The sequence below is a fragment of the Heloderma suspectum genome, chromosome 4, assembly GCF_057233095.1.
Source record: "Heloderma suspectum isolate Gila_16-S chromosome 4, 16-S_ref, whole genome shotgun sequence".
Lineage (NCBI taxonomy): Eukaryota > Metazoa > Chordata > Lepidosauria > Squamata > Helodermatidae > Heloderma > Heloderma suspectum.
Window position 1 is genome coordinate 87,156,263 of NC_139461.1, and position 576,716 is coordinate 87,732,978.

The following is a 576,716-nucleotide window of genomic DNA, read 5'->3' on the forward strand; positions in this document are numbered from 1 at the left end:
TGACATTGTCTAAAGCACCAGTAAACTACTGTGAGTGAGGAATGGTGAACGCACAACAAAAGCTTCAGCTAGAAATTCTCCCCTTGAGTGCAGTTTCACCAGATACATATATTACATTTTAATTGCATGAGAGCAATTAAAATGCATTACTTTTTTCTGGCTTCCTATAGCTATTTAAACCTTGGAAGAATTTTTTGTGAAAAAGACTGCTTTGTTTTTACTCTTTAGCTTACATTTAAATCAGTTGTTTCTTTTTTATTTGAAGGCAACAATAGAATCTAATTGTACAAGTCTTCATATTTCCTGATTCCCTGAATTAAAGGTCCCCCATATAGCTCCTTTTACCTTGTATAAATATAACTCTGGTGTATCAAAAACTGTAAATGATATTGTAGTGTCTTCCCAGGTTAAATAGGTAATTCTGTTTCTCTGGCATTCAAAAAATTAGCTAGTGGCTTAAAATACATTTACTAACAGCAACATGCATTAATGACATCCAGTTTCTGTATTTATAAAGGAGGGGTGGAGAACGTGTGTTTTTTTTTCCCTGTTGATGGCCACATTCCCTTAGGGGTAACCTCTCAGGGGCGAAAGCCAGCTGTAGGCATGGCCAGAGCCTAAAGGGTGGGCTATCCTTTTTCTCTCTGCCACACCCTTTTCTCTCTCTCTTTGCCACCCCCTTCTCTCTTTCTCCCTGACACCCCCTCTCTTTCTTTTTCTGACACTCCCTTCTCTCTCAATATCTGTCTTCATCCCTACCTAGTGGGCCACCAGGGGAGGGACAGATTGCCCTTGTGAGAGGCTAGAACTGATTTCTTGCTTTTGTGTGTAACTGTGATGATCTCTGTTGTACCAATGAAATTTTTCCACTTCCTCTTTTCTCACTGTAGAAAAAGTGTTTGGATAAAAATCAGGGACATCACTGATTGCTGCTCCAGTTGGCCAGTTGTGCATACTTCCATCTGGTTAGTTGGTAGGGCCCCCCAGAGCTCCTAGTTATCTGCCTAGGGGGAGGTAGCAGCTAGCTGAGAACTTCCATCGCCTGCTTTCCCCTTAGGCAAACACAGATAAGGGAGTCCAAGTGGTTAGCCAAGTAGGTAGAGAAACCTCTCTTGGATTTGTCAGAAAGTCACACACACACCTCAGGTCCAAATGGAAATAAATTCTGATTAAAGGAATATAACAAGAGACAAAAGGGGAAAGCAGAGTGGCTACTTGAAAATAAACCAATGGTACAAATCTTGCTAATTTACACTAAACTCTGAGAGGTAAATACTCACAACTCATGGGTCACCTGGAGAGCTGTACACACAGCATCTTCACATGGTCAAAGGAGGATGTGACCAAAGGGGCTAAGGAATAAAGAACCATGTTCCATTGTTGTTATGTTTGGACAGTGTGGACAGTAGTGAGCAGGGGATGGCACCTTTTGGGGCTGGGACTAGAAAAGTGTTAATTAAAAAGGAGATGGCTTCAGCTATCTGTGGCAGACTTCCTGTTTTGTGGATGTGGAAGCCCTGGAACATAGGAAGCTGTCTTATAATTGGTCCATCTACCAGCATTGTAGACACTAACTGGCAGCAGCTCTCCAGAGGTTTTTCCTGCCCTACCTGGAGATGCCAGAGATTAAACCTTCTGCATGCAAAGCAGATGCTCCACCACTGAGCTACTGGGTAAGACATGTGGTATTCTACATGGGCTATGGATGACTGTAACTTTAATGAAATAGATGCTGAAGAGCAGCTCCACATAACAATCACCTCTATCCACTTCCTCCTAGTTAAACAAGAGGAGCTGGCAGGATTGCCTCCACCCCACTTCAGCTCCGTGAGAAATATTAAAAAGTAAAACAAATTAAAGCAGGTGCAACTGGGATCTTGCCAGTTTAAAAAGCAACAAGATTCTTTTATTTTCCTAGATGTGGAAACAATGATAAATGTTTAAAAAGCAATGACAAATTAGCAGTAATATAGTTCTTGATGATTAAAAAATGTAGAGAAGGAGGCCTTCTAGAACTGAAACTGAGAACTGTGGTCAAATATTGGTTTCTGTCTTAGATTTGAAGACAACAGCAGATCTCTCCTTATACATATCTCAATCATCCGCATTTCCTAAGCATCCGAATTCTCTCAGAAACTCCAAGCAGTGCCACACCAGTGCCACCCTGTATAAACAGCACTTCGGACAGCAGCATAGACCCCAGAATAACCCAAGTGCTTTGGGATGCAGGGTGTGACTTCAGTTCTTGGAAGTCTCTGTCTGAATAAAATGCAATGAATGACACCAGATGGAAGCCAGTTCTCCCAGCAATGCAAACAAAGCCTCAGCTGGAGATGAGAGTGGAAGACAGTACTGCAGGATACTTGCCCGCCCCCCTCCCGCCATGGTTATGTATATCAATAACTCATATGCTATATTTAAAGTGATGGGGATGATTTACGGGGTAACATTTTTGTTGCATATATTTTAGAGTGAGCTGTTCTTCACTTATATTTGGGAGACTTCAGAGACATAATGACAAAATTTGGGAGCCCAGTGCTTGAGAAAGGCAGCCTATTTGCTATTTTGCATTTAGAAATAGTGTGCTTCTTTCCTGTCTCTTGATGCTGATTAATATATATGGAAAGTGTTCTGAGTCTGCCAAGGCTATTACCCCAGCATACTGAAGGGGCTCCCTCATGCTAACATATTTCTTTAGTGCAGGGATGGGGAATGTATAACCCTCCAGATGTTGTTAGACTGCAACTTCCATAATCCCTCACCATTGTGTATGCTGGCTAGGAATGATGGGAGTTGCACTCCAGCAACATCTGGAGGTCCACATGTTCCTTACCCTTGCTCTTGTGTCTCAAACAATCACCTTGATGACTACCTTTTTCTGCTGTGAGGTTATAAATCTGGTGGAAAACGTATGGTTGGGATAAGCAATGATCAGCTGTACACATGATCATTTGTAGATTCTGCCTGTGTGTATGTGTGCAGGCAGGGTGAAGCATGCATCGCTAAACCCCTTGCACAGAAGTGGGAGGATCAACGGGGGCAAGATGAATTTGGGGGGTCCTGCCTTGTAAGAACCCTCTGCTAAATAGAATGGAGCGTGATTTCAAATGATCAGAAGAAGGTATCCTAAATACATTCTATGTTTCAGTTATTTCTGTAAAGCAGTATTTGTCAACACTTGCAAAGCTCTTCCCCTAGAGCTTGAATTAACATTCTTAACATTTATTTTTTCTCCTGTTTTTTTCTGTTCTGTTTGTTAATAAGAAGCTTGCCATGGATATTTGGTTGATGGAACAGTGCCAGACATAAGAAAACTAATCCACATAGCCATTATATTTATACTGAAGAGTGGCATATCATTAAAAAAAAATGCAAAAAGGCTGCTTTTCTCCTAATTTTCTTTCATGACTTACTGGCAATGGATCTCTTGGGTTTCAGACAGGAGACTTTCCCAGCCTTACCTGCAGATAATAGTGGCTGAACCTGGACTTCTTGCATGCAAAGCATGTTTTCTGTCATTGAGCTACAGCCCTTTCATGGACATCTTTTGATGATTCCATCTGTGTGTCAGATTCAGATTAAAGGACTCTATAGAAAACAAAGAAGCTTGGGGCACCTTAAAAAGGATAATAAATATATTGAGGCATAAGCTTACACTGACCAGAGCCCCCATAGTCAGATACATGATGAGATCACTTCTGTGGTGTATATCACTTAGTAGAACAAAATAGGTTTTTTTACAATATAAGCCCAAAAGGTCAAGTAGGTGGGTCACAGTACCACTTCTGCTTAATTTGATTTGTATCCTGCTATTTTGACCAGGGCCCCCAAAGCAGCTCATAACAGTACCACATGCGGAGAACAAATAAGTTCAGAATCTAATAAAATAAATACAAGATCCAATCAGTTTGAATGTGACCTGATCCGCACAGCTAGATCAATAGTGTAAATAAACACCTAAACAGGGAGAATTGTTTTGTGTAGGGAGCTACCCACTCCAAGTACGTATTGAGTCCAAGAAGCACCAGTGTCAAAACATACTAATGAATTCCAACTCAGTTGCTTCACAGTGGAGTTTGCCTTTGATACACACACACACACACACACACACACACACAGAGAGAGAGAGAGAGAGAGAGAGAGAGAGAGAGAGAGTATAATAACTTCAAGGTCTGAGATAGAATATCCTGACAGATTTAAATGCTCCCCATTTGATTGCTGAGTGTGGAGCCATAGCTCATGGTATAGCTCCTGCTTTGCATGCAGAAGGCCCCAGGCCCTATTTGTGGTACAAAGGTAGCAGCTGATGTGAAAGCCTTCTGCTTGAGACTCTCGAAGGCCACTGCCAGTCTGAGTAGACAATACAAGTCTTGGTGGGCAACTAGTCTGACTTATGTTACTATTTTAAGGGAGCAATCCTATGGCTGCTAGACAGTGGCTAGACGGCCATAGGATATGCTGTTTTCTGGGAAGTGACCCAATGCTCCGAGGTTGGTTCCTGGAAAACTGACCTCCGTCAATGTCCACATTGCCTTGGAGGCAGCGTGGAGAAGCCCCGTCCTCTGTGCTCGGAAGAGGAATGTAGAGCTGCTGAAAAGGGGCGTGGCTGGGGGCATTCCTGAGCAAGGAGAGCGGATCTGCATGCATGACACATCCTATGTGTCGTACAGCAGCTTCCTCTCCCTCTCGGCCCCCCTGAGGCTAGACAGCAAAAAACGCCCGTCTAGTTAGGATTGCACCCTAAATGTCTAATTTGTGTCTGTTTAGTCTCTTGTGTAGGGACAGCCCTGTTTGGCATATGTAAATAGTACAAGGACATTGTTGCCAGATTATGATGGATATCGTGTTAGACGATGTGCTGGTGAATAAGCCTTTGATGGCATGGCTGATGTTTTGTGGTCCTGTGATAAGTGTGCCTTGAGCAGATTTGGGACTGATAGTGCAATCCTACATGGGTCTCCTCAAGAGTAAATCTAGTTGCATTCTGCAGGGCTTATGCTCAGGTAAGTGGGAATAGCATTGCAGCCTGGGTTAACCCAGGGTCTGTTGAAGAGCTGGTTCCTGGGTTCATATCTTTATTTGGCAACCCATATCGGTGTTGGTGGGGAGTAGCTGCTTCAGTTGGAACATCATGGATAGACTTTCTAGCCAATGCCATGATGGGCAGTAGTGTGGTGGCAAATTCAGAAGTGCAGGGTCCCTTTGTGACAGTCACAGCCCTTCTAAGATTGTACAGCCTTGTAAGATATACAGCCTTCAACTGGGATCCAAAAACAGTGCAGCTGAGAATTTCACTCACTCACTCACAAACATTTTAGGTTTTCAAAATATGATACTCTATGGAAGCTTAACCCTCTCAACTCAGCCCCCATGGACAGATCCCTTCTCATTTAAACAGCCCCCTTGCACACTCCCTTAGTGCCCCAACATTACCCATTAGCCTTTCCTACGTTTCTTCATTATATCTCTCCCATCCCACAACAGAAACATCCACACACCCAACTGGATTGAAACACACACACACACCCCTTCTTTCTCCTCTCCCCCAACTGATTTTTTTTCTGTTTCCCTCCCCTCCACCAGGGTTTGTTTGCCCAGCCACATGCCAACCTTATACCAAAAAGTGTAGCTGACAGAACAGGTTGCATTTGGAAATTCTGCTTGCTGTAGAAATTAATGTTCAAGAATTAACAGTGCAATCCAATGGGTGCTTATTTCGAATTAAATTTACAGAGATCTTGGGAAGGCAGCTAAGGCTGCAGTCCTGTGCATACTTACCTGGAAGAAAGCCCAATTGGCAATAGAACATAGTGGGACTGGCCTCTGAGTAAACATGCATAGGGTTGTGTGATAAATTCTAAAAACTGGCACAAACCAGCCACCTGCCCTGCCCCATAAGTAAATAATGGTGGCAGTGCCACCCCCCACTTTCCTGCTGCTGCCGTGGCCAGCAGCAGCAGCCCTGAATGGGTGGCCAGTGTGGAGACAAGGAGACAAGGGCAGCGCCAGGCGCACAGGTATGGAGCAGGGACAGGAGGAGAAGCCAAGAGTTGAGGAGAAGGGGGGGCAAGAGGAGGCCGCAGAGCTCCCTCAGGCTCCTTCTCTTGCTCACTCCCTTTGGCGGGCTCTGCACAGTAGAGAGGCAGGCAAGAGGCAGCCACCTGCACTCCCTCTGCTCCCTCCACCTTCCCTAGCAGATCGTGTGACCCAGCTGGGAGATAGCTTCCAAAAAAGTGCCGGAGCAAAGCCCCGGCGCAACCTGCCACCACTACACCACTGATGATGGGCTTTACATCCTTGATGATGTGCTGGAGAGGTTTTAGTTTGCATTATGTAGGTGATGCAAAGTACTGTTCTGTTATTTTATATTTCCTGTAGTAGTTGACTCCTGCCATGGGAACCTAACTGGCTTTTTAAATTTGTTTCTTCCTTTCTCCAGATAAGTACTGTAGCTTTAAGAATGCCTGTTGTAAGTCCTGCATGTGTTCATTTCTGTCTGGAGGACTGGAGGAAATGCAATATCATAGGTATTGGCTTTATACAATGGCTCATGTGCTAGCTGGAAGGATGTGTATATATGTAGTGCTCAGTTGCTTTCTAGGATAAGGTTGGTGATGTTTATCGCATCATTTGTTTCTGGTGTCCAGAAGTGAACCCGCTGCCTAGAGTGGTCCAGGCTTAAGTTAAGAGTAGGGTGGGAGTCACTGAGTCAGGCCATTGGTCCATCTAGCCCAGTATTGTCGACACTGACTGGCAGCAGCTCTCCAGGGCTTTAGGCAGGATTCTTTCCTTGCCCTACCTGGAGATGCCAGGGATCGAACTTGGAACCTTCTGCATGCAAATCCTCTGAAAGTGGATTGAACAAAAATGTGGCAATTTTATTTTATTCATTCATTTACAACATTTATATACTGCTCCACATCTAAACAGGTACTAGTTGTCACTAGATGGCAGACAAGTGAAAAATGGAGATGGCAGACAAGTGAAAAATGAAGTCAAGAACTGGACATAAGCTAACTCCTGTAATGAGAGCAGGGCCGGCCCTACCAGTAGGCAAAGTGAGGTGGTTGCATTAGGCAACAGATGCTGGGAGGTGGCAGTAAAGTGTTAGAGGAAACAGTTGTATACCATGTGGCCTGCCTTTGGCCCCCTAAGCTAGCCTGTCACTTTGAGGTGCAGTGGAGGATACTGTCCTATCATCAGTGTTGAGAAAGATTCAACCTACACAGCTCAGGGCCAAAATATCTGACAGAGCAGTTCTCCTGGTATGAACCTCCCCATGCGCTATGATCATCGCTTGAGGCCCTCCTCCAGGTGCCTCCTCCGAAGGAGGTTTGAAAGACGGCAACAAGGGAGAGGGCCTTCTTGGTAGTCCCCCCCATTGTGGAACACTCTCCCCACTGACTATTGTCATCCTTTCAGCGTCAGGTTAAGACTTTACTCCCAGGCATTTGACAGCATGTGGTAAGGTTTTAGCCAGTCCTGGGATTTGTTATTGTTGAGTGTTTTAAATTGTTGAGTAAATGTTTTTTATATTACGTTTTACATTGTATTTTTAAGGTTTTAATCTTTTGTAAGCCACCCAGAGAGCGTTGGCTATTGGGCGGTACAGAAATGTAAATAACAACAACAATTGCCAGTCCAGTTGGGACTTTTGTACTTGGAATGGGGGACCTCCCCCCCCCCCCGGTTCCCTTAGTCTTTGCCTCAGGCACCAACATCTCTTCGGCCTGCCCTGGATGAGAGGCTTTTCTCCCCTTGGTGCTGGGCGAGTTTGGGAGCTGACATGATCCTCGCCCGCCTAGCCTGTTCTTTACACATCCGGCCCTGCAGATGTCAGTGTAGCCTGTGAATAGCGGCGCCAGGGGCTGGGCAGGAAGCTTCCCCCCAACCCCCGTCCCGGCTCCCTTCCTCCCGTCCCTCGCCTGCTGTCACTACGAGCCAGACTAGCTGCAGACAGGCAGGAGGAGGGGAGAGGAGGAGGAGGAGGAGGGACTGGGAATGAGTTGGAAACAGACACAGCCTCACCGCGCAGATCTCGCCTGCTGGAAGGAGACAGACAGACAGACAGACCCGGGGGAGGGAAGGAGGCGGATGAAGAGACTTCGTCTGCTCTGCATAAGGAAAGGTCCCCCTCCTGGTGCTTCGGGGGCGACGTGTAGGGCTCGGAGGGAGGAAAGGTGAGTGGACAACCTGCCCGGGGCGGGCGCGGGGGTCTTGCGTCTCCTGCCCTTGGCAAATGGGCGCATGGACATGTCGCTCCCCGGGAAGCGGGGAGCCCCCGGGAAGGAAGGAAGGAGTTGCTCCAGTAGCGGCGGCGGCGGCGGCACCTAGACAGCCAGAGAAACTAAGTGTCTGGCAAAGTGAGGAGAGGCCCAAGTTGAAGGTCTGCTGCGGCTCTTAAAGGGACAAGGCGCTCCTGGGGTTGCCCCGGGTTTCTCTTTCTCCTTTGTGTCTTTGGCCGCCTCTTTCTTTGGCACGCAGGCAAAGTGCGTGCGGCAGTAGGGAGCGCGCGCGCGTGTGTAGCACACGCCTGCGAGGCAAGATGTGAACAGAAACCACACGTTAGGTAGGGAAACACACCAGACGGTGAGAGATCCCCAGAGCGTACATGCTTATCCGGACTGCATAGTCCAGTGGGTCTTTGCCCGGATTTGGCATAATGTCAGGAAGGAGGCATCTGTCTTTTGGGAGCCGAAATCAGAGGAGGAATTAAACATTATCAGGGCTTCTCCATCCGCTGGTATTCCTGTTACCTTGTCAGCCATGGGTTCTGGTTACAAGCAGCGGCGTGGAGTTAACTACCATGGCATCACTTTTATTTTATTTTTAAAAATTAAATGACTCTTTTTGTCATCCTTTCGGATGGTTTGTCTGAGCATGTGAGCTGCATCTCATTATATTGTTTTGTTGGGGAATCTTTATAGCTGAAGATAGAGCTAGAAAGTGTATAATTTATGTTTCTGATTTGTGCCTGTGGTTTGAAGGAGCTGTTTTGGAGACCTAGATAGAGTTTTTTTTAGTTGGTGTTGCGAGAGAATGGGAGCAGTATCCCATGTCGCTGCAAGCAAAGCTTTATACACCAGGATCATTAAATATGAATGAAATCTAATGGAGAAAAGACAGGAATTTGAGGAATTATTTTCAAGCTAATATCTTTTAAACACACACACACACAAACAAACCACAGTGTATATAAACACATGTCATTGTTTGGGAATGTTAATTTTTACACCCCAGACAGTAAAAATATTGATGCATCAAACTGCTGTGTACTCGAAAACTGTCTCAAGAGGCTGTCATGGAGGGTGACTGCATGGTGTAAACTATACAACAGAATCAGGCATGCAACTTTTATAGAAGAGGTGATAAGCATCCAGGGGTGTCTGAGGTTATGGAGAGTCAATATGTGTGGAAATGGTTTGTCCCTTTTCACACATTAATAGAACCGTTCTTTATGCATGTTCCTTTCTTGCTCTAGCTTTAGGTGCAGTTATGACAAGCTTCTGGTGTGAGTTGGGAAGTGAATTCTGCTATTAGGAGTATATTTTATATATGCATGTGCAGATGAATTCATTTTTTCCTGGGGTTACTTTAATAGAGAATTATATTTTTGTAGCCCTTCTGTTGAAATAAGAAACCATTAGGTTGACAGCAAACCAAGCACAAACTTATCTGTGCTACTTTAAAGATTTGACCTATTAATGCTTAAAAGTTTTTAAAGTGCATTTTCTAGTGTGTAAGTGGTGCCAATTATGCAGTTATTCATTTAGTAATTCAATGTGGTACCAAAGGAACATTAGGTGTTGAAAAACGTTACTATTTTAGAATGCCTGCTAGCACTTTTGCCTGCTTTTGGAGTGTGTGTGTACACACATATACATACATATGAATGAATAATTTAATTGAAGGAGCTTCTTGGAAAAAGAAAGACACAGGAACTATCTTAAGTAGCTTAAGTAATGACAACAAAGAAGTATCTTGTTTTTAAGAGTTTGACAGTGCAATCCTATGCATGATTTCTCAGAAGTAAGTTCCACTGTGTTCTTACTTGCATAGGATTGCGGTGTAAGAATACAACTACCTGTAGCTGAAGATCTGTGTAGCAAACAGATTGGGTTTTCAGAAAAGGGTTCTTAGAAGTCATGATTAGAACATTCTCTGGTTATTCTGGGATAGCACTTCAATGGTCTTGCATTTCCAAGTGACTCTCATAGTACAATCCTATACATGTCTACTCAGAATTAAGTCCTATTGAGTTCATTGGGACTTACTCCCAGGTAAGTAAGTAGAGTGTTACAGCCTCAGTCTATTTAACTGAAGTCTTATACTCAGTTTTCTCCAGTGCTAATTATATTTGTTGGTGATGGTACAGTTGTTTTGCAGTTTCTAAGAAACATGTAAATATTGCAAGTTTCCTATTGCTAGCAATAAAGGGGATAATTTATTGGGCAAGACATTAGAGGAGATGGCATATATTAAAACTGGTGAATGTCCCTACTTCATTGCCAGCTGAAATAGTGACAAAATGTTCTGCATGTCTATATCTGTACTGGTGTTTTCAGTGCAAAGTATTGAGTTACTAACTGTGCGTATACCACAAGATTCTGTAGTGGCACAATTTTAACTGTAGAATATTCTATATGCTTGTCTGTATGAAGAGACATCTCTGTATATTTCGTGTTTTGGCCTGTATTTAGTTCTGCCTCCTTGATCAGTGGCATTGTAGGCATTACTTTATTATCTCTGTGACAGATGATAGGTGACAGGTGCTTCTGTTACTATAGAGTTCAGTTCAGCCCAATAGTTTGAGGGGGGGGGGCACCCAAAATTCCAGCACCAATAAACTGGTCTTGATTATGTCTATCCTTTTTTCTAGGTGTTGGTTTCTTACTTCCTCGTTGTGCATTTTTAGTCTGCAGGTCTGTTTCCTCCCTGAGGGAGGTGTCTTTGTTCAGTGCACCTGTCCTCCCTCCGCAGCAGTTGTGCGTCTATGAAGGCTGTCTTGCCATAACTGTGAAGAGAATGCGATGAAGTGATGTGAAGGCTAGTGTCCATGCTGACCTAAGTTGCCCTGCTGAGGGAACATGCCCACAGCAACCCGGCACCAGCCCAGCATTTGCATTGCCTCTTTCTGCAGAAGATCTGCTGATCAATTCAAGTCAAGACCTGACATACAGCCACTGCCTCCTAGTTGTCCCTTAAAGGTCAAAATTGTGAGAGGGTCTCTGTGTCATTCATTATTGCAAAGAAGATGGAGAATCCTACTGTGTGAGTTTTCCCATCATGATCCTATTTCTCAGTCCTCAGGCCTACTGGCTTTCCTACTTTCAGGTACTTTGGGCAATCTGCCCCTTAGTCTCTGTATCTGATGAGGTCTCTACCCATTTAACTTTCCAGTCCTTAGTCTCATGTGTGTCCACACCAGCTTCTCCCATCTGTAGGGCAAGTGTGGACTTTTATTCCCATCCAAACGAAGCTTTTGACTTTCTTTAAAAAAGCTGGGATTATTTTTTGTGAATATCTGTTTTGGATAGACTGGTTTCCTGAGAGGTTAGCAAATTTATGATTGTGACATCATAGCAGCTCAGCCAATCGTCATGAGAGTTTTCACTATCTCTGAATTCTGTGACACATTACAATAATAATTTTCCAATAGTTTATCTCTCTCTAAACTTACTTGTAGCTTCCTTAGCCAAGTCAGCTTTTAGAGTAGGATGTTTAGGGTTTTTTTTGGAGGTGCTTGAGATTTGTCTGTGTTCTGTCACATTTTAATGTTTATGTCCTGGTTATTTAAAGTCTGGTTCTGACATATGTGTAAATATCTCTGGAACTGCATGCCTTATGTACTAATATATAAACCCATCTAGACAAAATATGGATTTATTAACATTATTCTTATTTAGTGTAAACTCAAGAAGAAAAATATTTCAAAGGGGATATTTATTTGGATTTAACATGATGAATAGTTTCTTAGTATTCACCACTACGTGGCTTCTTCTTATACCTGAAGGGCCTAGTATTATTTCTGTGTGCCATTATCAGCAATGGAAACAACACATTTTTGAAAGGTTTTCAGGCAATTACTCCAAGCTTGGTCTATATAACTTCTGGATTTGCCAGTGGCACTCAGCCAACATCAGCTGTTTATTAAGAGACCTGGTGCCAGTAGACTGGTGCATCAGTTGTTAAGAATCCACCCTCTGTGTATAAACATTCTCACATTTCCCCCCCTTTTCCCAACTAATGACTGTCTAAGAATAGCCTCCTTGCCTGGCAAATCGACTAGGTTCACATATTTCTAAGACAAATCTATCTTTTTCCTGTTTTATTTAAACTGTATTAGTATTTTATATTTTGAATTCACCAAATGACAGAGCATCCACCACCTGCCCCTACAAAAGACGAGAAGGATTTTACAGTCAAAGATCACTAGAAAGGAGAAATGACATGTATAGGTAGGTCATCTTACTTTGGTACTATACCTGTTCCCTAGTTGTTAATTCCAATATCTCCCCAAAGAGATTAGCTGCAATTTTCCAGGTTTTTAACATGCCAGTTGTTACGGCTGCGTTATAAATCTAGCAACAAGAAAACCTTGCTAAGGGATGCTTCAGTTGCATGAGTACATTAAACATAATCCAAACAGAAATTGTGGTTGTGTTTATTTGCAATAGAAAAAACATTTCATAAAGGATAACCACAGTATATGATTTAAAGTATATGATTTATATGAGTCCCTTTCAACCCCACTGTTCTATGATTCTAAAGCACATACTGCCTTCTGGTTTATGATATTCTTACAAATGGGTTATAGCACTGTTTCACATATATGTAACTTTTTATATCAAATCTGCTCTAAAAATAATTTTTTGGGGCCTGATATTGTCTGAAACAGAGATTTTGGGTCTGTTTCAGCCTTCAGTTGCCACAGGTGTATATGTTCATATCTGTTTCCTAAATTATCCATATCTAAATCCTAAGCTATGCATATCTGGTTTACAGTGTTCCTGTAAGGCTTTGTATATAATAGTGGTTTTGTTACTCAAGGAACTAATAAGGTTTAGAGTCCAAGAGTAGGCAATTCGTGACCTTCCAGATGTTTTGGCCTGCAGTTCCCATCAGCCCTAGCCAGCATAGCTAATGGTGAGGCATCATGGGAGTTGTAGGCTAAAAATCTAGAAGGCCATAAGTTGGCTGCTGCTGGTTTAGATTTTCAAAGTGCTGTAGGATGACTGGCTGCCAATGTATGTGATCCAGATTCTACAATCTCAAAGACTGTAAATCTTTTCTGCCAAACGTGTTGTTCAGACAGGTTTGGAAATGATGAAGTGAAGTGTGATTTGTCTTTTGATTGGCAACCGAGAGCTTTCTCCAATGAAGTATGGCTGCACTGTGCCAAATGGTTGACTTTTCTAGAAGAAAAAAACTCCAAAGGTTATGTGAAAAGTACTCTGGTTAATATACTGGCATTCCCAGAACCTACTAAAACTTGGGCAGGTTGCCAGATACCACTTAATGAGGATGCAGAATGTCTGGCACAAATCTGCATAAACACAAAAGAATTTCAGAAAAGAGAGTTTGTGAGTGTAAGTTGCATATCTGTATCCCCGATTAATTTTTAATTACTATACTTTGCACTCAAGATGGATGGAAATCTTTCGAATTGGGTTATTGAGCATGCATCCACAAAATGCACAAAATGCATCCACAACATTTTGTGTATTCTTGTGTCTCTGCCTTGTTTAGATTGTTGTTTGTGGGGGAAGCAGAGTCAGAGCTGAGCATATTCTGTAAATCCACAATTGCACTGCACAGACAGATAACTCAGATGCTCATGATACCAAGCTTTCATTTAAAGTAACTATTGCTACGGCTGCAGTTCTGTATACATTCACCTGGCAGTAAGTCCCGTTGAATTCAATGGGGCTTACTTCTGAATAGACATGCATAGGATTGCTCTGTACATTTCTAGTTCTTAATGCTGGAAAGTCAGGATTTAAAAAAAATTTGGGCAGAGTCTGCTAAAATCTTAGATGTGGGTGTGATAGGCTGGCTGAGCAGGCTTTCCAGTGGTCAGAAGTGTATGGCTTCTAGTATCCTGCCCAGCTCTTTGCCCTTTGAAATAAGAAGAAATTATGTTTAATATGCTTAATCTGCATAATATGATTAATCTGCATAAGGTCTACAGTTGAGGAAAGCTCAATTGGAAAGAATACTAGGAAAGAATACTGACCTGAGACACAAGTAGGGCTGTGCTGGATCTTTTCCTGTCTTGCTTTTCTCCTTGAAAGTAGCAGTGGGCTGGGGAGGAGTCTCTCCCCACTGATCTCGCTTTTTTCAAGTTGAAAAGCAAGTTAGGACAACAATGAGCTCAGCCCTCTGACAGGTCAATATTCTTTCTTGGTGGGGAAGTTTGAGTGTCTCTCCCTCACCATCCCGTAATACATTTTTAAAAGCAATTTTCGCTGATGGGGAATTAACTCAAAATGGCATTTTTAACCACGCAAAGAGTAACCTTTTTGTAAAAATATAAAGCAAAACTATGATTAATATGTTTTAACTTTAAATATGATTTAAATAATTTTGGTACCTGCATTTAGCTAAAAATGTCCAGATTTCCAAAATAATAATTGTAAACATAATATGCCACAGTTAACAGGATTTTGGCACTTTCTGCATTCTGTGCCTTCAGTATTTTCAGCCATGGATGCTTATCAGTGCCTTTTTCCTACTGCACCTCCATTTCCTGCTGAGTCTTCATAGATTTATGAAGTTCAGGTTTAAAGTGATTCACTGTGGTTTTTTAAACAATCTTTTCCAACAGCCCTTACACCACTAGCAACTGGAACCATTCTTTGAGCACTTTTTTGCTTCTTCTATATATTCTGAGTTTACAGGTAGTATGCACATGTGTTTTCCCCATTTTTACCAGCTTCACATCATTCCAGTTATGTGTTGTTTTTTTAAAGCCACACATCAAGCCTTGATAGTAAATGACTCCCTTTTCTTTGGTTGCCTCTTTTGTATAGTACTGCTGGCCAGTTTTTGGTATATCTTTCTTGAGGGTGGTAGTTCAGCTTTATTTTCATTAAGTATTCTCAGCTTTATTTGAGGTGTATCATCCCCTTCTCTTAATTCCAAAAGTTCTTTCTCTGAAATAATGGTTGTAGCAACAGCAGTATCTGACGAGTGCTTGGCAAAAAGACTTGTTAAGACATATTACAGCAGTATGTTGCATTACTATATGCTCCCTTTTTGCGTTTGTTTTAGCGTTGACATTGTGCACACAGCTCAGCTGAGTCTCCTACGCTGCTTGGGTACAGATTTCTTCTCTCAGCTCAGATTCAAACCTGGCCTCTGATACAAACCTAGGCCTTCCTTCCTCTCACATACAGGGAGAATGGGGAGAGAGATACTTGCTTGCACTCTGGCTCTCACATTCTGTTGAAGTCTTCCCTATGGACCTTTAGGTCTGCTGCCTGTTTTATTAATAGAGCCAGGGCAAGAGTAGCAGGGAGACACACAAGTGTCGACGAACTTCATAATTTGTAGACAAGGGGTGGGCAACTTCAGGAGGTCCGGAGACCATTTTCGCACCCTGGGCCCCACTTGTGGGCCACACTCTGTGGGGTGCTGGGAAAAGACCTGGTAGTTTGCTGCCAAAATTCAGCGACAAACTGTTCCATAACACTAAAAGGTTAAATTTTGCTAAATTTGACCTTTTAGTGCTCTGTAGTGCTAACAGCACCATTGGGGGGGGTGTAACCCCCTTTTTGCCGCTGCTGAATTTGGTGGCATGACAGGAGCAAGTAAGGGCCACACCAGGGAGTGGGGCAGCTGCACATTGCCCACTCCTGCTGTAGATGATGGAAAAATGGAGGGTTGTCAAAGGAATCAAGGTGTGCAATATATTATATATCTCCACAAAGTAGATGAAAACAAGCTAAATCTCTTTCCTTCTCTTCCCCTTGACCTCCAAGGTACTCTCTTATTTTCGGTATATGGCAGAATTAGGCTTTTCCCTACCCCACCCCCATTTCCCTGTAGCAGCACGTGGGAGGGAATTTGGGAGCAGTTTAACTGCTGCTTACGTGGCTGTTTTCTGTCCACTTCCTATTCTAAGGTAGAAAATTATTCAAATGGGCAGTATTTATTTATTACATTTCTATACCGCCCATTAGCCAAAGCTAATATCTCGTCAAGTTTTCATTGCATTTAATATTCAGGAATCAAACTGGGTGGAAGAGCAAAGGGACCCTGCTCAGTGCTAGGAAAGAGACAGGCATAGCAGCTTTATTTTTAGCCTGCTTCCCAGTTATCACAGCCCTGTGTGTGCGTGATGCTCTGAACAATACATTTTGGAGTGGGTAGTGTGAAAAGGGTACTTGCATTTACTGAGAAGGGGCACAGGATGGGCAAGATAGGCAGAGGGGAGCAAAGGGACTTATGTCCTCAGGTTGAAGAAAGAGACTGAGGGTGCTTCCAGATGAGGCATTTCTTACACCATTGCCCTGCCTCATCATAGAATGTTATGGGGGTTCCAGATGTGGTTGTCTTCCACTCCTAGCCTTCCGGTGTTTTTCCACCGCTTCTTCCGTCCTTTTTTCTTACTGCAGAAAGTCTGCCAAGGAGGAAAAAAAATGGAATAGCTGCATAATGCCTTCTAATTTGTTGTGCTAGGAGCCCTGACTGAATTGAAAAGGGCACATTACTGGTGGGGAAGTTTGAGTTCATTGGTAGGGAATTCATGAGGCCTTGTGGAGAATTTACCCACGACTTTATATGTTAAAAATGTCCTGACCTCTTTCCTCTGTGCTACGTATGCCTGGTCTTACGTCCTAAGTTACAATGAGTTCGTTGACATTTTTCTGTTCGCTAAAACAGAAACACATTTAAGAAATTGTAGGTTTGTCAGACTGTTTATATGACAGTGCAAGTCTGTGCTTGCCAAGATCTAGACAGTCTGTTAACATTACATGTCGGGGATAGATAAATTATTGTGTCTGAGACAGAAATGCACTTGTGTTCGGTACAAATCTGTGATACATTCCTACAGATATCTGATGATATCTTGTATTGTATGCGGGTCAGGTAACATGTTCAGGACCTATTTATTTAAACATTCATAAGATATTACCCTGTCCCAAAAAGCTTTGGTTTATATAAATATAAGTAATAATTATTACAATATCGCCTCCTCCCATATGTGCCTGCCCGGACCTTAAGATCATCAGCAGCAGCCCTTCTCCGTGAGCCCCTGCCAAAGGAAGTGAGGCGGGTGGCTACTAGGAGGAGGGCTTTTTCTGTTGTGGCACCCCGGCTCTGGAATGAGCTCCCTAGTGAGGTTCGCCTGGCGCCTACATTGTACTCCTTTCGGCGCCAGGTGAAGACCTTTTTATTTTCCCAGGCATTTTAGCTTTCTAAATTTTTATCTTTGCTGTTTTAAATCTGTATTTTAAACTCCTGTACTGCTGCTAGGTTTTATTGTGGTTGTATTGTTATATTGTGGTTTTAATGTTCTATATATTTTAAATTGTTTTATTGTGTGTTGTTTGGTTTTAGTTTTTGTGAACCGCCCAGAGAGCTTCGGCTATTGGGCGGTATAGAAATAAATAAATAAATAAATAAATAAATAAATACAATAGAGAAACATTTTTAATACAGCAAGTTTTGTAGAATTGCTAAAAAATTGCTTACTGTTCACATCCAAGCATTAAATAGCTGTAAGAACTGTTGTTGTTCAGTCGTTCAGTCGTGTCCGACTCTTCGTGACCCCATGGACCATAGCACGCCAGGCCTTCCTGTCCTGCGCTCTCTCCTGGAGCGTGCTCAAGTTCATATTCATTGCATCGGTGATGCTATCTAGCCATCTCATCCTCTGCCGTCCCCTTCTCCTTTTGCCTTCAGTCTTTCCCAGCATCAGGGTCTTTTCCAGAGAGTTTTCTCTTCGCATTAGGTGGCCAAAATATTTCAGCTTCAGCTTCAGTATCTGTCCTTCCAATGAGCACTCAGGGTTGATTTCCTTTAGGATGGACTGATTGGACCTCCTTGCAGTCCAGGGGACTCGTAAGAGTCTTCTCCAGCACCACAGTTCGAAAGCATCAATTCTTTGGCGCTCAGCCTTCCTTATAGTCCAGCTCTCACAGCCATACATTACTACTGGGAAAACCATAGCTTTGATTAGACGGACCTTTGTTGGCAAGGTGATGTCTCTGCTTCTTACTATGCTGCCTAGGTTTGCCATAGCTTTCCTCCTAAGGAGCAAGCATCTTTTAATTTCATGGCTACAGTCACCGTCTGTGGTGATCCTGGAGCCCAGAAAGTAAAATCTGTCACTGCTTCCATTTCTTCCCCTTCTATATGCCAGGAAGTGATGGCGCCAGATGCCATGATCTTTGTTTTTTTAATGTTGAGTTTCAAACCAGCTTTTGCACTCTCCTCTTTCACCCTTAACAAGAGGCTCTTTAGATCCTCTTCGCTTTCTGCCATTAGGGTGGTATCGTCTGCATATCGGAGGTTGTTGATAATTCTCCCGGCAATATTAATTCCGACCTGTGATTCATCCAGCCTGGCATTTCTCATGATGTACTCTGCATATAAGTTAAATAAGCAGGGCGACAATATGCAGCCTTGTCGTACTCCTTTCCCAATTTTGAACCAATTGGTTGTTCCATGTCTGGTTCTTACTGTTGCTTCTTGACCCTCGTACAGGTTTCTCAGGAGACAGGTAAGGTGGTCTGGTACTCCCATCACTTTAAGAATTTGCCACAGTTTGTTGTGATCTGTAAGAAATCTTATATCAATATGGTAGGACACCCTGGTTTAGAATTTGGCAAGCTGATGGAGGAACAGAGTTCCAGAGCTCAGTGGAGGGTGGTGGCTCCTCTGTCAGTGGGGTGGTGATCTGGTCCAGGTTTCAGTCAGAACTCTAAAGGAGGAATCCGAGGTGCAGAGCTTTAGAGTTTTTGGCTGGTTCTGACTGAAACCCGGAGCGGATTCACCACCTCACTGACATTGGAGCCACCAGCCTCCATGCTAGAGCTGGAGTATCACTCTGTGTTTTGCTTGTAACCACAAGGGAATCTGAGCTGTCTGAGCTGGGGTGTACAGTAGGACATTGCAGGTCTGGTAGTCTGTGTGCAATCCAGTGCTAATGTGAATTTCCCCTCATACATGAATGGGTAAATGTACATTTGTTGGAAGAAAATCAGGTTGTTTTTTTCTCAAGATGCCCTTCTGTTTCAGGATATCACATTTTCCCGATATATTGTTGCTGGGATAGTATTGCTTCTTTCATCAGTTCGTTGGGGCTGTTGCAGTTTGAAGCAATAATAAGTGGTTGCCTGAGTGCAGACTAGATGTAATGATACTTATGTGAATGCAATTAAGGTGTCAGTTTTTTAACTTTGAAAATAACAGCCACAGCAGTCCTCAGTCAAGATTGGGACTACAGCATAGGCTAGTGGTGAAACCCTTTTGGCAATGCTGCAGTACTGGTGAACCCCGCCAGCCAAAGCTGTTATTTACCCTGAGATGTAAACTGCCTTTAAGCACTGATGACAACTTTCCTCCCAGAGAAAATAGCAGCTTCAGAGGGTGACATTTTTCCCCAGGACCACAGCATGGGGGAAGGGTGTAATCCCATCCCCATGCTGCATGCCATAGTCCAAATCCTGATTGTGGGCCTCCATGGCTATTACTTTGAAAGTAATAAAATATGCATAGGGAAGGATCCAGCAGTGTCACGGTGCTAGCTTGGTTCATGCTACTGCAACATCAGTAGCACCAGCACCATGACACCGCTGGATCCTTCGCAATAAATGCATACACAGATTTAACCTAAAGTTTGCTTTCGCTCTGAGTGACATTGGCACTTCATGGATAGTGTTGCAGACATCACTAGTGATTAAAACAATCTATTTTTCTTCTTTAAAAATTGTTTCCTTCTTCAATAGAGTTTGAACATTCATGTAATCTTTAAAAAGAAAGGAACCGCCACAAAGCCACCCACTTAGCATGCAGCAATGTCCCATTATTTTACAAATCTTTTCTTCAGTTTTTAGAAAAATACTTCTGAAGGATATGGCCTCTTACCTCTCACCAAGGCTAAAGCACTTGTTCTTATTTTCTATTTCTGTAAAAGAAAAACGTTGCTAATATTGACAATGCAGCACAGTTGTCATGTCGTTGTGGACTCCAGGTGTTCACTTGGTGGGATGCTGCAGTACTGAGGGCCACACTGGAAATGTGCTTGGAGTTGGAGGTCTTCATCAAAAGTGCCTATTATTTGCTCTTAATGTTCATAATGTGTTTATTACTGGTTAACAAGCACGTTGTCTCACTAGCTATGTTTTCTAGCCATTTGTGATAAGTAAAATATCTCTTTCAGCCTGGGTGTGTGGGAAGTAGAGTTCCTGTCCTGTGTGTGTGTGTTTACTCTCTTTACCTGTTTTGTAGAAGAACAGGAATCCTTGCTTTCCCTTATATGACAGATGTAGAATCTAGTGCCTGGGAACTGTGTAAGGACCTATCACTGTGGGTGCCTGTTCTGCACATCATTTTGGTTGTTATCTGTGTGAACTGGGTGGTGGGTTGTGTGGGGCCTTCTCTCAAAACAAACAGCCGTGATTGCGTATTTGCAAGATGGCTGTATCTCTGCCTGCATTGTGGAAGAACTCATGCATGTTATGGAACATAAGTGGGGTTTCTTTCTATAGCAAATAGCAGCTTCAAGGGAGTTATTTTTATCAGGACCACAGCAGGGAAGAAATAATTAAACTTCCCCTCCCCACCTGCTGCGATCCCAATAATTATCAGCCTCCCAGTGGCTGCTGTTTGCATTCGTTAAAACAAGTACATGTTCAATGTGAAGAAACATTTAACAGTTTGCTCCTAAGTTAGTTGCACTTAGTTCCCATTTAGGTTAATAGGACTTAAATTAGTCATGATTAACTTTTCACCTTGATTTCAATGGGACAGAAGAGTGACTAAGGGTACAATCTTATGCCTGATTAGACAGAAAAAAGTGCCACAACTCCCAACATGCCCCAGCCAGCCATGCTAGCTGAGGAATGCTGGGAGTTGCAGGACTTTTTTTTCTGTCAAAACATTCATAGGAGTGTACCTTGGTAGTCTGGATCCAACTCAATAGTCATAGTGCTGAAAGCAACTACATTACTTTCATTATCAAATGGTGGAGTCTGTTCTGTGAGAAATCAAATGTACTTCATTGTAAAGCTTTTAAAATACAAGTCTTAACATAAAGAAAAAATCATGATTATCTTTGTGTGTTGAATATCTAGGAATTCAAAAACACAGTTCTCCTAAGACTTCCATGGGTGAATGAAGAAAGTAATGGTTTCCTGGTTGCCCAAATATCCGTTTTATCTGTAGCTTATCTTTATTTTATTTATTTATTTATTTATTACATTTATATCCCACCTTTTTTCTTCTTTGAGGAACCCAAGGTGGCGTACATAACCCTCCTACTCTCCATTGTAGCCTCACAACAACCCTGTGAGGTAGGTTGGGCTGAAAGTCTGTGACTGGCCCAAAGTCACCCAGTGAGCTTCCATGGCTGAGTGGGGACTAGAACCCAGATCTCCTGGCTCCCAGTCCAACACTCTAGCCACTACTCCACACTGGCTCTCTAAGCCATCTTTACTCTTCATTCAGTTTTCATCGTTACCATTTGTTTTAACTACACCTTTATTTTTGTAATAGAAATCCCACCTTACCGACCTCAAAAAGATGTTAGAATGAGCACTCTATTTTTACGATAAAACTGTGCTGACACAATACACTTTTGGTTTCTCACTAGGGATCTATTTGTGTTCTCCTGTTACCCATGGGGAAGCTCTGTGACTGAGAGACAGGAAAGCTATTACTGAACAACATCTTTGACACCTTTCCTTTACCAGTGAGCTTGGTGTAAGAGGTGTTGCAGTAAGTGCATGAATTGAATAAAAATTTCATTCTGACTTCTTAATGTGAGATCTTAAAAGGCTGCATACGGTTTCCTGATACTCAAGGAGTTGGGTGAAGCCTTAGTAGATGAGCTTGCCTAACTGTCAAATGTTATATTAGAACAACTCATTGACTTACTTAGTTATATTTTTTAATTTAAAATTTCCAGCTAGAATCTCTATTTGGGGGCGGGGGGGAGGAAAGAAGTTTGAACGTACTTGTGGCTATGATCCCAAAATATATGTAATGATAATCACTGAGACTAAACTACAAAGGACTTTGATCAAGGCGGTCCAGACTTAATGGATTTTTTAACAATTTTATCCCTGACACCAGGAAGGGTCAACTCAAATCTTTCGTGCAGATATTTCTATTAGAACGTGTTTTGTAATGCTACTGATTAAAGGGTTTTGTCACAAGGCTTTGGTGCTGCCTCTGATCTTTGGATGTTAATAGGGGCCATAGCTCAATCGTGTAACACAAGCCTTGGATGCAGAAGATCCCAGGTTCAATCCCTAACATGCAACTCCAGTTTTATAAAGGATCAGGTAGCAGGTGATGGAAGGCCTTCCTCTGCCTGCAATCGTGAGCCTGTAGACCTGCTGCCGGTCAGAATCTGCAATACTGGAATAGATGGACAAATGGTCTGACCTAGTTTAAGGCAGCCTCCTATGTTCTTTCGGAAGAGGGCATATATTACAGCTGTCAAATGGAACTTTAAAAAGGCTCATAGAGCTTGTCATAACATAGCAAGCTGTTGGTGTGCAATTACTGACCATGATATTGGACAAATATCTCCACACAACCTCAGTTGTCGTTCTTTTTGCCATTTTGCTTTGATGTCTACCTGTCACGTCTATGGATCTTAGGCTGTGTCTTATTCAGGAAAAACCTTTGTTTCATTTCTGTTGGACACAGCAATGTCTCTTTAATAAGGGGCTGTCTAATTCGGCCAATTGCTGGCGATGCAATACAGCTAATGCTTCTTTTAAACATATGTTTTGGCAATGTCCAGTAGTTGCTTCTTTTTGGGAGGAGGTTATTATACAGATAAATTTTGTACTGGAACAGTCTTTAATATTCACTGATGGACACACTCTTTTTTAATAATTTACCTGCTTCATGGAAATTAACAAATGGTCACTGTAAATAGAACATCCACACCCTTTTGGTAGCTAAAAGGCTGATATTACAACATTGGAAGGCTAAACAGTCAACTTCTGTAATGCAATGGATTGAGGCCCTTTCAGTATATGAATGGGTGGCATATAGACTGCACATTCAAATGGATACTTACTTGGATATTTGGTCCCCTTTTGTTGAAGCCTACGTATAACTGCTAGAAAGTTGTATGAATTTCAGACAAATCCATGTACATATATTTTAAAAATGGGAAAAGTTGGTGCCTGTGGGTGCCACATTGGGTACCCCTGGATCAGACAGATAAAAGTGTGAGTGAAGGTCTTGAAAGTAGCGTGATTCTTTAACATGATCAGCTTATCTGTTTATCACATGTGTATCTTACCCTTACTCTGAGGAATTCAGTGCAACATATGCGAGGGTTATTCCATTTCATCTTCAGAAAATCCTCTGAGGTAGTCTGAAAATGACTTAAGTAACATTTTGTCGATGAGCTAGGATTTGAACCCAAGGCTTCCATCTGACACACTAGTGCATCGTATTATCTTTACAACCTTTGCTGATACATCATGTTTTTTCTTACAACTAACCCCAGAAATCAGGAGGACAATTTTTTTTTATTAAGCACATTTTATTATATCAATGGTGATGATATATCATGGTGGTGATAGCAAGTTTCTTCCTTAGTTTTTAGTAGCTTTGAGCAACCAGGTCGACAGTGGGTTGGTCACTGTGTGAACAGAATGCTGGACCAGATGGACTCTTGGCCTGATCCAGCAGGGCTCTTCTTATGTTCTTAACATGAAAAGACAGGAATATAAATTGAAGTAGATTCTACTCACATGAGGAGTATTTTCAGGAAGCAGTCTGACTGAAGACAGAGTTAGGACACTATTCATTGGTGGACAGATACCATATAAGGGTCATAAAGACCTTCAGTGCTGTATGGTAAGAAATATAATTTGATTTAGATTTAAAAAAACCCAAAATATTAGTCACTTTTCTTCCAGTGATAAGATATTTCATTTCGGAGGGAGCAATCGATGAGAATCGATGGTGGCCTCCGAGCCTGGGGGCGATCGCCTATCCAGTACAGGACAGGAGGAATGGTGAGGAGCGGATCTCCTCCCTACTCTCGCCGCCCTGCTTTCGTGGCTAGACAGCCAATTTCAACTGTCTAGCCGCAGGACCTTGGAGTATGCAAAGGGGGAGCCGGATGACACATAGGATCAACGACACACTGGCACTTCTGACCTCCCCACCCCTGGGAACGCCCCGTTTCCCCCGTTCCATGCTGCTCTTCCCAGCGTGGAGCGCGGGACCGATCCATGCTACCTACAAGGTGGCATGGGAGGGGGTGGAGGTAGGTTCTCCGGGAAACAACCTATCCTATGGCCATCTAGCCACTGACTAGTGGCCATAGGATTGCACCCTTAATAGCTAAAACATAATCAGCCAAAATTTTTCCCCCTTTGTCTGTTTGGCAGAAAATAGCAATTGGGTGGTAGAGCATGAGAGAGTGGGTTCTTTATGCAGAAATCCAGCAAGAAAACTACTTGTGCCTACCATTCAATCATAATTTTGATCAGTGTACATAGTAGGAAATACATCCAGCTCAGTATGACTTTAATTTGTTTATTTTGACTAGTGCAGATGTCAAAATCCTTCTGACTATACTATAATCCTTCAGAAAATCAGTGTGTGCGTCACCTAAAAAGAGGACAGAAGATGACACAGATTACCGTACTTTACGTAGAAATACAATACATCTCACCATAAGGGGGAAGATGATGACCTGCATGCTTGCTTACTCAGCTGTTCAGGTGCTAACCACGGATGGGCAACTTCAAGGCCCCTGGTTCTTTAAATTGGACTGGCTAGTCCTTCAAACAGAGGAAAGATGTCTGAAAAGCAGGACACATGGCCCCTTAGCGTGTGGGATATATTTTTATTCATGTCTTTGGAGGATGGCTTTCTCCAGGGCCTGAGAGATAAGATGGCAATTATCTGAGTCAACAAGCTTTTATTTAGTAGTTTAATTAGTTAATATTTAATGTTATTCAGTAGGAATTTCTAGTTGTTTTTTTGTTTCTAGTTTATTATAATACTATTACTTTATATTCTGTATTCCAGACTTTTACTTACAGTAAAAAAGAAAAAGAAGGAGCCTTTGGAGTCTAGCAGTGTACTCCCAAACTGGATAGAATATGTACTTTGAAAGGCTGCTTTGTATGGCAGTCATTGCCTTCCACTCAGAGCAAAAGTGGGTCAATCCCATAAATTCTGTAAATGTCTCTTATACAAATGATTCCATTGCTAAAAAACTGAATGGAAAATATTGGTTACCAATGAATTACTGCTGAAGAGTTCTGAACCTCTAAATGCAGGGGACCGCAATTGAAAATGCATGTTTAAATGCAATTATTGGCAGCATGAATCCTCCGGAACAATTAATTCACCTTCTAAAATGTCTCTTTAACAGTCTGCTTGCTGATGCAGCACAATTTTGGTTCCAAGTTTTTTTAAAATAATAAAGTAAATGATATGCTACAGGGTGCACTTGTTTCCTGAACATCACTTTTAGAGTTGAAGCCTTTGGCTGCTGGATAAACAAGTCATGTTTTAATTAACTATGTCTGTTTTCAGCAAAACTATGTCAGAATATAAAATCAACAGATTAATTAGGGTTTGATTAAAACAGCACAAGTGTATGCAGTTGTAAAATTGCCTGTGGAATAACTTTTGTTCTTAGGTGCCACAAATGTATTCTTCTCATACTGTTAGACTTCTTAATAGCATGTATTTAAAATGCATTTAATTGGATAGTTAATGGCACTCATGATACTTACAAGAAATACACCCTCTCTGTATGGAGGAAAATGATTCTACAAGCAGAGTTCTTTTCTTTGAAAAAATTATTTAAAAAAATTATATATATATATATATATATAGTGGGTAAAATGAAAAAGTTTCACATAACTTAGTGATGAAGTATGTTTGGAAGTTGTATAGAGATAGAAAGATGTTAATATTTCAACAATTAACATTTTTTATTATACATTTGATGCTAAGTAACAGCTAACATTTGTTAGGTTCTGAGCAGGTTAACAACACAATTGGTGCATGTCTACTCAGAAGTAAGTTTTACTGCATTCAGTGGGGCTTACTCCCAGGTTAGCGGATATAGCAGCCTTCCCCAACCAGGTGCCCTCTAGATGTGTTGGCTGGGGATAATGGGAATTGTAGTCTAACACACCCGGAGGGTGCCAGTTTGGGGAAGGCTGAGGTATAGGATTGCAGCCTAAACCTGTCAGTGCTTTTAGGAATCAGGAATCTTGTAGACATGATCAGAGAGTTGCTATAATCCAGTAGATATTGTTCAAAAATCTCAAATCAGCCATGTATGTACTGGATTGCTACAGACAAATTGTCCTTTCAATGTCGGCTGTCTGTCTGCAGAATGGAAATAATAATCCATTGTCTTAGATGGGGACAAGCAATGTGTGGCACATGGGCCACATGTCCCCCTGTGGTCCTTTTATGCAGCCCCCTCCACTCCTAAATTGCCACTAGTGTGTTGCTGGATTGCCAGTGAATTTCAGTGCTGTGTGGCAGGGGCAGGGGAAACAGCAGCATTTTCCCTTTAAAACAAAGCACGCAAGGACCGTGCACCTTGTTTTAATGCAAAATTGTGCTCCCTGGGGTTTCTGTGATCGTGATTTTGATTCTAAACAAGGGGCGTGATCCCTGCACAACTTGTTTAACAAGAAAACATTTTCTCACCACCAAAATTGGGCAACAATTCAGTGTGGTGGTGGTGGCCCCAGTGGGTTCCACAGGTGGAAATTTACCCCTGGACCCTCTGAAGTTGCTCACCACTGGCTTAGATGCTTTGATGGAATGGAGGACTTTCCCAGCCTGGAGAGGAGCTGAGGGTTTATGAGAACTACTGAAAGACTTTAAAAGACTAACGAATCCATGGTAAGCGATTTATGAATTCCTTCTTATGATCACTTAACAGAAAACATTTTTCCTCAATCTGAGCAGCTGTGACTGGCTCCCAGATGGGCATTCATGTTAGTGGTGCAATTAGGTAATTTTACACTCTGGACTTAATAGACTTATGCCTCCAACCACCCCCTTTAGATGGTAATGTGTATTATATCACATATTTCAAAATGTGATATGTCAACCTTGCTGTGTTTGGGGGCTCTCCTGCTCATTCTGCTGAGTGGGGCCCTGGACGACTACCCCAAAGTCCTACACTGCATGCACCACTGATTCATACGGGCAAACATAATGGGTAAACCAGACAATCCCAGATATGGCTAGCAGCTGTGGAGGCTGGTGGCTCTGATGTCAGTGGGATGGTGAATCCGCTCCAGGTTTCAGTCAGAACCAGTTAGAACTCTAAAGGATTCTGAACCTTGGATAGCTCCTTTAGAGTTCTGACTAGTTCTGGCTGAAACCCAGAGCAGATTCACACACACAGCCCTGGCATCGGAGCCACCAATCTCCACTGGTTTACAGCAATTCTCGAGATTACAATGGCTTGAAGAGTTACTGACGTAATCCTGGAAATTGTTGCCAACCTGACCACATCTGCCCGACTCACACATAACATTTGACCACATAAGTACATGTTTGAGGAATGTATTGGGACTGGCTCTGTCAAGAAAAACATTTAGAGTGGAAATTGGTTCTTATATGCTTCCACAGTAGAGTATTTCTCTTACTGGTTACGTTAGGGGTATCTTTGAAGAAGTATTCCAAAACACATATTAGTGTAATACCTTTATTAGGCCACCAAAAAGGTCACAAAAATGTGCAAGCTTTTGAGATCTCCAGATTTCTTCATCTTATTCATCAAGATATTACAAAAATCAGGTGTGGGACAGGGGAGAAAAAAATAAGACAAAACTGACTTGATTTTGAAGACATGGTGTTTGTATGATCACAATCTTGAGGTGGAATGGGGAATGAGGAAATAGGCACTTTCCACTGCGTATATGCCTGGGATAAATCTGGCAGTTCTAGAGATATCTTGCCCTCAAAGCTTGGGAAATGTACTAATCCAGTGACATTGATATTCTCTGCTTTAGGGTGTTAAACTGAACAAAAGATATTGATGGTGGGGGAAGGCTCTTGAAGTTTAAGCAGACTTGGCTCTCCCTTTTCACCTCCAAGTTGTATGAGAGATTCAGTAGAACTTAAATGAAATTGTCTGAATGGGAACAGTACCCTTTTAAATTCTAATTAGGGAATGAATTAACTAGTATGAATTTTTATGAGTCACAATGAATTACAGGTATTAATTACTTGACAGTCTTATGTACACTAAAAGCAGTGGTTATCCAAATGGGTCTTCAACTGCCAAATCAAGCTGAATGACATTAAATAGTATGATCAGGACTTCATTTTACTTTCTAAAAGTGTCCCCCCCACCCCCAGTTCTTTTAATGATGGGAAGTTGAAATAGGGCATAGCTAAGGCAAGAAGTGGATTCATTCTAGTATTCTGGGTGGGCTGCAGAATAGGGAAAATTGCTGTTGGCAGGCTTTCAAATTCTGGTGCCTTGTGGCTAGATTCTGAAGTTCTGAATTATACATATATCTCGTGCGTGCCTCATGTAGCATGAATTTTATTACTAGAATGCAAGTGTCAAGCACTCAAAGGAGAAGGACATCTATTGTATGTTAGACTCTCTCTCTCACAGTATAGAGACCTAATTTCTGTAAAGCATCTTCATTTTTCACCCTGTTCCTGCAGCATAAGATGCTCCTGTTGTTGTATGCACACAGCTCAGAAGCCACTTAAAAATTGTTACTTTATTGTCATCTCCACCGAGTTGTAAACTAGCCGTAACTCAGATATTGAATTCAGTTGCCAGCTTTTGTTTAGACAGCACACAGAAATGTGCTTGTCAATTTTATTTGCCCACTATGTAATTCTGCTCTGTGACACAAGGCATAGGCCTGAGAACATGGCTGGTAAGGACTCGAAGCTTTCCTGAAATAATTGCTGGGTGACCTAGGACAGGAAGGAAGGTGGTGGTGGTGGGGATATCATTAAGGATTGCTTCCCTTGGTCCTGTTTGAATAGAATGTCCCATCTCCAAATAAGATCTCGACTCCGAGATTTTGTTACTTGAGTACTGCAGTTTACTGAATGTCTCTGTAGGGGAATATGCTGTAATGAGAGCCCTATTTAGACATTATCCACCAAGGCGCGGAGGAGGAGAGCAGGGCTGCACCCACTGGGTCACCCTCACCATCCATACATTGGGAGGGGGGAATGTATGGAGCTTGGTCTAAGGATGCATGTAGGTTACCCTAGCGATTCAGAACCCTGACTGCACAGGGCTCTGCATGACAGGAGGAGCCTATGTACCTATTTATTTATTTTATTGAATTCATTAAATGTCTCAAAATAAATTTATCTAGGAGTTTTACAATAATAATAATGCTACTAAAAATCACAATAAAATCAACAATATAAAACTAATAAATGTGCCAACACAGCATAAAATACAATATCAGGTATAGGAGGTAAAACCACATTGCAGGAAATAGGGTAATAAAACACAAATGCACTAAAATATTTTAAAAGACTTTAAAAGATTTAAAAGGCTGGGAGAATATAGAGCAGGGTTCCCTCTTCAGACCTTCCGCTCCAGTCTGTGGATGGGGAGAGTGGCTCCTGTGGGGTGCAGTGCTGCTCCCTTCCTCCAATGCATTTAAGATTCCGTGGTAGATAAGGCACAATTAGGGCTTACAGTGACCTTGAATCAGTTCTCTCCTCTTCACAGAGCCCAGCTGCACAGACACAAAGTGTTTCTTAACCATTGCTGAGCCTTTGTACAATAATCCCACTGGTTATTCTGCACTCTGGTGGTTTTTGCTAGAGAAGGCCTTTTTATTAATTAATTAGTAAGATAAAGTTAAATCCAACATCACATTAGCGGGCAGCCAATAGTGGAATGGAATGTTCTCCCTCTTTCCTCTCCCCTGCAGTCCTCTGTGCCACCAGAAAAATCTACTCTGGAGAGTTTCCCAGCCCTCTGGAGCAGATTTTGAGGATGTGCTGGAGACTGCGGGTGGGTTGGGGCATTATCACTGATGCCCCAACCCACTGATGGAAGCAGTTCCATCAGCAGAATTACACCATTGGATCCAGCCCCAAATATATAATATAACTGAATGTTTTACAAAGCTTTTCCACTCCAAAAAGGGGTTGCTCAAAGTGTCTTAAATAATATAAAAACACACATAAAAGTAATAACAATCCATAATAAAACACAATTACCAAATCAAAAGCAACATCAAAGCAAATCCCCCAAAGAATGAAAGCTATTAAAAAAAAATTAGACCACCTGCTTAAAGAGAAATGCCCTCGGTTGCCAAAGAAATGCAGATGGAGAGGAAGATTATCCAACCCAGCCTTCCCATTCTGGTGCCCTCCAGATGTGTTGGACTGCAACTTTTGTAATTCGCAGCCAGCATTGGCCATGGAGGGCATCAGTTTGGGAAAGGCTGACCTAACCTCTTGGGGCAGGGAGTTCTCCATAAGAGATGCTGCCCTCTTGTGTATTGGCACCAATTATGCCTCCGAAGGCAATGGCACACAGAAAAGGAGGCAACAGGTGATCTTAAGGGATGGTCCTAGTCTGTTTAGAGCTATAAAGCTAAGAACTGTTCTTTCCTGTGCTTCAGCACCAGCACTGTGGATAACCTGAGATGGTATTTGAATAATGAGCTAAGCAGGGGTCAGATGACACAAGATGCAAGTCAGGTTTCACCTGGCCCTGGAAAGCTTCTTGCTTGTCTCCTTAGAAGGAGCAACATCTTGTTGTGGCACGGGCTAAGCTGCTCTCAGACTGCCTGTCCTCGCTTGCTTACTGACCAAGGGACTGCCTTCATGAGCGATTTAGTGCGAAGTTAGAGCAGTTTGAATTCCTTCATGACAGATGACCTTGTCACCAATTTGCTGCCAACCAGCCACTTCTCTCTTGAAAAGCCGCATTTTCTGAAACTCCTTTTACTCCGACTTTTTCACTGAAAGCGGCTCCCTGGCGTTTGACCACTGTGTGTCACGTGTCCCCCCCTCCCGCATTAAATCCTGGGCGTGCCTCTGTGACCTGGCAGTGATGTGGTCAAGGGGGTGGAATGCCCCATTCCCTCTTGTTTCCCCAATGGAAGTAGTTTTTCCCATTCCCATTGAGAAAATCCCCAGGAGCGCATCAGCAACCCCTCACATTACCGCAGTAGTGGGGACACTCACTCACCTTAGCCAGCCTGCTTTTAATCTTCAACATATCCCCCCTTCTGTGCATGTTTACTCAGAAGTAAGAAATAAATCTCACTGCCCTGCAGTGAAAGGGGTAAAGGCTAACTTTAGTAAGTCGCCCTAAAAGTACTCTGCTTCTTTGATGTCCTACAGTTTCTCTGCTGTAAAATCCTTTCACTGTTGTTGTGTAAAGTTCCTTCTCCGCTTTATCACTTTATCACAGTAAGGATCTTTTGGGTTTACAGGAGCTTCTCATTGTGAGCAGGGAGAGGGAGAAAGGCGGGGGTGGTTGGAAGCAACAGACATAAGTGCACACATAGGGAAAAATGGGGTGGGGTCAATAACTCTGCAGCAGATTGCTGGGATCCAGAAAATTGGGGTGGGGTGGGGAGCTCTCAGGAGCCTTCAGATGCTGCACTGGAGAACTGGGAATTTTGGTTTCTTCCAGGAAATCTGCACACATGGGGAAAATTAGTTGTTCTAATGTCATAGCAGCAGGGAGCCTGGACAGGGGCAAGCCTCTCTCATTGGTTGAGCAGCCCCTGCCAGTTTGATGATGTTTAGTTCTACTCCACCCACCTCACCTGGAAATATGTTCCTTTCAAGCACTGAAAACCAGATTTTAAAGGTAGGGTACACTTGGCTTATCTTGCTTCGTGTGTCCCTGACGGACCAAAGCCGATTCCATGAAAATCCAGGTAATACTCCAATGTGCTTCTCATTCCATTGTCTGAAGATCCCCCACCCCTGCTTGCTGGCCCTCCTTGATTGCCTTTGCACATCCAGCCTGCCAGCCCTGACATCCCCCTGTGAGTTCTACTGTAGTGTCCGAACATAAGTGAAAAGGGAGGTGGCTATCTGCTTGTGTTAATTCATAATTCACACCATCATAGGTGTGCACTCCAGCCCAGGAGTGCGGGACCAGGTGAGACTGTATTGAAAATTGTGGGATTTTTAAAATGACAACAATAATGTACAGACCAACCTGGAACTATGTTGTATCGCTGCTAAGGTTACCAGTGGCTAAAACACTTCAACTTATTCATAGACTGGATAAAACATAGTAGGTATCATCTATTGAACAAAACTTTAACTCTTTCTGCTACAGTTACAACTGCCAAAGGACTAAAGATTAAAATAAACTCAGTCACAAAACAACAGGTCGCTGGGAGCAGTGCCTCTTTTTTGCCTTAGAAGTGTTGCTGAATGAACAGTCGAGTTGTACAGCTGAGAAGCAGTGCCTCCAAAGAAATGTTAAAAATGATAATTATAAATAATAATACTAAAAATAACAAACCAAATAACATAAGCATTCTCAAAAAGCTGTGGACAACTTGTAATGTTCTTCACTTACTATTCACCACTGCAAATATCTAGTATGTGTTTTATGAACTTCACATGACCACATTCACATTCATTTGACAGCAATAACTGTGCTGTCTGTACAGAAATGGAACTTTTCCTTTCCTTTTCTTCAAGAGCTAAGGATAGTAAGCTGTGTTCTGAGAGGGAGATGTGGTATCCCTGTAACAAAAATGCAACCTTGAGCTGAAAATGTGGAAACTATTCAGCAAGTGCGGAAATGTCCATTGCTCTTGCAACCCGCCCCCCCCCCCGCACCTTGATTGTGTGGAAAAACACACAGAACTTACCTTTTAATCACGCGTGAGTTACCAGCACCACAAAAGTGAGTTTAGGAAATAATTTTTCAAAGTGCCTGATTCTCCCCTTGATCCTGCTGTCTTCCTGCTTCTCAACCTGCTCTCCACTGCTGCATCGGCTTGGATTGTCTTCTTTTGCAGTCAGAGGAGCAAATAGCTTCTTTGTGATTAAACAGGGATATGTGTAGTGAGTCTGTGCTCTTTTTCTAACTTGTACTAGAACATACCTACCTGTATGGGGGCAATTTTTACTTAGAAAATGTGGCAAGTGGAAAATGGCAAGCCTGACTGAAACACATTTCTTGGCAGTAAGTACCTTTTAATTTCAGTTTGTTAAAAGGAACTGACTGAATCACATTAGCAATCGGCTTTTAAGACTGTCATGTAAATTTCCACCTGATTTTCTCATGTTGTGAAAATTGGTGCATGGAATACTGTAATATGTTCATAGGTTGTATGAGCAACGTATGTAAATACTTTGAATACATTTGGATGGTACCTCAAGCTCAGTTGATAGTATACCCATTTGAGCAAAACAGGTCTTGTTGATGGCTTCAGGTAAACACTGTATTCCGTACACATTTTGTGAATGCTGATATGGAATTTTTGTTTTGCATTCTTCCCTCTCCCCCAAATATAGAGAAAGCTAGTTCTCACAGTCATTCCTTTTAATGTGGATTTCAGTCTTCAGTGCTTGTGCTTATGTAGCCAAAACTGCATCACCCACCATGAACAAGAGAGATGTATCAGCAGACCCAGAGTAACCCCAAGGTTTGCAGATGTTCAAAAAATATTTAGAAAAAAACCCATAAGAGAGGAACCCAAAATCATCCCCATAAGAACTCAGTGGCACAGAAAGTTGAGAGACTAACACCCCCCCCCCGCCCCCCAGACAACTAGGTGGGAAGAGGAATGGAATGAGGTGGTTGGAAAGGGAGGAGAAGAGACATAGATCTTTTTAAAAAGGAGTAGAAAGAACTCTCTCAGTGTGTGGATAGGTAATTTCCTCATTCACACTCGAAACTATTATAAAACGTCCCCAGGGACAGAAGTGATAGCTGCCTATAAATATCAATGGAGAAATCAAATATGCATCTGGAATTGAGCACAGGTTTGTCTATTCTATCCCTTGGGGGGAAAAAAACCCAAATGGAAGGGAGGGGGAGCTAAAAATGGAGGAAAAACCCTAAATCCATGCCAGTGAGGACTGAGCATGTTCAATGGGCACGAAATGCTAACTGACTGTTGGGAGGGGGAATGGAATGGAGTGGCTAGGACCCTGAACAGACAGACACATTCCAAACTGCGACATTTTGTTGCAAGGACCCACTTGTTGTTCAAAGATCATTTTGACACTATGTCAGTGAAACACAAACTATTGCTTGGCTGCAGAAAAGGCCATTCTAATGAACTTTTAATATTGACTTCATGACATTTTTCTTATGGATAAAGCAGCATTTTGTAGAAGTGGAAAGCGTTGTCTTGACAACCAAACTCCAGCTAAGAATAGAAACTGAAATTGAAAGCCCAAATTTGCCATAATTTCTTGTGAGTTTGTTCAGTCTTGCTTTTGAATTTGAGACCTGAAGTCTTGCTTTTGAATTTGAGACCTTTAAAGAGTGGGATCTGATTTCAAAAGTAGCAGCTAACATCACTTGGCTTTTCTCAGCTGGTCTGGGTGAGGCATTTGACAATCTGCCCATGGATCAAGGTGCTATAGGAAGGTGTAAACTGACCTGGTGAAAGAGAGACCAGCAGCCCAGGGAGAGAGCCATTATCCAGCTTTTGCCCAGCTCTGAGTGTGTGTTTCTGAAGCTGGGTGCTTGGGACAAGACAAGGATTCTCTTGGTGTACCATCTGCCCTGCTGCCCAAAGTTCTCCCTACCTGTGCTGGCCAAGGAGATCTCAGGGGCGATGTTGGAGCCTCCAGGGATGTTTGTTTTGGTGGATTTCAGTGTCCACGCTGAGGCCTCCCTGTCAGGAGCAACGCAGGAGTTCATGGTTGCCATAGGTCTGTCCCAGGAAATTTCTGAGACAGGCCTCACTCATTTAACTGGACACACCTTGGACTAGTCCGTTCCTGCTTGACAGGGCAAAGGCTATCTGGTAACGAGCAACTTAATTTTTCCATTGTCATGGACCGTTCACTATCTGGTTGGGTTTAGGGTTACCAGCACCCCATACTGTTGTGGTGGTGGTGGTGGTGGTGGTGCTGTTAGGATGGTCTGTCCAGAAGGTTGATGGATCCAAATGGCTTTCTGAAGTTTCTCAAGGATTTTCCTGCCTTACAAACTGGCAATCTTGTTGAAGCCTGGTCAATCCCTGGAATGGGGAAATGGCCTGAGTAGTTGACAGGATTGCTCCTGAGTGTCCTCTCCCTGGTCACAGAGCTAAGTTAGCCGTTTGGTGGTCTGAGGAGCTGGCAGCAATGAAAGGCCAGGAAAGATTACTAGAGCAGAAAGAGGTGGACTGGCTTTAAGTGTGGGGGTGGAGCGGTAAATGCCTCATTGTGGGAAGGTGTGGTTCCTGCATGTTTGAAAGAGGCTATGGTGAAACTGTTATCGTTAAAAAGTCTTCTTTAGTCCCACTAGTAATGGACAATGTCTGGTCTGTCTCTAATACTCCATTCTTGGGCAAAGTACTTGAGCATGTGGTAAAATCTCAGCTCTAGGTTTTACTGAATAAAATTGATTATCTAGATCACTTTCAATCTAGCTTTAGGACTGGTTTTGGTAGTTGACCTATGCTGGGAACTTTTTGATACCATCAACCATAGTATCCTTCTGGGTTGGCTCACAGAGATGGGACTTAGGGGCACAGTGTTATGGTGGCTTCAGCCCTTCCTGGAGGGCCAGCTTCAGAAGATGATGCTGGGAGAGTGCTGTTCAAGGCCTCGCCTGTTTGGTAAACAACATGCAGCCCATAGGCCATAAGTGGATCTCTGCAGCCCTTCTGTGTCACCCATCATCCGCCGCCACTGTGCCACTGAAATTCACAGCGGCAAACTCATCACTAGTTTGCTGCTGAAAATTGTCAGCAAAACCAACCTAAAGTGGCCAAACCTTGCTTGTTTGAAGTGAGATTTGGCCACTTTAGGCTTCCAGAGTGGTTCAGTTTTCAGTAGCAGACTGGTGGAAGATGCATTTTTGGCTCACTCCACAGTATGGGACACCTGGTGGAGTGTGGCCTGTGTGGAGGTACAGGGGGCAAAAATGGTCCCCAGACCACCCGCAGTTGCCTACCCTTTGACTATCAGGGTTCTATTTTGTCCCTTACATGGAACGTCTGGGGGAGGCCATTCAATGTTTTGGAGTTCATGTCACCCGTGCAGATTATCCCCAACTCTCATCTCTCATTTCCATGTCATTCACTCTAGGGAGACTATCAAGGTTCTGAACCATTGCCTGGAAGTGGCAATGGACTGGATGTAAGCTAACAAGCTGAAACTGAGACCAGACAAGAGTGTCAGGGTGGACATTGAGCCCATTGAACCTCAGAGCAGTTCTGATTCTGAGGAGGAACAGCCATCCATGGGAGAGGAGTGTGCTCATCCCTCCCAGGTCCTGCAGCTGGCAGAGATTCCTCCTGCCGGCATTCCAGACATAGATAGCGGTCCTGGGAGTGAAAGAGCGTGGGAGGAGGGCTGGCTGGATGCTCGACGCAGACGCAAAGAGCGACGAGCTATGGAGGGCGCGGAAAGGAGGCATAGCGCCCGTTTGGCGCGCAAGCAACGGTTGTGTCCAGAGACCCAAGGGAAAAGGGGAGGGACTCTCCCTAGCCCATAAGTTCAGGGTCTGCAAGTGATTCTCGTTCAAATGGGGACCAACTGTTTCCAACCCGGGGCATAGGTTACTCTGCTGTTCATAGCTTAGTGGCTGCTGATAGAGTTATTAAGTTGTAAAAGGAATAAAGCCTTGAAAAGAATCCTTTGTCTGTGTCTGGAGTTTTCTACTGGAGTAGACTGAAAGAGGCCGGCTAGGGCCCCCTGACAAAGAGGTAGTTTTAGTTAGTAGTAGTAAAACTGGGGTTCGGCTGGAGTTGGATGAGGTAGCACTCTCCTTGAAAATGCAGGTTTGTAGCTTTTGGATTCTTCTGGTCCACATCTTGGCTGTGGCTCAGAGTGACTTTGCCCAGCTGAGGCTGGTGCACCAACTGGACCCGCTCCTGCAGGAAGCAGATCTGATCAGGGTGGCATATGCTTTAGTTACATCATGTCTGGATTATTGTGATATGTTCTACATAAGGTTGCCTTTGAAGAGTCTGCAGAAACTACACTTCAAATCCAATTACTCAGTTGTTAACAGGGGCCGTGTACCGGGAGCATATTACTCCCTTGTTGAAACAGTTGCACTGGCTTCCAATTTGTTTCTGGGTACAATTCAAAGTACTGGTGATGACCTTGAAAGTCCTGAATGGTTTAGGACCAAGATATCTGAAAGGACTGCTCTCTGCCATAACAGCCTGTCTGCCTATTAAGATCATCTTTAGTGTCCCAATAATCCAAGATATATGCTTAGTTGGTACTGGGGAGAGAGGGTGTTTTCAGTGGCTGTGCTGGGTCTTTGGAACTCCTTTCCAAGGGCAGCCTGTCTCACTTCTTCATTAATGATCTTCTGGAAGCTGGTGAAAACTTTTCGTTTTAGGAAGGCATTTACCATGTAATTTGTAACTGTTTTGTTTCTGTCTTCTGAATAGTTAAAATATTTTGACCACTCTTATAGTTTTATTATCAGCTCCTATTTTGTGTTTTAATTTTCAGTGCGTTTTGTTTTAAATTGTAAGAATGTTTTAAATTGTTCGATGTATTACTTTTTTCTTGTTTAGCTGCCTTGAGCTCCCAGTAGGAAAGGCAGGGTATAAATGTTTTTAAATAAAATAACTATGTGTTTGTATGTTTGATTCCATACAATGCATATTTTATCTCAATCGCAATAACATTGTTTGAAATTTTGTGCTTATGTTGTAACTTGTACTGTGATTTATTGTGGAACAGAAACCCTTAATTCCACCAGAATTTTCTTCCATAAATCTGCTGATGTTCTTTGGCTTATGAACTGCAGAACAAGTTCACATAAAAAAATAAATCTAAATCTCCATTACAGTAAGTACTAAATCTCTTCTGTTTGCGATCTCATTGATTAATGGAATCTCCAGACTTAGGCTGGGTCTATACATCAGAATGTGGTGGTAGAATGCTGTGGTAGGAAATGGAATGTACTACGTCAGACTACAGGAGGAGGATACCACTTTTCAGAACTCACCCATGTGTAAAAATACCCTGCAAAAAGAAAACTAGTACATTGGAGAGGGTCATTCTAGGTAGGATGTCTCTGGTTGTGCCAGTTTTCTACTTACATAGGATTTTTAAGATAGTTTTAACACTATAATACCAATTTTTAAAAATCTTTTAAAAAACGCCATTGCTGTTAACACCATTAACCACCTTGCTAAAATGGTGGTGACTGGTTTTATTCTTTAAAAAATAGCATTATAGTATTATACCGCTATACCACTTTTTCATTTAAGAGGTATTTCATGAATGCTTTTAATATATGAAAAAATATAGCTAGAAAAGTGTTTTGGAACTAATTAAAAAATGGATTAAAAAAATAAACAGTGGGCCAATCTACACTGTGCCCGCCATCGCAATGAATTCGGTGTCCTGTCGGGTTAAATGCTCTCGCATTAAAACGTGATTACCCACACTCACCCATTTTTCTCACTGCGGTGCTTTATCAAATGTGCGAGCTCGGTTCACACTTGAGCGCTGTGCTGTTTTCCTGCTCTTAAAGATGGAGACCCTCATTGGAGGATCAGAAACTCTTCCTGTTTCTGCTGATTCCACTGCGCTCACAGCTCTCAACAGCCCCATGTCGTCTTCTGGCTACTGATCGCATAGCTTCCTCAGCACTCAATGTTTCCTCAGCAACAAGCAAAGGGCTGGATGTGCGCGTGCTTGTCTGATCTCGGAAGCTAAGCAGGGTCGGCCCTGGTCAGTAGTTGGATGGGTGACCGCCGGGGAATCAGGCTTCCTGCACTGAGCAGGGGGTTGTTCTGTCCCTTCAAATAAGACTAAGTTTTACCCCCTTCTTTCCCCCGCTTTGGATTTTTTTTAAAAAATTAAGGCGTTATCTTCGAAGAATCATGGCTTTGCCGTGATTTTTTTTTCTAATTCAGGCATGATCTTTGAAGATTCGAAAATTCGAAGAATTGACTGTCGAGAGCTGTGATTGGACAGGAGGGAAATACAAACACCACCGTATATGGACAGGCAGGGGAGGGGACTACGACCAGATACGGTAGCAAAGGCAGAAAATCAGAGCACATTAAGGGGAAATACTGGGATATCAGGGTATTGAAAGCAGGAGCACGGAAGCGGGAAATTCCAGTTCCGATTCAAGGCGGGTACTGTGTAGTGTGAAAGACGGGTGGTGAAACCTCATTGGAAGTGAAAAAACCCGTAAGTGTAGATCGGCCCAGCTATATAATAGTACTTACCACAAAAGTTATCATGAATGCCTGCTGAGTTTCAAATGGATCATGTGAATTAGACTTTCCTCACCCACAGCAATGTCATACCCACTGAACGGGATACATACACGTGCATGCACACATACACACACACACACTCATTGCAATACTCCCAATAGCGTGGGAAGTCAATTGCAATTCTGCTTGTAGTTTACAATGTGGGAACAGTGATTTGGTAGTGCTGGATTTCACCTGTCTGGAAGCAGCCATTGATAAAAATTTATTTGGTAGCACAGGGAGCTGGAGAGCATGATCATTGCTGAAGAAGATAATAACCAAGCCTATCAAGTTCCTGTCCCTTTTAAATGTTGATAAATCCTTAGAACTAGTTGTAGCACACTCATTGGGAAGGATTCAACATTGTCTGACCTCTAGCCCGATGTATGTTGCACTAGCAGAAACCAACGCTTGCACAGTGTCGGTAGTGCTTGCTAGCACTGTTGACGTTGTGCAAGCATTGGTTTCCACTAGTGCAATGTAAATAGTGCTAGTGGCCAGACACCACTGGATCTTTCCCATACTTTTTATCCTAGTAGAATTACCTATTAACAGTGCATTTCAGAAGGGCCTTAAAGATGTAGTTGTGTTGGCTTTTTCCTACTTCCTGATAAGAAATCAGTTCAGTTTATTGGGGGAGATAATCACCCACCAACTCTCAGCCCACACTAGATGTCACTGTTCAGTTACACCACTGTGTAGTGAAGTTTTGAATGTATCTCTTAATTTGAAGGGAAAACCTGAAGAAATTTTTTTGTCGTGTGTTCACAGCCGATTATAATACTAGTATTTGAATAACTGAACAGTTGTTTGTCTTTATTCCCGACTGTAGATGTACTATAATGCAAAAATCAGCTTGGATAAGTTTCGTTGCTAAGCTACATAGCGTGGCAGTTCTGATTGAACTGAGGTAAAGCAATATAAAATAATTGTCAAAACAAATGATACCTGATAAATTATCAAAGCCTGCTAGACCTTTGGAAGAATTAATTTTGGAAGAAATCCTGGGACCCTGTTGTGGTTGGTTTTTATAGCAAGATGATTAGTTTCCCTATGCTACATTAAAATTTTTTTAATGTAGAAGCTTTTCTGTCTGTGACTGAGGAACACTGTTGCATACAGTATATCAGTGGTGTGGTATCCATGGCCCTCCAGTTGTTGTTGGACTGCAACTCCCATCAGTAATAGCCAGCCTAGCCAATGATGAGGGATGATGGGAGTTGCAGTCCAATCACTTCTGTTGGATGACACATGTTTCCCATCCCTGGAGTATATCATGGAGTTGATGCTTGGCCGGGTGTACGGAAGGAAGCTTATCTACTAGACAGCATAGTAGTCAGTGTTCGAAGTGGGGAAGAGAAATGGAAATAGGATGGTTTCATTTCAAGTTGGGGTGGGCTCAATTACATCTATCACAACTAAGTAGAAAATCCACCTGAAAATAAGTGGGATGGCATCCACTCCACTTTGAATTCTGGTAGTAGGTCAAATGTTTTATTCAGAATAATTAATTAAAGCCTATGAAATAATGCCTGTGGGGTTTTTTTTAACAACACAATAATAGTTTATTTAATAACCTGTAATAAGGCCTTGGTAAACACTCCTCAGATACGCAGACGATACCACCCTAATGGCAGAAAGCGAAAAGGATCTAAATAACCTCTTGTTGAGGGTGAAAGTGGAGAGTGCAAAAGCTCCAAGATCACCGCAGACGGTGACTGTAGCCCTGAAATTAAAAGACGCTTGCTCCTTGGGAGAAAGCTATGGCAAACCTAGACAGCATAGTAAGAAGCAGAGACATCACCTTGCCAACAAAGGTTCGTATAATCAAAGCTATGGTTTTCCCAGTAGTAACGTATGGCTGCGAGAGCTGGACTATAAGGAAGGCTGAGCACCGAAGAATTGATGCTTTCGAACCATGGTGCTGGACAAGACTCTTACGAGTCCCCTGGACTGCAAGGAGGTCCAATCAGTCCATCCTAAAGGAAATCAACTCTGAGTGCTCATTGGAAGGACAGATACTGAAGCTGAAGCTCAACTATTTTGGCCACCTAATGCGAAGAGAAAACTCTCTGGCAAAGTCCCTGATGCTGGGAAAGACTGAAGGCAAAAGGAGAAGGGGACGGCAGAGGATGAGATGGCTAGATAGCATCACCAACGCAATGAATATGAACTTGAGCACACTCCGGGAGAGAGCGGAGGACAGGAAGGCCTGGTGTGCTATGGTTCATGGGGTCACGAAGAGTCGGACACGACTTAACGACTGAACAACAAACACTCCTAAACAAATGTGCAGGATATCTTCCCTGTGTGGACTCTCTCTTTGCCCAGAATAATTTTTCTGTCTTGCATTAATATGCAAAATAATTCTGTTATGAGCCAGCCCTAACCATTAATGAAAAATTAGTGACCCACTTATAAAGCAGTCATGTAATTTTCTTTTACATTTTGCCAGAGCGAGGCCGGGGGGGCAGTGGTAAATAAGATTTCTGGGTGGTAAATAAGATTAACGTCAGATAAAGTCAACATATATGCTCAGAGAGAAGGAAATTATCTTTCAAAATGAGTTTAGGTGGGTCCTTGGCTTAAAACAAAGCACACTTATTTACACTAACAAATTTTACCTTGTTGCATTGTACCACTGGAAATGGTGGAACTTTTTTTAAAAAAAGCAGTGTAGTTTGTCTTCTCAGTCAGGAGCATGGTAAGAGCCTTATCTTGTCCAGTCACTGCTACTGGTGGTTCCACTGACATTTCCACTGTTCGTATGCTGGGAAAATGTATTAAATTAATTAATGTATTTGATTTATATCCCACCCTCCTTTACAAAGAGCCCAGGGTGGTTAACAAATATATAAGATGCATAACACATAAACAATATTAAAATCATGACTCTAAATTCACAAATATATAATACAATGCAATAAAACCATCAACACAATCAAAAAACAAATAGACCACTTGCCTTTACCCCCAAAGTCTGCACAAATAAATAGATCTTTAACTGGCGCCTACATGACAACAGCATGGGGGACAGCTGAATATCTACTGGAAGGTAGTTCCATAGCGGGGGTTCTGTCACTGAAAAGGCTCTGCCATCTGTAGTAGCCCCATGGGCCAGATTTCTCAAGAACACCATGAGCAAGGCCTCTCCAGCGGATTTTTAATTCCGAGCTGGTCGGTATTGGGGAAGGTGGTCCTTCAAGTACCTGGGGCCTGAGCTGTTTAGGGCATTGTACACTAGTACTACTATGGCCGCGGTGGCTTAGTGGTTAACACGCTGAACTGCAGACCGGAAGGTCGGCAGGACAGCAGTTCGAGACCCGAGTGCCGCGTGACGGAGTGAGCTCCCGTCTTCAGTCCCAGCTCCTGCCAACCTAGCAGTTCGAAAGCAAGAAATTGCAAGTAGATAAATGGGTACCGCCTCGGCGGGAAAGGTAACAGCGCTCCGTGCACCTCGGTGTTCAGTCATGCTGGCCACATGGCCACGGAAGCGTCTTCGGACAGCGCTGGCTCTTCGGCTTAGAAACGGGGATGAGCACCGCACCCTAGAGTCGGACACGACTGGTTGGGGACACCTTTACCTTTTTTTACATTAGTACTAACACCTTGAATTGGGCCAAGTAGCTCAGTGGCACCAAGCGCAGGTATTTCAAAACTGGTGTGACATGCTCACATCTCATTGCCCCTGTCCACACAATATGACAGTTAGCCATAATCTTGTTTCCCATATGACAGCAAAGGTCCCTTTCACTTGAGCTTTAGGGACCTCTCTCAGACCCTTTCCCTTCCAAATTTTGAAAAATTCTGCTCATGTTTTGTGCCAATCATGTCTGTCATGATTACACCAGTACTGCACACATCAGTGTTCATCATAGCAAAGGCATAAAGTATGATCTGCCCTTCACGCTTTATGCATTTGCTATGAAAAATTCCTGATCTAACAACGATGTATCCGTAGTAAACCCGATTGGTCCATCAACTGTGAAGTGCTTTGGGGACATCTGCCTTTCACTCATACTGATTTTGCTGTCATATGGTCATCATTTTTCTGATCACCATATTTGAGGACAGGAAGCAGTTCCTACCTGCTCTGGTTCATCATGTCAGAGACTCTAGGGCAGCCTTCTGCAACCTGTTGCCCTCCAGATTTTTTGGATCACAACTCTCAGCATCCCTGCTCATTGGCCATGCTGGCTGGGGCAGACGGGAGTTGGAGTCCAAAATATCTGGAGGGCTACAGAGTGGGGAAGGCTGTTCTAGGGTCAATCCACTCTACAGAGTTAAATTTGTTCAGAGTTATGCCCTCTACTTGTAGCTTTATGAGAGTAGATGGATGGGGACTAGAGATCTCTAAATGTGTCTTTATCAAACTCTAAATCTCAGGTTATCTTGGGATATTTATGTGAGTAAAACATCTCTTTAAATATGCTCCAGTAATGTAATGCCTTACCAGTTATTATCATAGAATAACTGGTTCCTTAGCAGTTATTATCATAGAATCATAGGGTTGGAAGGGGCCTGCAAGACCATCAAGTCCAACCCCTGTGCAATGCAGGAAGCCTGATTCCCAGGCGGTCTCCAATCCAGGTACTAACCAGGGCTGATCCTGTTTAGCGTGCAGCTTGGCTCACTTGCTTGAGCCTTCACCTGGAGCCACGTCTTCTGCAGGCACCTTCTGATGGCACACCTGCTCGCTGCTTGAAGCACATATTGTGCATGGCTTGATGTGTCGGGGGAAGGTGGCTTCAACTGGGGGGTGGACAGACTAGATGGCCTCTGAGTCCCCTCCAGCATTGTGATCCTAATCGCCCTCCATTGACAGTTCCATGATGTCGGCTTGACTTTGGATTCTCCTGTTTTTTTCTTTCTACAGCATTGCACGCTGTTCATCTGTGAAATGGTGGTAATAATAAAGTAAATCTGATATGCACCTTAAAAAAGCGAACAATAAAATGGAGTTTAATGTTGTGGAAGTTATATGTAGATGTAGCTGTAGGAATTTTGCCAGTGGGTAAGTGAATCACAGAATCAAATGAGGTCAGGATTGTTCATAACTGCAATCACCTGGATACCTTCAACTCATGATACTAAATGAATGTACACACCCTTTGGTGGCATGATGGCTATGGCAGCTCTTTTGTTTCCTGTGTATGTTGCCTTATCCTTCCAGATGGCCTAGTCATAGAAACAGTAGAAGTCAATATTGTACTTTAAGAATTTTAAGTTAACAAAAGAGAGAAACAGAGCAGCTAAAACTATTTTAATATATAGAAACTGCACATTTTTCTGAACATGGTTAGAATAACTCCTACACAGCATCTGAAATTATGATCACCATTATTGTCAATTAATCATTAGTCCCCTGTAGTTACCCCACTATGTCCCAGCATCATGGCTGAATTTCATCCCATTACAGCAAAGGCTAACGTGTGTGTTAACTACTGATCCATGATTAGACCTCTTCCCTTCTCCCTAACACGTATCTCAGTGAAGGGTCTTCAACATTCAGGATTTTGGCAATTTTAACATTCTAGTCTCTTAGCTTTGCTGTTTTAAATTTGTTCCAGTATTTTAAATCTCTGCATTGCTGCTAGGCTTTATGCTGGTTGTACTTTAATACTGTAGTTTTAATGCTTTAATATTGCTTTTATGCTGTACTTGTGGTTTTAATTTTTGTGAACTATCCAGAGAGCTTCAGGTATTGGGCAGTATAGAAATTTAATAAACAAACAAATAAACAAACATCTAACCAAGTTTTGTATCTTTAGCAAATATCAGCCTAATATTTGTTGATTCTCAGCTGGATACCAGCTTGTCTCTAATCAACCTGTTTCTACAGTTTATAGCAGTAAGTGTGATTGAACTGTGGAATGTAAGTTCACAGCTGGACTTGCGGTTAGCATGCCGTCACAATATTGCTCTTTTGTTGTCTTATTTAAAGATTTTGGAAAAGCTTTACAGTACTCCTCTCCCATATAATGTTATGAAATTATGTTTTCCTACAGTTTTTAAATAAGACTTTCTAGTCTACTACTACAACAATAATATTTTACAGCCAGTATTCTGAAAACATGAAACACACTTTCTTAGGAATGTGGGCCAAAGCAGACATTACTTTAAATCTGTATCTATTAGCTACGGGCTTTTTTGTTCATTTTTACTGTAGAGTAGGATCAGGCCCCCAACCCAGATTGGGAACCTAGCAAGGGGGTTGGGGGGCTTTTAAGACCTGAATTGGGCCCCCCACACCTACTCTAAAGTAAAAAAATACTTAGGCTGTGATTCTATACACACTCCCATTGTACGCAATGGGATTTACTTCTCAGTTAAATAAATTTTTGTTTGGGCCCTATTGTGTTAACCTGTTGAGCCTGGGGAACATGGCCACCTAGTAGGAGCAGCTGAAAATATAACACTGCTTCCTTACCAACCTTGTATTGCAATACCTTATGAGCTCTTCGTCTGGATAGAGTATCAGAGAACATTTTGAATAGTTATTGCAACTCAAGAGCCTCAGGACTAACCTGTTTAAGAAAAATGTTGCATCCTGTCAAAATGGATGTATTATTGGGTGCTTCTGGATGGGAGAGCTCTTAATAATACCAGTCAAAAAATACACCGTGCAGCTATTATGTCTTTTCCTCCTTAATGGATTTACTGTAGAAAGTTAGAAGATGGAAGAAGTGATGAGAAAATACAGGAGGGTTGCAAATGGAAGATGATGATGTGTGAAGCCCCCATAAAATTCTGTGAACGAAGCAGGGCAATTGCACAATAAAAACTTTGTCTAGAAGGACCCCTAATTAGTAACCTGGCATTAAAACACATTTCCCTGTTTTGGGCATAACAGGGAACTGTAGCTTAAACAGACCAGGTTCGAAGCATCAAAGCCAATGCATACAATGAGGAAGCAAGGGAAGAGCTCATTTCTGGATTAAATTGGGGTTTATTAGTAGAGGAATTTTATATCTGAAGTGGACCAGAATTCTTGTGTAACACAGGCAGGGGACTTTAGGATGTATTAGTTTCAACACCCATTGCTATGTGTCTAGGCACTGGATGTTGATAGGGATTTCTGAACTCCATCCACTTTTGCCTAGCACCTGTAATGGCCAAGCTGGTGCAAACATGGTCACTTTTCTGGACATGGAACAAAATAACCATCCAGAAAGCTTCTACTGTTGAGCAGTATAGAAATGTAATACATACATACATACATACATACATACCAGTGGTGGCTGGTGGCTCTGATGTCAATGGGGCAGTGAATCCACTTCGGGTTTCAGTCAGAACCAATCAGAACTCTAAAGGAGCTATCCAAGGTGTGGAATGCTTTAGAGTTCTGATTGAAACCTGGAGCGGATTCACTGCCCCACTGAGATTGGAGCCACTAGCCTCCACTGATACATACATAAAGTTAGAAGTATCCTCCAGAAGTAAAGAAGGGCCTTTAAAGCTCTGCTTTTGCACATGCCCTGAGTTACTATAATAAACCAGGTTTCCGCTATCTGGTGCCTTTCATATATTTTGGACACCAACTCCTATAATCCCTCAGCTATCATATGCATGTTGGGAGCTGTAGCCCACACATCCGACAGGTGCCATGTTGGGGAAGGCTGCTACAAACACTGTTCGTTTACTACTACACCTACTAGGGGTTTGATATGCTAAGGCAAGTTGTGGCCTTCCAGATGGTTTTGACTACAACTCCCATCAGCCCTAATCAACCTAGTCAGTAGTGAATAATATGGGAATTGTAGGCCAAAACATCTGGAGAGTCACAAGTTGCTCACCCCTGGACTAAGGCAAATAGTCCTATTTCCATGTGACCGCACAAGCATCTATCCTGAATGGCTACATGAGGCCTTCTAGGAGATAGGAAGAAAGATTCTTGCTAATATAGACACATCATCATCATCCATCATCATTCTTATTAGATTTATATCCCGCCGTTTTTTTTTCTTTCAAGGAACCCAAGGTGGCTTACACAGTCCTTACTCCTCCTCTCCATTTTATCATCACAACAACCCTGTGAGGTAGGTTAGACTGAGAGTCAGCGACTGATCAGCTTCATGGCCAAGTGGGGACTAGAAACCTGGTCTCCCGAGTCCTAGTGCAAAACTCTAAACTCGACAGTACACTGGCTGCCATAGACCATGTTGGGCTGTTGCATCCCTGTCTCAGCTCCGTGTCTCCCCCACTTAACCCAACCTTGCTTACGTGTGTACTCTCTTGAACTGTCTATGCAGCAAACTACGAAGGATGCCTGGCTCTCCTAGGGTATCTACTGAGCTCTGCCCAGTTCTGTTTGCCCTGGGTCTAAACTTGATCCTGTTCTGTACCTTTAAAGTATTCTAAAGCTGAATTAAGCATAAACTAGTGTTGGTTTTAGCCTTTTTTTCACCTGGGATCAGGCTTTAACTGAACTCTCCTGGTCAGTACTTACACTCGGATTGTTAGCATCATTTTCATTACTTTCAGTAGACACTGGTTAACCCCTCAGAAAAGAAATCAGAGTCTAAAGCAAGTTAAGGATTTGTAGTCCAGGACAGCAAACCAGTAAACAAGCTCTCTAATTCTCATTGAGTCTCCTTGAACTTGTTCATTGCTTTGCATGATGATGCATTCAGCAGCACAGAAAGGTGTGAATAACCTCTTCTTTCAAACTGTATGTATGGTCTACCAATTCTTTTTGTTCACATTTTTCCACTCCTGTGAATAAATCAGTTTTATTTTTAGTATTGTTTTGAAGTACTTTACAAATATATTTGCTCAAGGCTTCCTTCATTCTTGATGCAATTTTCCCCCATTGGCTACATTCTCTGCACTACCTTCACTTTATGTGCATTGTTTCTAACCTAATGTGCTCAGTAGTCGAACTTTCTTTTTAACAGCAGGCACCAGGGCTTCCATTCATGCACAATGTTCTATGACAAACTGGAAGACGTGAGCATTTTGAGTTGTATAGTCTGTGCACTCAGATAGAGTGCAAGGTAGGTACTTGTCATTCTGTTTTTCTCAGTGTGTTTCCATTCCTCCCTGCTGTTTCTGAGCTCCCCATTGTTCTGTTCTGCACTCTGTACTAGCAGTACAATAAAACTGAGTGGAATCCACATCTCCCAATTGTTTTATGTTGGTGCTTCAAAGATTGGGGATTACTCATGTTCATTTGTGTTGTGTACCAACTTAGCTAGAGTAGCACAGAAAGGCAACATGGCATTGGAGAAGCATTCATATTAGGGGTGAGAGGAAAAGTGGATATATAGCATACGTTAAAAAAACCAAACCCACACACAATACTGGTCTGAAGTAATACATTCAGAAAGAGAAATAAAAGAGGACTCTGAACAATGGGCGCAAAACTCTAGTATAAAACATGTCAGCAATATTCAGCCAACAGTGAAATCCTATGCATAGTTACTTCAGAAGAAAGTCCCACTGGTCTGAAATAGTTTTATTGTATCTTTTGGCTGTTTAAGTTGCATGGTGATTTTGTAGTTGTTTTAAGCCACCCTGAACAATGTTTTTACATTTGAAGGGTGCAGGATAGGTTTTCTTAAATAATAACAACATGAACTGCCTGGCCTGGGCTTTATCCCTTCACCTTTAGGTAATGATGGCTGATTTAATGAGCTTCCGTCGTGCATTAAAAACGAGGGTGTTCAGGCAGGCATTTGGGGTGGGTTAGGGTATTTTAGAAAATGTTTTTATTGTAGAATTTTATTGTTTTATTGTATGTTGTACATTGCCCAGAGTGGCTGGGTGACCAGCCAGATGGGCGATTAATAAATTAAATAATAATAAATAAAATAAAAAAATTATGTTTATAGTCATGTTAGAAGAATCACACTGCAGAAGGAAAAGGTAAGTACTCTGTATCCCAGCTGATTTCTGCCTACAGGGAAGTTTTAATTGGCATAACCTGCCTTATGGAAGAAAGGTGGGATTTCTGTGCCTTTTAAAACAAATATTGCCCTTTAAATAACCCATCTCTTCGCTTTACTGTTTTAGTTACAACTGTGGAGAGAGTAAGTACATTCCTCTCTTAATAGGCTGATCCTGGAAGTGCAGGGTGACCACTTTGAAAGAGCTGGTTCTGCTGTGTGGACTCAAAGATGCACTTTGTTCCAGGGTATAAAAGGATAGGTCTCTGCCCTGAGAAACTTACAATTTAAAATTTGAAAAGGGAAATAACTGAAGAAACAAAGGGGAGGGGAGGAGGAAAAATGGAGGTGGGGAGAAAAATTAGGGGGGGGGGGAAGAGTTTTTTCCAGGGACTTTTTCATCCTTGGAAAAAAAACAGGAAAGAAGGTTTTCTACAAAATTTTCCATTTTTTCCCCCAGGCCTTCACATCTTTAGATATGAGTAATACGGAAGCAATATGCTGTTGTTTCAGTTGCACATGTTTAGATTGAGTTATGTTATGCCATAAGAACTGGGGGCTTGCGCCAAATGCTTCACAGAAAAAGTGCCTTTTGAAGAAGAAGTTGAAAGGCATAAGAGAGGTGGATGGGAAGCAACAATGTTTTGGTGTTCTTGGCTTCTCTGTAACTTTTTTGTGCTATCACTTCATCAGCTTATTCCCAGGAACAATTGCTACATACAACTAGAGACAATTGGGGGGAGGGGGGGGGGGAGATGACTGATAGAAAAACATGAACTGACCTGAAAAGTAAAGCATATAACAAGTTGAACTTGACACAGCTTGTGAAGAGGCTGTCTCTTTGCCATCAGGGGGGAAATTCAAGGGCACCCTCTGAAGAGTCATCTCTTGTTTTGCTCATTTGTATGGTGATATCTAGGTTATTCCTCTTTGCCTTATAATGCAGTGCCCTCTTTGGCATCTGCAATAGTTCTGCAAGCTTTCATTTCGAGTCCTTTATTCAGAAAAAGGATTTTTATGTGGTTTAGACAGGTACAACCTGATTTTTCTGCTTTCAGAGGTGTAATATTTATTTACATTATTTATATATTGCCCAATAATGATAGTTCTCTGAGTGGTTTACAGTAACAATTAAAACAAAAATAAATAAGACTAAATATAAAACCTAAAAGAGAATAAGCCAGCAACAGCACAAAAACAGAATAAAAAGAGCAACAGCTAATAACATTAGTTCAAAAGATCTGAAAAGCACTAAATTATTTTAAGACTGAAAGGCCCGGGATGATTAAAAGGTCCTTTACCTGATGCCCAAAAGACCACAATGCAGGTGAGCCTTTCTGGGGAGAGCATTCGACAACCAGGATGCCACCACTAAAAAGGCCCTCTCTAGTAGCCCTCCACAGCACTTAATTTGGTGGGGCACCTGGACAAGGGACTCAGAAAGTAATCTTAGTGTCTGGGTACATATGGAAGAAAACAATTCTTCAGGCAACCTTGCCACAAACTATTCAGGACTTTAAAGGTTAATATTAGCACTTTGAATTGGGCCCTGAAATGGACTGAAAGTCAAAATGGCAAAATCCTAGTGTAAAATGATCATACTGTCCAGTTCCAATTAACAATCTTGCTGTCCTGCTTTGGAGCAACTGAAGTTTCTGGACTGTTTTCAAAGGCAGCCTTAGGTATAATGCACTATGATAATCTAAATGTGACAAGATTTCGGATAGTTCTATTTATTTATTTATTTATTTATTTATTTCATTTATATCCCGCCTTTTTGCCTCTTGCAAGGAACCCAAGGCGGCTTACATTATCCTCCTCCTCTCCATTTTATCCTCACAACAACCCTGTGAGGTAGGTTGGGCTGAGAGTCTGTGACTGGCCCAAAGTCACCCAGTGAGCTTCCATGGCTGAGTGGGGACTAGAACCTGGATCTCCCGGCTCCCAGTCCAACACTCTAGCCACTACTCCACACTGGCTCTCTATTATGCGTTGTTGGGTGAAAAAGTGTTAGGTGAAATTGTATGTTAATTGACACATACAATTTAGTACAATGCTATATGTTGTACTTTTATTACATTTTTATCCTGTCCTTCTTCCAGAACTCAGGGCATCAGCACCTGTATTCAGGAAAAATCTCCCATCATTTTATCCTGCCAACAACCTTGTGAGGTATGACAAGCGAGGAGATAGTGTCTGACCAAAGGTCAGCCAGTAAGTGTAATGGCTAAGTGGGAGTTTGACCTCCAGGTGTGTTGGACTGCAACTCCCATCATTCCCAGCCCATGCTGGGTAGGAATGATAGGAGTTACAGTCCAACACATCCAGAGGACACCAGGTGGGGGAAGATCACACTCTGATCACACTGCCAGACTGGTTCTGTAATACGATTGCAGTGTGTATATCTTTCTCTCTCTCTCACACACACACACATAATGCAATTGAGTTTATTATCTTGAGTTAGTAAGTTAGGACCTGAAGTAAACATTGAATCTGACAAGCTTAATCAGTCCTTCATGTGGCAATGTCTTTTACTTACCTCCTAAGTATACTTTCAGTTCCCACTGATTTCAGTGGGAGAGACTGTAAGCACGTGCTTAACTCTCCCATGGAACTCAGTGGGTATCTACAGTGTAATCCTATTCATGTCTACTCAGAATTAACCTCCATTGTGTTCAATGGGACTTGCACACTTGTGTTCAATGGGACTTGCACATTCCACGGAACCTGCCCTGGAACGGAAGTTAGGGGTTTCATACATCCCTAGAATTAACGCCCATTATGCTGAATGAGGCTTGCCTTTGAATGCCCACATGAGAACTTACAGATTCCCCCTCAATTGAAATGGCACACGCTAAAGCCTAATTCCGTAAGTGCATTAAGTGCGATCTCGAGGCTCCGATTCATTGCCTTAGGACGTATGTTCTTCACAGCTTGGTTATAGATATCCTGCAGGTTACACTGGGGGTTGGTTTCTGTCTTTATGTTTACTGCTCTCTTTCCCACAACAAACACATTAGTGTCTCCTCAGAAGTAACTCCCATTGTGGTCAATGAGGTCCTGTGGGCTAAAATGGGGGCTGGTTTACGTCTTTGTGTTCTCCCCCCTCCCCTTTCCCAGCACAAACATATGTGTGTCTACTTGGAAGTAACTCCCATTGTGCTCAATGAGACTTGCTCCTGAAATGCAGGTACCTCTGGACTTTCAGGGGAGGAGAGGGGGGAAACCTCTGTTATTGGTTGAGCAGGCCCTGCCAGTCTGATTATGTACACTCCAACCCCCACCCCCACCAGGAAGTATGTTCTGTGAAGCGATTTTTGCTGCTGCAGAGAATCTGCTTGTGGAGCCCTGCGCACAGCAAAGCTGATTCCTATTAAAAAAAAATCTGGTACTCCTCCATTCGCTTCTCCTTCCATTGTCATGGAAACACAGCCTTAGTAGTTTTTTTGCTTCTATTCCGGATTATTTCTCAAATGTGTCATAAAACAGGACGTGCATATACATCAGAGAATTTTGCCATAACACAATTCATTTCATATTTACATTTTCTTTAAATCATTTTTTATGTAAATAACTATTGTTGTCTTGACATACGTTTCTCTCTTGCAATCCAGAGGGCTACTTTAGGTTGACCCTTTGGATTTTGTGCATACCGAATTAGGATTTTTGAAGTCTGTGTGTGTGTTTGTGTTTATATTTGTTGAAACTGCAAAGTCCATAACCTATCACAAATCGCTTGTGAAACTCAGGAGACATTTCAGAAGCATTTTGCCATGTGGCATCCACTAGTTGTGCAGTTGTTTAAGTCCTGGCCTTCAAGTTTATAATGTGCTAAATCCTACATGATTCTTAAACCTTTATACTGTCTTCACTTTATTTTTGTGCACAAGTGATCCATTTCATCAACAGCTTGACACTGTAAATCACTTTTAGCTGCTATAGTGCCAAACGTGTTTTCTGCTATAGCAACAGTGACACAGCCATCTATCTGTGTTCAGGTTTTTTAAAGAAACAAAACAAAACATGCACCGGTTGCTGCACAAAATACAAGTGCAAAGTAGCTAATGATTAGGTTCTGGGATTGTCCAGTAGTCCTTAGGTTGTCATATTAACAGTTGCTGTGCTTGGGTAAGTTTTGAGAGTCTCCAATCCTGGCATGGTAGCCTCAGTCATACGCTGAATCTGGGACCCTTAAGCCAGACCATGTGAGCTACTATGGCAATGCCGCAGTTCAGAATCAGGACCTCGGCATGAAAGTTTAAAACTTAGGGCAGTATCCTATACTGACCCCGCACTAGCAGAACAGACTGCGCGCACAAAAGGAACAAGCAGTTCCTGAAACAATTGGAAATTAGCAGCAATGCTAATTTTCAGAATGGGGCAGGTCAGCAGTGCTCCCAGAAGGAAATAATTGTTTCTGCTCATTTCCATGCTTATTTCAGGAGCCTCTAGTTCCTATTGCACCAGTGGTTCGTTCCGCTAGTGCAACAGAACTAGTGCAAGTGCAGTGGCAGCATAGGATACTGCTCAGTGCGTGTAGATTTATTATCACTACAAATGTGTGTTTTTTATTGATATTTCTGAAGTTACCCATGAGATAAAAAAGACAATACTATTTGTGTTCCAAACACAGCTGAGAACTAGCAAGTGTTGCATTATTTGATAAAGCTCCTACCCATTGGAAGAGCAATGCAGATAATTTGTTTTGAGACTCCCTACTGAGTAAGGCAAAAGAGCAGCTGTTGCATGTAGATCTGTGTTTAAAGGGGGATGTTCAACATGAAGAATAAATTGGGCGGAAAGGATCAATATGAAAAAGCATAATTCCAGAAATGCACTTTGTGGTAAATGCATAATCATGCATAGTATCTGTTAGATGAAAATATTAACATTATTACACTGAAATAGTAATCTCACTGGAGGTGAAATTATTTGGAAAACATTTATATGCTTAAAAGCTGTAACTTACATCTGAGCTGAGCAAAAGATTTCTCTGTCAGGATGATGGGAAAATTGTAGATGTAGGAACTATCTCAGTGATTTTTTTAAAATACATTTTCTGACAATCGTTTATTTTGAGTGCTGTGCTAACATATTGTCATGCAAGTCTACTTCTTTTTGGAGATGCAACTGTAATTAGGGGTGCCTGGAAAGTGTTTGAAGAACAGCTATTCTAGGGAAATTTAGACAGATTCACATGTGCAACCATGTATAACAGTGTTATACAGTGTTTTTAAGTCTGAGGGCTGAATTGGCTCTGGGCAAGCACATCTGGCCTCACATGCCAGCAGTAGGTGGGGCTACCCCACTGCCAGCATGCAGTCCACAGCATGTTTGTCCAGAGACACATACATGTACGTACATGTCCATTCTCTCTCTCTCTCTCTCTCTCTCTCTCTCTCACATGCACACACACACGCACACACACATATACATGATTCATAAGTGGCCACCCTAAACATGTGTCAGGTCCCTTGGTTCTCTCTGTGGGCGATCACACACTCCAAAGCACCAGGCTTCGGGCTCACTACTTTATTAGTTAGCTACCAGGTTCCTTACAAATGCAAATCCTTGGAGTCTGTCAGACTACAAAGGAAAGCAGTAGGGATGTTGGAGAATTTCTCCACGAATCTCCGGGAGGCCGAATGCTAATGCATTCGGCCCCCCGAAATTGGTGGAGAAATGGTCTGCCCCCCTGCCCCCGGGATGGGACTTACCTTTGTCGAATGTCTCTGGTGGTGGCGGCTCCCGGCAGCGGTTCGGTGACGGTTCGGCGGCAGTGGCCGGTCTTCCGACCGGCTGCCGCCGCTGCCATTTCCAAGTAAAACAACAACAACAACAACAAACGTGATAGGCTACGTAAAGAATTATGTAGCCTGTCAACGGCTAGATTTTCAAAAAACACCGTGACAGGCTACGTAAATGTTTACGTAGCCTATCACGGCTGACTTTGGGGGGAAAAAAAAGCGCATACGCAAATGGCAGCGCCCTTATTTTCGCCATAGTCTACGTAAATGTTTACGTAGACTACACGTGCCCAAATAAGGAATGCAAATGGCGGCGCTCATGAGTGCCGCCATTTGCGTACGCGCTTCCCCCCCCCCCCAAGTCAGCCGTGATAGGCTACGTAAACATTTACGTAGCCTATCACAGCTGACTGCAGGGACGCAAACGGCGGCGGCTATGGCCGCCGCTATTTGCGTCCCGGCAGGAGACGAGATTCGCGGCCGGAGGGACGGGGCGCCTCCCCCCCGCCCAGAATTTCAGGGGAAGGGACGGAGCACCTCCCCCCCACCGCGAAGCAAGCTGCGGGACCAGGTAAGGGACTTTTGTCCATCCCTAGAAAACAGCCACTCCACATAATTACGAATATCAGTAGAGGAGCCAAGTGGGGGAATCAGAGACGTTGCCAGCAGTTTGAACAAGAACTTGCCAGCCAGAATAACTTAGGGGGGATCCCCTCCCTTACAGTTGTGCCCCCCACGTAAGCTATCACACATAGCCAACGAGGTGGAACGTCTGAGCTCCGCCTCTAACTTTTCCCATTTCGCTCTGAGCCAGACTCTAGCATACCTCAGGTTACACCCCGCACTCTCCTCCTCCTTCGTGATCAGGGTTCTCACGGGGGAGGAATGGGGAGAGCCTTCAGGTTGAGCCATCTGCAATCCAAGTTCCTGAGAAGAACACCTATCCATAGCTGAGCTCACTCGGGAGGAAACCTCCACCAGTTCTGGCTGTTCCCAATCCGAATCTGAGCTGCTATCTCCACACGCTCAGAATCATTCCTGACAACATGTGGGAAGCCTCAAACCTCCAAGTTGTTTGTCCGTGCCTTCAGGATATACAAGTTGAAAAATATCATTAACAACATGACTAGAATGTACTGTATCCATATTGGACTTCGTTAAAGTATCTAAGTTGGAAAAGATGCGAGTGTCAGGGTGGAAACTGAGCCCAGAGAGCCTCAGAGCAGTTCGGATTCTGAGGAGGAACAGCAATCCGTGGGAGAGGAGCCAGCTCATCCCTCACAGGCTCAGCACCTGGCAGAGATTCCTCCTGCCATCATTCCTGAGATAGTGACCCCGGTAGTGAGGGAGTGCAGGAGGGAGGCTTCTTAGATGCTCGATGCAGACACAAAGAGCGACGAGCGATGGAGGGCATGGAAAGGAGGCGTAGCGCCCGTCTGGCGCGCAAGCAACGGCCGCCTCCCATGGACCCAAGGGAAAAGGGAAGGATCTCTCCCTAGCCCATAAGTTCTGGGTCTTCAAGTGACTCTCTTTCAAATAGGGATCAACTGCCTACTTGAAGCTTAGGCCACTCTGCTGTTCCTTGCTTTAGTCTCTGGTGATTAGCATCTGAAAGAGTCATTAAGTTGTAAAAGGATTAAAGCTTTGAAAAGATATCCTTTTGTCTGTGTCTTGAGTTGGCTATTGGAATCTATTGAGAGAGGCTGCCAAGGCGCTCCTGACAGCAAGTAACTTTATCTGCAAAATGTACAGCAAATTGGTCACAGCAAGGCTTTGAGTGTTCCGACTCTTACATACCAGAGCCTACACCAAGAAGACTCTTCACCATCCGAAAGAGTTCTGCTAGACAGTGACCGGGTTTGCATGATCACTGCAGCTTGTTGTGGCTTATTTAAGCCGTGGTGAGCCACAGTGCCTACAGGTGCCATCGTCAATATTCAAGCCACGTTTTGTTTTGCCATCTGAACCAAGGGACCATGAGTAATGTGAGGGTGAAACAACCCTCTCAGAACCCATAGCCTGTTTTAGGGTTATGTGAAGGTTAAAAGTAAACAGCCAGTCCCCAGTTTCGGATGACACAACAAACCATGATCACAGCTTGAATATTCAAAATGACTACTGGGACGCATCACTTAAATAAGTCACGGTGGGCTGTTTGATCATGTGAACCAATCCAATGTTGAATAGGTGCAATGGTGGCAGAAAAGTATGATTTCTTCACCACCATCATTGCCGCATACTAAGACTGAATGTGTTTGGTTATGTTTCTTACAAGTCTTCCACCGTTTGCATTCTAATCTAGCAGTTTATGTGTCATGGGAAGACTTCAGCTTTAGCTCTCAAAAACATATAAAACTGCATATTCTAGGTGCACAACAAGGACACCTATCTAAAATATACATGCACACGCTCTCACACACACAAAGCAAGCCTAGGAAAAGCGAAGGAATGGCAAAGACAATTATTATAGGAGCAAAGATTTAATTTTTATTATGTAGGAGCTTAATAAACTTTGACTTCTGAAGGATTTTGATGCATACATGTGTAGCTTGTAATGAGCACCTTGTGACTGTCAGGATGATTGATATGTTCTGACAAAAATATATATATATATATCTCTTGCACACTATATGTCTGCCTGCATTGTAGGAACAGAAGCTGCACAGTATAGGCCTTACAGGAGTCTGCATCTTCAGATTGTATGTTGGGGATCACTTGTTTGAAACCATCCCCACATTAGGAATATGGAAATCTTTAAAACTTTGTCCTTGATTAATTCTGCATTTCCACTATTACCTATCGAATTCTAATGCTTAACATCCTTGGTTTTCTAAGAGTGCAATCCTAAGCATATTAGACAGAAAAAAGTCCTACAACTCCCAGCATTCCCCAGCCAGCAAGAACTACTCTAGCATAAACTAGAGTAATTCTTGATAAACATAATGTTTCCAAACTAAGCCATCTTTAATGACAAGTGCTCTTTTAAGATGACCTATGATTACAACCCACGGTTTTGCTGTCATTTAAGCTAGAGGGGACATGTGTTACTGTCTTGCTCAATTGATGGGATTGGATGGATGACTGAGTGATGAGACCACGGGCTGGGTCTTTAGCTTGTCATCTTGTCTGTAATTCAGAATGACAGCATGCATGCATGGCCAGTATATTTCTTCCATCGTCCTTATGCTTTAAGACAGAGCTCCCTGTGTGCCTTGATACTCTACATATATTAATAGGGATTAGCAGAAACTACATGTACAAAACATTTCCTCATTAACATTAAAGCATTGGCAAGTTTTTAGTACGCCTCATTTCTTGGTGGATGCTCTCCTGTTCTGCCATGACTTAAAAACTAATGTTGATTGTGAACAAGGAAATTGAGTAGATTGCCCCTGTGGGATGTACCTGCTGAATGTCAGTACATTATGTATGCCCTTTCCTATTTCTCTTGCCTAGTCTCTGCCCCTCCTTTTTTAAAAGTTTTCCATGATTAAAGCTCCCACAATTTCTGGGACTTGTGGTGATATGAGTGGTAATTGATGAAACCTGGGAATGTTTCCACCAGCGACTTACTCTAAGCTGGCTGCGTGTTGCGGTCATTAGGGATACATGACGACGTGGCCATCCAGCAGCCACCCCGGAGCTTCTCAGAGAAAAATTGGATTTCCTGAGACTGCTTAAAGTCCAATTCTTTTCCTCAAGTCCCGTTCTCCCCAGTATAGTTGCTGTGTGGCCAACCCCCACGTTGACATTGGGTATGCTAGCCCTGCCCAGGGGTGTGCCTTTCACCATGACCCCGGTCAAGGGGTGTTTCGTCCCATTGTGCTGAATGAGGTTTGCCCTCTGAATGTCCACAGAAGTTACAGAGATCCCCCTCAGTTGACATGGCACAGTGTTATCTTGAGGCTCCAATTCTCTTTTGTTTGGTTTATTGCCTTAGGAAGAAACTACTTCAACCCTTCATGAAGGGTTCCCTTCATTATAGAGATCTTGTGGGTTAAAATGGGGGCTGGTTTCTGTCTTTGTGCTTCTTGCTCTCTTTCCCACAACAAACCCATTAATGTCTCCTCAGAGTAACTCCCATTGCAGTCAACGAGGCTTGCCCTCTGAATGCCCACAGAATTTACAGAGATCCCCCTCAATTGACATGGCACAGTTTGAAGCCCAATTCCCTAGTTGCAGTAAAGCTCAATATCAAGGCTCCAATTCTCCTTTGTTTGGTTTATTGCATTAGGAAGAAACTACTTCCACCCTTTGTTATAGAGATCCTATGAGTTAAAATGGGGGCTGTTTTTCATCTTTGTGTTCGCCCCCTTTCCCAGCATAAGCATATGTGTGTCTACTCGGAAGTAACTCCCATTGTGCTCAATGAGGTTTGCTCCTGAAATGCAGGTGCATTTGCACTTTCGGGAAAGGAGAAAGGAGGGAAGCCTCTCTTATTGGTTGAGCAGCCCCTGCTAGTCAGATGATGTTCACTCCAACCCCCACCCTTACCAAGAAGTATATTCTGTGAAGTGATTTTTACTGCTGCGGAGAACCCACTCATGGAGCCCTGCTCACATCAAAGCTGATTCCTGTTAAAAAATCCGGTACTCCTCTATTAGCTTCTCCTTCCATTGTTGTGGGAACGCAACCATGATCTAGCCAGCTGGGAGTAAGCAATTCAAAGCACCTTCATAGATTGGCTTTGCAAGTTGAGCTCATCTGCTATTTCTCTGCGTGTGGGTTAATTAAGTGAATTGGTACAATTATTTTGTGTCTCTCATTTTGGTGTGTGAAAGGCTTTTGGAAAAATGTGGAAATCACCTGATTCTGATAGAGAACAAAACATCTAAATGAATCTTGGGTGTTAATTAGAATATTAACAATTCAAAAATACTTTTTTCATCTCTCCAAAAGATTACCTTTTCTTTTCAGTAGTATTTTTTTTCTTTTTAGTGCAAGCAAATACTCCTTATTTTTTAATTATTTAATTTTTATAATATTGAGTATCATGTCCCTATAGCCATATCTTATATGTACCAGTCTATTTAAAATTTCATTCTTCCTAATGTGGATGGATCAAGATGCATTAGAACTCATGTAAAGGAAAATTATAGTATTAATTCTGCCAAGTTTATACTGCATATAGAAAAAAACAAAGCATTTGTTTTGAAATTTAAAAAAAAACCTCACTTAAACTCTTTTCTAAACTCACTTAAACCATTTAATAGCAACTTTTCCTTTAACACTGTGGTGAAAAGGAACACTTGAAATATTCCATAGACAAAGCATTCTGTTCCAATATATTTAGATATTTATTAATTTTTATCTTATTTTTCTGATCCATAATGTGTGTCTCCCCCACACACCCCTTCTTTCCTCCTGTTCACAGATTTTCCTTCCCTTCTTGCCATTGGTCTTAGAGATGATCTACTTGTTAAGTTTATTATGTGAATGTGTTGAACTTTCACACCAGCACTACGCATAGAATTCTGTATAGAAGACTGCAAATAAATAAAAGGGGTTCTAGTGGCTTGTTGCTATTTATCACTTTGTGTTTAAAGTTGTGATTCTTAAGGCTAAACTAGATGTGGGGTGGGAGATTCATACATGATTAGAGCAGTTTATATCAATCCCAAAGTGCCATTTTCCCAGCCTTCAAAGCTCAAGCAAATCAGCCAACAAACTGCAAGAATTCCTAATCTTGTTTGCCCGTACCATTGTTCAGCTTACCCTGTAGGAAGCCAAATTTTAACAGACAATGGCTTCTATACATACAGTTGCATTCCCCCTCATGCCTGTGTGGGTGTGTTGTGGGGGTGAGGGTGTATTCTTGCAGTTCAGAGGAAGCGGCATGGAAACTCGAGGCATGCCTTGCTTTTTTGCAGGAGAGCAACTAGATAAGCAGTGAGCTGGCTCTGGCCAGTTGTCCCTGATACTTGGACCAAGGGTCGTTGTCATCCATTTTGAGACCAGGGTGGGAAATGAATCCCTGGTTCTTGCCTTGGTAGATAGGTGCCCACACTGAAGGGGTGGTGGTTGAGTTCGTTGCAGCTAAGACTTTTATTCATACATTGTGGCCCATATTTGATCCCCTGTCCTGTATCCATGACTTCCATCAGGGTGTGGGGACAAATACCTTTGGTGTGCTTTCCTCTTTTAAAAAGCAAACAAGCATTCACACATTCCTTAATTTGCAATGTCCAACAAAGGCATTGCTCTGAAGCTTGAGTAATGTTGGTTCCTTACCACCTTCTAGTTATAAAGCAAAGGTGGGGAATCTTATTTTGTTTGAGTGTTGCAGCCCCTTGGGGTAATCTGTGGGCTGCATGCTGATGGTGGGCAGAGCTGAAGCCAGCAGTGGGTGGGACCAGGGGCAAAAATGTTTTTTTTTATCTCTCTCTCTGCCACTCCCTTTTCTCTCTGTTCCTCAGCAGCCTGCTAGGAGGGGAGAAATGGAGTTTGGAAGTATTTTCATGAGAATGGCTTAAACTGAAATGTATTAAAAGCAAATCAATTACGAATAACTGTGAACTCCAGTTATTACAAGCATTTAACTGATAGCCATACATTCAAACATTCTTTACATCTTAATCAGTTGAACTTTCTTGGGGTGTGGGGAGAAGCTTAAGCAGCCTTCCCCAAGCCGGTGCCCTCCAGATGTGTTGGACTACAACTCCCACAATCCCCAGGCAGCAATGGCTATGCTGATGGTGAATGATGGGAGTTGTCATCCAATCCATCTGGAGTGTGCCAAGCTGGGGGAAACCACCTTTAGTTAATACTTGGATATGATCCCCAATGACTTAATGTATTTTCTGCTAGTGTGTTACTCTGTGTTTCAAATAAGAAATGTATTGTGTAGAATGAATGTTTGAATGGGTCAGGGGATTTGGCTTTCCTTTTTTTTCTGATTCAAATTGGTTCCTAATGGAAATTTGCCAACTTGCATGGAAACTAAGCAAATCTGTTTACAGAACACTCTGCCTCTTAATATAATGAAACCAACCAGAAGGAGGAAAGGCTGCACAGCATCAAATAAAGAGCTATTTTAATGGAGCCATGACATTTTGCTGAATTTTTCTTTTGTATTAGTTTCCTGCCTGTTAGCAATTTCAGCGTAAGAATGTCTTGCTGGACTTCTGGGAGTGTGGACAAAAAGACATGGCTAAACTACCATACTAGGTCATCTCCATAATTTCTGTCTAGAACTGTCTAGATACTACGAAAGTATCCTTTCTTAGGAGAAATAAGTGTAGGATGGATGACAATAACCCCTCACACAAAGTATTGTGAGTGTTGCCTGCCACATACACAAAGGTTTGTTTTTCTAGAGGACAAAATGACCTCCAGAGGGAGCTATCTGACTAAGTGGCCCTGCTAATGAACCTTGTTCCTATAAATGGCCCTACAGTGGCAAAAATTAGCAACTTTGGCTCTATAGCTGACCGGTAGCTGTGATATGTGCAACTTTAGTATGGCCACTTGGGGATGACAGCAAGAGGGTTCTCCAGTGGCAGCACTGAAGGATGCATTGTGTGCAGGTAGTCCCCGCTGGCAGAATATTCAATAATAATTTATTCAATAATAAATTCACACATTTTGTGTATATATTAACTACTAAACATGACAACAAACATTAGTACTTTGATGTGAAATTCTTCTATGCTAGCCCAAAGTGTACCTATCCAAAGATCATAAATAAATTGACAACATGTACAATATTGGGTTAAGAATCAGACTTCAAAATAAATCACTCCAGAAACTTTGCCCAATTGCAGATTATTTTGGACTTTTGTGCAGTCAAGATGTTGGCGGAAATTCCTTCATCAAAAAAATAAGATGACATTCATGTAACTTCAGCATCAGGTCTGAAAGGCTCCTAAACAAGGCAGATTCATGACAAATTATAACTGGCAACACTGACTGTACTTGCAATATTTTATTCATTACATTTGAGGTGTTTTTTGCTTTTATATTGTAAAAAGAAATTCCATGCTATTTATGGAACTATTTTTCCAAAAATGCAGTAGTTCTTACTGTACAGACACATCAGCAAGAGACTGTTTTTTGTGACTGAAAGTTTTAAAATAGCATGAATGATTTCTTCCTGTATTCCTTATCAGAAATTGTATTTTGGTTGTATGTGCACAACTACTACCCCAGGTCTTCATGAGCGTAGAACTTTTATTTTGACTGTTTTCTATGCCCTGTTTTTGTTAGTTTCCATCCTTTAAAGATAAACAGAGGCACCGTCATGGTGAAATAACTTCAAGGGGGAGGATCCATATTTACTATTTCACAAGGCATGAAAGCATGTTCATATTTAGCTGGAGGATGAAAATTGGTGCATACCACATCCCTAATTGACCTTTTAAAAGATCTATTTTATTATTGGCAGATTTTTTCAAAACCATGAGAAAAATGGAATCTCTGTATGTGACGTTTATCTGTGAGGAAGTCCTCAACCCATTGGTTTGCATGGGGCTTTTCTAGGGGTGGATAAATAATTCTTGGAGCATTGGCCCCAAACTCTTACACCTGCTGATAGCAATTGCCTTTTATCTTCTTAAGTACTATAACATTTATATAAACATGTAAAAGAATCAGTCCTAAAATGACATGCCTTGAATTGCTAATAAGCTGAACTTAGTTAGTAGATTAGTGAATAAATGTGATATAGTTCCAACTTCCTACGTGCTGATAAAATAAAAATTAATGTTCAGGGAAGGGAGGTCTGGAGGAAATGCTTGGATCCAGCTCATGGCATTGTCAGTTTACCCCTGGGTAGGAGAGGGGATGTGGCCAATGTGTGTGTACATTCCTGGATTGTTTAAATTGTGGTGCAATAAAGACAGTTCTGCAAGCATCCAGGAGAAAATGGCATTTTCATGTTTTGAAGTTAAAGACGCAATCCTATGCATGTTCAGACAGAAAAAAGTCCTAAAATTCACAGGATTCCACAGCCAGTAGTGCTGGCTGGGGAGTGCTGGGAGTTGGTCTTTTTTTTTGTCTAATCATACATAAGATTGCAAATCTTAAAGCTCTTTGGGATAGAAAGAAGACAGCTTTTCTCCTCGTGACATGAAATGACGAGATGTCATTTCTGCAGTACAGCCTTCCCCAACCTGGTGCCTCCCAGATGTGTTGGATTACAACTCCCAGCATTCCCTAGCCAGCAATTGGGGAAAGCTGCTGTGCTGTAGCAGTCCCAGGGTTCAAGGTGTTTTACAAATACGTTTAATTACTCTACGTGGGAGCTGCCCGTAAAGACTGTTCAGAAACTGCAGCTTATGCAAAATGCAGCAGCCAGATTAGTAACTGGGACCAGAAGGTCTGAGCATATAAGACCAATCCTGGCCCACTTGCATTGGCTGCCTGTATGTTTCCAAGCCCGATTCAAGGTGCTGGTTTTAACCTATAAAGCCTTACATGGTTTGGGACTGCAATACCTAATGAAAAGCCTCTCCCAACCTGAACATACCTGGACACTATGATCAACATCTCAGGCCTTCCTCTGAGTGCCACCTCCAAGGAAGGTGGCTTGGAAGGTGGCAACAAGGGAGAGGGCCTTCTCAGTGGTGCCCTCCCTCTGGAATTAGCTCCCCACTGAAGCTCGCCTAGCACCAACACTGTCATCTTTTTGGCACCAGGTAAAGACCGCCCTCTACTCCCAGGCATTTAATGGCATATGATGAGGCATCTATGTCTGCTGATTTGAACAGATCAATTAGGGAAAATATTTTCTACTTAAATGGTTTTTACCTGCTTATATTGTTTTACTTCTTTGTGTTAAAATTTTTTAGACTCTTTTTATCACATTATTTTTGTAATGCTGGTGTATTTTTTATGAATTGTTGTAAGCTGCCCAGAGAGCTTCAGCTATGGGACAGTATAGAAATGAAGTAAGTTGTTATTGTAGCAACAAATATAAAATTGTTTAGACTTGTGATTTGACCAAGGCTGACCAGTATCCATCAGACAGGCTTCAGTGGGCTTTCAGACTGGGATACTCACAGTGCTAACACTAGGTTTGATGGTTACAGTTATTATTTGCAATGGCTGCTGGTCAAAATGGGAATCAACAGCTGTGTCAAGATTCGTCAGCTAGTTGTATTAGGGTTCTGTGTACATTCCAGAGTATTGTGAGGGCTGCCTGTAAAGGTCTGACCCTCCCACTCCTCCTTAGCCTTCTCAGGTTGTGTGAACACTGTGATCTGGAAGTAAAGTACATGCAGTACATGAAGGCTTCTGTGCCAACATGCAAGTGATGACAATCTCCTTGGAATTAGTAGTGTACTTGTCCTTGACAAGCTCAAAACTCGCACAATCTTACCTGGTTTAGCCAGAGAAACAGTGAGAAGGGGTTCTTGGTGTGAGGAGTCAACTCTAGCCAGGACCAACCTTGTTTGTCCACTTGAAGCACCAAATTAGGTGATGGTCCCTAAACTGAGTTGCACACAGCATAATCCTGGTTGCTAAAACAATGCTTATCTGTCTGTGCCACTCATACCACTTTGGCATAAATTCCCATTTCTCTCCATTCTCTCCCTCAATTCTCCTGCTGTGTGTTTTGAATTCTCTGCATTGTCACTGCTCATTTACAAAGGAGCTTCTTCAGCAGCAACCCTTTAGAAGTCCCATCCCTTCTGGTCTCACAGAGCACTGCTCTTATATCTTAGAGAGTAGTTGTACCCTTTACTGTGTATTCATCCAAAGTGCTTTGAGAGAGGTCATCACCTGCTTGAGATGATAAGGTTATCACCTCCCTCCAGTTGACTTGCTTCATGTTATATCAACAAAGAGTCTTGTGGCATGTTAATTCTAAAAATGTATTATGGCATAAGCTTTTGTGGACTACAGCCCACCATCAGATACATGAAGCATTATCCTGAGCTCCATGTGTGCGTGTTTGTCTGTGTGTATATATTTGTGCGCACATGCGCATGTGCGCGCACACACACACAGATAGTGGGCATGGGATGGGGAATGGCAAACAGTGAGATCAGTGGGAACTGAAATGCAAATACAGTGCAGATAGTGTCAATTACCTTATTTACAATGGCCATACATAAAACAGTTTTTGGATGATAACACAGACTTCTTTCCACTAGAGAGCTGATATACGCCAGCATTGCACTCTGTCCAAGGAGCTCTGTGTAATTGAAGTCTGAAGTGCAAGTCTCAGGAGCAGGATGAGGTCCACAGGAAGACAAGGAAAGAGGTAAAGGACTGAAACTGGGTAAGGAGACTAATCAGAGTGACAAGTACTAGAAGAATGAGGCCAGGTGAAGCCAGTGGTGTAGTGAATGGGAACACATCATTGGGACTTTTTTTAGTGCAGGACTGCTGACATCATTGGCCACAGTGCCAGGGACATTGATGAACCCTGTTTGTTTATTTTACATCTTTCCACCAAAAGATGGCAAGGTGGCCCCTTGCTCTGGCAAATGAATGAAGTGATAATGAGCCTTTCAGGTGTTATTTTTGACAGATTAGTACAGAGGAAGTCAGAGAATGTGGAAAATAATCTAGCAGAGGCTAGAGACTTCTTCCCTTTTCTTTGATGGAGTTCCTACTTCACTGTAGCGGTTTAAACTAATTTAAACATAAGCTGGCTGAAGATCTTTTGTTCAAGCGTAATATGTTTTACAACTTAACCCTTTACAGTCAGAAGTAATCACCGCTGAATTCAGTGGAGCTTAACTATACATATGACTGCAGTCATGCCCTGCAAGCATAATTGTGAGCTTTTATTAGTGGTTTATTTGTCACCTCATTTTGACATTTTGACTAATATAACTTTGCTTGTCACAGTACTGTAGTGATAAGCAAAACTGAAGGTTGAATACAAACTTGGTCATGCTTGGGGTAGACTAGGGGTGTACGAAACACCAGTCCGCCGGGGGGGTCTGCAGGGGGGAGGCGATCTGTCCTTCCCCCCGGAATCCTTCCTGGCTGGCTCCGCTTCACAGCAAGTCCGCAGAGCCGCCGGCTGGGCCCGTCCGCAGCTGGACTTCCGGTCGCTGCCACGCAAATGGCATCCGGCATAGCCTATCTTTACATAGCCTATCATGGCAAAAGGCAGGGACACAAATGGCATAGCGGATGCTATTTGCGTCCCTGCTCTTTGCCGTGATAGGCTATGTAAAGATTTACGTAGCCTATCACGGCAAAAGGCAGGGACGCAAATGGCATAGCAGATGCTATTTGCATCCCTGCTCTTTGCTGTGATAGGCTACGTAAATCTTTACGTAGCCTATCACGGCAAAGAGCAGGGACGCAGATAGCATCTGCTATGCCATTTGTGTCCCTGCCTTTTGCTGTGATAGGCTACGTAAAGATAGGCTATGCCACTACGGCGGATGCCATTTGCGTCTGAAGACAGGCAGCAGTGGCTGGCAGTGGCTGGACAGCGGCAGGTAGGATCCGGACAGCGTGGATTCCCCTGAGTGGCGGAGGTGAGTCTTTCGTTCCGCCGCAGACTCCAGGGGGCTGGATTCTTAGAATCCGGCCTCATTGGAGTCCGTGGTGGAATTATCCGCCATCCCTAGGGTAGACCCAGTGGAATCAATAGGACTTAAGTTAGCCATGACTAACTTGTCCTATTGATTTTAATGAGTCTTTTCTAAGCATGACTAAGTGTGGATCCAACCAACCCAATGCCTGCTCAACCTTTCCATGACATGCAGCTATTAAAATGAATGGAAGATGGTCCCATTGGGAATCCTTCAATTTCTGAGCATGCGTAAAACTTTGTTTGCTGTGCTACAGTACATCTGTGGTGACATGGTAACTCTAGGTGGCTGCCCATGTGTAGGCACATCTGATTCTCTTCTCAGAGAGAGAACTATCCAGGCCATGTACAACCAAAGTGGGAGAAACCTAGGGTGCTTCCAGATGGACAGCTGCTAGTGCTACCAATAACAAGATGTAGTGCAGCTATTTTCTTCTGTAAGAGTTTTCCTGCGATAAGAAAAAAGGTGGAAGAAACGGTGGGAAAACATGGTAGGGCTACAAGTGGAAGATGATGTGATGGGACTCCCCCATGACATTCCATGAGTGCGGCAGAACATTATAAAAGTCTCGTCTGGAAGCACCCTTATCCTAAAGACAGGGGTTGCAGTCCTTGGCTTGGAATCAGATTTATGCTAGATTAATTGCACTGGTGGAAGTGGATTTCTCCACCCTCTCCTTCCCACAGCAGCCCCTCCAGCCCTCTGAAAATGCTACACAGAGAGTCAGAAGACACTGCTGAATGGGGGAAGCTGTGGTGTCTGGGGGAGGGGAGGATCCCCCAAAATCAGATAGAGAACTTTCCACAAGCAGAGACCTTCCTCTCTCAAAAGGTCCCTTCCTCTCATGGAAGACAGAACTTGGATCCAACCGCATCTATCTTGTTGCAAACAAGAAAGATCCCTCAAAAATAAAACATTTAAACAGAGTGTGATGTGTGGATTTGCTAGGCTTGAGTTCATGTGGTTGATTTCCGTCGTCGTCGTCGTCGTCGTCATCATCATTGCGACTAGACAATATTCACCCTGTTTTTATTTTTGACTGCTATTTTCATATGTAAATAAATGATCCATTAGAAAATACTGTTTCATTGTGTTCAATGAGAAGAGGTTGACGGCATTTTACAAAACCTCAGGCTACTGTCCTGTAGAAGCAGTTTCATAATATTGTTGCGGTTGTTCCTCTTTGGAAAGACCAACTGCCCTCAAATTTAAACTGGTCTCCTGTATTGTAACATGTTGTATTAACAGCAGATTCATTTATTTCCTAATTAACAAAAAAGTGTGCTTTTTATTTAAGCCATCTGGCTGGAGAGCATGTTGTTTAACTGCTTGCTTTTACAGATTGGAGCTACACAGGGAAAAAAGATGTCTCGGCTCTTGTTTTGGCTTGTGTCTGGGTTAATGTCGTAGGTGCATTAACGTGCATGCTTGTCACTGCAGCCTTCATTCCTCATTGACTGTAAAAAACAAAAAAAGTGAGCTCAGATATTTCTTTTTATTAACCAAATGGGTTTAGTATTGACAGTCTGCTTCATGCCACTCAATCAATTACAATTCAGACCTGCCATTCTCTCTTCACATCAACAAAATAATCCAGACAGAGCCAAGCTCTTTAAATGACCCTCCCTTGTAGGGGCTTGCCAAGGATTTTAAAATAGACCAGTGATTGTCTCTTGGCACATCTTAGAGACATAGTACTTGTGTGGGTTCTTTGCTATAACATAGGAGGTCTGCTGCTTTTTTTGGATCCTTTTCCTGATTACCTCTCTGTCCTACCCTTCTGTTTTGGACTTCACATGTAGCTTTCTCTGGCTTTACGCAGCTCTGCTCTAGCACCTCTGCATCACACCCACAAATGGAACTCTAGCTGGTACCTGACTTTTCTGTTCTCTGTGCAATGTTCCCTTTTCACCATAGGGAAACTGCAGGCACCCCTACCATATAATTGGACTATAAAATAATTATACTTTTCAACTTACATGCTGTTCTGCTTTCCCTTAATACCCAAAATTAAGACCCCGGATGTGTTTGAACACATTCATCTAAAAGAATGATCTCCTAGCCTCTAATAATGTCGTTTATAGAGTCTTCTACTCCTGACCTAAAGGAATATATGAAAAAGAATATAGAAAAGATGCTACCTCATCTTTCAGGCCAGTCTTCACCCAGGGCATGAACCTTGATAAGGTCATGCAAGTGGATAACTTCCATAACTAAAATAGTAGCAGAGCGAGCTGAATTCTTTCCCATAAGCTAAAATCTGCGAGTGATATATTCCAGAATCTGTCTCAGAAAACAGTGTTGGCCCCTAAATTGTCTGTCTGTCACAGTAGTTAATCTTTACATCTGCAGGCGGATGTGAGAGTAGGATGACTCTAGAATCAAGTGGCAAGCACATCTTTTACATGCACAAGGTCCTCAGTTCAATATCTGGCATCTTCATGCAGGGCTTGGGTAGACTCCTCTCTAACAACCCTGGAGAGCCACTGCCAGTCTGTAAAGTCAGTCCTGAGCTAGATGGATCATTGGCCTGGCTTGGTACAAAGAAGTGTCCGATCATCTGTTAGAATGACTGTAGAGAGTGCTTTCCCTCCCCTCAGATGACTGCATGGAGGTATTGTTTATGGGCAATCTGGATCCGAAACACACTTTTCCTTCCTATGATTGAAGGGCCAGCCTAAACATGACAGGGACAGAAATGTATTTCATTTCGTGTTTTTGCCCTATTCACGTTTCTCCTTAAGGGCTGTTCCAAACTCATAAAGATGATTCATTCATGATAGAACTATACATTCAAAGAGTAAAGCTTGGAAGAGACAAGTTGTATTACTATCTCTTAACCTGAAGCGCTCCCATCTCCCTCCTCTTTTCCGCATTCATTCTGGCCTAGTGTTATATCAGCACAGAGGTCATCACTAACCATTGTCGGCTTTTAATTAAAGTTTGCTGCACCCCTTCAAACCATGGTTTCAAGCACTAATTTTTTAAGAGATCAGGAAATGTTGTGTCTGTACTGGAACTAAGAATTGCAAGTAATGTCATGCATTTATTAAAATGCCATGTCATTCAGTATGTCATGCATATTTAATACTGACTATAGATGTTTATTTAACATTTGAAATATGTATTAAGGACGCAATCCTATGCATGTTTGGACAGAAAAAGTCCTACGACTCCCAGCATGCCCCAGCCAGCATAGCTGGGAGTTGTAGGACTTTTTCTGTCTAAACACACATAGGATTGTGCCTTAAACTGCTGATATTTGATTGCCAGTGCTGGTGGCCTAGAGGCAGGGAGATGGTTCAGCAGAGAGGCAGGGAGGTGGGTGGCTCAGCCTGGAACCAGGCTGGGCGTTTCAACAAGGAATCAAGTAGAGAAACCATCTATGAGCAGCTCAGCCTGAACCTGAGTGATAAGTTATTCGGACTAAAGAGCTAGTGTCCACTGTTTTATAGGGCTAGAGATATCTTATTGGCTCCTTCCATTACCTTCTCTCCGCTGCTACGAACTGCCACTTTGAGGCAGGGAATACATAGCCCTAACCTGTTGCCAGACTTCCTGATTCCAAAACTGCAGCAGCTTCTACCAGAAAGCACTGAAAATGAGGGTTTGAGTGATTCTTGTTATGCTTCCAGTGGGGATGAACTCTCTCTCCATGCAAATTCCTCCAAAGCACAGAGGAAGCATACCCATGTGTTTCCTCTTTTGGTGCCACTCCATAACATGGCATCCACCTAGGGATGTCAGAGAATTCCGCCACAGATCTCAGTGAAGCCGAATGCCAGTGCATTCGGCCCCCCGAAACCCATGGCTGAACGAAGCCTCCCTCCCCACCACCCCATGAAAGGCACATGAAACGGAGCACTTAACTGGTGCCATTCGCTTCCACATTTAGGCTGTGATAGGCTATGTAAATACTTACGTAGCCTATCACGGCTAATGCAGGGGCGCCATTTACATCCTGCGGAGGCCATGATAGGCTATTTACGTAGCCTATTGTGTCAAAAAAAGGGAACGCAAATGGTGGCCGCCATAGCCGCCACCATTTGCGTTCCTGTTTTTTTTTTGCCATGATAGGCTACGTAACTATTTACATAGCCTATCACGGCAAAAAAAAAACAACGGGCGCAAATGGCATAGCGGCCGCCATTAGCGCCCCTGTCTTTCGCCGTGATAGACTACGTAAATATTTACGTAGCCTATCACGGCCAAAAACATGAATGCAAATGGCGGCCGCTGTAGCTGCCGCCATTTGCGTCCGCAGGCGCCAGACACCTGCGAATGCACCCGGCAAGTGGCTCTGCGGAGTTGTCACGGAGCAGAGCCAGCCGGGTTAGGATTTCGGGGGGAGGTGTGGAGCGCCTCCCCCCCACCGTGAATCACCCCTGCAAAAAGATAAGTGACTTTCGTACATCCCTACATCCACCCAGTGAATCACTCAGAAACCTAATTGGTATTGTTTGTTGTTGACTATTGCCTTGCAGTTCCTGTTGAAAATGCAGTGCTTCTACCCTCCTTCACTTTGTTTTATTTCCCAGATGTGTGTGTGTGTGTCTGTGTGTGTGTGTGTCTGTGTGTATATTCCTGTAGGATTGTTCTTGTGGAATAATTTCCATGGGGTAGTCTGTGCTATGTGACGTTTACTGTAAATCTTCCTTGCAGCCTGTGGATTTCTGCACAAATTTGCCTAGGGGTGGTCTTGTCCTATTTTCCTCTTAGATGGGTTTGGCATTTACAAAGCTTGGGAGATGATGCTTCCGAATTTTCCAGTCTGAAGAGCTCAAGCCAAAACAGCAGGGAGGACAGCAAACCTGCTTGTTGTTTGGCTTAAGGCAGCTGGTTCTGGTTTTCCTTTGACCTGGAGGAATGGCATAATTCCTGGGGTTTGATGTGGAAAGCAGTAGGGGCAAAAGAGAAGGAATGCTTTTTAGCAGAGTTAGTATAATCTTGGTTGCTTTGAAAGTCTGGCTTGAAAACCCTAATTTGTTGGTATTCATACTCACCTTCCTCTCTACTACAAACTGAGTAGACTCCCTATCTACCTATTTAGAATCCAGTTTTTATTCCTCATAGATTGGTCTTCCTTATAGTATGTAAGTCAGAGCCCTAGAGCTTTTCTAGATGAGGCTTTTATTGTGTAATCGCCTTTCTTTACTCATGGTTGTTTACAGGTGCTTTAAACAAAGCTCCTGTGTTTTCAAAGCACTTTTGTGGGGGAGTTGGAGATGCGGAAAACCTGGTATTTTTTGGCAGCGTAAAACCAAGTACAACTCTTGTCTGGTGTAATAGTTGCATTATTTCACCATACCACAGCAGCACCTAGAGGTTCAGTTATCTCCTCCGATGTACATGTATAGGAATGGATGGGAGAAACTTGGTCATCCCCCTTATAGCACATTTACTGCACTTTTGGGGGCCTGTGGGCACATTTGGCAATTTGAGAAACTGTCCTGGGCACCACCACAAAATAGCCTGTTGTAGATGAACGCATTGGTCTGCAGCCACCTGCCATATTTGTTTCCTAAGCATGTCTCTGAGCCCCACATGTAGCCCAGAGGGTTTCACGGGGAAAGAAGATGAGAGCAGCTAGAGGGCCACACTTTGATTTGAAGTGATCCCAGGTGTCAGTAAGAAACGTTGTCATTTAAAAGAAATAAGAATAAGAAGTAGGGCGCCTCAGCAGGCACCAAGAAAAGTGCCCAAGCCACTGGGGCCTGCGGATGCAGCGTTGTCCACCCCACCTTACAGTTTAATTACGAGAAAAACTACAACCATTATTTGTGAAAAATAATGGGCAGCAGTCAACCAATGTAACACAAAGAAGAGCAAGAACTCTCTTCAGGTTTTTGATTTCCCTGTGTGGGAGCTGGGGAGAAGCACAGGAGTGATTTTCAAATGTCTAACAAGACTGACTTAAAAAGACAGAAACACCAGTTTAGCATTGTATCAATGATAATAGATTCCATTGGACAATACTACCTTACAGTGAAAATAGATGGAGAATACACAGGTTGCTCCATAGAGCCTAGCTTGCCCTTTAAAAAAAAGAAGAGGTTTGAAGAAAAAAAACTCTTGATGAGTGACTATCAGGAATGTTTTAAGGACATCTGACATCAGGCTTTAAGAAATCTGATTTCAGTATCACTATGATAAACCTTAGGAATTCTACCCAGATTTAGAAAAATGACTGTGATTCATTGATTCACTTAAAAAGACCAATCTGAGGAAAATCGAATCATTCAAAATGTGGATATACCAACACATGCTGAAAATACCGTGGACTCATGAAGTAACACATGAGAACGTACTATAAAGAGTAAACAAACAAACAGAATTGGTAAAGACCATCAAAAGTAGAAAGTTACAATACTTCCGTCATATTATCCAAGGCAAAAAATACGCCATACTCCAAATTGTTATGCAAGGGAAAATGGAAGAAAAAAGATGAATAGAAAGAAGACGAACATCATGGTTAAAGAATCTGAGGGAATGGTTCAGCTGTACTTCTGTACAACTGTTCAGAGCAGCGGTGTCAAAAACAAAAATAGCTGTAGTGATAGCTAACATCCGACAGGGGATGGTACCTTAAGAAGAAGATTCATTGAGGTGCTGTAACTCTAAGCGAATAGTTCAAGCAGAAACTTATGTGCAACATAAATGGGAGAGTTAAAATTGTTAGTTCTAAGAAACAATTTTTCTGGACCAGTTTTCTGGGTATTACGCAATATGAGGAGTCATACTTGTTTTTGTTGACAGCTTCTTCCCAAATCATTCAGTCTGAATGGAAAGTTCTTCCTAGAAATGCCTATCTTAAAAAGTTTGGAGATAAATTTTTGTACCTTTATTTGATCACTGTTGTTGCTGTATTTTTTTCCTAGAAAACAAAACAAAGTTTGTTTCATTGTGTTGGGGTCTTTCTGTTTTGGTTTGTTAATGCTTGTGTTTGACTGGCCATATGTTTTATATTAACTTGATTATTTGGATAGAAGGATACATATAACAGTCTAAAATGTTAGTGCAGGTGCAGGTTTGCAATTGTTGGATTTCATCTTTCAAGATGCATTTTGAGGCTGACTAAAGTTGCACGACCTGTAGGTAAAAAATGGTGTATTGTTACATCACCCAGACAGATTGGGTTTCTGCATTTGGATGACATATCTCTAAAGTTCTCAGCAGATGGGTATTGCAGGAGGTTAGGAAGGATTGAACAGTTTGACAAACAAAGCCTTGGAGAACCTCGTCTGGAATTTTAGAGAGGGTTTTCCAGCTAGACTTAGTCATTTTCTCCCCAAATGTCTTGGCATGGCTGATCACTTGAGGGTGACATATGGTAGGAACACGCTCTGAGGGACAAGCCTCCCGGATGGCAAACAGCACCATGCAAAACAGACAGATGGTGGCTTATTCAACCTTGGAAAGTCATTTAATCCTACATACTGGCAAGGCTTGAGTGTAGAGAGAGACAGATACACAACCCTAATGGAATGTGAAGCAAAGATATGAGGAGTTTGCTCGTGGATTGCCTAGTACTGTGACTGCAGTAGTGTTGAGCTGATATAGTTGAACACAATGATTTGTGAAATATTATGATTCTGATTGTTTTGAAAAATACAATAGAATAAAGAGAATTGAGTAAAATGTTCACCTGTTCCTTCAACTAAAATTAAAAGGTCATATTTGAAAAGCCACTGGCACTAAGTTCTTACCAAGTACAATAATGTGAGTTGTTGATTTAGCTGAAACTTTGCTTAGGTGAGGATGCATTTCTCTTTCAGAGTCTGCCTACATTTTCAAAGTGTGTTATTCAATTATCATTTTTTCTCTCACAATCCATCAGCTTTTATTACATTTTTCTTTGCATAATACATAAGAAAATAAATGGCATAACATAATGCAGACATTAAATTTCAAAATTTAAAATTAAAATTAAAATTAAGGTTGATTAAAGGTGCGATCTTATGCATATTTAGACAGAAAAAAGTGCTCTAACTCCCAGCATTCCCCAACCAGCACTGATGGCTGGCGAATGCTGGAAGTTGTAGGACCTAAACATGCATAGGATTGTGCCCTAAATCAGACAGTTGTTAGAAAATATGGTCTCTTTTGTAAACTCTTATGATTATTGAAGGGATGCTTTAGAGAACAGAATCCTCCTGTGCAGAAAAACTGGCCTTTCTTGTGAATATCCAGTAGGAAACTGACTTCTGAGTCTTCTTCGAAGTGTATCTTGATGACTTCTGCTGAGATTGCTGCAGAGCTTGATCAAAATTTGTTGATGTAACATCCTTGGAAATATTGTGCACAGATTTTTTCTCCTCTGTGTTCTTTTTACAGAATACTTGCTATTGCACGCTCAGCTCCAGGGCACTGATTTCCCAGTTGAACTGGTTTGAAAGGTATACTGTGGCTCTCCTGTGTCCATCTTGGTGAGTAGAATTCAATATGTCCTCTCCACACATTACTTACTACTGAAACAGTAACCTTGCACTTTTGTTTCTGTTTCTCCCTTTCTCCTGTCTTCCAGAGTGTCATTTCTCCCAAAACATTTATAGATCAGAAATATAGATCAGGGTATTACAATGAAGATATGACACACCATTTCTTATATTTAAAACTATAAGTTCAAAGTAAGTTTCTGGTTATATGGAGCTCAGTTAAATCAAGAATGAAAGTTTCTTAAAAGCCTTTACTGTGGATTTTATTTAATATTCTGGGTCGGATCTACATGGGGCTTTTATGCCAGTTCTACTGTGCCCTGAAGTTGATAATGTCAGATGACGCATGCCCTTCTCTGTAGCCAGCATGCTGTTTCAAGCTCTAAAATCTGATGTTTCTGAAACTGCATTCCTGACAGATTGTCCTGTCGCTGGCTGAATCTACACATAGCAGTTATACCGTTATCATACCATTATCATAACTATGGGTACACATGACACCAATGGGCACCAATAGTTATGATAATGGTATGATAACAGTATAACTGCTATGTGTAGATTCAGCCGCTCTGCTTTCATGACACTTTCAGGGTCTGTGTGAGCTGAAATGCAATGCTCATTGGCAGAAGCGAAAGGGTGTGGTGTAGGAGTGGGGAGAGCAGAATCATGTCTACCCAGAAGTAACTTCAAATTGCACTTTGCCAAGTACAGGAGCAGAGGAGTCAGGAGAATTCCTCTGCCTGTTGTTATAATATTCATTGTGTGTGGGAGAGGGAAGGGGGAGTGGTGGAGAGCAAGCCTCAAACCTGCCATTTTAAAACTACGCATCCCTACTTGGAAGTAACTTATCGTCTTTTGCAATTCACTGCCTACAGGGGGGGTGGGGGTGGCAGAAGAGTGTTGTAGACGAAGCCTCAAGCAGCGGGAGAGGGAGGAATGGAAGGAGTTAACCTTCTGCTTCTCCCTATCTTCACACTTTCGAATATGAATGGGGCCGTTTCTCTCCTTTCTCCCTTCTAATTTCTTTGCCTCAAGGAACAACAAGCTGGCATGGATAACCATGTCTACTCAGAAGTAAACTATTTTTTTTGCAAAGAAACTTACTTCTGAGAAACTCAGCAGGTAGCTTTTGGGTTCCGTATGTAAAGCATCGTAGATTTACACTAATTCCTGCAATATCCTCCCCCTCCCCCCTTCCTGATTCTCAGGTATGCAGAGCTTAATTGATTTTAAGAGCTGATGGCCCCTAAATGATTCCTAATCTCATCAGGGCTATTATTATTATTATTATTATTATTATTATTAGCACTGCTGCTGCTCAGTCATTCACAATACCGCTGTTCTGGAAGAGTGGTGTTGTGCACCTTTGCATTACTTCACCTGGGCTTAGGGGCGCTGCTACAACCAGAGGGAGAGAGAGGGGTGAGAGGGAGGATGTTTGCATGTCTACTCAGAAGTAACTCCTCCATTGCAAGCAAGTGAGGGGGCGGGGAAGCCTGTTGATTCAAAGCTGCATGGGGTGGCCGGGGGAAGCAGAGGGCTAAAAAATGGAGATACACAAGTATGCAGAGCTTTATTGATTTTAAGAGCTGATGGGTCAAATGTTTGCATATATGAGCTCAAAAAACAATCATCCCCCAACCTCCTCCGCCTAATCTCATTCATTTCACTTGACTGAACACAGAAAGGAGAGCAGGGGCAGAAGTAACTTGGTGTCTTCTATTGACTTAACAATGCACAGGAGTGCAGCAAGCTGGGGTGGGGGGCAAGTCTGTCTGTCTGCACGTCCACAGCAATTTAATCAAAGTATTTAATTCACCCCGACTTCCCTGGAGAGAGGGGGGCAGGTGAGGGGAGGTGTTTTCTAAAGTGCCTACTCAGAAATAAGTCATGCATGCTCATTGCACTTGACTGAGCAATTTCATTTACAGAGGGGAAGGAGAGGGGGTGGCCAGCGGGAACATGGACAGGGCAGGGGACAAGCCTCTCTCATTCGCTGAGCAGCATTTCTGCAGTTGATGACGTTCACTTCAATTGGCCAGACTCCACCCAACTCCAAAGTAAGGCAGTTTAAAGTGCATTTGTGTGACTTGTGAAAGTAGTTTTTTAGGTGGTGAATACTCTGCTTTTCTTGCTCTGTGTGCTGCTGAACCAAAGCCAATTTCATGAAAATCTGGATAAAACCAGAAAGCAATTCTCATTCTGTTTCTGTGTAGATTGGGCCCTGGTTTACATCAAGCATTCTAAAGTTAGATACCATACTAGAAATGAGCAACTACATACTCCGAGGAAATTCTTTAAAAATAATCTGCAGATGGCATCTAACAACTTTATTACTGAGTAAAATTTATACTACTGTAAGGCCCAAGTGTTGGCATAATTGTACAGATGTTGGATTTTTATAATCTTTGGTGGAAAAGTGACATAATCCAGAAATTTTGGCAAACTGTCTTTGAAGAACGTAAAAAGTTTATAAAATTCCAATTGCAGCTTGACCTCAAATTGGCCCTGCTTTCCCTGTTTATGGGGGGGAAATAACGATACCCCATTTAAGAAGCAGTACCTTAGATCTTTGGTATGGATGCCTGTGGACAGTCATCCTAGCAGAAAGACTCACTAGCCAAATTCAAGTACTTGGGAAACAACACTTTTACTAGCTCTTAGTTCTGCTTCCTAAACTATGTAAGAAGTGAAGCAAAACATTTATTCACCCACCAAATACACATGGTACTCTCTGAAAATACTCTTTTAGATGAATGAACTTGATCTACATTCAATCATCAGTGAAACGTATATTGTCTCTTTGCTGTAAATTGCCCCTGTTATTTGTCAGTTTATTTGTGTATGTATTATTCTTAAAACCTAATTAAAATAAATTGTAAAAATTAGCAGCTAGAAATAAAATACAGAAATTGTATAACAACAAAGCTTATTAAAGTTATCAGCTTGGCCAGGGGTTTTCATAGTTAAGAGAATTACAGGTGTTTAATGTTACCCTGGGGAGGTCACTCTTGTCTGGGTTCAAAAGTGACTGATAGCCATTTCCTTGTCCAGACTTCAAAGTCAAACTTGGTAAATGAGGTTTTTTAAATCTGTTTGGAAAAAACACAGAATGGTTTTTGAGGTTTGGTACTACCTTGCAGTTTCTTCTATAACCATCAACCATGTATTCCCAAATAAGGAAGTAACAGTCTTGTTACCAATGTGATTATGGTCTGTCTTGTCATTAATGCCTATGGCTTGATCTATCTTGTAGCTTTGTGTCTGGTATTCCATCCACAAAAACATAATCTCACTGTTGACTATAGCTCAAGCAATAGTTTGATGAAAGAGCTATGATCTCTAAGGTAGGGTACCATCTGAAACAAACTGTTGCATGGTGACACATTTTGGGCCTCCATTTTAGGAAACTGCTGTTTCTCTATAGCAAAGCCAGAGTATAATTACCAAGCACAACTATGCTTAAGCATCTCAAAGTAGCTGAAATGTTTGTCCAGGCACCGCTATTCCACTATTCCACTAGTGTCATATATGACAATCAGGACTCCCTTTTATTTCGGGCACAATCTTATGGACTCTGCCCTTGCTCCTGGGAAGCCCCTGAACTCGGGGCTTCTGAGATTTCTGTGCCCTGCCAGGCTGAAGCTGGCAGGGCAGCAGGAGGGGCAGAAGTGACTTTTGCCTCCCCACAATCTGATCTCCTATATTTTCGCTAGATGGGCTTTTCAGCCTGCCAAGTGAGGGTGCTTCGGAGGGAGAGGGAGGGAGGCTGGAGGAGGTTCAGGATAACTTGTATTGTGGTCTCTCTGGTCTCCTCCCCCCCCTGCCCACCAGAATGCCCCCTTTTCTCCTCCAAGGATGCTTTAGTGACTTCAGAGAAGCAGCCAGTACAGTTCTTTCCATGCTGGCTCCAAAGGGGGAGGGGTTTGGGGTCGGAGCTCTGACTCCCCCTTCCGAGGTTGGAGTGCTGTCTCCCACTTTGGAGGGGTTTCCTGAGCCACCCGGTCCCTAGGGCACTCGTCCAGGAACCTTAGGATTGCTCTCTTAGTTGTTGGCAATACATTCCTTTTACGAAAATCCAATATCTCCAGCAAATTCTATTTGATATTGATATACATGTCTGTGCTAAACTAATTTCCTGGGAAGCAAATTCTCAGTCCAGTTAAGTTTACTGACAAATAAGTATGTTTATGATTGAAGTCTTAAGAGAAATAAATTAATTATTAAGAAGCCTAAACTGTTAAGAGAGCACAGTAAACATACACCTTTCAGTGAGATCCTGTGTGTATTGCTTAAATTCAAAAAGTTGAGTTTCCATTTAAGGCACTTGAAGAAAGTGGTCAGAGTTTTGAAAAGCTCTGGGTACTGAGCAATTTTTTTAAAAAATCCAGTTATTTTAATTAAGGTGAGAAACAAGGCTAAAAATGAGGTAGCAAGAAAGTAAGGAAACTGAAAACCCGGTCTCTTGTTTCTGTAGTTAGCTTATGTAGTATAGGGTGGGCACAGTATATAGCCAAATAATACCCTTTCACAAAATGATGGGCAGATTTCTATGTTCCTGGAGGCAAATTCAAAGAACCTTAACATTAACAGTATTTGGGCCAGCTTTCCTTAGTAAAAAATGGAAAACAATCACAGGACACGAAAGCAAAATATCTTCAGCCGTGTGTGTGTATATATAAAGTACTGTGCAAAAGTCTTAGGCCACCATTAAATTTGTTGTTTTTGCAATGGTATAATGACCATATATAATTATTTCTCAGTCTCTTCATTAGAATACAACCAGAAAATACAGGAAATTTGTATGCAGTATTCAGCAATAGAAAAAAAATCAGAAAAAACAGCCTCCATAGGGTAAAGTGGCAAGTATTTAGTGTGACCTCCCCTTACACTAGAGTAACAGCAGGCGCCTGGCCAGGAATGGTCTTCATGGAAGGGTAGCAGCCAAGAAACCACTTTTGCGGAAGGGGAACAGGGTGAAAAGGCTAAGATATGCTAAAGCTCACAAAGATTGGAATGAAGATCAGTGGAAAAGAGTATTATGGAGTGATGAATCCAAGTTTGACATTTTGGGGTCCAATCGTCGACAATATGTGAGAAGAAGAGCTGGAGAGAGATGGACGAATGAGTGCTTGCGGCCTTCAGTGAAACATGGTGGAGGGTCTGTCCTGGTTTGGGGCTGCATTTTTGCCAGTGGTGTTGGCGATCTTGTCCGTATTGATGAGATCATGAATGCTGAAAAGTACAGACCGGTTTTAATTCATCATGCCATTCCTTCTGGAAAGCGCCTGATTGGGAATGGTTTCATTTTTCAGCATGATCACGATCCCAAGCACACTGCTAATGCAGTGAAATCATATGTAGCGAGGAAAACAGCTGATAAAACACTGACAGTCATGGACTGGCCTCCAGAGTCCAGACCTGAATATTATAGAGGCAGTATAGGATCACCTGGACAGGGAAATAAATAAAAGACAACCTACATGTAAAGAAGAAATCTGGGAAGTGCTGAAAGAAGCCTGGTATAATATACCAGAAGATTACTTCAGAAAACTTCAGGATAGTCTCTCCCAAAGAGTTCAAGATGTGCTTAGAGCCAAGGGAGGTCACACTAAATACTGACTTTTGCCTGTACATATTTCCTGTATTTTCTGTTTGTATCTTAACACAGAGACCGAAAAATAATTATGGAAGGTCATTAAAACTTTGCTAAAACAACAAAGCTGGTGGTGGCCTAAGACTTTTGCACAGTACTGTATGTCAGAGTGTGATTGGCTGCTTTTCAAAGAGATCTACATAGGCTTTTTTGGACTACTAAATCAAGAGCAAGAGCAACACATTTCAGGAAGAAAGCTTTTAAATTACTATTCTTCTGCAGTAAGGTATGAGTGTCCATGAGAGAGCGCATCATCCATTTCTATTATGTATGTATGTATGTTTTCTTCCTTCCTTCCTTCCTTCCTTCCTTCCTTCCTTCCTTCCTTCCTTCCTTCCATTAATTACATTTATATCCCGTCTTTTTCCCACCTTAAGGAACCCAAGGCGGCTATTCATTTACAATATTTATATGTTGTTCGGTCGTTCAGTCGTGTCCGACTCTTCGTGACCCCATGGACCATAGCATGCCAGGCCTTCCTGTCCTCCGCTCTGTCCCGGAACGTGCTCAAGTCCATATTCATTGTATCGGTGATGTTATCTAGCCATCTCATCCCCTGCCGTCCCCTTCTCCTTTTGCCTTCAGTCTTTCCGAGCATCTCTCTTTTCCAGAGAGTTTTCTCTTCGCATTAGGTGGCCAAAATATTTGAGCTTCAGTTTCAGTATCTGTCCTTCCAATGAGCACTCAGGGTTGATTTCCTTTAGGATGGACTGATTGGACCTCCTTGCAGTCCAGGGGACTCATAAGAGTCTTCTCCAGCACCACAGTTTGAAAGCATAAATTCTTCGGCGCTCAGCCTTCCTTATAGTCCAGCTCTCACAGCCAGACATTACTACTGGGAAAACCATAGCTTTGATTAGATGGACCTTTGTCGGCAAGGTGATGTCTCTGCTTCTTACTATGCTGTCTAGGTTTGCCATAGCTTTCCTCCCAAGGAGCAAGCATCTTTTAATTTCATGGCTACAGTCACTGTCTGCGGTGATCTTGGAGCCCAAGAAAATAAAATCTGCCACTGCTTCCATTTCTTCCCCTTCTATATGCCAGGAAGTGATGGGGTCTGATGCCATGATCTTCGTTTTTTTAATGTTGAATTTCAAACCAGCTTTTGCACTCTCCACTTTCACCCTCAACAAGAGGCTCTTTAGATCCTCTTCGCTTTCTGCCATTAGGGTGGTATCGTCTGCGTATCTGAGGTTGTTGATAATTCTCCTGGCAATCTTAATTCCGACCTGTAATTCATCCAACCCGGTGTTTCTCATGATGTACTCTGCATATAAGTTAAATAAGCAGGGTGACAATATACAGCCTTGTCGTACTCCTTTCCCAATTTTGAACCAATCGGTTGTTCCATGACTGGTTCTCACTGTTGCTTCTTGACCCTCGTACAGGTTTCTCAGTCTCTTTAACAATTTGCCAGTTTGTTGTGTTCCACACAATCAAAGGCTTTAGCGTAGTCAATGAAGCAGAGATGTGCCCTCCCCACACGCCCGACTTGCCTGGCTGCGTGGGGGGGGGCTGTTGCAGGTGGCGGGGGGAGGACAGGACAAGGGTGAAGGCCACTGGCCTTTGCCCCTGGCGTCACCAAGGGGCGGGTCAAGCCGGCCACTATTTGGCTGCGCTGCCCCGCAGCCTCCTCATTCCGGCTATTCCAGCTCCCTCCCTCCCTCCCGCCCTTACTGCAGTGCAGGTTGTTTACTGGTCGCCCTATTTTGGGGGCTGAGTAGGAATTTTGGTTCCTAGCCGCATTGGTCAGGCTTTGGGGGGTTTTGCCTACTTTGCACTGCAGTTCCGATATTGAGCTGCATACGTTAAGCTAGCACCCAACGATACAAACTTCTGGTCACATAGCTGCACCGGCGGCTCCGGGCGGGCTCTCCACTGGGGGAGTGGACAGGTGAGTGTTCGTAGGCACCATTTCAGGTGACTGGTAAGGCCCGAGGCTTTCGGCTCAGGGTTTTGTGGCCCCAGTTGGGAGATACGGCTTACCTTTGAGGCCAACCCTCCTCACCCACTCAGGTTCTGTGGCTCGAGGGGGGGTGACAGGGGAAGGTCTCCCAGCCCAGAACTGGGTATGTCCGATTGGTGGGTGAGGGCGGACGCCTCGCCACAGACAACGAATGCCTCACTCTACACCTGTTATGTTGGTCTTGTTGGAGGTGTGCCTGCCAGTGCTTTCTTCGCAGATTGTAATCTATCAATAAATGTGGCCCTGTTTATCCCAAATTGATTGGTGTTGTCTCGTCATTTCTCCCCTTGTCCACTCGCAAATACATTTTTCTGGAATTCTCTTGCTTTCTCCATGATCCAGCGAATGTTGGCGATTTGATCTCTAGTTCCTCTGCCTCTTTGAAACCCAGCTTGTACTTCCGGTACTTCTCGGTTCACATACTGCTGAAGCCTATCTTGTAGGATTTTGAGCATGACCTTGCTGGCATGTGAAATGATACGGTATTATACGGTCGTTTGAACACTGTTTGGCGTTGCCCTTCTTTGGAACTGGAATGTAAACTGAGCTTTTCCAGTCTTGTGGCCACTGTTGAGTGTTCCAAATTTGTTGGCATATTGAGTGCAGCACTTTAACAGCATCATCTTTTAGGATTTTAAATAGCTCAGCTGAAATACTGTCATCTCCGCTAGCTTTGTTGGTAGTAATGCTCCCTAAGGCCCACTTGACTTCACTCTCGAGGATGTCCGGCTCCAGTTCAGTGACCGCACTATCATGGCTATCAGGGACATCAAGATCTTTCCTGTAGAGTTCTTCTGTGTATTCTTTCCACCTCTTCTTAATCTCATCTGCTTCTGTTAGGTCCCTGCCTTCTTTGTCCTTTATCATGCCCGTCTTTGCACAAAACGTTCCCTTGATATCTCCGATTTTCTTGAAGAGATCTCTAGTCTTTCCCATTCTGTTGTTTTCCTCGATTTCTTTGCATTGTTCATTTAAGAAGGCCTTCTTGTCTCTCCTTGCTATTCTCTAGAACTCTGCATTCAGTTGGATATATCTTCCCCTTTCTCCCTTGCTTTTTGCTTCCCTTCTTTCTTCAGCTACTTGTAAAGCCTCATTAGACAGCCACTTGGCTTTCTTGCATTTCTTTTTCTTAAGGATGGATTTCGTTGCTGCCTCCTGAACAATGTTACGGACTTCCGTCCATAGTTCCTCAGGCACTCTGTCTATCAGGTCTAATCCCTGAAATCTATTCCTCACCTCCTTTGTATATTCATAAGGGATATGATTGAGGTCATACCTGAATGGTTTAGTGGTTTTCCCTACGTTCTTCAATTGAAGCCGAAATTTTGCAAGAAGCAGCTCATGATCTGAGCCACAGTCAGCTCCAGGTCTTGTTTTTACTGACTGTATGGAGCTTCTCCATCTTTGGCTGCAAAGGACATAATCAATCTGATTTCAATATTGACCATCTGGTGATGTCCATGTGTAGAGTCGCCTCTTGTGCTGTTGGAAAATCGTGTTTGCTGTGATCAGCGTATTCTCTTGGCAAAACTCTATTAGCCTTTGTCCTGCTTCATTTTGTACACCAAGGCCATGCTTGCCTGTTATCCCAGTGATTTCTTGACTTCCTTCTTTAGCATTCCAATCCCCTATGATGAAGAGGACATCTTTTTTTGGTGTCAGTTCTAGAAGGTGTTGCAGGTCTTCATAGAACCGATCAACTTCAGCTTCTTCGGCCTCAGTGGTTGGGGCATAGACTTGAATTACTGTGATGTTGAATGGTTTGCCTTGGATTCGTACTGAGATCGTTCTGTCATTTTTGAGATCGTACCCCAGTACTGCTTTTCCCACCCTTTTGTTGACTATGAGTGCTACTTCATTTCTTCTAAGGGATTCTTGCCCACAGTAGTAGATATGATGGTCATCTGAATTAAATTCGCCCATGCTTGTCCATTTTAGTTCATAGATTCCCAAGATGTCGATGTTCAATCTTGCCATCTCATGTTTGACCACCTCCAGCTTACCTTGATTCATTGATCTGACATTCCAGGTTCCTAAACAATATTGTTCTTTACAGCATCGGATTTTCTTTTCACCACCAGACACATCCACAGCTGAGTGTCCTTTCGGCTTTGGCCCAGCCGCTTCACTCTTTCTGGCGCTACTTGGAAATTCCCTCTGCTCTTCCCCAGTAGCATATTGGACACCTTCCGACCTGAGGGGCTCATCTTCCGGCGTCATCTCTTTTAGCCTTGTGATACATTCCATGGGGTTTTCTTGGCAAGAATACTGGAGTGGGTTGCCATTTCCTTCTCCAGTGGACCACATTTTGTCAGAACTCTCTGCCATGACCTGTCCGTCTTGGGTAGCCCTGCATGGCATAGCTTATGGCTTCACTGAGTTGCGCAAGCCCCTTCGCCACAACAAGGCAGTGATCCATGAAGGGGTACAATATTTGTATACTGCTCCATATCTAAAACAGATTTCGGAGCAGTGAACATAAGAAATAAAATAGTAAAAGAATAAGAAGATTAAAACACCATATTAAAAATATGCTTTTAAGAAACAGAATGCCACTAGAAACTGTGGCTGGTCAGTTAAGGAATGCCTCCTGGAACAGTGTTGTTTTCAGGAGGTGCCAGAAACTGATCTCTTTGAAGCTTCGAAGTTCATGCCTCAATTAGAAAAAAAAACATTGCGAAGAAGTCCCGATTCTGCGAGGATAACGCCTTAATTTAAAAAAAAACATCCGGAGTGGGGGATAGGAGGAGGTAAAACTTAATCTCATTTGAAGGGATACAACAACCCCCTGCTCAGTGCAAGAAGCCTGATTCCCAGGCAGTTGCCCATCCAACTACTGACCGGGGCCGACCCCGCTTAGCATCCGAGATCAGACAAGCGCGCACAGGAAAATAGCACAGCGCTTGAGTGTGAACCGAGCTTGCGCATTCGATGAAGCACTGCAACGGGGAAAATGGGTGAGTGTGAATAATCACGTTTTAATGCAAGAGCGTTTAACCCGACGGGACACCGAATTCATTGCAATGGCGGGTGCAATGTAGATTGGCCCCTAGAGCAGATAGAAATTGTTGCTTCCAAAGCACTGTTTCCTTATACAAAATATAGATGGTTATTTTCTTCCAAGTTACCATGATGTATTTCTGATGTTTGATTGAATTGCAAAGCCTTTGATTATCTAGATACTGAAAAGACTAAATTTAAATTATTTTCCATCTACATGGAAGAGACCACCACCAGAGATTGCAAGCTATAAGGTATTGGTGTCCGCTGGAGATTTTCTGAATTGTGTGCTTCTGTGCAGAAACACTCACACACATCTTCTCTCTAAATGACACTTGGTTTTTGAAGAGATTAAAAATTTATTATATAGCAGACTTCCCCATCAGATGGCTTGGACTACAATTCCCAGCATTCCTAAGCACTGGCCATGCTGGTTGAGGCTGATGGGGGTTGAAGTCCAAAACATCTGGAAGACACCAGGTTGGGGGAGGCTGTTATATATTTTCAGCAAGCTGAAAAGCAAGTAAAGTATAAGGTGTGAAAGCTATATCATCAAAATGCAATCCTACATGGACCTAATATGTCAAAACCAAACACTTTTTGTGACTTGCTGTCTAATCCTTTGTATTAGCATTGCCAGGTCATTCCTCCATTTAAAAGGATGCCTACCTTTAATTTTAAATGACTTTTTAAAGACACCAATAGAGGATGCCATTGCTGCAGCTTCCTAGTTGCTTTGCTCAATCCCTCCTCTCTTGCCTGTTGTGGGGGGAAATTAGAGTCCTGATTGCTGCAGCTAAGAGGAGAGGAGTGATGGGAAAAAACCCAGCACAGTAGCAGAGTGGAAGGTAGAGAAGCTGTGTCCTCTGGGAGCATTTAAATGAACAGATACCATTGCCAAGTGAAGACCTGGTAACTCTATTATATTTCAAATTATTTTTCAAAGACACAAACCCGGCAGAAACAGTTTCTGACTCTAGTGTCCAATCGATATGCAGGTGCTGCATCTTTCATTTTGTAGGCATCAGAGGTTTTCAACTTAAAGACTTGCTGCGCAATTCAGTTACCACAACCTCCCCTTGAAATCTTGATTCAAAAGACACGCATTTCCTTGTCTGTGTTCCATGGGATGAAATATCCAAGAGGTGCAGTACTTAGGACAGAAGCCAGCTGTGTGTGAAAATATCTTGTCTGCCTAGAAAACAGGCAAAGGTTTAATAGCTTCTAGAAAAACAAACACAAGTGTGTTTTCTCAGACATTTCTACTGAAATAACAAAGTCTGTATCAAACATATGCTTCAACATGGTTTTCTCCTCATCCCCAGCATCAGCTGAAGACAATATGCACACTAGTCAGAATACACTAGTTAGGTGGTTTGCTTGAAAGATTTGTCTTTTCGTGTAAGTTAGTATTCCTGCCTTTCTCCATAAAGCATGAATAAGATGTTGCTGACTCAAGCAACATTTTTAGTTTCCATTTGTCATACATTATTATCTTTAATGTATTATATGGTAGGGATAGGCAACCTGGTGCTATCCAGATGTTTTGGACTATACCACCCACAGTCCCTGACATTGGCCATGATAGTTGGGAATGATGGGTTTTGTAGTCCAAAATATCTGGAAGGAACAAGGTTGCCTAGCCCTGCTGTATGGTGTTATGGTTGCTGGCTGACCATCTCCTCTAGGTTAATTGCTGGGTAGCAGTCCAAGATGATTGGTTAATGTTTCATTAATGGAAGCCAATGACGGGAGATGTTCTGCTGACATCTGGGAATCTTTTTCATTTCCTTTTCTGTTTGGAATGTGATATGACCAGAGCTTGAAGAAGGCAACATCTTAGTGGGAGGGAACAGAGAAACTGTTAAAGGCAGTTTTACAGTTTGAATTTTAAGAGAATGTAAGAACTGAGAGTTTTCTACCTAGAATAAGCTGGAAACTGGAACATAGAAATCTATACCGAGTCAGGCCATTGGTCCATCTAGCCCAGTATTGTCGACACTGACTGGCAGCAGCTCTCCAGGGCTTTAGGCAGGATTCTTTCCTTGCCCTACCTGGAGATGCAGGGGATCGAACCTGGGACCTTCTGCATGCCAAGCAGGGGCTCTGCCACTGAACCTTGAAGTTGCCCCTGCAAATGAGAAATTATTGCTTGGGGAGCGAGGAGCATGTAACTATGTGACAGCCGGTGTGGTATAGCGAGCACAGGAAAAGCAGCAAATTTGGTATTGGGCACAATATTAACAATCCTGAGCATCAAAGAATTATTGGAGAAGTTGCTAGGGAAAGCTAAATTGAGCCCCTATGTCATATTCTTGAACTAGCAGCCCTGATCGGCTGAGTAGCACTGGCCCTTGAGGACCAGACAGAATTTCCTGTACGCTTATTCCAATTCCAGCTCTGATTTGGGGGTGGGGTGGGGTGGGGGGTGTGTGGGAGGAAGCCATGAAGCCCACAGTCCTTTTCTGACATGCTTGGGGACTGTTTGCCTCTGTCACCGACTGGCCCTCTGTTATCCCTTTGGGTTTTCTTCAGCTTGCAACATGAACAAACCTTGTGGTAGTGAGTTCCATGATCTAGTTGCCCCGAGAAACATCCCTAGGAAGAGGGGGAGAAAACTCTGAAGGAGTTCCAGTATTTCTCTTTTTTTAAAGAATTAGAAGTTTTATGCTTGCAAAACCTTCACTAAGCCCTTTTGGAACTATTTTTTTAGGCACTAACATGAACAGCAACTTACATTCTGCCTTGCTATGTTTCTTTGAACATGAAAAACAGCATAGACATGCTAGTTTAACACCCTCCCCATGCCAAGGTCCATGTAGATATAACACAGAGAGACACTGTTACTTCTGCTGGGATTAAATCTAGACAACTAGACTATGAATACCCAAAGGGGGGCAATTGTCCCTTGATAAGTCATCACCTCCAGATTCCCAGCTTTCACTAAAAATAAAGGCAACTCTAGCCTTTGTAGACTTCGAGATAGAGGCAAAATGTGTGGCAAAATGTGTAGCCACTAGTCTCCCCATTCCTTTTTGAGAAACTAGCCTGAGCCTGCCTTTCAGTGAGAGCCAGTGTGGTGTAGTGGCTAGAGTGTTGGACTGGGAGCCAGGAGATCCGGGTTCTAGTCTCCACTCAGCCATGGAAGCTCACTGGGTGACTTTGGGCCAGCCACACACTCTCAGCCCAACCTACCTCACAAGGTTGTTGTGAGGATAAAATGAAGAGGAGGAGGATAATGTAAGCCACCTTGGGTTCCTTGCAAGAGGAAAAAAGGTGGGATATAAATGCAATAAATAAATAAATAAATAAATAAATTTCAGTAGTTTAGCCGATGAATGAAGTCATAGCAATGATTGACACACCCACTATCTAAAGATGGAACTTCCTGGTTCATTTTCAACCCCCCCTCTGCCCTCCCCACAGTGGGAAGCGATTCCTTCCCCAGGAGAAACAATTCACAAATCCAGGATTTTAGTGTAGCTGTGATTGGGCAGTAGTATGTCTACCCCAAAACAAAAGGTAGCATCAAAGACAGGAGTTCACGATCTTTCTAACTCAGAACTTATTTAAAAAAATGGTTTTCTTTTCTGAGTGTATAAATTACTTTGCCAAATCCAGTGCGTTCAGACAGTCCATCACTGTTATACCCATATTGCAGGAGACTGTGGCTGAGAAACTGTGGGTTACGCTAGCCCTGCAAAGTAGTTCAGTGTTGTTATACCCACTTTCCTGGGGGAGGGGGCAGTTAGTGTATGACAATCCTGCAGGGTAGTATTGTGTGTTTATCTAGTCTCCTGGTGTGCTGAGGTTTTTTTTAGAGAAATGCAGTGGGAAGGAGACTGTAAAGTTGATTGTAGCAGCATTGCAGTTTATTAAGAGCTAGAGGGGGTATGAGTTTTAGTTTGGGTTTCTCTTTCCTCCTGGAGACCTGGATGATGGCTCTCCCTTTCTCTCTTAGTGCACACCTTGGAGCTGGGACAGCATGCCATGCGGCTCCTCAGAAGGTAGTGTTTTCTCATGAATTGGTAGCAATAAATAACTCTATTGTGAAGGTACCTGAGTCTGTTGGGTGTTGCCGGGACAGCATAGCCTAGGGGTGGACTAGAAGTGGAGCTAAGGTCCATTATCGGGATGAAGAGCCAGGGGAAGAATTGATAGTTTCAGCCACAGGTGAAAATAAATTATGCAGATGCCAGGTCTATCCACTGAGAAACAACAGAGAGGTAGACCTGGAATCAAGTTTTTCAGAGGTCAGGAGCTTCTTCACATGGAGCTTTTATCCTGCTATTGAGATTGGCTACTCGTGGAAGTTTCCGGGACCTTTAGATGACGTTGTTAACCTGCAGGGCGTCTCCTGCACTAAATGACCATTCTGTTTTTTAAAAGATCAGAGATAATGAGCTATCAAATTACAGCCTTTGAGTTCCGCTTGAGTTCCCTCATGAAAGAGGAAAAGCCGCAATAAGAGGAGCTAGACCACAGCGCCATCTAGCAGCTGTATAATGAAATGTATGGAAGATTCAGAGAAGAGGGGAAAGGAGGGGGAAAAGAGCGTGTGTAAAGGGAGTCCATTGTGATCCTGCATTTAAAACAGAAGAAGAAAGCCCCGTTTAAATGTGGAATTTTAGGCTGGTGTAGAGATGCTCCAGGTCTACATATCTTGGTAGACCTGGTGCCCAAGCCTTATTACTGTTCAGTCACCAGATCTACCAGAAATTGTACTCCTGTTCTCTGATACTAGCAGGGCTTTTAAAAAAAGAAATGTACAACCAGACACAAATGTTTAGTTCCAGGGAAAAAATGTGTAGTTCCAAAAGAACATTTGTGCAATTCAAAATTTAAGCAGGGCTAAAATTGTATTACTTTAGGTGATGTGAATGGTGGCTGATAATGTGAAAAGTAAAGTGAGTAGTCTAGGCTCAACCCTGATCAAGCGTACACCTTTCTTCTCCCCCTGCCAAAGACTCTTCCCGTAGACTTCACTGCAATTATCTACATACTGTTCACCAGTTTCTGTGATTAAGGAAATCACTAACCTGGGGATCCCTGCCCTGACAAGTCATGTGAACTTGTCAATGTTATGATAAGGGCAGTGATGCTGGAAAATATATAATATGGCATTCTTAAGATTGTTGTACTGTGTTTTTGCATCTTTTATTTCTTGTTCTACGTTTTTTTTTTAATGTCCCTTATGATGCCTCTTGTGTGAAGTTTGAATGTAACACTCCTCTACATTAGTGCTGTCAAATTCCCAGGGTTTTCTGCCAGTCTGTCTAGGCTTTCAAATGTAATGGAATGTAATTCTATGCAACAAAGTGCACACAAAAGGAAAATGCACAGATATGGTGCAGCAGTGCCTGCTATACAAACGAATTACAATCACATACATACCCACTGTGCCACTTTACCCCTCCCCCAGAAAAATTCCTGGAGATGCCCAAGAGCTAGAGTGACCAAGGGTGGTAGAAAGAAATTATGCAATTGCCTTTTTGATATACTTATTTTCTTTACTGGGTTTGGAAAGAGTGCGTAATAAAAACAAAATTTACCCTTGTGTTTCACATCATAAAACAGAGAAAATACTGCATATTGTCGCCCTGCTTATTTAACTTATATGCAGAGTACATCATGAGAAACACTGGGTTGGATGAATCACAGGTTATAATTAAGATTGCCAGGAGAATTATCAACAACCTCAGATACGCAAACGATACCACCCTAATGGCAGAAAGCGAAGAGGATCTAAAGAGCCTCTTGTTGAGGGTGAAAGTGGAGAGTGCAAAAGCTGGTTTGAAACTCAACATTAAAAAAACTTAAGATCATGGCATCAGACCCCATCACTTCCTGTAATATAGAAGGGGAAGAAATGGAAGCAATGACAGATTTTATTTTCTTGGACTCCAAGATCACCGCAGATGGTGACTGTAGCCATGAAATTAAAAGACGCTTGCTCCTTGGGAGGAAAGCTATGGCAAACCTAGACAGCACAGTAAGAAGCAGAGACATCATCTTGCCGACAAAGGTCCATCTAATCAAAGCTATAGTTTTCCCAGTAGTAACGTATGGCTCTGAGAGCTGGACTATAAGGAAGGCTGAGCGCCGAAGAATTGATGCTTTCAAACTGTGGCGCTGGAGAAGACTCTTACGAGTCCTCTGGACTGCAAGGAGGTCAAATCAGTCCATCCTAAAGGAAATCAACCCTGAGTGCTCATTGGAAGGACAGATACTGAAGCTGAAGCTCAAATATTTTGGCCACCTAATGCGAAGAGAAAACTCACTGGAAATGACCCTGATGCTGGGAAAGATTGAAGGCAAAAGGAGAAGGGGACAGCAGAGGATGAGATGGCTAGATAGCATCACCAACTCAGTGAATATGAACTTGAGCACACTCCGGGAGAGAGCGCAGGACAGGAAGGCCTGGCGTGCTGTGGTCCATGGGGTCACGAAGAGTCAGACACGACTTAATGACTGAACAACAACAACAACAAGAGAAGAGTTGGGTTGTATGGGATTTGGAAGGAAAAACATCCCATAAATTGCCTTGTGTGTTTCCATTTATTTATTCCTCTGTGTTATAATATGTATGGTAGCAATATTACTTGGTCCTGTGATTAATAGCATGAGACTATGACCTTTTCTTTGGATTCCCAGTCTATTCAAGATAGGCAATATAGGAGCAGTCAAGTTAATTGTGGCCAATTAACTGAGCCAAGATCCAAACCAGTTTGTATGGCGAGGTTCATGGGATGCATCATACTTCCTAGAAATCAAACCCAGAGATATTAATGCAATGTTGATTGCATGTACTCTTGGAAATGCAACAAGCATATCTTTATGAGAGACTGAAAGAACTGTTTAGCCTTGAGAAGAGAAGACTGAGGGGAGATACGATAGCGCTCTTCAGGTACTTGAAAGGTTGTCACAGAGAGGAAGGCCAGGATCTCTTCTTGGTTATCCCAGAGTGCAGGACACAGAATAATGGGCTCAAGGTACAGGAAGAACATCAGGAAAAACTTCCTGACCGGTAGAGCAATACGACAATGGAACCAATTACCTAGGGAGATAGTGGGCTCTCCCATACTGGAGGCGTTCAAGATGAGGCTGGACAGCCATCTGTCAGGGATGCTCTGACTTGGATTCCTGCATTGAGCAGGGGGGTGGACTTGATGGTCTTACAGGACCCTTCCAACCTTACTATTCTATGATTCTATGTGAATTGACACATTGGCTCAGTTCACACATAAAAGAAAACCATGGCTTCCACTGTTGATTTTAAACTAACTGCAGTTCCTTGGATGAGCTATGAGGGAACTCAACAAGCTGTGGTTTGTTTAGACTAGGGTTGAGCAAATCTGGAGAATTTGGGGGCCAATTTCTGCCCCTTGGAATCCACTGAGGGCTACACACACACAGCTAAAATTGCTGCTGCTGAATTGCCACAGAATTTCAGCAGCATGCAGCTGTGGCAAGAAAAAAAACCAATTTTCCCTTTAAAATAAGGCATGCTCCCTGCATGCCTTTTTTTAAAGGGAAAATGTTTTTTTTTTTCTTGCTGCAACTGCATCCTGCTGAAATTCTGTGGCAATTCAGCGGCATGGTGATTTGGGGGCAGCAGGAGCCACAAAAAAGGACAGGGTGCGCATGCAGCCACATGTTGCCCATCCCTGCTTTAGACTATGGTTTGAGAACTAGCCAGGATTTGAAACCAGGGCTTGATCCTGATTTATTCTCACTAGCCAGGTTTTAAACCAAGCTTTTCCAACCTGTTTGCCTTCAGATTTTCGGACTACAAACTGTGGTGTAGCTTGGTACAGGGAGGGGAGGAGTAGATGTTTATGTGTATTGCCTCAGTTGTGAAGCATACAATTAACATGTCTCTTCTCTTTCCTTTATTGCTGTTCCATGCTTTACAATTGCTTCTACATTCCTGCTATGTTAGAGCAAAACAACAACAATTTTTTTTGCTAATCCTGATTAAAATGTAATATTCCGAGCATGTGCACTTTTGCGTTTTAAACTTACTTATATTATAGCACAAGCATGACTACAGGTGTAAAATGGTGTTTTCCAGTTGAGGTGCTGACCCACTTGCTACTGCTCCCAACACCTGCTGTTCTCTGGGTGGCCATTTGGGCCATCCTCCAGGGCTTTGGGACCCTGGACTTCAGCCCTGAGGTCCAGCCCTAGCTGCACTACTGACCACAGTGCCAAGAATTCCTGATCACTGGCCGAGCTGCCTGAGGCTGAAGTGAGTTGAAGCCCAGAATGTTTGGAGGGCAGCAGGTTGGGAAAAGCTATTTTAAACAAACCATAGTTTCTTGAGTTTGAATATCACAGGGAACGGTGGCTTGTTTAAAATGGAAGGTTGAAGCTTTTCTCTCTTTTTCTGGTTTGCTAAAGTGTGTGTGTTGGGGGGGGGGAAATCTCTTTGCAACTTGTTCTTGTAGTGGGAAGCCATGGTTTTCCATTAGATGTGAACCCAACCACTGTAATAGTAAGCACTGCTTATAAAATGCTAATAATGAATCACTAAATTAAGCTATGCTATAAATGTATAGCTTAAGACTTCTTGATTGTGAATGACATTTAATTTTGGAAAGATTCTCCTTTTTTTCATCTGAATTTGAGTACAGTCCTGCTATACCAGACCAAGGATTCATTTAGTCCAGCATTCTTTTTTCAGCCAGGGCCTCCAAATTCCCTCTGGAAACTTACAAGCAGACTATGAAGGCAGTTGCTCCTGTCCTATTGCATGGCCCTCAGTATCAGTATTCAGATATCAGTGCTCACTCTGAACATGGCTTACAACTGAAAACCAGGCACTGAGAAATCAGTCTTGATTATTTGTGTCTAATCGGAAATGTGCTCATTTTAATAATAGTGGCAGCCTCCCAAGAAGGATACAGATTTCAACTGAAAAGAATAAATCCACATCGAAGGTTGTGAGGCAAGCTCTATTTTCAAGTTAGAAAATACTATACCCAATTCAAAACAGGGGTTCAAGAAAATAAGCATACAGGATGTTTCGCACATATTTCTTGGAAATAGATTGTCTCTTCTGTCTCTGAAATCTAAAAAACCCCCAAACACTTTAAGCATTTGGGCAGTTCTCTCTAAGAACCAATCTCTTACTATTATTTTTCTTAGCATAGCCTTTCATTATTAAGGGCTTGTTCTGCAGCTGTCTTGCATAGAGATTCTCCCTTTGAAGTCCCAATAGCTTCCAGCACTGAGTGGACTGCAGACTTTGCCTCTGTGTGTTTTGGTTATGTAACAGATTAGATCACCATGAGTCTAGTCAGATGATCTCAACAGAGTGGAAATGAGGGATTTGAGCAGGAGAGGGTGAGAGAGAGGGCGTTTGTTTTAGTTTTACTTAAAAGAAATTGCTACCCAAGATAGCAGTGTGCTGTTGAATGTCAACATAGCCACACCACGGCAAATTCTGTCTCCTTCCATTTTTGCTATAGAAGAATGATTCCTACATGGCAAGTAAAGGAGCCTTGAGGGTAGTCAAAGCAACACAAGTGACTGATAAAGGAAAAGTAGGGGCAATGCAGTTTTTCTGAACAACGAAATCTGTAGGTCACTTCAGTAAAATGTTTGGGAATACCTGTCTATAAAATTATTTGATTAGCCACATAAAGAAAAAATACCTTATCTATATTTTCCTTATACTATTGAAAAATGTTCATGCCTCTTCCAATTTGGATACAAGTATGTAGTCCAAGCCCCTTCATGGATCACTGCCTTGTTGTGGCGAAGGGGCTTGCGTAACTCAGTGAAGCCATAAGCTATGCCGTGCAGGGCCACCCAAGACGGACAGGTCATGGCAGAGAGTTCTGACAAAATGTGGTCCACTGGAGAAGGAAATGGCAACCCACTCCAGTATTCTTGCCAAGAAAACCCCATGGATTGTATCACAAGGCTAAAAGAGATGACGCCGGAAGATGAGCCCCTCAGGTCGGAAGGTGTCCAATATGCTACTGGGGAAGAGCAGAGGGTATTTCCAAGTAGCGCCAGAAAGAGTGAAGTGGCTGGGCCAAAGCCAAAAGGACACTCAGCTGTGGATGTGTCTGGTGGTGAAAAGAAAATCCGATGCTGTAAAGAACAATATTGTTTAGGAACCTGGAATGTCAGATCAATGAATCAAGGTAAGCTGGAGGTGGTCAAACATGAGATGGCAAGATTGAACATCGGCATCTTGGGAATCAGCGAACTCAAATGGACAGGCATGGGCGAATTTAATTCAGGTGACCATCATATCTACTATTGTGGGCAAGAATCCCTTAGAAGAAATGGAGTAGCACTCATAGTCAACAAAAGGGTGGGAAAAGCAGTACTGGGGTACAATCTTAAAAATGATAGAATGATCTCAGTACGAATCCAAGGCAAACCATTCAACATCACAGTAATTCAAGTCTATGCCCCAACCACTGAGGCCGAAGAAGCTGAGGTTGATCGGTTCTATGAAGACCTACAACACCTTCTAGAACTAACACCAAAAAAAGATGTCCTCTTCATCATAGGGGATTGGAATGCTAAAGTAGGAAGTCAAGAAATCACCGGGATAACAGGCAGGCATGGCCTTGGTGTACAAAATGAAGCAGGACAAAAGCTAATAGAGTTTTGCCAAGAGAACATGCTGATCATAGCAAACACTCTTTTCCAACAGCACAAGAGGCGACTCTACACATGGACGTCACCAGATGGTCAATATCGAAATCAGATTGATTATGTCCTTTGCAGCCAAAGATGGAGAAGCTCCATACAGTCAGTAAAAACAAGACCTGGAGCTGACTGTGGCTCAGATTATGAGCTGCTTCTTGCAAAATTTCGGCTTAAATTGAAGAACGTCGGGAAAACCACTAAACCGTTCAGGTATGACCTAAATCATATCCCTGATGAATATACAGTGGAGGTGAGGAATAGATTTCAGGGATTAGACCTGATAGAGTGCCTGAGGAACTATGGACGGAGGTCCGTAACATTGTTCAGGAGGCAGCAACGAAATCCATCCCAAAGAAAAAGAAATGCAAGAAAGCCAAGTGGCTGTCTGATGAGGCTTTACAAGTAGCTCACGAAAGAAGGGAAGCGAAAAGCAAGGGAGAAAGGGGAAGATATACCCAACTCAATGCAGAGTTCCAGAGAATAGCAAGGAGAGACAAGAAGGCCTTCTTAAATGAACAATGCAAAGAAATCGAGGAAAACAACAGAATGGGAAAGACTAGAGATCTCTTCAAGAAAATTGGAGATCTCAAGGGAACGTTTTGTGCAAAGACGGGCATGATAAAGGACAAAGAAGGCAGGGACCTAACAGAAGCAGATGAGATTAAGAAGAGGTGGCAAGAATACACAGAAGAACTATACAGGAAAGATCTGAATGTCCCTGATAGCCATGATAGTGCGGTCACTGAACTTGAGCCGGACATCCTCGAGAGTGAAGTCAAGTGGGCCTTAGGAAGCATTAGTAACAACAAAGCTAGCGGAGATGACAGTATTCCAGCCGAGCTATTTAAAATCCTAAAAGATGATGCTGTTAAAGTGCTGCATTCAATATGCCAACAAATCTGGAACACTCAACAGTGGCCACAAGACTGGAAAAGGTCAGTTTACATTCCAATTCCAAAGAAGGGCAACGCCAAAGAGTGTTCAAACTACCGCACAATTGCGCTCATTTCACATGCCAGCAAGGTGATGCTCAAAATCCTACAAGCTAGGCTTCAGCAGTATGTGAACCGAGAACTACCGGAAGTACAAGCTGGGTTTCGAAGAGGCAGAGGAACTAGAGATCAAATCGCCAACATTCGCTGCATCATGGAGAAAGCAAGAGAATTCCAGAAAAACGTCTATTTCTGCTTCATTGACTACGCTAAAACCTTTGATTGTGTGGATCACAACAAACTGTGGCAAATTCTTAAAGTGATGGGAGTACCAGACCACCTTACCTGTCTCCTGAGAAACCTGTACGAGGGTCAAGAAGCAACAGTCAGAACCAGACATGGAACAACCGATTGGTTCAAAATTGGGAAAGGAGTACGACAAGGCTGCATATTGTCACCCTGCTTATTTAACTTATATGCAGAGTACATCATGAGAAATGCTGGGTTGGATGAATCACAGGTCGGAATTAAGATTGCTGGGAGAATTATCAACAACCTCCGATATGCAGACGATACCACCCTAATGGCAGAAAGCGAAGAGGATCTCAAGAGCCTCTTGTTGAGGGTGAAAGAGGAGAGTGCCAAAGCTGGTTTGAAACGCAACATTAAAAAAACAAAGATCATGGCATCTGGCCCCATCACTTCCTGGCATATAGAAGGGGAAGAAATGGAAGTAGTGACAGATTTTACTTTCTTGGGCTCCAAGATCACCGCAGATGGTGACTGTAGCCATGAAATTAAAAGACGCTTGCTCCTTGGGAGGAAAGCTATGGCAAACCTAGACAGCATAGTAAGAAGCAGAGACATCACCTTGCTGACAAAGGTCCGTCTAATCAAAGCTATGGTTTTCCCAGTAGTAATGTATGGCTGTGAGAGCTGGACTATAAGGAAGGCTGAGCGCCGAAGAATGGATGCTTTTGAACTTTGGTGCTGGAGAAGACTCTTACGAGTCCCCTGGACTGCAAGGAGGTCAAATCAGTCCATCCTAAAGGAAATCAACCCTGAGTGCTCATTGGAAGGACAGATACTGAAGCTGAAGCTCCAATATTTTGGCCACCTAATGCGAAGAGAAAACTCCCTGGAAAAGACCCTGATGCTGGGAAAGACTGAAGGCAAAAGGAGAAGGGGACGGCAGAGGATGAGATGGCTAGATAGCATCACGGATGCAATGAATATGAACTTGAGCACGCTCCGGGAGAGAGCGCATGACAGGAAGGCCTGGCGTGCTATGGTCCATGGGGTCACGAAGAGTTGGACACGACTGAACGACTGAACAACAACAACTCTGCATATAAGTTAAATAAGCAGGGTGACAATATGCAGCCTTGTCGTACTCCTTTCCCAATTTTGAACCAATCGGTTGTTCCATGTCTGGTTCTGACTGTTGCTTCTTGACCCTCGTACAGGTTTCTCAGGAGACAGGTAAGGTGGTCTGGTACTCCCATCTCTTTCAGAATTTGCCACAGTTTGTTGTGATCCACACAATCAAAGGCTTTAGCGTAGTCAATGAAGCAGAAATAGACGTTTTTCTGGAATTCTCTTGCTTTCTCCATGATGCAGCGAATGTTGGCGATTTGATCTCTAGTTCCTCTGCCTCTTCTAAACCCAGCTTGTACTTCTGGTAGTTCTCGGTTCGCATACTGCTGAAGCCTAGCTTGTAGGATTTTGAGCATCACCTTGCTGGCATGTGAAATGGGCGCAATTGTGCGGTAGTTTGAACACTCTTTGGCGTTGCCCTTCTTTGGAATTGGAATGTAAACTGACCTTTTCCAGTCTTGTGGCCACTGTTGAGTGTTCCAGATTTGTTGGCATATTGAATGCAGCACTTTAACAGCATCATCTTTTAGGATTTTAAATAGCTCGGCTGGAATACTGTCATCTCCGCTAGCTTTGTTGTTACTAATGCTTCCTAAGGCCCACTTGACTTCACTCTCGAGGATGTCCGGCTCAAGTTCAGTGACCGCACTATCATGGCTATCAGGGACATTCAGATCTTTCCTGTATAGTTCTTCTGTGTATTCTTGCCACCTCTTCTTAATCTCATCTGCTTCTGTTAGGTCCCTGCCTTCTTTGTCCTTTATCATGCCCGTCTTTGCACAAAACGTTCCCTTGAGATCTCCAATTTTCTTGAAGAGATCTCTAGTCTTTCCCATTCTGTTGTTTTCCTCGATTTCTTTGCATTGTTCATTTAAGAAGGCCTTCTTGTCTCTCCTTGCTATTCTCTGGAACTCTGCATTGAGTTGGGTATATCTTCCCCTTTCTCCCTTGCTTTTCGCTTCCCTTCTTTCGTGAGCTACTTGTAAAGCCTCATCAGACAGCCACTTGGCTTTCTTGCATTTCTTTTTCTTTGGGATGGATTTCGTTGCTGCCTCCTGAACAATGTTACGGACCTCCGTCCATAGTTCCTCAGGCACTCTGTCTATCAGGTCTAATCCCTGAAATCTATTCCTCACCTCCACTGTATATTCATCAGGGATATGATTTAGGTCATACCTGAACGGTTTAGTGGTTTTCCCGACGTTCTTCAATTTAAGCCGAAATTTTGCAAGAAGCAGCTCATGATCTGAGCCACAGTCAGCTCCAGGTCTTGTTTTTACTGACTGTATGAAACTTCTCCATCTTTGGCTGCAAAGGACATAATCAATCTGATTTCGATATTGACCATCTGGTGACGTCCATGTGTAGAGTCGCCTCTTGTGCTGTTGGAAAAGAGTGTTTGCTATGATCAGCATGTTCTCTTGGCAAAACTCTATTAGCTTTTGTCCTGCTTCATTTTGTACACCAAGGCCATGCCTGCCTGTTATCCCAGTGATTTCTTGACTTCCTACTTTAGCATTCCAATCCCCTATGATGAAGAGGACATCTTTTTTTGGTGTTAGTTCTAGAAGGTGTTGTAGGTCTTCATAGAACCGATCAACCTCAGCTTCTTCGGCCTCAGTGGTTGGGGCATAGACTTGAATTACTGTGATGTTGAATGGTTTGCCTTGGATTCGTACTGAGATCATTCTATCATTTTTAAGATTGTACCCCAGTACTGCTTTTCCCACCCTTTTGTTGACTATGAGTGCTACTCCATTTCTTCTAAGGGATTCTTGCCCACAATAGTAGATATGATGGTGACCTGAATTAAATTCGCCCATGCCTGTCCATTTGAGTTCGCTGATTCCCAAGATGTCGATGTTCAATCTTGCCATCTCATGTTTGACCACCTCCAGCTTACCTTGATTCATTGATCTGACATTCCAGGTTCCTAAACAATATTGTTCTTTACAGCATCGGATTTTCTTTTCACCACCAGACACATCCACAGCTGAGTGTCCTTTCGGCTTTGGCCCAGCCGCTTCACTCTTTCTGGCGCTACTTGGAAATACCCTCTGCTCTTCCCCAGTAGCATATTGGACACCTTCCGACCTGAGGGGCTCATCTTCCGGTGTCATCTCTTTTAGCCTTGTGATACGTTCCATGGGGTTTTCTTGGCAAGAATACTGGAGTGGGTTGCCATTTCCTTCTCCAGTGGACCACATTTTGTCAGAACTCTCTGCCATGACCTGTCCGTCTTGGGTGGCCCTGCACGGCATAGCTTATGGCTTCACTGAGTTACGCAAGCCCCTTCGCCACAACAAGGCAGTGATCCATGAATATGCAGAGTACATCATGAGAAATGCTGGGTTGGATGAATCAGAGGTCAGAATTAAGGTTGCTGGGAGAATTATCAACAACCTCCGATATGCAGACGATACCACCCTAATGGCAGAAAGCGAAGAGGATCTCAAGAGCCTCTTGTTGAGGGTGAAAGAGGAGAGTGCCAAAGCTGGTTTGAAACTCAACATTAAAAAAATGAAGATCATGGCATCTGGCCCCATCACTTCCTGGCATATAGAAGGGGAAGAAATGGAAGCAGTGACAGATTTTACTTTCTTGGGCTCCAAGATCACTGCAGACGGTGACTGTAGCCATGAAATTAAAAGACGCTTGCTCCTTGGGAGGAAAGCTATGGCCAACCTAGACAGCATAGTAAGGAGCAGAGACATCACCTTGCCGACAAAGGTCCGTCTAATCAAAGCTATGGTTTTCCCAGTAGTAATGTATGGCTGTGAGAGCTGGACTATAAGGAAGGCTGAGCGCCGAAGAATGGATGCTTTCGAACTGTGGTGCTGGAGAAGACTCTTACGAGTCCCCTGGACTGCAAGGAGGTCAAATCAGTCCATCCTAAAGGAAATCAACCCTGAGTGCTCATTGGAAGGACAGATAATGAAGCTGAAGCTCGAATATTTTGGCCACCTAATGCGAAGAGAAAACTCCCTGGAAAAGACCCTGATGCTGGGAAAGACTGAAGGCAAAAGGAGAAGGGGACGGCAGAGGATGAGATGGCTAGATAGCATCACGGATGCAATGAATATGAACTTGAGCACGCTCCGGGAGAGAGCGCAGGACAGGAAGGCCTGGCGTGCTATGGTCCATGGGGTCACGAAGAGTCGGACACGACTGAACGACTAAACAACAACAAATGTAGTCCAAGACAAATCATTCTTGGAATGCCTCATATGTGGAACTTCAGGATATAGGCTTCTGTTTGGTCAATGTACTTCTAATACTCCTATTGGAAACAAAATTAATTGCAGGTTTGTTTTCTGTGTCTGTCTTTTTTCATATTCAGTATGTGTGTTCAGGGTTACACATTCAGCATTTTTATGTAAAAGAAGAGTCAAATATTGTTTTTTAAATAACACACTAATATATTGTTGGTTACATTAATATATGTTGGGTTTGATCATTATGATAAGTATGCTTATACAATTGGGGCCCAGTCCAATTGTTGTCTCTGCTATAGTACGATACTTTGGGGAAGAGCCGTAGCTCAGTGGTAGATCACATGCTTTGCACGCAGGAGGTCTCAGGTGCAACTCCCGGCATCTCTAGGTAGGGCTGGAAAATTTCTGCCTGAAACTCCGGAGAACTGCTGCCAGTCAGTGTTAACTATACTGGGCTAGATAGACCAATATTCTGACTCAGTATAAGGCAGTTTCCTACATTCCTATGATCTTACTACCTCTGCTAAGATCCTTTACAACTCTGTGGAGTTCAGCCCATGGCAATTGTTCCCATATCACATGGCAGGGAAGCAACATATTTTCACTTAGGAGGGAAATGAAAATAGTATCTCCGTCATGCTGATGGTTGTGTTCCATATGCAAGGAAATGTATTTCCCATAGGTAAAGAATAAAAGTGAAATGTGACTCTATGACCTCATTCACTAAACTGTGGTTTAACGTTACATGAGCAAGCTTCAGGCTCACCAGCTCCCCCCCCCCTTCTCTTTCTTTGGTGCAGACACAAGTGGGAGATTGGAAGCTTTTGCTTCCATTTTTAACTAACCACTGTTTATCATTACGTGTGAGTCCAGACAAACTGTGTTCTACTTAACTATGGTTTAGGACAGAGGTGAGGAACCTGTGGCCCTCCAGTTGCTGCTGGATTCCAATTTCTGTCAGCCCCAGCAAGCATGGCAAATGGTCACAGACAATGGGAATTGTGGTCCAAAAACATCTGGACACAGGTTCTCCCCTCTGATTTAAGGAAACAAGCCAACTTCAAATCATGGGTTATAAAATTAGCTTGTTTACCTAAATCATAGTTAACATTGGTTTATGAAGCTGGGTTGTTTCACTAAACCAGTAGGCGGTGTCCAATACTGCCACTGTGCTCCCACTTGATCTGTTGCATGGACCCTCCACTCGTGCCACAGAAAGCTAGCACTTCAAAAAGCAATCCTGGAAACAAGTGGAAACACTTGTTTCTAAATCTGGACAGGGCAGCAGAGTTTCCGTCTGCAAGCTCTGCTGACCTGGCTAACTCCTCATTGTGCTAGCAGTGGATCCTGCTGGCATGCAGGCACACTTGGGCACTGACCATAGTTAAGATTAACCACAGTGTAGTGTTCAGACATACTGATAAACAGTGGTTAACTGAAGATGGAAGCAAAAGCTTCTGATCTCATCCTCATCAAAGAGGCGAGGTAAAGAGAACGAGCCTGATGCTCATGCATGTAACACTTAATCATAGTGTAGCTTTTATGTCCAAATCAGGACAGTGTGTGTGTTGGTATGTTTGGGTCTGCAAGATTGTATTATTTATATAAGGAAATGGGAAAAAATTGTAACATAAGTTAGAAAGACATGAGCTGCCAAAATACAGTTCAGCAATAGGGTCAGCATTATGCTTTTTGCCACTCTAATTGTGTTTGTGTTGAGATCTCAACAATTTGTCCTTTTTACTTGCTTTCGGTTTTGCTAGAGATGCTTCATTTTTGATGATAAGAAGCAGAGATTTGGCCACATGACTTTTGAGGAGTCAGGTAGCTGAAACTCTCAAATGTCATGCACATACAGTTGCATACTTGAAACAAGCAGCTAACTTTCCCACCTCTGATAATGTTCAAGCGAAACCTCAATTTTCATAATATATTAATGAAGAATGAAGTGCTGCCTTAATGTGGATGAGTAAGCCATTCTACAAGTCATCAAAGAAGAAGGGAAAAATAATAATTAGAAGTCATGCTTCAAAGACTATCTGGTGTAGTTTAATGGCAGGTTGGCATTTTCCTCCCGCCCCTCAAATCATGCTAGAGGAAAATTACAGATGAGTCATGATATGCTGTAAGTGCTCCAATGAGGAGCATGGAAGAGTATGATTCATAAATAATTGCTTGTAGGGATAAAAAAGCTGGCCAATATCTTATAAAACAGGGAGACCTGTCACAAAGGCTTACTTTACATATAGACAGGATATAAATTAATGGTCAGTGTATATCACTTTAATTGTGCTCTTGCAATGTGCATTTTATGTATATGCCACACATATTAATACTGGGTACATTTTAAACATTTTACTAGAAATTCAGTATTGAACTCATTATCCAGGATTGTCTAGCACAGTAAGTAATTAAACAACTATTTTTTTCATTTCTAATTAATTATTTCATTTAATATAGAGAATCTGGATAGCATGTCAAGGTGGATACTGAGCCCATAGAGCCCCAGAGTAGTTCTGATTCTGAGGAGGACCAACCACCCGTGGGAGAGAAGCTCACTCACAGGCACAGCAGCAGGGAGAGATTCCTCCTGCCTGCATTCCTGAGAGAGATAGTGACCCTAGCAGTGAGAGAGCAGGGGATGGGATCTTGCTGGACGCTCGGCGGAGACGGAGGGAGCGGCACCTGATGGAGGTTGCCGAGAGGCGGCACTCTGCCCACTTGGCGCTAAAACAACGGTCGCGTCCCGAGGATCCCCGGGTAAGAGGGAGGACCTCTCCATAGTCCATAAGTTCAGAGTTTTCCTGCTCTTCCCCTTCAAATGCGGACCAACTACCTTACCCGGAGCTTAGGCTACTCTGCTAACTACCCTAGTGCGTTTCCTTGCTTAGTCGCTGGTGATTAGCATCTGAAAGAGTCATTAAGTTGTAAAGGAATAAAGCCTTGGAAAGGATCCCTTTCATCTGTGTTGTGAGTTGGCTATTGGAGGGGACTGTAAGAGGCAGCTATGGTGCTCCTGGCATAGCAACATGAACATTTTCCTATGTCTATGCCAACGTTCGGAAGTATGTACCATCAAAACTCACTTTGCAGTGTTGTTTGTTGTTTAGTGGGTTAGTCACTTCTGACTCTTCGTGACTTCATGGACAGCCCATGCTAGAGCTTCCTGTCAGCCATCGCCACCCCCAGCTCCCCCAAGGTCAAGTCCATCACCTCCAGAATATCATCCATCCACCTTGCCCTTGGTCAGCCCCTCTTCGTTTTGCCTTCCACTTCCCTAGCATCAGCATCTTCTCCAGGGTGTCCTGTCTTCTCATTATGTGTCCAAAGTACTTCAGTTTTGTCTTTAATATCATTCCCTCAAGTGAGTAGTCTGGCTTTATTTCCTGGAGTATGGACTGGTTTGATCATCTTGCAGTCCAAGGCACTCTCAGAATTTTCCTCCAGTAAAGGTAAAGGTGTCCCCAACCAGTCGTGTCCGACTCTAGGGTGTGGTGCTCATCTCCATTTCTAAGCCGAAGAGCCAGCGCTGTCCGAAGACGCTTCCGTGGTCATGTGGCCAGCATGACTGAACACCAAGGTGCACGGAACACTGTTACCTTTCCTGCCAAAGCGGTACCTATTTATCTACTTGCAATTTCTTGCTTTCGAACTCTAGGTTGGCAGGAGCTGGAACTGAAGACGGGAGCTCACTCCGTCATGTGGCACTCGGGTCTCGAACTGCTGTCTTGCCAACCTTCCAGTCTGCAGTTCAGCGTCTTAACCACTAAGCCACCGCGGCAAATTTTCCTCCAGTACCACAGTTCAAAAGCATCTATCTTCCTTCACTCAGCCTTCCTTATGGTCCAGCTCTCGCAGCCATAGGTTACTACGGGGAATATCATTGCTTTAACTATGCGGACCTTTGTTGTCAGTGTGATGTGTCTGCTCTTAAGTATTTTATCAAGATTTGTCATTGCTGTCCTCCCAAGAAGTAAACGTCTTCTGATTTCCTGGCTGCAGTCAGCGTCTGCAGTAATCTTTGCGCCTAGAAATACAAATCTGTCACTGCCTCCACATTTTCTCCCTCTGTTTGCCAGTTATCAATCAAGCTGGTTGCCATAATCTTGGATTTTTTGAGGTTTAACTGCAACCCAGCTTTTGCACTTTCTTCTTTCACCGTTGTCATGAGGTTCCTCAGCTCCTCCTCGCTTTCAGCCATCAAAGTGGCATCATCTGCATATCTGAGATTGTTAACGTTTCTTCCAGCAATTTTAACTCCAGCCTTGGCTTCATCAAGCCCAGCACGTTGCACGTGTTCTGTGTACAGGTTGAATAGGTAGGGTGAGAGTATACAACCCTGTCGTACTCCTTTCTCAATCTTAAACCAGTCTGTTGTTCCATGGTCTGTTCTTACCATTGCTACTTGGTCGTTATACAGATTCCTCAGGAGGCAGACAAGATGACTTGGTATCCCCATACCACCAAGAACTTGCCACAATTTGTGATGATCCACACAGTCAAAGGCTTTAGAATAGTCAATAAAGAAATAGATGTTTTTCTGAAACTCCCTGGCTTTCTCCATTATCCAGTGGATATTGGCAATTTGGTCTCTAGTTCCTCTGCCTTTTCTAAACAGCTTGTGCATCTGGCAATTCTCGTTCCATGAATCGCTGGAGTCTACCTTGCACCTTACTGGCATGTGAAATAACTGCCAGTGTTGGATAGTTTGAACATTCTTTGGTGCTTCCCTTTTTTGGTATGGGGATATAAGTTGATTTTCTCCAATCTGTTGGCCATTCTTGTGTTTTCCAAATTTGCTGGCATATGGCATGGATCACCTTGACAGCATCATCTTGCAAGATTTTAAACGGTTCAGCTGGGATACCGTCGTCTCCTGCTGCCTTGTTATTAGCAATGCTTCTTAAGGCCCATTCAACCTCACTCTTCAGGATGTCTGGCTCTAGCTCACTGACCACACCGTCAAATCTATCCCCAATATTATTATCCTTCCTATACAGATCTTCCGTATATTCTTGCCACCTTTTCTTGATCTCTTCTGCTTCTGTTAGGTCCTTGCCATCTTTGTTTTTGATCATGCTCATTTTTGCCTGGAATTTATCTCCGATGTTTCTGATTTTCTGGAAGAGGTCTCTTGTCCTTCCTATTCTATTATCTTCTTCCACTTCCGCGTATTGCTTGTTTAAAAATAATTCCTTATCTCTTCTGGCTAACCTCTGGAATTTTGCATTTAATTGGGCATATCTCCCCCTATCTCTGTTGCCTTTTGCCTATAGGGCAAAACTAAGAGTTGATCTTCACATTTAGAAGAATTTCAGGCTTCTGTTATCTTAGGGTGCAACCCTATTGGATCTGCCCTGGGTGCTCGTAAGCCTCTGAACTTGGAGGCTTACATGTATCCAATGCAGAGCAGGAGGCACATGGTGCCGCCTCCTCTGCATTTTAGCTAAACAGGCGTTTCACCCATATAGCAGAACCTTCGGGGAGAGGGGAGGGATGGTGGCTGGGGATAGCTTGGATCCCTGCATCTCCAGCCTCCTCCCTGCCCCCCCCGACATGCCCCCTTTAGCCCCTCTACGAGCTCACATTTGCGGGTTCATAGAAGCAGCCGGCGTGGTTCTCTCTGTGCCGGCTGCAAGGGGAGGGGGTGGGGAGCTTGGTTTCCAGGCTCTGAGGTCTGAGTGCTGCCTCCAGCCTCGGATCCAGGAATCTGAAGTATCCTATGTTCCCCAGGTACTGTCTAGGGGATATAGGATTTCTTCTTCCAAGGCTTGGTACCTGAGGAGTATGTTGAAATAGTTGTGTATAGGTTAGCAGCAGTTTGTATGATCATTGCTTTTAATTGGAAGAAAACAGCCGTAGCTACTCTATCTCAAGTGATCCTGAGTATGCAGTTTTTCTGAAGAATAAAAATATCTTGCTGGGTCAGGCCATGTCTTTCTGATTTTGCACCACATCTCTAACCCTACTTTCACCATTGGATACCCAACCTTCTATGACCTTGATTCTAGGGCACGCTTTACGCTGCCATGACTCACATTTCTTCAGTCTTCTCCTTCACCTTGCAGGGATTTTTTCCTGGTCATTGTCCATTGAAATATGCCCTTTGCCACTAAGAGAAATGCTGTAAAACTGGTAATCCAATAATTTTCACCTCCATTGGCAGCTGGATTATTACATTTCCTGCTACGGCTGAGTCAGACTCAGCATTAGGGCAAATTATGGGGCAATTGAAAAGGCAGGGCAAGAAAGCAGGCAAATGGTCATGCACAAAGGTTTCAGTCCAGTATGGGATCAGGCTAAGGCAGGAGTCGTCAAGATACAGGCAAAGGTCAAAGCGCAGTTAAGCAGTCAGATACCATACACAGTCCAGAAGCAGAGTGAAACAGGAGTCCAGAGGGTCAGTAGCATGGAGGTTCATTCACAAGGCAAGGTCAGGAAAACAAGATACAAGGCACTGGAGCTGGTAGAATGTTGTCCCAGCACAAAACAAAACAATAATTTTGGTAATCAGTTCATTTTAAGAGCAGAGACCCTTTCAAACTGGCAGTTTATCCCAGTGTCTGATATTCTCTTTCAGTTAAGCCAGCAGGGGTAGAAATTTGCTTCATAGAATAAATTTGCTTCATAGAACACTGAAGCTGAACCTGTCATATTTATTCCCAGATAGTTAATTTATGGTGGAGCTACCTAATGTCTGTCCTTTTGAACACATTCAACCCAATTGCAGTCCAACAACACTTTAAATTCAGAATACTTTTTAATATTAAAACACTTCCTTTGTCCAAGATGTGTATGCAAGGTTGACCCTTTTGGCCATTCTATATCAACTTTTATGCAGGTTAGAAACTCCTACCGTAGGTGGACAGATTTCAGACAGTGATGTAAGGTAGAAAGAATTAAGTATATGTGCTGAAATTCAGCGGCACTGCAGATACTCACAATATTAGGGGCTATAACATACTGGATGTCCTCTGTATAAGCACCAATGTGACTTTGTGTGCTGCTGAGACTCAGTCTGTTGCGACTGGCATCAGTTGCCATAGGCAAGTAATCACAAGAAACTGACCTTGGCAAAAGCACATTTTACACTTCAGTGCTGTTCTGCTGTGTGTGTGTGTGTGTGAGAGAGAGAGAGGGAGAGGGAGAGGGAGAATGAATTATATGAGTAGAAAGAAGGCAAGAGGAGTATCACAATCTCAGAGGGGAAAGAGGGGGCATTGTCTGCACAAGTAAAGCTAAACTTCTTGTCACCCAATTTTAATTTAATGTTTATGTGAACCACCCTGGAAATACTTATGAAAGGGTGGTACACAAAAAAATATATATTTAAAATGGATAGCAAGGGTTGGTGCTTTCAAAGTGTTCCTCTCCATCAGTGTGCAACACAAACTTACTAGTACATGTTGCTTTCAGTATAGAATGTTGCCATATAGTATTCAAATGCAAAATTTAGGTCATTTTTTTTAAGGACTTTTCCTTAAAGGGTTTCAGACTTTAAAAGCACATTGTGGTCTCAAGTTTAAATGTTTTCCTGCAACTATAACTGTTAGCTAGCTATTTTTCCAAATTACAGTTAGAGAATCTCAGTTTCACTGCAGTGGCAATTTTCTAGACAAATAGTACAGATGTTCCAAATGATGACATAGAAACTATATCTGTAAATAATTTAAATGCATACAAACATTATATGCATGCCTGTGCACACTCTACCTGGGAGGGGGTACACACATATGGACTTACCCTTAAAAACAAGTTAACCCACGTTCTCTGCTGCTTTGTCTTATAAGTGCAGCATCCGAAACCACAATGTTATTCTGGCATTACCATTCATTTGCATCAGTAGTGCTAACAGATATACCAATGCAAGAGTTAATATAAATAGTTTGGGGCTGAAATCCAATAAAAGCAACCCATCAAAAGTTGAAACTATAAAGGATTATAGCACCCCGCCTAGACTAAAGGTCTGTTGTAACTTTGGACAAACCAAATAAATGCTGTATAATGGCTGAATGAAGTCATTTACTGTCTATAAATGAGATATCTTTATATGTTCTTGTATTAAGTTGGCAAGATTCAAGGCAAATACACACCAGTGGTACTACTAACATAGATGTGGCCATTTTCATATGATATTTTACATACTTTTTCATGAGGATTGATCTCCACTCATACTGAAAAAGTAATACGAGCATTTCTCCGTAAAAACAAGATTGGTGTTTAGTACTCTGTCCAATTGCAGCTAATTAAGAGCTTTATCACAACCTCCGATTCAAAGGGCGATATTTTCTGTGTGTGCTTTTCATCTTGCTCATACAATGGCTTGAGGCCTTGAACTGCAGTTTGTCAAGCCAGAAGAAACTATGTTTCCCCGAGACACTGATGACCCAGGGCTGACAAGCTGATAGGCGCTTTGCTGGAGGCAGAATCTACAGACTTTAGACTTCAATGCGGTAATTTACAATAATGTATTTTAAAGTTTTCAACACTGACAGCTCCAGCAATTGCAGTTACTTAGTACACAAACAGTTTATGTTCTTCAGATTTCTGTTTTCCTTTGTGAGAAATCTTATTTAAGACAATGAACAAGTTATTTGTTCAAGCACCTAAGACAATGGCTTCCATATTAGTTGGCATTTCACTACTGTACTGCAATGGCTGGTGGCAGGGAAAATTTTCCATTTTCCTGATGGAAAATGGAGGCATAATCTACACATAGCAGTTATACCATTATCATACCATTACCATAAATATTGGTGCCCATTGCAGTCATTTGTACCAATAGTTATTTTATTTATTTATTTATTTCATTTCTATACGGCCCAATAGCCAAAGCTCTCTGGGAGGTTCACAAAAATTAAAACCAAACAACACACAATAAAACAATTTAAAATATATAGAACATTAAAACCACAATTTAACAATACAACCACAATAAAACCTAGCAGCAGTGCAGGAGTTTAAAATACAGATTTTTAAAACAGCAAAGCTAAAAGTTTAGAAAGCTAAAATGCTAAAATGTCTGGGAAAATAAAAAAAGTCTTAACCTGGTGCCGAAAGGAATACAATGTAGGTGCCAGGCGAACCTCACTAGGGAGCTCATTCCAGAGCCGGGGTGCCACAGCAGAAAAAACCCTCCTCCTAGTAGCCACCGGCCTCACTTCCTTTGGCAGGCGCTCACGGAGAAGGGCCGCTGAGGATGATCTTAAGGTCCGGGCAGGCACATATGGGAGGAGGCGATACTTCAGGTAACCTGGCCCCAAGCCGTTAAGGGCTTTAAATGTTAATACCAGCACTTTGAATCGGGCCCGGAAATGGACTGGCAGCCAGTGCAGCTGAAAAAGTACTGGCGTAATATGAGCTTGCAGGCCAGTCCCTGTTAACAATCTTGCTGCCCTATTTTGGACCAGCTGAAGTTTCCGGACCGTTTTCAAAGGCAGCCCCACGTATAACGCATTGCAGTAATCCAGACGAGAAGTCATCAGAGCATGGATAAGTGTAGCTAGGATATCTCTGTCCAGATAAGGGCGTAGTTGGCATACCAGCCTAAGCTGATAAAAAGTGCTCCATGCCACTGAGTTCACCTGTGCCTCAAGTGACAGTTCTGGGTCCAAGATCACCCCCAAACTACGAACCTGATCCTTTAGGGGGAGTGCAACCCCCTCCAGAACAGGATGAATATCACCTAGCTGGGCAGATGAACCACCTACTAACAGTATCTCCGTCTTGTCTGGACTGAGTTTCAGTTTATTGGCCCTCATCCAGTCCATTACCGTACCCAGGCACTGATTCAGAACAGCCACTGCCTCACCTGGTTTTGATAAGAAAGAGAGGTAGAGGTGGGTGTCATCCGCATATTGATGGCACCTCAGCCCACACCACCGGATATCCTCCCCCAGCGGTTTCATGTAGATGTTAAACAGCAGAGGGGATAAAATAGAGCCCTGTGGAACCCCATGGCACAATTGCCATGGCACAGAGCAATAATCCCCCAGCACCACCTTCTGGAATCAGCCATCCAGGTAGGAGCAGAAGCACTGTAGTGCAGTGCCTCCAACTTCCAACCCAGGCAACCTATCCAGAAGGATACCATGGTTGATGGTATCGAAAGCCGCTGAGAGGTCCAGAAGAATCAGCAGGGTCGCACTCCCCCTGTCCCTCTCCCGGCAGAGGTCATCCCACAGGGCGACCAAGGCAGTTTCCATTCCAAAACCAGGCCTGAAGCTCGATTGAAATGGATCTAGATAATCCGTTTCATTCAACAGTGCTTGGAGCTGTCCTACACCACCCGCTCAAGCACCTTGCCCAGGAAGGGGATGTTGGCCACTGGCCTATAATTGTTAACATCCTCTGGGTCCAGGTTAGGCTTTTTCAGGAGTGGTCTAATTACCGCCTCTTTTAAAGCAGCAGGCACCACTCCCTCTCTCAAGGAGGAATTTACAACCTCCTGGACCCAGCCGGACAACCCCTCCTTGTTTGATTTAATAAGCCATGAAGGGCAAGGGTCAAGCACACAAGTGATCGATCGGACTTGGCCAAGCACCTTGTCCGCATCCTCAGGCCTCAGTAACTGAAACTCATCCAATAAAACTGGACCAGACTGTGCTCTGAATGCCTCTACCAATGGAACTGCATTAATCGTGGTGTCCAATTCATGACGAATCTGAGTGACTTTATCTTCAAAGTGCTGTGCAAACTCGTCACAGCATGCCACCGAGGGTTCCACCGTCTTTCTTCCTGGCCCAGAATGTAACAGGCCGCGAACCACTCAGAAAATCTCTGTTGGATGACACTGAGAAGATGCAATGCTGGTGGAAAAGAACTGTCTCTTTTCCACCCTCACCGCCACAGAGTAGGCTTGATAGTGGGCTCTTACCTGTGTTTGGTCAGACTCAGCACGAGTTTTCCTCCACCTGCGTTCTAGCCGTCTCCCCTCTTGCTTCATTGCCCTCAGCTCAGGTGTATACCAAGGAGCTGGCTGGGCTCTGCTCAGAGGGAGAGGGCGCTTGGGCGCGATCGTGTCAACCGCCCAAGTCATCTCTGCATTCCACAGAGCGACCTGGGCTTCGACAGGAGCACCAGCCATACCAGCAGGAAAATCCCCCAGAGCCCTCTGGAATCCATCAGAATCCATTAATCTCCAGAGGCAGACCATTTTAATAGGTCCCCCACCCTTGCAGAGGGGGAAGGCTGCCAGGAGTCTAAACCTCAGCAGGAAGTGATCTGACCATGACAAAGGGACAGATGTTAATTCCTCCATTTTCAGATCACCAACCTCCTGCCCAGTCAAGATAACCAGATCAAGCGTGTGTCCTTTTATATGCGTTGGGCCGATAACATGTTGGGACAGCCCCATGGTTGTCATGGCGGCCATGAAGTCCTGAGCCACCCCGGATACAGCGGCCTCGGCATGGAAGTTGAGATCCCCCAGGACCATCATCCTAGGGGTCCTTAACACCAAGTCCGAGACCACCTCTGTCAGCTCAGGCTGGGAGTCTGATGGGCAGCGGGGTGGGTGGTACACCAACAGAATCCCTAATCTGTCCCGGGTACCCAACACAAGGTGCTAACACTCAAGATCTGCACTCAAATGAGCAGGAAGCATGGAGAGGGAGATTGAATTCCTATAGACCACGGCAACCCCCCCTCCCCGACCCTCAAGTTGGTGTTGGTGCTGCACTGAGTACCCAGGAGGGCACAGCTGGGAGTGACCCCTCCCAGCTCCCCCACCCAGGTGTCAGTAATACATGCCAGGTCAGCCCCCTCATCCACAATCAAATCATGGATGAGGGAGATTTTATTTTGGGCCGACCTGGCATTCAGCAGCAGCACCACCAGACCCGAGAGCAGACTGGTAAGGCCGCCAGGAACCATCAGGTTGGGAGAAGAAGCAGAAGAGGGGAGAGCCGTAAGGTGTCTAGCCCCTCTTCTCCTCAGCTGGCCTGTTAATCCCCCAATGCCATACCTCCCCCTGCCCGTGACCACAGTTACGGTGGCAGCTCCCCGACCCCCTGCGTTGCCCAATAGTCCTCCCAGGCACATATTAAAATGTTAGGATATAAAATGTTCAACAGTGTAAAAGAATATAAAAGATAAAAGAGATAAAAGAGAAGAGCAGCTAAGAAGAAGCAGATAAAATCCACGTTTGCCCCTTTCTCCCTCGTCTTTAAAGCTGCTGCTCTCTGCTGCTGCTATTTGCTGCTGGTATCTGTGGCTGTTGGTGTCTCTGGAGAGGCAGGTGGGTGGGTCTTCAGGTGCTGTTCCATGCAACTCCAAGTGTGATGCTAAGTGCTCCTTCTCTCTGGCAGCCCTGCCTTAAGTACCTGTTTGGCGGGGGCAGAAGCAGGCTCAGGATCCACCTGGTGCAGCTGGGTGGTCCTCCTTCCCACAGGCTCCTTATGTTATGATAACGGTATAACTGCTATGTGTAGATTCAGCCGGAGTTGTTATGAAACAATGTAAGCCAATGGACAAGAATACCTGCTGGTTTCTGAGAGGCTAGATTGACAACATTTTTGATGGAGGGGATAGCATAAAATGTATAGGCTTTTAAAAGAAGCTGAAATGAGCTGATTGGCTGTTTGACCGGGAAGAGGCACAAATTGAATTTATTTCCCCTCCTGAATGGCTAATGGGGAAGATGTAGGCATTTTAAACAGAGCTGAATACACCTAACCTTGGTTCTTGGATTGGATTGGGAAAGCATGCAAGTTTCCCATTCAGCTAGGGATGCACACTTGGAAATCCACTTCCACACTGAAATGGCCCATAGCTGGACTGAAGCTACAATTTTCAGTCAGAGTGTCTGCCAGAACCAAAGCAAAAGCATCAGTCTCAGAAACAGCATGGCATGCAAGCTGGGTGCTCTGAACCACACAACTGCAAATTGTTAATCACTAGTGCTTTCTTCCCCTTCATGGATCACTGCCTTGTTGTGGTGAAGGGGCTTGCGTAACTCAGTGAAGCCATAAGCTATGCCGTGCAGGGCCACCCAAGATGGACAGGTCATGGTGGAGAGTTCTGACAAAATGTGGTCCACTGGAGAAGGAAATGGCAACCCACTCCAGTATTCTTGCCAAGAAAACCCCATGGAACGTATCACAAGGCTAAAGGATATGATGCCAGAAGATGAGCCTCTCAGGTTGGAAGGTGTCCAATATACTACTGGGGAAGAGCAGAGGGAATTTACAAGTAGTGCCAGAAAGAGTGAAGTGGCGAGCTGAAGCCAAAAGGACACTCAGCTGTGGATGTGTCTGGTGGTGAAAAGAAAATCCGATGCTGTAAAGAACAATATTGTTTAGGAACCTGGAATGTCAGATCAATGAATCCAGGTAAGCTGGAGGTGGTCAAACATGAGATGGCAAGATTGAACATCGACATCTTGGGAATCAGCGAACTAAAATGGACAAGCATGGGTGAATTTAATTCAGGTGACCATCATATCTACTACTGTGGGCAAGAATCCCTTAGAAGAAATGGAGTAGCACTCATAGTCAACAAAAGGGTGGGAAAAGCAGTACTGGGGTACAATCTCAAAAACGACAGAATGATCTCAGTACGAATCCAAGGCAAACCATTCAACATCACAGTAATTCAAGTCTGTGCCCCAACCACTGAGGCCGAAGAAGTTGAGGTTGATCGGTTCTATGAAGACCTACAACACCTTCTAGAACTGACACCAAAAAAAGATGTCCTCTTCATCACAGGGGATTGGAATGCTAAAGTAGGAAGTCAAGAAATCACCGGGATAACAGGCAAGCATGGCCTTGGTGTACCAAATGAAGCAGGACAAAGGCTAATAGAGTTTTGCCAAGAGAACACGCTATCATAGCAAGTGTCCTTTTCCAACAGCACAAGAGGCGACTCTACACATGGACATCACCAGATGGTCAATATCGAAATCAGATTGATTATGTCCTTTGCAGCCAAAGATGGAAAAGCTCCATACAGTCAGTAAAAACAAGACCTGGAGCTGACTGTGGCTCAGATCATGAGCTGCTTCTTGCAAAATTTCGGCTTCAATTGAAGAACGTAGGGAAAACCACTAAACCATTCAGGTATGACCTAAATCATATCCCTTATGAATATACAGTGGAGGTGAGAAATAGATTTCAGGGATTAGACCTGATAGAGAGTGCCTGAGGAACTATGGACGGAGGTCCGTAACATTGTTCAGGAGGCAGCAACTCAATCCATCCCAAAGAAAAAGAAATGCAAGAAAGCCAAGTGGCTGTCTGATGAGGCTTTACAAGTAGCTGAGGAAAGAAGGGAAGCGAAAAGCAAGGGAGAAAGGGGAAGATATATCCAACTGAATGCAGAGTTCTAGAGAATAGCAAGGAGAGACAAGAAGGCCTTCTTAAATGAACAGACATTTTGCAAAGACGTTTTGTGCAAAGACGGGCATGATAAAGGACAAAGAAGGCAGGGACCTAACAGAAGAAGATGAGATTAAGAAGAAGTGGAAAGAATACACAGAAGAACTCTACAGGAAAGATTTGAATGTCCCTGATAGCCATGATAGTGTGGTCACTGAACTTGAGTCAGACATCCTAGAGAGTGAAATCAAGTGGGCCTTAGGAAGCATTACTAACAACAAAGCTAGCGGAGATGACAGTATTCCAGCTGAGCTATTTAAAATCCTAAAAGATGATGCTGTTAAAGTGCTGCATTCAATATGCCAACAAATTTGGAACACTCAACAATGGCCGCAAGACTGGAAAAGGTCAGTTTACATTCCAATTCCAAAGAAGGACAATGCCAAAGAGTGTTCAACCTACCGCACAATTGCATTCATTTCACATGCCAGCAAGGTCAAAATCCTACAAGATAGGCTTCAGCAGTATGTGAACCGAGAATTACCGGAAGTACAAGCTGGGTTTCGAAGAGGCAGAGGAACTAGAGATCAAATCACCAACATTTGCTGGATCATGGAGAAAGCAAGAGAATTCCAGAAAAACATCTATTTCTGCTTCATTGACTACGCTAAAGCCTTTGATTGTGTGGATCACAACAAACTGTGGCAAGTTCTTAAAGAGATGGGACTACCAGACCACCTTACCTGTCTCCTGAGAAACCTGTACAAGGGCCAAGAAGCAACAGTAAGAACCGGACATGGAACAACCGATTGGTTCAAAATTTGGAAAGGAGTACGACAAGGCTGTATATTGTCGCCCTGCTTATTTAATTTATATGCAGAGTACATCATGAGAAACGCCGGGTTGGATGAATCACAGGTCAGAATTAAGATTGCCGGGAGAATTATCAACAACCTCAGATACTCAGACGATACCACCCTAATGGCAGAAAGCGAAGAGGATCTAAAGAGCCTCTTGTTGAGCGTGAAAGTGGAGAGTGCAAAAGCTGGTTTGAAACTCAACATTAAAAAAACTAAGATCATGACATCTGGCCGCTTCACTTCCTGGCATATAGAAGGGGAAGAAATGGAAGCAGTGACAGATTTTACTTTCTTGGGCTCCAAGATCACCGCAGACGGTGACTGTAGCTATGAAATTAAAAGACGCTTTCTCCTTGGGAGGAAAGCTATGGCACACCTAGACAGCATAGTAAGAAGCAGAGACATCACTTTGCTGACAAAGGTTCGTATAATCAAAGCTATGGTTTTCCCAGTAGCAACATATGGCTGTGAGAGCTGGACTATAAGGAAGGCTGAGTGCCGAAGAATGGATGCTTTCGAACTGTGGTGCTGGAGAAGACTCTTACGAGTCCCCTGGACTGCAAGGAGGTCAAATCAGTCAATCCTAAAGGAAATCAACCCTGAGTGCTCATTGGAAAGATAGATACTGAAGCTGAAGCTCAAGTATTTTGGCCACCTAATGCGAAGAGAAAACTCCCTGGAAAAGACCCTGATGCTGGGAAAGATTGAAAGCAAAAGGTGAAGGGGACAGCAGAGGATGAGATGGCTAGATAGCATCACCGATGCAATGAATATGAACTTGAGCACGCTCTGGGAAAGAGCGGAGGACAGGAAGGCCTGGTGTGCTATGGTGCATGGGGTCACGAAGGGTCGGACACAACTTAACGACTTAACGACTGAACAACAAGTGCTTTCTTCCTACTGAATGTGCTTAGGATTATTCTGCAAGACAAGTAAATGTTCTGGAATTTGGTACACGTAAAACAAATTAGTAGCTCGGGTTGGCTTCCTACTGGTAAATATTGATCCTTAAATGGATGTCCCAGTATATGCAAACCAAACATTTACATTGTAAAGTTCTGTGTACTTACTTCTTAGCTTCCTCTTCAGTTATTTCCTTTACATCCTTAGCTTTATTCAGTAGTCTCGTTGGAATGAGTTTGGGAAAGCTTCTCACCTCATACTTTTATGCATAGATTATACACTTCGATGAGTGGTCTTAAAAGTGTAGGAGGTTGAATTTTACAGGCAAGCAGTTCATGCAAGGATGTGCTATTGCATGATAAAAAGAGGTTACAATGAAGCAATCAAGGTGCCAACACAATACCCGTCCTCAAAAGTGATAACTTTTGCAATGTTTTAATTCACCAGTTTCGATCCTTCCAGTTGTATGTATAACTCCTTTCAGCAATATGCAGCGTTGCCCAGAGTTCTGTAGTCTTTCCAGTTTGCTTTCACACTGTAGTACGATATCAAGACAGCAACACAGACATTTCTGATTCATGGTAAGCACAGAGATGGAACAGACAGAATTGCCCTGCTATAGAGCTAGCCATTGTTCTGTATGGAGAGAACCATAAATGTTTCCTTCACAGAATACTTCCTCACACCAAAATGATTTTGATGAAGGAATACTTCTGGAAATTGCTAGATCAGAATTGTGGGGGAAGGATTTTCACCTAAAGCCCCCAGGAGCTTCTAGAACCATCTGTACATGTTACAGCTTTTCAGAGAGATGGGATGCACTGTTGGAGACCTGTTATTGCCCTACATGGTCTTGGGTTTTGCAGGTTTCTGCAACTCTTAAAGACTCTAATAGCTTTTTAGAAATCACTGTACATAGGTACAGAGCGGGGGTGGACAACATCTCGGGGGTCAGGGGCCACATTGCCCCCCTGAACCCATTGGAGGCCACACCCCACTCCCGCCACTGTAGCAAATATCTCAGCAGTTTTGCAAGGAAACAAGGCACATGGGATAGAGCACATCTTGTTTGAAGCAGAATCACACCCTGGAGATTTCCAGAGTGTGATACTCCTTGCAAAATTTCTGTGATTTTTGCCATGGTGGCAGCAAATTTGGCAGAGGGGGCAGGGGGGCCACAAAACTAGCCATGGAGGATCACATGCTACCCACCCCTGGTATAGAAGGTGGGGTGAATATTTATCATAGGTATTGATGTCACCTAATAGCTAATGTAGCCTTGCCCAACCTGTTACCCTCCAGATGTTTTGGACTACAAACCCCAGCATTCTTAACCATTGGCCATGCTAGGTGGGGCTGATGGGAGTTGACGTACAAAACATCTGGAAGTCATCAGGCTTATTTAAATAGTAAGACTGAGCCAAACATTCTCTATAGAAAACATTCCGCTTGAAATTTGAATGGGAGTGGTGAAAGGGCCTCTCAGAATTCGTGATGGGGATTCCAGGAGGATGACAAAATTACAGGAAATTTGGGGGAATGTTGCAGAAATGTTTTGCACCATCCTGGGCTTCCTTGGGAGAAGGGATGGTATATAAATAAAATTATTATGAATAATAGTAATAATAATAAAAAACAAGAACCGCATAATGTTAAGCACCCTTGAAACTTGTGGCAACATTTGCTTCCCTTCACACCACCAAAATTGACTCCCTCAATTTACTACTTGTGCTGAAGTGGTGAAGGGGGGGCATTTTTGCCCTTTAAGTTTCATATTTACATTGGGTGAATCTTTTTATATGTCTCTCTGCCTATAGCTATTACCTGATGCCAGTAGCCATATGCATCTGTAAGAATTTAAATCTACTGTGCTAGGCACTGTAAATATTGTGGGCTACATCAGTCTTTGAAAATATAGGGGGCATAGCAGATTAGATTTTTTAGTAGACCAGTTTCGGTTGATGACTTTGTGAAAGTTCTCAAACTTCACAAGAAACATTTGTGTTGCACTGATGTTTCCTGCAGCAGCTGCATGAACACTAGTTTTCCACTGCAATTGCAATGTGTAGAACTGCCTCTAGCTGTTTTTCAGGCATGGAAAAGAAAGAAAGGATGGGGCCCAAGTGTAAATATAGACATATTGGCGTGATTAAAGCGTGAGATCATGGAGACACTTAAAATGAAGTGGGGCATTAAGCGACAAGTCTGAAGGTGACCACTTGAAATTAAGTAGGCCTCTAGCATATAATGTAGATACTGCCAGTGAAGAGGGTCAAACAATAGTGAGACCAAAGAGCTAATTGATATTTGAAATGCAGAGGGAAATGGATGCCTGCCAGAGGTATGGCCATTGGACCACCAAGCTAATGATAGCAGAGATTTTTCTGCAAAGTTCTTCAGTGATTTTTAAAAACATTTATTTTCGCTTTGGAAGGTGTTGGAAACATATCCAGCAGTACACCATTTTTTCACAGCCAGAAATATGAAAATGTCTAAATGAGAATTCCCAAAGACCGTTGTAATATGCAAAATGTTCAATTCACTATGCACAAAGAAAACTATTATATATAATATAATATAACATTACTGAAGGATAAATTAGGGATGTCAGAGAATTCCGCCACGGATCTCGGTGAGGCCGAATGCCAGTGCATTCGGCCCCCCGAACTCCGTGGCGGAACGGCCTGCCCCCCCGCCCCCTGCGGATCCCCCCCCGGGACGAGACTTACCTGGGGCGGATGTTCCGGGCGGCGGCGGCTCCGGTGGTGGCTTCGGCGGTGGAAGCAGCTGCAGCGGCTGGTCTTCCGACCGGCTGCCGCTGCCGCCATTTACAGTCTTGTCGTTGTTGTTTTGTTTTGTTTTTTTACAAGACGTGATAGGCTACGTAAAGATTTACGTAGCCTATCATGGCTGGGTAAAAAAAAAAACCGTGTACGCAAATGGCGGTGGCTACGGCCATTTGCGTTCCCTATTTTTGGCCGTCTTAGTCTACTTAAATATTTATGTAGACTATGACGGCTAAAATAAAGGGGAACACAAATAGCGTAGCGGGCGCTATTTGTGTCCCTTTTTGATTCGCCGTTTTAGCCTACGTAAATATTTACGTAGGCTAAAACGGCGAATCAAAAAGGGACTCAAGTAGCGCCCACTACGCTATTTGCGTTGCCCTTTATTTTTGCTGTCATAGTCTACATAAATATTTAAGTAGACTAAGACGGCCAAAAATAAGGAACGCAAATGGCAGCGGCCGTAGCCGCCGCTATTTGCATATGCGGGTTTTTTTGTTTTTTTTTACCCAGAGCCCTCCATGGCTGGAAATCCGGCTGCGGACGGCTCTGGCCTGGGCCTGGCTGGCTGCTCCGCAGAGCTGCCGCGGAGCACAGCCGGCCGTGGAGGATTCCGGGGGGGAGGAATGGATTGCCTCCCCTCCCGTTGAGGATTCCAGGGGGAGGAACGCCTCCCCCCCCATCAACATAATCGGCGGAAAGGTAAGTGACTTTCGTACATCCCTAGGATAAATGGTATATCTCTGGATTATAAAACTGTTGTTGAATGCAGGAACACAAAATGGCAGAGCTGTGAGATAGTTCAAGAATATGGCTAACTGGATCATTTTGCCCATTTCACAATAACTTATTCAGGAACATTTAATCAAAATAAAGAACCACAGCAGCTTATATAGATGACCCTATATAACAATGAATATTCTTGAAGGTGTAATTATCTTTTTCAGTCTCCCAATAGTAGCAGTGAATGGCTAGTCATCGTCAATCAAAATTGTCTAGGAATATCTATAATTCATAAAACATGGTTTATAAGACCACTAGTGACTGTAAATAAATTTTCTTAAGTTCAGACCTCCTAGAAGAGTAAGCTTTCAACTTCCAAACTGCTTGAAAATGCCGTGGAGCTGTTGGAGATTAGACCATAACTCTGAGCAGACATAGTACACAGAGTTCATCATATGTGCATGTCTATTTTTGTGAACTGCCCAGACAGCTTTGGTTATTGGGTGGTATAGAAATATAATGATAATATGCCATTTCAAAATAATGAACATCGGGGCCACTGTGAGCTACCTCAAAATATTCGATATGATTCAAAGGGCAGTATCCAACAATGTTAGTGGGCTAACTCAAATTACGTTGTGCTAACATAAAGGACCTCTAGTGCAACGCCAATAATGTTAGCTTGTGCAATGGAATTGCTTGGAAAATGTGTTGTGCAAACTAATACTAATGGTGTTGAGTTAAAGGTCCCTTATGCTAGCTCAGTGTTATTTGCATTAGCGCAATGATATTGATGGATACTGCCCAAAGAGCCAAGGATTTGTACATGACCAGCACAGATTTCTTAACTTTAAACACAAAATCCCCATGCCATATCACAAACTGCTCTTACAAATGCTGTTATATTCAGAAGGGGTTTGCCATATGACATGGGGTGAGCTACTCTTTGAGCAACATGCAGAACTAGCTTTGTGATTCTTGGTCCATGGCCAAATTACATCCTCTCATTTAATTCATTGGGTTGGATTATATTCAGTGTGTAGATTCAGGATCCTACGCTATGTAACAGTAACATATGATCCACTTGTGACCTGGGATTCATGCAACGTGATCAAATATAATTGTGGTAGGCATCTATGACCTTGTTCATAGGGTTGTCTTTCAATAAGTTGCATAGATAACACATTAAGACAAAATGTTTTCACTTTTGTGGGTTCTTGTTAATAGTTCCAAAAGCCAGTCTATGGTTACAATATGTTATGTTGGATCTGGATGAGACTCTGAATACTGTACTAGGCAAATTGATAGAAACTGTAACTAAAAGCAGATTGGTTGAGCTTATGGATAAACATAATATCTTAGGTAAAGGGCGATATGAATTTTGTAAATGGAACTCATGCTTCAGAACTCCACTGACATTTCTTACGGAAGTGAATGGAGTAATTCACTAATTATAGTGTACTTGTTCTAGTATGCCTTTAAGATCCTTTGCTAAAGTAGTCATGCCATAAATGGAAATGTTCTGCTTATTAAGACAATGGGAGACTGAATCAACGTTTTTATTGCTTAGTGAACTTTACCAAGTCTCTCAAAAGGCCTTGTCACACAGGTTATTTCATTCAGCTGTCCCTGGGTTCAAGGATCACACGGAGAAATGTATTGTATGAACACCCAATCCAGAAATGCACTTGTGATTTATGTGATCCTGAGGGCACCAAAATGCCACCATGATTTGGAAATCACAGTGGGAATATATCCATGGAAATTCAGCAATATGCTTCTTCCATTCGATCCTTGTAACCAAGGATAGTCAGGAGGGATCATGTAGATTGTTTAATTGATGTTTTAGTGTGAGGTAGGTCTGCCCAAGGAAGGCATGAGCTGTTATAAGGAGAACAGCTAGTTTCTGTTAGACCTCCATTCATCATTTAGCTCAGTTATTGCATTGAGCAAGGAGATGGATGCTAAATACGGGTTGTGTGCTCCTTATTTGTTGTGATGTTGAGAGTGCTGTAGACCACTGGGAAAATTTTGTGTGTGTGTGTGTGTGTATGTATAATCTTTACTTTTCTAGATCTTTTACTTGTGGAATGTCTTTAAGCACACTGAGTTATGAGATACCAACTAAATCTGCTTTTTTGCTAGATTTAGGATTAAAAAGACATGAGGCAAGCTGTGCTTCTTGTCTTTTCTGTTGCTCCTGAATATAATTTTCCCCATCTTATGAAACTTTAATAACAAGTGTACAATTTCTAATCCTAAATTAGATATAAAACATACATAAACAGAAATATGAACAGTTTTGGAATCTCTGACACTGACCTAGCTATGGGACCAATAACACATCATCACCAAATACTATTTCCTATCTTCTGGTTATTAAATTATGGTAAGATGTGCAAAGGGAGACATGCCACCTTTTATTTGTTAAAAAGCATCTATGTAATGGTGGTTTTATTATCAAATACTGCCCTGTTCAGCCCAGTGGCTCCAGTATATTTGCTTTAAGGGGGCATTTAATAGAACACTGTACCAAGCAAAACAAAACAAGGCTGCAGCATTCAGCTATTTCTGGATGAGGCTCGTAATTAGCATGCCATGGGTAATTCCCTGCTGTCTCAAGCACTGTATTTGGTTCCTTATTCCAATACAGAGTGTTGGGAGATGAGGTTTATTTTGTTTGTTAATGTGGCTTTGTCAAGACCTCCAAAATGTCACTGTGAGATTAATCGCTTTCCCAGCAAAAGTTCAACAGACCTGGTATTTCCATTGCAATTGTTGATTTTAAGTAGAGTGCTCTTTGGAGCGAAGCTCCAGTCTATCAAGCTGCAGCTTAATGATACTTCATTTCAAAGAGGGATGTGCTATCACCTACAGCAGGAACAACTGATATGGCATTGGGGGAGAAGGTGATTAAAGAGCCAAGACTCTTGTTTCATTAAAGGATCTTGCACTTTTCTTATCTGTTTCTAGCTTTAGCTTCCTATTTTTGTCTCCCTAGACAGGTGTTCCAGTTAATAAATCTGCCTTCTCAGAGGTGATTTTTATTTATTTTTTAACTCAGGCTTGTGGAATTTCTGTTAATCCCAAGTATTTTCTCTTTGCGTTGTGACTGAAAGTGATGTGATCCAGCTAAGTGTTGTTGTTGTTGTTGTTGTTGTTTTAAAGTCACTTTATAATTTCTAGCAGATATGACTAGGAAAAACAAAAATCTTGGGGAAGGTATACAATATTAAGATAGATATTAACTTTACTTTGGTATTATGCAGCAGTAATACCTCTTCCATTTTTTCATCGAGTGTGCGTGTGGGGAGGAGGTTTTGTTTTGGGGTCAATAGTAACCCCTGCAAAAAATTATCCCCATATTATCAAATGTGCATTTTGATAATGTACATAAGAATGCTGTTTTGGGGTGAGAGTGCACCCCGCTTACTGGCCCCACCTCCACTGATACATCCTCCAGCCTGCCCCCAGACATCCATGCATTGGGACGTCTGTAATGGGAAGCTTGACTCACCCTGTTACTTCAGGTTTGCATTCCATCTCCACCACTGCCAAACTCTCCCTTTCTCTAAGCCCCATCCCAATTTTTTCCTTGTGGAAGGAGGAAGACAATGGAAGACACCATAATCACAGGAGAGGCTTTGCCACTTGTCAAGGCTCATGATTTCTGGCAAGAAATGATGTGCCATGCATCACTCATCATGACGATGGGCCCTGTGGAGGCATCTCCTGTATCTTATGTGAGTCCTCTGCTGGTGGTTGTCCCCTTCCCCCAGGTCAGACTTGTTTGACTTAAGGAAGGGGAGGATGGTGGGAAAGAGGAGTGGTGGCTAGATGACTAGATGAGATTTTTGAGGGATAGTTATGAACAGTCAAAAAAACCCATTTATTTTTGGGGCAACAAGTTAGATGCTTGAACGCCTCTGCTCCTGAGTCTGACAACTGAATCTGACAGTAAAAACCAACCATGATAAAACAGGTTCAGCTGTTCACCAGAAGTTTGAAATACATTTCATCCTGGAAAGGGAGACTTGAGTTTTATCTGTGTTTTTCCAAAGTGGAGTTTCTTTTTTGTTTTGTTTTTTGGGAAGTTCCAGCCCTTCTTTCTTGTGTCCTCTCCACAGGATGTCTGCTAGTCAGGGCTGACATTGGGGTTTGTACACTCAATGTATTTAATTTTTTGGATCAATGATCTGTATCCTCTTTGTTGATATTTTATGGAAGAGGATATATTATTGTTACTGATGTGTCTTACACATTACATACAGTATTTCATCTTTTACCTTCAGAGTAAAAGAAGATGGGATATTTACTGATGATACCTATGCTGAAATTGATGAATATGTCTTAACATGTATGTGTCTTTTTCTATTCCTATCTCTGTCCCGTTTGAACTGCTTTTTACCCATTTAGCAAAGATCTACTGAAGTTGTTTTGTTTCGAACTGTATGTTGTCATTGGTTGTTTATCTCCATATACTTGCCACTAGGTTTGGTGTACATATCCTTCCTTGGTACAGACTGGATCACAACAAATTATTTATTTTGGATTTATAAGTTTACATTCCAAGTTATCCTGATATGGAGTAGTAGTGTCGGTGAGAAACTCTTAAAACTTCCTAGGGTTGTTCTGTTAAAGTTAGCAGACTTTACACTAGGGATATTATCAGCTTTGTGAGTCAGTTCTGTTTGGGAGGTGAATCAATCTGAGTTTCTACAATATTTAAGAGGGCTTTGATAATATTCTGAAGATCTTATTAGAGATGTTACAGGGAGATTCTGGAAATGATCTTAATCAGCCATTTTGAGAATCTCTGTTGTTTGTTTGAGGTACTGAAATGCGGTTCTTTGTCTTCTGTAAATAGTGATGTCAGATTTTTATAGTTGTACTTATGAAGAAAGCCTTGTGGCCTGATCTTTCCTGGTCCAGGTACCATGTGAGTGAAGTAGGATTGTGCATAAACTGTTGTGCCCTGGCTCAACCCAGCTCATCAGACAGGATAACCTAGGAAGCTGCCTTTCTCCAGGTCAGACTGTTTGTCCACCTGGTTCACTATTGGCTACTCTGACTGGTAGTGGATCTCCAGTCTCAAGCACAGGTCTTTCACATTACCTCCTACCAGATTCTTTCAGCGGGAGCTGCCAGGGATTGAATCTAAGGCCTTCTGTAGCGGCCTACCACTGAGCTACGGTTGCCGTGCTTGTTTTGCGCTTCTCCCTGGAAGCTTTGCTGCAGCAGCGGAAGACACATGCTACATTAGTCTAACTGCATAGTGCATGGCCAAAATTGGGCACAACAGACGACCTAGTGGGGAGAACAGCAGGCTAGTTTGCAACTCTATCCACCTTCTCAGGAGTGGGATTACTCTTTAGAATACTGCAGATCATCATTCACAGATACATACAATGCACATACAATTGTTCATATACTCTGCTCTGCATTTGTGAAGGTTCCAGTCTCCAGATTTACTTTTAAAATAAACCTTTCTACGGTAACCTGTAGAGCATAATGCATGACCAGCCCTTTTGTATCTCATTTTTTTGTTTGTAGTTTAGCGCTGCTGTGTAGCATTTTAACAACTCTTACTGACTGAGTGATTTGTCAACTAAAACAAACACACACAGCCAGTGGAAGCTGGTGGCTCCGATTTCGGTGTGGCTAAATTCATTCTGGGTTTCAGTCAGAACTGGGCAGTACTGTAAAGGAGCTATCCAAGGTGCTGAACGCTATGGGTTCGGGCCCTTGGATAGCTCCTTTAGAGTCCTGGCTGAAATCCAGAATGGATTCATAGCCCCACCAAAATCGGAACCACCAGCGTCCACCACGTACAACAAAAGATGTAAAATAAATCTGAATACCCTTAATAAGTCTTTAAAGACGCTGCACCCTTTAATAATGATCTGAATGCGACAGTGGAGTTGTGGGTACAGAAGAAGCACTTCTGGATCTCAGGCAGAACTTGAATGGGACTCTTTTCCCCTTCTACTTTAAGGTCGCTCCAACAATAAAAAGCCCTTTCAGTCTGGAGCTTTCTTTCTCTAGATATATGCTAATGCACTGTGAAAGTGCTCATCATGCCTGGATGGGCCCTGCTGATAAACTACTGCCTGGAGATCTTTCCAAGTGCTAATGTGTCAAAGTGCCTGGGAGCACAGGGTGAACATTATTAGTGCTTTCTAAAGGTCGTGTCTGCTGAAGTTAGCTTGTATGCTCTCTGTAGGGGAGAATGATATTCTCTTTTTAAAAGAGATTGGGGAGAGGGAGGGATATTCTAATCAGGGGGGAAAACCAGGCACTATTAAGAAAAATCAGTAAAGTTGAAAAAACGTCTCTTACCTGGATGTAATTGTGGAAGAGCAAACATTACAGTTTAGAATTGCCTGATAGTGAACATGTTTTTCAAGAGTTTGCACGGTTACTTAATGAGTAGGTTTGATATCCTGGAGCTTTAACATAGCTTTAAAACTGTGAAAAGCTTAATGATCCTTAAAAGCCATTTGTATTCTTTCTCCCCACCCCCAGTGTTTTCATCATTTTTTTGCTATTCTAAGTGTCCCAAATTTGGTGATAATGACTGGATTATTTTAAAATGTTTGGCTGACATTCAGCTCCATTAGAGATTCAAAATGTCTTGAGATAAGCTAGCAAATTTATTCTAGAATAAGGTGCCACAAAACTCTTTGTTGTTTTTGCTGCAATAGATCAACATGGCTACCTTCTGGAAATTGAGATAAACTGTGATTAAGATTTTAAAAAACAAAAACAAAGCCCTACTTAGCCCTTTGTTTGGGATAATTACGGGGCAGGGATGGCAACCATCAATGGCTGTCAAAATTATTGAATCCATATGTGCTATGACTATGAGAAGTTATTAGCTGCTTTTATTGAGTTGAGAATATTTAAATATTGTAAAATATGGTTGGACGTGCCTCCTTTTTATCTGGTGGTATATTTGCACCAGCCTGCAGCTGTCTATATTCTATAGTTCTTTGAAGAATACCATTTGTTGTGCAGAGGCTTCACTGTGTCTCTGAGTGAGAATCTTACTTACCTCAGGGTTGCACGTGCTAATGACCTAAGAGGATTGCTCTTTGGCAGGTATCATCAGATGGATTATGTCTTCCATGCTTAGCATGTCCATCACCTGCCTTTTTTGCTGGCTTGCTGGCTCTGTGGGACTGTTTTACTCTGCAGCTTGCTAGTAAGGATTTGCGGTTGGGGACTGTGTGGTGGCTGGAGTGGGCCAGAGCCTCCTGTGAGTGGAGCAGCTCTAGGAAGAGGCTCATAAGGAACTGTGGCAGGGTCAACCCTGAAGGGGTGACACCAAAGGGGGTGCCCCTTTGGGTTGCCATGTGGGCAAGAGTGTCCTTCTGTTGGTCTGGGAGTAGGAAGGTTGCTAGGCTCCTATGTCAGAGACAGGCCTGTGACCTTCACCTAGGGTGAGAGCCTAGGTGGGGAATGTTCGTGGTGTCTGGAGGCCCCCCCTGAGTGAGAGTCAGGGGTGGAGAAAGATGTGCCATCCAACTAGGGGTGAGATGTAGCCACCTGTGTAGGCTTATAACTTGGTTGAGCCACTCAGGGGAGCCACAGGACAGCAGAGGGCCTGGGTTGTAGTTTTAAAAATTGTTGGTGGGTGGTGGGTTTATGAGCTGGTGCTTGTGATTTTAGTGGTGGGTTGCCTACCTGATCGGCGGAAGTGAGGGAGGCATGTGTCCACCTGGCGGAGGCAGTGGGGGGAGTTCTGGGGGCCAGAAAGGTCGTTCTGGGTAAGGGGAGCAGGGGAAAGATGCGTAATATCTGTCCCCTGTTCCGGGCCTGTCCAGAGCCGAAGGATGGCTGTGGGATGCGTGACTCCATCCTCTGGCCTTCGTCTGCTGCTGTGTAATGCCAAATCCGTTGCCCATAAAACATTTCTTATCCATGGATGAGGGTGCGGACCTGGCATGTATTATGGAGGCCTGGCTGGACAAAGCTGCTGCTCCTACTCTTGTGGCCATTTGCCCGGCTGGATTTTTGTATGCACAGCAGCTGAAGGCTGGAGGTCAGGGAGAAGGAGTGGCTGTTATCTACCGGGAGTCCTTGGTCCTCACCAGACTCCCTCTCCAGGAGACCAGGGTTGCTGATTGCATGTACTGGAGGTTGGGCCCAAAGGGCAGTCTGGGGATTCTGCTCGTGTACTGTCCACCCTGCTGCACGACAGACTCCCTGGCCGAAGTGCTTGAGGTGGTCTCTGATGTGCTTGTGCAGTCCCCTAACTTGTTGGTGTTGGGGGACTTCAATGTACATTTGGAAGCCATCTTCTTGGGGGCACCTCAGGACTTCCTGGAGCTGCACCCTATTCCAACTGGGCCCATCCGTGTAGCCGGTCATGCGTTAGACCTTGTGTTTGTTTCCAGAGAGGCGGGGAGTGATCTGGAAATCAGGGGTATATCCACGACCCCCTTGTCATGGTCAGATCACTACATGGTGGGGTTGGACTTCTTGGTTCCGCAACCCCTTGACAGGGGTGGAGGACCCATTAAGATGGTCCGCCCAGGTGTCTTATGGATCCAGATGGATTCCCGACTGCGCTTGGGGATTCTTTGGAGCATGCAAACGGCCACTTGGTTGAGACCCTGGTGGATGGCTGGAATGCTGCAATCACTGGGGCATGAGACCGGGTGGCTCCAAAACGTTCTCTCCCCCTGAACAGAGCGCAAACTGCACCATGGTTCACCCCATGGTTGCGAGCTCTGAAGTGGGAGGTGAGACGGCTAGAGCGCCAGTGGCAGAAATCTCGCTCTGAAGATGATTGAACAGGGGTTAGAGCTGTAGCTTTAGCCTACCACATGGTGATAAGAGCAGCAAAGAAGGATTTTTATGCTGCCTCTATCATGTCCGCAGAGCGCCGTCCCAGGAGACTGTTCCAAGTGGTCTGGAACCTGGTCGGTCAAGAACCAATGGAGCATTCTAAGGCCTCCTGTGATGAGTTTGCAAAGCAAATACCTGGCATGTATCATGGAGACCTAGAGTCTGTTTCCCACCTCCCAACTGAGCAGAGCAGAGCAGAGGAAACTTCTCCAGTTGGTCTTGGGACTATAGAAGCAAGCAAGCTCTCAGAGAGCGAGCGAACAGAGGGAGCAAACAGGAGTTGGCCAAGGGAATTGCAGTTGCAGAAGAGACAAAGGAGACAAAGGCAAAGAGGTAAGCGAGCTGGAGGAAGTCCAGAGGGCTGTCCTTTTCCTGCTGAGTGGCTGTGAGCTCACCAGGTGCTCCTGAGTGCTCCAACTGAATTGGGTGTGTGTGGTCTGAGTACTCCCAGCAGCTGTGTGGGCAGGAAGCTTCAGTCTGTTTCCTGCCTCCCAGCTGAACAGAGCAGAGCAGAGCACAGCAGAGGAAGCTGGTCTTGGGACTAGGGATGTACGAAAGTCACTTAACTTTTCATGGATTCTGTTCGTGGGGGGGGGAGGAGCTCCGTCCCTCCCCCAGAATCCTTGGGGGGGGGAGGCGATCCGGTCCTCCTCCCCGGAATCCTCGACGGCCGGCTCTGCTCCGCGGCGGCTCTGGAAATTCGGAAATCCAGCTGCAGACTGGCTGGTGTGGACGCAAATGGCAGTTGCCATTTGCGTCCAGCCAGGCAGGCCATCACGGCTCACCCCCCCTAAAAAATGCAGCATACGCAAATGGCAGCGGCTACGGCGGCCGCCATTTGCGTTCCCTATTTTTCACCGATTTATCTTACGTAAATATTTACATAAGATAAAACGGCGAAAAAAAGGGGAACGCAAATAGCGTAGTGGACGCTATTTGCGTTCCTTTATTTTTCGCCGTTCTAGCCTACGTATTACCTACGTAATAGCCTACGTAAATATTTTTTGCCGTTCTAGCCTACGTAAATATTTACCCCCCCCAAAATGCAGCAGACGCAAATGGTGGCGGCTACGGTGGCTGCCATTTGCGTTCCCTATTTTTTGCCAATCTATCTTACGTAAATATTTATGTAAGATAAAATAGCGAAAAAAAGGGGAACACAAATAGCGTAGTGGACGCTATTTGCATTCCTTTCTTTCCCCGCCGTTCTAGCCTATGTAAATATTTACCTACGTAATAGCCTACGTAAATATTTTTCGTTTTCGTATATTTTTTTTCCTGGGGGTGAGCCGTGATAGGCTACATAAATTCTTACATAGCCTATAACGGCTGCAAGGATGGCAATGGCGGCGACAGCAGCCTGGCCGTGGCCGGCCAGGAGACCAGCTGCCAGAGCCACCGCCGGAGCCACCGCAAGTAAGTGCCATCCCGGGGGGAATCTGCAGGGGGGGCGGGGGGCAGGCCGTTCCGCTACAGATTTCGGGGGGCCAGTGAATTCTCCGCCATCCCTACTTGGGACTATAGAAGCAAGCAAGCTCCCAGAGAGCATGCGATCAGAGCGAGTGAACAGGGGGAGCAAACAGGAGTTGGCCAGGGGAGTTCGGCAGGGGAGGTCAAGGGGGAGGCCCCTAACATTTTTATTTTATTTTATTTTAACATTTTTTTCATTTTTTTTTTAATTGTCTTGTTACACACACTACCATACCAGTGGGACTCTGTTTTTAACCTGCAGTGAGTAGAGGACCAGGCACAGGCTTCTCTAGAACAACCAGAAAGCTAGACACAAAAAGGGAAAAAAGGCTGTGGAAAGACAAGACTCTCCAGTGGTGGTGACCTGCAAGGTGTGTGCCATGTTTGTTTTCTTGCCTGAGAACAACATGGTCTACACCTGCAACAAGTGCAAGTTGATCACACTGCTGGAAGAAAAAGTAAGAGGACTGGAGCGGCAACTGTCGACCCTCCAGGGAATAAGAGAACACGAAGAGTTCTTGGACAGAACGGTGGAACTACAGCAGCAAAGTGAAGAACAGAAGCTTGAAGAGCAACAGCAAGCTGAGGCAGAAGAGGGAAATGCTGATGTAAGGAAAAATGCAGTAGGGGATACTCCTTGGAAAAGGGTGACAGTTAGGAGAAGAACTAGAAGACACTCAGCACCAGTGGAAGCAGTAGAACTAGGGAACTGTTTCCAGGTACTTGAGGATGAGAATGGAGGACAGCCTGCAGAGGAAGAATTACAGGGGAATCTGCATGAGAGCAAGCAAGAGGCTGAAGGTCAGCCAAGCAGAGGCGATGAAACCTAAGAGGATTGCTCTTTGGCAGGTATCATCAGATGGATTACGTCTTCCATGCCTACAACAAGAAGATAAGAGTAGTAGTAGTAGTGGGAGTCTCCTTGCTGTGTGGGATTGAAACCCAAGTATGTCGCAAAGACCCGTGGACTCGCCAGGTATGCTGTCTCCCGGGAGGACAGATTAGAGACGTGACTGAAGGGTTGCCTGCACTCATAAAGCCCACTGACAGGTATCCCTTTCTTCTCATCCATGTGGGAACAAATGATACTGCCAAGCGGAGCTACGAAGAAATCATGTCAGACTTTGAAGCTTTGGGAAGGAAACTCAAGAACATCGGGCCCAGATAGTTTTCTCATCCATCCTTCCAGTAGTTAGAAGACGGTAGAAAGGGAAAGAAAAATACTCTGGGTGAATGACTGGCTACGAAGGTGGTGTCGACGAGAGAGATTTGGATTCTGGGACCACGGGCTATACTTCCTGGAAGATGGACTGTTGGCCAGGGATGGGTTGTACCTCACAAGGGCTGGGAAGAATGTGTTTGGCCACAGCATGAAGAACTTCATCAGGAGGGCTTTAAACTGAATCCTACGGGGAAGGGAGACGTAGGGATGTACGGAAGTCACTTACCTTTTTGACGGGGTGATTCGCAGTGGGGGGGAGGCGCTCCACACCTCCCCCCGAAATCCTAATCCGACCGGCTCCGCTCCGCGGAGATTCTGCGGAGCCGCCAGCCGGGGCTGCCCACAGCCGGATATCCGGCCGCTGGGTAGCCTGCAGGGAAAAAAAAACAAACAGCGTATGCAAATGGTGGCGGCTACAGCGGCCGCCATTTGCATTCCCTTTTTTTTGCTGTTTTAGCCTATGTAAATATTTACGTAAGCTATTACGGCAGAAAAAAAGGGGAACGCAAATAGCGTAGTAGGCGCTATTTGCGTTCCTCCCCCCCCGCCATTTTAGCCTACGTAAATCTTTACGTAAGCTATTATGGCAAAAAAAAGGAACGCAAATAGCGCCCACTACGCTATTTGCGTTCCCCTTTTTTCGCTGTAATAGCTTACGTAAATATTTACGTAGGCTAAAACAGCGAAAAAAAGGGAACGCAAATGGCGGCCGCCGTAGCCGCCTCCATTTGCGTATACTTTTTTTTTTTAGCTTGCCGTGATAGGCTACGTAAATACTTACGTAGCCTATCACGGCCTCTGCAGGAACGCAAATGGCGTCCCTGCATTAGCCGTGATAGGCTATGTAATTATTTACATAGCCTATCACAGCTATGATGAGGAAGTGAATGGCGGCCGCAATGCGGCTGCCATTTGCAAGTCAGCACGGATGGCAGCAGGTAAGTGCTCCGTTTCGCGTGCCTTTCGTGGTGTGGGGGGGCAGGGGCTTCGTTCTGCCACGGATTTTGGGGGGCTGAATGCACTGGCATTCGGCCTCACCGAGATCCATGGCGGAATTCTCTGACATCCCTGGGGAGACGTAAAGTTGGGGGTGACAATGGACGAAGGCTCATGCACCACAACAGAGAGAACAGCTCTAATAGCACCCAATAATAGTCTTCAGAAACATGTAGGAAGAAAGCCAGACCATGAAGCACATGGCCTTTGATGTCTATATACTAATGCCCAGAGTATGGGGAAGAAACAGAATGAACTTGAACTCTCAATTCAGGAGGGAAAATATGACTTGACAGGTGTAACTGAGACTTGGTGGGATGACTCTCATGACTGGAATACAGCAATTGAAGGATATAACTTGTTCAAAAAGAACAGGAGGAACAGAAAGGGAGGTGGGGTTGCACTGTATGTGAAAAATACCTATCTCTGCACAGAAATACAGGAGGATGAGCGTCGTAGCCCCATCGAGAGCATCTAGATCAAAATAAATGGAGCAAAGAATAAATGGAACCTGGTGGTCAGAGTCTACTACTGGCCACCCAATCAAGGAGAAGATGAGGATGAAACTTTTGAAAAGCAATAGCCAATGTTTCAAGGAAGCATGATGTAGTAGTAATGGGGGACATCAATTTCCCCAATATTTGTTGGGAGACAAATTCTGCAAAACATGGCCCCTCCAGGAAATTCCTGACTTGTGTTGCTGATAACTTCCTTCTACAGAAAGTAGAGGAAGGAACTAGAGGATTGGCTATCCTTGACTTGATCCTAACCAACAGAGATGACTTAGTGGGTAAAGTAGCAGTTACTGGAACTCTGGGGGAAAGCGACCATGTTGTACTTGAGTTCTTGGTTCTAATCTAAGGGAAGCAAAAGCCGAGTGGAGCCAAACGCGTACCCTGGATTTTAGGAAAGCTGATTTTAATAAACTCAGAACAATGATCAGTAAGGTCCCATGGCAAGTGACTCTAACGAGAAAAGGAGCCCAAGATGGGTGGGAGCTTTTAAAAAAGGAAATTCTCAAGGCACAGTTGCAAACAATTCCAACAAGAAAAAAAGGTAGAAGACAACAGAAGAAGCCAATGTGGCTTCACAAAAAGCTTAGGGATGACCTGAAAGCAAAAAAGTACACATATAGTAAGTGGAAGGAAGGCCAAGCAACAAAGGAAGAGTACAGGCAGGTAGCACAGAATTGCAGGGATGGCGTCAGGAAGGCTAAAGCTGAGAATGAGGTGAGGTTAGCGAGGGATGCTAAAAGCAACAAAAACACTTTCTTCAGATACATGCATAGAAAAGACAGAGGAAAGAAATGGTGGTTCAGCTATTAAATAAGGATGGCAAAATGATAACAGATGACAAAGAAAAGGCAGAAGTGCTCAATTCCTACCTTGGCTCAGTCTTCTTCCAAAAGAGGGTCTATGACCCCCTTGGCAAAGGCGAAGTACAGGCTGAAGGGGCAGGATTGCAGCATGAGATCGATAGGCATATGGTCAAGGAACACCTAATTACTTTGAATGAGTTCAAATCTCCAGGGCCAGATGAACTGCATCCTAGAATAATAAAGGAACTGGCAGAAGAACTCTCAGAACCGCTGTCTATCCTCTTTGAGAAATCATGGAGGACGGGTGAAGTGCCAGATGACTGGAGGGGAGCTAATGTTGTCCCTATCTTCAAAAAAGGTAAAAAGGAGGAACTGGGAACTACAGACCTGTCAGTCTGACATCAATCCTTGGGAAAATTCTGGAGCAGTTGATAAAGCAATCCATCTGTAAGCACCTTGAAAAAGAATGCAGTGATTACTCGAAACCAACATGGATTTGTCAAGAACAAATCCTGCCAGACGAATCTAATCTCATTTTTTGATCAAATAACCTCCCTTGTGGACTGTGGGAATGCTGTGGACATAATATATCTTGACTTCAGCAAAGCTTTCAACAAAGTGCCCCATGATATCCTGAACTAGGTCAAAGAGGACTAGATGAAACAACGATCAGGTGGATCCACAGTTGGCTACAGAATTGGACTCAAAGAGTGCTTATCAGTGGGATCTTCTCAAACTGGGGAGAGGTAACAAGTGGGGTACCGCAGGGCTCAGTCCTGGGCCCAGTGCTCTTCAACATTTTTATTAATGACTTGAATGAGGAGGTGCAGGGAATGCTGATAAGATTTGCAGATGACACAAAATTAGGCAGGATAGCTGATACTTTGGAAGACAGAAACAAAATTTAAAGTGATGTTGATAGACTGGAGCGCTGGGCAGAAAATCACAGAATGAAATTTAATAGGGATATAAATGCCAAGTTCTGCACCTGGGAAAAAGAAACCAAATGCACAGTTACAAGATGGGGGATATGTGGCTCAACAACACTAGCTTGTTGAGCCATGTATCCCCCATCTTGGAAGGATCTTGGAATTCTTGTAGATCACAAGCTGAATATGAGCCAACAATGTGATGTGGCTGCAAAAAAGGCAAATGCTATTTTGGTCTGCATTAATAGGAGCATAGCTTCCAAATTCTGGGAAGTAATAGTTCCTCTCTACTCAGCACTGGTTAGGCCTCATCTGGAGTACTGTGTCCAGTTCTGGGCACTGCACTTTAAGAAGGATGCAGACAAGCCTGGAGAGGGTTCAGAGGAGGGCAACAAAGATGATCAGGGAATCAAAGCCCTATGAAGAAAGACTGAAAGAACTGGGCATGTTTAGCCTTGAGAAGAGAAGGCTGAGGGGAGATATGATAGCGCTCTTCAAGTACTTGAAAGGTTGTCACAGAGAGGAAGGCCAGGATCTCTTGTCGATCATCCCAGAGTGCAGGACACGGAATAATGGGCTCAAGTTTCAGGAAGTCAGATTCCGACTGAACATCAGGAAAAACTTCGTGACTGTTAGAGCATGTCAAGGGCTCCTTGGCGGCCTCTTTCAGTCTAATCCAGTAGCCAAGTCCAGACACAGACAAAGGGATTGTTTTCAAAGCGTTATTCCTCTTTTACAACTTAACAACTCTACTGTTAGCAACTAGATATGAGCAGCAGAGTACCTATGCCCTAAGTTGGAACAGTTGGTCCCCGTTTGAAGGAGGATCACTGGCAGACCCTGAACTTATGGGCTTGGGAGAGTCCCTCCCCTTTTCCCTTGGATCCTCTGGGCGCAACTGGTGTTTGCGCGCCAACCGGGCACTAGGCCTCCTTTCCGCACCATCCATTTGGCGCCGCTCCCTGCGTCAGTGTCATGCATCCAGCAAGTCTTCTACCCACGCTCTCTCACTCCCGGGACTGCTATCTATGCCAGGAATGCCAGTGGGAGGAATCTCTGCCAGCTGTTGGCCCTGAGAAGGATGAGTGCGCTCCTCTCCCAGGAGTGGCTGCTCTTCCTCTGAATCAGAACTACTCTGGGATTCTATGGGCTCAGCATCCACCCTGACAGAGCAATGCAACAATGGAACCAATTACCTGGGGAGGTGGTGGGCTCTCCCACACTGGAGGCATTCAAGGAAGATGAGGCTGGACAGCCATCTGTTGGGGATGCTCTGATTTGGATTCCTGCACTGAGCAGGGGGTTGGACTCAATGGTCTTGTAGGCCCCTTCCAACCCTACTATTATATGATTCTATGATTCACCTTTCTGTTAAAATCAACCGAATCAGGAGTGCTATTCCATGCACTGTGGATACAGTTAGGGAACAAGGGCTGGCCAGTGGCAGACCGGTTGTGTGGGATCGGTTCCAGTTTCTTCCTTTTGAGGAAGTGGACAAGGTGCTTTCATTTTTAAGGCCGACCACCTGCTTACTCGATCCTTGCCCATCTTGGCTCATTATGAACTGCAGGGAGAGACTCGGAGGGGATCAAGGCGGTGGTGAATGCCTCCCTTGAGGAGGGAGTGATGCCATCAGCCCTCAAGGAGGCGGTGATAAGACCACTGTTAAAGAAGCCCCCCTTGGATCCCCAAGACTTGAACAAGTTTCTCCCGGTCTCGAACCTGCCGTTTTGGGGCAAGGTGATTGAGCGGAGGGTGGCTCTGCAGTTGTAGGCACACTTGGAAGAAGCTAATTATCTAGATCCATTTCAATCAGGCCTCAGGCCTGGGCATGGGACAGAAACGGCCTTCGTCGCCTTAGTGGATGATATGAGGAGGGCTTTGGATAGGGGCAAATACTCCTTCCTTGTTCTCCTCGATCTCTCAGCAGCTTTTGATACCGTCGACCGTGGTACCCTCCTGGACTGCCTGGAGGGCTTGGCTATAGGGGACACAGTATTATGGTAGTTCCGTTCCTTCCTCTCTGGCAGGTACCAGAGGGTAGCTCTGGGGGAGGAGACTTCAGACCCTTGGCTACTCACTTGCAGGGTGCCACAGGGTTCTACTCTCTCCCCAATGTTATTTAACATCTGTGTGAAGCCACTGGGGGCTATTTTCAGGAGTCTTGGGGAGCAAGTGTCACTAGGGGTGTACGAAACACTTAACTGGTTCCGCTGGGGCCATCCGCGGTGGGGGGGGAGGCGCTCCATCTCCCCCCCCCCCGGAATCTTCCCTGGCCGGCTCCGCTCCGCAGCGACTCTGTGGAGCCGCTGGCTGGGGCAGCCCGCAGCTGGACCTCCATCCGCTGCTGGGCTGCGGCCGCCATTTGCGTCCCTGCTGTAGCCGTGATAGGCTATGTATATATTTACGTAGCCTATCATGGCAAAAGGCAGGGACGCAAATGGCGGCCACTACGCCATTTGTGTCCCTGCGTTAGCCGTGATAGGCTACGTACATATTTATGTAGCCTATCACGGCAAAGGACAGGGACGCAAATGGCGTCCCTGTGTTATTCGTGATAGGCTACGTAGATACTTACGTAGCATATCACGGCTTGGCAGGGACACAAATGGTGGCCGGCACAGCGGCCGCCATTTGCAGCCGCCGCCCAGCAGCAGCCAAAAGACCACCCAGAGCCAGAGCTGCCGCCAGAGCTGCCGCCGCCGCCGCCAGGGAGGCTCCGTCCTGGGGGGATTCTGTGGGGTGGCGGGGGGATTGCCCTGTTCCGCCATGGACTCCGGGGGGCCGGATTCTAAAGTATCCGGCCTCACTGGAGTCCGTGGCGGAATTCTCCAACATCCCTAAGTATCACCAGTATGCAGATGACATGCAACTCTACCTCTCATTTAAATCCTCACCAAGGGTGGCTGTAGAAACCCCGTCCAAGTGTCTGGAGTTGGTGAGTGGCTGGATGGGAAGTAATAAGCTGGAACTGAACCCTGACAAAACCAAAGTACTTTTGGTGGGAGACAAGGGGAGGTTGGGGAGGTTGACCTGGTGTTGAATGGGGTGTGGCTGCCCCTGGAGGACCAGGTCCGTAGCCTGGGGGGTGATTTTAGACTCCCAGCTGTCCATGGAGGCTCAGGTGTCTGCCATGAGCCGGGCAGTGCTGTACCAACTCCATCTCCTACTCCAACTCCATACGGTGGCTACACCCCTACCTCCCTATCCATCTGCTCCCATCAGTAGTTCATGCCCTGGTCTCCCCTCGCCTAGACTACTGTAATGAGCTCTATATGGGGTTACCCTTGAAGAGAGTTTGGAAGTTGCAGCTGGTGCAGAGTGCAGCGGCCTGCCTGATTAAAGGCAGCTGTCGGCAAGATCACAGCACTCCAGTGCTGAAGGAGTTGCACTGGTTACCATTTGTTTTCCAGCCCCAATTCAAGGTGTTGGCATTGACCTTTAAAACCCTATACGGTTCTGGCCCAGTCTATCTTAAGGAGCACCTCCAGCAACACAAGAGATACTGCTCAGCGAGACTGGCCTCGGAAGGCCTTCTGTCTGTCCCATCAGCCAGGACAGCTAGACTGGTGAGGACTAGGGAGAGGGCCTTTTCTGTGGTGGCCTCCACTTTGTGAAATTCCCTCCCTAGTGACCTCTGCCATGCCCCCTCTTTGATGAACTCCAGCCGGGCTTTGAAAACCTGGCAGTTCTGGTGGGCATTTGGGGTGGGTTAAGGTTTTTTTTTACAGCAATGTTGTTGATTATGTTGTATTTTGTGTTATTTGTATTGTACGCCACCTAGAGTGGCCGGGTAGCCAGCCAGATCGACGGCTAATCAATCAATCAATCAATCAATCGAATGAATGATTAACTAAACAAACAAATAAATAAAATTTAGGTGAGGTATTTCCCCCAGGTGAAGCTGGTTGGTAATCCTGCTGCATTCAGTGACTGCTCACGCTTCTGCATTTTAGTAAATCTAGAACCATTTCTGATGTAACGTCTTGGAACCATTTGATGACTTGAAATGATTTAACACTTATTTTATTTATTAATTTGGACTTCTAGCATAACCCACCTACTCGGATTGGGATACACAGTATTTATATAGCAGTCTTCCCCAACTCTGTGCCCTCTAGTCCATGGCCATGCTGGCAGGGGATGGTGGGAGTTGTAGTCTAATACATCTGAAGGACACCAGTTTGGAGAAGGCTAGTTTATAGCAAAGGTACATACAGTACTAATTTCCAGAGGGGTAGCTGTATTAAGTCTGTTGCAGCAAACAACAACTGAGTCTTATAGCAGTTTAACGACTAACATATTTCGTATGGTATATACTTTCATAAATTAGAATCCAGTTTATCAGATGTATGAACTTCAGCTGACATAATCCATCATGGCTCTTCTTATGTTCTAATATATTTGTTAGACTTTAAGGTTCCACAAGATGCTTTGTTTATTCAATACTAATTAAAAAAATGGAATATGAAGCATATAAGGGGTCTCCCTCTGTGTGATGTGGCTGAATAAAACTTGCCGCAAAGCCGTTGGATCTTTGGTTACACACCTGATTCTGTGAGAACTTAGTCTAGCAAATAAGCCCAAATAAAAACTGCTTATACATGGGTACATAAGTACAACAATGTTATGTGCAAATTATTTACTCATGGAGCTCTCCCATAAAAGAACAATTGGCCAGTGTGGCTGGTTATATACTTGCCTCAGCAAGACTTGTGGACTGTAGCCCTATGCGCACTAATTAATTGACATTAGTGGTCTTACTTCAGAGTAAAAATGCATAGGATTGTGCTGTAAAGGTGCAATCCTATGCATATTTAGACAGAAAAATGCCCTACAGCTCCCAACTGGCTGGGACATGCTGGGAGTTGTAGGACTTTTTTCTGTCTAAACACACATAGGATTCCACCTTAAGTTGCTTTTGGGATGGTAGTATATATGATATATCATTGCCTTCCTGAACTTTCATTTTAACCACTTTTCCTTCTGTACTTTTCCTACATGCTTATTTTGGGATCTTTTGGCTAAATAGTTTTTTAAACTTCCATACCTTTGAAACCTCTCTTACTTGGCTGTCCATTGCTTATCTAAAGCTACAGTTCCATTGCTTATCTAAAGCTACAGTTGGTGCTGCTATTTATTGATCAAAAAAGAGTTGACTCCCAAACCTAAAGGTTATAACCTTGAGGTTTAAGAGAAATTTTCAAGGAGGTGATTCTTGTCCCCTTTGTCTTGCTCCTTTTTTCTTTCTTATTCAGAAATGAAGCTTTGTGACATTACAATTATGTGTGTGTGCTTTTTAAAAGGTGGTTTTTATGAAGCTCGCTCCTCATGGTAATTGCCTAATTATTTCTTTCAATGGACACCTCTGGCCAAAAGGTGTATTCAACCAATATTAATGGACATATTTAATTACTGTTCACCCTCCCTTCAATGGCTGTCATAATCCCTTTATCACTTTGGATTTAGAGACTTGACCCTGTTTTAATGTGCACTATTATTAAGTTGGGCTTTCAGACATATCATTTGACTATTTTTCATATTATATGTTTCCCACTGTCGTGGATTATGGCCTACATCAAACAGAAATGCCAGGTGTTGAATATGTGCTTTTCTGTAGATGCTGTTTGTGCTTGCAACCTTGATTGTTACTATTCTTATTGTTCACTTTTCTGACAAAAGCTCAGGCTGATCGAACATTTTATTTCTTTAAAAAATAAAGTATTACAATAGTAACGTGAAACCATACCATATCATGCAGGAGCACTGCCACCTCCAGGTTTTTCAGGGCCTTTGGGCAAGGCACCCTCTCACAGTGAGTCTGTCTTCTCACCATCATTGTCACCAGCTGCTGTTGCTCCTCATCCTCTTTCTCATCGTTGGTACCACTTGTATGTTTGATAGGAAGAGAACCAGTGAGCAGTAGGCAGGGGCATCTACTGCTCCTCCTCACCGTCACTGTTATCTGGGCCAGACCGAGAGGCAAGGGAACAAACAGGTTACAATGGTGAAGAGGAGGAGCAAGTCCAGGGGGCTTTTGCCAGTGGGGCCCTGCTGGGGTGTGGGTCCTCCGTAGGTGCCCAATCATGCCTACCTTTTATGCCAGCCCTGTGCAGGAGCAAGAGCTCAGAGGAATTTTCTGTAACACCATTTTAAAAAGCCTCTGAATACAAACAAGTTTTTGAAAGCCTGTACATGAGAATCCAGGCAAGACAGAGGTGCTCATCGTGAAGGGTCTTAATTCAGGTATTGAGGTATGTCAACCAGTTCTGGATGGGGTCTCACTCCCCCTGAAGGACCAAGTTCATAGCTTGGGAGTGCTTCTTAACCCAACCCTGCTCCTGGCATCCCAGGTGGAGGCAACGGTGAGAGGCAACCTGTTATCAACTTCGGCTGATATGCCAGCTATGCCCATTCCTGGAACATGTGGAGCTGATAATGTTGGTGCACGTGCTGGTAACCTCTAGGCTTGATTTCTGTAATGCGCTGTAGTTGGGGTTGCCTTTATATTAGTTCAGAAACTTCAACTGGTACAAAATATGGCAGCCAGGTTGGTCTCGGGGACATCCCATGGAGACCATATTACACCAGTTTTAAAATCTTTACACTGGCTGCCCAGTTTGTTTCTGAGCAAAACATAAAGTGCTGGTTCTTATCTTTAAAGCCTTACATGGTCTATGTCCAAGGTACCTGAGGGAGCGCCTTCTCCCCTATGTCCCAGTCCACCACCTAAGGCCCTCTGCGGGCTACCTGCTGTGGCTGCCTAATGTGAGACTGGCAGCCACATGCAAGCGGGCCTTTTCCTTTGCTGCCCCTCAGTTGTGGAACGACCTGCTGGTTGAAATGCTCCTGCTGACCTCACTGAAGGTTTTTAAGCAGGCATTAAAGACCCTATTATTCCGGCAGACCCTCCCTTTTTAGAACTCTTCCTTTTGCTGACTTTTGTATTCTATTTTAAGCTGTGTTTTATTGCTGGATTTTTTAGAAATTGTTTTTAGTTCCAAGTTGCTTTTAGTCATATGTTGTTTGTATATATTGTCCATATGTTTTTACGTAAATGGTTTTTAAACTTTGTATATTGTATTAGTATTTTGACTTTTGTGGACCGTGCAGAGAGCTTCTGCTATGGGGCGGTATAGAAATGTAATTATTATTATTATTATTATTATTAATAATAATAATAATATGTAATTCTGAACCAGAGTAAAGGAAGATGTGGACAATTCACATAAAATAGGAGGAGCTAATTGTCAGCAAACCATATGTCCACATCAGCTCTATGCCATCATGATTTCAAGGTAATCCCTGCTATGAATCCTGCTGTGTTTATTTACACTCTATGAATATGTGTTAATGGGAACAGGGATGTTGATGAAGTGTATGTGTGTGTGTGAGAGAGAGAGAGAGAGAGAGATTTTGGTCTGCCCACCTTTCCTTTGCCCCATCAATTGCTGGCATGCGGCCCCCAGTAGGTTACCACAGAATGTAACCCCTGGGGTGAAAACAGTTCCTCACTCCTGATTTACAGTTAAAGTATAACTGAATCACCTCATTACCTCACTAAAACAAAAATTACCCCAACCAATAACCTGATATGATTGCTCAGTTGTGGATGAACCAGAGACATCTCAAAGACATGGTAGTGTACCCAAGAGAGGTGACAGGAAGAAACTTTTTGAAAGTAAAATGGAATAAAGAGCTTGACACTTTATTTGACCTCAGATATGCTTTGTTTATAGGCCACTCCTAAACAAGATTATTTGAAATTAAATTCCCTGAGTCCAATGACATTTACTTCCTCATAACTAAGCCTAGGACTGTAGACTTCATTTAACAATCCTCATTTAGAGCTTTACAATTCTTCCTCTTTTCACTGAATGTTTTTCTTGTGTTTTGAGCCATTTCCTTAAAAAAAGGATGTCCAGTTTTGAGTTATGGTGGTTTTTCTCCCATGCTTGGCCAGTAATGACGTTTTCTCCAGAAATGTTTTGATTTTGGTAGTCAAGGAAGTATAGTAACTATTATGACAATGTTCTACTGAATATAATAGAAGTCCGGTATTACTTTTGGAAGAAGCAATTCTCTTAAAAAGCAAATTATAAGAAGTGTTCTTTTATTTTAAAAAATCTTATTTATTTATTTGCTGTTATGTTAAGGTTATGAGATGTTTATTTCCAAAAATGTAATTGTGGTGGTCAAATGTTCATTTCAGGAAAGCAGTACTAGTAGATCTTTGATGTGACTGCTACTTGAAAGTTGTGGTAACAACCAAGTTAGAAGGTCACTGCCCTGTGTGGTGGGAGCATCGGAGTTCATAGTGGATTTTAGTTAAGGTTATTGACACTTGGCAACATCTGTTGACTAGTGCTGTGCCCTTTCGCAACCTCTTTGTTTCCCTGTGAAAGAGGCAGTTGTTTTTCTGCCTCTTTCATTGGGATGTTGAGAATTTCTCTGAAATTTTTCGATGTCAGGGATGAGTCTAAGTGCCATGAGATGACTGACAGCTCCGATTATGAATCAGAGTTGGAGCAGCAGCTAGATCAGTAGCCAGGGGACGTACCCTCCCAAGTGAGCCAAAACACTGGAAGAGAGTCCTCCCAAGACCTTGACCAACAGATGGCCCAGTCTGAGTCCCTGCCCCCTCCCTCCACCTCAAGAACGCAAGTTTCCGAGGAGGAGGAAGAGGGGTGTGACTTGAAAGATGCTAGGGTACGACGCAAAGCAAAGTGGGAAAAGCACTTTGCAGGGCTTAGACACTCCACCCAGATAGCCACTCTTAGAAGCCAGTGTAGGAGGGAGCTACCCTAAAGGAGGAGCATCACTGTGAAGCTAGCTTGGCCGGGAGTTTTATACCCCAAGTGGCCAGCAACTTTCTCTCCCTCTGGTTAGTCTCCTCTGCTTAGAGATCGTTGATTAGTTGTTTAGAACCTGGCAACAGCCTGAGAGTTTTCCTTGAATCTGCAATTGTAGAGAGACTGGGCTCTAGCAAAATAAAGTCATATTAGCCTGAAGCTTTGTCTATTGTGGTGTTGATTGCGAAGGGAAAGGACAGTCCATATCTGACACTCAGGGTGCAGGCTTGAGTGCTTACTTTACTGGAAGGAGGTGGCAGAGGGGCTCCTGTGTGCACTTTCTTTTACCATTTCCCCCCTATTCTGTCTTTGCAGCCTCTCCGGCTGCTTGAGCTTCTTGGAAAGCCCCCTGGAGGATTTAACCAGGGCCCCATTTATATGGTACCGCTTTGACCCCCACCTTGTCGCAACTGCGCAGCAATGCAGCTTTGAATCACCATGCCCTGCAATACACTCGCGATGTACTGCACGTTTCCCTAACAGACTCACCGTGCCCTTTTTTTTTGCCATTATACTGAAATGTGCAGCTGTGCACAACTGTGAGTGTGGGTGTGTGACACGTCAGTGGCTGTTTTGTATTTGAGAGGCTCTGCTGTCTTTCTTACCCTTTTTTTAGGTAAAAATTGGGTGTTTTGTGCTCCTTCATTTCTGCACCATCAGTTTGTCAGGTCCGCAGCCTAAGACTCTTGCGATAGTTTGCACTCACAAGCGTGAGCGCTATGTGCCTAGCCATCACTCCGAAATGGGCCCAGAGCAATGTTGTTCCTCCCCCAAGACCCTGCCCCCAGCCCTTGGGTACTGAGTCCAAAAGCAACTGTTGCGAAGATACGAAGCTGCAAATATGTGCAAAAGTCTGATTAAATTTGAAAATGCCCCTCTGTGCCTTTGAAACTACGCAGCTGCGAAGGGATGGGGGGAGTAAATGGGTGGCACAGGCAGTACACACGCCTAAAACACGTCTACTGTAAAATGCGAAGTCAGTTTAGGGAAGGGACAGACGGCTCACAAGCACAAGGAAACCCATAGCAAACGAAAAACATTGCAGCAAAACAACTCCTTGGAGCTCCGCATTTTCCAGGAGAAAACCACGGATGGCGAAGTCATGATTGTGTCATCTATCATGAGGGACCTCGACTTGCACCTGCCCCAGAGTAAAAGCTGGGTGTAGATGGACCCCAGGACTTCCTCCTGTCGGCTTTCCAATGCTGCTGCCTACTGAGTGCCTGAAAGCCGAGAGGGGGATTTATTTATTATTGTTATTAAAAGTCCTTTTAACAACAACAAGAATAGCAACAAATCCTCTCTCAGCTTTCATGCACTCAGCAGCCAGCACCATGGGAAAGCCCCAGGGGAAGAAGTCCTGGTGAAGTCCTCTGGGAGCTTTCTGAGAAACTCCAGCAGCCGAGAGGCTACGAGGACAGAAAGGGTGGGGAAATGGTAAAAGAAAGAGCACACACACCCCTCTGCTGTGTCCTTATAGTAAGATAAGCACCAAAGCCCTATTCCCTAAGAAATTTTAGAGAAATTCTTACCCCTTCCCCCAATTTTCAGGTGCAGTTTATCCCCCCCCCCCATGAAAATAAATAGGTTGAAAAATTAGGTCCAGTGCTATTGTTGACTGTACTTGATCTAAGTAAGAGGGGTTGTTTAGGCTTCTATGTTGTGGGGTGATGTTGGTGTTAGGTTCAATGACGTTATCCAAAAAATGTATTAAGAAAATAGAGCACAGCTCAATGGGAACTTCTAATGCAGAAATTCTCTTGAAATGATTAGGAGTTGCCTACTAGAACAGGGGTGCTCTGGCAGAAGCCTCATTAATTTTAAGAGGGAACAGGAGAAGTTCCAGGTGTTTTGTGCCCATAGTTTAATAAGAAAAAAAAGTGAGTTAGTCGTCCTAGGCTATACTCCTGTTCCCCCCCCCCCTTTTCCTGGTAGTAAGTCCCATTGAACACAATGATACTTACTTCTGAGTTAACATGCACAGATAATACTGATGACCACTTCAGTCACCCACCGCTGCTGTGAAAGATTTACGAATGTTGTATTCCTCTGTTTCTGGAATGCTCTGAATCTAAATTATCTGCAAGCAGCCAGGCAGACTCCCAGATTACTTGCATAGAACTGTGTCCAAGTATGACTTGTTGTAGAAAATCTTGTCCATTGGGCGAAAACTAAAGTACAGTTTCTGCCAGTGTTTTGTAAGTTTTGGCACAATTTGGGAAACTGTAAAGGGTTTTTTTTTTTTTTAAGTTTATTTGCTTGGTAAATATAACAGTTCAGAGAAAATGGAATGTCACTGTCTGGAATTTGAAGTCATTGCCATTTCATGGAGGGTATTGATTAGTTCCTGGAGACCATAAGGGACTTGCTGTTCTGCCTTGTAGAATGTTTTTGGGTATATAAGTTTTGGGCTTTAAAAAAATTCATATAACATTTTTGGAATTTATTTCCATGATATTTCAGTGTATATCCAAAGGATTACGTTATATGTATTTTGTTTAAAATGAAATTAAGAGATTTAAATTTGCACTCCTCCTGATATATATAAAGGTGGTTTTGAAGAAAGTTAAATCATCATTATTATGTTTTAATGCATACACTGTGGCATGCCCCCAAAGGGATACAGAAATACATTGTTCCCAAAAGTTTTACATATTAAATATTCCATACATTTTCCATTTTGTTGCTAGATACATGTGCTCAGTTCTGTAAGTCAATGAGAAATTGTCAGGAGTGCCCTAGCTGCCTCTTACAGTCCCATCCAATAGCCAATTCAAGACACAGACTAAAAGGATTCTTTCCAAGGCTTTATTCCTTTTACAACTTAATGACTCTTTCAGATGCAAATCACCAACGACTAAGCAAGGAACTGCACTGGGGTAGTTCACAGAGTAGCCTAAGCTCCAGGTAAGGCAGTTGGTCCCTGTTTGAAGGAGGAGGACGGGAAGACTCTGAACTTATGGGTTATGGCGAGGTCCTCCCTCTTACCCTTGGGTCCTCAGGACGCGACCGTTGTTTTAGCGCCAAGCAAGCAGAGTGCCTCCTCTTGGTGCCCTCCATCTGGCGCCGCTCCCTGTGTCTGCGCCAAGCATCCAGCAAGGCCCTATCCCCCGCTCTCTCGCTGTCAGGGTCACTATCTCTCTCAGGAATGCAGGCAGGAGGAATCTCTCCCTGCCGCTGTGCTTGTGAGAGATGAGCGAGCTCCTTTCCCATGGGTTGTTGCTCTTCCTCAGAATCAGAACTGCTCTGGGGCTCTATAGGCTCAGTTTCCACCCTGACATCATCCGTGCTCCCATGAGGCCCCCACCAGGGCCCCGAGTTTGTGGGGGTACAGCTGGGAGCCCGGGTTTGTGGGGGTACAGCTGGTGGAAACGCCTCAGCAGCAACGGAGCATGCACATTTTCAGCAGGTTCCCAGGACCGCTCATCTGGCCCGTACCCCCTCCAGTCCAACAGATATTGCAGGCGGCCGCGAGAAAGGCATGAGTCAAGGATCTCCGCAACTTCAAACTCCTCCTCCCCCTCCACCAGCACTGATGGTGGTGGGGAGCCGGCTGAGCAATGAGGGTCGCCAGAAACCAGGGGGGACAGCAAGGACCGATGAAAAACAGGATGGATCTTCATGGAGGGGGGGAGAGCCAGATGAAAAGCAGCAGGGTTAATCTGGGCCGTAATCTGGAAAGGCCCCGTGCGACGAGGCGCAAACTTCTTCGTGGGTGAGTGAGAGGGGAGGTATTTGGTGGACAACCAAACCCAGTCCCCCAGTTGCAGAGATGGACCCGGCTGGTGCCGCCGGTCTGCAGAGGCCTTGTAGGCTGTCTTGGCTTGCTCAAGGGAGTCCCATAAGAGGTGGTGTACCACTTGCAATTCCTCTAAAAACTCATGGGCTGCAGGCACCGAAGAGGAAGCTAGGGTGGATGGGAAAGCCCTCAGGTGATAACCAAAATTGGCAAAAAATGGAGTTTGGCGGATGGAAGCATGGCAGGCATTGTTATAAGCAAATTCTGCTAGAGGCAGCAAGGAAAACCAGTCATCTTGCTGGTAATTGACATAACAGCGCAAATATTGCTCCAGAGTCGCATTGGTGCTCTCGGTCTGACCGTCCGTCTGGGGATGGTGGGCGGAGGAAAGACAGAGCATCACATGGAGAAGCCCAAGTTGCTCTCTCCAGAAATGGGCAGTGAATTGGGCCCCCCTATCCAAAATGAGACCCTCGGGCCATCTGTGGAATGGAAAACATGCGCCAAAAAAAGCTCCGCCGTCTTCCTGGCTGTGGGCAAACCAGAGCAGGGGATGAAATGGGCCATCTTAGAAAACAAATCCACCACCACCAGAATAGTGGTCTTACCGTGTGAGCAAGGCAAGTCAGTGATGAAGTCAAGGGAGAGCAGTTTCCAAGGACCTGAGGGGGTAGACGGGTGAAGCAAGCCTGTGGGCTTGCCTGAGGGGACTTTCGCCTGCTGGCAGGTTGGGCAGGAGGCGACATAGGTCTTGACGTCCCGACACACACGAGACCAGCAAAAATCCTGCATCACTCCATGCAGGGTCTTGGTGAAGCCAAAATGCCCAGCGGTTGGGGAGTTGTGGCACTGATGGAGGACTTTCTCACGGAGGGGTCTAGAAGGCACATAGACCCGGCTGGAATGGTAAAGCAGGCCACCTTGCAGAGAGAAGGGGGTAGACTGAGGGGGGCAGAGGCTAGCCCCAATCCCCCCACCTTTGTGCAGACAAAAGCATCCTGAGCTTGTTCAGAGTGAAGGAGCTCCTCCCAAGAGCGAGGCACCGCAGCTGCGGCCAGACTCTTGGGGGGGGGGAGAATCAGGGGGGGGGATTCCCCTCACCTCCTGGCTGTATATCCAGCTTACGAGAAAGAGCATCTGCTTGTAGGTTGTCGGAGGCTTTCACATGGCAAATCTTAAGGTGGAACCAGGAAAAAAAAAAAGCGACCACCTAATCTGCTGCTGGTTTAAGGCACGGGCTGTCTGAAGATGTTTCAGGTTGCGATGGTCGGTTCTGACTTTGACTGGGTACTGTGCCCCCTCCAGAAGATGACGCCAGGTCTTCAAAGCTGACTTGATGGCCAACAGTTCCTTCTCCCAGATGGTATAATTCCTCTCAGACATGTTCAGCTTCCTGGAGTGGTAGGTGCAAGGTTGCAACCCGCCGCCCGCCCGATCTGGCTGAAAAAGCACAGCCCCCACCGCAAAGTCAGAAGCATCAGTTTGCACTACAAAAGGCTTCCTCGGGTCGGGATGTAACAGGATCGGCTCAGAACTAAAAAGCTTCTTAAGTTCCTTGAAAGCCTGTTGGGCAGATGCCGTCCAATGAAAACGAGATTTCCTGTCCTTAAGGAGGTCCGTGAGAGGAGATGTCAGCCGAGCAAAGCTGGGGAGGAACTTTCTGTAGAAATTTGCAAAGCCCAGAAAACATTGCAAGTCCTTCTTGGTGGATGGAGCCTGCCAGGAGAGGACAGCCTGGACTTTTGCAGGATCCATCCTGATACCCTCAGGTGAGATAATGTAGCTGAGATAGTCTAAAGATGTTAGGTCAAACGCACATTTCTCCAGCTTGGCATAAAGATGGTGCTTGCGGAGGCGCTGGAAGACGGTGGAGACATGGTGCTGATGGTTGTGGGGGTCCTCAGAAAATATAAGTAAATCATCGAGATAAACAATGAAGAAAGTGTCCAAATAGTCCCGGAAGATGGCATTCATAAAATGCGAAAATGTGTGTGGGGGTGCAGGCAAGCTCAAACAGCATCACTAGGTATTCATACACTCCATACCAGGTGCCGAAACAGGTCTTCCACTCATCCCCCTCCCAGATGTGAATCAGATTGTAGGCACCACTAGGGATGTATGAAAGTCACCTTTTCGAAGGGTGACATTTGCGGTGGGGGGGAGGCGCTCCGTCTCTCCCCTTGAAATTCTCTCCAGCCGGCTCCGCTCCGCGGAGATTCCACGGAGCTGCCAGCCGGGGCTGCCCACAGCCAGACATCCGGCTTCTGGGCAGCCTGCAGGGACGCAAATGGTGTCTGGCATAGCCGCCGCCATTTGCGTCCCTGTATTTTACTGTGATGGGCTACGTAAATATTTACGTAGCCTATCACAGAAAAAATAAAACAGCGAATGCAAATGGCAGCGGCTATGGCGGCCGCCATTTGCGTTCCCTTTTTTTTGGCGTTTTAGCCTACGTAAATATTTACGTAGGCTAAAACAGCAAAAAAAAGGGAACGCAAATGGTGGCCACTGTAGCCACCACCGTTTGCGTTCTCTGTTTGTTTGTTTTTTTTGCTGTGATAGGCTATGTAAATACTTACATAGCCTATCACGGCTTCCTCAGGGATGCAAATGGTGTCCCTGCGTTAGCCGTGATAGGCTATGTAAATATTTACGTAGCCTATCACTGCTACATGGAAGAAGCCAGTGGTGGCCGCCATTCGCAAGTCAGCGCGGATGGCAGCAGGTAGGTGCTCCATTCCGGGCCCATTTTGCGGGATGGGTGTCGGGGGGGCTTTGTTCCACCACGGATTTCGGGGGGCTGAATACAGTGGCATTTGGCCTCACCGAGATCTGTGGCGGAATTCTCTGACATCCCTAGGTGCCACGCAGGTCCGACTTGGTGAAAATCTTGGCTCGCCCCAGGCACTCTAGCATCTCCAGTACGAGGGGGAGAGGGTACTTGTCGGGGATCGAGACCGAATTCAGTGCTCTGAAGTAATGCACTGGGCGGACTTCTCCCGTCTTTTTGCAAACAAACATAGTAGGGGCGCAGGCAGGAGAGGAGGAGGGGCGAATGAAGCCACGGCTGAGGTTTGTTTCCAAAAACTCCCGCAGAGCTCAACGTTATGGCTCCGACATCGAATACAGCCGGTCGGCGGGGATGGTAGCCCCGGGAATTAGGTTAATGGCACAGTCAAAAGGGTGCTGAGGGGGAAGCTGGTCGGTCTCCTTCTTGTCGAAAACATCCCGAAAAGCCGCATACTTCTCTGGGAGGATAACGGTAGCTGAAGAACTGCCAGAAGCAGATGACGCGGGGGAGGAAAGGCTATGAATCTGCTCAATGTGGGACTGGGCGCGCAGAGTGAGCGGAGCTGTAATCCGGGTCACCGTGCCCGAAGAAAGAGGATGCCCATTGATGGTCTCCCCTGCCAAGGGGGCAGGAAGAGGCAGGGTAGGAATGTTGTGGAGGTGAGCGAACGTTTCATCCAAGAAACTCGTTGTAGCCCCAGAGTCCATTAAAGCCAGGGCCTCCACCCCACCCCACTGGGAGGAGCAGAGGTGAACATGCAATAGCAGATGGGAGGGTGGGGGGGTTGCGGAAGGCACCCGTCTGGTGGGGAGCCGACCCCCACACTGGAGACCCCCAACAAGCTTTGGGGGCAGCCTAGTCAGGTCTGGGGACAAGGAGAAGGAGGAGGAGGAGGAAGGAGAGGAGGAGGAGGCAGTGTGGCTGCTGGTCTGGCGCGGCAGGTGTTGGTGAAATGTCCCAGCTTTCTGCACCGAAAACATCGGTGCTCTGCGCACCGCCGCTCTAGTTCCTCCGGTGACAGTGGGGCTCGGGTAGCTCCCAGCTGCATCAGGATCTCCTCCACCCCCACTGCAGGGGCAGGGGGTGGGGGAGGGGGCAGGAAACGGGGAATGGGAGGAGGGAAATCCCGCCCCCCCGGCGCCCCGCTGGGTCTGCCGGCACCCCGCTGGGTCTGCCGGCACCCCTCCAGCCGACCATCTATCTGGAGGCAGGTCTGGATGAGGTCCTCCGAAGTAGGCGGGCTAGGCGTGTGTGCCAACTCATCCAAGATTTCGTCGTTCAAATCGTCCAAAAACCGAGCCACCAGCATGGCATCATTCCACGTAAATCCTGCATGAGCAAGCAAAAGGCGGTTGCATAGCTGGAAACTGAATCCTTGCCCTGCCTGAGGTGGCGAATCTCCCGAGAAGCCGTCTGCGTGCGCAGGGGGTGACCGAAAAATCTGGCCATCGCTGTCATGAAACTTTGATAGTCCCCTAGCAGGGGGTCATTAGTGAGAAGAAGCCCTGAAGCCCATTTAGCTGCCATGCCTGAAAGTAGGTTAATGATAAAGCCCACATGAACCTGTTCCATTAGGAAATCCTCAGGTCGAAGGCACATGTACAGCTCTGACTGGGCACAGAAAATCTGAAAAAGTCCTTTCTCACCAGAAAACTTCCCTGGCAGAGCCACCGGGCACTTGTGGCGGGGGGGGAATTGGGAGCAGTGGGGGTTGAGCAGCAGCAGCTTGCAAAGCGTGCACGGTAGTCGTCAGTTGGGCAACTTGATCACGAACAGCCTGGTTCTCTTGCGCGATAGCTTGCACGGCCGGGTCCATGGCACCCTCCAGGGGCAGTAGGAGCATAGGAAAAAAAAGAAAAGAATGGGAACCAAGCTGTCAGGAGCGCCCTAGCTGCCTCCAATAGCCAACTCAAGACACAGATGAAAAGGATTCTTTCCAAGGCTTTATTCCTTTTACAACTTAATGACTCTTTCAGATGCTAATCACCAACGACTAAGCAAGGAACTGCACTGGGGTAGTTAGCAGAGTAGCCTAAGCTCCAGGTAAGGCAGTTGGTCCCTGTTTGAAGAAGGGTGGGAAGATTCTGAACTTATGGGCTATGGAGAGGTCCTCCCTCTTACCCTTGGCTCCTCAGGACCGTTGTTCTAGCGCCAAGCGGGCAGAGCCTCCTCCTCTTGGTGCCCTCCATCTGGCACCGCTCCCTGCGTCTGTGCTGAACATCCAGCAAGGCCCCATCCCCTGCTCTCTCGCTACCAGGGTCACTATCTATCCCAGGAATGCAGGCAGGAGGAATCTCTCCCTGCCGCTGTGCCAGTGAGAGATGAGCGAGCTCCTCTCCCACAGGTGGTTGGTCTTCCTCAGAATCAGAACTGCTCTGGGACTCTATGGGTTCAGTTTCCACCCTGACAGAAATGCATATAGATCTCTCTTTCTCTCTCTAAACATAAACTTAGGAAAGCCCCCGGTCAGGTCTGGCTCTGTATCAGGACAGGCCCTAACTGGGGGAAAAAGTGGTTCTGTCACAGGGAGGGTAATAGTTGCAGGGATAGAGTGTTGGTGGCAAAACAGGTTAAGCGCAGGAAAATGACTGTTGGAGACTTCAGTTCAAAATCCCCTGTGCCGTATACTCACTGATGGACAACATTTGAGAAGCCTTAGCTGAAGGTTCCTATTTTAAGGGGTGCTTGGTATGTCATGCTTTCCCAATTTGAAGTGCGCACACCTGTAATGCTTCGAAGCCATTTGGACGGCACATGGCTTCCCTCATTACACACACAAATAGCTTTGTGACTTCCAATTAGGTCCTTGATGCCAATGGCAGGGTCCCCCCTCCTCTTTAATCCCCTTTCATGTCATTAATTACATTTCTATACTGCCCAATATCCAAAGCTCTCTGGGTGGCTTACAAAGATTAAAAACCATTAGAGTACAGTATTGTGCATAATAATAATTTAAAAAGTGTAGGTACAAACATAAACAGAGCAGACACATATACAGGGGCAGGGAGAATATTCAGAGGCAAGCAGTTGTGGAGGAGGTTTAACACCCCCCCCCCTTTGTATGGTGGTCCTGATGTGAGTCAGGGACCAATGCATTTACATGTGAGTAAGTAAAACATAGAAGGACAGTCACACAACATAGAGTTAACATAACATACAATTTGGTTCCAAGCCCAATAACTTTTTTTGAGTACCAGAACTGAACAGAGTTCACTATCCTTCCACATAAAATTCTACTCCTGGTTACTCCGAGCTTTCTTCATAGTTTCAGGATGAGGGACAGGGGTCCTTTTGGTGCTGCTGTTGTTAAACAGTTGGGAGACAGAAATCCTTACTGATCTATTGCAAATCACCCAGACATCTACCCATAGATCCAGATCTGCCTTCTGCCCACCCCTACTTTAGGGGATAGGAACTGAAGTGCTGCCTTAGCAAAGTGATCCTCCAGGAGAATTAGTTGCTGACCAGGGTTCTGAGACTTCCTGTGCCAGAACCGTGGTCAGCTTCCTGTGGTCAGGAGGGCCATTGTTCCCATAGCTGTGATACAGAAGGATGTGATCAGTACAAGTGATCAGAAATCAGGTCATGAATCCCTAAGACATTCTTAGGAATGTTGTCAGCAGTATAAATTACAACAGTTTAATAGCAGGTTACTTAGTTTGCCTGCTTCTCATGCTTGCTTTTCAACATTATTTGTCTGTTGTTGCCAATGATGAGATGAGGAAAAAAGGGAGTTGTGCTTTGTTTTGATCTGAGGTCAAAGTACCATGCTTCTTATGTGTTGTACTTTGGTTTGCACTACATTTTTGTCACTAATTTTAAAAGAATTCTAAAAGAAAACATACATTTATTTCCATAGGTTGCTTTCTGTGCTAAGTACATAGACTCCTACACACACCAGAGCAAATCACTGAGGTTGCTTCAGATTTTCACATTTGTACTTTTGTTGTTGTTGTTGTTGCGTGGCCTGATAGTGGATTATAGCTGAAGTGCAAAGCCTGTGGGAAAGGCCATTACAGCAGCAAGGGAAATAGAGAATACTGTTTGGATTCACAGAAAGAACACATTGTTTTGCGTTTAAAACTGATGGAGCCTGATTGTATTTATGAACACTTCGAGCTCTTGAGACTCAGTGTTCTAATCATAAGCTGCCAGTGTTGATGGATGTTTCATTGTGATTCCCATTAATAGGATGGTTTGCAAGTTACGGTAAGTGTTTTGTTGTCGCTAACACTCTGTTGTGTTCAGGGCCAGGGTAAGTGATTTTTTATCTCTCCAAGTTGGTGGCACTAGTGGAATTCAGTTGCCCTCCTGGGGGAGAAAAAGAGGGGTAGCCATCTCCAGAGGCGTCTCTGGTCTGCCAGATGATATCAATTGGGGCTTAATTTGCAATGGCTTCCACAGTTACAGCTCTTGGACCTTCCTGCATGATCAGGCAATGTGGATCTCAGCCGCAGTTGAGCCTTTCTGTAATATACCCTGAAGTCCTGGGAGGAGAGCACGCTCTCCCCCTTGGTTGCAATAGATCGTGTGTGGGGGGAGGCAGTGGGGAGCTAACTGTGGTGGTACTTGCCTTTCCTTAAAAAAATATTGATAGATATATATTCTAGCACAGAAGATGTTGTTCCATAACCAACAAAAATAAAGTGGTTATCTCCTATCTCTCCTTCCTAATTCGGAGTGAAGTGAGAGGGTGTGTGTGTGCCCTAACTCCCAGGTGTGTAGGCAGGGACAAAAGGTTGGTCAGACTGAACACCAACCCAGCAAGGTAGGCTGCCACTACCCCTGTTATGCCCACCTCAGCCTGAGCCAGGGGATTCTCAGACCTTACAGGACCCTCTTGAGGCTTAGGAAACAGTGATTCAAATCACCAGACCCTAACTGCAAACCCCAAGCCAGATACATAGAACAGCAGCAATTAGCCCAAGCAGAAGACATTGGAATTAGTACTGAGGTTTACCTGGCAGAAGGCACAAAGAGTTCTAGAGGTAGAGATTTAAGTTTATTTTCATAGGGGAAAGGGGTAAAAAGGTATACCTGATTCAAAGAAAACCTTTGGAACAATGTTGTTGTTGTTCAGTTGTTAAGTCGTGTCCGACTCTTCATGACCCCATGGACCATAGCATGCAGGCCTTCCTGTCCTCTGCTCTCTCCCGGAGTGTGCTCAAGTTCATATTCATTGCATCGGTGATGCTATCTAGCCATCTCATCCTCTGCCATCCCATTCCCTTTTTGCCTTCAATCTTTCCCAGCATCAGGGTCTTTTCCAGTGAGTTTTCTTTTTGATTGGAACAATGCTCCAGGCAAAAATAACAAAGCGATACCTAAACCTATCCTATACATTACCGAAGTATGAGTCATCCAATAGGACAGGGCCCAGTCCAGGATCCAAAAGCTCACAATCCCAGACACAAGTTAAAGCATGAAGATGAAGATAGATGGGCAGCTCCTGAGCCACTTATGCTCAGATCCCTGACAACTCGAAGATTTCAAGGAGCCAATCACAGGTAGACTACCATCGCTTCCCGAACCCTATAATGGAGGTGGGAAAGTTCCCACAGGAATGCAGCTGAGATCATTAAATCCCAGTTACTGAGTCTTACTCTGGCCTTGAGGGCTAGAGCTAGCTGAAGATAACAGATCCACAGGTGGCTACATCACTATGTGCCATTTCAACTTAGCCAAATGGAATTGTCCCACAGTTAGCGCATCAGAAGAAAAGGGAGTTCGTCAGTTAGGGCACAGAGCAAGACTGGGATTCTTGACATACAGGCATGCAAGAAATTGTTTACATTTGATGCACCACTAATGTGATTTTATTATTTGTTAAAAATTCATACATTTATTACTCATTAATAAGATTTGCATTTATTTTGCTACTTCATTTGTTTTCATGTTTGCCCCCCTCCCTGCCCATTTTTATTTGGGTCTTTGCCATCCCTGGTGTTGGAAACAACAGCTGATTTCTGCAACCATTCCTTGCATCTCCAATAAAAGATGGTGGATTCTACTTGTGGCCACAATCCCCCCACTCCAAACCCCAAAATAATTCAACATCCCAGATATTCTCATAAAATAAAATGGCAGCCACAAGGAGCAGCTGCAGAAATCAGGTCCACTGCCATTACTGGCAGAGAAAAATAAGCCTCCCCATCCCAGAATGGTACAAATGAGTATCAAATGGGTATGAATGGGAGAAACAAAAATGTTCCTGTTTCCCTATGCATTAACTTTAGAACAAATGAAAACTGAATGAAATGGGTGCCATTCAGTTGAGTTTTTTATTAGTTTTGAAATGAATGCATGTACCTATACTTTTTAAGGCAAGAGATTTATGTCTGCTGAGCCCTGCTGGGTAATCTGAGCAACAGGTTGTCTGGCCTTCTCAAGCACTGATGCCTTCCTGCTTCAGTCCTGCATCTGATTCACCTCCTTTCTACTCCTTTCTATCCAACACCCAGTTGAGTTCCTTCCCAAACTTTGCTTGCCTCCCACTTGCTACTGTTATTTATTTCTTTGGGGGATGGGTACAGATTACTTAATTAACAATGAATGCACTGTCTAGGGGTTACCCAGCACTTTCTTAGGTACAAAATAATGTGGTTGGAATGCCATGTACCTGTAACAGAAATCCCACCTTTGGGAAAGATAGGGACCCTTGCACAACACATTATAAATCCGCGGGTGGGGAGTTTCAAACCAAGAATGAAACAGAGCGGCCCTTATTGCCATAGATATGTGAAAAAGTGTTAGACTTTTTTCTCTCCTGAGGGAAGGCATCTAGGGTGTGGTCCAAAGAGCGACTTGGGCTCTTGCTAGCCCAGTAAATTTTAAAATGGAAGATATGTCCTGGGCCCTGTGTTCTTCAACATTTTTATTAATGACTTGGAGGAGGAGGTGCAGGGAACGCTTATCAAATTTGCAGATGACACAAAATTGGGAGGGATAGCTAATATCCTGAAAGACAGAAACAAAATTCAACATGATCTTGATAGGCTGGAGCGCTGGGCTGAAAACAACAGAATGAAATTTAATCGGGATAAATGCCAAGTTCTGCACCTAGGAAAAAGAAACCAAATGCACAGTTACAAGATGGGGGCTATGTGGCTCAACAACACTACAAGTGAGAAGGATCTTGGAATTGTTGTAGATCACAAGCTGAATATGAGCCAACAATGTGATGTGGCTGCAAAAAAGGCAAATACTATTTTGGGCTGCATTACTAGAAGCATAGCTTCCAAATCCCATGAAGTACTAGTTACCCTCTCCTGGTTAGGCCTCATCTTGAGGACTGTGTCCAGCTCTGGGCACCACACTTTAAGAAGGATGCAGACAAGGTGGAGAGGGTTCAGAGGAGGGCAATGAAGATGATCAGGGGACTGGAAACAAAGCCCTATGAAGAGAGACTGAAAGAACTGGGCATGTTTAGCCTTTAGAAGAGAAGACTGAGGGGAGATATGATAGCACTCTTCAAGTACTTGAAAGGTTGTCACAGAGAGGAAGGCCAAGATCTCTTCTTGATCATCCTAGAGTACAGGACATGGAATAATGAGCTCAAGTTACAAGAAGCCAGATTCCAGCTGAACATCAGGAAAAACGTCCTGACTGTTAGAGCAATGCGACAATGGAACCAATTACTTGGGGAGGTGGTGGGCTCTTCCACACTGGAGGAATTCAAGATGAAGCTGGCTGGATGGGCACTTGTCAGGGATGCTTTGGCTTAGATTCCTGCATTGAGCAGGGGTCTGGACTCAATGGTCTTATAGGCCCCTTCCAACCCTACTATTCTATGATTCTATGTCTAAACAGCTGAGCCCCATGTTTTGTCACAAACTGCTTTTGAAACTCTACTCAGATTCAAAAAACAGTTTGTCATGTGGCTTGGCAAGAGTGGGGTGGCTGCTGTTAGAGAAAAACAAGTCTAAAGTTCCCTTGGGCTCATGGAACAAGTTTCCTAGTTCTTTGAATCCTGGGCATCTTTCTTTTGTGCAGATGTGCAGTGTTGTGGATTTTCAGATACTGATCTAGTTGCATCAATAAGACAGAATGATGCATATTCATCTTTCTTGCGCTGTACCATGTCAAGACAAATACTTGTTTAAATATTTTCTGCTTGTGTTGTAATATGTTTTTTGTGTTCCTGTCTAAAAGTCTTTCTTGCAATTATGCTTTACAGCTGTTTATTTTGTTCTATTTTACACTAACTGCAAGGGATTGGAGGGGGTGGGCAAAGAACGATGTTGAGATGATATTCTTATCTTGTTTCACCTTAGAAACCTTCTTGTGCATGATACATGTATTTCTCTGTAACACCTATTAAGTGTTCAGGAATAGTAATGGCAACATTTGTCAGTCTTTCTTATAACAGAGAGAAAAAAAGTTCTCTCTGTTATATAGATCTGATTAACCATCTGAGCCAGCACCATGCCTGCTTACTGTAGCCCAAACATGTATGGTGCTGGTTTGCAGACCTTGCCCTACCTTTATATCTGATCATCTAAATTTCCAGCTGCCACTAAATTAAACAAACCTCCATATTTACCCAGCATGGGTTGTCCTGTGCTAAAAGCTTTGTCTTCAGGCATTTTAGAAGGGTTTTCTTCACCTACACCATTGGTGGAAAATAGTCCTTTGCAAAATGGCTATTCATTAATCTCATTGGAGAAATGTACAGTTCTGCAAACTCTTATTTCCCTTGCCCCACTTTGTCTCACCCATGTAGAAAAAATGCAACTACCTCTTGTGCACATGCACCAATTTTCAGAGGGTTTCAACATAGCTGATGGGGGACATCTAAAGGCTAAATTAAAGGTGACCTGGCAGTAACCTGCACTAAACTTGCAGTATAAACAAATCCTAAGGTTTTTGATATACTTGATATCATAGAATGGTAGGGTTGGAAGGGGCCTTTAAGACCGTTGAGTCCCCCCCGCCCCGATATGGAATGCATCATATCTGAAAGACTTTCAGTATAATCTTTTTGTCTAGATAATGAAAGCTTCCACCATTTATTTATTTATTTATTTACTTACTTACTTACTATATTTGTAAAACACCCAAGAACTGAGGTTCTCTGGGCAGTGTACATGACTATCCTATCAGATGGAAATGGGGTAAAACACAGATCTAAGATGCTAAATTATAACTAAAGAACAACAGATGGTGAAAACCTGTGATTGAAACTTATTTTTCCCCTCATTTCTGAATTTAGAAAATCTGATCACATAACTAAAAATTGTGCATGTGCATGCATGTACATTCACATGCCTTGAAGAAAACCAGCAAACATGCTTTCCATTACTGCCCCAAATGATAAGCCACAGTATAGATTTTAAATTCAAAGACCTTATATCTCTGAATAAGACAAGGTGCTGATGGGAAATATTTTTTAAATGACCATATTCTCATCCAAATCCTTCATAAATTGTGTGTCAGTACAGCTGGAAACTATATAACATAAAACTCTGGCTTATCAAGCCTTCCCAAACCAAGCAACAAATGTTCAGAAATGGTGGTTGTTTTGGCCCGAATGCAAAGGGGACTCTTGTGTACCTATTCAGAAGATAATTTCCACAGTGCCCCCCAAAAAACCTTTTATGAACTCCCCTGAATTTATAACAGCAGTTTGATGGTTTGATGTCATGAGAGATTTTCAAAGGGGAAATTGGAGGGGAATCACAGGCACCCTCTGTAAAATTGGCAGAGGAGAAAAAGAAGAAATGTGTGCACACACAATCTGGATTATAGCACTTAAAATGTAAAAACAGCATATACAGAGAAATAAACATGTATTAGCAGAAAAGTTAACTAAGGGTGCAATCCTATGGAGATTGTCAGCAGCCTCTGAAGTTGGAGGCTGCTGAATATCCAGCACAGGGTGGCTGGTGCATGGAGGCAACCCTCACCTCCATGCTCCGGCTACTCTGCATTTTTGCTAGATGGGTGATTTTGCCTGTCTAGCCACAGTGCTTTCAAGTGGGAGGGAAGGAAGCTGGGGTGAGCATAGGAAGCTGTGTAATGCAGCTTCCCTGGGCTCCTCCCCTCCCTGCCCCCAGGACTGCCCACTTTTCCCTGTCTCCACGTTCCATTTCTGAGCATGGAAACATAGCCAGAACCACAGTGGCTACAAGGGTGAGGGGGGAGTACGTTTTCTGGGCTCCGAAGTCAGAGCTATGATTCTGACCTCAGATCCCAGAAACCAAACAATCTTATCTCCCTCTAGACTCTGTCTAGGGGGCATAGGATTGCGTTCTAAACACCTTAAAAGTTGCTCAAGGACACCAGGAAACAGATGATTTTGTAATTACTTGGTACCATGTCATTAACTGTATCAATACCACAAATAATACAAGGAACCCACCAACTATTCATGGCAAACTCTGGAAAGATACTTTTGGTCATAGCTCTACATAGCAAGACTCTTAACTTGCAGGTGGACTCTCTCGAACCTCATCAATTGTATGCTTGTCACAAGGAGTGCTCCTTCCATTGCGGGGCGGGCGGGGGGGATATCGTTTATATGGAATGAGAGCAGAGAGTTGTTCAAGTCAGTAGTTGCAAGATTAGAATCACTTCTTGGGGGGCCTATTAAGTAGCTGCAGAGTAAGGTGAAAAGCCCCTGGTGCAATACTGGTAAGTAACTGCAGGACCATGAGTGCACATGGAGTGAAGTTGTTGTAGGACCAGGCTGAATGCCCACAGGGCAATGCAGGTAAGTATTTGCAGGATCAGGGTGAAGGTCCATGGTGAGAGGTAAGAAGCTGCAGGACTAGGGTAAATGTGCATGGAGCCATGAAAGCAAGTAGCTTCAAGATCAGAGAGAAAGCCCATGTAGTGGTGTCAGTGTCAGTTGTAGATAACTAGGGACCAATCTACACAGCCCATTTAGTGCAGAGTGAAAGCACATCAGGATCATTTGTGACAGATGATGCTGTCACTAATCCACAGCAACCCTGTAGCTTCCCTCTGGAAAAGGTGCATTTTTGGAAAGTCCTTTTAGTGAGTCTTTTTCCCTAAAACATGGCTCCCACGTGGTTCTGCTGCAGTGTGCCCCATCCCCTGCATTAAATCCTGGGCATGCCTCTGTGACCTGGCTGTGACCTGGCAGTGACATGGCCAAGGGTGGGACAGCCCCTTCCCCCCCTTCCCTCTTTTCCCTCATTTTCAGTAGGGCACTTTTGGACACTGGCTTTCTTTCCCACTTAGCACTACTCCGCGCTGTTTCATCCTTTCGCTTTATCGCAGTAGTGCTGTTTTTCCATTTACAACATGTAGCCTAACACAGTAGCTGCTTTACCCATTCAGATGATATGTGTGATCCGTGAAAGCAGGTTTTTAGGTAGCGTATACTCTACTTTTCTTGCTTTGTGTGCCCCTGATGGACCAAAGCGATTTCATGACAATCCAGATATAACCAGAAAGCGCTTCTCATTTTGTTTCCATGTAGATTGGGCCTAGTTGTAGAGTCAGGATGCTCTGATATCGAGTCTGCAAGTGAACAAGTCTTTTCTTGTCCACTTGTTCTTATATTTTCCTGACTGCTGCTGTTAGCCCTGAAAAGTCTGTCCTCCCTTTCTTAGCAACCACTCCTGTGCTTCTGCTCCTTGGCCTTGTAATGAGCCAGCAGCTCTTTTCTCATTTCTACTACCCCTTTTTGTACCTTCTGTTTTTTGTTCCTTTCTTGTTGCTTCTCCTGAGTCTCTCTCTGAGCTTCCAGTATTCAAAGTTTTACCCTGTGCTGCTGCCCTGCCTTGTCCTTCTCCCTCAGAGTCCTCAAGCCATTTAAAAGGCCCTTGTCCTAATTCCCTTTCCTTCTGTTTAACCAGCCTTAGCTGTCACTGGCTGCTGTTGCTGGGCAAGCAGGGAAACCTGAGGGATTGTGCAGGGGAACCTGGGGGGTTGTACAGCGATACCACTGCCATGGCTCCTCACAAGGCCTAATTAATTCCTTTAGTATGATTGTTATGTTCTGAAATTCATGTTAATTGTACTATGAACTTGAAGAAGAGAACTAATTATATATATATATATATAAGGAAACATACAATACGTTCTCAAAAGCAAAATCAGCAGTGATTTGGAGCTTTTCTATATGAGCTACGTGAGCTTTTTACAATCTTGCACCTTTACTGGGGCTTTTGCTTCTGGATTCTTTGTGGGATTAAGATCTGCTCCTTTACATGGGCGGACGTGTGCTTTGATTCGGGACTTCCTTTGTCTGCAAGTTCTATTTGTTTCATTATACAGCCACTAGATGTCGCTGTGGTATAGCAGAACCATGCAATTACACACAGTCAATATAGTGGATTAATGTTGCTTGCTGCATTATCTCCAATCTTTAAAAAGCTGGGATAAGGGTGAGATAGCACGGAAGATGCCCTGGAGGTTGACCACGTCATGTAAAGGACCCCCAAACTTCTGTGAGTAACCAATCTTGATGGCAGGATAAAAGCCCCATGTGGAGAAAGTCTTGATCTAGCTTAGGAGATTCATATGCTTATGACTTCGTGGATCAGGAACGATGGGTGTAAATCTAATGCACATCCAAATGTGAATGCCATTACTTTTAACAGAATGTGTGTTTGAATGTTTGTTCCTATCCCCATTCTGGCAAAACTAGCCATCATTTCAAAGAACAACCAGAACCTGGTGTAATGGTGGCAAATTGTGGGTTAATTAACTTATCCTCATGGAGGCAGGATTTCCTTGCTCTCCTCCCACCTGCAGCCCCCCCCCCAGTACCTTCCAAATCTGCTCTGGAGGGTTTACCCTTTCCACCACCCCTGCAGAATATGGCGGGGGGGGGTACTGAAGAAGGGAGGGGAAACCCATTTCGACAGTGGTCTCCAATCTTCTGGCAGATGCTCAGGGCTGAATTCAACCTAAAATATTATTAAGTAACATCCTTGTTTGTGGAGCAATTTAGTAGCGGCACTGCTGAATGGAATTTAATTTAGAACAAAGTCTAGTATTTATGCTAAACAACAACAACCCAGGAAGTTTTCTTCTGGCTACTAATTATGAAAATTATGTAAAGATTAGTGAGATTATAAAATACACATTTTCAGGATAGTTTGCTTTATTAAGAGACAATAAACCTACAAAAAAAAAAACCCTCTCCTCTGACTTCGTTGTCAGAAGAGCTATGTTCTTTCATTCCTACTAGCCTCTGACCCTGGCGTGCTTCTACACAGCTTAGTGTCAAACTGCCATGCTTCCTTCACTCAGTTCTAATGGGGCATCCACACAACCCCATTGTCCAATCATTGCATCCTATATGTTCCTTGTGATTCTTCTGTCTTTCCTCAGACTGCAAAAAGTCTGACTTTTTTTAAAAAAAAGTAAGAGAACCAGGAGCACAGTCTTTATGGGGGTAGATGGCTTTAGAGTTACTCTTCTACCTTTTTTAAAGGGTGGGCTTTTGATGTGGGCTATGATGTATCAGAAAAGTTAACCTATCACTTTTCAATCCCTTTCCCCCCCAAAACCATTTTTTTGGCCACTAACAAATGGTGATGACAGGTTTTAAAAAATACCTTTCAAAATTAGCTTTATTGTGTTATAGCGCTATAACACCATATTACAAAAAATAATGTTATAGCATTATGATCCTATAGCACTATACTGCCATATAAGGTCTATAGACACATAAAATCTATTTTTGTAGCATGGTGTTATAATGTTATTACACAATCATATAATAATGCTAATTTTAAAAAAGTGTTTTTATATTACTTTGTGTTTTCCCAGGAAAAAAGGAGCTGAGGGAGCTGCAGAGCTCCCTCAGGCTCCCTCTCTTGCTCGCTCCCTTTGGCGGGCTCTGCATAGTAGAGGTAGCCAAGAGGCAGCCGCCTGCACTCCCTCTGCTCCTTCCTCCTTCCCTAGCAGACTGCGACCCGGCTGGGGGCTGGCTTCAAAAAAAGTGCCAGAGGGAAGCCCTGGCGTGACCTGCCACCACTACACCACTGAGCTGGCAAAAGAGAGGGGAAAATAACTCCCGTTACTGCATTTATGTTACGAACTTATAAGGTAAATAGAAATTGCTTAAGGGCTCATTTTGTTTTATGTCAACAAGAATCAGGCTGGCTAAAATATATTTTTGTGGCTCCACAGTTTAACCCAGGCAAAGAGCTGAAGCTTTTGCTGCTATAATAGTATTGCTCTCCCAGAAGTGATAACAGCGATTCTTCCTTCATTTTGAAATTTGCATTTCATTATATAATAACCAACAGCCCACATCCAATAATTCTATTTCAAACAAAATGCATGTTAAAGCTGACAGTTTGACATTAACTTAAGCTTAAGGTTGGTTGTCAAATAAAAAATTCATGAATTAGGGACAATGTAGAGGTGAGATGATTTTTCTATGGAGTTTTGTGAAGCTCTGTTCGATGAAGATATAGGTGTTTCGTTTTTTTTAAATGATATTGTTATCCTTTTTGTACTATGAGTCCACAGGATAAGATTTAAATAAACAAATACATGATTAGCCCATTATTTATTCCACCCCATACGTATGGGTCTTGTGCTAGAGAATTGTCTAAATTGGGCTAAAACCAGGCTTAGTCCTGATCCCCCAGATACCAAATCTCTGCTTTCCCCCTTTGCTCTCAAAGCCAGTAATTCCAGAGGAGGTTTTTAACATGCCGTCACCCTACCTCATTCATGGAATTTTATTGATGGTCCAGATGACATCATCTTTCAGTCAGAACCCTACTGTTTTCCCACCACTCCTTCTGTATTTTTCCTTTCAGGGAAAAAAGACATCATTGTGGCACAATGCCTTCTAACTAGGAGTCCTCTGTCTGGAAGCACCTATAGAGAAGTCTCATGCAGAAAAGGTTTCAAAACATAAGAGTGAAAGATGTTAAGAGAACTCCTCCTTCAGCCACTCTGATTTAGGCAGGGGACTACTGATTATTGATTCAAATTATTACATCTGCCTCTGTATGTTTGGATTTGGGGATAGTGCAAAGGAGGTCTTGGCTCCTTACCTGTTGTTGTTGTTGTATACGGGAAAGAATTTCCACAGGCGAGTTTCGATCATGCAGGGCACTTGCTGAAAGCCTTCCTATAATGGTCTAAAACCACAAATGCTTTCTTTGCCTTAATTTCCACTGGAACCCCAAAATTGTTGGTCGCCTGGAGTGATTATCCTAAATATGCAGTAATAAGGGCCTAGCAAAAGGTTCAAGTGAGTGCTATTTTGATCCCAGTCTAAAACAAGCTGCACTAGCTGAACTAGCATATAATTAACACAACTAACACGTGCTAAAAAAACACCCAAATAAAAGATCCTGAGAAACATGCCTTTGTAGGGTTTTTTTCTAAACAACTATATGGAATAGGTTACTGTTAGTGTTACTTTGGCTTGAAGCTTGATTAAAGGTGCAATCCTATAGGCTATGCTGGGAGCTGTACATAGGATTGCACCATTAATCTCTTTATTTCAGAGTTATAAATGGATATAACGCACGCCTGTAAAAATACGAGTAGTACTCTACTAAAAGAAAATAGGAAAAGTTCCAAAGATTTTTTTTCATGTAAAACTCCCAATATTTGGGAGAAACTCTACCTTGAAAAGCAACGTCTATCTTCCTGTTGGGAAAAGGGAGTTGCCAGTGGTAGAAAGATTGTGGCATGCATTCCACCAGGTGACAACAAGCTCTTTGCCTAAATGGCCTGAAATTTCTTGACACATGGGATTCAGGTGGAAGTTTTGCAAAATTTGGGATGAGAGGTGGGAACAGGATGTATAAAAATGAGAGGCAGAAATCTATTTCGCATATACCTCTCCCTGCAAAAGGGAAATGGGTTACAATCCTTCTGGTGCAGCTCAGGGTTGAGCTTAATTATGCCAGAGGGACTTTACAACTGGCTCGCTCTGCTAATCTTCGTGAGCAGCTCTTGAGGTGAGGCTAGAACCATCAATCATGCTGGATTTAGCAGATGCTTTTATGCTAGGGGTGGGTAGAAGGTGGATCTCCAGACCTTTTGGACGTCAGCTCCCAGATCCACTGGCCAATGGTCAGTTGAAGTTTAAAATATCTGGAGATCTACCTACTGCCCACCTCTGTATGGTATGCCATGTTCTTTCAATTTAAGATGTGACATGTTTAATCCCAATTATTGGCATCTGCCTCCCCCCCATCCCATTTGCAACCCCAGTGGTCTGTGACAGGGGTGGGAAGATTTCAGACCTATAGGATATACTTTGTTTTTTACTAGAATCCCAAGATCCACCAACCACAGCCTGGTGCCAAAAAATTCTGATCCCAAGAATTTGTATTGAGCACCAGAACTGGATGGAGTTCACACAAAATTCAACTCCTTATTACCCCAAGTTTTCTTAGGGCTTCTCTACATTATGGAAAAATCCTGCAGCATTAACAGGGCTTTCTGCTTCCATTTCCCTGGCATGATTAGGATGGGCTCTTTTAGATGATGAACATGACATGGAATTGAAAAAACCCTTTCTTGGCTGCCTTACCAAATCTTTCTATAGTTTAAGTGAAACAGCACCATCTAGTGGCCAAATTATATCCCGCATTTTTTAAAAATTCCAGTTTATTCCCGATCTTTTTTAACGTGGGAAAGCACAGGAGACATCCTGGAGGTTGACAACATTGTGTAAAAGATGCGCAAACTTCTGTGAGTGGCCAATCACAAGCATGCAGTAAATAGCTCATGTAGAGATGCCCTTAATTTCAGCAATATAATTTAGGGTATTGGCAGGAGAGAGTCCTTTTGTTGCTCTTATTGTCAAACAATTAGATGTCAGAAATCCTTCACAATCTACTGAAAAATCACCAAGAGATCTACCCAGTAGACCTAGATCTACCTTCTGCCCACCCTATGAGTTTGTACTTTGGTAGATGTAAAAATAATTATTCTGATAAGATGAAGGGTAGTTGTAAAAATAAAGAAGTCAATATTTTGTGATGGTTTCACATGTTACCATGCCCTCAAAAACTAAACTAAATCGTTGATAGTAAGTATAAGCATCTGTAAATTCCATCTAAAATGAGTGACTTAATGCCTATGGGTGTGTTTGTTTTTAACGTTTGGTTTGTTTGGGTCTGTAATGTTCTGAATTAAAATATACCATCCAGATGGCTGTTAAGTTCCATAATTTCATTGGCATAATATGGAAGATTTTATTGACCTCCCTTTACTGTTGTTATTGGCAGTATATCTAATGGAACATGAAGTCAGTTCTGAGGCTGAAATTGTTTGGCAGCCAGATGGGTGAGCATTGACGCTCCTGGACCCATTGTCTTGATAGATTTAAAGATGAGGGAACTTAAGACTTTTCTAAATGATTCAGAACAATGTTGTTGTTTTTTACTTAAAGTTTTATTAGCCCTAATGCTGATCCAGTGCCAGTGCACCATTCCCACATTAAAGGATGGGGACGGTCTTGCTCCAGCGGACTTGCTATATTCTTGTTTGCCACTGTTTAAAACAATAAATCAATGGAAATATACAACTGCTCCAACAAATTAAAAATAAAGGACACAGTTCAGCCAAACTTTAAATGCTTCTATGACCTATTCATTATACTGGAAGAGTTAAACACATGTTTAACTTTCCAATATGGAAATTATTGGGACTTAAAAGTGCGTAAATCTGGCTGGATACTGATGGAAGTACCTGTTAGTTATTTTCAAGCCAAAAGGTGAGACTAAAGAAATGTCAAAAGAAGCAAAAAAAAAAAAAAAGTCATGCAAGAGGTAAAATGGCTCTTTTAGACATAATTGAAGTGGCTTCATAGTGGAAAATGGAAACTCTCCTAGAGTGTGGTTAAAGCAAACATTGAACACATTATTGATAGTGAAGTTTACTCATTTGGCAAGATTTAAGGAAGGAAGAGAGAAAGAAGGAATACGTTAACTGGATAATGAGAATTGTTCTCCTTTTGGAATAGAAAATACAAGTGGAATCTGCAATAAAACACTGCAGTGTATTCTTACCCTCTAACAGCTCCTGTTAAGGGTTCCAGCCAGACAGCCATGCCCAACTCCAGAAAACTGTCCCCTATAAGGGATTCAAGTAGCCCAATTTACACTCCCCCCACCTCCCCAGGGGTTAAGTTTTTCTTTTCCAATTGACACCCAACATGGATGCCACTGAGTTGTTCAGTCCTCATTGGCCTGCCCCCCTCTTTTTACCCACTCTCCTTTTATAGCCATGTTTTGTACTTCTGCATACAAAATCCATGATCGCTCCCTTGTTTCTAAGTGGCTCCATTTTGGCTCTAGTCTTGTTGATACTCAACCACTGAGGGAATGGTGGACAAAATATGGTCAAAATATTTAAATTATTTGTTGATATATTCAAATATCCTGTTCTTTCATAGAGTGAAGGAAATTATGTTATAGTTTATTGTTCATTTTTGTTCTTACTATTTGTTTCATTCATGACTTATATACCCATAAAATAATTGTTAGGTTTTGTTCCATGTATTGTGCACGCTTGCAATGCTAATCCATGCTTTTGTAACCTCCAGACTTGACCATTCTAATATGCTTTAAGTGGGTTATTCTTGAAAACAACTCACAAGCTTCAACCAGTGCAAAATACTGCAGCATATGCCCTTATGGTTATGAGACGGTACAGGCATATCCAGTGGATCTGGTTTCATTTGCATTGGCTGTCAATATGCTTCTGAGTTCAATTAAAGATGCTGGTGCTTACTTATAAAACCCTTCAAAGTCTGGGTCCCACATATCTTACAGAGCACTTTTTATTGTCTCCCATGCCAGCTTCAATCTTTTTTTCAAGAGCTGCTCCAAATCCCAGATCTGTGCAATTCAGGACTGTCATGGCAAGAAGCAGGGCATTTACACCAATTGCTGAGAGGATGTGGAATGAACTTCCCTCTGGAATCTGCAATTCTCCCTTTTTTGGCTTTCCAGAAGAGGTTGTGAAACATGTGTCTTCTGTTTGGTCTTTGGCTCAGCTAGCTAGTTTTCTTTGTTCTTATTGGTGCGGATTTTCAGGTTTCCTTTGGTTGTTGAACTTGGTCTTTCACTATACACCATCTTGAGCATTAGAAAGGTGCCTAGTAACTAATTTGAATAATAAATTTCATGTTGCGGATATCTGTTTTACTAGTAAGTAAAAAAAAGTATTAAATGGTAGAAGATAATGGAGAAGAGGATTGTTGTGGATAATCATGTTTATTCATAAGCACTATCCAATAGCACTAATTCCACAGTATTCATATGTAACCGCAATCACAATAATAATGAACGTATCAGTAGGGTGGCCAGATGCAGATGAGAGCCCACTTCAGCACCTTTAATAGTTGTGTAGAAGAGGGAATTTCAGCCTGCGTAGCTTGTCATGCAAGCTACACCTGCTGAAATTCCCTGTTCTACACAACTATTAAGTTTACAGGAGCCCTGTCCTCTTTTTCATTTGACCACCCTACAAATAAATAGGGTTTATAAAACAGCATTTTTCTAGTGACAAATTATTTCTGAGTACTGGGGAAATGTAAAGTCCCCACAACAGTAGTATACTTGAGGAAATACATTTATTTGTATCTTATGCTACACATATTTTATTGCATGAAAAAAAAAAACTATAATGGTTCCAAGGGGTTTTCTGTGAGTATAGCCTAAAGAACTTTTAACTTATTCTCAGTCTGAGACTGTTGGGCTTTCTGTAGTAGGAAATAATGGCAAAACATGCCTCTGGAAATTAGTGTTGGTTTTGGATGTGGGATGCCACAAAAACAATTTGGAGCAAATCTCTATTGCTCAGCCTAACCTACTTCACAAGGTTCACTTGATGACACATGAAATAGGAATGTTAAGAGTATATTTTTCAATGATATGTGCATAAATTATTATTAATAAATTGTATTAATTTGAGATAAAATTACATGTACTTTGAGAAGCAAACAAATGTTTTCTGTGGTGTCCTGTGCTTAAAAGTGTGTGAAACACTCATAATTCTCTGTGCTAGTATACTATGGAACAAAGTGGATTTTGGAAATATTTCAGACTAGTTTATAATTTTGAGAGCGATCTAGAAAAATTATAGCTGTTTTATTGCTTCCTCGTTTCAGCTATTCAGCTTTCATATTCAGGCTATATTATTTTTCCTGTGACTGAAACTTTCCTTCAGGTCTAAATATGTTAACTTTTTGGCACTGGGATGTGTTTAGGGCATTTTTGTGGTTTGTGTTATACAACGGAGTCAAAATGGAAGGAGAACATATTTGTCCAAGGCTTCTGGTAGAAACTAAACTTAATTTACTCACACTTGCTCTAGCGTTTTCTTTCTTAAAATATCATTATCACCCTTGGGGGAAAATGACCAGTTGAGGTATTTCCAAGTTAATTGTTTTTGCAAGTTTGTTAATGATTTGTTTAAAGTTTTTGTTTCCTTCATGATTTAATGAAGAAGTGTAAACGAAAGTAGTAGTTGAGATTCTTGATCTTCAGTCAGATTTTGAGGTGTGTGTGTGTGTGTGTGTGCAGATGTGGGCCTAGTTGCTGAAATAAATTCTCAGTAGAACTCCTATTGTACTTCATAGGCTTACTTATGAATCAACATGCACAGAATTGTGCAGTTGGATTATACAGAGAGAGAGAGAGAGAGATTATATACATATGTCATTTAACTTTTATAAGTGATTTCTGCAATACATGACTGGACACGATAATCGTGTTTTTCTGAAAACATTTTCAGTTTCCCTCAATATGAGAGGCTGGCACATATCAATCTTGTTTTGGAGAATGCCAATACTGGGCGCTTGTTTTTAAATTGTCTGTCTGTCTCTGTTCCATGAACACTGGTGCCAGGAACACCCTGTAGCTGATTGTGTCTGCAGTTCTTTAGACTCTGTTTGCTTGTCTGGGTAATGTTCTATTTGCACTTCTTTATTTAGCACCCAGACAGAAGATGTTGACTACTGGGACAGTGTAAATAAATCAAATTAATTCTTGCAGCCTGGTTTGATTTACAGGAGCAAACCAACTCTCACTTTGCCTAGTAATGTGTACAAGAGTTTAGGGGCCTTTCCCCTAGATTCCTTTGGCTCCTGAGCAGCTGCTGGTCACAACAGACACACTTTTGTGCCACTGGCTAATCCAACCTTCCAGGAAGACATGGATTTCTTTGAGAATTTCCGTATTACCTGTGGAGCGTAGCCTGCTCATTAAAATGTCAGACCATTGGTCCAGCTAGCCCAGCATTATGTACACTGACCGTTAGCAACTCTGCAGGCTTCCGGGCAGGGACTGAACCTGGAACCTTCTGCATGCAAAGCAGGTACGCTACCACTGAGCTGTGGTTACTGCCTAATATGATTAACTATTTCATAGATGAGCCTTATTTTGGTACAAGAGCTGTTGTGCTGAGACGGTGGCAGAATCTGGCCTTTCAGCAAATCTACAGTGTCAATGGACACTTGTTTCTGTGAATTTTTAAAAAAACCTAAAATTGTACTTGACCTATTCAGTAGAACAAATTTGGTGCTGTACTGGCATAAATAGTTGATGCCTTCTCTGCTTCAGGTATTCTGGGGCTTGACCCAGGAACCTCATGTTCTGCTTGGGAAGACAACCTGGGTCTCTGTGTTATCATGCTTCAGACCCCTTTAAAGTCCTGTTGCTGGGTTACCTTGATCTGAGTACAGACGTAGAAAAGGATGCCTATTTAAGCAGATGCCTTCATGAAGCAGAGTTTATCCAGCAGGTACTGTAGGTGGCGAGCCATACCTGGAAAGTATGCTTGGAGGGTGTAGCATAGCACTGCTATGTCAAACAGGCAACTGTAGCACCAAGCTGCGCTTATTTAGAGTGGCAATAGCCAGTCCAGGGGGCTTTATATTGCTTGTCAGTCACAGGGGTGATGCTACCTGGTAGACAAGAGTCGTATGCTTCAGGCTCCAGTTTGCTGCTTCCAGCTTCTTCACACAGTCCAGTTCTAAATATATGGTTGCTTGTAACCTCTTCTAAAGAACTCTTTTATTTCTTTTACTTTTTTAAGACATGTGCTGATAGGTGGTACATCTTTTTGCTGTCTGTGTAGCCGAGTCAAGGTATCTGAGCGCCATTGTTTCACTGGTTTTCACTCTGGAAAAGAATCACAGCATTTTTAGAATCCCAGTTGGGAGATTGGGAGAAGGGAGTCATGGAAAGTCTTGGGTGGGAGAACCTTATAACAAAATGAGTGCAACATGGTACAGACACTATTGGACATGAACTACATTTTATTTTAGTTCAAGATGATTTGACCAATTTTTGGATTCCAGACATTTTTGGAAAATGCCTTGTGAAGTGTGTGTGAGAGTGTGTGTGTGTGTGTGTGTGTGTAATGTTGCTTAACCTGTCCATTTTTTTGGAGAGTGTTTCCCCATCTGTGTACTCGCTTGTTGTTTTATCAATACGCATTGTCAGTGTCAGCCTTTCCTAATCTGATGCCCTCCAGATGTGTTGGACTGCAACTCCCATTGTTTTCAGCCAGCATTGTGATAGCTGAGAATGATAGGAGTTGCAGTCCAACACATCTGGAAGGCACCAGGATGTGGAAGGCTGGTCAGTATGCTACAAAGCAGGAAATCAGTATGCTACAAAGCACCCCTGCCCGCAAAATGCGAAGTCGGTTTGGGGAAGGGACAGATGGCTTGCAACCATGGGAAACTCGCAGCAAATGGAAAACATCGCAGCAACATGCCTCCTTGGAAATCTGCATTTTCCGGGAGAAAACGACAGATGACTGCAAAGTGGTGACTGCATCATCTATCCCAAGGGACCTCAATTCGCAGCCGCCCTGGAGTAAAAGGCTCGTGTAGATGGGGCCCATAAGAAAACTGAACAGTTGGTATCAGATGTATTAAACTTTTCTGTGATGTTTCTAGGCCCTAGTTTTATAGGTGCAACCAGTCTTGCTTGAACTGGGAACTCAGGTGGTATGATCCAGGGTTGTAAAATCTGCACCAGAATGGTCGGAGAAGGTAGACGTTGGACTTATCTCTGCTGTACTTCAGGACTACCATTGTGGATAGTCTGAGGGTCATATTGGAATAAACAGATAAGCAGGGTCATGTGACAGAAGGGGCCTCTCCCCCCTTTCCCCCAACTGCTGATTGTTTAGTGTTTTCCTTTTTTTATATATTTATGCCTTCCCCCCTTTTGCATTTGACCCCCCCACCACTGGGATGTGGCCCCCAGGAGCTTCTCCAGAATTAAATTTGGCCCTCAGGCTGAAAGAGGTTCAACACCCCTGCCATAAAGCAATTGATAGCGGAAGCCTACATTTCTTTACTCCCTTCTCAGGCTAAGAGCCTGACCCCAGTTCAAGTGTGAAGCAAAGGATAATCTATTTCCAGAAAGGGAAAAGTAGCTTCTGCCTTCACTTCCTTTATTGGAAGAGAAGCTGCAGAAACCTTCTTTTCCAGCAACCACCAATTGTTCCCGTCTCGGATTGCATGGTGGCACAGAAGCACTATCGAATTTGGGCTGGTTGAGGCAGTTTTGTTGTTGATTCAGAAGGCTTATGGTGGTGACACAGTTTAAGAACCCATGGTCTAGAGGTTTTTATGACCCTGTCAGACTTTTTAAAATAAATGGCATTCCTGGGTGTTTTTGGCAGCATGTTATTTATTTCTCTGTCATTGTTTGTAAAACCAAAGTCTGATTCCAACTTTTGATTTCTAAAATGTTCTAAAGCGTCTTTGGCAGTACTTCCGGAAATCAATACATTCTACACAGCAGATATGATAGCAAGTAAATTTGTTATTTGGAGGAAGCATCTTATTTTCCTAGATAGAAAATATTAATTAATTACAAAATATTAGTGCTGAGAAAATGTGACATCCTCATAATAAAAATACTAGCTCGAGAGAGGCTATGCAGACTGTCTGTGCATATCAAACGGGAAACACGTTTATATTTACTGTACAATGAACTGCTCAGAAAAGCTCACAAACACCGTCCTGCAAAGGGCTCTTCTCCTAACTCTGTTGTTTGGCCAGCCTTGCCTGAAAGGACTATGATTTTTACAAAAAATGGCCACCAGCCAGATGGATAAGAGATTGATTTTGCTGGTGGAAACACCCCAAACCACGCTTACATTTGTTCCAAACAAGAGTAACAATATCCTTTCCCCAACCCTGATAGCTGTTTTGTTTCGAACAAATAGCCTTGTTAATATAGACTCCAAATGAACAAATAAGGGACAGAATTAATGACACTATCATTTAACTTTGATAGGATTGTGAAAACCAGGAACGGGTCCTATAAAAAGCAGATTTGTTGTTCTGGGTTCTTATGTTTTCATCTACATATTGTTTGACATTTGTCATAGTAAACATCAGTGTTGTAGATGTTTTATAGAAAAATTCATACTATGATGACTATGTTTTGGGAAAAGGGGTTCGTATCTGTTCTAACAGTATGCTGTTCAGTAGTGCAGTGGCAAATTCAAAAGTGCAGTGCAGGGTCCCTTCATGATGGTCACAGCCACACCCCCTCACAACCACATCCCCTTCTAAGATTATACAACTTTGTAAGATTATACAATAAAAATGAGGTTTCAGTCATTTTGGAGTTCTGTTGAGTGATGAATGCAGGATGAGGGCATGTCTTTTTGAGATTCAGCAAAAAGAAGGTAGTAATAGCTTCCAGAAGTTCCAATTGATCACCCACAGTGCCAGAAACACATCTTGTTATATTCTCCCTAGAGCAGCAATCTGGATTGTTGATCACTGTTTTGGTTTGTTTCAACATTCTGTGGCCTTTGTGACCACTGACTTCATAGGGTTTTTTTTCATGAGTCCAGAATTCATAGTTCAGTCATCTCTTAGGTGTTTTAGTTGAATCCAGACTTAGTCATGCTTAGAGTAGACTCACTGAAATCAGAGGACCTTAAGTTAGTCTAAGTAGTGACTAACTTTTCCCATTGATTCTAGTGAGTCTACTCTAAGCAAGACAAAGTCTGGATCCAACCCGTTATGTGGCCATCTGAGCAATGTCTCAACCTTGGGGAAATCACAGTACACAAAAGCACTCCTCTGGACCCACAATCTCTTGTTTGAGAAACAATGGCTACAGCTACTGCTAATGATGATATCCTCAAAGCCACACAGCAAGGGCCAGCTCAAGACTATGATGGGCCCCAGAGTAGCTGTCCCTAGTGATCCTCCTACTCTGTCCCTAGTGATCCTCCTACTCTGTCCCCAGTAGTGAATTCACACACAACATACACACATATATACAGAGAAAGAGTCAACAGTGTACAATAATAATGCAAAAACCATTTTTCACTACATACTTTAGTGGAAATCATCTTCCATGCTTTCCTGGAAGCAAAAGACTTCTATCTCTTCCATGGTAGAAAACATAAATACAAACACAAGCTTCTCCTTTTACAAAATACAGTGCAGAGACACAGAAAACACACATTGATGCACTCTCTCATACACACACACACACACACACACACTCAAGAAAGAGACATAAACTGACTCACTGCCTCTTTCAGATGCAACAGTGAAACAGGCTGTTTTGTTATTATAGAGAAATCAAAGAGGCCTGTTAGGAATTCATGAGTGTTTATACCCCATTAACTTCTAGAGCCTGCACCTGCCTTTTTTAATGCAACCTCCTCAAGACCATGTACTGTACAGTGGCACAACACAGACTCCACCTTCCCCAGTTTCCCTCTCACTAAGCACACAGGGAAAAGCAGAAGGAAAAACACAGAAAGGCTGCAGGAGCTTTCTTAGACCCAGCCTTCCTCTCCTCCTCCTCTCTCTTCCCCCCTTCCCTTTCTTCCTCCTCCCGGCTGGAGCTTTTGTTTTTCTTCCCAGCTCTCTATTTCCACATGGGGCAAGGGGAGAGAAAGGCAGGAACAAGAGGAGAGGAAGGAAGGGAACGGAGGAAGGGGAGGGTACAAAGTCGGGTGCGCTCTCCATGCAGATAGCCAAGACGAAGGAGGGAAACATACCACACAAGCCCCCAGCTCCCTTTCTCCTTCCCACAGCGACTACAGCTCTCTCACCTCGTTGTTGTTGTTGTTGTTCAGTCGTTAAGTCGTGTCCGACTCTTCGTGACCCCATGGACCATAGCACACCAGGGCTTCCTGTCCTCCGCTCTATCCCGGAGTGTGCTTAAGTTCATATTCATTGCATCGGTGATGCTATCTAGCCATCTCATCCTCTGCCGTCCCCTTCTCCTTTTGCCTTCAATCTTTCCCAGCATCAGGGTCTTTTCCGGGGAGTTTTCTCTTTGCATTAGGTGGCCAAAATATTTGAGCTTCAGCTTCAGTACCTGTCCTTCCAATGAGCACTCAGGGTTGATTTCCTTTAGGATTGACTGATTTGACCTCCTTGCAGTCCAGGGGACTCGTAAGAGTCTTCTCCAGCACCACAGTTCAAAAGCATCAATTCTTCGGCGCTCAGCCTTCCTTATAGTCCAGCTCTCACAGCCATACGTTACTACTGGGAAAACCATAGCTTTGATTATACGAACCTTTGTCGGCAAGGTGATGTCTCTGCTTCTTACTATGCTGTCTAGGTTTGCCATAGCTTTCCTCCCAAGGAGCAAGCATCTTTTAATTTCATGGCTACAGTCACCGTCTGCGGTGATCTTGGAGCCCAAGAAAATAAAATCTGTCACTGCTTCCATTTCTTCCCCTTCTATATGCCAGGAAGTGATGGCGCCAGATGCCATGATCTTCGTTTTTTAATGTTGAGTTTCAAACCAGCTTTTGCACTCTCCACTTTCACCCTCAACAAGAGGCTCTTTAGATCCTCTTCGCTTTCTGCCATTAGGGTCGTATCGTCTGCGTATCTGAGGTTGTTGATAATTCTCCCAGCAATCTTAATTCCGACCTGTGATTCATCCAGCCCGGCGTTTCTCATGATGTACTCTGCATATAAGTTAAATAAGCAGGGTGACAATATGCAGCCTTGTCGTACTCCTTTCCCAATTTTGAACCAATCGGTTGTTAGGGATGGTGGAGAATTCTGCCACAGATTTCAGTGAGGCCGAATGCACTGGCATTCGGCCCCCCAAAATTTGTGGTGGAACGGCCCACCCCCCCGCAGATCCCCCCCGGGATGAGACTTACCTGGGGTGGATGTTCCAGATGGCGGCGGCTGCGGCAGCGGTGGCTGGTCTTCTGACCAGCTGCCGCCGCCGCCATTTGCAGTCTGGTCTTTTTATTTTTTTACACATAGACATGATAGGCTACGTAAAGACTTACGTAGCCTATCACATCTGGGTAAAAAAACAAAACAAAACCGCGTACGCAAATGGTGGCGGCTACGGCCGCCACCATTTGTGTTCCTTATTTTCCGCCGTCTTAGTCTACGTAAATATTTACGTAGACTATTACGGCAAAAATAAAGGGGAACGCAAATAGCGTAGTGGGCGCTATTTGCGTTCCTTTTTGATTCACTGTTTTAGCCTACGTAAATATTTACGTAGACTAAGACGGCGAAAAATAAGTAACGCAAATGGCGGCCGCCGTCGCTGCCGCCATTTGCATACATGGGTTGTTTTTTGTTTTTTTTAACCCAGACATGATAGCTTACGTAAGTCTTTACGTAGCCTATCACGGTTGAATACAGGGACGCAAACGGCGGAGGCTATGGCTGCCTCCATTTGTGTCCCTGCTACCCGGCTCCTGGCGGAGTTGGCCGGCGGCTCCGCGCAATCCCCGTGGAGCCGGCCAGGCAGGACTCCAGGGGGAGGGATGGAGCGCCTCCCCCCCTTGAGGATTCCGGGGAGAGGGACGGAGCACCTCCCCCCCACCGCGAAGCAGATCCGCGAAACTTTCGTTCATCCCTATCAGTTGTCCTATGTCCTGTTCTTACTGTTGCTTCTTGACCCTTGTACAGGTTTCTCAGGAGACAGGTAGGGTGGTCTGGTACTCCCATCTCTTCAAGAATTTGCCACAGTTTGTTGTGATCCACACAGTCAAAGGCTTTACCATAGTCAATGAAGCAGAAATAGATGTTTTTTCTGGAACACTGTTGAGTGTTCCAAATTTGTTGGCATATTGAGTGCATCACTTTAACAGCATCATCTTTTAGGATTTTAAATAGCTCAGCTGGAATACTGTCATCTCCGCTAGCTTTGTTGTTAGCAGTGCTTCCTAGGCCCGCTTGACTTCACTCTCCAGGATGTCCGGCTCAAGTTCAGTGACCGCACTATCATGGCTATCAGGGAGATTAAGATCTTTCCTGTAGAGTTCTTCTGTGTATTCTTTCTACCTCTTCTTAATCTCATCTGCTTCTGTTAGGTCCCTGCCTTCCTTGTTCTTTATCATGCCCATCTTTGCACAAAACGTTCCCTTGAGATCTCCGATTTTCTTGAAAAGATCTCTAGTTTTTCCCATTCTGTGGTTTTCCTCGATTTCTTTGCATTGTTCATTTAAGAAGGCCTTCTTGTCTCTCCTTGCTATTCTCTGGAACTCTGCATTCAGTTGGATATATCTTCCCCTTTCACCCTTGCTTTTCACTTCCCTTCTTTCCTCACCTACTTGTAAAGCCTCATCAGACAGCCACTTGGCTTTCTTGCATTTCTTTTTCTTTGGGATGGATTGAGTTGCTGCCTCCTGAACAATGTTATGGACCTCCGTCCATAGTTCCTCAGGCACTCTGTGTATCAGGTCTAATCCCTTAAATCTGTTCCTCACCTCCACTGTATATTCATAAGGGATATGATTGAGGTCATACCTGAATGGTTTAGTGGTTTTCCCTACGTTCTTCAATTTAAACCAAAATTTTGTGATAAGAAGCTCATGATCTGAGCCACAGTCAGCTCCAGGTCTTGTTTTTGCTGACTGTATAGAGCTTCTCCATCTTTGTCTGTAAAGTACATAATCAATCTGATTTCGATATTGACCATCTGGTGATGTCCATGTGTAGAGTCGCCTCTTGTGCTGTTGGAAAAGAGTGTTTGCTATGATAGCGTGTTCTCTTGGCAAAACTCTATTAGCCTTTGTCCTGCTTCATTTTGTACACCAAGGCCATGCTTGCCTGTTATCCCGGTGATTTCTTGACTTCCTACTTTAGCATTCCAATCCCCTATGATGAAGAGGACATCTTTGTTTGGTGTTAGTTCTAGAAGGTGTTGTAGGTCTTCATAGGGATGTACAAAAGGCACTTACCTGGTCCCGCAGCTTGCTTCGCGGTGGGGGGGAGGCGCTTCGGTTCTCCCCCCGAAGTTCAGGCCAGGGGGGGAGGCGCCCCACCATGCCCAGCCGAAATTCAGGCCGGGGGGGGAGGCGCCCCGCCTCGCCCGGCCGAAATTCAGGCCGCGCAAAAAAAAAAAAGAGCACACGCAAATGGCGGCGCCCATGGGTGCCGCCATTTGCATACACACTTTTTTTTTCCCCCCAAAGTCACCCGTGATAGGCTACGTAACGATCTACGTAGCCTATCAAGGCTGACTTTGGAAATCTAGCCGTGATAGGCTACGTAAATTGTTACGTAGCCTATCACGTTTTTTTTTTTTTTACTTTATTTTGTAATGGCGGCGGCGGCGGCAGCAGCCGGTCGGAAGACCGGCCGCTGCCCCCGCCCCCGCCGAACCGCTGCCAAACCGCCGCCGGGACCCGCCGCCGAGAGGGACATTCGAGGGAGGTAAGTCCCATTCTGGAGGGGGCGGGGGGTGGAGAATTTCACTGCCAATTTCGGGGGGCCGAATGCCAACGAGATTCGTGGAGAAATTCTCCGCCATCCCTAGGTCATCATAGAACCGATCAACCTCAGCTTCTTCGGCCTTAGTGGTTGGGGCATAGACTTGAATTACTGTGATGTTGAATGGTTTGCCTTGGATTCGTACTGAGATCATTCTATCGTTTTTGAGTTTGTACCCCAGTACTGCTTTTCCCACCCTTTTGTTGACTATGAGTGCTACTCCATTTCTTCTAAGGGATTCTTGCCCACAGTAGTAGATATAATGGTCACCTGAATTAAATTCGCCCATGCTTGTCCATTTTAGTTCACTGATTCCCAAGATGTCGATGTTCAATCTTGCCATCTCATGTTTGACCACCTGCAGCTTACATTCCATGTTCCTAAACAATATTGTTCTTCACAGCATTGGATTTTCTTTTCACCACCAGACACATCCACAGCTGAGTGTCCTTTTGGCTTTGGCCCAGCCGCTTCACTCTTTCTGGCGCTACTTGGAAATACCCTCTGCTCTTCCCCAGTAGTATATTGGACACCTTCCGACCTGAGGGGCTCATCTTCCAGTGTCATATCTGTGTCATATCTTTTAGCCTTGTGATAGGGGTTTTCTTGGCAGCAATACTGGAGTGGGTTGCCATTTCCTTCTCCAGTGGACCACATTTTGTCAGAACTCTCTGCCATGACCTGTCCATTTTGGGTGGCCCTGCACGGCCTAGCTTATGGCTTCACTGAGTTACGCAAGCCCCTTCGCCACAACAAGGCAGTGATCCATGAAGGGGCTCTAACCTCGTAGCCTTCTGCTAACCTGGTGCCCACAGCCGCACGGAGCTGCTCCGGCTGCTGTCGACAGCAGCAGCAGCGCTCACTCACAGCTTCTCAGGCTGTTCTAGCTGCCTTCCCCACAGCAGTAGGCTGGGAGTGGGAGGGACCTGGCTGAAACCTGGCTCCAAAAAAAGTCCTGGGTTTTCGTCCCAGCGAGACTCCCCACCGCTGCAACCCTGAAGCTGCTATACTTATGGTAGATCTGAAATGCCCATATATAGGTACTTGCAAACTACAGAAGGATATGTCTGTGTTTTGATACAGCAACTCATCTGTTGGTCTAAAACAGTGGTGGGGAATCTGAGGCCTAGGGGCCAAATCTGGTGCTCTTGGGGTCCCCCAATGGCCACTCCCCTTTTCCTCCAGCCACCAATTGTTTGTTGATTTCCTGGCTTTTGTGCAGTTTTTTCCCCGTTCTAAAAGGTTGAAAGGCTTCTCCTCAGGCTGAGTTACTGGGCACTAAGAGCTGTAAGCTACGAGATGCTGGTATTTTGTGTATTTTTGATGGCACCCTTTCCCCCTTCAGCCTTTGCCTTTGCCTTGGGCTATGCCTACCACTGGAATCCAGCCCCCAAGAGCTTTTCCAAATTTGAATTTGGCTGTCAGGCTGAGAGAGGTTCACTCCTGCTGGTCTAGGACCTAAGTTATGCTCTTGAGGACACCGCCGAGGCAGCAAATCTGTCCCTTCCCGTGGTGACTGAAGTATTGAAGGTAGCATGGGGGCTAGTTCCCCAATTGTAACCTACTTACTTTCTCCAATACAAGGAATTACTGCCATTGATTTTCACATGGCAAAATAACTGGCTGGTTTTAAAAATAAAATTGGGGGGGAAGGGGAATCAATCACTAGTCTCTGCCACTAGTGTCCCCAGTGTCTGGGGTTAGGGTAATTTTTCTTCCCTCAGCTGTGTCCCAGATTGCACACAGTTTGCTCCACAGAACTCAAAGGAAGCGCTTGACTGGTTTGGGAAATGTAAGTGAGCTGCATTGGGGATCCAGTTGGGGTGGGCCTGAAATCAGCCTCCACTCCTTTTTCTCAGGGCCCCCAACAGGTTTTGCCTATGGCCCCAAAATGTGTGTCATCCTGCTTTTGTATAGGGGAAAAAAGCAAGCTTCTATTTTCTGGGGCACCATTAACTTTGTTAGCAACAATGCCTGGTCCCCAACAATATAAAATATTTTTATATATTAAATGGAATATCTACTAGGACTGACCAGCCCAAATTTCTTGAAATTCAGCAAAGGGGAGAAAGCAAAAAAGAAAGGGGGGGGGCAAAATTAGGGACAATTTCAGGGAGTTGAAAACCTCAAAAGGTTATGGGGGCTTATTGCATCCTGAGTAGTAGTGGCATTTGTGGGGGGCACTGCCTCTTGTGCAGTATTAGAGCAAGCAGTGGAGGTTCTCTCTATCATTTCCCACTCAGATGGCTCCATATGTAGCACTGCTTTGGGGCATTCTGGGAAAACCCTGGCAGCCTTCATTGGCAGCTGCCATTTTTATTGTGGCTCATCCACTTCCAGAATCTCCCAGAACGATACCACATCTTGGGAATTCTGGGGAAAAACTTGCAGTCACCACAATACACCTTGTTGTGGCTGATATATTTTTGTTGATTTTTTTCTTGCTTTCTTTTATCTTGTTTTAGGTTTTTACTATATACTGCTTAGAGATTATTTTTTAATAATAAGTAGTTTAGAAACATTTTAAAATAAATGAAATGAAATATTTTTAAAAATGAATGTCACTGGGGGCATATAATCCCCCCCCCCTAACCTCCTTGTCCCAAACAATGTAGCATCTGAAGATTCTGGTAAAATATGGTCGCTCCTGGCTGGTAGCTTCTGAAAGGAGCTTCACCACTAGGGATGTTGGAGAAATCTGTTTAGAGTGGTGGAGTTTGACGAGTGTTCCTAGGTTTGACTCCCTGGTCTGCATTCCAGTTCCTGCTGTGGCACCTAGCTTGGCCTGCAGCGACTCAGCCCAGTTTGCAGATTTTCCAGGCATTTTGTGTATTTTGTTTCCCGCAGGTTCTGCAATTTGCACAAATTTCTGAGCAATTTCTGCAAATCACAGCCAAATTTACACATATTGCTCAGAAATTTGAGCAAATTGCAGAACCTGTGGGAAAAAATGCACAAAAAAGTTCCTGCAAATCGAGTTGTACACCCTGCAGAACTCTGGCGAGTTAAAAAAGAACGAGATTTCCCAGTGTTGGACATCCGTACTTCACCACAACCCGGGTTAAATTTTCCATCCACCCCTTTAATTCCCCCCACTTCACTGAAATGCCCCCCTTTCATCACCCACAGGGTGACAAAAGGGGGGTGCATTTCAGTACAGCTCTACATGGTGTTTTTTAGGCTTAGGCAAAGGGTTTACTATCATATTTATTATATATTGCTTAACTATATATTGCTCTAACTATTTATTGTTACTGGATCTTAACAATGCAGCTACAATGTTAGAGGTTACTATTTTTCTGTGAAACAAACATCAAATATCGTTATAATTTTAAAATTATATTTAAAAGAACAATAACAATGACAACTAATATTCTTAATGAAAATAAATTTCAGTAACTTTGGTTGTAATAAAACTAACAATTCTCAGGCCTTCTATATAGAACTTCTCAGAGGTTTTACCTCAGAAGGTAAATGTTTTAAGCATTCAGTGTCATATTTCGCTTCCTATTTTATAATACAGTTTTATAAAATGGTAATGATGAGACCTGATAAAATAATAATGATAGATTAGATTTAAGGGCCTTGAGAAGTTTTTTTTTCAACTTTTCTCTTTTAACTGCAGTGTTGTTTTTGTACTGCTACCCCATCTTTACTAAATATGGCTTTTGAAATGTAAATTGTATCATGTTCAGAGATGCAACTGGCATCTTCAGCGCTGTCTCTCTTTGCATTTCAAAGGGTTGTACGGTCACACTTTCCATCTTGGCAAAATTGCGAATGTTTCCTTCTAGATGTCTCCTTTAATGTTCAGAATCAATCCCTACTAAATGGGGCTATGTGTATGCATGTACACGGATTTGCTCTTATTCCCTGAATGTTGTGAACCATGCTGTTAGTTATCAGGAAACATCTTTTCCTTTTTTAATTTCTCAGCTTACTTGAGGGGAAGGGGAAGCCCAAAGAGAACACAGAAGACAAGTGACGACCCCATTTGGCTGAATCTGAAAGAAAGTGAGCAAGCAAAGCAACAACAAAACCAATGATGTTCTCTGAACAGAGGATTAGAACTAAATTTTGAAGAAGAAAAACCAACACATTTTTAAAAAATGTGTGGAATGACTGCTTTCCTTTACTGGGACACCGTGGCCGAAATTCTTTGGCAGGACGGTTGAGTGACCTGCACTTGCCACTTGAATTCGACGTGCATCCTTTTTACCTAGGGCTCAAAGGACCTGGGAACAGGTGGGAATTGGATTATGCCAAATGCTGGATTGGGGGGAAGAAATGGACATTGACAGGCGAAGATGGAAGTAACTTGACAGCTTCAGCCCTAGAAGTTGCCTTTGGAAAGGACAGCTTAAGACTGGAATCACAAGCTTTACGTGGAAAGCAGTATGCAGGAAGCTGGTTTCCAGGCCACAAATGCTTTCACAGGTAAGGACTTTGCTGTGATTTCTAGACAAACTGTGTTTTCCTTGGAAATTAATGTATTTGTGTTTGTATACAACAGCCCCTTCTGTAATTTGTTTTGATCCTGATCATGGTATGACATATGGACTTGTAAACTATCTGCTGGATCCTTCAAAAACAACATCTGTGTGCAGGCACAACCAATGTACAAGCATGTTTGTTCTGAGGCCCCTTTCCTCAGGATCCTTAAATCTCTGAAAGTGTCTCGCTCGTTCAAATGAGAGTTCTGCCACCTGTGTTTACATTTACATGCTAGTGTTGCAGTTTAAGGTATGCTTCTTATGAGACTTTTTGTACTTGATTATAATAATGAGGTGTACACATGTATCACATTGATGGGCCCCTTCATGTTTTTCCATTTCTCTTTAATGGTCCAGCTAGAAAAAGTATTATACTTCTGTGCTATGTGGGCTAAGCGTGGAGAATGGAATGGGGAACTACCCCTGTGCTCAGTCCTCCAGCCATTTTTATTCAGATTTGGCAGGAAAAATAGTAGAATGCAGTAATTTCCATCTACTTTTCTGAAACATCACTTGGAGAATTTGCCTTCCCCACCCCAAACTCTGGAAGACTTGTGCAGTTCACCTGGTTACTTGGATCTGAATGCTGCAATCCATACATTTATACTGTAGTAATCAATATGCTGTTGAATAAGTGGATTGGGAATATAGGTATTACAGACAAATCACCCACCCTGTCAGTCAGAGTTTTCAGCCTTTGTTTTCTTTTGTTGGCCAGAAAGGCCTGGGAAACTATGAGCAACAGCATGTGGTGACCCTCTGGACGTCAGCTGAGGGCACTTGGAAAAACATGTTGGTTTTACAGTGTAACTTGTAAGCTCAGACAAAAATTCTTCATATGTGGGTGAACTTGGCAGATAGGTTTCACTTCTTTAAATGCTCCATGTTTTAAATTTGTGGTTTGCTTCTCTGTTTGTTTGGTTCAGGGTTTTTAGGAACCCTACAATAAAAGGAAATGAATAGCATGCAAGGTTACATTCTTTAGTTCAGAGCGTGCTCTGGTGAAATTCTAGTAGAGACACCACTATAGTCTAGATACATTGCTCTAACAAGCTAAGAACAAATAGAAACTGGTTGTAAAACTCAGCTAGAATTCTGTTGTTAAAAAACAAAATCCTGACAATGAAGATCTTGACATGTTGTGTAGGACCATAGCAACACAAATAAGTACGAAGTATCTGATCTGCTTTGGTAAAAGCGTGCCAGCATTTTAAAGAATGCCCATGAACTATGTCACATTTTTGCAAACCCTTTTAAAAACTGCACTCCTCTGTCTTGGTCACAGTTTGGTGCTCTGCTACAGTCCCTCTCCAGACCATTATGTTGCATATCTAGGATTACCAGCTTTTTGACCAGTCCTTGCTTCACTGAGCCTTTAATAGCAGCTGGGTCTGCAGATATTAGCAGTTGACCATTTTGATCTCTACACTGTGAAACAACTTAATCTGTTTATCTCCTTAGGGGTAGCAGATTCACTCCCGCTCACCTGTACATACTGCAGGCACATGAGCCTCAAGCCTTCAGGAGAATCCTAGAAACTGAAGTTAAGACATATGTACTATCTAAGGCAAGAATGGGGAGCCTCCAGCCCATGGGCCAGATACAGGCCCTACGGTTCCCTATCCAGCCTGCCAGCTTCTTCCCCATGCTCTGCACTCTCTCCTCTCAAGGAAAAGCTATTATTTCCAATCAGCAGCTGAGCCATATTTCCTGATAAATGTATATAGGATTGCAGCCGTAGTGATGGAACAGTACTTTTTATTATTGTAGCCACTTATATTTGAGATGCAGAGGGCAGTAACTGAGGCCCAAATCAAGCCTTGTTTATTCTTTAGCACTGAATTTATTATGGCTCTTCAGTGTATTTATTTATATCTGGTAAAATAATGAACAATTTATTTTTAAATCAAATTTGTTCTCAGTGGTCATTAATCCAGGCAATTTTAAATCTCTTAGAATGACTGTTCTGGAATGTCAGCAGTCATAATATGCTGTGTTCACATTGCTAAAATTTCTCAAAGTCCAATGTATTAGAAACACACCCATATAAGAGAGAAAGACTAACAACGGACTATTCAAAAATATATTAAGGTAAATGTTTCAGCTTCCGCCCTCATCAGTAGCTGTGCTGTTACATGGATATCAGTAGTGGCAGTAAAGACACACAATACCTTCATGCTGAAATGCATAGGACAAGCCTTCTGATATTGTGCGTGGAGTTGTGATTGAGGTTATACCAGGAATTTTTAATGGATTGTCCATATATAGGAATGTATTTAATCAAGTTATATACCGCTTTCCATATCAAAATATGTTTCTAAGCAGTTAAGGAATTCTGTCCATAACAAAATAAAAAACCCTGGTTTATTCCTTTTTGTTATTTTGATTTTTTCCCCATAAGAAATGAAATACATGAGCATGTCCAGCCCCCTTTTATAATGGAGCATGGCATATGGAGGGAAGTCAGATTCTCTGATCCGACAGGCAGTGGGTCACCAAGGCCAGGTTAGAGGTGTTTCCCAGCTCCGATTCTTTTCATCAGATATTTTTTTTAAATCATATTTCTGTGCCACTAAATTTAACACAAACATTCTCAAGGAAGTTGAGAATAAATGTCCCAACAATAAAACAGTTTTAAAATGTAATACATTTAAAACAAGTTAATAAAACAATTTAAAAAACAAAGCAACAACGAAAGCACAATTCCAGCTAAATCCCAAGTACCTGGCCAACTAAGAATACAATCATTTATCTCCAAAATGAGACCAATGGAGAAGATAGAGGGGCCTCTTGAAAGACTCTGTTCCACAGCTCCAGAGCCACCACTGAAAATACTTTGCTCCAGGTGTTAGAAAAAAGGAGACTCCATAACCGTTGGCGTCTCAAGTTACGTAAGAGCCCGAGTGGCAGGAAAATATAGGCGGAGCAAAAAGGGAATCATACTGACGCGCTCATGACTAACAGCTTGGTAAGCTGATAGTGACTGTTTATTGGATATTGACTTAGTGAGCCGATGTACTAACTGTTTCATTGGTTACTGGTAAGAACAATAGGAGCGATATGATATAAAGGGCTTTTGCACACGTGTCTCGGGATCCAGACTGCTCTGCACCCGTTTTGCAAAACATTCAATAAAATAGTGTTGGATCCACTGCTGCCTGCCTGGCATTCTTTTCTTCTAAAACCGAAAGCAAGGACTTTTTATCTAACAATTTGGTGCCGTGACTCGGATCCTGCTTCGGGGCGCGTCCCCTTCGCGCTGAGACGAGGGGCCGCGGAGGAGAAGTGGCCACAGGCGGTTGTTTTACACTGCCTTCTCCTCACGACGGTGGCAGCAGAGGTGCCTGGGGACCAACGCCAGAGGAAGAGGGAGACGTGATCACTCTTTTTAGGCACCGGCAGTGGATCAATAAGCAGCTGGACGCAGCTGCGGGCGGGACAGAAGAGGCTTTTGGGGTAAGTGAAACAGCTTACATTAGGGGATAAACGCGGGACGGTGGTGTGTTTGTGATTGTGTGAGACGCCTACGGGCGAAGCGAGTGGGGAGCCCCGATCTGCATTTCCTTACCCCGGAGACGGGCTAGGTCAGAGGAGGGCGAAGCGCAAGAATTGCTGACTGAAATTCCCACCGTCATGGGCGGGTCCCAATCTAAGTCTGCGAAGAAGTCCCATATGCCCTTGGAGTGTTGTTTGCGCAATTGGTCACATTTTAAGCAGGATTATGGAACTAAGATGACAAAGGATCGTCTTGTCTTTTTTTGCACACGGGAATGGCCAATATTAGAACCCAAATGGCCACCCGAGGGGTCTTTTGACCCAACCTTGGTATCTGATGTGCGAACAATAGTAGCACAGAGGGGAAGTTGGGACCAGTTCCCTTATATTGATTCATGGGCAACTTGTGTGCCCCTTGGCGGCAGGCCTGCTCCGTGGGTTGTTAAATGCATGTCCCTTGCCCTTCCCATGGTGGTCAAAAGGAAACCACCAAAAGAAGGACCACCCAGGGTCGTGGCCACGGCACCGGAGGACCTACTGCTTCCTCCTCCCTATGGGACAGCCGTCGCAGGGCGCTCGTTGCAACCACCACCCTCTCCTGAGGGGCCCGCCCAGCGGTTAGATGCCCCCGAGAAGGACTCCTCTCATGAAATAGTACCGGAGGACCCCACCCCTCTAGTTGAACGCCAGGACACTCTCCAAGATCGTCTATATTCCCTAGAGGAAAGATTGGAGGTCCTACAGAGAGAGGCAAAAGGGGGACCTAACTACAACCTGCGAAAGGACCCCCAACCACCGGTGAAGTTCACCTTCCCCATCAGAGAAGTCCCCGACCCTACCGCCCAACATCCTCAAGGGACGATGTTTGTTTATGTCCCATTCACAACATCTGATTTGTATAATTGGAAACAATTTAACCCCTCCTTTGAAGAGGATCCCGGGCCACTCCTGTCTCTGATGGAGAATGTGAGGCTTACTCACAACCCCACATGGGACGATACACAAATGCTATTGAACACCTGTTTTCTCAGCCAAAAGTCAACCATCCTTGCAGGGGCACGAGCCAAGTATAGGGAGGAAAATCCCCAGGCAACTGAGGAGGAGACGGCGGAGGTTCTGCCCACAGGGCGACCCAATTGGGGGGTGGCCACAGCGGCACATAGACGCTTACATGCTGACTATTTTCGACTCATTTTAGCAGGCATGAAGCAAGCCGCGAGAAGGGTCCCCAATTTGCAAAAAGTCCTGACTCTAAAGCAAGACAAAAACGAACCTCCTGCCGTGTTCCTCCAAAGGCTGAGGGAAGCCTTCGCTAAATATACTGACATTGACTTGAATGATCCAAATAATTTAAGGATCCTCACGACTCAGTTCATGGGACATAGCTGCCAGGACATCAGAAAGAAGTTGCAAAAAGTTGAAGGAGGGTTGGCAGCTGACCTAGGAGTTTTAGTTGAAGTAGCTCAAAAGGTTTATGAGAGGCGAGAAGAAGAAGAAGGAAAAGAAAAAGACAAGAGGCAGGCCAAGCTCCTTGCTGCGGTTCTTAAACCTGACAAAGAGGGAGCTAGAAAGGGGAGGAAAGGGGGAAGGAAAGGATCTCCCCTGGGGAAAAATCAATGTGCCTTTTGTAAGCAAATGGGGCACTGGAAGCGTGACTGTGAGGCTTTGAAGCAGGAAGAGAGAGGGGAAAATACGGGAGGAGCGCAGAGAGTTCTGTATGAACAGGAAAGAGATTAGGACAGACCGGGGCCCAGCCCCCTCTTTGCCGTCTCTGAGGCAAGACGGGACCTCATGGTCAAAATAAAGGTTGGGGGCCGCTCCTACAAAGCCCTTGTGGACACAGGGGCCGCCCTGTCCGTCCTCCCCCTCAGTGAGCCCCCAACGGGAGGTGGGGGGTTCACCACCATAATGGGGGTCGAGGGAAGGGCAACCCAAGTGCCCCTCTCTCGTCCCCTGTTCACCAAGGTTGGGAAAACACACCTAGAACATGCATTTGTCTGTACCCCCTCCTGTCCGGTGGCATTGCTAGGGAGGGACTTATTGACTCAACTCCAAATTGAGATTGCTTTTACTCCTGACGGAAGGATGGAGATACGGCTCCCTAAACAGCAGAGTAGTAACTACCAAATGGCCCTTTTGAAGGTTGCAGAAGAATCCACCCCAGAGGCCACCGAGGACTGGAGCCTAATAGAAAACAGAGTCAACCCTCTAGCTTGGGCCGGGATTGGAGGGGCCTCTCGTGCCAAGTCGGCAGCACCATACAAAATTCCCCTCAAGGAGGGAGCAAGGCCTGTTCATGTGAAACAGTATCCCCTTTCCCGCCAAGGAAAGGAGGGCCTACAACCAGTAATAACAAAGCTCCGAGAAGAAGGCCGGCTCATTGAGATAATGTCCCCCTATAACACGCCCATCATCGCTGTGCCAAAAAGGGGAGGGGGGGCTTTCGCTTAGTGCAAGACCTCCGGCTCATTAATCAGCAGATCGAGGCCCCCCATCCTGTGGTCCCCAACCCACACACCCTCCTTGTAGGAATTCCGGAAGAGCACGCCTGGTTCACTGTCATAGACCTAAAAGACGCCTTTTTCAGCATCCCCCTCCACCCTGATTCAAGGCCTTTGTTCGCCTTTGAATGGGAAAGCCCAGAGGGGGGGTCAAAAGTTCAATTAGCATGGACAGTCATCCCTCAGGGGCTGAATCTCTCACCGGTGGTCTTTGGCCAGCAGCTCCAAAAGGATCTCGAACCCTGGGTCCAGCAGCACTCAGAGGTGCATCTCCTCCAGTACTGTGACGACCTCCTGATTTCAGCCAAGGCCAAGAATGCGTGCCTGAGTGGGACGGTTTCCCTCCTCAACTATCTAGCGGGGGGGGGGTATAAAGTGTCAAAAGAAAAAGTACAGTTGGCCCAACCAACTGTAAAATTCCTAGGCTACCACATAACTAAGGGGACTCGGAGCCTAGGGCAAGAAAGAATTGAAGTCATCCGTGACACTCCTGTCCCTAAGTCCCCCCGCGAATTGAGGGCCTACCTGGGGCTGACCGGATTCTGCCGACTATGGATAGCAAACTATGGGGAGACAGCGCGGCCGCTGTATGAGGCGCTGCAGAAAGATAGACTGGATAAATGGAAATGGACTAAGGAAATGAATAAGTCTTTTCTCAGTCTTAAAGCTGCTCTTGTGTCACCACCTGCTCTAGCCATACCAAATCCCAGCCGGCCATTTAGACTTTATGTGCATGAAAATAAGGGCATAGCTTTGGGAGTGCTTTGCCAGCGAAAAGGGCCCTCTTGGAGACCAGTGGGATATTATTCCAAGGTCCTAGATGTCGTAGCGCGAGGATGGCCAAGTTGCCTGAGGGCAGTAGCGGCAACAGCTCTGATTTGTACCGAAGCCGAGAAAATGACAATGGGAGGACCCATTGAAGTTTGGGTGCCGCATGGAGTGCCACAAATTTTGGGATCAGGAGGAGGAAGCAAATTTCTCAACCCAGCCCGGCATTCCCGATATGAAATAGGTTTACTAACAAACGAAAACCTCACTTTTAAGGCTTGCTCTAGCTTTAATATCGCCACACTACTGCCAACATTACTGGGCACAAACGGATCAGGACTCCCAGATCATGACTGCCTTGAAGTATTAGACCTAGACACCAAAGGCCGACCAGACCTTGAGGATGAACCAATAGAGGGAGCCAGAGATCTGTTTGTAGATGGATCTAGCTATATGCTGGATGGAAGGCGCTACACAGGTGCGGCCGTCGTTACTCTAGAGGAGAGTGTGCGCGAGGAAAGGCTGCCTCCTCATTTCTCCGCCCAATCCGCTGAACTGGTAGCCCTGACAAGAGCCCTGCAAGCCAGCAAGGGAAAGCGAGTAAATATTTATACCGATAGCAAAAATGCCTTCGCCGTTGTGCATGCTCATGGGCAACTGTGGAAAGAGAGGAGATTCCTTACAGCAAACGTATCTCCAGTGGCTAATGGCGGCCTAATAGTGGATCTTCTGGATGCCCTCCAGCTACCCTCACAAGTAGCTGTTGTCCACGTCCGAGCCCATGGGAAAGAAAAAGAGGAAAAATGGAGACAGGGCAACCAGAAGGCAGATGAGGCCGCAAAAAGAGCAGCCAGAGAGGGAATCCAAGGAACATTCCTCATTCTACCCAAAAGAAAAGAGCGCCCCACATACTCCCCTGCTGAGTTACGGATGGCACAAGAACACGGAATAAGTCCCTGCGATGACGGATGGATCCAGATGACAGATGGAAGACTGCTTCTTCCACAGACCCTGCAGAGGGTTGTTCTAGAGCAAGTTCACCATTCTCTTGGACACCCTGGAGCATCAGCCATGATCGACTATTGCAAGAGGCTGTTTGTCTCCCCTGGCTTAACTGTATGCGCCCACCGACTAGCCGCAACCTGTGAAGTCTGCCAGAAAACCAACCCTCCCAGGGCACCCCCTCCTCCAAAAGGAGGGCGACCATGGGCCTACTGTCCTTTCCAGAGGGCGCAGATTGATTTTGCTGAGATGCCACCATGTAGGGGTTACAGGTATTTGCTTGTAATAGTATGTCAAATGACAGGGTGGGTAGAGGCGTTTCCATGTAGGAACTGCCAAGCTAAAACTGTTGTTGCTAAATTGTTACAGGAGGTGGTGCCCCGGTTCTCCCTGCCCGAAGTTATAGAGTCCGATCAGGGCTCACACTTCACCTCAGTTATTACACGGGGGCTGGCACAATCTCTGGGAGTAGAGTGGCATTTACATTGCCCCTGGAGGCCCCAGGCAAGTGGACAGGTTGAAAGAATCAATTGGAGCCTCAAGGAGACTTTAACCAAACTCCAACGAGGGGTGAAGCTCACTTGGGTTGAGGCTCTGCCAATAGCTTTAACGAAGCTTCAAAGGATGCCAAGAAAGGACATAAAATTGCCCCCCTTCGAACTGATGTTTGGGTTCCCGCCTCGGGTACACTGCGGAAGGAGGGAGGAAGTCAAGTGGGAGGTGGGTGATCAGATGCTAAGGGATCAGTTGACTTCTCTATAGTCTGTTCTTTTACAGCTACGAGCTTATTCCGTTCCGTTTCAGAGACTGCCGTTAGATGCACCTATCCATCTCTTCCAGACGGGAGACGAGGTGTTGCTGAAAAAGTGGAATAAAGAAGCTTTAAAGGAAGGGTGGGAGGGGCCTTATTTGGTGGGACCAACCAGCCACTCGTGTGTAAAGCTTGTGGGTTCTAGTAAATGGACACATTGCAGCCGGGCGCGGTGGCGCGAGCCTGGAATCCAGCTACTCGGGAGGCTGAGGCCGGCGGATCGCGTGAGCTCAGGAGTTCTGGGCTGCAGTGGGCTATGCCGATCAGGTGTCCTCACTAAGTTCGGCGTCAATATGGCGGTCCCCGGGGAGCCGGGGGCCACCAGGTTGCCTAAGGAGGGGTTTGTGTCATGCTAGGTGGACGGTGTTGCACCTTCATCCCTAACAACACTGCCCCAGATGGCACAGTAACAAGGGCTTTGCAGGGCCTCACCGCCTTGTCTGAAGAATTAGCCGAGAATTCAGGGATTAACAACCCCGTGACTGCCTGGTTAGAGAGATGGTTTGGAAAATGGAAACACCTAGCAGCCTCAATCCTTATTTCGCTTGTAGTGATGATAGGAGTTTTAGTGTTATTTGGTTGTTGCATTATCCCCTGCGCTAGAGGCTTATCCCAGCGGTTAATTGAAACCGCTCTGTCAAAACAGATGCTCTTGCTTTATTGTGCTGATAAAGAAACTCCGTTTTAAATGCTTTAAGACGTGAATAAAGATTTAAAGGAGGGAATTGTTAGAAAAAAGGAGACTCCATAACCGTTGGCGTCTCAAGTTACGTAAGAGCCCGAGTGGCGGGAAAATATAGGCGGAGCAAAAAGGGAATCATACTGACGCGCTCATGACTAACAGCTTGGTAAGCTGATAGTGACTGTTTATTGGATATTGACTTAGTGAGCCGATGTACTAACTGTTTCATTGGTTACTGGTAAGAACAATAGAAGCGATATGATATAAAGGGCTTTTGCACACGTGTCTCGGGATCCAGACTGCTCTGCACCCGTTTTGCAAAACGTTCAATAAAATAGTGTTGGATCCACTGCTGCCTGCCTGGCATTCTTTTCTTCTAAAACCGAAAGCAAGGACTTTTTATCTAACACAGGTACAAGTTAATCTTAGGGTCAAACTAAATCTCATTTTTAATTGTAAAATGCAGCTACTTCTGTTCTTTTTCCTTACCCAAAAGTGAGTGTAAAACACCCAGTACAGACCAGAACCCTAGCATGGGTGGTGGTGGTAGGGGGGCTTTTACCCTGTTCCTCCCACTGTGGTTCTGGTCCAGATTGGGGCCCCACCTGCAGTTTGCATAGGGAAAAAGCTGCCATTGAAGCTAAGGGGCATTTTTTTTTCTATACAATTTGCAGGTGCAGGTTGCAAAGAGTTAAAGTCCCCCTACTTCCCAATCCAGAGTCCTGATCAGGTCCCTGCACTTACTTTTGTGTAAGAATAAAGAACAGACAGCTACATATTAAAAGCGACATGTAGTTTGGCTCTCAGTTCATGGAACGACAGCACTCGCAGAAGAGGATCATGGATGGATCTTTAAAACCCTTGGGGCTTGTATGGGAAAACATGTTTCCTCTCCTGAGATGCTGAAGACTGAGCCTGGGGGTCTTTGCATGCAGAGTACATGTTTTGTTGCTGAGCTATGGATTGTGACAGTGTAATTTTGCATCTAAGCAAACTTCAGTCAATTCTGCCTTTGGTTTCCAAAACATGTGCCTGACAACAAGGGCTTCTGGAGGCAGCTGCAAGCACAAAAATAAATACAAATAAAGGTAAGTTGTTTTGTAGATATATAATGCAGAGAGTTTGTTTGCTCTGAATTTGCTCCATACACTGATGCCAAGGGCGATGTTCCCCTTCTGACTCCATCTTTTGGAACAGTGCAGCAGCTATGCACCAAAATGACTAGTGGCTTGTTTGCTTGTTTCATGTTTTAAAAGGTCGCACAACAAGTAGCCAAATGCACTGCAAGCATGTTCACAGGGGCTCTCATGAAAGGTGATCAGGACTTAAGACTGAAGCATGCTAATGTTCCGTTCCCCCCCCCCCCATATTTACACTTGGAAGTAAGTAAGTATCAAGAAGTAAGAATCAAGAAGAGTGCCTACGAGCATGTTCAAAGGGCCTTTCAATGATACCGGGCAGTCACAGCACCTTATCTGGGGATGATGGGGCAAGGCCACTTGAGTCAAAAAGCGCAACTTCCAAGGCAAGCTTGTGTACTCAGATCACACTTACTTGAGAGTAAGTCTCGTTGAACTCACTGGGTGCTACTTCTGGATAAACATGCATGGGATCAGGCAGGAAGTGACTGTAAAAATGTCACCTCACTTGACAGGGCGGGGGATGTGTCTGAAGCTACTCTAATATTATTTCAACAGGTATTAGTTTGCTTGAATAAAACAAAGATGGCAAAAATAATTGGCAGAGTGTGGATTTATGTGAACAGATGGTGTACAGGAAAGAACAGAGAAACTCCAGGGAAGTGTGAGCTGTCCACTGAGCCTTTCATTCTGTTCCTGTTCTGATTATTTCCTAATGCTGCGTTGTCTAATTTTGGATTATTATGATTTTGTTATTTTTTAGGAGGGCGGCCAGTTTTCTGAGTGCTTTGACATTTGTGCTCTCATTCAAGTTACTCCCATTTGATTTAAGGGCCAGTCATAAAGGCAGCTTTGTAGAGTAAGTAAGGAATTCAACATTTTAAAAAAGATGATCACAGTCACCAGGAATTTGTCTTTGCAATAAACATCTGTGCATAATCAGTGCTTCTGAGAGCAACATTAGTGAAACAGTTTAGTACACTGTCGGTTGGACGTGGATAGCTTGTATATAGGCTGTGGTAGTGGGGGATGGAATTTTGTAAACAGGGCAAGGTAGTGGCTCAGAAAAGCATGAAATATTTGTTTGGGATATGAGTGATTCAGAAATTGTATGTTTATCCTGGAAGCTTAGACTATACAAACCAGTAATTTACACTGGCGGAAGATGAATATGCAGCCCGGCTGTGTATTCAATCAGTTCCTGGTTGAAATGGAAAAATTGGAAATTGCAGATGACGCACTATTTCCCACCCTCTCCTCCTGAGTCTTATTACACTTGATTTGTTTATCTTGAAAGAAATGCTCTGTGTGCTGTGATACAAATATTGTCTCAGTTGTTCCAAGTAAGACATTAGACAGACATGGGACCTGCCAATAAAATGAGAAAATGGTTCAGTGAAACTTCATTGTGGCTTATTTTAAGGGATCAATTCTACCTGTGAAGGGAATGCATATTTTGCTTGTTGGAGAAATGCAGTTTGCTTGCCAGAAGAATACTGTGGTGAAAGAAACTGTTTTATGTGTTTCTTATGGTATCAGAGAGAAGACACAACAGACTGTAATAAATGTAGCAAATGCAGGTTCTAAAAGCTAGAGTGGATCAACATTTTGTAATCTGGGAGATTTTTTCCTTTCTTTTTAAACCCTATAAGCAGTTCTCAGAGAATTTGGTTCACAAGGCAATTGGGTCAAAAAGGAATCCATTTTATGTATTGTGGTAGCGTGCTGCATCCTTTTGTCCTGATGGCTATACAAAAAGAGATGTGTCACTGCAGCATAGGGATGTCAGAGAATTCCGCCATGGATCTCGGTGAGGCCGAATGCCAGTGCATTCAGCCCCCCGAATTCTGTGGCAGAACGGCCTGCCCCCCCGCCCCCCTGCGGATCCCCCCCGGGATGAGACTTACCTGGGGCAGATGTTCCGGGCGGTGGCGGCTGCGGTGGTGGCTGCAGCGGCGGTGGCTGCGGCGGCTGGTCTTCCGACCAGCTGCCGCCGCCGCCACCATTTGCAGTCTGGGTTTTTTTTTTTTTTTTACAGAGATGTGATAGGCTACGTAAAGATTTACATAGCCTATCATGGCTGGGTTAATAAAAAAACCCGCATACGCAAATGGCAGCGGCTACGGCCGCTGCCATTTGCATTCCTTCTTTTGGGCCGTCTTAGTCTACGTAAATATTTACATAGACTATTACGGCGGAAATAAAGGGGAACGCAAATAGCGTAGTGGGCGCTATTTGCATTCCCCTTTATTTTCGCCATAATAGTCTACGTAAATATTTACGTAGACTAAGATGGCCAAAAAGAAGGAACGCAAATGGTGGCGGCCGTAGCCGCCGCCATTTGTGTACGCGGTTTTTTTGTTTTTTACCCACAGCCCTCTGCGGCTGGAAATCTGGCTGTGGACAGCTCTGGCCTGGGTCTGGCCAGCTGCTCCACGGAGCACAGCCGGCCATTCGAGGATTCCGGGAGGGAGGAACGGATCGCCTCGGAACGCCTCCCCCCCACCATAAACATAATCCGCGGAAAGGTAAGTGACCTTCATACATCCCTACGTGCAGCAACAATTAAGAGGCAGGTGCCAATATTGGTTGGAATACTGTCACAACCTTTATTATATTTACAACCAGGGAATGAACCCGGCTTTGCACAGGTTGGAATAGCCCTTAGTTTGATACAGAGAAGCCTTCAAGAAAACCTATGCAGCTATTAGAGTTTGGCACGTTGTGCCGCATCTGAGTGAAGCCACCCCTTGACACGCGTGGGCACAGCCCTTGCCATGGTGTGCCCCTAGAGCCCCTTGAAGGAGGAGTCTGTTCACTCCATTCCTCTGACAGGGGAATTTTCCATAGCAGAAAGAATGGGAGAGGCGTATAACTCTGTCCCAATGACCTACTAATCTCCTCTGGCTAGGGATCGGCAGGTCCCCCCCCCCCGTTTGGGTTCTCCAGGCACCCACCCAGCCCCTGCCCCCACTTGCGTGCACCTAGACCAGCTCTTGAGCTCCCTGCCGCTCACGGAGCTCCTGCATTCACCTGGGTGGCCTCGTTGAGCTCTGCTGTTGCCATTTTTTGAAAAATAAAATGGCAATCGTGATAATGCACATACAGTCAGGGCCAGAAATATTGGAACAAGTATAACTGTTTTGGCAGTTGTCCTCTGTACACCACCATATTGAAGTTGAAAGGAAACACACCCAGATGGGAGCGAAGTCAGGACTTCCAGCTGTAATTCAAGGGGTGTGACAAAAGTGGGGCGCTAACCATTCAGGAAGGACAGCCTGTGGCATATACCCCCCCCCATTGTTGGTGGCTCATAAGTAATGGATCGAATAGCTGACAAGCAGCGGCATGGCCAGGTGTGGCCTATTTCCTGGGTACCCCATGACCAATCAAGCAGATAAAAGGCCTGGAGGTGGTTCTGAGTGTTACATTTGCATTTGGTAGCTGTTCACTGGAACTCCCAACATGAGGTCCAAAGAGGTGTCCATGTGAGTGAAGAAGGCCATAATTAGGCTGAGGAAACAACATAAACCCATCTGAGAGATAGCAAAAACAATGGGAGTGGCCAACACAACGGTTTGGAACATCCTGAAAAAGAAGGAATTAACTGGCAAGCTCAGCAACAGCAAAAGACCATAGAAGACAACTAAAGTGGATGACCGCAGAATTCTGCTCATGGTGAAGAGGAACCTTTTCACAACATCTAGCCAGGTCAAGAACCAGGTCATGCTCTTGAGGAGGTAAGCATGTCATTCTCAACATCTACAGTCAAGAGGCGGCTTTATGAATGTAAATACAGAGGCTTCACAACAAGGTGCAAACCACTGGTAACACTCAAGAACAGACAGGCCAGATTAGCCTTTGCCAGCAAACACCTTAAAAAGCCTGTCCTGTTCTGGAATAAGATTCTTTGGACTGATGAAACCAAGATTGACTTATATCAGAATGATGGGAAGAGAAAAGTATGGAGAAGGAAAGGAACAGCTCATGATCCAAAGCATACCACATCATCTGTCAAACATGGTGGAGGCAGTGTTATGGCATGGGCATGAATGGCTGCCAATGGAACCGGGTCACTGGTGTTTATTGATGACCTGACTGCTGCTAATAAAAGCAGCAGGATGAATTCTGAAGTGTATAGGGCTATACTTTCTGCTCAGATTCAGCTGAATTCAAACTGATAGGACGCCATTTCATATTGCAGATGGATAATGACCCAAAACATACAGCAAAAGCTACCCAAGAGTTTGTCGAGGGAAAAAAGTGGGATGTTCTTCAATGGCCAAGTCAGTCACCTGATCTCCACCCCACAGAGCATGCTTTTCACTTCCTGAAGACAAGACTGAAGGCAGAAAGACCCACAGACAAGCAGCAGCTGAAGGCAGCTGCAGTAAAGGCCTGGCAAAGCATCTCGAGGGAGGAAACTCAGCATTTGGTCATGTCCATGGGTTCCAGACTTCAGGCAGTCATTGACTGCAAAAGATTTATATCTAGGTATTAAAGGCGATCCTTAAGTCTGAAATGATGTTGGTTTGTTCCATTACTTATGCGCCACCAACGATGGGTGTGTGTGTATGCCACTGGCTGTACTTCCTGAATTAGTGCCCCACTTTTGTCCAACCCCTTGAATTACAGCTGGAAGTCCTGACTTCGCCCCCATCTGAGTGTGTTTCCTTTCAACTTCAATGTGGTGGCGTACAGAGGCCAACTGCCAAAACAGTTATCCTTGTTCCATTATTTCTGGCCCTAACTGTATTTGCATATATGCAAAATTGGGCCATGAATAGCCCATCTAGGCAAGATTACAGGCGTTTGCTTGCCTGTAATCTTGCCCATATGGGCTATTCATGGCCCCATTTTGTGTATATGCAAGTATGATTTTTTTCTGAAAAATGGTGATCATGGAGCTCAACGCTGTTGTCCAGGTGGGTCAGCGAGCGTGGCAGGGGGCAGGCAGGGGCAGGGGCTTGGTGAGCATGGCTCAGGGGCGCGGGGAGAGTGTTGCCAGATTCCCAGGCAGAATCGGGCACCTGCGCCATTCGTACTTCAAACTGTATGGACTGCAAAGCTATGGACTGGTTAGGGAAGTCTGTCACCTAGTTATTGAAGATGGTACTGCAGGCTTTAAGCACATGGACACATTAAAATTAATTATTTCATTTAAAAAACAAAATAACCTGAGGTGGATACCCCTAGAGTCCTCCTAGTATCCATGCTAAGTTTTAACTGTCTAGGTTTCATGGTCTTGATGCTAATAGACAGATACATATCCCCTTTTTTATTATAGACTACATTAAACTAGGATTGCTGCAAATGGGAGTTGAAGCAGGTCCTCATTTCCTACTCTCTGTGCGAGAGGAAGTGGTAGGTTTAGCCATCTAACTTTGACCCATATCCTGTCCTCTATTTGCTTTTGCTGCAGAAAATTCCAGACAGAGTACTGTCAACGCCAGGAACCCCTCAGAGTGTACAGATGGGGATCCCTGTCAAAACACTGTGGGTCAGAAACAAGGGGTGGATTCACAATATGGTGATAGTGATCCTTGCAGTACATAGCTCTGGATGTTAGGGCCAGGATGCCCTGCTGTGGGAAGGCCACTTTCTGTAAAAACTCATCAACAAAAGCTCTAACTGCAAATTAAAATTTGTCTCCCAGTTACTGGGACTGACAAGAAGCAAAAGCTCTGTAATGTGAGATTATGGAACGATCCGTCACTGTGCATGCTAGACAGATGCACCATCTAGTTCAGTTCTATCTTTACGTTTACACCTGGGTTGCAACAGAAATATGTCAACATGAATCAGTGTATGTGGTGTAGCAATCTGCCTTTGTATGTATGGTTTGCCAACTCCACTACTCCATCTGGAATTTTCAGCAACACAGGGGTTGCGTGGGTGGAAGGCATAGTATACGGGGCAAATTTGATGAAAACTCAGCTTAAAGGTGGCCTTTTTCCTCTGGTCTACACCCAAAGTTCTGGAAGTTGTTCAGAATTGTGAGTTATAACACTTAGGAGAAATTGCCCTCTTTCTTCAAAGCCTCAACAAGGCACCTTAATTGAGGTCTTGCAGTGTGTGAATTTTTAAAATGTAATTGGTTAATTGATTAGCCACTTAGAAGCCAGACAGTTAATTGATTAAAATCTTTAATTGGTTGACAGATCTAGAAATTAGAGACGTACAGCTGGGACAGAGAGGGGGGAAAACGTTGAATGCAAAATGTGTTGGAAGATTCAGCAAGCCTTTGTGACGTTTATAAACCTTAAAGGCTGCAAAGGCGATTATAAATGTCACTGTAGGGCAGCTTTACATTTACACCTTGATGGCACATGGATATGTCATCATGAATCCATGTATGTCACAAAGCCCTTCTGGTGCATTTTGCGTGTCTGGTTTGTTACAGCGTTTCCCTACAAATCAAATTAATATTGAAATTGCCCCGGCTTTATTTAACAACCCACTCAATCACTAGTGGCTGCGCTTGACCTGGTGCTACAGAGGGTAAGAACAGGTTCTGGTACTCTATTTTAGATACTAAAAAAGGAACAGAAAGGGGAATAAGGTGAAGTGAGGTTAAAAAAAAAATGGTTCAGAGCATGGAGAAGAAAAGTACTTGAGAAGGATTGAAAAATATTCCTCTTATGTGATTACCTTTTCACAGGTAATCACAGGTAAGTTGGGAAAATAGGAGTCACTACAATCTCATGATCTGCCGTATATATTATATCTTCATTTCACACATTATTTTTCTCCACATGACTGTAAGGCTGTACAAAGCTGAGTAATCTAAGGGTGACTTAGTACATGCGCTTTCATCACTTGATGTTTTGTAACACCAAGCGAATATTTGCATGTGTGACACAGACATAATCAAGCATTACAGGTGAATTTTTGTGTCATCTTCCATCAGCTCAAACACACTATTACTTAATTGTTGGATGTAGGCAGTTATACTTTCCTGCTGCCTTGAGAAACTGGGTGGAGAGACTCAGTGGTGCTAAGGTGCTATAACAGAAAAGCCAGCCTGACTCAGAAGACCTGAAAGGCTAGGTGACGTTCAGTAGTCCGCATGCACTGTTAGAAGCCTGTTCTGGCATTGCTGTTGGCTTTATGGTCATTAGTCCCACATATTGGGTGGGTAGAAAGTACATCTCCATGTTTTGGACTTCAGCTTCCAGCATTCCTGACCATTGGCCATGCTGACAGTAGCTTCTGGAAGTTGAACTCCAAAATATCTGAAGATGTACCTTTTGCCCACCTCTGTCATGTATTACAACTGGGCAGTGCCACAAAGGAAACAGAGAAGTACTCTAAGTTATTATTCATATTCAGTTATGTTGAATAAGCAACAATTAAATCCAATGTGGGTAAAGTGTATATTGACATAAGACAATTTAGGGGAATTCTTCAGAGGAGCAGAGTGTGGGCAAATGAGATAATGATTTTTATCTGAAGAATAAAAGAGAATCAGTACCAAAAGATAACTGTGACATTGCTATGCTATTTGCTTGTTGGTAACAAGCAGCGCTATTATTTTGCTGCGCTCTTAAGCATTGGCTTCCTATGGGACCCAGATGATTCTTCACTGCCACTTTTTGATCAGTGATGCTGAAATTCTGAGAGATTTCCCTTCTGGCTGCTCCACATCTGCTCCTGATCAACAGCTGGAGGTGCTGGAAGTAGTAAAATTCACATGATTAGAGCACAGAAATTGACATTAACAGGTGCATGGATGTGTGGCATACCCTGAAATTGTTTTGGCTCAAAACACATATATGGACACCCAGTCTTTGTAACATGATATTGTTTCAGTCCCAAGAAACTGACACCTAGGGTAAAACTAAGTTTGTGTGCTAGGGTGGATTGAGTGGAGTGATTAATTTGTGACCATTATAGTTAAAATAACGTCAGCACACTAAATCTACGTAGGCATCTGTAGAACATACCTTTCTTAAATGTGTTGCTTTTTGCTGTTTAAAGTATGTTAAGCAGGTACTTAGAAGCTACATTTCCCTTAATTTCTTCTGCTGATGTTGGAGATTAAATGTGTTTGTCTGATGATCTCATGTTGCACTGCACTGCGTACAGCTGTTTGCATAACTTACCTTCTTTGTGAAGGGATACAGCTAGTCTCTTGCCTCTTTGTATGTATGTATGTATGTATGCATGTACAGCAAACTTTGACACCTATAACTTTCTATTCTATACTCTTTGGTATTTCATTTTAGTAGGTTCTGGATTGTGGGGGGGTTATGGGTTTAATCACCTTGTAGATTTTGAGGGAAGGATTATACTTCCTCATTTTGATGCAACTCAGATAATTATCTATTCCAAAGCAATGGTTAAAGCTCGTTTCAGTTCATGAAAGAACTTTACTTAATTGCAGTATTTCTTGTTGGGGTAGGCAGCCTGGTACTTTCCAGGGCATAGTCTGAAGGCACATGAAGCAGCCACCTTGCTGAAGCTAACTAAGCAGGTTTGGGTCTGGTCAGTGTGTGGAGGGGAGACCACCTGGGAACCACATGTAGCCACCTTGAGTTCCACAATGGAAGAAAGGTGGGATATAGATGTAATAAAGGAATAATAAAGATGTTTTGGATTATTACTCCCATAATCCCTGACTCTTAGCCATTATGGCTGGGGTTTATGGGAGCAGTAGTCCAAAACAACAGGTTGCCAACCCTGAAGGACTGACTTTCACAGGTACAGTAGAATTTCCCTTATCCAGATTTCCTGGGTTTTGGAACTGACTTTCTGTCCCTTATGACACTGCTGTTTTGTGAAGATTGTACTGCCATTTATCTGGGTTTCTGATTTTCTAAACATTTTGGAGCTGCCCACATGGTTTACCATTATCAGAGTGACTGTGTTTACTGAGAAGAGCCATTTTACTTGATTAATTTATTTCAACTTTTGTGATAACATTTCTCCTGTTATTGTCTTGTTCAAAACAATCTGTTATCTTCTTGTTCCCGTCTGTACTGCTCTGCTACTTTAACCAGCATGTAGAGACTGGAGGAGTAAAACTTTTCTATATTCATTGCCTCTAAAAGGACACTGCTTTGGATTGCCAATCTAGAGAATCAGTTTATCTTTCCGCCTCCTGCTGCAGAGGGAGATGCAGCCAGTGAAGTGGAGGCACAAGGTATTCTTGGGCTGCTTGTGTTGAGTGGCAGCCAAGGGAGGCACACTGTTACCAGCAAGAGCCCCAGAGCATCACTGGAACCACAACTGGTTTGGCCAGCAACATCCAGCACAGGACCAAGCCAGTGATGCAACTGGCCCAAGCCAAATGGTGCTTGCCAGCAGCCACCTGCCTCCACAGCCATCTCGTGATACTCACCAGTAACAGCATGAGGCCCCTCTTCTCTCCCGGTCACTTCTTAGCAGCAGTCAAGTATTGCTTCCTGTCCCACTTCACCATCTACATTATCCACTGCAGTGAGAACATTAAATCCCACCACTTCCTGGAGGAAAAAAAATGATTTTGCTTTTTCACCTACGTGCTCAGCACCCAGCCCCCTCCCCCCCAAAACCCTTGATGCACAGAAGTGGGAGGTGTAAAGGAATACATGTGGTTTTGTCCTGATATTTGCAAGGCTTTGGTTGTTGAAAATATGATAGTCTGTTTGTTTTTTCCCCTAGAGAATGAAAAACAATTCTTGGGGTTTTCTGTTCAGCCTGAAAATAAAATTGACAGTTAATTTGGGTAGATTGCATACTAGTCCTTCAGTCCTCAAATTAGAGGGGGCAGAGGGGGCCAGCCCTTTTTATGATGGTCCCTTGGCTACTCTTTTGGTTGATTTTGATTTGATTTGCACCCTGCCTATCAGCCAAGAAAAATGGCACTTAAGGCAGCTTTTTAGAAGGCTGCAAGGGGGCCGTGATTTAATTTGACCAAAATTGAGGCAAATCAGGATGTGTGGATTTCGAATAATTCAAAAGTCCAGATTAATTATTAATAGAGGTTGAAATAAATATTATTCATGGTTGTGTGAATCAGGCTTGAAAGAGATGAAATAAGAAGGTGATAAAAGAGAAGCTTTGGCGTAGCAAAGGTTTTTTTTTTCAAAGCACAAAACAAATATCAAGAAAAAACAAGTAAACTTTTCCCCCTCAAAATAATAATATTGTCCTGCAAGGAATTGGCCCTTTACAAGGTTTACTATGGTCATGGATATTGAAACATAATGGCTGGGTTCAAAAACGACCATAAATCAAGGATTAGCGTAATGTGAATGGGTCACAGCAAACTCTCAAGACTCTTGTGCTTTCCCCTCCCCTCATCCCATGTGGCCATAGGGAAATGTTTGCTTTCACTTAACCACAGTGTGTTGTGTCATTTGGACCCAGAACTTCAGTTAACGTTAACTATGGCTGCTTTAAACAGACAGCTTCATAAATCACAGTTTGAGGTCAGCTTGTAACTAACCATAGTTAATGACATCTTGTTTTAAACAAACCATAGTTAATGTTTGCAACACATTGAGCTGTGGTTAAACCAAAATAAGAAGCCCAACCTTCTTAACAAATCCTTTTGTCCCTATGACAGGAGGAGAGGGAGGAGTAGCACGTGAGCCCCCCACAGCTTGTTTATATCACGCTGAACTGTGGTGTAGTGTGATATTTAAACACAGCCAGTATAATCAATGCTGTGTGAAGCATCATGAAGAATGCTAGAAAAGTGAAGGAACAGACACATGAAGACTTTTTCTTTTCTATTTCTCCTGCAATGGCAACTTACCATTATCAAGGATTTTGCTTACTGTGGAAGATAGTCTCTTTCAGGATTCAATTTGCAAGCTCAGTAAATCCCAGGCAGGCTTAATGATCATACTTACTTTCTGGAATAGAGAAATGAAGAGAGGCACCTGGATCTTTCACGCTTTGCAGACATCTCTGAAATTTATTATGGCTCTTGGAGCCAATCCGTTCTATCAGCATCCTGTACTTAGTGTTTAATTGGAATTCTGGGAATACTGGAAGGGGCAGGGCTGGACTGCAGTCACAGTAGCGCTTTAAAATATAGCAGGTTGGTTCCTATTGTGAACTCACCCTAAAGAGAAATATTGTCGATGGAGTGCTAAGGACGGAGGGCAGAAAGCTGAGAGAAAGTTGACTTAAACTCTTGACCTTTTAATGCTACAGAGGGAATTGGCAATACAATAAAATGGTTGTTCATTTATTAATGGCAGTTTAAGTCAAGCTACTGGCCATTGCTTTCTCTCCTAAATTCCCCTAAATTTATCTTTGTCATGGCCTAGAAAAATAAATAAAAGGCTCACTCTGAAGGCAAATTCACTGAGCTATAGCTCTTGTCCACTGTGGTCTTAACATGTACAATGGAAGTGAAATTAATATGCCCATTTACTTGCCACATCCTTCTCAGTCGGGTATGGCATTTTCTTTTCTTTTTTTGCCATCATATTTCCAACCCTCAGGAATGATAAGGCTAGAAACTTACTTTTTTTGCATTAAATGCCTAGCGCTCTTGGTATTCTACCATGAAAACTGCAGGAAGTACAGGACAGGAGGTCTTGGTCCGCATTTCACCTTCTGTACTGGAGCGATGAAGAACACAGCAGCAGCATTCCTTGCACCAACCTTAGTTTGAAAAGGGAGTAGTTTGAATCTTTTTATTGATAGACCTAAAATTAACAGCACTTTGAAATCTAAAAGCTGATTAAAAACAAACCCCATAAAGCAAATTTCAAATATTTTTGCCTTTAAAAAAAGAGGTTAAGAAAAGTTTGCTTTAGCTTTCTCGATCCTTTTTAGATCCATTCTCTCTGAGCCTTGTTTTTAAAGCTCAGTTAAAACAGAGGTGTGTAGAGTTCACCATTTAGCATGAAGGGAGCTTCACCATAAAACTCTAAAATAAAGTATAAGTGAGTAGTTGTCCTGCAAACCTTCCCCGCTCTTCCTCACCATTGTGCACAGGTCAGCTTTCCTGGTTGAAAGGATTCAGCTAGGGTGGCCATGTGCCCTCTTCTACAGAGGACAATCCTCTGTTTGATGGGCTGCCCTCTTCAGTTCTGGTTTAAAGATAAAGAACTATAAGAACTGTTGCCCCTCAACTGTTAGCACCTGGACAGCAGACTGAACAGGCAGGCACACAGGTCACTTGGCCACAGTCTTCTACACCAGTGGTACCCAAACTTTTTTGATCATGCACCCCTATCAGTAAAAAAAAAAAAAAAAAAGAGCACGCACCCCCAATATATGTATATTTATTTATAAATTATATACATGTACTACTGTACTAATATATTATGCACATTATAAAACATACACAAAAATAGAAATTAAAAGGGATGAGATAAAGGTGAAATAATACTTTTAAAATAATTTATTAACAGTACAAAAAGCCATTTTGCTCTCACTAAAAATATTATTATTAACAATATTTTTTAGTGAGAGTAATGTGATTGAATAGGCTTCATTATTTTTGAAAATCTTGTTTTAATTCTTTGTGATACAGCAATTCAAAAGTCTGGTTCGAAGTTCAATTTATTTCAATACTTGGTTTTAATGGCTGTTATAGCTGAAAAAGACACCTCACAAAGATACGTAGATCCAAATGGAAGAAGGGCATCACTGGCTGCGCTTACTAAATCATGATACTCATTTGTCAATCCCATCCACCCACTAAGAAAAGGTTTTTGTTGAAATTCAGCCAGTAAACTTCCATCTTCCATGATGTCAATCAGTTGTTCTTGCAAACTACTGTAATTGGAAGGTGTCACATTTTTATATTTTTAACAAATGGGTTGAAAACCCACTGAAATTCTTCGTTTGGAAGCTTTTTAAACAGGTTAGAAAATTCCATTTCCAAGTTTTTTAAGTGTGCAGATATGAGAGTTTTTATAGTTGACACACTTACAGCGTTTTTGACAACAAAATCACATACTGATGGAAACATTTCCAGACATCCATTTTCAAAATGCTCTCTCCACTGCACAAGTTTCTTTCGAAAAGCAGTTACTTTCTCACTCATTGTTAAAACATCACCTTTACCTTGAAGGGACAGATTAAGTGTGTTTATTTTTTCAAAAATATCTGCTAGGTAGCATACTACGGACAGCCACTTGTCATCACAGAAAAGGTCCGTAAATTTGGGACAAATTTGCACTTGTTCAGCAGGACGGCAGCGGCTCTGGTGCTGTGGCTGAGCAAGCAACTGCACCTTCCTCTGCCGTGCCTGGCAGAGACTGGCACAGTTGCTTTCAGTGGCCACAGCAGAGGCAGGATAGGACTGGAGCTGAGAGAGAAATGCCACGGAGCTTCCCTCTTGCTCCCATCCCATCCTGCTGCCTCTGCCACCCCCATCGCTGCACACAATGGCAGGGGGAGGCTGCTCAATTATCAGGCAGCTCACGCACCCCAATGGGTCGTCTTGTGCACCCCATAGGGTGCACGCACCCCACTTTGGAGACCACTGTTCTACACTATGGTGAGATGATTATTATTTATTGCATTTCTATACAGCCCCATAGCTGAAGCTCTCTGGGCAGTTTACAAACATTAAATACCATTAAAAATACATTATACAAAGTGTAAAACTGTTTCAATAAAACCTATAAACAAACAGCATGCATGCGTACACAGACTACATATATCTAGAAACAATTTTAAACAGTCAGTCATAAGATAGATCCAAAACCTGGTTAAAAACTCACCATATGTATTGTGCTGTATTTCCCTTTAAATGATAATAATTATTTATAAATGTGCATCTATAAATGTAAATTAGCATATGCAAATTTTCTGGAAATCGCTGTCGTCTGCTGTCATCTTTTTTGTGATGCATTTCTTCTGTTTTGGAAATAATTTTGGCCACCCTAATTAAGTTTGAGAGCAAGAGTGGCAACTCTCAGTACAACCCTGAGGGAAGTTCAGTTTATGATGGCTACCAGTGTCTCCTCTTTCCCTCTATCTCTGTCTTTAATAATAATAATTTTAATAATAAGTGATGCTTGGCAGCACTTAAGGTGGTTACGCTCATGGCTTAAGGCCAGAACACTGAGGGCTGCAAGCACAGCCACAATGTTATGTTTTCTCTGTGACAGAAACTGAAACGTGGGTTGGTGCAGTTTGCCGGGGGGGGGGGGGTAAGATCTGCTTGCACAAAGGGATATAGCCAGGACTTCAAGGAGGAATTACTGGAAGGAAACATGCTTGGCTCACATGGGTTCTTCTAATGTTTGGAAAAACAGAAATAAATCAAGGGTTTTGTTTTGTCTTGGCCACATTATGAACAAAGATTGACCATTCATTCATTACTGGCTTCCTCTGTTACAAAAAAGACTGTTGACCTCATTTAATCTTTATGCAGTTATACAGCAAAACCTTTGGTAAGGTTTCATCCTGTGGTTGCAGTCCTTCCTGGATTAGGGGTAATTCCAGTTTAATATATTGCAAGGCAGTTGCTTGTTGTAGTTACATAAGCTATACTCCTAAAAGATATGATGCTAATATGCATCATTTTGGGGGCCCAGTACATACTTTAAACACAGGCCCCCTCCCACACAGATATCACAGTCCCGTCCGATACATACAATCTCATGAATCTTGAAAGAAAAAAACCCTATTTTAATGCTGAAATTACATTTAATTCTGAAATTGTACCACGGCCCACACTGAGGCTTTTCTACTATGCCCCCCAAGCCCCCTTATTTTTGCTATTTTTATTTATCATAACATCCATCCTAAAGAACAGTTCTGCAAAGTTTGCTGTCTATTTTGTAACTTTTCAGTTGGTTCTAATAAAGATACTATCCTGCCAATGTTTTCATTTCTTAATTCTAATGGCTGCATTTCTAACGTGGCTGCAAACATTTACACATAGATGAAATAATTTCTAAGCTTTATTTTTCTAGCCTTTGTTATTTTAAAATCATGAATTATCTCTCCAAAGTAAATTTATTCAAGTAAACACTCAATAAACAAAGTACCTATGTGATTTTTGTTTCCTTTTAACCTTGTTACGGATTTTGGAGGGGGGTAACTTTCCCAACTGGTGGAACCTTTCTTTGCAAGAGTATCTCCCCTGCCCCCATAAAAGAATTTCTGATAGGATGCCACCACAGGCTACTCCACACCTGAATACTCTAAGCCAGGGGTCCCCACTTTTTGGACCTGTGGGCACATTTGGGAATTTGAGAAACTGCGGTGGGCACCACCACAAAATGACTCCCATGGAGGATGTGGCTAGTCACCTAATGGCTGCAGTGGGGGCCTGGCTAGTCAAGGGGTTGGTGTGGGGAGAGAAATAGTGAGGCTAGAGGCTGGGAGGGAGGGGGAAATAGAAAGAGCTGCTTCCTGGTTCACCCAGTCTTTTTCCATCCACACAAACCTTTTCCTTTGCACTCTCTCTGTCTCTCTGTCTGTCTGTCTGTCTGTCTGTCTCTCTCTCCCCATTCCCAGCCTCTAGCTTTGCTGTTTCCCTCCCTCAACCCCTGTCCCTGCTCTTTCTCTTCCTTCCCCGTCCCTAGCTCCCTTCTTTCTCCCCCTAGTCCCTAGTCTCACTATTTATCTCACTTCCACCTCATTACCTCACTATTTTTCCCTCCTGGCCTTTAGCCTTGCTCTTTCTCTCCCCTCTATCCCTTTGCCTTGCTTTCTCGTCCAGACCGCTGAACAGCTGATCCAAAGGAGGTTCAGGAACAGGAAGGAGAATCTGGTGCCCTAACATTTTTCAAATTTTTATTAAAAATTTTTTTTGAAGGGGGTAGGGAGTAAAGATCTGTGAGGGCACCCACGGGTGCCTTGTTGGGGACCCTGCTCTGATCGGTCCAGCTGCCTGTAGTTTCTGAGCCAAGGACTCCTTTCTGCAGTCCAGCTCTATGAATAAACAAAAAGCAATGCACTTTGGATTTTCTTGCCCAAAGCTGTCAGTCCGTCCGTCCGTCCATCCATCCATCCATGCATGCATGCATACAGAACATAACCTTGTGAAAATCTTGTGACCACAAGGAACCATAATAGCAACCATGCAGTTCTGCACATAGGGAAGGTTTTAGTGAGAAATTTCTGTTTAAAATAATGCAGCCAAATGTCCAATGGAGTTTATTTGGGAGAAAAGAACAAGGGAAGAAGAACGGAAAGCAACAACCACATACACAACATTCCAAATAAAATAAATCAATTGAACATACCTAGTTTTGAGACATATGCAGAGTTCCATGCAGAATGGATGGTCTGAGACAGAGTGACAGAATCTTTGGCCTCCTGCTTAGATGTTAGGAAGACCCAGACTGAGAGCAAAGTCACATATTTATAGGAGTCTCAGTGAAATCCAGCCTCTTAGTGGAGATGGGCTACTGTTTTGTCCAATGGTGGGAAACCATAGATTTTTCATTTTTTATATCGGTGGTCTAGCCAACAAATCAGAAAATTACTAACAACCTCATTAACAACCCTGCACTTGAATGATAAATAGCTGTCCAGTTCCAACTGGACAAATTATTGTTCAAAAGAGTTTAGATTTTGGATGTGTATTGGGAAACAAAAGGTAAGATTTGGCCTATTCAGGCTTCCTGGTATGGTGCCAACTTACCTGATGCTGTAGGGAGCACTGTTGAGCTACATCAGAATGTAGGGAGAGTTGTCATAAATCTCCTTATGTTTCTGGCTGCCTGATTTGTATTTATAGCCAGACATGGCAATATGGTGTGTGTGTGTGTGTGTGTGTGTGTGTGTGTGAGAGAGAGAGAGAGAGAGAGAGAGAGAAAGAACATTTACTCACATATTTTGGGCCTGTAAATCTGCAGCACTGGCTCTCACTGTCCATGCAATCAATGACCAGGATTAGTATGGTGCTTTGTCACTTTTGGTACAAAAATACCAGCTGTCCCTCCCTCCTCCCCATGTACACAGAACTCTGGGTTTGGTTGTTCTTGTGAGAACATGTCCCATAGGGAAGCGCATATCTCTCTCAAACTACAGGTCCTAGTTTAACTGCACAAGCACACTCTCTCTGTTTTAGAGAAGGGCCTGGGCCAGCAATTCAGTGTTCAGAATTTTGCTTGTTTTGCTCTGACATTGCTTGTAATTGACTCCAGCAAATCTCACAAGATCTGGACAACAGATACATAGATACATGGAAATTAATTTCCATAGATATCATCAAGCATGACCTATAATGTAACCTTATTTTTTCCATATAGTAATGGAGTTGCAGCAGCATCTGGGACCCCCTGGATCTCTCGGTCCCAGTAAAATGTACCCCCCACCCATGCTTGGGCTCTTCTAGGAAGGCCACTTTGGTTGCCAGATAGGAAATTAGGGAAACTAAACCCTCTGCCTGGGGGACCTGTGTAGAGAACTCTCCACCCCTTATTTATCTTACCTGTAATCTAGCAGAGCAGTACACCCTGGATCCTTACCACCACAGGAAGGATCTGTTCAGGCTGGTTGGAGATGTTGGCAACCGGGGGAAGGGTATCTTAAAGAAAAAATAAGGGATATCTCTCGGAAAAGGAATTGCTGCTGACTCCTGCAACCCTTAAGGAAAGTGAAACCTTTGACTTATCTGAGAGTGCTGATTCGGCTGGGCAATGCAACCTTTCGCCATAAAAATTACTGGGAGGGTGACGAGGAGGCTAATGCAGTGGGACAACTGAGATGGACTGAAATGTGGTGCATTACAAAGAAGATCCAATCCAGGGAAGTAACTGAGGCAGGTGAGAATAAAAGTTCTGCATTAATGTTAAGCTTGTATGCCTGTGATTTCTGGAGACTATAGATGAAGGAGGTTTTGATATCCCCTATCCCAGGAAACATGTGACAGCCTAGACTGGACCCTACTTTTTGGGAAAGATTGGGTCTCTCCCTGCTGCCTTGTTGCTGAATGTATTTTTAAAGAACAGGCAGCATTTACCTGTAGTTTAAAGTGTATTATATTGAATTGGATAACAAAACAATGGTAGTTCTGTTCATGTTAAGAAGCGAAGTGCAAAGGATGTCTGAAAACATTAAGCGTAATCTAATGGGATGGGATTGTATATGGGTGAGTAGACACAGTATGTGTAAAGTAAGCACTGGAAATGATGATAGCATGACATTTAGTTCAGCATTTAATGATTGCAGTTAGGATCAATGCAGACATGTATCAAATTCTTCTGCCACAAGTTTCTTTTGTACTTGTTATCCAAACCATACTTACTTCTTATTTTAAATTTTAACTTTCCCTTTAATTTTTTTAAAAAATATTTCTGTTTGGAAGCAGTACCTTTTGCAGAATGCAGTGGCTTGATTCATCATGAGGCTAGGCCTCATGAATCTACATTGCTTTTGTGAGCATTCTTCAAGGTGCCATTTTTTTTAACTTAAAAAGTTATCTGTGGCTTATTCTGCCATCCTGCACACAGATAAGCTACCCAATCCTACTGGAGCCCGTGGGATTTAAGTAGCCTAACAGTGAAATCCTATAATGTCTACCCAGAAGTAAAGTTCAATGGGACTTACTCCCAGATAAGTTTATCTGGGATTGCAATTTAACTCTATGGTACATTTCCAAGTTTGGTTCTGCATGCTTTAGCTGTTGTCTCCAGGTTCATAGAGAGAGTTAGTTGGTGTTTTCTCATGAAGGTTCACTAGAACTTGAACATTTTTCCAGACTTGATGCAAGATTATTTTATTCAATCTGTCATTTGATAGCCATTAGCTAAGCCATTAGTGGGATATTCTAGCTAGTGCTTACAGTATAAATTTTAAATTAGATAAATACATTTTAAATGTTTCAGTTGGCCCTGTGTAATTGGTATAAAATAAAAAATAAGTAATAATAACATACATACAGTTCCTTAGTGTTTAGTACTCTAAATAGACATTTAAAACGAATTGCCTGATTTTAAATAATGTGAGATGAAAAAGAAAGTATCAAGATGTGATAAATTCTCAAAGCATTAGTTTAAATGAGTGCATATTCCCAACATGTTTTGAGATGTGTGCACAGAATGCATATGTAAGTGCATAACATCCAGAGGTGCAGCCATGTTAGTCTGCTGAGGCAATAACGACAGGGTATTGATGCACTTTAGAGACTAACAAATTTATTATGATGAATGGTTTCATGGACTAGAGTAGGGATACATGAGCACTCCAAAAGGGCTCAGTGCTGTGTGTGCTCCCCAAGCAAGCATGCATAAAGGACTTGCTGTTTTGCCTGCAGTCTAAGCACAAGCAAGGAATACTCTCATAGACTCCCAAAGCACGCCTGTTGCTTTTGCTTCTCTGCTGCCTCTCCCTTCCCATGCCCCCTCAAGGGCCCACCACACTTACCTGGAACAGGGGAAAGGGGAGCTGGTGGTAGCAGTGGGCAGTCCAGCTTTTGGGCAGAGTGGCCTTCCCGACTGAGGAGGGATACTAGGACATCCAGGTCCCTGTGCCCCTGGTGGAAACATGACACTATTTGTGTCAGTTGGAGAGCCTCTGCAGCAAAACAGACACAAATAGTGCCTTGTTCTGGCCAGGAATGTTGGAAATTGAAGATTCAGCATCCCTCCTCAATAGCAAAAGTCATTCTGCTGAGGAGCTGGAGTGCTCACTGCTGCCTCCCCCTTTGTGTGCCCCAGGTAAATGTGGTGGGCTCTTGGCTGGGCACTGGAAGAAGGAGGCAGCAGTGGTGGCCACCAAGCATTCAACTTGCAGATCATTCATCTAGTCTGCTATGAGCAGGGCCCTCCTACTTGTAAGAAACTGAACAGAGGCATTTACATTTATGAGCACCTCTGTTGTTACTTCCGACATCTACTTTATCAATGCAGGAAGTGTTGTCCTCTGTTGAATGAATACTATTCATGGGTATAGAGGACTTTTGGGGGGTAAAAGGTGGGGTTAGATGTCAATGAAATACAAACAGTATAGTCAGTGACAATTCAACTGGAGTTTAAAGGTATGCAAAATTACCACTATGTCAGTTCAGACAGCAATAATCAGTGATAACACATTCACCTTAGCATTGCTGAGGAAACAAACAGCTGTAGTGGAAAGAAACCATTGCCTCTATTCAGACCCAATGAATAAAATTACACTTAGTTATAACTTGTACCTCAGCTATTTCCTGCTGGAGTTTTCCTTGGAAGTTTCTTTGTTCAAGACTAGCCATCTGAAGGTCAGCAACAGAGTATCCTGGGAGCCTGAAATGTTCTCCTACTGGTTTTTGAATGTTTCCCTTTCTGATGTCAGATGTGCCATTTATTCTTTTGCATATAGACTGACCTGTTTGTCCTATGTAGAAAGTAGAAGGGCATTGCTGGCAGGTGGTAGCATGTATTGCATTGGAAGACTAGCAGATGAATGAGCCCCTAATGTTGTGCCTAATGTTATTAGGTCCTGTGGTAATGTTGCCTGGGTCAATATGAGGACAGAGTTGGCATCTGGCTTGTTGCAGGGTCTGGTCCCTCTTATGTGTTTCTGTTATGTGGCCAATTGTTGCTGGTGAGTAGCTGTTTGTAAATGAAATGTGATGTGTTTGTAAGTGAAAAATATATGGAATACTTATACAAAAGTTAATTTGATTAACATAAAATAGCATTAATTTATTGATAGTTTTAAGATGTCACTATATTAGCTTTCTTTCTTTCTTTCTTTCTTTCTTTCTTTCTTTCTTTCTTTCTTGTTCTAGGAAAAAATAACAGTGATTTTTAAAAATCCCACTGATCTTTTAATCTGTAACTACTAATACTTTCTATCTACTGGGGTTAGGGACTGTTCTGTAACTGACCAGGTAGGATCACTAATTGACACTTGAAACTGAAGAAGGAAGGTGAATAGCTTTGAAAAGTTATTTATAAAACGCAGTCATGCTGGCTTGTCTTTAAAAATTGGATCACCCTATCTCCCCCTTCTTCTGTCTAGACAAGCTGTGTAACAGCTCAATTTATTGAGATCTCTCTGGTGTGTCACTACATACAATTGTGCAGTGTGGGTTGGCTCTAGTTTAGGTGCCAGTGCAGTTCACGGTCACTAGCTGGTCACTAACAGCATCTTTAATTTTTGTTAATAACAGAGTGATCCTATCTCTGACATACCCCCTAGGCTGTGATGGAATTGCTCCTAAATCCATCGGCATCAGCAGAGCCCAAATAGGGAGGAAATTTGTTTTAATAAGTTACACAGTTAAACCCAGGAAATCCACGAAAGCATGCTGACACCGCTGTAAGGTGGTACCTACCACATAAAGGAGAGGCCGTGGCTCAGCAGTAGCGCACATGTGTTGCATGTAGAAAGTCACAAGTTCAATCCCTGGCATCTCCAGGTGCAGCAGGGAAAACGCCTGTCTGAAACCCTGGAGAGCCACTGCCAGTCAGTGTCGACGATACTGGGGTCTTATTCAGTGTGAGGCAGTTTCCTACGTTCCTCTAACCAGGGGTCAAGCTTCCCATATTCGGGTGATGAAGTCATGGGTTCTGCGGAGGTGACATGGTGGGGGAGGGAATTCTCAGCACTGTCCCCAGATAACCCCACCTTCCAAAAGCCCCAGCACAGGAAAAGCTCATCTTGCCACCATCTCTCCAGCTTGAGGCAGTCATGCTGCCACCCTTGGAGTCTGAGGACTCCAGCCTGGAAATCATAGCTGTAACACCCCCTCTGGAGGAATTATCTTTAGAGCATGGCCTGGAGCTCCCTTGGGACCACCTGTTTCCAGTGACTGTTCGACAGATCAGGGGGATCCTCAGCACTCAGGAGAGATGGTATCCAAACTGTTCCCTCAACACATGGAGAGCCCCCTTTTTGATTCCGAGGCAGAAGCCGAGCTATCGCCTAGTCTGAGGAAGCACAGGCGCCTAAAGGTGCAGGCCGAGTTGGCTCCCAGGCAAAGACGTGCCTGCCTTTGGAATAAGACTCCTTGTGAATAAAGGGTTACTCATGAGTGAGACTCTCCTTGCAAGTAAGGCTTTCTCTCAGGTGACTCTGATGGCCAGCAGCTGTGCCTGGCCAGGGTTCTCAATGCTCAGACATAAAAGCTTTCAGTTCCAGCCAGAGAACCGCTGAAACAACGTCTGTACTCCAGCTCCCAGACTTGCATTCCCGGGCTACCTTGTGCTCTGCAGGATTCTGTGCACTTAGACCTTTTACCTTGCTTGTGGTTCTACGTGAAGCAGGACAACAGTGAAGAGAGATATTTTCCCCAGTGTTATTAGAGCCAATGGCTTCTAAGATAGGCAAGGCCTTTTAATGACAAGAGGCTTCTCTTAGTGGAGCTGTCCATCCAGACTGAGTTGCAGCTAGGGATGTTGGAGAAATCCACAACGGAATCAAATGAGTATGGATGTCTATGAATCTGACCTGCAGATTCTGCAGCAGACTGACTTTTCCTGAGTCACACAGATTATGTGGACTTGTGGACTAATGTGTGTGTGGGGTTTTTTTTAACTTTCTGGAATTTTACACAAATTTAGTCATAGAACAATATGTAAAATAAAAAACCCACTGGCTGAAAATGTGCATTTTCCCCATAGGCTAAAGCATGAAAATGCGCATTTTTGAGGGGATTTGCAAATTTGCGCAAATGTGAATTTGCACAAATTCAAGAAATTGGGGGGAAATCCGATTCTGTCAATGAGCGGACCATAGAATGAAAGGCCCCTGACAATCCATAAAATGTAACAGAATCGATTTTACAAAAACCATACATCCATAGTTGTAGCCCTGTCTAAATCTCGGACTGCCTGGTTTTTAAGTGGCTGGACCCACCTTCTTAACCACCTCTAACCACAAAAATGAGCCTAAAACATCTGGAGGGCACCAGGTTTCCTACCATGGTTAACTGACAGCATGGACATTTCTTTTTTTCTTTTTCTAAATGAGATTTTTATTGGATTTTCCCCAAAGAAATAATATAGTTAAACCAAACAAAATGAATATATAAATACAAAACCAAAACTGAAGACCGCAATTAATTAAGATAATGGATCTTCAAAAAATTAACAGTCATACAACTTTAATACAGGAATCAGGTACTTCCAAAAATATCTGTGTTGAGTTCAGAAATGCTGTACAGAAGAATGACTGTTTATATACATATATACAAGAAACATAAACTATCTATCAATAAATGAGTTTGATTGTGTTGATCCATCAGACACCCAAACATTTTCAGTTAGTTTATCAAGGCTTAATACCATACCCCTGTGGAAGTGGCTTATTACTTTTTCATTTATAAATAATTTGTAAATGTGCTGCCAACAACATCACAATTACTTCAGGTCCAGTCCTATACTACTTATCAGGGAGTAAACCACATTGAACTCAGTGGAACATACATAGGATTGTGTTGTAAGTCCTTGTGAGATAAATCACCAGGACCCTCATCAAAAATCCCATGTAATGGAAAAATGCTGGTCTCCCAATAAGTACCTGCCCTTGGTTCTGGAAAATTCTGTATACATAGAATTTTGACATGCCAGTGCAGCCATGTATATTTTATGTACTTGTATGCCCTGCTGAAACTAGGGTGCAGAGTACACATAGTAGGGGAGTGAGACATGCCCTGCCTCTACCTTACCCTCACTGCCTTACCCTCTGTAGCTTGCCTCACTTCTACTATTGGAGCTGGGTTGGGGAGGAACTGCTTAAAGCAGCACAGAACAATGAGGGAAGATGCGGAGGGGGGCTTCACTTCCATTATGTTTCTTTTCATCTAAGGAGCAGATCACCATCCATATATGTGAATGGGGGAGACAGAGGCATGACTGCCCTGTGGCATCTAGTTTGCCTCATAGTAATCAAGTAAACCAGGGTTGGGCAACTTGTGGTCCTCCAGATGTTTTAGCCTAGAAGTCCCATTATCCTTTACCATTGGCTATGCTGGCTAGGACTGATGGGTGCTGTAAGCCAGGCCATTTGGAGGGCCACAAATTGCCCAACGCTGAAGTAAACAATATTGTTTGGTGTCCTTTACATCTGTATAGAGATGGCCAAACACCTTAGATTTTTAATTTTTGGCCTATGCAAATATAATTTCTATAGAGCCAAAACCCTGAACAGTTTAGGACCTGGCTCTCTAAGGGACCACCCATCTCAATATTAACTTGTTTGGTTATTAAAATCTGCAGGAGAGGCCTTCTTGAGGGCACCGTTACCCACAGAGGCCCATTTGTTGAGCAAATGTGAAAGGGCTTTCTCTTGTATTGCTCCCAAACTCTGGAATGCACTCCCTCAAGAACCACAATTTAGCCCCACTCTATTGGCTTTTAGAAAGTGTGAAGACACATAGTTTTAATTAAGCCTTTTATGTTATGTATATAATCTTTTACTGTTTGTGATGTTCTTGTTTTTATTATTTTAAGGTTTTGTTGTTTTAAATTGTTCCATCACCTTGATGGCTTTTTAGCAAATAAGGCAGTATATAAATGTTAATAATAAATAGAAAAGAGTTGAAATTCTATATTACGTCTTAGTACACTTAGTGAAGCATTTGGACCCTTGCAAATGAAGAACAAGCTTGTTTACATATCAGTCTGTATTTAAAACAACAACACCACATTCCTTTAATCTGAAAGAAAAATAGGAAACTAAAAATCTAGAACCAATGGGGCTCTGCTTTCATGCCAAGCGAAGGAAGATCTCAAAAAGTATTCAGTAGCTCGGCAGTACTGACATTTGGGAATTCAGCACACTGACTGTTTGATTGTTTTACTCCTCCAGTTTGTTAATCTCCATGTGACAATTGAGAAAGGTGGGTAGACATATATTTTTATGGGACTGAATGGATTGTTGCTGATTACTGTATCAAAGCTGAGACATTTAGCTGCAGCTATAAAGCCTTTTTTAAAGGCAAGCGCAGGAGGTAATGATTCTTATGTCTCGTCCAGAGCTGGCAGTGTTCCAAGCAAACATAGAAGCAGGCAGCTCTTGTCCAGGGTCAATTCAAGTAAAGTATATATTATATGGAATTTCTGACATCAAGCTTCCAACTGCCCTAAATGATGAGTGTGATTTAAAGAGAAAATTTTTAAAATAATTTTGAGATTGATTTTTGTATGCAGAGCCAGTGTAGGCTTGAATGTAAATTCAGAGATAATATCATTAGTTTTCTGCATATTTTTGTAGCATGTAATTAATATTTAAATATAGTTTTAGATGGCTCGCACTATCCATATTTGGAAATTGGCACTTCAAATATGAAAAGCTTTGAAATTAAGAAAAATCCTGAAATGCAGATTTAGTAAACATGAGAATTCAGGACGGTGTTCATGAAGATGGATATAGAGCTCCATGTGAGTAAGAGGCTTCCTTGTTGCTGGGCATGGAAAGGGAAAGCACTGTGTGTGTTTATTCAGTTCCATCTACTGAAGACTTCCCCAGACTGGTACCCTCCAGATCTTTTGGACTACAATTCCCAGCATTCCTGACCCCTTCCCATGCTGCCAATGCTTGGTGGAAGCTGAAGTCCAAAACATCTGGAGGGCCCCAGGTTGTGGAAAGCTGATCTATTGTACTGAAGCATTGGGAATTCTGTGGTGTATAAGATTCTGGATTGGAAGGAAGGAATTTGGACTTCTTTCAAACCCTTTGTTTATAAATATCAAGCTGCTTTTTGCAGTTATATTTAAATATTTAGCTTAGGAATTATGAAAGTTAGAAGCCTTGTTTTTTAGATGGATTTGATCCAGAGATAATTTCACTAGAATTCATTGTGGCTAATTTGTCCGATTGATTAATAGTACTTAAGCACAACTAACTTCTTCTGAATTGGGCTGGTAATGTATGCATACTTGCTCCACAGTAGTGAAGCATAGGTATTTATCGCTCATTTGTGTGTATGATAAACTATAATGATCACTTGTGGATTTGTTAATATGTCATTCTTATTGCATTAGCCTGTTGTTAAGCAAGGCAAAGCAGGTTGGGACTTAATGAGAAAGAACACTCTCCAGTAGCGGAGCTGTTCTAGCGGGCTTCACACAACCTAATAACCATGAGTGACTGTTGTAAATTATAATATGTACAATTGTGTTGTCATGTAAACTGACTCTGAATTATTACCTGGGCTATAATCCTGCCCCCGCAGTGCATGCATTGTGTGGAGTAAATGTTGGTGTAGCATTGAAGAATTGTTTAAAATAGAAAACAAAAACTGAGAAATGGTGATCTGGGGATTTAAGTACCTGTCCAAGTTTTAAGAAAGGAACTTAAGAAATAGTAACTGATTGAAATTTGTTGGAAATCAGGCCATTTCGAAACATTAGTGTCTAACTAGTTCATTGTGTATATTGCCATTTTCAAATTCCTTGTGCAGTTTAAATGACTGGCAAATTAAATGATTATTAAACTGTATTGCAGCATATTATTCAGGGATCAAATAGGAAAAATAAACCTTTACCACCCTAAAACACATCAGCAGCTGAATTGATTTGAAATGATTTGATTAGTTTCTAACACTTGCCATAGGTATCCTTAAGAACATAAGAGCCATGCTGGATCAGACCAAGGGTCCATCTAGTCCAGCGTTCTGTTCACACAGTGGCCAACCAGCTGTTGACGAGGAACGCACAACCAGGGCATCAGCACAACAGCACCCTCCCCAACACCATGTTCCCCAGCAACTGGTGTACTTAGGCTCACTGCCTCTGGTACTGGAGGTAGAACATAGCTATCAAGACTAGTAGCCACTGATAGCCTTTTCCTCCAGGAATTTGTCCAACCCTCTTTTAAAGCCATCCAAATAACTACATCTGGTGGTAGCAAATTCCTCAGTTTAACTATGCGCTGTGTGAAGAAATACTTCCTTTTATCTGTCCTGAATCTCCCACCAATCAGCTTCATAGGATGACCCGGGTATTTTGAGAGAGGGAGAAAAATGTCTCTCTATTCACATTCTCCACACCCTGCATAATTTTGTAGACCTCTATCATGTCTCCCCTTACCCTCCTTCTTTCCAAACTAAACGATCCCAGCTGTTGTAACCTTCTCTCATAGGGAAGAAGCGCCAGTCCCTTGATCATTTTAGTTGTCCTTTTCTTCACTTTTTCCAGCTCTACAATATCTTTTTTTAGGTGTGGTGGCCAGAACTGTACACTGTATTCCAAGTGTGGTCGCACCATAGATTTGTATAGTGACAGTATGATATTGGCAGTTTTATTCTCAGTTCCTTTTCTGATTATGTCTAACATGGAGTTTGCCTTTTTTACAGCGGCCGCACACTGGGTTGACACCGTCATTGAGCTGTCCACCACAACCCCAAGATCCCTTTCCTTGTTGGTCACCGCTAGCTCAGATCCCATCAGGCTGTACTTGAAGTTGGGATATTTTGCCTCAATGTGCATCACTTTACACTTGCTTATACTGAACCGCATTTTCCATTTAGATGGCCAGTCTCCTAGTTTTGAGAGATCCTATTGGAGCTCTTCACAATCGCTTTTTGTTTTAACTACCCTAAATAATTTGGTGTTATCTGCAAATGTGACAACTTCATTGCTCATTCCTAATTCTAGATCATTTATGAAATGATATACAATGAAGCAGAATACCTTGATAGACAGTGAAACGGAAAGTGTACTCACACGTCCTTTTCTTCTATTGTACTTTTTCAGAGTGCAAATTCACCTGCACCAGTGGTAAATGCTTGTATCTTGGCTCACTGGTCTGTAACCAACAAAATGATTGTGGGGATAATAGTGATGAAGAGAACTGCCTGCTTGTAACGGAGCATCCACCTCCAAGCATCTTCAGCTGTAAGTACTAGCCCCTGTGTGCCAGTTCTGAAATTCACATTGAATGTTGTTCTACTTCATAATGTTTTGGGAAAGCCTTCAATGAAAATAGTAAGATGTTATTTTCTGTTACTACCACTACGATGGATCCAGAATAGAAACATAGTCATAATCGTAACTTGTAATTTGCTTTTTCATTATCATTTGTTTTCTTAGTAGTTGGATTTTTCCTATGGCAGCTACTATGTTTTATCAGTTAACTAGAAGTGCAAGACTTTTTCTTTTAAAAAGCAGACAGACATTATTTTCAGTTACCACTAATTGTATCGTAGCTAGCCATACTGAATTCTTTGTTAGTAAATGAGAGCTTTGTGAGTTAGTTTATCAACAGAAAGAGAAAATAGGACTGGTCTACATAGTATATTATCTCTGTGGCAGGAAACGTCCACTATGTAATTCAGGGGTCCCCAACCTGTTTGGACCCATGGACACAGAGAAACTGCTTTGGGCATCACCACAAAATGCCTAATCAGTGTATTGCTGCTTTCATGTCTATCTGTCACATCTATGATTTGTAGGCTGTATCTTATTTGGCAAAAACTATTGTTCTATGTCTGTTGGACACTACAATGTCTCTTTAATAAGGGACTGTCTAATTTGGCTAGTTGCTGGTGATGCAGTAGAGCTAATATTTCTTTTAAACATATGTCTTGTCATTGTCCAGTAGTTGCTGCTTTAGTGGAGAAGGTTATCACACAGATACATTTTGTACTGAAACAGTCTTTAATATTTACTTATGTACATGCTGTTTTAAATTATTTACCTGCTTCATGGAAATTCACAAATTCTCTGTACTCTTCTGATAGCTAAAAGACTGATATTATGACATTGGAAGGATAAACACTCACTTCCTATCATGAAATGGATTAAGGACCTTATTTTTTAATCTATTTTTATTTTATTTTTATAAATGAAATAAACAGTACCAACAACATAATCAGAATCTTCAGTTTCCAACATTACAGTATTCTGAGGGGGCGGGGAAGGGAGAATAGCAAAAGAAGGGAAAAAATAAAGGATTATATCTAAACTTCAATAAAAGCAGACCAAATATCCAAATATAAATCCAATTGCAAATTATACCTATACAGCACTCTTCCAAACATTCAGGTATTATTAAATCTTCAATCCGCTGCAGCACAAATGGTGAACCTTATCTATCAGTGTCATAACCTCAGTCTTATAGCAAAGGAACAGGAGCAAACAATCCATTTCCATTGGCCATATATTACCATTCAATTCACGCATATTAATAAACATTAAAGGTTTAGCCAGCAAGGAATAGTAATAATCATAATCCCATGATGATGATGATGATGATGATAATAATAAAAAGAAAAAGAAATTTAAGAAAAAGATAAAAAACAAAAAACAAGAGCAAACCATTTGTATATTTTATGTAATATTATATCTAAAAATATATTTATATGTATACACACACATATACACACAAACATACATTTTATTACAATATAACATAAAAAAAGGAGAAAGAAAACAGAAATATGCAAACATTTATTCTGGCATACTGCCTAGACATCTAATCAGCTATAACCCAAGCAGCACTTCAAAAGAACAGTAAAGATGGCTAAATTCCAACTCAGGAGGCTGAGAGAGTTGGTTCCCTTGTTTTAATTTTAATACCAGTGAGGAATGATTCTGCAGCATCAGGATTTAAAAACCTTTTCATCTGGCCTTCAAAAAGAATGCAAAATGTAGCCTGATATTTAATATGATATTGCAGGCTAATTTGCTTTGCCAAACTTCTCGCCTTGGTAAATTGCCTTCTTCTGTCAGCAATTTCTTTAGTATAATCAGGAAAGAGCATAATCTTGTCATTTGCTGGTCCCCAGGATTAAGGACGTTATAGCGCTTTCAGTATTTGAATGGGTGACGTATAATGCTACCTTCAAACAGATACTTATTTGGATATTTGGTCTGCTTTTGTTGAAGCCTATATACAGTATAATTGCTAGAAGGTTATATGCATTTCATATGTATTAATTGCTACGGATATGTACAAATCCATGTACATATAGGAAAAAAAAAACCAGGGGGGAAAAAAAAGTTTTGTTGGTGCTTGCAGGCACCACGTTGCAGGACCTCTTCACAGGCACCATTGGAAGTGCCCACAGGTGCTATGGTGCCCGTGAGTGCTGCATTGTAATTCTTTTCCCTGTGGCTCTCAATGTTTAGAGCAGTAGATCCTCAGGATCATGTGCATAGATTCTATGTCAAGAGTGGAGCCTTGCATGATCATCCAGATGACTGCGAAAATCCATAAGTTGTCAGCAGTTTGCCAATGATGGAGATGATTGGGAGGATCCACATGGATCCTCAGGATGATTGAGAGGATCCACATGGCAAGAGGCTGTACTTTAATAACCATAGCAAAGCCTCCTGCCACAGGGATAAAGTAATGTTAGACTGGCCCTTCGTATTGTTTGCTGGGGGTGGTGTGGGAGTTATTCCTCTAAAAACAAAAAGCAATATATTCAGTCTGTTCATATGAACCCTTCATGTGTGTTTGTTCTTGCTGAAAATGCTTTAAAGTTTCTATGAGATGGGATGTCGAAAAATGGAACAGTGGACAGTACCCCAGCTGACTATGTAACTGATTTGTATTTTTGACACCTTCTTAATGCACTCCTATATGAGAGTTACAAATTATTTGGCTATACTTCTGAACCATATTCTTTTCAGATCAAGCTTCTTGAGAAATATAGGATCGAACACATGTTCTTTAACTGTGTGGTCTTGCAGATTGTATCAAACTACATTTTGTCTTTGTGTTATTCAAAGATATTTAGTTACTATAATGTGACAATCAAATATATGCTTACGGAGTAGAATACAAACTATCTCTGTTCCATAACTGAGTTGACGGGAAGTTCTATGTATCCAGTATGCATTCTTGTTTTGTGGATTTTGGAGAGGTTTTTCATAAAAGGTTTTTTTTCTTTTTTTTTTTTAACCCATCTTATATGAATTCCTGTAGCTGTTGGAGCACCTTAGCATGTGTGCCATATATGTGTCACAGGCTTCATATCAACAATTGATATGTGTTGTTGCATTCTATGATTGACAAATGCTGCCTTCTGCTTGAGGTTAGGTTTCCAGGCCTAGTGGTATGCTGTTCTTTGAAGCAGGAGACTATTTGGAGATGGGTCACTATAGACAGTCCATCAAAGATAAGTGACCTATCAAGACTAAATTGGCTAGGTGGCATCTCAGTATGTGGTTTCCTGGGAAAAAAAATATTGAGGCCATAGTCTTAGGCCTGAGGCTTCAGTAATAGTTAAGTTTAAGATGTGATTGCCATTTAAAGGGGAAGACGGTGAGATTGGACATTTGCTAGGGCCCCATTATTGGAAAAGGTTGGGTTGCAATATTGGCAACCCATCAGTTTTCCCATTTGGTATCCAAGTAAGCCGGAGGCAGCATGAGAGAATTCTTAGTTTGCATATCCCACTTCTTCCAGGTAAAGGCAACCAGTTGAGAGTGTCTTGCCTGAGGGGGCCCCAAATAATGGAGCTGCTACTAAGACTTGGAAAAAATAAAACAGGGAACTTGTAGGCTTTGTCTGTTGACATTTCCAAAGTCTTGCTTACTGACCCAAAACTGAAGGAGATAATTTTGAATGAGAAGATGTAATAGAACCCATCTTTATTTCACTAACATTTATTGGCCACAGGAGGAAAATACTGACTGGAAAAGAAAAATGAGAGAGAGAGAGAGAGAGAGAGAGAGAGAGAGAGATGGCTCTGGGGAAGGCCTTACTGAATGCCTATTTTGTCAGAGTACATAACATAAGCTTCCTTACTTTTTGAAAAAAGGGACAGTTAAAATGTTCTAAAGGAAAAGTAGTGGTAAATTTTATTTATTTAGTGCATTTCTATACTACCCAATAGCTGAAGCTCTCTGGGCAGTTCACAAAATAAAGGTTAAAATAATAAAATACAAAAATATAATTAAAAATGTAAAATCCAAAACAAATTAGAACAGCCACAGAATAAAATCAAAGGAAAGCCTATAGCAGAGGAGAGTAGGAGTCGCAGCAGCAGCATGCAAAGCTCTGAAAAGCCCTTTCCAGGAAAAGCATTCCATAACAGGGGTGCCCCCACTGAAAGGGCCCTCTCTTTAGTAGCCACACACCCTATCTAATTTGGAAGGGGCACTGTTGAAGGGCCTTGGAAAGGAGGATGGCCTTGGTGTCTGGGTACGTGCATATGCTCCTTCAGACCCTGGCCACAAGCTGTTTAGGGTGTTAAAAATTAATATCACCGCTTTGAACTGGTCCAGGAAAAGGTCTGAAAGCCAGTGCAGATCACAAAGCACTGGTTAATATGATTGTATCATCCAGTCCAAGTTAACAGACTTGCTGTCCTATGCTGGACTAGCTGAATTTACCGTACCGTTTTTAAAGACAGCCCGACGTACAAGGGATTGCAGCAGTCCTACTACAGCATAGATAACTGTAGCAAGCCTAAGTTTGTTGAGACAGTCGTAGTTGGTACAACAGCCCAAGTTGATAAAAAGCACTCTTAGCCAGGATGCTGCTTGTGTCTGTAGTAACAATGCTGGATCCAAGAGCATCCCAAACTGTGAACCTGACCCTTTAGGGGAGAGTCTACCACCACCTAGCCAGGCAGACAAACCACTCACTAAGATAACTTTCATCTTATCTGGATTCTTATATTAATTATTGGCCCTCATACAGTCCATTTCTGCATCCAAGCACTGATTTAGAACACCCATTGCCTCACCTGGATTTGATGAAAAGGAGAGATAGAACTGGGTGTGATCTCCATATTGCTAGTGCAAAACAAAAGGAGGTCCCCTCAAGTAAAGATCCAATAGAAACAAATCAATAGACCGTAAGAACAATTGTATGAAAACAGAAAGTACATAAATAAATAAATAACCACTGATGATAATCAAATTGATAAGCACTTATACATTAAGTAAAATAATCAGTGTACAAACAACCATATGATCAAGAATATATGTGTGGTATACACAACAATACTGTCATGTACACAGAGTCTCCATTTGACAAAATGGTACATTACTGATCAATTCTATGACAAAAACTCTGGTCTGGGAGGAGCAACCTTGGCTGCCATCTATAGTAGATAAAGGAGATAAGATAATTGGTTCGTCATTCTGAAGAACAGAGATGAAAATACAATCTGGATAATCAACTTGATTATCACCACTAGTTATCCCCAATCCCTTTTCGTTTTGTGTCTTGTCTGTTAGATTGTAAGCCTGAGGGCAGGAACTGTCTTAATATTAACCTTTATAAACCACTCTGGGAGCCTTTTTAGGCTAAAAAGTGGGGTAAAAATGCTCTAAATCAATAAATCAATAAATATTGATTTATTTATGTACTTTTCTGTTTTCATACAATACAATTGTTCTTATGGTCCATTGTTTTATTTATATCATATCTGTATATTGCTGCCACCTCAGTCCTGGTAATGGGCAGTATCCAATGCTGACAGTCCACCAGTGCTCATCAGGTTGTACTTGCGGGAATGACAGCTAGTACAATGGGAAGCTAGCGCTTACCACAGAAACACCGGAAACTACCCCAGTCTAGTGTTTCCAGAACAGGACAGGTCAGTGGAGCTCCCTTCCATGAGTTGCATTGCCTTGCTTCATTCCAGAAACACTAGTTTGGGTTAGTGTCCAGTTGCTGTAGCTAGTGCTAGCTTCCCATTGTGCTAGCAGACATTTCCACTAGTGCAATGGCACCATTGGATACTGCCCAATGATTCTTCCATTTAGTACATGAATTTTACTGTAGAAACTAATTCTATACTTTCAGAATATTGCCTCAACCTAGCCAAGGGGCTTCTACATGCATATCTTTGGTTGGTTGGGGAAATAGGCATGCAAACGAGTATTAGGGCAGTGCTGACAGGGGGGGAAAAGCATGATCTCATTGATCAGCTGTTCAGCAGGGACTAGACTGAAACTCCTCTGTTCCTCCTTTCCCACCAAACAGAACATCGGGGCTTTTCAGCATCTTTTCAAGGCTGCTTCATGCGTACTCTGTTGGATTGGAGCCAAATTGTGTAGGATGCTGGATTTTGTGCAGAAACAGACTCCAGATGTTTTTAAGCAATTTACACTTTGATAGCATTGGGCCAGGTGCAGTGACAACTTGTCAGCAGTTTGAAATTACTAGGACAGCTACGTACTGGACACTCAGTTGTACAATTAATTAATGCATTGTAGTAGTTACTTTAATTACAGCATTCTGTACTTTTGCATTAGATCTGTTATTTGTGGGGTGGGGGTACTTAATAATCAAATCCATTGATGACAGAAGTGGTAAAGATTTATCATTCTATATTTCCTTATTACTGTTGGTGCATTATGCTTTTACAGTTGTAAAGCTTGGTATTTCAAGATAATTGCCAAGATCTATCCATAATACCATAGAAAATTAGGGGCAAAGAGACATAGTCAATATTCTTCACAGCTTGAATGCAAGGAAAACAAATATGTCAATATAGTTTTATAGCTCCTTTTCATAATTGTCCACTGTAGGGAACATAAATTTACTTTCTATTTTAGGTCACGGCATGCAGAGTTTGGGTGAGAATAAAAATAAATTTTGCTTATTATTATTGAGGTTGGAGCAGCTCTGCAAGTAACTTTAGAAGAATAGCTATACCAAAAAAATTCTTCTATCGGAGGATTGTGAACGCCAAAGGACTGTAAGCTCCATCTTATTCAGTTTACATTCAGATTGCATGTTTCCTCTTCTGTGCTGTTACAGCCCAAGGCGATAATCTTGCCAGAAATCTTTGCACCGTTGCTGCATTGGGACTGCTCAGGTGTGCAAAGTTAATTTGTGTGCTTGCAATATTGGGAGCTCATCAGTTCCTCTGCTGATTTACAGTAGGAATACTTTGATGAATAAGATATTTGCTCATATATATCCATAAAATTTGGCCATATAGTGTGTTGTGTGATTTTATACTAAGATAGCTTCTATGGAATATTTTGCATCAATTTAAGGTAGCATAAACTTACATTTTATTATGCTTTGAATTAGATGAATAGGCAAACCACTTATTAAGGCCATAGATGATTGATTGACTGACTGACTGACTGACAGACAGACAGATAGATAGATGTAGCAAGGGTTGCCAACTTTCAGAGAAGAAATTATGGACATTGTTGAATTAAAATGTTAACTAATTTAAATATATGCAGTATTAAAAATAGAATACTAACTAGATGAACAACTGGAAAGCGAGAGAGAGAGAGAGAGAGAGAGAGAGAGAACCTCTGTCCCAGGGTTTTGGCCTTTGTTTTGCTTATTTGCCATACAAAAGAACATAGTGAGGTCCACAGAGGTCATTAGGTCCACAGTGTGGCTTATACACCTATATCTGTGTGCAGGAATACAGCTAGTATGTTTTCTAGTTTTTTGGGCCTGGTGTTGGTTCATGGGAGCTCTGATTTACATATGGATCTCCTCTGGCCACACAAATTTCTCCAAGCATTTCAGTAGAACTTAAAACACCAGCACTTTCTATCTTTTATGTAGGTTGAATGCAACATCTCCAATTAATAAAACTATTATCTATCCAAAGTATTTAAAGATTAAAAGCAATTATAAAATATACATATTGCTATTGTCATTGTACATGATATATTATATACTTGAAAGCTAGTGTAATGTAGCAGCCCAGAACTTTGTGAACGCTTTTCATACTTTGATATATGGAACAAATATGATTTTATTAAAGTGTGTGTGTGCCACAGATTCATGGATTAGGCAGCCGCTGCATGGTCTAGCTGCTCAGTTCATGTTCTCATACCGCATTAGCGTAAACTTGTAACATGTTTGCCATACACGTGAGATTATTTGCATGTATCTGAGGCATCTCACAGAGGGCACTATCATACCTGATATCTGATCTGATAGTGGTATCCAGAACTGATTTTCATTCCTATTTATATCTTTATTCTTTCTTCCAGGTGTGCTGGGGCTATCCCACATCGGGGATGACTCTCCCATTTATTTAAATATTTAGCAGTCTAGAATAGATGTTAATGAAAGTCTGGCACTGTTATTTTGAGAATTGCAACAATGATAGTAATTTTCAGTGTCAGATTACTGCTTCACAGAGGAAAAAGAGATGGGGAGGAGGAGAGAAAAATTATTCCAGTTCTAATAGAGTTTGCCATCAGCCTGGCTGTGCCAGACAGATGGATCATGAATACTGTCTAGACACTCTCTGCCTGAGTGAAGCTGTGGTCTCTAAGGACAAACAGTGAGATGCTGGTTTAAGTAACTGGGGGAAGCCAGGCTGCATTCTCCTGTAATCAGATAACAATCAATGCAGATTATGCTTCACCAGGCCTGAGAAAAGGCCCTCTGTTACTGATAACAGGTCAATCGTGATTTCACTTGAAACTTGTTTATTACTAGGTTTTAGGGAGAGAATGTTGGGCAGTGTTGTATGCAGTTATAACCTTTGGTTTGAACTGATATGTCTCTAAAGGATTCAGAATAATCGTGTATGGAGTACTACAGCAGTGGTGGAAAGAAAAAATGACATAATTTGTCCACAAAACTCATGCAAAAATCTGCTTTATTTACCTTAGTAACCAAGCACAATATGTTAACCAAAAGAAAAAGGTAATTCTATTGAATGACTTCAATCTTAGGGGACTTTTGACATGGCTGGTATCTGCCCAGCCCTGGCACTCATTCCACGCCATGTATATTTGCTAATCTGCTAATAAACAGATTTGATACATTATGGTGAACAAGTGACCATGCTAAAATTTTGGGTGAATTTGCCAGTTGTTTTGATGATTGTGCCCAGTATGAGTGCCAACTAGACAAAAGAAAAAGCGATCCCTGCACAATTCTGCATGTTACAGGATTCTTGAAAAAATAGTGCAGGGAGAAAGAGTTACCCCCGCTCCGCCCCCCCAGTGTCATGATCAAATCCCCTCTCCTCTCTGCCAAAACAGAAAAACAAATGATTGTATCACAGATCTCTCTTTCTCATCAAGTTAGGCCTTAAGTGATACGCTGAAAGGTTCATCATGTTTGTGTGTAGAAGTACAAGACCTCAGACAGTTCAATTCCAGTGTAACCAGATGCAACACAAGTGTGGTTCTTTTAGCTGGACTGAAGGGAGAACTTAACAGAAGGAATTTGTTACACATAGTACCAATGGAGGGTGGGTGGGTTGGGAGCAAGAAGTGGCTGGGGAGCGAAGGATTAAACCTTCCTACCCCCTGCACTGTGATCCCAAATGTGTAGGTTGACCCTTAGAAGCAGGATAAAGAGACAAAAGGGCAAGAAGTGGCTGCTAATTTGCATATGCAGTTCATTTTAATGTAGGCTAATTCCACATTTCCCACTGAGTAGCACCAAGGCAGGCAGATGGCAACCTTGTTTCCAATAAAACAGTTATCATACTTCAGTACAAAACCAAATTGAAGAGGGGGGAAAAATAAGCCTTAGATAGAACTTTGGTAATTAAACAGTAGAAATATAGTGCTTTATCTGTTGATGCTGCAGAAATGGCAAGGTCTGAAATAAACTGTATTTTCCACTTAGTCAGATGTAGGAGAAATTGCTTGTGCAGCTTCTTGGCAATTTCTGCATACTACCCTAGTGACCCATGATGAGACAAGTTGGATCATGACACAGATTAGTAGTGTGAAGTATCCTAGAGCTCCTCTGCCCTTAATGCAGAGAAGCTGAAAAGGTGAACACCTGTCTTGCTCCAGAGGGGCAGTGATGGGGGAAAGCTTCACCTGTTGAATTTCTGTCCATTGCACAGAGGTTAAAGGCTCAGGAGTCCTGCCGGAAAATAGGTTGACTGTTGCTATTAGCACAATAATACTGCAGAATTACATAGCTTTGTATGGTTCATTCTTTATTCTGAAGATATATAATTTTTTGTCTGTTTTTACTCAATTTCTTATTATGAGTTTCAGCAAAACAAACAAGCATAACAGAACAAAAAATTGAAAGTATAACAACATGCTCTAAACTCCTTAGTTTCAAATGTTACAACATTTGGGGGGTGGGGGGAGGAAAAAAGAATAGATTAAATATAAACTTCTGAGTTTAGAAGTTAAACTCTTAAACTTCTTTAAGAATAGATTAAAGATAAACAGACCAGATATCCAAATATAAGTCCATTCGCAAGTGGCGCCTATATACCACTCTTTCAAATGTTGCTAGTGTTGTGAAGATATATTTGTGATCCTGCCCTATCAGAAATGGCCTTGTTTTTTTTTATAAAATAAAAATGCTTGATTCTCCTGATGAAAAATATGTTTCTCAGTGAAACCTTTTGTCAGAGGTGGGACCAACAAGCTTATGGCATGGGAAATCCTATGGGACATGACCTAGATTTGTTAAAGATGTCGTGGAAGAGGCTTGGCAGAATCAGACTGAGGAAAGGTAGCAAAAGAAGATTTGGGTCCAGGGCAGGCACAAGGATGGGTCAGATCCAGGTGAAACAGTTAAACGGAGCAAAGATACAAGATACAAAACATCAGAGTGATAGGCAGATAAGCAGATTTGGGGGTGGGAGGGGACACTCTCTGTAAGCATCTTGTGACTGCTTATCAGTCACAATCCACATGATGGATTCCTTTGTATTATTTTTGAAGAGGCCACTAACACCAGATTAGTTAAATTTGTTCCAGGTAGAGATACATTTTTCAGTGTGTGTGTATCTGAAATTTCTGTTTAATGTACATTTGAGGTTTCCTAATAATGCAAGAGGAGACTCATGAGGAATTTATGAGGAGTGGAGAGGGAGGGCAAAGAGAGATTTTTTTTTGGCCCCCTGCTGCAGATTGCCCACAGGCAAAGCAATGCTGAGAAAGACTTGTGCTGCATCCCAAGGGCTCCTCAATATCCCTTCACCCATCCTTCAAAATGGCTTTGGTGTTGGAGTGGAGTTAAACTTCCTTTTTGGTCCTAAGGCCAACATGAAGCCTTGCTTTTCTCAGGCTCAGGAGATGAACCCTGCAAGCTGCCTGCATCCATCCCCCAAGTCCAAAGTGCTCTAGCCATCATGATGGATGTTAGGCTGAAGTATGGAACAGAGTGAGCAAGCTGTCCCCATCCCTTCATCCTGGAACTTATTGCAGAGCCATGTGCGGGACTAAAGGGAAACCAGTGGAAGGCGGCTTGTTTCCTTCAGTCACCGAGATGCCCAGCCCCAGCCAGCAAAGGGCTAGACCTATCCTTTGCTTGCAGGGGTTTTCTGGACCAGCAGGACATGAGTGTACATATGTAAACCTTGGCCTGTGGCAGTTTGGAGAATTTTGTGTGGCAGTGGAGATATTGTTCCACTTCCTGGTATTTTTCTGTGGGAGGTCTGTGGAGAAATGTTAATAAACCCTGAAGATTCTTCCAGTTTCACTGCTTCCACATCAATATATTCAGAAAGGGGATTAGAAAAAGGTAGATTAGGTTCAATCATGTAAGGATTATATATTTGAGAATTAAATTACTTAAGGAGAAGTCAATGATGAATTATTACCCAACCCCGCCACCCAAACCGCCTAAGAAATTACCAAATGTCCCTTGATTATTTTGTTACATGTACTGCATTTCAGTTGTAGTTATCAGTAGCCCTCTTTAACATATTGCTTAAATGCTGGTATCTGATAACTCACAGATTCATTAAAGGTTTGTAGAAGTCAAGGAAGGCCACCATTTGGTGAAAATTGCAAGCATAAAGTGCTGATGGATCAGTAGGTGTTTCCTCTTCATGTGGGCAGTACATTTGCCTTTGCTACATGGGAAGACCTGAAGTTTGGAAACTCAGAAATATTATAGGATCCAATTTTGAGAAGAAAAAGAGACTAACTTTCCTGTAGAATCTTAATTTTAAAAAAACACCACAGGATGAGATAGGTAAGCAGTCTTTCTATGTGTCCATACAATAATAATATTTCTTAAAGTTTTACAAGATGAAAGAATAATTACAGGGTTAAAAAAAGAATTAAAAACAAAAAGGAGAGAATTACATAGAATTATATATAAAAGTGTTCACTCAGCATTCAAAAGGCATTCTGCACCTTTTCTTCTCATTCAGTGACATCGTGACAAGGGCAGATACTTGATCATATCAAATGTTCACATTAATGAATCCCAAAAGTGTTTTTGGGCTCATGATGAACTCTCTCCCTATTGCTTACATCAAGGAAAGAGCCCTTTCTAGAAATGCAGGGAGGGTCTATAGTTCTTTGGTAAAGCCCATGCTTTGTGGCTGGCTCTACCATTAGGCAGAATGAGGTGGCCACCAACTGGGAGTTTTAGGTTTTCAGTCTAAACATGCATAGGATTGCACCCTTAATTATTGTTGTTGTGGTTGTCGTATTTTTGAATTTTAAATATTGTATTATTTATTGCATTTTTACTACCAGGTAAGGGGAGAGGTGCTTGTGAAATGTTTTGCTTCAGGTGCCAAAATAACTGCTCTTCACTGGCCTTAAGTATCGTGCACCTTGACTTGAGATGGAGGGTGCCATTTGCCGCTCTTCCTCAGGCAGTAACATGTTTTGGGCCAGCCCTTTGCCTAAGAATCCAGGTTCACTGCCCAGCTTCTCCAGTTAAACTTTAATGGCTAAAGGATCTCGAAGTAGCAGGATTTGGAAAGATAAAAACTTGTTATATCAAGGGCACAATCCTATCAGGATAGGCGGCTGCCTCCAAACTCGGAGGTGACCGCCTATCCAATGCAGGACAGGAGAAGCATAGAGGGGATAATCCCCTCGGTGCTTCAGCTGCGCCGCATTTGTGGCTAGACAGCTGATTTCAGCTGTCCAGCTGCAGGAAGGAGGAGTAGGGGGCGGCCGATGCCGGCCGACGCATAGGAAGCATTGGAACGGCACTTTGAGAGGGGCTGTAGTTAAGTGGTAGAGCTTTGCATGTAGAAGGTCCCAGGTTCAATCCCTGGCGTCTCCAAATAGGGCTGGAAACACTCCTGCCTGAAATCAAAGAGAGCCGCTGCCAGTCAGTGTTGACAATACTGGGCTACATGGACCAATGGCCTGAGTTGGTATAAGACAGTTTCGTATTTTCCTATAAAAATTTTCCCATCTTCCCTTCAGTTTGTAGACCTAAAATTCAAGACAGGATGGTTCTTTTTCTCCACAGACCCACTTAAGGAATATTTTTTTAAAAACCACATAGCAGATGCTTGAACATACTGTGTTCTTTTGTTAAGAATCTTTTTTTAAATGACATTTTGAAAGTGGGACGCACAGAAACCAGGAACTAGAAAAGTTTGTGTATTGTGCTCAGCTCAGCAAACAATTCTGCTCCATATCCTTCATTTGGTTCAAGGGGCAAAGCATGATGGGTTCTTTCTTTTACTAAATTAGAATAATTTTCAGTTATGCAAAGTTAAGACAGGTTATTAAAGCATAAACCCAAACCCCAAATATACAATCAGCAAATATAAATTATACCTTCCAAATCTCTGCTGCTCTAATTTTCTCAAATCTCTGATTTATACAATCGATTTGAAGCAATATATTTTTGTAATAATGAGCCAATTTAATTCCTGGTGAGATTAAAATACTCATTTCCCACTATCTGCCATATTTCAAGGCACTTTCTTTGCAGTTGTTTAAGCTGGGGTTATTCCATCATTACGTTGTCTGCTCTGATACTAAATCAGGGGGCATTTGGGGCCACAATGTGATAGCATGGCAGTTAGGTATCATAGAATCATAGAATAGTGGGGTTGGAAGGGGCCTACAAGACCATTGAGTCCAATCCCCTGCTCAGTGCAGGACTCCAGGTCAGAGCATCCCTGGCAGATGGCTGTCCAGCCTCGTCTTGAACACCTCCAGTATGGGAGAGCCCACCACCTCCCTAGGTAATTGGTTCCATTGTCGTATTGCTCTTACAGTCAGGAAGTTTTTCCTGATGTTCAGCCGGAATCTGGCTTCCTGTAACTTGAGCCCATTATTCCGTGTCCTGCACTCTGGGATGATCGAGAAGAGATCCTGGCCTTCTTCTCTGTGACAACCTTTCAAGTACTTGAAGAGTGCTATCATATCTCCCCTCAGTCTTCTCTTCTCAAGGCTAAACTTGCCCAGTTCTTTCAGTCTCTCTTCATAGGGCTTTGTTTCCAGTCCCCTGATCATCTTTGTTGCCCTCCTTTGAACCCTATCCAGTTTGTCTGCATCCTTCTTAAAGTGTGGTGCCCAGAACTGGACACAGTACTCCAGATGAGGCCTAACCAGTGCTGAGTAGAGGGGAACTAGTACTTCCCGGGATTTGGAAGCGATGCTTCTATGAATGCAGCCCAAAATAGCATTTGCTTTTTTTGCAGCCACATCACATTGTTGGCTCATATTCAGCTTGTGATCGACAACAATTCCAAGATCCTTCTCGCTTGTAGTGTGGCTAAGCCACGTATCCCCCATCTTGTAACTGTGCATTTGGTTTCTTTTTCCTAGGTGCAGAACTTGGCATTTATCCCTATTAAATGTCATTCTGTTGTTTTCTGCCCAGCGCTCCAGTCTATCCAGATCACTTTGAATTTTGTTTCGGTCTTCCAAAGCATTAGCTATCCCGGCCAATTTTGTGTCATCTGCAAATTTGATCAGCATTCCCTGCACCTCCTCCTCCAAGTCATTAATAAAAATGTTGAAGAGCACTGGGCCCGGGACTGAGCCCTGCGGTACCCTGCTCATTGAAGGTCCCATTGATAAGCACTCTTTGAGTCCGATTCTGTAGCCAACTGTGGATCCACCGGATCGTTGTTTCATCTAGCCCACTTTGAGCTAGTTTGCTCATCAGGATATCATGGGGCACTTTGTCAAAAACTTTGCTGAAGTCGAGGTATATGATGTCCACAGCATTCCCACAGTCCACAAGGGAGGTTACTTGATCAAAAAATGAGATCAGATTCGTCTGGCAGGATTTGTTCTTGACAAATCCATGTTGGCTTCGAGTAATCACTGCATCGTTTTAAAGGTGCTTACAGATGAAATGCTTTATCATCTGCTTCAGAATTTTCCAAGGGATTGATGTCAGACTGAGTGGTCTGTAGTTCCCAGGTTCCTCCTTTTTACCCTTTTTGAAGATAGGGACAACATTAGCCCCCCTCCAGTCATCTGGCACTTCCCCCGTCCTCCATGATTTCTCAAAGATAATAGACAGTGGTTCTGAGAGTTCTTCTGCCAGTTCCTTTATTACTCTAGGATGCAGTTCATCTGGCCCTGGAGATTTGAACTCATTAAAAGTAATTAGGTGTTCCTTGACCATAGCCTATCGATCTCAAACTGCAATCCTGCCCCTTCAACCTGTACTTTGCCTTTGCTGGGGTGGGGTGGAGATATAGACCCTCTTTGGGGAGAAGACTGAGCCAAAGTAGGAATTGACCACTTCTGCCTTTTCTTTGTTATCTGTTAGCTGTAGGTAGAGGCTGAATTTCCTAAAACCACACTTAACCATCTAATTGTCATTTTATCACTTGGTTTCTCAATTCATATATGCAGAACAGACCCTTGACATCCTATTTTAAGCGTATTGGAGACTACCTACCTAATGTGTAAGCTGGCCCAAGGCGATTTGCTGCCTGAGGCAAAGATGCTTCCTATTCCCTGTACAGAAACTGACAGGACTGGTAGTTGAATCTTACTTCAGCACTGGCAAAGGGACAGCATTCTCCTCTGAACCTGAGGGCAGCAGGGCAGCTTAGGGCACTGCAACTCCCATCGTACCTGGGAATGATAGGAATTGCAGTCTGACACATCTGGAGAGCACCAGATTGGGAAAGTCTGGGTTAGAATGTCAGACAAAGACTAGGGAGACCAGGTTCAAATTCCCACTCATCCATTACACTCACTGGGTGACCTTGGGTCAGCCATTGGCCAGCTTTGTTCTCCAATACCTTGCTGCTACTTCCTGCCCCTGAACATCTGCTGCCTCACTCTCCCTAATGGTACAGCTGCCCCTGTATGTGTGTAAAAAACACAACACAATACCAGACACAATTAGGAGGCCAACATTATATGTGTGTGACTTATACGGGACCTACATCCTTATGTGTGTGGCAGCTACATATCTTGAAAACTTGCATAATCCAGTTATAAGCTAAAAGCTGGTGCAGCTCATTACCTTGTGGCCTAATTAGACAATCACTTTTCTTGGAGAAGCAATTCCTAATCTAACAACCTTAGATTTATTTACACATTTCAATGTTGTCCTAAATAGGTAAATCAGAGATTGAAGTGAGTTGAGTCAACAATCCTGGTGATTTCAGGGGTGCTTAACTTGCCCCCCTCTCTCTTACATGTTATCACAGAAATAATTGTCTGGTGTTATTTCTAGTGGGAGTAAACCATATGTAAACACGATTGCTTGTGAATAATCTAAAGGGGTGCATACAGCAAAGGGGTGTGTTGGGAATACCATGGTATTCCATTATGAAGATTATGAGACCTTCACTAGTAGATAGCGCCTGTTTCTTTGAATGCTCCACAGCTCTGACAGAGTATGGAGTCACTGTGGCAGCCTTTTCACCAATCTTGTCTTCCCGCTTTCTGTGTGCGGAACAGGTCTCCTGCTTGCTACAGAGAGGTAGAAGATGAGGAAGAATGAAAGGACTGATAGAATAGCAGGGAAGGAGAACACTGGTGGTACATTCACTTGTTGTGGAACCTTAAAGAGACAGGTACCATCTGTCAGTGAACACTATCATTAATTCCTCTGAAGAACCTTGCACGTCCTGTCTCTGTGCTCCTTGATCACATCCAAAATAGTTATTTCACATTCCTCTCTATGCTGAGCTGCACCAGCAGCTAATTTTGGACAGTTTGCTCATCTCACCCTGATGTTAACATTTCATTTTGGACATGACAGAGAAATGCAGAAACAGGAAGTGTGAGTCACTTGCATTTCCTGTTCTCCCTCCCATATCTGTGATGTTTGAAGGTGCTGTTAATCCCAGCTGCACATTCACGTCTGCTTCTTGACTTGCCCTTCCCACCCTACCCCCATCAAATATAGAAGAGAGGGACAGAGGATAGTATTAGCAGAGTTTGTGAATACAGAGTCTGGCACCTAGTAACACCTAGATGGAAATAGAAAGCTGTGAACACAGTATTAAAATATGCTAACAAGCTGCAGGAACTAATGGGCTGAATTTTTACACTGCAGATGTTCATTCCGGCACTTGTGCTGAGAATGCAGTAACAAATGTGTGGGGCGGCTGTCGACATGATTGTATTCTTGGCATCACCAGTCTTTGAAGCACACTCTTTCTTTCTTTTTCATGTTTTTGCTACAGTTTGGAGGATATTCTTTTATGGAATAAAATATAGAATAAAATAAACTAAACACAAATCTGTGCTTTATCTTTGACTGTCAGTCAGTATTCATTTCATTTTTATGTAATTTTTATCTGATATTTTGTGTGTGTGTGTGTGTGTCTTTTGATTTCCTTTTCATGTGATGTGACTAGCTTGCTTGAGTAATCTGGAGGCTGTTGCTCTGCAGACACCTTTCTGTGATGAATCTGTGCTCTGCTTTTTCCAATGCTCTGGTTTTATGCAGTGCATTTATGGAACTCTCTGTGTGAGTGAGTGTACACAGTACAAACACACACACATTCAGTGTGAGTATGTGTGTGTGTTATTGTTTTAACAATCCACTATTTTGAACAATCCATCTCCATTCAGAACGAGGTGGGTCTTTCTGAACCATTTTAGAGAATCCGGGAGGGGGTGGGAATCTCAGACTTTTTCTGAGAGTCTCCAAAGCTGAGAAAGTTCCAGCCTGGGTGCTCTTCCACTGCTGCCATTCCTCTTGCCTGCCAGTTTCTCTCACTGCTCTCTTTCCAACACTTTGCTGGTCAATGAGTCAGGATAAAAATATATATATATATACTTTCCAATGTTCGTGTTGGCAGTGCAGACTTGGAGCATCCTCAGTAACCTTCATTTCAAACAGTAACTTCTGGAGAATGTTGAGCTTTTGCAAGCCCTCTCAGCTGCCATTATTCCTCCTGTCCCCCCTGCAACTTGTAACTCTGGGGAAGTGTATAACAGAGGGGAAGAGGAAAACTTTCAGCCATCACAAATGCAGCTGAAATTCAGAAGTGTGGTGGAGGGGTGAGCTTGGGTTGTAAAGCCTCAGGGAATTCTGAACCCCCCATTTCAATTTCTTCTCCATAACATTCTTGGTCCATCTGATAGCTAGGACTATTTATTTATTAACAGCTGCCACTACTAGAGCATTATTACCTAGATACCTAAAAAAATCAAGCACAGGCTGTGGGGATAAATGTTTTATGGCCCCACATCTTGTGTGGGCTTCTCTTAGCTCAAAAAGTGGAGAAGGTTTCTTTACACACACACCCCAGCATAAAATCTATCAATCTAGGCAGTGTTTTTCATGAGGAACAAGTGCAATCATAATACCTATTGACAGACATGCATTTAATAAAGCCTTTCAATAAGATAATTAACATATACATTGTACATATCACAAAAAGAAAACAAAATGATTGATTACATATGGTTTATTATATTGCTGATTAGAGATGTGTAAGGTTAGCAAGATAGTTAGAGTTTGTAGTTAATGTTACTAATCTTTTATTTAACGCCACCTTTCAAAATATTCATGGTGACATCAGCCACATTTTGTAAACCACCCAGAGAGCTTTGGTTATTGGGCTGTATAGAAATGTAATAAATAAATAAAATATATGAAACCCAGCGAAACCCATGAGACTCCTAGATAGACACCACGTCAAGTCAGGACAAATGGTGTCTCATGAGTGCTAGTCTGTCCTCTCATTTAAACATAAAACATCCCATCTGGATAAGGAGATCAGGCCTCCACGTCGCCAGTGCAATAGGCTACAGAGACTTCTGAATCATGAGTAACAATAGGCATTGGAGTACATAACCATACTTCCTCCAAGAAACGGTGATTACTAATTTCTTAATTGAGACCTCAGCATGGGAAGGAAAATATATTTGGGCTGCTGTCTTTCTCTGCAGGAACGTCTGGACCCTAGACAGCAAACCAATTAACTGGCTAGGAAATTGGGTAAGATGAGGAAGGAGAACAATAAGGTGTTACATTCAGATTGATTACAGGGTGGCGAGTCTTGCAGGTTGGCAAGCCTTCTTGTCTCCAAAATCAAATTTTGTGCTTTTAAAAGACATCAGTCAGATCAAGTAATAAGTACAATCAAGGTAGGGTCGAGTCCATTATACATGCATTCTATTTTTCAGAGCTGCTATTGCTGATATATTTTGAGAACTGTTCCATAATATCAGAGGAGTTGTGATAGCACAGCCCTAGCACAGTTCTGGTTGTTCATGGCAGGGCCAGGAGAGAGAATGCCCATGCTTCCAATAACGCAGCATGGATAGTTAGGTGCCTTCTTGCCACACGTTTTGCTTGATAATGTTGGGAAGCCAAGAACCACACTTCCTTTTATGAGGTTTTTGATTCTCTGGAGTCCCTTCCTTGGGAACCTTAATTCAGTCTGTAATACCTCACCTTAGATGCTGTATTTATAATAAGATGCCTGATATCCTGCTTTCTTTTTGGCCCAGTATAAGCGGTTGACAAACCAATACATGTAATCACTCAAATTTGAATAAAGCACAAAGCTCTCTGCTGAGTGAAGAGTTAATGTGCCACATTCAAAACAACCTCTTTCAGTCAGGTTTATTGGTGATGATTCCATGCCCAGGAAGGCAGCTAGTCCTCTCCCAAAATCATATCCAGATTTTCTCTGCACAAATAACAACTCCTCACCCATCTTTGAACAGTTTTAACAATCTTTTGTTTCCAGAGACTCCAGCATTCCTGACCAAATCTGCATTAATGGTAGTAAAATATTTGCCAGATGCTTCTTGGCATCATTTTACCTTTCCAGTCTTTTGTATTTTTCCCACTTTAGCCAAAGGGTGCCTGTGAATTGCCCAGGATGTTGTGTTGCTTTTGTTTGTCATCCCACATACCTTTTTATACTGAACACCTGTTGTTTGCACTGGGATATCTACAGTACTCTTGATCAGCCAACTGCCCTCTGACATTTACAGGAGATGATACTATTCAATATGTTCTCATGGAATACAAGAGTGCCAGACATTCTAATACTACGATTTCTATCCAACGTACTGTTTGCATACAATATTAACTGTCTGTTCGACTCCCACCCTGCCTTCCTTTTCTAAAAATTTGAACTACATGATGAATGGACATAGTTTCTGGGTGAGATCATAGCTTTATGGAACTCAGGTGTGCTTAAACAGCACACTCAATCCTTGCCAACCCCAAATCATATGGTACGTGTATAGCTATTCTGATTTTATTCCCCAGGTGAACACAGAGCAGACGCCGGGAATTATGTACACTCCACAAGGGGGCAGGAGCTCTGTTGGTAGCAAAACTCCTATGCCACGTTGCAACTGTTTGCCTGGGTACTGCTCTCTATAGTTCTGGCTAAATGGTATTCAGGGCATAGTTAGCCCATGGTTAATTCTAACTTGAATCAAAGGAGCCTGGATCGCACACATACTTTTTAGGAATACCTAGATTCCATAGTTACTGACAGTATTTCTCCTGGCTGTGTCTGTTAGATAGTACAAGGCAGCTTCCCATGTTCCTGAGTCAGACCCTTGGTCTATCAAGCCAAGTATTGTTGACACTGGCTGGCAGTGGGTTTCCAGGGTTTCAGGCAGGAGTATTTCTAGCCCGACTAGGAATTGAATCTGGGACTTTCTACCTGCAAAACATGTGCTCTACCCTTGAGCTATGGCCCTTCTGATCTTTCCAAGTAATGCTTTATGGTGAAAAGTGGATCAAAGAACAGCTCAAATTCCATCAAAGAAATTGATCGCCCATTTTTCAATTTAGTCAAGACATCAGAACAAACATCCATGAGAAAAAATGATTTTTTGAAATGGACCTAAATTTTACTTTTCATCAGTTACATCCTATCTCATTACTTGTTGTTGTTGTTCAGTCGTTCAGTCGTGTCCGACACTTCGTGACCCCATGGACCATAGCACGCCAGGCCTTCCTGTCATGCGCTCTCTCCCGGAGTGTGCTCAAGTTCATATTCATTGCATCAGTGATGCTATCTAGCCATCTCAACCTCTGTCGTCCCCTTCTCCTTTGCCTTCAGTCTTTCCCAGCATCAGGGTCTTTTCCAGAGAGTTTTCTCTTTGCATTAGGTGGCCAAAATATTTGAGCTTCAGCTTCAGTATCTGTCCTTCCAATGAGCACTCAGGGTTGATTTCCTTTAGGATGGACTGATTGGACCTCCTTGCAGTCCAGGGGACTTGTAAGAGTCTTCTCCAGCACCACAGTTCGAAAGCATCAATTCTTCAGCGCTCAGCTTTCCTTATAGTCCAGCTCTCACAGCCATACATTACTATGGGGAAAACCATAGCTTTGATTAGACGGACCTTTTTTCGGCAAGGTGACGTCTCTGCTTCTTACTATGCTGTCTAGGTTTGCCATAGCTTTCCTCCCAAGGAGCAAGCGTCTTTTAATTTCATGGCTACAGTCACCGTCTGCGGTGATCTTGGAGCCCAAGAAAATAAAATCTGTCACTGCTTCCATTTCTTCCCCTTCTATACGCCAGGAAGTGATGGGGCCAGATGCCATGATCTTCGTTTTTTGAATGTTGAGTTTCAAACCAGCTTTGGCACTCTCCTCTTTCACCCTCAACAAGAGGCTCTTGAGATCCTCTTCGCTTTTTGCCATTAGGGTGGTATCATCTGCATATCGGAGGTTGTTGATCATTCTCCCAGCAATCTTAATTCCTACCTGTGATTCATCCAACCCGGCATTTCTCATGATGTACTCTGCATATAAGTTAAATAAGCAGGGTGACAATATGCAGCCTTGTCGTACTCCTTTCCCAATTTTGAACCAATCGGTTGTTCCATGTCTGGTTCATACTGTTGCTTCTTGACCCTCGTACAGGTTTCTCAGGAGACAGGTAAGGTGGTCTGGTACTCCCATCACTTTAAGAATTTGCCACAGTTGGTTGTGATCCACACAATCAAAGGCTTTAGCGTAGTCAATGAAGCAGAAATAGACGTTTTTCTGGAATTCTCTTGCTTTCTCCATGATCCAGCGAACGTTGGCGATTTGATCTCTAGTTCCTCTGCCTCTTCGAAACCCAGCTTGTACTTCCGGTAGTTCTTGGTTCACATACTGCTGAAGCCTAGCTTGTAGGATTCTGAGCATCACCTTGCTGGCATGTGAAATGAGTAGCATTTATAGATCATTATAGTTGTCAGCATTTCATTCTTTTTCTCGAGGTCATTTCGCAAACCTGTGACCTGAAGTCCACTGCCTTAAGACTGATTTTGAGTGTGCATTAATCCTTGGAGGCAAATCTTATCAATGAGATTTGATTTTTGAGTAAACATATTTAGGGTTGTGCTGGAAGTTCATGAAATTTGAATTTTAATGCCCCTAAGAGCATGAAACTGGATTTTCACCATACAGAAGATGGAAATTTCCCAAAACATTTGTGGAACTTACAATTGGAACAATATCTGTTAGACAGCTGTGATCCCTGCAGAACTTTAAAACTTTAGAAGGGTACTTTTATTGTATTAGTGCTGTCCATGGATTTAATTGAAGTTTTGAGCCAGGGAATAGGAAGCAGAATTTGGCTACTGCACCACTTCTAGGCAAATTCAGAAATGTAAGAGAAAAGAGGTAGGCAAGCACATGGAGTTCTGAGGAAGAACACTGTCTCCTGTACAGGGTATATGTATTTAGAGGAGGAAGTGAAACACTGATCTTGTCTTTTTGCTAGGATGTTTAGTGGGGCATCTCAAAGTCCAGAGCCTAGTACACATACCTTTTTTTGTTATATATTTTTTAAAAATAGCTATTTGTGCCTGTGAAGAAATGTCCTGTATAACTGTTGTTGTTATGTAATGTTTACTTTGTGTGGCCTTCGTGATGCAATCATGTTTCTGAGTAGGCCTGAGGCTTTGTCAAAGGCCTGTGTAGTAGTTGCTTAGTGATATTCTGAAGTGGGAGAGAGAGACAGTTGCTTTGAATATTGTTAGATGGGGCCTGGATTAAATTCAATTCTGGTTGGCTGGGGATTCTAGCTAGGTGGAAAAGAATGGTTGGGAAATGATAGTTAAGGTACAAGAGTTGAGGATTAGTCAGTCTGTGGGCAGAAGGTCTGCTGGTCGGTGTGCGTGGTGTTATAGAAGGACTAAGAGAAAGCTGAGGAGAAAGTGAATAGCTAAGGCCTGAATATTAAGCTATTCCTTCTCTGTGGGATAAACTTATGTGGCTGGTGAAGATCAGGAGTAGGGATCAAGTGGCGTGTTATGCCTGGAGGCTGCCCTAAGATCTTGCCAGAAGAAGGTTAAACAAGCAGGCAGTAAAACTCCAGATAAATTGTCCAAGCAGCCAGAAATGCAGCAGGATGAGCTTTGGTGTCAGAGGAAGATTGTATCCAAGAGCTGGACCTGGTTGTAAGTGTATTTGGCTAGGGTGGAGGTTAAGGGAATTTGGCCTGAGGTAAAAGAGGTCATTAAGAGGCTTGTAGCAGCAACAGTATCTCTTGGGTCCTTAAGAATTGTCACTAAGCAGTCTTTTGAAAACCCCAAAGTAAATATTAATAATCCTTTATGTACAAAATATCCCTTTAATAAATTACTTGTTTAATAGTTCATCTTGTCTCTAATATTCTCACACCTAAGTCTCTTATATCATGCTACTAGGAGGTTTTAAGGTAGTCTAAGGGAATTGGTGGCAGTGGAAAAGGGTCAGCTTGGGGAACCCTGAGTTATAGTGGCAGAGAGGTTCTTAGGCCCTGAATATAAGCATTTGCTATAAATAAGAAACCCCATAGGTGAATTTTCCCAGTGAAGGAGCAGTTTTCCCATAGGTAGTGGCAGTGGAGGGGAGAGGAAATTGCCCAAAGTGCCATTATCCACATTTTACACAGATGGAACAGACAAATAGAGAATCTGTGTGATGTGCATAAGATCATACTGTGTCATCTAAAAAGTTCCAAACTGTATGAAGATCTAATTGAACATATTTTTCTTCTTGCTGTTGTTTCTGCTATATCCATGTAGATGATTACTTGCTGGTAGTAGAACCGGCAGTATCTAGGAGGGAACAAGGAAGAGCTTGGCTGGCACTAGTAACCAGCAGAAAGGCAAAAGACTGGATATAGGGAGCTGTCCAGCTAGAGACACAGAGCTGTCCACTTCCAGACTGAGGAACCAGTTCTCAGAAATATGTTTACATGGAGCTAGATAACCAGGATATTGTACCAGCAACAGTCAGGTGTAGACTGAGCTCATTTATACTGGATTATTATGATCTTCCTCACCACAATTTTTCTTGGAGCTTCCTGTGGGCCTACTTCTGTGGATATTTAGACCTCACTTTGCTAGAGTCATGCTTTCTGGGAAACTTCTGAGAAGCCAGGAGTGGTTGCCTTGACCTGAGCTTTCTGCCTTCTCAATTCTTAATTTGGAGAGACATGTGTGAAAGTCTGGCTCTCGGTGCTGGTGGAAATGGGTTCTTGATTAGGACTTCTTTTCTGCATTTGCGGGTCCTGGTATCTTGCTACCCTCATTTGAGAATAAACTGGTGACATTGTCCTGTGATGGAATTCATGACACTGACGGACATACCAAATTCCTTAGGCAATTGTTTGTTGAGATTCCACCTGCCAGCAGTTAATACCTTCTACGTCTTTAGTAGTTTCCACAGTATTATATGAGTGTGTTACTTTACTCCTAGGTTAAAGCTCTCCCCTCCCCTTGTGCTTTTGCACTCTTTCCAAGTGAGAGAAGGGCTTATATCTTGAGCCTTCTTAGTCTCTGACTTTCTGGGGCTCTTGGCTTCCCTTCGTTTTGTGTGGCTGCTAACTGCTGTCCAGCTGTCTTCATCTCCTCTTCTCCGGTGTAGCCACCAGAGTGTGTTTAAATGACCTTTTATTCACCCATGCACATTTCCTGTCCCTGCCTCCTTTCTGTTCTAGCTGCAGTTGTGGTTTCTCAGGTGTGGAGGAGATGGGCTCAGGGAGGGGTTACTCTCTGCGGCAGCTTGGAGGCACAGGGGCAGCTAGCATGGGGAGTAGTTCTGGCAGTACCCCATTACGCTGCCTTTCTAACATTCATCATTCTCTAGTCTACTGATGACAAGCAGATTTCTAGGTAGACATACTAATATGTCTGTTTAATGATATTCTGGCACCTGGACCTCCAAGTGTTGTTTAAAAATAATCTGTGTGTTTTGGAAATAAAGTGAGCATGGCTGTGTCCATTCTTGGAAGCTAAATTTCAGATTTGTTCCTGATAGAAAGGCAGTGATTTTCAGCAGTGATTTTCTCTGACTGCAAAGCAAGTACTTCTATTGTTATTTGGAAAAGAGGGAGGAAAGGGATTGGTTAGATCAGGACCTCTCTCTGTTCATTTAAATCAGTTCCAAAATCACAGTGACCTGTGGCAGAATTTTATTCATTGCTTGTCATCTTTGGATGTCTTTCAAATCAATCCACTTCATGCTGCATGAAGAAATTATTCTGTAAAGTCCATTGAAACCTGGAAATTGCATAGCTTTGGGCCCTTTTACTTTCATTCAGGTTCTTGACAAGGGGAATAGCCAGCAAGCAAGGAGGATAGGCTTAGGTTTCAGATAAATGATTTGAGGTTAGTGAAAATGTTCCAGCAATAACAGTGTGGCTTTAGCTTTCCATTGCATAACACATTAGAATATGAACAAAGAAATTATTCAGTGTTGAGAATGCTCAGTCTCTAACCTATAACATGTACTGGGAAACCAAATATGAGGATATGGCTTTTGCAGAAATTTAATGAAAAGATCACCTGGCATTTCCCTACAGCTACTTCTTAGAGTTTCCCAGTCTTGCTATTGAAGAGTGATTGAAGGAGTTGTCTCTGGATAAAGGAGATGTAAAGAGCCCTCAATAAAATGAAAAGCCAGAGAAATGACCAAACTTCCCTGGGTTGAGGGCTTTTACCCTGGCGTAGCCTGGTCATCTGTATCATCCTGCCATGTGATCAAGACAATCTCAGATTATTATGTGTGGTATAATATGTGGTAAAGTGGTCTTGTATCGACCTGGTGTTAATTTGCCTTAACAAGATTTTCCTTGAAAGAGATGAATGTGGTAAAATACTAGAGAAGACAGCTTGATCTCTCAAAATGAAACCAAACCCTGGGGTGTACAATACATACCTTTATGTTCAATGTTTGGCAGGTTTTAAAGAGCCAATTCTATTAAATGTGCTTAGCTTTAACTTATTGAATTTCTCTAGAATATATATTATGCACATGCACACGCGCACACACACGTGCATACACACTATGTATTTTTGGCAATGTAGGATGCAGTAATGTGTAGGGGAATTTATTGCTGTTTGTTTCTGGGCAAAATTACTCTAATCTGAGAGGCAAAGACACTCTGTGTTCTGTCTAAAATGAACTTTCCGGGACAGGATGTTGATGTGCTGTCTTTTCTGAGAAGCTTGGTACATTGCTTGGAACTACAGCAGCATTTTCAGGATCTGTACTTCTGCGCAGATATTGTATATTAATTAAGCTGCTCAATCAAAAGAGGAGAGAGAGGCATTTAAAATGCCCAGAAAACAAAATTCCTTCAGGGCAAAGAGCATCACAAATGCTAGCTTAATAGAGTCATTGCTCAAAACCTCTCAAGTAAACATGTTCCAAACAAGCTTCTACATTTTCAGTCCCAGGAATTGTGACTCTGAAAGCAGTGCTGAATTCCTCCTCCTCTTCCAAACTGTGCGTTTGGGGACATTTTATTGAATACGTGTGGGACTGAATTTGATCAGACATTTCTAGCTGTAGTCTATGGTATGGAGTGTGCCATGCTGTAAAATGGCTGGCAAGAAGGCAAATAGAGAAAGGAAGCCAGCTGCTCAAAGGCAGATTTTAGGTATACAAGTGAGTGAGCGTAGCTGCCAGTGTTGGAATGCAGGCACTGGAGATCAGTAAGACGTGCAAAGGTAGAGGGATGAGAATTTCAGCAGTGAACAAATCTCAGCAGGTATAGGAGTGGAGTTGCCATAGGCTTTTTCTTGTGCCTCTGGAATTGTGTCCCATTTGTGTTTGCCAAAATACCTGCCATAATGAAACACCTCTGGGATATGGGACACCTCAGGGGAAAGAATCTTCAAAGGGCCAGGAAGGGAGCAGTCACAGCTCAATTAAGATGTCAACCCAGTGTGCGGCCACGGTAAAAATGGAAAATTCCATGTTAGGCATAATTAGAAAAGGAATTGAGAATAAAACTGCCAATATCATACTGTCCTTTTACAAATCTATGGTACAACCACACTTTTCGGTATCATACTTGCAAGGCCCAAGAAAAATCCTTACACTTATACAAATCTATGATATGACCACACTTGGAATGCGGTGTACAGTTCTGGCCACCACACCTAAAAAAAGATATTGTAGAGCTGGAAAAGGTGCAGAAAAGGGCAATGTAAATGATCAAGAGGCTGGAGCATCTCCCCTATGAGAGAAGTTTACAACAGCTGGGATTGTTTAGCTTGGAAAAAAGGAGGGTAAGGGGAGATATACTAGAGGTCTACAAAAGTATGCATGGTGTGGAGAATGTGGATAGGGAGACATTTTTCTCCCTCTCTCAAAATACTAGAACCCGGAGTCATCCTATGAAGTTGAATGGTGGGAGATTCAGGACAGATAAAAGGAAGTACTTCTTCACACAGCGCATAGTTAAACTATAGAATTCGCTACCACAGGATGTAGTGATGGCCACCAATTCGGATGGCTTTAAAAGGGGGTTGGACCAATTCCTGGAGGAAAAGGCTATCAGTGGTTACTATGTGCTACCTCCATTACTAGAGGCAGTGAGCCTATGTACACCAGTTGCTGGGGAACATGGGTGGGAGGGTGCTGTTGCACTGATGCCCTGCTTGTGGGTTCCTGGTCAACAGCTGGTTGGCCACTGTGTGAACAGAATGCTGGATCATTCCAAGCGTCCATCTAGTCCAATTTAATAGACTAGATGGACCCTTGGTATGATCCAGCATGGTTCTTCTTATGTTCTTATGGAAGCTGAGGCAACCAACAGGGCTATTTAGAGGAAACCAGAGGTCAAGTACATGAATCTCATGACAATCAAGCTCATGTGGTCCAGTTGAATTTGTTGCTCAAGGCCATCTGTTCATGCGCAGCCACTGCCAACCTCAGGTTTGAAGGTTTTTTAAATTCTCTGTGGCAAATGTGAATTGACTATGACTATGACTACATTTGAAATAGTTTGCAGTGGCATGCAAAAGGCTGAACTTTGGGTGGGTGGCAATGGCTGTACACACAGTTTCTTCCTCTCATTCCTGTTTCCTTAACTTGAACATGAATGGATCAAGATTCTCCCAGTTCCAGTAGGAAAAGGGGGCAGAGCAATTTTGTTTTATTGTAGAGAATGAGAAGCAAACTAGAAGGACCATTAGTTATTTCCCTAACAAACCCTTTCCCCACATTTTTCCTTTCCAGTTCTTTTAAGAGAGTAAAAGTGGGGAATGTAGTCAGAGAGCCAGTGTAGTGTAGTGGTGAGAGTGACGGACTGGGAGCCGGGAGATCCGGGTTCTAGTCCCCACTCGGCCATGGAAGCTCACTGGGTGACTTTGGGCCAGTCACAGACTCTCAGCCCAACCTACCTCACAGGGTTGTTGTTGTGAGGATACAACGGTGAGGAGGAGGATAATGTAAGCCGCCTTGAGTTCCTTGCGAGAGGGAGAAAGGCGGGGTATAAATGCAATAAATAAATAAATAAATAAATCATAGAATCATAGAATCATAGAATAGTAGGGTTGGAAGGGGCCTACAAGGCCATCGAGTCCAACCCCCTGCTCAATGCAGGAATCCAAGTCAGAGCATCCCTGACAAATGGCTGTCCAGCCTCGTCTTAAAGGCCTCCAGTGTGGGAGAGCCCACCACCTCCCCAGGTAATTGGTTCCATTGCCGTATTGCTCTGACACTCAGGAAGTTTTTCCTGATGTTCAGCCGGAATCTGGCTTCCTGTAACTTGAGCCCATTATTCCGTGTCCTGCACTCTGGGATGATCAAGAAGAGATCCTGGCCTTCTTCTCTGTGACAACCTTTCAAGTACTTGAAGAGTGCTATCATATCTCCCCTCAGTCTTCTCTTCTCAAGGCTAAACATGCCCAGTTCTTTCAGTCTCTCTTCATAGGGCTTTGTTTCCAGTCCCCTGATCATCTTTGTTGCCCTCCTTTGAACCCTCTCCAGCTTGTCTGCATCCTTCTTAAAGTGTGGTGCCCAGAACTGGACACAGTACTCCAGATGAGGCCTAACCAGTGCTGAGTAGAGGGGAACTAGTACTTCCCGGGATTTGGAAGCGATGCTTCTATTAATGCAGCCCAAAATAGCATTTGCCTTTTTTGCAGCCACATCACATTGTTGGCTCATATTCAGCTTGTGATCGACGACAATTCCAAGATCCTTCTTGCTCGTAGTGTGGTTGAGCCACGTATCCCCCATCTTGTAACTGTGCATTTGGTTTCTTTTTCCTAGGTGCAGAACTTGGCATTTGTCCCTATTAAATGCCATTCTGTTGTTTTCTGCCCAGCGCTCCAGTCTATCCAGATCACTTTGAATTTTGTTTCTGTCTTCCAAAGTATTAGCTATCCCTCCCAATTTTGTGTCATCTGCAAATTTGATCAGCATTCCCTGCACCTCCTCCTCCAAGTCATTAATAAAAATGTTGAAGAGCACTGGGCCCAGGACTGAGCCCTGCGGTACCCCACTCGTTACCTCTCCCCAGCTTGAGAAGGTCCCATTGATAAGCACACTTTGAGTCCGATTCTGTAGCCAACTGTGGATCCACATGATCGTTGTTTCATCTAGCCCACTTCGAGCAAGTTTGCTCATCAGGATATCATGGGGCACTTTGTCGAAAGCTTTGCTGAAGTCAAGGTATATGATGTCTACAGCATTCCCACGGTCTACAAGGGAGGTGACTTGATCAAAAAATGAGATCAGATTTGTCTGGCAGGACTTGTTTTTGACAAATCCATGTTGGCTTCGAGTAATCACAGCATTGTTGTCAAGGTGCTTCCAGATGGATTGCTTTATGATCTGCTCCAGAATTTTCCCAGGGATTGATGTCAGACTGACTGGTCTGTAGTTCCCAGGTTCCTCCTTTTTACCCTTTTTGAAGATAGGGACAACGTTAGCCCTCCTCCAGTCATCTGGCACTTCCCCGGTCCTCCATGATTTCTCAAAGAGAATAGACAGCGGTTCTGAGAGTTCTTCTGCCAGTTCCTTTATTACTCTAGGATGCAGTTCATCTGGCCCTGGAGATTTGAACTCATTCAAAGTAATGAGGTGTTCCTTGACCATATGCCTGTCGATCTCAAGCTGCAATCCTGCCCCTTCAGCCTGTACTTCGCCTTTGCCAGGGGGGTCATAGACCCTCTTTTGGGAGAAGACTGAGCCAAAGTAGGAATTGAGCACCTCTGCCTTTTCTTTGTCATCTGTTATCATTTTGCCATCCTTATTTAATAGCTGAACAACCATTTCTTTCCTCTGCCTTTTACTATGCACGTAGCTGAAGAAAGCCTTTTTGTTGTTTTTAGCATCCCTCGCTAACCTCACCTCGTTCTCCGCTTTAGCCTTCCTGACGCCATCCCTGCAATTCTGTGCTACCTGCCTGTACTCTTCCTTTGTTACTTGGCCTTCTTTCCACTTCCTATATGTGTCCTTTTTTGTTTTCAGGTCATCCCTAAGCTTTTTGTGAAGCCACATTGGCTTCTTCTGTTGTCTTCCACCTTTTCTTCTTGTTGGAATTGTTTGTGATTGTGCCTTGAGAATTTCCTTTTTTAAAAGTTCCCACCCATCTTGGACTCCTTTTCTCGCTAGCATTGTTTGCCATGGGACCTTACTGATCATTGTTCTGAGTTTATTAAAATCAGCTTTCCTAAAATCCAGGGTACGCGTTTGAGTACACTCGGCTTTTGCTTCCCTTAGAACCAAGAACTCAAGTACAACATGGTCGCTTTCCCCCAGAGTTCCTGTAACTGCTACTTTATCCACTAAGTCATCTCTGTTGGTTAGGATCAAGTCAAGGATAGCCGATCCTCTAGTTCCTTCCTCTACTTTCTGTAGGAGGAAGTTATCCGCCACACAAGTCAGGAATTTCCTGGAGGGGCCATGTTTTGCAGAATTTGTCTCCCAACAAATATCGGGGAAATTGAAGTCCCCCATTACTACTACATCATGCTTCCTTAAAACATTGGCTATTTGCTTTTCAAAAGTTTCATCCTTGGCTTCTCCTTGATTGGGTGGCCGGTAGTAGACTCCGACCACCAGGTTCCTTTTATTCTTTGCTCCATTTATTTCAACCCAGATGCTCTCAATGGGGCTACCAAGCTCCTCCTCCTGTATTTCTGTGCAGAGATATGTATTTTTCACATACAGTGCAACCCCGCCTCCCTTTCTGTTCCTCCTGTTCTTTTTGAACAAGTTATATCCTTCAACTGCTGTATTCCAGTCATGAGAGTCATCCCACCAAGTCTCAGTTATACCTATCAAGTCATAATTTCCCTCCTGTATTAAGAGTTCAAGTTCGTTCTGTTTGTTTCCCATACTCTGGGCATTAGTATATAGACATCGAAGACCATGTGCTTCATAGTCTGGCTTTCTTCCTACATGTGTCTGAAGACTATTATTGGGCGCTATCAGCGCTGTTCTCTCCATTGCAGTGCATGCGCCTACGTCCATTGTTACCCCCAACATTACATCTCCCTTCCCCGTAGGATTCAGTTTAAAGCCCTCCTGATGAAGTTCTTCATGCTGTGGCCAAACACATTCTTCCCAGCCTTTGTGAGGTGCAACCCATCCCTAGCCAACAGCCCATCTTCCAGGAAGTATAGCCCGTGGTCCCAGAATCCAAATCTCTCTCGTCGGCACCACCTTCGTAGCCAGTCATTCACCCGGAGTATTTTTCGTTCCCTTTCTATCCCTCTTCTAACTACTGGAAGGATGGATGAGAAAACTATCTGGGCCCCAAAGTTCTTGAGTTTCCTTCCCAAAGCTTCAAAGTCTGACGTGATCTCTTCGTAGCTCCGCTTGGCGGTATCATTTGTTCCCACATGGATGAGAAGAAAGGGATACCTGTCAGTGGGCTTTATGAGTGCAGGCAACCTTTCAGTCACGTCTCTAATCTGTCCTCCTGGGAGACAACATACCTGGCGAGTCCACGGGTCTTCACGACATACTTGGGTCTCGATCCCACGCAGCAAGGAGTCTCCCACTACTACCACTCTTCTCTTCTTCTTCTTGTAGGCCTGGTTTCATCGCCTCTGTTTGACTGACCTTTAGCCTCTTGCTCACTCTCATGCAGGTTCCCCTGTGATTCTTCCTCTGCAGGCTGTCCTCCAGTCTCATCTGCAAGTACCTGGAATCGGTTCCACAGCTCCACCGCTTCCACTGGTGCAGAGTGGTGTCTAGTTCTTCTTCTCCTAACTGTCACCGTTTTCCAAGGAGTATCCTCTACTCCATTTTTCTTCTCCTCAGCATTTCCCACTTCTGCCTCATCTTGCTGTTGCTCTTCAAGCTTCTGGTCTGCCCTTTGCTGCTGTAGTTCCCCCATTCTGTCCAAGAACTCTTCGTGTTCTCTTATTCCCCGGAGGGTTGACAGTCGCCGCTCCAGTCCACTTACTTTTTCCTCCAGCAGCGTGATCAACTTGCACTTGTTGCAGGTGTAGGCCATGTTGTTCTCAGGCAAGAAAACAAACATGGCACACACCTTGCAGGTCACCACCACTGGGGAGTCTTGTCCTTCCATAGCCCCGTTTCCCTTTTTGTGTCTAGCTTTGTGATTGTTCTAGACTAGCCTGTGCCTGCTCCTCTACTCAGTAGAGATTAAAAGCAGAGTCCCACTGGTGTGGAAGTGTGTGTTACAAGACAAATAAATGGGAAAAAGTTAGTTAAAAAAAAAATGTTAGGGGCCTCCCCCTTGACCTCCCCTGCTGAACTCCCCTGGCCAACTCCTGTTTGCTCCCCCCGTTCGCTCGCTCTGTTCGCTCGCTCTCTGGGAGCTTGCCTGCTTCTGTAGTCCCTGGACCAGCTGGAGCAGCTTGCTCTGCTCTGCTCTGCTCAGCTGGGAGGCGGGAAACAGACTGAAGCTTCCCGCCCAGTCAGCTGCTGGGAGTGCTCAGGCCACACCCCTCCAATTCAGTTGGAGCTCTCAGAAGCTCCTGGTGAGCTCACAGCCAGTCAGAAGGATAAAGGGCAGCGCCCTGGGCTTCCTGCAACCCACTTACCTCTTAGCCTCTGTCTCCTTTGTCTCCTTTGTCTCTTCAACCACTGCAACTCCCCTGGCCAACTCCTGTTTGCTCCCCCTGTTCGCTCGCTCTGTTCGCTCGCTCTCTGGGAGCTTGCCTGCTTCTGTAGTCCCTGAACCAGCTGGAGCAGCTTGCTCTGCTCTGCTCTGCTCAGCTGGGAGGCGGGAAACAGACTGAAGCTTCCCGCCCAGTCCATGGAACTGGAAATGGGAGGGATCTTTTCTTTATTGTCAGTCACAGCACTTTTAATGGCTTATTTTAGGGGCAATTATTAACGTGCATTTTTGAAATGGTAAAGACCTTGTGCAGTAATGTGGGGAGCTGTTTGAAATTGTCCCTGTGTCAGTGTTGTTCAACTTGAGTTGATGGCAAGTCTTTCAGTTGTCATGCAGGGGCAGTTTGAGGCAGGTACTACACCTCACATGAAAGAGAAGTAGTTGCTTGTGAGGACTTCATCATCTAAGAAATGTACATATGAACTGGCCTTCTGATAAGCCAGTATAAGTTATTCATAATTCACAAGTGATAGGGGAGTTCACCCTCTATGCTGGGAGCAGAATATCTTGCAAATGACTCAAATATTTTTGTAAGAATTTTTTATGCACACAGTGCTATTGAAGGGGGGGGGACCTTGAAAGTACGCCAACAGTTAATTCTGCAGTCATGAAGGACTTTTTAAGTAAGCGTGTTGGCTCTGTTTGAATATCCTGCACCTGGTCATGAAACAATAGACAATACTACTGGAACTGTATATTGAAGTGTGTTATAAATAACTCACTTGTGAGCCAGATTCTGAGGATTAATGTGTTCTTCCTATTAAAATTTCCCTCACATTAGAAAGTTTCCTGACCAGAAAGGTTTGAGAGACGAAATGGTATTTTATTATGAGTTGGTTAGGTCTACCATTTCTTTTCAAACCAAACTACAAAAATAGGATAACCATTCATTCAAAACACTTCCATGTACATACATGCCAATTTTAAGACTTCCATTTTCTAGCACTGAAACGGAGGCAAAATATACAGCATAGCTGATGAAAATGGCTGGTGATACATTTAAAAAACCAAACAAGCAGGAGAAGTGTGTGTGTGTGTGTGTGTGTGTGTGAGAGAGAGAGAGAGAGAGAGAGAGAAATGCCAACAGAGTATATATGTATTAGACACAGTGGATTTACATCCATTTTTTCTCTTGATGCCCCCATGTAGTTTGATCTTGCTCCCTGATCTTAATTGATATTGACACATGTTTCTTTTTTCAAAATGTATTTGTGTAATTCACTGTTGGTACTTCCAAGAATGGTTTATCTATTGAAGACTGCAGCTAGAACTTCTGTGAGCCAGTTCTTGTGAGTTTCGTTGTAGATGGGTATAACTGTTGTTGTTGTTCAGTCGTTCAGTTGTGTCCGACTCTTCGTGACCCCATGGACCATAGCACGCCAGGCCTTCCTGTCCTGTGCTCTCTCCCGGAGCGTGCTCAAGTTCATATTCATTGCATCGGTGATGCTATGTAGCCATCTCATCCTCTGCCGTCCCCTTCTCCTTTTGCCTTCAGTCTTTCCCAGCATCAGGGTCTTTTCCAGGGAGTTTTCTCTTCGCATTAGGTGGCCAAAATATTGGAGCTTCAGCTTCATTATCTGTCCTTCCAATGAGCACTCAGGGTTGATTTCCTTTAGGATGGACTGATTTGACCTCCTTGCAGTCCAGGGGACTCGTAAGAGTCTTCTCCAGCACCACAGTTCGAAAGCATCAATTCTTCGGCGCTCAGCCTTCCTTATAGTCCAGCTCTCACAGCCATACATTACTACTGGGAAAACCATAGCTTTGATTAGACGGACCTTTGTCGGCAAGGTGATGTCTCTGCTTCTTACTATGCTGTCTAGGTTGGCCATAGCTTTCCTCCCAAGGAGCAAGCGTCTTTTAATTTCATGGCTACAGTCACTGTCTGCGGTGATCTTGGAGCCCAAGAAAGTAAAATCTGTCACTGCTTCCATTTCTTCCCCTTCTATATGCCAGGAAGTGATGGGGCCAGATGCCATGATCTTCGTTTTTTTAATGTTGAGTTTCAAACCAGCTTTTGCACTCTCCTCTTTCACCCTCAACAAGAGGCTCTTGAGATCCTCTTTGCTTTCTGCCATTAGGGTGGTATCGTCTGCATATCTGAGGTTGTTGATAGTTCTCCCAGCAATCTTAATTCCGACCTCTGATTCATCCAACCCGGCATTTCTCATGATGTACTCTGCATATAAGTTAAATAAGCAGGGTGACAATATGCAGCCTTGTCGTACTCCTTTCCCAATTTTGAACCAATCGGTTGTTCCATGTCTGGTTCTGACTGTTGCTTCTTGACCCTCGTACAGGTTTCTCAGGAGACAGGTAAGGTGGTCTGGTACTCCCATCACTTTAAGAATTTGCCACAGTTTGTTGTGATCCACACAATCAAAGGCTTTAGCGTAGTCAATGAAGCTGAAATAGACGTTTTTCTGGAATTCTCTTGCTTTCTCCATGATCCAGCAAACGTTGGCGATTTGATCTCTAGTTCCTCTGCCTCTTCGAAACCCAGCTTGTACTTCCGGTAGTTCTCGGTTCGCATACTGCTGAAGCCTAGCTTGTAGGATTTTGAGCATCACCTTGCTGGCATATGAAATGAGCGCAATGGTGCAGTAGTTTGAACACTCTTTGGCGTTGCCCTTCTTTGGAATTGGAATGTAAACTGACCTTTTCCAGTCTTGTGGCCACTGTTGAGTGTTCCAGATTTGTTGGCATATTGAATGCAGCACTTTAACAGCATCATCTTTTAGGATTTTAAATAGCTCGGCTGGAATACTGTCATCTCCGCTAGCTTTGTTGTTACTAATGCTTCCTAAGGCCCACTTGACTTCACTCTCGAGGATGTCCGGCTCAAGTTCAGTGAGCGTACTATCATGGCTATTAGGGACATTCAGATCTTTCCTGTATAGTTCTTCTGTGTATTCTTGCCACCTCTTCTTAATCTCATCTGCTTCTGTTATGTCCCTGCCTTCTTTGTCCTTTATCATGCCCGTCTTTGCACAAAACGTTCCCTTGAGATCTCCAATTTTCTTGAAGAGATCTCTAGTCTTTCCCATTCTGTTGTTTTCCTCGATTTCTTTGCATTGTTCATTTAAGAAGGCCTTCTTGTCTCTCCTTGCTATTCTCTGGAACTCTGCATTCAGTTGGGTATATCTTCCCCTTTCTCCCTTGCTTTTCGCTTCCCTTCTTTCCTCAGCTACTTGTAAAGCCTCATCAGACAGCCACTTGGCTTTCTTGCATTTCTTTTTCTTTGGGATGGATTTCGTTGCTGCCTCCTGAACAATGTTACGGACCTCCGTCCATAGTTCCTCAGGCACTCTGTCTATCAGGTCTAATCCCTGAAATCTATTCCTCACCTCCACTGTATATTCATCAGGGATATGATTTAGGTCATACCTGTGGTTTTCCCGACGTTCTTCAATTTAAGCCGAAATTTTGCAAGAAGCAGCTCATGATCTGAGCCACAGTCAGCTCCAGGTCTTGTTTTTACTGACTGTATGGAGCTTCTCCATCTTTGGCTGCAAAGGACATAATCAATCTGATTTCGATATTGACCATCTGGTGACGTCCATGTGTAGAGTCGTCTCTTGTGCTGTTGGAAAAGAGTGTTTGCTATGATCAGCGTGTTCTCTTGGCAAAACTCTATTAGCTTTTGTCCTGCTTCATTTTGTACACCAAGGCCATGCCTGCCTGTTATCCCAGTGATTTCTTGACTTCCTATTTTAGCATTCCAATCCCCTATGATGAAGAGGACATCTTTTTTTGGTGTTAGTTCTAGAAGGTGTTGTAGGTCTTCATAGAACCGATCAACCTCAGCTTCTTCGGCCTCAGTGGTTGGGGCATAGACTTGAATTACTGTGATGTTGAATGGTTTGCCTTGGATTCGTACTGAGATCATTCTATCATTTTTAAGATTGTACCCCAGTACTGCTTTTCCCACCCTTTTGTTGACTATGAGTGCTACTCCATTTCTTCTAAGGGATTCTTGCCCACAATAGTAGATATGATGGTCACCTGAATTAAATTCGCCCATGCCTGTCCATTTGAGTTCGCTGATTCCCAAGATGTCGATGTTCAATCTTGCCATCTCATGTTTGACCACCTCCAGCTTACCTTGATTCATTGATCTGACATTCCAGGTTCCTAAACAATATTGTTCTTTACAGCATCGGATTTTCTTTTCACCACCAGACACATCCACAGCTGAGTGTCCTTTCGGGTTTGGCCCAGCCGCTTCACTCTTTCTGGTGCTACTTGGAAATACCCTCTGCTCTTCCGCAGTAGCATATTGGACACCTTCCGACCTGAGGGGCTCATCTTCCGGCGTCATATCTTTTAGCCTTGTGATACGTTCCATGGGGTTTTCTTGGCAAGAATACTGGAGTGGGTTGCCATTTCCTTCTCCAGTGGACCACATTTTGTCAGAACTCTCTGCCATGACCTGTCCGTCTTGGGTGGCCCTGCACGGCATAGCTTATGGCTTCACTGAGTTACGCAAGCCCCTTCGCCACAACAAGGCAGTGATCCATGAAGGGGTGGGTATAACTAGGCTACTTCAAGAGCCCAGTAAGCTGGTAATGAAGGTTCCTATTTAGAAATAAATAAATATAAAACATATGCTGTGCATTTAAAATGCATGTAAGCAATGATTGCTAGAATTGGGCCTCCACTCCACTGTATTTAATGAGGAATGGAGAACCCTTCACAAACCAGTTCTTGAAATATTTTTTTGTATTCAGATATGCATACTCAAGTACAAAATACAGGTGCTGCATGTCAAATATGAAGAGTGTACATGTGTACCTTTAGCCCCATTCCTTATAAATACACACGGGGTGAAGGCCTGCTTTCCATTGACACGTATTTTAAGTATGAGCAGCACTACAAATTGTCTTCAGTTCTAGCTGGAATGCTTCTGTAGGAAAAACTGTAGATGGCAGGAGAAGGCATGGATCACATAATGTGCCCTTTTTCTTAATAAATTGGGCTATATATATACTCCTATAACCAGAATTAATTGCGATATTTTTTGAGCCTTGGTTGTCAAACAGGAAAAGTTTCAGGAAGCTTTTTTGCTGTACTATGACAAGGCATTCCTCCAACATAATAACCATTTGAACATAAAATGTTCTAAGTATCCTGCTGTAATGGGACTCCTGAGTCTAGAGACTACATACCCTAGCCTGTATGTGTGCGACTTGAAAAAAGGGAGTTGCTCTTTCTGAGGTAAAGCAGAGAGAGGGGGGGAGAGAGAGAGAGAGAGAGAGAGAGAGAGAGGCTAGGAAAAGAAGGGGGAAATATAGGGCTTTCTACATGAGGCTTTTAGCCCGCCACTTTACTGAGGCTCCTGCTTCCAGATTCTTTGTGGGACTAAGATCGGCTCCTACACGTTTTTGTTTTTTTTTCTGCGGGGTTTCTTTCTCTGCCTTTCTATATGTTCCATTACACCTAGTTCCAAAGAAGTAGGAACACCTAGTTCCAAAGAAACCCCTCAGAAAAAAAAACAGGTGTGGGAGTCGATCTTAGTCCCACAAAGAAGCCTATCTTAGTCCCCCAATATGAAACCCTGGTGTATTTGCACATGGAAATATGTGTAATATGTTCCATTACACTAGGTGGTGCTGTTGTATAGTAGAATTGTGCAAATACACCAGGGTTTCATGATGCCATTCACAAAAATACTAGACTTCCCTTGTTAGAAAAACAAAACAAGTGAGGCCCTGGAAGATGAGGACATCATGTAAAGCACTCGCAAACTACCATGAGTGAGGAATCACACTCACACAATAAATGGCTTGTGTAGAAAGAGCGAGAGAAACTACAGAAGACTACAGCTTGAGAGTAGCACTGTGAAGCACCAGTTGAAATTTGGAGAGCTGGAATGGGCCAACTGGAAGATCCTTAGATTGGAAAGAAAGATAGCTTCGGGATTGTTGTTCCAACTGTCTATGTCAGAAAAAGCCCTAAAAGAAAAAGGCCTACTACATTGTTGAACTTGTGCAGGCCTCCTGTTGAACTGGCAACCACAGAAGCCTGGTTAAAGTCTTGACTTGTTACATTTTGAATCCAGGACTTGTGGTTTACAACATGCTTCCCTGTTTTACCTACCCATTAACCACCTATTGTTGTTAGCCATGTGATAGTGTGATTGCTGGAATCCACCAGGGTTAGCAGAGATGGCTGCAAACACTCAAGTTCCTTCACAGCACTTATTTCCAGTCTTGGTTTCATAGACATGCTTCTGATTTATACTGCCATTGCACTATTTTATGTACTTGTTGAACTGGAGATAGGTAGACTATAGTTTCCTGTGTCTGATCCAGTACATAATGGAGATCCACTGGCAAACATTTTACCCAGTGCATGTAAGAAACTCCATGTTTAAAGAGAACAAACAGGAGATGCAGGGAGGGAGTAGACACAGGAGTGGGGAAGCTTGGCAAGAAAGTTTGAGGCAGCAACTAGACTGCTCGAGTTCCTTGTGGAAGAAAGCAAGGGAGAAGGAGCTCATCAACAGCCAGAACTAGAATGTTTGGCTGTAATTTGGCATTTCCTGCCACAAAGTTCAAAGTCCTCCTTGGGAAAAGAGATGTTTTAAGTTTAGTTCATGGCATTGGCTGGAAATCAGTTAAGCATAGGTGTTTCCTTGGGATTGCGCTCAGATGTATTAACTTTTACTCGTGGTGTAAGAGAAGGGATGCAGTGGAGATTTAGCAAAAGAGTTTGGTAAACATAACATACTGTAATGTAATTATACTTTCATGTGTGAGATGTTATCCAGGCTTCGTGTTTGTGCATTGCTTCTGTGAAATAATGCACAAGTAATGCATTACTTGCATTACAATGAAGTAATTGCAGTGAAGTAAGTAGAATAACCTGCTGTTAAATAACAGAAGCTATTAAATGCATGCCTATCTTCAGTTATAGTACAAATAAATTTAACACGTTCCTAGATTAGGGTGTACTTCTGGATTCAGCCCTGAGCCTGGATCCCCGGGTTTCAGCAGTGGCCAGGAGTGCATTTGCACATAGTGGGCCAGCTGCACCCATTCCTTGAGATGTCTGACTTGGCCACAGTAACACATCCCGTTTGGTTTACTGTAACACACTCTACGTGGGGCTGCCTCAGAAGAGTGTTCAGAAACTTCAGCTGGTTCAAAGAGCTGCTGCCAGACTGTTGACTGAGGCTGGTTACAGGGAGCATACAACTCCCCTGTTAAAACAGCTTCACTGGCTCCCAATCTGTTTCTGGGCACAATTCAAACAGCTGGTCATGTCCTATAAAGCCCTATTCGGCTCGAGGCCAGGTTATCTGAAAGACTGTATTCTCCCCTATGAGCCTACCTGTGCCCTGAGATCTTCCGGGGAAGGCGTTCTCGCCGTCCCGCCACCATCACAGGCATGCCTGGTGGGAATGCCGGAGAGGGCCTTCTTGGTGGCTGCTCCAAGGCTCTGGAATGCCCTTCCCAAGGAGGCAAGAGTGGCATCCTCCTTGATATACAGTCAGGACCAGAAATACTGGAACAAGGATAACTGTTTTGGCAGTTGGCCTCTGTACACCACCACACTGAAGTTGAAAGGAAACACACCCAGATGGGAGCGAAGTCAGGACTTTCAGCTGTAATTCAAAATGCTGGACAAAAGTGGAGGTACTACCCATTCAGGAAGTACAGCTAGTGGCATGCACACACACCCATCATTGGTGGCTCATAAGTAATGGAACAAACCAACATAATTTCAAACTTAAGGATCGCCTTTAATACCTGGATGAAAATCCTTTGCTGTCAATGATTGCCTGAAGTCTGGAACCCATGGACATGACCAAATGCTGAGTTTCCTCCCTCGAGATGCTTTGCCAGGCCTTTACTGCAGCTGCCTTCAGCTGTTGCTTGTCTGTGGGTCTTTCTGCCTTCAGTCTTGTCTTCAGGAAGTGAAAAGCATGCTCTATTGGGTGGAGATCAGGTGACTGACTTGGCCATTGAAGAGCATCCCACTTCTTTACCTTGAGAAACTCTTCGGTAGCTTTTGCTGTATGTTTTGGGTCATTATCCGTCTGCAGTATGAAGTGGCGTCCTATCAGTTTGGCAGCATTCGGCTGAATCTGAGCAGAAAGTATAGCCCTATACACTTCAGAATTCATCCTGCTGCTTTTATTAGCAGTCAGGTCATCAATAAACACCAGTGACCCGGTTCCACTGGCAGCCATACATGCCCATGCCATAACACTGCCTCCACCATGTTTGACAGATGATGTGGTATGCTTTGGATCATGAGCTGTTCCTTTTCTTCTCCATACTTTTCTCTTCCCATCATTCTGGTACAAATTAATCTTGGTTTCATCAGTCCAAAGAATCTTATTCCAGAACTGGGCATGCTTTTTTAGGTGTTTGCTGGCAAAGGCTAATCTGGCCTGTCTGTTCTTGAGCGTTACCAGTGGTTTGCACCTTGTTGTGAAGCCTCCGTATTTACATTCATAAAGCCGTCTCTTGACTGTAGATGTTGACAGCGACATGCTTACCTCCTTAAGAGCGTTCTTGACCTAGATAGATGTTGTGAAAGGGTTCCTCTTCACCATGTGCAGAATTCTGTGGTCATCCACTTTAGTTGTCTTCCGTGGTCTTCCAGGCCTTTTGCTGTTGCTGAGTTTGCCAGTTAATTCCTTCTTTTTCAGGTTGTTCCAAACTGTTGTGCTGGCCACTCCCAATGTTTCTGCTATCTCTCTGATGGGTCTGTGTTGTTTCCTCAGCCTAATTATGACCTCCTTCACTCCCATGGACACCTCTTTGGACCTCATGTTGGGAGTTCCAGTGAACAGCTATCGAATGCAAATGTAACACTCAGAACCACCTCCAGGCCTTTTATCTGCTTGATTGGTCATGGGGTACCCAGGAGACAGGCCACACCTGGCCGTGCAGCTGCTTGTCAGCCATTCGCTCCATTACTTATGAGCCACCAATGATGGGTGTGTGTGTATGCCACTGGCTGTCCTTCCTGAATGGTTAGTGCCCCACTTTTGTCAAGCCCCTTGAATTACAGCTGAAAGTCCTGACTTTGCTCCCATCTGGGTGTGTTTCCTTTGAACTTCAGTTCAAAGTGGTGTACAGAGGCCAACTGCCAAAACAGTTATCCTTGTTCCAGTATTTCTGGTCCTGACTGTACTTTCGTAGACATGTAAAAACTTTTTTGTTCCTGCAGGCCTTTGGGGATAACTAGTCTGGACCTGTGAAAATATGATGGATGGATACTATTTTTCTTGTTGTCTTTTAATGTTTTGATATTGTTCCAATTTTAATATTGATGATTTGATTATATTTTTAACTTTTGTACACTTGTATTTATATTTCTGTTTATAGGTTTTACTTGTATAAGTTTTAATATTGTAAAGCTGTGTTGAGTCCCAGTATTGGGAAAAGGTGGGATATAAAAATAATAATAATAATAATAATAATAATAATAATAGATTTAAGTAGAAATATACATAAGCCCCCCATTTGCCTAATGTGACTTAAAGCATGCTCTTCTTCCATTTTATTAATAATGATTTAGGGTTCCATCCAACATTGCGTGAGTGGACCTCTACTTATGCAATGGAACTTCTCTTTCCTATCATCCTCCTATACCCCCATACCCCTCTAAATCCCCTCTAGAGCAGATTTGGGAGACATAATTGGACATAATCTCTAAATAACATGAAAGGCACAACAAGAAGTTCCAACTTGCTTCCTAACTGAAAACCACAAGCTATCTGGCACAGGAGAACAGTGAAACTTGTGAAAATCCTTAATGAATTAGTAATAAATTTTCCTTGATAATTTTGGGTGTAGGATAGGGCTGAAAATGTGATACATTCTGTTTTTGTTAGAAAGAAAAATGTTTCACTTTTAAAATGTCATAGTTGAAATATTTATGCAATAGAGAAAATGTCGGCATGCAGAAAATATGACAAAATATGAGGCAAACAAAATAAATAGTAGTGACATATAACATCTTAAGCTAAATTTGAAAAGTGAAACATTTCTCCATCACTACTATTTATTTTGTTTAATTATTTTTCTTAAAATTTGCTGCATACAGACATATTCTTGATCTTTCCAGCATATGCATATTTCAGACACGTTCCCTGCCCTATTAGTATAAAGCTGCCATTCCACAATATAGCTGCCACCAATTTACAACCCACTGTTCTCCTATCTCCCCCCCATTATCCCAAGTGTCTGACCAAAGATGCAGTGTTTCTTCACCAAAATCAGCTCAGCATGTAGAGCTTCTATCTCTCCCCACCCCACCACCCCACTTTGTTGGCAGTAGCATAAACATCAAGAGAGATTTTAGTGGGTATAGGAGCATAAGGCTACAAGAAAAATATCTGGGGGCAGCATGCTATCTTCTGGTCACCTAGTTACTGTTGATATAAATTAGTGATGGGGAACATATGACCCTCCAGATGTTGTTGGACTGCAACTCCCATCAGCCCTAGCATAGACAGTGGTGAGAGGTGATGGGAGTTTCAGTCTAACAACTTTTGGAGAGCCACACATTTTCCATCCCTGATACAGACAAATCTCAGATTCTTTTCTGCAATTTGGAGGAGCTGGGTTTACAAACAGGAATTTTGAATTTACCCTGAAGTAGAAAAATTGTGTAGCATCAAATGCAACTCCAGCTACAATTTTAAAAAGTCATCTCCTCCTGTTTACCCTACAGTTCACTATAAAGCCACTGAAGTCCCTTCTGACTGGAGCCCTGGTGCCTAGACTTGTCATCGTTGTATCAGTGTGTACACCTGTTTCAGGGTTACAAGGTCACTTGGGCTCAATTTCATATTCTCTTGTGGCTGCATCCAAAGGAGTATTCTTATCATCCAAATGAATTTTTAAAAAACCTCAGACCCCTACTACTCTGGCCCACCCCTGGCCTTTCTTTTTCCTTTTTTTGGCAAGAGCATGGTTTGCAGGCATTTGAAAAAAAATAATTGAAATAATTATAGTATTATAGTATTATCCTTCCTCAAGTGCAGTAACAGTTTATATGGAATGATCCCAGAGTGCAGGACACGGAATAACGGGCTCAAGTGACAGGAAGCCAGATTCCGGCTGAACATCAGGAAAAACGTCCTGACTGGTAGAGCAATACGATAATGGAACCAATGACCTAGGGAGGTGGTGGTCTCTCCCACACTGGAGGCATTCAAGACGAGGCTGGACAGCCATCTGTCAGGGATGATTTGACTTGGATTCCTGCACTGAGCAGGGGGTTGGACTCAGTGGTCTTGTAGGCCCCTTCCAACCCTACTATTCTATGATTCTGTTCATGGCTATACATAATGCCCTCTTTCTCCCTATACTCATGTTGCACCTTTGTTTGTAGAACTGTGTAATAGATCACAATGTTCTGTTGCTCCTTTCTGGCCCTCATTTCTCAAAATATAAACTCTGTCTTCTGGTATGGGTCATATTTGGAGGCCTGGCACCAATATTGGCTTCATAAATGCATGGGAGCCTGCAGGCTCCACATTGTGTAAAGCAGTGCTAGCTCCAGGTTTTGGAGTGCCCTTGGGCAAGACACCCTCAATGGGCCCCCTCCCTCAGTGAGGCTACCTTCTCACTGCCATTGTTGTCAGCTGCTATTGCTCCTCCTGCTCTTTCTCATCATTGCTACCACTTGCTTGCTTGATAGGCAGAGAGCTAGTAAGCGAGTAGGCAGTGTCATTTGTTGCTGCTCTTCTTTACCACCACCATTGTCTGGGCCAGAGCAAGAGGCAGCTTAATAAGCAGGTTGCAAAGGTGAAGAGGAGGAGAAACTCCAGGGGGCTCCTGTCAAGAGGCCCATGCTGGGGTGTGGGCCCTCAGCAGATGCCTGGCCATGCCTACCCTTGACACATGCCCTGGTGTAAAGTCAGTTCTGGGACCCGGTAACAGAGATGGAAATGGGAAAAGTAAGTGCAGCCACCTAACATGTGCCTTTTCTCTACTTGAGAAGCATTACCACTACCACCATCTCTGCCAGTAAATAAACTAGCAAAAAGTAAACTCACTTAGCACAGTGAAGTGGCTTGGGCTTGTTTCTGCACTTCTCTTTCCCCACTTCAATTCAGGAACTGTTTCAACCTAAGAAGACGAGACTGAGGCCACATGAGAGTCTTGCCTAGCTGGAGGCCACAATGCTTGTGTTGTGTTGAATTGCTTTTTGTGTTTTTTGCTCCTTAGCTATGATTGTGAGAACGCTACAGGGAGGGGGGATGATTTGGATGAAACTGGTGTGAGTCAGGATGAGGCTTGTGAATTTCATTAAGGGCTTTTACCATAATCTGAGTATAGGAAATCTGTTTTTGGTAAGAGGGGAATATCACAGTGTTCTGTCTAAGCCAGTCCTCTATAATTTCTCTGGCGCTTTAGTTTAATCAGAACTTCAGATCCTTAAAAGTACAGCTAAAAGTGGCTTCATGTTTGTAGAAGAAAAAATGAAGGGCTATGTACATTTTGTAAAAAATACAAGTTCCCTTTTGCCCACACACAGTGAGTCTTGATGGCCACTCTAACACATAGGGGGAATATATGTATCATAAAAATACATAGGAAATTGATACCTGTAATCCATGATTGACCGGGCAAGTGTTTTCAGATGTAAATCTCTTTGTTCAACGCAGAGACGTGCAGTGGACAAACTGACATCTTTTCCATAACGCATGAATATTTCCTTAAGGCTGACTCAGTGCTGGTGTCAAGGGTAGGCATGGTTGGGCACTTGCCGAAGACCCACACCCCAGCAGGGACCCACTGTCAAGAGGGCTGTGGGCTATTGCAGACTACTACTTGCCGACTACTACCATAGAGAAGCAGTTGTCGCTAAGAGCTGGACTGGGGGAAAGAAGACAACTCAGAATGTAATAATAAGTCTGTACTGTGCTTGATGAGGTACTTTAGTTTGCTTCGCTCTTTTGTTTCTTCCCTTGTCTATGACTGTCTCCCAGCACAAGCGTTGAGTGCTCTTCTTTCTCTTTTCCTTAGATAATTCTTTTCCACATGTTTAGATTTGTGCTCTTTTGATATCTTGCATGCTCTGCTAAAACAAAATGACTTTTGTGCACAAAGATCTTAATACATATCTGTCTAGCTAATTGTGAAAATGAATGGTGTTGTCTTTGATTTAAAACTAACCCGAAAGGTTGCTGATGGTGTTTGGCGAATGCACAGACAGTACACAGATCACAAGAGACAGTGCAGAGGAGTATGCATGAAATGAAACACTCAGTCTGAAGGCTCTGCTTTACTGGTCTGTCTGTCTTCAAAACACTGTGACATTGCAGCTTCCTTTCATTGAAGCTCTTCTTAGCAATCCTCCTCAGGCTTCCTTGTACTGATGCATTTGCGTTTAAAGGACTATTTGATTTTCTTCAGACTGTTTGTAAGCTCTGTAGAAAGGCATTTTATTATTTTTCTTAGTTTCTAGTTGAATAATGTAGGTCATTTAAGGCTACTGCCAGTTTGGGTCTACATCTTTTGACTTCGGTCCAAACTTGTGAATTGTGGTTGCTAGGCAAAAACTTCAAGGGAATGAAACTGAAATTGAATTGAAAAGGGATTCTAAAGATGTTTTTGGTCTCCATGTATACCTGCATACGAGATATATCCGCCCGACCCTAGTTGAGAATGGTGCATGTGGTTTAAATTACTCTCTTTCTAGCCAAAATAGAAGGAAGTGTCAGCCAGGAAAAGATTAGGACCCTGGTTTTGTGTATTGTGCCAGGAAAAGTGTAAATGTAAGTATGATTGCACCACTGATATAAAGTGTATTTTCTTCTTGGGTATTTGTACCTGAGTACAAAATATAAAGCATCCCTAAATATGCTCCATTTCTTCCATATTTCCTTACACAGAACACATTTATACCCCTCAACATTTATCACATGAGCTGGTACAATTAATTTACACTAAAAGAGTGATTAATCACCAGAGCAGAGGGTATTTCCAAGTAGCGCCAGAAAGAGTGAAGCAGCTGGGCCAAAGCCGAAAGGACACTCAGCTGTGGATGTGTCTGGTGGTGAAAAGAAAGTCCGATGCTGTAAAGAACAATATTGTTTAGGAACATGGAATGTCAGATCAATGAATCAAGGTAAGCTGGAGGTGGTCAAACATGAGATGGCAAGACTGAACATCGACATCTTGGGAATCAGTGAACTAAAATGGACAGGCATGGGCGAATTTAATTCAGGTGACCATCATATCTACTACTGTGGGCAAGAATCCCTTAGAAGAAATGGAGTAGCACTCATAGTCAACAAAAGGGTGGGAAAAGCAGTACTGGGGTACAATCTCAAAAACGATAGAATGATCTCAGTACGAATCCAAGGCAAACCATTCAGCATCACAGTAATTCAAGTCTGTGCCCCAACCACTGATGCCGAAGAAGCTGAGCTTGATCGGTTCTATGAAGACCTACAACACCTTCTAGAACTAACACCAAAAAAAGATGTCCTGTTCATCATAGGGGATTGGAATGCTAAAGTAGGAAGTCAAGAAATCACCGGGATAACAGGCAAGCATGGCCTTGGTGTACCAAATGAAGCAGGACAAAAGCTAATAGAGTTTTGCCAAGAGAACATGCTGATCATAGCAAACACTCTTTTCCAACAGCACAAGAGGCGACTCTACACATGGACATCACCAGATGGTCAGTATCGAAATCAGATTGATTATGTCCTTTGCAGCCAAAGATGGAGAAGCTCTATACAGTCAGTAAAAACAAGACCTGGAGCTGACTGTGGATCAGATCATGAGCTGCTTCTTGCAAAATTTCAGCTTAAACTGAAGAACGTAGGGAAAACCACTAAACCATTCAGGTATGACCTAAATCATATCCCTTATGAATATACAGTGGAGGTGATGAATAGATTTCAGGGATTAGACCTGATAGACAGAGTGCCTGAGGAACTATGGACGGAGGTCCGTAACATTGTTCAGGAGGCAGCAACGAAATCCATCCCAAAGAAAAAGAAATGCAAGAAAGCCAAGTGGCTGTCTGAGGAGGCTTTACAAGTAGCTGAGGAAAGAAGGGAAGCGAAAAGCAAGGGAGAAAGGGGAAGATATATCCAACTGAATGCAGAGTTCCAGAGAATAGCAAGGAGAGACAAGAAGGCCTTCTTAAATGAACAATGCAAAGAAATCGAGGAAAACAACAGAATGGGAAAGACTAGAGATCTCTTCAAGAAAATTGGAGATCTCAAGGGAACGTTTTGTGCAAGGACGGGCATGATAAAGGACAAAGAAGGCAGGGACATAACAGAAGCAGATGAGATTAAGAAGAGGTGGCAAGAATACACAGAAGAACTATACAGGAAAGATCTTAATGTCTCTAATGGCCATGATAGTGCGGTCACTGAACTTGAGCCGGACATCCTCGAGAGTGAAGTCAAGTGGGCCTTAGGAAGCATTAGTAACAACAAAGCTAGCGGAGATGACAGTATTCCAGCTGAGCTATTTAAAATCCTAAAAGATGATGCTGTGAAAGCGCTGCACTCAATATGCCAACAAATTTGGAACACTCAACAGTGGCCGCAAGACTGGAAAAGCTCAGTTTACATTCCAGTTCCAAAGAAGGGCAACGCCAAAGAGTGTTCAAACTACCACACAATTGCGCTCATTTCACATGCCAGCAAGGTGATGCTCAAAATCCTACAAGCTAGGCTTCAGCAGTATGCGAACCAAGAACTACCAGAAGTACAAGCTGGGTTTCGAAGAGGCAGAGGAACTAGAGATCAAATCGCCAACGTTCGCTGAATCATGGAGAAAGCAAGAGAACTCCAGAAAAACGTCTATTTCAGCTTCATTGACAACGCTAAAGCCATTGATTGTGTGGATCACAACAAACCGTGGCAAATTCTTAAAGTGATGGGAATACCAGACCACCTTACCTGTCTCCTGAGAAACCTTTATGAGGGTCAAGAAGCAACAGTAAGAACCAGACATGGAACAACCGATTGGTTCAAAATTGGGAAAGGAGTATGACAAGGCTGCATATTGTCACCCTGCTTATTTAACTTATATGCAGAGTACATCATGAGAAACGCCGGGTTGGATGAATCACAGGTTGGAATTAAGATTGCCGGGAGAATGATCAACAACCTCAGATATACAGATGATACCACCCTAATGGCAGAAAGCGAAGAGGATCTCAAGAGCCTATTGTTGCGGGTGAAAGAGGAGAGTGCAAAAGCTGGTTTGAAACTCAACATTAAAAAAACTAAGATCATGGCATCTGGCCCCATCACTTCCTGGCATATGGAAGGCGAAGAAATGGAAGCAGTGACAGATTTTATTTTCTTGGGCTCCAAGATCACTGCAGACGGTGACTGTAGCAATGAAATTAAAAGACGCTTGCTCCTTGGGAGGAAAGCTATGGCAAACCTAGACAGCCTAGTAAGAAGCAGGGACATCACCTTGCCGACAAAGGTCCATCTAATCAAAGCTATGGTTTTCCCAGTAGTAATGTATGGCTGTGAGAGCTGGACTATAAGGAAGGCTGAGCGCTGAAGAATTGATGCTTTCGAACTGTGGTGCTGGAGAAGACTCTTACGAGTCCCCTGGACTGCAAGGAGGTCAAATCAGTCCATCCTAAAGGAAATCAACCCTGAGTGCTCATTGGAAGGACAGATACTGAAGCTGAAGCTGAAATATTTTGGCCACCTAATGCAAAGAGAAAACTCTCTGGAAAAGACCCTGATGCTGGGAAAGACTGAAGGCAAAAGGAGAAGGGGATGGCAGAGGATGAGATGGCTAGATAGCATCACGGATGCAATGAATATGAACTTGAGCACGCTCCGGGAGAGAGCACAGGACAGGAAGGCCTGGCGTGCTATGGTCCATGGGGTCACGAAGAGTCGGACAAGACTGAACGACTGAACAACAACAACAATGAGCAACAAGTGGTATAGATTATACCCTTCCATGAATTGATGGCAGGCACACTGCCTGAAAGGTTTATGAAACTTAAATTCAAACTCTGCTTTGCCCCAGTGCATCTGAAACACAGATTTGCATTTTCGGATATGACTTACCGGTATGTTTTCTTGTCATAGCAGCTTAGATTCCAAATATTGTGATTTTCAAAATTTCATATCCTAGTATAATTCTTAGACCAGTTGGATTTCTTAAAAAAAAAAAAAGATGTACAGATGTACCAGTACTAGGTATATATCATCTACATGCTACCAACTGATCCACATAGTGAGACAACAAGTATAATACTTATATAATTGGAGGATATGTTTTTATACCACATCAGTTGTCATCTTTCCTGCTCTTCTCTGAATCTTTTCTGATTTTCTTTGTATCCTTCTTATAACTAAAACATCTCTGGGTAGAGCAGTGCTTTTCGTAATGTTTCTTTACATGTCTGAAAGAATTTTATCCTTAAAATTAAAGTTGGGCCCAAAAAATTCTTTTTTGACCATTTGTTGGGTTGATGGGGTGAAATGAACCCCCTCCCCAAATATACTGGTGGTGAGGAGAAAGTGGAAATTGGAATGGGGTATGGATGCTGCTTACCTTACTTAACCGTACGAGATGGCAAGGGGGTTCCATTTCTCCCCTCACTTTTTAAATTAAAAATGAGAAGAAGCCTCTACCACAAAGCTTTCTCAGCTGCTTCTTGCTGGCCACATTTCCTTTGTATGTGGAGGTTCTGTCCCTTGCATATCCATTTAAAAGATCTGAGATAGCACTGTGGGGAAAGTGGCCTCTTTGTTTTGCCTGTTAATCTCAGGATCAAACTGCATGTTACTTTAATTATGAAGCATACAGCTTCCTTACCTGTTTTTCTTTACTCTAAGGTAAGGGGGCAAGACCCTAATGAAGATTGGGACCACCATACATGGGATGGGGAGTTTTAATCTTTCTCTCTCCAGCCACTTCTCCCCCAAAATACATTCTCCTCCCCCTCCTTTGAGCATATGTCAGTTAAAGAAAGAAAGAATTGTTTCTTTAATTGCTGCACTGGGGGTGAATTTTGGGAGCGAAGTTTAATCTTTCCTTCCCTGAATGTGGTGGTTGTAGTCCAGATTAGGGCCCCACATGCTTACTTTAGAGTGAAGAAAAAACAAGAAAGGGAGCAGCACACTACATAATTAGTGTAAAATGTAGCTTGATCCTATGCCATTTTTTTTTAGAAGAGAACTGTTGCTGTGGGGCATGTGTGTGTGAAATCATGTCCTTGAACATTTTCTCTCTCATTGCCTCTTCCTCTATAGATACTGTGATAGCAGATACCCAAACTAAAAATGTTTGTCATAAGTCAGAGTACTTTTGATCCCAGAATAGATGAGACTGCCTGTGGCCTCTATTACACAGTATTCATAACATAAACAAACTTATGATTATGTTATAGCAACAAGCACTGTGATTACACATGTAAGTTTGATAGAGATCTCTAGGAGTGGAGACCTCTGCATCCCAAAATACCACCACCACCTACTTCTGAGTAAAGAAGCCCTAAATAATTTCAGAAATTAGTTATGCCACCAATAATATGATATGTCATATGATGCCTTCTGCTGTTCTGGTATAGGATTAGCAGTAGACTAGTCTTGAGGCCACATAGATGACTCTTTCTTAGGTAGGTGAAAACAGCCCATCATCAGGTCTCAGTGTGAGGTGTCATAATTTAGATCCTTACAATGTGAATAGTATAGAGAAACCTAATGCTTCATCGAATGAATGGCTTTGGTACGTGCTTTTAAAAAATCTTATACATGCAGTGGCTGGATGTCTGTTGTGAACTACTATGCAAACACAATTACCATCATTTTCAACCTTTGTCAATAGCAATAAATGTAAACTTAAATCTTTTATTTAATAGTACAGTGGAATAGATTCTCATGACTTATTTTTGCATATGATGATTTCAATCCCTTTCTTATTTCCTCTATTTCCCATTAGATCAGCTGTCTGCAGCAAGTGGCTTATAAACCCAGAAATCTTATATTTTGCTTAACTCTCCCATTGAAATCTATGTGATATAAAAGTTGGGGACTGTTCCCACACTGTTAATAAAATCCCCATTAAAACATGTACAAGCTAAGCATTAATATAACTATGACAGCAATACCGTTGTCTAATTCTCTGTCTCTGCTATCACATATAAAACCTTTATACCATGTGTGTAAGTTGTACAGGTCAATGAATAAGGAGACTTGCAGACAATATATTTATCAGAAACACTATTCACCCTGTTTCAGAAGTGTCCACAAACTAAAATTCTATTCCATTTCTTAGGAGACATTAATTCCTGACATTTCCCTCTTCCCAGAGTTGTACACTTAATATCCAGGAGGCATGTTTCTACTCAGAATGTTATAGAGGAGATATATAGATAAGTAGCACCATAATAAGGTGAAATGGTTGACATTTGCTGGCTGGAGTCTTTGGTACAGAGAGCTTATATGTTGACCACTGCTTGAATGCTGCTGCTTCGGTGGAAGACTCCTGCTAATCTCCATAGTTAAAAAGGTAAAGGTGTCCCCAACCAGTCGTGTCCGACTCTAGGGTGCGGTGCTCATCCCCGTTTCTAAGCCGAAGAGCCAGCGCTGTCCGAAGATGCTTCCATGGTCATGTGGCCGGCATGACTGAACACCGAGGTGCACGGAACACTGTTACCTTTCCCGCCAAGGCGGTACCTATTTATCTACTTGCAATTTCTTGCTTTCGAACTGCTAGGTTGGCAGAAGCTGGGACTGAAGACGGGAGCTCACTCCGTCACGCAGCACTCGGGTCTCGAACTGCTGACCTGCCAACCTTCCAGTCTGCAGTTCAGCGTCTTAACCACTAAGCCACCGCAGCCCCTTAATCTCCATAGTTAGTTTCATGTAATATTAGAATTTTGATATAATGTCAGTGAACATGGTAGATGCCGAACTACAATTATGTATTTTTCAAGAATTGTTACTTTACTGTAGAAAACTTGATTCACCTATTGAGGGGTGGAGAGGAGATAGATATGTTTTGAAATCACTAGTTCTGCAATTATTGATTGGGCATTTTCAGCTTCTTATTTTCAAGTTTATTTTCTGCAACTATCAGGACTAGAAACACAGTTTTTGAAAAAAAAGTGAAACCTGAAATAGTCAACAGGCTAAGTAAAACTGTTGGCAACTGCCTGTACCTACTGAGTGATGTGTTTCCTTCCTCCGCTAGTACAAAGATGGCACTAAATCTGGCATTCAGTCAGTCAGGCTCAGTGAAAATTTGTTGTTCAGTCGTTCAGTTGTGTCCGACTCTTCGTGACCCCATGGACCATAGCACGCCAGGCCTTCCTGTCCTGCGCTCTCTCCCGGAGCGTGCTCAAGTTCATATTCATTGCATCGGTGATGCTATCTAGCCATCTCATCCTCTGCCGTCCCCTTCTCCTTTTGCCTTCAGTCTTTCCCAGCATCAGGGTCTTTTCCAGAGAGTTTTCTCTTCGCATTAGGTGGCCAAAATATTTGAGCTTCAGCATCAGTATCTGTCCTTCCAATGAGCACTCAAGATTGATTTCCTTTAGGATGGACTGATTTGACCTCCTTGCAGTCCAGGGGACTCGTAAGAGTCTTCTCCAGCACCACAGTTCGAAAGCATCCATTCTTCGGCGCTCAGCCTTCCTTATAGTCCAGCTCTCACAGCCATATGTTACTACTGGGAAAACCATAGCTTTGATTAGACGGACCTTTGTCAGCAAGGTGATGTCTCTGCTTCTTACTATGCTGTCTAGGTTTGCCATAGCTTTCCTCCCAAGGAGCACGCGTCTTTTAATTTCATGGCTACAGTCACCGTCTGCGGTGATCTTGGAGCCCAAGAAAATAAAATCTGTCACAGCTTCCATTTCTTCCCCTTCTATATGCCAGGAAGTGATGGGGCCAGATGCCATGATCTTAGTTTTTTTAATGTTGAGTTTCAAACCAGCTTTTGCACTCTCCTCTTTCACCCGCAACAATAGGCACTTTAGATCCTCTTCACTTTCTGCCATTAGGGTGGTATCGTCTGCATATCAGAGGTTGTTGATAATTCTCCCGGCAATCTTAATTCCGACCTGTGATTCATCCAACCCGGCGTTTCTCATGATGTACTCTGCATATAAGTTAAATAAGCAGGGTCACAATATGCAGCCTTGTCATACTCCTTTCCCAATTTTGAACCAATCGGTTGTTCCATGTCTGGTTCTTACTGTTGCTTCTTGACCCTCGTACAGGTTTCTCAGGAGACAGGTAAGGTGGTCTGGTACTCCCATCACTTTAAGAATTTGCCACAGTTTGTTGTGATCCACACAATCAAAGGCTTTAGCGTAGTCAATGAAGCAGAAATAGACGTTTTTCTGGAATTCTCTTGCTTTCTCCATGATCCAGCAAACGTTGGCGATTTGATCTCTAGTTCCTCTGCCTCTTCGAAACCCAGCTTGTACTTCCGGTAGTTCTCGGTTCGCATACTGCTGAAGCCTAGCTTGTAGGATTTTGAGCATCACCTGGCATGTGAAATGAGCGCAATTGTGCGGTAGTTTGAACTCAGTGAAAATAGACATAGTAATGTTAATACAAAAGTCTTGTAACAAATTCTTTCCTGCAAAACAGACTAACATGACTATTTTAATTTCATTTGGCTTTTAACTCATAAGTAAATATCTACAAAGATCATCAGAGTTTATATAACCCTTAACTCTTAGTAATATATATCTGCTTCAAGATGTTCAGCTGTTGGAAATAAACTGCACAGGGAAACAGAATAGTGATGGTTTGTATACTAGTGGGCTAGTAGGAAATATGCTTAGGAACAAAACAAAATACAATTCTTATTGGCTTTTTAGGTTCCTATAAAATGTTTTTTAGTTATATGTTGTTTGTATATACTGTCCATATGTAAATGGTTTTTAAACTTTGCATATTGTATTTTAATGTTTTAACTTTTGTAGAGTTAAAGAGAGCTTCGGCTATGGGGTGGTATAGAAATGTTAATAATAATAATGATAATATAAATACATTTTGATTTCATCCTTGTCATTTGTTTTATTAAGCTTTATATGATTATGGACTAGTCATTGCTGTATTACTAGTGTTACTCCATAATAAATTGTCCAATCTGCTCTGATAGTATGGTTACACTTCAATGTCATGATAACCCATGGTTTATCATGACGGGAGCTAGACTAGTCTTCCCCTGCTTATGCATTTCTTCCTCCCCTTTCATCCTCCAGTGTGGCCGCGAGGAGGAGATTGGGAGCTTCTGCTTTACTTTTAGAGTAACCACAGTTTACTACAACATAGTGTGTTGTCTGAATTTTAAACTGTGCTTCAATCTTAACTATGGTTGTTGTTGTTGTTGTTCAGTCGTGTCCGACTCTTCGTGACCCCATGGACCATAGCACGCCAGGCCTTCCTGTCTTCCACTCTCTCCTGGAGCGTGCTCAGGTTCATATTCATTGCATCGGTGATGCTATCTAGCCATCTCATCCTCTGCTGTCCCCTTCTCCTTTTGCCTCCAGTCTTTCCCAGCATCAGGGACTTTTCCAGTGACTTTTCTCTTCTCATTAGGTGGCCAAAATATTTGAGCTTCAGCATCAGTATCTGTCCTTCCAATGAGCACTCAGGGTTGATTTCCTTTAGGATGGACTGATTGGACCTCCTTGCAGTCCAGGGGACTCATAAAGAGTCTTGTCCAGCACCACGGTTTGAAAGCATCTATTCTTCGGTGCTCAGCCTTCCTTATAGTCCAGCTCTCACAGCCATACGTTACTACTGGGAAAACCATAGCTTTGATTATATGAACCTTTGTCAGCAAGGTGATGTCTCTGTTTCTTACTGTGCTTTCTAGGTTTGCCATAGCTTTCCTCCCAAGGAGCAAGCGTCTTTTAATTTCATGGCTACAGCCACCGTCTGCAGTGATCTTGGAGCCCAAGAAAATAAAATCTGTCACTGCTTCCATTTCTTCGCCTTCCATATGCCAGGAAGTGATGGGGCCAGATGCCATGATCTTAGTTTTTTGAATGTTGAGTTTCAAACCAGCTTTTGCACTCTCCTCTTTCACCCGCAACAATAGGCTCTTTAGATCCTCTTCGCTTTCTGCCATTAGGGTGGTATCATCTGTATATCTGAGGTTGTTGATAATTCTCCCGGCAATCTTAATTCCGACCTGTGATTAGGGATGTCAGAGAATTCCGCCACGGATCTTGGTGCCCCCCAAACTCCGTGGCAGAATGGCCTGCCACCCCCCTGCCCCCCCCGCGGATCCCCCCCGGGAAGAGTCTCACCTGGGGTGGATGTTCCGGGTGGCGGTGGCTCCGGTGGTGGTGGCAGCAGCGGCCGGTCTTCCGACTGGCTGCCACTGCCGCCATTTCCAGGCTTGAGTGTAAAAAAAAAAAGACGTGATAGGCTACGTAAATCTTTACGTAGCCTATCATGGTTGGGTGGGTTTAAAAACAACAACAACCGCGTACGCAGTGGCTATGGCCGCCGCCATTTGTGTTCCTTCTTTTTACCGTCTTAATCTACGTAAATATTTATGTAGACTATGACAGCAAAAATAAAGGGGAACGCAAATAGCGTAGCGGGCGCTATTTGCGTCCTCTTTTGATTTGGCGTTTTAGCCTACGTAAAGATTTACATAGGCTAAAACGGTGAATGAAAAAGGGATGCAAATAGCGCCCGCTACACTATTTGTGTTCCCCTTTATTTTCGCTGTCATAGTCTATGTAAATATTTACATAGATTAAGACGGCCAAAAAGAAGGAACGCAAATGGCGGTGGCCATAGCCGCCGCCATTTGCCTACGCGGTTGGTTGGTTTTGTTTGTTTGTTTGTTTTCCCAGAGCCCTCCATGGCCGGAAATCCAGCTGCGGACGGCTCTGGCCTTGCCGGGCCTGGCCGGCTGCTCTGCGGAGCTGCCGCGGAGCACAGCCAGCCATTCGAGGATTCCGGGGGGAGGAACAGAGTGCCTCCCCCCCGGCCAGGATTCCAGGGGAAGGGATGGAACGCCTCCTCCCCCCACTATCAACATAATCCGTGAAAGGTAAGTCACTTTCGTACATCCCTACTTGTGGTTCATCCAACTCGGCGTTTCTCATGATGTACTCTGCATATAAGTTAAATAAGCAGGGCGACAATATGCAGCCTTGTCGTACTCCTTTCCCAATTTTGAACCAATCAGTTGTTCCGTGTCCGGTTCTTACTGTTGCTTCTTGACCCTCGTACAGGTTTCTCAGGAGACAGGTAAGGTGGTCTGGTACCCCCATCTCTTTCAGAATTTGCCACAGTTTGTTGTGATCCACACAATCAAAGGCTTTAGCGTAGTCAATGAAGCAGAAATAGACGTTTTTCTGGAATTCTCTAGGGATGCACGAAAGTCACTTACCTGGTCTCGCAGCTTGCTTCGCGGTGGGGGGGAGGCGCTTTGCGGCTCCCTCGAAGTTCAGGCCGGGTGGGAGGCTTCCCGCCTCGCCCGGCCGATATTCAGGCCGAGGGGGAGGCTTCCCACCTCGCCCGGCCGAAATTCAGGCCGGGGAGAAGCGCCCCGTCTCCCTGGCTGCGAATTTCAAAAGAAAAAAAAACAAACGCCCCTGTGATAGGCTACGTAACGATTAACGTAGCCTATCACGGCTAGATCTGCAAAGTCAGCCGTAATAGGCTATGTTAATCGTCACGTAGCCTATCACGGGTGACTTTGAAAAAAAAAAAAAAGCGTGTACGCAAATGGCGGCCCCCATACGGAGCCGCCATTCGCGTTCCTTATTTGGTCCCTGTAGTCTACGTAAAGATTTATGTAGACTACGGTGAAAATAAGGGCAACGCTATTTGCATTGTCCTTATTTTCGCCGTAGTCTACGTAAATCTTTACGTAGACTACAGGGACCAAATAAGGAATGTGAATGGCGGCTCCCTATGGGGGCCGCCATTAGCCGTACGCGCTTTTTTTTTTAAAGTCACCCGTGATAGGCTACGTGACGATTAACGTAGCCTATCACGGCTGACTATGCAAATCTAGCCATGATAGGCTACGTTAATCGTTACGTAGCCTATCACTGGGGCGTTTTGTTTTTTTTTACTTTTCTTGTAATGGTGGCGGCGGCAGCCGGTCGAAAGACTGGCTGCCGCCCCCGCCCCTGACGAAGACCTGCCGAACCGCCGCCGGGACCCGCCGCCGGGAGGGACATTCGTGAAAGGTAAGTCCCATCCCGGGGGGGGCGGGGGGCGGAGAATTTCTCCCCGAACAACCTTCGGAGGACCGAATGCGTTGGCACTCGACCCCCGAAGTTTCGGGGAGAAATTCTCCCCCATCCCTAGAATTCTCTTGCTTTCTCCATGATCCAGTGAAAGTTGGCGATTTGATCTGTAGTTCCTCTGCCTCTTCGAAACCCAGCTTGTACTTCCGGTAGTTCTTGGTTCGCATACTGCTGAAGCCTAGCTTGTAGGATTTGGAGCATCACCTTGCTGGCATGTGAAATGAGCGCAATTGTGCAGTAGTTTGAACACTCTTTGGCGTTGCCCTTCTTTGGAAATGGAATGTAAACTGACCTTTTCCAGTCTTGTGGCCATTGTTGAGTGTTCCAAAATTGTTGGCATATTGAGTGCAGCACTTTAACAGCATCATCTTTTAGGATTTTAAATAGCTCAGCTGGAATACTGTCATCTTCGCTAGCTTTGTGGTTAGGAATGCTTCTTAAGGCCCACTTGACTTCACTGTCTAGGATGTCTGGCTCAAGTTCAGTGACCGCACCATCATGGCTATCAGGGACATTCAGACCTTTCCTGTATAGTTCTTCTGTGTATTCTTCCACCTCTTCTTAATCTCATCTGCTTCTGTTATGTCCCTGCCTTCTTTGTCCTTTATTATGCCCGTCTTTGCAGAAAACGTTCCCCTGAGATCTCCAATTTTCTTGAAGAGATCTCTAGTCTTTCCCATTATGTTGTTTTCCTCGATTTCTTTGCATTGTTCATTTAAGAAGGCCTTCTTGTCTCTCCTTGCTGTTCTCTGGAACTCTGCATTCAGTTGGATATATCTTCCCCTTTCTCCCTTGCTTTTCGCTTCCCTTCTTTCCTCAGCTACTTGTAAAGCCTCCTCAGACAGCCACTTTGCTTTCTTGCATTTCTTTTTCTTTGGGATGGATTTCGTTGCTGCCTCTTGAACAATGTTACGGACCTCCGTCCATAGTTCCTCAGGCATTCTGTCTATCAGGTCTAATCCCTGAAATCTATTCCTCACCTCCACTGTATATTCAGAAGGGATATGATTTAGGTCATACCTGGATGCTTTTCCCTACGTTCTTCAATTGAAGCCTATATTTTGCAACAAGAAGTTCATGATCTGAGCCACAGTCAGCTCCAGGTCTTGTTTTTACTGACTGTATAGAGCTTCTCCATCTTTGGCTGCAAAGGACATAATCAATCTGATTTCGATATTGACCATCTGGTGATGTCCATGTGTAGAGTCGCCTCTTGTGCTGTTGGAAAAGAGCGTTTGCTATGATCAGCATGTTCTCTTGGCAAAACTCTATTAGCCTTTGTCCTGCTCCATTTTGTACACCAAGGCAATGCTTGCCTGTTATCAACAAACAAGCTTCATAACCCATGGTTTTAAGTTGGCTTGTTACAAACAAACCACAGTTAGCTTTAACCAGTTTTGTGCATTCAGATGATACAAGAAGCCACAGTTAATGAAAAGCAAAAGTTACTGTACTTCTCCTTGCAGCTGCCCCTGGGGAGAAGAGGGAAGGAGGAGCATGCAATCCCGGGGTGTGGGAAGAGGCTAGCCTCATCCTTGTCACAATCAACCATGGTTTATTTTAACATCCAAAAGCAACCAATGTGTGCTTATGTGCATAGTATCTCTTCAATAAAGACCTAGAATGAACATAGTACAGTCATTGCTCAGTCTCCTGTTTTTACTTAGTGCCAGCTGGTTTAAACCATTACAAGTTGGCACCCCTTGCAATGATTTCTGTGTTTATTGGGTGGCATCCCTCAGGATCCCAGTTTGGCTTTTAACTTAAAAGGTAAACATTTACTAGCCTTCAGATTATCTCTTTACCCAACAGTATGTTCTGTCAGCACTTTGGAGGTGATCATGATATTGTTTCAGACAGTGTGTACAAAGTAATAAACTCCCCTAACACTCCCTTATATTTATAAGTAATAAATATAACACTGATAAAATCAGTGTTTTATTTGTTTGTGATTTTGCTTAATGGCATATGGGCATTTGGTCTTAGATGCAAATTAAGTGTTTATACTAAACAGGTTACACTTTTTCCCAAATGTTATTTTAATGGTTACTGTAAGTGGCTGTAACCCACCTCCATCAATTAGAAGAGCACAAATCACATGTTGGTGTTTGATTACTTATTTAATTAAATGTCAGTATAATCTTTCTTTGCCCAAATTAACTATTCTAAAGTTTCCCTTCCAAATGTCTCAAGTTTCTCCTCTCCCCAAGATACATAATCATAGCCATTTTAAAGTTTTAATAATTGTTCTCCTTTTCTCAAACCAATATTTCAACAATTGAATAACTTACCAAAGAAAACTAAAATCCATAATATATTAGGCCAGCTCAAAGATCATTAGTTGATTAGATCATTAGTTGGACTAATAGGGGTATTACACTATATAGATTTTGGAATTCATCTTATGGCCAACATGGTTACCTTAGGTTCTTCTATATAAGGCCTGCTCTATAGTAGTCGTCTTCAGTCTTTTCAGACCTGGAACCCACCTTTTGTCAAGGGCTCCTTGGAGGGCTCTCAGTCTAATTTAGTAGCCAAGTCCAGACACAGACAAAGGGACTCTTTTCAAAGCTTTATTCTTCTTTTACAACTTAACAGCTCTACAGGTAGCAACTAGATCTGAGCAGCAGCATCTCTATGCTCTAAGTTAGAACAGTTGGTCCCCGTTTGAAAAGCAATTACTGGCAGACCCGTGAATATAAGGACTAGGGAGAATCCCTCCCCTTTTCCCTTGGATCCTCTGGGCGCAACCGTTCTTTGAGCGCCAACCGGGCGCTACACTTCCTTTCCGTGCTCTCTATTTGGCGCCACTCTCTGCGTCTGCGCTGCGCATCTAACCAGTCTGCTATTGGTGCTGGGTCACTCCCTGGACTGCTTTTTAATCTAGGAATGTGGGTGGGAGGAATCTCTGGCAGCTGCAGGCCCTGGGAAAAAGGGGCGCGCTCCTCTCCCAGGAGCGACTGCTCTTCCTCCGAATCAGAACTACTCTGGGATTCTATGGGCTCAGTGTCCACCCTGACACCTTTAGCCCAAACAATCAGTCGGAGAGCTACTTCTTAATTTGTTACCATAACGCTGCTGTTGCAAACTGCGTTAAGTCATATTGCAAGCCAATAGCGTTCCAGTTGAAGACTAATATTGTATAACAGACCATCATTAAAAAGAAGTTTATTTCCCATTCTTGGTGTAACCACCTCCATGCAGCCCCTCCTTTCTGAGGTTAGCATCCCTCTTCAGTTAATTCAGGATAACTCTGCTAAAATACTCTTTCCATCTGACCACGATGACATGACATCCATCACTTTAATTAAGTTTTTACATTTGTACCCTTTCCCTCCTTTTGTTACAAAAATTGTGTTCTTTCCCTGGTAGACTTTCCAATTTGTTTACCAAGAACGAGAGGAGGCAGAGATCTGGTCCAACATGATTTTATTCTGCAGAATAAGGCAACCCTTGAGGCTAATGCTCCAACAAAGTTCACAATCAAGTAATGTGATCCAAAAGTTTATATAGGCAAGACCTTTGGGGGCAGTCTTACGCTTGCGCTGTACTAATCTCTTTGTCTAGCTGAGAAGGAGACAGAAAGCAGTCAGCGCCTTTCACATACCTAGGCATGCGCAGAGAGGTAGTTTTGTACTCTTAACGTAAATACATTCTTGGCATTCCTGAGTCTCTGATAAGGCACTGTGTCTTTGTTTGGCATGACAATTTCACACAGAGGTAGAATAGACATAGCCTAGCTTATAAAATTATGGGATAACAGACATATTACAACAAAAATTTCTATAACACTTTCACTTTAAGTTTTCAACCCTTATTTTTAAAGCTTCTCTGATTTTTGTTCTATCTCCTACCACAATTCCCCTTATTTATTTATTTTCTTTCTTTCTTTCTTTCTTTCTCTTTCTTTCTTTCTTTCTTTCTTTCCTATACCACCCAATAGCCAAAGCTCCCTTTTGTGCCTCTATTTTCTAGAAAAGTTTACATGACATTAGCACCATTGTCTTCTCTGATCCATTTTCCTTACTGTCCTTGCTACAATAGAGATAGTATCTCTGTCCTTGATTATGAAGGGTACGTCCCTTTTCAGACAATAGGGAGTTGAGTGTGGGGGGGGATTTGCAGGAGTAATTTTGCTATAGGGCAGGACAGCTTTTCCATAGGGAAATAACCATACTGTTGATTCCGGTGTAGAGAGGTGGTTTTTTCTCTCTCTCTATTTGCTTCTTTTCAGTTAACCCTCTGCTGAATTGCTTCCCTTTGTCAGTTTTGAAAGCCATGATAAATGTGCTGTTGTTAATAGGTTGCTGTGGAGATTCAGACATCTTCCCTCATAGAAACACTTCCATTGCTGGGAAATAACATTTTCACAGCATTCAAAATATAATATTTTATTGCCAAGAAAATGTCGTTTTTTCCTTAGTTCACCCGTTACTGCTTGAAAATACTATTGGAATGTGGTAGTATAAGAAGCACAGGAGTCTTTTGGAAAGGTCCTAGGCTGGGAGTGCTCCGGTGTCAAGTCACAGAACTCACATGCATCCAAGAATGTGATTACAGAGGAGGATTCTCAGGGTCATCTACAGTCCTGTGCAGAATTTACTTTCTCTCCACATATTCCAAGATTGTATGGAAGAGGGAGTGGAGGGAGTGGGGCTGCATGTGCAAGCTCTGCCTAGGGCGGCTAGGTGTTCTAGTTTACAGAGGACTAATAAGTACTTCCCCTTCATGGATCACTGCCTTGTTGTGGCGAAGGGGCTTGCGTAACTCAGTGAAGCCATAAGCTATGCCGTGCAGGGCCACCCAAGACCGACAGGTCATGGCAGAGAGTTCTGACAAAATGTGGTCCACTGGAGAAGGAAATGGCAAACCAATCCAGTATTCTTGCCAAGAAAACCCCATGGAACGTATCACAAGGCTAAAAGATATGACGCCGGAAGATGAGCCCCTCAGGTCGGAAGGTGTCCAATATGCTACTGGGGAAGAGCAGAGGGTATTTCCAAGTAGCGCCAGAAAGAGTGAAGCGGCTGGGCCAAACCCGAAAGGACACTCAGCTGTGGATGTGTCTGGTGGTGAAAAGAAAATCCGATTCTGTAAAGAACAATATTGTTTAGGAACCTGGAATGTCAGATCAATGAATAAAGGTAAGCTGGAGGTGGTCAAACATGAGATGGCAAGATTGAACATCGACATCTTGGGAATCAGCGAACTCAAATGGACAGGCATGGGCGAATTTAATTCAGGTGACCATCATATCTACTATTGTGGGCAAGAATCCCTTAGAAGAAATGGAGTAGCACTCATAGTCAACAAAAGGGTGGGAAAAGCAGTACTGGGGTACAATCTTAAAAATGATAGAATGATCTCAGTACGAATCCAAGGCAAACCATTCAACATCACAGTAATTCAAGTCTATGCCCCAACCACTGAGGCCGAAGAAGCTGAGCTTGATCGGTTCTATGAAGACCTACAACACCTTCTAGAAATAACACCAAAAAAAGATGTCCTCTTCATCATAGGGGATTGGAATGCTAAAGTAGGAAGTCAAGAAATCACCGGGATAACAGGCAGGCATGGCCTTGGTGTACAAAATGAAGCAGGACAAAAGCTAATAGAGTTTTGCCAAGAGAACATGCTGATCATAGCAAACACTCTTTTCCAACAGCACAAGAGGCGACTCTACACATGGACGTCACCAGATGGTCAATATCGAAATCAGATTGATTATGGGTCTAATCCCTGAAATCTATTCCTCACCTCCACTGTATATTCATCAGGGATATGATTTAGGTCATACCTGAACGGTTTAGTGGTTTTCCCGACGTTCTTCAATTTAAGCCGAAATTTTGCAAGAAGCAGCTCATGATCTGAGCCACAGTCAGCTCCAGGTCTTGTTTTTACTGACTGTATGGAGCTTCTCCATCTTTGGCTGCAAAGGACATAATCAATCTGATTTCGATATTGACCATCTGGTGACGTCCATACGCTAAAGCCTTTGATTGTGTGGATCACAACAAACTGTGGCAAATTCTTAAAGTAATGGGAGTACCAGACCACCTTACCTGTCTCCTGAGAAACCTGTACGAGGGTCAAGAAGCAACAGTAAGAACCAGACATGGAACAACCGATTGGTTCAAAATTGGGAAAGGAGTACGACAAGGCTGCATAGTGTCACCCTGCTTATTTAACTTATATGCAGAGTACATCATGAGAAATGCCGGGTTGGATGAATCAGAGGTTGGAATTAAGATTGCTGGGAGAATTATCAACAACCTCTGATATGCAGACGATACCACCCTAATGGCAGAAAGCGAAGAGGATCTAAAGAGCCTCTTGTTGAGGGTGAAAGAGGAGAGTGCAAAAGCTGGTTTGAAACTCAACATTCAAAAAACTAAGATCATGGCATCTGGCCCCATCACTTCCTGGCATATAGAAGGGGAAGAAATGGAAGCAGTGACAGATTTTACTTTCTTGGGCTCCAAGATCACCGCAGACGGTGACTGTAGCCATGAAATTAAAAGACGCTTGCTCCTTGGGAGGAAAGCTATGGCAAACCTAGACAGCATAGTAAGAAGCAGAGACATCACCTTGCCGACAAAGGTCCGTCTAATCAAAGCTATGGTTTTCCCAGTAGTAATGTATGGCTGTGAGAGCTGGACTATAAGGAAGGCTGAGCGCCGAAGAATGGATGCTTTCGAACTGTGGTGCTGGAGAAGACTCTTACGAGTCCCCTGGACTGCAAGGAGGTCCAATCAGTCCATCCTAAAGGAAATCAACCCTGAGTGCTCATTGGAAGGACAGATACTGAAGCTGAAGCTCAATATTTTGGCCACCTAATGAGAAGAGAAAACTCCCTGGAAAAGACCCTGATGCTGGGAAAGACTGAAGGCAAAAGGAGAAGGGGACGACAGAGGATGAGATGGCTAGATAGCATCACGGATGCAATGAATATGAACTTGGGCGCGCTCCGGGAGGGAGCGCAGGACAGGAGGGCCTGGCATGCTGTGGTCCATGGGGTCACGAGGAGTCGGACACGACTGAACAACAACAACAACAATAAGTACTTATTTAGGAGAGCTGGAAGAGCACAGGCCTCTATTTGAAAGTGTCCTCTATATGAAGGGCTGTCCGGTCCAAATCTGGTTTAAAGTCAAAGAACATGAGGAGGGAGAGCAGCAGGAGCCTTGAAGTTGCCCATCAACACTTAGAACCTGGACAGCAGGCTGAGTAGGCCCACAGGTCCCCTGGACGCAGTCTTTTCCACTATGGAGACATATATTGTATTTCTATTTAAATTATAGTTATTATGTCTCAATTTGCACCTATACATATAAATTTGCAAATGCAAAAGTTATGCAAATCGGTGCTCTCTTTTTTGATGATGCATTTCCTCTTTTTTGGTGATGCCTAAGTCGCCACCATACCTCTGCCGCCAGTATTTGAAGGAGGAAATTACAAGCATTGACCTGAATGTGCAACCCAGGTTCCTGATTGCATGAAGGAGCCTACGTGTGTTCTGTTATTGTTACTATTGTTATAAATAATTAAATAACCCTATGTCCAGGTATGCATGCCAAAGGCGCACATTCTTTTACTTTTCAAAAGGGTCACTGACCACTGTCAACAATGCTGATAGACTTACTATGAAGTATAAACAAATAGTACAAGAAATATTTATTAACATGCCCTGCTTTCTTTGTAATTTGATCTTGAATATACCAAAGCGTGCACTAAAATAACTCCCCCACCCACAATCTGAAATAGCTCCCCTGGTACCATCACCATTTTTTAAACTAAATGTTTAATACTTGGGATTAAAATAAATTATTAATATTCTCAGTGGGTGTACAGTTCCTTGGTGTCCCTAGTTTCCACTGCAACACTGGAGAATTCAGCTGTGTTTAAAACACACACACAAACTCTCTCTCTCTTTCTCATTCTCAGCATGTTTAAAACCTTCCCTGCTCTACTCCACCATTTCAGGGGCCTGGTTCAAATTGGTAAGGGAAGACTTCCAAAACTGACAAAGGGAAGGTGTTCAACTGAGGATTTACCAAAAACAAGCAAACAGAAAAACTGACTGAACAGCAGTATGGCTACTGCCCTGCAGCCAAGCTACCCTGCCCTACAGCAAAACTAACTCCCCCATTAGACCGGGATAGGATATTACATTACAGACACCATATGGGTCTAGCACAAATACATTGCTACATATCCCATCTGGGTGTTTTAATAATCTGGAAAGGCCCTAAATGTGTTTCATCTGTGATTAAAGTGATAGCATTTTTCCTGCTATCTTATATCTTGTGTGCTTTTAGGAGAAGAGCTCAGTTGCAAATATTACCTAGCAACAAAAATAACTTGAGTCAATTCTTAGGAAATGGGAGTGGGCAAAAGTTATTAATCATTGCAGTTGAAAAATGGGAAAAGAAAGGTCAGATTTTAAATATTGACATTTACGGTAGTCCTGGTTTTCTCTTTGTCTGACACAGAAGAATATATTCTATGAACTCAGGAAATAAAGTCTTTGTCTCAAATCATCGGTAAACCCCGAAGGGTCAACGTGCATGGCTTCATTATCTGAAGTTTTGCTCTGGTGTTCTTCAAAGTATAACTCCCATAGGTCCTTCTTAGTACATTATATAAGGGCTATAGGGCTCTTCAGAAACAAGAGTTGCATAAGGCACTGTACTTGGTGAAAGAAATAAGTAAAATACTACTTAATGATACCTTTGGGCATCCTAGAAAGGGCTTCATAAATACTAGAAGTGGGAAGCTCAATATACATTTCCAAATTTCAGCTTTTCTTAGATATTGGTTTGCAGATTGATGATGTGTATTAGTCCCCACCCATTTTAGATATAGGCCTGTTTCTTATAGGTCTTATTTCTCTCTTCTAGTAATCCCTGATGCTACCATAAATTCATTCCCAATGTTCACCATTCCTCTGCAAAAATCCTCTTAATTCTCCAGTGCAATGTCTTCTAGAACCAGGAGTGGCAGCAGTTTGGAAATACAGTGGATTTGATGGTAGAATTTAATCTTTGATGTTGTCATCCAGAGATTATTCGGCAACTGTTTGAGAGGAGAATTGAGGAGGTGGAATGTTCACTAATAGCTTCTTTTCCTCCTATATCTCAAATGCATCTGCCATTCTTAGAATCTTGTCTGTTATTTTAGTTTCTGAATGTGAGTCTCTTTGGGACAGCAAATGTAGTATCGCTGGGTCACTGCCCCTTGTTTTCAGTTCATCTGCAAAATGGCTGTCTTTGGTATGAATGAGTTTGGTGCTCACTTAACAAAATCCACCTCCCATTTTTTTTGCTTCTCACTGTTATCACTATCTTCTTTTTCTTTGCAGCTCTGTCTTTGCTTTCTGTTCCTCTTCTTTTGCTTTGTTTTAGTATTCACAATTTCTCCTTTTTGAATACCAAGAAGTATTCTTACCCTTGGCCTCCCTTTTAAAGTAAAAATAAAAATCCAGATCTCTTAATCTGCTGTAGTCCTATGGAGTTGCAGCAGCAGCTGTAGTTCCATAGGTGCTGCTGCAAAAATATCTTTCACCAGCTAGCACACACGGTTCCAGATATTTTGGGCGCTTTTGAACTGAGTATGTGTAAAAACTATAAAATCAAATTTTTGCCTAGGACGAGCCCCATCCACGTTTTCAGACTTGAAAACTGCCTGTTGGAAGTGGGGATGGCGGGTACTCAGTCTCTTAGGTTTGCTGCCTTAGGCTGCAATCCTTTGTACGCATAGGGTTTTGTCAAATCTTATACTAGCGTAAAAATTACAAGAACTATCATTGTTTTCTGACTAGCAGAACAACAAGATAGCTAGTATAAGCAACACCTAGACTAATGCAGTCATAATGAATTGTGGAACGCCTTGTGGAACAGCTTGTGCAATGCCATGTGAAATTCTTTGTGCAATAGCTTTTGCATCGGCTTGCACAAGTGGAATCAAAGTATTGGATTTGACATTTGCGCAAGGATGAAAATGGGGCTTCCACAAGCAGTAGGAGATTTGCTGTAGTGGAAATCATTGGATACAACCCATATTTGGGAGGAAATCCTATTGAAATAAATGGGACTTACTTCTGAATAATCATGGGCTGTTAGGAAGCTTCTGGATCTATTATGGCACATACCATTCCAAGTGAAATACCTGTTAAGATGAATGGAGTGTATAGTATTATGCCCTGTTCTTCAACTCATTATTTCTCTCTATTTTTTTTCAAAGTATGGCTCACAGTTATAGTCCTAAATTCACTGGTTAACAAATGGTGTGGAATTTGTAATATATTTTCCCTGTGAAATAATTGAATGTTAAGCGATATTTCAAAGACGTCAGTAAACATTTTATCATGATAATTTGTTTCTTTCTTAAGATTTTATAATATGAAACTGTTGTTTTAACTAAAATAACAACTGAGGCGATAACCTGCACAATTCTTAGTCTGGATTAGTCCCATTTATGTGACTTGGGCTGCAGTCCTATTCACATTTACCTGGGTAAGCCCCATTGAACACAATGGGACTTACCTTTGAGTAAATATGCCAAGGATTGGGCTGTAGGACTGTAGAACTAAGCACATTTACTAGGGAGAAAGTCCTATTGAATTTAGTGAGACAGACATCTGAGTAAATTGTTTAGAATTGGCCTGTAAGATTTGCTTTAGAGTAAAAGGGGCGCTGCGGTGGCTTAGTGGTTAAGACGCTGAATTGCAGACCGGAAGGTCAGCAGGACAGCAGTTTGAGACCCAAGTGCCGCGTGACGGAGTTAGGGATGGCGGAGAATTTCTCCACGAATCTTCAGGATGCCGAGTGCCGATGCATTCGGCCCCCCGAAAGTGTTGGAGAAATTCTCCGCTGGCCCCCTGCACCCCCTGGGATGGGACTTACCATGGCCAAATGTCCCTCTCGGCGGCGGGTCCCGGCGGCGTTTCGGCGGCGTTTCAGCGGGGGCGGCGGCCAGTCTCCCGACCGGCTGCCACCGCCGCCATTACAAAATAAAAAAGTAAAGAAAAAACAAAAAACCACACACCCGTGATAGGCTACGTGACGATTTACGTAGCCTATCATGGTTGACTTTGGAAATCTAGCCGTGATAGGCTACGTTATTTGTTACGTAGCCTATCACGGGGTTTTTTGTTTTTTTTTCACTTTTTCTTTCGCAGCCGGGGAGATGGGGCGCTTCTCCCTGGCCTGAATTTCGGCCGGGCGAGGCGGGGCGCCTCCCCCCCCGCCTGAACTTCGGGGGGAGAAGCGAAGCGCCTCCCCCCCACCGCGAAGCAAGCTGCGGGACAAGGTAAGTCCCTTTTGTCCATCCCTAGACGGAGTGAGCTCCCGTCTTCAGTCCCAGCTCCTGCCAACCTAGCAGTTCGAAAGCAAGAAATTGCAAGTAGATAAATAGGCACCGCCTCGGCGGGAAAGGTAACAGCGTTCCGTGCACCTCGGTGTTCAGTCATGCCGGCCACATGACCATGGAAGCGTCTTCGGACAGCGCTGGCTCTTCGGCTTAGAAATGGAGAAGAGCACCACACCCTAGAGTCGGACACGACTGGTTGAGGACACCTTTACCATTTTAAAAGGGTTGTGGATTAAAGCCTGTGATGTTGGCAGATCTGCTTCAGTACAGTAAGCTACTCGGCCTTACCAGCAATCGTTCCCCAATTTATTTAAATACTTGTCTGCATTTTAGGATGATGGGAAGCCTGTCTGTGGTTACCAGAACAGTGGAGAGAACAGATACATATTTAAGAGGTACTTTATGTGCATTTGCAGTGATTTACAGCAGTTAAAAGCTGTGAAAGATGTTTATTTGTATTTAAAATAGTGTAGTGAGAGACTATAATTTGACCTATAATTTGACTGCTTTGCCTTGTTAAATTTAACATTTCTGGTAACAAATTTTCCCAACATGAATTCCATAGTGTGAGAAAGAGAGGATGATAATGACAGCGATAGCATGACCTAGCACTGGAAATATAAATAGCCTGGGCATGTGTGAGAGATGATTGAGGTGAAAGATGTGGAGAAATGGAGCTGGTTTTTGCTGTAATGCTTCAACATGAATAAGATATGATTCCTGAAAGTCAGTGAGTTTTCTGCTCTTGTACTATAAGATGTGAATTGCCTCCCATTTGGCTTTGTAGTGTATTTATTATATATTTAGTTCTCAAGTACCCAGGGTGAGTGTTTCATTCCCATTCTATGTCATTCTCACCTTCTTAACTAGGTTTTTTCTCCAGTGTGTGTGAAGTGAAATACAACCTATGAAAGCTCAAGCTACTGTAAGAGTTAGGCTAGGCCCATCGAAAAGGGCAACGTTAAATGGAAACTTTCTTTCCAACCCAAATAGCAACGTGGGGGAAAGATTTTCCTTGGGATGGGGGGGGAGATAAAATCTCTTGAAGAATAACAATAGGAGAGAGAACCTTCTTTTCTCCCTCCCCAGCAGGCCTGAGGCTACGTGTATGCATACTCCATAGTGCACCAACCATTACTATCAACAGGAGGCTTCTCAGTAGCTCCCACATCTTCATGCAGACATTGCTCTTTTCCCCTTACAAATTAGTTGTGCACCAGCCAGGATGCAGCAGGAAGAGGGATCCATTGAAGTGGCTTGCTTGTGAACTAGATCACATTCTGGGGAGTATGGACATGTCAAGGGCTATCTTCCTAGCTAGCAACACCTTATATGTGAGAAGCAGCTATTTATATCTGATATTGTTTCTCCCATTGGAGGAGTTTGCGGTATTATCCTCTCATTATTACATGCCTAGAGTTCATTCAATTCAACCGGTTAATATCTGTGTCCAGACTTATCCCAAATGCTTAGTGAGTACTGATTAGATGTGTATATAGAAAAAAGGATTCTCTCATCCTTAATATTTGCTTATCAGGGAGATTTGGCTGATAATATTTGCTGCTGCAGCTTTGGAAACTCTAAGGTGAAAAAAGTCACTTTTTCACATTAGAGTTTCCAAAGCTTCCCTGTATCACCCTTGTTAAAGTCACTGGAGATGCCTTCAGGCCAGGAGCTAGCATCCCAATATGTGGCAGCATTTATTACACCATTTCAAGCAGAACAGAGTACAAGAAAATTCCTTGGAGATCTTCTTACAGATCAGAGATTTAGCATCATTGTGTTGATAATCTAGTGACAAAAACATATTCTCAGTTCATTTCCCCCCTCTCTTTGCCACTCTCATCTTGAAGCAACAAATGTTTTCTATTCATCACCCAAAGAAAGAACTTTGGAGCTGTCACTTGCAATGAGTTAGCTTTTATGTCTTTTTAGTGTAAGAAACCTATAGTGTCTGTGTGTGTGTGTGTGCACGCGAATGTATATGTGCACATAGTACAAGATGACAATTGGGATGACTGTTCTCACCACAAGCAACGATGCTTGTTTCCTACCACCTTCAGCTCTCTGAAAAAACGATTGTCTGTCTCTACCCCCAAGATATGAGTGTTCATTTTTCCAGCGTACCTTTGTAAATTAAACGGAGCCTCCAAATTATTTACACACAATCCTCAAATGGTAACTAGATATTTTTCCATTTGTAATAGTTAAAAAAGTGCTATCTTGCATTGTGTGCTCCATTGCTGCCAATAGAGACTTCCCTCTCTTTTTTAACACCCCTCCCCCGTAGAGTGTGTGGAACTTCATGAACAAAATGGGTGGGAGTGAAGCTTAAATCCTCCTCTCCTGGAGCGCCACAGTCCCAATCCAAATTGGGACCATGCATGCTTACAGGAAAGTAGAGAAAGTTAGCATGCATAACATTTAGTTTTGCCCTCAGACTGGCTTTTACAGAGTTCAGAGACGGTTCTCCCTTCCCACACTTGCTGCCTCCAAGCATGTTGTGATATTCCAGAGCCGTTCAACAGCAGCAGCAGCAAGCTTCTTGTGTATTACTGGCAGCATTCTATTGCTGAATCTTTCCCAGTCCTTCCCCCGCCCCCTGGGTCCATCTCTGCTTCTGCTGGAGGTAGTTGTCAGGGTGGAAACTGAGCCAATAGAGCCCCAGAGCAGTTCTGATTCTGAGGAGGAACAGCAATCCGTGGGAGAGGAGCTCGCTCATCTCTCACAAGCACAGCAGCTGGCAGAGGTTCCTCCTGCCAGCATTTCTGGGATAGATAGTGACCCTGGTAGTGAGAGAGCGCTGGAGGGGGGCTTGCTGGATGCTTGGCACAGACGCAGGGAGCGACGACAGATGGAGGGCATAGAAAGGAGGCGTAGCACTTGCTTGGCGCGCAAACAACGGTCGTGTCCCGAGGACCCAAGGGAAAGAGGGAGGATCTCTCCCTAGCCCATAAGTTCAGGGTATTCCTGTGGTTCTCCTTCAAATGGGGACCAACTGCCTTACCCGGAGCTTAGGCTACTCTGCTAACTTTCCCCAGCGCTGTTCCTTGCGTTGTCACTAGTGATTAGTATGTGAAAGAGTCATAAAGTAATAAAGGAATAAAGTCTCGGAAAGAATTCCTCGTTGTCTGTGTCCTGAGTTGGCTATTGGTGGGGACTGCAAGAGGCAGCTAGGGTGCTCCTGACAGTAGTGTGCTTGTCAGTCGTCTGTGGATGTTCTAATTCTGACTGCTGCTGAGTAGCACCAGTGAGTGCATGAAAAGGAGCTGGCAGGGAAGGGGAAGGTTCTCATAGAGCCTTTTGGAGACATTGACTGGGTTCACACAACATGATAACCCCTGCTCAAGGTTACAACGTGGGTTGTTGTGTTGACTGAACCCTGCCATGATAACAAACCATTGTTTTGTTAACCACAAACAACCCACAGTTCACAACCAAACTACAAACCATAGGTTTGTCTCTTCATGGGTTGTTTGTAGTTAAGACACCATGGTTTGTTAGCATGACTAGGCTCAGACAATACAACAACCCATGGTTCAACTACAACCCACACTCAACCAACACCTTGAGTGTGGGTTATCGTGGTGCGTGAACCCAGTCATTCCGTGGCTTCAGTATTGCATCCTTAATAGACTGCAATTTGACAGTGCTTTACTTTCCCTCAAGGGAAGTGTTTGTGCTTATCCACTATTTGGAAGGATCTGTTTAAAAAGGAAGAAGAAAGGAAACATGATTCCCTGTCAGAAGCATGCTAACAGCTTCTTTGCTATTTGTCTGCTCCTAACTTTGTCCCTTTTTGCTGCATAAGATGTTAGAAGGAAGAAGTGTCTTTGTTTACCTCTTTAGTCTACAATATTGCTAATATCTTGTATTTTGTCTGCTTTTACCACTTGGTGACCCTGCTGCCTTTCTGACCTTACATTTTACTTGTTGGGCCTTGTTTAACAACCTGCTTCATTCTGGTTCCTGTCTCTGGCCTCTTGGTTCAAATGCATAAACATAGTTACTTGGAAGCTAGGTTTATTTGATTTTCGTAGAACTTCCTTCCTGGTTAAGACTTGTGTTATTTATTTACTTCTAAAATGTATTAGTCACCCTACAGCTAAAAGCTCTCAGGACGACCTACAGAAAAAATATAAAGTAAACATAAATTAAATCCAAAATCCACATTAAAAACAAACAGCCCAATAAAGCAATCAATTAAAAGCAGCAATCAATTAAAAGCAACCAAGGGTAAAACAGGCATTAGGAAGACACCCCCCCCCCATATATAAGGATAAAACTATGTAGTAAATATAGAAGATTCAAAGGAAAGCCTGAGAGAATAAAAAGGACTTTGCCTGGCGCTGAAATAATAACAAAATGGGTACTAAGTGGATCTCTCTGGGGAGGGCATTCTATAACTGGGGGGCTACTGTTCCCAAGTAGCCACCCGCGACATCTCAGCATGTGAGGGTACTCAGAGAAGGGTCTCCGATGACAAGTGCAGGGCTTGGGTATGAATATATAAGAAGTGCTCCTTCAGATACTGTGGTCTGAAGTTATGAAGAGTTTTATAGGTTAATATCAGCACTTTGAATTGGACCTGGAATTGAACTTGTATTGTATGTTGATACAATACTGGTGTAATATGATCATAACTCCCTGTTCCAATCAGTACCCTAGCCACAATATTTTGTACTAACTGAAGTTTCCAGTCTGTCTTCAAGGGCAGCCCCACATACAGACATTGCAGTGATCTAAATGGGAGGTTACCAGGAGGTAGGGTCATAGCTGGCATACCAGTCTAAGTTGGTAAAAGGTGTTTTGTGCAACAGGAGACACTTGTGCCTCTAATGACAGAGGGTGCAGATGTAAGGTCCCTCACTTTCAGACTGCCATCCACCTGTCCAGTACAGAAAACCAAATCCAGGCTGTGATCAGCTACATGTGTTGGGCCAATGACATGTTGCGACACACCCATGGTTGTCATGGCAGTCATATCCTGATATGGATATTGAAGTCCTCTAGAACCATCATTATGGGAGTCGTCAAAGTCAAAACCTAAATGGCGGGCAGACCATCGTTAGCCCATAGTTAATTCTAACTTGAATCAAAGGACCCTCGATTGCACACATACTTGGTAGGAATACCTAGATTCCATAGTTATTAACACCGACAGTATCTGTCCTGGCTATGGCTATTACATAGGAACATAGGAAGCTGCCTTATACTGAGTCTAGGCCAGTATTGTAGACATTGCTGGCAGCAGCTTTCCAGAGTTTCAGGCAGGATTTTTTCCAGCTCTACTTGGAGATGCCAGGGATTGAACCAGGGACCTTCTGCATGCAAAGCATGTGTTCTACCACTGTGCTATGGGCTCTCTCATCAGGTCCCATCAGGAAGTAAAGAGTACGATCTTCAGAATTCAGTTTTGGAGAATGTCAGTGGCTGGAAGGCATAAAAGAGAGAAGCTTGCATCCATATGAAAGAGACAAGGAATTACTTTTGGGCTTGTTGCATAGCCTCTGTGACCATTGTGCTTTTATAGCCAGTTGCCAAAATCTACTTCCCAACTGTCAAGATCTTGAGTGTTCTTTCAGTGCCCCAAATTTTAAAATATTCCTTTACTACTGAGCAGCTGCAAAACCTCTAGCAATCTTCATTTTCTTGCTCTAATGCAGGTGATGGCAGAACTAGCCCAGTAGCCACAAATACTTCGGCTTCTCTTTCAGTATACTACAAGGGCTGCAGAGTCTTTCTAGGATGTAAGGGCCTCACATAACTTATTCTTTGTCCTTTTCTTTATTCCTCTTCATCTCTACAGCTCAGCACTTTAAAGGCGGTGTTTAGTCTCAGGGCTGTGTCATTCACCCCTTCCCAGAGCAGGATATTAATACACTATAGCATTAGCTTATAGCTATATTATACTAAATGTATTTTTTAAAATCCTCTCTGCTGGAGAAGAGCTGATACTTATCTGTCCATAGAGAAACATGTTCTATATAAACTTACCGACATAACAACAACAACAAAAACTATTAAACAATTGGGACATCCTGAAGGATTGAATTATGGACATTTGCTGTAGTCATGCCTTATTTATATCTTTCATGCACAGGGCATAACCTGTCTGCAGGGGTAGATGTGTAATGTGTATAAGTGTCCATATAAAAGGATATTTGCTGACTTTAATTTGGAAACAGAAAGTTCATGTGGCTGTGTAAGTGTCATCATATCACAGCAGTGCCACTGGGAAGCAGATGTTCCTGGGTACCGCACATTAGCCATATTACAGTTGAAAGTGGGAATGGCTGGAAGTAATTCAATTAGAAATCTAGGAATAAGTACTTTTATTTTAAAATACTTTATTTTAGTGAACTTATTGTTGGTCAGTGAATGTGGACATTTAGATAAGGAAAACCTTTAAGGAAGGCCCAGATTTAGAGGAGGGCATGATAAGGAAGGACACAGTTGAAGAATGACATGAGCTGCAATCATGGAAGGACATAAGTAATAGCCAGCTTCAAAAGCAGCTCTGCTATCACAAAAAAATTAGTTATGGAGACATCACTTGTATCTACAAGTGCTATTTGGTACTTCAGGTTCATTTGCTCCTGTCAAGGGGTGAAGTCTTCAAGGGAAAGAAGCCTTTACTTTGGTGTTTGCTCAACAGTCTGAAGGCAGTGGGTTAATCACAGCTTCTTAGTTGTTAATACTTTCCCTCACTGGTAACTTGCCTGTCTGTAGCTTCCTACCTGAAAGATTGGAACAAATTATGCATCATGACTTACAGGGTTCTTCTCCATGTCGCTGAATTGAAAGTTCAAGTTCTGTCCTGGCTTTGATCAAATGAAAGGTCACCCTCTTCTGTATGAACCTGCCTGTGTTGAGAACTTCTAAAAGGGCCCTTCTCTCTGTCCTGTCAACAATCAATGTGTGTTTGGTAGGAGCTCAAGAAGGGGCCTTCTCAGTGGCCACGCCTAGCCTTAGGAACGCCCTACTGAGAGAGGCTTGTTGATGGTCTTCAGCTGGCATGCATAAAGCTTTTTTGTTTAAACAGGCATTTGGCTTTTAGAGCTGAAATCTCTTCTCTCCTGCTCTGTGTTTTAATCTGTATTTTTAATTTAATGATGATTTCACTGGCTGCTATATTTTAAATATTTTATGTGCTCTTATTTGATTTTAGATGGTTTCATATTGTTTGTTTTGTTGTTTATTTGTGGATTTTATTGTTAGTCATTTTAGACATATTTTATGGAAAGGCAAGGTTTAATGTTGAATGAATGAATGAGATTAACATGGGGCTTTTACCGTGCAATCACAGTGCCTTATTCACAAAACTTTACTGGGGTCTTTGATTTGTAGCCCTCTTGTGTTTTCCCCACTGCTTCTTCCATCCTTTTTTTTTTAAAATGAGGAAAGTCCGTTAAGGAAGAAAAGGTGAGAAAACAGTACAATGTCTTTTGATTACTAGCTCTTGGAACCCTACGTGTAGAAGTACCCCAAATGCCAGGATACCTTTCAAGGTGCAAGCTCTCCTGAGGAACATGCATACACATGGGAAGTTTTGAAGGCAGTTCTATACGTCATTTATCTGGGGAAAGAGAATTTGAAACAGCTGTCATAGGTCAAATGAGTGGCCCATCCAGTACTCTGTATCCATATTTTCTCCTTTGAGGTCTCTGTGCATCACACATATGGGCTCTGCACCTGCGTGGAGCCTCTATTCAGGGAACCTCTATAGCTGAGGAACACTGTTTTTGTCAGGGACCCTCCCCCACTGGCCCATTGCGCATGCCCAAGTGGGTTGCTGCCAATCTCCTTAGTTCCTTTTCGACCACCATTGCAGCTGCCTCTTTGGGAGCTTCGTCTGTTTTGTTAGGACTTTAGTGCTGAGGTTTCTCTTCATTTTCGTCTTTGCTCTTTTTCTCGTTGTTCTCCTGTTATCTAAAAAGAAGTAAAAAAAACCCCAACACATATGATTCTGGTGTTTTAAGAGAACTGATACAAATAGCGAATTCCATTCCTTGGTGTCTAAGCCCAAACATTAATGTTTTACCATATAACGGAAGCTCTAAATATTCAGTTTATATCATTTGTTCAGAGTCTTTTCAGCATCTTAGACTATTAGCTGCTATTATTTCTGGTGGGTCTGGAAGTCTTCTGTTTTATTTATCATAACCAATATGTATTAATTGCATGTGTTTCTTCCAGTTACTAGCATTGCATGAAAGTGTAAATAGCTGTACACTATTAATTATTCCAGAATCAGCTTATGATTTTAGGAATTCTAATACTTCCTTTTGGGACCCCCCCCCCCTTTCGATGCTGGAGAGGTTTTTCATTATGTAGAAAGTGGGCTATTATCTAATGACCATTTTATAAAAATATTTAAACTACACTAAATGGACACGCCTCTTTGTGATTTAGACAGAGCACTTATCTTGAAACCAGAGATGTCTTAGTGATTTTTTTTTTTGCCTTATAAGGTACCCTTATTAGATTTATATTGATAAAATGCCATCGTCTGGTTCCCCTGGTATTACCTACCCAGTGGTTGCCATTTCATCAGGAAAAAGCTGCATGAGTCATTATTTGCCCACTGGATATGTTGCCTTAATTCCTTTTCCTCTTTGTTATCTCTTGGTGCATAGAAGAAAAGTGCAATGTAGTTTATTATCAAGCTCTTGTGTGAAAGACCACAAAGAAGAGGATTAGCAGAGGTATTTACAAGTCGTGAGTAAACATTGCCAGGTGGAAAGAATTTTATAATGTCTGCACCAAACTGTTCTTGGCTGAACACAGTGTATCCAGTACTTTGTTTTTAATTAGCATGATATTATCACAGTATTTTTAAAAAGGTAACATGAAAATCTGGATGGCACATTATATGTCTGCAGTAATCTCTGTTGATTTTTTTTAATACTGGAGACAAGGAAAAGATTGACTGAAAAGCAAGAGGAAATGCCCCCATTGACTTTGTTACCATCCTAGATTGCAATTGTATGCAAATATACTTGTGTGAGTAAGGCTTGCTGAACTCAGTGGGACTTACTTCTAAGTAAATATGTATAGAATTGTGTTGTTAGAGATTTGTGGACCACGTTTACCTTTTTTTCTGGCAGGGATCTTGTGGCTCTAATATAATCTTCCCCAACCTTGAGCCTTCCAGATGTTTTGAGCTACAACTCCCATCAGCCCCAGCCAGGATGACAATTGGCAGGGATAATGGGAGTTGTAGTCTAAAACATCTGGAGGGCCCAAGGAAGGCTGCTCTATCTGTGCCAGGCAGAAGTCCAGTGGGTGGAGCTTTTGATGTGGTGGGGAAAGAAGTTACTTTGTTGAATGTCTGTCTGCTATCCAGCTGTTAAGGGCACAGGGAAGTCTAGCCCTATTGTATATGTATATTGCAACCACCTGCTGCATGTTCATGTAATGCCAAACTATGGTTAGCGTTGTTTGAAGGACCTGTGTGTGTGTGTAGGGGGAAGAATAGGCCCGTAGAACTTGCCTATAAGAAAAACGGGGCTAGAGCTGCGACAAACAACCTGTTTTTATGAAGATATGCTGTAAGGAAGAGAGAAAACAAAAGGTGGATTGTTCAAATGTATTGGAAGAGAGTATATGTGTTCTTTGGTTGTGATTTACTGGCAATGGAGTCAGTGCTAAATTTCAAAGAAGAGGTACAGGGACTTTAATTTGTGTGAGAGATATGCCATCACTCTGTTAGCTCTGCTTCTTAATTCTAAATATGTGGGGAGTGGGGGAGTCTGCAGTTGTTCAGTGGTGAAGGGAAAGCACTCTGCATATGCTCAGATGGGCTCCTTGTTTATTGCTGTACCCTAGTGTTTCTCAGCTGTAAAATAGTACCAATGTCTTCTAAATCAGGGGGAGATAGAAGGTAGATTGGGATCTACTCGTAGATGTCTGGGTAATTTGTAGTAGATAGCCAAGGGTTTTTGCATCCCAACTGTTTAATAATAGTAACAACAAATAATATATTTCTTTCTCCTCTCCCCCTTCCCGAAATTAGGCTGCTGAACTGAAGAAAACTTGGGAGATAGCTAGGGGTGATTTTTCTGTGTGAAAGGACTGTGACCTCAGTTTTGGTACTGAAAACAAATCCCTGGGCCAAACAGGTTCTCAGAGGAACTAATTCTATGCCTGACCCCCTGAGCCACTATTTTGCACCTGGCTCCAGTTGGTGGACCTTGGAGTTAGTAAAAAGCAAAGAAGATTCCGCCAGCCTGACATCTGCTTACCACTGCTCTAGATTGTATAAATTCATGGATGGTATGTGTGTGTGTATTTGACTTGCTCTGCAGTCTGTGGCTTGCCTCACTGCTTTTGTCGTCTAGAGCCATTGCACGCAATTTTAGTTTCCAGTTTCTGCTTACAGAATATCTGAGTATGTATTGTGTTGCCCCCCCCCCCACACACACACATTTGTCCTCTAGGCCTCTGCTCCCAGCCCCCCACACACGTGCAGAGGAATGTCCCTATCTTCATCTGTAAAATGGTGGAAGGTATGAATGTAAGTACAATCTCTGGAGTATCTCTTTCTCACCAACACTATATCCGCCTCAAAACCATCTTTACTCCAACCCCACCACCAGTTAAACTACAGGAAATTGACAGTTGTCAGGAGAAGCCTTGTATTTCAGATTCCTAATGGCAAACAGTTTGCATAACCATACAACAGATGAACAAAAAACAGACCCTGGAACAAAGTTGGCTGTAACTGGGTTTTATTTGGAAGGAGAGAGAGGCTGGTTGTCACTAGAAGCTTGCATATTTTTATGCAATAATGGCTCAACAGCAGTTTTACTTTTGGAAGATTTTCTAGCTTCCTTCTGTCATAAGCAAAATGTTTTTTTCACTTTAGTTTATATCTTTCCATTGCATTAAATGTGAAAATATTAAGTCTTGTCTTATTTGTCTAGGAGAGCTCTTCAGGAAAGGAAGGTCGCTGAATGCAATTTACTTGTACCCACTGAGTACTTGGGACCAAACTTTTGAGATAATTTGGTAGCCTTACAAGCCACTAATCTAATGATCCGTCTCCATTCAGATTTTATCAATTAAGGGCTCAATCCTATGCATATGTAGACAGAAAAAGTCCTACGATTCCCAGCATTCCCCAGCCAGCCTGTCTAGGGAATGCCGGGAATTGTAGGACTTCTTTCTGTCTAAACATGCATAGGATTGCACCCTAAGTTAGTTCAGCTAGTTTTTTTTTGTTGACTAGTTTTTAAGCAACCCAACTGGCTTTCTCCTCTAGTTGTTGATATCCAGTTGAATTAGAAAAGGGCCAAAATAGATATTGCTTTACATCTGTATCTAGCAACTACGTCTTTTTTTCATTTTTACTTTAGAGTAGGCACAGGGGGTCTGATTGATCCACATCTTTAAAGCCTCCTTACTCATCATGCTAGGGTCCTGAAGCAGATTAACGTTGCCTGCACCTAGTCTAGAATAAAATTGAAGAAAAGATGCAGCTTCTAGAGAATCTGTTTTGGCCCTAAGTTTCAGTTCAGAAACTGAAGGATGGAAGCCAAGGCTATGGTTTTCATCCAAGAGGTTGCTTTGTGTGCCCTATCTCAAGGCTGGGTGGATTGACTTACTGGATTGACTTTGGGCTTCTTCACACAGAGCTTTTATCCTGCTATTGAGATTGGTTACTCACAGAATTTTGTGGGCCTTTTAGATGACCCTTTTAACCTCCAGGGCGTCTCCTGCACTAAATGACCTTTATTCCATTTTTTAAAAGATCGGAGATAATGAGCTATCAAATTACAGCCTTTGAGTTCCTCGAATTCCCGCTAGAAAAAAGAAAAGCTGCAATAAGAGGAGCTAGACTGCATTGCCATCTAGCGGCTGTATAATGAAACATATGGAAGGCTCAGATAAGGGAGAAATGGAGGGAGAAAGGGGGAGGGAGGAAGCACATGTAAAGGGCGTAAGCCCTGTTTTAAATGCGGGGTTTTAGGCTGGTGTAAAGATGCTCTTTGTTTTTTATTACAACCTGGAAATCCACCAACAGGAGCCTGAAACAAAAAACATACACTTAGAATTAAAGAATTCTGAGCCCAGAAATTTGCTTTGAGTACCAGAACTGAAGGGAACTCACAGTCTTTCCACGCAAACGTCCTCTATCTTTATTTCGGCAATATATTTTAAGGCACCAGGACATAATTTTGTTGTTGCTTTCACCCAGAGATTTACCAGTAGATCCCAGTATACCTTCTGCCCACCGCTGCCTAACCCCATAACACAGTATGGTATCCTCTTATCTCGAATGGCCTTGGCTGTAACAGGTATGCCTATTAAACGTGGTAATGCTTCAGAGGTATGCATCCCTAAGTATTAATATTGATGACAGTAATAACAATAATCAGATTGGTAGCAGAATCAAATTAATGTGCTCTCCCGCAGCAGAAATATTTACCCGATGTGTCCTGCCAGTTAGAGAGATTGGCATTAAAGCTAGACATTACCTCATCGTCCTGGGCAGACAGCCTATTTCTATGCTAAGCAAGTCTGCAGGAGTGAACAACTGAATACCTGCCTGATTAGCTCTGCAGTGGCAGATCTTGGTTGGAAGTGATTTCCCTTAGTGCTTTCCCTCTTTTGCTTGCTCTCCATCTCTGCAAGCTTTGTCACTATGCATTATCAGACTGTGTTTTTCATCTTGAAGGGCACATTGCAGGGAAGATTTGCCAGACAGGTGGGCAAGTATTAACGCTGATCCAAATCAGAAAGGTCAAGATGAACAGAAGGAAGAAAAGTAAATGTGTACGAGTGTGTGTGTATTGCGATTGTGTGCCTTTCCCTCCCTCCCACTCCCTGCATATATCTGTGCCAGGCAGGTGAAACTGGATTAATGAGGAAAGGCAAGATAAAGACAAGGAGGATTTTGCTATGAAAAGGAGATTTTGTTTTGATTATGGGAGACAGATCCAGTCTGGGGGTGGGTGGGATGTAATTGGCTGACAGCTATAACTTCTTAAAGCTTTGTTTTGAGGATGCAAATCTTTTCTTATTGGAAGTAAAATCACATAAGATCTCTCCCACCTGGCACTTCTATAGCTGTTTCTGTTTGTGGATCTCAAAACACTTCACATACTGTGTGGGATTAGGCCAGCCTTCTACACATGATTCATGTAAGACAAAAAGCAGCAGTGGATGCTGGGTGTTTCGTTCTACCAGACACCCCTCCCCCTCCGGTGTGCTTTCTCCTTCCTAGGGTTAGTCTCTTCTGTGAAAGAAGTATGGCAGGCCCCTCTCTAGTTGGCTGCTAATGATCTTTCATCCTCACTGTGACTCTGAAAGCCAGCAGCTACCTTGTACCCAAGGTCACTCTATTAGCAAGTTTTTAAAATGTCAGTGATTATTACTAGAGTCTTGACTCCTGTCACTAAAACACTCCAACTCACTGGATTTGTGCTACTCTGTGTTCTGTAGAAAGGCAGCTGAGTATGAAAAATATCATTAAATAATATTTTGAACATTTTGTAATATTACTGCACTGGCTGGCTTCTCAAATTTCCCTGTTTGGGTTCATTCTTTGATAGAATGAGGAAGACATAAATTATGTGAGTTCCATGGAAAGTATTCACAGTAATATAGAATTGCCTCTGATCCCAGACGTGGGTTGCACATGAGCCAAAGTTTAGAAGCTTTTAGAGTTGTCGCAGGATTTGAAGGTGCTTCTGTCCCTCTCTTTTTCTCTCCTTGTGTGGGTACTCTATGCAGGAGACAAAGGGTGAGACCAGCACCTTCCACTTAGTTCTGCAACAGAAGGCAGATCAAAAGTCTGACAAGATTTGGCGCTTTAGATTTCATGTGTTTGTGTGTTCTGAGTAAGGATTAGTAACTTCAGTTTAGTTATTGCATTGCATGGTGACCCACTTTTTTGCTTCTCAAGTCTCTTTGTTTTAGAGCAAGGGTGGAAAAGCCCCAGTCTGTGGCCCTAATGTGGCCTGTGAGGCTCCTCTTATTCGGCTCATACCACTCTCCCAGGCCACGCCCTCATCCCCTGTCCAGCATTATCCATCCCTGTCATGGCACACTGGACTGAGCATTTTAAACCTCCCTGCCCAGTGCACTGCAATGGGTGTGAAAATCCAGCTCTCTCCAGTCTTCAACTGATCCTTGTCAGTCAACTGAGGAGCAGAGAGGGCTGGATTTTCATTCCCATCATGGTGCTCTGGGCAGGGTGTGTGCGTGTGTGTGTATGAATAGTGTGTATGTGAGAGAGTGGGATGGCCATGCCTACTTTGGGCATCAGGCCCCCAAGAAGTTTCCTGGGTAGCAATTCAGCCCTTGGGCTGAGAAAGGTTCCTCACCCCTGCTTTGGAGCTTGCACATCTATGCTATATTGAATAAAGTTCTAAAAGTGCTAAGTGTGAGAGTGATTTGGGGGTGCAGAAGAGAAGGGTATATTTCCTAACAAGGGGCTGCAGTATTTATCACCAATTCATAAAAAAAAATCTAAATGAGATTGTTCTCTACATTTTGAGTTTGTATAGTAGACAGAACTGTGGCAGTCACAGAAAATGTGACTTTTTCAGTAATTATAGTGCCCTTTCAATATTTTCCCAGTGGTGTGGAAGCTGCTTATTGGTAGGCAGATCCTACTCCTCAGGGGGACTGCATTTGAATGATTCAGTAACATGAGTGGGCCCAGTTGTATGGGCTTGTCCCATGGAAGTGGCATCCCATAGGGTGCTGATTGAATAGGAAAGTCCCATAGAATCACACCCATCCCTGGGGTTGAGTCACTGAGATGCAGCCTTCAACAGTGGGATTTGGTCACCTATAAGTGGCTGCCATATATAGTTGTGAGAAATGTCAACAGTTTAAACCAGCCATTGATCCACAGTGGAAGACATAGATTCCTGCTGGAGCCCACAGGAAGAGGCTTGGCAGGAATCTAGGCTAGTTCACAGGGGAGCAGGGCCATGATCAACTCACTGTGGAGATGGGTTCACAGTCAAGGCACCCAGGAGCAGCAAGCTTGGAATTTTGTTCCAGCAATGGCCTGGAGCCAAGTGAGAGCTTAAGCAGTCCTGCTGCTGGCAAGCTCTCCCTTATCTGATGAAACTGTTGGGCTTAAAAGGCCCTGTGCCCTATACCTCAGATTCTGCCTCCAGCAGAGTTGCAGGACCTCTTGGATGTGGTGTAGTAGTGCTGATGGTTCTGAAGAGGAGTCAGACATCAGGGGCAGGGCTACCTCCTCAGACAATTCAGGTGAAGGCATTGCTGGTTCCTCCTATGGGAGTTGCTGCTGAAGCAATGATGTCTGAAGGGAATGCTCCTGAACTCAGTCTTCCCAACTGTTTTGATCCCTTCTATGATAGCATTCCTGGGCCATGACACCTGCTTGGTTAGCTAATACTAAGGAGGTCACAGCAGAAGAAAACAGGCTGTTGTTGATTTCTGAGTTTACCAGGCCTGAATCCAAGCACATCTTGGGTCTATCTGTCAAACCCACAAAGGCCAAAAATAATTTGAGCTGCATTAAGATCTTTCCATTCTAGTCTATTTGGAGGATCAGTCACCTTAAAAAAAAATCCAAGGTCTGCTTTATGTGGCAAGGGGTTTTGTTATTTTTATGTAGGGAACAACAGTATTATTTGAAGGCAGATGTGTGTGTCGTGTAAATATGCCATGGAGATGCATCTGGGAGTTAATTTTGGCTCCCTGGTACATGTCCACTGTGTCTTTAGAAATGTATGATTCCCCTTCAGTTGTCAAGCTATGTAAAGTGTGAAGTAGCCCCAAGGCTTGTTCTAGGAACCATTAATCTCCAAAGACCCAGGGACAGAGCAAGAAAAAAACAAAGAATTGCTGGACTATGGGGAAAATGGGCCAACTTGACCGTTTATCAAACAGCATTTAGAAAAATAGTTTTATTATTCTTTATGTTGTTTTTGAACTGATAAACATACATGGTGTGTCCTGGATGTATGTTTTGTTTGTACTGTGTGTGCTTGGAGTAAATGGGTTTTTTTAATAGAAAGGATTACATTTCATGAATATTAAAAGGTCAATTACATAAAGACAGACTACATAAAAAGGATACTGAAGAAAAACACATGATAAGAATTTTTGTTTTTTTAGATATTGCCTTTGAAGTATTCCTGTAAAAGAGATCTTTCATAATGATAATTGTTTACTTAAGCCAATAAAAACATGGCTAGTGGTAAAACATTGCACCCATGGATGCAACATGTTGAAAAGAGCCATATGTTATTGATCCAAATATCTTTTTACCACTAGTTCATGTGAGTACTTCTGGTAATTCAAATATTAATGCTCTACAGAAGTTGCTATTAATAGTTGCTATTAACGTAGGATGTGGTTTTTAGGTCATATGTATACCACCCATGGTATAATGGTAGTAAAAAATGGTCATGTATAAAAGGATGGGTCATGTAAGGCTCATCTTCAGACTTTGCAGCAAAACTTTCATCCTCTGAGAAATTAATGACTTTCACATTCTTATTAGGTGGTTAGGCACTCAATTAACCATTGTGTGCATGGAAATTTTTGTTTGCTTCGGAATAATTTCATGTTTGAACAACATGGCCCTGAAAGTCTTTTTCTGTGAATACTTCTTAGTGGGATGATAAAATATTTATGGTTAGCAGATCTTTAGATGTCCAGGGGGACTTACCAATTCAAACATAATTAAAAGAAATATCAAGCAGGTATCTCTTCAATTTGTCCTCTGAAAAGGAAGAGTGAAATTAGACCATGGAATAGAACTGTTAAATATTCTGCCCCTTAGCATCTCTTGTGATCAGAAAAATATTGTGTAATATTTTATAGTCTGAATAAGTTGATATCACCATGCTTGAAACATTGAATGCTAAGTGAGCATTCACATTACAGTAACAGAAGTGGAGTTCTGGAACAGGCAGCATAATGGATCCTGATAGGATCCTGTCCATCTCTATATGCTAGGTCTGCAGTATCTTTTTTATCTTTGGGGGAGAGAAAAAGAGTGGGGAGCAGTACAAAAACCGCTACTTTCATCCACTGATTCTTCTGAAATGCTGTTTTTATGAGGTAAAGCCCCAGAGTAAAGACATACTAGAGTATAGTAAGTCTGTAGCTTGCATTTTGTGTGGTGCAGGCTTTCCCTAATTTTCCTTGGATTTGCTTCCTAAAAGTCTCTGAACACTGGGGAAGCAGGGGAGACTTAACAGTGTTTAATTTACACTTTGATTTGCAAAGCTGAAGAGGGGGAAAAAGCTTTCTAAATCACCCAGTGCTGAGGTGTCAGAGAGTGAAGCAGTTACACTAACATAGGTGCAATAAGACTTGCTGTTTAAAGCAGAGGCTCAGAGCAGTACAAATGCAGGTTACTTTTAATATTGGTGCACCAATCCAGACTAGATTATGATTTATTTAATGCTTTATAACTGTGGTCCCCAGTGTGATGCCTGTGGGCACTATTGTGCTTGCAGACACTTCTCATGGCGCCCTCCATGCCCCCTGTCCCTCATGATTTTTTCTTAATGTGTAAGATTTTTTTTTTAAACTGGAAGGCTGGAGTGTTGCAAAGCAACCAGTGGCCTCATGTGCCATCTTTATTTCCAGTAATGCCTGTATTGCCCCAGAGGCATTCTTAGAAAATAGAAATGGTGGATGGCTGGAGCTAAGCACTTTATTTTTAAGCATGCGCAGCAACCCAGGAAAAGAAAAGGGTAGGATCAAGGTGATGGGGAGCATCTTGGAGGGTTAGAATCAGGAGGTAGCACCTTGCGGGGCTAAGGGGATGGCAGGGAGTGACGGGGTATTTTGCCTGTGCTGTGTATGTGTGTTTTGTCTGGGTTTGCAGGGGTGTGGTAAGTTAGTTGGCTTGTTTGCTTTGGTGTAGTGTCTGCTTTGTCTGGTTGTTGTTGTGTGTGTTTTGAGTATCACCAGTTTGCCTTCTGTGAAATCGGTATTTTGCTGAGCTTTGTGGGTGTTGGAGCATAAAATTATGGGTTCAGGAGAGTGGTTTTGTGTTTTGGAGCTAAAGCACATCTCTGTCTTGTACTTAGATTCTTGGGCAAGTTACTTTTCTTCTAGTTTCACCAGTTTGCCTTCTGGGAAATGGGTGTTTTGTAAGTAGCCATACCCCCCATGTCAGCCATTTGTTGAGTGGGTAACCTCCACCCACCCACCCATGGCAGTCAGAATTAAAAATGTGCCCATTGGTTCCAAAACTTAGGGACTCCTGCTTTATACCAACCTGATCATACAACATGACAAAATCATCGAGAAAGGAATGTAAGATGACCACAGTATTATACAGGGCCAGCCATGGACAATAATGCCCTTTGGATGGGAGTCAATATTGTATTCCCTATGATTCTTTTGCCCCAGTTAGGATTCTGTCTCCCTTATATTGACCACTATAGCCTTGTAGTGGATAAGCTTAATATGTAGTATGTATGTTGTGGCAAGATGTATGTAGGTCCATCAAAATAGCTGGGCTAGGGTTGAAGTGCCCTGGAAGTGTTGTGGCAGCAGTGACAGCACACAACTGTAGAGCTAGCACTTGGGACAAAATAATTTGCATGTTTCATGGTTTGGCTCTGATATAATATGACCTAAGACATGAGTTGATACCATGCCTTAACCTACATTTTGATGGCTTTCTAGGAGGTGAGACATGTCAGGGTGTTCAGACATCAAGTCATCATGCCAAAAATAATTAATTATGGTATCACTGATGAGCTACCATCTCAAAATGATTGCATGAATGTATACTATGAACATTTTATAGTACATTTCATTTTAGCTTCAGGTAGATATGATGAATACCTGTAGGATTGTAACAAAGGTTACATACTGAAAGATTATATAGTCATGAAAGGTTGCTCTAGACACCTTATACATCAGGGCTGGGCAACCCATGGGTCACATGTTGTTCCTCTGCCATCCAGTGTGATCGCTGCTGTTCCACTGGCAAAACAATTGGCAGTTTGCCACCAAATTCCAGCAGCAAACCACTACAGAGAGAAGCAGGAGGAACTTCTTGGTTGGGGGTGGGGGCTCATGGGGTAGTGATACTGCCCATAGAAAGCAATTGGGAAATCCAGAGTTTTAGTGTAGCTGTAATTGGGCAGTAGCGTATCAGGCCCCAAACAATGGGTAGCAGGAATGATAGGAGTTCATGTTCATCCTAGCTCAGGTCCTATTTTATACAATTTTTTTTTTTTACTGCTTGTAACCATTAAAAACAACCTGCTACAAGACCCTTTGTTGTTTTTGCTGATAATAAAGTTTAGTTGGGTTTATGTTCCATGGGGTCACGAAGAGTCGGACACGACTGAACGACTGAACAACAACAACAACAGAAGTTACAGGCATATGGGTGGGACATCTGAGAAGCAAGAGGATGTTTTTCACTTTTTAAATGTTTAATATGAGTTATAAAAGGTGGTGTCAGTCTTCAGGCTTCCTCCCGAGGGCCTCTATAAGATAAATTTCCAAGTGGGGTACTTGCATCTTGTCTCTACTCCATATGAATGTAAATGAGTACATACAGTAACACAATGCACAGATGACAAAGTTATATGTTAGGAAGGTTTATTATGAACACAGTGTAAGACAATTATGTTTTTCTAGCATAGAATTATTTACTTAATTTTATTTATGTTTTGCCGTTCCTCCAGGAACTAGAGATATCTCCATTTGTACCCTTGTAACTATCCTGTGAGGTAGGTTAGGCTGAGAGGCCCAGATCATCCAGTGAGAAATGGGAGGCATCTGCAGATGTTCCTAAGGCAGCAAAATGTCCTGGGCCAGCACTAGCCCATATGCGTGTGTGCTGTTTGTCTTTTGTCTTTTTCTCTTTCTTGTGTGTGTGAGAGAAAGCATGCAAGAGAGCTTCTGTGTTTTCTCTGTCTATGTGTTGTATGCTGTAAAAGGGGAAGTTCGTGTTTGTATTTGAGTTCTCTACCATGGAAGAGATACTAATCTTTTGCTTCCACTACTAAAATATGTAGTGAAAACTGTTTTTGCATGACTGTTGTATACTGTTGACTGTATGCGTGTGTGTGTGTCCAGATGTCGGTATTAGGGGCAGAGTAGGGGGATCAGAACAGATGGCCTGCACTGGGATCCATCATAGCCTTGATCTGACCCTGCCAATGCTTAGTTACGGTGGTAAATGCTTTAAGCTAAAATATGCTGGCAGCTTTGGTAATTTTGGCCCTACCCCTTTTGCCTTTGTCCTCATCCACCACTGGATTGTGGCTCCCAAGAGCTTCTCCAAAATGGAATTCAAAAAGGTTCTGCACCCCTGAATTTAGAGCTGAGTGACAGTTGACAGTTGACAGGATTTTAGTGCCTAAGGGTGCAATCCTATGTTTGTTTAGACAGGAAAAAGTCTTACAACTCCCAGCATACCCCAGACAGCATGGCTAGCTGGAGAATGCTGGGAATTGTAGGACATTTTTCTGTCTAAACATGCATAGGATTGTGCCATTAGGAAATATTTACACAGTGTTTTAGTGTTGCAACTGAAACTCTTCCCATGACCTGAGTTCGATCCCAGCGGAAGCTCGGTCTCAGGTAGCCGGCTCAGGTCGACTCAGGCTTCCATCCTTCTGAGGTCGGCAAAATGAGTACCCAGCTTGCTGGGGGGAAAGGTAGTCACGACTGGGGAAGGCAATGGCAAACCACCCTGCTATAGTCTGCCATGAAAACGTCGGCATAAGCAGTGTCCCTCTAGGGGTCAGTAATGACCCGGTGCTTGCACAGGAGGAACCTTTCTTTCTTTAGTGTAAATGGGCTCAAAAGACCTTGCAGAAGCGAGTGTAGTGTGTTTGGTTACAAGTTATTTTGACCATTGTGAAAATGAAGAATTAATATTTTCTCTTTAAAAAATCAAGAAAAGAGGGAATTATTACATAAATTAGGAAGTAAGTGTATACCAAATACTGATTCGTGGATAATTTTGGATGTTGTAACGCCTATATGAGAAGTTTTTATTCAGATTAATAAACAGAATCAGGATAGGAAAAAATGGATCCAAATATTTAAACATGTATTAAAATTGCCTTAATTCTTTGTTAGATAAAAAGCATTGAAAGAGCTAGCCCTGGCTAGGTAGTAATTAGATAATATAGAACATTTTTGAAGCAGGAAGAACTTTGAGTTTTACCTAGCAAATGAATTTCTAAAAAGGAAATAAGGCAGACAGATTACTGCCCATTACATTGCCAAATAACCAGAAAACAATATCTTCAGTTACAGATTAAGATTTGTTAAATATTCCAGTAAGAGAAAAGTACACTAAACAGTTCATTGTCCCAAGGCTTAGTACCTAAGCTAAACAAAGCTCCTGAACCAGACAGTCTGTCAGCAGAATTCTATAAAGACTTGATTGTGTTAGTTTATTTATTTGTGACATTTCTTAACTTAACTTTTGGTTTCAAAGGATCATCAAGGCAGGCAACAATCCATTCTAAATAATGATATAGAAGCAAAACAATTAATTATAAAGTATCCAAATGAAAGCATCAGCATCAGGTAAAAGGAAGAAAAAGAGTCCCACTGCATCTCTTTTTTTAAAAAATAAAATAAAATCTAGCAGCAGCAAAATATTATCATCTTGCCCCCAAAACCTTTAAACATAGGCATGCTTGTCAAAAAGTGAGCAGAGATTGAATTCGATAAGCCTCTGTTGCAAAGAAGCTCTCTTTTGACTGAATAGTACTGACTCCATTTTGAGACATAGCCAAAAAGCCAGGTGTCTTCATCCCCAGCTTCAGCAAAGGTGGGAGAAAGGCACAGGAAAGGTGTTGAGAGAAATCACACAAGACTGCATCAAACAATTCAGTTTCTAATCAACTTCCTAAAATGCATTCACCAAAGGCAAAGGTGTGGGTAAAAATTGAGGAAAACATGAATGTGCTAGATGACAGGAGTGGTATCTGGTAAGGTACCAGGTCAACTACCTGCCATGTGCTCTATTGTTCCACTCCAGCCTTGACACCTGTTAGCATGTAACATCATCTTTGTTAAAAGAGATAGTAAGAAGGACCTAGTAGGACTCTTGTCTCTTGTCCAGTAGGACAGCCATCATTACCAAGCACATTCTTTTGTTATATGGGATGAAAGGCCAGCTCAGTCTTTATCTCATAACAAGTAGCATCTTTTCCAGAACCTGTGAACTTTGTCTCAAAACTATGATGTCACAGCCTTTCTCAGAACTATATAAGAACCCTCAGTTTTGGGCAGCCAGAAGTCCTGGTCCCCCTCTTCCCAGAGGCACGGGGCCATGCTGCTGAAATCACTAGGTGCCTCCCCCCGCCCCCGCCAGTAAGGTGCCACACTGCTGCTGAAATCACTCAGAGTCTGTCCTCCCAGAGGGAAGGCTCCATGTGGAAATCACTGAAGGACTAGCCTCCTTTCTTCTGGAAACACTAGGCTCCTTGCTTGTCAGAGCAAAGTGCCATCAATAGGTGCCTTGCCTTCCCTAGTCAAGACTCCCTGCTTTCCTTCCTCTTCACCTGAGACCAGGAGTTGAAACGCATGCTAGTTCCTGTCTGCAGGAAAGGGCGTCAGCCCAGGGAAAGGTATATTGCTTTTAGAGCTTCTTTGTACAAATTGTAGCCTCCATCCCCTCTTTCCTTCCTTTATGTGTGTGTGTGTGTGCTTCAGGCTTTGGGCAGACTCCTTTTAGGCATGGAGCTCAGCTTTACCAAGACTGCAGCTAATTTCCCCACCAAGGCCTAACTTGGTGAAGGCTGGAGCATCCCCAATTGGTCTAAGGGTTAACAAATCCATTTGCTCAGCTAAATCCCCCCAAACCAGCTTGTGCATTTGAATCTTTGTAAACCTCAATAAATGTGCCATTGTGGCATTATCCTCTTTCCAACAGTGTTTGAGTGTGGATCACTTTGGGTGGAAATTGCCTTCTTAGCATAGACACTCTATTTGCCAATGTCTAAAGATTCCTTATAAGTGAATGTGTAAGTCTCATTAGAATGTGTGTGAGTTTGTATAAGAGTCTAACAAGAGCACATGACATAGCACCTCCTTCAGGAGGATGTTCCAGAATTGTGGTGCCATGACTGAAAATGCCCTGTTTTGCGTGTCCACCCACCCCACCTCTGATGGAGCAGGGTCTCAAATTCATCCATTATTTAAGTCTTAACTCTAAAGACCTATTTAGGCATTTCTGTTGTGTGTTAAGTAAATGTGCAGGGGTGGGGTGAGAGCCCCCTTCCGTCACCATTTACATCAACCATGTGGAGAGGTCTTTTCAGTTGTGCTTTTTGGTGGTGTAGTGGAACCAGGGTTCACAGGGATGCAGTGTTGGCATTTTTTTTTATTAGCAGAGATGCTGATGGCATCTGCCATCCCTCTCAGACTTTCCTGTTCCCTCTGAAATGAGCTGCAATCCTCACAGTAGCTGGGGGGGGAATGAATTTTCCCAGCACCAATATATTACTCCTGTTTTAATGCAAAGTATTTTGGAGTGGTTTGGTCTCGAATGGGCAATTAAAACACAATAGCTTTATAAAAGGCCTGCCCCTGGTAGAAAACAAAACTGATAGAACTGGTTTGTTGAAATGGATCAACACATCTACCTGCATTGTTGGATGCTCCTTTGGGACATGGGTATGGGGGACTGTTGTGAAGAGCACCTGCATTTCAAAATTGACCACTACACCACTGATATTTCTGAAGGAGAAAGCATCCTCTCTCCATGGAGTCTCTCTGGCACTGTAGGGGTCTGTTAGAGTGTTCTGCTCCTCCTCTGAGAAGGCCCCAGTTTCAAGGTCTGAGCAGAGCTGAACCCTGATAGTTTATTAACAGCTGCTGAGAATGTTGTGATTCAGAAAAGTAAAGGAATGGTTTACTTAAGTCTACTATGTCACCTAAATTACCAAATTGAATGAAGGGATGGAAGAGAGAATGTGGTTTTCTTTTTAGCATCAATATATTTTCTTTTGACTAAAAGCATTAAATTGATATTAACATATATAATTGTTTTCCAATGCTAATGTGGAAAACTATACAAAGAATGCTAATAGGCTCAAAACAATATTTGGTATGCTTTATGTTGACTGAATTGCATAGATAACATAGTTATACTTTTGGGGAAACAACTTTCCTTTTCATTATTCATGCACAGAATCCAGCACTTCTTTCAAAACACATTGTACATTTGTCTTGGCTACCTTGTTTTCCTCTGTAATTTGGAGTATAATACCGTCAACAACTTGCTACTTTTATTTTTCAAATGATTATTTTTCTCTTAGCCTAGTCTGATCTTAGCAACTGAATTAGAAAGAAATTTGAAGGTTGCTGAATGTTTTTTACTCACCCAAGCATTCTGTGAAATTCAGTGTTACTGGAAAGTGAGTGCATTTATGTTCGTCTCTCGCCTTGTGGTATGTGTGATATCTAATCCCTGATTTTTCTTTTCTTAGAAGTGGAAGGTCTTTAGCCTAGGAAAGTCTAGTCTGCCTGTATTCAGAAACCTCAAAAATTGCATGTAAAGATTAGCTTTCCATGTACATTTTGGCATTTGACAGACTTGCCTTATACTGAGCAATATGACTTGATACAGAGCAAAAGTACAGTAATGGAGCATGGAGGCCCATGCTCCATCATATTTTGTGGTCTATGCAATTAAAGGGTAGTGCTTCATAGTGTGAGTGAATAATAATGTCTCTAGAATAGTTTTATTTAACAAAAAATATTGCTCTCAAAGGAGTAGTGTGAGGTCCACACAACGAGGTCCTCTGAGGTCCACAGGTGCAATGTGAGATTCACACAATTAAAAGAGGAGCAAAGCTGTTCCTCTGCCCCTGTGCCTGATACCATATGGCTTCTCCAAGCCCTGACGTCCATGCTTTGGCACAAACATTGGAGGTGGTGCCTGGGGAAGCCATGCAATGTGAGGCCGAGGAGTGGGGCCAGTGGTGTGGGCCTGCTGCCCCTTTAATTGCATGGACCCCCTTCACATGTATAATTCATGAAGGGGGTTTCTGTGAAGGGGGCTCCTGTGAAGGCGATAATTTTTATTATGTAAAACTATTCTATAGATAATTGTTCCTTCCCATGTAGAACTGCCACATTGCATTTTGTTATGTCCAAATTATTGCCTTTGTTGTTTTCAGATTGTGAAATAACAGGAATAATTTCCCTCTTATTACAACTATGGCACTAGCCCTCATCCCACATTAATAGTCTGATACCTGTACAGATGTAATAGAGGATTCTGAAGAAGAGGAGAAGCCTCACTACAGAGGAAAAAGCCTGTTAATTTTCCCTTTCTATTCCCTAATTGCAGCCACTTTACTTCAGATAGTGGTCCTATACAAATTAAAGGAATTATGAAACTGACTAGATCCAATTGGTGTAGTTAATGTCACTCTCAAGCTAAGCAGTGTTTTTAAGCACTTACATGAGTGCTTATGTGGATATGCGCCTACCCTTTACAAAGTAGAGGTGGATTGAAACAATAAATTTTTGCCTTAAAGCATAGTCTAAAGAAATCCATGCCTTTCATACATGAACATATGAACAAGAATGCTTCCAGATGAGGCATTATTGTGCAATTGCCCCACCTCATTTATGAAGGGTCTGGTTTTCTCGACTGGGCAGGAGGATGGTGATCTGAAAGTAGAGGAATTAACATCTGTCCCTTTGTCATGGTCAGATCACTTCCTGCTGAGGTTTAGACTTCTGGCGGCCTTTCCCCTCTGCAAGGGTGGGGGACCTATTAAAATGGTCCGCCCCCGGAGATTAATGGATTCCGATGGATTCCAGAGGGCTCTGGGGGATTTTCCTGCTGGTATGGCTGGTGCTCCTGTCGAAGCCCAGGTCGCTCTGTGGAATGCAGAGATGACTCGGGCGGTTGACACGATCGCACCCAAGCGCCCTCTCCCTCTGAGCAGAGCCCGGCCAGCTCCTTGGTATACACCTGAGCTGAGGGCAATGAAGCAAGAGGGGAGACGGCTAGAACGCAGGTGGAGGAAAACTTGTGCTGAGTCTGACCGAACACAGGTAAGAGCCCACTATCGAGCCTACTCTGTGGCGGTGAGGGTGGCAAAGAGGCAGTTCTTTTCCACCAGCATTGCATCTTCTCAGTGTCGTCCGGCGGAGCTTTTCCGAGTGGTTCGCGGCCTCTTACATTCTGGGCCAGGGAGAGAGACGATGGAACCCTCGGTAGCACGCTGTGACGGGTTTGCGCAGCACTTTGAGGATAAAGTCGCTCAGATTCGTCATGAATTGGACACCACCATTAATGCAGTTCCATTGGTAGAGGCGTTCAGAGCACCGTCTGGTCCAGTTTTATTGGATGAGTTTCAGTTACTGAGGCCTGAGGATGCGGACAAGGTGCTTGGCCAAGTCCGATCGACCACTTGTGTGCTTGACCCTTGCCCTTCATGGCTTATTAAATCAAACAAGGAGGGGTTGTCCGTCTGGGTCCAGGAGGTTGTAAATTCCTCCTTGAGAGAGGGAGTGGTGCCTGCTGCTTTAAAAGAGGCAGTAATTAGACCACTCCTGAAAAAGCCTAACCTGGACCCAGAGGATGTTAACAATTATAGGCCAGTGGCCAACATCCCCTTCCTGGGCAAGGTGCTTGAGCGGGTGGTTGTAGGACAGCTCCAGGCACTCTTGAATGAAACGGATTATCTAGATCCATTTCAATCGGGCTTCAGGCCTGGTTTTGGAACGGAAACTGCCTTGGTCGCCCTGTGGGATGACCTCTGCTGGGAGAGGGACAGGGGGAGTGCGACCCTGTTGATTCTCCTGGACCTCTCAGCGGCTTTCGATACCATCGACCATGGTATCCTTCTGGATAGGTTGTCTGGGTTAGGAGTTGGAGGCACTGCACTACAGTGGTTCCGCTCCTACTTGGATGGCCGATTCCAGAAGGTGGTGCTGGGGGATTATTGCTCTGTGCCATGGCAATTGTGCCATGGGGTTCCACAGGGCTCTATTTTATCCCCCATGCTGTTTAACATCTACATGAAACCGCTGGGGGAGGTTATCTGGAGGTGTGGGCTGAGGTGCCATCAATATGCGGATGACACCCAGCTCTACCTCTCTTTCTCATCAAAACCAGGTGAGGCAGTGGGTGTTCTGAACCAGTGCCTGGGCACGGTAATGGACTGGATGAGTGCTAATAAACTGAAACTCAATCCAGACAAGACGGAGGTACTGTTAGTGGGTGGTTCGTCTGCCCGGCTAGGTGATATTCAACCTGTTCTGGAGGGGGTTGCACTCCCCCTAAAGGATCAGGTTCGTAGTTTTGGGGTGCTCTTTGATCCAGAACTGTCACTTGAGGCACAGGTGAACTCAGTGGCACGGAGCACTTTTTATCAGCTTAGGCTGGTATACCAACTACGCCCTTATCTGGACAGAGATAGCCTAGCTACAGTTATCCATGCTCTGATAACTTCTCGTCTGGATTACTGCAATGCGTTATACGTGGGGCTGCCTTTGAAAACGGTCCGGAAACTTCAGCTGGTCCAAAATAGGGCAGCAAGATTGTTAACAGGGACTGGCCTGCGAGCTCATATTACGCCAGTACTTTTCCAGCTGCACTGGCTGCCAGTCCATTTCCAGGCCCGATTCAAAGTGCTGGTGTTAACATTCAAAGCCCTTAACGGCTTGGGGCCAGGTTACCTGAAGGATCGCCTCCTCCCATATGTGCCTGCCCGGACCTTAAGATCATCATCAGCGGCCCTTCTCCGTGAGCCCCTGCCAAAGGAAGTGAGGCGGGTGGCTACTAGGAGGAGGGCTTTTTCTGTTGTGGCACCCCGGCTCTGGAATGAGCTCCCTAGTGAGGTTCGCCTGGCGCCTACATTGTACTCCTTTCGGCGCCAGGTGAAGACCTTTTTATTTTCCCAGGCATTTTAGCTTTCTAAATTTTTATCTTTGCTGTTTTAAATCTGTATTTTAAACTCCTGTACTGCTGCTAGGTTTTATTGTGGTTGTATTGTTATATTGTGGTTTTAATGTTCTATATATTTTAAATTGTTTTATTGTGTGTTGTTTGGTTTTAGTTTTTGTGAACCGCCCAGAGAGCTTCGGCTATTGGGCGGTATAGAAATGAAATAAATAAATAAATAAATAAATAAAGGTCCAGTTGTTTTCCACTTGTAACTCTCCTGTGTTTTCCTACAGCTTCTTCCACCTTTTAAGTTAAGGGGAAAAAGAATATCTGCCTAATCTCTTTGGATTGGTAGCTCTAGGAAATGTCCATCTGGAAGCATGCCAGGGCAGGTAGTAATTATGAGTACATGGATTTACTGTTCTTCAATATGTTTTTTTTTTTGATGTTTTTTTTTAAATTGCTTCTCTTCATTTTTTTTCATGGAATGTGGTCAAGTATGAGTGTTTGATCCACTTCACCATGTGTTCCTGAACTTGGATTTTCCTTCATTTAACATTAACTCTGGATTTTGGTATTCATAGTCATGCCATGATTTTGCAAATTGGATCTTAGATATTTAAAACTGTATTGTATAATTCCCCTGAGGTACATGCTTTCTCCCTCAACTCTTATTTAATGTATTTTTCTATATATGCTGTAAAAATAGTAGTCACAATGATGTAAGTTATGGAAAGAATTTCAGCATTGGCTTTGAAGCTTTTTTGTTTTGTTTTTCCAGGCTTCTGTCATGACCTAAATATTGTTCCAGTACAGGATTTGGTGTTTTAATTGCCTATGGTTTTTTAATGGTTATATTAAGAAATGAATCCAATGGAAGTATGTAAAATACCTTTGTGGGTGTATTTCTGTATTTACCTTAATCACTGCTTTGCAGCTTTTAAGATTTTAGTAGCTCTCCAAGGCATTAATTGTGAGCGAGCACTAGGAAATCCTATTATATATTTGAAAAATAAAGTCCTCCTAAATAAAGATGTGTTAATGTAAAATATCTTGCATTTTCTGCCAATTATCAAGTGCAAAAGGTTACAAAGAACTACTAAGTGCAGTTCCCACCTATACCAACCAATTGAGCACCAATGCTCAATGAATTATAACCACAGTTAGGCCATTTATTTTATGATATTTAGCAAAAGAATAGTAGGTTGGATCCAGAGGAGTGCTTAGTGGAGTTCTGCTCATGCTGGAGGAAGGGAGTACAGAGGTGATGTTTGCCAATTCCTCTTTCCCACTACAGCCCACTGTGCTGCATGCTGATGTGAAGGGCTCGGGGACGTTCCAGAGCAGCATGACAGGTGACTTCTGCAGAAGAGATGGGGAACTGGTGAAATTTGTGTACCTGCCTTCTTCTTCTGGCAGGGAGACTCCACTAGGTCCTAGTGCCTTTCATGAAAGGAAGGAACCCTTCTATTTGTGTAATGGCCAATTGGGATCCAACCCACAATCTCTTTGTTCTTCATTCTCTAACTTGAAGCTAGGGAATTGAAGTAATGTATTAACAAATGTATTCATTTATCTATTTAGTATGCTATACCCTGCTGTTCCTCAGGCTGGCTTGAATGGGACTCCCAATAGTTTTCTATACAGGTCATAATCAGGTCCACACCTGCATATCTCTGACCTTCAACAGTAAAACCATCATATTTAATTATTTAAAATATTTCTAGGCCGCCTTTCAGGGCAGAAGCCCTCCTGAAGTTCACTGTTGTTAATGTGATAATGATTTGATTCAGAAATGAAAACAAACCCTTTCTAGTCATTAGGAAGATGACTAAAATTGCATGGGGACTTGTAGGACATCTAGTCCAACCCCTGCTCAGTGCAGGAAATCCAAAGCTAGAACATCCTTAGCGGATGGCTATCCAGCCTCTGTTTGAAAGACCTTCAGCAAAGGACACCTCCCCACACACCCCGGTAGATAATTGGTTCTTACTATTAAGAAATTTCTCCCTAATGTTCAGCCAAAATCTACCCTCCTATAACTTAGCCCATTAGATCTAATCTTGCCCTCTGGAGCAGCAGAGAAGAAAACTTTGCCCTCTTCTTGGCAATATGACAAGAACATTCTTGCCTTTTCTCAGAAGTCTCCTGTAGTGATGTTCTGGGCCAGGTGCCTACATTGCAGCTCCAGTGACCTTTCAGGAAGAATTGCCTGCAGATTTTAATTATTTCTTTTTCATGCCTTGAACACTTCAGGCAGAATTCTACCCTACAATAAAACAGCAGCAATTGCCTTTTTAATAAAATAAAATAAAAATGCTCAAACCACACAGTTTTTGTGTGTGATTACTAAAATTTTACCTGGTTGTTTTGCTGCATTTTAAGAGAGGTTGTCCATTCAAATGTGAAAAATGACACAGTGCACATTGGAAAACCTGACAGCCAAAAAGACAAGTTCTGCATGGTACAGTACTTCTGAAAAACCCTCTAGGAAGTTTGGCTCCTTTAAAGTTGAGATCACAAAGCTGAAGTAAATAATACATGCTTTTATGAAGGAACCTCTCATGTTGCCTTGCAAAGAACACTTCTTTATATTAATGAGCCAAGCGGGGGAGCAGAGCAGAGAGCCAGAAGTACAGAGTGAATTGGGGATGGGCATTGGGATTTATAAATAAATGCGTGTGTGTTTTTTCCTCTTTCCAATGTTGGTGAAATGCACAAAATGCAAGTACAGTTCATAATGTGTGTAATATATGGGGGGGATGGGACACTATACATATTATTGAGAGGCAAAACATCATTTTAAAGCTGTTAAGGAAAAAGAACAGAACAAAAGAACAGTTTAACAAAAAATGAACTTACAGTTAGATCTATCTGGCAACAAAAACTAGAAATAATGCAGATTAAGCCAGTGGAATAATTCTGGTGGAAAAGGGTCATTGAGGCCCCTAAGCATCCTTGCTTCTTTCCTTGCTTCCTTCCTTCCAAACACAAGTAATGAAGTTTTTCTTCATTAGTGTTTTTTTGTTTTAGGCTTTACAGAGAGTATAAAAAAATAAACAAAACAAAAATCAGGTAAGCCCAAAAAACAGACTCTGATATATTATGTACATTACTATAGTAAATCACTATACAACAAACAGAAAGTAATTAATTACCTATAGAGATACAAAATTAAGCAAGTCCCAAAAGCAGCATATTAAATTCAGAGTAAGACTGTTGCTCTCCACATAAGAAGAAAAGGGATGCTATTTAGCGTAATAGATCTGGCCTGGACAATTCCTTCAAAAGAATTTAGTGGGTCGATTTCTGTACAGTTGGCTTGCCCCAAACTCAGAGCTACTATAATGCTAAGATTGTGGTTTTTCATTGTTTTGCCAGTTCCAACTGTGCTATCCCTAATAAGGATATCATTCGATATTTATGCAGCAAGTCATAAGTATCATCTGGCAAAGTACTCAAAAGAGCTAATCTGGGATCTAGCCAGGTTAAGCCGCTGTCCAGAGATGTTCCTGATTATATGGGCAACTTTCTTAGAACTTGCTGGCTACTCCACATAGGATCCTGCGTGCCAGGGGAATTCCAGGTTTTCCCAGCCCTGAGAGAGTTTTATAAATGTGGTGGGCTTTTAACAGGAGTGAGGTGCTAGCAGTGTAGTGTCTTGCCTGTTTTGTATTTATCTTTAGCAGCAATTATTTTCAGTAGCGGCCCATGTGGTGGGTTTCTGGAGGACTACCAGCTTCTGCCATTCAGAACTAGTGAATGGAGAAGAATGACCTGATGCCCTTTTTGGAGGGTGTCATGAGGCAGTGAGGGAGATATGGGAGTTGCTACTTCAGCACTTTGCAGCTGCACAGCTGCTGATTTGGTAGCACCACCCAGCATGAGCCATTCATGTTGTTATCCATGCACACACCGGCTACTGCTATCCACTCAGCAGCCATATAAGAACATAAGAAGAGCCATGCTGGTTCAGACCAAGGCGCAATCTAGTCCAGCATTCTGTTCACACAGTGGCCAACCAGCTGTCGACCAGGAACCCACAAGCAGGACATGAGCTCAACAACGCCCTCCCACCCATGTTCCCCAGCAACTGGCTGTTTAGGCTCACTGCCTCTGGTACTGGAGGTAGCACATAGCCATCAAGACTACTAGTCATTGATAGCCTTTTCCTCCAGGAGTTTGTCTAACCCCCTTTTAAAGCCATCCAAACTGGTGGCCATCACTACTTCCTGTGGTAGCAAATTCCATAGTTTAACTATGTGCTGTGTGAAGAAGTACTTCCTTTTATCTTTCCTTAATCTCCCACCCCCCTACATGGATCACTGCCTTGTTGTGGCGAAGGGGCTTGTATAACTCAGTGAAGCCATAAGCTATGCCGTGCAGGGCCACCCAAGACGGACAGGTCATGGCAGAGAGTTCTGACAAAATGTGGTCCACTGGAGAAGGAAATGGCAACCCACTCCAGTATTCTTCCCAGGAAACCCCATGGAACGTATCACAAGGCTAAAAGAGATGATGCCGGAAGATGAGCCCCTCAGGTCAGAAGGTGTCCAATATACTACTGGGGAAGAGCAGAGGGTATTTCCAAGTAGCGCAGAAAGAGTGAAGCGGCTGGGCCAAAGCCAAAAGGACACTCAGCTGTGGATGTGTCTGGTGGTGAAAAGAAAGTCCGATGCTGTAAAGAACAATATTGTTTAGGAACCTGGAATGTCAGATCAATGAATCAAGGTAAGCTAGAGGTGGTCAAACATGAGATGGCAAGATTGAACATCAACATCTTGGGAATCAGCGAACTAAAATGGACAGGCATGGGCGAATTTAATTCAGGTGACCATCATATCTACTACTGTGGGCAAGAATCCCTTAGAAGAAATGGAATAGCACTCATAGTCAACAAAAGGGTGGGAAAAGCAGTACTGGGGTACAATCTTAAAAATGATAGAATGATCTCAGTACGAATCCAAGGCAAACCATTCAACATCACAGTAATTCAAGTCTATGCCCCAACCACTGATGCCAAAGAAGCTGAGGTTGATCGGTTCTATGAAGACCTACAACTCCTTCTAGAACTAACACCAAACAAAGATGTCCTCTTCATCATAGGGGATTGGAATGCTAAAGTAGGAAGTCAAGAAATCACCGGGATATCAGGCAGGCATGGCCTTGGTGCACAAAATGAAGCAGGACAAAAGCTAATAGAGTTTTGCCAGGAGAACACGCTGATCATAGCAAACACTCTTTTCCAACAGCACAAGAGGCGACTCTACACATGGAGAGCACCAGATGGTCAATATCAAAATCAGATTGATTATGTCCTTTGCAGCCAAAGATGGAGAAGCTCTATACAGTCAGTAAAAACAAGACCTGGAGCTGACTGTGGCTCAGATCATGAGCTTCTTGTTCCCAATTTCAGCTTAAATTGAAGAACGTAGGGAAAACCACTAAACCATTCAGGTATGACCTAAATCATATCCCTTATGAATATACAGTGGAGGTGAGGTTTATTTAAATCTAAATAGATTTCAGGGATTAGACCTGATAGACAGAGTACCTGAGGAACTATGCACGGAGGTCCGTAACATTGTTCAGGAGGCAGCAACTCAATCCATCCCAAAGAAAAAGAAATGCAAGAAAGCCAAGTGGCTGTCTGATGAGGCTTTACAAGTAGCTGAAGAAAGAAGGGAAGCGAAAAGCAAGGGAGAAAGGGGAAGATATATCCAACTGAATGCAGAGTTCCAGAGAATAGCAAGGAGAGACAAGAAGGCCTTCTTAAATGAACAATGCAAAGAAATCGAGGAAAACAACAGAATGGGAAAGACTAGAGATCTCTTCAAGAAAATCGGAGATCTCAAGGGAACGTTTTGTGCAAAGACGGGCATGATAAAGGACAAAGAAGGCAGGGACCTAACAGAAGCAGATGAGATTAAGTAGTGGAAAGAATACACAGAAGAACTATACAGGAAAGATCTGAATGTCCCTGATAACCATGATAGTGCGGTCACTGAACTTGAGCCCGACATCCTCGAGAGTGAAGTCAAGTGGGCCTTAGGAAGCATTACTAACAACAAAGCTAGCGGAAAAGACAGTATTCCAGCTGAGCTATTTAAAATTCTAAAAGATGTTGCTGTTAAAGTGCTGCACTCAATATGCCAACAAATTTGGAACACTCAACAGTGGCCACAAGACTGGAAAAGGTCAGTTTACATTCCAATTCCAAAGAAGGGCAATGCCAAAGAGTGTTCAAAGTGCCGTACAATTAAGCTCACTTCACATGCCAGCAAGGTTATACCCAAAATCCTACAAGCTAGGCTTCAGCAGTATGTGAACCGAGAAGTACCGGAAGTACAAGCTGGGTTTCGAAGAGGCAGAGGAACTAGAGATCAAATCGCCAACATTCGCTGGATCATGGCGAAAGCAAGAGAATTCCAGAAAAACGTCTATTTCTGCTTCATTGCCTACGCTAAAGCCTTTGATTGTGTGGATCACAACAAACTGTGGCAAATTCTTAAAGTGATGGGAGTACCAGACCACCTTACCTGTCTCTTGAGAAACCTGTATGAGGGTCAAGAAGCAACAGTAAGAACCGGACATGGAACAACCGAGTGGTTCAAAATTGGGAAAGGAGTATGACAAGGCTGCATATTGTCACCCTGCTTATTTAACTTATATGCAGAGTACATCATGAGAAACGCCTGGTTGGATGAATCACAGGTCGGAATTAAGATTGCCGGGAGAATTATCAACAACGTCAGATACGCAGATGATACCACCCTAATGGCAGAAAGCGAAGAGGATCTAAAGAGCCTATTGTTGAAGGTGAAAGTGGAGAGTGCAAAAGCTGGTTTGAAACTCAACGTTAAAAAAACAAAGATCATGGCATCTGGCCCCATCACTTTCTGGCATATAGAAGGGGAAGAAATGGAAGCAGTAACAGATTTTATTTTCTTGGGCTCCAAGATCACCGCAGATGGTGACTGTAGCCATGAAATTAAAAGACGCTTGCTCCTTGGGAGGAAAGCTATGGCAAACCTAGACAGCATAGTAAGAAGCAGAGACATCACCTTGCCGACAAAGGTCCGTCTAATCAAAGCTATGGTTTTCCCAGTAGTAATGTATGGCTGTGAGAGCTGGACTATAAGGAAGGCTGAGCGCTGAAGAATTGATTCTTTCGAACTGTGGTGCTGGAGAAGACTCTTACGAGTCCCCTGGACTGCAAGGAGGTCAAATCAGTCAATCCTAAAGGAAATCAACCCTGAGTGCTCATTGGAAGGACAGATACTGAAGCTGAAGCTCAAATATTTTGGCTACCTAATGCAAAGAGAAAAGTCACTGGAAAAGACCCTGATGCTGGGAAAGATTGAAGGCAAAAGGAGAAGGGGACGGCAGAGGATGATATGGCTAGATAGCATCACCGATGCAATGAAGATGAACTTGAGCACACTCCGGGAAAGAGCGGAGGACAGGAAGGCCTGGCGTGCTATGGTCCATGGGGTTACGAAGAATCGGACACGACTGAACGACGAACGAATGATCCATAATAAGATCAGGAAAATGGAGCTTGATATGTTGTTTATTCAAAGTGCTAAATGTGCTGTTTAATCTGCATCTATCAGAGCTTGTTTTCATGTTAGAATGAGGATTGTCCTGAATGAATACTTTTCGAAAAGTTTGTTTATTTAAAATATTTCTTACCTGTCTTTCTCAATGCTTGAGCATAGGACATTCATTTCAAAAACGGTTACATAAATTATTAATAAAATATAACTACAAACTTGAATTTACAAACATGGAACAATGAAAACAAGAGCCTGCTTGTCTGAGAACTCTCCCTAGGATGGAGTACCAGTACTGGAAAAATGTAAAGCAAAACGCTTCTTTCAGGGCAAGAATATTACCCAATGTAGCCAGCTCAGCACCTTGCTGGAGTGTTGCAGAGAAATTCTTCACCCAAATCAAACAGCTTGGGGGGATAGGATGGGGCAGGGGCACCCTCCAGCTGGCATAGAGGGTCCTTCCACCTTGGTGGCCCAATCCTGCTCATAGAATCATAGAAAAGAAGGGTTGGTAGTGGGCCTACAAGGCTGTCGAGTCCAATCCCCTGCTCATTGCAGGAATCCAAGTCAGAGCATCCCCGGCAGATGGCTGTCCAGCCTCGTCTTGAATGCCTCCAGTGTGGGAGAGCCCACTACCTCCCAAGGTAATTGGTTCCATTGCTGTATTGCTCTAACAGTCAGGACGTTTTTCCTGATGTTCAGCCGGAATCTGGCTTCCTGTAACTTGAGCCCATTATTCCATGTCCTGCACTCTGGGATGATCGAGAAGAGATCCTGGCCATCCTCTCTGTGACAACCTTTCAAGTACTTGAAGATACACCTCATAGAGAGTTCCTTCCAGTGGTGTTCCTCCTAGTGGCAGCAGGCCTAAGATCCCAAAATGGGGTGTTCTCGAGGCGGGGCAGGTTGGAGTCAGCTTTGGATCTCCTCGATCCAAAGCCACTACATTTCCCTGAGATGGACCTGGATTGGACACTTCAGCTACACCAGCCTGTAGCTGGTGAAGCTAATCTCCATCACTTCCAGTGGAGGAGGAGAGAATTTACAATAAAATCTGCTGTCCTGAAAAGCCTGGCAAAACTGTCCCCACCACCCCATTGGTCAGTGCAAACCAGCAGCCTTGGGATGGGGCAGTCGAACCACTGCTTCACTCCTCCCCAACTTTGCTCCATTTATCTCACTAAGTAGCCACATGTTCCCTCCACCCCAATTTAGGTTTTATTTTTCCTATTTTACTTTATTACTATGAATAAATTAAGGTTACCCCTTGATTGATTTAATTATACCTTAGAAAGGTTTTATCCTGGGTTGGCATTTTAAGCTTATTCCTATTTTTAGGCAATAGATCAATTTGTAACTTTGCTCGTATTTTAAGATACTAATGACAAGCAATGTGTTTCTGCACGTCTCTATTGGCAATAAACTTATATGAGCTGTCGATTTTGTTTGCATATGGGGTTTTATTTCATGAACAGGTTCACATCTCTTCAGTGACTGTTGCTGAAATCAGGTTAGAGGGAGAGTCATCTGTTGGAAAGGGAAGACAGATAAGAATGCAGAGTGATGACATTTGGAGTTTTCCTGTGTAATTAGTATCCAATGTCATATTCAACAAAATAAAACAAGTTTATAACACAAGTCCAAAGATCTCTTGCTGCTGTTTCCTACTGAAGACCTACATGCAGCTTCTTGATGCTAGTTTCAAGTCAGTGGCAGTCCTGATTCATCAAAGTTTTTGGAGCTCGCTTTTGTGTCTTGGAATCTTTGGGAGGGCATATGATACCCATATGGGCGTATGAATTTCCATCTATAAAGTGACCTGGCGAGCATAATGCCAGCACTCTGATGGGGCTCGTCAGGCTTTGGGTAACTTAAGGGGGCTGTTGTGTTTCCCTGATGAGCATACTAGATGTGCCATTGTTTAGCAAGATATTGGGGCCTGGAATGTCCCTTCCAGTTCATGTCTGTGTCACTCTTCTTTTTGCTTATCATAAGAAGAGCCTCACAGGATCAGACTAAAGGTCTGCCAAGCACAGCATCATCTTTCCACCAGTGGCTAGTCAGATGCTTCTGGGACACTCTGTGAGCATGAAGCCAACAGCCCTAACCCCTATTGTTTGTGTCCAACATCTGCTATTCAGAGATGCACTGCTTCTGAACATTGACGTTCCACGACTTAGGATGCTTCCATACTACACATTTCATGTAAAATTGCTATGCTTTGTTCTGTCTTTTTTTATGGGGCAACCACATGAGCCAGTGTGGTGTAGTGGTTAGAGTGTTGGATTGGGACTCGGGAGATCAGGTTTTAGTCCCCAATCGGGCCATGAAGCTCACTGGGGCCCAATCTACACATAGCAGTTATACCGTTATCATACTGCAGTGATAACTATTGGTGCACATGACACCAGTGGGCACCAATAGTTATCACTGCAGTATGATTACGGTATAACTGCTATATGTAGATTCAGCCTGGGTGACTTTGGACCAGTCACAGATTCTCAGCCTAACCAACCTCACAGGGTTGTTGTGAGAACAATGCAGTGGAGGAGGAACATGTAAGCCATTTAGGGTTCCTTGGAGGGGGGAAAAAGATAATGTATAAATGTAATAATAATAGATAATAATAAATTACAAATCATTGTCATCCTTTTTTTTAGACTGCAGGAAGTCCAACTTCTTCCAGAAGAACAGAAGTGTAGTGCAATTCCTACAGGAGCAGATTCCTTTAGCACTACTCTTCCATCTTTTTTAAAGAACTGGGTTCTAACATGGGATGTGAAAATATCACGGCCCAGGACACATTCATTATATACCTTGTGGTGGGCGTCATTTTATGATTCATTCTTTTAATTGATCTTTTAACTAGAGCTAATTAAAAGCATTGTCTGTAGCAGCCTTTCCCAACTTGATGCCCTCCAGATGTGTCGGACTATAAATCCCATAATCCTCAGCTGGCATGCCAGTGGTCATGCTGGTTGGGATTCTGGGGGTACACTGTACACTAGCAATCCAGGGTTTCAGATAGGGATCTTTCCCAGCTCTACCTAGAGATGTCAGGGTCTCTTTTACATGCAAAGCGTGTGCGCCACCACTGAGCTCTCACTTTTCTGCACATCTGCAGGGTGTGAGCTTTTATTTTCATGTTTGAATCTAATACCTAGATGCTTCTTCAACCACACTGCTAATTCCTACACTGAGCTATAGTGATTTAAGTCTTGATGGAGCAAACACATTTAGTTTTACCCCTGAAGTACTTAAATGTGTGCTTGATTTTAAGCTATTCATTTAACAGAATTTGTGCTGCTCAGTTTGAAACTAGAGTCTCCAGTAAGGAGTTCTTGACGTGATAGCGTTAACTTTTACTGCTGAATGAATGGCTGGTTTATAGATTCATTGTATTCAAGAAGGCTTGGGATTTGATGTATATTGGGAAATGAAAGGCAGCACTGACAGTTACACACACACACGGAATCTGCTGTCTGTTGTTCATACTGAGAGGTCAATCAGGAATCAGTCATTAATTTTAGTCAGTTCATATTTTATTTCATACTGTGTCTAGCGAGACTTTATTTAAATGTCTAAGTGATTTGCATTCTCCCGTCCCGCTCAGCTCCCACTCTCAACACTTTTTAATGCTTCTTTAATCAGGCAGGAGTTTGCAATACATTTCCTCAAGAGTTAGTTCACAGGAGATTGGAACTTGCCTTCTTCTTTGACCAACCCTTTCCTTTAAATAGACAGAGGTTACTGAGAAATGGCTACAGTTTGCCAAACCATGTGCAGTTCTACCGACAAATTCCTGCATGTGATTTGTATGTCGTTTCATTGTTTGCAACCCAATAAAGCAACTCTGTTGTCTATGATGTAATAAATGGGAAGACGCTGTGTGTGTGTGTGTGTGTCCGTGTCCCAAATGGGCTGCTGTCCTACCCTAGTTTAATACTCCATTCACTAAAAAAAATGTTTTTTAAGCTGAAGGCAATCAATTCCTTGTTATTTTTAAATTTTATTTTGAGCATTTCTACCCTGTTTTTCCTCCTATGAGTTTACCATGTGTAGCTCAATCTTACATATGTTTACTCAAAAGTAACCCCAACAGAGTTCAATAGAACTGTTCATAGCATTGCAGCTTTTAATGTGTCTGCAGGTTTATCGTAGTGTTAGAGCCAAACTGTTGGTGGTGTTAATTGCATCTAAGCAACTAACATGCACACCAGTAATTTTTTAGTTAACATTTATTATTTATTTATTATTTATTTATTAAATTTATTAATCGCCCATCTGACTGGTCACCCAGCCACTCTGGGCGATGTACAACCCACCATAAACAATTTAAAACAATAAAATTTTACCATAAATGTTTTTTTTAAAAAAAATACCCTAACCCACCCCAAATGCCTGCCTGAACAACCACGTTTTTAATGCACGACGGAAGCTCATTAAAGAGGGGGCATGACGGAGTTCCCTAGGGAGGGAGTTCCACAGAGTGGGGGCCACCACAGAGAAGGCCCTCTCCCTCGTCCCCACCAGTCTAGCTGTCCTGGCTGATGGGACAGAGAGAAGGCCATCCGAGGCTGATCTTGTTAAGCGGCCTGTCTGGTGCTGCTGGAGGCGCTCCTTAAGATAGGCTGGGCCGGAACCATATAGGGTTTTAAAGGTCAAAACCAACACCTTGAATTTGGCCCGGAAAACAACTGGTAACCAGTGCAACTCCTTCAGCACTGGAGTGATGTGATCTCGCCGGCGGCTGCCTTTAATCAGGCGAGCCGCCGCGTTCTGTACCAGCTGCAGCTTCCGAACCGTCTTCAAGGGTAACCCCACGTAGAGCGCATTACAGTAGTCTAAACGAGAGGAGACCAGGGCATGTACTACCGATGGGAGCAGATGGTCGGGAAGGTAGGGGCGCAGCCGCCGTATCAGATGGAGTTGATACAGCGCTGTCCGGCTCACAGCTGACACCTGAGCCTCCATGGACAGCTGGGAGTCCAAAATGACCCCCAGGCTGCGGACCTGGTCTTTCAAGGGTAGCTGTACCCCATTCAACACCAGGTCAACATCCCCCAGCTTCCTCTTGTCTCCCACCAAAAGTACCTCGGTCTTGTCAGGGTTGAGCTTCAGCTTATTCCTCCCCATCCAGCCACTCACCGTCTCCAGACATTTGGACAGGGATTCTACGGCCAACCTTGGTGAAGATTTGAATGAGAGGTAGAGCTGAGTGTCATCCGCATATTGATGACACTGCACCCCAAACCTCCTGATGATAGCCCCCAGTGGCTTCACATAGATGTTAAATAGCATCGGGGAGAGGATGGAACCCTGTGGCACCCCACAAGTAAGTGGCCACGGGTCCGAAACCTCCTCTCCCAGTGCTACCCTCTGGTACCTGCCAGAGAGGAAGGACTGGAACCACCGCAATACAGTGTTTCCAATGCCCAACCCCTCCAGGCGGTCCAGGAGGATACCGCGGTCAACGGTATCAAAAGCCGCCGAGAGGTCGAGGAGAACAAGGAAGGAGCATTCACCCCTATCCAGAGCCCTCCCCATATCATCCACCAAGGCGACCAAGGCCGTTTCTGTCCCATGCCCAGGCCTGAAGCCCGACTGAAATGGGTCTAGATAATCAGTTTCTTCCAAGTGTGCCTTCAACTGCACCGCCACCACCCGCTCAATCACCTTGCCCGAAAATGGCAGATTTGAGACTGGGCGAAAGTTGTTCAGAACTTGAGGATCCAAGGAGGGCTTCTTTAGGAGCGGTCTTATCACTGCCTCCTTGAGGGCTGATGGCATCACTCCCTCCTCAAGGGAGGCGTTCACCACCGCCCTGATCCCCTCATGGGGCCTTATCATGATTTGGACCATGGAGTGGGGGGGTACACCCCCCTTCCAACCCCCCCATGGAGTGGGGGGTACACCCCAACCTTCCAACCTTCCAAATTTCCAACGTTGGGAATTTTCACTTTCCTCAGTGTCACCTCAGTGATGGAACACATGTCTGTGGTCTCAAGTACAGTGCTATGACTGATCAAGAGCTTTGTCTGAGATCCTGTAAAACTGGGCTTGACAGAATGGAACCACGTGGACCATGAGCCTGATTCAGCATACAGCAGCTCTTTATATCACATATCATTATTAGGATGATTATTAGGATTATTAATGGATGGTGAGACACTTACGTTCTTAATTAAACAACTGAAAACTACACATCCATTTTGTGGATCTTTTAATGAGGGTTGCAGTTCTTTCTGGCACCACAAAGCATAGACATTTTATTGTCTGAGAAAATAACTTTAACCAAATTGCCTCAAGTCAAGAGGTTTAGGCTGTTTGCAAACATGGTGCCTGTTCTGACGCCCCTTCACAGGTGGCAGTGCTGATTAAAAACGGACTAAGCATCAATATTTTAAATTTGCGATTAAGGGTATGTCTAATTAATCTCTTCAGCCCTGTTAATTGCCAGATTGCTTTTGTTTCTTCCTCTTTTTTTTTTAGCATGGATTTTTAATTTATTTTGAAATAAATTTAAAAATACAGTAACAGAAAGGAAGAATACTCATAACAATACAGCAAGACCACTAATTAAGGGAGAAAGGAATCTCTCTGATTGAAGTTCTTAAAATATCATAGGTAAGCTTGTGGGACAATTAGTGTAAAACAGGATAAGAAGCAACTCTTGACTCTTTATTTAGAGGCTTTGGATGTGTGTTATGTAACTGAACTGTAGTCATAAAAATAATCTATTCATCTGTATTTAATAAGGAATGTGATAAGAAGCTTGAAGGGCTGCCGTATAGGAGATAAATGAAAACCATGGTGCCATGACATCATTTTAAAAATTAGGATTCCTTGCTTGTTGCACTTGCTGGGAAGGTTTGTACATAATCATGTTCTCCCAAGTTTTATCAATATACTGCTGTTCAGAGGGTTGCTTGGGAGACTTCCAGTTACGTTCTATACACAACTTCGCTGCTGTATGCAGTTGTTAGTTTTTCACATTGTAATAGCACCTACAAGTTCAAACAAGCTCAAAACCATGCATTCTAGGCAGTGGTTTCCAACTATTTCTTCAAGATACTTTTTCATGAAATATTTGTGTTAATTTAGGAGCCACTTGTTTCTTCCAGAACTTCCTGGTAGTTCTCAATCTATTGCTTGGCAGTCACTGATTAAGGCACACATAAGTTGCCAACTTTTTTCTGGCTAGATTCCTGTGCCTTTAATGACAAAGAAATTCAGATGAAGAAGCTTTCAGTTATTGAATGGGGAGGGGGGCGAGGAGAGAGAGAGAAGCATCATCTCAATTTCTGCTTATCATGCAGCTGTTAATGGCAGAAGGGCATTGTAAAAAAATGCCAAGAATCTAGACAGCCATATAGTGGGTTAAGCGTTAAATGTTCTTTTTCTATCCATAAGCAAGTGGGTGAAGAAAATGCAGAGAAAGATATCTTGGTCAATGTCACAAGGCCCCTTTGCTTCTTGTGACATAAATGTTTTCCAAAGCAGGCAAATGAGCCAGAAGGCAAGAGATTTTTTTTTATCTGAAAAACTTGTATCATATCAAATGCACCTTTCTAGCCCAGGGATGGGCAGCCATCACATTCAAATAATCTACATTTTTAAAACTTAGAACAACGTGGTCTCCCAATATGCTTTACATTTATAAAGCAAAAATTAAAATAGTTTTCAAAGCATCATAAATGTGCACGTTTAATGTGAAGTTTAATTACCCAAACAGGGCATTTAAGGTTTGCTCCATTATGGTCTGTAAAAAAAAGAAACCCTTGAGGAAAAAATGGTTTCAGCCATGACTTTTTGGATCCAGGTTCTTCTGGACTAATGTTTTCCTACTAATGATGTCTCTGAGGGTACTAACTCTAGTTGGACAGAAGACTCAAGGCCAAGCTAGATCTGCAGGGCAATCATGTGTATCTTCAGTACATGCTTGCCCCATTCCCATTTAAAGCAGGGATGAAAGGGGACTACTCATTATACCCTACCTTGCTTGTACCATAGACTTCAGTGATTTTCTTGCTGCCTAGATTGCTTCTGGTATTGGGACTGGGCTGGGGGAAAGCTACTTAAAATCAGCAGAGTACAACTATGTGTGTGTTAGGTCACACATTTCTTTTTGTGTAATGAGTGTAATGAACCCCCGCTTTATCTGTGAATGCGGCAAGCACATGCTTAAGATAAACGTTATTGGCCCCGTATGACAAATTTCAGCCCATGGTGAAGACCAATGTAAAATACACTAGCACTTACAGTTTTGCCATGGACAGATGAGCTTACCAGCAAATGGAAAACTCAGTCAGCCTGTGAGTTTTGCCCCTCGCTGCTGCTCTCTCACTTGCTACTGCTGCCTCTTTCTTTGGCTGGGGAAACTTAACAATGTGCTATGCAGCTGGGGCCTGACATGAGAGGTGTCTGCCTATGGAGTGCTTTGTTGACTTTCTGTAGCTGAAGGAGATCCAGTGAAGGCAGTGCGGGGGGGTGGGGAGAATGTGGCCAGGGACAAGGTTGATGGTTTGATCCAATGTTCGATCAGCTGGTAAGCTTACCTGTTAGTTCAGTGTTGAAACTGCTCACTGGTCAGCTGAAGAACATGCTGTGATCTCTCTTTTTATTTTATATCTGTCCACACAATGGGAGTGTAGCGTACACAGCCTGCATGGTGTTTCTGCTGTGTTTCCTGGTCTTCCAGACAAAGGACGGCTAGTCCTACTATTGGGAAGGCATTGTGCAGCTATTCTGGTTTTCTCTCCTTAATGGATTTTCTGCAGTAAGGAAAAAGATGGAAGGAACGGTGGGAACAGGAGGATTTCAAGTGGAAGACTATGTTGTCTGGACACCATGTAAAATTCTGTGAATGCAGCAGGATAGTAGTGTGATAACAGTTTGTCCGGAAGCACCCTTGATCTCTTTTCTTCACTTTACAATTACTGCTCTTCACTGGGGACCAGGTGTGGTTCTCCAAAGAATCACATCTTCTGAGGATGGCATAGATGAGTTTTACTCTGACTCCAGACTCCACGAGTGTTTATTTTTTTCAGTTGTGTAGTTCTGTAGGCTAACCATCTTTTTATTTGTTTACAAAGTGGTCTCAACCTTTGGTATTGAGACATTTATTCTCTTATTTGTTTATTCTCTTGGTTCAAGAAAAACTGCAAATCTGTCCACCTTGTGTATGTTTGATATTGTTCTGGAACTTCAAGGGATTCTTCAGAAGATACACAGTCCAGGCAGAAGCAATTGTTTTGTGACTGAGTGCTTTCCTATTTGCTTTATACATGCTAAACATTAGAGGTGGCTTATTTAAAAATAAATGTACATTACATGAATCAGACTCAATCTGTTTTAAAGAATAATTATGTAGTTAAGAACGGCTATTCATAGAAAACTAGATTGGTCTGTGAGATGTAATGAACAGTGCACTTTTTTTTTTTTTTACACAGAGAGAAATAGGCATTTCAAATGTGTCTTCTGAAACCATCCTTCTCCTCCATTACATTCATAACTAACACACTTTCTGAAAGGTGTTCAGTCCTGGTTGAAAGCTGGTTATGTTTATGCAGCAGGTTGTTAAATATATTTACAGTCTTTTCTAGAAGTTCAATAGGAGACTTGGCTGTGTGAATTGATTAGTCTACTTCCAACAGCTGCCGGTTGAAATTAAAGCAAATCTATCTGTGCTATTTGCAGAAACGCGAGGAATACTCTTGTATTGTAATGAATGGTAAAAAAAAAAAAAAAAAAAGGCCGTTTGAGTGATGGCGAGGACATATTGTTAGCTGCAATTTATATAGTTTTAATGACTTGTGTGAAATATAGATAACTGGTCTCAGAAGGGTGGTATTCTTAAAACGTAAAAATACTTGATGTAAGAAAGGATTACTTCTGTTGATCTTTGAATTCTTGTGACGTACAGAAGCAGCGAAGAGAGGGCTCCTGAATGCCTCTTAACTTTTATTAATGGGGGGGGGGGAGTCCTGCACTGAGTATTTTCCAGTTTAGACTTTCAGGCTGAAATTAGTAAGTTCAGGGCACAATCCTATGCATGTTTAGACAGAAAAAAGTCATACAATTCCCATCATTCCCCAGCCAGCTGGCTGAGGAATGTTAGGAGTTGTACTATTTTTTTCTGTCTAAACATGCATAGGATTGCATCCTCAGTGGGGTAGAATTTTTTTCTAGAAAAAGAAATGCGGCCATCAGTTGAATCTTGACAGCATAGCAAAACCTGTCTGCTGAGTTTTCTAAAGGGAAAGCAGAGTGGGAGACGGGGAGGAGATGGGAATGCACTGCAGCTCCCTCTTATTTTAGTCTCTGGAGCTCCCAGTGGGGAAAAGAACCTCTTACTGATCCCAGTGGACTATGTCTAGTGCTCACGATACAGTCTGTTTGCAAAACAGAAAGCCATAAAGCCCTTACTACCTATCTCTTTAGGACATAACATCTGGCTTCTTGAGCTGCTCTGGTTAAACCACTTTTGTATCTGTGACTTGCAGCACACATAGCACAAACAACTACTTCCATCTAGTGTAGGTTATCCATTTATATTTGGATGAGCACGAAGGGTTTGTACTGATAATCATTTCTGTGGCAGTGAAAGTGTCTTTCCTCTTAGTTCGAAGTTTACACCACCCCTGATCCTGCAGCAGTAGTGTGATAACTTCAAACGTAAGGGGGGGGAAACTGTTTTGCTCCATCCCCATTTTTTAAAGGCAAGTTGTGCATGAGAAAGGGGGAGACTGCACAGTGTTCAAAGTTTAAAAACATACATTCTTGAATCTGGAGTGTATTGTGGTCGTGGGAGGATTTTTTTCTTTTTAAAGTACTAAACAAGAGGCTCCTGGAGTTGTTCCTCCTCTTCACCAGCCTTCACTGCTTGTTCCCCTGCCCCTCACTCTGGCCCAGATAGCAGTGGCATTGAGGAGGAGCAGTAGATGCCCCTGCCTACTTGCTCCCTGGCTCTCTGCCTGTGAAGCAAGCAAGTGGTAGCAATGATGAGAAAGAGGATGAGGAGCAACAGCAGCTGGTGACAATGCCAGTGAGAGTGTAGACTCATGGAGGCAGGGGGCCCATTGAGGATGTCTTGCCCTTCAAAAACCTGGAGCCGGCTCTGGATGGACTCACTACATTTAGTGAAGGAACCATGTGCTGGAACTGCCACTCCCTTTTCGGGAGTGACCGGATATTATTGACCCTGTTTCCCTTTCTAGTGTGGATGATCAGAAACAGTAAAATGAAGCATGAAATACAACAGTTGGCCCAAATATGAGGTCTCTTCATAAGAGAGAGCCTAAGCTGTTTAGCGAATCACAGTGGACATTTTCTTTTATTGCATTTTCCCAAATGCATCTTTAGCTTCGGAGGCCAATTGGCCTGGTTACGCTGAAATATTTTTTAATAAATGCTGATTATCAAATATATTTATGGTAACACATACATTCATTGATAGGTTTCAATAAAAACGTAACGAGGTTTTTACTAGACAAATTACCATTGATTAAGCAGATAATTGAGTCCTCTTCTTAACGTTCATCTAATTTTGTTCTTGATGGCTACCAACTGGACATAAACACATGCAACTGTAATGCAGAGTTGGTGTAGTGGCTCAGAGACTGAATTACAAGTCAGGATATCCCTGGCTTGAATCTCATCTCTGCCATGAACTCATTTGATGGCCATAGGCAAGTTACCGTCTCTCAACCCCACATCTGGAAGTTGGTGCTCATTGTACTGACTTACTCGACAGGGTTGTTATCAGGATTACAATATGATAATGTATTTATAATTGTTCAGAAAACTCCAGCCACTGGTGATGACGGTGATGATGATGATAAGTATTTAGGTGAGTTTTAGCTGAGGGTATATGATTCACCAAATGATCGTGATAATATAGGAATTGATGCTCTGTTCTGAGCTCAGGACAGTTTTCATCCCAAGATGTATGTGAAGCCAATTTTTCTGCCTCCAACCCATGGTCCTTTAAACTGGGACAGAACACTGCCTTTGCTGTGCAGAGACTTCTTTATTAGAGGGTGGAAATTGCCCGCAGGAACATATGGTCTGAGGGCATACTTACTTAGAGAACTGTTCTTCCCCCGTTATCCCCTGTACCTTTAAATTGCAAGGGGGGGGGGGTTGACTTATAGTTTAAAAAGCAGTATCTATGGGGGATTGGGCTTATTTTGTTTCTGAAGAATGCTTTGAAGAATGCACCCAGAGGCATGCTGGGGAGAAGAAAGGAGGAGGATGGGGTGGCTGGAGGAGCTCTGCTGATTCCTAATCATCCAAGGTTATATGTATGTACCTATACACACACACACTATTGGGAGAGAGACCTAGGGTTACTCCTGGATCTTGCTTTGTTCCAGCCATGGCCAGGAGAGCCTTCTATCAGTTGCACTTGTTGCACAGACTCTGTTCCTTCCTAGAGAGTAGGGACCTCACTGTGATTTTGTAACCATGTCCAACTATTGTAATGAACTTTATTTGGGACTTTCCTTGTAGATCCCCTGAAGCCGCAAAATGCCACCATTCACCTCTCAATGATTATTGGGAGATGAGAGCATATAAAACAGATTGTGTGCCAACTGCATTGGCTGTGTGTTAGCTTCTTGGTCCAATTCAAGGTGCAGTTGCTTAGTTTTAAAGCTCTTAATAGTCTGAGCCTGATATATCCTAGGGATAGCTTTCCTCTGTAGGAGTCTCTCTACCTTGTCTGAGTTGACTGATCAGGGTCCTGCTCCAAAGTCTTTCAATATAGAAAGAATAAAGCAGCATTTCGTGAGGAGCAGAGCCTTCAGGCCAGTGGTTCCAAGGCTCTAGAATGATCTCCCAGCTTAGCTCAGGGATTCCCCTTCTCTACTGGCCTTCTAAAGGGATGGCTGAATGATAATTAGTTATTGACTGCTATGATGTACTATTTTAATGGATGGTTAATGTCGTTTTCCTTCTTTTTTTCCTTTATATGGATGACATATCATGTTTTAACAATTTTTATGTGAACTGTTTAGGGCACAGGAATAGCAGCATACAAATGATTACATAAATGAATTGACTAGATTTGCTGTGTTACTTATCGAATGTATCCCCCCTCCCTACTTTAGTTGAGCTGCTCTTTCACCTCAAGAGTTGTTGCCTTTTTACCAATATTAATGAATTACGAGTGTGTAACTATCTCTCCCCTGAAATATCTGTAGTTGTATTAATTGAAATTTCAGTGACATAAAAATATAATTTTTCTCAGGCAATACGAACCATATCAGATCATTTTAAAATAAAATCAGACTAAGATGAAATAGCAGCAGCAAATCTCATTATACAGTCTGACTTGTATTGATAATGTCTTTAGGGCTCTTCAATATTTCTCCTCCCTCATTGGGAAGTATATTGGATAGGTGTGAAAATGTAATTCTGATGCTGCCTTTTCTCCATTTCCGATCATTATTTAAAGCTACTAAGCAAAAGCAAATCTAACAGAATGCTGCCAGTTTTCACTGCATGCTTTTTCTTACCCACACAGTTGTTTCAGGGAAGCCATTAGACTGGGGCTAACTAATCTTGTTGTTGGCAGTTTTGCATCTTTTATTAGATTTTCAAATCCTGATTGTGTCAACCCTTTCAGCAGAAACAGGCCTGGAATTGACAATAGATTATAATTGTGAGCTTTTGTTTCCCGTCTTCAGGTTGGCATATAGTAGACATGGCTAAGACTTGATTCAGACGCCTGAGGAGTTAAACTTCACTTTCTTCACAGCCTAGTGATAGGATACAATCCATAGATTTGCCTCAGTGTGTCCATGCTCCTAGAGCCTTTTCCTTTCCTTCTACAGGCAGTGCACTGAAAACCCCCAGGTATTTCTGGGAGCCAGTATACTAGTGGCAGTGTGTCAGCTACCATCAGCAGGCTGCTACTGGCATGTGGCTTGTGGATGGGAGCTTCTCTGCCTGCTCACAAATAGTCTAGGGAAAAGTTCAGCACTTCTGATCCATGCAGTGTTTCAGCTTTCAGATATGCCTCTATATGAGTGTGTAAGACTGTCTGCACAGTGGGGGCACTATGTGTCTTTGCAGGGTACAACAAAGCCTTGCCCTTATCATTTCTCATCTCCTCTCGTATACTTAGCATGCACTACCGTCCATGAGGAGTATTCACAGAGCGAAGAGAAGTGAAGAGAACACAGCAGTCCTTGGGCCAATCTACATGGCTGATTGAATGTGGTGGTAGAGCACATTGGGGTCGTTTCCAACAGATGATGTTGTTGCCAATCTGCCACCATCCCACAGCATCTGTCCAGAAAATGCACATTTTCAGAAAGTCCATTTATTTATTTAGTTAGTTATTTCATTTCTATACTGCCCAATAGCCGAAGCTCTCTGGGTGGTTCACAAAAATTAAAACCAAACAACACACAATAAAACAATTTAAAATATATAGAACATTAAAACCACAATATAACAATACAACCACAATAAAACCTAGCAGCAGTGCAGGAGTTTAAAATACAGATTTAAAACAGCAAAGATAAAAATTTAGAAAGCTAAAATGCTAAAATGCCTGGGAAAATAAAAAGGTCTTCACCTGGCGCCGAAAGGAATACAATGTAGGCGCCAGGCGAACCTCACTAGGGAGCTCATTCCAGAGCCGGGGTGCCACAGCAGAAGAAGCCCTCCTCCTAGTAGCCACCTGCCTCACTTCCTTTGGCAGGGGCTCACGGAGAAGGGCCACTGATGATGATCTTAAGGTCCGGGCAGGCACATATGGGAGGAGGCGATCCTTCAGGTAACCTGGCCCCAAGCCGTTAAGGGCTTTGAATGTTAACACCAGCACTTTGAATCGGGCCCAGAAATGGACTGGCAGCCAGTGCAGCTGGAAAAGTACTGGCGTAATATGAGCTCACAGGCCAGTCCCTGTTAACAATCTTGCTGCCCTATTTTGGACCAGCTGAAGTTTCCGGACCGTTTTCAAAGGCAGCCCCACGTATAACGCATTGCAGTAATCCAGACGAGAAGTTATCAGAGCATGAATAACTGTAGCTAGGCTATCTCTGTCCAGATAAGGGTGTAGTTGGTATACCAGCCTAAGCTGATAAAAAGTGCTCTGTGCCACTGAGTTCACCTGTGCCTCAAGTGACAGTTCTGGATCAAAGAGCACCCCCAAACTACGAACCTGATCTTTTAGGGGGAGTGCAACCCCCTCCAGAACAATATCACCTAGCCGGGCAGATGAACCACCCACTAACAGTACCTCCGTCTTGTCTGGATTGAGTTTCAGTTTATTAGCCCTCATCCAGTCCATTACTGTGCCCAGGCACTGGTTCAGAACAGCCACTGCCTCACCTGGTTTTGATGAGAAAGAGAGGTAGAGCTGGGTGTCATCTGCATATTGATGGCACCTCAGCCCACACCTCCGGATAACCTCCCCCAGCGGTTTCATGTAGATGTTAAACAGCATGGGGGATAAAATAGAGCCCTGTGGAACCCCATGGCACAATTGCCATGGCATAGAGCAATAATCCCCCAGCACCACCTTCTGGAATCGGCCATCCAAGTAGGAGCGGAACCACTGTAGTGCAGCGCCTCCAACTCCTAACCCAGACAACCTATCCAGAAGGATACCATGGTCGATGGTATCGAAAGCCGCTGAGAGGTCCAGGAGAAACAACAGGGTCGCACTCCCCCTGTCCCTCTCCCGGCAGAGGTCATCCCACAGGGCGACCAAGGCAGTTTCCATTCCAAAACCAGGCCTGAAGCCTGATTGAAATGGATCTAGATAATCCGTTTCATTCAAGAGTGCCTGGAGCTGTCCTACAACCACCCGCTCAAGCACCTTGCCCAGGAAGGGGATGTTGGCCACTGGCCTATAATTGTTAACATCCTCTGGGTCCAGGTTAGGCTTTTTCAGGAGTGGTCTAATTACTGCCTCTTTTAAAGCAGCAGGCACCACTCCCTCTCTCAAGGAGGAATTTACAACCTCCTGGACCCAGACGGACAACCCCTCCTTGTTTGATTTAATAAGCCATGAAGGGCAAGGGTCAAGCACACAAGTGGTCGATCGGACTTGGCCAAGCACCTTGTCCGCATCCTCAGGCCTCAGTAACTGAAACTCATCCAATAAAACTGGACCAGACGGTGCTCTGAACGCCTCTACCAATGGAACTGCATTAATGGTGGTGTCCAATTCATGACGAATCTGAGCGACTTTATCCTCAAAGTGCTGTGCAAACTTGTCACAGCGTGCTACCGAGGGTTCCACCGTCTCTCTACCTGGCCCAGAATGTAACAGGCCGCGAACCACTTGGAAAAGCTCCGCTGGATGACACTGAGAAGATGCAATGCTGGTGGAAAAGAACTGTCTCTTTGCCACCCTCACCGCCACAGAGTAGGCTCGATAGTGAGCTCTTACCTGTGTTCGGTCAGACTCAGCACGAGTTTTCCTCCACCTGCGTTCTAGCCGTCTCCCCTTCTGCTTCATTGCCCTCAGCTCAGGTGTATACCAAGGAGCTGGCCGGGCTCTGCTCAGAGGGAGAGGGCGCTTGGGCGCGATCGTGTCAACCACCCGAGTCATCTCTGCATTCCACAGAGCGACCTGGGCTTCGACAGGAACACCAGCCATACCAGCAGGAAAATCCCCCAGAGCCCTCTGGAATCCATCGGAATCCATTAATCTCCAGGGGCGGACCATTTTAATATGTCCCCCACCCTTGCAGAGGGGAAAGGCTGCCAGGAGCCTAAACCTCAGCAGGAAGTGTTCTGACCATGACAAAGGGACAGATGTTAATTTCTCCACTTTCAGATCACCATCCTCCTGCCCAGTGGAGAAAACCAGATCAAGTGTGTGTCCTTTTATATGCGTTGGGCCAATGACATGTTGGGACAGCCCCATGGTTGTCATAGCAGCCATGAAGTCCTGAGCCGCCCCGGATACAGCGGCCTCGGCATGGAAGTTGAGATCCCCCAGGACCATCATCCTAGGGGTCCTCAACACCAAGTCCGAGACCACCTCCGTCAGCTCAAGCAGGGAGTCTGATGGGCAGCGGGGTGGGCGGTACACCAACAGAATCCCTAATCTGTCCCGGGTACCCAACACAACACTTTTACTCTGTCGTTTTTCTTAAATGTGGCTCCGGAGCGGTTCCGCAACACTGTGCTCCGTCCCTCCCACATTAAAGCCTCTGTGACCTGGCTATGACCTGCAAGTGATGTGGCCAAGGGGTGGGGCTGCCCCTCCCCCTCCATTCCCTCTTTTTCCCCATTTTTTTCCCCCATTTGCAGTAGGGCTGCTTTCACAATAAGTAGCCTCTGTTTTCCATTCATAATAGCAGTAGCACTGTTCCATTCACAATAGTGGAGTAGCCCTTTCATATGTAGTGCACAATAAAGTATACACAGAGTAGGGGTGTACGAACCCCATTTACAGTTCCGCTCTGGGGTCCGCTGGGGGGGGAGGCGATCCATCCCTCCCCCCGGAATCCTCCCTGGCCGGTTCTGCTCAGCAGCGAGTCCGCGGAGCCGCCGGCTGGGGCTGCCCGCAGCCGGACTTCTGTCTGCTGCCAGGCTGCGGCTACAAATGGTGTCCGGTGTAGGGGACACCATTTGCGTCCCCGCCCTTTGCCATGATTGGCTACGTAAATATTTACATTGCCTATCATGGCCAAGGGCAGGGACGCAAATGGCGTCTGCTATGCTGGATGCCATTTTGTTCCGCAGCCTGGCAGCAGATGGCTGAGGAACAAAGAGGACGGACCCAAACCAGCCGCCGCTAGGTAGGGTCTGTCCCGGCGGGATTTCAGGGGGTGGCAGGGGGGTAGTTCATTCTGCCACAGACTCCGGGGGGCCGGATTCTAAAGAATCCAGCCTCATTGGAGTCCATGGCGGATTTCTCTGCCATCCCTAACACAGAGCTGAAGGAGAAAGGGCAGTCACTAGCAGGAGTCTGCAGCTGTGGTATTTTGCAGTCATGTTACTGAGATATACTTTGCAACTTTGCAGTGGCGTGATATACCTACAACTAATGAATACCCAGAAGGGAAGGAGAGAGGGCGGCCAGCCTCAGTATTTCGCAGTTGCAATACACCTATAACTTTGTAGTAACTATGCACCTAAAACTTCGCAGTCATGCAGTACACCTACAACTAAGGGATACCCAGAAGGGAAGGAGCCCTATGAAGAGAGACTGAAAGAACTGGGCCTGTTTAGCGTTGAGAAGAGAAGACTGAGGGGAGATATGATAGCACTCTTCAAGTTCTTGAAAGGTTGTCACAGAGAAGAAGGCCAGGATCTCTTCTTGATCATCCCAGAGTGCAGGACACGGAATAATGGGCTCAAGTTACAGGAAAACAGATTCCGGCTGAACATCAGGAAAAACATCTTGAATGTGAGAGCAATACGACAATGAAACCAATGACCTGGGGAGGTGGTGGGCTCTCCCACACTGGAGGCCTTCAAGGTGAGGCTGGACAGCCATCTGTCAGGGATGCTCTGACTTGGATTCCTGCATTGAGCAGGGGGTTGGACTCGATGGCCTTGTAGGCCCCTTCCAGCCCTACTATTCTATGATTCTATAAGGAGAAAGGGCAGCCAGTACAGCAAGGGAGATGGACAGGGCTGGGAACAAACTTCCCCAATCATGGAATTGCGCTGGGTTACCCTTCAGAGTAATGCAGCAGTTTGCTTTTTCCATTCACAGATAGCAGCTACTGATTCATTCATGTCTCCCCTTCAGAATAGTCCCCTGTGTGTGATTTTCCTGTTTGTTTGTGGGGAGGAGGAGAAGGACGCTTAGTTCGGGTCAGAGAAGCGGAGGCAGCAGCAGTAGGCGCCGCTGCTGACTCCAGAGTGCTAGCAGAAGGAGTCAATTCCAGCCCTTTCCCTCCATGCAGGACTTAGGCACCTCCTCCCAGTTTGTCTGCCTGTTGGTCTGTCCCCAGGCTTCAGTATTGCTGGTTCACAGTCAGTGGATGCAAAGGGGAGAGGTGTAGGGTAAACTATCCGACATAACTCATCTCATCCATTAAACTTCCCTGAGCAGTGGAGCATGGAGAGGGGTGGGAGCAAGCCTCTCTCACTGGCTGAGCAGCATGTATGGGATTGATGATGTTTACTTCTACTAGCAGGACTCCGCCCATCCAACCACAAAGTAGGGCGGATTAAAGTGCAGTTTGACCTGTGAAAAGCAGGTTTTAAGTTAGTGTTTACTCCACATTTTTTTCCTTCATGTGCCTGGGATGGACCAAAAGTGATATCATGAAAAACAAGATAATACCAGAAGTGCTTCTCTTTCCGTTTCCATGTAGTCTCCCCCCTTGTTCCTACAGATTTTCCTTGGGTGCAGCACTGCTAATTTATTAGAATCATTTTAGGATTTCAATGGAATTGCCAAACATCCTATATTTGGGAATCAAATATCAAAATCTTAATGTGGCTGAAAAGGTTCCATTTTGAATTCCAAAGTCCACCTTGGAGCTCACAAGCAGCAGCCTCATAGAAGCTATTACTCTGAATCATCTTCACCTGGCCTTTATACCCAGAAGCATTCTCTGCTCTAAACATGGCTCCTTACAGGAAAGAATTAATCAAAGCCCTCTCAGCTCATGGAACAGAATAGATACCCCCTTAAGCATTGTCATCTTTCCAGCTGTCTTAAAGTACAGTACAGCATCATACTCTCCTACATTAATTAGTACAGGAGGGTAATTAGTTCTGGATGGAACTATAAACAAGGCTTCTGTTCTTTCTTAGGCAGTTGTATCTAACTATATTAAGATCCATTTGTGCAAAATTGTATTGAAGTTGTGCCATTGCTCCTGGAAATGTGAAGGTAAGTTCTGTACCAAATGGGCTGAACATTCCCTTAGTTAGGACTTTAGTCTTGTCAGGAGTGTAGATAATAAACAGATCCTGAACTGAAATCACTGCCAGGCTTCCTATCTCATCTATTTCAGAACCTGATTCCCAATAAACACTTCCCTTGTTCTTGTGAATTTTTCCTAACCCCAAGCATGTGATGGTTGGGTCTCAAGGTCTATGCACGTTACCTTCTGGCCATCACCCAAACTAGTCGCTCAGAGGAATTTTTTTCTCTCTCTCTCAGATGAATTTCAATCAAAGAGCAAAAGTACAGAGAGAAGCAAGACATTGCTTTGCAAATAAGTGAAGCATATTTTGCATTAAGCAAAGTAGCAAAGTTTAGGTGAGATTCCTATTAATTTTAGGAAGACATTTCTTGGGCTAACTCAGAGGCCCATTGCATATCATTCAATGAATGATTCAAGAATCATTCAAGAAAACATAATCCATAAAATTGCAAGTACACATGCAGGAAAGGATGTTTAATTTCTTCTGTCATTTTATCTGTATTGGGAAGCATGCCACGGTATCTTTCAAAGGCTATATTCAGATGTGATGATAAGAGGAGCAGATAGGAAGCTTTTGCTTCCTTTTTGGACTAACTACGGTTTAGTATTATATCTGAAGCCTAAACTTTGGTTAATCTTAAGTATGGTTTGTTGAAATAAACCAGCTTCATAACCCAAGGTTTGAAGTTGGTTTGTTTCAGTAAACCATAGTTAAGATTAACCACAGTTTGTCTGGGTTAGAATGTTACAATAAGTTGCAATTAATTTAAAACAAAACAAAACAAAAACAGTAGCAATGTTGAAAGAGAAGTGGGGAGCACCAGAGTCCAAGGCTCCCTGTGTTTCATTCCCAGAATTATAAATCATACTTTATTGTTATGTTTGAATGCAGCCAGGGTTTAATTTATAGTAAAATATATTTATAATTATTTTCTTTTAATTCCGTTTGACCTTATTTTTGGTGATCATGTTTACGCTAGAGATCTCAAAATAGTGTAGAAGTCATACATTTAGGTAAAAATCTGAGCTGTTGCTTTACATCTGCCAAACTTTGATTGTCAGTGACTTGACAACTTAATTTTCTGAAAAAAGGTAAGCCTTTAATTTACAGATTTTTTATTAAAATAGCCGTGACAATATTTTATTTAATATTCCTTCTTAGCTTTCATTTGTTCTGTGCTAATAAATACTGGATTTAAAATGTGAAAACCTTTAGAAACTCAGATACATTTTTCCATTTAGATTTAAGCAAGTACTAATAAGTTATGTATTTTATTTTTAATTTTACACTTTTAGTGGGATATCTATTAAAATGAAAGTAATTTCCTAAGCACAGTGCATTCAATAGGCAATAATATTATATGGATATATTAAGTTTTAAGTTACCACCATGTATCAAAGTATTATGTCATGGCTGCAGTTCTGTTCCATTAAATAAACGAGAGTCTTGCCATTAGTTTCTGCAAGAGTGGGACTGCATACACAGATTCTGTCATTAATTAGGTGTGGGACTTCAGTGGGACTCCTTACAGCATTACATCCTGTTCCTCTTTGCGGATTTATCATTTCCTATAATAATAGAAATTTAACTTGCAGCTTGATCCTATGCATGTTAACTTAGAGGTAAGATATAGTGATTTCAGTGTGGTTTACTCCCAAATAAGTATTCATAGAATGGTTGCCATCGATTCTCGAATGTCGGTTTCAGTTTTTAAAGAAACATAACACAAAATTTTCTCTACATTACATTTTAACATTTTATAATATATAATATATAAAGCATAAACATATTGTTAGTATGCCTTGGAGTCCCATAACCTGAATCACATTTTCGGTACAACCATACGATGAAACATACGATTCCAGGTGCTTTAAAAGGACTGATAAAGATGGTCAGGTTCAGTTAAACCTATCCATTTAAGGGACAGACTACAGATTACATGGAATTCTGTGATCGTAAGAACACAAGGTTTTCTTTCAAAAGCAGTTATGTGCCTTCCCCCACACACCTAGTTCAGATCAAGGCTAGTGTGTGTGTGGTCTTTAACCTCTTTGCCCTGTATAGATTCTCCACCCTAGTACCTCACTTCCTGCTACAATTCCCCTGCTAGGGAAACGTATGGGAGCTGGTGTGGTTTTCCTAACAGGGCAAATAGCAGCCAAGAGGGAGGTTTAAGGCAGGTAATTGGTGTGGAGGAAAAGAATTACATCCCCAAAACCATGCCGCCACCACACCACCACCTTCTACAGCTGCGTTTTGAAATGTAAACAAAACTTGCTGAGTTTCTGTCATGGAACTCCACTTAATACGTGGTTTGGCCCTCAGAATATTCCCCATTCCCCCCAAACAGGCTCTGCACAGATATTTTGGGAAATAAGAAGGTGCTTTACATCAGGTCAGACTGTTTGTCTAGCCCAGTATTGTGTGCTTGGCTTGGAAGGGTCTCAGGCAGAGGACTTTCCCATGACCTGATCTGTTTTTTTAAAACAGGGATTGAACCTTGGACCTTTTGCATGCAAAGCATGTGCTCTACTACTGCAGTATGCCAAGGATACGGTTAGTCTGAACCCTTCTCCCAGTTTTCTTTGTGCAAAGAAGGACTTTTCCTCCCACAGGAGAGCACTAAAACATGCAGCCGCACTAGTTGCCTGAACGGTACAATCTAGGAGAGTCACCAGGAACCAGAAGTGCCTCACATTCCTTTTGCAGTAGCGCAATAAAAGCCTTGGCTGGTGTTCGTAAAAACTGACTCAGAGTGCTTCCAGACCAGGCTTTTATTGTGCTATTGCCCTGCTTCATTCATGGAATTTTACAGTGGGTCCAGACAAATGACATCTTCCATTCGTAACCATCCCATGTTTTTCCCAACACTTTTCCTGTCTTTTCTCTTGCTACAAAAAAAACCATTAAGGAGAGAAAGATGGAATAGTTGCACTATGTTTTTTGATTGGTAGCACTGGGAACTTTGAAGCACCCTCATAGTTGGTCAGCTAAGACTAGCTGAAAACAGTCCCCTATACACATATACTGCCCATGACTGTGATAAGGATAAAATAACTGCTAACTTATAACTTAACCCCTATAATAGGAGAATGAGTTTCTGTGGCTTATTTGTTTGGAAGGGATAATTTTTAGCTGCACTCCTATAAAGAAGCGCCATGCAGCTTCTCCCCCACTCAAAATTACAACAGAAAAAGTTGCACATGCTCAAATTTTCTCTTTTATTATTTACTTTGTAGATTTTAGCATGCGTGGTCGCTTAGGGTGCAATCCTATACACACTTACATGGGAGTAAATGCCTTTGAACTTAGTGGTGCTTACTTCTGAGTACATGTGATTAGGATAGCAGTGTTAGAGCCTTTCTCTTGTTTCATCCTCAACCCAGCAGGGGAAGTCTCGGTTCTAAGAGATGTTGCTCGAGAACATCCTTTTAGGTTTTCATATTATCACCTTGGCTCAAACGTCTCCATTTTGTCTGGAAACATTAACTGGCAAGGGCTAACTGATTAGGACAGGAGCGTTTTGCATGTCTGTCAATGTTGTTGTTGTTGTTGTTCAGTCGTTAAGTCGTGTCCGACTCTTCGTGACCCCATGGACCATAGCACGCCAGGCCTTCCTGTCCTGCGCTCTCTCCCGGAGCGTGCTCAAGTCCATATTCATTGCATCAGTGATGCTATCTAGCCATCTCATCCTCTGCCGTCCCCTTCTCCTTTTGCCTTCAGTCTTTCCCAGCATCAGGGTCTTTTCCAGTGACTTTTCTCTTTGCATTAGGTGGCCAAAATATTTGAGCTTCAGCTTCAGTATCTGTCCTTCCAATGAGCACTCAGGGTTGATTTCCTTTAGGATGGACTGATTTGACCTCCTTGCAGTCCAGGGGACTCATAAGAGTCTTCTCCAGCACCACAGTTCGAATGCATCTTCTTCGGCGCTCAGCCTTCCTTATAGTCTCTCTCACAGCTATACATTACTACTGGGAAAACCATAGCTTTGATTGTACAGACCTTTGTCGGCAAGGTGATGTCTCTGCTTCTTACTATGCTGTCTAGGTTTGCCATAGCTTTCCTCCCAAGGAGCAAGCGTCTTTTAATTTCATGGCTATAGTCACCGTCTGCGGTGATCTTGGAGCCCAAGAAAATAAAATCTGTCACTGCTTCCATTTCTTCCCCTTCTATATGCCAGAAAGTGATGGGGCCAGATGCCATGATCTTAGTTTTTGTAATGTTGAGTTTCAAACCAACCCCCTGCTCAGTGCAGGAATCCAAGTCAGAGCATCCCTGACAGATGGCTGTCCAGCGTCGTCTTGAACGCCTCCAGTGTGGGAGAGCCCACCACCTCCCTAGGTAATTGGTTCCATTGTCGTATTGGTCTAACAGTCAGGAAGTTTTTCCTGATGTTCAGCCAGAATCTGGCTTCCTGTAACTTGAGCCCATTATTCCGTGTCCTGCACTCTGGGATGATCAAGAAGAGATCCTGGCCTTCCTCTCTGTGACAACCTTTCAAGTACTTGAAGAGCGCTATCATATCTCCCCTCAGTCTTCTCTTCTCAAGGCTAAACATGCCCAGTTCTTTCAGTCTCTCTTCATAGGGCTTTGTTTCCAGTCCCCTGATCATCTTTGTTGCCCTTCTCTGAACCCTCTCCAGTTTGTCTGCATCCTTCTTAAAGTGTGGTGCCCAGAACTGGACACAGTACTCCAGATGAGGCCTAACCAGTGCTGAGTAGAGGGGAACTAGTACTTCCCGGAATTTGGAAGCTATGCTTCTATGAATGCAGCCCAAAAGAGCATTTGCCTTTTTTGCAGCCACATCACATTGTTGGCTCATATTCAGCTTGTGATCGACAACAATTCCAAGATCCTTCTCGCTTGTAGTGTTGTTGAGCCACGTATCTCCCATCTTGTAACTGTGCATTTGGTTTCTTTTTCCTAAGTGCAGAACTTGGCATTTATTCCTATTAAATGTCATTCTGTTGTTTTCTGCCCAGCGCTCCAGTCTATCCAGATCACTTTGAATTTTGTTTCTGTCTTCCAGGGTATTAGCTATCCTGCCCAATTTTGTGTCATCTGCAAATTTGATCAGCATTGCCTGCACCTCCTCCTCCAAGTCATTAATACAAATGTTGAAGAGCACTGGGCCCAGGACTGAGCCCTGCGGTACCCCACTCGTTACCTCTCTCCAGTTTGAGAAGGTCCCATTGATAAGCCCTCTTTGAGTCCAATTCTGTAGCCAACTGTGGATCCACTGGATCATTGTTTCATCTAGCCCACTTTGAGCTAGTTTGCTCATCAGGATAACATGGGGCACTTTGTCGAAAGCTTTGCTGAAGTCGAGGTATATGATGTCTATAGCATTCCCACAGTCTACAAGGGAGATTACTTGATCAAAAAATGAGATCAGATTCATCTGGCAGGACTTGTTTTTGACAAATCCATGTCGGCTTTGAGTAAACACTGCATTGTTTTCAAGGTGCTTCCAGATGGATTGCTTTATCATCTGCTCCAGAATTTTCCAAGGGATTGATGTCAGACTGAGTGGTCTGTAGTTCCCAGGTTCCTCCTTTTTACCCTTTTTGAAGATAGGGACAACATTAGCCCTCCTCCCGTCATCTGGCACTTCCTCGTCCTCCATGATTTCTCAAAGAGAATAGACAGCGGTTCTGAGAGTTCTTCTGCCAGTTCCTTTATTACTCTAGGATGCAGTTCATCTGGCCCTGGAGATTTGAACTCATTCAAAGTAATTGAATTTGGAATTGGAATGTAAACTGACCTTTTCCAGTCTTGTGGCCACTGTTGAGTGTTCCAAATGTGTTGGCATATTGAGTGCAGCACTTTAACAGCATCATCTTTTAGGATTTTAAATAGCTCAGCTGGAATACTGTCATCTCCGCTAGCTTTGTTGTTAGTAATGCTTCCTAAGGCCCACTTGACTTCTCTCTCTAGGAGTCCGGCTCAAGTTCAGTGACTGCACTGTCATGGCTATCAGGGACATTAAGATCTTTCCTGTATAGTTCTTCTGTGTATTCTTTCCACCTCTTCTTAATCTCATCTGCTTCTGTTAGGTCCCTGCCTTCTTTGTCCTTTATCATACCCATCTTTGCACAAAACATTCCCTTGAGATCTCCGATTTTCTTGAAAAGATCTCTAGTCTTTCCCATTCTATTGTTTTCCTCGATTTCTTTGCATTGTTCATTTAAGAAGGCCTTCTTGTCTCTCCTTGCTGTTCTCTGGAACTCTGCATTCAGTTGGATAGATCTTCCCCTTTCTCCCTTGCTTTTCGCTTCCCTTCTTTCTTCAGCTACTTGTAAAGCCTCATCAGACAGCCACTTGGCTTTCTTGCATTTCTTTTTCTTTGGGATGGATGGAGTTGCTGCCTCCTGAACAATGTTACAGATCTCCGTCCATAGTTCCTCAGGCATTCTGTCTATCAGGTCTAATCCTTTAAATCTATTCATCACCTCCACTGTGTATTCAGAAGGGATATGATTTAGGTCATACCTGAATGGTTTAGTGGTTTTCCCTACGTTCTTCAATTTAAGCCGAAATTTTGCAACAAGAAGCTCATGATCTGAGCCACAGTCAGCTCCAGGTCTTGTTTTTACTGACTATATAGAGCTTCTCCATCTTTGGCCGCAAAGTACATAATCAGTCTGATTTTGATATTGACCATCTGGTGATGTCCATGTGTAGAGTTGCCTCTTGTGCTGTGTCAGGGTGGAAACTGAGCCCATAGAACCCCAGAGCAGTTCTGATTTTGAGGAGGAACAGCAATCTGTGGGAGAGGAGCCTGCTCATCCCTCACAGGCACAGCAGCTGGCAGAGATTCCTCCTGCCAGCATTCCTGAGATAGATAGTGACCCTGGCAGTGAGAGAGTGCAGGAGGGGGGCTTGCTAGACTCTCGACGCAGATGCAGGGAGCGATGAGTAATGGAGGGTGCAGAAAGGAGGCGTAGCGCCCGTTTGGTGCTCATGCAACGGTCGCGTCCTGTGGACCCAAGGGAAAGAAGGAGGAACTCTCCCTAGCCCATAAGTTCAGGGTCTTCAAGTGATTCTCCTTCAAATGGGGACCAACTGCCTAACCTGGAGCATAGGCTACTCTGCTGTTCCTTGCTTAGTCGCTGGTGATTAGCATCTGAAAGAGTCATTAAGTTGTAAAAGGATTAAAGCCTTGAAAAGAATCCTTTTGTCTGTGTCTTGAGTTGGCTATTGGAGTAGACTGAAAGAGCCCGCTAGGGCGCTCCTGACATGCTGTTGGAAAAGAGTGTGTGCTATGATCAGTGTGTTCTCTTGGCAAAACTCTATTAGCCTTTGTCCTGCTTCATTTTGTACACCAAGGCCATGCTTGCCTGTTATCCCGGTGATTTCTTGACTTCCTACTTTGGCATTCCAATCCCCTATGATGAAAAGGACATCTTTTTTTGGTGTTAGTTCTAGAAGGTGTTGTAGGTCTTCATAGAACCGATCAACCTCAGCTTCTTCGGCCAGTGGTTGGGGCATAGATTTGAATTACTGTGATGTTGAATGGTTTGCCTTGGATTCGTACTGAGATCATTCTATCGTTTTTGAGATTGTACCCCAGTACAATCCAGTGCTTTTCCCACCCTTTTACTGACTATGAGTGCTACTCCATTTCTTCTAAAGGATTCTTGCCCACAGTAGTAGATATAATGGTCACCTGAATTAAATTTGCCCATGCCTGTCCATTTGAGTTCGCTGATTCCCAAGATGTCGATGTTCAATCTTGCCATCTCATGTCTGACTGCCTCCAGCTTACCTTGATTCATTGATCTTACATTCCAGGTTGCTAAACAGTATTGTTTTTTACAGCATCGGACTTTCTTTTCACCACCAGACACATCCACAGCTGAATGTCCTTTCGGCTTTGGCCCAGCCGCTTCACTCTTTCTGGCGCTACTTGGAAATTCCCTCTGCTTTTCCCCAGTAGTATATTGGACACCTTCCGACCTGAGGGGCTCATCTTCCGGCGTCATATCTTTTAGCCTTGTGATACGTTCCATGGGGTTTTCCTGGGAAGAATACTGGAGTGGGTTGCCATTTCCTTCTCCAGTGGACCACATTTTGTCAGAACTCTCTGCCATGACCTGTCCGTCTTGGGTGGCCCTGCATGACATAGCTTATGGCTTCACTGAGTTACACAAGCCCCTTCGCCACAACAAGGCAGTGATCCATGAAGGGGATGTCTGTCAATATGCTCTACCAAAATGGATAAGAGAGTATCTCAGCCCTTTACACACTGGGAACTCTAATTCAAGACAAAACTTTACCACTTATGAATTGGCTATTGAGAGCTCTGAGTTCTTGTGTGATCTTCCAATAAGTACTAATACACACCCACCTAGTGACAAGCATCTCCCTTTGTCAAGAAGGATAGACATCCATCTTCCTCTTTTGTTTACCAGGCAATTTTCTTCCCAGTTGCTATCCTAGCCTGCTTTTAGTTTTGTCTTTCTAAGACTATAACTGGTCTTAAACCCTTGAATTTAGAGATACCTCATAGGGAGAGCTGGGATACACTCAGCAGACTGACTCCTGGAATTCCTGGCTTTGGATGTCTATCTTTGACAAAAAAAAACAACAACCCTCACACTCATCCAGTGATCCTTGCTTAGTAAAGCTTTGCCATGGCTGAGGAATGCCTTTTTCTTCTTGCCTTTTTCAATTCATCCTGATGCTAAGGGCCCTCACGTCTGCTCCATTTGACATGTTTTCAGATAGATCAAAAGGAAGAAAAGGTATGACTTGCTCCCCCCTCCAGTTTTCCAGTTTCCACTGCACCCCCCCTTTCTCCCTCTACACTAAAGCATAAGCAAGCCTTGAGCTCACTGCCAACTGATTTGTCACTCCCTCTATACCCTCCCATCTCTGGGATGGCCTTCAGTACTTAACCTGTACATTTTCTTTTATTTTACTCTGTCAGTAAAACTTCCTTTTTCTGGAAAAGTTCTGATCTTGTCTTTGTTATTCCCACTTGTGTACTTTACAGCAGCACTCTACCACCTTGACTGAATTTATACACACTGTGCTCTAGTGCATTTTGGGAAACACGTTCATTTCTGAGCCAGCTCTACTGGACTGGCAGAAGAATAGATTGAGGGCCATGGAAGGGAAAGGCTTCCCTAGTACTAGAAGTAAATTTCCCCTTGCTATTAGTGTTCCGAAAGGGCATATTCCCTAAACATGAAAAAGTAGGTTTCAGTTATGTATAGGGACATGTGCCCTGAGCAAGTATGGTAACAAAGATAATAGTGAGCAAGAGCACTAGTGAGTTTCTTTGCCAAGCAAGTATTTGAAGTTAAGTGTCCAAATTCAGTGCTCCATCTACTTGACCACAAGTCTGTCTGCAACTATTAAATGTGCAGGAATTCTCTCCTATATTGTATCTGGAATCCTGCATATTTGTAAAACAGCGGTTAGGAACGCATGGTCCCACAGGAGCTTGTTGGAATGCAAATTATGCCCTCCAATTTATTCTGTATTTCAATAGGTTGCCTGCAGTAAGTTGTTGTCTCCTATGGTAGAAGAAAAGGAGGTGGTATTAGCATTATAACTCTGTTTGCTTTGTCAGTATATTTACAGGACATGGAGAATAAGGAGGCAAATGGAGTGTTAAATGATGGCTCAAGTCAGTGCTCAGGAATGCATGCTTCCATAAAATCTAGAGGTTGAGGTGTCAAATCTAGAGCCTGAGGTGAACCCGAAGGCAAATTTCAGGCAACTAGAACAGATGATAATTAGACAGAGCGGTTCAAAGTAAGGTACAAAATGGATTAAAGTACAATGGGTGGGTTAGCAGTTTCAATTTCCCATTGTGGCCTTCCCCAACCTCCAGATGTATTGGACTACAACTCCCATGATCCCCAGCTAGCATGGCCATTGAGAGGTCATTCTTTATACAAGCACCCCAATTATGGAACTCCCTCCACCCTCGTATATGTTTGGCGCCAGGACTTTCATCACCAACTGAAGACCTATTTGTTCATCTGGTCTTTTGATTTAATTTGGGTTGCTGCATCTTGTAAATTGTTATTTATGTGTGTTACTGTTCTCCCCTGCTTTACTATTTTACCAGATGGTGTTATATGATTTTTCTATTTTGTATTCACTTTGTATCCTGCATGGGGATTATTTTATAATGAAAGTTGGGTAATACATTTCATAAATAAATAAAATAGTCCAATGTATCTGGAGGGCACTAGGTTGGGGAAGTCTGCTTTATGGAGTCCCAAATTGTTACTGACATCACTGACCACTCAGCCAATCAACGGATAGTTTCTGATTGCTGGAACTTTGGGACCTGGTTTGCATGACAGCCTACTGTGGGTTAATTTACCTGTGGGGTAAAACAAGCCATGGGTTATTTGAGGCTTGTCTAACCCTCAAACAAACTCTGTCTCCTGGGTTCTCACAACACAACAAGCCACAGCAAGCCAAGTGCCTGCGGGCACAATGCAAAAATGGAGCCCATGAGCACCCAGCATGACACAACAGCCCCTGTAGGTAAATTAAAATAAGTCGTAGGTAAAATAAGCTATAGTGGGCTGTCGGGTTGTGCAGACTTATAACCTTACAAGAAATATTTGATCAAGACTGGTGCTTGGTGTTTTTTGCTTGTTTCGTTTTTCATTTTGTGGAAATGTAATGCAGAGCAAGTACTGAGCTAGCATATTTTCATTGCTTTTGGTTGGAAGATGATAATATGAACAGAGTTTCCCAAATGTTCTAAATAGTTTGACTGAGCTAATTACCTTTGCTTTACTGAACTTTTTTTATTTTAAAAAAGCTATATTACAAAATGCCCATCTGGTATAAAGTTAGGTGTAAAAATCCACATTGAGAATGTGTTTACTTTACTGCAGGAGCTCTATAAAATATAATTAGAACTCCTTCTGATGAGACACAATGTTATAAATAAATAAATGATAGGTTTGGAACGAGGTGGGAATATTTTAATGGGGGGCTGGTTACAAGAATTAGTTCTCGATTTGGCAATGTTCCCATATTTGTTAATATGTTAATAGTTTTTGTCATGTTTCCTTCCTGTATGGCCCATTTAGAATTAAGTCTAGCCCCATGAAGTGGCAAATTCATAGTTTAAGCTAAATAGAGTTCACAAGGTTATAGCTACACTACTTTTTACCAGAACAAGGAAAAATAATTGCATGAGCACAAATGTGTCCGTTCTTATGATGTTAAGCAGCTTGGACCTTACATATCTCAAAGGTTGCTGTTCTGTTCATGTTGTGTATATATCATAAGTGAGATCAGTCAAAAAATCCCTCTTTTGTATACTCTCAAGTGCAACTTTTAAATAATGACACACAAGCAGGTAACTACAACACAACTATGCAATTCTCTTTCTCTGGAAACTTGCCAGAGAGCCTGAGCCTGATAATGTTTTGGCAGAGTTGCAAGAACTATTTGTCTGGGATGGTTCTGATAGCTGGAGATAAGGATGGAACTTACAAGAAAAACATGGATCTGGGAAACCCATTTTGTCTTGTAATACAGAGGCTGGTGGGGGCACTTATAGGGGAGAACTAGTAGGTGAACAGGCATGCTTAACTGTTCTACTGTATGCCAATTCCCCCCTAAAATGCCCCCTTGGCAGTTTTAATATTCTTTTCCTATCTGAGCTCCAGAACAGGAAGTGAGCCCAGCTGCGGGAAAACGACCCTTGCATTTATAAGTTAAAATTGGTGGGTGTGAGAGGGGTTAAGCATCCATCCATCTCCCCTGCCAACCTGTCATTCAAGTGCCACCACCTGCTGCTCCTGCATTCCCACGATCTCAGCAATGTAGGGTTGGGGCTACACATTTGTTGAGACAACATTTAGTTCTGCTTTTAACTAGAAGTATTTGAAGGTGTAGGTCAGCATTCCCCAACCTGGTGCCCTTTAGATGTTTTGGATTTCAACTCTGTTAGCCCTTGTCACCATGGCCAATGGTCAGGAATCCTGGAAGTAGTAGTCCCAAACATCTGGAGGGCACCATGCTGGAGAAGGCTGATGTAGGCTATCTCCTAGAAAAGCGCAGGCATCAGTAAACTAGATAGGCTATGATGTTGTCTGTATTCAAGAATGGACAAGCCTGTGGGACTCCTCAGCACTTAACTATGAGCAGAATTTTCATCTTTGTCTTTAGAAAATAACAGTGGTTGGGTTTTTGTTTTGGGTCTTTTTGTTGCTGCAGACTAATATGGAATGAATTGTCCAGTCTCACTTTTCAGGATCTTCACTAACTGAAAAACTGAAGAAACAATTCACATGTTCTGAGGCTTAAATGAGATACCACGCTCCCTGATTGGCAACCAGGAATTCCCCATGGGCCTGTGTGCTTCTCCCTCTCTGCCTCCTTCCTTGCATACATTTTCTCCCTTTCCTGTCTAGTAATAACTAGATGGTGGGGCCAAAGATGACTGTTGGTCCATTTCCAAATCTAATTAAATGTCCTGGTGCTTACCTGTAAAGCCCTGCATGGCGTGGGAGCTCAGCTGGATCCCTGTTGGAACATCTACTCTCATATCAACCTAACCATGCACTGAGAACATCTCTGGAGTCCTATTTTCAGGCTCCCCTACTATCTGAAGTCAGATGGGTGGTGATGACTAGGGAGAGGACTGTGGACTTTCTGGGTTGTGCTGGCCAGCTTACAGAATTATCTCCCTAGGAGTCTCCTACACTGATATCTATTCCACACCAGGCAGAGGCCTTTGTATTTCCCCAGGTCCGATCTGATGTGATTTTAATGCTGCCATTGCATCTGCTGTTTTACTGATTATTTCTGTTTTAATTATTTTTTTTTATTGCCTTTGTGTAATTGTGTAATTCTTTAGTTGAAGGGCAGTATATAAACCTCTAAATAAAAACAAACCAATAAAAGTAGTGGATGGCTTGGGGCCACCGAAGAGCATAGAGAAGTTGGCATCTCTAGCTGGTAGGTCTGGATATGGCCCTACTTGAAATACATGTGTACTCATACAGCCAAATCTTCAGACAGGGCTATCAGAGTCTTACACTGCAGTCCTGTGCATGTCTACTCAGAAGTAGGCTCTATTGTGTTCAGTGGGACTTACTCCCAGGTAAGTGTGTATAGGATTGCAGCTTTAATGTATTTTTCCCTGTTCAGATTTGTTAAGAAAATTCTAGAAGAAATATTCAATAAACCAACAGTGTGCAATGTTATTAATTTGGTAAGTCTGGATATTTTTTGTGGCTCTGCAACACTATTGAATTGTTTATGTGAGGGAGACGAGACGGAATAAACAAACAAATACAAATACTTTCTGCAGCGACTCGCTGCATATCACTTAGCAACATCAATATTTTTGTGCACAAATAAATGTCTCAGGCTTAGCACAGGTTGGAAGTGTGTGTATGTAGGTCTGTGTGTGATGCTGACCTTGTATGCAGAGAGATCAGTTTGTTCAGTCGATTATTGGTCAGTCCTTAATTTGGACATCTAGACATTTCAGTCAGTGAGAGTGAAAGGCAGACATCTAAAGACATGACGAGAGATTTCAGGGCATACTGAGACTGTAAAAAAGAAAAGAAAAATCTAACCCAATGTCTTAAATATTTCATTATTTATAAACACACACACTTTTTGATTATTATCTAGAATACTTGCTGGCTTATTTTTATTGCTGAAGAAATAAATGATTGACACTTCTATTAGGATTGCCATCTCAACCCAGTATAGTAAACCCAATGAAGACTCTGGTTTTCTGTTAAACAAGATGTTCGTAATTGATTAAAGAAAAGTTATGGAGGACACAAGCCAGGAAGTATCAGCACAAGAAGTGGCATTTCACTAAATATGAAATTGCTTATTAGTCAGCTAGCTTTACATGTTGTGTTTGTATGCATGGTGTTGGGAAGAAGGAATCCTTTTCTATACAAATGAAATGTGATTTTATTCTCTTGAAAAGGAACAACAATAATATGCTAATGTGTCATTTTCAAAAGGCAGTTGCAAATGCCTGTAAATTTCTTATGTTTTGACTGTTGTAACTTCTTAGTAATTTTATTTTTTCAATAGCCTATGACTGATAGGAATAAATTGACCTTGACCTAACATACCCCAGCGTAATCCAGTTGACTCCAGTAATTGCTTCACAGGGATCCTTGACTGTTAGGTTAGTAATATTTATTTGCTGCAAATAGTTTCATGGATATATTTAGTAAATTAGCAAAAATAGTGGTGGAAAGATTTTCCTGCCAGTCTGTAGTGGAATCTGACGTCTCTCAAACAACTAAATCTCATTGTAATGAATTAACACATTGATCCTAAGACTTGCTCTACTAGCAAAGAAATGCCTAGGATGGAGAGCATACTCTTAGCTATATCCCAGGGCACTGTTACAAAGCATGACATGTTATAAAATATGACAGACTTGCAGGGATGCTATGCCAGTGTTGCAGGCAGATATGCCAATGCAAATATTTAGGGCTGAGGGGTAAATACCACATGACTAACCACTGTAGGAATCCCAAGATGAAAAAGCATAAAAACCTAAGAACTGTAAACCCAGAATATATTTTTTTGTACAAGGAAAATCTGATATTTGCTGGCTTCAAAGTGTTGTCCATTATCTGTCATCATCATTTAGAGTGGCAAATTTTATTTTTAATCTTTCAGTAATATTGAGAAATATATATGTATTCTGGAATGTTCAGGAACTTAAGGGAACGTTTCAAATATCTTCTAAGGGTTTCTTTGTAGAAATCAGACAGCAAAAAAATGCTTCAGATGCGCGAAGACCATCCTGGAAATTCCTGTGGATTTTAGAAAGAGATACTGATCCCAGTTTGGATCACCAAGGGGCCCTCCAGTGTAAACACAGAGCTCCCACAAGAGCAGGCTTTCCCATTCACTTCCACGGAGAGGACAGCTCCAGTCTCCTATCTCTTTGTGGTGCTGTTTCCTTTTTTATTGGAGTGAATGAGAGAGTCTTAGAACATGCAGAGCTTGATATCTCCATCAGAACTTCAGCATGCGTATTCCATTAGCAACATCTACTATGCACACTTTACTGAAATCAGTGGGAAGGAGATCACACCTGTCTATGCGTTTGCATTCCAGTGGAGCCTGTGACAGAGAATTCTTAGAGAGTGGGCATTAGTTGCAGCAAATCTATTAAATAACAGATGAAATATCCTAACAGTTAATCATGGTAACATTGCATATAATTCTGTTGCTGTCTATACCAGTTTTCCCCAACCTGGACTACAACTCCCATCATCCCTGCCCAACACAGCCCAGTGGCTCTGGAGGGGACCAAGTTGATGAGAGCTGCTTTTTACCTTCCACAAACTATAAAGGGGCAGTTCCCAGAACCTTCACAATAAGAAACCAGATCTGCTGGTCCTTGGCTGAAAAATATCCACTGTGTTTGTACCTGTATACTGGTTGCAAACTGTCTTCTATACTGCTGAGCTCTTTTTACCAATTGTTGTGGCAATTTGGCACCTACTGTACAGGGAATGAAGTGCATCCCTGAAAGCCTTGACGATAATATTGCTTTTCTAAGTGTTCTCAAACTCTGGGGAAAAGGGATTGTACTGCTAATTTACTATCTACCCACTAAAGTCATTTGCTAAATCTCTGCCCCTAATCTTGTTTCCATTTCCCTCTCAAGATTTATCTCTTGCTTCAGTGTACTGATCTTCTTAACAGCGTCCTCTCAAAATTTATCCTCCTCCTTTCAATCTTTCTTTCTGGTCCATTATTGGAATGTAATGTATCTCCCATTTTTCAACTCAGTCACTGTTTCAGATCTGTCATATCTTTCATCCATATATACATACGAAAGAACAAAAATAATGTAGGTTACAAAAAAGAAGTTGCCCATTTTACCCCTTATTTACCCCACATAACCTTCAAAATAAGTGTGCAAAGAAATCAATAAATCTGCAAGGTTGCATTCATCTGATGTAATGTCCATGCTTTCTGTTTCCTTACATCTAGTGTTAATGTGAATGTATGCGTCTGAACATGTATCTGCACTTTTTTCCAAGCATTCAGTAGGTACCACACCTGATACATTTTTGCTAGATGTGAACTATGGGATCAGTTACCCACAGGAACATGTGTATTTCAGCACATTTCCAAAACCCTTTTCAGATCTTACTTACGTAAAACAAGAAAAAAAAAGTGTATGTTGCCCTTCAGGGTGGTTATCAAACAAAGGCTATTAAAATAAGATCAAAGCGTCCAATAAAATAATACAATTAAAGCAGCATGCAGTACAAAGCATAACATCACAGTAGCATGATGTATATTTATTTATTTAGACGATATGAACCCTTTCCAGATGTTATCGTCCAACTAAATGAATGCACATAAGGGAGAGTGGCATCACAGCAGCACACTCCTCCTCTGATCTTTGCATGTTCATTAGAATGTGTGTATAGCGGCCTCTCTCACATGTATGTTCTAACATGTTTTAATAAATGTGTAAAGGTTGTGTGAAGAGCCTGCCAATGCAGTGTCACTCCCTCTTCTTAGTGATAACATTTGAAAAAGAATCGTAGTTCTAAATGAATGAAGAAATCTCTTTTTCGGAATTAGTCGGTTAACGTACCCCCAAAGGAGTGTAAAAACAGAATTTTGAATGTGCATGATATTTCTCTGTGTAATGTGATTGCGAAGAAGTGGGAAATTCAAACAGTTAATTATTTTTTTTGAGCAGATATAATTTTGTTTGTCAAACGATGTTGTTTCTTCTGCCTGCTGCTTTCTTTTTACAAGGACATCTTTACTGATTGTGTGTTTTTAAAATATGTCTTCCTAGTAGTGTTTATTTTAACAGGACTGTACTTTTTAGCAGCTCTTCATTTTTCTATTTGTTTGCAAGTTGTGTTCCCTTTCCAGCCCTTTGACAAGGTATTCTATTCAATGAGTGCTAAAGAACGATTTAATTCCCTTTCCCTCTGCTTTATTTCTTCTTCTTGTCTTTAGTTTTCCCAGAAGTGCAGTAACCAAGATTTGATTTCTGTCAGAAATGATTCTCTTTCCATCTTGTCTTTCTAAGTCTCTGCAGGGAGGTTAGGGGGTGGTTATCATCAGGCTGGTCTAGACTTCATACAGTATTTGATGAGAATGCAGATCCCCCTGAAAGCAGATACTTTTGTTGAATTAATGTTGCCTTTATGATGTCTGTTCATCAAAAAACTAGTATTTACCCAACTGCTGAAATAGTCTTTCACAAAAAAGGTTAAAGTCTTCTAAGAGCTAAGTAAGTGATCAGACTGTGTTGGTAATAAGATAATTATATAATAATTTTATAAAACAAGACCTGGGTAACAAAAGTGATTGCTGGAAATACATATTTTTATTGCTACATTTTCTCCAAGATCCCTCAAATTCTGTGCATTTAGGAGGTGGGAATAATCTTCTTATCTCAGGTGCCAGTTTATTATTATGGCAGGGCTAAGGGAACATGAAAGAGAATTGCTATATCCATGTTGAATAGAAAAGTACTTGCCATAAGAATATTCTTCTCCCTTCCCAGGATGCAATGAAAAATATTGTCCTGAACATGGCTGGCCAAAGACATTTTCCTGCCTGAGGCAAAATAGCAAATAACACCCTGCTCCCAAATCAAGGAATATTCTGAATATAGTACCCAAGGCCGGTCAAGTTATTTTGGGACCTGAGGCAGAAAATCCCACATAAGTATCTCTTCCCCTTCCTTGGCAGCAAAAATACAATGACAATAAATAAACCAACTATTTGCAGCTTTTTCAGGATGCCTATAATCAACTGCCTAAGGTAGCTGCCTCACTCTGTCCAGTAGTAGGGCCAGCCCTGTGTCCTGATATTATTGGGAACTCTGCCTTTTCTCATAGCTCAGCAGAAAGATGAAAAGGGGAAGAGCCTCTTCCCGAAATCTGGTCTATGGTGGGTAAAGCAATTTTCTATTATAACTTGCTGGTTCAGATTAAATGGCAAACTGTGGCTGGCCAGGACAGAAAATATAGGGAGTAAAGAACGTGCAAGCCTGAAACTTCTTGATGGTTCACTCTCGTAGGACCAAACACTGTTTGGGTGTTACATTTTAATCAGCCTGAGAAAGATCATATAAGATTTAAATGTTCAAGGGTGCAGTCCTATGCATGTTTAGACAGAAAAAAGTCCTACAACTTCCAGCATGCTGGCTGTGGAATGCTGGGACTTGTAGGTCTTTCTTCTGTCTAAACAAGAGTAGGATTGTGCCCTAGCAGATTAATTTATATGTATTTATTTATGGCATTTTTACCCCATATTTCAGGACAAAGTTCTCACTAGATGGCTCATAACCAGAAAATTAATTTATTTCTGGTTTCTAATAAGAAGTTCTCTGGATAAGATGATTTCCCCAACCAAAATATAATGGCTTTAACTCAGATGTCTCATGGTTTCCCATTAGGTCTTTGGTACCTTGGTTTCAGCCTAAAACTACACTGAATTCTATCCTGGTCCTCTAGTGGCAAAGTATCTTGGTCAGAGTGAAGCTCCTTTGCTTTTTATAGCTTCAATACAGTATAATGTCAGGGGCCTATTTTGAATGAGGGTCTGAAGTCTAGCTATTCCAAAAGGTCTCTAACCTGTTGGCCATCTGTGTATTTAGAGGGCTCTAGCAATGCCAGTGTTTTGTTGCTAGCATTGACTGCTGACATAATAGGGCATCTAAAAAAAAAATCAGCTGAATCAAACTTCCCTGTACATGAGTCGGTCTGTTGATTGCACTGTTGTCAGTCCCTTAACAACCATCACCAAGTTTTGGTTTTGTGTCACAAAGTTCCTATCTTTATTCAGGCCAGATGTAATGCTTACAGAAAAAGTAACAGGGCTTAACCAAGGGTGTCACTGTGTCTGCTGTCTTTTGCCAGTAGGTGTCATTAATGAAAATCTTAAGACATGGTGAAGGTTTAAGAGACTTGTATTATATGGTTAAAATATATGCTGCCTTAATATATGTTACAAGAAGAGATGTTTGGTTTCATTGCTCACTATTAAATATTACTTTGTGCAGGAAGACATTTCATACAGCTTAACAGATGTTAGAGATTCATGTATCCAAACGAATATATATCTTTTCCATAACATGGCCCCACCTGGTAATTAAACATTGGTTGAAGCTTATTTTGTCTGCTTCAAAGTCACCAATATTCCTGGAGGTCAGACATTGTCTGTCCTCTAAATGTATCTCAATTTGAAAAGAATATATTGAAAATGAAAATATTACCAGAACTTTATAGAGGCCTTCTAGTCATTATTCTGGTAATATCTAGAAAGTTGGATATAGGAACACTGAAAATGGTGCCAGGTTAAGATTTTCTTCTACTCACAGGCATTTCACAGCATATGATGAGGTTTTTAATTCCAGTTGTTTTATAGGTTCCTGGTATTTTATTGTGAGTTGTTTTTTAGCTGTTTTAAATTGTTTAACATTTTTGTATGTTAAAGCTTTTATATTATGTTTTTATTATGTTGTATTGTGGATGTTAATTTTTGTGAACCGCCCAGACTGCTTTGGCTATTGGATGATATAGAAATGAAACAATGGATGAATGAATGAATGAATGAATGAATGAATGAAAACAGACCCAGATTGTGTCCTGAAAACTGCCACTTCTGTGAAACAAGATAACAGAGGTGCCCTTTAACTGTTTTCCCAGCCACATGGGGGCCAGTTATCTACAAGGGCATCCCAAGACACTGGAGCCTATTGCATGGTCCTTTCCCACAGAATTAGCATCTTTTCCTGATGTGGTTCTAGTTTCATGGAAAAACCTGTATGATTGGCACTGCCCACATGGTTGAGTCACTTAGGCATCCGACACAATATTTATTTATTTATTTATTTATTTATTTATTTATTTCTATACCGCCCAATAGCCGAAGCTCTCTGGGCGGTTATGGGTCCTAATGTTTTTCAAGGAAACTCCTTATCAAGGGAGATGTTTAATGCTTCTTGCTTGGGACAACCATTCTGCTGTAGCTCTCCTAAGCAACTGTAGAAGAATTGTTTTTCCAAGCTGTTTTTATTAACAAGCATTACACATTTCCCTTGATAAAGAGCTCCTTTGAGACACATTGGGAACCGCATCTATTGTGCAACTGTCCTCTTTTTTTTGCTTTTTGCTTTTTTCTATGGTTGTTACTGATCCTATTTGTATTATTAGGCATTCTCCCAGTGATGTGGGATCTGCTTACAGATGTGACTCCTGAGTGCCACACACCTGGGAAAATGTTTAAAAGGCATGAGCATGATAGCAGGAGTGGGGAAACCTGTGGCTCTCCAGATGTTGTTGGACTGCAACTCCCATCACCCCTAGCCAGCATAGCCAAAGAAGGTTGGTAGGAGTTGCAGTCCAACCATTTCTGGAGAGCCACATGTGCTCCAGCCCTGGCATATAGTCTTGTAGTTAAACGTGGGATACTTATGCCTGAATGCTTGAACTCAGCCATCAGTCTCTCTGGGTGGTTCTGTCCCAGTCATCCTACTTTCGAGGGGTTGTTTTGGGGCAACTCCGGATGCTGCCTTGAACTCCTTGAATGAAGGGCAGGAAAAATGTCATTATTAATATTTTTGTTTACATTTTCTTCTTGGTGATTCTGTTTGTGTCCTTCCCTCATCAACACTTGACTCTTCATTGCACTCAGTTTTTCTTCCTCTCTGCAGTTAGCACAGGCTGATTGTTCTGTGAGTATTTTGTGGCTCTGATGGCCTGCTTCTCCTATCCAACAATCTTTGTGTTTTTTAGGGTGAGGGGTGGTGGGAAGTGCCACCTTGCTCCTGCTTAGCCTTTTTGAACAACTGTATGGATAGGCAACTTGGTTGCTTTGGACTCCAGATGTTTTAGACTACAACTCCCATTAGCCCCATCCAGCATGGCCAATGGTAAGAGATTACGGGATTGTAGTTGAAAACATCTAGAGGGCACCAGATTGCCTAACCCTGGAGCAGAGCGATTGATTCATCATTGAGTAATGACAGTACACACTTTACACATAGAAAGATGAACACTGTGTCATGGCAGCCTATGTAGACAAATAAATGTCTTGAGAACAGGACTGGCCAAAATTATTCAAAATAAATCAAAAATGTAGTAAGACTTAATCTGCATAATTGATGCAGGTTGTAGAACTCAGCTTTTATTAGTGCAAAATTACAGTTGTGATTATTTTGATCTTCTGAAAATATATTACCCCATGCTTTAATAATTCCTGTTCTAGTCATGACACGAGCAGAAAGCTGACAAATGTATTTTCCATTAAGAAATGGCTGTCTAGGTAACACTACAAGTGTGTTTTTGTTTGTTAATTTAGTGACCAAATTATTTGGGATTTTGTTCCTGCAACCGTATCTATCTTGCAACCTCTTTACTATTATTTGTACAAACATTGCTGGTTGAAAAGAAGATTTGCAAAGCAGGGATTAGAACAGTAACAGTAAAAAGGGTTGCGCCGGGATCCAAAGTGACACAGAGTGAGAGGGGGAATTCTTCATCAAAAGCCACTCCGCAAGGTTCCCCAAAGTCTGACATTTAGCAGTTGCTGAATAGGGGATGTGAGAAGATATAATGGGAAGGGGTGTGAGAAAGTCTCCACTCATGTTCATCCTGGCCTTTATTTTGATTTTTGCAAGATTAAAATTCATAACATTTCAACATAGCATAAATTAGCCTGGCTCATGAGGCTTTGGGGTGCCTAGCATTGGCACTTCTCTCCTAATTCTTCTTAGCCTGCACAAGATCACACACACTGGTCATGTTCACTCATGACAATAAGCCAGAATTGTTTGCTTATCCTGGTTAACTGTGAGCAAGCAGGAGTAATTCACTCCCCTGTTTGCATGTGCAGGTAAAACAAGCCAGAAATGAAAAGTTTTGTGTGACATCCAAACTAGGGCTTCTGATTTATTGAACCCAAACAAGTCAGGATTTGTAAGCCCACAACAACCCTTGGTTTATACTGGGTTTATGAGCCTGGCTTGCTTGAGAGCAAGAAACGAAGAATCCAGATTTGGGTGTCACACAAAGCTTTCCATGTCTGGCTTATTTTGCTTGCTCATGCAAAATGAGGAGCAGACTGAGAGCAAATGAACTGCGTGCACCACTGTGCAGCTCATTCACAGTAAACCAGGCTAAGCCAACAATTCTGGCTTATCATTATGTGTGAACCTGGCCACTGGCTTTTATTTAATTTGCACTGTTTTGCTGTGATTCCAGCAGGGCTTGTAATTTGTGGGCCACACAAAAGCTTATCAGGGGCTGCATGTACTGGCCACCGTATTGTTATATCGTTCCCACAGCTTAAATTGAAACACTTTCTACCAATCTTCTCCAACCTGGTGCTCTCCTGACTACAACGCCCCGCATTCCCCAACCGTGTAACACAGCGGGAGGGTGCCTGGTTGGGGAAGGCTGCTTTATACTTTTATTGGTACTTGTTTTATTAATATTGTAAACCAATCTGTGCTCCTTTTGGAGGAAGGGCAGGGTATAAGAATTATAAACAAACAAACAAACATTTCTATACCATCTTTCTAGAAAACCAATCAAGGCAGTTTACAAAAAAATTATAATCAATGCACAAAAATCACAAACCTATAATGACATAATAAAACTTTAAAAGAATGTTCAGACCCATAACAGCAATTTAAAAAGCCAACTTAAAAAGATGTATCTTAAACCCTCTTCCTGAATGCAGAGACCAGTCATAGTTCTAGCAGGAGCTATGTTCCAGAGTCTGGAATACTGAAGAGAATGCTTCAGGACTGATTAAAAATCTCCATAATTGCTTGAAAAATGATGCATCCTCATCTAAAAAGATCAGCCCTCTTGGTTCATGCCTAAACCCGTCAAAATTACAATTTTGGCATGACTTATCCCACCCTGAGGATGACATTTTTCAAGGAACTGGCTATGCAACAATGGAGATGGAAACATTTCAAATTGCACAGTCAGCACTGATGTACAGTTATTTCCTTAGTAACTTATTTTACTTCAGTTTATCGTGAGTTCAGGAGAAATAACGTATTTTAAAGGCCAAAGTAAGGTGTCCATTCCATTTGCTTAGCAAGAACACAGTGCTCAGAGGGGCAACATGAAAGCTGTTGGTTGGGAGGATAACTGAGCAATTGTGTTTAATATTACCATTAAGCATTTTTAGCAATGCGTATTTAGGGAGGGCCAAAGTAGTAGTGGCTTTATTTCTGCCACCCAAATGTCCCTTTCTGACACTTAAGAGGTGAATAGTGCAACCTTGACGTTCTCTTTAGGTAGAAGTTTTTAACTGATTTTTTTTTAAGGGGAAAAAAGCAGTTCTGACAGCTGCATTTTGGCACATAAACATTCCTTGCACCTTTTGTGAGGTGTGTAGGAGGAACTGCCTTGCTCAATTTCATACACAACTTCAGGCTGACAGCGTGGCTGACTAATGACTGCCTTATGTAAATCTTGCCTATGTAAATCACAAGCAAATGTACATTTAGAATGGGATATGGTCCTCATTTCATAGAAGAAAATATCTTACTGGATATATTACACTGTGATATGTAAAATAACATTTATTGGAAACAGTGACAAAGCAAAATAGATTCACGAAAAAATACACCCTCCAAGTGTTTATTTGTTCATGAAATGTCCCTAATACTAGGGGCTTTCGTTGGATGGGCTTTAGTGGGTAAAAATAGCCATTTATCTTATGGCACTTAAATGATTATTGTTTTATTACCAAGTAATTGCTATTATCACCTCCTTGGCAAACAAATGTTTGTAGGATGCTACCTAAGCATCCCCACAGCCTTGCCATAATTGTCCCTTTGGGGGCACAGCTGTGGTGCACTGGGGATGAGGCAGATTGCTGAGGTAACAGCGCCAGTTTTTCGGCTAGAGTTAGGTCCCGGTGCAAGTTTGAGGGGAATAAATTATTCCACAGCATTGGCATTTAAGAACTTTTCACCCTGCTTGTGAGCCATGGTCTCAACACAGACTCTCATATGATGACTTCCATTTCATAGGGCAGCGGAGGCTGGTGGCTCTGTTGTCAGTGGGGCAGTGAAGCACCATGGATAGTTCCTTTAGAGTTCTGACTGGTTCTGACTGAAACCCAGAGTGGATTCACTACCCCACTGACATTGGAGCCATCAGCCTCCACTGTTATAGGGAAACCCATGGTCAGGGACCTATTATTTAGAATGTCCACCCCACCCCACCCCATCCCTACGGCTCTGCACTGACTGTAACGAGTTCTTAATACACAAAAATATTAGCTAACCTTAATAATTAGTATATTGAGTGACCCAATAAAGTTATTACCTACTAGTACTTTTAGTTCTAAATAGAAATTTGGAAGGCTTATCTCAAACTCCATAATGCTTTTGAAATATTGCTGTTAGATTGTCTTCCCACCTCTGACTCCTCAAAATGGTCAGTGCTGCGAGTTGTGGCCTTAAAAACAATTTGAATTTGTGGAAGTGACGGGGGCAACTTTCGGAAACATTCGCTGCCAAGTTTCCTGTGCTGTGATCTTAAAATAGACCAGACTGGGAAAAGAGGGGAGGACTTTTACCGATTGCTGCACTCCGTGTCAGGGCTGTTTTACTTGATCTATATCGGCTGGCTAAGTTCTTTGTAAGTAGAAAGGAACTCACCCCACCCGCTTCCTCTTTGCAGTCTATTTTGGGACTGCTGTGAAGTTCAAAGTGTACTTTCTCATCCAGCACAGTCCTTTTTTTCTTTTTTTTTTAGTGATCTCTTTCTGGTAAATCACATTTTTATCTTTGTGGGAGACAGACAATAAATTAAAACATGATTAAACTGACACTGTTTATGTGGGTCTAACACTGCCATTGCAAAAGGCTTTTCTTGGGTGGGTAGATTTTTATTTATTAGGTGATGTTGCTAATCATCCAGTACTTAATAGATTTTGTTTGGGACTCCCCCTGGAGCCAGGATTCACAGTGTGAAGAGGGCCGCTTTAAGGAAGCACAGGACATTGATCATGGCGGCACAAGCTCAATCATGACTCAATTCAGATCAGATTTTAATTACATAACATCCAGAAGGCAACTTCCTATGCTCCCACTTGTGCCCTGGATCACTGACCTGGAGAAGCAGGAAGTACCCTTGGCAAGACCACACTGTCTGCACTGATCGTGTGGTTGTTCCTGTCAGGCTTGTGGCCTGGAAGGGACCAGTATGGACTGAAGCATCCTACAGATCTGGACTGTAGGGATTTTCCTATATGACTGTATGTTCCAAATACGGCACACAGTTTCTTCAGTTAAAGCTGTCTGGGCCAGATTTACATATATTGAACTGTCAGTCATCAAGTGTCTGAATAATCAAGTGTGAGAAATAAGGTGAAGCGGATGCATGACTGAACCAGTCCTGACTTAGGAATCTGTTCCTTAACGCACACCCACAAATAAATTACAGGATTTAATGAAAGGCAAAAAGTGGAGTTATTAGACAGAAGGATCTTGACTGAAAAATAAAATGTTCGTATCAATTAACATTCCTAAAGGTACCAGTCCCCAAGACTCCCTCCTCCATTTTTTTTTAAAAATCAGGATGCAGTGCAAGATAAACTATAGTGACTTTATTCTTTTCTTTGCTCATTCAATCTTCCAGTCTCAGACAAATGTCAGTGTTTGAATGTTTTAAACACATGGGAATATTTTGCAGCTGTAGTGACTTGGAATCTATCCTGATAGCACATTCATCACATCTGTGTCCTTCTGGTTCTTTTATCTAATCCCTTCTCCCTCCCTTTCCCAAGCAGAGGCATACTGCCTAGAACATCTTATTACTTTCATTACAGTGGCAGCCCTCCAAGCCTCTCTCAGCAGTCGCCCTGAAACAACAGGGGGGCTAACATAGTTCAGATTTTCTTTTACAGTATCCTAGCTTGGTTTACCACCTCGAATACATTGTTTATTTTACCAATCCTTTTTGTAATGTCTCATTCTCCCTGCCTCCTCCCTTTGCATTTCTTCCTAATGCTTGCTAAGGAGAGTGGGGAAGCGCTGCTGGAGGTGGGGGGTGCACTAAGGAAGAGAGCCAAAATGCTTGTTGATTGGCTTAAACCTGACATTCCCCTGTATATCTTGATTATTTGGGCAATGACAAGGAGGAGTGAAGCCAGAGAAATCATATTGCATTGAGCCAGCTTGAAAGAAAATGTCGCATATTTGTTGCACAAGCCCTGCTGTTTTGTTCACTATTCCAAAAAGTGCTTAGAATAAGAGATAACATCCTATTAGGCTGCTGTGTGCCTCTTATGTTAATGGGATGTTATTCCAGAACATGGCAGCACCAACAGAAAGCAAACGTAATTGGCTTCTCTCGGTACTGAGGGCTTCAGCTCAGCTGCCCATATTTTTGAAATTTTGGTATAGCAATCTGGTTTTCCCATCCACCACACTGTAGGAGCCAAATTATTTTAAAATTGAATTTTCTGTTAACGTGACTGGTTTACTTCTGAGATCATTCTCGTCAGATAGCCAATGAATATTAAAACCTCATTCAACCAACAGGTTTGGGGGATTTCCAAAACCTGAAATTTGAGTTTTACAAAAATAACGCATCTGGCCTCTTTAGGACAGGGAAGGAATGTTAGAAAGAGTCATAAGGAGTGGATGGCAGGAATGGGGAAAACTGCAGCTGCTGTGCTGTCCTGTAGTCTTGTCTGAAAGCCTGTAGGGTTGCCAGTGATAGGGCTTCTTCACATGGGTCTTTTATCCTGTGATTGAGATTTCTCCTTCATGGAAGTTTGCGGGCTGTTTACATGACGCAGCAATCATCCCAGCCATCTCCTGCACTAAATGCCCTTTGTTCTGTTTTTAAATAGATGATCGCAGATAATGAGCTATCAAATTACCCCGTTGTGTTCCACTTCAGTTCCCTCTGTCAAAAGAGTTAAAACGGCAAGAAGAGGAGCGAGATCAATGAAAGATAATGGAAGACTCAGCTATAGGGGAGAAGGAAGGGGGAAGGGAGTGCATGTAAAGGGAATGCGTATAAAGGGATCCAGTTGTGATCCTGCATTTAAAACGGAAGCAGAAAGCCCCGTTTTAAATGCAGGATTTTAGGCTGGTGTAGAAATGTGCATAGTGTAGTTGTAGGTTTTAAAATATGAGTGGGGGCTTAATCCTGAAGCCTGTTTTGAATGTCATGGCTCGAACCCAAAACTTATGTAATGTATGCTTAAAGGAAAGTGTGCCTTTGAGCATGTGCAGCGTACATTGCCTTCATATTGCCCTCCCCTGCCCTTCCGCTGGCTGGAGGACTCTGGGAATTGTAGACCAACACAGCTGGAGGGCACCAGGTTGGGAAAGGCTATAACAGATAGTATTCCACTCAGGCAGGCTTCAGTCCTCAACATGTCTGGTTTTAGAAGTTAATCTTGCAGCTGGTGCCGAACCCAAGACTGCTTCCCATGGAAGAAAGTATTCTTGGTCTTGAGCGTTGTTGCTTCTCCAGCAAAAAAGGAATGGGACTTGTGGTTGCATGTGCTGTTAGATGCCTGTCAGGGTTTGTCAGCACGTGTAGTATCTGTTTGTTGGAAGTGAATGAGGGGAATGCTGCAGGATGGAGTAAGGTGGCAGACACCATCTCTGCCATAGAAAAGGGCTTGCACTGGGATCAGCAAAAGATTTTGCGGTCTGTAGCTTTGGCCTATGGTAAATTCAGATAAACAGGATAAATCCTTCTTCATGTAGGGTTGTATGGAATTTGAACTACAAAGGGGTTGGGGGATGGCATAGAGTCAATCTGGATTACAAAGTGTTTCAGATAATCTGAGGATTGGAAAACAGAGGATAATTGTATTTGCATGAGATTTTTATTTTTATTTTCTTCTTTAAAATTCAGAGATAAAGGCAGGGGAGTTTGTATGTCAATTGCTAGGTGGATGGTGGGGGAATGCAGAGGACAATAACAGCTGAATTCACAAAAGGATGCATTTCTATGAGTGGAATACGTCAGCTGTGATGATCTCAGGCACAGACAGTTCATCCCATGTGATGCCCTGTTCTGAGAGAGGTTATTGTAAGCAGCTGAAGTTGAACAGTCATAAATTCTAGAATGCATCAGTCACTCAACTGGTGCCAGTTTGAGAGCAGGAACTCTTCTAATTCCAGCACTTGTCCAGGTGGTGGTGGCACAAAGTAGGACTGCTCATTTGCAGTCACAACAGCCTGTTGCTATAATTTACTACACACTGGGAAATAACTCTTGCTTGTAATAGCTCGATTAGGACATTGGCGTAGGGGGCTTGGGTAGGGGTGTTTTTTTGTTTTGTTTTGGTGCACAGCTGGGCCATGCCCATGCCAGATATGAGTCCCATGGTATAGGCTGACCTAGCTGCGATGAGAGGCTTATTCTTCTCTCTGTGTCTTTGTTACAGAACAAAATGGATTTGCAGTCACATAGACACTTGCACATCACCATGCATCCCTGTCCTGAAAGGACAGTCCTTTCAGGAAAAAAATCAGCTTGCAAGGAGAAACAATCATAAAAGATTTCTTATTAAACACCTGCACTTGCCAAAATTGCATATTTTGTCATTCTCCAGGGGTGGGAGATGAGGGGGAAAACAACAACAAAACCCTTCCGTGTTTTCCATTTTGGTTCCTCTCTCTGGCTAGAACTATTTTGTGTACCAAGATCATGAAAGTTGAATGCTTTCCCACTGGGTGTCATTTTGTTTTAGTTGGAAACACTGAAAATGTACAGATTACAGAGGTCAGCAAGTGGAACGCTATTACATATTTGTCTTTGACATTCCTGCATGAAAATGTCAGCAGTTCAATTTTCTTTTAAGTCGAAAACTGGCTGTTGGTGTGGGACATAATTCCCACATCATATGGTCATTTTCATTATAATGTACAGTAACGTGGACTAACTGCCAGCTTGTGAGGGTTTTCCTTTAGAAACCTAAGGCTTTCTGATTAGTATGGTTTTGACTGACTACCAGTCCAGCCTTTATTTTTGTTCTCTTCAGTAGATGTAATTTTCCATCTGCATGAAAGCTCCATTTATAACGTACTTCTTTGATACATTAATTTTGTGAGTTACAGTAGCAGCATTTAAAAAATATGTCTGGCAAATCAGGGACACATTTTTGATAATATCACACTGATTGCAGTATATGCATGTGTGCAGGGAAAGAAATAATAATGGGCATTGTGATGGATTGGAAGATGCATTTGAGAATTTTTGTTTTGTATAACATTTGCTATGGTTTGTGCTGTAGACAGTATTTGTTTACTGTGTCATAAACTGAGTTAATACTTAGTGCTGTGGGCCTTTCTTATAAATAAATGAAAAACACTTAATAATAGTAAGATATTTATTAATTAAAAATCCATATCACAAAGCCACTAATAATAAATTATGTAACATAATACATCAGTGCTTAATTTGATCTTGGAGTTGCCATTGATTGAGAAGACAGATTTGTGTCCTTGAAACTTACTCTCCCATGGTAGATTTTTGGGATAGTTCTCTTGTTTTTTTTATTATTGTATTTTGAATCTTTTCTTTCCTCCTGTCTCAGACAGCTTGATATTTTTTCATGCAAAACATGCTCTCTGGTCAGTAGAAATTGAGCAATCTTCCAGTACCTTTGGTACGTCAAGGAAGAACTTGAAAATCCTGACATGAAAGATGCTCTTTAGTTAAGTAAAGATTATTTATTTATTCAACTTGTGAGTTGCCCTATAGCCAAAGCTCTCCGGGTGATGTACATAAACCATAATCCTGCTTGTAATGGAGAGTTTCCATTTCATAAGTGCATAACACTAACCCATAGTATGGGTTGTTGAATTTTGGGCTGTTGTGATGTGTGAACACAGCTGTGCTAAGAAACCATGGTTTGTTAACCGTGAACAACCCAGAAGGAGAACTTGCAGTTTGTTGTTGGGTTGTTAATCTGGGTTGCTTAAACAGAGGGTTGACGTTATATGCGAACTTAGGACCATGGGTTGTTCATGGATTGTTTTGCCAGGGGCAAGAGCCAGTAAAAAAAAATCCAGCCACTCACTCTATAGCACTGCAAAAGCATCTGGGATACAAGGAGGGAGTTGGCAAAGAAGGGGGGAAACAAACAAGTTAGAGATTTAGAAAACAAACCACGGTTTGGTCAGTAATCTGCCAGACAAACCTGGGGGGGTGGCGACGGGACACACACGCAAACTATGTGTTAAATAAACCATGCATTTACATTATATGTGAACCAGGCCGCTGTATTTCAGTTATCATATATATGTAAAATAACATTTGTTTTTTGGTCACACTGATGTGTACATGCCAGACTGTTTAATATGACTGAGAGATAGCAGACCCACAGTTCCTCTTCCAGTGGCTCCTTTGGCTGGTCTCTTCCTAGTAGAAGAGGCAGTGTGTCAAGGGGCAAGTCCCCAGGTCTTCCACTGTCACCCTAGGACATGCTCCCTCTTCAATCTGATGAGAGATGGGTTGGTGAGAGTGCCCATCTGCATCTGCTCTGCACTGACTGCTGTCAGGAAGGGTTGAAAAACCATGTCTCTCCTTGAGGGTTATATTTGCTGAGATTCTAGGAACAAATTAATTAAGCCTATAGGATAGAGAGTTTATCATGTGAATAAACAGACAATCTACAGCAAATCCTATAGAGCAAGTGGCATGAATGTATCTGAATTAGGAGTATTTTCAGTCACGCAATATGTATTTGTGACATTTGTCACTTTAAAGTAGGATCTAACCTCAGAAGTTACATGCTTTCATAATCGGAGGTTTAGAGCAATCAGCTTCCTCTAGCTGTTTCATAACAGATTGCCTTATGTTTGCAGCCCAGAGCAAAACTTGTAATATAGCTGCAGACATGTCCATCCATCACATGGAGATGAGATGTCTATTAAACAATTCCTGTCTAGTTGTAGTCTTAACTGTGAGAGACCTGTTGCCATCCACCTGTGTCATGGCAAGAGGACATAGAAGCTGTATACAAGCTGTATGCTTCTCCTGGAAAGAGAGATATTTAAACTGACGTAATTTAACATGTCAGAGCCTGATTTAGATATCGAGGTACAATCTTGCCTGGAGTGGGTAAAGGTTCCAAATTTAGATCCACATTCCTAAAGAGATTAGTGTTATTGACAAAAGACTATGACCTGTGGAAGTAACTTGGTCCAGTGTTCAGAAACCTTGGTATCTTCAAGGAATGACCATAGGAGCTGTGCTGGACAACTTAGTGGAGCCACCAAATGTATTCCTGGAAAAGGTAGGTATTTCTCTTCTTCCTCTCCCCAAACATATCGAGAAGGAAGCCACCGACACAGACTGTGTAACCCACTCAATTCCCACAGTGGTCCCTGCAAGTTGTGTGGATGGATAGAAGCTAGCTGTGGGATGAAGTTCCAAATGTGTATAGACTACAGAGATGGAGTGCTCAATATGAGCACATTCAATCCCTGTAATAAGCACCAGGCAGGTGTGCACTAAAAAGTTGAAAGAAGGTGATGCACTTACAAGCCACATTTTTTATTAGTTTCTCTCTGGTTTTCTTCATTTAAAAAATGGTTATATGCAGAGAGCTATTAGGTGTGGTCTACTTGTAATACAGGACATGAGAGCTATTTCCAGTGTTAATTACTTCCATATCAAGACCAATGTCTCGGTAGACATAATGATTCCACAGACAAGACTGTTGTTAAGGCTGAAAACTTATATCGCTTACCTGGGAATAAGTCACACTGAACTCAGTGGGGCTTACTTCTGTCTAGACATTTATAGGATTGTACAGTTAGAGAGTATTTTAAGATTAATTAAAGTGACACACATACATTTGATATTTCTGTTTAATTTCTAATGTCTTATGTGTCCTTAAAGGTTTTAATAACCTTTAATAATCTTTTGCGGAATTTCCATATTATTGAAAGTGCATGATTTATACAGAGATGATTAGAGGCAGGTGTAAAAAAAAATCTGTTTCTTCTTGTTGGCAAAGACTTCAGACTCTTTGCACTGAGCATGAAGAAACTCAGCCAAAAAGAAAAACTGGATAAACGTACCTTGTTTCCATCAGCTCCTGTTTCTTTAATATAATTTGAAACAATATGAACATATTGTTTACCAATATCGATTCATCATAAGAAATATCTATTGCAAAAAATATCCCTTACCTTTGCCTTTGTAAAGAGCTGAAGGGCATTTATATTAATACAGCACAAGCCTTCATAATCCATCGCTCCATTTGTCTGTTTCTTAGACATATATCTGCCTGATATCTCCAGTAAGTACTGATTTATTTAAAACTCATAAATCAGATTATTATCGATTTCCTTTTTGGTGGTTTACTTTTGTTACCCACAGTACATCATGTATTCATGATACTAGAGAAAAGACGATGTTGTAGATAAGTCACACAGTTGTAAATCTGCAAACTTGGTTCCCTCAGGACTGTGGTCATAGGAAAATCACTTATGTTTTCTATGCCATAGTTTCTTCTACAGTGATCTCTCTGATGCTGTTAAAAACAAAAAACAATATTAACGGATGTTGAAAAAGAATGGTTACAAAACAGTGTGGCCTAAGAGAACAGTGTTATTATTTAATATAACTGTTATACTCCACCAAAAGAAAACTAATAATAAAATGAATACTCACCATTATAGGGGTCTACAATACCTATCACAGTGGTCTATACGTGTTGGCAGGCCTTGGTGGAACGCCAAAATCTGTGATTATCCCCACGATTACAGCTTATTGTGACTTCCTCACCCAATACAGGGTGGGTCATTGCAATGGTTAACTACCTACAATCCAAAAACAGCCCATGGGTTGTGAGTGCCTGGTTAACTATGACAACAACCTACTGTCACTAATAAGCTGTGGCAACTGCTTGCCATAGCTTAAATATTTACAGCGGCTGCTGGCATGCGCCACAACCCACTATGGCTTAAATAAGCCTTAGTGGGCTCTGGTGATCGTGCGAACCAGGCCAGTGGGACATTCATTCCCCAGGAGCAAAGTGGCTGCATCTGGGTACAGAGACTGGTGAATATATTGGTTTATTAAGCTGCAATATGATCATCCAAACTAGCCGTAATCTTTATTACCAGGTTGTTCACAGCTCTGAGACTAGGGTGGCCACTTGTGAATTGCCATAAAGAGGACATGCAACACCAAAAAGGAGGATAAAACAAGATGCCAATTTGCATAAAATTTGCATATGCTAATATATATATATATATATATATTCAAATTTAAAAATAATTGTTATAATTTAAATAGATACAGCACATCTCACCATAGTCTGTAAGACTGTGACTGGGTGACCTGTGCGTCTTGCTCAGTCTGCTGCCCAGGTGTTGTTGATGGGCAGTTCAAGGCCCAGCTCTTCCTTCTGATAATTCTTTATCTTTATAGTGGTTGTTGTTCAGTCGTTCAGCCATGTCCGACTCTTCGTGACCCCATGGACCATAGCACGCCAGGCCTTCCTGTCCTCTGCTCTCTCCCAAAGTGTGCTCAAGTTCATATTCATTGCCTCGGTGATGCTATCTAGCCATCTCATCCTCTGCCGTCCCCATCTCCTTTTGCCGTCAATCTTTCCCAGCATCAGGGTCTTTTCCAGTGACTTTTCTCTTTGCATTAGGTGGCCAAAATATTTGAGCTTCAGCTTCAGTATCTGTCCTTCCAATGAGCACTCAGGGTTGATTTCCTTTAGGATTAACTGATTGGACCTCCTTGCAGTCCAGGGGACTCGTAAGAGTCTTCTCCAGCACCACAGTACAAAAGCATCAATTCTTTGGCGCTCAGCCTTCCTTATAGTCCAGCTCTCACAGCCATACATTACTAATGGGAAAACCATAGCTTTGATTATGCGGACCTTTGTTGGCATGATGTCTCTGCTTCTTACTATGCTGTCTAGGTTTGCCATAGCTTTCCTCCCAAGGAGCAAGCGTCTTTTAATTTCATGGCTACAGTCACCGTCTGCGGTGATCTTGGAGCCTAAGAAAATAAAATCTGTCACTGCTTCCATTTCTTCCCCTTCTATATGCCAGGAAGTGATGGGGCCAGATGCCATGATCTTCGTTTTTTTAATGTTGAGTTTCAAACCAGCTTTTGCACTCTCCTCTTTCACCCTCAACAAGAGGCTCTTTATATCCTCTTTGCTTTCTGCCATTAGGGTGGTATCGTCTGCGTATCTGAGGTTGTTGATAATTCTCCCAGCAATCTTAATTCTGACCTGTGATTCATCCAACCCGGCGTTTCCCATGATGTACTCCACATCTAAGTTAAATAAGCAGCGCGACAATATGCAGCCTTGTCATACTCCTTTTCCAATTTTGAACCAATCGGTTGTTCCATGTCTGGTTCTTACTGTTGCTTCTTGACCCTCGTACAGGTTTCTCAGGAGACAGGTAAGGTGGTCTGGTACTCCCATCTCTTTAAGAATTTGCCAGAGTTTGTTGTAAAATCAAAGGCTTTAGCGTAGTCAATGAAGCAGAAATAGAATTTTTTCTGGAATTCTCTTGCTTTCCCCATGATCCAGCGAATGTTGGCGATTTGATCTGTACTTCCTCTGACTGTTCGAAACCCAGCTTATACTTCCGGTAGTTCTCAGTTCACATACTGCTGAAGCCTAGCTTGTAGGATTTTGAGCATCACCTTGCTGGCATGTGAAATGAGCACAATTGTACGGTAGTTTGAACACTCTTTGGCGTTGCCCTTCTTTGGAATTGGAATGTAAACTGACCTTTTCCAGTCTTGTGGCCACTGTTGAGTGTTCCAAATGTGTTGGCATATTGAGTGCAGCACTTTAACAGCATCATCTTTTAGGATTTTAAATAGCTCAGCTGGAATAGTGTCATCTCCGCTAGCTTTGTTGTTAGTAATGCTTCCTAAGGCCCACTTGACTTCACTCTCTAGGATGTCCGGCTCAAGTTCAGTGACCGCACTATCATGGCTATCAGGGACATTCAGATCTTTCCTGTATAGTTTTTCTGTGTATTCTTTCCACCTCTTCTTAATCTCATCTGCTTCTGTTAGGTCCCTGCCTTCTTTGTCCTTTATCATGCCCATCTTTGCACAAAACGTTCCCTTGAGATCTCCGATTTTCTTGAAAAGATCTCTAGTCTTTCCCATTCTATTGTTTTCCTCGATGTCTTTGCATTGTTCATTTAAGAAGGCCTTCTTGTCTCTCCTTGCTGTTCTCTGGAACTCTGCATTCAGTTGGATATATCTTCCCCTTTCTCCCTTGCTTTTCGCTTCCCTTCTTTCCTCAGCTACTTGTAAAGCCTCATCAGACAGCCACTTTGCTTTCTTGCATTTCTTTTTCTTTGGGATGGATTGAGTTGCTGCCTCCTGAACAATGTTACAGACCTCCGTCCATAGTTCCTCAGGCACTCTGTCTATCAGGTCTAATCCCTGAAATCTATTCCTCACCTCCTCTGTATATTCAGAAGGGGTATGATTTAGGTCATACCTGAATGGTTTAGTGGTTTTCTCTACGTTCCTCAATTGAAGCCAAAATTTTGCAACAAGAAGCTCATGATCTGAGCCACAGTCAGCTCCAGGTCTTGTTTTTACTGACTGTATAGAGCTTCTCCATCTTTGGCTGCAAAGTACATAATCAATCTGATTTCGATATTGACCATCTGGTGATGTCCATGTGTAGAGTCGCCTCTTGTGCTGTTGGAAAAGGGTGTTTGCTATGATCAGCGTATTCTCTTGGCAAAACTCTATTAGCCTTTGTCCTGCTTCATTTTGTACACCAAGGCCATGCTTGCCTGTTGTCCCGGTGATTTCTTGACTTCCTACTTTAGCATTCCAATCCCCTATGATGAAAAGGACATCTTTGTTTGGTGTTAGTTCTAGAAGGTGTTGTAGGTCTTCATAGAACCGATCAATCTCAGCTTCTTTGGCCTCAGTGGTTGTGGCATAGACTTGAATTACTGTGATGTTGAATGGTTTGCCTTGGATTCGTACTGAGATCATTCTATCGTTTTTGAGACTGTACCTCAGCACTGCTTTTCCCACCCTTTTATTGACTATGAGTGCTACTCCATTTCTTCTAAGGGATTCTTGCCCACAGTAGTAGATATAATGGTCACCTGAATTAAAATTGCCCAGGCTTGTCCATTTTAGTTCGCTGATTCCCAAGATGTTGATATTCAATCTTGCCATCTCATGTTTGACCACCTCCAGCTTACCTTGATTCATTGATCTTACATTCCAGGTTCCTAAACAATATTGTTCTTCACAGCATCGGAGTTTCTTTTCACTACCAGACACATCCACAGCTGAGTGTCCTTTCGGCTTTGGCCCAACCGCTTCACTCTTTCTGGCGCTATTTGTAATTTCCCTTTGCTCTTCCACAGTAGTATATTGGACACCTTCTGACCTGAGGGGCTCATCTTCAGGCGTCATATCTTTTAGCCTTGTGATACGTTCCATGGGGTTTTCTTGGCAAGAATACTGGAGTGGGTTGCCATTTCCTTCTCCAGTGGACCACATTTTGTCAGAACTCTCCGCCATGACCTATCCGTCTTGGATGGCCCTGCACGGCATAGCTTATGGCTTCACTGAGTTACACAAGCCCCTTCGCCACAACAAGGCAGTGATCCATGAAGGGTCTTTATAGTGGATAGCCCTGCAAATAAAGGACTCCTTCAAAATAAAGGACAGACCCCTGTCAGCCCTTCAAATAGAGGACTGTCCTCTGTAAAAGAGGACATATGGACACTTTGATTCAGGGATGGCTGAAGACACTGGCCCAGTTTACATTATCATGGCGTGAGGGGGGTGGGCTTATTTCCCCCACTGTGTGTGCTGGGAGCATTAGTATAATTACCCTCGGCAGCACAGCTTCCCATGTTGTGTGAACCCAGCTAGAGTGGCTTGTTGCAATGGTTAACGAGACACCCCAGAACACTAAAACAGCCCATGGGTTCTGGGTGGCTCATTAACTATGGCAACAAGCCACCCTCTCTGAGTTCACACAACATGGCAAGCTGTGCTGGCGAGGGCATTTCCATAATTTGCAATTATGCAAATACTCCCAGCATCTGACCTTTCCATGCAGCTGGGGAAAAAAGCTACTGTAATGGTATGAACCCGGTCACTTTGTTGTCCTGAGAAGTTTTTAGGTGCCACAGATGGGGCTATGAAATGGGGCTATGAAATATATCAGTAACTTTTGCAGTCTTGCAAAAAAGTTGGTTTGGCCTACATTTTCTCAGCTGTATTTCTTGTATGCCAGTATATACTGATAATTGGTGCATAGGATATAAAACATATGACACAGTCTTCCTACCTTGTATTAGTAATCTGCTCTATATTACTTTTATTAGAAGTCATAGTCTTGGGGACTTTTTCTACCATTATCATTGTGCTTTTTATAAGCCTCAAACAGGCTATCAGATCTATTATCCTGATACAATGTTAATTGATTTCATAATATAAACACATATTTTCAGTCACACACTCAACAATGTCTAGAGCGCCTTGTTCACCTCTGCTGTCACCTTTCCCCATCATCAGTCTCCTATTGACAGACAAATCTCAGACAAACCCTGAAAAATTAAAGCCTACTCCAGACATGTCTAGACTTTAGTTGTGCCAGGCAAGGCATTCTTGAACTCTCCAACCTTTATGGGAGGTGAGCAGCTCAGACAGACTAAACTGACCCACCAGTAGCTAATGCCCTGAACACCTTAAAATGCAAATAGCTTTAATCTCATTAAAAATGATGCAACTTGGGAGGAGGAGGGAGAGATGAAAGGGAAAGAGGCCAAAGATAAACACAGAGAATGCAGACAATCTTTTTTTAACAAGTCAAAACATATAATATTTATGTGACTCTATGTCATTGCTTTTGGTGTGGAGGAAACCCAGGATAGTAGATCTGACAGCCTGTTTGATGTGTATGTTTATATTATGATATAAATTAACATTATATCACAAAGGAATTATCCACAGCAAAAGTATACATGCTTATGGAACTGGTACTTGCGTTACAAGGCACTTCTAAAAATATCATCTTGTCTGAAATGTTGAGCTAGCACAAAAGGAAACGAGTTGCTTCAGACAAGGCTTTTATCGTGCCATTGCCCTGCGTCATTCCCAGAATTTTACGGGGGCGTCCAGATGATGTCATCTTCCACGCATAACCCTCTTGTGTTTTCCTAGTTCTTCCATTTCCTTCCGCTTATCAGAGAAAATCAGTCAAGGAGAAAAAGACGGAATAGCAGCACAGTGTCTTCCAATTGGTAGCACTGGGAGCCCTCCATCTGGAAGCACCCACAAAGTCTGAGAGCAGAGGCTCCGAGATGAATATTAGACATAGTGCTTATTACCTCATACATTTGCTTTCCTCTACATGTGCATTAGAAGAGGCAGGGCCATCTTCTTGGACATATGAGGCTTGCATAAGGCCATCAAGTGAAAAGATCTGTAGAATCCTGGGGATGGGGGATATTGCAAGAGCTACATTACAGTGCTTCACACAAGTTCTGTCTTAATTGTATGGGTAGGAAATCATGCAGCCTTTGGATAACCCAGTTTTCAGCAGAGCCAGTCTGTGTCTGCAAAACATACACATACAGTTTGGCGGCACCAGCATGCCTGATGATATCATCCTGTGATACCATCTTTTTACTTTGGCGTTTGCTATTTTAGAACTAATCTTCATATCCTTGGCTCTAGCAGCTAGCTTCTTCCAGGACTGAACTACTAGGACTTGTTGTTTTCCCTTTCAGATCTGCTGGAGTAGCCACGTGCATGGCTCCCCTGATAGGTAACCTTTCTGGGGACAAACGCTTTCAGATCATACCCAGGCCGTTGGCTGAGCAAGACGTCAGCCACCCTAGTGTGCTCAAACTCCTGCACATGGCCAGTCAGCCATTGTCCTCCTTCCCTGCCTCCATCTTTGCCCTTTTCCTTCCTCCCCTATTCCTGCTCCCAGGTTTTCCTTGAATAGTCCCACCTGGCTGTGAACTTTCACTATTCCCAACCCTAGGGCTCTGGTTTGGATCCAGACTTGGTCACCTTAAAGAAGTTAGTCATGACTAACTTAAACCCCATTGATTTCAGTGGGTCCACTCTAAGGATTACCAAATCTGGATACAACCCCCTGGGGTTTGTATTTTTAATTGGAAAATTTTTATTAGATTGACTTGGCTCCTCACCCTCTCTAATTCTGGCATCATGTCTTTGAGCAGGCTGCTTCCATAGGTCTTAGGTTCCACTGACCATGATTCTGCCTAGGCCTGGTGCTTCTTAAGTTATTTCATGATTTCCCTAGAATCCTTCAGTTTGTGATCCTCTAATTCTACAAGGACTTTTGTGTATCAGTTGTATCTGATGTATCCGTACTATTCCGTATAGCCTCAGTGTTAATTTTTATTTCTCCTATGCACATATGTTAATATAGTCTGCATGCAGTTTACAGAGGCAAGATGTGTGGACCCAGTCCTGGAGAATGAAAGGAAAGGTTCCTCCTGTGCAAGCACCGAGTCATTGCTGACTCCTAGAGGGACGCCGTTTTTCCTCAGCATTTTCCTGTCAGACTGTATAGTGGGGTGGTTTGCCATTGCCTTCCCCAGTCGTGACTACCTTTCCCCCAGCAAGCTGGGTACTCATTTTACCGACCTCGGAAGGATGGAGGGCTGAGTCGACCTGAGCCGGCTACCTGGGACCCAGCTTCTGCTGGGCCTAGGGATGTACGAAATGTACTTACCTTTCTGCGGATTATGTTTATGGTGGTGGGGAGGCGTTCCGTCCCTCCCCCTGGAATCCTCGACGGGGGGGGAGGCACTCCGTTCCTCAATGGCAGTGGAATCCTCGATGGCCGGCTGTGCTCCGCAGCGGCTCCATGGAGCAGCCGGCCAGGCCCAGCCAGGCCAGAGCTGTCCGCAGCCGGATTTCCGTCCGCGGAGGGCTCTGGGTAAAAAAACAAAACAAAACCGCGTACGCAAATGGCGGCGGCCGTTTGCGTTCCTTCTTTTTGGCCGTCTTAATCTACATAAATATTTACGTAGACTATGACGGCGAAAATAAAGGGGAACGTAAATAGCGTAGCGGGTGCTATTTGCGTCCCTTTTTGATTCATCGTTTTAGCCTACGTAAATATTTACGTAGGCTAAAACGGCGAATCAAAAAGGGACGCAAATAGCACCCGCTACGCTATTTGCATTCCCCTTTATTTTCGCCGTCATAGTCTATGTAAATATTTACATAGACTAAGACGGCCAAAAAGAAGGAACGCAAATGGCGGCGGCCATAGCCGCCGCCATTTGCGTACGCGTGTTTTTTTTTAAAACCCACCCAGCCATGATAGGCTACGTAAAGATTTATGTAGCCTATCACATCGTGTTTTTTTGTTTTTTTTTAAACCCAGCCATGATAGGCTACGTAAATCTTTACGTAGCCTATCACGTCTTTTTTTTTTTACAAGACTGGAAATGGTGGCGGTGGTGGCCAGTTGGAAGACCAGCCGCCGCCGCCGCCCGGAAGATCCGCCCCAGGTAAGTCTCGTCCCGGTGGGGATCCGCGGGGGGGCGGGGGGGGGTGGCAGGCCGTTCCGCCACAGAGTTCGGGGGGCTGAATGCACTGGCATTCGGCCTCACCGAGATCCGTGGCGGAATTCTCTGCCATCGCTAGCTGGGCCTGGGATCGAACTCAGGTCATGGGGAGAGTTTTGGTTGCAATACTGCCACCTACCGCTCTGTGCGATCACAGTACAATTCCTTTGGGACAATTATATGTGTAGCCTTCAATGTGAGGCTAACCATCGTGACCCCTATAAAAACTCATAATATTTCAGTTAATATTATCTAAGAACTGAAGAAGCATTTATTTCCAGCTGCATAAAATATCAAAAAGAGAAGCAGGTATTAAATTGCTTTTTGCAACATAAAATCACATCTTTTAACTTGTCTCTGAGCAATTCCAGCAGATGACTGTTCATTTCCTTGTGTGAAACTATATGGGAAACTCTCTAGCCTGCAATGCACCTCACTTTCTGGAGGAAAGTGTTAGACCTATAACAAGTTCTTTGTTTTCACACTGAGAGTATTGCGAGTCAGTTTCGGCCATCCAGAGATTCAAACTGTGTGCTGCATGTTATAAACAGGCTGTTCTAGTGGACACCGGTCCATAAGGGTGAATGGGGCAGTGCCCTACCAATGTGTAGGGCACTGCCCCACATCCAGCCACCCTCCTGCCTGCCTCCTTATTTACAACCAGCCAACAGTGGCATTTGCTGTCATTCTCTACATTTAGTCTCTCAGTCTTGTCTTTATAGAAGCAGGCAAGCCCATCCGTACAAAGACTCACAAGCACACAGCATATCTTCTTGTAAAGGTACAGGAGGGTCTTCATGGGCAGAAATCATGTTTGTCCAGGAAGAAGCAATGGGGGAGGGAAAGGAACAACAGGAGGAGGCAGGGAAAGATGGACAGGCCTGGTCAGTGAATTCTTTTTGAATCCATTGACCAGTCAGGGACTCAGAAGGGTGACAGGGGCCTTCTCCCTCTTGTCAATAAGCTAGTGTGGTACTGCCTGGGTTGGTGGGATGGGTGTGGCTTGGCTTGGTCTACCTCTTGCTGCTTTACCTGCTTGGCAGATGCAGGTACACTCTTGTGAGGAGGGGAGAAGGAGCATAGCTTTTGTTTTATTTTAGTATGGAATTCAGAGGTTCAAACAGAGAATGCTGCCTTGAGGAACAACTAATTTACATTTGTTTAAGGGGGAGCAAAATCTTTAATACTTAGGTTGTTTTGGTGCTTTTTTGTCAGTTGCAGTTGGCGGTTGGTGAGAGAGATGGTGTTCTTAATTGTGTACAGGAAACCTGCAAAAGAATTGAGGACAGTGCTTAATTTCTAAAAAGTGCTGAAATGGGGAGGGGAAGGACGCATTGACATCTGTCATGTAAGCCTAAGGCTGTCTCCTTTGTGCTGTGGTGTGTGTGTGTGTGCACGTGCGCGTCTGAGAGAGAGAGAGAGATGGGAGCGGAGAGAGGGAATATGAGTAGGGGTAAGGCTGTACTTGCTCAGTGGAAAGAGGAAGGCCCTTTTCCTTTATTTCTGATGGCTGGTCACAAGGGAACCTGGAGAGAGATTTCTGAGACCATTCCAAGTAAGAGAATAGTGGCATCCTGTCACTGTGATAGGCTAAGGACACAATACTATGCATGTTTAGACAGAATAAAGTCCTACAACTCTCAGCATTCCCCAGCCAGCTGGGAGTTGTAGGACCTTTTTCTGTCTAAACATGCATAGAATAGCACCCTAAGAATGCTTCCAGTCAGAGGGCTTCTAGCACTACCAATCAGGAGGTCTTATGCTGCAATTCCATCTTTTTTTCCTTTAACAGATTTTCTCTGGTAAGAAAAACAGATGGAAAAAGTGGTGGGGAAAATCGGGAGGGTTACAAGTGGAAGACACTAACATCTGGACTCCCTGTAAAATTCTGGGAATGAGGCAGGGCAATGGCACTATAAAAGCCTAATCTGGAAGCACCCTATCAACAGCCCTGGTCCTGGATCCTCAGACTACCCAGCCCCTGTATCCATTCTTCCCCCACTCTCAGCTGGGACCCCCCTTTGCAGATGTCTTCCCCTTCAGGCTGTTCTGGCTTTGTGCCTTCCTCTCTCTCCAAGCAGAAATGAGAGGAAGGTCAGCACATCAGTCGTCCAGCCAGCCACCCCCCATTGTATCTCCACTTTAGAGGCCAGCACAGAAGACTGAGAAAAGAGCAGGCCATCAACATGCCCAATTATAGAAGATGACTCTAGAGGCAACTCTCTCTCTCTCTCTCTCGCTCCCCGCTCTTCACCCTTGTGTGTAGGATGGGGCATGCAGCTGTGTGATCTGAACTCCAGTCCCTGGTGCCTCTCTGTCCGTAAGTCTGCCCTTCCCACCTAACTGGTGGCCTAACTGGAGGTTAGGGGTGACTGGACAGGGTGGTGGGGGCCTCACCTTTTTTCCAGCAGAGAATCAAGTATGATAACGAGGAAGCGTACTGAACCAAGGTAAAAGTCTGTTCTTTTCAACTAGATATTGAGGAAATGTACTGCAATGCTTAAGTGTTCTGAGTGACATTGCAAAGGAGGGGATGGGGACAAAACCAGAATTAGTTGGCTGCGCTAATGTTGGCCACCGTGCCCTCCACCGTTTTGTTGGGTTCTGGCTTCTATACCAGGTTACCCAGAGGCAATCCTTATGATAATGATGCTTCCTGTTGCTTTGGTGGTATAGAACACAACAATAATTCAATTAATGTAGGGATGAATTGGTTGCGATGCACTAGTAGAATATGATGTGAAGCACACTAAGCATATGTTTTAATGTAATATTTTGGAATTATAGGATTTTTTTTGGACTGATGCATGCATGTGAGCTGGATCAAAGAAATCTAGGCTGCAACTAATGGGACTATCTCTAAACAAGTTCCATATATAATACATTCTGTGACAGTATTATCATATGTGTACATCTTTCAAAGTAATTGTACAGAAAATATCCTATAGTTTCAAACTGTTTTTTTTAATCAGTAGTTGTTGTGAGCTTTACAGCCAGATGGAGTGACCAATAAAATCTTGTTCCAATCAATCCTGATGTTCAAAATCAGTCTCTCAGACTCATGATTGGATTTAATACAATGCAATTTTAAAACATAATAAATGTATGATTATTGTTTTTTCCTCCCTATTTCTGATGACTGGAGGCCACATTGTCATTGCATTTTGAAGTCATTTTTGTGCATTCATGAGGACTAGAGACTTTTTTATTCAAATCAGGAGCACTGGTTCCAGCACAGGTCCTTTATATCTGTCTGTTTTATTCTTGTAATTATTCAAAACTAGACTAGAAATGGTTAAGATTCTTCCATTCTGCTTTGTAGATTCCTCCATTCTATTTTATACGCTCCAATTACTCCATTTTAGCCAGGATTCTCATGTTTTTCAGAGCATTGTCATGGGGAAAGCCTTCAAATGTTTCAGTTTTCAGGAAACAATTGTTCAGTGGTGAGGAGAAGGCACTCTGCACATCCTCAGAGGCACTCTCTAGTATTAGTTAACTGTTATTTCCATTTATGAATTCTACCCTGGATTTACTTATTGATCTTGTACTAGTCATTTATTGCTATGCCTTGGTATTTCTCAGTAGCAAAATGGGATCCAGTGTTATCTAAGTGTTATGAAAAATAGTATGTGTACTTTCTATGCACTGAGGCTTGCCCCTGTGCTGATGTCAGCTGGGACCATCTGCTTGTATGCACTTTTGGTTCCTGCTTTCTATTTTGGCACACTTGAGGCTCCCCACTTTCTGTCAGACAGTGCTGCTGGGCAGCTAGTCTCTTGCTCTAGCCTCACCCATTCATACACAAGAATGCTCTATTTTCATTTGCGAAGTGTTGGAGGGTGTGATATTGTTGCAGGCATTTTGACCTTTTTTATATGAATCTCATGATAGACATGTAATTTGGCATCCTTTGCTAGTGGGTTTTATCACTGTTGAGCAATGTGTGCAAGTACGAAGGCGACTAGCTTTGTTTGGGAACTGGGATGGACTTTAAAAAAAAAAAATTAAGCTTACCATGTTTTTATGAATACTCCTGTACAAATATCCAAGTATTTATGGCCAGTCGCATCCATCTAAAGTTACCCATGAAAACAATAAGGAAATATTTCTACAAGTATGATAAGACAGTCCATTCAATGGTCCCTTGTGGCTGGTTCACAGTCTACAAGTAACAGATTCCAAACCCACAGTTAGGCAATAACCTGGTTCACACGACATGCTGTGCTCACTGTGGATTATTTAACCCACAATGAGCTGTGGTGTTTACGAAGCACCATTTTGGATATACAACCCCCAATGGGGCTGGGGCATATTCTGCGAACCTGGGCATAATCCTTGGTTTGTTGTACTGCCAGCTAGTATGAACCTGAACCTAATTTTTAGACTGAGACATGGAAGGTGTGTGAGAATTCCAGTTGGGTCATGCAGCGAAACTTAGGCTACACAACCTGTTTGCCATATTTCCAGGCACAAACAGTATTATTTATACTTAGTGCGGTTTCGGAGGCTACATGAAATGGAAACTGGAGCAATGTTTCTCTGTGTTTTGCCTCTAGCTGTTTTAAAAATCACAAATGCACATTTTTAATGACTGAAATATAGCAATAGCAGAGAGACACTCTGCTCCTATTCTTTCATTAGAGAATGGAATGCTAGGAAACTGCTCTCAAGGAGATGTTTCTGTGGTTAAATCATGTAAAATCATGTCCCCTTCCATAATACCCCAACAAAAATAAATAGTATAAGGCTGATTTCTTTGTCTAAACTGCTGTTGTGGATGTACTGTAATGTCAAATGAAAGGTCATGCCATATATAATCAATATATGCAGCATTTGTATGTGTGTTCCTTTAATGCCTGTTGTGGATGTGCATGGAAGCTTTTGCTCTAGATTATAATGATCTTGGGCTGAGATTTTGACAATCATCTTAAATTTATTGATATCTTCTGTGAGTATTTGTATATAATACAGAGAAAGGCATAGTATTCTTTGCAGTGACTACTGACCTTTTGTTTCAGAAAGTTTGCTTTTCTATCTTTCTTGAAATGAAATGTTATCCTGCTAGGGTTTGAATTTAATTGTGAGTACATATACTGATGGCACAACTATACTAATTATCCATATTTTAATAAAATTCTGATTTAAGCGTTCGTTAACAGCAGAATGCCATTTTGCCAAACTCACTGGACAGGATTATGAAATGATATTGTCCCTAGATAGCACTACCATTGTTTTAGTTTATCTTGGAGTTTGAAAACTTTTATTTACGATTCAATAGAGCAGGGGTATGGGCACATTTGGCAATTTGAGAAAATGTTCCAGACACCACCATAAAATGGCTGCCATGGGAAGCGTGGCTAGTCTCAAAGGACAAGTAACTTGCCAAAAAGACTAGGCAGAGTTGGGGTTTGAGCCCCAATGCACTAAACAGGTCCTTTGAACCCACACTTTTCAGTACCAACAAAAACCAACAGAAGAGAAAGTTTTTCTCTCTCCCTCCTCTGGCAGCCAACCAACTCATCCCCCCTCTTTTCTTCTCTCTCACTCTGGATAGCCACCTGTGCACTCTCTCTCTTATCCCAGCTCATAGCTATGTGGACACACTCACACTCACCATGGCCCTATCATTCCCACCATCCATTCTCTCGCTTTGCACTTCCTAGCCCCTGCCCCCACTTCTCTCTTTAGCACCCCTCCCCCAGCTTGCCACACAAAAGTGATAGGAGTTAGTGTATATCATCAATATTAACCAAATACACTGGCTATGGGCATGGCCTGTTGTAATGCCCACCATAGTTGGTTGTGTAGAAAGAAAGAAAAGGCGCATTAATCCCTTATAACTAGTGCATCTTGCTAATTTATATTGGATTTAGGGCACAATTTTATGCATGGCTGGCTGGGGAATGCTGTAAATTTTAGAACATTTTTCTGTCAAAACATGCATAGGATTGCACCGTAAGTCTGGAGCAGATTAAATAAAATCCACTCAGTCATCAGCAAGTTTGGATGTTTCTAGATGTCAGCTTCCCCACACATAGTCAGCATTCCAATCACCTGCCTACACCTGACATCATTCTTTGTATCTGAGGCTGATGGCATTTTACCATTGGCCATACTGCTCATTGTCCAGGTGCAGTACCTGAATAGTTATTTTCTCAGTGTCCAGTCAGCCAATATCCTAACTTGCTATGCTGGTGGGCTAAAGTCAGTTTCAGAACTGACTCTGCTAGCCTGATTTCTAAAAGGCCGTTGAACTTGTATAAATGACGACTGAGTGAATGCCTGCATTCTTCTGTATTTAAGAGGACTCGAAGGAGTCCACCAACATTCTGTAGAGGTGCTCTTCTGCTGTACTTGAAGCCCTTATGGAATTTCGGAGATTCATTATGCAATGAAATGGGAGGGTTCTTTCATTTTCCAGAGCCAAGTAAAATACTGAAAGGATTCTGTTTTGTATTTTGTTCCATGATTTAATTGGTTTGTGCCACTTCCTGCAGGAAAGAAATAAGCAGTGGGTTAGTTAATTATTTCATACTGATATATAATCTGTCTTTTAATTGCTGTATGCAAAGAAAGGGCAAAGGTGTATAGAAATAAGAACTTGGCCTAAAGAAAAAAAATATTATGAAATTAAAAAGTAAATAAGACCCTGTAACAACAATGTACATGATGAGAAGCCTAAAATTATAGCCTTTGGTTTCTTTGTGCTCTGTTTATGTGTGATTGTGATGGACTGTGCGGGGTGGGCGGAAACTGTTACCTTTTCCACTATTAACATCTTAGGCCAAAAATGTGGTAACACAGTACCCAGTGATTCCTGAATTCTCTCATTGACTCTGTATCTTATATCCTGGGAAAAAAGTGTTTTTCTAAGCTAGTAGTTGAGGCAGCCTGTCTGGGCTTTGACCTGCAACGCAGAGCATACATTCAGGGTTTCCTGATAATTACTATTCGTCGGGATCCTTCACTGTATGCACTACTTCAGTATAGTATGAAGCAAGTTGACTTCCATAATTGGGACATGGTATTCTTAGGGCCAAATCACACAAAGTATTTTGCTCAGCTTGCAGGCTATCCCTGGGTAGACATTTGTGTGGAAATTGTGTTGAATCAGAGGAGAGCAGTTCCCGTGAAGGTGGCTGGACAGAGTGCCACATCGTCCACAGGAATTCTGGTGACTGTTTTCATGATTGCCGTGTTTACATTTTACAGTTGTTTACAGGAATGCATGCCAAAACACTATTGGGATTGCTGACTAATGTTAAGATGTATGTCTGAACTAAATGTATATTTGCAGAGACGTACTAAATGATTGAAATGAGTCCACTGCAACTGATTTAGTTAACTTCATTTTCCATAGCTAGGCCCTGACAATTTGGCTATATATGCCAAAGTCTTTTGCTGTTTCACTTTTCAGTTGAAACAAAGATTTAACTACATGAAATAGAGTTCTTTGTTCACTTTACTGCCCTGATTTCTCCTGCTTTTCAGGCATTGTGCCAATTGTAAGTAGTCATCTCTTTTTAGCCCTCTTTAATTTGTAACTGACAGCCGCCAATCATAGTGGGTGGGAGATTTGCAATGGCACTGCAGTAAAAACCTTATATATTTGTCTTCTGGTTCTCCATATGTTATAACTATTTGTTCAGATCCCTAGAAAGCTTTCTTCCAAATGAAGTGATTAATTGAACTTTTTCCTTTGGAATGAAATGAATGCCTGCTGTGAACTTCTTGTCTCAAGCATTTTTAGCTTTTATGCTGAGCTTGACAGCATTGAAGATTTCCTGCCCACATAGGTTATTAGGTGCTGCTTATCCTTTGGTTCCACTGCCTGGTGAAATATTAGATAAGCGCTTTTCCCGTTATCTTAACATACGTCTGAACTGACAAATATGGCAGCCTTTCAGCAAAAAAGCTAATGCACATGAGGTCCTCTTCCTGGTTTAGAATAAGAATGAGCTTGGTACTTGTCTTGTCCTATTGACAATGGTCAAATGCATACAATGTCATTTCCATAGCATCCAGACAGCCTGAGCACCTAATATCTACCTGTCTAGCCAGTGCATCAGCTTTCCTGAGCAGAGAGCTAGAGTTTGTCATTGAGACTAATTTCTAATGCATCGTGAACACGTCTTTTACCAGCTTGCTTTATCCCAGAGCATACAATGTAAGCTGCATAAATTTGTTTACCTTCAGTGACAAATAACTGTCAGTCACCTTTTGTTCTGTCTTTTAAATAAGATAGCCCTCTAAAATGCTTTTAGGATTAAAGTTTAATTGCTTCAGACAGAAGAGCAGGGATTGCTGACAAGACAGGGTTATATGTTACTGATTGAACAGTACCGATGGGCTTGTATTTGTTTTTTGCCTTACTTTTGTTGCTTTCCATTACATTAATTAGGAGAGCTATATTTTAGCATTCAACAATGTTAACTTAGTAACAAAGCCTACGTTCCCTCTTTATCGGTGCTGCTCATACTTTTCTATGTAAATAAACAGTATGGAGGAATTTCCAGTGGGGTAGCAATGTTAAGTCTGTTTCAACAAGAACAACTAATATGCTTGTGGCACCTAACAAATTTATTAGGGTATAAGCTTCTGTGGACTTGAGAAAGCTTGTGCCATAATAAATGTGTTAGTCTTTAAGCTGCCACAAGATTCTCTTATTTTGGGGATAGAAGGGACACTATTCCTATAGAGATGTGAGCTGCTTCACACATTACAGAAATATTTGAAGGACACACCCGTATATGCAAACATGTGAGAAACATACTCCTGGGAACACAAGTATCCCTTGAAAATGCTACAGAAACTACACATGATTGTGCATGTATATATGAACTTCCATCATGCTTCTTAACTTCACAGATATTCTAGCTCATCAGTGCTTCATATTATATTGTAGGTGATGAGGAAGAAATAATCATGCAATGATTTTTTTTCTCCCTCCCCACCACATGAGCGTGAGTGCTAGGCTCCTGTCTATGTATTTGTGCTCATACAGTAATGGATGCCACATTGTACAGTATGGGATTTCCTCAGTCATGGGCATATTTTAATAGTATTTGTTCTGTTTGGCCTCAATACTCCAACACAGAGGTGCCAGATGGTTTACTACTAGGTATTGTGGTGGTAGTGCTGAATTTCTACTACTATTGTTTACCACTTACATTAACACCAGGAGTGTGCTAGGTTCTGTACAGAAACGCAGTCATTCTCATTGCTGAGAGCTTATAGGCTACAACAGATGAACAAGGAGGGACTGGGAAGATGTCAAGAGACTGACAATGTGTAGAAATGATAGGGTAGGAAGTCAGATTGTACTGAAGAAGCAGGTAAGATGAAGCTGGGGTTGATCAGAAATGTGTTTTCCTTTTGGCCCTTTTATCCATGAAAGGAAAGGAACACTGCCAATGGTCCAGCCAGTCCAGGTGACTTTAGAGGTTATAATGTATGATGAAAAGCAGATAGGTGAGTTGTCTGTGCATCTGCTTTTTGCTGCATGCTTTAATGTGAAAAGGACGATCACAGCAAGATGTGTGAGTTCTACATACATCTTGCCACAGGACAAAAAAACACAAGCTTTCCCTTCATGTGTTTATTTGAATTATTATTTTTAACTTTCTATCCTGCCTTTTCACCCATGGGCCCCTAATTACAGCAGTGTTTATAAGCAATAAAATGCAGAGGCACAAGCACAGGAGATTTTGTCCATTTTATTCAATATAATGTTCTTCATACTAATAACATACATGTTGTTGTTGCTAAGTCATTAAGTCGTGTCTGACTCTTCGTGACCCCATGGACCATAGCTCGCCAGGCCTTCCTGTCCTCCGCTCTCTCCCGGAGTGTGCTCAAGTTCATATTCATTGCCTTGGTGATGCTATCTAGCCATCTCATCCTCTGCTGTCCCCTTCTCTTTTGCCTTCAATCTTTCCCAGCATCAGGGTCTTTTCCAGTGACTTTTCTCTTTGCATTAGGTGGCCAAAATATTTGAGCTTCAGCTTCAGTATCTGTCCTTCCAATGAGCACTCAGGGTTGATTTCCTTTAGGATGGACTGATTTGACCTCCTTGCAGTCCAGGGGACTCTTAAGAGTCTTCTCCAGCACCACAGTTCGAACGCATCAATTCTTCGGCGCTCAGCCTTCCTTATAGTCCAGCTCTCACAGCCATACATTACTACTGGGAAAACCATAGCTTTGATTAGACGGACCTTTGTTGGCAAGGTGATGTCTCTGCTTCTTACTGTGCTGTCTAGGTTTGCCATAGCTTTCCTCCCAAGGAGCAAGCGTCTTTTAATTTCATGGCTACAGTCACTGTCTGCAGTGATCTTGGAGCCCAAGAAAATAAAATCTGTCACAGCTTCCATTTCTTCCCCTTCTATATGCCAGGAAGTGAAGGGGCCAGATGCCATGATCTTCGTTTTTTAATGTTGAGTTTCAAACCAGCTTTTGCACTCTCCTCTTTCACCCGCAGCAATAGGCTCTTTAGATCCTCTTCGCTTTCTGCCATTAGGGTGGTATCGTCTGCCTATCTGAGGTTGTTGATAATTCTCCCAGCAATCTTAATTCCGACCTGTGATTCATCCAACCTGGCGTTTCTCATGATGTACTCTGCGTATAAGTTAAATAAGCAGGGCGACAATATGCAGCCTTGTCGTACTCCTTTCCCAATTTTGAACCAATCGGTTGTTCCATGTCCGGTTCTTACTGTTGCTTCTTGACCCTCATACAGGTTTCTCAGGAGACAGGTAAGGTGGTCTGGTATTCCCATCTCTTTAAGAATTTGCGACAGTTTGTTGTGATCCACACAATCAAAGGCTTTAGTGTAGTCAATAAAGCAGAAATAGATGTTTCTCTGGAATTCTCTTGGTTTCTCCATGATCCAGCGAATGTTAGCGATTTGATCTCTAGTTCCTCTGCCTCTTTGAAACCCAGCTTGTACTTCCGGTAGTTCTTGGTTCACATACTGCTGAAGCCTAGCTTGTAGGATTTTGAGTATAACCTTGCTGGCATGTGAAATGAGCACAATTGTACGGTAGTTTGAACAGTCTTTGGCATTGCCCTTCTTTGGAACTGGAATGTAAACTGACCTTTCCCAGTTTTGTGGCCAATGTTGAGTGTTCCAAATGTGTTGGCATATTGAGTGCAGCACTTTAACAGCATCATCTTTTAGGATTTTAAATAGCTCAGCTGGAATAGTGTCATCTCCGCTAGCTTTGTTGTTAGTAATGCTTCCTAAGGCCCACTTGACTTCACTCTCTAGGATGTCCGGCTCAAGTTCAGTGACCGCACTATCATGGCTATCAGGGACATTCAGATCTTTCCTGTATAGTTCTTCTGTGTATTCTTTCCACTACTTAATCTCATCTGCTTCTGTTAGGCCCCTGCCTTTTTTGTCCTTTATCATGCCCGTCTTTGCACAAAACTTTCCCTTTGAGATCTCTGATTTTCTTGAAAAGATCTGTAGTCTTTCCCATTCTATTGTTTTCCTCAATTTCTTTGCATTGTTCATTTAAGAAGGCCTTCTTGTCTCTCCTTGCAATTCTCTGGAACTCTGCATTCAGCTGGATATATCTTCCCCTTTCTCCCTTGCTTTTCGCTTCCCTTCTTTCCTCAGCTACTTGTAAAGACTCATCAGACAGCCACTTTGCTTTCTTGCATTTCTTTTCTTTGGGATGGATTTTGTTGCTGCCTCCTGAACAATGTTATGGACCTCTGTCCATAGTTCCTCAGGCATTCTTGTCTATCAGGTCTAATCCCTTAAATCTATTCCTCACCTCCACTGTGTATTCAGAAGGGATATGATTTAGGTCATACCTGAATGGTTTAGTGGTTTTCCCTACGTTCTTCAATTTAAGCCGAAATTTTGCAACAAGAAGCTCATGATCTGAGCCACAGTCAGCTCCAGGTCTTGTTTTTACTGACTGTATAGAGCTTCTCCATCTTTGGCTGCAAAGGACATAATCAATCTGATTTTGATATTGACCATCTGGTGATGTCCATGTGTAGAGTCGCCTCTTGTGCTGTTGGAAAAGAGTGTTTGCTATGATCAGCATGTTCTCTTGGCAAAACTCTATTAGCTTTTGTCCTGCTTCATTTTGTGCACCAAGGCCATGCTTGCCTGTTATCCCGGTGATTTCTTGACTTCCTACTTTGGCATTCCAATCCCCTATGATGAAAAGGACATCTTCTTTTGGTGTTAGTTCTAGAAGGTGTTGTAGGTCTTCATAGAACCGATCAACCTCAGCTTCTTCGGCCTCAGTGGTTGGGGCATAGACTTGAATTACTGTGATGTTGAATGGTTTGCCTTGGATTTGTACTGAGATCATTCTGTCGTTTTTGAGATTGTACCCCAGTACTGCTTTTCCCACCCTTTTGTTGACTATGAGTGCTACTCCATTTCTTCTAAGGGATTCTTGCCCACAGTAGTAGATATAATGGTCACCTGAATTAAATTCGCCCATGCTTGTCCATTTGAGTTCGCTGATTCCCAAGATGTCGATGTTCAATCTTGCCATCTCATGTTTGACCACCTCCAGCTTACCTTGATTCATTCTTACATTCAAGGTTCCTAAACAATATTGTTCTTTACAGCATCAGATTTTCTTTTTACCACCAGACACATCCACAGCTGAGTGTCCTTTCGGCTTTGGCCCAGCCGCTTCACTCTTTCTGGCGCTACTTGGAAATTCCCTCTGCTTTTCCCCAGTAGTATATTGGACACCTTCCGACCTGAGGGGCTCATCTTCCGGCGTCATATCTTTTAGCCTTGTCATACGTTCCATGGGGTTTTCTTGGCAAGAATACTGCACTGGGTTGCTCCAGTGGACCACATTTTCTCAGAACTCTCTGCCATGACCTGTCCATCTTGGGTGGCCCTGCACGGCATAACTTATGGCTTCACTGAGTTGCGCAAGCCCCTTCGCCACAACAAGGCAGTGATCCATGATGGGGAACAACATACATACATACATACATACACACATAAAGTGCTTATCTATTCCTCTAGGCACTGGCCCATAATAAAGGGCACAGCATGGCTTAGTAGGTTAAGTTGAAGAACTGGGGGCAGGGAAGGGGTCTTATATCTGCTACTACTTGAAATGTGTGTGTGACCTTGGGTAAAATATTTGGCGTTTATTTTATTTTTTTATTGCACTTTAAACTATCCCATAACCCAAGTTCCCTGAGCAGTGTACAATATATTAAAAACATAAAATACAAACAATAAAACAATGAAACAGCAGCACACAGTAAAACCAAGATAAAATAAAAGGGTAAAAACATCACAGTACATAAAACTAAAGTAAAACTTGCAGCAAAATAAAAGTGCTATGATCTGTTTTGTCCGTATGGAAATTGAGGTCAGGATCCAAAGAAGTACTTTAGTTATACACAAGGGCTTGGACATGCCAAGTGGAGTTTTTTTATATCTCTCCAGCCCCTTTAAACTGTAGATCCCCATTTCACATTACAAAAAAACCTACTTTTGACAATCTCAGTTTCAAAAGTGGTTTGCCATATAGGAACATAGGAAGCTGCCTTATACCAAGGGCTCCTTCACACTGAGCTTTTATCCTGCGATTGAGATTGCTCCTTCACGGAAGTTTGCGGGCTCTTTACATGACACCATCATTCAAGGCATCTCCAGCACTAAATGCCCTTTGCTCCGTTTTTAAATAGATCGCAGATAATGAGCTATCAAATTACCCCATTGTGTTCCTCTTCAGTTTCCTCCATGAAAAGAGTAAAAGCGGCAAGAAGAGGAGTGAGATCAATTAAAGATAATGGAAGACTCAGATACAGGGAGAAGGAGGGGGAAGGGGGTGGGGGGAAAGGAAGCATGTGAAAAAGGGAGTAGTTGTGATCCTTCATTGAAAGTTGAAGCAGAAAGATCCGTTTTAAATGCAGGATTTTAGGCTGGTGTAGAGATGCCCCATGTCAGACCAATGGCATTTCTACCTAAGTGTTGTTTATAATGACTGGCAGCAGCACTCCAGAATTTCAGGCAGGATTCTTTTTCAGCCCCATCTGGAGATGTAGAGAATCGAACCCTGGACCTTTCCCATGCAAAAGATGTGTTCTACCACTGAGCTATGACTCCTCCCCAAATGACATGGCAGTGGGGGCAGGTGCTTCTGTTTGACAAACACAAGCCCAAAGCCTCTTTGGGTGTACAGAACTAGTTATGCTATTCTTTGGACCCTAGTCCTAAGTTTTTTGTTAGGATGTTGTGAAAAATAATTTATTAATGTCAGCGAAGTACATCAAACAGAACACCATTATTTACATGCCTAATAGCATCATTTTTATCTTAGCTGAGCCTCAACATGAAAGTGATTGGATGCTTTATAGATGCCTGGATAGATGGATAAAGAGCATAATTTGTGACAAATTGCCACCATCTCTGCTTCATTTTGCCTCTGACATTAGCCGTGCAATTCCTGGGAGGTGCTTGAAAGATTGGAAGGAAAGGGAGATGGATTACTGCCTACTTTACATCACATAGCTCATAAAATGAGAGAAAGAGCAAGAATAGGGAAGATGCGTGCCTACACACTAGCAGTGAAAACAAAGGCTTGAGGAACAGAAGTTAGACTTCTCAGCCCAAGAAAATTTAACAGCATGAAGTGTAATTCTATGAGTGACAGAAATGACTACCAGTTCATGATTAAGAATCATAACAAGCATGCTTCCTTGTTTGGAAGAACAATTCCTTGGATTTCCAAGTATTTTGTGTATCCTGCTTCCTGAAAAATCACTATCTCAAATTCGTGCTGGAGTAATCTTATGCTAGTCTACTCAGAAGTAAATCAAATTGAATTCAATGGGACTTGCTTCCAGGTAAGTCTGCATAGAACTTCAGTTAATGCCAAGAGAGAGAAGTCAGATAGAGTTTTCACCATGGAGACATTTGATATTTTTCTCAGATCTCTTTCTTGGGCAATTATTCCTATGCCAAAACATATGAGTGGATCTCTAGAGAGGACATATTTCTACTGATCCCTTGGTCCCGTTTCTATAAATCTTTTGGCAGAACCACCAGTGAATGTGGTGTTTGTATTAATGCTATTTTCATGCTAGTCTCATAGAATTCATATTAAGAAAGGGGATATCTCTAATTGATCAATCTTGTCAGGTCTGGAGAATTCAGTTCATGTTACACCTAAACCTTCATGAGGTTCTGTAAGAGAGGCTGTTTCCATGCACTACCAGTTAAGTATTTTCTTAGTGATTTCTCTCCTTTCTTTTTAAACAAGGGCTAAATTTACCAACAAGATAGGTGAAAGCTGCAAGATTCATGCTAGATCTGCCTTACAATGCTTGTATTTGTATTCTAATACAAATAAATCAATATAGATCTAAAAATGGTAAGATCAGGAAACTAAAGGCTCCAGATTCAGCTGCCATGCCTGGCTCTGAACATTTTGAGTTTCAAGAAGGACTCCAGTGCTCTAATACCTCTCCTAACCCCTAAGGGGAGGAGGACTAGCAGTGACACTATGCATGATTGTAAGCTGCCTTCAGTGCCATTTTCTTGGTAGAAAGGTGGGGCACAAATCGAGTCAATCAATCAGATCTAAAAATATTTTAAAAACCTGGGAGAATAAAAAGATCTTCACCTGGCACTAAAAAGATAGCAGTGACTGTAGGTGACAGGGAGGTTTCCCTGGGAAGAGAGTTCCAGAGATGGGATGCCACAGCAACTGAAAACACTTTCTCCCTGGTGGGGACACTTGGAGGAGCCCATCAACAAATGGCCACATTATATGGGCAAGCTGATATGGGAGCAGACATTCCTTCGGGTACCTGGGGCCCAAGCCATGTAGGACTTTGTAGGTAAGCACCAGTATCTTGAATTGAACTCAGAAAGGAACTGCAAGGCTGTTGAGTTCTTTCAACACTGGTGAGAATGTTTCCAGTGACTGGTTCCAATCCATACTCTAACCGCTGCCTTCTGTGCTAACTGATTCTCTCTACTCCCTTCAAGGGCAGTCCCACAATTAATGCATTGTAGTAGTCTAAACAGGAGATTGCCAGCGTATGGAATACTAATTTATTTGGTGCCCTGAAGTGCAATTGAAGTCCAATGGAAAGGCAGGATATCAATCTAAAAAAAATGAATGGATTGCATCCAGGGTTTCCTCCTCCCCGCTGGAGTGCCCCCTGAGCAGAGTTCTGCTCAGAACGCTTTGGGCAATGGAAAGGTGGGGGAGGCAGTTTTCAGCAGTTTCCCTCTTTCTGTAGCCCTGAATGCTACTTCCCACACTGTTCCAGAAAGTCCCTCAATCACTTCGTCTCCCATTCCACCAGCAAAAATACTCTGCTGGATCAGAAGCATTCCACAGACTGAAGAAGCCCTTCCATCCATGGGAGGCAGACTGTAGATCCAAGTCATAATAAATAAATACATTTGGCACAAGGAAGACAAGGAACAAGCCAACTTTATCCCACTCCCTCCCTTGTCTTTCCCAAGGGAACTCTCCCTTTCCTTCCAAAACAATACAAGACAGAGCAAATCCCATAATAATTTAAAAGAAAAGGAAGTGGGGCCCAGTGAATGGTCTGGGAACATAAGATGCTGCAGCATTACTGAAGCCAAGCAGGCCTGGTTCTGATCAGCAATCTGGATGGGAGACCATTTGGAGCCCCATATTAGAGCCAGATATACATAAAATAAATATTTTTAAAAATGCATAAGGAAGTTTCCTTCGCTACCTCCCTTTCCTGTTATATTCTTATTCATGTAGTTGAGAATGTATATTCTATGGCTGTATTCTTCCCAGTAATGTCACCGCATGTTTTTTCATAATCTTGCTATTCCATTGGTAAACTCGCTCACCCTTTTGTCTAAAGCATAGAAGGTACCGGTGTTGTGGGACTCTGGTATTCCATAGGATGTTTTTGTAAGGGGCGGGGGAGTATATTGCAATTGTTGAACTCACTTTTCCCTAAGCAATGAGTTGTGGCTTGCCTGTACCAACCTCTTGGAGCCAAAAACCAATGCTTTTTTTCTTGAAGATGTATTAATCCTGGCAAAAAACTACTCCTTACTAAGGATCAGAGGCTTGCCAAGTTTAAATTCTTTTAACTTTAGTCATGTGATTTGATTTGAATAGATTATTTTAAGATGGAGATGGTATTTTTTACTCTCCCAGTAAATGAAACCAGTGGAAAATCTTTCTCATAAAGCTTTCCAGCATGTTGTTTTTACAAAGAAGCCAAGCTTGGGAAAGTATATTCTTAAATGTTATGAGTGTTAGAACACGGTAAGAATGAGATCTGTTTGTGACTTTAACAAGTGATTATTCCAGGAGATTGCTGGACTATTACTGCTCATTGCGAACAAGACTAAAAGGCACAGCACAATATGAGAAAACAGAATTTGTCATCTAAAAGTATCACTTCTCCAATTTTAATAAACATGTGCTTTCAATTCCCAATATGTCTGATGAGGTTTCAAACCAAATTACATTCTTGCTTCTGAAACAGAGAATGGCAGCGCTATTGTAGCTGCCCTAGGGCCTCCTCCTACTCTTATAGAAAGCAGCTGTAGTTTTGCCATTGACTTTAAATGGCATCCAGATCAGGTCTTTAACATGTTATTTTCCTCACCTTGGCTATTTACAACCTCCACATGTCAGGTCTCCTTCCTGCAAGCTTTCCAGAATGCCACTGTTCTAAATGCCTCTCGCTTGAATCCTCTTTATTTGGGGGTCAAATTCATAGCCTTAATTTCTACTACATGATCTTTATCTGCTTTTCAATCTTTGCAGAATCTTTTTTTTTCCTGTACAACTTACATCTTCCCTTTTTATTCCCATGACCATCTCATTTTAAAATGAGTTTTAATTCCATTTCCAGTAATTAGCCTATAAGACATTTCTGTGCCTCAAATAGCCATGAAGAATAATCCACTTTTTTCAAAGTTGCAGAATATTAACAACCTTTTCTGATGTCAAATGGAAAATTGAGAGAAGGTATCCTGATAACGCACTAGGCACAGTGTTGGCTATAACTAGGTCTACTTTATTTAACTTACTGTAAGATTGGGAGGAACATTTGTGCTCACCTTGCCTCAATAATTACGTAGTTTTTACATGGTGCTTTTAATGCTTTTAAGCTTCTGTTAGCAGCTGTGCCAATAGCTGTAAAATGTTTGTCTCTCACACAGCCAGATGCACATTCAGAAACCAAAAGCAAGATTATGAAAGCGTTTTGCATACACAGACATACTGCATTCTTGTTTCTCCTTTGTGGTTGGAACCGACACTCAGGAGTGGCTCGGTGCTGTCTGCAATAGCTGTACATGCTTTGTGCTTTTGAGTGAGTCAGGAAGTATTCGTTGTGGCGTGGCTTTTAGTTGGCACACAATGCCATGAAATGTCTGGTCTGTAACTGTGGCAAAGTTCAGATTTTTTTTTAATAGCAGGTGTTTCCTACTTTTCTACCAAGATAGAATAATTTCAATAAGATGGTATGCAACAAATGAGTCAGCTTGGTTTTAAAACGTATTTATGAAGGGCCTAAAAGCTCCATTTACAGAACTCTTATATTCTATCTGCCATTAGAAAGGGTGTTACAGTAGCTAATGGACCAGGTCTAGACATGGAAGACCCAAGTAAAAGCCCTGCTCATCACAGTAGGTAGACTTGGTGAAGTTACTGTTGACTGGATAAAACCAACTTATGGTCTAGTGAATTTCACTACAGGTAAACTTAGAAGAAGGAAAACAATATTTGTGAATGCCAGTGCATTGGTGATAGGAAGAGGTAGTAGCTGCCTTGCATTGTTGTGATTTTATTTTTATTTTTTAAATGTGCAGATATGTGGATATTAAGAGCCAGTGTGTCATAGTGACTAGAGTGTTGGATTTCGGTCAGGAAGACCAAAGTTCAAATCTCTGGCAAGCCATGAAGCTCAGTTGTTGATTTTGTGGCCAGTCACTAGCCACAAGCTAGCCTGCCTCAAAGGGTTGTTGTGAGGATAAACAGTCATCCAGAACTCTTTGTAGGAAAGGTAGGATGAAAGCAGAATAAATATTAAGCATTTGTTTTTATGTACAGGTTATTTAATAGAATCATAGAATAGTAGGGCTGGAAGGGGCCTACAAGGCCATCGAGTCCAACCCCCTGCTCAATGCAGGAATCCAAGTCAGAGCATCCCTGACAGATGGCTGTCCAGCCTCGTTTTGAAGGTCTCCAGTGTGGGAGAGCCCACCACCTACCTAGGTAATTGGTTCCATTGTCGTATTGCTCTAACAGTCAGGAAGTTTTTCCTGATGTTCAGCTGGAATCTGGCTTGCTGTAACTTGAGCCCATTATTCCGTGTCCTGCACTCTGGGATGATCAAGAAGAGATCCTGGCCTTCCTCTCTGTGACAACCTTTCAAGTACTTGAAGAGTGCTATCATATCTCCCCTCAGTCTTCTCTTCTCAAGGCTAAACATGCCCAGTTCTTTCAGTCTCTCTTCATAGGGCTTTGTTTCCAGTCCCCTGATCATCTCCTTTGTTGCCCTCCTCTGAATCCTCTCCAGTTTGTCTGCATCTTTCTTAAAGTGTGGTGCCCAGAACTGGACACAGTACTCCAGATGAGGCCTAACCAGTGCTGAGTAGAGGGGAACTAGTACTTCCCGGAATTTGGAAGCTATGCTTCTATTAAGGCAGCCCAAAAAAGCATTTGCCTTTTTTGCAGCCACATCACATTGTTAGCTCATATTCAGCTTATGATTGACAACAATTCCAAGATCCTTCTCGCTTGTAGTGTTGTTGAGCCACGTATCTCCCATCTTGTAACTGTGCATTTGCTTTCTTTTTCCTAGATGCAGAAGTTGGCATTTATCCCTATTAAATGTCATTCTGTTGTTTTCTGCCCAGCGCTCCAGTCTATCCAGATCACTTTGAATTTTGTTTCTGTCTTCCAAAGTATTAGCTATCCCGCCCAATTTTGTGTCATCTGCAAATTTGATCAGCATTCCCTGCACCTCCTCCTCCAAGTCATTAATACAAATGTTGAAGAGCACTGGGCCCAGGACTGAGCCCTGCGGTACCCCACTCGTTACTTCTCCCCAGTTTGAGAAGGTCCCATTGATAAGCACTCTTTGAGTCCGATTCTGTAGCCAACTGTGGATCCACCGGATAGTTGTACGGAGTAGGGAGAAACATGCTTAAAATTATTCCTAAACTGGAGAAACATGCTTAAAATTATTCCTAAACTGCTCTAGCTTGGGAATGGTGCATTGTGGTGTATGTGTGTGTATGAGAGTGTATTCAATAGGTGTATATACATTTGGGGTGCTTGCTGTGGGCATCTATAGTAATAGTGCTGATAGTGCTGCTGGGATCTACTTTGGTCTGTCCCAGGAGCTATTTTAAGGGTACAGAAACTTGCAAAACCAGTTTGATCAGGGACTATGGTGGGATGTAAAACATAAAAATTAATGTTTGTACCCCAGGCAATGATAGGTCTACAATACCTTGTCCAACTCCTTGAAAAGCTATTGTCTGTACAAAGCCTTGAAGTAAATGAGGTATGAGCCACTATATCAATAAAACCACAAAATCTTATGTTATGCTGGCATTGCATAGTCATCATGATGTTTCACGAAATAACACAAAGCTCTTTCTACTCAACTCATCGTATTAACACATAGCATCTACAGTTGCTTAGTAGTCTGCTTCCTGACCCGTCCGTCTCTTTCACTATGACTGGCAGATGGCTTGCAGGCAATTCAGTTCAGGCAAGTGAATAATCTACCAGGCATGAGTCACACTGTGGCCCCAAAGGGACTCATTTTAGTGAAAGAGTGAATACTCCCTTTTGTGTGTAAAATGCTGTTAATAGCTTGTTTAGCGACATATATTTCAACAACACGGCTTTTAGGTTTTATGTCAGGGAGCAATAAGATGCTTCCATATGCATGGATGCTGGCACCCCTGCTAATTCTGTCTCTGTCTTTTTCACTCTCAGCTGTGATATTTCTATGCAAGGATAATACATGAGGTGTGGTCTCAGATTTTTAATGCATTTCTCTGCTGCACCTTTTTTTAGCTACTGCTTGAATGGGATGAAGGAAAACGTAAGGTTGAATCCTTCTTTTGATAGATGTTGTAGGAAAATCCTTAAACAGTGTCATCCCTTTGTGAACAGGAACAGAGGATCAAAGCTTGATCTTGGATTGCAACCAACTATGGATCGAGGTGGAAGACAGCATCTTATTGGCTGCAAAAATGGTTTGCATAAAACAGAGTCAACAATAATCTTGAGCGCTTATTTAGTTGGTCTAATTCAGAGACAGGCAGATGGTGGATCAGGATCTACTAACTGGTAGGTCTCTGGGTAATTTACAGTAGACTGGCAACGGTTTCAGACTCCTAATCATTTAGTATTAGCAACAACAAAAAAGACTTGCCCACCCCCTTAGTAAGGCTGTTAGCATCCATGATCTGTAGTAACTCAGACGTAGTCTATGGCTCATGGAGTGCAGTAGGCAACTGGCTCCAGCCCAAGCCACCATTTTGTATCTGACTTAGCCCCCTGAGCCACCAATTTGCCCCACCTGGCTCCAGTTAGTGGATCTTAAGGTGCTAGCGAAAACAAAGTAAATCCCACAAGCTTCAAGTCCAACTGCACATGGTCTAGTTCTTACTTAGGTAGTACACCTGTATCCCGACTGTACCACTTCGGACTGCAGGTGAGCTCATATGGTTGAGCTCACCTCCTCCACCATACAAAAAACAAAGAAAACTCCCTGCACACAGAAAACTAGATTAAAACTATTTGCCTGACATGCTAATGCGTGTGGAGGAATTTCTTTTTCTGTATTATGGAAGAATTCCATCATAGGATCCCTCACTTTCAGTTTGAAGTGATAGAGATTAGACAGAAGAACTGGCCACAGAATCACAAGGTGATAAGGTCCACCTGGTTATTAATTTCCTCTGTCTTAAGACATGCTCCTCCACAAGTTATGCACATGTGCTCCAGATGAACCCACATCACAGAGCTCATAGTTGCTAGAAATGGAGAAAATGAGTGTTAAATGCTAGAGGCACATGCCTGATTTAACAGTTTTGTTTCTACTCTTTTTCTCGCATGGTATGTCATGTGTGGCTTTTCATATTACTTAGTCTTCCGTAGCCAACAATATTAGACTGTCTCACCAACTAGCTGAAATGCATAGAAATGTGATCGCTGTAAAGGGAAGAAATCACTTGTGCCATTTTAAGTAAGGATTATTTGGTTCCTGAGATTGTAACGGAATCAAATGGAGGATTGAATTAGCCAGTGATTGAATTAATAGGAAGTCACTCTATACCAGTTTTTAACATTACAGCTGCCTACACAGAATTTTGATTCTCATCGACACCGACACTTTATCCCATTAGAGATGTTCTCCACACATGAAAAGACCTGAACCAATTATCATGGGCCAGTTTATAGCAGCCTTTTGTATTCTCTCTCCTTTTCCCCATTATGTTGCATTCATTTGCAATAAGCAACTTCTTACTCACATTTCTTTCTCTGTTTATTACGTATATATCCCACCTATCCTTTAACGAAATCAGGGTGGCATACACTATCCTTCTCCACTTCCTTTTTATCCTTGCAGCAACCCTGAGAGGTAGATTAGGTTGAGAGGTAATGTCTAAACTAATGCTATCTAATGAACTTCATGACTCAGTGATGATTTGAACCCAGATTTCCCAGTTCTAGTCCAATACAAATCACTACACCACACTCTCCTGCCAAGTGAGATCAGGTGCAAGAATGTTCAGTAACCTGTTATTTAACCCAGTTGTGAGGACAAAATATATTCTGTGTATTCTGTTGCTTCACTAAGGAATTTAGCACAGAATACATATAAAATATGGAGAATGACATTTTACATTGATTGATCTTTAGAACAAGATATCATCCCTCAGAGTTGTGGAGAAAACCTTGAAAATGGACACTGTTGGAACTTTTAATATTCCAGCAGCTGTACAAATTAAATCTTGTTAATCCTCACTGTTTGTATTACTCATTTATTTAAAAATTATTTATTTTAAAATTTTATAAACTCTGCCTTCATTCAAGAGAGAATTTCAGATTGGTGTACATAAAAATTAAACATTCGATACAATAAAACAGCCTTACATTTAAACATTAGTACAACAAATCAAGAGGTATAAAAACTGTTTCAACCAGCTTAAAAAATTACAAATTTATTTACTGCTTGCTTGGGCATTTTTAACCTGGTGCCAGAACAAGTACAGTGTTGGTGCTAGGCATACCACTGGCAGAAGGACATTCCAAAGTCGGGGTACCAATGCAAAGAAGGCCCTGGCTTTATACTTCTCATATAGGAGTATAGAGAAGGGCCTCCTCTGATGATCTTAATGCACAGGCAGATATTTTATTAAGGTCAGGGAAGGTGGTAAACTGCCAAAAAGGCCCATTCTTTCTCTCTTCCCCAGATGGGAGTTAGTGCTGAAAGGAGTTGTACGCCAAAACCTCTGGAGTGCCACAAGTTGGCCACCCCTGATATAAATGTTACAGAGCATGAGGGATAAGATAGAGACTTGTGAGACTTCCCAGCTTAAATGCCATGGAGTTGAGAAACAGTCCCACATGCTAGTTTCTGAGTTTCCCAGCAGGTATGAGTGGAACCACAGAGTTGGTCCAACAAATTCCCCTGGCTGAATGGTACCAAAAGCTACTGAGATGATGACTAGTAGGTCATCACTTTGAGTGTTTACAGATGATATAAACTGCTGAGGAAGTTATACTGAAGCCACTCAGTGGGCCAGTTTGCACATTAGGGGTGGCAAATAATGGTTTAATTAATCCATGATTTGCCAGGATGTGTGTCATGTGTGAGCTGCTTCCACATTCTGTAAACAACCCCCAATCGGGGGTTGTGAGTATGACACGTGAACTCAGACTGCTGGGTTGTTTGGGGACAAAGCACTGCAGCTGTTAATCCAACAACAAACAAGCCATGGATTTACTGCTGGGTTGTTTAGACCCTAAACAACCCAGCAGCCTGGGTTGGCATGTTATGTTTGCAACCTCTGATCAGGCCAATCAGAGGTTGTTCACAGAAAGTGGAAGCTGCTCACATCCCTGTAAATCATAGGTTAAATGACCCATGATTTGCCGCCATGATGTGCAAACTGGGTCATTAGCTGAAGTAGGATTTGAACTCTGATCTTTCAAGATGAACACCACCCACTGAGCCACACTAATTCCCTGATACATTCGCCAAGATGATAACATTGTCTGCAGTCTGATAACTACCCCCAAATTACTATTTAGGAACTGCTGGCTTACATTTCAATACATTCAAGACTGAATCTTAGCTTGCTTTTGAAGTGGTAATATTTTGTGTCCCAGGATAATTCATTCCTGCATTGCACAAACAGACTCAGGAACACAAATGAGGCACTTAATGGAAGTATATGGCCTGTGGGTGGACCACATGGACTGTGTGGATGAAGCACAGCTGTGTTTATCTATGAAACAAGATTTTAGGGGAGATTTAGTCAAGCCTTTGAAGGATTTTTTTAAAAAAAATCAGGTTAGTTTTCAAAGTAGTTACTAATAATGTCAAATAAAAAAAAAACTTTAACAGTGAGTTAATATAGAAGCCTAAACACTCTACTTTTGTTTCAAATCCTTCCTCCAAACTTATTTCTTCTGGCTTCTGTTTCTAATCTCCAAGCTGGTGCCATCTGTTTACTTGCTCACACCTAATCACATTAAAACCAAAATAAAATATAAGTCTAAATGGTAAAAAAAGAGGTAGCGACGCCACCATTTTTTTGAGTGCTTATTATAAACAAAGGATAACATTGTTTTCCTCCTCTTCCTTCCTCATCCTAGCTCTGGGGTCAGAAACATGGTGCCCACAGGCACCTTCCTTGGTGCCTGCCAAGGTCTCCTGCCCATCCAATTAAACAAAAACTGTTTGGGAACTTTTTGGAACATGATTTTACTTCCAGCCACCCTACCCTTCTTTCCTCTCTCCAGCATGCATCTGGGCCCCATTCTTCAGAAAGGAAAGGATAACCCACATATTGTTACATCGCACGTGACAGCCATGGCGGATGTACCTACAGTGTTTTTTTACATGTGGTTTTTAGAACTACATTTACTGATTGCTCCAGCATATAACCAAGATAAGCCCAGGAACACAGGATTCTATAGAATGATACCCAAACTGACAAAAATGCACATTTTTGTTACGTATTATAATATGGTGTTTCTAGTCACATGCTGGGAAACTGAGCATCCCAAAATGTCTGTCAGTGAAATATAGCTTAGGTTAATAGTTTTAATAAGTAATGGAAGAAATAATACTAGGAATCTTACAGAGAGGATTAAAAAAAACCCTCTCCCACCCAGCATCAAAAGTTCCAGAAATTTTACATATCTAGTTTTCCTATAACGATCTTCCTATGATGTAGTTTTTAGAAATCATTTTGGAGGATTAAAGGTCAGGTACCAATATATGAACACCTTGTCTTATATGTTTTATTACTTTAAAGGACAATATTTCCTAATCCAAAATTGCTCAGTTTTTCAGAAAAAAAGGTAATTTTTTTTTAAAGGGGGTGGAATGAGAAAAATAACAAAGTTATAATTAAAACATTAAAACTCATCAGTCAGAGACACATCCAATAAAAACACATCAAACACAAATAAAAATAAAAGACAAAGAAAAGCACAAAGAAAGAACAGTACCCATGAGATTAAAAGCCCAATTCAGCAGCAAATCAGTTTATATGAGAAAAGCCTGCCTGAGTAAAAATCTCTTTGTCTGTTGGCAGAAGGATAACAGATGAACGTAGTCTGGCCTCTCTTGGCAGGGAGTTTCAAATCCTGGGAGCAGCCCCTGAGAAGGCCCTTTCTTTTGTTCCCATTAAATGTGCCTCTGATAGTGGCAGGACAGAGAGAACTGTCACAGGTTTTGAAAGGTATTTTAAGTCATAACCACCATGTAATAGAGCCCAGAAACAGACTGGCGTCCAGTAAAGCCACTCTAACAAGGGAGTCACATGTTCCCTATAACTGGCCCCAGACAACTGTGTGGCTGCAGCATTCTGGACCAGCTGAAGTCCAGAATATTTAGATAGTAGCTACATATACGGAGGCACTATACTTCTGAAAACCAGGAGCTGGGGATAAATAACATAGAGAAGCTGTTGCCAGTCATAGCCTGCTCATAAACTTGCCAGAAGCATTTGGCTGGCCACTGCTGCAAACAGAATGGTGTACTAGATGATGCTAAGTGACTTCCCCCACTTAAGTACACTCCCCTCAAAGCAATTCCTCTTTAGTTAATTTCTCCCAAAGCAATAGTTTCCCCTCTTAGCCCATCAGAACAAATCCCATTTTCTTTCACCTATGCCTGCCTGGAGCTCTTTTTCCATGCAGCTGGAACCTATATTCCCCTCCTGTAGTTTAAAGGGCCTGACTTAAAGAGCAAGGAGGCATGACTTTTAAAACAGGAAGCTACTGTACAATTAGTAGCCATAGCTTGTGTGCCAGCCAGCCCAGCCTGCCTGAACTACACCAACACTACCCCTCCAGGATTCTCTAGCTAAAAACCATGCAGGACTCCAGCCACCACCATAGAGGCATTCCTGTACCAGTAAGTAACTAGGAATTTAAACCATAATTTTAAGGCTTAAAAAAATAACTAACCATCACTATGCTAGCAAAAGGTTTCTTCATGAGCTGGTGCTGAAGATGAATAAGGAGCTTCCGATTTTGCTAGTTCAAGCAAAATGGTAAAAACAAAAGAAAACAAAACAAAAAAACTGCTACTATCTTAAGGTCGGAAGGCCCAGGGATGCCTTTAAATCTGGGATGCCTCAGTTGTAAATGCTTATTTATCACTTTGTATCCTGCCCGTTCTCCAAGGAGCTGAAGCCCATGGCTTGCTCCCATTTTTGTGTGGTAGATTAGGCTGAGAGGAAGTGTAGCTTCACAGCTTGAGCAGGGATTTGACGGGCATGATAAAGGACAAAAAAGGCAGGGGCCTAACAGAAGCAGATGAGATTAAGAGGTGGAAAGAATACACAGAAAAACTATACAGGAAAGATCTTAATGTCCCCGATAGCCATGATAGTGCGGTCACTGAACTTGAGCCGGACATCCTAGAGAGTGAAGTCAAGTGGGCCTTAGGAAGCATTCCTAACAACAAAGCTAGCAGAGATGACAGTATTCCAGCTGAGCTATTTAAAATCCTAAAAGATGATGCTGTTAAAGTGCTGCACTCAATATGCCAACAAATTTGGAACACTCAACAGTGGCCACAAGACTGGAAAAGGTCAGTTTACATTCCAATTCCAAAGAAGGGCAAAGCCAAAGAGTATTCAAACTACCGCACAATTGTGCTCATTTCACATGTCAGCAAGGTGATGCTCAAAATCCTACAAGCTAGGCTTCAGCAGTATGTGAACCGAGAATTACCGGAAGTACAAGCTGGGTTTTGAAGAGGCAGAGGAACTAGAGATCAAATCGCCAACATTCACTGGATCATGGAGAAAGCAAGAGAATTCCAGAAAAACATCTATTTCTGCTTCATTGACTACACTAAAGCCTTTGATTGTGTGGTTCACAACAAACTGTGGCAAATTCTTAAAGAGATGGGAGTACCAGGCCACCTTACCTGTCTCCTGAGAAACCTGTACGAGGGGCAAGAAGCAACAGTAAGAACCGGACATGGAACAACCGATTGGTTCAAAATTGGAAAAGGAGTACAAGGCTGCATATTGTCACCCTGCTTATTTAACTTATATGCAGAGTACATCATGAGAAACGCCGGGTTGGATGAATCACAGGTCGGAATTAAGCTGGGAGAATTATCAACAACCTCAGATACACAGACGATACCACCCTAATGGCAGAAAGCGAAGAAGATCTAAAGAGCCTTTTGTTGAGGGTGAAAGTGGAGAGTGCAAAAGGTGGTTTGAAACGCAACATTAAAAAAATGAAGATCATGGCATCTGGCCCCATCACTTCCTGGCACATGGAAGGGGAAGAAATGGAAGCTGTGACAGATTTTATTTTCTTGGGCTCCACGATCACCGCAGACGGTGACTGTAGCCATGAAATTAAAAGACGCTTGCTCCTTGGGAGGAAAGCTATGGCAAACCTAGACAGCATAGTGAGAAGCAGAGACATCACCTTGCCGACAAAGGTCCGTCTAATCAAAGCTATGGTTTTCCCAGTAGTAACGTATGGCTGTGAGAGCTGGACTATAAGGAAGGCTGAGTGCCGAAGAATTGATGCTTTCGAACTGTGGTGCTGGAGAAGACTCTTACGAGTCCCCTGGACTGCAAGGAGGTCAAATCAGTCCATCCTAAAGGAAATCAACCCTGAGTGCTCATTGGAAGGACAGATACTGAAGCTGAAGCTCAAATATTTTGGCCACCTAATGTGAAGAGAAAACTCTCTGGAAAAGACCCTGATGCTGGGAAAGACTGAAGGCAAAAGGAGAAGGGGACGGCAGAGGCTGAGATGGCTAGATAGCATCACTGATGCAATGAATATGGACTTGAGCACGCTCCGAGAGAGAGCGCAGGACAGAAGGCCTGGTGTGCTATGGTCCATGGGGTCATGAAGAGTCGGACACAACTGAACAATGACAACGTATGGCTGTGAAAGCTATAAGGAAGTCCATCCTAAAGGAAATCAACCCTGACTGGTCATTGGAAGGACAGATACTGAAACTGAAGCTCAAATATTTTGGCCACCTAATGCGAAGAGAAAACTCACTGGAAAAGACCCTGATGCGAGGAAAGATTGAAGGCAAAAGGAGAAGGGGACAGCAGAGGATGAGATGGCTAGATAGCATCACCGATGCAATGAATATGAACCTGAGCACACTCTGGGAAAGAGTGGAGGACAGGAGGGCCTGGCATGCTGTGGTCCATGGGGTCATGAAGAGTCGGACACGACTTAACGACTGAACAACAACAACTTCATAGTCCAAGTCCCATCCGTCATCTGCTGCTACGTCATATTGCAAAACAGAATGTAGAAAGAGAGTCTGCATATAGACTATTTAGTGTATGGTTTTCATATAAAGATGGAAGAGACCTGCTGTATTTGAAAATAGTTTGTGACCAGACCACACCCATTTCCAAGTGTAAGGAAGAGGGGGTCAATGAGACAAAACCTAAAAAAAATAAAGGTGTGTGTGTGTGTGGGGGGGAGAAGAGATCAGATTAAACGTTTTACACTTACGTAAATGCATACATGAGCTACACACGCCCTCCCCTCCCGCTAGGAATTTCGTCTTACAAAGACTTGAAGGCAAATGACTTCCTGACTGCGTCGAGAAAGCACCTCAGGGAAAGAAGACTAGCCTTGCGGCCCTTTTCACCGCCCCTGCGGTGTTTCCTCCAGATTCGCGGAGGGGGGTTGCGGGGGTTGTTGGGGGACGACATACAGCAGCCACCGCGTCTGCATCATACGGCAGCGGCCAGCGGCAAGGGTAGCGGTTGCTCTCCCGCCGCTGGCGGCGCCAGAGCGAGCTCGGCTGCAAAGAGCATGTGTGAGCAGTCCCCAATCGCCGAGGACTGCGTGGGGCGTGGGGGAGGGAGCCCAGCGGAGCCTCTCGACTACGGCGGCGGCGGCGGCGGCGAAGGCCGCGTTTGGGGCATGGAGTGACGCACGTCGCGCTGGAGCAGTAATGCGGAAGACTTAGGCACCTCTAAAGTGTCAGTTGGGCTTGGGTTAAAGAGCGAAGCGGCGGCGGCGGAGCAGTTGTGCGCGGGAAGTTGGTAAGAGCGTCGCCGCCGCCGCCGTCTCCTTCCTTGGCTTTCTCCCCGCTCTTGTCCTCATTTCTCCCCTTCCTTCTCAAGCCTTCTTATTTTTAAACATTATTACAGAGGGAACGGAATCGGGATGGCCGACTGAGGTTTCTTTCCTTTCTTTTTAAATGGTTCTTCTTTCCCCCCGCCCGTGCCGTGCCTGTTCACGCAGGGGCGTCTGCTCTGTGAGGGCTTCTGTGTCCCAGTCGGCGGCTGTTAGTGGGGCAAAACAGAGTCTGCCGGGGGACTCCGCCGCAGGCTGGGGAGTATGAAAGGCCCCGGAGAAGAGTCTCTCCGCTGACGCCCCGCCCGCTGCCCCCCCCCCCCATTTCGGCGCTTGTGCTTTGCTCTGCGGGCCCTTCGCGGGAACTGGGCGCCTCCGCTTGCGGTTTGAACCACCCAGCCCCGGGGGGGGGGGGCGCGGCGCTTGGTTCCGCGGCTGCCTGCCTGCCTGAGGAGGGAGAGATGCAGCCAGCCAGATCCTGACCTGCCTGGGCGAGCGGGGGAACTCCAGAGGACGCTGCCCGGCTGCTGCGAGGAGCCCGAGGCGATGCCCTGCACGCTCCAGGGCTCCTTTCCCGGCGGAGAAGGACACGATTATGTCCACTGACCAGCTTAACAGTACAACCTTGAAGGATGCTCAGTTGAAAGACCTGGTTCTGGACAGAGGTATTTTAGCCTCTCCTCTCTCCCTTGGTTTATTTCGTCAAGTTCTTTTTCTTTAATTCTCTGTTCTTAAGGTTACTTTCAGTTGCGTCCTGTTGCCTCGCTGGTTTAATTTTTCTCGCGATCTCTCTGTGTAAAATGTGGATTTTTAAGTTGGCTACCTTCTGTTCAAAGACTTCAAGGGAAAGGTGCATGCTGAAGATTGTTACCCAACATAATGAGTTACCCCGTAACTGATGACTTTACAGGCAACCCAGTGCATGTCTGCTCAGATGCCAGTCCTGTTTAGTTGAAGTAAGTGTGGTTAGGATTGTGGTTGCAGTCACCATGTCACATTTATGATCAGGGCAGTTGAATTATAAAAAAAGAGATGGATTTTTCTCTCCCTGCCTCTTTGATGCGTGCTTGTAGGTGGCGATTATATTTGGGTATGGAGCTAGGGGGTGATAATTATTCTAGACTGATGAGGTGTATAAGGATGTGACATGTATCAGCATACCATTAGTATCTCTTTTCTTAAAGGGTATATTTAGATCCTTTCATTTTATATTTCAGTACTTGAAAGTCTTATAATTATCCTAGTGTACAGAGGTTGGGTTCTTGTGCTTTTAATTTTGTATTTTCATGTTCCCTTTTTTCTGTGTCCCCAGAGACTATCAGGCATATTCTTAAAAATCTTTATAATATGTTTTCTCAAGTTTTGTTGCCTTATTCTTATGTAACACCATTTGCCATTATGTAGATTGTGGACTTTTAGGATGTGTTTGTTTCATTAAGAGTAAAATGTTCGGGGTGGTGGTGGTACTATAATTATATATACAAGTATAAAATGAATAATTTTTTTATACAAAAACTTTATCCGCCTTGTTGAAATAATCCCTAGTGCTGGGTTTTGGAATGGGAAATGATTTCTCACCTGTTATAGAGTCCAAAGACAAACGCTTTGTGATTAAGTGGATGTGTGAGGAGAGAGCCCAGAGTTAGAAACTGCACTGGAATTGAAGTTGTGAAACTGTACTGCAACTGAAGATGTAGCTTTGGAAATGAACCCACATCCTATTAATCAAGACTGCCTGATTGTGACTCACCAAGTGTATGTGTGTGTGTGTGTGTTTCTCTTGTACTTTTGTACACATGCACACATGGATTCATATACAGGCCCCTCCAGTTCTTAAAAATGCTCTTGATTGTGTTATAATAGCATTGGCCAAATGTGAAACAAGTGGCATGGTTATTTTTTCTCCCTCAGATGATCAGATTTGAATTGCATCTTTTCAGAGTGGGTCTCCACCCCCAAGATTGTTAAATAAGTGTTCAGGTGGCAAAATAACTATTCATAGAAAAAAAAGGAACTGCCCTTTTGTAAAAGTCTGCATGACCCTTGATTAAATTTAGAAGACTATGCTTTTGGCAGATGCAGAAGTAACGTCATTCCAGCCATCGTTGCATTCTAGGAAAGCCTAAATCAACATTACTTATTCTGCTCATTTCTCTTTCGCAACTGTTGTTCATTTGACACAGAAATAATACATCTTTGGGCCAAATAAATAGTTAGGTTATTGGCATCTAAAATAATTGGCAGGCTGGTATCCTGTAGTTCGGAAATGGTTACACAGTGCCTTTTAAACCTAAAACTTGTGCCCTCTTGGGGGGGGGGAACACCCGTAGGGCACAGAAATTAAGGGTTTGTTTTGTACCCTGATGTCACTAAGTAGCAGTACAGCGACCTGAGGAAAAACTAACCTATTGAATGTGGCATGTGGAGTTTGTGACCGGACCACTGGGGATCTGTAACTGGTTGATAGCTATGGCAAGGAAGCAACTAGAGAAGCAGAAAAGGAAAAGCAATGTGTATTTTCTTTAATTGCATAACAGACATGTGTAATGAAATTATGTGCAGAAGATATTATACTCTTGTCCGTTCCAAGAAATGTATATTGGAATGCATATCCTTACTCTTGGTGTTGCTAGATTCTGCCACTGACCCATTTATATGTTCTCAATACTTGTGGAGGAGAGGAATCTTGATTGTTTCAAAATGCAAATTGCTAACCTTACTCCCTCCCAGAATAAATGGAATGGAACAGATTGGAGGGGAATAATGTTTTGTTTTTACTGTAATTGTTTCTGTTTTAAAGTTTGCACCTTTCGTCCAGCCAAGATTCCTTAAGAAAAGGAATTATACGCTGCTTTTATTTATTTGATTTGTACCTTGCCTTTCTATCAAGAAAAATGGCACTCAACGCAGGGTACTCTTATCCATCTTTATGTGCACTTATTTTTACAAATAGCAAAGTCCCAATTCTGCCTTTCCCCAAACTGCATGCTGAAGATGCCCAAGTGCCAGCCAGCTATTACTTCTGTGGATTACAGAATTCCTTGTAACTAAGAGATTATGATTCATTAAGATGTCAGCTAGTACATATAATTTAATACACTTTTGCCCTTTGTTTACCATAGCTATCCTAGTGTATCCAAGAGCATGGTTTGGCTCAAAAAAGGCTAAATCCTGGCCTAGTGTGGGCTGCTGAAGACTTGAATTGTAAATAGTTCTTTCACATACAAACAAGTACATTATTCTGTCATTGATGTGTTTTTCTGTTAATTTGAATGGCTAAAGGTGCGAGTCTTCAAGATTAATGATGTGACAAGTTTGTCCCAAAGTGCCATAATTTTAATTGATGCATTAATTGAATCTGAGGTGTGTAAAGCAATTATCATGTCTTCCAAAAGGAAAACATTTGTAATACCCTGGGGCGTTTTCTTTAATCTTTAAGACTTTTTATGGGCATTGCGACTTTGTAAAACTACGGTGACTTTCTAGGTTAATCTCTCATCACCATGGTTTCACTGTTAAAAAAATCCACTATGATCCAAGCAAAGGCAGCCCTTGTTCTTTTTTTCTTTGTTGCCTTTTAATGAGAGATCTGCATATTCAGCGTTTCTTTTTCTTCAAAGCAACCCTTCTGGGTAGTAACCTTTCTCTTACATTCCCACTTACTGCACCTCCACTGTTGATGGTGGTAGTGGGAGACTAGTTACAGATAAATTAATAGTGATTTCAGTATTCTGATAGTGTAATGGCACTAAAAGTGTAATACAAGCTCATAAAGTATTTGGAATGTGAGCTGTGAAATGACTCCCTAGTGATTGCCGATCTGTCCCTCTTCATCCTGATAACGGAACTCCAGTACAAATGCAATAATGCTCGAGTAGTTTTTCTTCAACTGTCCGTGCTTATAACTTCTAGATTCTTCTAGCGCATGGGTGGGCAACCTGTGCCCCTCCAGATGTTTTTGGATTATACCTTCCATTATCCCTGACATTGCCCATTATGGCTGGGGCTGATGGGAGCTCAAGTCCAGCAACATCTGGATAGTCACTAAAACCCTTGCCTTGTTCTAAAAGCTGTAAGTTATTTGCTTTGCTCATACTTAGGGCTGGCTTATTCAGTATACTGAATGTTGTTGCACTTCCATCCAGATTTGTTTCTGCGGTAGAAGTGTCTGTGAACGCCTTTGTGTGAGGAGTGTGCCCATGTCTTGGCCTATACAAGGCTTTTGTAAAAGTGCCAGTTTACAACATGATAACCTGATAGTAGTGGATTATATATCTATTTTGTCCAGGTTTCTTCCTGTCTCCTCATAAGATGAGCTGTTTGACCTGATTGTAATAATCGGAGGAAATGTTGAACCTTGGAGTTGTTACTTAATCACTTCTTTGTCTTGAAGGATGTTTCCACACAGGGTGTTAAAATAATATTGGCTCACTTTTCAGTAGGTTCACTATGTACTTTCCAAGATGACTTATTAAAGGTGCAAGAAGAATTGTATCTCTAGATGATGCATGAAGCATCGGAAAACATCTCAGCTTCTTGATATTTGTTTCATCATTGATTTAGATCTGTTTTTTGAATTAACATCAAGGTCTAGACTTGGTGAAATTTCATTAAGAAGTTACATTTATATTGAATTTTGTAATGTGCTGTGTCCTAATCAATATCTAGAGAATGGTGGAGAACCTCTTCTACGTATTGGGAGAGGAGATAGATCCTCAAATGGGGAAAGACATAGACATTTATGTCTTCTTTGTCTCAAGTGATGAGCGCTTGCAAGGTCTTGTTCCTTTTCTAAAATGTGCTTCTTCCAGAGTGGAAAAACTAGAGAGGTGAAGCCTTAACCTGCCACCCCCAAATAATTTATTCTGCCCAATTCATTCTGATAACATTTTTGCTATGGAAGAAAACTTTTTGTTTAAAACATTGAGGAATTACATGCATCAATAAATCATTATTTTGGGCTAGAAATGTGCAGTTTCACATCTCTTGTTTTTTCACATTCTGGCTTTTACTCTTGTCTTTTTTGACTGGCTAAAAAGTGATGTTTCTCTCTCTCTCTCTTTTCCCCCTAGCGGAACTAGAGTTTGTTCAGATTATCATCATAATTGTGGTGATAACTGTTATGATAGTAGTGATCATCTGCTTGCTGAACCATTATAAAGTATCAACGCGGTCCTTCATCAGTCGGCAGAGCCAAAGCAGGAGGCAAGAGGAATCCTTACAACCAGTAAGTTTAAATTCTTCTGTACTATTCGCCATGGCTTAATGAGTTTGTGTCCCTTATAGCAGTCCACTTAGTTGTTTACCGGTAAGTAGTTGGTCACTGAGAAAAAGAGAGAAGGAAATTATCGTCATGGCTCCTGTTGGACCTTGGTATGCTAGCTTTAAACAACTCTGTGTTCACTTATTCATTGAAATCAGTTCAGCAAAACCTAACACTTTTTTCTTCCAGGAACAGGCATTCATGTTAAAAATATGAGTTCTCTCTTTTGAACCTTTGCTGTTTTTTGAAAGTTGTTGTTGTTGTTGTTATATTTATTTATATCCCGCCTTTTTCCCAATACTGGGACTCAAGGCGGCCTTACAACGTTAAAACGGCTACAATTAAAACCTTTAAATAGAAATATAAATACAACTGTACAAAAGTTAAAAATATAATTAAATCATCAATATTAAAATTGTAAAAATATTAAAACATTAAAAGACAACCAGAACAACAAAAATGGTATCCATACGTCACATTTTCCCAGGTCCAGACTAGTTATCCCCAAGTTAGCACAGTTTTAAAACATGCTTGCATTTTGATTAGGTACTTGGAGTATTTGTTTGATACCACACTTCTTTTCATTTGTAGCCCGCTCATTCTTCAAGGAATTCAAGGGACATCCACTGGGCTTTCCCTTGTATTTCCACAACAATCTTGTAGGAAGACTAGTCTGAGAGAGGGCTTACGGGCATCCAGTAAGCTTCATGGAAAATTGTGATTTGAATCTTGGTCCCCCTGATCCAGTGCTCTAGCCATTTCACCATACTGACCCAGTTCTCACAATAACCACAGATCACCATGGTTTATTTAAGCTGTGGTGGGTTGTGATGTGTGCTGGGTGAAATTTGAATATTCAAGCTACAACTGCAGCTTGAGTCATCCAAACCCAGCAGGAGTGGATTGTGCGAGGGTTAAACGATCTGGGTTCTAGTCCCCACTCGGCCATGGAAGCTCACTGGGTGACTTTGGGCCAGTCACATACTCTCAGCCCAACCTACCTCACAGGGTTGTTGTTGTGAGGATAAAATGGAGGAGGAGGATTATGTACGCCACCTTGAGTTCCTTGGAGGAAAAAAGGTGGGCTATAAATGAAATAAATAAATAAATAAATAAATAAAAACCCCTCACATAACCCAGGGTTATGTGAGGGTTGTTTAACCCTTGCACAACCCATCCCCACCAGATTCGGATAAGATATATATATATATACGTGTGTGTGTGTGTGTGTGCGCGCGCGCACACACACACACGCGCGCATATGAGAGAGAAAAAAATCCAGCTTTTCCTCTTCGCTAGTCATCTACTAAGTGGAAAACACACACATAAAATTGTAATAAAGTGCTGCTTCTCCTAATCAAGAAAATTATATAAAGGTTAAAGAACTACGTAATTAATTTCCTCCTAGGGAAGGGGTGGGAAACCTGTGGCCCACCAGATGGTGAGGGCTGATAGAAGTTGTAGGCCAAAACATCTGGAGGGCCACATGGCCCACCTCTGCCATAGAATATATCTATTCTGCAGGAGGACAATTAAGTATGAACAGACATGTATCATTAAGCACTCATGATCATACCTGGCAGTCCTGTTTAGATGAGCTCCCGGGCACATGTTCATGGATATTATAGTACACATAACTTGTACACATATGATGTGTTTCCAGGGCCCCATCTACATGGCACCGCTTTCACCCTTAACTCTGTTGTAACTGTGCATCATTCCAGCTTCAAATTAGCTTCTGCTGAGATACACTCACGATTTACTGCGGGCTTCCAGCCTTCACTGTTCCTGGTTTGTTTGTTTTTTGCCATTATATTTTAATGTGCAGCTGTGCAGGCCTGTGAGTGTGGGGATGTGACACCTCAGTGGCTGTTTTGTATTTTAGGGGTTCTGTTGTGTCTGTCAGTCACTTGTCAGGTAAAAAGTGGATGTTCTGTGCTCCTTCATTTCCACGTCAACTGTTTGGCAGTTCCCCAGCCTGAGACTCTCACGATGGTTTGCACTTATCCAAACCATGAGAGGCACATACCTACCCATCGCTCCGAAATGGTGGCCGGAGCAAAGCTGGTCCTCCCCCAAGACCCCTGGCCCTTGAGCATTGTGTCGAAAAGCAACCATTATGAGATATGAAGCTGCAAAAATGTGTGAAAGTGTGATTAAATAAATGAAAATGCCTCTCTGTGCCTCTGTAGCTGTGCAGCTGCAAAGGGATGGTGGGAGTAAAGGGAGAGAGAGACACAAGCACTATACACAGAGAGACACAAGCACTATGCACACCTACAACACGTCTGCCACAAAATGCGAAGTTGGTTTGGGAAAGGGATAGACAACTTGCAACCGTGGGAAACCTGCAGCAAACCAAAAACATCACAGCAAAACGCCTCCTTGGAAATCCGCATTTTCCAGGAGAAAACCACGGATGGCTACGAAGTGACAACTGTGTCGTATGTTCCGAAGGACCTCAACTCGCAGCCACCCCAGAGTAAAAGGCTCGTGTAGATGGGGCCCAGGAAACCCCAATGTACTTGTGATGAAAGGCATGTTGCATAAGGAGCATTACTGCTTTTAATGGTAGACGTTAGAGTTAATCACACAGTGTGATCTCTGCTTCCATTTCAGCATTTCTTTTAAGTTCAGAGACTAAAAGGAACTGAAATTGTGGCCATTGTTAGTGACTATGACAGAGATCAAGTATCCAATGATTATATCAGTCTTTATATCAGTCTTGGACATCAACCATGACTCCTAAATCTCTGTTGCCTAGTATTTTATATTGGCTGAATTGATTTAAATGTCAGTGTAAGAAAATGCAATTGCCACCAAAAATGAAGAGTAAAATAGTTAAAGCACACACATCAAGAAAAACCCTTTAAAATCACATTTAATGGTTAATCTTTTATTTAAAGAATTTTAAATGACTTCTTTCTTTATAATTGGTAATGATGACAGGGTACTTGGTTGTGGGAAAAGTAATTATGTGTGTGCATATTCTGATACTAGATTTAGAATATTTGCTGACTAATAAAGCCTTAAGGCCACTGCAAACTTCTTAGTAGTGGAAGCCTCATAGTGGAAACATATTGGTTAGCAACATCCAAAAACACAACATATTTGAAAGAGAAATTTTGCTCTTCTGTTTCTGATATGAGTTCAACAAATTCATTCTTTCAGTAAAGGTTTCTCAGACTACTTTCAGTATAGGTCTATTAATAGGTACAGGCAGAAACACCCCCCCCCCCCGCTCAGTTGTTAAATCCTCTGTTTTGTTTGTAATTTAATTTTTGCATAATATTCTGTGTGTTTTTCTCCATAAACTGTCCTTGTGTTACTTCAGTTCTGGTTCTACCAGTAAAATTCTTTTTTATACAACTCCAAGATGTCCAACTCTCTATAGCAGGGAAAACATGCTGTTTTAACAATTTTCAACACAATCACTCTATGAACATATGAAGAAGCTGTGTTCATATAGAGTCAAACCATTGGTCCATCTGGCCTTGTACTGTCTTCTTTGACAGGCAGTGATTTGCAGTTAGAGGTCTTTCCGAGCTTTGCTGTCAGATATCTTTTTGATGGGGGATGCTGGAGACTGAACCTGGGACTTATGCATGAAATACATGTGCTCTTTAGCACTGAGCTAGAGCGCATCCCTAATACCAAACAGGTGAAATTGTATCTGACAAACACCTGTTGATGGATATAGATAAACCTGTTTTGCATTGGTCTATGAAAAGGAACTGACCCAAGGAGAGCTACCTTCTGTTTGAGTGCTGTCTCTTAAATCCTCAAACTGGATGGTTTGGGGTATATGTGTGTGTGGTGGTTGGGGGGGGCGGGGATGGGTTGGGGATGAAGGAAAGGGATGGTGCTGCTGTTTGCTTCTGTCTTGTACTTCCTCAGCCAATACAACCAGATATATTTCCTTATGGCAGCTACTGAGGATTGGAAGGGTTTCAGAGGAAATGGGAGCAGAGGGTGAGCAGGATGTGAAGCTGTGTCATCTATCAATTCTTTTAGCTTATTCAGAATCCTTCAGACAGTCATTTATTGCATTAATGCGTGGATAGGGAGCAATGCTGTGTTGACTATCTGTGCTCCTGACATCCTGCTCCTGGATGTTTGCATATACAGCAAGAACATCTACAGAGAGAGAGGAAGTCTTCACACATGGCAGCTGTATATGCAAAGACTTCCTCCCTAGTTGGTGCAATTCAGCATGGCCCCATTCATATGTTGATTCAATGTGTGAGCATGTCATCTGAAGAGGGGTAGAATTTTATTGGCTTCAGTGCCTACTGCTGTGACTTCCCAAGAAGTGAGTGAATCTGATTCAATCTAGAATTGTATGTTGATTTCATCCAGCAGTCAGAAATGCAAGCCACCCAACTGCATTTTCCCATGTTTGAAAAAGGTATCAATAGATATAGAAGTGGAATGGGCTGAATGCAGTAATTAATGTATTCAGACATGCCAAAGTAATACATGTGCCACTTTTCCTCGTGTATATCAGTTGTGGTATCCAAATGCTCCCATGCAAAGAAATGATCTGCACATGGGAAAAGGTAACCTGTCAGGGAGAAGGGTTTTTACCTAGCTTGTTGCATCTCTGGCTAAGGATTCAAACATATGATCCTCCACCTACAATCTGTAGTGGTACAGACCTGGAAAGTTTACTAGATGCTGTTTTTCCACATTTGAATTACCCTAGGGAGAGAAGTTACTTTGGTATTCCTAAGGCTCCTAAAAATGCCCCTGGGCCTACTCTTGTCTGCTCCATTGCAGAGACAGAAGGATAAATTACAGGCGGCCTGGCATGCCAGTCTTTCCTAATAGTGTCTCCAAAGATGACTGTTTGGACTAATCTTCTGTGAAAGTGTCGGGATCCGTTGTTGTTGTTGTTGTTCTTGTACATTTAAGATCCTGCTTTCAGTCTCTGCCAATCCCAGTCATTTCAGAAGTAGCTAAATCACTGTTTTGCTTTCTCTGTACACATTACTTAGCTATGACTTTCCATACATAGTAATGTGAGGCTTAGAGTAACAGAAGTTAACTGATGATGTTCAGGGCAGAGCACCTATGTTGTCTAAACAGTTACCCATTATATTTTATTAAAATTGCACAATAAGTTACTTAACTAAAAGCACTGTGCTTAACTTGTCAACATTATTAACATATAACTAAAACATATCAAAATGCAGTTGTTATCTGATGGCTAATCAAAGGTAGAGGGTAAGTAGTTTGCTGTATCCAAAGAAAGAGCGGAATAACGAAGGCCTGGTTTATACATACTTGATTGTCGCGGAATTCCTTTTTGGGTACTACCAGCTTTGTGAGAAATGCTGCAATTCCACACAGGAAAGTAGTGGTAAAAGTAATGTGCTCTTTTGCAAAAACATCCTGGGGTGGGGAACCTTTTTTAGACCGAGGACTGAACAAGCACATCAGGGGCAATAAATCAGCACTGAGTGGGACACAGCCTGAAAGAGGATAGCAGCGTACAGGATAACAGATAACTTCCCATATCTAAACAGGGGAATGCAATATTAAGATAAAGTTCAGTCTGTTAAGTTTCATATTTGGGTAAAACATCTGTGATAGCTGTTTTATTGCCTGTATATATTTTGTACAGTGCTAATTTAATAAATAGTGGAATTGCCTGAAAAGCTTGAAGTAACATGTTGTGTATGTGTTCCCTTTTGTACGCACGCACACGCGCGCTCTCTCTCTCTCTCTCTCTGTTTTAGCCATTATACAGGGGTGTATATATTGTAGTTTAAGAGAACTACAATATATACATTTAGAAAATGATTTTTCTGAATCATTTCACAAATACGTTTCTATTGAGCTTTTCATGTTTTTATGAGCAAACTTCACCTCAGACTAAAACTTCCCAGTATTTTCTAGTAACTCTGATGAAAATTTTAAAATAGAATGCGTAGTGATCCACATGCTTCCATTTATACGCAAGGGCTTTCTCAATTTCACATTCTGACAGCAGTTCTACTCTCAGAGTTGAAAGTCCTGCTGGAGGGTTCCCTGACTGCTGGGAGCAGCTGAGGGGCTCCTCTGAATCGCCACTGGCACAGGCAAACCTTTAAAACCAAGGTAAATTCGAAAAGTTGCTTGTCACGAGTTAGAATCTACTCTAGACAAGGAAGCTTTTGTAAACTGGAAGAGAATTAGCCCTGTGCTTCCTTTCAGGCTGTGCATATGCATGTATGGGCAGGCAGGTTGTTAAAAATAAATCTTGTGGGCTAGTATCTTTTGTGTGCATGTGGGCTTGTTAGCAAGCTGAATTATTGTACTTAAAAAAAATTGGCCAGTTGAATATAATAACCAATAAAATGCAGAAAAAACTCAACACGCAGCAGCTTAAAGATGCTGGTCACTGTGTATTTGGAGAAATTACATCTGAACTTATGCAGTGCTGTAATAAAGGCCAATAAAGTTGTTTTCTTTATGGATGTAGCACAGTCTTGATCCTAAAGGCCTAATTTGCCTCCATAATCTTGGACAATGGATGAACATTTTTTAAATGATAGCTCTTACTTGCATTTTGGGAATATTTGTTCTTTGCTGAGTAAGACAAAATCAAGAAAGATTAAATGTGTAAAAGCTGTCATAATTTTGTTGGCTTCCTACTTATTTAGACTGTCAGGAAAAACATTTTTATTTTCTCCCAAGGCTGACTCCCTTGAAGAAAGGAGCTTCCCCACAAGTTCTGGGACTTTTTGTGGGAGTTCCTTATTTTTGTATGTGTGAGAGACTGCATTCCTTATTGTCACATGAAATAATGAACATACTTGGAACAGCCTGTCTCTCACTCTCTAGGACAGTGTACATTTATGACATTGCTTATATTATGCTTTGAAGACGAAGTATTTGGTAAGAAGGACATTCATCTGTCATGCTCTCTTCTCTGCCCCAAAGGAGAACTAGATTCTTAACTAGAAGAAAAGCATAAGTCTGGTATGTACACCACAGGGACAATATTCCACATATCTGCCCTCTTGCTGCCATCTAGAGACAACATTAAAAATGACATTCAAAGCTCTTTAATTATGAATGGAGTGGACTGTGTTATATTGAACATCTGTTTGTGCTGTATGTATGCCCATTCAGAAGGTTATAAGAATCTGTCTACATGCATTCATACTTGATTTCTACACACATACTAGAATCCTAGTTTAATCCAAGCTACAGAATATGCATACAGCATAAATGCATATGTGTTTAATATGGCTGTATGAATTGATGGATGATGCATCAGTTCAAAAATATACAAAACTGGACTATTTATAATGGTTTAGGTCAAACTAGTCACTTTTCTGGAGAGCACAATCCAGTGCAAGCCCCATTGAACGCTCAAAGATTTCTTTCTGTGTAAACTAGAACATCGCAGCAGTTCTTGTTATGAGCAGTTCTTTGCAAAATACCCATTTACTCCAGATTCCCAAATTCCTTATTTCTACTATCAGTCAAGAAAGAGTAACAATGTAAGGGTTATAGTATTCTGTAACGTATTCTTTCAGGTGAAGGGATGTCCTTCAGTGGGCAAAAGCATACTGGGATATCATCCAGAAACTGCTGTGACCCCGTTGCATGTAAATAACCATACATGTGTACAGAGCAGGTTGTTAATGCATTGCCAGTGAGGGCTCATGGGTAGGTGAAAGACTAGCCATTAACCCTGAGCTAGGGGTGTTCACCCAGAAGAGGCTGAGGTAGGAGGAGGAAAGCTCTTTTACCTTGGTCTGAAAGGGTACCCACACTACAGGGAGAAGTATTTATATTCGGCTTTTTGCCTGTTGCAGATCCCTTTATAGCATGGGTGGGGAACCTCAGGCCTGGGGGCCGAGTCTGTCTCCCCTTGGGACCTAATCTGGCCCTCCAGGGTTCCTCAGGTGGCCACATCCTTCACCCGGCCCTGCCCCCTTCCCCCAGCCACCAATTGTTTGGTGGTTTCCTGGCTATTGTGCAGTTTTTTGTCCATTCTTAAAGGTTGAAATACCTCTCCTAAGGCTTAGTTACTGGCAGTAAGAGCTTTAAGCAACAATATGCTGGTATTTTTCACAGTGCCCCTTTTGCCTTCAGCCCTGCCCACCACTGGAATGCGCCCCCTGAGAGCGTCTCCAAAACTGAATTCAGCCCTCAGGCTGAGAGAGGTTTCCCACCCCTGGTTTATAGTGAAATGAAGTTGTTGCTCTTTAAAACCTCAAAGCATATGCCTTGCTTCTTTATTCTGGGGCTATGGGTGCAAGGAGTTATTTTCTTTTAGCTAAACAAGATATTATTTTGCTTATTGTAATTTCTCATGCAGTGATGACAATGCACCATTGTCAAAACTTTGTATTCTGTCAGAAGAACACATTTACTGCATAATCTTTTGAGATGAGGGACAACTGCCCAGTCTTAGTATTTATGGCATCTATTTGCTTTGCCTGGACTAAAGCTTGGGGGTGGATGAATAGACACTCACCTAAACATTATTTGCAAATCTGCTTCTTACTGACCCTAAAGATATGACATGAGTAGATAATAAACACATGTAAATATCTTCCCCCTGAGATTGAAGAAAGTGATAGACCAATTACAGATGCGTCACTTAAGGGAGTTCTGAGCCTCTATCCTGCCTGGTGTGTGTTTGTGAAAGACAGAATTGAGCTTTTAAATATGCTTGTATCAGATGTGTTTCTTTTATAACATGGAACTTTATTTTAAAATAAAGTTAAAAATACAGACAACAAAAAGGAAGAATACAACATAAAACAAGATCACTAATTAGGAGGGGAAGGAAATTCAGTGATTAGTGAGTTAGTATAGCATGGGTAAGCTTGTGAGGCCATTACAGTAAAATGGCCTAGGGAGAAGCTCACTACTGTTGAGAGAGTTTGGATGTGTGAGATATGTAACTGAATCACAGTCAGAAAAAATATATTCATCTGTATTTGATTGGAATGTGATCAGAAACTTGAATGGCTTCTGCATAGGACTTAAATGGAAACCATGGTGCTATGACATCTTTTTAAAAAACTGATCACGGTGGGTTTTTTCCAGTCATGCAGAAAGGTGGATTTACAATCTCATTTCAAACTTCAAGTATTTTGTGTGTGTGTCACATGTGAACAAATGCATTCTATCATTTCGGTCTTCCACCTATTATTTTCCCATAGAGTTGTATACTTTTAACTCTGGGATCCCCAGCTTGGCATGCGCATGTGCCATGGTGCCCACAGACATGTTCATTAGTGCCTGCCAAGGTATCATGCCTCCCTGGTTTTTTAAACTTAAATGTTTGGCAGCTGAGTGCAGTGCCTAGTAAAATACTTGGCCTGCACCCAGCCACCATTTTCCTTGGCGGCTTTGCTTTTCAGTGTATCCAGCTGGTTGGGGAAAGTTCTCGCTCTCCCCCCCGCCCCGGGGCTTCTGCTTCCTGTCTGCCTGATAAGCTTCAGAGAGGGCTGTGGGGCAACTTGAAGGAGTGTAGTGGGGCAACCAAGGGATGGCTGGTGGGGGAGGGCAATAGAGCAAAAAGGGGTAGTAGGAAAGGCTGCAGGAGAGCTTTAGGGGTGGGGTGCGGAGAAGAGAGGGATGTGTGTGTTTGTGTGATGGATTAATGGGGTGCAAGGTTGCACGTCCGTGAATGGAGGGGATGCATTTGTGTGAGTAAGAGTGAGAGAATGAGGGTGTGAGTAAGTTTAGGGATGATCCAGATGGGGCTAGTGTGTGTTTTCTGGGGTGAACCTGAAAGAAGGGTGTGGCTTGCTGTGTGTGTGTGTGTGTGTGTGTGTGTATGTGTATGTACTGTGAGGTATGTGGCTCCTGCATGTGATTTGAGGGTGTTCCTAATTTGGGGAAATTGGAATAAGTTAATTTTAGAGTTGTTCGGGGGAAACTATTTGGCATGTCTTTGGAATGGAAAATTGTGAGTTCACACCAGGGGCATTGCTAGGGTCTTAAAAGATTTGGGGCACAGGCGCATAACACAAATTTGCATATATATATATATATACACACACACACACACACACACACACATACACACACACACACGTCTACGCACACGTCTGACGTGTGTGTGTGTGTTGTGTGCATGCAGTGTGCTTGCGTGTGTAGATTACATACATACATACATACATAAGTGTGCACTGATGCCCCACCCCACTTCAACTCAGTCCCCGATTCAGCATTTTGGAAAACACTTCTGCTCGGGCCAATTTGTAGTCGGACCACTTCAGCTCAGCACCGAACCTGAGTCAAGGTTTGGAAAAATGAGTCTTTATGCTTCCTGTTGACTACAATGGGAAATTAGGGGGGGGGGGGAGCTAACTTTTTTCTTTTTGTCAGAACTGGATAATTTCAGGCATAGTAGCCCCCTAGAAGGGGATTACACCTGCCCAATGTCAGAAAAATAGGTGCTGGGTTTATATTTTGATTTTCTTTTAAAGGGAACTGCCAATACGTTTTAATTCCTTGGAAGAATTGGATAACAATTTCAGGATTCATTGCCCCATCAGAGGAGATCATGTCTGCCAAATTTCAGAATGATAGCCACAAGGTTTTTTGTGCAAGGGTGGCCTTGACATTTTGAGGTCTCCAAAAGAGGACATACTTACCTCCCTATGTTCCTTGTGGACCATTGTTCTGAAAGTTACAGACAGCCTACAGTTGTCCCTAAGTAAGAAACCAGCAAAGTTTCAGAAGGATAGGTGGAGCAGTTCATGTGGAAGGGGAGTTCTCCAGTTTGGAGGAGGGAGTGATTTGCTTTCCCTTCCATTTATCCCTTCCCCAATAGTTTTTGGGTAAATTTGTATGAAAATGCACAGGTCATTAGAGGTGTCCCCAGGCAAGAAACCTGCAAAGTTTCTGAAGGATATACATGCATTCTAATATAGAATGACTAGAATGTATTTATATTTCACCAATGTTAGCAGCAGGGGAACATGGGTGGGAAGGTGCTATTGCACTCATGTCCTGCGTGTGGGTTTCCAATGGGCATCTGGTTGGCCACTATGTGAACAGAATCCTGGACTAGATGGAGCTTGGTCTGATGCAGCACGGTTCTTCTTATGTTCTTAAATAGAGATTGCCTCTGAGCATCTGCAGAATGTTCACCACTGAGCACTTGCATTCACCCCCTACCAATTCTATTCCCCTCGATGCAACCATCCCTCCTCATCCTACCATCTTCCAGTAACTTTTCTTCAAAACAGATGTCTTGTTTTGTGGAACTCCCCTCGACCTGCTCGTTATGCACAAGCTCTCATTGTATCTTCCTCCCCATAACTTCATTTGTGCCAAGACTTCACCAGGATTCAGCCAATGAGTCTGTTTTCAAAACTAGGGCTCAGTTATGGAGAAACTCTGAGCATGCACTAAGTGCCTTTCCCTCACCACTGAAGCTAGAGTTCATGCAACCCCCCCCCAAAACCCGCAAATGACAAAACATGCATAAGACTGAGCTGAAAGGATAATCAATTCATTAGACAGAATTGGGTAGGCACTGTATTAAGCTAGCAGTACCATGCTCACAGTTCAGGACTTATTTCTGAGTAAACATCCCTGCAAAAGTAACTTGTGCTGGAATCCTATGCACACTTTCCTGAGGGTAAGCCTCATTAAACATAATGGGACTTCTCAGTAGGCATACATAGGATTGCATAAATTAGCAACATTTATCTCCCCTCCACTTAAAAAACAAACCAAAAACTCCTATTTTTATTAAAGCTTTCTGATCAGAGGAACACAGGAAGCTGCCTTATGCCGAGTGAGATCCTGGGTCCATCTAGCACAGTATTGTTGACACTGACTGGCAGCAGCGGCTCTCCAGGGTTTCAGGCAGGATTCTTGCCTAGTCCTACCTGGAGATGCTGGGGATTGAACCTGGGACCTTCTGCATGTCAAGCATGTGCTCTGCCGCTGAGCTACAGCCCTTCCTATTGCTGGATAATGGCAACTGACAAAACAAAACAGCCCCAGGTTTGTTTCTCTGCAACCATGTGAACCCACTTTTCTCAAAGGCTTGAGTGAGAAGGAGAAAAACCAACCCTCCTGACTGTATAAAGTCAAATACAGTTCAGAACTTCTCTTGCCCACCGAAGAGAACTCTCTTTAAGAATTCCCCAAGATATGCTCTGGGTAGTAAAGAAGAGAAAGAAAGAACAGGATAGGGGAGGAAAGAAGAAAAGAAGAATGATGATTAGAAATGTGGGGGGTAGAGAGAATCCCCTAAGCCAAGTGGCTCCTTTCAGAGAGGTAGTACTTCAGAGGAATTTAGGAGGCTGTGGAGGGTTTGTAAGGATTGCAGGTACTTAAATGAACTTTATGAGGTGAGGTGGCTGAGGGCTTTTTCTAGCTTTTTTAAAACTGTAGAACCTATTTAAAAGCCCCAGCAGTTTCTCGATCATGACACCACATAGTCCTAACCCCCTCTTTGGGATTATTTGAGTCCTACAGCTATTTAGGAAAAATTAAAGTGGAGGGGGAGAAAGAAGTTTGTGGAGGCTGACTGGATCCTTTGCTGTACTAAAGCTACTAAACGTCTTCAGAATCCAAAGGTTCCAGTTCAGGGCAGTAAAATCTGATGCTGTGTGAAATACCAGTATTTCACATGGAGATCTTTCTTCCCTTCCTTCTCCCTCTTCAAAATTTCATTGCAGGCAAGCTCACAACAGTGGGCATGTAAGAGCAGAAAAGAACAGTGGGGGAGAGAAGTTTTTTGCACCTCAAAAAAACCCTACACCAGAGATTAGGGATAGTGACCTCCTAATGGTCACCTTTAAACACCTTCTGATTAGGATCTCTAATCCCCTAGGTGACTTGACAGTTTTTACTTTTTTAGACTTTGAGAAAAGGCAAATTTACGCATGGCTAGCGCAAAAGCCACTGGACCTAACTGTCTGAAATTTTGTAGGTTCAGTCAGCTCCATAGGGCCTGCCAGGTCTCCAAATTCCATGAATTTATGTGGAAGTACAAAAGAATTATAGCATTTTACTTTGACAGATTTTCTTGGAAGAAGCAAATTTTACCTGTGGCTAGCACAAAAGCCACTAGACCTAACTGTCTGAGCTTTGGCCGGCTCAGTCATCTCTGTATGGGTTTCCAGGTCCCAAAATTCCATGCACATATGTGGAAACACACAAAAATTATAGCTCTTTGCTTTCACACATTTTCTTGAAAATAGCAAACTTTAGCTGTGGCTAGCACAAAAGCCAGTGGGCCTAACTGCCTGACTTATGGCAGATTCAATCAGTTCTATGGGGGCTGCAAAGCCTCCAAATTTCATGTATTTCCCATACGAACTAAAAAAGATATGGCCGTTTTTGTTTTCCAATGCATGTCAATGGGAAAATGTAAAAAAAATGGCAATTAGGACAGCTCACAAGATCTGGGGCCTGTGCCCAGGTGGGCCTCCACTAACGACGCCCCTGGTTCACACTCAAAAGTAGTTGTACTCCTTTGTACTCCAGTTCTTGGGCAAGTTATTTGGTTTTTATCTTCACTAGTTTCCCTTCTGTGAACAGCATGTTTTATGATTGGCCACACGCCCCATGCCATCCATTTTGTGACAGCACCCACAACACTTCCTCAAAACGCCAAATATGCCCACCATTCCAAAAAGATTGGGGACACCTGTTATCTAGATTATGTGCAAGTATTTCTTTGATCACTGTTAACAGCATGCTCCCTTACCTGATTCCTCCTCCTCATGCGTGATCACTGGCATCTGCGGCAATAAGACTTGCTTCGCAGTCTCTCTCTCTCTCTCTCTCTCTGGTTTTGGGTGAAAGTGCCGTTAGGAAATGTTTTTCGACTTCGCTAGTGCCTTTTTAGTTTAGTTTTGTATTTAATATTATCTGTACAGGCAACATGCTAGTAAGTGGCAACGTTTTATTCCCAGTCCTAGAAATACACACAATAAGGCTCTCTCCACAATAATCAAGAATTCTTTGCAATCATGTCAGTTTTTGCAAAGACCCGGGAGAGGGTAGGTGAATAAAATGGCAATTGGGCGGGTAATTCTGAAACGGGTTATACAGTATTGTACTATCTCCAACCCCATCATAATGGGATTCCTTCCGAGTCAAGTCACAGGATAGTATGGGACACCATTGAGGATAAGTAAATGGGGGCAGTATCTTCTGCACTAACTGGAGGGAGCATGATATTTCCAGCAGGAAAAGTATAACATCTCGATTAAGGGTGCAGTCCTGTGCATGTTTAAACAGAAAAAGTTCTACAGTTGCCAGCATTCACCAGCCATTCTAGGAGTTGTAGTTCTTTATTCTGTCTAAATATGCTTAGGATTACATCCTAAGTCTCCTAAACTTGGTTTTGTGTGTGTGTGTGTGTGTGTGTGTGTCTGTGAGAGAGAGAGAGAGAGAGAGTGAGAGTGAGTTGGTGGATGAAAGTGTATGTTTAATAGTTTAATACTTTGGATCAGTTTTAATAACTGGATTTTAGTTTATTGCTTTGAGGTTTATTCATCATTTTTCTCTCCCCCAGCCTAAATTTGCTTTCTTATTCATATGTTAGTAATATAAGGAGGCTAGGAACCAAGTGTGTAGAAGTGCCTTCAGTAAATAATGTTGTAGAAATGTGTGTACTTGGAAAAATAATTGTCCCTTTCTTTATGTAACAAGGAAGCTTTCGTAGAAATCTTTTAAGTACTAAAGCTTGACTTTTATTATGATTCCTCTTAGGAGATCATTTAACTGACAGCCATGCTGGCTGGGGAATGCTGGGAGTTGTAGGATTTTTTTCCTGTCTAAACATGCATAGGATTGCACCCTAAGGTTTATAAGATTGTGTTGCTCCTAACCTCTAACAGACTTGTCCATAAAATTACCAGCTGAAGCAGGAATTGGAAAAACAATCAATGTCCTAGTTCAGATGTAACTAACGCAGTCTAATCAATCATATTTTTAGCCTGGGAAAAAGCCATGTGCCTGTGTATTCCCTGCCTGTATACTCCCGCCTCTCATGTGTCTCCTTTTAGTTAAGTTCTTCCTGGTTTCTTAAACCAGTTTCCCTTGTTGTCCAAACCAAGAAATTGTGATTTACAGTGCAGTCTTAAACATGTCTAATCCTAAACGTGAGTTCAATGGGACATTGTTGTTGTTGTTGTTCAGTCGTTCAGTCGTGTCCGACTCTTCGTGACCCCATGGAACATAGCACGCCAGGCCTTCCTGTCCTGCGCTCTCTCCCGGAGCGTGCTCAAGTTCATATTCATTGCATCCGTGATGCTATCTAGCCATCTCATCCTCTGCCGTCCCCTTCTCCTTTTGCCTTCAGTCTTTCCCAGCATCAGGGTCTTTTCCAGGGAGTTTTCTCTTCGCATTAGGTGGCCAAAATATTGGAGCTTCAGCTTCATTATCTGTCCTTCCAATGAGCACTCAGGGTTGATTTCCTTTAGGATGGACTGATTTGACCTCCTTGCAGTCCAGTTGACTCGTAAGAGTCTTCTCCAGCACCACAGTTCGAAAGCATCCATTCTTCGGCGCTCAGCCTTCCTTATAGTCCAGCTCTCACAGCCATACATTACTACTGGGAAAACCATAGCTTTGATTAGACGGACCTTTGTCGGCAAGGTGATGTCTCTGCTTCTTACTATGCTGTCTAGGTTGGCCATAGCTTTCCTCCCAAGGAGCAAGCGTCTTTTAATTTCATGGCTACAGTCACCGTCTGCGGTGATCTTGGAGCCCAAGAAAGTAAAATCTGTCACTGCTTCCATTTCTTCCCCTTCCATATGCCAGGAAGTGATGGGGCCAGATGCCATGATCTTCGTTTTTTTAATGTTGAGTTTCAAACCAGCTTTTGCACTCTCCTCTTTCACCCTCAACAAGAGGCTGTTTATATCCTCTTCGCTTTCTGCCATTAGGGTGGTATCGTCTGCATATCGGAGGTTGTTGATAATTCTCCCAGCAATCTTAATTCCGACCTGTGATTCATCCAACCCGGCATTTCTCATGATGTACTCTGCATATAAGTTAAATAAGCAGAGTGACAATATGCAGCCTTGTCGTACTCCTTTCCCAATTTTGAACCACGTGATGTAAGTGGAGTAAGTGCCATAAGAAAGTAGGAGAGCTTCACTGAAGCCTGGAAAAATGGGGTTGGGGAACATGTGGACACAAGGCTTATTCTTGGGCAAATCAGTCACAGTTTATGAGATCAGAATCATTACATCTGGGCCAATTTGTATAAGAGAGGCTAGTTTGAACCCTTGGATTTTTAAACAGCATAGACCCTGTATATTTATGCGTTCTTAATGACAGATGGACTAGAGCCTGTTTGGTGCAATTAGCAATGTGCTTTGCTCCTATTGATGATAATTAAGAGCTGGATCTAGATCCAGGACAAAGAAACAATGTTGGCAAAATCCTGGTTTTGAGCGGATTTAAATGAGCTTATTTATGTGATGATAACCCATTACTTCACTAATAGAATTATTAGAGTTACAGAAGGAGTTCATTTCACTGCAGGATAACTAACTTTGATAGCAGTGTCAGTATTGGGACTTTAGACAGAAACACTGAAGTGTGCAGGAAGCTTACAATGACCTTCAGGTGACCTTATTAGTGAGTAGTTGAGGTATGTAGCCCGGGATTCCCTGCCCATGTAAATGCAAAGTGAGGATGCTGACTCGGGATAATCCTAAATCAACATCTTCAGTGTCCTTGTTGATGTAAGCAAAGTTTAAAAACACAAATTGTTAAATATTTCCTGATTTGTTGATCCGTGAAAATAAACCTTAGAGTAAAAGTAATGATCTACAGAAAGATATGAGGGACCTAGACAACAAGGGATGGGAGCTAGAGTCTACAGATATAATACTATACAATCTTTATTTTTATTTTCACTGCTTATTTTCGTTGATGCAATTTGAAACTAGATCAAAAAGCCCTTTTGCATGACAACCAACATCTTTTGTGCAGTTTTCCTATGCCTGATATCAAATAAAACTGGTAACTGATGGTTTTAAAACAAAGCCTCTTCAATGCTTCCAGAAGCCTTTTAGTTTTTATGTACTTTTACTTTTAGAAGCAAGTAAGAATAGAGAAATATCTTCTAAGTGTTTCCTTTGACAAGGGGCAAATTTGCTGAAGAGGCAGAGAATACTTTTTTTGAGCATGTGTAATTTGTGGTTTGTGTTCCAAGAACAGTTTGATTAAACTAGCCTGCTCTGGATGTAAATTGGCTTAGGTTGAAATGCTATGCATACTTAAAAAGTAGGTTCTATGGAACTAAGTCAGACTTCCTTCTGAGTAAATTCACATAGGTTGGGGCTTTGAGGCTTCAGTTCTTAACCTATTTACTAATAGGTAAGGCCCAGCCTAACATGATAGGAAATAAAGGACTATATACTTCCCGATTGCTTGAGTAGAAATAATGCATAAATGTTTGAGCAAAACACAGAAATGCTGCACAGTTACTGGAATGCGGAATATGAATATAGTCCATATATGTTACATAGGAAACTAACCTCACATAATCCTTGTTCAGAAGTTAATTGTTTTCTTTTCTCTGCTGTGCTAGGAGCGGTGTTTGTGGCCTTCTGACAGCTCGTCTTCACGTCAGGGTGCTTCTGAGGTAAGCTTTCATTCACACTTCAAATTTTCAGCGACCTGCTTTTTTTTTTTTTTTTAATACATGGGTATCCAAACTGTGGCTTGGGAACCACGTGCAGCTCCGTGACAGTTTAGCTATGGCTCTTGAGCCAACAAAGGTGTCCACTGTAGCTCCCACTATCTTCCCCAAGATGCCAACAGACTGGGTGATCCCTGCCCTCTCCAGCTGCTTGGGCTGCAGGCAAAAGGGAAGACATGAGGCATAGGCAGCATGCAGGAGAGAAGAGGGAGGAGATTGCTGAAGAAGCATTGTGGGAAAGGATACAGTTGCCTAAGCTTTGGGCAGCAGGAAGAGGAGAGAGAGTAGGCTTGCCCCCAAAGGGGAAAAACACAAGCCCGTGGGAGAGAGGGAAAAAACTACTAAAGCCTGGAGAAGGGTGAAAAGTCAGTCAGTATTTCCATCTTGTGGGTCTCATGGCCACCTTGTAGGAGTTAGGCCTAGGTTATGGGGCTTCCCACCCTCCCAATTTCTCTTCTACTCATGATCTGCAGGCCTCGCCTAGGAAGGACATACTAATTGCCTCATCCAAGGCCTTTTCCCTGGACCCTTTCCCCGGAACTAGATGGAGAGGAGGAGTGCGGCCCTACAAGTTCTCCTGGGCCTCTCCCTGACCACAGGCCATGGTATCCTTTAGAGCTGCTTAGTGGGGTTGGGCCTTAGAGGCACTGTATCGCAGTGGTTCCATTCCTTCCTGTCAGGTCGTGTCCAGAAGGTGGTGTTGGGAGACTGTTACTCAGCAGTGTGGCTGTTGATCTGTGGTGCCTTACAGGGTTCTGTTTAATCAACTGAAGATCCAGGGAGAGTGTAGGATCCAGGAGCATTCCCAAGCTATGAACACAGGTTGAGCGGGAGCACTGTCTATGAAGTTAAGACTGGTCCTCCCTCTCTCTGCACTCAGGATCAAGACACACGTTTTTAATTTGTTATGGTTTCTATTTTTTTTCTTAATTGTTATGTTTTTAAGGTTGTTCTTAATGTTTTACTGTGTCTTCATGTGCTTGTGATGTTTGTTTTCTGAATTTTTTGTAGACCGCCTTGGTTGATTCCAGAAAGGCCTTATAGAAATGCGATACATAATAATTATTAATAATAATTCACAGGATATTACAGCAGGAGGGATTAATCTGTACCTTCTCCAGGCCATTCTTCTCCATCCATCTTTTACATGCTTCACCTAGGAAAGGGGAGATTAATCTGCTCCTCCAAGACCTTTTCCTTTCTCAGCTGAGAGACTCTAGGCTGGTCCTTTTTCTGTGGTCCTTCTGCTGGCAGGCAAAAATATTTTTATTCAGGCAGGCCTTGGCATGTAGGCTGGTCTGTTGCTGATGGATTTTAATTGGTTGGGTGTTTAATGGATGGTTTTATATTATGTTTTAATTAAGATTTTGTTTTTAACCTTTATTTTATCAGTCACTTGGGGTGCCATTTTGGCAGAAAGGTGGGATATAAATAAATAAATGCAGTCGACTTCAAAAGACGTATAAGGACCCACAAGGGCTCAACCTCTAATTATCTATGATAATGTAAATATTCTATTATTAATATAAAATAATATTTAACTTGTGCATAAATGTTATGCTCATCTTGTGGCTCTTGAACTTTTGAAAATTGTGGTCTGCAGCTTGGAGGGTCTGAGGCTTTGGCCACATTTCTAATAGAACATGTTTGCCCCTCATTCTGTGACTGGTGTGTGGCAGATAAAACTGCAGTATTGTCACTCTCAGTTCAAGCTTGACTTGGAATATATAGACGTCAGTAGACATTTCTGTTAAAATAAGTGGAATCTTCAAGGGAAGAAGAGGTTTGTTCCTGCTGTAGACCTCCATGGTGGATTGGGCCTTGGCTCTTCCTGTGGTATTGTTATTGACTAGTTTCTTCGGAAGGAAAGGAAAGATCTAATAGAATTATTTGGTTCAGAAATTTCCTACCATTTGGAATTCTTCTGATTTTTATTTATTTACAACATTTGTATACTGCTCTCCATCAAAACAGATTCCGGAGCAGTGAACGTGAGAGGTACAATAGTAAAAGATTAAAAAAGTTAATACACCATATTAACAGTATTAAAAACAGAATGCCAATAAAACCCATGGCTAGTCATTTAAGGAATGCTTCCTGGAACAGAACTGTTTTCAGGAGGTGCCAGAAGCAATACTGTGTTGGTGCCTGCCTGTGTGCCTGCCTTTGGAGTTCCAAAGAAAGGGGGCCACCACCCTGAAGGCTCTTCTCTGAGTGGATTCCATTCGGGCCATAGGTCATGTGGAACCACCAGGAGCATGCCCTCTGATGACCTCAGTGACCAGGCAGTTTGGTAAAGGAGAAAGCGCTCTCTCAGGTACACTGGCCGCAAGTTGTTTAGGGCTTTGTGTGCTAGTACCAAAACCTAAAGCTCCAGGACAGGCTATAGTTGGCAAACCATCCGAAGCTGGTAAAAGACACTCTGAGCTGCCATGGCCACTTGGGCCTCCAGTGACAATGATGGATCTAGGAGTATCCCCCACATTTTTGTCTACCTGATACGTTAGTAAGGCAGTATGTTTATTTTAATTGTTTGCATAAGGCCTAACTACAATTAAGTATCTTCCTTGCCTTTCGCCTTTGCCCAGATCTTTAGGTTATATAGGGCATCTTGGATAATTAACTTTTCTGAAGCTGTTTCCAGATTATCCTACCTTTTCTTATCACCAGCCTTGAGGGTACATGCTTTGTGTATCTCTCTGTACTAAGTCTGTTTCATTCATGTGGGAACTAGTTTAGGTTTGACTTTATTGATTAGTTGCTACCTTCTTCATATTGCAGATTATGTACGCCCCACGGTCCAGAGACAGGTTTACTGCTCCATCCTTTATGCAGAGGGAACATTTCAGTCGCTTCCAGCCAACCTATCCATACATGCAGCATGAGATTGACCTTCCTCCTACTATCTCCCTCTCTGATGGTGAAGAGCCACCACCATACCAAGGGCCATGCACACTGCAACTTCGGGACCCAGAACAACAGATGGAACTCAACAGAGAATCTGTGAGAGCACCACCCAACAGGACTATATTTGACAGCGACTTGATAGACATTTCAATGTACAATGGGGGCCCTTGCCCACCAAGCAGCAATTCGGGCATAAGTGCAACCAATTATAGCAGTAATGGAAGGATGGAAGGACCACCCCCGACTTACAGTGAGGTCATGGGGCATTACCCAGGTTCCTCTTTTTTCCATCACCAGCAAAGCAATGCACCTCCTTCATCACAGAGGGGGAGCAGACTTCAGTTTCAGCAGAACAATTCGGAGAGCACAATAGTCGCTGTTAAAGGCAAAGACAGGAAACCAGGAAACCTTGTCTAGGTTCCTCTTCCATGTGCACTTGAAGAGAGATGGGAGAATCAAACAGGAGCATTATGGAAGTTTCTTTGCCCCTGTGCACAATATTGTTAAGTTTCTTGTGATGCAGTTTAGTAAAACCAAACGTGCAAAGCTGTTCTTTGTTTCTGATTCCTTTCAGGGGAATTGCATGAAAAGTGGTTTGAAATAATTACAACCTTCCATTCAGTTTGGCCACGAGCAGTGTTTTTGGGGGAAATATATTATTATTTTTAAATAATCTATTTGAATTATTTAATTCTAAGGGGTAACGTAGCACAGAAATATGGCTTGGTCAGCCTGTTTTATAGCAAGTGAATGGCTAAAAGAAGAGGACAAGAAAGGGTTATTAAGTAAATGGAGGCAAAATTGGCCAGTTTGCTTTTCCTTCCCCCTCTCAAGAGTATGGAATTTCTTATCTCACTTGGCATTTTTGTTTTGTGCGCCAAGGTATACAGTTTTTTTTAAGCAAACAAACTAGATGAATACAAGGAGTTAATTTGTGTTGTGATACAAGTATGTTAAATTTGCACTATCTTTAATGATATATATATGAGGGAACTGTTTTACATGAAGTTCTTCTATATGTTGTCTTTTCACCTGTGGAATCATGATTAGCCTCTAGAAACCCTCTTCAGGACTTTGCCCAGGCCTCTATTGATAATCATCAAATGGGGACTGTTTGATATAATTGGATCTCTTCTTTTACATAAATAAAAATAAATTACAGAAAACATCTTAACATGTCACCTTTTGCAATAATTTTGCATTCAAATAGGGCATCAGCAAATTCTCTTAGAAACATATGGGGTGGAAGAAAGCAAATGTGAAATTATGGAAGTCTCCTTCTTTTGGTGGTTTTAGCTATAAGCCATTTATTTAACTAGAAGCAGATAAAAATGCCAGCCACGTTACTGTTTTCATAATTATAACTATATCTTAATTGCTTGTCACCCCCTTTTTTAAATAATGCAGTGTTGGCAGTACCTAAAGCTTTTGCAGATTTTTATCTTCACTGTAGCCCATAATATATTCAGTCACATAGCCTGACGTCATACAATAAATGTATTATGAAATTTTTTTTTGCTGTTAAATCACTTTTTGTTGTGTTTTTATATTATCTTTTGTATCTTAGTTCTTTAAAGATAGTGTATCTCTGTAAGCCCTCTTCCCAGTCTCTGCCATTTTTTCAACTGGTTTAACAATGCTTAAGGGCACAACCTTATGCATGTTTAGACAGAAAAAAGTACTACAGCATGCAGCATTTCCTAGTCAGCATGGCTGGCTGGGGCATGCTGGGAGATGTAGGACTTTTTTCTATCTAAACATGCATAGGATTGCACCCTAAAGGTGTTAGTTGCAGAGCTTGCACCATTAGAATAATACTGGGAACTGTTTCAGAATATTAGTCGGTTTTGCTGTTAGTTAATCCCATCTTCGTGCATTAATCGGATTTCATGTTGAGGGTGCAAGCAGTCATGTAATTGTTTTAGGACCATGCTCTTTTTCATTGGAACTGTCTTACCTTTTTTGAATGTCACTTTAGGACTGTTCCATTTTTGAATCACAGCCTAAGGAATCCAATGAATTTGCTCTGTAGTATTGGTTTCTATGCTCAAGGTAAAATTGGAAGGCATTTCAAAGGAAAGTGGATGTTGATTCAAAAGCACACACAAAGCACAACAGGCACTTCAAAATGCAGTTAGCAAATGAACTTTGGAAGAAAGTAGAGAATTTCTTAAGAGTCTTAATTCTAATGTTCCTGAGTGAATTGTAGTTACACTGTAGAGATTTCCCTTAGATGTCCCCCTTTTCTATGGTCTTATGGGTAGCATTTTCTAACTAAAACAGCTGACAAGTGCACCAGCTGCACAATAGCAACGTACTGTACAGAAGCCCTTGTTCTGTTTGTCGAAGTTTGGTTTTCTGTAGGACTTCCACAAAATGAAATAACAAATTGAAACCTGATTGCTGAAGTGAGTCTCTGATCTATGCAGAGTTTTAATGCCAAAACCGCATGTGTGGAGTATGTGTGCTTTAGGTGTCTGTGAAGATGCTTTCATGAGTCTAAGGTGGCTCCATGAACTTGATGACTAGTTTGAGGAACATTTACCTAATAATTTCTAAACATAGAACCCTGTTTTTATAGCTACCCAGAACCCACTTGTGTATTGTCCTAAAGTAGCCATAATTTTAAAGCTGCTCTTCTGATTTGTGTCTGCTGACTCACATATCTCTGTCTCTCATGCAGTAACTAAATATCTTACTATAGCTTAGTTGTCTGAAACAGCCATCACAAGTCAGGTATCTTGGAGTTCTCATATGTTGTGTACACTTTTCCTTTCAATGGAGGTAAGCTTATACATTTATTTAGTGCTATCCATTTAACAATGCAGGAATGATGTTTGGTAAGATGGAATAATAAGCTGCTCTTCGACTCCTAACTAGTGTGATTTCGAAGTGGGATGTCTCTGAATGAAGATTCAGAATTATACGGTCAGAGATGAAATATGAGATGCCCTTAAATTACAACTTGGATTTAGCTGAGTGGGTAAAAGGTGTACTACACTCATTAAATACATTTGTAGAGACATTCTCATTGTATGAACTGATTTATCCAAATCTAAGGTCTTTGACTTTCAGCAGTGATTAATTGAAACTAGGCTGTCAAACTAGAAACTACTGGACCAGTAGATGGGAAACAGGTGTTGGCATTAGATCACATAGAATCCAATTTCCCAAAACTGTATTGAATAAAAGGTAATATTCTCTGATTTTAAATCAGCTTTTAATTTTAAACATTTACCCGCTTATCTGAGAAGAGTAACCATTACTTCTACGTGACTGCCACAAGTTACTGAACTTTCCATATTTTCCCTGTTCTCATTCAAATGTTCTATTTGGTTATATTTTAGAAAGCTCTAGATTGCTCATGCATTAGCAGTGAGGACTCAGATGCTGTGCATATGCATGAGCAGATGCTTACCCTTGAGATTCTTCAACATCAAGGCCAAAACCTTTCTCCCTTCTAGTTACACTTGTGTAATTTCTAACTTAAAAGTATGAGATGTTAAATAGTGCTGTCCTGGAGTCTTGCTGGAACAATCTATGTAGGTTGGTTGAATGGCCTTTTTTTTGATGGGGGGTGGGGAGACGACTTGCTGCATCTGAGTATTCAGAGGTTTATCATCTACTTATGCTGCTGTCCTTTTTTATCTCCCAGAAAAGCTGGGACTTGCAGTTGGAAGTTGCAGTTTCATCCCATATTCTATATGAGAACCATGTTTGCTCAGCAGCTAGGATGAGAATTACTAGTGAGCGTAGAAGTGTGTTAATTCTAAGGTGTTGCTTTGTACTCAGTTGTAGTGGCTTCAGCATGTGTTTATCATGGCAGATATGAGGTGGGAATTTTGGTGTGGAATGTTCTGGGTTTTCTTTTAATTCAAGTTCATTTCTTCCACCAAAGCAAGTCCTGCTGTGGTATAGGATAACTTCTTTTACTTCCTATAATTTCTATAGTGAAAATACCATGAGCTCTAAATATGAAACCCAGTTCCATGCTTTTGTGAATCCAAATGAAGTGCCATGACAATTTTAATTCTTGGGCAAGGCCAGCCCAAGACACTTTGCTTCCTGAGATGGAAAAGCAAATCAAGTCAAGGTGCATAGGTCAAGTTATTTTTGGCACCTGAGGCAGCCAATCCCACAAGTGTTTCTTTCTCTCCCTGGCAGTAAAAATACAATAATAGATTAAATAACTTAACAATCTGATGCCCTTTCATGTCACCCAAAATCAGCTGCCTGAGGCGGCCACCTTGCTGAGCCTAATGATGGGGCTGGCCCTGTCCATTGGCTAGCAGTACAAAACATGCAAACTATGTTCAGATAATAAAATGAATGTAATAAATCTTTCTTGTGTTTAGCATTATTCAAGTGGGAGCACCTTAATTTTATAGGAGCAGACCCAATGATCAATCTGACATTTAAGAAAGAGGTATGTGCAAGCAGGCTACTCAGTTTTTATGGACTAGTAATTTTTTGTACCTATATATATGCAAGATAGATTTAAAGCAAACTTTTGAACTATACTGTATGAGGATTATCCCCTCTCATCTTTGTGTTACAATGTGCAATTCTGAATCCCCAAACATCAGATGTTATGTATAAGCATAATGCAGAAAATATTTTACCTGTTTATCTTCTTTTTAGCTAGGATTGGAGAACTTGCATAATCAAGGAACACCTGATTTTTAAAGTTTTAGCTCAGTACAAAATAAGCTAGATTAGACATTCTTACAGCAGTTGGCTTTTTTTGGAAATAAATGAGTTCTCTCAGAGTTTGTAGTGTTACATTCCCCTTTTCAATGGAGAAAGAAGGGAATGCACTGCATTAATAGAATTAAGTTCCAATGCTTTTTAAAAAGTGTACGTACATAAGAGGTCACTATTTAATCTGTTCTGAATGACTCGTTTATGCAGCATTTCTGATTGAGAACCCTGGAAGTATTCTAAAGTTCTCTTGCAGAAAAGCACTGAGTTAAACAGGGCTTGTGTTGGTACAATAATTTAAGCTACATTTTAAATAAATTGCACAAATAGAGTCCTAAAAGTCTTAAAAAAGTGCCCCATGCATGACTATTCAGAAGTAAGTCCTATTGAGCTCAATTTACTCCCAGGTAAAGGGGTATAGGATAGTAATCTAAGGGCACAATCTTATGTATGTTTAGACAGAAAAAAAGTCCTACAATTCCCAGCATCCCTCCAGCCAGCCATGCTGTCTAGGGCACACTGGGAGTTGTAGGACTTTTTTTTCTGTCTAAACATGCATAGGATTACACCCTAAATGTTATAAGTTTGAGTCAATAGAGTTGCTTATTTTCATCTCCCATGGGTGTACATTTTCAAGGGTTAGTCCACTTGTTGGATGTTGTCTGTGAAATTAGGTTATATACATCATTGTCTTCCTTTGTACAAAATACTGGTTTAATATTCTTGTGTAGTATAGGCACAGATATAAGATTCCTCGCATGAATGCCTTATATGCCATAACATAATTATGCCACTTTATGTAGGAGCTGTCAGGATCATAGGGTTTGGGAAGGAAGTAGACTCTACTTCGTAAAGCATTCTGTCATTTGTGCACTAACTTTGCAAAAGATTTTTGGGATTGAATTGAGTATGTTTCCTACCATCCATCCAGTTCATCTTTCCAAAGGCATATATTGTAACTTTCTAAGCCTTTATTAGTCAAGTAAAGATAGTGGAAAGTACATGTAAACATTAAAATAATTGCAAAAGAAAACAGACTAACACAGAAAATGTTTCTCCGAATCAGACATCCGCACCTCTATCACAATTTTCTTTACAAAGTACCATAGAACCATGTTTGGCTTCATCTGGGTTGAAGACATTGGCATGTCAATAATTGCCTATGTCAGTAATGGCCAAAAATGCATAGGGAACTAAGGGTGTACAGCTAACACTAAGCTTTGGCAACTTAAAATGATATGCACATCCACAATGCCTCCAAGAGTGTTCTCTGTGCGATGACATAGAATTGCAGCCAAAGGAAGCATTGGGCCGTTGAGGATGTTTCTCCTTTTCCAATAAAAGCCAGTGTGTGTAGAAATGAATTTGGCCTCACCAGATCAGATGTACATACCACTAGGACAGTGTCTTCTGTGAGGTAGCACAGAATTTCATCTTGCCCGGTGTGTGTTATGGGGGCACCATCCAGGAGGACTCCTTTTGCCTTGCTGGCCTGGATCACTGTTATATTGACACTGTAAGGCATATAGTTCAAAGCTTATTATGGGGTGCACCTCCCTAGTTGCTTATTTATTTCTACCTTCATTGCCTATTATTGGCATCAGGGCATGCTTGACAGTATCTAGCACCCAAACATAGTGTTGGGCTGGACACGGCTCTATGCCAAAAGATCACAACAATGACTGTTAACATCAACAAGTGTTAATGCTGATATAGGACATTTTCAAAATTAGCTTAAGAAATGTTAGAAGGGTGTTTTTTTCTTTTTCTTTTCATTATCTTTGTGCTGATGATAAGAGACAGAAATTACTCTGTTAAATGTTGGAATGTTTAAATGTTTTAAAATCTTTTTTTAAGGGACCCATTTGACCCCATAGATTAGAAGCAGAAATATTACAATGTCAAGTGACATTTCAGCAAATTCTAATAACAACTGGGGATGAAAAAAAACTTTTTGCATCGAGCATGACGCTTCAGCCTTTAGCGTGTTATTCCTTATGCTAGTTAATGTTATCGTTCGTTCTCTCTCTCTCTTTCTATCTCTCTCTCTGAAAGAAAAAAACACTTTTGCAATTGTTTTAAAGTTCAACCTTAATTTTACTGGGCTACAAACAGCTATGGATTTTAAAAGCCACCCAGGAAGATCCTGAACGGACTAAGCAGTAAAGTATATTTAATACTTCCGTTAAAAAACACACACACACACACATTAGGAAACTCTTCCTTCATACACTTATGCCCTAGATTCGTAACATGATATTCAGATAAGGGACAATGAGTTATGAGTCTGTAAGAGTTTTTCTGGGTACAAAAGTATCACAGCTTTATATTTTGCTATTTTTGTGATCTTTTATTGGTAGATGTGGAATATAAGTCCTTTAATTTTCCAAATCTTTTACCATAATTCCAAGAAAAGGAGAAGGTACTTTTGTTGTTCTTTCCTACTCCAGCAGCATTTGCTGAGGTAGGCATTTGAAATCTATGTATGTGAACAGTCAAATTTTATAGTTAGAATCCTACCTAAGCACATCGTCATTTCTGCTCTTTAATTTACTGGCATAATTTTTATTTTGCAGAATTTGAAATTTATCCCAATTTTGTCAAAGGAAAGGAAAGTTTTGTACATGGTGTGTAAATATAATATGGAGCAGAGAGATGGGCACTGGAGCATTTAAAGATGCATCCAGGTTTGGGGGGTGGGAGGATTTGCGTGTCAAAAGTGTTGATCTATCAGGCCTAACGCCTTTAAGCCACACAGCAACTGTGCTACTTCTGAAATTCATCCCTATAAAATTTAAATGAGTGACTGAGGATCAGCACAGGTGTCATGTTCCAAAACTGACTATGGACCAAGCACCATTTTTGAAGGGCCTAGTGCAGACCTTTAACATGGGCTCTTTCCCACACACGTAGCATGACCCTATCCCATATATACAATCTCATGAGTCATGAAAGAAAAGTATCCCCTTTAATTCTGAAAGTATGTTGTCTACATTTCTGAAATCATACTGTGGCCCATACTGGGGCTTTCAATAGAACCCCCTTCTCCTTTTGCTGTTCTCTGTTTAATATAACATCCAGCCTGAAGAAAAGTTATGAAGTTTGCTGACTATTTTGTAACATTTTGCCTGGTCCTAATAAAGGCTTTATCCTGTCGATGTTTAGATGTTTAAATTTTATTTTAATGGCCCAACATAGTTGCGAGCATTTTATAAATAGACCAATTCACATTAAAACTTTATTTTTCTGGCCTTTTTCATTGCAAAATCTTGAATTGTACTTTAGGCCACAATCCTAGCCATCTGAAAAAACATGAAACTGATAGTGCATTCCCTCTTTAAAAAAAATAATAAAATCTGCATATGGTGATGCTAATTGTCATACTACTGGACTATCTTTTCAAAGTAATATACTGGAGTTGTGTGATGCATTTGGCAGTCTTTCTTTACTGTCAATTGCTACAGACACGATCTTTGAACTGAAATCATTTTCATGTTGCATTTGTACATCTGCTTCCCTACTTGGTGTATTGCAGGGGTGCAAATCCCCAGGCCTGGGGGTCAAATATGGCCCTTCAGGATTCCCCAGATGACCATCCTCCCTTCTCCCAACCACTGATTGGTGATTTCCTGCTTGTGTGCAGTTCCCCCACCCCCATTCTAAAAAGCTGAAATGCTTCTAAGGCGTAGTTACTGCCAGTAAGAGCTTTAAGCTGAAATATGCTGGTAGATTTGGCTCTGTCACTTTTGCCTACAGCCCCATCACCACTGGAATGCGCTCCTCGAGAATGTCTCCAAAATGGAATTCAGCCTTCCTGACTGAAAGAAGTTCAACACCCCTGGTGTATTGCCTGAGCCAAACTGCAGAAAGGCCTGGTCTGTTTTGAAAACTGGAGGATTAATGGGCATCCTTTATCTGCTTTTATTTCTCTTTGTTTAAACTCCATACATTTCTGCCTGACATGGCAGTATGGGCAGTGGGAGAGAGAGTAGGGGGAGAGAACAAACACTGGACATTTGCTCATACGCATTTTGGCCCTGTAAATCCTACCAGCAGTGCTGGCTCCTTCTGTCCTTTGAATCAATGAATCAATTATGGTGCTGTATTAGTCCTACCAGCTATCCCTCCCTCCTCCCTCCTGCGTAGGCACAAGGAACTCTGGGTCTGGTAGTTCTTGTGAGAGTATGCCACATACGGAAGCGTGTATCTCTCATATTTCCAACTAAAAGGCCTAGTTTAACTGCTCAAGCACACTCTGTTCCAGAGAAAGGCCTGGGCCAGCAACTCTCTTTTCAGAATTTTCCTCGTTCTACTCTAACATTGCTTCTGATTAGCTCCAGCAAATCTCACATGATCTGGAGAACAGGAACATAGATACTGGGCAACAAGTTTCCATAAATATCCTTAAACATAATGTACAACTTATTTAGCCTCAATTCTCCTCCCTCTCCCCCGCCCCCCAGTTTGCAGCCTCGGCTGGTAAAGTGTAACCTCTCCCAGATACCCCACGCTTGGCTCTAACAGTGATATGTAGTGTACACCGCCATGCTAGTTAGTACCACTTCCTTGATTCCATTCCGCACCACTGTTGTTCAACATGATAGCGCTAATTCAGCTGCGGTAGGCATTGTTAGGATGGAGCTTACGCCTTTTGTTGAGTAGCGTTGACTGCTAGAAACTCAATTCTTCTTATTTGAAATTTTATATGGAAACTATCCATTGACTTTCATGTGGTCTTGAGAGCTAGAAGAATGTGTTTTTGGATTTCATAGGAAGTATTCTACTCTGCAGTTAGCAGAAGTTCCTCTTGTTTCTCTGTATCACATATTACACCATTATTTATTTTGATTGTGTCTGGGTGTAATATGTGATACAGATAAACAATACTTACACACTTAATTTCTGTTTATCTCTTTGGACTAAAGCAGGGAGGCACTGAATTTTTGTTTACCAATTAAACCCACACCTACAATATATTTTGGTATTCCAACTTCTGATTAGTTTTGGTTGAAAAGAATCATCACTAATGTTTTGGAGAAGAAAATGGAAACAAAGCTAATTTTGCTCTATAGGCATAGGGCAGGGGCAAAGGGGGGAAGCACCGTGAAATACTACCTTTTAAAACTGAAACTCAGTAATGTTTGTATCTAAAATTATGTGCCATGCACAAAATTATTTGTGGTATGTGCTAACGTACTTGTTCCACAAGATAATGCAGTAAAGCCAATGGATTTTTATATATCTCACTTCAATATGGTATACACTTTTGCAGCCACTTTTAATGCCTGGTCTATTCAAATTTTAGAAGTTTATAGAGTTCTCTTCCAGAGATGCTGCATGGATTTATTTGATGGTATAAGCCAATTAATGATGCTTTTTATTGTTACAGTTCTAAATTTGAGATCACCTAGCTGTTAAAGGCAAAAGTGTTTGTCCCTGAGAATGCAACAAGTATTTGGTCAGATGGCAGATTCCACTTATTTCTTCTTTTATATATACGTCTTTCTCACGTCTTTCCTGTCAGGGATATGTGTGAGAACTCTTCTTCTATCCAACAACATTTTTTTCTTTGGCAAGGGTTAAAATTATTCTCACTATAAATGGATAAAAAAAGATATTCTCACTGTCCGGGAGCATCTCTACACCAGCCCCAGATCCTGCATTTAAAACCAGCTTTCTGCTTCCGTTTTAAATGCAGGCTCACAATGGACTCCCTTTACATGTGCTTCCTTTTCCCCCTCCTCTTTCCTCCTCCTTCTCCACCTTGTCTGAGTCTTCCATAAGTTTCATTGGTCTAGCTTCTTGACACCTCTTTTCATGGAGGGAACTTAAGTGGAACACAGCCAGGGTAATTAGCTCATTATCTGAATTCTATTGAAAAATGGAATACAGGTCACTTAGTGCAGGAGACGCCGTGGAGGTTCATGTCATTATTTATCGGGTCTGCAAACTTCCGTGAGTACGCAATCTCAATAGCAGGGTAAAAGCTCCGTGTGAAGGAGCCCCTGGACTCCTTTTGTATTGGCACAAATGGCAAAGGATCCTTGTGAACCTACAGAAGCAGATGTGGTGATACCAGACAGCCACTCCCTTGTCTGTGAGTATAGATCAGTCAATGCTTGCTTTTTGATTATCTTTATCTTCATAGTTCATTTTATAGGTATGGAAACAATTTTGTTAAACATCTGCTCTTTGCCACTATATTGGTTGCTTGCCAGCTACTGTTATTCTTACATTTATAGTTCTTGTTCGTGGTCTCTGTAACTCACATGAGTTCTGCCCCTGGTCAGAGCAACTTTCAGAATATTCTAGAACTGAGCTTTTATGTGCAACTTTGTGTGTCCTCTTGATTTGGCCAGGAAGGATGGAAATTTCCACCCCCTCTTTGACTACAGAAAAGAGATTTGTTTCCTCTTCCTGTTGTCCTTTGGTATAATCCTTGGGGAAGTCTGCGGCTGCTAGGCAGTAGAAAGGTTTGTGTCAACTGCACCTAGAACTGGATTTGAGAGAAGTCCATATGAAGAAACAATATATAGCACTTGGACAAGGGTGGGCCATCAGGCAAGACTTTGTTTTTCTTGATTTAGTAGAGAACCATGCAAGAACTTCTTAAATAAACTCTGAATAATGTAATAGTTAATGTAAATTTAATTCTTCCTATAGAGAGACTTGAGTTCATTCAGATATTTTCTTTAATGGTAGGCTACAGATTAGCTCATGCATATGTTAATAAAGTGGTAATTACCGTTATTTCTCAACCTGGATGTGTGATGGTGTCTCGATGTAGTGAATCACTACATGTCTTTGCCTCTTATTATTTCAACCAAAGACTCCTAGAACACACACCCTCCCGGGAGCCAAGCTAGTAAATAAGAGCCAGCAATCCACTATGCTATATAGCAGGGGTCCCCAACCTTTTTGGGCCTGTGGGCACATTTTGGAATTTGAGAAACTGTTGTGGGCACCACCACAAATGGCTCCCCTTGAGTATGAGGCTAGTCACATAATGGCTGTTGTGGGGACTGGCTAGTCAAGAGATGGGGTGGGGGGAGGGCAGGAAGAGAAATAGTAAGGCTAGAGGCTGGGAGGGAAGGGGAAATGGAAAGAGTTGCTTCCTGGCCCACCCAATCCTCTTCCACCCACACAGACCTTTCCCCTTTGTGTGTGCTCTCCCTCTTTGTCCGCTTACAGCCTCTAGCTTCGCTATTTCTGTCCCCCAACCCCTTTCCTTACTATTTCTGCCCCTTCCCTGTCCCTAGCCTTCTTGTTTTTTTCCCTTCCTAGCCCTTAGCCCCACTGTTTCTCTCACCTCCACCTCTTTATCTTGCTGTTTCTCCCCCCACCCCCAGCCTCAAGCCTTGTTCTTTCTCTTCCCTCTACCCCTTTGCCTTGCTTTCTCTTGCAGCCCACTGAACAGTTGATCAGCGGCAGGTTCAGGAACGGGAATGAGAACCTGGTGCCCTAATATTCTCCGATTTTTTTACTAAAAAAAAATAGGAAGTGGAGCTGTGCAGGTGCTATTGGAGGTACCTGCAGGCTCCATGGCACCTATGGGTGCTGCATAGGGGACCCCTGCTATACAGAGACCAATATTTAAGATTTGGATTTTCCCAATGGCTTAAAATGAGAATCATGTGAGACAAGCTGTAAAAGAATAATGACTGTTAGAAGTTTGCATCCTTCCACTTCTATGTCTGCCACAGTATAAAGTGGCCCCTGAACAAAGATCATACCATTTTGCAAGATTGTTGGTTATGGGCTTCATCCTGATTCTCAAGATGCTGTATGGCAGGGGTTTGCAGCCTGGTGACTTCCAAATGTTTTTAGACATGTTTCCCATCAGCCCCAGCCATCATAGGAATGGTCAGGGATTATGGGAGTTGTCTGAAACATCTAAAGGGTGCCAGGTCACCTAGCCCTTCTGTATGGCTTGTACACTGAATTGTACCCTCCACCCTTGACATTCTGGGGGCATGCCCTTCAAAAGCACCCTGAGGATCATCAGGCTCCCCCAGATCCATCTTCTGAAGAAAAGGCAGAGTACAGGCCCTAGCCTAACCCATTTCATTTTTGAAAGGCCTCTCCACAGTGCAGGGCTGGGGCACGTATGGCCCTCCAGATGTGTTTGGACTCCAGTTCCCATCGGCCTCAGCCAGTCTGGCCAGTGGTGAGGGATAATGGGAGTTCAGCAACATCTGGAGGTCCACAGGTTCCCCAGCCCTGTCATAGTGGACTGCTTATTGACTATAGTGGGAGTTTACTCCTATGAAGTCAGTGATGTGTCTCAGTGTAGAACTTGAAAACAGATGAGTTGTTTACCTGCTTTAGACAGTTGCCATCAATACTGCAACAACAACTACCACCAGTACAAAATGTCAGAGCTACAACTATGTTGGAGAAAGCTCCAATGCAGTCTTACCCAACCTGTGAGCCCCCAGAATTGTTGTGGTACCATGTCATCCTTCCCCAGCTGGGTTAGCATGCCATTCTTCCCCAGTTAGCATGGCCTCCTTGTGGTTTCAAAAGCAGATGGCAAAGGCCAAGACAAGCTGGAACTGGTTGTGTCTTAAACAACAACCAAATCCTTTCCCCTAGCTTCTATCTTGAGTCGTGAGTTTTTGAGGGAAAGAGAACTACTCTTTTATTCAAGCCCATAGCCCAACAAGAGTGTGTGTTTGTGTTGACAGAGATGGCCATGTCATATAGGCTGCAACCCTAAACTTATTTGTTTGGAAATCAGTTCCATTGAAATTGGGGTGGGGGTGGTATCTCCATGTAATCTTGTGTAGGATCAGGTTATGTGTTACTCTATTGCTGCTGCTTTTAATAGTTTTGGTATGTGAGGTTGGTTGTTTGGAAACAATGTGATATGTGCAAAGGTCTTAAGGAAATTCTTATTTCTCCCCGCCTCCCCACAATTTGGTGTTTTGTCTCATATGTTATGATAGGGATTTTACTTATATACATATATGTGTGCATGTATATTACAAAATACCATTTGGAAGAGGTCTGCATGTTTATAGTTCATAAGCAATTAAGGTGATTCATGTTCAGGTCTTGACTCCCACCCCCACACACACATTCACGCTTTGCACTCTCTACTTCTAGGCTTGACGCTTCAAAGTCCATTGAAATCAGTGGGACGAGTCCCACCGACTTGAATGACCCTTTGAATTGGGCCTTACGCTCCTGCTTTCATTGTGCCTCACTGAAAATGGTGCTTTTCTGCTCATCTGTCTCTTCTGATTTTGATTTTTAAGGTGCTGTATATAACTTGAATATATTATGCACATATCCTACCCAATGGGTAGTACAAAAACAAAATGAAACCTATTGTTAATACTGTAAAATAATGTACAGCAGATAACCATTTTAACACAAAAATAGGCATAGAACTTGTGAATGCCTCCTTACATGCTTTATCCTTTTTCTTTTTGGTAAGAGAATTTGCAAACAATGCATATGAAGGGCGAGACGTTCTATGTATTTTTTTATTTTCCTATGAATTATCAAAATACCAGAAGGGAAAAAGGAAACTTTGAACAAACCACTTTTGATTAGCCTGTTGATGGCAATTGGTTGTTTGATTCATCTTCACTATAAGGAGACTTTTGTGAGTGTCTTTGTGTATGTCACTTTGAAGACAAAAACAACAGTTTTCACCTCTTGTAGCTAGCTGCTGATTTTGTCTGTTGTTGCTTTATTTGGCTTCTTTTCTTTCAACCGTTATTTATTATGTTCCATATCAAGTTAGAAGTTGGTCAGATCCCTAGAACTTATATATTTGAATCAGCAACATTTAAAAGATAAAATTTGGCTTAAGTAGGAACTTTATTCCAAACTATCCCTGCAAAATGTAAGATGGCCAAGCATTTTTATTTTGCAAAAGGGATTTAAAAAAGAAGCTTACTTCTGACTTAAAGTATGCCTAGATGGTGATTTTAAGGGGGACATATTTGTGTTCCGTGTGCATCTTTCTTTTGCATTCTATATGCTGGGCACGTCTGCCCTGTCCGTTCACAATAAAGGCAACAGTGCAACATACTGGAACTCTGCTGGCCACCCACTCTGGTAGGCTCATGTGCTTTTGATTTTAGTGCCCAAGCACTGCTTTCTGGATGCGTCTTCCTACTTTATCCTTCGCATGTTTTGTGCGATTAAAAAAGGTTCTGATTCCCTATTACAAATTGAACTTGAGAATGCTTGATGTTACGGTGACTTCTGAATGACGCTGGCTACAGTTTTCCTAGTTGTCCATCCAGCAAGATGAACATCCCTTTTCTGGCCTATACCCTTAAGCACTGTAAAAGCTTTTTACTGAGAAAGAATCTGTGTAATATTTTGCTTTGGGCCTTTGCTTTTAATTTGAAGAATGAGATGGGACTTAGTTTGCTGATGAGAACAAGGAAAATAGCCTTCTGTGTGGGCAGGTGCTCTCTACAGCAAGGTTGCCTTGGCAGTACAAGTTCACCATCTGTCCATGCCGTGTCCTGCTTCTAGAGCTTAGGCTTCTTAGGCCAATCAAATACCTCAGAAAAATAAGGCAGATCTTTTAGCGTTGACGACAACAGAATACTGCAATTATTCTGTTTTCAAATGACCATTTTCAATATCCTTGACGATACACAAGAATTCAGTCAAGTTCAGAATAATCGTGTGACCCAGGGATGTGAAGTTCCTTCATATAACTGAATAATGTGTACTTTTTGGCCTGTGTTTTCCCCACCTTGAGATGGTAATAACAGGGACTTTTTCAGGCTGAACTCAGTAAAGCTGTCTTAGTTCATCTCTCTTCTTCCCTCGGCCACAAATTGATGGTTGACCACAAGCTCATTACCACTGGTTTAAACTTAATGGTTTCCCATGTCTGTTGGTAGCTTTGTTATCCTTTAGCCATCGATACAACACAGTGATTTCAAGGGGTGTTAAAATTTTCTTTCTTTCTTTGGCTGCCATTGCCAGAAATCATCATCAAAGTAATTGCTTGAAGGATTGATCCAAATCTGAGAAAAGTTCTGCCAGGTCTTCAAGGCCAAAGAAGTCCAGAAATGTGCTCCTAGCTCAGCTCTAGTTAGTGTGTCATGATTTCTGTACTGGCCTGCCATTTTGCTCAGTAATATCCTTCTAGGAAATAACTACTTATATCCTGTACCAGGATAATAATTGCCACTCAACCCCCGCAATATTGTGGTGTTTTCATATCCTTACTGATCTGTTTTCTTCCATCTCCACACCTATACAGTACTTTTTTAGGAAGTCTACAAAGATACTTGAGTTTGGATGGCTTATTAGTATTGTTTGTTCATTTGGTTGGGACGTGGAGTGCTAACTTTAAAAAATTGTTGTATTGACTCCTTTGTTGTTTGCTCTGCACTGTGGTGATAATTCGTAATAGAAGAAACCTTGCATGTTAGTGAAATATGAGCCAGGTGATATCTAGAATGCAAATTGCAGTAACGGATGTTTTGGACCAAGCAAGATGCTGCCTCCTTTAAAAATCACCAGTCTACTTTGAAGCTGCAATAGTGAAAAGATATGACAGAGCCTATCAAGTAGGCATGGAGGTCTCTGTTCATTCTTTTTCACTTATTAGAAGGCATCAAAATTTTAGAACAAAACTAAAAACACACACTTTAATAAAAAAATGAGTGCTCAAGGCGTATTGTTAGCAAAAATCGAAGCAGACATTTCACTTTATCAGAGGAATCTTTTCTTTATCTGTAGTGCAGAAGCAATTTATACATTACCAGAGAACCTGATATTCAAGAAGATTGTCAAATAATTTAGATGAAAAGGGTGTTATGATGATCTGTACACAAACATGGCTATTAGATATTGGGCTGGATCCGGATTGGCCATTCCGTGAAACGGAGGATTCCTTCCATTGATGGAAGGCACTGGGATCCAACAGAGGCTCCCTGCTGGAGGAAGGAGTGGAGAGACAATTTTCACCAATTCCCCCTTTCCCCTTGAGCATACTGTATTCACCTCTCATGCTGTGGGGGGGGGGGGTTTGTCCCTCAGCTCTCTAGAGCAGGAAACAGAAAGGGCCGCAGGGAAAAGAAGGAATCATGAAGATCAACTCTCTACCCCATTCTTCCAACACATGCAGAACTCTGCTAAGCGCCACTCCGGACCCAACCCATTGAATTTACCCTTGAATTCTTGCCTGCTTTCAATACACTGACCATCTTTATTGTGTGTGAGTGTTAATTTTGCAGCATATAATGTTTATTACACAATGAGATGCATATAATTTGTTGCTTTCCACACTCGGTCATGTGTCTTACTTTTATATCTGCCTGGGTTGCTCTTGTGTGTGTTCATTTTGTTTCAAGTTATTCAGAAAAAAAAACAAAGAAAAATACAGCATTATCCACCATATTTAGTCTTTAATTTAAAGTTTTTAAAAGATAAGTACAAGAAAAAAATGTGGTTGATATTGGAACTTCTCAATAGTGATTCATGTGAAGCGATGAGGAATTTTAACTTGCTTTAAGCATGTTTGTATTCCCTTTAACCTAATCAATTTGCTGCTTATTTTCTAATGTAACTTGCAGTTATATGCAGAAAAAGATTTCAACAGTTGTGTACCTGCCTCCTTTTAACTGAGCAAATGGTGATGTTCTAGTTTTTAGACCTAAGGTCTGTTATCGCAATACTTTTAAAGGAAAATGTTGCTCTAAGTGCTGTTGTTAGTTTTAAATACAGATTTTATGCTTGTTCTTAAGAAGCTGTGGTCAAACCACAGAACAAAACTATTAAAAAATCAAGACATTAATTGGTCTCCTGTTCATTTTTTCCCCTTTTCTCAAACCAAAGTTGTACTAAAATGGGAAACAGCATACCAGTGTTACAGAAATTTACACATTGAATGCTTCCAGACAGTGGGCTCCTGTTGCTAATAATCAAAAGATGATGTGCAGCTATTCCGTCTTTTCTTCCTTAAGTTTTTTTTTTTCCTGGTAAGAAAAGAGACGGAAGAAGTGGCAATAAGACATAGGAGGGCTACAAATGGAAGAGGAAGAAATCTGGACTCCCATAAAATTCAGTGAGTGAGACAGTGCGATTGCACAATATAAAAGCTGTGTCTGGAAGCAGCAATACTCCTCGGCTCAGATACAACATTTCAGGGCAGGGTGAGGACCACCCTAAAGCTTATGTTCTTGTTCTAGTGGCAAATTTTGAAGTGCAGGAGCTACAACAGGGGTGGCCAATTTGTGGCCCTCCAGGTGTTTTGTCCTACAAGTCCCTTGATGCCTCACTATTGGCTATGCTGCTTGTGGCTGATGGGAATTGTAGGCTAAGTCATCTGGAGGGCCTAGCCTTGCCCTATAGTTGCTCCCCCAGGAGAATAAATGAATGAAAATATATATGAGTTAGAGACACCTCCCCTGTTGTTCTACTCAGCTAACAGTATCGTTAAAAACTCTGTCACAAAGCACCAAACCACTAATAAAATCTCACAATTAAGTTTATGGGGCATGAGTGCAGTCCTATGCATAGTTAACCTGGAAGTAAGAACCATTGAATTCAGTGGTGCTTGCTTCTGACTGCATAAGTTCAAGTTGTAAAACACCAAAGGATCTTGACCAAAAGATCTTGATCTAGCTGAAATGCAACCTTGAGCTTTTAATTAGAAATGTAAACTATCATGCAAAGAAGTGTTACCATTTAAAGTGCCAGTGTGAACTAGGAACCATGTCAAAGAAAAAAAATGTATCTAGCCTCTGTTTAATTATTTTCCTCATCTCTGACGTCCCCTATGCTAACTTGCTACAAAACAATGTACCCTGTCCTCTTTAGGGGAGGGACCATAGCTCAGTGCTAGAGCACTTGCTTTGCATGAAAAAGGTCCCAGGCTCAATATCCAGCATCTCCAGGTAGGGCTTGAAAAACTCCTGTCTGAAACTCTGGAGAGATGCTGCCAGTCAGTGTTGATAACACTGGGCTAGAAGGACCAACAGCGACACAGTATAAGACAGTTTCCTATGTTTCTATGTTCTGAAAAAGGTCCTGCATTCCCCCTCCACTACTTCGCTAGAGTTGTATGCCAGGAGGGAGGGAGGCTGTGAAACTGGCCCATAGAAGTTACAAGCATGCAGCCCACAGAGCCCAGGCAAGCTCTTGACAGCTGATCGTGTAAGTGCTACAGTCAGTTTACCCTAATGTGCAAAGGGCGGACTTTGTGGGGCCAGTAAAGGAACGTGTATCACATACCAGCTACCTTTCATAAAAGGGATGCTTGAAAGGTGATCTATATTGCATAAATATGTTTGGGAAAACATTGAGAAATATAGTATGTGTTAAACCAATTTTTATTACTAAAAAGCACACTTTTTGGCCCCTTGGGTATACAACAGTACTTTAGAGGTTTTTCCTTACTTTTCACCCAGCTTCATTTTATAGTTTCCACTAAAGAAAAGAGCTAAGTTGCTGTTTTTTTAACCCGGGCCCAAATCCCAGATGCACCACTCAAATGCAAAGCTTCATTTCTGAAACTGCTTTGATCTTTTCCCTAATCGCTTTTCATTGTAATTATATTTGTTTGAAAATATGGCATCTGTTTGATATTTGTCTCTGAAATCTTTTGCCTGTGGACCAGTTACACATAGGGTATCTTATCTCCATAGGAGGTTTCCTACTGGCAGATTAATCCAGTGTCTGTTGTTGTGTGGTAAAACATTCAGATTTCACTTTCAACTTCCCAAGTGTATTGATCCTCATTAAATACCATGTTTTAAACATTCCACAGCCTTTTCTAGCTTAAACTCTGCTTCTAATGAGACTTTGCTGCTTCAGACGAAAAAAATTAATTAGGCGTCTTTTCATTATCACAGTTTTGATCTGCTGTACTTTGAATGAGCTCTAATTAAAATGCACAGTTAAAAAATCTTGCTGAAATGACCCCATTTTCACTTCTATTTTTATTTTCATATTTGCTGGTGCTACTTTGTGCTTTGTTGATTATACTGTAAATGTAACCACTGTGGTTATTAGTCTAAGTTAGCCTACAGTCACTAGTGGGTAAGATTGTCAATTGGCCGATTTATTTATTTATTTATTTATTTATTCATTCATTCATTCATTCATTACATTTCTATACCGCCCATTATCCGAAGCTCTCTGGGTGGTTCACAAAACAAAATTTAAAACCATAAAATAAAATAACATAGTAAAATATAATATAAAAACCTTAAGTTTAAAACTTACGGTCTTTTGAATATAGAAATAGCAAAGGGTGGATTCCCAGTATGTGTTCATTTTCCTTTTTTTTTTTTTTTTTTTACAGATTTCCAAGATGTTCCAAGGCTGGGGGCATGTACAGAAATAGATTGAACTGCACTGCACAGTGCTTTAGAAATTCCCACACCTCAGAAGAACCCACACTATTCCCCTTGCTGGCTCATGTGCCAGGTGCATTTCCTCCCAAACCTACCAAAAACTGTAATCGGATGTTGTGGAAAGAAAATCTGTTCTTTCTAGGCTACCTACTGTGGCTTAGTGGTTAAGACGCTGAACTGCAGACTGGAAGGTCGGCAGGACAGCAATTCGAGACCCGAGTGCTGCGTGACGGAGTGAGCTTCTGTCTTCAGTCCCAGCTCCTGCCAACCTAGCAGTTCGAAAGCAAGAAATTGCAAGTAGATAAATAGGTACCGCCTCGGCGGGAAAGGTAACAGCGTTCCGTGCACCTCGGTGTTCAGTCACACCGGCCACATGATCACGGAAGTGTCTTCGGACAGCGCTGGCTCTTTGGCTTAGAAACGGGGATGAGCACCGCACCCTAAGAGTCGGACACGACTGGTTGGGGACACCTTTACCTTTACCTTACTGCTATTTAAAAAAAAATTCTGATGCATGTTGTCTTAAGAGCTGCCATGTTCTCATCTTGTATTTGTAAAGGAGCAGAGTAAACTCGCTCGCACTACAGCAGGGAGTTCTCAGGTTATTTCCTACATCTTGGGGGGCAGGGGTGAAGAGAGAAGAATTTGGCAAGGTTCTACTCTGTACTACACGCTAATGGTTAACTGAGGTCCAATTTTTTGTTTAACTTACTATCGCTATTTCCCCGTCCCTACAAAAACGTTATCCAAAGCAGTGTACATAAGTAATAGAGATTGGTCAATCTCCTCCCGTTCCCCCCCCCCTTTTAATTGAGCTTGGAAAATAACTCAGTTGAGGCCGAGCCCAAGTATGAGGTAACAGTACCTGTTGTATTCTCCCATATTACTGGAAGCATGGTAGAGTCCTTTCCCTCTCCCAACTCCCCTCCTACCCACATACCTGGCACTGGCAGCTGCTCCCGTGGCAGGAGGAAGGAAGTCTCATTCCGCTCAGACACCTGGAGTGCTGCTACAGCAGAATGCAGTAGCCCTGGGCATGGGCGGTTTCCCTGAGCTACTGGCACCTTGGTCAGTGCCATAGTAGTTATCTTGGTGGGAAAGAGAGCAGCCGCCTTCCTACCACCAGAACAAGCCAGGTGAGTAGTAAGGAGAGAAAGGGGTTGGGGGCTTAGAGGCTGGTATGAGGAAGATAGGGAGAAAATGATTGGGTTCTTTCCTGGCTTTGATTTAAATCTGAGCTAGAGAAGAAGTCAAGGGTCACAACGCTCACCTTGTGTTTAAGGAGAGAGTTGCAGTTCACTGAGGGCCATATTCTGAGCTGAAAAAGGAGGAGAAGTCTATCAATGGCCACTAGTCCTGATAGCTATGTGCTACCTCCAGTAGGGCCGCGGGGGCTTAGTGGTTAAGACGCTGTACTGCAGACTGGAAGGTCGGCAGGACAGCAGTTCGAGACCCGAGTACTGTGTGATGGAGTGAGCTCCCGTCTTCAGTCCCAGCTTCTGCCAACCTAGCAGTTCGAAAGCAAGAAATTGCAAGTAGATAAATAGGTACCGCTTCAGCGGGAAAGGTAACAGCGTTCCGTGCACCTCGGTGTTCAGTCATGCCGGCCACATGACCATGGAAGCGTCTTCGGACAGCGCTGGCTCTTCGGCTTAGAAATGGAGATGAGCACCACACCCTAGAGTCGGACACGACTGGTTGGGGACACCTTTACTTTTTTTTTTACCTCCAATACCAGAGGCAGTATGCCTATGTACACTGGTTGCTGGGGAACATGGGTGGGAGGGTGCTGTTGCACTCATGTCCTGCTTGTGTGTTTCCTTTGGGCAGCTGGTTGACCACTGTGTGAACAGAATGCTGGACTAGACGGATCCTTGGTCTGACCCAGCATGGGTCTAGTTATCATCTTATGTTCTTAAACAATGAACTTAGGCAACATCTCTGGTAATTTAAAAATTATCCATAAAACCCACACAACTAAAAGCAATTCAAAGATAAAATACGAATAGAACAGTGGTTAATAATCTGTCTGGATCAGTTTTAAAAGGCCTTGGTAAATCAGAATGCAGAAGGCAGTGACCAGAGAAACCTAGAAGGCTTCTATTGTGAAAACAATTCCATGAAAGAGGTGAAAAGGCTGTTATTCTGGCATATTTCACTTCATACATAAAGGGAAAAGAGGAGCAGAGCTGCTTTGAGTTGAGGGAATTTGGATATTCATATAAGAATGGCCATTTTGTGAAGTACACTGGGCTTAGGTCATATATAACCATAAAGGTGATAACTAGCAGTTCTGTTCTGAACAGCAAGTCTTGCCCCCGTGACTTCCATACACTTGTCAGTTCTTCTGCACAGAGTCTAAAGCCGCAGGCTCCATCTATGGCAGAGTTTGTGCGCTTGGGAACCCTGAAAAAAGGAGGCTTATGCTTATCTTGTGGCAAAGCAGCACTGTTGCGTGAAGTTCACTCATTTAACTATAGTACTTGTTCAGGCACCCTGTTTATCTGGTGGTCATTGCATAATAGTTGCCCTTGAGAGGGTTTCATCTCAAACACAGATCCCTGGATGAAAATAATGGGTGCACGTGGCCACTGGGAAGAAGTCAAAAGTAGTTAACATTCTATATCAGGGGTGAGAACCTCAGGCCTTGGGGCCAAATCTGGTCCCCTGAAGTTCCTTAAATCGTCACAACCCTTCTCCTGGCCCCACCCTCTTTCCCACAACCATCAGTCTTTTGGTAGTTTCCTGGCTTTTGTGCAGTTTTTTCTCCATTCTAAAAGGTTGAAATGCCTTTATTAAGGTTTAGTTACAGGCAGTAGGAACTTTTAAGCTAAAATATGCTACTACATTCTGTATTTTTTGTAATTTTGACCCCACCCCTTTTCCTTTGCCCCCCGGAATTCAGCCCCTGAAAGCTTCCCTAAAATTGAATTTGGCTGCAAGAGGTTCCCCCTGCCCTATTCCATATGGCTTACTTACCGTGCCTTAGTTGCTCATATATCTGAACATTAGAAGTGGTTTATTATCATAAAATAGCCCCAAACCTGTGGAGACTGGTCGCTCTCTATGTCTGAAGTCTATCGTAATGTAGATGAAACCATGGCAAAAGCTCACAGTACATACCATTCATTAGAAGCACTGGAATTCAGTGTCAGTTCTGTGCAACCCCTGCAAATTTGCAAATACCTGCTATACCAAGGGGCATCCTCATACCTTTGGTAGAAGACAACAGCATCCTTCTCCATTTGTGGACCTTCCTGAAACGGATCAGGTGGTCACTGAGGGCAGGGAGAATTCTCTGGGGTTCTCACAGCTTTTGCATGTGCAAGGAAGAACTAGGGAAGAGCCATAGCTCAGTGGTAGAGCATATGCTTTGCACGCAGATGGACCCAGGTTCAACCCCTGATGTCTCCAGGTAGGGCTGGGAAATACTCCTCTCTGAAATCCAGAACTGCTGCTGGCCAGTCAGTGTAACAATAGTTACACTGATGATCCAATGATCTGATGCAGTATAAGAGACGGTCCTGTGTTTCTGTGCAACTGCATTCAGCGATATCAACGCTACAGGATAAAGTGAACATGTGAGGGCAGATATACCACCCTATGTCTTTTGCGAAATAACATAGATTCACATTTAGGTGGACTGGCCATGCAAATAGTATGGTGATAGTACTTTAACAAAAGACTTGCTAATCATTTTCTTCTTTCTTTCTTTCTTTCTTTCTTTCACTGAGAGGCTCCTGGACTGCTAGGCAAACAGCTGGATCCTAGCAATATCTTAGTAACAGAAATGGTATTTTTTGTCCCTCCCTGCTGCAAGCCGAAGCAACACCCAAGAGCTCACGAAGCCCCCTTGAGAGGCAGGTTCATCTCACTCCTGATTAATTTAACTTTTACCAATATTACAGAGATTGACAGTTGGGTAAGTGGAAAATCCCAGTTTAATCTGGTGTTGAGTGTGCTGCAGACACGGGCTCAGACAGCTTGACCTACATTTAACCCTACACAGCAGGAATCTTATTCAGAAAAAATAAACTAATTTTATTCTTCTTGCAGAATGGATTTTTCAGAAGCTTCTTGTATGTACACACTGAGGATCTAGTCCCCCTTCAGTATTACTCATCATGGATAAGAGCGCAGTTCTGAAGTCTTGAGTACATTATTTTTATTCCACTATTTTGACAGGTCAATAGCTAAATGCCCAGGAAATTGTTTTATTGTTCTCCTATTTGATGACAAGAAAATAAGTACAGGAGAATATGTGCCTCTCATGGGATTCTCAGCCTAATTAAATCAAAGGGCTTAGATTAAGACTATGTAGTTGCCTCTGCAGTACCTGGGGCCAATCTACACCTGAGTTAAGACAAATAATTTGTCTTTAGTCTGATTTTGGCTCATTGACATAAATGGGATTCCATATTTTTGTAAGCCAAGGCTTTTTTAGTTTAACTGGGTATGAGGAATGGGATGTGTGGTGCTCTTAAAGGCAAAATCTTACTGCAGCCCTATTTACCAATGGAAAAACATTGTTGTTGTTCAGTCGTTCAGTCGTGTCCGACTCTTCGTGACCCCATGGACCATAGCACGCCAGGCCTTCCTGTCCTGTGCTCTCTCCCGGAGCGTGCTCAAGTTCATATTCATTGCATCCGTGATGCTATCTAGCCATCTCATCCTCTGCCGTCCCCTTCTCCTTTTGCCTTCAGTCTTTCCCAGCATCAGGGTCTTTTCCAGAGAGTTTTCTCTTCGCATTAGGTGGCCAAAATATTGGAGCTTCAGCTTCAGTATCTGTCCTTCCAATGAGCACTCAGGGTTGATTTCCTTTAGGATGGACTGATTTGACCTCCTTGCAGTCCAGGGGACTCGTAAGAGTCTTCTCCAGCACCACAGTTCGAAAGCATCAATTCTTCGGCGCTCAGCCTTCCTTATAGTCCAGCTCTCACAGCCATACATTACTACTGGGAAAACCATAGCTTTGATTAGACGGACCTTTGTCGGCAAGGTGATGTCTCTGCTTCTTACTATGCTGTCTAGGTTGGCCATAGCTTTCCTCCCCAGGAGCAAGCGTCTTTTAATTTCATGGCTACAGTCACCGTCTGCGGTGATCTTGGAGCCCAAGAAAGTAAAATCTGTCACTGCTTCCATTTCTTCCCCTTCTATATGCCAGGAAGTGATGGGGCCAGATGCCATGATCTTAGTTTTTTTAATGTTGAGTTTCAAACCAGCTTTTGCACTCTCCTCTTTCACCCTCAACAAGAGGCTCTTGAGATCCTCTTCGCTTTCTGCCATTAGGGTGGTATCGTCTGCATATCGGAGGTTGTTGATAATTCTCCCAGCAATCTTAATTCCGACCTCTGATTCATCCAACCCGGCATTTCTCATGATGTACTCTGCATATAAGTTAAATAAGCAGGGTGACAATATGCAGCCTTGTCGTACTCCTTTCCCAATTTTGAACCAATCGGTTGTTCCATGTTCGGTTCTTACTGTTGCTTCTTGACCCTCGTACAGGTTTCTCAGGAGACAGGTAAGGTGGTCTGGTACTCCCATCACTTTCAGAATTTGCCACAGTTTGCTGTGATCCACACAATCAAAGGCTTTAGCGTAGTCAATGAAGCAGAAATAGACGTTTTTCTGGAATTCTCTTGCTTTCTCCATGATGCAGCGAATGTTGGCGATTTGATCTCTAGTTCCTCTGCCTCTTTGAAACCCAGCTTGTACTTCCGGTAGTTCTCGGTTCGCATACTGCTGAAGCCTAGCTTGTAGGATTTTGAGCATCACCTTGCTGGCATGTGAAATGAGCGCAATTGTGCGGTAGTTTGAACACTCTTTGGCGTTGCCCTTCTTTGGAATTGGAATGTAAACTGACCTTTTCCAGTCTTGTGGCCACTGTTGAGTGTTCCAGATTTGTTGGCATATTGAATGCAGCACTTTAACAGCATCATCTTTTAGGATTTTAAATAGTTCGGCTGGAATACTGTCATCTCCGCTAGCTTTGTTGTTACTAATGCTTCCTAAGGCCCACTTGACTTCACTCTCTAGGATGTCCGGCTCAAGTTCAGTGACCGCACTGTCATGGCTATCAGGGACATTCAGATCTTTCCTTAGGTCCCTGCCTTCTTTGTCCTTTATCATGCCCGTCTTTGCACAAAACGTTCCCTTGAGATCTCCAATTTTCTTGAAGAGATCTCTAGTCTTTCCCATTCTGTTGTTTTCCTCGATTTCTTTGCATTGTTCATTTAGGAAGGCCTTCTTGTCTCTCCTTGCTATTCTCTGGAACTCTGCGTTCAGTTGGGTATATCTTCCCCTTTCTCCCTTGCTTTTCGCTTCCCTTCTTTCGTGAGCTACTTGTAAAGCCTCATCAGACAGCCACTTTGCTTTCTTGCATTTCTTTTTCTTTGGGATGGATTTCGTTGCTGCCTCCTGAACAATGTTACGGACCTCCGTCCATAGTTCCTCAGGCACTCTGTCTATCAGGTCTAATCCCTGAAATCTATTCCTCACCTCCACTGTATATTCATCAGGGATATGATTTAGGTCATACCTGAACGGTTTAGTGGTTTTCCCGACGTTCTTCAATTTAAGACGAAATTTTGCAAGAAGCAGCTCATGATCTGAGCCACAGTCAGCTCCAGGTCTTGTTTTTACTGACTGTATGGAGCTTCTCCATCTTTGGCTGCAAAGGACATAATCAATCTGATTTCGATATTGACCATCTGGTGATGTCCATGTGTAGAGTCGCCTCTTGTGCTGTTGGAAAAGAGTGTTTGCTATGATCAGCATGTTCTCTTGGCAAAACTCTATTAGCTTTTGTCCTGCTTCATTTTGTACACCAAGGCCATGCCTGCCTGTTATCCCGGTGATTTCTTGATTTCCTACTTTAGCATTCCAATCCCCTATGATGAAGAGGACATCTTTTTTTGGTGTTAGTTCTAGAAGGTGTTGTAGGTCTTCATAGAACCGATCAACCTCAGCTTCTTCGGCCTCAGTGGTTGGGGCATAGACTTGAATTACTGTGATGTTGAATGGTTTGCCTTGGATTCGTATTGAGATCATTCTATCATTTTTAAGATTGTACCCCAGTACTGCTTTTCCCACCCTTTTGTTGACTATGAGTGCTACTCCATTTCTTCTAAGGGATTCTTGCCCACAATAGTAGATATGAAGGTCACCTGAATTAAATTCGCCCATGCCTGTCCATTTGAGTTCGCTGATTCCCAAGATGTCGATGTTCAATCTTGCCATCTCATGTTTGACCACCTCCAGCTTACCTTGATTCATTGATCTGACATTCCAGGTTCCTAAACAATATTGTTCTTTACAGCATCGGATTTTCTTTTCACCACCAGACACATCCACAGCTGAGTGTCCTTTCGGGTTTGGCCCAGCCGCTTCACTCTTTCTGGCGCTACTTGGAAATACCCTCTGCTCTTCCCCAGTAGCATATTGGACACCTTCCGACCTGAGGGGCTCATCTTCCGGCGTCATATCTTTTAGCCTTGTGATACGTTCCATGGGGTTTTCTTGGCAAGAATACTGGAGTGGGTTGCCATTTCCTTCTCCAGTGGACCACATTTTGTCAGAACTCTCTGCCATGACCTGTCCGTCTTGGGTGGCCCTGCACGGCATAGCTTATGGCTTCACTGAGTTACGCAAGCCCCTTCGCCACAGCAAGGCAGTGATCCATGAAAAACATATGACAGCTTAATTCTGTCACTGATGAGTGGTCAGCCTCCAGGCAACAATATTTGCACTGGAATAGGAGGCAGCAGTGATGGTAACACCCTAAGCTTGCCCAGTCCTCCAAAAAAGAAATGACGGACTGATGTAGTTCAGCATGGTATTCTTGATGTAGTTTAGCATGTTTAACAAATTGTAGGTTGTTAGACTGATTTAATTTTATTTATTCATGTTTGAGATTTATATCCCACACAAAGCTCCAAAAGGAGCCCTCAGAATAGCAAACACAAGATGCTGGTGAAATGCACATTGCTGGTTTTGCATTAGTTAAAAACTAGTCTGCATTGTGATCTGTCCAGGTCCATCATGCAACACCCATGAAGAATACTGAATATGAAAACTATACATTGCTTCAGATAAGGCTTAGCTGGTTTGTTGACTCAATGCAGCTCATTGCCAGCAGGGCTGGAGTAGTAAGATCTGGAACCTCCCCCAGGTTAAAAAAACAAAACAAAACAGGAGTAGAGGGAGGAAAGATAAGCTGGTGGGGCGGGGGCTTTGGCGAGCTGGTGGCAGGGGGTGGGCAAGCCTTTGGCAAGCAGGGGATGTGGGGGCAGGGGGCTTCCGCAGCAGCAGGGACCCATTGGCAGCACTATGCCAATGGCACAGTGGAGTCTGGCGCTGGCACTGTGATGATAGGAATTCCAGGCCAAAACGTTTGAAGGGCTACAAGTTGCCCACCCCTGCTTTAAATTATGGTTGATTAAAATATTGTAAACAACAATTCAACTTTATTAAAAATGTAAATACTGTCCATCCTGCTTTATGAGAAAAGTGTTTCGTCTACATCAGGGGTCCCCAACACGGTGCCTGAAGGCATCCCCCCTTGGCACTCATGAAGGGCTCCCCAATGTGGTACCCACTGGAAGCTTCAAAGCTTTAATTTTTATTTTCTCTGGTCCCCTTTTCCTGACCTGTCAGTGGGTAACTTGCACATGCTTTGACACTGACAGCTCAGGAAAAGGGGACCAGATCACCCACTTAGCAACTTGATCCTCAGGATTTGAAATGTTGACCTGAAACTTGGGAGTATCCCAATTTCATTGCATATTTGCCCAAGTCTCAAGCAAGTGCTTTTAACACAGATGTAGCCTCCACCTCCTTTCCCCAGATCCCATTTGCAGTAAATGTGGCAGCACTGACCAAATGGTGTGTGTATGGGGAGTAGGTGGGTAGGTGGGGGAATTGACAAGTTTGACAAGTAGGGGATATGGCTCTGTGGGGCTAAATGTAATAATGCCTGGATAGGATGAAACTGACAGGGATATTGACAAGAATATGCCTTTGCAGGGCTACATAGCAGACAGGCGGAACTGTGATCATGTGCATTTGTGCCAGAGCAACAATAAAAAATTACGACATTTATGCACATTTATTTGAAGATCCAAATATTTTTTTAAAATTTGTGCAAATGGTGGAACCTGGGGGAAAAATGTGCAAACTTTTCCTGGAATCCAAAAAAAATCTGATGCAGTCTGCCCCCACTGGAAAGGCTGCGGAAATCTATCAGGCTTAAATGGAATGGATTACCCAGTGTTGGACATCCTTAGTAACTCCACCCCCCGCCCCCGCAATGATCCCATTTTATTCTGTTCAGGAACAAAGAGTGGTGCTGCATGTCTGTGGGGTGTATGTGCCAAAATTGTACCTTAGCCAAGGTGCCAAAATACCTTCAGAAGCCCTGCTTTTTAAGAAACAGTTTGTTTTAATTGCTATTACCCAATATATATATATTTTAAAAAATCTAGCATTATATGAACACATAGTCTCCTGTTTGTCTTCTCAATTAGTCTGACTGGGAAACAAATTCAATGTTACAGGCTCCCTTGCAGGCTTGTATGATCAAGATGTGTTCTTTCTACTTTCAGGATCATCCTCATCAAAATAGCCAGATAATTGCTAGAGGTAAGTAAGATTCTGTAATTGTTATTATGGCTGACAGTAAACTATGAGAAAGGATAGCGCTTGATTTTTATTACACTAAAAACCCAATGGGGTCATAGACAATCAGCAGATCAGAACATTAAACAATCCTGACAGAGAAGTCAGAAAAGGGTGGAAAATACATAGGCTTTGCCAATATGAAAGCAGCCTACCGTACACATGAAATTGCCTCTTGCTGTTATAGTGAAACCTAGGATCAGTGAGACATCTGCAAGTCTAGTTTTGACTAGAGGTTCATTAGAAGTAGACCTATTAAGCCAAAATAAAATCATATGTAAATAAGCTGTTGAACCCCCAAGTATGCTGGGGATGCAGGACGTAATCTAAGTAGTCTGGAAGTGGATTAAACTATTGCTGTTGGGGAGTTTTAAGATTCAAAATTTCATGGATCACTGCCTTGTTGTGGCGAAGGGGCTTGCGTAACTCAGTGAAGCCATAAGCTATGCCGTGCAGGGCCACCCAAGACGGACAGGTCATGGCAGAGAGTTCTGACAAAATGTGGTCCACTGGAGAAGGAAATGGCAACCCATTCCAGTATTCTTGCCAAGAAAACCCCATGGAACGTAGCACAAAGCTAAAAGAAATGACGCTGGAAGATGAGCCCCTCAGGTCAGAAGGTGTCCAATATACTACTGGGGAAGAGCAGAGGGTATTTCCAAGTAGCGCCAGAAAGAGTGAAGCAGCTGGGCCAAAGCTGAAAGGACACTCAGCTGTGGATGTGTCTGGTGGTGAAAAGAAAATCCGATGCTGTAAAGAACAATATTGTTTAGGAACCTGGAATGTCAGATCAATGAATCAAGGTAAGCTGGAGGTGGTCAAACATGAGATGGCAAGATTGAACATCGACATCTTGGGAATCAGCGAACTAAAATGGACAGGCATGGGCGAATTTAATTCAGGTGACCATCATATCTACTACTGTGGGCAAGAATCCCTTAGAAGAAATGGAGTAGCACTCATAGTCAACAAAAGGGTGGGAAAAGCAGTACTGGGGTACAATCTTAAAAACGATAGAATGATCTCAGTACGAATCCAAGGCAAACCATTCAACATCACAGTAATTCAAGTCTATGCCCCAACCACTGATGCCAAAGAAGCTGAGGTTGATCGGTTCTATGAAGACCTACAACACCTTCTAGAACTAACACCAAAAAGAGATGTCCTCTTCATCATAGGGGATTGGAATGCTAAAGTAGGAAGTCAAGAAATCACCGGGATAACAGGCAAGCATGGCCTTGGTGTACAAAATGAAGCAGGACAAAAGCTAATAGAGTTTTGCCAAGAGAACACGCTGATCATAGCAAACACTCTTTTCCAACAGCACAAGAGACGACTCTACACATGGACATCACCAGATGGTCAATATCGAAATCAGATTGATTATGTCCTTTGCAGTCAAAGATGGAGAAGCTCTATACAGTCAGTAAAAACAAGACCTGGAGCTGACTGTGGCTCAGATCATGAGCTTCTTGTTGCAAAATTCCAGCTTAAATTGAAGAATGTAGGGGAAACCACTAAACCATTCAGGTATGACCTAAATCATATCCCTGATGAATATAGTGGAGGTGAGGAATAGATTTAAGGGATTAGACTTGATAGACAGAGTGCCTGAGGAACTATGGACAGAGGTCTGTAACATTGTTCAGGAGGCAGCAACGAAATCCATCCCAAAGAAAAAGAAATGCAAGAAAGCAAAGTGGCTGTCTGATGAGTCAAGAAGCAACAGTAAGAACCAGACATGGAACAACTGAGTGGTTCAAAATTGGGAAAGGAGTACGACAAGGCTGCATATTGTCGCCCTGCTTATTTAACTTATATGCAGAGTACATCATGAGAAACACCGGGTTGGATGAATCAGAGGTCGGAATTAAGATTGCTGGGAGAATTATCAACAACCTCCGATACACAGACGATACCACCCTAATGGCAGAAAGCGAAGAGGATCTAAAGAGCCTCTCGTTGAGGGTGAAAGAGGAGAGTGCAAAAGCTGGTTTGAAACTCAACATTAAAAAAACTAAGATCATGGCATCTGGCCCCATCACTTCCTGGCATATGGAAGGGGAAGAAATGGAAGCAGTGACAGATTTTATTTTCTTGGGCTCCAAGATCACCGCAGACGGTGACTGTAGCCATGAAATTAAAAGACGCTTGCTCCTTGGGAGGAAAGCTATGGCAAACCTAGACAGCCTAGTAAGAAGCAGAGATATCACCTTGCCGGCAAAGGTCCGTCTAATCAAAGCTATGGTTTTCCCAGTAGTAATGTATGGCTGTGAGAGCTGGACTATAAGGAAGGCTGAGCGCCGAAGAATTGTTGCTTTCGAACTGTGGTGCTGGAGAAGACTCTTACGAGTCCCCTGGACTGCAAGGAGGTCAAATCAGTCAGTCCTAAAGGAAATCAACCCTGAGTGCTCATTCGAAGGACAGATACTGAAGCTGAAGCTGAAATATTTTGGCCACCTAATGCAAAGAGAAAACTCTCTGGAAAAGACCCTGATGCTGGGAAAGACTGAAGGCAAAAGGAGAAGGGGACGACAGAGGCTGAGATGGCTAGATAGCATCACGGATGCAATGAATATGAACTTGAGCACGCTCCGGGAGAGAGCGCAGGACAGGAAGGCCTGGTGTGCTATGGTCCATGGGGTTACGAAGAGTCGGACATGACTGAACGACTGAACAACAACAAGTTTTAAGATTCAAAATTTGAAGACATCTAGAATGTGTTACAGAAATGTAAACATTTGCTTAAGCCAGTAATTTTCTCCACTTCAGCATGGGTGTTGTCTTGCAAAAGGAGATGGAAACAACCATCATGAATCAAAACTAGTGCTGAATTCATGAAACTGACACCTCAGTGCAGGAGGTACAGCTCAATTCAGCTGAACCTAGCAGTTATACAGCTATGTTAAGAGTTGATTTGATCCCCATCAAATTTGTATTTGTATCACACTCAAATACAAATCTGATCCCTTTGTATGAAACAAAGTTGTGTGAATGAATTAAAATAGTGACTAGAGAACCACTGGAAAGGAATTACTTAACTTTTCTCTCTGGCCATTGTTCTAATGACTTGCCCCCATAACTTGTTTTCTCCTTGTGAGAGAGCCCACCACCACCACACACAGGTAGCCATATACCATAGGTTGGGTGAGGTCCTGTTCTGAGCAGAAAAACAGCTGGATGGGGGAAGTTCAAGCATCCCCCTCTCTCTGCTGGTGCTTTACTTTGTAGCACAGGGTACCATGGCTGCTTTTAGTGATAATGATGACAGAGGAAGCATTTATGCAATTGTGTATCATGAAGTTTCAGCATCAGAATAGTATCTTCAGGGATGTACTAGGTCTTGGCTTTCTCTTTGTTTAATAGCAAGGAAGAAATACCATTTAGTGAATCAGTCTTTGACTGGACCACAGATCATTCAGTTCAGCCGCGTCAAACTGGATTCCTACTTAAATCTGCTGCTGACAAAGGATGCACCCTGATCTCCAATTACAGATATAGCAACAAAATGTGAGTCAGGCAGCAACATCTCATGATGCCTTTCACCTGGCTGTTATGTGTTGGTTCCAAAGACCCAAAAGCATGGACTAGGTGGGATGCAATATATTTATTGGTTCACTGTTAACAAGCTGAAAGCTTCTGAAATGTATGCAGTTCTTCTTGTATGTGCTCAGAGAAAAACACTGCCTGAAACCTACAATTCCTTGCAAATCCTGATGCAGAAAACTTGTCAGCAGAGAGCTGAAACATTTCACATAAAATTCTTGTTACTAAGACGCTTGATTATAGACAGCAATTACACTATAGATGGAAATTCCATGGGCTAGCAGGCAGAAATACCAATTGTCTCATGCTGCTTTAATACTCCTGCTATAAAGCACCAAAACCTCTGTATCTCTCAAGTATTCTGTACTTGTATAGATTATTTTGGTATCTGCCAGGGAATACTTCATTTTGTTTTGATATGATAAAGCCTTAATATTTCTTTCTTGAACTGAAACTGCAGAAACAATTCTGGCTCTGGACTTTTTTTCACTATGGAAGTCCTCAGACTGTTTTATGCAGGACATCATGATCTGGGGTGTGTGTTTTAATGGTCTGCATACACAACGGGGCTATTTTACAATCATTTCACAGGTGAAAGGTAAATGCTGTCATCCCCGTAAGAATGTCAATGTTTGGGGAAAAGTTAGAGAACTATTTTTACAAGCCCCAAATGTCTCTGAAGATACAAAACAATTATGAAAGGGTGGCTGTTGTTTTTTAAAAAATTACTTTAAAAGAATACTGCTTTTAGTTGTGCTTAGTACTAATAATCCCATATTATATGTAGCCACATCGTTTTGCAATACATTACAGAAAGGTAAAAGGCAGTTAAAAGTAATAAATACACCCGGTCAGTCAAAGAGAATTCATAGACATGAACATGGCATGAGTATTTTAATGTCTTGCAATATTAATACCAGCAAGATCCATCTGCAGTGAATATAAGAAAAAGACAACTCATTAAGGAATGAACTGGGCAGTGGATGAAACAAAATATTCCACCAAATTTTGCTTTGCTATGTCTGTTCAATGTGTGTGGTGTAGTGAGCAAGGGAAATTCTCAAAGAAATGAATGGCTGTTGTGTAGCAGAACTAGGCATATTTTGCTTCCATTTACTGCAGTCTGATACCCTCCCCCTATAATTTTTTTTAAACTTCTGGCATTATTACTAGAACAAAACCCAGGAGGAGAAATTTTGTTTTAATTATACTTGCATTGTCAGAATACATTCTTTAGAAAATGGCTTTAAAGTGCAGAAGCAAGCAAGGGGAAGTTATTGTCTATTTCTCGGCTGAAATCCTCACAATACTTCCCACTGTGCCATTCTTTTATTTATTTCAGCATACATTTTGTATTAGGGTAAGTTAACATAAAATGTATTTGCAATCTGATAGCATAACTTTTCAGCATGCTTCTTCTAGGAAAAACAAATAAGCTCAAGCCCAAGGCTGCTTCTTTGTACTTTACTTCCAGCCAAGTCTCTTATCTTACTGTGCAACCTGTTTTGTATCCTTTTGTTGTACCTGCCAAATTCTGTGCAAAAGGAGTAAGCGGATGCCATCTAGTCCACAAGGCTGGGCAAGTTACACCTTATTAATGAGCAGCTGTCCACTTTACATTCAGACGTACAGTGGGGCTACTAAGCCAGTCCATCAGCCAGTTCACACAATCACACTGAGGGAAATAAGACCTCTGTTAAATGCCAGCATGAACAATGTGTAGTGGAAGGAGTAGCCACTGAGCGCAACCTGTGTTAGGACCATAGAAAATGTACAGCATTGAAAGTCAACCTGCATGGTGAGCAGTTAGAACATGGATTCAACAAGAGCAAGGTTGTACATGCATGTAGCAGTAAGGTAACAGGAAGAACTGCCAAGTAAATGGGGCAGTGGTTTATTCATAGTTCCAGGTTAAATGACTTCGTGAGATGCAGGAGTCTGTACTAGCATGTTCAGGCATTGAACCAGGGATTGAAAAATGGTGCTCAACTCTAGTATAATACTGTACATTAACTCTCATACTTAGTTCTCAAAAGCATTACTCTAAACAAGTTTGGTTTGGTGTTAAGTGCTTTTCTCTTAAACTGGACTTTACCAAATAAGAAAATACATTTTTCTAAGTCAGTTGCCCTAAAGGTAGGCAGAGCATTAGACTTGCAGTTGCCTCCTGGATCTCCATCAATTCAACAGCAGCTTTCTTACTCCTTTCCTGAAAGAGGCCTTTATGACACTAACTAGTGGCAGACATTTTGTTGTAACTTGACAGGAATGACAGAAGCAAGCCTAGAAATAGACAAGTACAAATTCCTTTTCATACAGTTTTAAACCAGCTGGATTGCAAAATGGGCAAGCTGCTTTAGTTGTAACCCCACCCCCAAAAGCACTTTACACACCTTTGCTTCAATCACAGCAGAAGCAGTGGTACATGCACAGCAGGCTGCATGGGTGCATGAGGGGCTTCTGGGGTCTATCTCCCACCCTCCCCCTGATGCAGAGGTCCTTTACATTTCCAACCTACACTTTTTTTCCTTTTTTTTTTTTACCACAGGGGAACTGAAATGTCATGTATTTTTCTGGTCAAAAAAGTTCAGGCACAGCTGCTGTCACAGAAACAAGGAAAATCATGGGGATCGCAGGCTGTAGATTTTGACCAGAAAAATACTGAGATTGATCCACCACACAGTAATGCTCAAGTTTAGACTCTAGTGAAAATATTCCAGGATTCTTCTTTATGAGCCGCGTTCATTTTTCCCTCTAAGGACAGCTATGGAGATGTAAACATCTATTCCATGAGCAGAGATAGACCTATTTCCTCCCTTTTAAAAAGCTTTATCAGTGGCATGAAATTCATCATTTATTTTAGCCTAATCATAGAAGAATCAATACTATTCTGCATTATAAATATGCAATTAAGTTCAGTACTGTTTTCCCAGTCTCTCTGATACACTATCTTAAGTCAAGCTTTAATAATAAAGAGTATGGAATAGAATATGTTTTATAATTACCTGACCTTCCTAGGATATTAATATTAAATGATTTACAAATACTGACACCATCCCCCAACATCAAGACATTGTGTACATGACCCATCCATTCTAGTACTTTGCTTCCAAGATGGTGGGTGGTGAAAGCTAGAGAGGTCAGTTCAATCAGATGTGTAGACAACCTGATTTCTTTCTCCACATAAATCCAGACACTACTAGTGATCATAACTAGGGGGGACCACAGAACACCCCTTTGGGACTTGACTATGAAGAAAGTTGTTGCTCTGGTATTTACCACGGCCTACCCCAATAAAATGTGGTCATTTTCAGAAGGTGGATGTAAGCATTTATGATTTTAGTTTTTAGATTACTGGTCTTTTCTAGTCAGCCAAAATATCTCAAACAAAGCAGAAACAAAAAGTAGCAAGAGTATATAGACCAGATTTTCTGAAGGCTTAAGAATGCTTAGGCTTTGCTATCCATCCTACCCCCTCATTTTCCTATTCTTTCTTTTTTATAAATGAAACCTTATCTTTGGTTTCTTGTATCTTTTCCGTTATCCTCTCTTTTGTTTCTTCCATTTTCCCAGTTAACCTCTCTTTTGTTTCTTCCATTTTGCCGCTAATCATGTCTCTGGTTTCCTCCATTTTCCCTGACAGTCGCTCCTTTGTTTCTTCCATTCGGTCCTGAATGTATTCTTTCACTGGAGGTGGTGTGGACATGTAGCCATGTTTACGAAGATACTTCACAGTGATAGATGTCCCTCCTAAAGTCACTGTGTATCTGGCTGGAGTTGCAATCTGGTCAGTAAGGGGGGAAAAGTATACATGTATAACTTCAACAGCAAAATTCCGTTTGGTTTTGACAGCAAAATAATGAAAGTCTTCAGTAATGACTTCAGAATTCAAGAAAAAGGCTTCTGTTTACAAAGTAGTATTCCTGGAAGGCCTGTTAATCTGCTCTTCCTGCAGCAGTACTTGGGCCATCAAATCTAAAGCTTCATCTTAACTCATGCAAAGAAACTCTCCTTATCATCCCAGTCTTTTCTGGAAACAACGGGCTTGTGCAGGGCTGTGCCAGCTTTCGCAAGCTTCAATAAGCATCACCATAAGTTACTAAAAGAGCATGTGATAGTACTTTTAATACAACATGACCATGTCAGGATTCCAGTTTGTTCCTTAAACGATGCTGCACAACTTTTGAGGAAAATATAGTAATTCAGACAAAATGTAAACTTATTCAAAGAGGCTTAAGACTGTAGCCTTGCACAGTTAGTAATACGATGAAGTCACAGTATACTTGAGATGGAGGACACATAACTCTGTTGGTAGCATCAAGAGGATATGACACAAGGTTACTAAGCCACAAGGCCACATCCAGTTGTACCTGTCCGCTGATCAAATGGCATCTATCAGTGGAGCAGATTCCCCCTCCCCAACCCTGCTATGGAGGGCTGGAGGGACCCTCTAGAGAAAATATGGGGGTATGTATGGAGAACACATTTGATGTAGCCCACAATGTTTTGTCTGAAGTACTATCCTGTCCTTAAAACATGTGCAGCAGTAGAGCCGTGCAGCAACATTTAAGGAACAAAATGGAATCTACCCACTGAAAATTACCCACTGATATTGTATTGTAGAGATGTGATGCAAATTTCATATAGAAGAATGACTTCCGAGGAGCAAGTGAGAACTTTTAAAAAATACATTTTCAAGCCAAGAAGACAACTTTACCTTTGTAAGGCCTAAATAAGACCTTTATGTGCTTTTGATTGTCCTTTTTAATCTTCTATCCCGTGTGCTCGTTCACTCTTTCCTCCCACCCAAATCTTTGTTCCCAGTTTTTTATTTCCACATAATGACATATCATCAGGAAATAAGTGGGAGGACATCTCCTAATTCCTACTTCAATGAAGGCTGATGGTTCAGTAGTTTTTATCTACTTATAATGCTCTCTGCATCTTGCATCAGAATAACCACTCACTTTACTTAATACTGCAGCACTGGGCAAAAGAGTAAAAGCTGAGAGAACTTCATAATAGGCTAGCCAGTAGTATGAGATAAGAAAGACAGGTCAAATTAAAAAGGCATTAAGACAGAAAACAGCAAATTCTATTGAGACAAGAAAGCAATCGCCCCATTTGCATGTAACAGTGGCAAATCATGTGTCACTTAACCCACTATTTGCTGCGGGACACACTGCTTCTGCTTTGCACAATCCATTTCTGATCAGCTAGATCAGAGGTGGATTCATGGTGTGCAAACCAGGACACTATGGATTAATCCTGGGTTAAACAACTCTCAGCGAACTAACTGGGCTGGTTTATACAATCAAACAGCCCACCGTGGCTTATTAAAGCCATGGTGGGCTGGGGCACATGCCAGTGGCCATTGTGAATTTTCACCACCCATGGTCTGTTCTAGGGTTATGTGAGGATTGTTTAACCCTTGCACAACTGCTGCTGCCCAGGTTCACATGACAAGCCATGGCTGGGCATATCTGGCCAGGCACGTGCTGCAGCTCGCTGTGGTTTAAACAAAGCATGGTGGGCTAGTTAAATCCTATGAACCGTGTCACTGTAGATTAACTTTGGGTTGTTTAACCAGTGATTAACCCATAGTGTCCAGGATCGCACATCATGAATCAGCCGATTAGAGCTTGATTATGCAAAGCCAAAGCAGCATGCGCCGCAGCAAATCCTGAGTTAATTAGCCTACAATTTGCTGCCGTTATGTGCAGACTCGCTCAATGAAAACTGTTCAGTACTCATGCAGCAAAACAATGCTGTTGTCTTTAAAGTACTGACTGACAGAACAGAAATTAAGACGTTAAAAAATACTTTTCAAGAAGGAAAATATTAAATTCCAATGTTCTTCAGTGCTGAAAATGCTGGCAATTGCTCCATTAAATAAGATCATTTTTAAAAGCTCCTTATTAGAAATACAGATTAAAACCTAAAATCTTAGTTTTGAAAGAGCCTCACAGAACCTTTGAAAGGATTTAAGTCTGGTCCTTTCTGGACTTGACCATATTCATTTCAACAGAAGTAAAGCTTTTAATAGGAATAAAAGTAAAATTCCATCAATTATGGTATCCCTAGCAACCGAGAACACAAATTTTTCGCTTTGAACAGACAAGAGAAATATCTAAAATGTGTGAATATGATAGTGGGAGGGTAAACTACCTAAATATTACCGTTGATGCCATGTATCTAGCTCTTTCGGTATTCCAAGTACTTCCCACCTTGCTCTCAGTGGTATAGTGGTAAATTTTGAAATGCATGCGCTCATCATGACATGCCCATAGCCATGCCCCCCCAAGGACAGTCCAAAATTGCAAGCAGCTGTGTTGATCCATATCAACATACTAAGTCCAGCAGTTTTCAGATCTATCAGGAGCTGTTCTTTTGTAAAGCTAATGGGTCTTAATTGCCCATTCAAGACCAAGCCATCCCATATTACTTTACATTACAACAAGAAACAATATATTATTGCTGCGAAATTTCATTTCCCACAAGCTACTCTGGGGATTGCAGCTACACTCAGAGGGAACAGTGAGTTTTGAGTGGGGTGTCAGATGATGTCAGCTTCCCTGCCCTTGCTTTACTACACTACTGGTTCCTCATCCTCAGAACAAACTTGTGGTGTAATAACATCATTATTCCCATTCCACAGATAGGAAACAGAGATGGCATCCTGCCATTCAATAGTTCACTGATGTTCATGGTTTAAGCAGATGTTTGATAGGTTCACAGGCCCTCCTCTACATAACTGAACTAGTTTTATAATTTAAAAACATTAAACATAATAATTCAGGACAAACCAATATCATTAGCACTGCATTGTGTTTCCATGGTGTAGAGCTAATGGTAGTAACTTCTTCCTCCAAGTCACAGAGCTACATAATCTAAATCTAGGAAGAAGAAAGAGAAGTACTATACTCAGCTTCTCGACTGGTGCTGTGGACACTGATGGTAAGAAAAGGTTCTGTCCAGAGACAGATAGATGAGTGTATGCCCACCCCTCACGCATTGAAGAAATGCTGCAAAACAGCTTTGCTGTTTTGAGAGGCTTTCTTCCTTCTAGTAAGGAGGGAAATAAGAAAGCACAGCAAAAACAATAAGGAACAATGGTCTGGTTGTCTTAAGGAGATTCTTACTCACCAGAGACAACCAATTGTCTATCTATTTGCAAGTCTGATGTTACAGGTTACTGCAAATAAGGTTCCTGGAGCAATACAGCAGGGGATAAAATACCTCACAACTTTTAAACACCTGTATGTTTTAAATAGTTGAAATCTATTCTGTGCCTTGCTGTGTGAGAACTAGTGTTTGAGAAAACTGAGGAAATAAATCTCTGGACCACATTTTGCCAAATGTAGGCAGACAACTTAAATGGAGTGTTCTTCAGCTATAGAGAATTGTCAAAAATATCCACTCACTTTGTTACTTATAATTCTTACAGCGCTTTCTTCATTTCCACCTTTAACTCTCTCCTTAGAATTCTTTATCTTCTTGTATGCCTTATTCTTAAGAGCAGTCTCTTCTCTAGTTTTAAAGCTATCTTCAGCTTCTCAAGATCAGTAACACTTGTACCTGCCTGTATATGTTTATTCCCCCAACCTTCATGTTCTATAAATAATGTCTCTTATTTCCCCCCACTCCTTTGCCAACATTCTAGACTAGGACCTGTATTCTCATTAACTACAGTATTATTTATCCATTCTGAACCCTTGTGACAAGATCTCCTCTGAATAAATTTATTTACTCAGTGATTTTTAGTGCAGAATTCCATAAAATAGACCACAGAGCTAATTTGTGGGTTGTGGCTACTTCATTATCTTGTATTCTCAAATTTTCTAATAGGTAACGTTCAGAAATCCATACAGCTACTTACCTTATACATTGCATATGCAGTTAATGCATTTCCACTCTGAGAATGCTTTAGAATATTTACAATGCTTTCTGGCAAGCCTATGAATTCAAGGAAAGGAACGACATTTACTCCTCTGTGAAAGAAAGACAGATTACAATGAAAAAAAATGCTAACATCCTAATAAACATTTATTTTGGCATGATTACAAAGTATAAATCCACAATGCAATTGATATGCTTTTTCTTGTACTAATAGAGAGTAAGAATTCAAGCACTAAAGGACAATGAGGATGAATGTGCCAAGCTATGTCAATATATCTAATTTTAAATATCTTCAGGCACAATCCTATGCATGTTTAGACAGAAAAAAGTCCTACAACTCCCAGTATTCTCCAGCCAGCCCTCAAGGTCTGAAGCTGATGTCCTGAAATCCTTTTGACTAAAGATGTCATAGATTGAACCTGGGACTTTCTGAATGCAAAGCACATGGTCTGCCACTGAGCTATGGCCCTTCTTGATCTTTATTTGTTTCGTCCCTCATCTTGGTTGTGAGTTAACACTAAAGGCAGCAAACAGTGAAACGGCTTCAAGGCTATCAGAATAATTTAGGGTGCAATCCTATGCGTGTTTGGAATGGATAGGAAAATGTCCAAAACTCCCAGCATTCCCCAGACAGCATTGCATCCTCTACTGTTAACCACGGAAGGGAACTACTGACTGAAGGGAATTCCCCCTTCCCCCAAATTTGCTTTGGAGGTGCATGCAGGGGAGGAGCAGATAGGGGAGTCCTGTTGTGTGAGCAGGAAGGGTTGGATCCAAGCATTTTATTCCTTTATTTCAGGGGTTCATAACTTTATCAAAGCTACAATCAACATGCCATCACATTCTGAACTGAATGAAGTCTAGTAATTCGGAAATTTCCTGTTTGTTAGGACTCAAGTCACAATATGAAAACCCCAACCTACGTATGACATAATTATGAAACTATGGTTGCAATCCTATGCATACTTATTTGGAAGTAAACTGCACTGAATTCAGTGGGACTTACAACTGACTGAATATGTATAGGATCAGGCAGCATATTCAATTTATGTCTAGCAATTAACCCTTTAAATGTAAGCATAATACACCCATAGATTTCAAGTTTCTTATGTGTATCTGGAAAAATTCCATCATTTTTGACTGACAGATTTTTTTTCCAAGAAAAAAAATCCAGGCACATTTTTAAGTGGAAAATCTAGATCTTTTCCCACAAATGAAGTAAAGTTCATAGCTCTTCAGGGCCTCATTCTTGGAGTGGGTGGGGCCAAAAATACACCACCACCACCACCCTGATATTGCAGCTTAAGGTTCTTCTTGGCAGTAACTAATCCTTAGGAAGCCATTTCAATCTTTCAGAATGGGGAAAAACTGCACAAAAGCCAGGAAGCCACCAAACAATTGGTGATTTGGGGAATGGGGGTGGAGCCAGGGGGAGGGGTTGTGGTCATCTGGGGAACTCCAGAGGGCTGGATTGAGACCTTAGGGAGGCTGGATTTGGCCCATGGGCCTGCGGTTCCCTACCCCTGAAGTAAAGGAATGAGCTTGGACCCTGTCTTGCCATTGACATAAACTATACAATAAAAACAGCGATGACTGTTTGAATAAACAGTTGCACCACTTACTGACTCCTGTCCAAACCAAGAGTTTAATGTTTGTCAGATTTAAGTAAAGTATTATTTTTTGATTCTGGATTACATATATAATAACAGAAGACATGGGACAATGATAATGTGTGGCTGGAAGTATGAGCCTTTGACATCAGAAGGTATTATAACTAAGTGTTTGTTTTAGTTACTCTAACCAGCTGGGATTAAGTGCCCTTTCTAAGAGCTATGGATTCAAATGTCATTCTAAATTTATCCCTTCACAGAGTAACAAAGGTCCCAAGCTATTTAATATTTAGCTTTAGTTGGATCCAAATAAATGTCCATCTCCAGGTATTTTAGACTGAGTAAAGGTTAGCTAGTTTTTCTTAGATGCCATGGTCATTAACACACATTATACCACTGAGATATTGAACTAGAAATAAGATAGGTAGATCAGTGTTTTGACTTCCATGCTAGAAAAGCATGGTTCTTGATCAGGCAACTTGATATAGATGCATGGTATTCCAAGTAACTACACTGGGAAGTAAGAATCCTAACATTTACCACTATCATTTATATTCTCATTCAAGATTTAAGTTTTAAACATATAAACCTATTTAGCATATTGCTTTGAGAAAGTTCTTTGTGATAGCATCATTTACAGCTCAGGCCTATATGTATCTACTCAGAAATAAGCTTTATTGAGTTCCATTGGGCTTACTCCTTAGTATACAGGTATAGGATTGCAGATAATGGAATTAATGGTGCACAGAATCTTTAAAAACTCATTTAGGGTACAATCTTATGCATGCTTGGACAAAAAGAATCCTACAACTCCCAGTATTCTCCAACCAGCATGGCTGGCTGAGGAATGGTGGAAGTTACAGGACATTTCCTGTCTAAACATGCATAGGATTGTGCCTTTAGTGATTCTAGAACATTACCTTTAGCATAACACAGATTGTGGAGTTGTACAGAAACAGCTTGCAACAGAAATGCTTCTTTTTAAATCTAGTTCCTATTATAAAGCATTTGCTTTACATTTCAGTGGCAGAGTGATTAGGCAATAGAACATAGGTTCCATTTCTATATGTTGTTAAAGGTGAAATTTTTTGATTTAAATGGAAATGTTCACAAGTAACTCTCAAGTTGTGCAACATGAACACTGAGCAAAATTGAGAGCCATATACAGTTTTGTTTTGTTTTACAGTTCCAACAGGTTTTTTCTTAAACGTGTTCACCTGTGCTATTTATTCCATCTTCATCATTCTTACATATTACACAACACAGGAAGGATTTTAGAAATCTTCTGAAATAAAGCTAGCATTGAAATAAATGCTAAAATATAGGAACTACTATAAATGGAAATGCTCCTATAAACAATTGTACTACATAATCAGATTGAAACTGAAATGTCCTTTCTTATGGCAATAGAGAATCTTTTTGCACTCAACCACTTAGAGCTTACTCGGATTTCCGGAAAGACCTGCATGTACACTGGTCAGTCTTTCATACTTTGCACCTTATCAAGTGCCTTATTTTCATTGCCTTACCACTTGTAAAATCTTATATTTTGTCCATTGTGCAAAGCAGAGTTGTGACTTGATTAATGTTCTTATAGTATTTGGAAGAATATATCTGGAAAATGGTCTCTCTCTTCAGGAACTATTCTAGATTGTTGGAACTATTCTAAGGTTATCATGATTAAAATTAGAACAAGTTCAGATCTCTAAAACTTCCACCTTAATAAGATGACTTTATTACTGTTTTGGATTCAGTCAAGGCTTTCAACAGGTGAAATAGCAGTACCTCCTTAAGATTACAGAGGCCTTAACATCTACCCTGTGCTAATTGAACTTGTTCAAGCAATATTTATCTCCTTCAGTGAGAATGTTAGTTAACCCACAGTTAACAGGTTTCATTGTTCTGAGGTAAAGCCCTAGGCAGGGCTATGTCCTCTCCTCATCCCATTATTTCCTCTAGCCAATGGCACCTTAGCAGTGCCTGACAGTAACATCTAATCCAAATATTAAAGGGGTGCGTGTTTTTTTCATAATAAAACCTACAACACTTATATTAAAGATACATATATCTGTGTAAACTATCATGTGTAAACTATCTTCGTTATCGAGCTAATAGTAGGCTCTTGGAGCAAACTTACTCCCTCACGACTTGGTGCAAACTAAAATGCTCTATAACTCCTATTTCTTCTTACCAGACAAGACACCAAGGAAGAACAGCAAGAGAAGCAACACACTACTTCACATGAACAGATGATGTGGAACGCAAAACAGATTTTGAGAAGATGACACAATCTTGACATCTCAAACCGAGACTGCATCCAGCAGACTTTCCTCCCAGTTCCATCATATTGAATGGAATGAAAGTTGTACATTTGCAGTACAGAGAACAGTGATGCAGACATGTAGACAATACTTGATTGCTACTTGGAACAGAGCATTAGTATTTTTCATACACATTTATAACTTATAGTAAGTGATACCTGTAATGGAAATTTGCATTTCTTAATATACAATAAGAACCATATTGCAAAAGTGTTCCTGTTAAGGTTTGCTTGAAACTAATAATTCAGCAATTGTGAATTCACACTTACTTTAAAGCTGCATAGTAAAAGGCTCCAAACCATATGCTGGAAGTCAAAAGATGCACTGGAATCAGAACTTTACCATACTGTTTAAAAGTTCTCTTGAATCTTTGCACGAGACTAATTGATTTATCTTGTAAGGGATCAAGCTCTACAGAATTTGGTTCTAGATGGGCTTGCTGGTCTATGTTACCCGCTGGTGTGATAGGAATCTCTCTCTTTAGTCCATTATTGTGAGGGTCTTTTGGTTGGGATGATGTCTTGCCCATGAATTCCCCTTCCTTGGAAACACAAACAGCAGCAGATGCATGTAGACACTGGTGTTGGAAGCTCAGAGCTAGAGAAACCATTTTCTGTTTAGTATTAAGCAAGGAGGGTTGTCCTTTTACGTATGGAAAGATACATGTGCGATTCAGGATCAAGCATGTCCTGTATGCCAGCTGAAATGGTTTCTGCATTTTGATTGATGGCAATAGCATATTGAAGATACTCTTGTATTCAGCTCCTAAGAAATGTTAACAGGTAAACTGTTAAGAATAAGTAAAATACTGTTCCAGATACCATGATTGCAAGATAATAGTGAACACACTTTAAAAACAAAGCTTCCCAAAGCCACCTTTTCCAAAGTTGGAGGCATATTAGCAATATGAATTCTTTCCTAATTAGGAAAATCCAGCACTATAATTAAATACAGAAAAAATATGAACATTTCTCTTCTGAACACAGACAATATGTAATACTAGTACTCCATATATGCTTCAAGTATTAGTCCTTAGGAAAGCATAGATAGTCGATGCTAATGAATCCTAACTCAGATGTGTAGAAATGCACTGACATATAAGGAGTTGGGCTCACTTTCTTTGGTGGCAGCACTAGTCTGGTCTGGATTTTGTACCTGATGAGCTCTAATATTTCTATTGTTCTAGCATATTGGTACAATCTTTATTAAAAGGGGGGGATTAATATCAGTACAAATTCCCAATGATCAGAGTCTGCAAATCTTAGCTTGGCTTATTATCCAAACCCATTATGTATGGTCACAACCAACCTGTTCTGTCATGAGATTTGCAGAGAATTTAAGGAAGAGAGGCACGTTTGCTCCTGTGATAGGCTTGTGCAGAAGGTGCAAGGAGCACTTTGCTACTGCTTCATGCTTGACTCTATTTGACATATTGTTATAATCATTTGCTAGTTTTGGGGATTGGGAGGGAGGGATTGATGTACTTATTGTTGGAAAATGCAAATAAATAATAAAAAATTCAACCCCCCCCAACTACTGCTTCATCCTACAAAAGCCTACAAGTTTGTCTTTAGCAGAAATCACCAGCCATGCCTTGCTGCTGCAGAAACCAAATAGGAAGGTAAAGGAGCTACCTCTTTGTTCCTCTGCTTCTTTCTCTTTCTCTAGGTTTTTGCAAGAAACAGCAGCAAGGCATGGCTGGTGCCATCCGCAAAAGTTCAACTTATGGGATAAAAGCCGCCTCTCTTTTCCTCCCCATTCAAGAAGCTGGGCTTCAGAATTCAGTGCCAGCAGCACCTCGCTGCTGCTCTCTCCTAAAACTGAACAGGAGGGACGGGGGAGAACACTTCTCCTTTTTGCCACAGAGAAGGAGAGACGTTTTCTCCCCCTTCCCACCAGCTTTTTTTTTTTTTGGCAGGAAACAGTTGGACTTTTTGAAAAAGCCCAACTGGCAGAAGACAAGCACCTTTCCTCTCCAGATGAATGGCATGGCCAGTGGTGGCTGGTGACTCCAGTTCCAGAGGGGCTGTAAATCCATTCACAGTTTTAGTTAGCACCAGCCAAAACTCTAGCAGTGCTGTCCAAGGTACTGAACGGTGCTAGCCAAGGCGCTAGACCCATTTTGGGGATAGGGTTTCAGCACCTTGGATAGCACCATCAGAGTTCTGGTTGGTACCAACTAAAACCCTGAATGGAATCACAGCCCCCACAGAACTGGAGTCACCAGCCGCCACTGAACAGAGCTATGGGTAAAAGCACAGGGGTTATTCCTACTCATGAGGAAGCAAGTTGTTTAATGGAACCCTGCCAAAGATTCAAGGAAATACAGCTAGTAAGTAGGCTCTCTCAGTCATTCTATAACACATAATGTAAGCTTCATTAGTAGAGTATTTAACAGCTGAACAGCAACTTTTTATTTTGCAACCTTCATCCGATACACATTTTACAAAATAACTGGGCCCTTCTCAGCTCAATAGAGCTCTCCGTTCTACACTATAAAACAAGCACAGTAAAAGTCTATACTGTGTATTCTTGTCAAAAGTCAACATTCTGTATTCTGTATACCAGATATTAGATTGTCTCTCCCCACAACTGGCATGCCTGCCCCCTCCCCTTTTGCAGGCAAAAATAAAAGCAACTTGAATAGGCCTGAGAAACGTTTACAGTTTGTGATAAAACTGGGCCAAAAATATTCCCCCTTCATGCGTTCATTCATATCTCTCAAAAGGGGAGCATTTTCAGAGACATTTGGGCTGTTTGTGAATTCTAGTAATTTTCAGGTGTGTGTGTGGTCTTACCATTAAGATAAGGCAGAAGGTTTTAAAATTCTGTTTTTTTGTTTTTTTTAAAACAAAGCCTTATAAAAAGGAACTTTACCCTTTGCCACCTCATCTTAATGACAAGACTTCTCCCCGCCCTGCCCACAAATTACTAGGATTTTGCCCCCAACCTCAAAATGAGGGAAGTCTTTGCTTACCCTTTTTGCCTCCCCCAAAAAGCTGCAAGAGAGCAGAGTGAAGAAATAAATTCTGTTCTAGTTTGTGTAGGAGTTGTTAAAGCAGTGCATTGCTTTAAAAGGACACTCCAAATCTATGAGTGGAGTGGAATAGGGAGAACAGCTGGTCTCTGAGAATACCAAATTAGAAATAAGATTGCAAGGAATGGTTGGCCAATTTCATCCACTCACTTAGGCTCTATCCTCTTCCCCTCCATCTTTCACAGGCATACAGGGAGAAGGGCTAGGCTTTAATAGCAGTTCATGCTGCTTCTCCAAGCTTTGCCTTCTGGCTCAGAAGTTTAAGAGAAATGAGCCACAGCAGCAGCATCACTTGGCCTTCGCCATCCTTTCAAGTTAATAGAATGCCTCCCAGCGATCCACTGAGGAAGAATTCAGGCTTCTGGTTGCCTGACAGCAATTTTCACTAATCCCAAGCACCTGGTTAATTTGCAAGCCTGGTCTAAGGCCAAATCCACCCCCCATCCAATCATTTGTCTTCCAGGTCTGGATTGCCCACTTGATTTCACGTACCTATAACTAGCAACACCATTAATTTCTGGGATCATAATCACCATACTTTCCGATGTTCATTTCATACAGACGCACACATACGAATATGGTGGTAGCAGCAACTCCCTACTCAATACTGTTTTTACTGCTTTGAGAACTAACGATCCCAGCATATATGCCTGAATACCAATACGTATGCACCATTGTGAAATATATTTCACAGTTACTTCTTTCAACTACAGCTTCTCGGACTTAATGAGACACCATTCTGGACAGTCTCCCAATTTTCAAGAGTAGTTTGTGTATGTGTGCATGCATGCAAGTGTCAAAGCTGCCCTGGCCCCTATATAAAATACAGAGAAAACATTAACTACATTTTATTGGTTTAAGATTCTTTCTGTAGTACTGTTCTCTTACCACCTTATAATACACCGGATAGACCGATTTGAAGTTATGGCCTGCCCTCTATTGTATATTCCTAACATTACAACCTAACATTACAACTAGTGTAGTGAACATCCTAATTAACCAATAAGGGTACATTAAAACCCTGCTGCTACTACCTCGACTCTTCTATTCCATTTCTTACAGCCTGTCCAGAAGCTAAGTAAGTAGAGACAAATGGAAGCGCCAATGGTAACAGCTTCTAGTTCTGCAGGTACTTTATTACCTGGCTTAAAACATTTTATTCAAGTTAAACATATATATATATATATATTTAAAAATCAGTAAGTTATCAGAGTGTAGTGTGAGTGCATACAGAGAACCGCCACTAGTTAATTATGTTAAATCAAAACTGAACTCTTAGGTTTTCCTCTCAAGTAACACCTAGAAAAGGTCAAAGCTCTTCTGAAAACTGGAGGGCCCATGGTGGGTGATGACATGATGTGATTTCTGCCCAGTGCTCTGAAAACTGGACTGAATTTGTTCTGCCAGCCTATGAATTTTGAGTCATGCTACACTCACAATATTTAGAAAATTGTGATTATATGCTCACAACTTCTAGGAAACTGTGATTAAAACCTTATATTACTAATAAAGCAACCAATTACATCCTAGGATAACATTTTAAAGTACATCTTCTCTCACAGAGAAGAGAGAATCCCAATATCTTATAACCAGGCTATTCACAGAATATCAATACAAAGAATCATAAACAAGAAAAATAATTGATTGCCGAGTCTTTATCAAGATTCTACATCACTTATTACAGAGCTGAAATAATTGCGATGCACTTACTTCCAGAGTAATCCTGGTGAGTTAAATAATATTTTTCTATAATACCCTCACTCTGTCAAAAAGGGAAGACTGCACACCATGGATGTGGAGTGATATAAGGCACCACCTGAAGATTCAGCAATATTGAATTGCTTCAGATTACTTTGATTTCAAAACTGCTGGAACCAGATAGTTAATCTAAATAATTATTTTAAGCCCCTCTTTCTTAAAGGCAAGTATATTGAATTTTATGACAAAAGGCAGCTAGGCCATAGTGAGCCACACACTAGTCTTACTGCAAATACAGGAGAATTATTTCATCAATTACTTGCTCCCAATAATTCAGCCTTAAAGATGACAGCTAGTTCAGGAACCTGAATAAAGCTTGTAGAGCAACACTGCCATGCAGAACTAAGGCTATGTTTGGAGCAGGAAACTGGGTATGCAGAAACACCCATGTCATATTTTTGAGAATTGTGGAAACTCCAGTAAAACATGTTGAACTGTGAGGGGAAACACTATAAGGGACGCACATGGGTGCTCAGTTGACAGAGAGAGTGGCATACAGACATTTTTAAAAACTCTTACACAACAACATGCCATTGGCAACATATGATGGTATGATATAACTTAATGTCAAAGGCATGGCAACACTTTGGCAGTTGTGCAAAGAAGTCAAGATCAGTTTTGCAGAAACGGTATTGCTTACCTACTTACAACACTTCTGGAACTGAAAGCTGGTCATAAGGACAATGCCATTGAAGATTTATTATGGTGCTGGACCATGCTTATGATCAAGTCATTGTACTTCTGATGTACCAGCGAAGGCCACAAACATACTAGACCGGACCATTCTTTCAATATAAAGATTCTTCAGCTTCCAGATAGAGCAAAATCTACATAAAAGTTAGGACAGGAAAACATTTCCAAGCAAACATCAATAAAGCAACCAATTATTGAGCTGAGCATTATGATGCTATTGACCTAGCCTAGCCTGCGTTAAGAGACTAGTTAGGCAAGGTATCTGGACCAGTGTTCTCCCACTCGGTGCAGCTAACTGGCATAGAACAGGACGAGCTTACCATTAAGGATGGGATGGAGTGCTCATTATCTCCCCAAATAATTTGCATTAGTGAAGGCATCCAACGCTTTAATTGTATATAAGGTGTTCACAGTGTTGAGGACCAGGATTCATAACGTTTATGGCATTGAAGGCCAGAGACAGACTAGAGTTTCTCCTGCTGTACTAGCCCACCTATACCGTGCAAGAAGAGTCCCTGGCCAAATAGGTCTTGGAAACAGTGTTTGCTTGTTATTGGGGCCTTCAACATGCACAATGAGAATGGCTCCTTAGGGTTGCCTTGAGAATTTGTAAATATATGTTCCATAATGGCCATGAATCGATCCCAAACAGTAACTGGGTCCTATACACTTCACAGAGCACTACTCTGAAAACAGAGGCAGAGTCTGAGGATTTGGATAGTCCAACGTATCATATTTATTTGGACCCATTTCAACTTGCCATATAAGGTGTGCTTGAAGGCATGAGAATGACCACTTGTAAAGCTGATTGGGAAGAGCTAGTCTCTTTGCTGACTATGATTATTTGTGCCTTTTAGATATTTGTGCCTTTTATACAAGGCAGGGTGTCAGATTGCCTCAAATCTGTGGCCATTTGACATCTGATTCAACTTGAGCAGAGCTGCTCTCAAGTATGCTTCATTCCAAGCAGATGGTCCTAGGACCTATGGGATGATGCCAGACAAATCCTTATCTCTTCAGGACCATTTTGGTAGACTCTGGAGGGTACTTTTGCTATTAAATAGGTTTGATAGACTAGCTGAGGATGAGTTTGGTATACTGATTAATACCCAGCATTACTTTTTCATCTAATTATCTCTGTATTTATACAGTCCATATGCATGAAGGATTATATATTGTGAACCAACCAAGGTTGAACTAAGACAAGGTGGAGGTAATGATTACCAGCAGATCTTGCAAGTGAAGAGAACGTACAGCCTCCCCAGGACCTCCAGGTTCATAGCTGTACCTGAAAGCCAAGACTGTGTGGGTAGACAGGAGAGGTTCTCACTGACTCTACGAGGTGAGAACACTGTGAGCTTTTCCTATTTCATCATGACTTAGTAATCATCATTTACATTTCTGCAATCCCCAGGTAAACTATCACGTTTTCTGCAGCTGATGACTATATGTATACCTCACCCAACGGAGATAGGTCCCTGAAAGCATATTACATCATGCTTGAGTGTCAACACTGACTCCACCATTATCTTTCAAACCCAATTCAGGTTTTGACCCAGTAGTCTAAACAGTCTACTAACTTTGAAGACCGTATTCTTCCTTAATATCTGAAAATGCTTTCTTAATTCTGCCACATGCATACCAGGTCTAATGACTGCTCTGCAAAATGTGGAAAGGTTAAGCAGACATGTGGTAAATCTTAAATCAGTTTTAAAATATAGCAGTTATACTACTACTACTACTGCTTTTAACTCTGTTTTATTCTGCTAGTTTTGTTCTCTTGCATTTTATAATGCAATGAATCCTAAAAGCATGTGGCAAGACAGAAGCCTCACCCGCAATAACTCAACTATGCTCGTCAGACACATCTAAAAGAACCAAGCCAAATTTTATAGTTTTTTTTTTTTTTACATTCCTAAACTGGAATAGGGAACCTTTTTCGTCTTGAAGGCCACAATGAGTCCCTGAACGCATGTCTGGGGCCACATGCCAGCAAGGGTCAGGGCTGCCCTTCACACAGTCACACCCCATCCATACACGGATACTACCAGAGCAGCTCCATCTTGCAATACTCCTTGAGGAACCACCAAAGTGCTCCAGGTGGGTTGAGGGGGAAGTTCCTGGAGTCGGCTCCATGTGCCCATTGCCTTTCCCAACAGGAAAGGTGAGGGCTACATGGAGCCTTTGGGAACCACCACTTCCAGATGCCCCAGGCATGTTAAGATGGTGGAGCTGGCTGCGCTTGCCCTTTTCTGAAGGGCAGGGGGCTTTGAGAAGGAGGTGGGGCTTTAGAGAAGGCTTCTGCAGGCTAGCTGGGGAGACCTCGTGGACTAAAGGTTCCCCAGCCCCTACATTATGCCCTTTAGTATCTTCTATCATTCAGTGGCTGGAAAAACAAGCCTAATCAATATTCATTTTGTAATGGCAGTGGCAAGGCCACCTCCACAGCTGTGGAGCTCTTCTGTAGTTTATATTTCAAGTTGTACACGGTCAAGGTCAGTCTTCTGGTGACATCAGTTGGCAGAGCCACAGGCTGACAAATATAGATGGTTAATATGGCATTTCCCTTTTCCAGTCTAAGCAAATAAAAACAATTACATCAAGCATTTTGAAATAATTCCTGAAATGGCCACAACAGAAGACAATATTAAGGCGCAATCTGACAGAGATAGACAGATGCCTTCGACCTCCCCTGAAGTTGGAGGCGGCCGCCTATCCAATGCAGGATGGAAGCAGCACAGAATCTGTGCTGCAGCCACCCTGCACTTTGCCTTAGATGCACGTTTTCGTGCATCTAAGTGCGGCTTTGGAGAGAGGGCAGAAATGGGGCTGGAGACCACATAGGAAGCTGTTTAAAACAGCTTCCTGTCCCATTCCCACCCCCAGGAACACCCTGTTTTCACCCCTCCATGCTCTGTGTTATGAGCACTGAGGCAGCAGCAGAGTTCTTTCCACATGAGCTATGAGGGGGCGGGGAGCACGGTTTCCTAGCTACGTGCTCGCAGTGCTGTCTACGAGCTTGGAGCAGGTAAACCAAAACATCCTATCTCCCCCAGACACTGTCTAGGGAACATAGGATTACTCCCTAAGTGTCAGACGAAATGTATAGCCATTAGCATACGAAGTACAGCAATGAGAGATTTATTTCCACAGGGAGATAGATGGGATGCCACCAATCTGATTCTATGCCCCTTTATTTGGGACTATATCGTTCAGGGGTGCTTATTCCCTAGAAAGCGTGCAGATACCCCCAAAGTGGGTCACTTTGTTGTTTTTGCTTAATCTCTAGCCAGAAAAAGAGGTCTGATGTAATTCAAAAGCTTGCTCACTGCTGCATCAAGCATGTCCGAAGAGGCACAGTATTAACACTTTGCTCCCTGCTATGCAGGCCACCACAGAGAAAAGCACTTGCCCAAGCCATGGCTGATCCTTGGAACAGGGGCCTACAAATTAACCTGGGGGGGGTGAGAGGGAGCACAAGGGCCTTAAGGGGGGGGCAATTTCCAGGCTCCTCAATTCCCGAGAGAACGTAGAGCACGTGTCAAGGCAAGCCATTCTCACGTGACGCTTGTGGGGGCTCCGGCTTGAGGCAACTCCCGCAATCTTAGAGGGGGCGGCTGTTGCGACCCTCCTGCGGAGCAAAGCCCCGGCTTAAAGAGCGACTGACATGCCGAGTCCGTTGCGGGCCACCCGTCCGAAATGGTCGCGTCGCGCTCAGTGGGTGTGGCGACGCCGGGCGCAGCCAGCGGAGCCACATCGCCTCCCTTCGGCTTTCCCGCTCGGAGGGGCTTTCCGGCAAGCACTTTCAGAGTTCAGCTCTGGGAAGGACGCTCAGCTCCCCACTCCACAAAGGATACTGGGCCAAGGCCCACCACGCACTGGAGCGCGGGGAACGAGGGGCGAAGCGGCCCCGTCCCCTGCGTCTGCCCCACCAGGGGGTAACAATGAAGACCACCACGCTACCTTCGGGAGAGAGCAGCATTCCTCGCAGGCGCAGAACAGCACCAGGGCGCTCTAGGCCCACCTCTCCCCTGCCCTCCGCTGACCCTCACGCTGGGAACGTGCCATTTGCCGTCCCAGCCCCTCCGCCCGCCTCCGCGAGGGCCGGGGCCGTGCGCATGCTCGCCGCAAGGTTCCCCTGGGACTCGTAGTCCTCCCGCTTCTTCCGGCCCGCCGGCGGGCCGCATTTCCTACTAGGCCTTGGAAAAGAAGACGCGCCTGGCACGCACGCCTACTTTTCTTGACCTTTCGAGGAAGAGGAAGTGGTGGCGATGAGCCCGGATGCAAAACGGTGTGTTCCGGCGCCCGCTTCCCGAGAGGGAAACCCAGCTTTGGCGGGTGAGGAGGTGGGCGTGGGCCGCCGGGGGGCTGCGTCGCCGGTGTCGGAGGCGCCAGGCAGAGTGAGGCGCGCCTCGCTCAGTGTGGGATCGGGCCCACCAACCGGCTCCCCTGCTTCCACGGTAGCTTCCTCCCCCCCCCCCCCCCGTGAGGCCTGGAGAGAAGGAGCTGTTTCTACACGGGGAGTCGGAAGTGTGGCTGTTCCGGTGATAACACTATCGGGGCTTTCCCCCTTCCTCCCATCGTGGTGCGTGAGAGGCTTTCGGGCGTGCTCTGAAATGGCCAACGACTGGACCGAGCGTAGGAGGGCGAAAGTAAAGGGGCTGCCCGCAGCTGAAGCGCTCGGCCTCAAACGCGGCAACCTCGCGATGCTGGTGGGTGGGTGTGAGGGAGGGAGAGAAAGGGCCTGCGCTTCTCTCGCGGCCAGAAATAGGCGGGAGTGGGCTCTGAAGGCTCCCGTTTCCAGCCCTCAGAATAGAGCAAGAAGTAGGGACTCCCCCTGCTCGGCTGACTCCCTAGGAAGTGTAGGCAGCCTCTCATGCTATGCACGATTACTGGGGGTAATCCCCCCTGAGTTTAGCGGGTCTTCTGAGTAAGCATGCGTAGGGCTGGTTAATGCCAGTCACACACTCTGATTACTAACTCAGCTGATGAGTGCTGACAGGTTTATAGATAAAATGGGGCCACTGAGAAAGGGGAGGGAGGTGTCTGTAGGCTCAAGGTTTGCACAAGTACAAAAATACTTGGGGGTTTGGAGTGCAATCTCTCCTCCAAAATAGGCCAATGCGGACTGCGCATGCTCAGTGGCTACAGAATGTGGAGTGTCTGTTAGGGGTGTGGGGAATGGAATGGGTTAATCTGGAAGAAGGCATGATAACAAACTTGCTATACTGCCTGTTATTGTTGTCCAACAATGAGCCTCTCATTTTCTTTGTCAGGAGGATGTCCATGAGAGATTTGTTCCCACAGGAATTTGTGGGAAGTTGGATGAACTGAGATGGTTTTAAGATTATTATAATATTTGTTGCTTTTACTGGGCTTTATCATTTGTTATTTTCTTGCACTCACATAGATTTTTTTTTTTTTAAAGATGCCACCTTGTGTCTCTTTCAGTAGATGGGCTGGATGTTCAAATGAATAATTTCTTGATCAGGCTTGAGATAGAGGGCAGCATCCAACACTGCCTGCTTCCTAGTGGGATCCATTGCTAGTGCAACTGGAAGCTAGTGGATCCTGCAGCAATTGGAAATGAGTGAAACACACATTTCCAGAATGGGGCAGGTAGCAGATGTTGCAAGAGGAAGCTCAGCTGACCTGTCTTGGTCCAGAGTGGGGCATTTCCACTCGTTTCTGGGATTGCTGTCAGAAGTGCCAGATCCTGTTGTGCAAATGGTGAGTCCCAAGTGCAACACAAACAACAGGAATGAAGCAGCAATATTGGATGCTGCCCTCAGAATCAAGTTAGGTTGAATATGACCCAATTCTTAGGTTGAACATACTGACTTTAGATATAATGCAAACTCGTTTGAACATACAAAATAACACAATGGCCCCATTCACATGTAAAGGCAGCAAATAGTTGTTTAATTAGCCAATGATTTGCAGTGGTGTGTGCTGCCGCCATTTTGAATATGCCACCTCTGATCAGCCCAGTTGGAGGTTGCTCCATGTGATTCTGGGCGCTATGGGTTGTAGGTTAACTTTGGGTTGTTTAACCCATGATTAGTCCATGGTGTCTGGGTTTGCACGACATGGAAAAACCTCAGGCACCATGCAACGCTGGTAGTTTGTGGGTTAATTAACCCATAATTTTTTGCTGTGATGTATGAACCAGGTCAATGTCAATACCCACCTTATAATGTTGTTAATATGGTATCTAGTATAGTTGAGGTTTGTGTCTGAGGTCTTGCCTTAACAATAGCAGTAACAATTAAATAATTTCTGTTTGTAGCTGTTTATAAGAAAATAAGACCTCTGGCCAATATGACTGAGGTACTAGAGAGTGGAAAAAGAAGGAAAATTGAAGAAGCTGATAGTGCAACTTCTGAATGTGTAAAGGCTGATTCCTCTGTAATTGGAAATGATGATAAAACTTCCGATAAAAGACATTGTGATGAAGATCAAATGGGAGATAGGAACGCTGTTGATGACAGAGGACCAAAAAAGAAGAGCTTCGGTGATGAAACTGAAGGAAATCATGAAAAGAGAAAGGTGACTACGAGGCTGTGTTCTTTTAAGCAAGTTCAGCATTGTAGACAGGAGTTGTGCATGCATTGTAGATATGTGCATACAGTAATTTATGAAAAGAAAATTCTCAGAGAATAGTTTGGATTCTTACAGGATTCATATTCTTCCAGATACTTTTTCCTTAAATTGGTGCTTGCTGAAATATAACTCAATAGGATGGGTAGTCATCATTGCACATCCATAGTGGTTTTACTTTGAATATGTGGCATTGCAACTAGATATACAATTGAGTATGTATGGAACTTTTGATACTTTGTGTGTGTTGTATAACTGTCAAGTGTATGCCTGTAAATTATAGTGGTGGGTTTAGGACTGAGTGTTGGATCAGTGAAAACACTTTTTTGTCAATTGAACAATGAAATATTAATGAATAATTGTTTTTATTAGTTCATGTTTTAAAATTATTCAGAGTTAAACAGGTTTGATATTTATGCTAATTACTAACCAAATGTCTTAATTGTTGTGAAACAATAGAATTAATATTTGAAGATATGTAATGCATTTTAAATTTTTACCAGTATTAAGAAAGGTTACTGAATGGTTCCCTTTGGCTTCAGTTCCTCCCATTGGCTTTTATCTTGGAGCACCAAGGTCAGCCTACAGTTGTAAGGAAAACTTTAAAACAGAAATAAAGCAAAAGTAAACAGCCACTATTTAAAAAGCAAATCAGCTTTAAAGGCGTGAGGCTAGCTCTTCAAGCATTATTGGCATCATGGGTTCATGGAATATTTGACAACAGTCAGATAGCAGGCTGTCAGTGGGCAATATTTGACTGGTCAACTGAGTGGAATGCCAACCCCTAGGTAGCATTCAAGTTGCTAAGTGGCAGGCTATTGTCAGAGAAGTAGTTAGCTGGAGCAAGGGTTTGGACTTTCCCGTTTCAGAATCCATGACGTTGAGCTCCCTGCCCCAGGAGGTCCAAATTTTCCTCCTTGTCACCTTTTGAAGCATTTTTATTTTAGTAGGGCTTTGGCTTGCCTTCTGTGTAATTTGCTTCCTCCAGAAATAGTTTTGTAGTTGAAAAAAAGAAATCCCGCTGCTTATTGTATTTTGGTTGTTTAAAAATTATGGTATTAGGTTTTTTGTTTTTTATTTACAGTGAGTTGGATCCAGAGTAGCACTCAACAGTGTTGAGCTTGTGCTGGAGGAAGGAGCCAGGGAGGAGAACTTTGAAATTTTCCTGCAGCCCCCTATGCCTTCTGAAAAGCTGATCTGGAGCAGTATTAGAGGTGACCCAGAGGAAGGGGAATTAGCAAAGATTGTCTTCTATCCCCTCCCTCCAGTGGGGAACTTCTGCTGTATCCTGGAGTCCTTTCATACATGGAATGACTAAACTGGATCCTGTCCTATGTTAACCACGCTGTGCAAGATGAAATGGCGGGATGCATATTGAGAAAAAAAACTTCAGTGCAGTAGTGAGTGTACAAAGGTCTTATTGAACCTCATAATGTGAGCAGTAGGCTGAGACAGAGTGAATTGATCAAGCTTCTTGGCTGACCCATGAAGGTTGGATTTCTTACATCCTAACCTGACACTCTTTTTAGGCTAGGTTTACAGAGGATGGAAAGAACGTGGTTGAAGAAGCAAATAGAGCAACTTTCCCTGACTCTGACATAAAGACTGTTGTGGTGGTGGAAGATAATAAAACAAATAAAGATTATTGTGAAACGACTGAAAGAGAAGTCAGTGCTCCTAACAGCAGAAAAGGAGTAAAGAGAGAATTGGATTCTGAAAAGAAAGCAGTGAGTATTTCAGCAGCAGCTTGGTCTTGATTATTGAGCATTACCAAGGTGGGGACATCATTGAATCAAACTCAAGGCTACTCTTTATTTATTTGCTTGAAGTATTTAATTATTTGCTTATGCTGTGTTTTGAAACTTAAGAGAATTTTGCTTGGAATACTAAGGACTATATCCAGTTATATTTATGTGATCTTTCCTTCAACTTTTTAAAGAAGGAAGTTATTTGTAAACACATGGGTTACCTATGGCATGTTATTTTTACACTGCTAATCACTATACAAACTTATTTACAAGTGTTAGTCACCATCGAACAATGAGTTCAGACAGTGGCAGCTTTCGCACGTAATGCTAAACCATAATTTAGTGCTCCGTGCATGAGCAGAAAGGAGCCCGTGTGCTCCTCTCCTCTCCTCTCATGTTTCTGGGAGGAGGTACAAGCCAGATTGCCAGTTCACTTCAGTGGATTCCTGAATTGTTGTTACATGTGAACCTGGAATTGTGGTTTAAAATAAACTCTGGTTTGTTAAACAAGCCAGCAAAACAACCCAGGAGTTTGGGTGGGCTTTCTGCTCATGCATGTAGCGCTAAACCATGGCTTAGCATTACATGAGAACACCCCTGGTGACTTCCCTATGGCCACCTCAAGTAAGATCCTTGATTGACCAGGAGATTTTACTGCAGATCACAATCAGACATTCTGTCTGCAAGCAAGCAGGCTTGTTTTTATATGAAGTTTATGGAAAGTTTATTTTTATTGGCTGTTGGTATGATCCTTGACTGTGCAGGTGCTGCTGCCATTAAGGAAGATTGAAGGAATGAGAAGTTAGATGTGTGGTTGGTGTGGGGATGGTGAGGTAATGGCCTATTAATCTTTTGGGTCCAGAGATGCTGTATGCCTTAAGTATGAACTGAATGTATATAAAGCCTAACATTTTTTGATTAATCTTGTATTTGATGTTTCTGAGCAGCATACAGAAGCTGTAGCAGCACATTACAATAAGCTTGAAGAGGTTGGATTGGAGCAACGTCGTATGAGTCGCATTTTCCATCTCCGAAATTTTAACAACTGGATCAAAAGTGTGCTCATTGGTATGACTACTTTAAAAAAAAGTTTAGGGTGTGTTCATATATTCAAACATTCACATCTTTGGAAGAAAGTGAAGTTGCATTATTGATGCAATTAGTTGGGGTGGGGCAGGTCTCATGCTGGATTCCTGAACCCTAAATAGGAAATCTAGTATCTAAAGCCAAATAAGTACTATAATTCACATTTTGGCTCTGTATGTCACTTCAGCACTATAGTAGTTACTGATGCTATATAATGCTTAATTCAGAGAGCTACATTTGTCAGGGTTCCAGTATCATGGGCTGTAAAACTTGTGATTGTAGTCACCAATATAAATCACAATATTTTTATCAAACCTTTCTTTCAGAGATGGCAAAGGTACATTCCAGTTCAAATTAGTAATATCCAAAGAAGATTAAAATTTATAATTAGAAAGCTGAGAATTCAGGAATAAGTAACTTTCCCAACATTTAAGCTCTGTAGTAGAAAAATTCCCATGTTGTGAACTATGCCTGCTTGCGCTGCAATTCTATAAGCTTTTATCTGGGAGAAAGTCCCATTGAACTCAGTAAGGCTTACTTCTGAGTAGGCAAGCATAGGATTGCAATTTTAATGTCAGTCAGTCAAAACTTCTGAGTAAGCAAGTGCAGAATTTCACTTTTTAAGCCTTTTCCACTCTCTAAATGTCTCAAACAAGTGAGTTTCTCTTCCTTTTTTAAATGGAGTGCAGCATTTTGATATTTAAATTACCTGTGAGTCTGTAAAATACTCAGAATTACGAAGAATATTATGAATATTACCAAGAATATTAAATATTATGTTTCTTTGATTTTCCAGGTGAATTCCTTGACAAGGTACGGCAGAGAAAGCAAAACATTACAGTTTTAGACTTGGGATGTGGCAAAGGCGGAGACCTACTGAAATGGAGAAAAGGCAGAATCAGTAGGCTTGTGTGCACAGGTAAGAAGACAAATGAATTTTATAGGGGAAATGCACAGTTTCTGGTATAGAGATTCCATTTTGATCCTGTAATGGTATTTTCTGATGGTGTAGGAAAATGGAAACTGCTCTTATTTTTATTTTAAATTTGCATAGCCTTGGTTAAATTATCACAGCAAAATGTAGTACAACTAAAACAGAAAAAAGTAGGCATTTTAGAACCTGGGCCAACCCAACCATGCAGCAGGGTTAAATGACCTGTTTCAGGCAGCACCATGAAAGGGAAAGGAAATAGAGGAAGACAAGAATTGGTGTCTGAATCATGTGGCAAGACTCTTCAAAGTTTTGGCGGTGGTTGTGGTGGGCGTTTGGATTCTGCTTTAGGAGTGAAGTGTCTTGGGTCAGTACTGGTAAAACCCAGTTTTATAGCATTTAAAAATACTCACTGGGAGAAAAGTCTTAACCACCAGCAAAAAGGTGAGCAGTGATGGGGCCAGGTGAACTTGGGCATGCCATTCTATTATGTGGGCATAACCACAGAAAACCCTGCTGCTTGATGTTCATTGTCTTCACAGTAATAAGAATTCAAATTAGAAGATGTCTTATTACAAAAAAGAGGGTGCTTAATCAAATATTTATGTTTTTACTATTTTGAGTACATCCAAGAATGTGACTCAGCATTGTTTTTAAGGCAGACATATAAACTATTCCTAAGTCATAGAATCATAGAATAGTAGGGTTGGAAGGGGCCTACAAGGCCATCGAGTCCAACCCCCTGCTCGATGCAGGAATCCAAGTCAGAGCATCCCTGACAGATGGCTGTCCAGCTTCGTTTTGAAGGCCTCCAGTGTGGGAGAGCCCACTACCTCCCTAGGTAATTGGTTCCATTGTCGTATTGCTCTAACAGTCAGAAAGTTTTTCCTGATGTTCAGCCGGAATCTGTCTTCCTGTAACTTGAGCCCATTGTTCCGTGCCCTGCGCTCTGGGATGATCGAGAAGAGATGCTGGCCTTCCTCTCTATGCCAACCTTTCAAGTACTTGAAGAGTGCTATCATATCTCCCCTCATTCTTCTCTTCTCAAGGCTAAACATGCCCAGTTCTTTCAGTCTCTCTTTGTAGGACTTTGTTTCCAGTCCCCTGATCATCTTTGTTGCCCTCCTCTGAACCCTCTCCAGCTTGTCAAATATTTAAATCCTACATTTGAACAGTTGTTCCATCTGAAGTTGCTTTTCTTTGTTTCTTAAAAAGAGCTTTGGTTATGTGCGATGAGACTTTAGCATACTCTACATCAGAGGTGCAGAACCTTCAGGCCAGGGGGCACCCCAATCCAGCCTGCACAGTTCCTTGAGGTTCCTCCAGAGAGCAGGGCTTGGGCTCCAAGACCCACCCCCTGGAGGCATCTCCTCAGAGGGCATCCCCTTGCTGATAGGAATTCCCCTGCTGGCGCACAGAAGCAGCAGACCCTCTGTGTTATCTCAGATTGGCCAAAGCAGCAGGGGAATGGGTGCAGCGGGCCGTGGTACTTGTCTGCACTGTGGAAAGTGGCTGCTCTCCCTGTGCGTGGGTAAGTCTCCTTTTCCTTCGCACACCCTGCATCCTTCCCTCAATGGGGGAAGGAAGTGGGGCGTGCAAAGCAGCTGAGTCCCCCTTTGCTTAACCTTTGTGTGTCCTGCCTCCATCCTCCATTGCGGGAAGGAGGTGAGACAAGGCTGATTCCCTCCTGCCTCTCCTTTATGTGCCCTCCCTCCTTCCCCCATTGCAGGAAGGAAGTGGGGTGCCTAAAGATGGGATAGAGCTGAGGTAGTCTTTGTCGCTTCCCATTGGAAGAGTGACAAGGGCTAGTCCAATTTGGCTTTGCTGAGTGTTGGGCTTCCCTGTCCAGGAAAGCCTGAGTTCAGCAAAGCCTGGTCGAAGTGCTGGGTGGGAGATGCCCTTAGGGCTTGGGCCAGGGAGCAACTGCCATACCCACCTGATGTCATATGGCCCACAGGGGGCTGGATGGAGGGGGTGATCTGGTGCCCCACCCCAAAGTAGTTCTGCACCCCCACCCTACACAAAACTCAGTTTGGGTAACTGTGTTAAGCATTGTCAAATATTTATTTACAACGGTTATATACCACTCCACATCTAAACAAATTCTGGAGCAGTGAAAATAAAAGTTAAAAGGAATAAAACACCATATTAAAAGTTTTTTAAAAATGAATGCCAATAAAACCAGGTTTGGCCAATTGAGGTAGGCGTCTTGAAATAAAGATGTTTTCAGGAGGCACGGAAAAAAATGCATTGTTGGTGCCTGCCTGACCTCCAGAGGCAGGGAGTTCCACAGAAAGGAAGCTACCACACTGAAGGCTGTACTCCTGGTGGACTCCTAACTGGGCCGTAGGTCTATGCAGAACCACCAGGAGCATCCCATCTGATGACTCGCAGTGACCAGGCAAGTTGAGAAGAGAGAAGGCCCTCTTTCAAGTATCCTTGTCCCAAGTTGTTTAGGGCTTCATACACTAGTAGCAAAAGTTTAAACCTGGCCCAGCAGGGAATAGGTAGCCGGTGCAGTTTCCTTGGCAAAGAATTACATGCTGAAAAGAGGCAGCTCCTGATATAAATCTAATGCTTTTAGGCTGCAGTCCTGTACAGTTACCTGGGAGTAATCCCCATTGAACTTAATAGCACTTACTTCTAAGTAGACATACATAGGGTTGCATTGTTAGGCTGTAATCTTATACCCACTTACCTGTGATTAAATCCCATTGATCTCAGTGCAGCTTATGTCTGAGTAGACATGTGTAGTATTGTACTATAAGTCTCCAGTTTATGTACACTGGTGTATGACTGCTTTCATCTCCATTATACCTTTCTGAAGTTTTTTTATTATGATTTTAAAAAAATAGATATTGCTGATATTTCCGTACAACAGTGTGAACAACGATACCAAGATATGAGAAACCGTGGCCGTCAGAATGACCGAATTTTCAGTGCAGAATTTATAGCTGCGGACAGCACCAAGGTATAGTCATTCTGTACTCTTTTTTGTAGTCACTTGTGATTTTGTGTGTGTTTTTAATTGGTATAGAACAGCCTTCCCCTACCTGGTTCCTGCCAGCTGTTTTGGACTGCCACTCCCAGCATTGCTGAGTACTGGTAAACAAATCAGGAATCTGCTGAAGTGACATGACATTCTGGCGTGTACGTCCTCCGAGAAATATGAGAGGAAGAGAGGGGAGTGCGTATTGTCAGCAAATATTACCTGTTTTTTTTTAGCATTTACCTCCTAACGGAACAATTGATATTATAGGTGGTAGGGCGTAAGGGGCTACAGCAGCTTAACTTTCAAGTTGTAAGATGGAAAGAGAAGAAAGATAATCAAAACTCTTTGGGTTGGTCCTCTTAGTTTATATGTAGCATGCTGATATAATGCAAATTGTTTTTCCTTTCCTATCTAGCATAAACATAAACTTTCTCTTGTATTTGTCTCAGGAACTTCTGTCTAAAAAGTACAAGGATCAGAAGATGTATTTTGACATCTGCAGCTGTCAGTTTGTATGCCATTATTCATTTGAGACATATGAGCAAGCTGATATGATGCTTAAAAATGCATGTGAACAACTTTGCTGTGGAGGATATTTCATTGGCACAACTCCAGATAGCTATGAACTTGTGTAAGTGTGTGTGAATGAAGTATTAGGTGAGAACTCTGCTGCTTCTGAATGTATATAGTCTTCAAGCAGAATATTTACAAACATAGGTGTGTAAGGCACTGATTAGAAGAAGGACTCCTGTTATACTGATAACACTGGAGAATAACCACTCACCCACATTATTCATTTGAAAGTAGTGTTGTTTACGTCCGTTGCCTGCAGCTCCTTCTTGTCTTTTTTTTTTGGTCGTGCAGCAGTTAAGAAATGAGCAAGAATAAGCGCTCTCTCTCTAACATTATCCAAAATACCAGCCATTGAAATGTCAGAGAAATCTGTGACAGATTCAGATGAGTTTGGATTTTTTTCAGTTTGACTGTTTTTTTCCTAGTCATGTGGATTCCGCTGACTTGCACACTGGTTATTCTCTTTTGAGGGGGATTTGCACTAATTCACAAGTGTATTAATCCACATTAGTTAATGTAAATTAGTGCTAATGTACATTTAATAATGCGGGTTAACACATTTTCACAAGTGCGCATTAGCGCTAATGTGCATTACAGCAAGTGGAACGGAATTCTGGTAAAAAAAATCTGATTCTGTCAATGAGTGGATGACGTAAAGAAAGACCGCTGCCATTCTGCAAAACACAGACGGAATGGCTTTAACAAAATGTATATATTCCTAACCAGCCAGGACAATTCCAGGCCCCTTCCTTGAATGTTCAGCTTTTTTCCTCCTTTAAATAAGTCTCCAGCCCTCTTACATATGGAAGTACAAGGTAAAGTATGGAGCCAGTGTATTGCTCACTAAGAAAGAGCCTGCTACCACTGTTCTGGCCAATGAATAACTGGAATAATTGACAACAGGAGGCACTTTGTTATAACATTTATGTTTTAATTACTAAAATTAAATAACATGGTTAGGATCTGGATATCCTGCATTACCACCCTCTCCCCTCCAGTGCACCCTTAAAGCATATGGCCACAAAATTTCATCCTGTAGGCCTGATGCCTGCCTTTTTGCCATTCTTAGAAGTCTACTTTTACCTGCAGGAATGTGAAACACAGTTGGCTTGTCCCATTGTGCAGCAAAGCAGCACATAGAAAGGTTTTATTGTATTGGCCTTTGCACTGAGGTGGCCATGCATAGAATCAGGTCCTGATGTGTGAGCTCTACTTGTGCTTTTATGCTAGGATGGCTGTCTGCACCACCAGCACCAAGCAGCTTTTTCACTAGGCACTGCCCCTTGCACTACACAACAGCATTGTAGCACTTATGCACCTCAAAGGTAGGTTGACTATGATGAAGTAACCCCTCTTGTCCCCTTGCGCAGCATCCTGTGGGTTCTAGTCCAAACATGCTCCAGCTATTAATGTGGGTGTTCTGGAAAGTAGTGCAGAGTCTCTCGGATCTGCCATACATGTTAATAATATGATCAGAACTGAGCTGCAGAAGGACAGTAACTGTACCCATGCAATTAAAAGCCATATTTATAGCTATTAAGGATGGTTAATCTTTTTGTACTCATTCTCTGTGGTGAGAATAAAAATGAGTTATGGTGAAATAATTTGAGTGATATATTTGACATAGAGGAAGATAATCTGTTATTGCTCTAAAAACTATGGGGCAAGATTATATCATTATTTGGATGTGTCTGATTTCTTTAATGATGATAGTGATCTTTGGCCAGGTCATATTGTGCTTCAGTTTCATCAAAACAATTAGGAGCTTGAATAGCCTTAGTTTTGTGGATTTTAAAAACGTAATTATATCATTTTTATATGCTGCTATAGAAAGCGCCTTGAAGCTTCACAGACAGACTCATTTGGAAACGAAATATACACAGTAAAGTTTCAGAAGACAAAGGGGGATTATCCCTTGTTTGGCTGCAAGTATGATTTCAGCTTGGAAGGAGTGGTTAATGTCCCAGAATTCCTGGTCTATTTTCCATTGCTGGTAGAGTAAGTTTTTATTTTTTTAACTTTGTTTTGTTATTAATTTAGAAATGGTTGCTACTGATGCCTTCTGTTTGCTTTTTAGATCCATGAGGTAGGTAATGTGATAGCTTGGTCCTTGATAGCCTGTGCATTTGATAACTTGATACTCCCTAATGCCTCCCTTCTGGCTCCCCTCTTTTTTTCCTTATATTTTTGATTTGGGAAGGACCTGACATGGATGGTAAAGCCAATGTGCTTGGTTCTATATAGTGATGTGAAGGCCTGGGGAAAAGACAACAGAAAACTGGGGGTGGAGGGTGGGGGTTCTTCCATATTTTTTTTCCTAAGGACCATTTCTGTTTTTTTTCTCTGAAAAAAAGAGAAATTGAACAGCTCTGGATTATGAAATATTTTCTTTTGGAATAATGAGTAATATGTTTAAGATTAGGTGTTTATATATTGTTACCCAGCTTTTACTCCCCCAAAAGTTTTCTAAACATTGTGTAATAAGATGACTTTTATAGAAAGACTAGAGATGTAAAATTTCTGGAAATAATGAAGCCTTGAGGGAAAACATTTTTTAATCCTCTGTAAAATTCCTAGCATAGTTATTTCTAAATTATGCTCAGTTTCTCATCATGTGAGTAGAGTCACAGTGTCATAATATGGAAGAAAATGTGTGTTCTTGACACTTTGAGTTTTGTTCTATAGAGTCCTGTGTTTCTGGGCTTGTTTGCTGAGATACTGTAGCAGTCATTTAATAATAATAATTCTAATCTAAAACTCACGTTTAAAAGAAACACTGTAGGATATCCTGCCACTGCCACCAGATGTGACGGAACAGCATGTGGATTATTCCACTGATTTTTCTTTTTTTAAAAAAAAGAATTAACTTTGAGGCTTGGGCTGTGGAATTCACTGCCACATTTTTTAACAAAGTTCTCAATTAGACCTTGCCACTAGGGAATGCTGCATCAGCTATGAATAAGATGTTCATTAACAGAAATTATTTTAAAAAGTGAATAAAATGTCACTCTTCAAGTAATAGGTTGAGACTGCATAAAGGTTTTAAGTTAAATATAGTTGCTTACCTTTCTAATAGGTAAGAGAATCTTTCCCAGCTAAATAACATCTCAGTAGTTTTCCCTTCAGACCAGGTTTGCCTAACCTCCACTCCACAAACAGAAATAGGATTAGGAATTTCCCTAAACTTCCTTGAAAACAGGAACAAATGCTATATACTAGTCCTCAGCCTCCAGTTATTCCTGCCTTTTCTGGCATCTAGGATGATTCAGATGTTTCAGAGACTACTTGCTGAAAGTCCCTCTGGTTAGACATAAAATATAATCCTAAAATGTATTATGTATAACTTGCTTTGCTCATCAAATTATCATGTTTGGTATATTACATTTAAAAATATAGTTTATTCAGACAGTAATTACTAAAAGTACTTTTAGGGAGGAATCCTACCGGGATAGGCAGCCGCCTCCGAACTTAGAGGTGACCACCTGTCCAGTGCAGGGCAGGAGAAGTGTGGAGGGGATTGTCCCTTCCGTGCATTTGTGGCTAGTGAGCTGATTTTTGGCTGTCCAGCCACGGGAAGTCAGAGGGTAGGAAGCGGCGGCCAGACAACTCGTTGGATGTGTCGTACCGGATTTCCAACTTCCCCACCCCAGCACACACCCAGGAACGCCCCGTTTTTGCTGCTCTGCGCTACAAGGCAGAGGGTGAAGGTTGGTTCCCGGGAACTGACCTATCCTATGGCTGTCTAGCCGCTGACTAGTGGCCATAGGATTGCACCCTTAAAAGTTTTTAATTTTAATGATAATTTTATGAGCAAAACAAGTTATACATATCATTTACGTTCCTAATGCAGCTTTACTCAACCTAATGTTCTCCGGATGTTTTGGACTACATGACTATTGGTCATGCTTCCTGGGGCTGATGGGAGCTGAAGTCCAAAACATCTGGACATCATCAAGTTGGGAAGGCTATCCTAAAGCAACAAAATGACTTGCGATTTATAAAAAGCCCTAAAAAAAGTAATAATGAATATTTTTCTATTTTGCCCAAAGAATTCTGTTTTTTCCTAACCCCCTCCAGAAAAATGTGTGTTTTCCCCACTGTGGCTTCAACATTTCTGGAAATTCTACAGCTTTAGTTCTATATCCCCATGGTGAGCTCTTTCATGGATGCAAAAGTTTTCTTCTTTACTGTGTGGCTGTTCTGCTTGTGTCCTGTGCCAGGCTGCCTCCTCCCACCCTCCCCTGCTTATCATTTCACTGCAGTTGTGGTTTTCTGCTCTGTGACCAGCCAGGCCTTTCATAACGTATTAGAAGGGGCTAGCAAAAATGTCCATAGTTGTAGTCTGATGTATCACCAAACTCCACATTACACTGAGAGAACATAACTTCTGATGGTTGAAGTACACTTGAAGTATGCATTACCGCATTTCATAATTATACTAGCTTATAATATTTAACCCTCTCAGCTGCAGTCTGAGAGTATAGTTGAAGTTATAGTTGGGGTTCAATAGCTGTATTCATATTGTCTTAACATATATATTGGATACATTCTATTTCCTTTTTTAAATGTACGTTCATAATTTTGAAAATGGCTGTATATTCAAATGAGGTGTAAGATGCCTATAGAAGAATAACTGCAATTTTCCTTCAGACTGTAAGGTGTCACTGTGATACAGAACTAGCGTTTGTAAACAGATAATGCTTTGTAATTTTGTGACTTTGTGCTAATTAAGCATTAATGTTTTTAATAAAATGTACTCTTTGTAGAATGGCAAAGAAGTATTGCATGAAACTAGTCTACAAAAAGACTTTTCGGGAGTTTTATGAAGAAAAGATTAAGAATGAGGAACATAAAATGCTTTTACAACAAATGCAGGCATTGGAGGTTCGTATTTAAATGCATAGCTACCTTCTGTAATTGTCAGTCCTGTCAACTGTTTATCTGCTTTTTTGAATAGTATGCATTTGAATAGTGTATTGTTTGCTGTGTTTTGTGTCGCTTACTCTCGTATATTTGAGGAGTCTGTCAATAGCAAAACAGTGCACAGAACACATTTACCTTAGACACGCTCACTTGGTAGAGCGTTTCTTTTGATATCACTGGAACATGATTTTAAATTAATGTATTTCGAATTAACACTTCATTTCAAGACTTTGGACTTGTACTGCTATATAAGTAGTTCACTACTTATATAGTAAAACAGTACTAATTAAAGCATGACCGTTACAAATATAAAAGATGTTGTATGGGTACAGGACATTGCTGTTGTGACCACTTTGTGATCCTGTGCATACATGTAGAAGTATACTATCAATGGGAAACCAATGGGACTAATTGAAGTAAAGGCTTTTGGGCCAGCATATGAATTTCTGCCTGTGCAGACCGTGCTGAAGCTAAGCTGCCAAATAAAAACTGCTTGGGAGCCCTGAGTTCCATCATAGAAGAAAGGAGGGATATCAGGGTTTTAGCCTTAAAGGTGGCCTAAAAACAATAAATACAGTGCAAGGTCCAGGTGTCAGTGACACAATCCCTTTCGTTGGTTAAGCAGTAAATAGTATTTGAAGTGTAAATATTCTGCTTACAAGGTAAAGCAATTACTGTGACTATGAAGAAATACATAATTTTTTTACCAACGCTTGCTAGCTGCCTCCCAGCTCAAGGAAGAGGAAATCTGGCACGTCTGTGGATAACTTAAAACACTTGTGTCTGAACATTCAAAGAGATGGGCACCCACCAGTGTTTCCCTTATTCTTATGGCCTGTGGCTATATTTGCGGTAATTGTGTCTTACCTGTTTTTCAGAAATACCCTGCTGATGAAAGCTCCAGGTTAGTTTCGAATAAGAAAGAGGACTATGAGCATGCAGAAATGCTTAAGAACGATGGAAAAGCAAAGCTGCCTTTGGTAAGAATCTGCTAAATGGCATTTCTAGGTCTGAAGCTTAAAGCCAGATTTTCCAGAGAAGTCTAAATGTGGACTCCGGGCCTTGATGGTGTAACAGATAGCTACCATGTTTGGAAGCTGGCTTAGCCTGTTCTTGGATTGCCCCTGACGAAGGAACTCTTCATTCCAAAATGTGTCGGGCTTGTTAATAAAATATGTTACCTGGCACCTTTGAGATCACATTCACTTTTCACATTCCATCCTGTTTTGGTGCTTCCCTTCTGGTTTTGTCAGATCTTCCAAAGGCATGGTAACTGCTTGCGTCATTGCAGTTATGGCAGTATCCTGTCCCGTGACCAGATTATTTTGGATGTGGCTCTGCAAATTCAAGGTTTTTGTTTTCTCCACCTCAACATTACTGGGGGATCTATGCACGTGGGTTTGGCCCACAGAACCAAAATATTTAGGATAGTGCTCTGAAAGCTCATTGGTGGCCATATGTTAGGTGATGTAGCACACAAGTTGCTCTTGGAACAAGGAGTGGTGCCGAAGGCTGCTGCAGTGGCAGGGGCCCAGCATCACAATTCATGGCCAATGTCCAAATGATAGAAGGTGGTTTCCTTCCCCACCCTGCTTTTTTATTTTGTCTAGTTTCTGCAGAATTGTGAAACTACTCCCCTGTCATAATAATGTGTTACTAGTTTCTCTGTGTGGCTGAGCATTACGGCAGCTGCAGAGTTTACAGGGTGGTGTTTGCTTGTGCAGGAACTAGCCTCTTTAAAATTGCTATTTTACTTCTGAGCATTGAAAGCAAGAGGGTAGTAGTATTCTCCCTTTATTTAGTGTCCGGAGTTAGAAAATGATAGATAATATTCCTGAAAAGATGGACAGCCGTCTTTAGTCATAACCTAAGGTGCTCAAGAGTACAGAACAGTCTTATAAATAAACCTATAAAAAGTATTAGCCTAGATAAGTTACTCGCCTACCAACCCATATCATACTAATTTAAGTCATGTGTAGCATGTCACCGAAGAGTAATTGGTTAAATTTGCATAATCTCATGTTCCCCTCTTCTGGAGTCATGTGTTGCTTCGCACAGGCAAGTAGTTGTCTTCAAGCCTGCCATAACACTGATTAGCTACCACTTAAGATAACACACTTTAATGTATGCAGAAAGTTACAGGGCATATTTGCACCCTGGTGAGGATACCTTCTTGTAGTATTGGGCAACTGTATTGGGACGCTGGTCCAATGTTTATATACCTGCCAGAACCTTAAGGTCATCTTCAGCAGCCTTCTGCAGGTACCCCAGCCAACTGAGGTGAAGCAGGTGGCTACTAGGAAGAGGGCCTTTTCAGTTGTAGCATTCCAGTTGTGGAATGCCCTCTCCAGAGAGGCTCTCGTGGCACCTTTGTTTGTGGTCTTTTTGGCACCAGGTGACAACCTTTTTTTCCTCTCAACTTTTTAGTCCTTCAGTTTAAAAAAAAAAAAGGTGTTAGTATGTTTTAAGATCTTTGCACTGCTGCGGTCTTTTACTTTGATCTTTACTCTAGGTTTACTCTGTTTTAATTCTTTTGAATGTTTTTATATGATGTTGTGTTTTATGGTTTTAAGTCTTGTTTTGCGAACTGGCATTGGGCAGTATAGAATGTAATAAAATAAACCAGTGTTTTGCCCAAGTGGTTTGAACCAGATGCAGATATGCACTTTAGAAATTGAATTGCAATTCTTTATTAATAATAGTAATATTAAATAATTGTATTTGTCAGTGCTGTGAACACAGGGCAAAGATAGCATAGCAACTGTGTGGTAGATACCTGGTATATAACCCTATTTCTATACCTCAAGGAGCACTCCTTCTTACAGTTTCTTCATATGAAAAAACTGTCATTACTTTATCCAGAGAAATTACATCTCTTAACTATCCATAATCAAACTTCCAATCCTTTATTGCTAAAGTGATAATAAACCAACCCTTTTTAAAACGAGAGGTTCCTTTCAGCCCACTCATGGATCGGCTTCTCAATGTTTACAAATCTTACTTTTTCAAGGAGAATGCTGAAGTACAGTGGAGCATAGTTTGGCTTTCTGAAATCCAAAAAATGTAGAGAGGTTATGTCATTGATAACTGAAACATTAAAATGAAGCAAGAGGAAGAAAGTTTGTCACTGTGTACAAAATTAAAGAATTCTTGCTGTCCGTAATTTTGACATGTCTTTTGTTCTTAGGGAACCTTGAGTAAATCTGAATGGGAAGCAACAAGTATGTATTATGTTTAATTATTACTAGAATAGTTTAATTTCTTCAAATGTATATGTCTATAAGGCAGTTTAGCACCTGCTCCATGAAACCAAGTTGCAGTTGTTACATTATCTCTCTGCCCTCTCCTCTGCTCCCCTGGTCCCTTTTCTTCAGCGGCCCGGCTAGTGTGCTTTTAAAACATAGGATTTTCTCCAGCAGGAGCATTTCATAAGGGAATCTGTTAAGAACAAAGTCTGCAGGAAAAAATTGGGTGATTCATAGATGCCTCTGCATTGCAACTTTATTAATGCTTTATTAGGCTTAAATGAGCAGATTAATTTTAACTGCTGATGAATAGCAGTCAATATTGAATTTCCTAATTTACATAAGTCAGAAATTGGTGGCAGATAGTTTGCAAGCAAACTGAAGAAGCCAACTGAAACCTGATATAGATGTACTGAGGACATGAGGAATGTATCTGGCCTTCTATCTCCTTCAAAAGGCTGTATACAGCATCCATTAGCACACGAATGTGCTACATTAACATGTTGGGGTGCACTAACCTGAGCTTCAGACCATGGGGCATAGGAACGTTGCATGCAAGTGCCCTGGTCTGTCACATTCAGTAAGCGCCTTTTGAATGAGATGGCGGCTAGATGGATAAGCGTTTTCTACACAGCCTCATCACATTTAAATCAGGACTAAGTTGCACTTTATTTGTGTGTATTTTCTTATTTCACAACAATTTGAAATGCCCATTAAGCCAATTATAGAAGCAAAACATGGTGTTGAGCTTTCCTGATCCATAATTCCTTATTTAGGATCTAGTGGATGGTATTTCATACTTTTCTCAAGTAATTTTCTCTATGCTTCCAAATAAATTTCTTGCTGTGACTGTAATGGTATGGCATATGTAGTCACAGATTGTTCCAATGAAGTACAACCTGGTGGTGAAAAATGCATTCCAGCTTGCTCTATGGATTTCATTGCAAAAGAATTTGGAGCCCATAATAGCTGTGTAAGCTTTAATAAAAATGGGGTTTATAGTTCATTCTGGCACAATAGGTCGGTGGGTCTTGCTTGGTAGGAAACGATGCATGTTTTTGCTTCATATGGGTTCATTTAAACAGTCAAGATCCAGATATGATTCAGAATAGCCATCATTCAGAGACAGTCCTTGTTTATATGGAAAAAGGCATTTGCTTGCATCTGTCTCACACATTTGTAAAGCATCATAGTGATTCTGCTGCTGTGAATTTTATGTACCAGAGATGGCAATCATTGTTTATCATCACTTATCCTGGGCGGCAGGTGACTCAAATGTTTGGTTCACTCCTTTCGTCATACAAATAAAAAGAGACTGAAATGAGTTCAGGGGTAATCCTAGAATAATTATTTTTACTAAAGATCCCAGATTAGTTTAAGCCATTTGTTTTGCTGATGTGTTCGGTTTGGGACTTTAGAAGCCATGGTTTTCTGCGGATCTACATACTAAATACTAGGGCTGAGCCCACTCCAGTTATTGTGTTTACAATTTGTGAAAATCATGCAGTGTGTTGGGTTATTTTTCCTCTTGACATTTAAAACTAAAAAGTGTGACTTGGTGGTATAATTGTTTTAATAGCTAATGGTAATTGCATAATCACATGGCACCTGCATATTCCCTAATTCATTGTCTTCATCTGTGTGACATTTACCACATGTCAGTGATGCAATTAGCATGGATTATCATGACGCTTCTAGTACAGAGCCTTATAGGCTACATATCATCGCTAGATATTATTTATGGAAGTCATTCCCAGCCTTGAAGGGAACACATGTATTTAAAATACTGAAATGTCATTGAGCTATTATATTACATTGAGAATTATACTATTATATGAGAATTATATTATTATATGAGAATTATATACATTGATAAATGTATATAATTTAATACCCTTATACAGCGATGCATAACTACTTAAAAAATGCTGCATTTCATTTTCTTTAAAACTATATGACTGTATACAAATCTTTTCATAAACTTCAGGCACGTTACTAGAAACTGTTTGAGACGGTGCTTCATCAGCTAAGTGAAATAATATTAAATGAGTGGGACATGGCTCCTAGCCTCTATTGGAAGAATATATATATTCTCAGGTTTTGTTGTTCAACAAAAGAAATGAGAACAAGACAACTTTATTTTACTAAAATTTCTGAAGTGGGAGAATGCTAATGTACAGGGTTTTTTTGTCTTTTCTCCAGGTATATACTTGATTTTTGCATTTGAAAAGCAACAGTAAAAAACCCCCCCACAGAGAAATACCGTTGAAGTGATCTAGCATCCAAAGTGACAGCTGTTTTATATTTTTATGTTTAAGAATGTGCAGGACACAACCAAATTAGGCAAGCTTACTTATAAGTTATGGTTGCCTGTCTGTGACAGATGGAATATTTGTGTGTGTGTGTGTATATATAAATACATGAAATAGGAATTGGAATTCTTCTGGGTGGGATGTTTGGGTTCCTACTTTTTAACAAAGAGCACGTTTTCTGAAATACTCAGGATGTTTTCAGACACACATTTGCCACTTACTGACAGCTTAAAAACCTACTTCATAGCAGCATTCACAGATCATAATGTAACTTCCATCCTTGTGGTAATGCCACTGCTGTCAAGCTTGAAAATCCAAGGAACTGGGGATTTGGGTAATTGTATTGTCAGAGGCTACAGATAACCAGCTCTACATGCTGTTCAAGCCATACCAAACTACGTTTTGAAGTGGTCACCATGCAGCAAATGTTAATTTGAAATTGCCCATTGTGAGATATTGAGCTGTATAAAGTTGTAAACAAGTAAATTCATAAGTGTTGAAACAACTGAGGCTGGATCCAGTATCCACAGCAATCAGTAGAGAACTTGCAGCTCCTGTTTCAGAGCTATGTAAATGGGTGTCTCCTTTCAGAGAAGAAACCTTTGTTAAGCAATTTAAGAAAATGAAGAAGCTCTTGCATGTGTGAGTTCTGTGTGCATTAGAATGCCAGATATCACCATTCATAGCTTGGGCTTTTTATCTCCATTCCACAGTGCAGTATTTTCAGTGTTAAATAATTGTGGTTGGTGTGTAGAGTGGGGGAATATTTTGGAGAAATACTAATTTGTTGTGCTCATTGGTGTGTAATTTCCTTTCATAGTATGTGATCCAAGATTAAATAGATTTCTGTTCTGTACAACTAATAACGTGTCTGAGAAGTCATTTCCCTAACTACTTGGTTGTTTATGCAGAATCTTCCAAAAAAAAAAGGATGTACAAGTAACAAAATAATTGCTAGCATAACTCTTAAAAGAAATTTTGTCCCCAGGAACATTGTCAAACAGTATCTGCTCTGGAAAGCAGAATGGAAACAAAACGGCATGAAATTATACAGGGTACAGTTGAGTATCACTGCGTGAGCTGCTTCAGTAGAAATCCCTTAGCCTCAAATCTTTGAACAGGAGGTACTTCAAATACATTAGAGGGAGTGAAGTCTGTACATTAGGACTGCCTTGCAAATCATGATTTTTCCACATAGATGTTACCTGGATATACACCGATATATGATTAACAAATAAGTTTATTTAGTTGTGAGTGTGTATACACAATGACACACGATAGTACAAGTGGTGAAAATACATGTTTGCATTCATTGCTTATGATACAAATTCCCAAAGAGATGTTACATTAAAGTACAGAACCTTGTTTTCCAATTGGAAACAATTTCCTTAGAACTGAAAAATGTGGCCAAGCTTTTTAGTATATCTGTCAGGTTTCCCGATCCCCCTAGCGCACACGCTCAGGCAATCTGACACTGGACACCCAAATTGGTGAGATTTTTTTATTGCAGGGAATCCCATGGCAAAAGCTCAGTGGTTACACTCTTCAGAAATCATGTAGCTGATGTTCAGTAGTTATAGGCTCTGTAATTCCAGAACAGTCCAAAGCTAAACACTACTACCGTGACTGAGATCCTCATCAACGTGGTTTCTCCGTTGCCATCTCCACGCTTCTGTACACAAGGGAAGGGACTCTGGATTCCTGGGTACCTAACCCAGACAATTCTTTCATGGGGTTCTAACCCCGGCCATGGAAAGGGAATGATTCCTGGAATGAATCCATCAGGCAATCAAGAGATAACTTCTTGAAAGGCCTAAACAAACCACACCCATAGAGAGTACAACTTTGAATCTTCTGATAACTCCAAGCTATATGGTCAAGGCCCGTCAAGATTGAGGGAAGGGCCTACGTGCACACGCAAGGAGTTCCAGGCCACCACTTTCACATTGGCAACTCCATGCTACATGAGTTCTGGCAGAGGGAAGTCCAAAAGTTGTAGATCAAGCCCAGCCTGTCATACACTGAGCTGACTACAAAAACACAATCCACAACAACGAGATTTCATCTATGAAAAGCCTCACAGTACTTTTCATGGCAAGTCCTTAACAATCCAAAGCCCAGATTCTGATGGTTCCAAACAATGGAACTTCGGGCAATGGAGACGAGATGTTCCTAGCAAAGGCTCTTCACCTTTGTATCAGCATAAAAGGGAAGTTGTGACTGTAGGACACACCCTCCAGATCCCTTGACAGACAAGGGCCTTTAGCCTTTCAGCAAGGCCCCTGTCTAAACGGCATCAGTTAGACTGCAGTCTAAACGGATCAGCTGATGGGCAGCCCTTCTGCAAACCCCACCTCACCTCTGTCAGGTTCTCACTGACAGCTTCTAGCCTCCCTGTCTGCCAAGGCCAGACCAGCAGGTGGACAGGGAGTTGGGTGGCTCTCCCTGGCTCTGCTCTGAGAACAATGACAGAGATAAGCTCGCCTATTCTGACATTCCAGAGGCTGAACAGGCCCAAGCCCTTCCAGGCTACTTCTACTCAAATCCTGGCTATAACCTACAAGGTCCACTGCAGTACTGAAGCTAGGCCCTGACAATACCTTGATATGAAATTGTCATAGGAACAGCAGTGGCGAGATACGATGTGTGTTTGGAGGCCGCCATACCTGCTCTAGGTGAAAAAAATAGTAAAGTACCACTACACTAAATCCACTGAAATGTGGAGTTCTTTGTTCATTTGAGCTGGGCACATAACCCCCTGACTTAATTGATGCTAATTAACTTTGTCTCCATTTCCATACTTAATGGGAAGGCTGGAATCAGCTTGACCATGAAATTCACTGGATTATATTATGTCAGGGTGGGCGTACTTATCTCATTTTAACCTGAGGCTAAAATGGGGTTATCTTATATATTTTTTTCTTGCACTACCTGGAAGAAGTGTGGGATACAAAAAGAATAAGTTAATAGGAAATGGATTTAAATATAAACAGGGATCTTGATAAGTGTCACATATAATTTATTATACAGTATTTGCTGTGAATTTACTACCCTCAGTTTGGCACATTTAAATATCTTTAAAACAACTTTTAAAAACTAGGTTTGGACAACACGCTGAGGACGAGCCATAGCACCCATGAACACCAGGTTGCATGTCCACCCCCACTTGGGGGTTGTGACTTGCGAACTCAGCATGAGTTATGCGAGGATTAACCCTAAAACAGACCATGAGTTATGTGAAGGTTGTTTAACCCTTGCATAGCCCATGCTTGCTGGGTTCGCACGATGTGGCAACCCCTAAACAGGTGTTGCATATTCAGAATGGCGGTTACACATGCCCTGCATGTACTGGAGCCTCACTGTGGATTAAATAACTCAGCGGGCTGTCATGTCATGTGAACACCCCCAATATGTTCTCATACTTCACGCATCCCATCACTGTCTAGCTGTGTAATTGCAAGTTCTGTCATGTCTAAATGAAGCTCTAGGAGTGTTGGTAGTAATTTCACAAACCGACTGAAAAAAATAAATTTACACATTAGTTTTCTGAAAGTGACTGGCATGAAACTAAACTAACTTCTGATTCATGTCTTCTTACCTAGTGAAATAGGGTGACAATGACTGTCCATATACTTAGGAAACATTTTTATTTGAAATCTAGGAATTCTTTTCATCCTTATCTGGAATGATACTTTGAAAATTCATTTTAAAAATTCATTTATTTATTTACATCTGGAGTACACCTTACAGATTATCTAAATCATGTTGCCTAGTTTCTTCTCTGGCACTGTTCAAGGATATTGGTTATATCAATGTTATACTAGCAGAAAAATTACAAGAGTTCAGCCACTAGGAGAACAGCTAGCAGAAGTAACACCAAGCCTAATCAAGACAGAATGAATTGTGGAAGGTCTTGTGCAATAGCTTGCAGAGGCAGAGCCATAGCATTGGATTTGACACTTGTGCAAGGATGAGAATGGGATTTCCCCAAATGATAGAAGCTTGGCACTAGTGAAATTGCACCATTGGATGCAACCTAATATCAACTGCTGGCTTACAACAGTGTTCTAATGCTTTATTATTCTGCGTTCACTACAGAATAGTGAATTCACTGCATTCACTACGCCCTGACTGGAGTGCTGCACTGCCCTTACAAGAGACCGATTAAAAATTTGGGTACTGAAGTTGAGTTTATAATAATAATTCGAAGGCATGACTAGGTTGCAGGCATAAAATTCTGGCAGCTTTGAAATACAAAGTAAATAGTGGTATGTGAGGAAGTACAGGATTTGGTGGTGTGTATGAGGTACATGCTTAGGAAGAACAATATGCTGGATTTTCTGCTGGAGTAGGAACCCCTAGGGCAGGGGTCTCTAACCTTTTTGGACCCATGGGTGTATTTGGGGATTTGATACGTATGCTGCTGTGGGCACCACCACAAAATGCCTAAGTAGTGTTTCACTGGTTTGGCGTTGACCTTTTGTGTCTATGGATCTTAGTTGGTGCCTTAATTTAGCAAAACCTTTTGCTTCATGTCTATTGGACGGACACTGCAACATCTCTTTAATAGGAGATTGTCTAATTCAGCTAATTGCTGGCAGCTAATGCTTCCTTCCCCTTCATGGATCACTGCCTTGTTGTGGCGAAGGGGCTTGCGTAACTCAGTGAAGCCATAAGCTATGCCGTGCAGGGCCACCCAAGACGGACAGGTCATGGCAGAGAGTTCTGACAAAATGTGGTCCACTGGAGAAGGAAATGGCAACCCACTCCAGTATTCTTGCCAAGAAAACCCCATGGAACGTATCACAAGGCTAAAAGTTATGACGCCGGAAGATGAGCCCCTCAGGTTGGAAGGTGTCCAATATGCTACTGGGGAAGAGCAGAGGGAATTTCCAAGTAGCGCCAGAAAGAGTGAAGCGGCTGGGTCAAAGCCGAAAGGACACTCAGCTGTGGATGTGTCTGGCGGTGAAAAGAAAATCCGATGCTGTAAAGAACAATATTGTTTAGGAACCTGGAATGTCAGATCAATGAATCAAGGTAAGCTGGAGGTGGTCAAACATGAGATGGCAAGATTGAACATCGACATCTTGGGAATCAGCGAACTCAAATGGACAGGCATGGGCGAATTTAATTCAGGTGACCATCATATCTACTATTGTGGGCAAGAATCCCTTAGAAGAAATGGAGTAGCACTCATAGTCAACAAAAGGGTGGGAAAAGCAGTACTGGGGTACAATCTTAAAAATGATAGAATGATCTCAGTACGAATCCAAGGCAAACCATTCAACATCACAGTAATTCAAGTCTATGCCCCAACCACTGAGGCCAAAGAAGCTGAGGTTGATCGGTTCTATGAAGACCTGCAACACCTTCTAGAACTAACACCCAAAAAAGATGTCCTCTTCATCATAGGGGATTGGAATGCTAAAGTAGGAAGTCAAGAAATCACCGGGATAACAGGCAGGCATGGCCTTGGTGTACAAAATGAAGCAGGACAAAAGCTAATAGAGTTTTGCCAAGAGAACATGCTGATCATAGCAAACACTCTTTTCCAACAGCACAAGAGGCGACTCTACACATGGACGTCACCAGATGGTCAATATCGAAATCAGATTGATTATGTCCTTTGCAGCCAAAGATGGAGAAGCTCCATACAGTCAGTAAAAACAAGACCTGGAGCTGACCGTGGCTCAGATCATGAGCTGCTTCTTGCAAAATTTCGGCTTAAATTGAAGAACGTCGGGAAAACCACTAAACCGTTCAGGTATGACCTAAATCATATCCCTGATGAATATACAGTGGAGGTGAGGAATAGATTTCAGGGATTAGACCTGATAGACAGAGTGCCTGAGGAACTATGGACGGAGGTCCGTAACATTGTTCAGGAGGCAGCAACGAAATCCGTCCCAAAGAAAAAGAAATGCAAGAAAGCCAAGTGGCTGTCTGATGAGGCTTTACAAGTAGCTCACGAAAGAAGGGAAGCGAAAAGCAAGGGAGAAAGGGGAAGATATACCCAACTGAATGCAGAGTTCCAGAGAATAGCAAGGAGAGACAAGAAGGCCTTCTTAAATGAACAATGCAAAGAAATCGAGGAAAACAACAGAATGGGAAAGACTAGAGATCTCTTCAAGAAAATCGGAGATATTAAGGGAAGGTTTTGTGCAAAGATGGGCATGATAAAGGACAAAGAAGGCAGGGACCTAACAGAAGCAGATGAGATTAAGAAGAGGTGGCAAGAATACACAGAAGAACTATACAGGAAAGATCTGAATGTCCCTGATAGCCATGATAGTGCCGTCACTGAACTTGAGCCGGACATCCTAGAGAGTGAAGTCAAGTGGGCCTTAGGAAGCATTAGTAACAACAAAGCTAGTCAAATCAGTCAGTCCTAAAGGAAATCAACCCTGAGTGCTCATTCGAAGGACAGATACTGAAGCTGAAGCTGAAATATTTTGGCCACCTAATGCGAAGAGAAAACTCCCTGGAAAAGACCCTGATGCTGGGAAAGACTGAAGGCAAAAGGAGAAGGGGACGGCAGAGGATGAGATGGCTAGATAGCATCATGGATGCAATGAATATGAACTTGAGCACACTCCGGGAGAGAGCGCAGGACAGGAAGGCCTGGCGTGCTATGGTCCATGGGGTCACGAAGAGTCGGACACGACTGAACGACTGAACAACAACAACAACAACAAATGCTTCCTTTAAACACATGTTCTGGTAATATCCACTAATTGCTTCTTTTTGCGGGGAGGTTATTACACAGATACGTTTTGTAATGAAACTGTCTTTAGTATTCACTGATGCACATGCACTTCTGAATTATTTGCCTGCTTCATGGAAATTAATGAACTGTTAATGGATTTTCTGCACCCTTTCGACAGCTTAAAGGCTGATATTACAACATTGGAAGGATAAACCCTCACCTCCTATAATACAATGGATTGAGGGCTTTACAACTTTTGATATTTGAATTTTATAAAGTTGAATTATGGACTACGGACTATCTTCTAGTTTGCTAAAAGACCTGCTGATGAAAATAGGTATGTCCAGTATTTTGATTTCATCACAAAGCTTCCAGTTGTTTCATAGACTTGCAACTTGGTTTAGGTCTATAATCTAGAGAAAGGTGGGTGTACTAGACATATAATAAATATGTGTGAGTCAGCAGTAGCAAAACACCCATATTGAATCCTAGGAGTTAAAGCAACCTTTTGTGTATGTGGGTGCAGAAAAAGCAGGATTCAGCTGCCTTAAAAGCCAGGCAGAAACTGGCATTCATTTGTTCAGTTACATAAACAGCTCTAGGAACAAAATAACATCTATATATGCGTGAAATAGAAATGTAGTGGTGAATGTGGTCAAAATGATGCTTTGTTCAAATTACTGGCAGCTAGCATTTTTCTCAAGTTCAGGTATTGCAAACAACACACAAACACATACTAAATCCCACCATTATTGAATGTTAATTGAATTCCATGAACTAATTAGAACAGGAATTGCTAAAAAGCAAGCATAGAATATGTTAATCAGCATTCCCCCTTCCAAACAGCTAGAGCATATTAATTGCATGAAATAAGAATGGAAGGAGAAAGCCTAGACTGTCAATGACCCATTCTCTATAGCACAGAGCTGCTTCGCCAGGGACGATTCTGAATACTGCTCCATCCTTCTCATGGATGCAGGGATAGTGAGGGGCAAACAACTACTTTGCTCTCCTAGGCCTAACTGTCTGTAAGGCCAGCTTCTGCAAGCAAGCAAGCAAGCAAGCAAGCAAGGGCAGAACTCCTTACCAAACTGGCAGAGTAAGGTGCTCAACACCAGCAAGGGGTGTGTGTGTGTGTGTGTAGTAGTAGTAGTAGTAGTAGTAGTAGTAGAATGGTCTGTACCACTCCAGACTACAGGTGAGGGATGCCACTTTTGAATGCTCCCTCATGTTAAAAAAGAGATAGAAAAATAGCAAATCAGGGAGACTGGGTCTAGTCCAGCCCTTTGCCTAATGTCTGCTGGGGTTCTGTTTTCATGGAGTTTTTAATGCAGAGGAGCATTTTAAAAATGTGATCTCCCCCTTGCATTGTGAAGTAGTACAGTCCACTCTAACATCTCAGCACTCTCCCACTTCATTCTGCTGCACTCATAGACCAGATCTATATCTGGGCTCCTAGCCCCTAAACTTCTAGAGGTTCAGGGAAGGCATACTGTGTCTAAATGTTCAGCAAGACTCAGTGTGATGCCTGGCATGTAAGGGAAGCAATGATCTCCTGTTTCATAAACAACAGAGTTTTGCGGGACCTTAAGGACAAGCAAGTATTATTATTATTAGTAGTAGTAGTAATAACTTTTTTTTATAAAAGTATATCATTTCTATACTGATCAATAGCCTATGCTCTCTGAGCAGTTCACAAAAATACACATCACAATACACGATAATAAAAACATAATATAACATCTCTAACATCCACAATTCTAAACAATTTAGGGCACAATCCTATGCATGTTTAGACTGAAAAAGTCTTAGACTTCTTGTACAATTTCTGTGTAAACAGGCATAGGACTGTACCCTAAAACAGCTAAAATATTTACAATAAGGTGCTGGACCTGATAGAAACAACTGACATAAATGACTATAGTCCATGAAAGCTTATGCCAGAATAATTTTGTTAGTCTTTAAAGTTCCATAACGCTTGTTGTTTTTGCTGCAATAGACTGACCCAGCTACCCCTCTGGAAAATCCTGCTTCATATTTCCCTTGATTGCATGAACTGCTAAAGAAGACAGAATGAAGTTTAAAAAAACGCACCTGTCCTTGCTACAGCAAATGTTTGGCTCTTCTAATATCAAATTGGTCAGAATTGTATATGTTGTGTTACCTGTTTTCTAACTAGTAGTATCTTCAAGTACATCACTCCTCAAAAGTGTTATTAACGTAAGCATCCTTCACAGATTCCCTGCCACACATTCATAAGCATGTGGAGGCGGGCTGAGCCCATTGGCCCACCTCCATTACTGCCATCCCGTCTGGTTTCACCCTCCCTGCCTCCATGCACTTGGGAGGTCTCAAGGGGAAACCTATGCACATTCTGTTGAATCACTCTTTTAGACAGAATTTGTTTTTTGTTTTACTATAAAAGTCTTAGCATAACTAAATACGAAGCTTATACAAGTATGGATTTAAACACACGATATATTCAACATCATCTTAAGTCAAGGGTTCTAAGTAAGCAATAGCAATTGTTAGTTTTAAGCTTACCAACATGTTGAGGGTAGCAGATCCAAAAGGATAGCTCCAAATGTTGTATGTTCGAAGTCATCTTTATATACTCCTTGGAGGCTATCAAATATGTTTATATTCTTTTTACTTCATTTATTTATGTCCTATTAAGCTACATTCCTAAGGATACATTTCTATTCTTAAATCAACTCATGTCTAAACAATATTACTGAAATTTAAACTCTTTATCAAGATAAATTATTATAACATACATATAAAACATTTTAGCCTTCCATGACATGTTACAGGTGTGCATGTGACATGAAAATTATTTATTTGACTCCATCCTGTCCCATGAGCATGTGTTCTCAAAACATGTCTTCTGTATTTCCAGTCTGAAAAGATCCCCTTTGTTACCTTATTTGATCACATTCCTGTTTTTATTATTCATCTACTTACTTTCATGGTCCTATAAATTCAATACGGACACTGGCCTCATGGTGCTTATTATTTGGTTTATTTTCTTATTAGTAAAGAGTACCAATGAGCCAGTCATCAATGATGGTACCCTTAATTACTTTAGCACCAAGAGACTGAGGTGAGTTGCACTGGGCTTTGGGATTCCATATTTTAATCCAGAATTCTCTTGGAGGCATTTAATAATTGAATTTCTAATTGGGCAGCAGAGTAAACTGGCGCAAATATAAAAAGTTTGCCCAATCTGCCACAATGTACTACTGGAGAAGAAAATAGTGGGCTCCCCAAAGGATCTTAATTTTTTTTTAAAAAATGGTCTTCTAAAACAAGCCTTTAGTGTAGTGCCAAGTTTTGCACACATGAATTATTCAGTCTAATCAAGTCTGCTTTCTACTGTGAAGAGTTACAAAAGAATCTTGCAAAATTAGGCAAATGGATGATAAAATGGCAGGTGAAATTTATTCTTGATAAATGCCAAGTAATGTAACTTGGGAAAAGTAGTCAGTACTGTCTTTCAAGTGAACAGCTTGGGAATTCAGAGTGGCAGTTGGTTTTAAGTTCCCTTTAAAAGAACAGTCCCATTCACTGGCATCATTCAAATGGTTCTAGACGGGCATTTGGTGGTGTGTGTGTGTTTTTGCACTGTAGCCCCAGCTGGCTTCTATGGCGTATAGCACCTTTCACCAGCTCATTGCTGGAGGGTCAGCTGCAGCCCCTCCTGGACAGAATTCGGCCACATGTGGGGCTACCTTTGAAGACTCCTCAGAAACGTCTGCTAGTCCAAAATACAGCTGCTATGTAAATTACTGAAGAACACATCTTGTCAGCTTTGAAACGGCTTTGCTGCTTGACTGCTTCTGGTGATGTTGCTGAAACTCAAAATGAGGCGTTTCGTTAGTAGCGTCTGTCATGTTCGTAATACCACATGTATACCAAGCTTGGACAGCTATCTAATAAACGTTGTTATTCAAATCCAGATGGATTACTAGGACCTGCATGGACTGCGTGACTGCAACATCTCTCACCTATTTTTTATTTTGAAAGCGCTGCATGTGCGCTCACTCACAGTGGCGCAGGTCTCTTCATAGGTAGCCTTTCAGTCTGGCAGCACTTTCTGGAATGCCGATGTTACATGGGCATTCCAGGAAGTGCTGCTGGACTGAAAGGCTACCCATGAAAAGACCTGCACTGTTGAGAGCATGAAGATGGCATTTCAAGGAGGAGGTCGGGACGGGAGCGCTGCAGCCTGGAGCAACTGGCTGGTGAGCGAGGGAGAGAGCTGGGCTTTGGCATTAGTTGACATCAGCGATGAGATCCTGGAATCTGGAAAACTTTTATCCAAGATTGGATGGAGTAATTTCTAACTTGATGAGCAAATGACATTTCCTGTTGTGGTAAATTCATCCATCACTACTTTCTGAACTCAGTTCAAAGTGCTGGTGCTTACCTTTCAAGCCCTACAGGGGTTGGACCCGAACATCCCAAGGACCATCTTTTCCCACATGGACTTGCCCGTGCACCGAGATGATTGCCAGAGGCCCATCTTCAGCTACCACTGCCTTTGAAGTTAGATGGGTTGCAAGAGGTGATGGGGTCTTTTCAGTGATGGCATCCCATTGATAGAACACATTTCCCAGGGAGGCCCACTTGGTGCCTCCTCCTATTTCCTTTCAGAGCCCGGTAAAGGCTCTTTTGTTTTCCCAGACCTTTAAATGTATTAGTTGACTCTGACTCTTATTTTGCCCCTGTCATGCTCATCTGCTTTTATTACTTCAACTATTTAATTATGACACGCTCTTTTATATATAAACTATTTTACTGATAGCCACTCTGAGAATAGATTACTGAAAGATGGGATATAATGTTTTTAAATAAATGTAATTTATTTACATTTATAAATGTAAGTTTATTTTATTTAAAAATAATAATTTATTATTTACAATAATACGCCGTAGCTGCTGCCATTTGTGTACGCTGTTTTTGTTTTTGTTTTTTTGCTTGGCTTGCCATGATAGGCTACGTAAATACTTATGTAGCCTATAATGGCAAAGACCAGGATGCAAATGGCGACTACGGCAGCTGGTCGAAAGACCAGCCACTGCTGCTGCCACTGGAGCCACTGCCAGAGCTGCCGCCATCTGGAACATCCGCCCCAGGTAAGCTTCGTCCCGGGGGGAATCTGGGGGGGGGGTGCAGGCCGTTCCGCCATGGATTTCGGGGGGCCGAATGCCAGTGCATTCGGCCTCGCTAAAATCTGTGGCGGAATTCTCCGCCATCCCTAGTAAAATGTGTGTGATCTGTGCTACTTTATTTCCATGCCAAGCCTCTCGCGATGGTTCGCGCTCATCCAAAGTGTGAGAGGTACGTGTCACTGAAATGGTGGCCGGAGTGAAGATGGTCCTCCCCCAAGATCCCCCCAGCCCATGGGCACTGAGTCCCAAAGCAACCACTGAGAAGATACGAAGCTGCAAAAATGCACGAAAGAGTGATTAAATAAATGAAAACACCTCTCCGTGCCTCTGTAACAGTGCAGCTGCAAAGGGATGGGGGAAGTAAAGGGGCATCACGGAGTGACGCAACCACTACACACACCTACAACACGCCCACCTCAAAATGCGAAGTCAGTTCAGGGAATGGACAGACAGCTCATAACCGTAGGAAACCCTCAGCAAACCAAAAACATGGTAGCAAAATGCCTCTTTGGAAATCTGCATTTTCTGGGAGAAAACCACAGATGGCTGCGAAGTGGCATCTGTGTCATCTATCCCGAAGGACCTCGACCTGCAGCTGCCCCAGAGTAAAAGGTTTGTGTAGATGGGGCCCAGGAAAAGGTGTATTCAATGTATTTTATTATTCTATTATTAATGTGTATTATTATTACATTCTTCCTAGAGAATTTTATTTTATGAGGCATGTAATACATTAAATAAATAAATATTTTCTCTGTTAACATGCTTGTTATATTTTATTTATATTATTTATATTATCTTGTTTTTGTAAACCGCACTGGATGCTCCACTGAAGGATGGTATATAAATCTTTTAACGAGAGAAATAAAGATACATTTGAAAAAGGAATACAGTAGGGCGGGAGAAAGCATAGAGAAATGTTACAAAATGAATAGAACTACAGTCAGTGCCAGAAATATTGGAACAAGGATAACTGTTTTGGCAGTTGGCCTCTGTACACCACCACATTGTAGTTGAAAGGAAACGCACCCAGATGGGAGTGAAGTCAGGACTTTCAGCTGTAATTCAAGGGCTTTGACAAAAGTGGGGCACTAACCATTCAGGAAGTACAGCCAGTGGCATACACCCCCCCCATCATTGGTGGCTCATAAGTAATTGAATGAATGGCTGACAAGCAGCTGCATGGCCAGGTGTGGCCTGTTTCCTGGGTACCCCATGACCAATCAAGCAGACAAAAGGCCTGGAGGTGGTTCTGGGTGTTACATTTGCATTTGGTAGCTGTTCACTGGAACCCCCAATATGAGGCCCAAAGAGTTGTCCATGTGAGTGAAGGAGGCCATAATTAGGCTGAGGAAACAAAATAAACCTATGAGAGAGACAGCAAAAACAGTGGGAGTGGCCAACACAACAGTTTGGAACATCCTGAAAAAGAAGGAATTAATTGGCAAGCTCAGCAACAGCAAAAGGCCTGGAAGACCACGGAAGACAACTAAAGTGGATGACCGCAGAATTCTGCTTATGGTGAAGAGGAACCCCTTCACAACATCTAGTCAGGTCAAGAACGCTCTTGAGGAGGTAGGCATGCCATTGTCAACATCTACAGTCAAGAGATGGCTTTATGAAGGTAAATACGGAGGCTTCACAACAAGGTGCAAACCACTGGTAACGCTCAAGAACAGACAGGCCAGATTAGCCTTTGCCAGCAAACACCTAAAAAAGCCTGCTCAGTTCTGGCATAAGATTCTTTGGACTGATGAAACCAAGATTAACTTGTACCAGAATGATGAGAAGAGAAAAGTATGGAGAAGGAAAGGAACAGCTCATGATCCAAAGCATACCACATCATCTGTCAAACATGGTGGAGGCAGTGTTATGGCATGGGCATGTATGGCTGCCAGTGGAACCGGGTCACTGGTGTTTATTGATGACCTGACTGCTAATAAAAGCAGCAGGATGAATTCTGAAGTGTATAGAGCTATATTTTCTGCTCAGATTCAGCCGAATGCTGCCAAACTGATAGGACGCCACTTCATATTGCAGACGGATAATGACCCAAAACATACCGCAAAAGCTACCCAAGAGTTTCTCAAGGCAAAGAAGTGGGATGTTCTTCAATGGCCAAGTTAGTCACCTGATCTCCACCCAATAGAGCATGCTTTTCACTTCCTGAAGACAATACTGAAGGCAGAAAGACCCACAAACAAGCAGCAGCTGAAGGCAGCTGCAGTAAAGCCTGGCAAAGCATCTCGAGGGAGGAAACTCAGCATTGGGTCATGTCCATGGGTTCCAGACTTCAGGCAGTCCTTGACTGCAAAGGATTTTCATCCAGGTATTAAAGGCGATCCTTAAGTTTGAAATGATGTTGGTTTGTTCCATTACTTATTCGCCACCAATGATATGTGTGTGTGTGTATGCCACAGGCTGTTCTTCCTGAATGGTCAGTACCCCACTTTTGTCCAACCCCTTGAATTACAGCTGAAAGTCCTGACTTCGCTCCCATCTGGGTGTGTTTCCTTTCAACTTCAGTGTGGTGGTGTACAGAGGCCTTATCCTTGTTCCAATATTTCTGGTCCTGACTGTATATTATCCAGTTTAAGTTCATAAGGTTGTATCAGAAGGTTGTTTCCTGCTTGCTTAATTAATTAATGATTTATTACATTTCTATCCTGCTTTTTTTCCTTTTGTAAGGAACCGAAGGCAGCTTACATGGTCCTCCTCTCCATGTTATTCCCATAACAGGTCAGGCTGAGAGGCAATGACAGGCCCAAATTCAGCCAGTGAGGTTCATGACCAACTGGGGACTAGAACGCAGATCTCCCAAGTCACAATCGAGCACTCTGACCTCTACACCACACTGACTCTCATGCTTAGGAAATGTCCTCTCTGATTCTGAATGCAATTCAAAGTTCTGGTGCTTACCTTTAAAGCCCTACAGGACTTGGACCTGAAGGTCCACCTTTCTCCACATCTACCACTGGGATTATTGTCAAAGGCCCCTCTTTGGATGCCCTCTGAAGTTCGATGGGTGGCAACAGGTGATGGGGCCTTGATAGTCTTCATCAGTATTGGGAAATGTGTAGCACCTCCAGATCTTGTTGGACTTCAGCTCCTGTCGGTAGAGCCAAGAGTGACGGATTATGGGAGTTGCAGTCCAACAACTTCTGGAGGGACACATGTTCCCCATCCCTGCTCTGTATGGAAGTTATACAGTCCATGGCTTGGATCCAAAGAACTGTGAGCAGAAGGAGAAAATGTATTATTGTTGTATTCCATTGACTCCTGCAAAAATACTAGAGGAAAACTTTTTGTGCTTCAGTGCTTGGAGCTTGCACGGCAATGCATGGCAACTCGGAGTGCTTTTTATCAGCCTCTGCTGGTTCGCCAACTGCGGCCTTTCCTGGACAGGGATAGCTGGATATAAAACCCTGAACAATTTGGGACAAGGATATTTGAAAGAGGGTCTTCTCCATTATCAAACTGCCCAGTCACTGAAGTAATCAAATGGGATGCACCAAGTGGTGTCTCATGGACCTTTGGCCCAGAGAAGAGCCTTCAGTGTGGAGGCCCCCTTTCTTTGGAACTCCCTTTCCTTGGAGGTCAGGCAGGCATCAACACTGTATTGCTTCCAGCATCTCCTGAAAACAGTTCTGCTCTAGGAGGTATTCCTTAAATGACCAGCCACAGTTTTTATTGGCTTTCTGTTTTTAATTATTTTAATATGGTGTTTTAATATTTTATCTTTTTTTTACTATTGTACCTCTTATGTTCACCACTCTGGAATCTGTTTTAGATGGGGAGCAGTATACAAATGTTGTAGATAAAAATAAATAAATAAATAAATGCCGGAACATTTTTGGGCTTATTCTACAGTATAAGAAAATAGTGAATAAAGAAAATGCAAATTGTAAGTGGGCCATAAAAGGTTGTTGTTGTCTTCTTGAGCAACAGCTTGTGTGAAGTCTTATGCAAGAGCTTGGCCAAACAGAAGATTTCAGATTACTTTTTCATGCAGTGTTGTTCTATTAGGTTGGAAACAGCCCTTCTATGAACAGAAGGGACTTCCCATTACTGGAAAGGCAGCTTTGGAAACAAGCCCTTGTTTTATTTCAGAGGGACTTTGTTCACTGTAAATGTACTTAGGGATCAGGGTGTCAGTTCTCCAAAGGTGGCAATATGCCCACGTTAGTTATTTTTGTGAATGTTTTCTTGGCTATATGGCAAGTCATTCTAAGATGGACTATGAAATAATTATACATTTTTCCTTGTCTCTAATAGCTTTGAGTAATATTTTGTTTTTATTTATGAAATAAAATCATATATTCATTCCATGGCTGCCAAAGACCAAATCACTGTCCAGTCAAAAGTACCATCTCTAGACTGGTTACAGCATAAAGTTCTTTGTGGTTTCCTGTGGAAAAAATTACCCTGGAATGGAATATTCAGGTAGATTTTCCAGGGAAAATCTGTAAGTAGGAATCTAGTGCCTGGCTTTCCTTAGTGGGCTGGATTCACGCTTTGCCCTTCATGAACAAGAGGGCTCCTTCTGTCTATGGAAAGCTTTCGATCCAGCACAGCTGTCTCACTGGTAGAAAGGTGGAGAGGTGACCTTTGATGATTTCCCTTCCGCTGCAGCCCTTCCCACACTGTTCTCGAGGGTCCCCCAACTCCCTGGAACAAAGTTTCAGAGGACACAAGAGGCTGCAGGGTGGGGGTTTAAACCTGTCTATGTGTGCCATCATTTCTTCTTTTTCAATATTTTAATGAATGGGAGCAATGCATGAGCATGTATGAAATGGGGAGAATGTTTCTTAATATCTCTAATGGAGCATGCTTAGGAGATGTTTCTGGTGGATTGTGGTAATTGTTACAACCCTGTGCATGAATGAGTATCCTGTTGCAGGATAAGAGATTTTTTTTTCATATTTATACATGAATACATTAACACCTATGGCCGGCAACAGGAAAGCTGCATGTATGGTCCATTCCTCTTTTGCCATAGGAATATAAGAAGCTGCCTAATAGATTTAAAGCTGCCTAATATAACCAGTAGTCCATCTAGCTCCATACTGTCTACGCCAGGAGTCCCCAGCTTTTTGGGTCAGTGGGCACATTTGGAATTATGGGAGAGTGTCATGGGTACTCTCATCAAGTGGCTACTGTGTGTGTGTGTTGGGGTTGGTGGTTGCCCATCCATAAAATTTCTACTGTGCTAGGCATGGCTGGTCACAACACACCCATTTCCCAGATGGCAAATTGGTAAAACTAGAAGAAAGGATCTTGTTCAAGAACCTATGTACAAGAGAAAAGTGGGGTCTGAGTTCCAAAACACAAAACCAGTCTTCTGAACCCAAATAAAGTGGGTGCTGGAGGCACTTTGCTTTGCAGCATGCCAGCCTCCTTGTTAAAAAAATAAAAAAATCAGGAGGCTCGGGGATCCTGGCAGGTGCCAAAGGTGTCCGCAGGTGCATTGGTACCCATGGGCACCACATTGGAGACCGCAGATTTATTCTCACTGGAAGTGGCTCTCGGGGGGGGGGGGTTGTTCTCACGGACAATTTTCTGCGAATTGGGAGCATTTGGAGGTCGTTGGTGGCAGATGATGTTGTGGCAAAACCAAAGCCATCCCAGGCTTTTCAGTGGAAAATCTGTATTTTCTGAGACTACTTATACTCTGTTTTTTTCCTTTTAATTTGGGTTCTCTGCACTTCTCGTGCTGTGTGCTCCTATCCTCCGCACCTGCTTTGGCATGATAGCCCTGCCCAGGGGTGTGTCAAAGGGTGTTTCCCCTGTCTGTATTTCCCCAAGGTTTCTGCTGTTTCACAGCCGGGCACTCCGGAGTTCCAGTAATTATTTCTCCTCGCTTCACTTTGCCATTAATTGCAGTTTCTTTTTATCTTCTTTACCACATCAGCCACCCTGCATACCTAGGTGACCCCAGTTTAGGAACCTTCAATTTATTTTTTTATAAACCAATGGTGCATTTGGCTGGGCTCAGCTGGCATTAAGCGCTAACTAGTGCTGCTTTTAGCAGCAGGAACCCGTGATTGGCTGAGCCCGCCTATAGGGAAAGCAAACCAAAGCAACCTCCCCACCTTCTGTGCATGTTTACTAGGAAGTAAGAAATAAATCTCGCTCCCTTGCAGTGAATCTTTAACAGATCTCAGTGCATACGGAGCCACAGTAAATCGTTAAAGCATTTAAAGGGTTAAAGGCTAACTTTAGTAACTCTTCACTTCTCCATGAGATCGCTATCTTGATGCTGTGTTTCTTTGACATTCTGTAGTTTCTCTGTTATGTGAAGTCGTAGTAGCAATCATTCAAGATCATGGGAGCTTCTCATCTCATTGAGCAGGGAGAAGGAGAAAGTGCGGTGGGGTAGAAAGATGGGTTGGAAGCAATAATTCTCTGGCAGAGTGCTGGAATGGGGTAGAATGGGGCGAAATTGAGAAGCTGGGCTGCTTTCATGGGAAGCCTCTAGATGGGAGGCCTTTTGCCTTCTCAAGGCAAAAGTGCACACATTGGGGAAAAGTGTGTGTGTGTGTGAGAGAGATAATATAGTAGCAGAAGGGAGCCTTCAGAATTGTGAATTAGTTGCTCTCCATTTATAATAATGTAGTAGCAGCGGGGAGCCTGGATGAAGGGGGGGGGGCAACAATCCTCTCTCATTGGTTGAACAGCCCCTGCCAGCCTGATGATGTTCAGTTCTACTCCCCCCACCCCACCCAGAAGGATGTTCCTTTCAAGCACTGTGTGGCCCTTGAAAACTGGATTTTAACATTTCTCTACACTTGGCTTTTCTTGCTTCATTTGGCCTTGATGGACCAAAGCCGATTCCATGAAAATCTGGGTAATACTCCAACGTGCTTCTCATTCCTTTCTCATGAAGATCCCCCCCAGGACTTCAGATGTACCAGGGACTTTATCTGGGGCATGCAAAACATGTGTTCTACTACTGAGCTATATGACCCCCCCTCCTTCTCAGCCAACTGTGCCAACTGGAAATTCTCTTAAGTGAAGAAGAAAAATGTGGCTCAGTTGCCTTTTCATTTGTCTGTATATTAATGCATATTTCATTTGGGATCATTTTAAAACTCAGCACTGAAAGCAATATTAGCCAATAAGACAAAATTAGCTTGACATCCTTTGGGAGAAAATTGATTCCTTCTGTTGAGTTTCTTATTAGGTTTTTCTTCCCTACTTGTTGGAAGTGAAAAATAATGCCTAATTTTCATCTCATTCTTTGACTGAGTGCTCATTGCTCTGCTCTAATTGAGAAAGTCTGGTCCGAAGTGTGAGTAACAATTATTTTCCTTTTGATGAGAAACTTCGGGAACGTCTGAAGAAATGTGTATATGAGCCACATAACACTATTGTACTGTTCCATTTTGATGTTTTTCTAGGCTTGCTTTCACATACTTACATCTGTCAGCAATCTAGGATTTTGTTAGTTACCCAGAAAATGGTAGTGTTTTGGGATCACATACACATTAAAAATGATGGAATTTGCTGCTTTGATATGAGGATTGAGATCAAGGTCTCTGTTAGTATAGTTTCAATGAGATAATGCACAAATATAACAGATAAACATATTTGGGAACAATTTTTATAATCATGCTTATAGCATCATATTCCAATCTGTTTTTTAAGCATTTTAAAATGTCTGCAATTAATGTACTTCAAGTATTCAAGTACCGTCACAGACTTGCATAGCATTGCTGTTGTGCTTATCATGAAATGATTTTATAAATGCTCAGGAGGTAAGGGGTTTTGTTTAAACTGATTGTCTATGATGACCCTCCTGAAACTAACTGTAGGTCAACCTTTTAACATTACTGAGCTGTATTTATGATCTAAACGTCAAATCTTCTTTATCTCCCATAATCCTGCTTTCTGCAAGAAGCAAAGTGGCTTACAGTGCAATCCTATACATGCCTACTGAGGTTGTAATCCTAAACATGCTTACCTGGGAGTAAGTCTCATTGATCTCTATGATAGTTATTTCTTAGTAGACATGCATAGGGCTGCACATTAAAGTGCAAGAAAAATACATCAAAGTAGAACAAAATTAAAACAAACAAATAATGATAAAATAGCGCTAACTTTAAAGCAGACAGCAGCATAAAACTAAAAGCTAGCAATAGTCATTTTGAAACAATAATATCATGTATGAAAAGCTGACTGAATAAAAATGTTCCCACTAGCTGGCTAAAAACAGATAAAAAGGAGGGAGTTCCATAATCTTGATACCACCAGCAAAAAGACCCTGTCTCTTGTAGGCCCGCATGCCTAATCTCACAATTGGGTGTGACAGTGAGCAGGGCCTCTGAAGGCTAATCAGGCCAACAAAATCTCAAGAGTGCAATCCTCTACATATCTACTCAGACTAAATCCCATAGAATTCAATGGGGCTTACTCCCAGGTAAGTGGCTACAGAATTGCAGCCTAAAGCCTCAGAATGCAGGACTGTTGTCTCAGAAACTTCCTTCAAATAGCATAATATCTCCGGTTTGTTATAAGATCTTCTCCCAAAGGGCCAAACCAAGCATGGGGCAGTATCCATTGCTGCTGCTCCGCTTATGCAATTGATGTAGCGCTAGCTTAAGTGACCTCTAGCGCAACCTGTCATGCCAACTTACGTTATTGCTGTTGTGCTAGAGTTTGCTTATGCTAGCACTATGTCAATGGTGTAAGTGGAGCGGCACTGTTGGATACTGCCCAATATGTTAATTGTGTGAATGCAATTAATGTGCAAATTCTTTTAAAATGTAAACAGCAGTGGTGAGTAACACTGGGATCACAGGAGGTGGGGAAGGAGAATTTAACCCTCCTTCCTGCCATGGTTCCCATGAAAATTGTCCCCATCAAGCTGCCATTTGCATCTGGAAGGAGGGCTTCATTGGCATGAAAGGGGACTTACCTCCTCAGGCAAATAGCACCTTCAGGGATGGGGTGGTGATCTCCATTGGGACAGTGGTGGTGGTGATGGAGAAAGGACTAAACTCACCCCTGTGCTCTGTCCTGATGTGGCTACCAACATTTTTTAAAAAGTGTATGTTAATTGCATCCACACAACTAACATCATGTCTTGCATGACCCATACTCTGACACTTTTGTGGGGCGGGGTGGGGATCTCTCTAGCTGTATCTAGCTCTTGGGCTGGACATGGATATTTTACTACTTCTCAATTTCCATTCTGAAATACTTTGAGACTGTGTCAGGCTAGGTCATTTAGTTCTAAAATTATATTGCTATTGTGGGCAAAAGCAACTTCAGCCTTGATATCTGAGCTTTGCTGTTGATAATAACGACCTGCAGTGATCTGTTGCTTGTCTCTGTCATTAGCATGATACGTGGAAATGGAACATGTAGGTCTGTGGTGGAGGAAATACAAATCGTGGGCATAAATGCACTTGCTGAGGGAAGATGGTAATGAATAAGACACACTACTTCAAAGACTTTCTGCTGGCAGGAGCCAGTTCTGGGCATTTCTGATATCAAAATAGTTTTGTCAAAGAACTGTCAGCTACAAACCAATTAGCCTGTCAAGCAAAGGAGCTAATGCTTTTGCTTTAATTCCAGTGACTCATAGCAGAAGTTTGTATTACTGCAATCCCCATTGTCACCAGTGGGAGCTTTTCCTGCTAAAATTAATTGTACCATGGCAGGGTGTGTGGCCAGCCAATCATCTGTCTGCTCGACTCATGCCTTTTGTGGCTGATTACATCTGGCAAGAAGGGGGCAGCTGGCTGGGTTGAGGAGGTGGTCAACAACCCTCTTCAGTGGGAGTAGTCAGGAGGCAGTGGTGCAACCACTTGTGAAGAAACCATCACTGGACCCAGAAGATCTTATTAATTACAGGACAGAAGCCAGTGTTCCCTTCTTGGGCAAGGTGCTTGAGCATGTAGTGGCTGACCAGATCCAGGTTCTCTTGGATGAGATTGAAATGGACTCAGAAAATCAATCAGGATTTGGGCCTGGTTATGGCATGGAAACAGCCTCGCTCACCCTGTGGGGAGAGAAGATGGGAGGAGTGCAACACTGTTTCTTCATGAACTCTCAGCAGTTTTTGAGACCATTAACTATGGTATCTTTCTGGGGTGGCTGTCGGAGTTAGGTGTGGGCAGGAATGTTTTCTGTTGGTTCTGCTCTCTTATCAAGACGGGCAAGGTGGTGCTGGGGATTTCTGCTCGACTCTGTGGCATCTTTGCGATGGGGTCCCACAAGGTCCCATCTTATCCTCCATACTGTTTAATATCTACATGACACCACTGAGTGAGGACATCCAGGGTTTTGGAATGTGTTATCAGTATGCAGATAACCCACACCTCTCCTTCTGGAGCCAGGTGAGGCTGTGGGGTGCTTGGCTGCAGTAATGGAGTGGATGAGAGCTAAAACCGAAGCTCAGTCCGGACAAGATAGAGGCCCTGCTGGTGGTTCCTTTTACCAGGTGAGTGGCATTCAACCTGTTCTAGAGGGGGTTAGACTCACCCTGAAAGGTTAGGTCCATCAATGTCATTAGAGCCGGGATGCAGAATGTCAGTCCTGGGGTCCCAGTCTGGCTTCCTGGGGTTCCCCAGATGGCCCCACCCACTCCTGTGGCCCCACCCCTTTCCCCCACCCACCAATCATTTGGTAATTTCCTGTCTTTTGTGCAGTCACCCCCCCACTTCTAAAAGGTTGAAATGCCTCTCCTCAGGCTTAGTTACTGGCAGGAATTGCTTCAGGCTAAAATATGGAGGTATTGTTGGTATTTTGGCCCTGCTCCTTTTGCTTTTGGCCCCACCCATTACTGGAATGGGTAATGGGAGAAACTCTCCTGAGAGCTTTTCCAAAATGGAATTTGGCCCTTGGGCTGAAAAAGGTTCTATGCCCCTGCATTGGAGGCTCAGGTGGCTTTTGAAGCTGGTAAAAGGTGCTCTGTGCCACAGTTGGTATCCCATCTGTGACCCTACATGGAGGTGCATAGCCCAGCTGCAGTGATTCATGCCCTGGTGACTTCCCATCTGGATTACTGGACTGCCATGGCCCAGAAACTTCAGCTAGTGCAAAACATGGCTGCAAAAAATTCTAACTGGGACCAGGCTGACACTTCCCTCTTTCCCCAGGCTTTTTATGTAATTTTAAGTATTTTAAAATATGTTAGTATTTGTAGCATTTTATTATTTTAGTTTGTGTGATGTGGTTTTGACCTCTTCTACCTCATATTATATTTTATGCTGTTTGGGCATTTGATTTTTTAATATTGTTTATTGTTTATTTTTATTGGAATGTTATTTGTATCATCATGGTTAATGAGCAGTGTTAAGGGAGCTATCAGACAAAAGAGAGCTTCCTTCAGAAAATGGAAGTCTTGCCCAAGTGAAGAAAACAAAAGGGAGCACAAGCTTGCACAAAGGTGATGCAAGCAGACAATAAGAGATGCAAAAAAAAAAGGATTTTGAAGAGCATGTTACTAACAATATCAAGGCCAACAATAAATTATTCTCTAATTATATCAGAAGCAGAAAACTGGCTAGGGAGGCAGTTGGACCATTGGATGACGGTGGAGTTAAAGGAGTACTGAAGGAGGATGAAGAGATTGCAGAGAAGCCGAATGAATTCTTTTCATCTGTCTTCCCTCAGAAGTTATAGGATAGGTACATGTGCCTGAACAGATATTTTGAGGAAGGAAGTCTGAGGCAAATAGTGGTAACAAAAGATGAAGTTCTCAACCTTATTGATAAATTGAAAGCAAATAGATCACCGGGCCCAGATGGTATCCATCCTAGAGTTCTCAAAGAACTCAAATATGAAATTGCTGAACTTCTAACCATAATATGCAACATGTCCCTAAGATCAGCCTCTATAATAGAGGACTGGAAGATGGACAATGTAACACCAATTTTCAAAAAGGGATCCAGGGGGGATCCAGGGGGGATCCAGGAAATTACAGGCTGTTTAGCGTAACATCACTTCTAGGTAAATTGGTTGAAGGCATTATTAAAGATAAAATTAGTAAGCATATAGAAGGACAAACCCTGCTGGAAAAGAATCAACACGTTTTCCGCAAAGGTAAGTCCTGTGTCACTAACCTTTTAGAGTTCTTTGAGAGTGTCAGGAAACATGTACACAGGGGTGATCTGGTAGACATTGTTTACTTGGACTTCCAAAAGGCTCTTGACTAGGGATGTACGAAAGTCACTTACCTGGTCCCGCAGCTTGCTTCGCGGTGGGGGGGAGGCGCTTTGGTTCTCCCCCCAAAGTTCAGGCCGGGGGGGGGAGGCGCCCTGCCTCGCCCGGCCGAAATTCAGGCCGGGGAGAAGCACCCCGTCTCCCCGGCCGCGAAATACAAAAGTAAATGTAAAAAAACAACAACACACACACGTGATAGGCTACGTAACGATTTACGTAGCCTATCACGGCTAGATTTCCAAAGTCAGCCGTGATAGGCTACATAAATCGTTACGTAGCCTATCACGGGTGACTTTGGAAAAAAAAAAGCACGTACGCAAATGGCGGCGCCTGTGGGCGCCGCCATTTGCGTTCCTTATTTGGGCCCGGGTAGTCTACGTAAAGATTTACGTAGACTACGGCAAAAATAAGGGCAACGCAAATAGAAATCTAGCCGTGATAGGCTACGTAAATCGTTACGTAGCCTATCACGTGTGTGTGTGTTTTTTACATTTACTTTGTAATGGCGGCAGCAGCAGCTGGTCGGAAGACTGGCCGCCGCCCCCACCCCCGCCAAACCGCCGCCGGGACCCGCCGATGAGAGGGACATTCGAGGGAGGTAAGTCCCATCCCGGGGGTGGTGGTGGTGGTGGTGGGGTGGTGGTGGAGAATTTCACCGCCAATTTCGGGGGGCCGAATGTGTTGGCATTCGGCCTCCCCGAGATTCGTGGAGAAATTCTCCGCCATCCCTACTCTTGACAAAGTCCCCAACCAAAGACTCCTAAGCAAACTTAGCAGTCATGGAATAAGAGGACAAGTCCTCTTACGGATCAGTAGCTGGTTAAAGAACAGAAAGCAGAGAGAGAAATCCCAACTTCAAGTGTAATCTGATGGGATCTGAGCTAGTGGTGACCGACCAAGAAAGAGATCTTGGGGTTGTGGTTGACAGCTCGATGAAGATGTCAACCCAGTGTAAAAAAAGGCAAACTCCATGTTAGGCATAATTAGAAAAGGAGCTGAGAATAAAACTGCCTATATCATACTGCCCTTATACAAATCTATGGTGCAGCCACACTTGGAATACTGTGTCCAGTGCTGGTCACCACACCTAAAGAAAGACATAGCAGAGCTGTAAAAAGTGCAGAAAAGGGCAACTAAAATGATCAAGGGGCTGGAGCATCTCCCCTATGAGGGAAGGTTACAACAGTTGGGATTGTTTAGCTTGGAAAAAAGGAGGGTAAAGGGAGACATGATAGAGTTGTACAAAATTATGTATGGTGTGGAGAATGTGGATAGGGAGACATTTTTCTCCCTCTCTCAAAATACTAGAACCCAGGGTCATCCTATGAAGCTGATTGGTGGGAGATTCAGGACAGATAAAAGAAAGTACATCTTCACACAGCGCGTAAAGTATGGAATTCGCTACCACAGGGTGTAGTGATGGCCACCAATCTGGGTGGCTTTCAAAGGGGGTTAGACAAATTCCCGGTGGAAAAGGCTACCAGTGGCTACTAGTCTTGATGGCTATGTGCCACCTCCAGTACCAGAGGCAGTGAGCCTATGCACACCAGTTGCTGGGGAGCATGGGTGGGAGGGTGCTGTTGCGCTTACACCCTGCTTGCGGGTTCCTGGTTGACAGCTGGTTGGCCACCGTGTGAACAGAATCCTGGACTAGATGGACCCTTGGTCTGATCCAGCTCTTCTTATGTTATGTTATCATCATCATCATCATCAAGTTTTAAATTGTAAAACACCTAGAGAAATTTATTTTGTGAGGCGTTTAATAAATAAGGTAAATAAATAAAACATTACATTTTAAAATCCCCTGACATAGTTGTTAGCTATATGATTAACGTTTCTGTCTGAAAAGTTGTGTCCGTGGGTATGTGGAGACTTGCACTGGGTGCTGGTTCAGGCGTGCCAATAGTCACAGCGGCACCATTGCCCAGGTGGGGGAGCAGTGCCCAGCGCTTCTGACCAATGGAACAGGATCAGCTTGATTGCAATAAGGCAGAATTGTTTGTGGGTTGCAGAGTCTTTTGCTTGAAGCTGTGACTGGAGCTCTGATTTTGTGGGTCTAGCAGCCACTTGAGTGCCTCTGCTGCTGGAACTGAAGCATTTTGCCTCAGTCAGCCTTATGGAATTGTTATTTGAAACTGCACTGGTAGATGTGATTGGACTAATGCAGCTGTCAAATTAAAATGGCATTCAAACTAGGTTTACATTCGGACAAAGTAGTGACTCGGGACTTCTCATGGTGATCAGGATTTGGCAACTATGTCTTGTCAGATTGACATGGTACTAGCCCATGTATCTTCAGTGCCATATCACTAAGTTGTTAAGTAGCTATTATAATCCAGTAACTACAGCACAAGACCTTGGACTCTCTTACCTGTGTTCAAATTCCCTTCGGCCAAATCAACTCACTGCAAGTCATCAAAAGCCTTTGTTTCTCTGGAACAGCCTTCCTCAACCTGGTGCCCTCCAGTTGTTTTGGACCACAACTCCCAGGATTCCTGACCATTGGCCATGCTGGTTGGGGCTGATGGGAGCTGAAGTGTAAAACATCTGGAGGACATCAGGTTGGGGAAGGCTGCTGTAGAAAATGAACAGAATGAGACAGATGCAACTGGTGCCCACTTCTCAAACCTTAAACTCCCTCATATTGCTTTCTTGGATGCTCATGTGCTTTTAATGAACTAGATGAGCTTACCATTTTACTTACCTGAATTGTAATAGAACAGCATTTTCTCAGATGCTTATGCAGTTTTTTTGGCTGTACTTCTTCTCAGACTGTACCAAGTGAGATGGGAGGTCAGACCCAGAAGACTTGGTTTAAACTTCCTAGAATGCTCAAACATAGTCCACATGCTGGTACAAGCCTAATTATGCCCTGGAGTTTGCCTTTTGGAGTAACTCAGCTGGGCTAGTTAATGGTGCCCGCACCAGCTCTCTCCTGCATGCTCCCCCACCCCCTTGCCAGCACAAGCCATAGGGCAGGTGACTGAGAGCAGCCACCCATCTTGTGTTTCATTCTGAGGACCCCTCGGAGCAAAAGAGAGGATGGGTGGCTTTGCAGGCTGCTTTGAAGAGCACAAATTTTGGCTGGTGGCAGGGCCAGCCTTTGGAGAGGTTGAGCTGGGTGGTCACCCGGAGTGCCAAGCTGAGGGGGCACCAAGGTGAGCTGAGGGGGGCACCAAGGTGCACTCAGTGGCTGTGGGTTTTTTAATGTACTGCCTGCAGTGAGCTAGGGTCACAAAAAGCAAGTGTCTATAACCTTTCTTTCAAGGTTCTACAGATTGTTTGGGTACTAACTACAAAAATGATCTTCCTTCAATTAGCTTTAAAGTTTTGGTTTTTTTTCTTTCAATTTCCACTTTGATGTCTTTTGCGCTACGTGAAAATCAGTGGCACACAGCTTTACTTTGAGACAACGTTATGAAGCACTTAGCACTTCAAATACTGTAAACACTATAAACACTATATAAAGAATAATAAAATAAAGCCATAAGCTGTAAGAGCTCAGCTGGATACCTTTTTATTTATAAATTTTCTTTATTATTTTTACAGATAAAAATAATGGATATTCTAAAATAAAGAATGCTCACTAAAAGATAGGAACTGATCTCTCTCTCTCTCTCTCTCTCTCTCTGTCTCTGTCTCTGTCTCTCTCTGTCTCTGTCTCTAAGCTGTGATAATTCTGCTGTGTTGCGTAGTGCACTGCCACTGCTCAGAATGTGGCTTTCCAAACTTTGGCTTGTGCAAATTGTAGCACAATGGCTGAGAGATCAAGGTTTTGAGCCATGTCATTCCTGATGGACATCACAACTGCACCAGGCCCCCCTCTGGGTGGGCCTGCAAAAACTAACTATGGGGCAGGGGGGACCAAAGGCACTCCTTGCCCAGGGTGCCATTTATCCTAGGGTTGGCCTTGGTTAGTGGACACACACATTTGTGATGGACACAAAGTTTGGCTGGCTACCAAGGCCAACTAAAATGTGTGAACTTCTGAATGGCAACTGTTATTACCACTGTTTGTACTTGTTTTGCATTTCAGTTCCCTCTGACAACACTGTCAATCTCCATCCACCACTGCATGTGTATATAGATGGGCAAATCTGAAGTTGACACTTCATGCATCTGATGAAGTGGATAGTGTCCACAAAGATCATGCCAGAATAAATACATTTGTTAGTATATAAGGTGGCACAAGACTCTTTTGTTTCCCCTCACTTGATGGGAATGATATGGCATTGCTTGCTGTGACTTGCTAAAAAGGCAGTTAGAAGAGAAAAATGAAAAGGCGACACAGAATGAGCATTTACCAGTCCCACATGCACACAAGAGCCTAAAACAGAGTCCACACTCCTCCTCAGTGAAGAAAGAAAACAGTTTTACTCACAAGTATCGTATCCTTGCACATAAGATGCAGGTACAGCATAAGCTTTCAAGAGTTTGTTCAGTCCATTTTGTGTACCTTTCCACAGGCAGGAGCAAGGGAGAGCACACCATGTGGTCCCAGGTATGGAGGAAGGTGGGGGGGACGGACGAAAATACACACTGTAGGCTATAGAGATCCTAAGGCCAGCTATGCCCCCAATTCCCATGCACTAACTGACTGCAACACTGCCCCCTTCCTGTAACTTTCAGATGAGGTTGCAATATTCCCAACATCACCCTCACGTGCACCTTGCCCCTTCCCCCAGGCCAGAGGGAAAGAGAATCCAGAAGAGTTATTTCCTCCCACCATCACCTGGGCTTCTTAAGCCATCTTAATTCTTATGGCAACATATTACCTGTTGTTTACCTAACAAAGGTTTGTGTTGGGTAGTAGGTTTGACCACTTTAGCAGTCCTTGTCCAGCCCCCAGGCTCACAACAATATGTCATATGTAGGGCTGTTAATGTTTGAAATAGGTATTTTTGAGTACCCTTAAAAGACTCAAAGAATTAGGCAAAGATTTAGCAAATCTAGGGCAGTATCCTACTTGGTGCTAGTGTTTGCTGGTGAGCTGGGTTTTCCAGGGAAACCCATTGCACTAGCAAGCAGTATTGGCATTGCACTAGAGGTAGCTTATGCCAGTGGAGGCTGGTGGCTCCGATTTCAGTGGTGCTGTGAATCCATTCCGGGTTTCAGTCAGAACCAGCCAGAACTCTAAAAGAACTATCCAAAGTGCTGATGTAATTCACATTTGTGCCAGTGCTAAATAGGCTACTGCCCATAATGTTCAAGTGATGTACAGAAGTACGCCCAGATTCAGTCTGTTTAAAACAACATCAGCCCAGCCTGGACCAGTATTTCCATCCATTAAAATCGATAGCACGTTTCCAGTTATTTCCCTGGAGCTGATTTGGACCTGCACCAGCACTACTCAATCATCTGTCTGTCTTTAATGAAAACATCATCCCCTGGTGTTAGATACAACAGCTGGTTTCCTTCATCTCTCTGTTTTTGTGGGGTGATGGTGGAAATGGAAATAGCTAGTCTCAAACTTCACATCTGATCATGGCTGGTGTAGAAAACTAATAATTCCTCGTTGTAAAATTGGCCTGAGTTTCAAAAGAGGTTTGTCATGTGGCCTGGGGAGCTGATGTCTGAGGTACTTGAGTTTTGGAGCTACTTGTGTGGTTCTTTGGACCCAGGGCATTATTCTTCTGTTCTTTGTGCTAGTTAAAAAGAGTGCTTTCAAATGACAATAGTAAAAGCAGCCCGTGTTGGTCACAGTGAGTCCTTGGCACAGTCAATTCCTCCTCTGTGAGGAGGAAAGCACACTGTTGACTGTGTGTCTGGCATTGTAATAATTGATCATCGCTTCCAAAGGACAATTTACTCCTAGGGTAGCCCAGCACTTGTGAAAACAGATGACACAGCCAGTGCTAACAAGTGGTTGCCAAAGAGTCCTTGCTGCTTTGGCAGTGTAGACATGTCCTGGGCTGATTAAAAAGCAATCAATTGCTATTACTTGAAATATATACCTTTAAATAGTTATCCCTGCTGAGGGGTGACTATGATGAACCTTCCAACATCAAAATGCCTTCCTGAAATTGCTAATGGAAATATTTACCTCCTTTTCTTTCCCACAGCCCAGTCCTATCTTATCCATGACTAGAATGCATAATGCCAAGTTGATGGGTTCCTCAATTGATGCAATACAACCAGAGATGTCAAGAGTGTTGATAGCTGGACCTGATCCTAGGTCTACCATACTACCAGCCCTATATTTCTCCTCTGCATCATGAAGGGAGCAATCCTATACCTGCTAGTCAGGGGCTAGACAGCCATAGGATATCTGGTTTTCTGGAACCAACCTTGGAGCACGTGCTCTGAGGTTGGTTCCCGGAGAACTGACCTTCCCCACCTTCCGCACTGCCTCGCAGGCAGCGCGGAACAGCCCCATGCTCCGCGCTCGCAAGAGGAGTGTGGAGCAGCTGAAACGGGACATTCCCGGAGGGCATTCCAGGGCGGGGAGGGCGGAAATGCCTGGACAACACATCCCATGTGTCATATGGCAGCCTCCTCCCCTGCTCTGCCCTCCTGCAGCTAGACAACTGAAAATGGCTGTCTAGCTGAAAATGCAGGGCAGGCGGAGTGTGGAGGGAACGATCCCCTCTGTGCTTCTCCTGCCCTGCATTGGATAGGAAGTCGCCTCCGGGTTTGGAGGCAGACGCCTATTTGCATAGGATTGCGCCTATGCAAAGCAAGTTATGCAACGCAAGGGTGTTGAAAAATTGGTGTAGGGACTCTTTAAAATCAGGAGTGGGCAATATGCAGCCTGCAAACAGCATGTGGCCCCTGCCACCCCTGCTGCTGCCAATTTCTTCTGAAAAGTGAAAATTAGCACTATGGAGCACTAGACATGGCCGTGTGTTTATTTTAAAACAATTCTGGGTGCCCTGTGGAGTGTGGCCTGAGATGAGATTTGGGGAGGGGCAGAAATGGCTCTTGGATGCCCCGAGGTTGCCCACACCTGTTTTAAATCCCCCATATTGTGAAATACCTCAGAAATTGATGCAGTATAATAAATTAATAATAAATAAATTTTTCGCTATTTTTGCAAGAGATTCCAGTAGAAGGACCTGCCTGAGTTCACATCCATCCACAACTTCTGGATGTACTCCCAAAACATCTGTGCAGTAAACAGAGGTGATTAGGAAGCACAGCACACAGTTGCTATAGTGGACTTGGGAAGGCAAGGAGGACCAAGCAGTTACCCACTGGGAGCATTGTTGTTACTGGTGCATGATACAATGACTCCATTTGTCCAAAGACAGACACAGTCCTGGTCTCCATTTTGGCCAACAAAAGGGGAGGAGGCCTCTGGAACTGAATATATTGATATACTGATGAAACAGATGAGCCAAGGATTGTGGATCACCTTCCAGTACCTCATTCTTTTCCTAATGGAGACGTTTGCTAGCCTAGAACTGTAGTTTCCTCTAGTGCTTTCATGGAAACTGAATGACATAGGGCTTCTCCACACCAGGGTTTTCATCTCACAATTTACCAGAGCTTCTGCTTCCGGATTCTTAGTGGGATTAAGATCAGCTCTTTACACAGGCTAACACGTGCTTTGCCCCCTCCCCCAGGACTTCTTTTTTCTGCAAGTTCTACATGTTTTATTATACAGCCACTAGATGGCTCTGTGTTATAGTGGAACTGCGCAATTTCACACAACCATTAAAGCAGATTAACATTTATTACTGCATTATCCCCAATCTTTTAAAAACCGGGATAAAGGTCAGAAAGCACAGAGGACACCCTGTGGGCTGATGTCGTGGTGTAAAGGACCTGAAAACTTCTGTGAGTGACCAGTCATGAGCATGCAATAAAAACCTCATGTAGAAATGCTCATAGTATTGTTATAGGGTGCTTTTAGATTAGGGTTTTGATCCAGATTTAGGCATCTGCAACTGGGCTGGCATAAGTGGAATTTCCCCTCCTCCTCCGCACAGCAGCCCCTCCAACTCCCTGCAAATGCTACACAGAGGATAGGGGGACTCTACTGAATGGGGTGAGCTGTGGTATGGGAGGTGTAGGTGGATCCCTGAAAATTGGGCAGAGACATGTTCTATAAGTGGATCCCTTCAGTCCACGGAAGGCAAATCCTGGATCCGAGCCTAGGCTTTCATTGTGCAATCGCCCTGCATCATCTAGGGATGTACGAAAGTCACTTACCTTTTCGCAGGTGTGATTCACGGTGGGGGGGGGAGGCGCTCCATCCCTCCCCCCAGAATCCTCCCTGTCCCGCTCCGCTCTGCAGTGGCTCCACGGAGCTGCCAGCCAGGGCCGTCCGCAGCCAGAGTTCCGGCTGCAGCCAGCCTGCTGCGGACGCAAATGGCGGCCGCCGTAGCGGCCGCCATTTGCATCCTGCTGGGCTGCCGTGATAGGCTACATAAGTATTTACGTAGCCTATCACGGCAAAGAGCAGGAATGCAAATGGCGGCTGCTACGCTGTTTGCACCGCAGCGCTTTTCTTGATAGGCTACGTAAATACTTACGTAGCCTATTATGGTAAAGGCAGCCACACAAATGACGTAGTGGCCGCCATTTGCGTGGCTGCCTTTACCGTGATAGGCTATGTAAATACTTACATAGCCTATCACGGAAAGAGCAGCGGCGCAAATGGCAAGCACTGAGTCATTGCTGACTTCTAGAGGGATGCTGTTTTTCCTCGGCATTTTCCTGGCAGACTGCATAGTGGGGTGGTTTGCCATTGCCTTCCCCAGTTGTGACCACCTTTCCCCCAGCAAGCTGGGTACTCATTTTACCGACCTCAGAAGGATGGAGGGCTGAGTTGACCTGAGCCAGCTACCCAGGACCCAGCTTCCGCTGGGATCAAACTCAGGTCTTGGGGAGAGTTTCAGTTGCATTGCTGCTGCCTACCACTCTGCGCCACACAAGGCTCAGCATGAAAAGAACCCTATAATAAATGAAGCAGTAAAGAGGCTGTCATGTGTTGATAGACCTGATTTCTACCGGGCCAGACAGGAGCAAGGCAGTTGGATGATAAGAACAGGAAGGCACAAGATGCAATGTAATCATTGCTATGGCTGTGCCAAAAATCTGAATGGAGACATGGGACAATTCATTGCAGCAAGTGGCAATGCCAATTTTAGAATCTCTGCATGCTTGCATGTGTGTGTAACAGATACCACAGGTGAAATGCACAAATAATAGACATGAGTGTCCAGAAAGTCACTTCAGCTCATATATATGGCCTAGAACATTTTTTTGGGTGGGCCGGTAGAGTTTGTATAATTTATTGGAAAGCTAAGAGAGCAATCTCATGACCCCTATATCTCATCTGACAGGGCCATAGGATGAAGCAGATCTTCACCCTCTGAAGCTGGAGACAGAACTCTGGCCTTGGACCTCTCCCCAAGCACCTCTCAGCCATCGTGGAATGCTCCATGGTGGCTCCCTCTCCTGAGGTCAGAACTCTGAATTCGGGAAGGGAGGAAATGGGTGTGTTGGGGTAGACCAATGAGCAGGGGGGGGAAGAAGATCCACTCTCATCCCATCTCTTGTAAACAACACTGCTGTATGATGGAGAGGCAAAAATAGTCTGGCAAGGCTAAGGGTGGATGGAGTGCTCCGACATTGGAGCCCTCTGTCATTTGGGCTGGATGCCCATAAGATTGCACTCTACGTTAGCTAAAGAGGGGGGTCTTTGAGTTGATCTTGATTGGTCATGTATAAAGTATGTAATGCTTTTATGGCCTTTCCTGTGATTTGAGTTTTCAATCAATTTGTCAAGCACACATATTGCACAAAAAAGGAAAGAAAACAATTGAAGATGGTGAAGAATTAAAGGCTTGTTCGCTTGTTGTCTCTCTCTCTCTCTCTCATCCTGTGCGTGTGTGTGTGCACATGTGTGTGCACGTGTGTCTGTTTTCACTGAACTCTTTAAATGAAAGAAGCCAGATACTTCAATTTGGCTACTTGCATTTGGAGAAGCCAAACAGAAGTATAGAAATAGCTTTTTGCTTGGCAGCCTCATAAATGAGTGTTTGCCACAACTTAAAGTATACCTGCACCAGTCATTTTTTCTGCTTATCGTGACTTCTTTCAAAGCATTAAGCTTAAAAAAAAAATTGTAAAATCTACTGCCCTTAACTGAAGAACGTAAAGGCTGGATTTATTGCTGTGATTTTATGGCCTTGAAAAATAGGAGCAAAATATACTAGGCATATCTGTTATATTTTTGTTTGCAATATAGAAATATCACAGTAATTTTTATGTTTAGGTCAAGGAATCTTTTTTTTTACTGTACTATACATGGTTCCAGGAGGGATAGGTTTTCTAGGAGTCCCATGGCCAAATCAGATTTTGGTACCTGAAGGCCAAATTATACTTTTGTACTTGTGCCTTAAGGTATCTTTAGACCAATGCTTTTCATCAATGGGTTGTTTCCAGTGGGTTGTATCCAGTATTAGTCTAACTTAAGTCCCATTCCTTTCAGTGGTCCTTCTCCAGAGGTAGGCAACCTTTTTGGGCCATGGGCATGTTTGGCATTTTGAGAAATTGGCCTGGGCACCACCACAACATGGCTGCTATGGGAGTCATGGCAGTGGACAAGTAACCTGCCTAGAAGACTAAGTACAAGGCAGAGGTGGAGTCTGAACCCCAACACACTAAACAACTCCTTTGAAGCCACAGTTTTCAGCACCAAGAGAAACCTATTTCACTGTGATCCTGACTGCTGGTGAGAAAACATGTTAATAGTGGTAGGGCTAGGGCATGTTGGTGGGCATCAATAACGGTGTCTGAGGGTGCATTGGTGCCTGTAAGTACCACATTACCTACCCCTGGCCTACTCTAAGTTAGGATTGTTAGCCCTTCTGTAACTTGGACTAACAACCCAATGTTCTCTATGTTTCTGTTTGCCCCTTGATGCCAATAAGGCAAAATACTAAAAGGCAGACCAGCATTCATTCATTCATTCATTCATTCATTCATTCATTCACTACATTGATATCCTATTTTTCCTCCAAGGAGGCCATACATGGTTCTCCGCCACCTATATTTTATCCTCAGAACTCTGTGAAGTAGGTTATGGTGAGAGAGAGTGACTGGCTGAAGATGATCCCAGGGCCAATCTACATTGCGGCGCCATTGCAACAAATTCGATGTCCTGTCGGGTTAAACGCTCTTGCATCAAAATGTGATTATCCATACTCAGCCATTTTCCCTGTTGCAGTGCTTCATCGAATGCACAAGCTTGGTTCACACTTGAGCGCTGCACTGTTTTCCTGCTCTTAAAGATGGGGCTCTCATTGGAGGATCAGAAATAGGGATGTGCAAAAGTCACTTACCTCTTCGCAGGGGTGATTCACGGTGGCGGGGAGGAGCTCTGCACCTCCTCCTGAAATCCTAACCTGGCTAGCTTTGCTCTGCGGCAACTCTGCGGAGCCGCTGGCCGGGTGCATTCGCAGGCATGCGGAGCTTGTGGACACAAATGGCAGTGGCTACAGCGGCCGCCATTTGCATTCCTGTTTTTTTGCTGTGATAGGCAAAAATGGTGTAGCAGCTGCCATTTGCGCCCCTGTCTTTCACCGTGATAGGCTACGTAAATATTTACGTAGCCTATCACAGCAAAAAAGCAGGAACGCAAATGACGGTGGCTATGGCGGCTGCCATTTGCGTTCCCTTTTTTTGCCGTGATAGGCTACGTAAGTATTTCCGTAGACTATCACGGCAAAAATGGGGAACGCAAATGGCAGGAATGCAAACGGCGGCTGTCACTTCAGATGTGACACTTCACATCTTTGAATCTTCAAATCTTCAAAGATCATGCTTGAATTAGAAAAAAAAAACATTGCGGAGAAGCCACGGTTCTTCGAAGATAACGCCTTAATTTTTTTTTTAAAAAAGCCAAAGCGGGGAATAGAAGGGGGTAAAACTTAGTCTCATTTGAAGGGATAGAACAACCCCCTGCTCAATGCAGGAAGCGTGATTCCCAGGCAGTCACCCATCCAACTACTGACCGGGACCGACCCTGCTTAGCTTCCGAGATCAGACAAGTGCGCACACATCCAGCCCTTTGCTTGTTGCTGAGGAAACATTGAGTGCTGAGGAAGCTATGCAATCAGTAGCTGGAAGACGACATGGGGCTGTAGAGAGCTGTGATTGGACAGGAGGGAAATACAAACACTGCCGTATATGGACAGGCAGGGAAGGGGACTACGACCAGATATGGTAGTGAAGGTGGAAAATCAGAGCACATTAGGGGCAAATACCAGGATATCAGAGTACTGAAAGCGGGAGCGCGGAAGTGGGAAATTCTAGTTCCAATTCGAGGTGGGTACTGCATAGTGTGAAAGGTGGGTGGTGAAACCTCATTGGAAGCAAAAAAACCCATAAGTGCAGATTGGCCCCCAGTGAGCTTCATGGCTGAGTGGGGATTTGAACGCGAGTCTGTCTGCTTCTAGTCAAATACTCTAACCACTATACCATGCTGACTCTCCTACAGTAAATAGGAGGAATAGACTCTCTCTCCTATTGAGCAAAATACAAAAGGAAAAAAACCTGGGGTCAGGGCTTGAAATCTGTTATTTATTTATTTAATTTAATTTTTATCCTGCCTTTCCACCCAAAAATGGTGCTCAAGGCAGTCAACAATAAAGTCAAGATTAAAAACAAAATCTTAATTAGGACATAACATAAAAAGAAATACATTAAAAATACAATTAAAAACACAACAATAAAATAAATAAATAGCACCCACCAATTAAAACCCCCTTCAGCAACAGACTAGCTTATATGCCAGAGGCCTGTGTGAAGGGAGGAAGGGCAGTCACCTTTACTCCCTGCAGTGCAGGCAGGGACAAACAGTACCAAAGTAGCCTGCTACTACCCTTTTACATCCACCTCAGCCTGAGCCAGGGACCTCTCAGACCGTATAGGACACTCCTAGGGCTTCAGAAATAAGCGGTCAAGCCTGTACCCTTTATTTCAAGCCCTAGCTCTGAAACCTTAAACAGTAGCAGTTAACCCCGCAGAAAGGTCCAGATTTAGTACTAAGGCTTACTTGGAAGGAAGCACACATAGCTCTTAAGGTAGAGATTAAGCTTATTTACATCAAACAAGGTGGAAAGGGGGTAAAAATACATACCAAATCAGAGTAACCTTTGGAAACAATACTTCAGGCAAAACTAAAGAAGAAAAACCTAAGCTGCTCTATACGTTACCTAAATATGGGTCTTCCAATAGGACAGGGACCAATTTGGGTTTCAAAGACTCACAATCCTGAAGGCAAGTTGCAGTATAAGTATGAAGACAAAGGGGTGGCTCCAAGCCCCCTTCTTTTTATACTCACACCCCTGACAGCTCAAGGAAGATCTTAATCAGCCAATCACACACTGGCTGAAGCAGCATTCCCTATCCCGGAAGGGAGGGTGAAAGTTCCCACAAGAATGCATCTGAGATGATTGAACTGAGATAATTCAATCCAATTAACTGACTCTGGCTCTGGCCTTGAATGCAGAGGCTTCTCAAGATAACACGCACTCAGGTGTTTGCAACCCTATGTGCCACTTCATCGGGTCAAATGGAGTTAGACACCTAGTTAGAGCAGAAAAAGAAGCCTGCCTGAATAAAAACATCTTTGCTTGCCCATGGAAGGACAACAGAGAGGGGCCCAACCCAGCCTCCCCCAGCATGGGGTTCCAGAGCCTGGAAACAGCCATTGAGCAGTCTCTCTCCCATCCAAACCAAACCTGCCTCTGATGGTAGCAATACTCAGAGCAAGGCCTCCTTCAGTCAGCAGTATGTGATTGTGCAAGGTCCAAAACATCCCTTTCCCCAGTAAAAGAAAGAAAGGGCACACTTTCTTGGGACATTCTTCACAGGAAGGAACCTTATTAAACCAGATCAGACTATTTGTCCATCCTTACAGTATTGCCGCTAATGGCTGCATTCGTATGTAATGGTAAATCATGGTTTATGTTAGTTGAATCATGGGTTGTCATGATGTGTGAACCTAGAATGATGGGTTAACTATGGGTTCTTAACCACAAATAACTCATGAAGAGAACCCATGGTTTGTTGTTAGGTTGTGAACTCTATGTTGTCTACACCATGGGTTGTCATTACATGCAAACCCAGAATGGTGGGTTGTTCATGGGTTGTTTCTCCAGGCTTGTTGCTTCTCTACATGCCCAGGTTGTGTCTTATCATAAAACCTCCTTCTTCAGAAAGTGGTCTGACCATTGGTCTGAGTCATGTTATGGACATATGGAAAGGCCAGGAGATTGTGGATGACGATGGGGATTCAGTTTTCATCTTCCCACACCAAAAGAACTGTGTGAATTAGTCTGACTCCAGGTCAGACTAGCATCACTCCAATGCTAAATGTTGTTACCCAAGTTTCAGAGATCCAGTCCATCCCAGCTTGGAATAGGGCCTTTAGTATCATAGCACCCACACTCTGGTACTCCCTACTGCTACAAATTAGGCAGGCGCCAACCTTCTGAGTTTTCGGTACTTCTGAAAAACATACTTTTTCCAACAGCATTCCCGGGAAGGTAATCTTGTCCTCTGTAAGGAGACTTCTTTTGGTACATCGCTTAGAAATTTCTTTAATTGAAGTGATGCATAAATATAGGTAAAGAAATAAATAATGCTATATGTTACTTATGATTAAGCATTTCTACATGAATAATGAAAAGCATAACTGGGCTCAGTATTCCTGGGATGTGAGACAAGCCAGCGGTCCTTTTCTTTTTACAAATCAAGCTCAATTATTGTATATTTGTATCACTGACAGTCTGCAGAAAAATCAGTTCAGGTACAATGATTTTGGTGTAGACTGTTTCAGTCAATAGTAAAAAACCACAGCCTCAGGGCTTCATTTGTAAAAAGAGAAGTATTGAGGCTCAAATCACACCCCAGATTCTTTGATGCTGATTCTAGTTACTCAGTGGTGAGAGGAAGGAAGTTTGTACATGTTCAGAGGCATTCTCCTTTTTTAATTTCATGTCAGGCATCAAAACTGAGCCCTCCTGACACTGAAAACAGGTGCTAGGGATACGCCTCAGTGAATCCTGGTTCAAATTAAGCCTTGCAGAACAAATACGTATAATGACTCATTGCTTTTAAGAATATGTAACATGCTAAGTAATATTTTAGGTATGATGGCTATTAAAAAAGGAAGGATGTTAAGAACAACATGAAAATGATTTCTAATCAAGAGCAGCATCACAAAAATAATGGTGTGCGTGGGGAAATAACTCCCACCTTTCACAGAGGATAGGCATTACAGATATCAGCCACCAGGTGATGCTAAAAATTCAAGTCTTTGAGTCCTGTGGAAGTCAGTGAGAAGTTGGGTGGAAAGAAGGGGGGAGGACTGGGGTAGAGGAGGAGCCAAAAGCCGAGCATTGAAGTCATTAACTCCGAGACTATAAAAAGGCAGTTTCGTAATTTATAACACAAGGCAGCTTTGTCTCTTTGGATGTGAATATTTGCTTTTCCTTTGACATGGCACCTGTGCTTGCCAAAGGAGCAGGGGAGCCTGGTGCTGGATGGACAGGGGACCAGGAACTTGTGTCAGCCGGAGGAACAAGAGCAAGATCTGAAAGGAAATAGGATCCAAAAGAACAGCACTAGGTAAATAGTTACCATTCTTCTTTAATTACAAATTAAATCTTTCTTTGGGGAATATTAGGAGCCTTTGAATACAATGTCATTGTTCACACCAAGAATCGAAATGTATTCCTTTCATGAAGGGTTTGATGGCTTGCAACATTTTTCATGATGCTCCTGCTGTGCCAAAGAAGTCTGAATTCAAACATCCACAGTGGGATTAGAATTCAGAACGGATCGAACCATAATGCACTTTTACATGATGGTGTCAGTGAACAACTTAAAACAAATGAACACACAGCTATATAACAGAGCCTTAAATATCAATATATTTTGGGCTATCAGATTGTATTGCAAGACTATTATGATCCAGCTATTTGCTGTTTGCATCACAGTACTTGTGAACGTAGAAGGTAACAAGATCAAGGGAAAGCTGTAAAGCTTTTGCTTCAAAAGCTTAGTGTGTAATTCTTGCAGAAATGTGAACTTTTATGTAAGCATGGTCAGGTGAGCTGATGAAATCTTACTCATAGATGCTGCATTCACTGGGATTTTAAGGCTGCTGAGACTGAATGATCAGCAATCTCATACTATCTGTTGTTGTAAACAATCTCGCTAAAAGTATTCATGTCCCCTAGAATATATAAAATTAATTGGTCAGGAGAAAAATAACTAAGGTGGGGGAAGAGTGCTTTTTGTTTGAGGGTGCAGGTGAGGGAAAGGTTCATCAGCCCCTCCCTCACTTCTCTGATGTTTCTCTGTGTTAAATCACACTGATTCCCCCTGTTTTATATAACATTGGAAGCAATCTACATTGTAACTGGTGGGTCTGCTGTCATCCTTTAGTCTGCTTTTTGTCATTCTTTTTGTGTGTTCGGCAGGATCTTCCACCTTTCTGGAGAATGCATTTACAAGACTGTTTTACAACAAGTCTCCCAGACTGAAAAGAGCATCTCGAAAGAGCATCTTTGCCAGCAGTGATGAACTCATCTGCTCAACCCAACATACTAGCTCTTAATGTGACTGCTCTTGGGAGCAATCTTACAGTGCCCACCGTCAAGACTAATCCATCAACTTGTGAGCAAGTGGTCATAGCGGCTGAGGTGTTCCTCACACTTGGCATTGTAAGCCTTCTTGAAAACATCCTAGTTATCTGTGCCATAATTAAGAACAAGAACTTGCACTCTCCGATGTATTTCTTTGTCTGCAGCTTAGCTGTCGCTGACATGCTAGTCAGTGTGTCAAATGCCTGGGAGACCATAACCATATATTTGTTAAATAACAGGCATCTCATTATTGAAGATGCTTTTGTCCGTCACATAGACAATGTTTTTGATTCAATGATCTGTATATCTGTGGTAGCTTCCATATGCAGTTTGCTAGCTATAGCAGTAGACAGGTATGTCACTATCTTTTATGCCCTCCGTTATCACAATATCATGACTGTGAAAAGATCAGGGCTCATCATTGCATGCATATGGACCTTTTGCACAGGCTGTGGAATCCTCTTCATCCTTTATTATGAGTCTAAGTATGTCATCATGTGTCTCATCACCATGTTCTTCACTATGTTGTTTCTCATGGTCTCGCTGTACATACATATGTTCCTTCTGGCTCGTACCCATGTCAAGAAGATAGCAGCGTTGCCAGGATATAATTCTGTTCATCAGAGGACCAGCATGAAAGGTGCAATTACCCTGACTATGCTGCTGGGCATCTTTATTGTTTGCTGGGCTCCATTTTTCCTCCATCTCATCCTGATGATCTCCTGCCCTCAGAATCTCTACTGTGTTTGCTTCATGTCCCACTTCAACATGTACCTCATCCTCATCATGTGCAATTCAGTTATTGATCCCTTGATTTATGCCTTTCGAAGCCAGGAAATGCGGAAGACTTTTAAGGAGATCATCTGCTGCTATAGCATAAGCATGGCATGTGGATTGCCCAGCAAATATTAGGAAACATGTATGTTTGGACTACAGAAGAACTTCTAAGAAACAACTCTTACAGTGCAATCCGATGCACATCTGCTCATAAGTAAATCCCATGAGTTCAGTTGGGACTTACTTCCAGGTAAGTATGTATAGGATTGCAGCCTTAGTCTACTAACAGAATGATTTGCCTATGTGTTCGTGTTCACTACGTCTTTAGATAATGAAAGCGATCAATGGTGTGTGGGAAACAGCAGTTTATCTGGTTTAACTTATTCTTTTGGAATGTTTTTTATTCCATGAGGAGCCATTAACATGACCATTGTGAGTAGGATTTACTACATACAAATTAATCAGCACTGCAGGATTCAATATATGTAACTCTGTAGAGTGCAGCCCTCTGGTAGAATGCTGAGAGCTCAGCTCTTTTTGACCCTGTTGAACCTCTCTCTCCCTCTCTCTGACTGGGTTCATATGATCACAGAAGGAAAATAAGCCGCAGTGGCTTATTTTCCCTCGCCATGCGTGCTGGTTGCGAGCTGCCTGTTTAGCATAATTTTTCTTGCTAGGCGTGGGTTGTCCTGACACTTCAATCCAGCAAGGGTGGATGGCTGTGGTGGTTTACAATCTAGCCTGAAACCCATGTGCAGGGAGGGAAAATAAGCCACCGTAGTTTATTTTTCCTTTCATGATCGTGCGAACCCATCCTCTCTCTCTCTCTCTCTCTCTCTCTCTCTCTCATTGTATAACAGCATGCAAAGAAAAGTGTAGAACCTGTGCCCTTTCATTCTTTGGTTTTCACACTTAGTAACTGTGGGTTGGATCCATCTTTGTCATTCTGTCAGAGGAACGGATACCACTTGTAGAATGGGACTTCCCCATCCTCTCTGCCTCCCTGCAGACCTCTATATGCCCACCCCCAACCCTCTGAAGCAGATTTGAAGGGCAAGGGAGTTCTGCAGGAGGGGAAGAGAGGACGGGGAAGTGGTATCCATTCCACTGGTGGAATGGCAAAGTTGGATCCAACCCAATGAACATATCTGGTAAATTCTCTTTGCAATTCATGAAATCCAGATAAGTCTTAAAGTAAATAAAATTTTAGACTTTTGTTAGCATTCTTTAGTTATGGCAAGAGTTGCTTGATTGTCCAGTAAACAGTGAAGATTTTCCATCACAGGATGTTGAACTTGAAGTGTGAATGTGACTAATGATATGTGACGAATATAATGTGTAAATATCAGGTTCCATGTGCCTCAGCCTCTGTGAGGATGGCCAAAATGTCTCTCTATATGTGCACAGTTCTTTATGAGTAAGGAAGAGAAGAGATCCAAGAACAGCACAACAGGCTAATGTAACTGAAATATTTTCCTATGTGGGGTGTGAATTCTGTAGTATATTTCCTGATGCCCATTTTATTGTGCCTGTACTTGCCTATAGAAATGTAAATAACCCGCCCACAGTAGAACTGGGATAGAAGTGTCTAAAGTCAAAGCTGTCCACTGGTGGGTGAGGAAAATGGATGTTGCAGGCAGAACCCCATGGCCCAATCCTATGAGTTTACAGCCACTGGTGGTGTTGTGCTACTTCCCGGGTATGCCATAAAAAGAACTGGGATACACAAGACAGAGTCACACAACACACAACTGGGATAGAAAGCAGTCCAGCAGCAGCCTCTTGTGGCTTCCTAGTGCAGCAACACACCCCTGCTCTGCTCCTTACTAGTAGTAAATCCCTTAAAAACAAACAAAAAACCAACTTTGCTAGAGATGTCTTCTACTTGGCAGGTATAGGATGCAGCTTTAGCTTTTGTGATGCAAGCATATGTTGGTGCTATGACAGCTAAATTCAGTTCATCCATAAGCTGCCCATCAGACACATATTTAAGTGTGTGTAGCCAATCTATTTGAATGGGGTTACTTTGTGCCAGTGTTTACAAATGCTCTAAAGAAGGTGGAAGGCTTTGTCCCTTGATGATACATGAGGACAGTTTTTAATGCAGAAAATGATGAACCCTATACATCTTTCAGATGAAACATATTTTAGAAACAGGGATGGTTGTGAGGCATGAGTGCCAAAATCAGAAAGGAGACCTAAGAACATGGGGATCTTGCAGAAGCATATTCTGTAAGTCACTGGTTGCAAAAGAGATACAGATATATTTATTGGACACAATGACAACGGTCCAATAAAGCAGAGACGATGCTCCTATTTGCGCAAGCCCTTTACTTTCTGTTTTCTCCTATAACAAGTATCATGAAAATGTCATGTAATGCTCAGAGTAAGTGAGGCATGATTGATAACATGCGTTCCACTTATTTCAGTGGCACAATTAAGCACATGTGGGAAATTCCTATGAATTAAATGGGATTTAACACTGGCTGGATTCATGGCCTAGATCAGCCTTCCTCAACATGGTGCCCACCAGATGTCTTAGACTATAACTCTCATAATCTCTGCCCATTGGTCATGTTGGCTGGGGCTGATGGGAGTTGTAACCCAAAACCATCTGGAGGGCTCCACATTGGGGAGAGCTGTCCTAGATGTTTAACTGGTACAGAAAGTGTATTCTGGTATCTACCAGAACACATCCATTTTTTTTTTTCATACTGAGTGTACTTTTCAATGCCATCTCAAGTGAGTTATTCCTGTTGCTATATTTGTGATTGTCCCAAGGTCAATGTTTGGACATATTAAATCACTTTCTCTCCTACTAAATATACAGCATCTACCCAATCAACCTTGGGAAGTCATTTTAGAAAAATCTGTAATTATCAAGGAACAAGTGCTTCCAGAAATCACAGTTAATTTTCTGTGAACTACAATTTTTAGCAAAGTGATAGTTAATTTTGGGTTGAAAATAGACTGTCTTCCAAGAAATTTAGTAGATCTGCATTTTTTTTAATGCTTCTGACGTGTGCATTCATACGTAAGGTGCAGTAACATATAACTAATAGCTTCATAATGACTGAGAACATGAGTTGAAATGTTCCCACACTTTCAATGGGTTGTATCCCACAATTTCCTTCTGCCGGAGGAATAGACACCACTGGCAAATCTAATTTCCTTTTTACCCCACAGCAGTCCCACATGACCTGCAAATTTGCTCCAGAGGGTTGGGAGATGTCCCAGAGCAGATTTTGTAGAGGAGCAGAGAGGTCCCACTGTGCAAGCGGATGTTCTCTGGTGTAACGTTGGATTTAGCCCATTGTAACGTACATATCTCAAAGTGTAAGCAGCAAAGAAGAGGCAGCATACTGCAGTGCTTGATATACTGGAGAGAGAGATAATGTTTCAGGAAGGCTTTTAACTGAGATCCTTTTCTACAGAACTTCTAGTTAAAACCAAGTGATTGAAACTTTGAAAGAAAGACTGGCATTATTAATTTGTTCATAAATGAGCACAAGAAGATTCACCTTTCTTGGAAGGCAATCTCATATATTCTGCATGGGGCAGGATTAGACAGACACTGTGATGGTTTAGGTTTAGTTCACCACTTGCCAATGATACTAATACACTCTAGAAACAAGAGAATTATAAAATGTTTTTATTTTCATCCTTGTAACACATATGTGAGATAGGCCATTATTCTAATTTTTCTGTTGGGATACAGTGCAAGGAGCTATAAATGAGGTAGGAATTGAATCCATGTGCATTCCTGTGCTCAGGTCCAATTTGCTGTTCATTAGGCTACTACACTGAAATAATCCTTTAGTAAGGATTTTGAATTACATTACTTTGGTAAAATGTTGTTGTTGTTGCTTTTTTATTTATTAACTTAATTTATGTGTAGCTTTCCACCACAAATAGCAGCCTTGGAGCAACTTACCCACACAAATAGAGAAATCCATAATTAATATAACAGAAAAACCCCCAAATAAATATAAACCATAATCAGTACAATAAGACAAATAAAAACATACACAATAAAACATGTTCTAAAAACAATACTATACGAAAAGTGTTCATCCACAATACACAAAATCCAGCCCGCCACCTCTGCCTTGAACGAACAGCACAAAAGCAGCCCACAACAATTGGGCCATAACTAATGTCCAAATCAAATGCCAGGGAAAATAAGTCATTTTTTCCTGGTGCCAAAATGATGACAGTATCATCTCCAGGTAAACTTCCTTCAAGAGTGTTCCATAAACAAAGAGCTATCACAGAAAAGGTTATATGATCATGTTACAGTGATATGATTGGGTTGTTTCAAGTCCTACACTGAATGGTATGACTATTCTGAACTACTTTGCATTGATCCTTTGTGTCATGTGAATTTTCTTGTTGGATTAAGAATGGAGACTTCATAACATTTATAGTAATCTTGTGAAAAGCACTGTGTCCTTTTTTTGAGTGAGGAAACCATACAGTCTCCAATGGGCATTCCATTTCTAAGTGGTATAGATGATATTGTAAAGTTGCTGAATAGGAAATGTTAAGCTGTATCATCATTAAGTTTGCTGAAATGTACATAAGCTTATTTGCTCTAGAATTTTACTTGAAATAAAAATGCAAGTAATTATTTGAGGTAATTACTAAATGGTTGGAATGCAATTACAGATCTTGTGATTTGTAATTGTCTATGGTGCCTGAGCACGACAGCACATTTTCACAATTATTAATATAATTCATAGGATTTCAACTGGCATATTTCAACAGGAGTCGCATGTAGAATAGAACTACAGGTTTCACTTTTTCAAGTTAAACCAATGTGTAGAATGCATCTTTTAAAGTTTTTAAAAAACTCTTGAAAATACTAAGAAATAATTCTGTAATAAAACATCAGATGACAAACTAGATACATAGCAGAACATAAACTAACCAAAGATTATCTAATTACATTAATAGCACTTAACTGCAATGACCCAATAAAATATAAACAATGAATAAAATGTAAATGGGAAATTGAATGTCCTTTTAAAAGGATCTGAGCCAATCAATATGCATACATTTCCCCTACATCTTTATACTCCCACTGACAGAGCCATCTCTTCTTCCTCTCATCATCAACATAACATGATAGGTTATCAAAGTTTTGTCAAAGGATTATTATTATTACTATTGGCATTAATATCTGGACCACAATCCACAAAACTGTTCTCCTCATTGGATCGATTTGCTGATGTTTCATGCACACAATGGGACATTTTCATGGCATGTACAGGATGCGAAGAAAAGAACAGATCTGTCCCCATTATGTGCTGAATGTCAGTGGTACATCCAGGGCCTACCAGACCCATGGGATCAATGATTTCATAATAATAATAAGAAGAAAAGCTCTCTCTTCACATTTAATGGTATTGCAGGAAAAATCTTGAAACGGGTTTCTGCTGAGGTGGCACATGTTTTAGTAGTTACAAATGAATATTATCCTTTACCTGGGGAACATGCTGGCTGAGCTGAGTGTACACTGGTGTTATAATGGTGTTTCCTGCAGTAAATACAGAGTGCGAATGACATGCGCACATGTATACATACCTTCAAAGACCCATTTTATGTGTCTGGAATCCTGGCCAAGTTGGGTTTCTCAGATGCATGAACATGTTGTTTAGAGATGTGAGTGTGTTGTTCATAGCCAGTGTCAGAGCATGGCAAGTTTGGGCATTTGATGGGACCCAAGGTAGAGACTCTTGCAAATCACTGAGAGATCTACCAGAAGATTCTGATCTACCTTCTGCCCAGTCCTTCTTTAGCATTGTGAGGACAAGCCAGGCATTGTGCACCCCCCTACCTTCCTGAAGTGTGGCCACAAGAAAGAGAGCAAAAGCATTCTCTTATGTTTTAGATTAAACACAGTTAAGCAATACATCGAAACCCTAAACTGTGGTTTATCTTAACTATGGTTTCTTGAAACAAGTCAGCTTCTTAAACCATGGTTCAAAGATGGCTTGTTTCAACTAATCATAGTTAAGATTAACCACGGTTTGCCTGGGTTCAGATGACATGGCAACCTGTGGAAAATCTAAATCAGAAGTGAAAGCTTCATATCATCTTGCAACCGCACTGGAGGAGAAAGGAAGAATGGGAAGCATGTGAAGCTGAGGCTTGCCTTCACTTCTCGTAATGCTAAACTATGCTTTTGTGTTATGTCTGAACCAACTGATTATCTTCACTATTCTCTGCATTCTGGGAAGATTCTCTATTGTGTGCATAAAACATTTTTTGACAGAGAAGAAGAAACTATAACCTAGCTTTAAGTACATATAAATGCTTTTGCCTGCCTTCTTCGCTTGTCTCTCCCTCCCTCTCCTGTTTCCTGTCTAAGTCTAAGATTGTAAACTCCTTGTGGGCAGGGATTTGTCTCTTTGTGTGTGCGTAAAGTGCAATGTTGTTACAGAATCAATAACAGAAATAAAAAGGGGAAGCCATTGTATACACAGAAGTCCACAAGTGGATAAAAGACCCACCAACCTTTAGATCATGCTCGCTGTGATTGAGACGCACCATTCACTATAATATTTGAAAACATATTGTGAATAAAATTACCTAGCAAGCAAGTCTAAGGACAATATGCGTATCTTGTATGCAGTTGTCTAGAGATATGAGTGTACTTATAATGAAAAAAATAACATTCAAAATGTTGTAGACAAAGTGAAAATGTGCAAAGCACATGTCTCTATTTGTAGTATGTAATTTTCAGTTTAAATCGTAAGTTTGTGTGTGTGTATTACATACACACATGGTTTAATGGCCTTAAACCCATTGAATTCAATGGGCATAAACACAATTTTATACATGTCCTTAAAAGTAAGCCTCACTGAGTTCAATGGGATTTTCACCCAGGTAAGTGTGTATGGGATTGTATAATTAACTATGTGTTGGATTTTGGCCTATGCCTACGTATTAGTCTCATTTTGTGTAATATGATGGACCTTTATGGAGTAAAAGTATGTAACTTGGAAATCTTCCTATTTAATGAGGAGGAATTTGAATGGACAAAGTTCACCGACCAGAATTGTCTCACCTGAAGCAATAGATCAAAAGTCAAACAGGTCAAAAGTACAGTGGGTGATCTAATGAGCAAATACATGGCATATTCAATTCTTGTCTTTATGAATTTTTGTAGCACAAAACTTTGATGAAAGATGTAGAATGCATCTTTGGTGACCTTTATCTGAAAATGTCAGTTGGAAAATCTCAATGAATGAATGATGATGATAATAACAACAAGCAACCAGAGAAAATTAACGAAAGGCACTGGGGAGAAAAAAGAAGCAGAACTTCATCCTGCAGATATGTATTCATGTCTCAGCTTGGCTGATGAAAAGCTCAGTATCAGACTAATTTTGTGTAGTGTATCTAATTTTCTTTAATTAAGGGAGCAATCCTATGGCCACTAGATTGTGGCTAGACGGTCATAGGATATGTTGTTTTCTGGGAACCGGCCTTGGAGTCCACGCTCTGAGATCAGTTCCTGGAGAACCAACCTCCCCCCACTTCCGCGCTGCCTTGGAGGCAGCACCAATCAGCCCTGTCCTCCGCACTCACAGGAGGAGCATGGAGCGGCCGAAAAGGGGCATGGCTGGGGGCGTTCCAGGGCGGGGAGGGCGGAACTGCCTATACGACACATCCTATGTGTTGTACGGCAGCCTCCTTCCCCGCTCCGTTCTCCCGTGGCTAGACAGCTGCAATCAGCTGTCTAGCCAAAAATGCAGGGCAGGAGGAGTGCAGAGGGAATGATCTCCTCCGTGCTTCTCCTGTCTTGCTTTGGATAGGCAGTCGCCTCCGAGTTCGGAGGCGGCCGCCTATCTCAATAGGATTGCACCCTAATTAATGTTAATTAGTTGGAAAAATAAAATAGTCCTCTCCCTCTCTTTCTGTGAGATTGGTCCGAATGTCTTGCTGGTGCAATACATTGCAAAAAGACCTGGCCTTATAATGGACAATATCAGCCTCAAACTGCTCCATTTGATCATTAAAATAACATGTTATGTTGGGAAGAGTCAGTGCTTTGAAGAGGAAAATGTTATATTGTGTTTGAATGCTGCTGCTTCTTCTTTGTTTTAATCCCATCTAGATTTTTCTGAAAGTGGGCAGTTCCAGCAAAAGGTTACAGGTCTCAGGTTCAGGGCAGGACAAAGGGAAATAGCCTCCTCCCATTTTTGAGAACTACCTCAATGGATGACGTTACCAAGGTGTTGATTAACTTTTTACTACCCCATTGGGAGTGCTTCCTGTACTTCTGTTTCAAGGGGTAGGCAACTTTAAGGGATCGGGGGGGGGCATTGCTCCTCTGGACCTCAGCAGGGGCTGCAACCCTGCCCCCACTTGCTTCACTGCCACTGTACTCCCAGAATTCAGTGGCACAACAGCAGGTGGAAAAAGCACTAAAAAGAAGATTGGTGCTTTGCTGCCAAATTTCACTAGCGTGGCACCAGTTGCTGCAAAGATGGGCTATTTTGCTTTAAAAGAGCCTCTTTTTGCTGCTGCCAAAATTTGGTGGCAGACCACTGATTTTCCTTCTGGAAGGGGCTTTACCTCCTGCCGCCACCCCACAGAATTTTGTCCGTGTGGCAGCATTGGGGCAAGTCAGCCTCTTAAAAAAGGCTGGAGGGAGGCAGGTTGCAGGTTGTCCATCCCGTTCTATTCGAATGCAGTCAGTGTAGAATGGGTGTGCCTTTTTTCCTCTTTAGCGCTATTTGTCAAGCTGGACAATCATTTTATTTTCTTAGGCTTCCATGTTTAACATTTGCTTCTCAGTAGTGGCACACTTGCTGAAGAACTTGGCTATAGAAGCCGTAGATGGGGAAAATGAGTTTTGCCCAGATCAATTTGAAGTTCAGATTGTCTGTTGTAAGGCTATATATTTTGTTCCCGGCAGTTTCAGCAGTACTTCCTCAAAAGCACCAAATGTCCAGAAAGAAGTTCTTTTATTAGCTTAAATATCTATAAAAATGTGACCTATTAGCAATGTATATTAGAATGTTGCAACATTCATGAAAGTGGAGTAAAAAGGCCATGTTTACATTAGGCAAAGGTCTATAAATGACAACACAATATAAGGAATAGGGAGGAAGCAGATAAAAGACCTGGTTTGGGGGGGTTTCTGGCAGGTGGTTTAGAGCCATATGGATAATTTTCCTGTGTTCCTTGGCCCGCCTAAAGAGCTTCATGTTCCTAGAGATCCTCTTGTAATTAAGAAGCTGAAATGAATATAGATCAATTCAAACAATGTCCTTGATGCAGAACTGAGATCAACAGGATTCTTTTATAGCCCAACATTTCATTCATCTTCATTGCTGTAGTATTCTATTGGTTGGGGGTCCCCCCTGCTACTTTTGTGATAAAATAGCCCAATGTCAAGCCAATATAGTTCTTGTTAAAACTCCATGCTGTAGCACTGATTGATGTCAACTGCTCTATTTATTATCAAGACAGGATGATTCTGAAGCCGCCATAGCTTGGCCATTTAAACTGTTATTTTAAAACTATACCTGCCCCAATAGCATAGACCAAAGATGGGGAACAAGTGTCCTTCCAGATGATGCTGGACTGCAGCTCCCAACAACCCTCACCATTGGCTATGCTGGCTAGGGCTGATGGGAGTTGTAGTTCCAGTTGTAGCCTGGAAGGCCACATGTTCCCCATGCCTGGCATAGATGCACTTACCAGTTAGGACATGTGTGTGCATTTGCCAGTGTGGTTGGAATTCTATTATTCACAGCGATTTAAAATTGGAGAAAGAGAGGGTGACTGTGAAAACTTTAAAATGGCACAGAAGTGGCACATAGACTATCTATACAGATTTAGTGATGTGTGTGTGTGTGTGTGTGTGTGTGTGAGCGAGCCCTGGCTTGAACAAATCCCTCCACAAATCTATTAGAGAAATTGGAGTGAGACTCTGGTTCACAGTGAGTTCCTATCCTATTGCCTCTTTCATCTTGATTGGACCTCTTTATCATAGCTATTCTGGGAGATCCATCTTCAAGCTGTGCAAATACCTTTTGCCAGTTCCAGCTGAACACGTGTACAGTGAAGTGGCCCCCTTCTACATTGTCATGAGCTAAGGTCCTGATTCCCCTTCATGGATCACTGCCTTGTTGTGGCGAAGGGGCTTGTGTAACTCAGTGAAGCCATAAGCTATGCCGTGCAGGGCCACCCAAGACGGACAGGTCATGGCAGAGAGTTCTGACAAAATGTGGTCCACTGGAGAAGGAAATGGCAACCCACTCCAGTATTCTTGCCAAGAAAACCCCATGGAACGTAACACAAGGCTAAAAGAGATGACACCGGAAGATGAGCCCCTCAGGTCGGAAGGTGTCCAATATACTACTGGGGAAGAGCAGAGGGTATTTCCAAGTAGCGCCAGAAAGAGTGAAGCGGCTGGGCCAAAGCCGAAAGGACACTCAGCTGTGGATGTGTCTGGTGGTGAAAAGAAAATCCGATGCTGTAAAGAACAATATTGTTTAGGAACCTGGAATGTCAGATCAATGAATCAAGGTAAGCTGGAGGTGGTCAAACATGAGATGGCAAGATTGAACACTGACATCTTGGGAATCAGCGAACTAAAATGGACAGGCATGGGTGAATTTAATTCAGGTGACCATCATATCTACTACTGTGGGCAAGACTCCCTTAGAAGAAATGGAGTAGCACTCATAGTCAACAAAAGGGTGGGAAAAGCAGTACTGGGGTACAATCTTAAAAACGATAGAATGATCTCAGTACGAATCCAAGGCAAACCATTCAACATCACAGTAATTCAAGTCTATGCCCCAACCACTGAGGCCGAAGAAGCTGAGGTTGATCGGTTCTATGAAGACCTACAACACCTTCTAGAACTAACACCAAAAAAAGATGTCCTCTTCATCATAGGGGATTGGAATGCTAAAGTAGGAAGTCAAGAAATCACCGGGATAACAGGCAAGCATGGCCTTGGTGTACAAAATGAAGCAGGACAAAGCCTAATAGAGTTTTGCCAAGAGAACACGCTGATCATAGCAAACACTCTTTTCCAACAGCACAAGAGACGACTCTACACATGGACATCACCAGATGGTCAATATCGAAATCAGATTGATTATGTCCTTTGCAGCCAAAGATGGAGAAGCTGTATACAGTCAGTAAAAACAAGACCTGGAGCTGACTGTAGCTCAGATCATGAGCTTCTTGTTGCAAAATTTCAGCTTAAATTGAAGAACGTAGGGAAAACCACTAAACCATTCAGGTATGACCTAAATCATATCCCTTATGAATACACAGTGGAGGTGAGGAATAGATTTCAGGGATTAGACCTGATAGACAGAGTGCCTGAGGAACTATGGACGGAGGTCCGTAACATTGTTCAGGAGGCAGCAACGAAATCCATCCCAAAGAAAAAGAAATGCAAGAAAGCCAAGTGGCTGTCTGAGGAGGCTTTACAAGTAGCTGAGGAAAGAAGGGAAGCAAAAAGCAAGGGAGAAAGGGTAAGATCTATCCAACTGAATGCAGAGTTCCAGAGAATAGCAAGCAGAGACAAGAAGGCCTTCTTAAATGAACAATGCAAAGAAATCAAGGAAAACAACAGAATGGGAAAGACTAGAGATCTCTTCAAGAAAATCGGAGATCTCAAGGGAACGTTTTGTGCAAAGACTGGCATGATAAAGGACAAAGAAGGCAGGGACCTAAAAGAAGCAGATGAGATTAAGAAGAGGTGGCAAGAATACACAGAAGAACTATACAGGAAAGATCTGAATGTCCCTGATAGCCATGATAGTGCGGTCACTGAACTTGAGCCGGGCATCCTAGAAAGTGAAGTCAAGTGGGCCTTAGGAAGCATTACTACCAACAAAGCTAGTGGAGATGACAGTATTCCAGCTGAGCTATTTAAAATCCTAAAAGATGATGCTGTTAAAGTGCTGCATTCAATATGCCAACAAATTTGGAACACTCAACAATGGCCGCAAGACTGGAAAAGGTCAGTTTACATTCCAATTCCAAAGAAGGGCAACGCCAAAGAGTGTTCAAACTACCGCACAATTGCGCTCATTTCACATGCCAGCAAGGTGATGCTCAAAATTCTACAAGCTAGGCTTCAGCAGTATGCGAACCGAGAACTACTGGAAGTACAAGCTGGGTTTCGAAGAGGCAGAGGAACTAGAGATCAAATCGCCAACATTCGCTGCATCATGGAGAAAGCAAGAGAATTCCAGAAAAACATCTATTTCTGCTTCATTGACTACGCTAAAGCCTTTGATTGTGTGGATCACAACAAACTCTGGCAAATTCTGAAAGTGATGGGAGTACCAGACCACCTTACCTGTCTCCTGAGAAACCTGTATGAGGGTCAAGAAGCAACAGTAAGAACCAGACATGGAACAACCGATTGGTTCAAAATTGGGAAAGGAGTACGACAAGGCTGCATATTGTCACCCTGCTTATTTAACTTATATGCAGAGTACATCATGAGAAATGCCAGGTTGGATGAATCAGAGGTCGGAATTAAGATTGCTGGGAGAATTATCAACAACCTCCGATATGTAGACGATACCACCCTAATGGCAGAAAGCGAAGAGGATCTCAAGAGCCTCTTGTTGAGGGTGAAAGAGGAGAGTGCAAAAGCTGGTTTGAAACTCAACATTAAAAAAATGAAGATCATGGCATCTGGCCCCATTACTTCCTGGCATATAGAAGGGGAAGAAATGCAAGCAGTGACAGATTTTACTTTCTTGGGCTCCAAGATCACCGCAGACGGTGACTGTAGCCATGAAATTAAAAGACGCTTGCTCCTTGGGAGGAAAGCTATGGCCAACCTAGACAGCATAGTAAGAAGCAGAGACATCACCTTGCCGACAAAGGTCCATCTAATCAAAGCTATGGTTTTCCCAGTAGTAATGTATGGCTGTGAGAGCTGGACTATAAGGAAGGCTGAGCGCCGAAGAATTGATGCTTTCGAACTGTGGTGCTGGAGAAGACTCTTACGAGTCCCCTGGACTGGAAGGAGGTCCAATCAGTCCATCCTCAAGGAAATCAACCCTGAGTGCTCATTGGAAGGACAGATACTGAAGCTGAAGCTCAAATATTTTGGCCACCTAATGCGAAGAGAAAACTCTCTGGAAAAGACCCTGATGCTGGGAAAGACTGAAGACAAAAGGAGAAGGGGACGGCAGAGGATGAGATGGCTAGATAGCATCACCGATGCAATGAATATGAACTTGAGCACACTCCAGGAGAGAGCGCAGGACAGGAAGGCCTGGCGTGCTATGGTCCATGGGGTCACGAAGAGTCGGACACGACTGAACGACTGAACAACAACAACAACAAAGGTCCTGATTAACCACACCACTGCTGCAAATGCTTCCAGCACATTATATATTAAATCAGGATTTCCATGCCAGATTTCCCTACAAAGAACTTTAAGTATGGGAGCAGTATTCTTAACAAGTTTTAAAGCAGGAGTGGACAACTTGTGCCCCTCCAGATTTTGTTAGACTGCCACTTCCATCATCCCTCACCATTGGCTGTTTTGGCTAGGGCTGATGGGAGTTGCAGGTCAACCACATAAAGTGTGTGGGGGGGGGCAGGACGACACACTAGGCCCCATACCTCCTCATGTAGACTTTGTCCTCAGGTTCTTGTTTTAGCCTGTAAACTGATGAATAATTCCACAGAATATCTTAAGATGTGCTGGATTGTTTATTGATCAGATAATTATTCTAGGTTTGTTTC

The 576,716-nt window shown here is 42.7% G+C and overlaps 4 protein-coding genes, 2 long non-coding RNA genes and 1 pseudogene across 20 annotated transcripts; 5 read left to right on the top strand and 2 right to left on the bottom strand.

The window, feature by feature from the left end:
- The first annotated feature begins 7,916 nt into the window (after positions 1 to 7,916).
- Positions 7,917 to 447,703, top strand: LDLRAD4 (low density lipoprotein receptor class A domain containing 4). 7 transcript variants are annotated; one of them, XM_084849937.1, is made up of 8 exons: positions 7,939 to 8,180; positions 66,315 to 66,424; positions 76,053 to 76,144; positions 186,335 to 186,835; positions 224,832 to 224,972; positions 425,785 to 425,939; positions 443,512 to 443,565; positions 446,404 to 447,703. In XM_084849937.1, the coding sequence occupies exons 4-8, from the start codon at positions 186,796 to 186,798 to the stop codon at positions 446,944 to 446,946; spliced, it is 933 nt and encodes a 310-aa protein (XP_084706063.1). In that variant the 5' UTR covers positions 7,939 to 8,180; positions 66,315 to 66,424; positions 76,053 to 76,144; positions 186,335 to 186,795; the 3' UTR covers positions 446,947 to 447,703. The 7 variants fall into 7 exon arrangements, with proteins under 7 accessions (XP_084706062.1, XP_084706063.1, XP_084706064.1 ...); XM_084849938.1 differs by lacking the exon at positions 7,939 to 8,180 and adding an exon at positions 8,603 to 8,882; XM_084849936.1 differs by lacking the exon at positions 66,315 to 66,424 and having other exon boundaries at positions 7,917 to 8,180.
- On the bottom strand, positions 87,682 to 148,325 carry LOC146347126 (uncharacterized). The gene is made up of 4 exons (XR_014790167.1): positions 148,165 to 148,325; positions 143,098 to 143,313; positions 119,219 to 119,586; positions 87,682 to 87,970 (listed from the first exon to the last, which is right to left on the bottom strand). It is a non-coding gene; the product is annotated as an uncharacterized LOC146347126 (long non-coding RNA).
- On the top strand, positions 195,631 to 195,900 carry LOC146347127 (signal recognition particle RNA; annotated as a pseudogene).
- A 22,577-nt stretch (positions 447,704 to 470,280) lies between the features above and the next one.
- On the top strand, positions 470,281 to 493,129 carry LOC146347128 (uncharacterized). The gene is made up of 4 exons (XR_014790166.1): positions 470,281 to 470,496; positions 476,180 to 476,216; positions 479,619 to 479,762; positions 491,502 to 493,129. It is a non-coding gene; the product is annotated as an uncharacterized LOC146347128 (long non-coding RNA).
- On the bottom strand, positions 480,680 to 501,222 carry MIMS1 (mitochondrial inner membrane scaffold 1). Of its 4 annotated transcripts, none has more exons than XM_084849947.1 (6): positions 501,080 to 501,222; positions 498,341 to 498,451; positions 497,064 to 497,250; positions 491,898 to 492,393; positions 487,678 to 487,789; positions 480,680 to 483,582 (listed from the first exon to the last, which is right to left on the bottom strand). In XM_084849947.1, the coding sequence occupies exons 4-6, from the start codon at positions 492,365 to 492,367 to the stop codon at positions 483,283 to 483,285; spliced, it is 882 nt and encodes a 293-aa protein (XP_084706073.1). In that variant the 5' UTR covers positions 492,368 to 492,393; positions 497,064 to 497,250; positions 498,341 to 498,451; positions 501,080 to 501,222; the 3' UTR covers positions 480,680 to 483,282. The 4 variants fall into 4 exon arrangements, with proteins under 4 accessions (XP_084706073.1, XP_084706072.1, XP_084706070.1 ...); XM_084849946.1 differs by having other exon boundaries at positions 500,784 to 501,132; XM_084849944.1 differs by having other exon boundaries at positions 500,678 to 501,132.
- A 144-nt stretch (positions 501,223 to 501,366) lies between these two features.
- On the top strand, positions 501,367 to 522,392 carry RNMT (RNA guanine-7 methyltransferase). Of its 6 annotated transcripts, none has more exons than XM_084849930.1 (12): positions 501,367 to 501,407; positions 503,406 to 503,665; positions 505,246 to 505,443; positions 506,412 to 506,532; positions 507,347 to 507,469; positions 510,337 to 510,452; positions 510,923 to 511,104; positions 512,877 to 513,044; positions 515,813 to 515,930; positions 516,848 to 516,949; positions 519,157 to 519,190; positions 521,417 to 522,392. In XM_084849930.1, exons 1-12 carry the CDS (start codon positions 501,398 to 501,400, stop codon positions 521,452 to 521,454), a joined length of 1,470 nt encoding a protein of 489 aa, XP_084706056.1. In that variant the 5' UTR covers positions 501,367 to 501,397; the 3' UTR covers positions 521,455 to 522,392. The 6 variants fall into 6 exon arrangements, with proteins under 6 accessions (XP_084706056.1, XP_084706057.1, XP_084706058.1 ...); XM_084849931.1 differs by having other exon boundaries at positions 501,381 to 501,701; XM_084849932.1 differs by having other exon boundaries at positions 501,381 to 501,576.
- A 38,510-nt stretch (positions 522,393 to 560,902) lies between these two features.
- Positions 560,903 to 567,849, top strand: MC5R (melanocortin 5 receptor). Its single transcript, XM_084848103.1, has 2 exons — positions 560,903 to 561,162; positions 562,020 to 567,849. The coding sequence occupies exon 2, from the start codon at positions 562,119 to 562,121 to the stop codon at positions 563,094 to 563,096; it is 978 nt and encodes a 325-aa protein (XP_084704229.1). The 5' UTR covers positions 560,903 to 561,162; positions 562,020 to 562,118; the 3' UTR covers positions 563,097 to 567,849.
- The last annotated feature ends 8,867 nt before the right edge of the window (positions 567,850 to 576,716 follow it).

Bases quoted from the DNA above. Each gene is read 5' to 3' on its own strand.
- MIMS1 (XM_084849943.1), bottom strand. From the start codon at position 492,367: ATGCTATTGCCATCAATCAAAATGCAGAAACCATTTCAGCTGGCATAC. The intron at 487,790-491,897 runs GTAAGTGTGAAT...TTTCTTTCACAG, and splicing joins TTTTACTATGCAGCTTTAAA to AGGAGTAAATGTCGTTCCTT. The intron at 483,583-487,677 runs GTAAGTAGCTGT...CTTACTGACCAG, and splicing joins CTGCATATGCAATGTATAAG to ATTGCAACTCCAGCCAGATA.
- LDLRAD4 (XM_084849936.1), top strand. From the start codon at position 186,796: ATGCAGGAAGCTGGTTTCCAGGCCACAAATGCTTTCACAG. The intron at 186,836-224,831 runs GTAAGGACTTTG...GTACTTTTTCAG, and splicing joins GGCCACAAATGCTTTCACAG to AGTGCAAATTCACCTGCACC. The intron at 443,566-446,403 runs GTAAGCTTTCAT...TTCATATTGCAG, and splicing joins CACGTCAGGGTGCTTCTGAG to ATTATGTACGCCCCACGGTC.
- RNMT (XM_084849929.1), top strand. From the start codon at position 501,388: ATGAGCCCGGATGCAAAACGGTGTGTTCCGGCGCCCGCTTCCCGAGAG. The intron at 505,444-506,411 runs GTGAGTATTTCA...GTTTCTGAGCAG, and splicing joins TGGATTCTGAAAAGAAAGCA to CATACAGAAGCTGTAGCAGC. The intron at 511,105-512,876 runs GTAAGTGTGTGT...ATGCTGCTATAG, and splicing joins CCAGATAGCTATGAACTTGT to AAAGCGCCTTGAAGCTTCAC.
- MC5R (XM_084848103.1), top strand. From the start codon at position 562,119: ATGAACTCATCTGCTCAACCCAACATACTAGCTCTTAATGTGACTGCT.